Here is a 576,716-nt window from a genome sequence, read left to right as displayed (position 1 = left end):
TAATTATTACCACTGCTACCTTCTACAACTTGCTTTCTGTCTCCCCACCCCTCCCCCATGCCTGCCATGCAGAAAGCACTTAGTAAGTGTTTGTTCAGTGAAGAGTAAATGAGGCAGAAGTCCCTTGCAGGTCGGTATGTTAAAATTAATATAGTTAAGTGTTTCTAAAAGTATTCTTAACAATCCGTGATTCCCAATCCCTACACATTTATGGGGTCCTTTGTGTGATGGTGGGATCCATGACTCATTTCTAAAGTATAAAATGGTAGGGGTGACAATATAGATATTCTATATACAAGAATGAGATGGGTCTAGTCTTCCCTTTCTGCTGTTTCAGGGAAAGTGAATTGCCATGAGATGAGCCACCTATGGTGGGAAGTCCAGATGCTCAGGAAATAAGGATTCTCTCTATTAGGTAAGGGCAGCTTGCAGCCAGTAGCCAACAATAAACTAAAGCCCTCAGTTTTCTAATCATGATGGATGACTATGTTTTGACAAAGGCTGGACTGAGTGACCTCGACTGCTGTCTGTCATACCTTCAGCTAGGTCCTCAGCTAAGCAATGGTTGCTGTTGAGATTGTACCTTAATACAGCATTGTCATCAGCCTCTGCATGTGCAGTAGTGTGTTAGAGATAGGTTTACATTTATGGTCTGAGAAGTGACTGTTAGTGCTTGCCTATCACCTCCAACCCAGTTCCTTAGCATCCTTTACCTCTCTTCCTTTTAGTAGGCCTATGTCTGAAAGAAGATGTCCTGGATTCACATATTAAGGGGTGTTGCAGATTGCTGTTTGTATGTTCTGCTTCCTCAAGAGTGCCTGTATTTAGGTGCAGTCAGGTGAAAACTTAATTAGTCAGTTAAGGCTAGAGCTGAAAGTTTTAGAGAGGAAGCAGAGAGGCAGAGAGAGGAGACAGAAACGGAGACAGGAGAGGCAAGGTGGTACCTGAAGGAGAGGATAATGAGCCAAAACCACGTGGTCCTAGAAATCATAAGTAACTGGGGATTTCTTAAATAGACAATTGAATAATGTAGGCACATTTGTCCAATCTAGGTGTGCAGCTTGCATCTACATCAATCAAGTTTTGAGTTCTTTGGGTGGGCATTTTGGGGGTTGAGAATTTACTGTTATAAATCTGGCATACAAACAGCAATCCACAACAAAGGGGGACTGAGAAAAAAGGGATGTGTGTTAGTCTCGCCCATATGTGGAGAATGATCCTGAGTACCACTCAGTGGGATGTTCTGGCTAAACATCAGGGAGTCGACTCAGTGTACGACAGCTCGCCTCTTTCCCTTTCTGATGAACTGATCTCTCAAGAGAGACCGTCATTTATGATTCCTCCTCTTTCTCATTTCTTCTTGCCTCTTTAATCCTTTGCAAATATCATCATTTTGTCCATATACCTTTCCTTATTCATTCATATCAGTAGCAATATAACATACAGTTGGATTGGCCTTGTACATTCTACATTAGGTTTGCTTGGGTGGAAAGCAGTCATGTGTGTTTTAGTTAGCATCTACATCATGCTTACAGAAATTCAAGGCTCAGAACCATCATTCTAGAGGATGCTTACAGTGATGACTACATGAAATGTGAAATCATTCTTTGTGATGCCTCAATATATGTACTTTCACTGACACGTCTTCAGTCTACAATTCCAGTGGCAACAACATGGGATTCCTCCTCTTAACTTCACCTCTAGCTGTGTGATTTGCTCATACACTTAAAAAAGAGTTTTCCGATCCAGGACTTTATCTTTGGCTGGTAGACCTCAATCTCTTTTTGTAGGAAAGGCATGTGAACAAATAATCAGAACACAGGGTAAGCAAGGCATTGTACCTCCATCAAACCTCTAAAGCCCAGCTGAGGGAGAATTTGACAACCTTCCCTGAGGCAATTCAGCAAGGTTCACAGGAAAAGCCTGCTTACCCGAGGTCAGGAAGATGGGGGTCAGACATTCATCTGACTGAAAGCAAAGTAGGCAAGGCATGGATTTAGAGCAGCAGTTCTTAGCCTATGGGTTGCAACCTCTCTGGGTGATTAAATCACTGTTTCCCAGGGGTCACTTAAGACCTCACAAAACACAGATATTTACATTATAATTCATAACAATAGCAAAATTATAGTCATAAAGTAGCAATGATTTTCTGTTGGGGGAGTCACCACAACATGGGGAACTGTATTAAATAGTCACACTAGTAGGAAGGTTGGGAACCACTGGTATAGAGACACAACGGTCACTTGAAGGCTCTAGAAACAGCTCGCCCCCTCAGACTTCAAGGTCTGTCAGTGCAGGAATAGATAGGGTGTGGAGTCTGCATTTCTGAAATATGGTAAACACAAGAAAATGCTTTAATAAAGATTCAGCTACAGTTAAATTTTGCACAGGGAAAGTGTAAAATTTCAGTCTGGGCTTACCCTTTTCCACCACTGGATCTTTCAGTGAAACCTGTCAGGCTCTGAGATCAATATTTCCGTTTCTTCTCCTCAGCCTGTCTCCTAGATCCTCTTATCAGGATTCTTCAAACAGGGCCTGTATCTTTCTTAGCTCACACCTGTCACTGTTTGCAATGGAGGTAAGAGAAAACTGCAAAAATTGGGCAGAATATTCAGAGGTACAATTCTCAGCTCTACATGTTCACACTGGGGAATGTGTGTGTGTGTATACATGTGTGCACATGTGCATATGTGCATAAATGAGAAACAAGGAGGAAGGGTCCTGACAGGGAACCGTCGTTCTGGGTGACGTTTAGAGCAGGAAGTCCATTTAAGAATCATCTGTTTCTTTCTTGTCTATTTCGGGTAATGAAACAGTGACCCAGAGCTGTCAACATTTTTTCAGAGTCATAAGGCAGTAATCACATTTGTAGAAAATGTGCAGTAATTATTAATAGCTGTTTCCAAATTGAACTACCAATTAGAAACTTCCTAGAGAAGCCCAGGATGGTTGCTATCTTCTCCTCAGACTGAGAACAAGCAAAATGTTTCCAGAGAAAAGCCAAGGCTACCCAGGAGTGGGATAATAAGCAGGTTAAGAAAATGGTAATAATAGTTATTCATTATACCCAGGTTCAAATTTGGCCTCTGGGTCAATTAATTTTCCTTTCTGTGACAAAAATATTTGAGAAAACCAACTTAAGGAAGATAAAGTTTCTCTGCAGCTCCTGGTTTCCCAGGTTGCTGTGCATGGTCAGTGGCCCTATCACTGTGGGCCTGTAGTCTATGTTCAGTTGCCCCATCACTGTGGGCAAGCAGGGAGGCAAGCATCGTGATAGTGGGAGCACATGACAGTAGAGGCCACTGATCTCAAGATGACTGCAAAAACAGAAATTGGAGACAATGCGTACCTTTTAATACATGCCCTACTTATCTGCTTCTTTCAGTTAAGCTCCACCTCCTTATTTCTGCCCTCCCCAACGAGCCACCACACTAATCCAGCATTGGATTTTTCTATGGGTCAGGTTATTGCTCTCATGATCTAGTGACCTGCTAATGATTGAACCCACCAGCTGGGGACCAAAACTTCAACACCTGAGTCTTTGAGGGGATTTACTTTATATCCAAATGATAATATGAGTCTGTAATTGATAAAATGCAGATAAGAATCTAGGGTAATCTAAATTGTCTGAGTAAACTGTTTTTATAAAGATCTCTAGATATGTCCTATGTTCAGCCAAGTTTGAGAACCAAAATATAGGTGAAAGGGAAAAAGAGAGAGAGAGACTTAAGTCTGTGATGGATTACAAGTATTCTTACTCTATTAATTCATACTTGCAAAAGGCAAAACAGGGATTCATTGTTCATCAAACTAATCCTAGGATTAATGGCTTTTGGCATGGCTGGATCTAGGAGCTCTAAAGAATGTCATTTGCAATCTCTCTCCATCTCTCAGATCTCTGCTTTATTCTCAGATGGGTACTTCCCTATCCTGGCAAAAATAGATACTAATGGCTCAGAGCTTGCACTGTCTTCTTAGCAACGTTGGCAGAATGAGAATGATTACATTCAAATTTTTGAGACCTATGTCAAACCATAGCACAATCCTTGAGTCACTTGCTACACAGGAAACTTTGATAAGCCAGACTAAAAATCATATGTCCAGTCACAATCCTAATATATGTTCCATATTAGGAAAAGAAACTGAGTAATCCCCAGAGGAAAAGTCATGCCTTTTAGAGCTTTAAGTTGAGATGCAGGTCAAGAAAATCACAAAGCAATAGTGTTCTCCATGGATAGATCCAAACAAGGATCTATAAAAGTGGGGCTGAGACCTGAACTTGACTTTTCTGAGTGGAGGTACAGTGCTTGCATGCTGTCTTCTCTTACTCTCAGGTAAGATCCTGGCCCAGGCTACACTAGCTTCAGATATTCTATGAGCCACTAGAACTGCCACTCCTGGGCCAAACAAATAAATTCTGAAACTTTATCTCTGAAATTATAGCCCCAGGCAATTCTGCTTTTCCTTTGTATCACAGAGTTACTCTTTTACCATTGTGAGTTCTGTCTTAACAATGCAGTTTCAGCTAAATACTTTCTGGAGTCCCTTGCAGCTATGCATAGTCATGTGACTATAAGTTAGCCAGTAATCAGCTCATTGACACTTACCTCTCTATATTTCCTGCTTGCTGGGAGAAAGAAATAGATGGAACAAATGATTCAATTCATAAGCAGAAACTTTGTGTTGAGGGTGAGAGCCATCTTTTCAAACTCTGGGCCACCAATGTGTCCTGTGCCATTTTCAGGAAGAAATAAAGCTATCTTTCACTCATATTGCTCTAATTTGTGATTTGTATATCAACTTAGTTTTACAATCTAGCCAATACAACACTGGGGTAATTTTCCCAAGGGGCCTGTTATTAGACTTCTTTGGCCCAATGATCACCATTCTGGCCTTTCCTGAATTTTTACATTATTGATTCATTCCTCACCTAAGATTATGAAGCATATCTCAGGACCCTGACTCTGTAGTTTCACTTTCCAAATGTCTAGCATAAGTGCCAAGGTCCCATAATGATCATATAGTGCTGGGATAGGTAACAGAATGTTGATATCTTATCTCCAACTTATTCCTGGAATATATTTCTAAATGATTCCTTGTTACTTCAAAAGAGAGTACTTCTAAAATCTATGATAGTATCTTTATGGTACAAAGACATCAGGGATCAGCCAGGCACACATAAAATCTCTCTGTTCATCAGAAAGGAATGAAACCCCCACCCCAACACTAAAAGAACTGGCTGATTTATATAGAGATTTATCAATATTCTCTTCTGAGGTTTCTACATAGAGTGATGTAGAGCAGGGAGTTATTGGTAGAGATTAAGTGGTCGAAAGCCAGAAGGGAAGGGAGAGGGAGAGGCAAAGGAGAGGGAGATAAAGGGAGGAGGGGAGAAAGAGAATAAATGAGAGAGAAGATACCCTGAGAAGACAGTCCACAATTTCCACCAGGTGCTTAAAAGGAGGTTTTCTCTTTTGTTTTCAAGATCAATAATTATAAATAGAATTCCTTGGATGGGTGTGGTGGTGCACTCAGAGACAGCTCTCTGTGAGTTCAAGGCCAGTTTGATCTGAATTTCACTATGTAGACCATTTGGTATACATAGTGAAAATTTGTCAGATAAATAAATGATAGATAGATAGATAGATAGATAGATAGATAGATAGATAGATAGAATCTCAAGTTTCGAGCACTGTCATTTCTTCACTGGCTGTTGAATTAATAATTTATTCCCTTTCTGCTTCTGTTTTCTCATCTGAATACTGGAGAATAGAGTATGACCACTCCTCTGAGAACTAAGTAAGCTTACAGAAATAAAGGCAGTTCTACCTCAGAAAGCAGGTTGTATTGTTTACTGGCTTACTGCCTAAAATACAGACTTTCTAGTATGTTGTGGACCCTTGGAAAGAAGGAGTTTATTCTTCTCCAAGACAGAAGGACTGGAGCACTACCGTGTATGAGGTTCATTCTGCTTTGTTAGACCTGGACAGCTCCCAGAAGTCAGGAAGTAATGATGAGCATCCAGAAACATGAGCTAACTTTCAGCTCTATCTGCTTCAGATCGGTAGTTGTCGTCTGGGAGTCATTAAAACTCTCTCTCTCTCTCTCTCTCTCTCTCTCTCTCTCTCTCTCTCTCTCTCTCTTTATATATATATATATATAGTGGATGTTTTATAGATATTCATTGTTTTTAACATATAATTACATGGCATGCTGAACCTAGACACTGAGTTTTTCACATTTAAAGTCTCTGATCTTCAATGATCTCATCTGTTAAATGTTAATAACAATCCCCAGTTTATGGAATCATTCTTTTGTTCCAAGAATGCTTACTGTACACATCCCATATTTTAGGCACATCCTTGGCACTGGTGACTTTACAGTGGAGAATAACCCAGAAGGCCTGCCCCACAGTGATGGTGAGGAATAATAAACCCCTCTGTGTAAAACGCCTTGTCAGTGACAGAGCCTGCTATGGGTGTCATCTCTGCTGCTTCTAGAGTTGCTACAGTCATAGTGACTGTCACTCCCACTATTGCTACTGGGGCTCCCGTAGCCACTGTCCAGGGCATCTGCTACTCTCACCACTACTACAGTCACTGTTATGACTGTTATGATGTAGCTGGAAAGTTCACAAATTCGGATTTGAACCCAAGTCTGATTGTGTTTCAAAGTGTTTGTTAGTGAGACAGAAATGGAGGTAAAATAAAATCCCAAAGTAGACTGTCATTTACTATTCCCAGGGTAAATTCTTTAAGCCTCCAGGTTTTGTTTTTCCAGCATTGCAATTCTCCTCCATCGAATTGTATTCTAATCTAGATGCTGAGTTCAAACAATAATAAGTAAAGTATGCCTGCACTGGAAAGGGCAAATTTAAGGCCCTAGACCAAAAAAATCATCAAAGCATCAGCATTCAGTGTTAAGAAAGGCCTTGAAATCAGATTTCCATATGATGTTTGGGGACTAGAGATGGCAGACTGATAAAATCCAATCTGGGTCCTTTTAGCTTTCTGCATCGGAAGCTGCACATGCAATGATTGTTTCCGGAGGATGACAGTAATCAGAGGCCTCCTTCAGAGAGATGGAGGCAGAATTTGGGTGATCATCACCAGCTCTGCTTCTAGTCATTTTCTCATGAGAAAAACACAGTCAGAAAAGGTAGAAGACTGAGCACCTATCCAGGAAGATGTCTCCTCCTCAGACAGCAGACATATGGCAATCCTTCTGTTTTATGTGCTCAGCGAAGATTCACTCCAGGATTGCACTGTACCCAGCTCTGGACAGTATGCCATGATCTCAGTGCTGCCCTGAGGGACCCACAGGAAATAGTTTCAAACACCCTAGTTTCTGGTGTCATCTGAGGCCAGATTGTGAATGTCTTGGATGCCTAACTCCAGCATGGGGACCTATCCTGTAGGTAATCAGAGCTATCAAAGACAATTATTAACAGAAGAGAGGCCTAGACAGTGCTATGTTTGGCAAAGATCTTTCTTCCATGCAAAATGATGACGGGGTGAGCAAGTCCACAGACTGGGGAGCTCAGACCACAGCAAATCTGTTTAAATATTTTGAAAAACCTGCCAGGTTGGATTGTGAGAAAAAGAACAAATCCAGTTTTCATTTATTCTCAAGAACAGCTGGAAACTGAAAAAAATTATCAATGGGAAATTATCAATGGGAGGAGAGACCCTTGGTTCTGTGAAGGTTATATGCCCCAGTAAAGGGGACTGCCAGGGCCAGGAAGCAGGAGTGGGTAGGTTGGGGGGGGGGAGTGGCAGGGGGCTTTCAGAGGGGAAACTAGGAAAGGGGATGACATTTGAAATGTAAATAAATAAAATATCTAATAAAAAATTAAAATAAAATTTAAGAAAACCCACAAAAACAAAAACATACCTTTGCTCGGGTTATAGTTGTCAGGTGGTAGGGATGCAGCTAAAACAAACTACCAGAAGAGATGGCAACCAAAAAGCACAGACATTTTTTTTTTTCAGATAATTTGACTTTGAGACTAGCTTAATCCATAGGCTCAGACAGACAGTGTTTGCAGAAATCTCAACACTGGCCAATTTTCCTCTACATTAGACCTATTTTAGATGAACAAAATAGCTACTGGTATCTTCAGAGAGTTACTGTTTTCTTTGGAAGTACATAGCCAGAGGGATTCTGTCCCCTTGTGTTCACAAAAAGGCGTACCAGGTCTCAGTGTTCTAGAGAGATGGAGAAAACTGTTCCAAAAAGAAATGACTGGTAGATTTTATTTTGGCTTGTGCTGTTTCACTTTAACAAGAAAAGAAAACGGATCATAAACAAAATCAATAGCTGTACACTCTGCTGATGACCAGGCCCTGCTAGGATGGTTCTCAGTCAGGGGTTCTGAACCAAGGGTGGCTTTCCTTTCCATCCCTGAGGGAACTGGCCATTGTCTGAAGACAATTGTGGCTGTTACAGTTGGAAGACAGGTGAATGAGGATTGCGGTCTGTAAGCAGGTGAGGGCAGGTAAAAGATAAGGCCCAAGCCTGGGAATGGGCAGTGGAAAAAGAAGGAATGCTGAGAGTTTGGGAGGGGGAACAGAGAGAGACAGAGAGGGAGAAGGAGACGAGAAGACAAGATGGAATCTATAGGAGAGGAAGTCGAACTGGATCCACATGGGTTGAAATAGCCACAGAGAGCTATGGATATCATAGAAGAGCAGCAGGGTGATGTAGGACAATTTGTTCAGTCTAGGTGGGCAGCTTGTATCAATATCAATTGAGATTTGAGCTCTCTGTGTGGGCATTTGGGGGATTGAGAATTTACTGTTATAAATCTGACTGATAAATTGTAAGCCTCTGGAGTTTTCTTTATACGGGGCTTGGGGTTTAGAGGCAGTCTTGGCAAACTAGCCGCAGGGGACAGATGACTAGGAATGTGAGTGGCTCGGTGGCAAGCAAACCGTGGGAAATTGGCTGACCTCTGCTTGGGGATAGACATGGGGGCGGGGAGAACGCCATTGCCGCGAGTAGCCGCTGACAGCGTGGATGGACTTTTTATAATTACATGCTACAGGTGAACCAACACTTAGAGAGCATGGCATACCCTTTAAGGGCTCCACAGTACACAATGATCAGCGCAACAGCTGGGACCACTAAGATGCACTCAACTTTCTCCATCAGGGAAGGTGACTAAGCAAGGTCACCTCTCAGTGCATTTGGCTGTTAGATGTCAAGAGCTGGTGTAGGATTCGGTGGCTATGTCTGGCATGCGAACCTGAGTTTGGATCCCCAGAACAAACAAAATTGGATGGGCAAGATGGTCCTTACAGACTGAGTAAAACCAGGAAGATCCATGAAGATCATTGGCTGGACAGTCTAGCTAATTGATGTAATTCAGGTACAGAGAGAAAACTTGTCTAAAAAAATAAAGGTGGAGAACAAGCCAGGAAAAATACCAAATTTCTACTTCTGGTCTTCATGCACGCAGACAGGCATGCACACACACACAGTACATACATCTACACACATATGTGCACATACCTACACAAAATATTCACATACTAAACATACACAACACACACAAACAAACAAATACCTTCCAAAGGGAGAACAGATCACCTCAGAACCTCACACCTCTTCGCTCCTCTGCAAAAATTCTGCAGGTTCCGAGTTATATATAATCCCTCTGGAAAGCTCTGAAATTTCTTCATTATCTTGCTAATCAACAAAGTATCGCCATGCATATTTAAGCTGCATACTCCCTGTCTTAGTTGGGGTTTCTATTCCTGCACAAAACATCATGACCAAGAAGCAAGTTGGGGAGGAAAGGGTTTACTCAGCTTACACTTCCACATTGCTGTTCATCAACAAAGGAAGTCAGGACTGAAACTCACACAGGGCAGGAACTTGAATGCATGAGCTGATGCAGAGACCATGGAGGGGTGCTGCTTATTGGATTGCTTCCCCTGGCTTGCTCAGCTTGCTCTCTTATAGAACCCAGGACTACCGACCCAGGGATGGCACCACCCACAATGGGTCCTCCCATCCTTGATCACTAATTGAGAAAATGCCTTACAGCTGGATCTCATGGAGGCATTTCCTTTCTCTATGACAACTCCAGCTTGTGTCAAGTTGACACAAAAACCAGCCAGTACAACTGACCCCTTGTCAACTTGACATACAAATACATCACTATTAAGCCTCAATCCTTACTTTCTTATTCATTCCCCAATATCTAAATAACTTTAAAAGTCCCAGAGTCTTTACAAATTCTTACATATTAAAATTTCAATCACTTTAAAATATCTAATCCCTTTTGAAATTCAAAGTCTTTTGCAATTCAAAATCTCTTAACTGTGGGTTCCATTAAAGTACTTTCTTACCTCAAAAGGGAAAAATATCAGGGCACACTCACAATCAAAGAAAAATCAAACTTTAATTGTCAAATATCTGGGATCCACTCATGATTTTCTGGGCTCCTCCAAGGGCTTGGGTCACTTCTCTAGCTCTGCCCTTTGTAGCACACACCTTGTCTTCTATGCTCCAGCTGCCTCTACGCCACTGCTGTTGATGTTCTTAGTGGTCATCTCATGGCACTGACATCTGCAAAACACTGCTGTCTTCTGTTGCAACTGAACTGCACTTTCACAAATAGTCTCTTTTCATGATGCAAGCCTCAAGGTGTCTCTGCATGACCCCTTCAGTCCTGAGCCTTCAGCTGCCACTGAGGCTACACCTTCACCAAAGTGCCAAGCATCAACTGCTACCCCTTCATGGTTCAAAACCAGTACCACTTGGGTGACTCTTATATATTACCAGACCTGGCTCCCTAAATGAGGTACAACCATGGCTGCCTCTGGAACACAGCTTCTCTGTGCTCTCAGGAAACACTTCCCAGATGATTTCACCTTAGTGATGCTGGTCTCTTCTTAGTCATTGCTAATTTCTTAGTTCCAGCTAAGCAGCACCTATCATCCCAGTAATGCAAAGGTTTCACTTTAGTAGTTCTGGTATCTTGTTAATCACAGCTGATTCTTCAGCCCTGGCTAACCAAAACCACAGAATCTTCACAATCAAAACAAGGGCCCAGAAATTTCACAAGCCAGGCCTCCATCATTTGCACTGCCCTCAACATTATCTTCCAAGCTCCAACAGAACATTCCACAGAGCTCTTAACATCCCAATGGCTTTTTTAGCTCAAAGTTCTAAAGTCCTTTCACAGTCCTCCCAAAAACATGGTCAGGCTGTCACATAAATATTCTACTCCCAATACCAGATTTTTGTTTGTTTGTTTGTTTTTTGTTTTTTAAACCAGGGTTCTCTAGAATCACAGAACTTATGGAATGTCTCTCTATATTGAGGGAATTTACTGTGATGACTTTCTGTCTGTAGTCCAACTAACCCAACAATGGTTGGCTGTGAATGGGAAGTCCAAGAATTTGGTATTTGCTCAGTCCCACGAGGGTAGGTATTTCAGCTGGTCTTCTGTAAAAGTAGGTTCCAACAGATGTGCTAGCAAGTAAATGTAAACAGAAGAAGAGTGAATCTTCCTTCTTCCAATATCCTTATGTAGGCCTCCAACATAAGGTGTAGCCCAGATTAAGATGTGTTTCACCAAGCCTAGATCTGGGACTTGATTTTTCCCAGGATGTCCTTGAACTCTTAGATTTGATTGCCACATTTTCCTGGGATTAGTGGCATACTTTCCTGGACCTAAACTTTTCATGGCCACTATGCCTCAAGATCTCCATGCCAAGGTCCAGATCATAAACTCGTGTCTTCCAGCCTCAAGATCTAAACCATAGGTGAGTTCTCCAATTCTGGATTGCAGTTCATTCCAGATATAGTCAAGTTGACAATCAGGAGTAGCCATTACTTTCCCCTTACTGCCTCTACTCAAACAGTTCCATAAAGAAGTGTTCCTGGTGACCAGTCTATGGCATAACCACGGCCTAAGTTTCATCTACTCCTGACATCTGATTATTCTAGATAAAGTTCTTTAAAAGGCCAGGATGACTTAGAAACAAAGGTATAACAAGGAGAATCTTCAGGCCCAAGAATCCATCCACTCATTTTCCTTATCCATCCATTGATCTAAGAAAAAAATTACAAATCATTGAATACTTACCAGATACTAAAATAGGTATAAAATTAAAATAAATGTATACCGTAATTACAAAATAACATGTTGGTATACTGATAACATTATGTTAAAATATGCCCTAGAAGCACAGGATACACATGGTCTTCTGGGTCCCCCGAGGATTCAAGGAAGGAGCCAGTGGGAGCCATACTTAAGATAGGGAATGTGTACGAGTTCTCTTGGAGGATTAAGGAGAGAGAGCTGTATGATACATGGTTCGGAAGTGAGCTAGAGCCAGCATCTTACAGATCCTAAATCTGTACACCCTGTGATGAGCTGGGAGCAGAGGGTGCTTGAGTTCCTGGGTTTCTAGGGGAGCTGCCTGGGAATCTAACTTCGGACTTGATCAATCTGTCTTGACATTTCTCTCTCTCCAAAAGTGAATAATTTCCTACTCACTTCTGAGGTGACACATTTTTCTTTAAAACCATGATCTGTAAAATTACATGTCTCAAGAAGCGATTCTCTCAGAAGGCAAGAAGACATGTTCTGGGCCCACATTGGGAGATGTGTGGTTCTGTCCTTTGCCAGGAGAGCTGGGCCAAGCCTAGACACCACTATTGCCAGAGACATTTGGGAGGTAATTGAGAGTGTGAAAGACACTGGCTTCTGGTAATGGATGAGCTTACAGCCCTGGTGTCTTCAGTATAAAAATAACACAGATGTCTAGGAAGAAGGTTAGGCTAACTATAATGGGGGTCAGCATATAGCAGAATCCTACTATGTCATACAAGACAATTGATAAGCCAGCACTTCTTTTCCTCTCCAGTCTCAAATTCAGCTACTGTTCATGAACCTAGCTACACAGAAATTATTTTTTTTCTTTAAATCCACAATATATTTTTCTTATTACATTTTTGTTATATGTGTGGTTTGCATCTGAGTGTACAGGCATGTGCACAAATGCTGTGATCTTCATGTGGAACTATCAAGAATTGTTTTCCTCCTTTCACCATGTGAGTCTGAGGGATTGCAAACTCAGGTTCTCAGACTTGGTTATTAACTTGTTGAGGCAACTTGCCAATCTACCATATTGTCTTTATTCCATAACTATTCAGGGAATATTAGAATATTCTTCTATGGCTTTAGAAGGCCAAATGTACTGTATGCAAATGGGCTTTTTGGCACAACTTCTCCTAAAAAGGCATGTTTTGCAAAATCATCCATGGTACTTTACTTATTCGCAATTGTTTAAATTGTCCATTTAAGGCTGCTGCTATAGTTCAATAATAGAGCACTTACCTAGCACTGCTAAAGCCCTGGATTCTTTCCCAGGATTGAAAATAAACTATCTATCTCTACTGATAGACTAATTCCATAAAGCCCCCCTCCCTTCTCTGTGTGTGCATGTGTGTGTGTGTGTGTGTGTGTGTGTGTGTGTAAGTGTATGACAGACAGACATATAGACCGACAAATAGACACACACACTTCAGTATATGGCAAGGAAGATTAGTCTAATTATAATGGGGGCCTGAACATCACAGAGTCCTAATATATTTTACAAGATAGTTGATAAGCCAGCTCCTCTTCTCTTCTCCAGTCTCAAATTCTACTACTGCTCATCACCCCAGCCATGCAGAAATTATTTTGTTTCCTTAAGTCCACCATATTTTTCTTTTTAAATTTTACTGTGTGTGTATGTAAAATATATCTCCACCCTCACTATGTATCTAGCATTGATAAGTTAACTTGTTATGTTTTCAATATTATTATATACTTTCCCTGCAGGCTTGTAAAATAGATGCATGAATGGATCAATGAAAAAAATGAATGAAGATGTAGAAGAACTTTAATAACTAACATAAGCCATACATATTATCTTTCTTACAAGAAAAAAACTTGATCTTGAGGTAGAAAATCAATCTTGGACTCACTCAAGAGTCAAGCCTCCTTGTTTTTATCTACTCTAACCAATTTCCCTAAAATATTGCTTAATGGTTGCAAGAAAAGTATCCCCAGGGAATTATTGTGGAGTTTGATTTAGAGAGACAATGGGGAAGGAATATCTAAAAATGTAGAACTTGATTATTATTAAAAAATTGTAGTGTGAAAATCCTAATATAACTGTGTTATGTACCCATTCAGTCCATATGGAATATCACTGAAAACCAATCAGTAAGCTCTCTGATTCACTTGCTCTTTCTTTCTCTTGACTTTACCACTTCAGGTTTGTATCAAGAAGAAGCTCCAGGGCCTCCTCCACAAGGACAACTTCTAAATGCTATCACTTGTCTTAGCCACTCGCCTTAGCCAATTTGTGCAAAGTCTAAGACATACACAACTTTTAAAACATTTTCAACAAATCAACCCTGACTTCATTTTATATCAAGATATCTGACCATATGACAGAAAAACATGCTTATGTGAACCTCATTCCAAGAACAGAAGTATCTGGAGTTGTATTCTTCATGGTTCTTCAGAGATACAGAACCAAGGAGATGTGCAGTGTCAACTCACTTAGCCTTTCCACCAAGAGGTCTTCTGATAATAAAAACTTACCTAATCCATCTCCTGGTCTTTCTCCCCAGATGGAAGCTCCCAGAACTCTCAGACCCCCCAAGGACTGCACCATGGTTCTGACTTCTCAGTCACATGCCCTTGACCTCTTTCTCATCCCACATAAATGTTCAAGCACTTCAATATTCCTTTATAATAAAGACTTGCTCAGTCTGTTATGAAGGTTAGGATGCTTAATCTTCATTGTCAGTTGGACTCCTACAATCACCCAGGTGTGTGTCTGTGGGGCTTTTCAGAAGGTATCAAAGAAAGAGGAAAGAAACACCCTTTTCTTTGCCTCCAGATCTACTGACATATGAAAGCACACTACTGTGGCTACAAGAGTGAATTGAACTTCTGCTGTCATGCCTTTCCTTCCTTGATGGAACATATATTCTGATAATTAATTAAAATAATCTTCTCCTCCCTTAAGTGAGTCTTTGTCAGGTATTTGGTCACAGCAATGAAAGGACTAGTGCAAAAGAGCTGAGCTATACAGACCTATTAGAGCTGATTGTAAAATAATATGAGCAAAATAATAGTTATCATAGTTGAAACAACAAGAAAACCCCTGGCTAAGATAGAGGAGAGCTACATATGTTCAGTAGCCCCCTTCTTTAGGGATTCTTTGATGGTAGTCAGTAGATTTATAGAAGCACAGTGATACCCACAATCTTTCTGTGGGTCTGGAACAGACACAACTATAAACTATACAGTAGATCAGATCTGATAACTGATGCAGTAAAACTGTCTCCTCTGGGCAGGGGCCTAAATAACTGTATCCCATCACTATCACAAAGAAGAGATATTTGGCCTTGTAGTAATGGCAATGGAATAAACAGAATAAAACAGCAATAGCTAGGACTATGTTAACAGAAATGGAGCTATTAACACTCTTTAATAAAATGGTTAGATCACAGGAGATTCTTTTGAGATCCTAACCATCACATATGATCTTTGAAAGTGCTAGAACAGATGGTAAATAGGTTAACAGAAGGCAGGGTTTCATAGGGCGGCTTCCATTAAGTCATCACCCATGATGGTGTAGGACTTCTAGGTAGTGCAGTGTTTTGGGTCTTCTAAAACCTTGGAAGTAATCTAACAAACCAAATTTATTTATTCACCAGATCAGTATGGGATACAATTGTTTGTGACCTGTCATTGGTTCGCTTTTTTAAATGAACAGATGTCTGCTAATCTCTCCCCAGGAAAAGTATCACAAATTGGTATCAAACATAAAGATAAATAGAAGCAAAAGTAAGTTTATAAGGAGCATTGTGTGGCTCCTGCCAGGAGTAGTAAGATACACAGCTAACACTGATTTACTGAGGACAATACTTGATGGGGGAAATCCTGACAGAAACACATTTTCTATAGGTTGAGCCATCTGAAGACAGGGTGTTTATGAGAGAGGAGAGGGATTTTAAAAAGTGAGGTTTTTATCCCATGTGGTACAGAGTGCCACATTTCTGTGATGAAAATGGGGACACACTGAAAATGGTTGAAGGACTAGAGAATACATTGTAATTCCCAAAGACTTGTGTATATGGGATTAAATTTTTGGCAAACCACCGCAGTGGTTGTAATATATGCAACTGAAGTCATGTCCACTGCACAAAGGGGAATTGGCTGTATAAAGTGGGAATACAACTTTACAGTGAGAAAGGGACATGGAGGCTGCATTATCCATGTTATCTCCTGATAAGAGATAGTGTGAGATGCAGCTAGTGGCTTGTAATTTCTTATGCCTCAGGATCAGGAAGAAAGTCTACTAATTACATGTGTGTTAAAGATCCCCTCCCATCATGTGAGCACTTGAACCATATGAGAAGAGCCACCCTGGTGTGGAGAGAGGAAATGAAACAGCTGATAGAGTCTAATCCTCAGGATCAACCTCTAATGCAGAAAAAGATAAAGGGTGCTTCTGGGGCTTTAATTATTTCTTGATGCAGGAAACCACCAAGTATTCTCTTTCTGAACTCCTTGAACTAGAAAGGACTTTAAAGTGAGAAATGGAAGAACCTCTCAGTACGGCTCCTGAGACTAAGAAAAAAAAAAAAAATGGGAGTGGCTGGGATCAGTCTGAGTACCATAGAAGAAGAGAGACTGAATGATTTAAGTACTTGTCACTCCTTGAGACAAAAGCCACACAACCTGAGACAGCACAAGAGAAAGCAGTCCCTGATGGGCTGACTCATATGAACTATTAGACATGGGTCAGCACCAGCTGCAAACTCCATGAATTGGAAGGACTAGATGGAATGGGGGGTGGGAGGGAACTTAGATTGCTAAGAGGTTGGTAGACATTGCTCTGTATGATAGACAGTGTTTGATGTTCAACCTTCCAGAGCAAATAAAAATGGCTTAAGGCCCATTCTACAAGATGCAACCCATACTCAACACTGCTTGGGTGACCAAAAACCTGAGAATGTTCTACTAAAGTGCTACTGTTCTATTAAAAGAACACAGCATTACAATGACTCCTAATGAGATTGTGTCTTACCCAGAGATCAGTGTCTTGGGAGAAGCTTCCCATTGCAGCATATGGGGACAAATCCAGAGACCCACAGACTGTCATTACATAGAAAGTGGGTGGGTGGGTTGGGGAACAGGGCAGCGGGAGGGCATAGGGGGGCTTTGGGGATAGCATTTGAAATTTTTTTTTGTTTTTTTTTTATTATTATTATTAGGTATTTTCCTCGTTTACATTTTCAATGCTATCCCAAAGGTCCCCCATACCCATCCCCCCCAATCCCCTACCCACTCCCCCTTTTTGGCCCTGGCGTTCCCCTGTACTGGGGCATATAAAGTTTGCAAGTCCAATGGGCCTCTCTTTGCAGTGATGGCCGACTAGGCCATATTTTGATACATATGCAGCTAAAGACAAGAGCTCCCGGGTACTGGTTAGTTCATATTGTTGTTCCACCTATAGGGTTGCAGTTCCCTTTAGCTCCTTGGGTAATTTCTCTAGCTCCTCCATTGGGGGCCGTGTGACCCATCCAATAGCTGACTGTGATCATCCACTTCTGTGTTTGCTAGGCCCCGGCATAGTCTCACAAGAGAGAGCTATATCTGGGTCCTTTCAGCAAAATCTTGCTAGTGTATGCAATGGTGTCAGCATTTGGAAGCTGATTATGGGATGGATCCCTGCATATGGCAATCACTAGATGGTCCATCCTTTCGTCACAGCTCCAAATTTTGTCTCTGTAACTCCTTCCATGGGTGTTTTGTTCCCATTTCTAAGAAAGGGTAAAGTGTCCACACTTTGGTCTTCGTTCTTCTTAAATTCCATGCATTTGGCAAGTTGTATCTTATATCTTGGGTATCCTAAATTTCTGGGCTAATATCCACTTATCAGTGAGTACATATTGTGTGAGTTCCTTTGTGATTGGGTTACCTCACTCAGGATGATACCCTCCAGGTCCATCCATTTGCCTAGGAATTTCATAAATTCATTTTTTAATAGCTGAGTAGTATTCCATTGTGTAAATGTACCACATTTTCTGTATCCATTCCTCTGTTGAGGGGCATCTGGGTTCTTTCCAGCTTCTGGCTATTATAAACAAGGCTGCTATGAACATAGTGGAGCATGTGTTCTTCTTACCGGTTGGGACATCTTCTGGATATATGCCCAGGAGAGGTATTGTGGGATCCTCCGGTAGTACTATGTCCAATTTTCTGAGGAACTGCCAGACTGATTTCCAGAGTGGTTGTACAAGCTTGCAATCCCACCAACAATGGAGGAGTGTTCCCCTTTCTCCACATCCTCGCCAGCATCTTCTGTCACTTGAGTTTTTGATCTTAGCCATTCTGACTGGAGTGAAGTAGAATCTCTGTTGTTTTGATTTGCATTTCCCTGATGATTAAGGATGTTGAACATTTTTTCAGGTGCTTCTCTGCCATTTGGTATTCCTCAGGTGAGAAATCTTTGTTCAGCTCTGAGCCCCATTTTTAATAGGGTTATTTGATTTTCTGGAGTCCACCTTCTTGAGTTCTTTATATATATATTGGATATTAGTCCCCTATCCGATTTGGGATAGGTAAAGATCCTTTCTGAATCTGTTGGTGGCCTTTTTGTTTTATTGACGGTGTCTTTTGCTTTGCAGAAGCTTTGCAATTTTATGAGGTCCCATTTATCGATTCTTGATCTTACAGCACAAGCCATTGCTATTCTATTCAGGAATTTTTCCCCTGTACCCATATCTTCGAGGCTTTTCCCTACTTTCTCCTCTATAAGTTTCAGTGTCTCTGGTTTTATGTGGAGTTCCTTAATCCACTTAGATTTTACCTTAGTACAAGGAGATAGAAATGGATCAATTCGCATTCTTCTACATGATAACCGTCAGTTGTGCCAGCACCATTTGTTGAAAATGCTGTCTTTTTTCCACTGGATGGTTTTAGCTCCCTTGTCAAAGATTAAGTGACCATAGGTGTGTGGATTCATCTCTGGGTCTTCAATTCTGTTCCATTGGTCTACTTGTCTGTCACTATACCAGTACCATGCAGTTTTGATCACAATTGCTCTGTAGTACAGTTTTAGGTCCGGCATGTTGATTCCACCAGAGGTTCTTTTATCCTTGAGAAGAGTTAGCATTTGAAATGTAAATGAAGAAAATATCTAATAAAAATGCCTTAAAATAAAATAAAAGTAAAAAAAAATAGAAAGAAATAAAAATTTTAAAAGACCAGGAAAAAAAGTGACACCTTGAAATACTGAGCCTCAAATCATGTCTCTTTACCAAATCCATACTCTTAGGGCTCAGGGAATCCTGTAGAAGAGGAGAAAAGAGTATAAGAGCCAGAGGGGACGGAGGACACCAAAGAAATAAGGCCCTCTGAATCAACAATACCAGTATATACATGAACTCACAGAGACTGTGGCAGCGTGTGTAGGGCCTGCACAGGTCTGCACCAGATGGGGTCGTAGAGTTGAAAGGAAAAATGGACACATATCCCAATAGTTAATCTATAAGCTATCTCTAATTGAGACTCTTTTGAAAATGAGAATTATTTTTCCCAAGGGGTCTCACCAGAGAAACAAACTACTCTTAAGGGCAAGCCATATGGTCTGTACCAAATGGATCACAGAAAAGTGACTCCGTGAAATCTTTGGAGCTAGGCTCCTCATCTCATAGTCCTCTCCTCTCCTCTCCTCTCCTCTCCCCTCCCCTCCTCTCCTCTCCCCTCCCCTCCCCTCCCCTCCCCTCCCCTCCCCTCCCCTCCCCTCCCCTCCCCTCCTCTCCCCTTCTCTTCTCTCCTCTTCCATTCTCTTCTCTTCCATTCTCTTCTCTTCCATTCTCTTCTCTTTGCCCAACAGTTTATTGCACATGTAATATGGTTTCAAGTTTAGCATATTTATGTGATTCTTGAGTGTGCAAACAAGTGAGGTTCCCTGTGCATGTTTCTTGTGCCTTTTCTTGGGCACTTTTTCTTCTATTTGTTTTATCCTATTCCAAGGTGTTACTGTTTGGTTTATTAGAATTTATGATTATCCCATAGAAATCTATTTGTTTTCTAAAAAGAGACAGGAAGAGAGTGGGTTGGATCTGGATGAGAGGGTATGTGGGAAGAAGCTGAGAGGAGTAGAGGGAGGGGAAACTGTAATCAGGATATATTATGTGGGGGGAAAAACTATTTTCAATAAAAGGGGTACAAAAAAGGTAGTTAGTCTAGCAGAGTCTACAGATTAAGGGACGTCAGTGGCTTTGCTGAGCCCCATGATGAAGCCTGATCCTTAGGGACTAGAGGATGCTTTGGCAGATAGGAATGACTTCAAATGCCATGTAAATCAGGTTTGTAAAGTGGTAAAGCAATTGAGAGAGGGAGCACAGAAGCAGCTTAAGAGACTGTCAGGATCAATCAAAGGCAAAAGTGGCTAGATTCTGTTGAGCCTGAATTTGCGAGCAGGAAAAAAAAATGACGAAAAGTCAAACACTTTTGTAGTGAGCTTCTGGAAAGTTGTAAAGCTCTAGTTCACATTGACAGGAGGGATGGAGGAGGTGTGGGTGATTCCAATGGCGTGTGCAGATACAGAGGAAGGAGATCAACTCCTTAAGGAAGCAACCAAGGCTGCTCACATGTAAGGGTCATTCAGGTCAGCTGAAACTGGACATTGAGTTGTATATATGTTACCCCCTTAGTGATGTACAGAATGCATAAGGGTTTTAGTGGATGCTGAAGTTCAGTGTGCTTCATTTCATTGCAACTCCCTAAAGCACAATGGCAGCTATGGATATATCTAGGTACAGAATGGTATAATTGAAAAATATTAACTTTTCTCTTGGGGATGAATACTTATTCAACCTGAAGATTATTTGGTGGACATTTCTCTCCTGCAAGAAAGTATACTGGAGTAAAAATTGGTTCTATTTCCAGGGCTTTTGATCAGCAGCCAGATATGACTGATCAGCAAATAGCAGCCCAGCCTCTTGGATTCTGGAAAGAACTGCAGCAGCAAGGAGATGAGAGTATGACTCTACTTCCCACAGGCACCATGCTGGGCTGAGAAATGCTAGCTGGTCCTGGGAACTCACCAGAAATGGGGATATGTGCTATGGTATTGTTTGATTGAATGAATGCCATGTGCCTGTCAAATTTCTATTAAACGTTTGTGTTTATATCCATAGGTTGCCACTTTTGTCAGGCTTTGATTGTGGAGGGAAACTTCTCACAAGAGGTCTTAATGATTGGCAGAGATTCATAACTAATTAGACAGCCAAAAATAAGTGACTGTTGCCATAGACTAGAAGCTCTATTCTCACAAAATGATCATGTACATATCACTCCCTGAAAGGCTGAGGAAATATCACTACAGAAGAGGATGGTGGGAAGGATACAATGAACATAGATAACCTGGGCAATGTTGGAGGAAACTGACATTCTCTGGGTGTGGGCCTGACTTTAGCACAGATAACTTTTGCTCTGTAGTCATGTCAACAAAATAAGAAAAATAGTGCATCAATACTATAATGATGGCCATAGAGGTATCAGTGTTTCTTAGTAGAATAGGTAGGTCACAGGGTCCTCACCTGGCATTTCAGCCACTACTCCATCATGCCTTTATCCTGTATATGAACTTGGAAGGTGCTAGAACAAATATGACATAGAAAGTTATTGGAAGGCAGAGGCCCATGAGGCAGTTTCTATGAAGCCATCACTCACAATAGTTAGGATTTTCGGTGATGCAGATGTCTTTAAGTCACTCACACCCTGGTAAGCAAAATCTTATTCATGCTCCTGAAAGTGAGCCAAATCAATTCATTGGTTGAGCTTCAATGAAGTAATTTCTTTGATCTGTCATTGGTAAGCTATCTGAGGTAAACAGACAGTTGTTCACATGTCCTCAGGAAAAGTAACACAGCATTAGCTACATCCCACTTATAGCTACCAGAATAATCCATTTCATGCACAGTAGTAATAATATCTTATGATGCTAAAGAACTTGGATTGGGTGACTCATTAATGTGTATTGGGTCAAACACATTCTCCTCAGTCTAATATTTAATGGCTTGCCCTTACATCTTCAATATTACTGTCCAGTCTGGTTCATCCTATCTAATTAGGCTAAGTTCCTTTAGAACCAACTAATCTGTGTTCAATTTTGATGTCATAAACTCTGACATCCACATATTTTACATACATATCATATAAGAAATTAAAGTTCAATAAGGCTGAATCACTTGTCCAAGATCATTAAGCCAGAATCGAAACTCCAGATTTTTTTAAAAAAGAACATAGGATCTCTTTTGAGAAGTATAAAGCTTGAAAGTATGTGAAAGATGGCCTTGGTCTACACTCAGTTTCTCTTAACAAAGGATTGTGTAGAAATGGGAAGGAAAGTGTAGGAACTCGCATACCCTTGGGTGTCTTAGATGCTGTGGGATCTAGTTTAGGTGACCTACTTCAAAGGGAGTGGGGGTCAAAACCAATATCAAGATGACCCAGAACAAAGTCATTAATTGTACTTCTACAATTTAGAAAAAAATGTTTCCCAACTCTCTTTCCACATGGAAACACCGGTAGGGACATTGAGGGAAAATGAGTCAATACTAAGCAAGAACCCAAGAGTTCATCTGTGCTTTTGTCTCTGCCTAGGTTGAGCTGTGTCCCCAGGGTGAATAATGAATGGTACATGGTTATAATGTTCAAATGTTCCAAGTCAAGGTAGTTAACATTTTATGTGTCTTTTACAACTCTCTTTCCCTATTGTGGTATATTACAATGAACATTTGTCAGATGATATAGTTACAAAGTGTTTGGAGAATTTTGACAGAAATCATAGTTTTCCTCAAAATGTATCATGAAATATAAAAACTAATGTTGAAATATTTTAATAGCAATAGAACTATCATTTGATAGTACAGTTAGCAGCTTATAAGGCCTGGAGAGATGGTTTTGAATTGAAAAGCACTGGCTCTTCTTCCAGACGCCCAGGTTTGATTTCCAGTTACCACGTGGTAGCTCACAACTATTAGTAAATTCCAATATTAGTGGATCCAACAGACTCTTTTGACCTCTATGGGAACAAAGCATACAAGTGGTACACAGGTATACATGCAAGTAAAATGTGCATGAGCGCGCGCGCGCACACACACACACACACACACACACACACAAATTAGAAGCTCGTTATACAAATATTGCAAATATCTTGACCTATCATCCTTTTATCCTTCAAACTATTCATCCATCTATTTCTTGACGTAGGTATTATCTAAAGAGTGTGAAACTGAGATTTCCAGTGCCCCTGTCTCATTAGCTAGCACCAGTCATTCTGTTTAGTAAAGAGTATGCAAAACTGAAGTAAGTTCAGAAAATTCAGAAGAGGTAGGGACCCAGTAGCCAGAAAATCTACTCAGGAATTGCTCTCCAGTTCCTAGAGAATGATGAGCTCTGCATAGATAGAAAGATTCAAAGACCTGTGAAGTTCTTTATAGATAGGATGTATGCAGGTTGTAAAAGGGAACCAAACTTCCCTAACCGGGAGATAATTAAACAAATCAAAAAAAAAAAGTGAGACAAAATTCAAAATAAATACTATTATATCAGAAAATGTAATTTGTGTAAATATCTTTGAAAACTTTTTCTCATTTTTTTCATGAGTTTTTAGTGAGACAAAATTTACAAAACATACAATTAAGATTTTTTAGGTACACTTCTCCAAAATTGACCACATAATAGGTCACAAATCAGGCCTCAACAGATTCAAAAATATTGAAATTGTCCCATGTATTCTATCAGATCACCATGCACTAAGGCTGATCTTCAATAACAAAATAAATAACAGAAAGCCAACATTCACATGGAAACTGAACAACACTCTTCTCAATGATACCTTGGTCAAGGAAGGAATAAAGAAAGAAATTAAAGACTTTTTAGAGTTTAATGAAAATGAAGCCACAACGTACCCAAACCTTTGGGACACAATGAAAGCATTTCTAAGAGGGAAACTCATAGCTATGAGTGCCTTCAAGAAAAAACGGGAGAGAGCACATACTAGCAGCTTGACAACACATCTAAAAGCTCTAGAAAAAAGGAAGCAAATTCACCCAAGAGAAGTAGACGGCAGGAAATAATCAAACTCAGGGGTGAAATCAACCAAGTGGAAACAAGAAGAACTATTCAAAGAATTAACCAAACGAGGAGTTGGTTCTTTGAGAAAATCAACAAGATAGATAAACCCTTAGCTACACTCACTAAAGGGCACAGGGACAAAATCCTAATTAACAAAATCAGAAATGAAAAGGGAGACATAACAACAGATCCTGAAGAAATCCAAAACACCATCAGATCCTTCTACAAAAGGCTATACTCAACAAAACTGGAAAACCTGGACGAAATGGACAAATTTCTGGACAGATACCAGGTACCAAAGTTGAATCAGGATCAAGTTGACCTTCTAAACAGTCCCATATCCCCTAAAGAAATAGAAGCAGTTATTAATAGTCTCCCAGCCAAAAAAAGCCCAGGACCGGACGGGTTTAGTGCAGAGTTCTATCAGACCTTCAAAGAAGACCTAACTCCAGTTCTGCACAAACTTTTTCACAAGATAGAAGTAGAAGGTATTCTACCCAACTCATTTTATGAAGCCACTATTACTCTGATACCTAAACCACAGAAAGATCCAACAAAGATAGAGAACTTCAGACCAATTTCTCTTATGAACATCGATGCAAAAATCCTTAATAAAATTCTCGCTAACCGAATCCAAGAACACATTAAAGCAATCATCCATCCTGACCAAGTAGGTTTTATTCCAGGGATGCAGGGATGGTTTAATATACGAAAATCCATCAATGTAATCCATTATATAAACAAACTCAAAGACAAAAACCACATGATCATCTCGTTAGATGCAGAAAAAGCATTTGACAAGATCCAACACCCATTCATGATAAAAGTTTTGGAAAGATCAGGAATTCAAGGCCAATACCTAAACATGATAAAAGCAATCTACAGCAAACCAGTAGCCAACATCAAAGTAAATGGAGAGAAGCTGGAAGCAATCCCACTAAAATCAGGGACTAGACAAGGCTGCCCACTTTCTCCCTACCTTTTCAACATAGTACTTGAAGTATTAGCCAGAGCAATTCGACAACAAAAGGAGATCAAGGGGATACAAATTGGAAAAGAGGAAGTCAAAATATCACTTTTTGCAGATGATATGATAGTATATATAAGTGACCCTAAAAATTCCAACAGAGAACTCCTAAACCTGATAAACAGCTTCGGTGAAGTAGCTGGATATAAAATTAACTCAAACAAGTCAATGGCCTTTCTCTACACAAAGAATAAACAGGCTGAGAAAGAAATTAGGGAAACAACACCCTTCTCAATAGCCACAAATAATATAAAATATCTCGGCGTGACTCTAACGAAGGAAGTGAAAGATCTGTATGATAAAAACTTCAAGTCCCTGAAGAAAGAAATTAAAGAAGATCTCAGAAGATGGAAAGATCTCCCATGCTCATGGATTGGCAGGACCAACATTGTAAAAATGGCTATCTTGCCAAAAGCAATCTACAGATTCAATGCAATCCCCATTAAAATTCCAACTCAATTCTTCAACGAATTAGAAGGAGAAATTTGCAAATTCATCTGGAATAACAAAAAACCGAGGATAGCAAAAACTCTTCTCAAGGATAAAAGAACCTCTGGTGGAATCACCATGCCTGACCTAAAGCTTTACTACAGGGCAATTGTGATAAAAACTGCATGGTACTGGTATAGAGACAGACAAGTGGACCAATGGAATAGAATTGAAGACCCAGAAATGAACCCACACACCTATGGTCACTTGATCTTCGACAAGGGAGCCAAAACCATCCAGTGGAAGAAAGACAGCATTTTCAACAATTGGTGCTGGCACAACTGGTTGTTATCATGTAGAAGAATGCGAATCGATCCATACTTATCTCCTTGTACTAAGGTCAAATCTAAGTGGATCAAGGAACTTCACATAAAACCAGAGACACTGAAACTTATAGAGGAGAAAGTGGGGAAAAGCCTTGAAGATATGGGCACAGGGGAAAAATTCCTGAACAGAACAGCAATGGCTTGTGCTGTAAGATCGAGAATTGACAAATGGGACCTAATGAAACTCCAAAGTTTCTGCAAGGCAAAAGACACTGTCTATAAGACAAAAAGACCACCAACAGACTGGGAAAGGATCTTTACCTATCCTAAATCAGATAGGGGACTAATATCCAACATATATAAAGAACTCAAGAAGGTGGACCTCAGAAAATCAAATAACCCCCTTAAAAAATGGGGCTCAGAACTGAACAAAGAATTCTCACCTGAGGAATACCGAATGGCAGAGAAGCACCTGAAAAAATGTTCAACATCCTTAATCATCAGGGAAATGCAAATCAAAACAACCCTGAGATTCCACCTCACACCAGTGAGAATGGCTAAGATCAAAAATTCAGGTGACAGCAGATGCTGGCGAGGATATGGAGAAAGAGGAACACTCCTCCATTGTTGGTGGGATTGCAGGCTTGTACAACCACTCTGGAAATCAGTCTGGCGGTTCCTCAGAAAATTGGACATAGTACTACCGGAGGATCCAGCAATACCTCTCCTGGGCATATATCCAGAAGAAGCCCCAACTGGTAAGAAGGACACATGCTCCACTATGTTCATAGCAGCCTTATTTATAATAGCCAGAAACTGGAAAGAACCCAGATGCCCCTCAACAGAGGAATGGATACAGAAAATGTGGTACATCTACACAATGGAGTACTACTCAGCTATTAAAAAGAATGAATTTATGAAATTCCTAGCCAAATGGATGGACCTGGAGAGCATCATCCTGAGTGAGGTAACACAATCACAAAGGAACTCACACAATATGTACTCACTGATAAGTGGATACTAGCCCAAAACCTAGGATACCCACGATATAAGATACAATTTCCTAAACACATGAAACTCCAGAAAAATGAAGACTGAAGTGTGGACACTATGCCCCTCCTTAGAAGTGGGAACAAAACACCCATGGAAGGAGTTACATAAACAAAGTTTGGAGCTGAGATGAAAGGATGGACCATGTAGAGACTGCCATATCCAGGGATCCACCCCATAATCAGCATCCAAACGCTGACACCATTGCATATACTAGCAAGATTTTATCGAAAGGACCCAGATGTAGCTGTCTCTTGTGAGACTATGCCGGGGCCTAGCAAACACAGAAGTGGATGCTCACAGTCAGCTAATGGATGGATCACAGGGCTCCCAATGGAGGAGCTAGAGAAAGTACCCAAGGAGCTAAAGGGATCTTCAACCCTATAGGTGGAACAACATTATGAACTAACCAGTACCCCTGAGCTCTTGACTCTAGCTGCATATGTATCAAAAGATGGCCTAGTCGGCCATCACTGGAAAGAGAGGCCCATTGGACACGCAGACTTTGTGTGCCCCGGTACAGGGGAATGCCAGGGCCAAAGGGGGGGAGTGGGTGGGTAGGGGAGTGGGGGTGGGTGGGTAAGGGGGACTTTTGGTATAGCATTGGAAATGTAAATGAGCTAAATACCTAATAAAAAATGAAAAAAAAAAAAAAAGATTTTTTAGGTACATAATTCAATGGCATCCAGCCTGTCCACAGTTGTGTGCAACCATCTGCTCTTGTCAGCTTCAAAACAGTTTTATCATCCATAAAACCCTCCCTAATTATCAATATATTCCCCTCTCCATCCCTTGGTAACTTCTTCTCTTCTTTCCCTCTTGGTGCATTGACCTACGAATTTAATATTCAGAATATGCCACAAACTCTAAAAACTTAACAGCAAAAAGAAAAACTCAACATTGAGAATGGACAAAGGAACAGAGATTTTGGGGAGAGGATATACAACTGGCCAACAAGCACTTAAGAAGACATTCTGTGTCATTAGTCATTAAGGAAACGCACATTAAAACCTGTGATGGCATTCCCCTTCACACCTGCTGCTTGCTGCCATACCTCCCACCATGATAAACTCTTATCCCTCTGGAATTGTAAGCCATGTGCAGTTATTCATTGTAAAAGGTGCTTTTGATCATAATATTTTATCACATTTTTTGGGTGAAGACATACAACTGGCCAACAAGAACTTGCAAAAGCATTCTGTGTCATTAGTCATTAAAGAACTGCACATTAAAAGCTGTGATGACATTCCACTTCATAACCACACTGATGGCTTTAGTATAAAACAGAAAATAACAAGTGCTTGTGAGGGTACAGTGACACAGAAGCTTTTTTTTCCATTTTTTATGAGATATTTTCTTTATTTACATTTCAAATGTTATCCCCTTTCCTGGTTTTCCACCTGAAAACTCCCAATTCCCCCCCCCCACTCACCAACTCACCCATACCCATTCCTGCTTCCCTATCCTGGAATTCCCCTACACTGAGGCACCAAGGGCCTCTCCTCCCATTGACATCCAATAAGGCCATCCTCTGCTACATATGCAGCTGGAGCCATGGGTCCTTCCATGTGTACTCTTACACAGAAACTTTTGGGCAACTGAAAACATGAAATAGTGCAGGCACTTCAGTACATAGTACATGTGGTTTCTATGTAATCTCATGCATCCAATACCAAGTATACATCCAAGATGGAAAATATAAGTTAGTCTAGAAACTTGAACACAGACACTTAGAGTGATACTCTTCATAGTAGACAAAATGTAGAAGGAACCTGTAGTGGTTTAAGTGAGAAATATCTCTCATAGGGTATTTGAAGAGGTAGTCCCCACTTGGTGGCTTCATTTGGGGAAATGGTGAAGTCTTGCGGAGGAAGTACAACATTGGGGCTTATAAACTATGAGAGATTATAGACTCCCCCATTCTCAGTTTGCTCTCTCTTCTTTGTGTTTTTGATTGAAGATACGAATCTCAGCACTGTGCTGCTGCTGCCTTCCCTGCTGCTGGCTGCCATGCCTCCTACTATGATTGGCTTTTGTCCCTCTGGAACCATAAGACAAGACCAGTTATTCATTGTATAAGTTGCTTTTGCTCATAGTATTTTATCCCAGCAACAGAATGCATACACACCCTAAATGTCCATGTTTTCTTGGCTCCTTCTGTAATTGATATTCCAGTTCAAAGTAAGTTGTTCTAACACAAATTTTAATTTTACATTATTTTGAAATAAAGTACACATTTCCATAGCAACTCCAAGAACATATACAGAGTCAACTAATCTGAGCCTCGGGGGAGCTCACAGAAACCAAACTACCAACCAAAGAACAATTAGGGGCTGGATCTAGACCCTCTGTGTCCCCCACACACTTGTACCAGATGTGCAGCTTGGTCTTCATGTGGTCCCCTAACAATTGGAGTGGGGGCTGTCTCTGACTCTGCTGCCTACCATTGGATTACCTTCTCCTACTTGGATTGCCTGGTTGGGCCTTAGTGGAAGAAGAAGTGCTTAGTTTTTCTGGGACTAGATGTCTCAGAATAGGGTAGTACACAAGGAGGACTTCCCCTTCTCTGAGGAGAAGTGCATGGGCCAGTTAGGGAAAGGATTTGTATGGGCATGACTGGGAGAAGAAGAGGGAGAGAGGGAAGGTTTTGATTGAGATTTAATGTGAATTTAAAATTAAATTATGGAAAGAGATGAAATGAGTAAGGCTCAAAGCAGTGAAAAACGTTGCACCTGGCTTCTTCTTAAGCCCATTCTTTGCTGTGCCTTATTCAATATGTTCCATCTACATTAGGTTCCCAGATCAATACACGCTCAGGTCAATTCAGTATCCTTTGCACCTGTCAGGAATAGTTGTCTTGCTATTCCTAGGGGTTCTGCTCTTTAGCTCTTGACTTCAGTCTTAGTTCACTCATGAAATCAGGGAATTACACTTTGCCTTTCCCATCCCCTGGGATTTCCATTACACCTCATTCTTGTTCTTGCCATCACCTTCATTTTCCTACATAAAACTTAACACTCTTTTCAAATCACCTGGTCATCTTTTTTGTTTTGTTTCTATTGATTCGCTGTCTCTGCATTGAAATGTGTGTTCCATGGGGGAAATGGACTCTTGACACAGGTTATCTAATGTCAGCCCAGAATACAACTGATTTTCCTCTGTTGAACTAGAAAATTATCTTTCTACTCTTCTATGTCTATCCAGAGCTTGAGAGATATTTTATTGGCATAATGAAAGACTGAGGCAAAATAATTTTCTAAAGAAACAAGTTTTCTTTAACTCATAGTTTTGATTGTTCAAAGTCCAAACATAGTTGTACCTCATGGTGGGTGGTGATGGGAAAAGCAACTATGGTGGTTTGAATTTGCTTGGTCCAGGAAGTGTCAATATTAGGAGGTGTGTCTTTGCTGAAGGATGTGTGTCACTGTGGGGTGAGCTTTGAGGGCCTCCTTCTAGCCGTCTGAGGATACCAGTCTCCTGTTTGCCTTGCCTTGGTAACAAGATGTAGAACTCTCAGCTTCTCCCACATCATGGCTGCCTGGACACTGCCATGCTTCCTGCCTTGGTGATAACAGACTGAATCTCTGAACCTGTAAGACTCCCCAATTAAATGTTGTCCTTTATAAGAGTTGCCTTGATCATAGTGTCTGTTCACAGCATTAAAACCCTAAGATAGCAACTATGAAAAGGAGAGATGCCAGAGGCAAAGATATGATCCAATTAGCCTAAGGAATTTCTGCTTAGCCTCAGTTCCCAACACTGTCACACCAAAGACCAAGTTTTCCACACATGACCCTCAGATGGCACAACCGTATTTTAAGTATAGCAATTCTCAAAGAAAGTGGCACTTTATTAGAGCCTTTAAAATTTTGTAAAAACAATCTGGAAAACAAGAAACCTAATTAAAATGGGCTATAGATCTGAACAAGGAGTTCTTAAAAGAAGAAATACAAATGGCTATTAACATTTCTCAAAGTGTTCAAACATCATTAACTATCAGGGAGACACAAATTAAAATGACTTTGAGATTCCATCTCACCCCGGTAAGACTACAAGCTATCATCCAGAAATGAAATGGCAACAAAGGTTGGTGAGTGTGTGGGGGAAAATGAACACTTGTTCATTCTTGGCGGAAGGGATAAGACCTTATCCCTTGCTGGACAGTTATTTAGAAACCAAGCTAGGACTCAGATAGAAGCTTCCTCCCTGCTGGCTAGATTTCATAATGCTGGCAAGTAATGTGCAGGCTGCTGGTGGGGGTGGAGGGGTATCAGTATTACCTATTTTCAAACAGCATGAACTAAAATACCAACCTGACAAGCAAGGTGTGCCCACTACTGCAATAATGAGACAAAGGTGAAGGCGGTAAACAACTGTTCTGTGATCAAGGCCTATTCCATGGGAGATATTTCTAGCATGGTATGCTGTGCTTCAGGCCCAGTCAATAATCCATGGTTGGAGAGGGACTAGATCCTGGGAGGGGGCACTTACTACTTTTCTCTAACTTAACTGACATGTTATCAAGATGCATTTTAAGCATGTACTCTTATACCCATAGAAAAATGCTACCATCAGCCTTAATGGAGCAATGTGTGGAGCCACATGGTTGATGTCTCTATAGGTCAAGATGAGGAAAGGTGGGCTAGATACTGTGAGAATCGGAAAACTTTCTAAGGTAAGGTGTGTTTGATGCAGTTAGAACCAGGGGTATTTCTAATATAAGGGCAATATATCTGTATTTACATTTCAGTCATATCCTGTGCAGTATGAAATGGATGTGAGGCATCAGAGGGAAATATTTAAAGAAGTTAAAATTTCAGGGAGTGATAAAACCACAACATTAATAAAATATTCATACCATAAATTCCAATGTGATTCTGGATTTTTGTGGTCCAGGGAAGGAATTTAGAATAATTAGCAAGACTCAATAACGAGTTAGACAAATGAAGAAGCAGGTTGTAGAATAGAAGGAAATAAAGTCGTTCAGTGTCTAAGCTTCAGACTTCATGCACAGCATGGAGCAGTACATTCCAGTCTGGTCACCTCCATCTGGGAAAGGCAGAGCCAAGTTGTCTCAGGTCCATAGGAATCTGCTGGGTCTGTTATTTCAACTCAGAGGTGCCATCCACCTACTTGTTCAAAGAACATCCTCTTTCTTTGCCACCTACACCCCATTAGCCACAATTCCCTGCCAATTCTACCTCCCCTTGATCTTCCTGAATCACCCCGCACTTCTCAGTTTCTAACTGCTACAGGGAGCCACAATCCTCAAACCCCCAGACAGAACAACCTCTCCACATTCTCCCTTGGCACACTACAGATTCACGAGTTTGCCATGTTTCCAGCTTCTCTTTTCTTAACTCTCTACTAGGATTTGCACAATCCTTGGATTTAATTCTGTTTACCTCTCCAGATAACCTTCATAATAGCATTTCTATTTTGATATATCCACATAATCTCAACTATAGGAAGTTGTAAAACCAATATGTAGACATTTCCTTATTTAGCACTATTGATTCATTTTACCCATTTGAATCATATTTTTTGAATGACTGTTGAAGGAATGAATACACAGGTGTTTACCCCCTAAGACATATGTGTGTTTTCAGTGTGGATTACTAAGAACAACATTGCTCTCTTACATAGCCATTACTAGTACGGAATTTTCAAAGGCTATATTTAAACATTTCCAACCAGTCTATTAATTTCAGTCTATGAGTTTCTCTTTAAGCTACTTTGATTTCCGAGCTGTGTATGCGACATGAGCTCTTGCACAGAATTCAGGTGCCATGTCTTTATATAGTCTTCTCCAACCAAGAACTGTTGTATGCCTTTCTTTGTCCTTTTTTACTTTGACATATCTGAACATAGGTCAGTTATTTTGCAGAATGCCCCTTAATTTGTTTTCTCAATATTCTCTTATGGTCAGATTTTGGCAAATAACTCTGGGAGGAACTCCACAAACCTACTTTGAGGTTCTCAGTGCTTCATGTTATTAAGAGGTCCATGATGTTGCCTTTCCAAGGCTTTGGGATGCTCATCTTGATGAGCTGGTTAAAGTGGTATCACAAAGTTTCTCTCAAAAATTCCGGCTTTCCATTTTGTTCAGTATTGATGAGGAGATAAGAAAAGCATGTGTTTTGAAAACCCACCACTAGCCTTCATGAAGATGTTCTTACTCCAGGATTTCTTTCATAACTGGAGTCCCTCTATAATGGTGAGGTAGTCTGCATGTCTGTCAACTCAAAACAGAATGCATTCATTGATTTTTATCTCATTTGATGGACTAGAATGATTTTCTGTATGAATAAATAATATTTATTCTCATGATGAAATTCCTTTGTTTCAGGTAGAGGTTGAACCTTAGAACTGGTTCCGGCGTCTTTTCACAGCTTCCTTCACCAAGTTGAGTAAAAGTCCTTGTAAAAGATAAGATAGTTCAGTCTAGACAGCCATACATCTTTCTAAAAACAATTTCTTATCCAATATCACTGAGTATTCTTTCATTCTCTGAGAAGCAGGGATGCTGATTCATGATTCAGGACTTTGGAACTTGTTTGTCTGGCTACCTGTTTGGCTGTTGTTGTTGTTGTTGTTGTTTTCATTGGTTCTCTACCCTGTTATATCTTCTGGTGCATAGTAAGAGTACAGGAAATTCTGTTGACTAGAGTAATTACAGGAAGTAGATTTCTCTATGCCTTTAGGGAATAGGAACAGGGGCCCAGGAGTTGCAACTAAAAGGAAGCTGGAGGTCTCCCACCCATGCAGCAAACACTTGGGGTCTACTTGGCCTTTTGTCAGAGATGGTGTAGAGACAGTTTGCCCCAAGAGGAAGAGAGAATAGGCTGGAGAGCTTTTGAAGTTTCTTCTTATTCTGAGAACCTACAGTTCTACTATTCTACAATTGTATCAGGGGAGAGGCCTTGCTAGTGTATCTGGAGCCAGGCAGGTGTGTTTGAAACCTTCTCTTCCAGGGAGCCCTCTCATTCCCCAGCATCACAGGGCTCCAAACAGGGCTTTGCCCATCACAGAGTCTTTGGTGAGGAGGTGTTGATACATTCAGAAAGAACTCAGTTGCAGCAAGTTACTCTTTGCAACTCCAAAATCACAGGAGGTCCATGGCTTCCAACATTGATGGCCCGGTCATCCACAGGAATCAGTGTGGCACAAAGGAAAGATGGCTAAACGAGCTGTCCCTTCAGCCCAGACCATTCCTGCTGACCTCCTCCTCTTTTTCACAAAATCTTCCCCTCCTGACCTTCCCATACGTTCTAGGGAACCACATACTCATAATTTCAACAGGGATTTTCCCTTTGATCTTGCATCTGCTAGATAAACCGCAGAGCTGGGAAAAGGTGAGCATTTTAACCTCACTGCTCAATAGGTGTGGGGAATTGATAGAACTCCAACTCAGTCAACCAAGGCTTCCTTGTCTAGAAGGCAATGACATAAAGCATGTGTGCAGGGCTATGCTAAGGATGAGATGAGATCCTGGAGATAAAATAGTTGGCAGAGGGCAGGGTCTGTACACCTCAAGTGCCAAATGTGTAAACATTAGTTATAACATAAATGACAAGTAATGTTTGCATTATGCCCCGTATTGATTACAATTCGTAACTATCATTGTTATTCTACAAGGTTAGTTCGACTGCAGCTCCCTGTGCCCTGCAGCACCTAAGCTCCCAGCATACTGACACATCCTTAGCAAGTGCTCTGATGCATTGGTTAGAATGTAATCTAATGTGCAACAACCTATACCACAGAAATGTTTCCATTGTAGCAGTACGATGCTTTTAATTAAACTTTCAGGCTGAAGACTGACAAATTATTCTTTTCATGTAGCCTTTCCATTTACAAATTTGCATCTGAAAGGAGTTAATTGAAAAATACCTTTTTTTTCTATCTAGTTTCTAAAATATGAAAGTAGCTTAAAAGGCTGATTTTTATTATTTATTTTAATACGGCTCTTTTGATTTGAAAAGTACTTCTCAGCTTGTGTTTGCTCATGAGACTATGTCAGTGATGGGCTACTTTCCTGAAGAAGCGAAGGTTTATATCACTGGTCTAATGTCTAAGCAGTCTCTGACCTATTCTACACAGCGCCCCATATAGTTCTCTGGACTATTTTTGAGTGTGGGTTAGGTTCTGTTTGCTGGCACAGGTACCATATATGTTTTAGGTTTGATACACACTTCTCGGTACTATTCCAAGAAACGTGTGCTTCACCTCTGCTGCCCACACCCATCACTCCATTCATCTCTGCCTTCCTGAAAGAAAAACAAACAAACAAAACACGTTCCAAGCTCAAACTACTAGCAGCATCTTGTCTGACTAGCAAAAGAGCTTAGGTGGTCCATTTGGATGGGTTGCGGTGATTAGGTGAATAGCCAAAAATAATGGCTGACCTATACCAAGAGACAGGGAAAAGACAGGATTTTACTGTGGGTGGGACAGACATGCTGCTGACTCAGCACATATCGTAGCAGACAGCCAGTGCCCCACATAAAGCAGACACATAAAAAAAAACAATTTGAGTATTATTATTATTATTAAATACAAAGTAATTCTCAAGAAAGCTAACAAAAAAAATTAAAGTTGGAGGCAAAACTTGGGGAAATCTGTGTTGCTTTGTAGACTATCCCTATCCCATTTTTACAAATTGTGTTTTTTCTCATTAGTTTATTTGTATCCCCATTACAGTCCCCATCCCTCCTCTCCTCCCAGTACCACCTTCACAAGCCACTCCACCATCACCCCTCAGAGTAGGGGAACACCCTCCCACCCCCCTAGGTAGCATTCCACCCTGGCACATCAAGTCACCACAGGACTTAGCACATCCTATCCCACTGAGGCTAGACAGAGCAGCCCAGCTAAGGAAAAGTGATCCGAAGGCAGACAGCAGCATCAGGGACAACCCCCACTCCACTTGTTAGGGGACCCACAAGAAGACCAAGCTGTACATCTGCTACAAATAGGTAGAGGGCCTAGGTCTAGCCCATGAATTCTCTTTGATTAGTGATTAAGTCTCTGGGAGCCACAGTGGGCTCAGGTTATTTGACTCTATAGGTCTTGTGGTGCCCTTGACTGAGAAGACTCCCTCATTCTTTCTCCTCACTCTTCCACAATACTCCCTGAGTTGTGCCTAGTGTTTGACTGTGGGTCTCTACACATGTTTCCATCAGCGTCTGGATGAAGCCTCACAAAAGACAGTTATGCTCCTGTCTGCAACCATTGCACAATATCATTAATAGTGTCAGAGGTTGGCTCTTGCTAATGGAATAGGTCTCAGGTTGGGCAAGTCACTGGTTGACTATTCCCTCAATCTCTGCCCTATCTTTATCCCTGCACATCTTGTAGGCAGGACAAATTTGGGGTCAGTTTTATGGGTGGGATGATGTTCCCCTCCCTATACTGGAAGTGCTGCCTGACTATAGGAGGTGACCACTTCAGTCTCTATATTCCCAGCTGCTAGGAGTCTTAGCTAGAGTCATCCCTACAGCCTCCCAGTAGCCTTCTCATACCAGGTCTCTGGTTAGTCCCAGAGATGCCCCCTACACCAATCTCCAATGTCCCTTGACTGAAGAACTAATAAAGAAAATGTGGTGTATTTACATAACGGAATACTACTCAACTATAAAAAAAAAAAGACATGAAAATTGCAGGCAAGTGGATGAAACTAGAAAATATCATCCTGAATGAGATAACCCAGACACATAAAGATAAACATGGTATGTACTCACTTATAAGTGGATATTAGCCATGAAGTACAGGATAACCATGCTAAACACAGACCCAAAGAGGCTAAATAATAAGGAGGGCCAAAGCAGGGATGATTGAATCTCAGAAGGATAAATAAAACAGACATTGAAGGTAGAGGGAGGGAGGGAAGTGAAATGGAAAGGAGGTGGGGAGGGGAGCAGCAATGAGCATCAGGTATGTGTGTGGGAAGTACTGGGAGAGAGAACAGGCTATCCCAGGCTATCCCATCTTATCTACAATCTACATCTACCTGATAAGAAAACTAAGTCAATTGCATTTTCCCTGCTCTAAGCAGTCAGGCTTGGGTGACCCTGCCTCTCTCTGTATACAACATTATTAGACAGTAATTATAGCTTTGTATGTTTATCTCTTGCATTAAAGCATGAATGCCTCCTGGACATAATATATTGCTTGGTTTTCTCCATATTCCCAGTGAATCCAAGATGTAATATATAAGCAGAACAGATAATTGATCAAATTCCCGGTTCTTGAAATTACAGTGAGGAAGATAAACTGGGGATAGTAGGGTATGGGTGGAGGGGCATGGATGAGCTTTAAATGGGGAGGTAGAGGGAGGGTAGTACAGTCACTGAGAAAGGATACATAACAATAGTGATATTTGAAAAACCTGTGAGTGTGTGTATGTATATATATAATTTTATAAGCTTATTTTTAAAAATTATGATGCACACACACACACACACACACACACACACACACACACACCTGCATTCACCTGTGTGCATGCATGCATGCATGTTTTGAGTGGAGTTGCACCATATGTGGTGATAATGCTCCTTCCAAGAACCCTAGATTATCTAACACAAACCCCAGTATCAGGCACAGGAAAGCTCTCTTTGAGATGGTTGTTCAGGGGAATCCATAGAATTTCCATAAACATTACAGGCTGTTGCCATTGCCCTTGGTTGCTTCCCAGAACTTGAAGGCAAAAAGACCCTTTTGCTAAAAATGCCACACACACTGGCCACAGGACTTGGAGAACTTGAGCTGGAACTGACCTGGAAGTCTCCTTCCTGAGGACTAGCATTCAGTGTCCAAGGGTGCTCTGCAGGCTGCCAACAGAGGCAAACAATCAAGATTCCTACTGAGCTTTAAAGTCTATAAACTACAATATTAACCACCGTGGCAGGGTAGCTCTAATTGTGCAAATTTCATCTTAGTATTAACCAGAAGCTAACTAGTCAGACTTAAGACCCACTCCATAGGAGGAAATTCATGTTTGGTACTGTGAAGGTTATCAACTACCTGCTGCTGAGAAAGTCAGAGACATTGGAGGAAACCCCATTAGTGTACTTCCTAAGCCAATGTAATTACCTTCTGTACCGTAAATGCTAACACTTATACCCACAGATAAGAGTAGCCCTCACCCTTCATCAAGGAAGCTTCTTGCCACAGATGGAGACTACTGCAGAGACTCACAACTGGTTAAAAGGCAGAGAATAAGGGACTATGAAATGCCTGACCTCAACTGATATATTTGCAAGATCTGCAATGATACATCTACATCTATGGATAAGAAGAAATCATGGAACAGGGGATGAAAAAAATAGTAAGGACCAGAGGACAAGGGCACCTTCTGAAAGATAAGGTCTTCTCGGCACAACAGGGGAGCTGCATCTGTGAAATTCTAACAATATTGTTCCCTAAACAAGATCTACATAATGACACCACAATCGCCTTACCAACATATAGTGGAGAAATTTCACAAGACCTCACCCCACTGTGCAGTGCCATAGGCAGTGAGTGCTGAGAACGGTGAGATCAGTCTTCTCCAAGAATGAGCTCACTGGTGGGTTATCCAATGCCAAGAGGTCAGCTGCAGACACACACACAGCAGCAACATTAAGTGGATTTGGTATGTTACACACATTCACACCTGCATGCACACACACCCATACCCATTCCTGTGCGTGCACAAGCACACACATGCAACACACACATACATACACAGGCACATGTGCACACACACACACACACTGAAAGAGAGGTTATGAATTTGAAAGAAAATAAGAGGAGCATGTGAGCAGTTGGTGGTGGAAGGGTGTGGAAATGTAAATGCAATAGATTTCTATTAAGTTTTCCATTTTTTAAAAAAATAATTAAAATATATAAATAAGTAATCAATGATAGTAGATTAGCAACATACCAACACAAGTGCTCTGAAGAACAGATGCATGGTTCTAGAAAAGAACAGGAGAACAAGTGGAGAGAAAGCAAGCAAAAAGGCAAGAGGGAATGGCTGAGTTCAGCGGGTCTTCCTTATGGAAACGATGCTTCTGCATAACAAGTGTCAATCAATCCAGATGAAGAGAATGAAACTGAGGCCTAGGTATTCTTTAAAGCCCAGTGCTAGGCTTGTGATACATTGTAAGATCTTGGAACAGGCAGGAAAATTTTGTTTAGAAAAAAAGTAGGAGTTAATGCCTCCTAATAAAACTATTTCACATATCAAAAATGTTCAAAGATGAAAGGGGCTACTATAGAAAATTGCATGAACTATATCAGGAAATTTTTCAAAAAGAGGGGGAAGGATAAAGGTATGCACATGAGGACTAGGGCCCCCAATGGAGGAGCTAGAGAAAGTATCCAAGGAGCTAAAGAGATCTGCAACCCTGTAGGTGCAACATTATGAACTGACCAGTACCCTGGAGCTCTTGACTCTAGCTGCATATGTATCAAAAGATGGCCTAGTCGGCCATCACTGGAAAGAGAGGCCCATTGGACAGGCAAACTTTATATGCCCCAGTACAGGGGAACGCCAGGGCCAAAAAATGGGAATGGGTGGGTAGGGGAGTGGGGGGGGGACTTTTGGGATAGCACTGGAAATGTAATTGAGGAAAATACGTAATAATAATTAAAAAAACCTTCTTCCACTCCTATTTGTATACCCTTCATCTCCTTCACTTAACTATATCTGAAAGGTTTCAGAACAGCAAAGGACACCATCATTCAAGTCAAGACATAGCTATAGTGCTCCACCTAAGACTCCAGTCATACTGTTGAACAGGAATGGAGAGAATGGACATCTTTGCTTGTTCCTGATTTGAGTGGACATGCTTTGATGTTCTATCTGTTTGGCACAATATTGGTGTGTGCTTAGTGTACATTGTCTTTATTGTGTTAAAAAGTGCTCCTCCAGGACTTTTACAGTGAAAGGATGCTAAATTTTGTCAGAGAACTTTTCTGCATCTAATGAGATGTTCATGTGGTTTCTGTACTTGATTATTTATATGGTAGGTTTTATTTATTGATTTATATTATCCCTATATCTCTGGGACGAAGAGGACACAATAAAACAATAATTTGGATGGATGAAATTTTTGATGTGCTCTTGAATTTATTTTGTAATTATTTTATTGAGAGTTTATGCATTTACTTTCACTGGGCACTTGACCTAATTCTCTTCTTTGTTGTTGAGTGTTTATCTAGTTTTAGTATTGGAATAATACTGACCTTAAAAGTGGATTTAGAATGTTTGAAAAATATGAGGACTATTGATATTAGTTCTTTTTGAAGGTCTGACAGAATTTTGTACTAAACTAGTATGATACAAAATCTTATTAATTGGAAGAATTTTAATTACTGCTTCTATCAAATAGGCTATTATGTGGCTATTTAAATTGTTTATTTTATCTTGATTTAAATTTGGTAGATCATATACATACAAAAAATTACCTAACTCCTTAAGATTTTCCAGTTTTGTGGAATACAGATTTTTTTTTAAATGATGTCCTTATGGTCCTCTGCATTTTCTCAATGACTGTTGTAATGGTTCTGTTTTAATCTTTAATTTTATTAATTTGGGGCTTTTCTCTCTTGTTTTAGGTTAATTTGGCTCAAGGTGTGTTAGTCCTATTAATCTTTTGTAAGAAAATTTGATTGCTTCTTTCTGGGTTTGTTGTTTTTGTTTCAATATCATCAATTTTATCCATGATTTTGATTATTTCTTCTTATTTATAGTTTTGTGGGTGTTTTTGTTCATTCCAAGGTCTCCAAGTACATCATTAAGTTATTCATTACTGTTGTTGTAGGTACTTAGTGCTGTGAACATCCCTTCATGTGTCCCATAGATTTTGGTGTGTTGTTTTTCCATTGTCTTTTGATTCTAAGAACTTTTAAATGTCCTTCATGATTACTCCTTAACTGAACTATCATCCAATAGTGTTTTTTTACCTCTCAATTATATATATGTTTTATAGTTTTGATTGTTTTATTTTCATGCTTTTTTTCCATTGTAATCAGTTAGAATGCAGAATGTTATTTCAAATTTTCTTGATTTGTGAGATTTGCTTTGTGTCCTAATAATAGGTCCTCAATTTTGGAGAATGTTTCATGGGCTGCTAAGAAGAATGCATATTCCTCAGTATTTGGGCAGAATGTCCTGCAGATATTTATTCGGGCCATTTTATTTATGATGCCATTTAATGCCAATGTTTCTTCATTTAGATTTGTTCACATGACCTAGTATTGATGAGATTGGGGGCTGAAGTTACCCATTTCCATTGTATTAGACTTAATATATGGCTTTTGGTCTAATAATATTTCTTTTATAAAATGTGGTGTCCCTGTATTTGGTGTATATATAGTTTAGGATTAAAATATTGTAATGTTGGGGTTTTTTTATTTAATACATATGAAGTGACAGTATTTATCTCTCCTGACTAATTTCAGATTTAATCCCATTTTGTTGGATACTAGAATTCTTGTGCTGCTTGTTTCTTGGTAACCATTTGTTTAGATTATCTTTTTCCATTCCTTTATCCTAATGTGGCTCTGTTGTTGATGGAGAGATGTGTTTCTTGGATGCAGTAAAAAAAAAAAAAAAAAAAAAAAAAAAAGATCCGTTTTTAAAATCCGATCTGCTAGTCTGTGGTTTTTCAAAAGGGGAATTGAGTTCATTGATATTGAGTTAACATCAAAGATGTGCACTAATTTCTGTCACTTTAGAATGTTGTGTTATTTTCTTAGAACTCTTTCAATTTACTATTTCTGCATTGCTTGATTCCCTGTGTACTCTTGAGTATGTTTATCGCTTTCCTTGGATAGAAGTATTTATTTCAGCATAGACATAGAAATAAATAGAGTTCTCAAGAGAAGAAGTACAAATGAATGAAAAAATATTTTTAAAAATTGTTCAGTATCTACAACCATCAAGAAAATGCAAGTTAAAATTCCTTTGAGTTTCACCTTATTCTAGTGAGAATGACTACTTACAAAAAGACAACAAAGGTTAACATAGTTGCAAGAAAGGTGGAACACTTATTCAATGCTTGTGGGAATGAAAACTGATGCAATTACTATGTAATTAGTGTGACGTTCCCTCAAAAAAAAATCTAGAAAATGACTTACCTTATCATCTAGCTATATTATTCTTGAGTGTCTTTATAAAGGATTCTGTATACTACTACAGAGTTATTTGATATGTTCATTGCTGCTTGAAATAGTCATTCTGAGGAAGGTAACCCAGACATTAGAAAGTAAATATCATATATTTTCAGATGGAAACCTTTAGATATGTGTCTTTAAATAGGAATTACCACAGAAGTCAGGAAAACAGTAAGGAGCCATGGAGAAGGATTGGAGATGGAAGATAGATTAAGATACAGGAGATAGTGTACAAGTGACATGAAAGGAGGATGAGAAATAATGGAACAAAAAATTAAGTGGAGTAAGATTTGGGAAGGCAGGATGGAAGAGAGGTATAGGGAGACACTAAAAAATTGAAAAATGATAATAGAAACATTCTATTCTAGAAAGTTACTAAAATAGATACATACCTAGACACATATAGTTGTAGTGGTAAATAGTTAATCCACTCTAAACTACTGGTGGGTATGTGAGAGGCTCTGCACCTGACCAAGAGCCCTTGATTTGCAAATTAAAAGACACACACACACACACACACACACACACACACACACACACGCAACCTTTATATGTTAATATGCCTAATTTGCTCAATGCCTGGACACATATAAACATCTCTGTGGGAAGTACACACTCCCCCACTCCCATCCCCTGTATTCCTGACTTAATTTTCTATATTTAACATTGCTGCCCTGTTTCCTCCTGGGCATCCCTCCCATGGAACTGCTTTTCCTTTGTACCTATATTATGGCCCTCTTATCCTCCTGCTACTTAATGCCATGGTCCATCCTACGCCCCTCTCATGGCAGAATCCCTTCTTCCCTCCTCTGTGCTTCTTGCCCAGGAATTCTAAAAGTCGTGCCTTTGTTCCTCTGCCCAACCATTGGCTGCTGACTCTTTATTAATCAAAAACCAATTGTGGACAGGGACTCTCAGCATCTGGACATATAGATTCCCATGTGATTTCAGAAGCCAAATTCAGACAAAGCATTAGAACTAAGCCTCAACAGATATACATATGTGCATGCATGCACACATACATACATACATACATACATACACATACACACATGCATGCATGCACACACACACACATACACATACTCGTCAAATGACAATAAGGTTAGCATATTTAAGAGAGAGAGATGAGAAAGAGAGAGCTTAAATAGAGTTACTCTATATAAGGGGTCAATGCATGGTGTACACATCATAAGTTATCAAAAATATTCCAGTGCTAAAAGTGGGATATAGCTTCTAAAGATGTTGATTAATAGTTTCCCATTGATCACCAAACATTATAGCTATGGCCATGTGTCTTGGTTACTTTTCTATTGCTGTGAAAAGACTCCATGAGCAAAGGGGCATATAGAATAAAGAATTTATTTGGTGTTTGAAGTTACAAGGCATTAAAGTCTATGGCCATCTTGGTAGGAAGAATGACAGCAGACAGACAAGTATGGCATTAGAGAAGTAGCTGTGAGCTTATATCTTGATCCACAATCACAATGCAGAGAGCGCTAACTGGAATTGATATAAGATTTTGAAACCTCAAAGCCTTCCCTTTAAGTGATTCCCCTCTTCCAACAAGACCCCACCTCCTAATCCTTCCAAAAAAGTTTCACTAAATGTGGATATAACATTTAAACATATGAGCCTAGGAGACATTTTCATTTAAACCACTGCATCATTGATCATGATTACCTTTTAGAATTTAGTAGTAAGACCTTATTGCTTATAAAACCTTGAAGTTGAATTATAAAATGTGGTGAAAGCAAGCTGGTATTGCTCTGACATTCTCATTCCAATTGGCTAATACATAGAACTAAAATGTGTGACAACCACTAGCACGGGAGAAAGAGCAATCCTCACTCTAAACCATGTATGAACTCTGAAAAATACAATAACATCTGGCACGATGTACCTACTGATGAAATAGTGGCATGAAAGTTATGGAAATATATGACCACTTTCTCATTGTGTTTAAGTCATTCTACATGTATGCCATATACAATTAATATAACCAAGAACCTAGAGCTAAGTAAGTCATAGGTCTTAGGGGAGAAGATACTGCCATTAGTCTGCTAAATGGATATAGTATTAAACTGGCTAATTACTTGATGTTATGACCATAGATTGATGCATTTCTCAAAACTTTGTTAGAGACATTTTGGTTTTCAGTATGTGACTATTAAGACAGAGACCCACAACTGTTCAAGGTGCCAAGAATAAAATATTTGGTGATAATCAGCTCTATATGGCTCATCTATATCATATCTTCTCCTCCAAAGGCTCAGGAATCATTTCACAAGAGAAGATGGAAACTTTTATGAGCTAATGTTAGTAGATGACTACAAGGATGTTTTCCAGATACAATGGGACAGTTAAACATATGAACCAACAGCTGCTATGACTATATACATGAGACCTGCACAGAATCAAGGCCTACAGAGTCCCAGAATTGAAAGGGAGATTATCAGAATGTTTCATCTATAGCTGAGGAACTATTGGCCATTGATGGATATTGGAGGAGGGAGTCAGTTTTCTTCAGAACACCTGACACCACTGTACTTAGTGGAAACACTATGTAGATGTGTAGGCTTTATTATATGTAAACAACCATTGGAATTGGAAGCAAATAGTGGTGGTAGTAAGGGGAGAATTTGGATGTGAGAGGAAGGCATGTGGACTTGATCAAAACATGTGTAGAATTCTTAATCACTGAAAAAATGGAATATGAAAATAAATCATAATGAAATTAAAGAACACCAAAATATATCTAAAGGGTATATAGTTCATTACTAAGTAGGCCTTATCTCACAGGACTGGTTTTACAATTCAAATCTATTAATATAATATATCATATTAGTAGATTAGAAAAGAAAATCTGAATAAATGAGATGATATACTATGTGATTAGATGCTGTCTCAGAATTTCATTTCTCCTCAAGTACAACATAATTTTTTGAAAAATTAATAAATAACTTAAAAAAGTCATTTTGTAGAATCAGTTGATTCTAAAATTCAAGTGAAGGAACTAAAATACCCTAACTTTGCAAAAAAGTATTAGAAGACTATTTAATGTTATGATTATGAAGCTATGCTACTAAAGATAATGAAATATCAAAAAAATCAAGCAAAATAATAATCACTGGCAAAAGACAGAATTTCTAACATTAGGCCCATGCATATGTGCTCAATTATTTTTTGGCTAACATGCAAATACAAACCAATCAGGAAGAAGTGGTGAAGAGCCCACTGTGTACTTATGTGGCAGAAAGTGAGTATATGTCCTACTGATGACCACATACAAATAACTCTAGGCTGTCACAGTATAAAGAATAACAGGTACAGTTATTAAATCGCTTTTCTTCTTTTTGTTTGACAGCTTCATTCATTCATATAAGAATCTTTAGTCATTTGCATTTCCCATTGCCATCCCTCATTGCCTTGCCTCCCTGATGAGCATCCTTCTTTTCAAGATGTCTACGTCCTACTTTTGTCTCTTTGTTTTGTGTGTGCACCATTGAGTTTAGTTTTTATGGTTTGCCTGAAATTAAGTGGGAAGAGGGGCAATTTATATGTGGCTATACCACTAAAGAATGTAACACCTCTCCTCCTACAAGCTTTGATTGTCCATACTCATGGAGAGAGTGAGCTCATATGCCCATTCTTCATCCATGATGAAATGGCTATATCATACCCAGAAACCATCTTTCTGTTGCATGTTCTCTCTTTCTCAGTTCTTGCATTCTTTGGGCTCTTTTTTTTTTTTTTTTGAAATCATTTTTCTTAAGGTGTACCCATGGCCTTGGAAAAGGTATTAAATTTTTCAAAGCAGAAAGAGGAAAAAAATCCTCTTTGGGATCCTGAAACACAAATATGTCTTTAGTATAGCATGGGAAAACTCTCATCTCTTGCAGCAGAAGTTTGAAGAATGGCTTGTGTCAATCATTGATGGAAAAATGTATCCACTAGGAGTCTCTGAAAGCTGAAGATATATCAGAACTGCTGTGTAAATGGAGGTATATTCACAGGTCTCTATACAGAACATGGACCCAATAGAAACGTTCCATCCAGTTTTCTTTTATTCCATAAAAGCACTCAATAAATTACTTGTAAACAGAATACAGACATATATCCAAAAGATTACACACTACAGCAAAGTTTGCTTTACTTCTGAAATGCCTGGAAGGTTCAATATAAGCAAGTTTTAAAAAAATGTAATAAACCATAGAAATGTACTTAAAGACAAAAATGACATGATCATCTCTATAGATAAAAAAGACATATAAAATCCAATATGCCTTCATCATCAACTAAAAGTCCTAGAGAATGTAAGGATAGAGTCAACAAACCTCAATATAATAAAAGTTATAAAACCATACCATATGGTTTACAAACCATAGCCAACACTATCCTAAATGAGAAAAGCTTGAAGCAAGCTCAGTGAAGTCAGAAATATGACAAGAATGTCTTCAATTCCCTCTCCTTATCAATATTGTGGTGGAAACAGTGCCTGGAGCAATAAGGCAAGAGAAAGAAATTAAAGGGATATAACTAGGGAAAGAAGATACCAAACTACCCCTGTTTGCTGATGACATGATATTATACATTACAGATTGCAAAAATTCTACCAGAAATTTTCAAGAAATGATAAAAATCAACAATTTGGCAGATTACAGAATAAACTTGCACATACAAATAGCTTTTCTTATTGTATATCAACAACAAACAAATAGATTTGAAGAACATGGACACATTCTCATTCACATTAGTCATAAAACTAACCAAGGAAATGAAGGAATTCTATGATGAAAACTTTAACATCTGAAGAAGGATGGAAAAGCATTCCCTCCTCATGTATAGATAGAATTAATATTGGGAAAATGGCCATTATTCCAAAATATATTTACAGATTCAATGCAATCTGAATCAAAATCTCCATCTCATTCTTTACAAAAAAAAAAAAAAAAAAAAAAAAACCTATCCTAAAATTCATATGGAGCACAAAAGATGCCAGATTCCCAAGACAACTTTCAACAAATGATCAATGCTGACAGGATCACAATTCCACATCCTAAGATCTATTATAAAGTTATAGAAATAAAAACAACATGGTCCTGGCATAAAAACAGACAGGTAGACCAATGAATCAAGACAGAAGACCCTAACATGAGTATTCATAATTTCAGCTATTTAATATTTGACAAATTTGGAAAATATTATCCTGAGGAAAGAAAACACCTTTCAATGAATGCTGCCAGGAAACCTGGGTGTCCATATGCAGAAGAATAGAATTAGAACCGCATATATAACTCTGCACAAAAATTAACTCAAAATGGATCAAAGACTTAGATAGCAAGCCTGAAACACTTAAAGTGCTAGAAAAAAACATAGGCAGTACCTACGTGATGTAGATGTAGAAAAAGACCTTTGAATAGGACTTCATTTGCCCAAGAATTTAGTCTAACAAATGACAAGTGGATTTTATAAAACAAAAAAGCTTCTCACTGCTGAAGAAACAATCAGCTGGGTGAAGAGCAAGCCCAAAGGATGAGAAAAAATCTTTATCAGCTATATATCTGACAGAGGATTAATATCCAGAATATACAAAGAACAAAAAATGAACCAACAAAAAATCAGTCAAAACAACAAATGACCTATTTCAAAATAGGCCTGGGCCTTGAAGCTGTCTAAGAAATATCCCAAAAATATTCATCATCCATAGCAATTGCAGAAATGCAAATCAAAACAACTTCAGCATTTTATCTGGGTAAGATAAAATGTCAGAATGGCAAAGATCAATGGAAAAAAACCTACAACAAATTCTAGAGAGGATGTGTGAAAAGGGGAACCTTCATTCACTATTGGTGGGATGGCAAACTTGGACAATCAGCTCAGAGAAGTCTCAAAAAGCTAAAAATAAATCTACCACATGACCAAGTTTTGTCACTCCTTGACATATGTTCAAAGGACTGGATATCCTACTGGTACCTGCTCAGTCGTGCTCACTGCTGCTCTAGTCACAATAGTTAAAAATGGGAACAAACTAAGTGTCCTTTGACAAGTAGAAATGAATATGTGATGCCTATACACTATGGAATACTATTCAGCTGTACAGAAAAATGAAATAATGAACTTTGCAGTTAAATGAGGAGAATAAGATCATTGTTAGTGAGGTAACCCTGACTAGGGAAGACAAACATGGCATGTTTTCATTCACTGGAGGCTCTTGGGCTCTGCATCTTCAGATATGAATACATAGCCTGGAGTAACCTCAGAAACCAGGAAAGTAAAATGGTACCATTGCCAGGACAAAGGGGTGAGGTTAGGGAGCAAAGGAGAGGGCAACAGTGAGGTTTAAGTAATCTGAGCAGGGAGAAGGACAAAGGCTGGGGGTGAGAGGTAAATGCAGAAGAAGGTGGGAAGAGGTCAACAGGACACAGCAGGGTCTAAGAGATATGATCAGGAAAATGGAAGATGGGGCTCTTTAGGGAATGAAAGAGAGGGAAATAGAGAAAAAGGAAACAGGTAGATAAAATAACAGTATGGGTGGCTGGAAAAGCCACAAGTATTCATACCATAATAGATATTCAACTGGAGTGGAAATTTCTGGTTGTATCATGTGATGTATTGCTAAAGCAAACTCATGCAATGTTCTGAAGCAGATCTGTGAAAGGACATGTGATGTTTGGAGAGAGTATAAGTAGGACCCAGCAGACAGTGATGATGGGCTTGCATAGAAAGCCACACCATTCTTCATTGTTCTCCAGCATCTTTTTCTTCACTTTTTTGAGAGAGCCACAGCAGATAACATCTCCTGGCATTGTAGCTGGTCCCACTGACTTGTGTTGATTTGGCAGAGGCCTTGATGTTTCTGCTGGATGATGCCACTACTACTGATTCATGTTTAGTGACACATTTTGAACTGGCCTATTGGTATCCTGACAACAGAGATTGGATTTGCCCCTAAAGAACTACTTCTAAACCAGTCTATATCCTCATCCTATTACCCATCTTTTCTCCCCTACCTGTGGTTGGTGGGCTAGAAGAGGGGGTCAAAGCATTTGAGAACCTAATTAAAGTAGGTTTTGAAAAAATCTAAGCCCACATTTATTCAAAATAAAACAAACAAAAAACCTTATATATGATTCTGTGCATAAATATACATACATCATTTTAATGAACTTTTTTTTTTTCATCTGGGCTAACAATGGTCCCTCAAAACAAAACAAAACCAATACCAGACACGAGAGTCCCTGTTTTGAGTTGTTGGCTTGGGCTATTCAACAGACTACCCAAACATACAGCCAGTTCTTGTCACCTTTGGTTAACCCTCAAAGATGGAGGCTAAGTCTCTATTGCTGAAGACATTCACTTCATAAACTAGTTCCAGAGATCCACAACCTGGAACTGACCTTAATGCCTCTTTACTAAGGACTAGCTTGCACAAAACCAGAAGGTACCATGCAAGCTTCCAAAGAAGAGAAGCAACCCACCTAGTTATGATGTCTATGATCCACATCAATGGCATAATAACCATAAGAGTGCAGTAGACTTTATATGCCCCAGTACAGGGGAACACTAGGGCCAAGAAGTGGGAGTGGGTGGGTAGGGGAGCAGGGCAGGGGGGAGGGTATAGAGGACTTTTGGGATTAGCATTTGAAATGTCAGTGAAGAAAATATCTAATAAAAAATTTTTTAAAAAGAGTGCAGTAGATGCTAACTATGCCTATACAGTAACCAACAGCTTTATAATTGCTTTCTAATTGGACTTAAGATGCACTCAACAAAATGGAATTCATGCTTGGCACAGGAAAGCTAGCCAAGTACCAAGTGTTAGTGAGTTCATGGATCTTGGAAGAGATCCTACAACCGTCACTTTACTAAACCAGTGTAACCATGAACAACAACCTAATAAACATTTGCCCTTATGTCCACAAGGAAGTGTAGTGTTCACTCTTCATCAAGAAAACTTTTCTTTGCAACAGACAGAGAAAATATAGAGTTGTGGAGCCTACTCTCAGTGGTTAGGGGTGCAATACAGAAGAGGGGCTGGAAATTGTGTAAAAGACAGACCATCAGGGAGTTTACTGTGAGATCATGGCTCCTAATGATGCCAGAAGTTAGACCCATAGGCCTTCCCATGTGTGGATTGCACAGTAATGACACACATGGACATGAAAGTGGACAGGAAAAGGCCCGTGAGGCCTTAACCCTACACAAAGAACTCTATGCAACTGGACAAAGCAGGAGTACAAGGACCTTGCCCATAAAGGAACAGATCAATTGGCTGTCCAGTGCCAAATATTCAGCCCTGAAAACATACATACAAGGAACATTATATAGACTGAGCAAGTTATACATAGGCATAAGTGTGTGTGTGTGTGTGTGTGTGTGTGTGTGTGTGTGTGCTATAACATTGACAATAAGTGGAAAATGTCATATTTTTAAGGAGAGCATGGAGGGGTATATATGGGAAGGTTTGGAGAGGAAAGGGAAGAGAGAAATGTAATTATATTATAATCTCAAGAAGAACAGAAAAGGGAAAAGAGAATGGAATTGGAACTTCTGTGACTAAGTGTGGAGCTCAAACCTGATGATACCGAGTACTCATCTGTTCAGTTCCATTCAGCTCAGTAAATACTTCAGTGTGCCAGGGTATCAGGAATGCTCTGTCAGACTTTAGACTACAGTACATGTGGGCTGGGCTGTGAGCCCCTGCGATTTACAGTGCTAACAGGGAGATGCTGTGTGGTTTTTCTCTAGTCTGGGATCAGCGTTAGTACTTCAAGAACTGATGCTTTAAGGTTAGGACTAAGAACCCTTGTCAGATTTCTCCTTTGATGCTTGAAGACAGCTACAATGCACATATTTACACCAGAGGAATCGGCAAACTGCAAATGCAGATTCCTTTTGCTTCAGGGGAGCCTGCTACTGTCTGTAATAATCTGAATGAGACACCCTGGTAGCTATAGCTTTTGATATAGATACACTTGACTAAGGCACTTTAACAATGGAGCTTGGCTTCTAGACCTGTCCTTATAGGCTCATTGTAAATGAGAAAAATACCTAATAAAAATATTTAAAAAAAAAAAAGAAAAGAAAAGAAACTGATTGATAGCCGGGCGGTGGTGGCGCACGCCTTTAATCCCAGCACTCGGGTGGCAGAGGCAGGCAGATTTCTGAGTTCCAGGACAGCCTGGTCTACAGAGTGAGTTCCAAGACAGCCAGGGCTACAACAGAGAAACCCTGTCTCAAAAATGGATAAATAATTAAATAAATTAATTAATTAATTAATATAATATAATATAATATAAAATAATATAATATAATATAAGAAAAAAGAAACTGATTGATAAGAAGGGCCAATATTTTTCAGAGTACACACAAATGTTTTATGTTTCCATAAGGGGACTGTTACAATCATCAGTGGGAACAGGCTGAAGGTAAATATACAATGGGTACATTTTGAGGAATATATAAATAAAGGAATATGTAGAGTATTACCAGAACCCAGGAATGTTATAACGTGTAGATTGGAGGGCACAAGCTGGAGAAATCTTTCTTTTTTTTTTTCATTTTTGTTTTTGTTTTTGTTTTTCGAGACAGGGTTTCTCTGTATAGCTCTGGTTGTCCTGGAACTCACTCTGTAGACCAGGCTGGCCTTGAACTCAGAAATCCACCTGCCTCTGCCTCCTGAGTACTGGGATTAAAGGCATGTGCCACCACGCCTGGCTGAAATCTTCCTTTCTCTTACCTTTTGAATCCAACAGAGTTCTAAACACGGAAGAGGAATGTGGATTTAGATGGGAGAGTCCAGAGGCCTAGGCTACCATGGATGTGATATTATATTAGACAGTGTCTCATCTTTAAACATGTGTCAGGTGTAATTTGTCATCTTTAATCACATTGGGATCCCTGTTGCTGTCAGCTCAGACTGCATAGCTGGTTGCTCTGGTACTACAGCCTTCTCAAGACTTTAGAAATGAAGAGAAGAAACAAGATGGATTTGTATGGGACTTGTGGGTTGTACATGATTTCTACTTTCTTACCTCACTCCACAAGCAAAGCCTTAAGGTTGATATAGGACTCCTCATGGCTTATCTATGTATCAACAAATATATTTGTTGATTCCTGTGACCAGGAACTATCATCCAACACACAGAAAATGTGTGGTGAACAAGACAAATATGGCCTTTCTATTAACAGATTTTAATTATCTGAATTTACTCTTCATTCATTTCCTTATTTGATCATCATTGGGAAGTAGAAAAAGAATCTATGTTGAGGGTGCTCATGCAATCTGAGGGGTGACATCTACCTTTATGGCTGAAACGTTAGTCAGTGGGTCACATAAACATTACAAGCTTCAGGAGAACCTTATACAAGGCAGTGAGTCAAGAGACGTTCAGCGCTGTCAATGAACTTCAACAGGACAGCCCCAGTACAGATCAGGCAGCAAACTAAGAATGACATATGGCTGGGGAGACCAGCTCTGGTGTGATTACAGGAATCATGCTAAGGATTTGGGTTGTAATCCAAAAAGAATTATGGATTTTTTAAGCAGAGTGTGACATGGCCCAATTTGCATTTTTGAAAGCTTCTATAAAGAATGGGACTGTGAAAGGAGAGTTGCAATATTTTTCTGTTGGTTTGGAGGAAGGTGGGTAAAAGGGATCAAGTCAAAGATCAATCCTAACTAGGATACTGCACACAGAGACTCAGAGCACTCAGGTAATAGGGATATGTGGGAACTGGTCATGGCTATACTGGGAGATTGTGAAGTCTCTGCATGGTGACAAGCCATCAATTAGGAGATGGGAATGAATCTCAGAGGAAGACTCAAATAGAATGATGAATTCCAGAGTTATCAGCAAGTAAATGAAAAGAGGATGTGGAGAAAGAAGAACACTCCTCCGTTGCTGGTGGGATTGCAAGCTGGTACAAACATTCTGGAAATCAGTTTGTCAGTTCCTCACAAAATTGGACATAATACTACCGGAGGACCCAGGTATACCATTACTGGCCATAAGCCCAGATGTCCCAACTGGTAATAAGAACATGCCACATGTTCATAGCAGCCTTATTTATAATAGCCAGAAGCTATAAAGAACCCAGATGCCCCTCAACAGAGGAATGGATACAGAAAATGTGGTACATCTACACAATGGAGTATTACTCAGCTATTAAAAAGAATGAATTTATGAAATTCCTAGCCAAATGGATGGACCTGGAGGGCATCATCCTGAGTGAGGTAACACATTCACAAAGGAACTCACACAATATGTACTCACTGATAAGTGGATATTAGCCCAAAACCTAGGATACCCAAGATATAAGATACAATTTCCTAAACACATGAAACTCAAGAAAAATGAAGACTGAAGTGTAGACACTATGCTTCTCCTTAGAAGTGGGAACAAAACACCCATGGAAGGAGTTACAGAGACAAAGTTTGGAGCTGAGATGAAAGGATGGACCATGTAGAGACTGCCATATCCAGGGATCCACCTCATAATCAGCATCCAAACGCTGACACCATTGCATACACTAGCAAGATTTTATCGAAAGGACCCAGATGTAGCTGTCTCTTGTGAGACTATGCTGGGGCCTAGCAAACATAGAAGTGGATGCTCACAGTCAGCTAATGGATGGATCACAGGGCTCCCAATGGAGGAGCTAGAGAAAGTAGCCAAGGAACTAAAGGGATCTGCAACCCTATAGGTGGAACAACATTATGAACTAACCAGTACCCCGGAGCTCTTGACTTTAGCTGCATATGTATCAAAAGATGGCCTAGTCGGCCATCACTAGAAAGAGAGGCCCATTGGACACGCAAACTTTATATGCCCCAGTACAGGGGAACGCCAGGGCCAAAAAGGGGGAGTGGGTGGGTAGGGAGTGGGGGTGGGTGGGTATGGGGGACTTTTGGTATAGCATTGGAAATGTAAATAAGCTAAATACCTAATAAAAAAATGGAAAAAAAAGATGCAAAAAGGCTGTTTTCCCTCTTGTTAAGTTATACTCTAAACCCTAGGATAATTAATTCATTTGCATTTAACAGATAGTCAGACATGGTGTACTTAACTGAACTTCTTGCATCTACTTTTAGACTATAGAAACAAGTGATGTTTAGGCCACTGCAGCCCACTGTTAAAGGTTTAGAATATGGTTCCATACAGTGATCGATTTAATCTAAGCTGCAAGGGACAAGGGAGATGACTCAATGGGTAAGATTGGGTTCTGGGATCTAAGCTCTGGTCCTCTAATAGTGGAGTAAACACTCTTAATCACCGAACAATCTCTCTAAGCCTAGACGCATCCTCTTAGCCCTATAGGAGGATGTTTGCAATGAGGAAGTACTGAATTATTGTGCCATAAATCAAGTAAGTATCCAACTGGAAACACAAAGATCAGGAAATCTCCTTCATTTACTCATTTGTATTGTAGGCTGGGATTTTCCATGCAGTTTTCTGTCTCTCTAGGTGCTGAGAATGGAAAGTTTGGGATGCTTTCCTGGCCAATCATTATGCAAAAACTCTACCATGTCCTTTCATGTGTGAGCTAGATATGGACATGACTATTCTTCAAATAAGAAAGCCCAGGCAAAGAAGATTTAGCCAGTAAGTAGCCCAGCATGGACTTACCTCAAGGTTTGTCTAACTTCAGACTCTAAATGCCACCTCATACAGCCAGAGGCAGCAAGAGTAGTTCCTCCCACGTGAATATTCCCCTAGCCTTGCTAGGTGGTCCCTGTATTCTTTTGCTAAGCTTCAGGGGAGGTCCATTATGCAGATGCTGTTGCTTTGAAACATAAACAGTCAGTCTCTGTGGGACTGTTTATTATAGTGACTGTGCAGGCTGGAGAAAATCGAGACATAAAATCACTATTTCATGCAGAAAGGGACATTGCCAAAGGGGCAGAATTACTTACTATATTAATTCTGTCCTTCAGCCCCTAGCTCATCTTCGCATAATGATTCAGTGACAGAATACATTGTCGGCAACATCGGAGGACATTTCCACTATGATTTGGTTTTGGGAAGAAGTTGAATAATCTAAGGCTTTTCATTCCATCCCCCTTTTCCTTTGACTCCTTTCTTCTTCTTTCTTCCTGCTGGTCCTTCAGCAATTGCACCCACCCCTCTGCTGATCCTTATTTCTTTCAGCCTACTCTGTTCCTTTCCTCAACTATTGACTTTAATGCCACTCTTATGCCCCCTTATCTTCCTCCAAAACTTTTATCTCCCTTTTCTTATATTTTGTCTCCCCATTGGCCATTTCATTGTCTTCTACAATGGAGTATAGAGATGCCCTGTGGAAATGTCACACTATTTTAAAAATCAAAGCCATGGGGGGGGGAGGAGCCCTTCTTGGCTATCATTTAACATCATCATATAGAGCTATTTTATAGTCACTTTCTACAATCAACAAAAGGGCTCTGCATATATGACTGTCATTGAATGGTATAGTACCCCAGAGTAAGAGTGCAGAGGAGGAGGTGCTAAGTAGGCAGATAGCATTTCTTATTCCCATAATTCATGAATCATACTCAGTAGCCAAATCATAAAGGCAGGTATCATGGGCATTTCTACATCCACAAGAAATTAAACTGCTTCATGAAATAAGTACTTGAATATGTATGATAGTGAACATGAAGCAGAGATGAGCAAAAGTCAAAACCATAGTATCCCAGAGCGAGCTGTTATTTGCTGTCCCATTGCCTCACTGACCCACTTCAAAAGATTTATAGACTAATTGTGCCAGCTGCACAGAGAGTTGTCATGTGGAAGAGGAATGTTTTTCACGGTCTGGTATGACTGTGATTGTCTAATACTGTTCTACAATTTCTCTTAAATTAACAGCTTCTCTTATACTATGTGTTCAACACCTGGTGTGCTATCAACCACCTAGAGGGAGTTCAGCACTTAACAGCTTCCACATGATTGGAGCAAACATGTCTATCTTAAAGATTAGCAGGCAAGTCAGAGAGGGAGATAACTTTCCCAATATTAGAAAGCTATGGAATATAATTAGTACCTATAGCTATTGCAGAGGAAGTCACAAAGTGGTCAGGATCTATGCAAATGGTGACAGACATTTAACGAATATTTTACTTTTTGTCTTATTTTATTAGTTATATGAGAACTTCATATAATGCAGTTTGATCATATCCACCCACTCCTCCTACTCATTCCAGATATCCCCTTCTGGACCCACTCATCTTTGTGTCCTCTTTAAAAGAATCATAACTCAGCTATTAAAAACAGTGAATTCATGAAATTCTTAGGAATCCATGAATTCCAAATGGATGGAACTAGAAAATATCATCCTGATTGAGGTAGCCCAATCACAAAAGAACACACATTATATGTATGCACTTGTAAGTGGATATTATTAGCACAGAAGCTTGGAATACACAAGATATAATTCACAGACCACATGAAACTCAAGAAGAAGGAAGACTAAAGTGTGGATACTTAAGGTCCTTTTTAGAAGGGAGAACAAAATACCCATGGGAGGAGATACAGAGACAAAGTGTGGAGCAGAGACTGTGGGAAAGGCCACCCAGAAACTGCACTACCTGGGGATCCATCCCACATACAGTTACCAAACTCAGACACTATGGTGGATGCCAACAAGTGCTTGCTGACAGGAACCTGATGAAACTGTCTCCTGAGAAGCTTTACCAGTGCTGGACGAATACAGAGGTGGATGCTCTCAGCCAAACACTGGACTGAGCACAGGGTCCCCAATGGAGGAGCTAGAGAAAGGACCCAAGGAGCTGAAGGGGTTTGCAGCCCCATAAGAGGAACAACAATATGAATCAACCAGTACCCCCAGCGCACCCAGGAACTAAACCACCAACCAAAGAGTATACATGGAGGGACCCATGGCTCCAGCTGCATATGTAGCAGAGAATGACCTTGTCAGACATCAATGGGAGGAGAGGACCTTGGTCCTGTGAAGGCTCAATGCCTCAGTGTAGGGGAATGCCAGGACAGAGACACGGGAGTGGGTGGGTTGGTGAGCAGGGGAAGGGGAGATGAGATAGGAGGATTTTGGAGGGGAAACCAGGAAAGGGAGTAACATTTGAAATGTAAATAAAGAACATGTCTAAAAAAATCATAAGTATGGATGGTGCAGTCCATATACCCTCTAGCCTTTTAGTGGAGCATGAACAATGTCCCTGCTTCCAAAGAAAACTGACTGTCACTCTCCTAGCAGCGGTGGCTTTCCAATAGTTCCCTAGCCAGGGGTAAGACCTCTATCCTCTCCATGCTAGGGTTTTGTGTGACCTGAGTTCATGCAGGTCTTATGCATGCTTTCGACTTATATGTATTTGCAAGAGTAACTGCCCTGCACTGTCTTAAAAATACTGTTTCCTTGTAGTCATCTGCCACTTCTGCCTCTTATAATCTTTCCACCTCCTCTTGATCAATGATCCCCTACCCTTGGGACTAAAAGTTGGGTTATATATGCCCTATTTAAGGGTTGGCCTTTTGCAGTCTTTAATTCTCTTCATCTGGATTATTTGTGGATTTTGTTACTCATCCTCAATTACCAAAAGAAACTTCTCTGTTGAGGCTTGAGAGACATACTGATGGATACACAGTAAGTCATCAGGACTCATCTTAATCCTGTGCCTATTTAGCAGAATAACAGTAGTAGTTCTCTCCCGGACCTGACTTGTCTACTCATAGTTTCATGAACCCAATATCAATGCCAGGTTGAGTTTCAACTCCTGACATGGGATTGAAACTCAATCAGAAAATCATTAGTGATTCTCAAGATATTTGTGTCACTATTGCACTTACAGACATACTTTGCCAGGACCCCATATGTTGTAGTTTTCAAGGTTTCACACAACACATTGCTGAAGTGGAAACTTAAGGGTTCTTTTGACAGTCAGTTGTGCTGATGGCGTTTTGCTGGGGCAAACAGATGAAGGAACATTTCACTGAAGTGAACATAGGTGAAAGGCTAAGCCAGACTCATGAAGGAATGTTTAGCTGAAGCAGACACAGGTTAAAGGACGTTCTACTAAAGCAAGCACATGAAAGGACACGTGATGAAGGATTCTTTGCTAATGATACACACATATATTTGTCTACCTTACATTATGTAGTTCAGCTCCATTTATCAGGACTCCATAGACAGAAATACACCAAAAAACTTCAGGTGATGTGCTGGCAGCTTCTTGCTGCTTTCGAGGACTTGGGCTGATTGGCAGAATGATGTCAGCTGAGACAGACTCACATGCTGAGGTAAGACATGTAATGAAGTAAGACCCATGGAGAGCAAGTGATGTTTGGAGGGAGTAAAACTAGAACTCAATGGACAGTGACAGTGACGGAGGCTGAGCTTGACTTACTGGTAGAGCTAAATGCTTGTAGGTCTCCTATCTTTTCTGATCTTTGCTTTGCTGAGAGAGGCACAGCCAAGAACTGCTCCTGGAATTCCTCCTGGTCTCTTCTACTGACTTGTGCCTATTTGGCTAAGGCCTGGCTTTTCTGCTAGATTGTCCTCTGCTGTTACCCCAACACTACTGAAGCAGACTGCTGGTACGTTTGTGAAGTGTTTGTGAGTAGATCAAGTTACCATTGCTAATCTGTGAACCGAACTGCTAATTTCCTGACAATGCGGATGGGATTTGCTCCAAAGAACAATTTCTAAACAGGCCTGCTGCCCCACTATCCTTTCTTTTCTACTACCTCTTGTGGGTGGTAGGCCAGGAGGGAGGTTATAGCATTAGGAACCATCATTAAAAGTAGACTTTGAAAAAATTAAAGTTATACCTTACAACACTAGGAAAGCTAGCTAGTAAGGACAAAGCTTGCAGATTAGTACCATCTTGATTTCTCTGCATTCAATGACTCCCACATGTGAGGTCTTCGGCAATAGAGTCTGAACATCAATTTCTGGAGGGGAGCTAATAACAGGCAATAACCTATAGAGTTTGGGAATATATGGGACCTCATATGGCACCTTATTCACCCAGCAATTTTATTTGTTCATGTACAGTTCTAGTGGAGGCATTGTTACTTATTATAAATATATATGTATATGTATGTATTTTAAGAAAGTTCTGTATTAGTGGTTTTCCATATAACTTTTTGTAAAAGTAGACTTGGAAAATAGACACTATGTTATTGTTTTAGAGAGTACTATTTTTGGAATAATAACTCCTTTGGCTTGTAAGTGTAAACAGTTTCATATAAAAAGTCTAAAAATTTATATCTTAATAAAATGACTCCATCTTGTTTGGAACAAGCAGAAAATGCTCATAATCTGTGAGAAGAATATAAATAATATATTATGTAATATCCCATATGATAATATGCTAATGCAAATATATAATACAAATAATAAATTACAATATTATAATAGTATATGGAAAATGGCATAATAATAGAATATACTAATGAAAGTATCCCAATAGAGTATAGTATTCTGATAATGAGAAGTACATACTCATTAGGACAATGTGAGAACCAGTTCCTGGCTGTTTGATCAAAGAAAAAGGAAAGATATCTGAATTTAATGTAATAAAAGGAATATATTTATCTATTGGATTTACCTCCAGACATGTGACAGGACACACATCCTGTTTATCATCTCAGCCCTTGTATCCTCCTCATCTTATCATATCCAACTTCCAGGCCTACTAAGCATATGTGATTTATACATAGAATTCTTGGGAAAGATATGGGTAGATTCTAATGGATTGCTGATATCAAGCCTAGATTAATCAGTAAGTTCAGAGAAGTGAGACCTTGTTTCAAAAACCAAGTTGGATGGTACCCAAGGAATGACACCCACAGTTGTTCTTTGGCATTCATACATGACTGCTTTCAATATTGATTATTACTGAAAGAAAAATATGTATAGCATGGTATGTAGAAAGGTAAGCTAGCAAGTGAACAAAATATGCCTTTTTGAAGATGAAAGTATCCTTGTGCATAGTAACCTCCTGTGAAATATATAACATGTTTCACCTATCTCTTCGAGGAAGACATTCTCAATTTTCCACAATTGTGGACACTGCTACAGATGAGAAGACCTTAAGATCAAGGGCTTTCACTTCCCAACTCTTTAGTTTCCATTTAGAAAGTTACTAAGGAGGATGCTGTCAATACAACATCAACCCATCCTTATGCATCTCACAGATAATTAATCTATAACAGAAAGCCTGGTATTCGGGCAATGGTCACTCTACAAAGCAGAATAAGAGAATAGAGATGTTCTATTTTACATATGAAGGTGACATTGGTGTGAATAGCTCAATGAAGGTGGTCAACCCACATACTCAGAAAGGCAATTTTCAAGTCACAAGAAGAACAAAAGCTCTAGGAAACATCATCACCCCCTAAAACTCAAACTTGTTCTCACTGAGGTAGCATACTGTTTTCTCAGTCCCATGACACAAAGACAGGGCTCAAGGCTCAATTCTGTTTCTTTCCTGAGGCCATTGAGAGATGCTGACCAGAAAATTTCTGAGACCATATTTTCCTAGCTTCCTCTTGGCTGCATCTGACCTCTACCGGCTCCATGCTGTTTCAGGTGGTGCTAACCAGCATGGGAGCTCATCACTCACAATTGTAATCAAACATTGGCCCTGGCCTTCACAGTCCCCACCCACTGAGTTTTCTGGTTATACATTCAGTGTCAGTTGCTGTATGACACAGTTACATGAATCTCCCACAGAGCTGTGTGACAGATGTTGACCACTGTTTGTAAGTGGAATCCAGGTAATCCTCTTGCTGAACCTAGTCTTCCTCTCTGAACCCCAGTTTGCTTTGGTGTGAACCATTGTTAGCACAGCTACCATCCACTGAGAACGTGTCATGCACCAGGCTGAGAAGCACTGTGGATGGACATGATCTAGAACATTTTCCAGGAAAATCATGGTTTTGTTTCCCTCCTCCCCCATCATTATAGTTGTTAGAACCAGGACATTCCAAACCTATGAGCTAACAACGTGACCCACAACTTGCAGGCTGGTTGCTAAGCCAACAACCACCATATCCCAGAACCCACTTGGCTCACCTCCCACCCTTACTTGTGTATGTCACTTTCCATATAAATTAGGAGATCACCCCCTCCTCACTCTCTTTCTTCTCTCCCCCTTCCACTTGCCCTGCCACTCCCTTGTCTCTCCCTCACAATAAACCCCTTTCACGTGGAACCGCCTTGGGCTAGCACGCTGTTTGGTAATATCCGCAATATTAATATTATTATTATTACATCAATAGCGATGTCCATTGTTCTGCTCTTAACTGGACACTTCCCAGTGTTTACTGCTGTATCAGAAGTATTTCTAGCTCCTCAGAGTGCTGGCTTTTGGAGAAGAATGGGTCCATGCCCACCACTGCCTACTTAGACATGGCCTTGCTTCTTTGTCATGATGAATGCATGAGGGTAACCCTATAGATAATGTGGAGGACCTCCAGTTTTTGCACTGAATCCCTGTGTTGTTTTTTCTTCCATGCACACTTGTACACACACACACACACACACACACACACACACACACACATGTATATATATATTGGACTTGCCTTGCCTCTTGCCTGTTGGAGGTTTGGGTTCCTAAGATTCAATTTCTTTCCTTTCCAAATCAAGGCCATACAGCAAAATCACTTGAAATGTTATACCCATAACTTACCTCGGAACAGGAAGTTGACAATTAGAGACCAAAACTAATTTTAGTCAACATTACAAGGAGTTTTCCAGAAGTATCTCTGTGGTCAGACTCATCTTCTGCCTAAGCGAACTATGACTGCAGGACCATTCAGGTAGCTAGGCCTTCAGAGCCTGGCTCACTATCTAGCAAGTGCTTTGCCCAGTCTCCCAAGCACCCTCCTCTTCACCCCAGGCTCACTGGACCTCAGCGGAGCAAGTTCTAGGGTGCTGAGTGAACCAGGTCCTCGGAACTTTTGTATTAAGGTCCTCGGAACTTTTGTCATTAAGGGTGATTACTCAGCGCTTACTCCCCTTTCCTTCAGCTGATTTTATTTCTAAACCCATTAGTTCTTAATTTAAATAATCTGCACTTCTTAGAGACTGAAAAGTTTTCTAGGAATGTACCATACATTGAATTATGTTCTCCTATAAGTCATATATTGGAGATTTATTATCTATATACAGCCCATGTACTTTAAGACAGGCTTCTAAAGAGATGGCTAACATAGAATGGGACTATTAAAGACAATGTTTAACAATATCACTGTTATAAAGAAGAGGAAGGGACAGCAGGGACATTTGAAAAAGCTACCAGAGAGGATGGCCAACTGCAAAGCCAGGAAGGAGGTCTCAGAGGCCTTTAACTTGCACTTCCAGCTTCAAGACCTGTAAGATTTCTCTTGCTTCAGGTACTTCAGATGCTTCAGCCTGTGGCATTTTGTTATAGTATTCCCTAGCTGCCACATACGGTTCTCATAACCAAGAAATATACACAAAATAAATGTTCTTGTCTCTCAGTTCAGAAACTGCAAATCTACAGTCAGCAAGGTTAATTTTTCCTAAGGTCCCTCCTAGGCTAGTGTGTTACAGCTCTGAGGGGAAATGCCTCCCCAGTAGAATGTTACAGCTCTGAAGGGAAAGGTATCCTGTTAGTTTGTGGGTGGAGCCTGATGGTGGGAGGTACTTAGTGGCAGGGTCTGGCAACTCCTGTGCCTCAAGGGCTTGGGCCTGTTAAAGTATTCTGGAGGGTAGGGCCTGGCCTTTGAGGCCCTCAGGGAAGTGCCTAGCCTGGAGGGGCTTACAGCTCGTGCATAGCCACGTTCTTCCAGGATGTTTCCAGGGTCATTCCTCTCTGTGGCTTCTTCTACTCTCCTTTTCTTACCAGTGTGTTAATTATACAGATGAGGAGGGTCTGTAAGGCCCTGTATTAACTGACTCAACTCTCTTGGAGGTATTATCGTTTTTCCAACTTAATACATTTATTGATTATTTGAGAATTTCATATAATGTATCCTGATCACACTAGCTTCCCAGTCCTCCCAAGTCCACCCTCCAACCCTTGTAACCCCTCCCCATTCCGGCAAAAAAAAAAAAAAAAAAAAAAAAAAAAAAAAAAAAAAACCAAAACAAAAACAAAAACAAAAAAAAACAACTAAGTACAATTTGTATTGACCATGTATTCATTGGAGCATAGTTAAACTCCCTGTGGCTAATACTGCAAAGATCACTGAGTCCAACGACTTCAGACACAGTGAGACATTGAAGACTTCTCAAAGGAGAACAAAAACAGTCTACATAGGAAGCCATTAAGAAGGGTCCTTAAGACTGTGATAAAGATGCTGACATGTGGCTAATCACCCTTGTTGGTTTCTGTTGGAGGGGACAGACATTTGATACAGTCTCATTCTGTGGTATTGAAGGGTCAAGACAGCAACAAGGCCATTTGGCAATTTGGGATAACACAGTCCAGCTCATAATACTAACCTTTAGAAAGCTATGGTGTGAGATACAGACATTGGCATCTCTGGAGACTCTCTTGGTGGTGCCCACAATTAGCCTGGGAGGTGAACACTGTGCTATCCCATTTAAAGGTGAGCAAACTGAGTCCTAGTGACTTGGCATCCAACCTTCCATATATGTGGAGACGGGCTAAGTTTCTTTTCTGGCCATTTGCAGCTTTCAGTCTGAGCTATTTTTTGATAGAAATGGCCTAAATTGTGATCCTTAATGGGCCCTAGCTCTCAGACCTGTTGTGGCATGAGATAACCTGAACAGAGCACCCAGCAAAGTGCTCAGGCCCAGCAAATGCACTCAACAGAGGGACACTTTTCATCACAGTGATTATGTTTAAGCCTTGAAAACCTTAAGTGCATAAAAAAAAATAGAGACCATCAAATTGGTGATTTTATCATCTGGTTCTGGGGAGCTTAAGCCAATGCCAGGACACTGGACTGGGGATGTTTTCCCACACATTAACAGTCCTGGGAAGGAAGCATTGCTATTATCCTCTGAGGTGCAAGATGGCCTTGCATCTGTTAAAGCTGTGGGAGGTCCAGCTGAAATGCAAATGCCTGGGCTGTATGGGCTCAGCAGATGGGCCTCTCTAATGCTCTTCCCTCTACCCTCTTACCTCAGCCCCCAGAACTCCCAGGATGCCCATCATGCTGCTCTGTGTATTCACATCCCTGAAAATGACAAACCAACCCAAACCACTACACCACACACACACACACACACACACACACACACACACACACACACACACACCTTCACAATTATACCCTCCTTTGGATATTTTGGTAAGATTCTTAGTCTCATAAGATCAGTCCTGTAGCTCTACCCAACAGATCTACACCAGGTTCCATGAGGAGTTTGCAGTACTAAAGAAAGAGGGAAAGCATCTAATATAAGCTTACGATGGTCTGTTGTACAACTCACGACGTCTACTGTTCTTGAAGAAAGAGAGGTAGTCTGGTAGCCTCCCAACTTTGCAATGAGGAAACTAAGGCCTACAGAAGTTCTGCTACAGAAATGGATACAGAGGCTCCTCAGAAAAACTAAAGAAGCATATTGCCCAGCCATAGCATTGCTGGGAGTATACCCATCAGGTTCTAAATGGGCACTGCAGAGGGGCCTTCTCAGGTGTACTGCAGCAGTGTTTACAGGGGCTGGAGTGCCCATCAACAGAATAAGGAAAATGTGTTATATATGCACAATGGTGCTTTATGTAGCCATCAAGGAAGAAAATATCACACCAGTTGCAGGAAAATCTATAGACCTGGAGGTCATCCTGGCTGGGGAATAAGCCAGCAAGGAAAAGTCCCATGGTTTCTCTCATAGGCGAAGCCCAGATTTAAGAAGAAAAACATGAACATGGAATAGCCATAGGAGAAAGGAAGAAACAGGAGGCAGAGAAGGAGAAGGAGAGAAGGCAGCACCAGGGATGAATAACATAAAAATATATCATGTCTTGCTTGAAAATGTCAACTAAGGAACAGAACAAGCATAGACTGACATCTGAATGAGATGAGAATGACATCTGAATGCCTACTGAGAGCCAGTCCTCCCTGGCCTGGTAGGCCTAGCATGTGGTGACTAACCACTGTCTTGGCCCAGGGCATTGACTTTAAGCTTCTAGTTGTTTTGCCTAGTGAAGAATTGAGCGTGAGTGCAGGCTGGTAGCACAGCAGGTCAATTCATTTCCAGTGCTTCCTTCAGATTAGAAACTCATTTATTTAAAAACTCAAAGAGACTAATCATGGATCATTTATTGATTCAACAAAAATAAGACTGAGCATGAAGCTTTTCATACAACTGAGAATTTGTTGTTTTTCTTGCCTTTCTATGAGGAGGAGGTGGAAGCTTGGCAATAAATATAACAAATTATGTCCGTATGATATGTTAACGTTGGTAAAAAGTTAAAGTGGAGAACACAACGCCAGCCTTCAGCGGTGCTTGGAAAATTGCTGTGGTTTCAAATGCAAGAGCAGGCCTGGAAACAGAAAGGCCTGAGGCTTAGGTGTGTGCAAGGAACACTTCAGACAGAAGGCAGAGCACGGGGTCTGCTGGCATATCTGGATTGAGGCAGGAGCTCAGGATCTGGCCTATCAGAGAACAATAGTGACTCATGGCAGCCAGTGGGAAGGCTGGTCAGGGAACTGGCCTATGAATGCTGCCTCCTGATCATGAGAAACAAAGGGAGCCCAAGGACAGCTTCCTGCCCCGTTTGGGAGGTAACATCTGTTTACCAGCATTATCCCTTAAATAGATGATAGGTTCTAGGGTTGCTTAGTCTAATTTTCAAGAAAATCCAGGATTCTCCATTTCTATGTAAGTCTCTGATTACAAGACTAATGAACGGTGAATTTTCCGGTTTCTTTTTTTTCCAAGTAGTTTCCCTACTGTTTGCTACTATAGATTTCTGACAAAGGGACTCCGGTGGGGACTTTGTATTACCCCATGTTGTCATGTGACCTCAATGCCAGAGGCAATGCCACATAGCTATGGGCCATTGTCTACATCACTTGTGTTCAGACACAAGTTACATTTCACTGTTAGAATGACCTATGTGGTTGGTTTCCCTCCTGAAATTGCTAGCCAGCCAAGGCCAAGGATGGAATTTTCTTCTGCTTTAAACTGATTAGCGCAAGGCTACACATGTAATAGGTTAGGAATTGTTTATTGAATAAATTGACAGTGGTAACTGTGTACAGATTGTGTAAGTATTATGGATAGAAGTGAAAATGTAGCAAAAATAAAACCTGTGTGTTAGAAGCATTTGAAGGAGTTATTTTCTTCTGTGTTCCAAATTCCCCATAGTGTTGTTACATTGATTTTATAATTTTTAATGGAAGAAAATGTGATAAAAAAATCTATTAATCTTCCTGGCCTCTATTTTCATAGAAGTGTGCCCTGGGATCCAGCCCCTGCTGAGGGAAATTCACTGCAGAGTCAGCATGTCACCACTGCAACCATAGCCTCAGTGTTTATATGGGGGATTGTTGCAGCAAGTGGGAATTCACTAGTTCTCACATGACCGCTGAAATCCAACCTCTTCCCACCCAAAGCCAGGTATCCCTGGCCAGAGAATTCACATTAGAATGTCCAGGCTCCTTCTAAAAACAAACAAACAAACAAACAAAAAATAAATAAACAAAACCAGAGTTAACATTTAAGGAAAAGTTGGAACTTTGCACTGAGGCTTAGCACCTGGGAAGTGGAGTTTTAGTGAAGAAATAAGAGAGTGACTGTGGCTTTAAGAATTTCAGTGGTTTGAATGAGAATGGTACGAATAGGCTCATGGATTGAGCACTTGGCCCCAACTGATGCTGCTATTTCAAGAGGCTTAGAATGTGTACTTTTTTTTTTTTGGAGAAAGTATGACCTTGAGGACTGGCCATTTCCATCCCCAACCAAGCCTCCTTCTGTGTGGTGCTTGTGGTTGTGGTTCACTATGTGAACGTTACTGCTACTGGCCACCATGCCTGCCACTTTCCCACCTTGATGGACTCATCCCTTTACAACTGTAAGCCCAAATAAACTTTCTTCTACAATTGCCTTGGTCATATTTTATCACTAAAGAACACCCCCATACCTCCCTTTGAATACCACCAAAATTTAATAAATAAATAAATAAATAATAAAACAAAACTAAAAACAAAATGCCACCCAATCCTAATTCTAGACACCTGGTGTTGCAAAAAAGCCAACAGATTCTACAGTTTCAAAAACAGTTTATACAAGGAAAACAGTTAACTTTTCTATCGCTAATAAAGCCCCCTTCCCTACCCTTCCCTAACCTGAACCATTTAATCTACATTCTCCTGAACTCTGGTACTGTGTTGTGGGGTCCTGCAAATTGATCACAGTGTAGACAGACCTTGAGACGCCACCTCTCAGGTTAAGTAAAGCTACTCTAGATGTCAAGGCTGTCTAAATTCCCTCATCGTTTATTTCTTAATCCAGATTTAATCCTTACAATCATACAACAGAAAATCAACTAATATACAGATCCTGGAAGAGAACCCTTGTGCCAGATGTAAGAGTGAGCATCCAGTTTCTAAATCTAGAGAATGCACAGCTACATAACACAACAAACCCACATGACATTCAGACATTCGGGAGGTTGGATGTGTGGGAAACGTACTTGACTTCCTTCTCCTTACAGTCTTACCTATTGTCAAAATAGTAAGAGTTGGGTATTTGCCCATGTGGCACACAGTGAGTCTGTGTGGCCTCAGACACAAGAACAGAGGGCTGGTTTAGGAAACAAAGAAACTGACCATTCTGACTGCCCTGAGGCTTGAACAGAGAATTGGTCCAGCTTGTGATGATGAGCATTGTCCTTAAGGCCCATGTTAACACTACTCCTATTGTTTAATAAAGAGGATGAGGGAGAAAATGGTTTGCCAAATGGAAAGTCACCCATCAACTTTGTTGATGCCTAACTGCTTCTTTGCCCTTATGTCCACAGAGGAGCAGTAGACTGAAAGCAGGGCCCTAGTGGCCCCAAGCTCTTGCTGCCAGTGGTACTCTACTGACTGACTCAGAGTTGAAAGTTGGAAGAAGGAAGCAGGAGACTGGTTTATCATCTCCTCCTCCAGTTCTCTCTAAGCACAGAACAATCCATGAAAAGGAAGAATGGTATCATTCAGGGACAATGACCATGCCTGCTTGCAAGTGTTGCTTGGTAGATAACATGTTCTCATCCATCAAACTGTCTACCTCACTCCACTTTGCAAAGAGCAAAAGAGGTAGAACAAAACAAATTGGTAGACAACCTCCAGCTCCCATACCTACCTTTTCTTCAAAGCCCGGAAGTATGGACAAAAGCTTCCATTTACGTGAAATGAAAGAAAACAGAGAGAGGTCCATCTACTGTGAATCAGATACTAGACTTGATGCATGGTATGAGAGCTGTCACTGGCTGAGAAATGCCCAGTGCTGAGAAGTCCTGTCTTCTGATCTCTCCTTTAACAACAATGTCTATGAGATCGTGAACATGAGTAACTAAAACTTACTGAAGTCAAATAACAATTGTTGATTAGAGTCGGGTCAGTCTACAAGCATAGAGGCTTCACTCCAGAGTCCACCCTGAACTCCTGCCTCAGAACAGAGACACTCAACCTTAGCCCTTCCTGCCTCTGCTTGATGAATGGGGAACTAAGGTTTCTTCACATTGCCAGTGAAAGCTGAGTGTAGGGCACAGGTTACTACAAGCCTATCAAAGAACACAGGGAAAGTGTTTGACTAAGTGGTCATAAAAGTGGCTATTGCTTGTATATATATAATGGGTAGGTAGTATTTCCACCTAAGAATATTTCACAGTTATATCTTCCCAGGGAATCATAATTATAGCTTAATATTTAACCCCAACGTCTATCCCACTACTATCAAAGGAAGTAGGAAGAAGACACAGTCTGGTGAGTGGGTAGTGGAGAATAGCCAGGGATATGGTTAGAATCTTGGACTGCACGTGGAAATAGTGATGGCTTTCTTGAAGAATCTGAAACTTACTAGGGCTTGAGAGACAGCCCGGCAGTTAAGAGCACTGGATGTTCTTCCAGAGGACCTGGGTTTGATTCCTAGCACCAATATGGCCGCTAACAACCATCTGTATCCAGGCCTGGGGGATCCAACACCTTCTTCTGGCCACCAAGAGGACTGTGCACATGTGGTACACAGAGATACCTATGGGCAAAACACTCCCCTGATGCAATATAATACAAATTAAATTTTAAAGTTACAATATAATGGCTGTAATCTAGGTGGTATACATGACAGGGCTTTGACATATATTTATAATGTTCCATGTGATTCTAATGTGTAGCATTGGTAGGGATACTATGACTTGGAAAATGCAGCCTGCGCTGACAATTAGATATAAAACCTTTCCCTAAAATGTATTCATCTAAGCCACCTGGGGCATGACTGGGCAGTGACACTTGAGATGGAAATAATCTGCTATTATTTATACTGATTAATTCCAGCTCTTAGTGCTGATGTCTCGTCTTAAAGGAGCACTTGGGAGGAGGGTGGGAGGGGCAGACTTGATGAGGTCACATAGACGAGACAGGAACCAGCAATGGGCTCCCGTTGTTTGGTAAACACACCCAGTGCTTAATGGTGCCTAATGGTGCCTGTAATTGATGTCTAGAGTTATTTAAAAGTAAATTTACTAGAAAATAATTAGCAATTTTATAGTTCACTACTTTCTAATTTTGTGGATAACATTTTTCTCAGTGGTTATATCAGGCACCACCATAGGACCTGCTGTGAAGTCACGTGACCAAAGTGGAGGTGGCACATGGATAAGGATATAAATATGTTTTTAAGTGTTTGCTATCCAGACAGATCATCAAGTGTTACATACGCCCTTCTTCCTTCCACCACTGTCTCTCACTTTGTTCCCACTGTCCCATTTGAGTCTGCAATAAATCACCCTTAATCAACATCACGGGAAGTTTGTGGGAAGGCTGCTTGCAGATGGCTTATCTTTGACCTTGGGTGCTTTTAACCTCGGCAGTGGGAGTTGAGAGGAAAACTGTTTTCTCATTAGTCCTGATACATCTTACCTTAATGAGCTTGTAAAAATATTCATTACAACACATTAACTCACCTCTCTTTCCACTCAGCTAGCCCAAAGCTATGAGAAAAAATGAATCATAGAAATGCACTAAAGATTCTGTGAAAGCTTTATGAAAGAATCCACTGATGTGTCCATCTGGCCGCATCTTCACGCTCAGAGAAAGGATTTGCTATTATTTTCAGACAGAGGATCCCGCTCTTCTAAAAGTCTGAGAAACAGTGGCTCCCTCTGGGCAATGAGTATGCCATTTGAGGATCCGCAGCATCCATGCCCTTGGAAGCTTGCTACAAGTGTAGAACCTCAAGCTGGACATGGTACATATCTATGAGCCCAGTTCTTAGAAGCTGCAGCATTAGAGGCCAGGCTGAGTTATAAAGTAAAGGCTTGTATTCTGGCTCAGGAAAAGAAGGAAGGAAAGAAGGAAAAATGGAGACGAGGGGGAGGAAGAGGGAAGAAAGGATGCAGATTTCTGGTCCTGCCTCAACTACTGAAAGGGGTTCTTCAGAGAGCATACATTTGTGTTTTGAGGATTTTTCAGACTCATATACAGGCTAGAGTTTGATATCTAAAGTCTTGTGGTAATTTTGGAAACAATGATTAAGACATTCTACGTGGAAAAAAATGCTCTGAAAAAGAGTTGGAAGGTGTTTTTGAGGTCCTGGGTATTAATGGCTCTGTTCGTATTACTCATGATGTCACCAAAATACTGAGGTAGAGGTGCAAAGTGTTCAGTCTGGTGTTTCATCAGGAATCCTGGTCTGTGTTGCTATACATTGGAGCTTACAGGGCCTACGCATATTATAGGGTAAGCTGGTGTGAGATTTGGCATTCCAGGAGACAGAAGTGAAGTGGTGACCCATATCCCATCTGTAACCATTCTAGTTTATTCAGAAACAATAGGATGGTACAGAACCATATGAAATAGTTTTATAAACCAATGCTAGTGAAGGCTAAACACATACATGATGGAAACATTTAAAATGTCCTACAAAATCCAATCTTCCTTCATACTTATTCTGTTATTTTACTTTAATTTGTGACAGTATAGGAATTAATTTGTTTCCTAGTCTGGCATAGTTCAATAATTTTCTTAAGGTACAGGTTATGTGGTCGAATGAAATAATATTGGGATACGTCTTTCTCTAGCCAAAAAAACACTTTGCAAGATCAAAAATCCAGTAAATCCTTCAGCAGATGGCTGGGATAATGCTCACTGAGTGCCTCCTAAGATCACCCTTAGTCATACTATCTACCCATGGTGACCAGAGAACTGGATAGCTTTATGTCAACTTGACATAAACTAAAGACATCTGAGAGCTGGAGACCTCAACTGAGAAGATGCCTCCATAAGATTGTGCTGTAGGTAAGACTGTAGGCCATTTTCTTAATTAGTGATTGATGCGGGAGAGCCCAGTCCATTGTGGATGGAGCCACCTCTTGACTGTTGGTCCTGGGTTCTATAAGAAAGCAGGTTGAGCAAGTGATGAGAAGCAAGCTAGTGAGCAGCACCCCTCCACTGTCTCTGCAGGAGTTCCTGCATCCAGGTTCCTAGCCTGCTTGAGTTCCTGCCCTCACTGCTTTTGATGATAAACTATTGTTATACGAAACTGTGAGTGAAATAAGCCATTCACTTTACAGTTTGCTTTGGGTCATGGTGTTTTATGGCAGCAGTAGCAAACATCTCAGCTCAAATGTAGAGTAATGATGTCTTAATGGTATTGAAAAAGGAGATAGCAAGAATGGGCTGGGTCTCCCAAACACATTTAATCTTTTCAAGAAATATAGCAAACGCAGCCAATACTGCTTCAGCAGTATGGATACCAGAAGCCCTGGTTATACCTCGCCATCTTTCCCACAAAGTTTCTTGACTGTTCTTCATTATCTGAGCTACAAATAAGTCAAAGGAAACTGGGATGAGCCAGGAAACTTCACTGGGATGGTGACTTAACTATTTGTCTTTTGTTTCTTTATCTGCTGCCTAAATCAGTGCCAGGTGACATGGGAGAGAGGAAAAGAATCTATAACTTGCAGGCTGCGAAGTTAAGGAATCAGTCCCTGTAATTCATCCATGACAATCCAGCAATAGCTTAGTAATTCTCTTCCTTTCTTGGGTCTCCATGGTGACAGACAGTAGCTGGCTAACAAGACTGGGAAAATGTCCCACTACATACTTTAGAAGAATATAAAAAAATCTCTCTTTCCAAGTGAAGCCTTATGATGTCTCAAAGTGGGGAAAGTTTCAGATAGAGCCTGAGTTGGGGTCTAAAGTCTGTCATTACTAGCTATGAGACACCAGAGTGACACACATCAGTTCTGGGCTCAGTTTCCTCATCCCTAAAGTGGTGTGGTATTAGTGCCAACCCCATGGGGTACATGAGAAACACTGAGCAAATTATTCTATGTGAGGGACGTTGTGTTTCTCCATTCAGTTCATAAAGAAAGGTCTGCAAGAATGGTTTGTTCACTGTATATATAGCAAACACTGATATAGAAGCTTGGGATATCTGGAATAAGAGAGTGAGGAGAGTGAAAACAGGCAGCAGAAAATAGGAAGGTGACATGGGCTTTATCATAACAGTTGACACTAAGAAAACCCATGAATAATGAGGCTGAAGGCAACAAGGACAGAGCTCAAGAGTAGGTGAGTGGTGACACTTTTTGGTGGCTAGGGGAGCCTCCATAAATGGAAGCACTGAAGCAGAGGCCTGCTGCATGAGGCTCTGTGCCATGAGGGATGTCTGACATGCTACACTCCTGGTATCGGAAGCAGCACCCGACTCTTGTTAAGTGCCCAATAAACGTGACTTTACAAGCTGGTGATAGTTAATTGGACATAAAAGAGAAGTTCTCTTTTTTTCCTAGCAGTGCTGAGCATCAAACCCATGGTTTCTGTGCATGTTAGAAAACATTCTTACAATTGAGCACCACCCCTGCCTGGAGATGCCAGTTTTATCCATGATAATAACATGACAAAAGGAGCTTGATTGGGCTGTGGAGTCTTCAAATGGCTTCACGAGTTAAAGAAAGATGTCTTTTCTTGACTTTTTTACATCACTTCTTGACTTGGGGATGGAAGGCCAGACTCCACTCACCAAGGAAACAAGAGAATTCAAAAATTCATTCTCTTTTGGGTATGTCAGCAGCTCCACCATGTCTTTTAGTCGCAGCAGTAAACCTTCAGAAGAGTAAACAGTCAACTCCTGGACAAATGGGACCAAGGAGCAGAAAATGGGATAAAAGGCAGATTTGAAATGTCTTTGCCAAGTGTTCTCTTCTTTAACCAACATACTTACCCCACTTCCACACCCCTAATTCCTCTCTTTGTTTGCTGTTTGCTGTTGCAGCTTCAGGCCCTGGCATCCTAATCCTACCTCTTAGGACCTCCACCCTCAACCCTCAACCCACCCCCACCCCCACCCCCACCCCCACCTTGGCTCATGTAGGGAAGAGCAACTCAGAGAAGCAGAATTGAAAGGGCTCAAGGAGCCTTGTAAAGCAGTTACACTGAGGATGGGACTGAGTCAGCCAGGAATCCTGAGAGACATGTTTCTGTCAGGTGTCACAGCAGCAGGCAAGAAGGATTATTTATTTATTTATTTATTTATTTATTTATTTATTTATTCATTCATTCATTCATTCATTCATTCATAGGAAAGGAAGTGTTGCTGCGGGGAAGGCCCTACAAGTACAAAGTGAAGCAAACACCATGTGGGCCCTGGCACCAAATCATCCTGGCAGGGCCTGCTTGAGAAGTGGTTGAAAGGGTGAGGGGCAAGGGACAGGCTGTAAAACTCCTCCTGAGCTAAGCAGAGACGTTAAATCCTACAGGTGGCAGGAAATAATGAAGACATGCTGTGTTGGTTTTCTCTATGTCTTCTTTTGGAATAATTCTTTCCAATCTAGTGATTATTTCTCAAACCATAAGAGCAGGGTTGTCTCAGTCTGGTCCCCAAGTAATTGAGTGACTTAGCCAAACTATGAACACTCTAGATCTTCAGCCATTGTTGACTGATTCCCATCTGATACACTTTCAATGGAGCTCTTAGGGAAAGCATCTCTCCCGCTGTGGCATTTGGAGTGGTGTAAGCTTGCCTACAAACAGCCCTAATAATGACCTATGTAATGGTATTGAGAAGTAAAAAGAAAGAAAACTGCCAGAAGTTCTGAAGTAGAAAGGACTGGAAAAGAGTAGATTCCCTGTGAGAGTTAATGATGGGTATCCACTCAATTAGACTGGGAGACATCTAGCAAGTAAATAAAACACATTGGTGAGTATCTCCTTAAGGGTGTTTCCAGAGAGGGTCAACTAAGAAGAACAGTGACCCAGCACGTGGACAATATCAATATCATCCCATAGGCTGGGTCAAGATGGAAAGAGAGAAAGAACTGGGAGAGACCTGGAGTGGAGGCATTCCTTCTCTCTGTTGCTTGTCTGCCATGGGGTAAACACTCTCCTTCTCTACATGCTTTCTGCCATGATGCCATGCTTCACCATGGGCCTCGAGTCAATGGCCCTGAGGACCACTGACCCAAAATCTTGACACGAAACTGCTAACCTAACTTTCCATCCCTAAGTTGTTTATCTTGGGTAATTTTCACAGTAACAAGTCTGAATAACACTTCTACAGCTGTTATTAAATAATTAGATAAGAATTATACATAAAGACAGATATACTTTAGAAATCTGTTCCATGACCCAGTAAAGTCTCTTTAACCCTTGATCTTATTTAAGCTGTGTGGCCTTACTCCTGGTTAACACAGGAGTCATGAGTCATTTCTCTTGTCAGTTCATGTTCGTAGATGCAGACTGTCTTATAAATAGGATAGGGGTTAAACTAGGGAAAGAATTCTGCTATGAAGAGACCTCATTGAACCACACCAGGGAAATCTTAGTGTTGAGTGTAAGTGGCCCTATGCATTTATCTGCTGAATCTGACAGGCCCTAACGAGAATTATAAGACACAGCTTGAGCTTGACTCTGGTCCTATTTGATTTTAAATTACATATAGACTGTCAGATAAGTAGAGGCTCAAGGATGATTATAGAGTCCCATATAACTCTTCCAAAGATCTTTAGTGTGGTTATTTCTCCCTGTATTCCCTCTTTTATCCTGTTCTTCAGTCTACCTCCATATTTAATCCTCCTATTCTAGTTCCTACTCTCTCTTTTAACACTATACCCTATTTCCCCTTCCTGGGAAGATTCCATCCTTATCCCCCACCTGAGGGTCCTAACTAATCTCTGTAGGTATTTCGATTGAAACAAACATATCTCAAAGGTTTAAAGGATTATCTAAACACATCTAAAGCTTAAGAGCTAACATCTACGTATAAGAGAAATGATGAAGTATTTGCCTTTTGGGGTCTTTGTTACCTCCGTCAGGATGACTGTTTCTAGATCCATCTACTTATCTGCAACTTGCATATTTTCATTTTTCTTAGCAGCTAGATGATATTTTGTTGTGTAAATGGACCACATTTTGATTAGCCATTCATCAGTTAATAGACATCTAAGCATGCATTAGACTCACACAAGTTCAAACTAGATAAAACCTCAGCACTGAGAAGAGGAAACAGACACAAATACCCATTCCTAAACAAGAAGTTATTTTCAATAGATACTTGCTGGGAAAGGAAAAGTGAGTCTTCTTCAGTGGAGTCTCACTTCATAGATCAACAACCCTCGAGAGTCAGCCCCAACTCCAGGAACAGTTGGCTAACAAAAACTCTATTGTTTTCTTTGTGCACTTTTCATTTTGTTTTTCTTTTTTTAAAAGTTTTCCTATTTTGATTTTTGCTTTTTGTTGTAGTTCATGGGAGTTGTTGCTTGAGAGAGAGAGACTGTGTGTGAGTAGTGATGTGGGGAGGATCTGGGAGGATCTGGGGAGGGGAAAATGATCAAAGTACATTGTCTGAAAATGTTTTAATAATATATTTTAAAAGAATTAATATATGCTGTGGACTTGGTAAGAGAGAGTATCTGCTCATTAAGATGAAGAGCGCTTGAAACAGACTAGAATCAGTGAAAATATTTGTACCTTGATATAGAAATACTAAGATTGCTTCCTTCCAGTCTGTGCCAGTTTACTTTGGGCTGGAACTCTGCAGCCAGTCCCATAGAACCCAGAGGAGGTTCCTCTCCAAGGCACTCTAGCATGCCCAAGATCATAGGATCAGGAGTGAGTAGGACACAATATCTATTCAAACACCACCGAGAGTAACTGGGGCCAGCAGGATCCAGGGATGCAATAATCCTGCCCCACCAGTGGCTCTGGTTCCTTCTGGTCTGTACCAGTTTACCTTGGGTGCAAACTCCACAACCAGTCCCAGAGCACCCAGTTGAGGCTCAAATCCTAGGCTCTCTAACACACCCAGGACCACAGGATCACAGGATCACAGATCCCAGGTCCCCAGGAGCTTGGTCATATCAGGTTCTCAAGATCCCAGAGGCAGCTTGACTCCCAGGAACTCTGACACACACAGGATCTCAGAATCACAGGATCCCAGAATCACAGGATCATAGAGACAGCTGGACTCTGAGGAGTTCTGACACAACCAGAATTGCAGGAAGGGCAGGCTCCAGTCAGATACAGTAAGGGTAGCTAGCACTAGAGCTAATCAGTTGGCAGGGGGCAAGTGTAAGAACATAAACAACAGAAATCAAGGTTACTTGGCATCACCAGAACTCAATTCTCCCACCATAGCAAGTCCTTGATACACCATCACACCGGAAAAGCAAGATTCAGATCTAAAAATCTCTTCTCATGACAATGATAGACCACTTCAAGAAGGACATAAATAACTCCCTTAAAGAAATACAGGAGAACACAGGTAGACAGGCAGAAGCCCTTAAAGAAAAAACAGAAAATTCCCTTAAAGAATTACAGGAAAACACAATCAAACAGGTGGAGGAAATAAACAAAGCCATATAAGAACTAAAAATGGAAATAGACACAATAAAGAAATCAAAAAGGGAGATAACCCTGGAAATAGAAAACCTAGGAAAGAGATCAGGAGCCATAAATGCAAGCAACACCAACAGAATACAAGAGATGGAAGAGAGAATCTCAGGTGCCTAAGATTATGTAGAAAACATTGACACAACAGTCAAGGAAAAGGCAAAAGGCAAAAGGCTCCTAACCTAAAACATCCAGGAAATACAGGACACAATGAGAAGACCAAACACAAGGATAATAGGTATAAAAGACAGTAAAGATTACCAACTTAAAGGGCCAGTAAATATCCTCAACAAAATTATAGAAGAAAACTTCCCCAACCTAAAGAAAGAGATGCCATGAACCTACAAGAAGCCTACAGAAATCCAAATAGACTAGACCAGAAAAGAAATTCTTCCTGTCACAATCATCAAAACACCAAATGCATTAATCAAGAAAGAATATTAAGGTGCTAGAGAGATGGCTCAGTGGGCAAGAGCACTGATTGCTCTTCCAGAAGCCCTGAGTTCAATTCCCAGCAACCACATGGTGACTCATAACCATCTGTAATGGGATCAGATCCCCTCTTCTGGTGTGTCTGAAGACATTGACAGTGTACTCACATACATGAAATAAATAAATCTTTTCAAAAAAAAAAGAAAAAATATAAAAAGCAGTAAGGGAAAAAGATCAAGTAACATATAAAGGCAGACCTAACAGAATTACACCAGACTTCTCACCAGAGACTATGAAAGCTAGAAGATCCTGGGCAGATGTCCCACAGACTCAAAGAGAACATAAATGCCAATCCAGACTACTATACCCAACAAAACTCTCAATTACCATAGGTGGAGAAAGCAAGATATCCCATGACAAAACCAAATTTACACAGTATCTTTCCACAAATTCAATTCTACAAAGGATAATAGATGGAAAACATCAACACAAGGATGGAAACTACACCCTAAGAAAAGCAAGAAAGTAATCTTTAAGCAAACCCCAAAAAAGATAGTCACACAAAATAATTTCACCTCCAACAATAAAAATAACAGGAAATAACAATCACTTTTCCTTAATATCTCTTAACACCAATGGCCTCAATTCTTCAATAAAAAATACATAGACTAACAAACTGGATAATTAAGCAGGACCCAGCATTTTGCTGCATACAAGAAGTGCACCTCAGTGACAAAGACAGACACTACCTCAGAATAAAGGGTTGGAAAACAATTTCCCAAGAAAATGGTCCCAAGAAACAAGCTGGAGTAGCCATTCTAATATCGAATAAAATCGACTTTCAACCAAAAGCTATCAAAAATGATAAGGATGGACACTTCATACTGGTCAAAAGAAAAAGAAAATCTACCAAGATGAACTCTCAGTTCTGAATATCTATGCTCCAAATCCAAGCACACCCACATTCATAAAAGAACCTTTACAAAAGCTCAAAGCACACATCTCACCCCACACAATAATAGTGGGAGACTTTAACTCCCCACTCTCAGCAATGGACAGATCATGGAAACAGAAACTAAACAGAGGCACAGTGAAACTAACAGTAGTTATGGAACAAATGGATCTAACAGACATTTATAGAACATTTCATCCTAAAGCAAAAGAATATACCTTCTTCTCAGCACCTCATGGTACCTTTTCCAAAACTGACCATATAATTGGTCACAAAACAGGCCTCAACAGATACAAGAAGATTGAAATTGAAATTAGCCAGACTAACAAGAGGGCACAGAGACAGTATCCAAATTAATATAATCAGAAATGAAAAGGGAGATGTAACAACAGAAACCGTTGAAATCCAAAAAATCATCAGATCTTACTACAAAAGTTTATACTCAACTAAATTTGAAAACCTGGATGTAATGGACATTTTTCTAGACACATACCAGGTGCCAAAATTAAAACAGGACCAGATAAATCATCTAAACAGTCCCATAATCCCGAAAGAAAAAGAAGCAGTGATCAATAGTCTCCCAACCAAAACAAAAAAGCCCAGGACTAGATGGGTTTAGTGGAGAATTCTATCAGAGCTTTAAAGAAGACCTAATACCAATGCTCTTCAAACAATTCCACAAAATAGAAACAGGAGGAACACTACTAAATTTGTTCTATGAAGCCACAATTACAATTATACCTAAACCACACACTGACCAAACAAAACAAGAGAACTTCAGACTAGTCTCCCTTATGAACATTGATGCAAAAATACTCAATAAAATTCTTGCCAACCGAATCCAAGAGAGAGCTATGTCATGGTCCTGTCAGCAAAATCTTTCTGGCATATGCAATAGTCTCTGGGTTTGGTGGTTGTATATGGGATGGATCCCCAGGTAGGGCAGTCTCTGGATGGTCTTTCCTTCTGTCTCAGCTCTGAACTTTGTGTCTGTAATTTTTTCCATGGGTATTTTGTTCCCCATTCTAAGAAGGAGCAAAGTATCTACACTTTGGTCTTCCTTCTTCTTGAGTTTCATGAGTTTTGCAAATTGTATCTTGGATATTCTAAGTTTCTGGTTTAATATCCACTTATCAGTGAGTGCATATCATGTGTGTTCTTTTGCGATTGGGTTACCTCACTCAGGATGATATTCCCCAGATTCATCCATTTGCCTAAGAATTTCATGAATTCATTGTTTTTAATTGCTGAGTAGTACTCCTTTGTGTAAATGTACCACATTTTCTGTATCCATTCCTCTGTTGAGGGACATCTGGGTTCTTTCCAGCTTCTGGCTATTATAAATACGACTGCTGTGAACATAGTGGAGCAAGTTGGAACATCTTCTGGGTATATGCCAGGAGAGGAATTGCTGGATCTTCCAGTAGTACTATGTCTAATTTTCTGAGGAACTGCCAGACTGATTCCCAGAATGGTTGTACCAGCTTGCAATCCCACCAACAATGGAGGATGTCCCTCTTTCTCCACTTTTAACAAATGGGGCTGGTTCTACTATAAGTCAGCATGTAAAAAATGCAAATCTACCCATTCCTATCTCCTTCTACAAAGCTCAAGTCCAAGCAGATCAAGAACCTCCACATAAAACCAGATATATTGAAACGTATAGAGGAGAAAGTGGGGAAGGGCCTCAAACACATGGGCCTAGGGGAAAAATATCCTGAACAGGACACCAATGGCTTATACCCTAAGATCAAGAATCGACAAATGCGACCTCATAAAATTGCAAAGCTTCTGTAAGGAAAGGACGCTGTTAATAGGACAAAAAGGCAGCCAACAGATTGGGAAAAGATCTTTACCAATCCTATATCTGATAGAGGGTTAATATCCAATATATACAAAGAACTCAAGAAGTTAGACTCCATCTCAAATAACCCTATTAAAAATGGGGTACAGAGCTACACAAACAATTTTCAATTGAGGAATAGTGCATAGCTGAGAAGCACCTAAAGAAATGTTCAACATCCCTAGTCATCAGGGAAATGCAAATCAAATCTGCCCTGAGATTCCACCTCAAACCAGTCAGAATGGCTAAGATCAAAATCTCAAATGAAAACAGATGCTGGCAAGAACGTGGAGAAAGAAAAACAGTCCTCCATTGTTGGTGGGAATGCAAGCTGGTACAACCACTCCGGAAATCAATTTGGCGATTCCTCACAAAACTGGACATAGTACTAACTGAGGACCCAGCCATACCACTCCTGGCCATATACCCAGAAGATGCTCCAACACGTAACAAGGACACCTGCTCCACTATGTTTATAGCAGCCCTATGTATAATAGCCAGGAGCTGGAAAGAACTCAGATGTCCTTCAACAATAGAATGGATACAGAAAATGTGGTACATTTACACAATAGAGTACCACTCAGCTATTAAAAACAATGAATTCATGAAATTCTTAGGCAAGTGGATAGAACTAGAAAATATCATCCTGTGTGAGGTAACCCAATTGGAAAAGAACATACATGGTATGCATGCACTGAGAAGTGGATATTAGCACAAAGGTTCCAAAGACACTATTGTAGATGCCAAGTGCATGCTGAAAGGAGCCTGATATGGCTGTCTCCTGGGAGGCCCTGCCAAAGCCTTACAAATACAGAATCAGATGTTCGCAGCCAACCATTGGATTGAGCATGGGGTCCCCAGTAGAGGAGCTAGAGAAAGGACTGAAGGAATTAAAGGGGTTTGCAACCCCATAGGAAGAACAACAATTTCAACCAACCAGACCCCCCAGAACTCACAGGAACTAATCCATCAACAAGAGTACACATGGCTCTAGATGCATATGCAGCAGAGGATGGCCTTGTCATGCATCAATGAGAGCAGAGGTCCTCGGTCCTATGAAGGCTCAACAGATGCCCCCGTGTGGGCGAATTGAGGGCAGGGAGGTGGAAGAGGGTGGGTGGGTGGAGGAACACCCTCATAGAAGCAGGGGGAGGGCAGATGGAAAAGGGTGTTTCTGGGAGGGAGGAAACAGGGAAAGGGGATAACCTTTGAAGTGTAAATAAAGAAAATATCTAATTAAAAAGCCAGAAATACTGAGATTGAGGTGACTGATAGTCCTCCAAGTGGAAAAGTCAAAGATTGTGATATAATAACCCAGACTGCCAGAGAGTCTGGGCTAAAAATGTTACACTGGCAGTCACCAACATAGGATGATATTTAAAACCAAGACAATGTATGAGGCAACCTGGATTGGGTATACATAGAACTCAGCTCTGAAAATGAATGTAACCTCAGAAGAGATTGGAGATGAGTTACCTGCAATACAATGAAGTACAGAGAGGTATTGCAGGGATGAGTGAAGGGCATGAAAGTTATTAATTCCTATGTCCCAAACACAGTCAGGAAATATATACCATTTCCATTCTTGATATGTATTTTTAATTCAAGATAAGCCCTTGTGGGTTATTTACCTAAACAAGTGTTGTTTATAATCTGGTATTTAATAAGATTCATGTAACTAAGAACATTCAACATACTGGTCCATATCTCTATGAGAAAATCACCTCCAAATTTAAAAAGTATAGGATCCTCAAAATTGGAGAAGTCACTAGGGATGTTGGAACTTCCATGTTGGAACTTCCATGTTGGTACTAAGAGGACAGTAGATCCTAAGGTGCATCTCGAGGTATGTCTTTTTCTGGGGTAAATGGGCAAAATTGGGAGGGTAAAAATACATGAACTGAAATGTAGAAGACAGTGTCTGAGGACAACTCTGCACCTTCAATGTATGCTTTATTCACCCTCTCCTGAACCTACAATGGTGATTAATATCATGAGATTATGGTGACTTCTCAATATACTTAGGTCTAGTATCCCTGTATTTTATTAGCTTCTAGTTCCTGAGGTGCCAATCATTTGCGATGACTGAATATGCAGAAAACAAACAAACAAACAAACAAGCAAAAAACACACCAGGTGTCTCAAACAATGATTTTTCTTCCTCATTTAATGAAGAATTGGGAATGAATTGTGGTAGTGCATGTTACCACAAATTCAATACCAGATTGAGCTACAGGCAAAGATAGGCTGCCAACTGAGACCTCAACAAGTTCAACAGCAGCATGATCTATATGCCAGCTGAGCTACTGACTGATACCCTGTCTACAAAAGATGTGGCTGGGAAATGAATAACTTCAGTATTGGTAGTTGAAGAGTTGTAGGAAGAGTAGAGTAAGGACGACACAAAGATTCAGGCTCTTATCATCAGTCTGAGGCTGACATTCTAATGTGTACCCTATTTGTCTTCATAGTCACAGCCATAACTCTGTATTTGACATCTCACAACATCACGAAGAAGCAGAAGATTTTGATAACAACTCAAAATTTCCCATTGGTCACAGGCACTGTTTTGAATTTGATTTTAAAATATTATATCCTCAGAAGCTCAGAACTGGCCACTGCTGATACCCATTGACCACTGGTAGATCATGCCTCCTGACAGTGGGAGAATTAAGAAAGAACAATTGCTTACCTAAGTCTTGGCTTTTTCTTTGGAGTTAAGGAAGAAGTCCACTTTGCCCACACATATTACCACTCTTTAGCAATCAGTTCTATAGTTTAAAGAAGCAGAAACTTTTAGAGAGGTATCTATCATAGAAATTATAGCTGTCAACGGCAGTTTGGAAGAAGACCTGTGACTTTTCTTTGAGTCATGGGGGTGAATAAAATCACCCAGTACATCCTCACAATAAGTAAACTGAATGGTCATCTCCAACATTAAGTAAGAATGGGGCAGGGAATGAGGTGAAGAGGAGGAGGAATCTGTGTGGGAGAGACAGGAAGGGAACAAAGGTGGGAGGGTGTGTGTTGAAGAAGAAGCTCTTTGTGGAGCAGAGGTCAAAAGTGATCCAGTGCTGAGAGAACTCATGTAGATGAGGGCCAAAAAAGATGACTTCCAAGGAATGTAGGCTGTCATGAAAGCACTTGGTGTGAAAGCATGAAAATCAGATCTCAGTCCCTAGCATCTACACTCAAAGCTGGGCATGATAGCATGGATCAATTGCCCAGGTGTTGGCGAGTCAAAGACTGGAAGATTTCCAGATCTTATTGTCCTGTCAATCTAGCCAAATCAGTGAACTCCAAGTTCAGTGAGAGACCCTTTCAAATAAGATGGAAGCAAGTGAGGAAGATACTGGACTTAGATCTCTGGCTTCCATGTACAGGTATACACTCAGACATGAATGTGTACACGTTTGCACACATACACACATGTGTGAACGTGTCATATACACATATATAAATGGCCTCCATATTTTTGAGAGTGACATTAGTAAGCACTTCAAGTGCACAAAGGTTTCAGTGTGGTAAGCTGACTTTGCACCTGTGGCTCCATCACAGAGGAAGCAGAACACCAAGATGTCAGAGTGTCCTCTCCATTCAGTGAATGACAGAGCATAAGTCCAACGGAAGTTGTAGAGGGATGTTCTGAACTTTCTCTGTGAAGCCAGGCCCCTTGCCCAAAGGGACAAAGGGAGGAGGATGCAGATTAGACAAGAATGCTTGCAAGAAAAGGAAGTTTCTGAGACAAATACAAGGGGCCTGGGAAAAAGAGCTGCTTGGGGACCAATGAAAGCAATGAATAGCAGAACAGGGGGCCTGCCTGAGGTTAGAAACTAGAAATTTATAGAGACTTCACTCTGAATTCCTTCCCAGGAGCACAAGAGAAGCATAAATGCATGCTAGGATCCATCCAGGACTGGAAACCAGCCTGTGAGTCTATGATTTAGACTCAGTCCTCAGGCAGAGTCCTGTGGCATAAACAGTTTCCATTTTATTTCTTCCTTTTTTTCTTCCCTCTCAACAGGATGCTGAAGGGAATGAAAGCCCTTATTTCCCAAACCTTTTCTCCACACATTCTGAGAAGTAGATTCTCCCCCCTGACATCCTCTATAGACTCTTTCGTGGGGATAAAAACTACAAAAATATTTTCTCCCTTAAATGACAGAAAAGAGGCTATCTCCTGCTCAATCAGAAAATGTTGTCTTTGATGGGCAAAAATCACAGCAGAATCTGCAGCCATCATCTGGAAGCTTCCCTGATCTTTTCTCCCAGGACAGAACGAAGCAGAGTGGTGGCTAAATGTCACCTTTTCCTCAAGTTATCAGAAAAAAAAAAAAAAACCCAACCCAAACCAAACAAAGCAAAACAAAAAGTCCAGCACTTATTTTTGTAGCATTTATTGAAGATCTTGGATTCTTGTAAGGCTGTCCCTACAATCTTAAAAACAAACTGGAGTCGGAAACAGGCCCTGCAAATATTTCGGGGAAGCATCCTTTGTTTCTAAGGCACAGCTGCGGGGAGTAGTGAGTAAAGATGTGGCTGCAGTGGTCCTGCAGCGGGGCTGGGGAAGAGGACCCAGCTCTTCTTGCAATCACAGGGGTAGAATGGTGGCTACAGATTGGCCTGTCTTTGACGCCATATGTCCCCAGCACATGAAGCATCATGTGAAATGAAGTGCCAGGATCTAGGCCTCCCAAGAGCCATAATATGTCATTTTCCCAACCTGACTCCAGCCTCGTCCTGTAATTCTCCTGTGTCTTATTTCACTTTCTGTTGAACAGTTTGTGTTTCTTTCAGCTTGGGAGGTATGGAAAGAGAATGTGCTATCAGGAAAATCCCAGACACAATATATGCATCTCTTAGTTTTGAGACTAAAGGAAGGAGTCCACTGTCTTCTGTAGCCAGGACACCTTCAGGTCAAATTTGAGACTCTTTGTCTTTTGAGGAGTCATCAACCTGCTGCTTGCTGGGCTGTTATACTGTGGGGATTTCATTCTACTAAAGCTCCTGGAACAGCAAATGGATCTTCTTAAAGCCCATTACAATACTAGCACATGCATGTTTGTCAAATACATAGAGAACTGGAACAATGAGAGGTTTCATAGCCCTGTGAATTTATTACTGTGAAAAGGATGGTATCCCAAGTTGTCATTATCTCTACCCAGGAACCAATCAATTAAACATGAGAAGGGCACCATCCTATTCACAGTGGCAGTTCCTGTGTCTTTTGAGATGATCATGTGACTTTTTTGACTTTATGTAGCTTGTTACATTCATTGACTTGCGTATGTTGAACTACCTTGCATTTAAGGGATTAAAGGCAACTTTGTCATGGTGCTCTGACTCCAAGTGGGTGTAGAAATGACAAGGGGCAGTGGAAAGGTGTATGCACTGTCCAGCCAGTCCCACAGGGAGACTTCCAGCATGGTTAGCGCCTATGCAACATTACCTACTTTTGAATGGATCATTAAAAGTATGTGGATTTACCATTAGTGAAGCAAGCCTGGCAGATAGCTCACCATTGCCACTGAAAAAGTGTTTATAGAACCATCTACTTTAGAGATTCATCTGTTTGGCTGTTTTATTTCCTGTACCTCTGATAGGAAAGAAGTGGAAAGGAAATCATTGGTGAGGAAGTGGCTTTAGGACAGGTAACATGGCATACTTCCTATTTTTTGAATGTGTAAAATGAGGAGTTTTCCCAGCAAGTCTTTAGTCTGCCACTATATCAACACCAACTCTTCCTATAACTTACATTTACTGTTATGCCTGGAGCCACAACCTGTGTTCTGGTTCTGCTTCAGCATTGTGTAGCAATTTCCTCCAAAGTAGAACTATTCAAGTGCAAGAAAGCTCTTTAAGATACAGGATGGTGACCCTTTTGACAAACTTTTATCTCCAAAAATAATTACATTATGATTCATAACAATAAAAAGTTAGTTGTGAAGTAGCACCAAAAATTATTTTATAGTTGGGGGTCACCACAACATGAAGAACTATATTAAAGGCTCAGAACACTAGGAAGGTTGAGGGCCTTTGTTCTAAAGGGGGGGGAGGAACATTCCATCCAACAAGGAAAGGAAGCTCATTAAAACTCAGGAAGTAACTCAAAAACTTCAGGAAGTCCATGGAACTGAACAGCTATACTAATCTCTTCCATTCTCAAATTAATAAATAAGGACTAGTAAGACTCACTCTCAGAGAAGTTGTACTGCCAGAGTAGGGTAGCCTCAAGAGAGTGAAGCTGCCGGGAATAGAGACTCTCTGAACCGAGGAGCTATCTGGAAGTCACTCAGTGAGCTTTTAGCTTTTGTGATCTGGGACCCATGCTTGGGTGGGATTTTGCTGATTCAACTGTCTTCAAATAATTTCCACTCTTATGTATAACCCCTCCCCCATACTTCTGTAAGTATCCCCAATTGACTCATTGGTTCAGCAAGTTAGATTTTTGGTGATAACTGTACTTCAATTTGTTGTCAGTTGAGGCTTCACATCACTACAGGAACTTGAAGACATCCCTTAAGTTTCCAAGTCTACACCACCCTCACCTTTAAAGAGCAACTGTAAGCAGAAACAACAAATAAAGTGTGAGTTGTAAAGCTTGCTATGCACCCTCTAAGCTATAGGACTAACATAAATCATATTCCCATACAACTGAAGATGTGTGAGCATGATGGCAAATCTTTCTTGCCAACTTGATTGGATATGAAATTAACTAAGACACACGTTTTGGCAGTCACCCAGACAAGAAAGCCTGAAGAGAAAACCAGTGCTTTTGGCCTGCCTGCCTCATCTCCCTGCTTGTGAGCGCATCTACTTGGTTGTTGCCACTGCAGCTGCCGTTCTTCACTGCCATCAGAGCCCAGCTTCTCCAGCCTTCCAACATGGATGGAAGAGCAGCACCTCTCCAGGAATCCTCTGGGCATTTGATACCTTTGACTTCTGAGACATCCAGCCTCATGATCTGAGCCATATTTTCAGCCATTCTAAGATGCAGAAGACCAATTTTGGAAGATGCAGAAGACCAATTTTGGATTCGCAGCTTGAACTGTGAAAGCCAGTCTACTAACTACCCTTTGTAATGTATGTCCACTTTGTTGGTTTCTTCCCTAAGAGAACCTTTATTGCTGTTGTGCATGTTTTAGTCACTACTCTGTTGCTGTGACAGAACTCCTGAGAGAATCAACTAAGAGTAGACAGACTCACTGTGACTCTAAGCTTCAGTCCATGATCAGCTGGCTCCATTGCTTGTAGGCCTCTGTCAAGTAGAAGCAGCATGCTAGAGTTAGGGAAAGCTCCTTGGGTCATGGAAGGTAATAAAGAGAAGAAGAGGTGTGCTCATTCAGCTCTTACTTTCTGGTTTCCAACAGTTGCCAATGATGGCATTAAGTTGGGAATTTCTCAATGAAATAAATTTATCAATGAATTCAAAGCCCTCACTATTCCTTACCTTTTATGCTCCAATCTCTGAACACTGCACTTGGGGATAAGGCATTAACAGATCCCTCTAGGGAACCATTTCACATTCTAACCATAACAGTGAATGTGTGTGCTTTAAGTTTAACCACTTAGTGATTTCAGCACATTTCAGACAGCGAATTCCTATGGCTGAGATGTTTTCTTCTTGTATTTAGGTCAGTGAAGTAAAACTGCTATCAGGAAGGAGAGTCATCTTGTAAACTTGGCCGTGTACAATGTCAAGGAAACTGGAAGATAAAAGGTCTCCAGAAGGATTTATGTTACATATTAATGTCCTGGTAGACATTGAAGGAAGACTCAGGAGTTTTGGTTTTTTTGTTTTGTTTTGTTTTGTTTTCTTCTGGAGAATGTTTTCCCTTGATCATAAAGTTCCTGTGCACATTTCCCTTTTTATCACAAATCTTTGCCTAATAGCTTTCCTTAATTACTGGGTTATGTAGATATTTACATTTTGTGTTATCAGCATCTACTATTTTGTACTTTTGTATAACTCTGGTATACAACAATCTTATGATTAGGGGACAAGGTAAATGCTAAAGGTTGCTTCTCAATGCTGGGAGTTCCTGGAACTCTTCACTTTCCCCTTGTTAGCTCTCTCCCATTTTATGTTTCTACTGTCCTATTTTATACCCTGCCACCACCATCCTATCCTGGCAATGTAAATATTTTCACCTCTGTATTCCTCGTTGACTTCCCGCCTGGGCTTGGTGTTTTGTCAAGGTAACCCAGCTTTACTGTTCCCCATATTTCTTTAAAAAAAACTCTTTATTATGATTTTATTCTATTTTTATAAATGTTTTCACCTGTGTGTATGCCTGTGTATCATTTGCATGTAGTGCCTACAGAGGCCAGAAGAGTGCAAGAGATCCTCTGGAACTGGAGTTACAAGTGATTGTGACTCACCATGTGGGTGATGAGAACCAACCCCTGGTCCTCTGGAAGAGTTGTTGGAGAGAGTCATCCATTAAACTTTTGCTTCCCTCAACTCTATTTCCTTTTGTTGTCATGTGATCACTCTATAGATCATGTAATGGAGTGAATGAAACACGATGAATATAAAGTCCTCTTGTTTTCCTGTATTCAGGGATTCCTGCTCATCTCCAGTTATAGATTTACAGATTCTCCTGTATTTCCTCTTTGGATGACATAAGATGTACCTTATTACCTCATCACACCTCATGCTTTTTAAGATGTGATTTCATGTACCTCTTACCTGGAAACGACAGTTCCTCATTCTTATGAGAAAGCAGACATGTAGCCTCTTATGTTCCCACCCTGATGCATATCATTTGCTCTTAACTTCACACCCAGGTTCTTCACCAACTCTGTAGATCATGTATAATTTAGGAGCTAGAACATCAGACACTGAACTCAAAGCTTAGAAGCTTATCTTGCATTGATGTTGATGAGTCCTGGATCCTTGTGAAACCTAAAAAGCCTTTAATCTGGAGCAAGGAAAAAACTAGAAAGAGGAAGTTTCTAAGTGCAGAGTGAAATGTTTTACATTTGAATGTGTGAATTTCAGCCAACTTAGTTCTGTTTATAGGGAGCTTTTAAAAACATTTCCTGTCCTGAGCTTTATGCAAATCAACCATGTTTCACTTTCTCTCAGCATTTTCATGATTATTCAATGTGAGTAAAACAGTAGAATTAATTACCTAACAACACTATTTTAGAATGCCATAAAGGTATATTGTTCTGGAATGGATATTGAGAAACTATCCCTCTCTTCCTACTTATCCTCCATCTTAATGATTATCATCCTCATCTCCACCACCATCTTCACCTTTACTCTGCAGCTTCAGCATCATCAGCATCACTGTCATCATTGTCATCAGCATCCTTCCTGTCAATGGCACATTTTATTATTTTCAGCTGCCTCCCTATCTATTACAACATTTTTATCTCCATGGAAACCTTGAGTAGTAGTCAGGTGAGGATTAAATATACTTCCATGATAGATATAAAAATTAAAGGTAAGTCAGATTGGTAGTTCTTTTTGTATAATTCACAGATATATACAGGGATAAAAGCCAGTTACCTGTTCTGACAGTGGGGAAGTTTTTCTTAGGAAATAATAGAGTGGCATAATGGGAGAGGTCAAGGAAGTCATTTGCAGAGGTTGTTGAGGATACTCCTTAAGCTTGTATGGAATCCTTTAAACAGCCACATCTCCACCAACGTGATGTGATGTTCATTCACAAGCTACAGCTGTGTGAGTCTGCTAAGTAATTTTCTTATAATTGTGTGTGTGTGTGTGTGTGTGTGTGTGTGTGTGTGTGTCCTGAGCTGGTAAATTTAAGCTGCAGTATCAAGGCTTTTGTGTCTTTCAGGTGTGCAAAGATACTTACAAACTGAGATGAACATGGTAGCAATTATAGTACAGTATTTGGAAGGATGAGTTCTTTTCTCATTTAGAACCACATGCAGTAACCATGATCACTCATTCCAGGAAAGGGAGGGGAGCAGAGCATTAAACATAATTTATGCTTTGCTAATTGAAATCAAATACCAAGTTCAGTCTCCCTGGGAGTTGCCATGCTCATATTTAAATCAGGCAGAAGTATTATATCCTGACTCTATGTTGTCAAGTTAGTTTGTCTTTTCTAGATAGGTAACGATCCATTCATCAAGCCTCCACACTAAGAGACCAGGCTCTGTCACTCACTCTGAGTGGGAGAGTCAAAGGAACAGTAGCCACTGAAGAAATCAGACTATAAACATGCCAATTTTGCATTTATTTTCGAAATAAGGACTCTTCAAATACATTGCCAAATGGCAGGATTTTTTTATTTTGTTGTTGTTCTTGGTGGTGGTGATTGGTTTATTATTATTATTATTAATTATTATTATTATTTGTTTGCTTTGGTTTGCTCTGCTTTGTTTTGTTTTAAATCCTCTTGCTCTGGAGGCTTAGTCCTCTGCTCTTTCTTTATACCGAATGGCATATAAATGACTTAAGAGGGAGGGCTTGCCAGACTTTTATTTCACAAGGAAAATGCTATATTTACCACTCATTTTAAAATGAGTTTGTCATCTTTACATGGAATATTTATATAAGGGCACACACTTAGCAGCTATTATTTGGAAGCAGCATTTACAGTGTGTGCTTTATGGGCTTGTGGGGACAGGCAGACAGAAGACGACTGAAGAGCCTTATCAGCACATGCCCTTCCGGAATGAGACAGGAGTGCAGTCTGGGAATGGTGATTCTTAGCCTGTTGAAGAACATCTTCAGAGGTTGTCTAGAACCAGATACATTGTTCTTTGACAGAATTTTAATGTCTTCATAACCTAGCTGCCACTGAACTCCAAAACAGAACACATTTCTGCAAGAATGATATAACTCTTCTTTGCAGGGTTCAAAAACCCTGGTACGACTTTCCTTGAAAGTAAATCTCATAAAGCCATGAGTGGGTTAAGCTCAAGGAAGAGAGCAGAAGGAAACATTAAGACTTGACTCAAGTTCTAAATCCCAGTTTCCTTAAAAACACTTCTGAAACGGTCAGTACCACTAGAGATCTAGTCTAGAGCTCAAAAGCCATGTCTGTCAGTCTACCTACCTCCTTCCTTCCTTCCTTCCTTCCTTCCTTCCTTCCTTCCTTCCTTCCTTCCTTCCTCCTTCCCTCCCTCCCTCCTTTTCTTCCTTCCTTCCTTCCTCCCTCCTTTCCCTTCCTCCTTTCCCTCCCTCCTTTCCCTCCCTCCTTCCCTCTCTCTCTCCATCTCTCCCTCCCTCCCTTCCTCCCTCCCCCCTCTTTCCCTTCTTTCCCTTCCTCCCACCCTCCCTTCCTCCTCAGTTCTCTGTCCCCTTCTTCCTCAATTTTCCTTCTTCGTTTTCTCTCTCTCCTCCTCTCTTCTTCCTCCTATGTGTATGTATTGACTTACTTTTAGCCAGTGCCTCATTGGGTGACACAGACTGGCCTCAAAGCCAGGAGGGTGCCTCAGTCTCCCTGACTACTGTAGTTACAGGTGTCTTCCACTGTGCTAGGCTTGCACACATGTCTTGTACAAAATCCACAGGAGATTCAGCTAAGGCTGACACCTGCTCAGACATTGTTCTGTTCACAGAGCAGGACCCCCCTCCCCCAGACACACACATATGTAGCTCACTCTTCTACCCTGGTGTGTACCCCCTTCCTTTAAAAATGTGAGCACTTGTATTTTGATCTGTATCTTTGTTTACTTTGGAATATTCATTGCCTTCAGCTCAACTTTTCTTATCTGGAAAAAAAAATATTTGTGCAGCTGTTTCTGAATGTGGTTTATCAGTCCATGGCGCACAGGGTGATGAAAATCTATACCTTTTCCCCAGCTATAGTGTTTATGTTTCTGAAAGAAACATCCTACCTTGCACATAGAATCCCTCAAAGACTCAGGAAACTATCTATTCCCTGCCATCCAGGGTAGGGGTATGGGTGGGCAAGAAGTGACCAATACAAACAAACCATCAAAAACCATCAATCAGGTTGCATTAAGCTTTATAACAACACAGTTTCCATTTAGTGGGAGAAATGACAGTTTAATAACAGCTGAACAGATTCAACTCTCCCCACTCATACACATTTCCAATTTTACTACAATTCCTGGCTTTGGAGATCTGAGAAACAAGTGCTTTATGTCAAACGCTGTGTTTTAATTGAACCATACTAATGGGAAGGGACACTTTATTTGGCAGCCCTTGAAAAGGATGTCTGCAGACAGTCCTTGCCCTCCTCAATCCACTTCACACTGCAAAGCAGCAGCGTTCTTGCCAATGGCCCAATGAATGCCATCTCTGAGTAGAGAAAAATGAACCATGAGGTGACCCTGAGGGGGCAGCATCAAGACAAACAAAAAACATTGGGTACTCCCTTCCTCTTCACATTTGGAAGGGTGTCTGTGAACAACTAACAAGCAAGCTCTGTCTTTGCCTCCAGAGCAGAGCCTATCCCTTAGAGCATGCCCCAGGACCACGATCCTTAGGAACAAGGGTCTTTAGATAAGGGGCCACCCACCAAGAGGCTGGGGTTTGCCTGATACCCACAGTTACAAGCATTCATCTTTGCCAACCTCAGGGCTCAAAACACAGATGCTATCTCCCTGTTCTGGGAGCATTCATGTAGGCCAGATCCCAATATGAGGATGTGCTAAGCTTCTCTGTAATTTAGAACGCTCATGAAGAGAGAGACCCACCTTGGATGGCTCTCAGATAGAAGGCTCTAGGGGGTATAGGCTATTTTTTGTTTTGTTTTATTTTATTTTATTTTATTTTTGGTGAAGAACATACGTGCATGCCTTTGCCTTCATATTGTGGGGAGGGAGGAAATCAAAGGGTTGTGGGATGAGGCCTTTGATGGGAAGGCTAGACAGGCCTTGGAGGGAGGATATTGTTCCCTGGGAGTCTTGGTGCTCTCAGTCACAAATAGCATTCTGGAGAGATGCCAGAGCAGAAGTTTATGTACCAGGGATTAAATACAAGGCTAGAATCCATACTCCCAAGACTATAGTAAGAGCTCCGGCAAAATACACCTTCCTTCCTTCCTTCCTTCCTTCCTTCCTTCCTTCCTTCCTTCCTCCTTCCCTCCATCCCCCTCTCTCTTTCTTTCTTTCTTCTCTCCTTCCTTCCTTCCTTCCTTCCTTCCTTCCTTCCTTCCTTCCTCCCTCTCCCCCTCCCTCTCTCTCTCTCTTTCTCTCTTTCTTATACTCAACATAGCATCTGTCTGTGACATTGGAAGATGTTTATCCTCTTTAACTATTAACTAGTAGAAGATACTATTCATGGTAGATTTTAGTAACCATCTGGTCAACCAGACATTGTTGATTCCTCCCCAGGGATGCCATGAGATCTATACCTCTGCCTAAGCCCACGACATTGGATGTAACCTGATGGATCAGGTTGGCAATCTACTTGGTACTCCAGCATGGCTGACACTTCTGAACCTGGGGGATTTGGGACTCTGCTTAAGAGTATCCTTGCTATTCATTAGCCTTCCCTCCACACCATCAGCCTCACTTATCACCCTCTTCCTGTTCCCACTGGAAATCTTGACCAGTCATTTGGTAAAACATCATGTTGAAGGGTTTGTAGAATTTCCGAAGTCTATGGATGACATCTGGGTCAATTCGGGGATGAGTCCGACCTTTGCTCTTGCCCAAACATCTTGGGGCGCTGCTGTCTTCTGGCTTCTTCAGGCAGGGGAACCCCTTGGTTTTGTTGAAGTAAAAGTGCTTCTCAGTCACCACACGCTTGAGGCCTAGGAAATCCTGGACCTTGGCCATCTCCCCTGCAGGGTCCACTATGAGTCGCTCACCACTGACAAACAGGATCTGAGAAAGGGGAAAGTACTGCAGCCAGTTCTCCAGGTGCAAAGCATAGATCCCAATGCGAATGGCGCTCCAAGAGGCATCAATCAGCCCCAGGGTCCGGTTTTTGAAGGCCAGAACCTCAAAGGTGGGGATCTCTGGCTTTTTTGACAGTGTCTGGGTATAGTCAGAAATGGCCCTGGTCACTGGGTTTCGTACCACCACAATGAGTTTGATATCCTTGGCCATAGAGTGGATGCGCTTGGGAGCCTCATTCGTCACAAAATAACTGGGGGTCTTCTCCATGGTTATCTGCCCATCCAATGTCTTAGGCATCACATTTCTAGAAGAACAAAGAAAGAGGAAATACAGTGGTTATTACTATACCCAAGATATTTTAGTATCTTTGCACAAATTATATGCAACACATAGCCTAGGTAGAAGCCACTAAATAGAACAGATGAGCACTGGGCAGTTCTGTCTCGATGTCCCAAATGAAGGCTTGACTATGTAATTATCAGAAAAGGCAGCCTAAGATTTATGCATTACTCTTTGGGAAGCTTGTATTCCCGAGTTTAAACTGCCTTTCTACCTCTTACCAGTTGTATTTAACCTAGATATGCCCTTAATTTCCTTACATATTAGTTTTATAATCTCTGAAATAGAGGTAATGATAGCAAAGACTTCACACTGTAGTAGGAGGATTAAGGGAGCTAATGTTTGAAAGCATTTAGCATGGAATCTCTTGTGTGCATGAGCTCAGTAAATTAAGGGTTTTATTATTGTTGTAGTAGCTTTCAGGAAATGTTTGCGCTCAACAAGACCTCAAAGATTATCTAGTCCAGGGTTGGCAAATTCTCCTTGCCTCCTGTTTGTATGTGAGTCACAGCTAAGAAGGATTTATAACCTTTAAATGGCTGTGGGAAAAAGCCCAAATGATAGTAATAGCAGCATTGTATGATACTTGAAAATTATGCAGAATTTATATTTCAATGCTTGTAAATAAACCTTCATTGGGACCTAGCCACACTTGCTCATTTACATATTGTTTATGTGCTGCTTTTATACAATAAATAGTGAAATTAGTTGGTGCAACAGGTATGTGGCACACAGAACCTAAAATATGCCTCATTTTGCTTTTTAAGGCGGTTTTCTGACCCCTGATTTAGCATAAAAAACAGTGTTGAATAAATGTTTAAAAAAACGAAAGAAACCCAAGGATAAAGAATGAACAAAGACATCAGGTAAGCTTTCTGTCCTCAGAAAACTATATACAACATGCCTTGACATCTTTAGTCACCTTAAGTTCATTTGAGAACAAAGTGACATAGAATGCAACCATATGCTTGGTTTCAACATATACAATTTTCTTTTATTTTTTGCTTCCAAGTTTGCCAAGAAAACCTCTCATAGAGGGATCTTGAATACCCCAACCCCTCCCTCCCCATCCCCTATATGTTAAAGGCTTTGTCTCCAGACTCGGTAGGATGGTGCAGTCCTTAAGGGTGGAGCCTAGTGAGATGTGGTTAGGTCTTTGGAATGCTGCTTAGGGCATATTAAGAGGCTGCCAGGTTGGCTTAGTGGCTAAAAGCATTTGCTGCTCTTGAAGAGAACTGTGTTTGGTTCTCAGCATGTGTTTGTGTGATGGCTCACAACTATCTGAAACTCCAATTCCAGAAGATCCAAGAGCCTCTCATAAACTCTGTAGGCACCAGAGGTGCACAAATATACATGGAGGCAAAAGCACATACACATAAATAAAAATCTAAATAAAATTAATTAAAGGGCAAGCTAAGACCCCAGCATCTCCCCTATCTTTTTTTTCTCACTTTGATGGCCTGGCCATGCAGTGAATAGGCTTTCCCTAACATATACCACTCCCATAATGAGCTGGGTTGCCACAGACCCCCCCCCCCCCAAATAAGGCAAAGCAACTGTGGATTGGAATCTCTGAAACCAAAAGCCACAATAAACCTTTCTTCTTACAACGTTGACTATAGTAGGAGTCTGTTATAATAATGAAAAGTTGCAGAAGAACACAGATGCCACAGCATGGTTCTTGTCTACCAGTCTCTTTGACAAAAACACTTTCCACCACCACCTCTATATCCATGTTTTCCTTTGATGCCACTACCTCCAGCCCAAAGCAGAGGGCCAATCGGTGATTAAAAATAAGGCTCAGGATATTATTATGCAGTCAGTTCGCTATAGGCATATGGAGACCAGTGCTAATTGAGGATAAACATGTTCAATTTCAATACCTGATGGTACAATGGGCCATCTGCCACCAGGTGCTCCATAAATCCATTCACTTCTGTGTCTTAACCAAAGTGGTACATTCGGGATTACACAAGACCTCTTTGTTATGATGACATGCTTTTAAATGTCTCAGCTAATAAAACTTAATTCAGACGAAGATCCCTTAGCCTCTCCTACCGTAATTAAATTTATTTACTATCACTTGCATGGAGAAAGAACGACTTCTTTTATCTCTAATTCACATGCTCTGTCAATAATTAATTGCTGCTGGGTTTTGAGCTTCCACAGCAAGCTCCTTTATTAATCAAGAGGAATTTGTCTGGTAGAAAAATTTGTTAGAACTGGACCTTGTTAGAGTACACTGGTAGGGGAGGATGTAGTTTTTATGTGAAAGCCACAGGCATGGCCATCAGTAAGCATGTTTGTTTAAGATGACATAGTTTCCACAGTATTGCCAGTATCTGTGTGTGTGTGTGTGTGTGTGTGTGTGTGTGTTGTCTGTGTCCGTGTGTTTATGTATGTGCCAGTGATCTCATTTGGAAACGTGAGGGTAAGGAACAGCCTTTGAAAGTAGACCTGCCTAATTCAATAACCCGAAAGCTCTGATGATCTTTGTTGTCTCAGTGAAGCCCCTTACCTCATTCTCAAACTCAGTTTCTCACCTAAAAGATAGAGCTAATAAAATTCCATGCCCAAAGGACTGAGATGAAGACTAAATGTGATAACGCAGGTGGATCGCTCAAGAGAGTACCTCATGAATGCCAGAATCTTATTTTCACTTAAGCTGGCTTGTCTGTGATCATTTTCAGAGCAATTCTTATGGAAGGGCAGAGGAAAAACCTTTCATTCGACTGAATGGAAAAGCCAAATGGAGGGTCTGGTCTACAATAAGGCCAATTCTTGATCTAGAGGTTGATGGCCAACCAGGAACATATATTACAAAACATTAAATAAATGTTGACAAAATATAATGTCCTGAAAAATGTTAGTTTTGCATTGTCTCCCCCAGATTTTGGCCCCTGGGTTGCTCTTTTCCATGTCTGTCTTTTTGCATTTTTCCTCAGTATGGAAGCAGCTGTGTAACTCCTCCTCTCCATTCTTTGTATTCGTTCAATAGATCTCAGTGTCACCTTTGCATTAAGTCCCATTGAAATGATCTCCTCTGGCTAACTGGCAGTCTGTCAAGACCCGTGTGGATCTTGAATCTTTTATCCAAAGCATCTGAGATAAAGTGGTTCCCAACCTACATGCCAGTGGATACAGTAGGCTAAAGACATGCCTTGCTCAGTATTTAATGTAAAGGGAGTAAAAAGCGAGGAACATTGAGGAAAGCAGAGGCAGAGGAGGAGTCTTGGTGGCTCTGATCATCTTGCTGCAGGTGAATGGGATAAGCATGAGATTCAAGTGCATTCTCACAGCTGGGCATCCATGGTAAGCAACACTGGATCACTGATTTAAGATCCATCTGTTCCTTTGCCAGTGAAAAAAATCTCCAGTGTCTGCTCCTAATTCTACAAAATAATAGTTCTCCCTCTTCTAAAACTTAGCCTTTCACTCATTCACTCATCACTCATTCATTTGTTCAAAACATGAATAAGCATTTACTAGTAGTATGATGGTTGATAAGACAAGGATGGAGCATGCAGCCTAGCTGTGACTTCTGGCAGAAAATGTATTATAGTGCCATATAATTATCTGTTTTTAATCAACAGAGCAGGTATTGCTACTTTTCCAGTTTCCAGCAGGCACAGAACCCAAGGTCTCACTGTCAAGGAAACTGTTGAATGTTTTGTCCAACAGGTAAGTTATTCGGAAGTACATTAGTTGCCTGTCAAGCTATTCATCTCTTCTCTGAAGCTGAGACCAGTTCTGAATAAGTTTTATCATAATAAGTTTTGTTGCTCTTTCTCCTCCCTAGATCTCTCATCTGGGCCTCTGATCCAGCAACTATTTCTACACTGTCCTAGTCTCCTCTCCCTGTGATGCTGTAGGAAGCAGGGCTGGGTGGTTTGCTCAGTCACTAAAGTGTTTATCACAAACAATGGGACCTAAGTTTGACCCCCCTCCCCCCCCAGGACCCACATTTTTAAAAACCTGGATGTAGTGGTATATGCTTACAATTTTAGACTCTGGAGGCAAAGACAAGTGGAACTACAAGGCTTGCTAGTCAGCCACCTTAGCTGACTTGGAAAGCCCCAGGCTAATGAGAGACTCTACCTCAAAAAAAGAAGGGAAGTGGCACCTGAGGAAAAACAACCGAAGTTGACCTCTGTTCCCACATACACAGGTGCGCATTTGTATATATACAGTACACTTGCATTCATACACACACACACACACACACACACACACACACAGAGAGAGAGAGAGAGAGAGAGAGAGAGAGAGAGAGAACATACACGTGCACAGAGAGAGGTGGGGGAGGGGGAGAGAGACTGAGACTGAAGCTAGCTGAGGTATTTCTTCTATCAGATATGACAAATTTCCACCTGGGCTTAGAGTCTTATCCTTCCCACCTTCTTGAAGCTTTTCACCCCTCAATTTCTCTTCTCTTTTCTACTTTTTAATTAAGTTCTTCTCAGCTGGGTCTGACATTTCAATACGCCCATGTTCTCACATCGTGGTGTGTGTGAGGAACACGAGAAAGGCCAGGGATGCTGGAGGGAGTTAGAAAATGTAAGAGAGTTAGAAAATAAGGTCAGGAAAGATGGGTGGGGACCAAATCCTAGAGGGCTTAACAGATCTGAGGAAGGCATAAGGATTCTTTTGTATATGACAAGAATCCACTGAAGAGAGCCAAACGGGAGACTAGAGTGTGATTCACACTTAATTGTCTTTTCTGGTTGACTGGTGAGACCAGAAAAGACTGTATGTGTTTCAAAGGCAGCAATGCTCAGAAGCTATGTCAAGGCTATGGATAGAAGTGGCAGTAGTCCATATGAATAAGCATCCATCATCCTTATGGATGGGAAGATTGAGGTAAAAGAGAGGTGTTCAGGAACACTGGCAGCAGCATGGTGAATGGATGATCTGGTTATAAGGAGAACCCTGTAAAGCAAGCAGCTGTGAAATGGAAGACAATACTGACTTTGAATATGGTACATGGGATATCTGTTACGTACTCAGGTGGACCCAACAACTTGGGAATCTGAAATCCACAGTCTGAAACCATGGTAGTCTGAACCACAGAGAAAGACCTGGGTTGGAGTTGAGCATGCATCTTCTATGTGCGTATTCCATCTGTTGGCAAGTAAAAGCTCAATGTCTATATGTCTGTCTTCTGCTAGTCACCAGCAGATACTCAGACCAGTTCTTTGTCTATGCATTGAATTCTCAAGCAGGAAAAAATTTAAATGTTTGTTGTATCAAAAAGTTAATGTTCTCAAAGGTTTTTACTAACTCCTATTTTCTTTCATTGTATATTTTAGTTTGGATACAGAGCTTGGGATGGGAAAATTCAGGGAATTCAGGACCCTTTTCATGCTAGATAAATGCTCTACCACATCTCAGCACCTTACTAACTCCCATTGCCCCCATCCTCCCCCAGAGTCCTTGCAATCCTGAGGTTACGATAAAGACCTAAAGTAGACTGGGATGAGGTGAAGCTCAGCAGGAAAGGACTGGCTTAGCACATACCATGCACAAAACCCTTAATTTGTTCTCTTTCGTTGTAAAAAAACAAACAAATATACAACCAAAGAATCACAACAGAATTGATTCCCAGGTCCTGCATAGCTAGTCTCAGTTCTCTATGATACAGGGCAATTCTTTCCTCAACTCTGTTCTTAGAGCTTTAAATGGTAAATGCAGCTATGTAATGAATGCTCTATGGCTATTTGTAGTCATTGGATTATTATGGGAGTGATACACAAAAGAATATATGGTCCCCGGGGAGTTGGGAAAACTGGATGAAATTGGATCACATGCTCCTTAGATTAGATTTTCCATGTGTGAGGTCAGCAAGCCTGCATCATACCATCACTGACTGAAGGACCATGTACTTCACCGGGGACCATATGGTGAGAAAATACCACATCTGGGTTTGGATGAGCTCATTAACAATACCCAGGATGCTCAGAGCAGCCGTGACATCAGCATCACAACAGAGTCCTGAAGTGAGAATCACTCTACCCAAGCTGTCAGTGGCTCTCACAGCCTGTAGCTTGGTGCCCAGTAAAGGCACAAATGTTATAGTTGTATTGTCCTAGCACTTGTCAAAAGGATCAAAAGTCCCAGGTTAATTATAGCTACTCAGCAAATTTGAGGCCAGCTCTGAGGGCATGTAAGCCTATCTAAAAAACAATGCATTGTTAACTTCCAATACATTAAACTTATGATGAATTCATTGAGTGTGTCCCCACTGTAAGTCCATAAGCACCTGCAATGCCTCATTTCCATTATCTGAAAAGCAATCATTACATGAATAATTGCCTTTTCACAGGCATTTATTAAATGAGTTAATACCTAACGAGTGATTCACATGGATTCTCTATACATTTGATGTTGATTTTTAAAAAATCTCCTTTGAAGTTTGTACCCTTATAATCTAGGGGTCAGAAAACTGAAGCCTGGTAAGACTGATTCGTTTGTTCACAGTCAAAATAGGTAGAAGGCAAATTCAACTTTACATTTTGCCTAGTACCATAGCTTACCCTTTTGGTTACTTCTTGACAAGTGCCACATTGCAGGGGCTCAGCAAAGTGGCATGAGTGTCCCAAAGTCACTGTGTTAGTGTCAAAGTAGAACTTTAAAATCAGACATTTAAAAATCATTCCATGACTTGTGAAAGTGGCATCCTACTGTGAAGCACCAAACCCAGGCCAGAATCCCTAGAAACTCTTGTCAGATCAGGCTACATCATTCAATTTGTAATATCTCTCTCCAGGGCCTCCTCAACTGAAGCGAATGGACACCATCATGAACACGGAGGGAGAAAGCAGTCAACCATATGAGATATAAAGTGCCCATTCTCCCTGGCAGGGTCAGTGCAGAGCTTGCCTTTAGCGTCCCTGAATTGCAGGTGTGTGGGCACCTTACATTTTCCCAAATGCATTATCTAGTGGAATAAATGGTGCATAAATTAGCAATATTTTCTGAGCCTTCCTGATGAACTATAACCCACAAAAATAGTGGTTAAAACAAGGGCAAGAGGTGGGTTGGGCTCCTCTTCAGCTAGGGAAGAAACACAGTTAACAGCCAGTGAAGCAACTGTGTTACATTACCCTGGTTTAACCTTCCAGGCCCCTGTGACTCACTGAGCCATTTATAAAGATGGAGAACGTCATGTTTCAGAGAGAAAACGTAATCTTGCCCAATGATTCACAGGCCTTTCCCAAATATGTTGGGTCTTCACACCCAAGTTTATGAAAAAGAAAGTGTGATCCATTTGAAAACCGCATTCATATACAGACAATGGAGGAAATCTGCATGCTTGGGAACCACACTGCTCTAAGCTAGAAGCAAAAGAAAGTTCTGGGCTACAGGTCTGAGTTAACAGTCAACTTACTGAATGGATTTAGGACACAACTGTTTCTTCCTTAGATCTCCACTTCTTGTACATAAAAAGGGCTGTGTTTCAAGGCCACTTCTCATTAACTCAATGACGTATCTGTTGGTGATTATTATATACCAGGGGCTAAGCACATGCTGGGGGAAAAGCAGGTGTGGTCCCTGACATTCAAGACACTGAGTTCCTGGAGAGGAAAGTGGGATGGACCGTTTCTGTGGTGGTTCCAGTGAGAACACTCTGTAGCTGCATCTCCTCTACCTTGCTGTAGGCCTTCACAGGGAAGAGGAAGAGGACAGAAAGCTGTAGGCTGAGCAGAAAATGACGAAGATTATGATAAATGGAGTGCGAAGAAGAAGGAAGTGGAAGGTGAGACGCAATAATATACAAGGAAGGATCATAAAACAATAAGGAAAACACCCTGGGTCTAAATGTCGAAGAAAACAATAACCTCAGGTCTTAACCATGTTTCTGCTCTGAAGGTTGTGCCAAATTAGCAGAGATCTATCAGGACGAGGATGGTTCTGATTCTTATTGAGGTGGGTTGCTTTGGAGTTTGGTTTTGTCTCCAGAGAACTACCTGGATGCTGTAGTTTGATTAAGAATGGCCCCCATAGGCTTATATATTGGCATGCTTGGCTTCTAGTTTATTAGGCAAGATTAGAAAGTGTGGTGTAATTTATTTTTTTAAACCTATTTTTAATTATGGTTTTAAAACATTTTATTTTCCTTTTTATCCCACCATCCACCAGGGGTAGGGGAAGAGAAAGGATACAGGGGTGGGTGTGGACCTGTTTAGAAAGGTTCTTTCGAGCAACTTCCATCTGTGTTGTCTAAAAATGGACAGTTTAAGTTTATAGGTTAGCAGTGACAGCTCAATCTACTTGCAAATACTTTACAGATATATCAGCAGTCCAGTTTAGTAGAGTTGAGAGGGCAAACAGAAATCAATAGTGGTGTCTCTACCTAAAAGAAACAGCCAGGCCTCAGCCTTGGCGCATGTCAGCAGGAACACCAGAAGTTCTTGGCTCTGCCTCTCTCAACAAAGCGAAGATCAGCGAGGATGCGAGACCAACAAGCATTACACAGCTAGCTATATCAACAAGCCAAGCTCAACCTCTGTCACTGTTCTTTATACTCCCTCCAAACATCACATGCCCTCTATGGGTCTTGCCTCAACACAGATCTTGCCTCAGCATGTGAGTCTGTCTTAGTTGACAAACCTCTGCCAATCAGCCCAAGACCACAATAGTGACAAAAGAAAAGCAAGCAAGCAAACAAACAAACAAAAAAAACCTCACAACAAGTAATAACATACCACCAAAAGTTTTTTTTTGGTATGTATCTCTTTATAGAGTCCTCACAAATAGAGTGCAATAACACAGTGTAAGACAGACCAATACACATATGTTTTTAGTAAAAAATCCTTCACCATATGACCTTTCATGTACTTGCTTTAACAAAACATTCTTTCACCTATGATTGTTTCAGCCAAACGTTTCTTTACAAGTCTGCCTTAGCCTTTCACCTATGTCTACTTCAGCTAAACATTCTTTCACGTGTTTGCCCCAGCAAAACATCATCCAACTGACTTTCCAAAGAACTCATGTAAGTTTCCACTTTGGTGTGGCCTTATTGGAGAAGATGTATCCCTTGGCAATGGGCTTTGAGGTTTCAAAAGTCCACACTCATTCTCTCTCTCATTCTTAGGGGCCCAGTCTCATTCTCTCTCTACCTATATTTTGCCCATACAACGTAAGCTCTCAACTACTGCTACAGCAGTATGTCTGCCTGCCACAATGCTTCCCACCACGAAGATCATGGACTAAACCGCTGAAACTGTAAGCCAACCCCTAATTAGATGCTTTTCCTGTGTGTGTGTGTGTGTGTAAAATTTGGAAAAGAGGTGGAAATTCATTCCTAGTGCTGCCTTACCACCATCACTTGCACACATTCTCATCACCAGGAAGGGCAGCTTGTCTGAGCAGCTTGTGTGTCAGTGCCCGGGTCTACCCTGTATTTCAAAATCAGTACTGTGTACAATGTCAGGTAGCAGCCCTGGCCACTGTCTTTCAGGTCATAGGCCCTACAGACATGCTGACCACATGTGTTGTAGGTATTGCCAATTTTTTCTTAGAAGTTCCAGTCACTCTTTGGATCCACTGGTTTAAGCCTAGTCTGTGCCTTTCATTACAGATAAGATCTTGGACAAGCTGATTTGCTTATCTCTGCCTAGCTTTTCTCAGCTATAAACTGGAATAGTGATAATATGTACCTCATGCAGTTATCTTAACATGGAATAAATTCCTTCGGATTCAACTGTGTTCATTTACCTGAGACTAGGAAGCTTAAAAAGAATAGGAGTTTGTTTTGGCTCATAGTTCTGGAGGTAGAGCTCCAAGGGCGTGCGTCTGTGGTGGCCTTCTGGCTGCTGGAATTCAAAGACTGCACAACACATCTATCTGCTATGCCTTGACTCTGAAATGTCCTCTACAAGTTCATTTTTGAAGGTTTGTTCACAGCTGGTGTAACAATTTTGAGTGCCTGAGTAGCCTTTGGGAGGTGAGGCACAGTTGGTGGCCTTGGAAAGTTAGAGCTCAGCCCTAGTTTCTGGTCCAACTCTGAGCTTCCCAATCCAAGTGAAGTGGGGAGCTTCCAGTGCATGCTGCCACCACCATGAAACCTCAACCATCCCTTCTCTGCCATGGTGAGCTGAAAGTTTCAGAAACTGCGAGCCAAAAATAAATCTGTCCTCCCTTAAGTTATTTTTCTTTTTTAAAGATATCTTGAAGGTAGCGCACACACATATCACTAGAGGGAGCACATATGTACATATGGCCTCTAGTTGCTCTCTCCTTTATAAAGCTACCAGAACTCAAACACAGGACCTTTACCTTGATAACCTTTGCTAATCCCAACCAATACCCAAAGGCTGACTTCTGAACATCATGGACAGATTCAGTTCTGATCTTCTTAATATCTTAATTAAATTTCAAACCATGAACCCTGGAGGCACAGACTCAAACTGTGCTCCAACCAGAGCAGCTGCTCTAGTGGCGGACCTGTGTAAAGCCTGTGTAAGTATACATTACTGCTATGAGTGCTGTCAACCTACTAAGACAATGTGTAGCATTCTAGAAACTTCACCTTGGAATGTTAAGTATCTCAACTACTAAATGTCATGCCTAGATAGAGGATTATTAGCTGTGTGGTGCCAGTTCAGAGTCTTTAATAACTGTGGCTTAGGAGATGTGGATCCATTAATAGAGCCAGATCCTCTATGACAACATGTAAGCTAGATCCCATTTCTGTGACTCTGCACAATGACCAAGTAAGGGCTTCTGTTTAAACAAGAGCTATAGGTTTCAATGCAAATATAATTTGAATTAGAATATAATTACCTCTCTTGAAACCTAATAGCTAAGGAATAATTTATCCATTTTACACAAAGTAGTATTGTTCACTATCACCAGACACCAAGTATTTAGTACACAATAATCAATACAGTATTTATAGACTGGATATGCATATATGAGTTATGCTAGGGATATGGTTCAGAACTATGAAGAGTTGAGGAAACTGAAGATACTTGTGGGTGCTTGAACTTGAATAATAGTCACATATTTGCTGGTGAAGAGAGAAGACTGTGGGAAGCCAGAGGTGTTGGGCTTCTTGATATTGATATTGGACATACAGAGCTGGCTTCCTATTTGGATGTACCATGGTGTTGGATAGGTTTTTCATGTCAACTTAACACATGCTAGAGTCACTTAAAAAGTGGAAGCTCCAATTGAGTGAACAATAAATCATCTCATATGAACACACACATGTACACACAGACAACTTTTTAAAGATATAGGTTTACCCTCATCGGCAAACACTTCAATGTGGCATATACACCAGGGGAGTACCAGAAATACTTCTCTTCGCTATGCTTGAATCTTAAACATCTAGAAATCCTCACAACTCAGCAGGGCTTAGGCACCACCCAGGGCTCATGCTTCATGCTGCACAAATGATAAGTATTGCTTGTGTTTTCCTGTCCACTAATCTTTCTCAATATGACACTTGTCTTTAACATCAACAGACAGCCATGTGACAGGCAAAGACTTCTTGGTTCCATTCTATTTAGACAGCACATATGGACAGAAAGAGCTAGGGGTTCCACAGTCTTTTAAAAATGCATTTGTAAATGAGTCACCGCTAAATCTATATCTTTACAAAGCTGTCTGTGTGTGTGTGTGTGCGTGTGCCTGTTCATATGAGAGAGTTTATTGACTAACTTTGTACTCACTGTTTGGTGTTTGTGGGGTTGTAGACATTCCTTTCAATATTTCCTAAATTTACAGGTAGAAAAACATGGCTTTAAAATTGAAATGCCTCCAGCCTCTGTGTCTTCACAACAGTAACCTTTTCTCTAGCCCAGTGGTTCTCAATCTTCCCAATGCTCCGACCCTTTAGTACAGTTTCTCGTCTGACCCCCCCCCCCAATGATAAAATTATTTTGTTGCCACTGCATAATCGTATTTTTCCTATTGTTATGGATACTAATGTAAATATCTGATATGCAACTCCAGTAAAAGGGTCATTAGACCCCCAAAGGGGTCATGACCCACAGGTTGAGAACCACTGTGGTCTAGCCCTTTGTCCTTTGTGCATGGAAGGTCCTATCCAAATATCCTAAGAGAAGCTGTTCCATTATTTTGAATAAATTAGAGGGTAAAACACACATCACCTGCCCCTGACTGGGGATCCCATCTGGAATGTACTTGTCTAACATTTTGTTTATGTACATTCAAAGAGGGCCTCTCTGCAGAACCCTGCACACTGACTTCTATCTGCAATCTTATTTCCTATCCTCTGGCTCAGCATCTCAAAGGGCACATCCAACAATTAAGCACTGATTACAGAGGTGTCAGCTCGTCTGCTCAGGCCCTTTGTGCTCACAGTTAACAGACAGTGAGTGGCAGGATGGCCTCCAGGTCTCTCCATCTCACCTCTTGCTTTCCTCTCAGCTGTGTGTCAGGCTGTCACTGCCTCAGGAATGCTGCCACCCCTCCTTGCTTCTCACCAGCATCTGATTATGTTCCAAGCCCCATAAGCTCTTCCTAAGCGTACCCACCACTCTGATGAATGTCTAAGCCCTGCACCCTTAAGCTGTGTGGGTCCCCAACAAACCTCAACCTGGGAGGGAAGGAAAATGTGGCTTGTTTGTGATGGCAACTGCCAATATGCCAGGTTTTCATTCAAGTCTTGCCTTTTCTTGGTCTACATTTTGCTTTATTACTCCTGCCTAATAGTTTCTTTTGTTTGTCAACTTAATTAAATGAAAAGATACCTAGGGAATTAGTGAAGCAGGCTTCTAGCTGCTTCTATAAGAATGTTTCTAGAGATGATTAACTGAGACGGATGGCATGTTCTCAATGCAATTAGCATTGTCCCATTGGCAGAAGGTATTAAAAATGGCAGAATGTGCCAGAAACGAGAGAGAAGCTCTCTTTTTAGTTGTTGGCCAGGGCTTTCTAACAGGCTTCCCAAAACATACAACCTATTACTGTTGCCCTTGGTTACCCTCCAGACATGGAACGTAAGTATCTATTGGTAAAATTACCATATACTTCAGAAACATGGCCCAAAGGCCCCTGAACTCGACTGATCTGAACAGCCCTCCATACGGATGAGCTTTCATGGAATCAGAAGGGGCTATGCAAGATTACAAAGGTGGGAGAAAATCAATCAACAGCCCCACCTAGCTATCATACCCATGAACTGCATCAAAATAGCATTTACCCTATAGGTAGCAAAGTGATGCTAATATCGTGGTGGTAACAACTCTCTAATTGGACTTAAGACCCACTCAGTAAGAGGGATACCATGGACAGTTATGGAAACCTAGCTAATCACTCAATGCTACTGAAGTCATGATTATTGGGGAAGAATCTATAATCACTATTTTATTAAACTAGCATAATCCCTAACTACAACCTAAAAACATTTGTTTTTATACCCACATATAAGTGTAGTCTTCATCCCTCATCTAGGAATCTTCTTTCTAATATATGGAGACCACTACAGAAAACTACAACCAGTCAAAATGTAGAGTTGTGGAGTGTAGTCCAAGTGGATGCATCTGCAAAACATTCCCATAACCTAAAGCTCAGGGAATATTCCAGAAAAAAAAAAGGCAGAAAGATTGTGAGAGCTAGAGGATCAGGAAGATTGCTCTGAGATTGTAACTTCTAGCAAGTATTAGAAGCCACACCAGCAAATTCTCACCAACATGACTGCATAAACATGAGATGAATGAGGAAAAAAATAGACATGAGAAGTGGATGAGAAGAAAGCTCACAAGGCCTCAACCCAACACATAGAACCACAGGCAACTGAGTAAACTGGGAATGGGAGAGGTGGCTTTCCCGCTGGAAAGAGCATAACAACTGATTGTCCAGTGCCTGAAACACATAAAATCCACATTACATATACTCAACAGGTTATATTTAGGAACACATATGTATTTGCATATTTATGCATACAATAATAACTGATAAAATAGGGCATGAATTTAAGAAGGGCAGGGAGGGGTACATGAGAGTGGAGGGAGAAAATGGAAGAGAGCAAGGGAAGGGAGAAACGCTGTATTTAAATTACAATCTCAAAAATAAAAGAAAGAGGAAGCCTGCTAACCCAGGTGTTCTTAAGCCCTGCTTCATAAGCGCCATGACCTGAGCGCTGTGCTCCTCCATGCCCTCCCTACCATTCGACACCAAACCCTCCAAAACCATGTGTTGAAATAGATTGATTTCTCGTTCTTTTCACTCTTGTTTATTGAAGCAGGCTCTCACGTAATCCTCTGGTTGGTCTAAAAGTTCAGAATCTCCTGTCTTGGCTTCTCAAATGATGAGATTACAGATTTGAGCCAGTGTTCTTAACTAATCTTTCTACTTTTTTAAGTGTCGGGCATTTTGCCAGTGACAAAGGTCTGACTACTACCCTCACTACTTTGTGACCCCATATGCTCTTTAGGTTGTGTCTATATTTTGTCAGTTTTTTGATTTGTGGGTTGAAGCATGATCATTTGACAGATGTCTGCAATGTATTCCATCCAATCAGGGAGATTAGCTCTTCGCCTGGCAGGCCCTTTGCAGTAGTCCTTCCGAGGCAGCATCTTCTATACTGGGATGATAGCCCCCTTGCTATTTCCACTGCCTAGGAACTCTGGCTCTGCTGTATGAAAGACTAAAGGAAAAGCACTTAACCACCTCAAACCCCAGTTTTCTCATCAAATAAAACAAGGATGGACAGCAGGAGCAATCAGAAATGTTTTATACAATTATGATGCACTTCTCAGTACACCTCCAAGGAATTCACTGCTCACCGCAAATGCAGATCGCTGTTGTTTCTCCATAGGAATCCTATCTCTTCATTGTGTGTTCTCAGAGAATGACATGGTAAGAGTCATGCTACTAGTGAGGTCATTTGGTTTCTGCCTCTTTGCATCTTTAAAATGAATCTTGGCTTTTTGTAAATAAGTTATCTGCGTTTCTTCTGTGTGGCCCAGGGTATCTGGTCAGTGAGATGGTTAATGTTCATTGAATGCACTTGATGTTTTATCTATGAAAGTGTTGCTGGGGTCAGTCATGCCTGGCTATGGAAGCTTGTAAAATAAGTCAAGCAAGATGGAGGCACCTGTCTACATCAGTAACAGGTGTAAGTGCTGCTGTGAAGCATAGGCATGTTTTGCCAGGAACTGTGGACCAGTTCTGGGGTTTGGTTACAAGTGAGGCATAGAATGAATGAAACCTACAGGCCCCCTCTGGTTCCCAGCAGCCAGGGCAGTAGGGACAAGTCTCCGACAAAAATGCTTCTGCAAGAGTCTTCACTGCTGTCCTTGAACTGTTTCCTTCAGAAGTTGCATCCCCAAATCAAGAGCTCTAGCATCAATGATGTAAAATACAATCATAAATTAATTAGTGCATCATACTGTGTCTGTATTTAGACCTGCCTTTCACAGCTTGAGGTGCATGAAATACTAAACAGATTTTTCAGCCAATCAATCTGATCATGTAACAGATGGAGAGATGACAGCTAGGAGCGAGATCAGTACAACCTAGAAAGATATGCATGGACATGTGCACGAGGCTATGGAGAGTTTTATAATATCTATGATTCATACATACAAATGAATGTATTAATGCTCTCTTGCTCTTTCAATAATTTATATTATCTTGTATTCACATTATATTACCTACCCCTTTTGGACAAGGCCTCCTACCCCAAAATACCCACGAGACTTGCTCTCTTCTTCAAATCAGCCCCTTTTGCTAACACCATAGAAACTGTTCTCTGAAATGATTTCTCATGCATGTTCATTTTCTAGGGCATCATTGTTCTGCCCTGGAACTCTAAGAAGCAAAGTGGTAAGTGATTTGGCTCTTTTGTGTTCTGAGCTCCCAGAACTGTAAGTAGTGTCTGGACTAGTCAGGTCTCCACAAATATTTGTTGAATAACAGACTAAAGAATAAAAAGGACAGTTAGGAAGATGGGAGAGAGAAGGAAGGATAAGGAGCGTTTGTTCACACAAGTATACGCTCAAGTAGCAACATCTCCCACTACGTCACCCTCCCTCCTATTTCCATCCAAGTCCCATCTACCCCCGACTTAGCACCATCTCTTCAATTTTAGGTATACCCTAAATATGGCTTAATAAGTAACATCCAGGGAGTCTCTTGGCTGCCTTGGCTTTAGAAGCATACCATATTTTAACTTCTTCTCTCCTCCCATAATCCCCTGGGTGTCACTTCTCTACCCTATCACATCCTTTAGCCTTCCTGCTCTAATAGCCTGTTCCATCTGGTTCCATTTCTGGATGCTATCATCCACATTGAGAAGAACTTTCAAAAGCTGTCACTGGCTGGGAAGGAGTTAGTGTCACACAGAAGGTATAGTGATGGCCTCTGGGTCTGGGGAAATGGCCCAGTGATAGAGTACTTGCTTAGCATTGCAAGGCCCTGGGTTCCAGTCTCAGCACTGCCACCGATGCTAGTACCAATGCTTCATATTTCTCTCTAACTGCTCTACCTATAGACTGTTAGGTGTTTATATTTAATTCTTAGAGCTTTAATTTTTCTATCATGAATTTCATACTGAAAATAACAGATTTCTCAGAGGATCAAATCAGCTAATATGTAAGTGTCACAGGAAAACCCTCCCTGTGTGTAAGTTATCAACATAGCACTCTTGTACTTAAACTCTCTCCAATCTTCCTCACTATATTAAAATAAAATTTCAACCCCATCCTATGTTCCTCAAGATCCTTTATGATATGCTTGCTAACTTCAAGACATTTTTCCCTTAAAAAAAAAGGTTTGTTTTATTTTTGTGTGTGGTGGGGTGGAAAGGGAATGTGGCTGCAGTGTTCACAGAGGACACAGGTATTAAATACCCTGGAGGTGGGTTTACAGGTAGTTGTGGGACACCTGATATGTGTGCTGGGAGCCCAACTCTGCTCCTCTGAAAGAATAGCAAGTGCTCTTAGTTTCTGAGCATTTCCCTTCCCCCTTCCCCCTCCCTTTCCCCCCTTCCCCCTCCCTTTCCCCCCTTCCCCCTCCCTTCCCCCTCCCTTCCCCCTTCTTCCCCCTTCTTCCCCCTTCTTCCCCTTCTTCTCCCTTCTTCCCCCTTCTTCCCCCTCCTTCCCCCTTCTTCCCCCTTCTTCCCCTTCCCCCTTTCCTCTTTCCTTCCTTCCTTTTCTTTCCTTTCTTCTTTCCCATTTTCTTTGTTTTGTGGCAGTCCCAGTGTATAGTTCTGGCTCACCTAATACTTACTATATAGCCCAAGATACCCACAAATGCAAGATACCCCCTCCTGTCTCAGCCTCCAGAGAGGATTGGCTCTTTGCTTACCCTGGACTAGTCATCCTCAGGTCTGTATTTGATATATGACTGTCATCTCCTTTTCAATCATGTTTTTCCCATTAACTCTGAACTTCTGCTTTCCAATATGGAAGCCACAGACATGTGTAACTATTTAAACTTAAATTAGCTATAATCAAGAATTCTCAGTTATAGGAGCCACATTTCATTTGCTACTTGCTGTTTTTGAGATGTGAATGTAAGACATTTTCTTCATTACAGAAAGTTCTATTTCATGGCACCTGTCTGGACTCTTGTGCTTCTTTGTCATCTAAATGCCAGTTAAAAGTCATCTCTAAGAAGTACTCTAATCACTAACACAGCACCTGCCCCAAGTCACACTTTTTTTTCGTTGTTCTGTTTAGGGTTTTTTTGTTTTTTGTTTTTTTTCTCCACTCTGTGTTGTTGGTCAAGATTTGGAATTATCTAACTAGACACTGGCTCATATATGACTGCTGATGCCTTATTCACAGTCTGGAATTAATCTACACATAGCAGAATGTTGTCTTGTTCATTTTTTATCTCTGCTACCAGTATAAATCATGTTGCATTATATGTGCTTAATAAATTAATAACAAATAAAGATAACAAGTAATTCCTTGACAGACACATTCACATTTACACACACACACACACACACACACACACACACACACACACACACACACACCCTTCATTAACTGAAAGGAGCCAGAAACAAAGCAAAAGAAGCCCTAACCTGGTGGAATGACAGCCCTAACCTGGTGGAATGCATCTCCCATCTCTCTGCTGCCATGTGATTAGAAGGCAAAGAACATGGAAGTAGGTCTGCTGGAGATCCTAATGTCATGGGCTCCCACCATGGCAGCAGATGAAGCAGAGTTAGCTTGTGGAAAGATCTACACAGTGGGATTTGTATCTGATACAGAAGCATCCTCCTAGCCTTTGCTAAGGCAACTGATGGAAGAACTGATGCTGCAATTAGAACTGAAGGTCAGCTCTAGATTCCATGTTGAAGGTCAGGTTGCAAGTCAAAGGTAAAGTTAAAGAGTGGGAACATACATGGTAGGTCAGTGCATGACTTATCCTCCCTTCTAAACTTCTACCACTTCATCGGAGAGGATGCTTTAAAAGAAAAGAATAAAGCTGAATGTGTTGGTTCAGTGGGACTGATGTCTGCATTGCCAGCACTCCTGCATCTGAAATCTGGAAACAATTCCCTAGAATTGTCATTCAAGTGATCACAACACTGGCTGCCCATCTAAAAGTCCTTGGCCCTCACCACCAGTCACACTGACTAAACTGGTCTGTGATGGTACCTTACTGCTGATTTTTACTAAAAGTTTCTTTAGGAAATTCTAACATGTGGCCACACTCTAGACACCACCCTGGCCATGATCTGAAATACAAGAGACTATCATACAACTCCATGAATAGCTTGATCAATGAGTGGATACAGAGGCACAAGTAAATGACTGGGTGTTTAACCCATCCTGACAATAGTGATCATGTCACAGTCTCTGACTATGTCTCATCATAGTTGGATGTCACATACAACTAGGGTACTGAGACACTAGAAAGTCTCTGATACCAAGATGGAAGTAATAACGCTCTCTCTATGTCTCTCTCTCTCTCCTCTCTGTCTGTCTCTGTCTCTGTTTCTCTCTCTCTCTCTCTCTCTCTCTCTCTCTCTCTCTCTCTCTCTCTCTCTCTCTCGGTAGGTTGAGCCCATATGCATGTGAAAATGCATGCATGTGCACAGATGTGTGCAGACACAGGTGCATGTATGTACACATGGCTAAGGAGTCCACAGGTCAACTTTGGTTCTTTCTTCTGGACCCATCCACTTTGTGTTTTGAAGCAAGAGTGTTCTAACAGTCTGGTGTGTCTTAGGCTCTGCAGATTGGCTGGCAAGCCTCAGAGATGCATCTTGCCCCATTTCTTCAGCACTAGGAATATAAGTCCACACCATTACACTCTGCTTTTTTTCTATATGGGTTCTTGGGGTTTGAGTCAAATCTTCCTGCTGTATCACAAGTCCTGAACCAACCAAGCAATCTCTCTAGCTAAAGCAGTTGAAATTTCATGCAATGAGTCATGGGAGTTGCATCTCATTCACACTGACAAATTCTATTGCTTAGATGCAAGTCTAGCTAGTGTGAACTCAACACTTGACTTTAAGTTTGTTTCTTTATTATTTGGTTAAATACAGCTACTTAAAAGAGAAGGGATAATGTATTGTATAGTTATGTGGAAGCATTGCCTGCCAATAAAAACCTAAATGGTCTATTAGCAAATGACAAGAAGTAGAAGGTGGAAGTTCCAAAAGAGAGATTGGAACTCTGGGATAGGGTCAGGTGTGGGAAGATTCACCACCTGGAGTCTGAGGAAGTTAGACTTATAAAACTGAGGAGAGGCAGTCAACCCTGGGAAGTCATAGAATAGTTTAAACTACTTAAATAGGTTACCAGCTAATCGGAGAACAAGCCTAGCAAAAGGCCATAGGCATTGTTAATAAATAATAAAGCTTCACATTGCTATTCAGGAACTGGGGCGTGGGTGGAAAAGCCTGTGGTTACAAGGAAGTGCATATTTCTACCTCAAGGGGAATAAAGGTAATTTACATAGCAAATACACCTGAAAATATCCCTTGGTTGTCCCAACTCTTGGTACACATGTCCTTAAGAATCCTCTGCCTAAGTGTAGGTGTGAGCAGAGAGGTGCATATTCCACCTGTCCACAATAGTTGTACCATTGGTGTAGTGGCCCATAACCGTGTTTGGGAAGAATGTTTTCATGGCAAGTAAATAACCCTTCTACCTAGTCATCTTCTAGTGGGCTCTTCCCTGTGTTCCCGCCTATACACTCACACTGGTTCACTGTTGCTATGGTAGGGATGACAGGGAAGAAAGACATACTGTCCTCCAGCCCTCCCCCCCCACCCCCACCCAGCAATGTGCCATCTTTAGTCTTAGTTCACCAACTTTGTTGACAGCCCCTACTCACTCTCATCCCTTGTGGGTGAGCATGTTTCCTAGAAGACTTAGCCAAAAGTCTGAGTTAGAGCAGGTATGTTTCTCTGATTCCAGGAAGAAAATATCCACTACTTTGTCCATGAGGCTAGCTTAACCCAGGTGAACAGTTACTATGGGCTCTTTGTAGAGCTGCTTTCTCCCTCCCACATCAGGCACCATATGCATCAGAAAACTCTAGCATGACCTCTATCTGGTATAGAAAGACATTGTATAAGGGGTGAAAGATACATCTATAATGTATAATGACAAGTATTTAGAAAGCGATTGGGAATTTATTGGGAATTATGATTGTAGTATGCTCTCCTCTAGGGTACTTGGCCTTGTCATCTATGGGTAGTGGGATAGGCTTATAGATCCAGGCACAAATTCCCTCCTATTGAGCAGGCTTCACATTTAATTAAACAGTTGTTGGTTACCCTCAGGATATAATGCCATGTTGCTCCTTCAGGGGTAGATTATTGTTCTGGTTAATAGGTGTTATAACTGAGTAGGACTATTGATTACATTTCTCTCAGTCCAGCTTTGTGTATCTTTTCCCAGTAATTTGAAATATATTTACAATACAGTGCTTATATCAAAAGTTCAGTGAACATTATAGAAGAGAGTATGGAAAGAATTTAAGAACCAAAAGATCAGGGCATTTTCTGTATAGGACAGAGAAGCTGTACTCATGGACTCTCAGGACCTAAGGATGATAGAAACAAATGCCATGCCAGTGTGGATAGAGTGCACCTCACAAGGCAATTAATTACCATCAAGAATCAATCTGCTCCAGGAACAAGATCATTGATAGGTTATTCCAAGCAGTTAGCCTTAAACACACATACACATGAGCAACACTAAGTGAACTTTGAACTTGGCATGGTATGTGTGTGTGTTCATATAGAAATTATTTGAGGCTTGTAATGCACACGAGGATATCTTGATACAAATAGCATATTTTTTACATATCATTTTAAAATTTGTGTTTATATTCAATAAGGCTTCCTGAGGTCTTCCCAAACCCGTACCCAGTCCTTTATAAATGAAAGTTGTATTGCGACATTAATTATGCAAAGCACAGCGTATCTCGCCATTCTCGGGAGGAGGATCCTTTATTTTTAACCAACTTTCTCTTGTGACAAATCAAGCAGAAGTAGTGACCCTGCACATGCCTGCCTCTCTATGTGCTCTTCAGAATTTCTCCAAGGTAGCTGCAGGAGGGTTAAATTACCAGGCCATGGGGACTTCTGTCTCAAAGTTTTTATGGAGTTTCCAACCTTTTGACATTGGAACATGGAGTTGTCAAGTTCAAAGTTCACATCTGAGAAGAACTGTGCATCTAAGAGATACACACACACACACACACACACACACACATATATATATATATATATATATATATATATATATATATATATATACATACATACATACACATATGTACACATACACACATATTTAAAGCCAACCATGAACCAGTCTTGTAACATTTTGACCCCATAGTCAAAAATTTGGATGTTTGTGGCTCTTTGTTGGGCCACAGCCACAGCTACACTGAAGCACATGCAGCCTATGGACCAGAGGCTGGACAGTTCTACAAGTTTAACAGGTGTTATGATAAACTGCGTTCCCTGTCACATTCATGTCTCTTCGCTGACCCATAATGATGTAAGGACTTTGAACCTGCTTGCTTCTGCTAATGTTGGCTGACAGCCATCATTTGGGACTCACCCCTGTCCTGTCTCTCCATCAGCAGTGTGCTTTTCTGTACTGGCTCTGTGGTTCCCAGGCTGTCCCCAGCCTTGACCCTTCTCATAACAAGTGTATTTGCGTTTCCTTGACTTCTCCCTGAGACTGTAAATTCTGTAGAAAATAGGCCAAGATAGACTCACAAGAAAAGTTGGCATGGCTGGGACAGATTAACCCCCTGCTTTTTCCAGATGTTGCAATGTGCCTTTGCCAGGAATGCCTAAGCTCCCAAAAGTGATTGAAACAGGTGGAGCTTCATGTGAGCTTTGGACATTGAAAAATATTGATGTCAAAATAATTGCCTGTGGGAAATAATGCAATTTGGTACAACTGTTCAAGGAAAGGAACAGCAGAAACCTCAAAGGGAGGGTTTACTGGAAAGAATAAATATGAGCCTTTGGGGTCCAGGTCCCCATGAGGAAACATGGGTTCTGATACTTGTCCCCTACTCTCTGCATCCAGGACCCCAGGAAGTTCTTCTTATTCTTCTAGCCACAGTGGACTTTATCAAAGCTTGTTGAGTGATTGAGATACTCCAACGTGTTGCAGTTCCCCTCCATGCCTCCCACTGATTGTGGCAACTCTTTTGCACAGCTTGCTTGATTCAAAACCTCCAAAATAAATCTTCCCTGAACACACACACACACACAAAACCACACAACCACACACACATACATACACACACACTCACACACACACATCATATGAATAAGTAAATATGCTTACATTTGCATTTATAGCCATCCCCCTGTATCCACAAGGGATTCTTTATGGGACCTACATGGGCTTAAGGGCCTTATCTAACATGGTAAAGTACTTACAAATAACTGCCTATATTCTTCTGTGTACTTCAAATCATCTCTAGATTACCTGTAATACATGCAACTGCCATGTAAATTGTTATACTGCATTGTTTCATAGTGACAGGAAATAACAGCCTATATATGTTCATTAGAGATGCATTTTCCCAATAGAAACTGCATATGGGAGGGACTACTACTACTACTACTACTACTACTACTACTACTACTACTACACACACACTCACACACACACACAAAGTCCCAAAGTGAAATTTTGAGAATGCCATTCCACCCATTGCTTTCTTGCCAGATGTAATGTTGTAGGGGAGGTAGATGAGGCAGAGGGCATCCAGGAGAAGGAAAAGCAGTAGACATTCTGAAGAGCATCACACAGTAGGCACTCTGAGGAGCATCACACAGTAGGCACTCATAGGAGCATCACACAGTAGGCACTCTGAGGAACATCACATTGGCCATGCTTAAATGGACAAATCCAGTCATATCGCCCACCCACACACCCATCCACCAAACACAGAGAAGCCTGAGCAATGATACAGCTGGGCAACTGCCTAGGGGGGGAAACACCGCTCTTCTGAATAGTGTTCACCAACAGTATGTTGTCTTTTAAACAACATACTGTTTAGCTTTGCTGTTTGGAAAAATGGCATACTATTCTATTTAGTCTTTTGTAAACTTTCAAAAGTAAACAATCTGTAAATCCTATTTTTTTTCTGTTACATTTGGCTTTAGTTAATGCACTTCCCCTGCTGCAAAGTAATCCTTTGTGTGGATTTATTTATTTATTTATTTATACATTCTTTCTGGTAAGAGACTCTCAAATAGTTTCTATATTGTTTCTTGGTGAACAATGTGGCTTTGTAGAAACCTGTTGATGCATTCAGAAACCAGAGGTCTGTGACTTATGTAGGACACTATTCCAATTCTGAACAACAAGAAAATGTCAGTTAGGTTTTGAAAGTGTTAGTTGCAAACCATATTCCCTTCACCAGTGTCCAAAGGTCATGTTGATTGTCCTATGACTACACACACACACACGTGCGCACACACACACACTACATCATATCACCTCATAATACAAATGCCAAGTAAATCATTATACTATATGGTTTGGTCTTTTCTCCTAGCCTTTGATTTACTAGGAATTCTTTCTCTCTTTTGGGTGCTACTCCTTTCTCTGTCATTTAGATTTCAAGTGTCTTATCTCAGTTTGTAGTTTCACCTATCACTTTAGCTGTGCATCTTTGGAGGTCAAAAGTTTTAATGTTACATGAGTTTAATTTATTGATCCTTTTCTTTCAGCTATAAGTTTTACAAACTTAAGAGAACAGATACATATGAGCCCTAACCCTTGAACAAACTAAAGGAAATAATTACCTCCAGGAGAAGCTGGTTTTAAGTAGAGGAAATAGTTCAAAGATTCTGAAGTGGGAGGAGGCGAGTCTGGCTGGAATGTATAAGGGGTGGTGGTAGTAGGAGACCTTGTGAGGCAGGCATGGTCCAGGGCAGAAATGTTTTTCTCAGAGCAATGGAATATCCCCAGCAGTTTTTAATCCTCAAATAAAGTTAGGATCTGAATTGCAGTACCAAAGGGGCACATTGGAAAAGACTTTGCAGGGAAACCTATAGAGAATGGTTACAGCAAGAAAAGCAGTGCTGGGGAAAGAAAGCACCGTAGGCAGATTCTAGATGGATTGAGATGCTCTGTAGACATCCACAAGCTAGGTAAGCAGAAAATATATAAGCTGAAAGATGTGAGCTATAGAAATATTTGGTCATTGGCAACATATGCAGGTTGTATACACTGGGGTATGTGGGGATGACAAAGGGTTCAAAGACTGAGCGCTGGGGCACTTCCACGTTGATCTCTCCAATTTCATAATTATGCCTGGGAGAAGTAGCTACTTTCAAGTGAACAGGGCTTTTCTCGCCCATCTGTGTACTAATTCCTCATTTCACCTCAGGTCCCCGATACCCTATGAGGAGCCAGTACATGCCTGTCGGCTCCCACTCTCCTCTCCTTCCACCTCAGATAAATTACTAGTCATAGTAAATGTTTGCTCGGGCTCATAAATGTATAATGTCTGCCACACAAACCCCAACTGCCTGTAATCGAGACTCACGCACATGTGGAAAAGACTGTGCGTGGAAGATATAAATGAAGCTGTCGCCTGAGGTTGCTGCAGGAAGCGGGGCCACTGAAATGGAAATTGCATCCTGCATTTACTGCCTAAACAACCTGCCTCCCTTTGCTGCTGCCTCCCTGGAAGGTAGAGGGAATTAGCTGTAAATATTTTACAGTAGGTAATTTGGTGGAGTAAATCACAACGCATTTTTGCTAGAGTCTGAGCTGAATGAGTGTGCATATCTTCTCCTTCTAAGGGGTTACTTGTAATGACATCTTTTTAGTTTTACACCTACACACACACACACACACACACACACACACACACACACAGAGAGAGAGAGAGAGAGAGAGAGAGAGAGACAGAGACAGAGACAGAGAGATAGAGAGAGACAGAGAGAGTCAGAGAGAGACAGAGAGAGTGTGTGTTGGGGAAAGGAAAGGGAGGGAGAGTTACGTCTTTCTATCCTCTTATTCGGTGACTCTGCAAAGAGAAGGGGATAATGGGACAGGCTGGACAGCTCAGTGCATTGCCGGAGCATATTTATTCATCCATGCACTAAGCAATTTCTAATTGATCACTGTATGTCAGATAGCTACAAAGTCCTAGAACATAAAGACCAACATGACTAAGTAAGTTTCCGGCAGAGAGTTCACAGCTTATTTGGGAAGTCCCTGGAAATACCTAAAATTTACTCAGGTAATATTCCAAGAGGTTTGCCAGAAGAACTGCATTTAATCTTTATAATAATATTCCAGGAGAAAATTATTTTATCCCCACATTCCAGTAGGGAAAATGAGCACCAGACAGTTGAGTGACTTATCCAAGGTCTTACAAGGATTGCAAGTAGGACTTCTTGCTGTCTCCTCAAGTGCCTTTGTACAGGTGAGCAAGCAGGGGAAGGTGACTTCATTTTGATTAAGCACCTATTTCTTATGCCTTAGAGTACAGACTTGTTACTAGCCCATTCCTATGGGTAACAGCTACTTTAATTCTTAATTCTGCGGAGTGAGCTTCTGACTCCCATTTTCCAAGAAATGTTGAGCTCAGAAAGCAGCTCAAATTATATGTCACCAAATTACCAAATTATATGTCACCAGGCTGGGATTTAAGCCAGAAGTATCAGAGTACAAATACCAAGTGATTCTCATATGGCAAGGTGATGAGAGCTGATGCAGACAATAATCTGTTCAAGGCACTTTGAGACCAAAAGAGATAATAAGAAAGTCCTCAGAGAGCATGAGAGAACTGTGCGTGTGGTGGCGGGGAGGGGCGGCTAGTACAGACAGGAAAGAACATTTAAAACCAGCAAGAATGGGAATGGAGAAACAGCAGGACCACAGGTGACCAGCAAGCTATGTGCAACACAGCTGTATCTCTTCTTGATTTGCTCAAATTCTTGCACAAAAGATGTGACAATTCATCTTGCTCTCCGCAGAGGAGAGAGTAGGGAGGAAGTTAACCCAGGAAAGGTCAAGGGTCAATGGATTTAGGAATAGCTCCCAACAGATCTTTCTTCCTCCTCATCTGTGCTAAGGGACCAGCACACGAAAAGTATTTGGGTTGATTTTTCTCCTCCTTAGAGTCTTGTTATGAATTTTAGAGGAGGCCTCTGAACTCTTGTGGTCAGTCCTCCATCACTCTGTCAATATATTCATGGCTGCCTAAAGGTTGCTGGGCATGATGCTCCATCCATCCCCTATCCTGATCAGAGTGTTGGTTCAAACTACATGGATATGAATGTAGCTCCTGTGAGTTACTGACTCCTGTTCTCCATCATTCTTGAATGCTCAGTTCTTGAACTCATCAACTTTTGCACATGGAATTTAGGCTATAACTTGCAAACAGGTTCCCAATAAATGACAAAGGCTTTTCCTGGCCAACTGTTAGAAACAATTCAATTGAACGATAGATGAGATAGCTCATAAGGAATTGATCTTGAATATGTCTGGAAGGGGCAGGAAATGGGACACTTTGGGGGCAGGATGCAATAATGGATGAACAGTGTTGTTGGGGTTCTACTATGGGAAAGAGTCAGATTCAAGGGACACCTTTCTCACTTTATATTTTGTCCCTTCATTATCTATCCTTTATTTGTCTTCATCCCCATTCTCCTTCTCTTTCTGCTCCTCCCCAAAAGACCAACTCCTAGTAGAAAACATTCACCCGCTTACTCAGAATCCACTGAACACTATCACTAGATGATATATAGTGGGGCAATACCACATGACACATGAATGAGGATGCAGGGAAGCCGAGGAAAAGACAGACAATGTTCTAGAAGTGGATCTCTGCCCGATATGGTAAGGATCAGAGGAGACTGTGACTGGAACAAAGTGTGAGACTAGGGAACGTAGGAGAAAAGGAGGTCATGGGTGCCATACAGTCGATAACTTGCATGCATCCTACAAATGAACCTTGCCCTTTTATTGTGAACGAAAAAGAAGCACTGATGGATTGTGGCTCCATCACATTGCCAGGCTCACACTCCTGGGTTCATTTTATTGCCATGCAGAGTAGAGGATTTAAGTAACAAATTCTGATGAGGGGTGGTCAGTTAGGTGGCTGCTGCAGGAATCAGTCTGAGAGGTGATGCTGGAAATGGGCTGAAGCATGCAGCTCCAGCAGGAGAGACTGAATTCCAGGTATGTGAAAGGGAAGAACAAGAATGGCCCTGATTTCCCCCAGAGGACAAAAGAAAGACCAGAGCTGATGGGAGGAACTGAGACAGACATTAGTGGATAATTTGGGGAGGTCCATTCTAGGTGCTAACCAGGCCCACGGGAAGAAGTGTTGGCCATCTTGCCGAAAGCAATCTATAGATTCAATGCAAACCCCATCAAAATTCCAACTCGATTCTTCACAGAGTTAGGAAGGGCAATTTGTAAATTCCTCTGGAATAACAAAAAACCTGGGGTAGCAAAAACTCTTCTCAACAATAAAAGAATCTCTGGTGGAATCACCATCCCTGACCTAAAGCTTTACTACAGAGCAATTGTGATTAAAAACTGCATGATACTGGTATAGCGACAGACAGGTATCAATGGAATAGAATTGAAGACTCAGAAATAAACCCACATACCTATGGTCACTTGATCTTTGACAAGGGAGCTAAAACCATCCAGTGGAAAAAAGACAGCATTTTCAACAAATGGTGCTGGCTCAACTGGCTTTTAGCATGTAGAAGAATGCGAATTGATCCATTCTTATCTCCTTGTACAAATCTCAAGTCTAAGTGGATCAAGGAACTCCACATAAAACCAGAGACACTGAAACTTACAGAAGAGAAAGTGGGGAAAAGCCTCGAAGATATGGGCACAGGGGAAAAATTCCTGAACAGAACAGCAATGGCTTGTGCTGTAAGATCAAGAATCGACAAATGGGACCTTCTAAAATTGCAAAGCTTCTGAAGGCAAAGGACACTGTCAATAAGACAAAAAGGCCACCAAAAGATAGGGAAATATCTTTACCAATCCTAAATCCGATAGGGGACTAATAGTCAATATATAGAGAGAGAGTTTTACAAAGGAGAGGTACAGATCTATACTTAGACATGAATGGAAAATCATTGTCTAAAAACTGTTTATGAGAGTAAATGTAGGAGGGCAAGGTCCAGCGCATCACTCTGTGAGAACCTTTACTAACGGAGCTTATACTATTGTTAGAGGGTACAATGTGGGGTTTCTCTCTAGATGCTTACCTTCTGGCCCAAGGACAACCATTTCCCCCCAAAATCAGCAGATGACGAACTGTAAAGGACGCATGACAATGGGAAGTGATATTAACTTGCAACATCTCTTTCCTGGCTTACTGGCAGTGGAGCCTCAGCCAATCAGGAACCAGATGGTTCTCGATGAATTTGACTGTCTTTTGGCTTTCACACACACTTTGCCAGAAGTACCTGTCAGAAGGAGCCATGAAGACATCAGGGTCTGGTTCTCTGGCTAAAGGCAGCCACCAGAAATGCCTAGTACCACACTCAGTGAAGTCGGGAGACAGACTCTGCTCCTGGATCTCAGCTTCTAACCCAGTTAGAGGTTGTCAGGAAATGGACCTGATGGCTACCCATATCTGAGGCTTCTGACCCAGGTAGGGGATTTGCAAAAGCTAGGCTGAAATGACTGGACCAGTGAGTGCAGGTCAAGAGGACTCACTTCAGCCTCTTCAGCCTCTTCGGCCTCTTCGGCCTCTTTCTGCCTCTCTGCCTCTCTGCCTCTCTGCCTCTCTGCCTCTCTGCCTCTCTGCCTCTCTGCCTCTCTGCCTCTCTGCCTCTCTGCCTCTCTGCCTCTCTGCCTCTGCTTCTGCCCTACATTCCCATTCTTCTGCTATGGACAGAAATCATTCCCAAGCCAGTTCCCTGTTGCTCTGGAATTCTGAGTGGTAGTATTTCTCAGACTGCAGGCTTACTCCATAAGGGAAGGCTCTTGACTGGCATCCCAAAACCGTCCAGAGCTGTAAGATGTAACGGTTTTCAGCTTCTGGGGCACTTGGCTAGCATCTCCCTGCTACAGATAATTCCCTCAGTGTGCCTAAATCTTGCTTGGAGATTCTATTTTAAGTTGTTTTTATCTGTTTACAGTAAGTATCTTCTGTTTATTCCCTTTGCTGTTTGTATACTCCATTTTTGAAGACCAGACAAGAATCAGCTTGGAGATAGGAGACAGGAGGGAGTCTCTACCCACCATTTTTTTAAGAGCTTCCAAAATTGCACCCATAGGTCATATAGTAAGTGGATCCAGCATGGAACAGTCATTTTGGTCACCTACCCAAAAGAGAGTCTCATCCTCTTATCCCATAGTTATCTGTGTTAATCAAGTCGAGAAGACAGGGCCGTTATAGGCTTGCAGTGGGCATGATGGAATTTCAGATGGGTTAGTGGCAGAAGCAGCTAGATTCCCACACCTCTAGTAAGAACCTGGCTCCTGACAGACTTAGGTGTGGAGTTATTTCCTGGGAATTGAAACATCTAGGAGAAAGGCTCATAGATTCAGGACATAAAAATACAACTTAAGGGAAACTAATGAAACTTAGGGAGCTCAGAAAGTTCCAAGATTCACAAGGTGCCTCCCAAAGGCAATAAAAGCAGTAAACAACTGCTGGAGAGTGGGGCTTTCAGACTGGGAGAGCTGTCTGCATGCTGAGCAGGAGCTCAGGGGACAAGGCTTTGTGAGTTGTCACTACCAGGGCAGGCATCCCACTGAGGTGCCTTTGAGTCACCCACTAAGCTGTTACAACCTCACTGGTTCACTAAGCTAGACTAAGGTGGAGCCATTTCTTAGGCCATCATAGATCCCCTAGAAAATAGATGCTGGTTTGTGCCTCCTGGGGAGAAGCCACACAGGAGAGAATGCTGAGTTCTACTAAGACTTGGACCTAATTGATCAAAGAGGCACATCACTTAGTAACCTGATAAGGCCGTTGACACTCATTCTTTCTTTATAAAAACAAATGTAAATCCAATGTGGACCTCTCTCAAAGAAAATTATTTTATAGCACTCCAGAATCTAAATATCCTTAAAATCCTCCCAAATCTAACTTTTTCTTCCTAGCATATGAGTATTGTCAAATTTGCACATTTTATGAAAATTATAGTTTCTCCACAGTGATGTGGCTAGTTTGTCTTCTTTTAAACTCTAAGGGTGTTTTAGTGACAGTGGCAAATGCCTAGTGTTACTAACTATTTTGACTTTATGCAAAGAAAAAAATTATCCTCCCTCTCTTTTCAGTGATGTGAACCAAACCCAGGGCATCCTATGTGGTCAGCAGGTACTCCACCAATGAGCTGCTCACACAGCTTAACCAAATATGCTCTTATGATTTTACTCTATTCCAAACAATGTGAATAGAAGCTGTACTCAGAAAATGGTATATAGATGCCTGCTTTCTTTGACCCCTATGCTGTTTTTCAGAGATGAAAGACACAGGCTAGATGAGGGAATGCGAGACACCAGAGAAAGGTGAACTGTCAAATGGTAATTGCTAAAAGTCATTGCTGGGCAAGGTGGTGCTGGCTTCATTAAGATGTGGGGGAGGGAAGCAGAGATTTTGACTGTTCAACAAAAGCCTCATTTCTTTGGGTCAAATAAAGGTAAGTGTGTCTTACAACACAGCCAGTGTGATTCCTGTCTTGTGAAGCCTATTACAAATATATTCAACACACATTTTCTATCTATCGAGCTGTTTCGGCAATGTTGTGAACTCCCGAAGGAAACCTTTTCATTCATTAGGGAAAAATCATAGTTCCTAGAAGGGAAACTGGAGTTGGCATCCTCTGGGCTTGTATTTGAACCAGATTCTCCCTCCCATAAACAAATAAGTCAAAATAAGATTGGGAGAAGGAGCATAGCTGTTCCAGGGAACTCAGGTTCTCCTGCTGGACTTCAACTGAACTACGTTCCCCAGAATCTTAAGGTTAGATATATGGATGTGACTGAGTGCTAGCCACTCAAGACTGAACTCAAGTAAAGGATTGCACCCCAAGCTTGCCCTATAAAATGTGCCCAGTCATGATTATTTATGTCCTCTCCACTTCCCTAGGGTGGGTGTTTGAGCCCAGAGCAATCTTGGAAACTTAAAATGTCAGAGCCTTGACCATTTCCAACTCCCCATCTCCTTGTGATGCAAAACCTTCTTCCCCTCACCGAGAAACTGAAAATTGCCTGCTACTTACAGGAGTAAAAACTGAACTTCTTTTTTGGGGCAAATATTGGAGATTACATCAAGGGCATCGTGAATGCTAAGCAGGTGCTCTATCCCTGAACTATCGTTGCCCCAGCCAAAAGCAAAACAGAACAGATGCAAAACTTGGTACTCAGTCAGTAATAAGTAAATATTTGTTTTGGTTTTTTTTCTTTTTTCACCTTCTATTCAATAAAGAAAATGGACGAATGAGGTGAATCTGGAGAAGATAAGTCATTAAACAGTGTACAGGTAGCCCTGACACAAGGTGATTGACAGGTAAAGGAAGAATAATTTCCTACCTTCGAGGTATTAAATAATCTACAGGAAAACTATCCCAAATGCAGTACTTAGGTTTTCTTGTTTTGCTACTGAATGAGGGAACTGACGAGAAGAAAAGGTCAAACAGCTCCTGGGAGTCAGATGGGAAGAACGAGCAAGTGGAGAGTGGTCAGAAGTCCTGGTGGTTCCAACAGAAACCTCAGTCTTTTCTTTACATCCCTGATGACAATTACAAGCATCCAGGGACTAGAATCCAGTGTCCCCACCAGGGTATAAGCATCAGAAATCAGCATTCTGGGTGACCGTGGCACTGAATCTTCCTCAATAGAGAAGATCCTCTGCTGTGTGCTAGAGCCATGGGAATTTATAAAGGCTGGGCTTTTGCATGGTTTCTGACTTTTAAGTGCCCTGTGCAAGTTTTAGAGTGAATGTTTGATGAAATGGCTCTCCTAACCTGGATTAAACTCCTTCCCTGTCTGCAATCCCTGAGTGCTTGCAGGAGAGATTTGGCTCCCATCTTCTCTTCCATCCTTAATATAATACCAAAAGGTTGGAAATCAACCCATATTACTGTGGTGAGGCATATTGCTAAAGAACCTTTTTCTATAAGGAGTAGAACAGACTTCCAAGAGAAATAAAGAGGACATTAGAAAAGAGTGCAGAGGTGGAGGAGAGAAGATTGTAAGTACAGGTATTAAGTTATGAAAAAGTTAAAAAATCAGAAGAAAGTTATAAAATATAAAAGTAATACACACACACACACACACACACACACACACACACACACACACACTGGCTCACTTCTGTGTACTCATTGATATAATAACCATTAGTTGAGGAACAAGGAGACACTATGCAGGTAAGTGTATGGCAAAATCTACCCAGCTCTCCAGAAAACGAGCAGGACAATCTGCTATCATAATATAACAAATTCTGTACGCCCCCCTTGCCCATTCATTGAACTGTACTTATTCTCCACGTGCTCAACCACCACCTCTCAGGCCCACGACACTGTGGCAACAGACAACTTACACCCGCCCCCCCAAGCCAAACGCCAGCATGCTCCTTGGGTATGGCTGTACAAGCCAATGAACATCTGTAAATGTGCTACAAAAAGAAGACAAGGAAATCACAGCCTTGAGCAAAAGTATAAAGGAGGAAGGAAAGGAGGCTAGCATGGTCAGCAGCATCCCTGTCTAGGTGACTGACATTTAAACTGAGATCTACAGAAGAAAGAAAATACATAATAACAGAGGCAAAAGCATTTTGGGAAATCAAGTAATGAATGTTTGGTCTTTAATTCAAAGAAACTTAAAAATAGCCAACTGGGAATAGTATAAGCAAAGAGGAGGTACTTTTGACAATGTGGCAAAGGGCCCCAAGAGTTTAAATCTTATTAGAACAAGCCTTCAAGGGAAAATGTAAAGTGGCCAGTGTCTTTAGCTTTGCCCTCAGTTTCTGTGAGGGGATGCAAGTTGAGGATGGGATCTGGCAGCCATTTAAGTGGGAGATGATTGTAGCAGGGGACTTTGTAGAGGAGCTGCAGCGAAGTGGGCTGAAAACACAGACTGGAATCAACAGAATCTGCCCACAGCCTTTTTATGTGCATAGAGGGATATGGACAAGGATGATATGCAGGCTGTGAGCCTCAATCACTAGGCAGGGGCTGCCTTCACTTACAGAGTTGCCAACATCTGTGAGGCTCAGCTCCTCTTCTGTATCCTTTGAGCCCAGTGGAATTCGAGAGAGACTATCTCTAAGATGAGCCCATCTGCAAAATGGGGGGGTGATAATAACTTCCTGACTACTTTATCAGAGTATTAACACAGTCATGGGGGTCTTGTGAGGTAATTTATAACAAGGAGAACACTAATGAAGAAATCATAGGAAGAACAAAGCTCTATATGATGCCAGGTGGTAGTTCAAATAAATTTCTCCTAGGGCTGTAATAATGATTCCATTACAGTTGAGGGAGATTTATAAAGCATGAAAATAATGCATTGGGGTTACTTTTTCTGAGCCAAAGATTTCTCATTATTATATCTTTGTTCTATGGGTTCATAACAGGAAAAAGAGATGGTACACAGTGGTGACTCACAGAAACTGTTACCAAGAATCTTGACCTAAAAACCTAAGTCACATAAGAAAGTCATCTTCAGAAAGTCCAGGCAGTTGAGACAGCATGTGGTCTAAGGACAGATTTGAGGGGGAATGGGAATCCTAGAGGGAGGGCCCTATATAGTATTTGTACAAGAATGTTTTTCCTATACACCCCTGCACTGTGACTTTGACCTTGAAGTCAGCATGCAGTGTGTAACAACCATCTTCATACATAAGAGTGGAAATAATGATGACTTGCTGGCATTATTGTTGCATGAGCTGGATAATATAGAGCCTATGAGTACCTTCCTTATGATAGTCATCTACTGCCTCAGGATGGCCCTTCTTCCAACTGGAATAGGTTAACTCCTTCTTCTACAGTCTCTAAAACTGTTATATCCATTGACTTGTGTGTATATGTATTTGCTATATGCCTGACACATTACAATATTCAATCTTTGATGAAGAGATATGTGTTGGTTTTGCTTACTACTTCATTCCCAATAGCCAGAAGATAATTTTCTATTAGCAAATCCTTGTTGCATAGATGTATGTATATATGGATGGATACATGAATGAATGTACCAACATGAATTTATTTTTTATTTTGGATTTTTCTGTGTTAACTGCAGGAGAAGTGTTAATTCCAGTGTTGACCTAAACATTTGGTCTCACATCCTGCCTTCAAATTTCATTTCAGGCATATACCTGGTGTTTGACCTGAGAAGTTATGATGATGGGTATCTGGGAGTTTAAGCCACTGGCAAGCTTCCTAGATGCTGGTTGTAACAATCCCCAAACTGCAACTCTCATTTGGTGTCCTGTGCCCTTTGGTCTTGGATCTCATTAGTCTAAACCACAACTATAGGTTGCCTTAGATATCATTAAGTTTTGAGTTTGTTTGTTTTTTCATCTGCCATCAATCAGTCCCACAATCTTTCTATTTGCACATCTGTCTGTCTATACTCATGTCTGTCCTGACCATTAACTCATATGTCAATTCCTGCACTGAGCATTACTGAGCCTCCAGTGGAGTTCATGTCATGTTCAAAAAAGACAGAGATTTCTGAGACAATATTCCCCTCTACAGGATCTATATACAGTCAAGGTTTGGCATCTCTAACCTGACAGACTGATGGATGGTCATAACTGACCATAACTGAGAATAACGGTGACTGTGCACATGGCAAGGTGAACATCACTGCTAATTTAGAGGCAGTTCTCTTGGTGACATTCTTAAAATTCTCACCTGGGTAAATTCACATCACATTTATTCATAACATAATAAAGTGCCTCCTTCACTATAGGTTGTTATAGCTAATACTTTGCTTAGGAATTCAAGAGTCAAGGATGGGTCAAAGATATGCCCAAGAATAATACTTTTGGAGGTGAGCTTTAGGGGTTTCATATGTTCATGTCCTGAGTGCAGCCTCTTATGGTGTCATTGAGAACACTCAGGTTGCCCTACAAAAAGGTGTGAGGCGCATGTGGAGAGTCAGCGGGGATCTCAGATCAGCCTTGCCAGCTTTTAGACAACACCTTTAACATCTGCTGCTCTACTACTTTTAAGTATAAAGTATGGCCATCCAGTTGAATTTTGGTCTAATAGAAAGGCCTTGAGTAACACTGTCCTCATAGTTATGGGAGTATTCCACATGGTAAGTACACAGTGAATATATCTTATAAAATCTATCTTATGTTTCCATGATCCTAATTATATTAGTACCTTTGTTGAAAACCGCATATGGGTGAAGTTCTTAGCTCTTGATAAAGTAAGAACCTGGTAAATGCTAACTTTCTATCCACTCCAAATGTCCCCCTGTTGGGGGATTCCTGGCCCTTTGAAAGGAAAACATACATGCTCTATTGCTGGGTTCATGCTAGTGATTGTTTATCATATGCTGTCTTACCCTATATCCCTATCTGAAGCTCCATAGAACACTGCCTCCATTTATATTTTTCCCATGAGTCCCTGGAACCATCAATAGAGGGGAGACTAAAGCAACACAGTGAATCTAATATATTGTAAAGCCAATGTACAAGGATATGAAAGATGAAAGATAATAACCAGTGCTTCCTTGAAATGTAAGGGACAAGTGGCCAAGTTATCTATTGTTTTAAAAAGGATGTGTGTATCTGATCAGGTAAAATTTATATTCAGTTGCCAATTAATCATGTGTCAGATTATTGCTAGATATTTTTAATGAAGCTATTGATTAATTCATCTAACAGCACATCTGATAATGTGTATTAATGTAACAAGCCCTTAATATTAATAACGAAGTAGACAATCACAAGAAAGAAGATGCATTTTCTAATTCCAGAGCATCCCTTTCCAAGTTAAGGCTTATCTTGAAGGCAGTTTGACTAAAGTGTCCAGTCACCTACACATAAGCACTGCTATCTCTTCCTCTAGTCTACATTAGCAGTTCTCAAACCTGAGTGTACCTAAGAGAAGTTGGGGGTTGTATTAATAAAACCCCATAGACTGTAGTTCATGGGAAATTTAAGGAATTCTTGAGAATAATGTTGATTATGTGCTGAGTTAGCATCCAGGGGTGACTTCTTAACCTACCCTACTAAATTGAGGATCTGTTGTGTGAGCAAAGGGTCCACTGTGCTCTCATCTCTGTCTGTGGGCTCTTCACCAGTCTCTCAATGCTCTTTCAGGGACAGGGAGGCAAGAGTTTCCCAGCCTTTTCTGGCATTGTGCCATCTTTCCCCATAACTCAGTTTTAGCGAGTCTTTGTTGTTGCTTGGAGGCTCAGCATCCCCAAATTAAAATCTCTTACGATTATTTATGATCACATGCCCTTTGGATGGTGGCACAAATCTTCTCCATGGCCCCCCGGGGTCTCCACAGGGAGACCTGCTGTGCGACAGTGTAGGATTTGCAGGTCACCTTTATGAATCTGGTTACTTTTATGTGCTCAGCTCTTCGGGTCTTATCCGTTATTGAGAAGGATCTTATTCCTGTGAGAAATCTGGTATACCCTTGCCACATTTCTTTGCAGAGTAGAAGGAAATGATCCTCCAGGAAGCTGTGGATGCTTTATTTACAAGCATTTTGATGTCTTTTAGGCCCTACATCTTGGGGAGTGCTAGCCAACATGGGCTCAGCTCAATGAATGATTAATGACTTTGAAGTCCCAAACAAATGCACTCTGAGAGATTGCAGGCAACTTATTCACTTCTTAATCTCCAGGTGAATATTGCACTATGGGCCGGATATAAGGGTTCAATTCTAATCCTGTTATTCCAGTTGTGTGAACCCAGGAAAATTTCTCAACTAACCTAAGTCACTTTCTGGTTTTTGGTTTATTTGTTTTTTCTCAAAGTAATTAACAATGTAATTATGGAAGTCACAGAGACGGAAGAAACTGTTATTTCTTAAGGTTTTAAATGGATCTGCTACTCCAGATTGCTTCATAGCAGGCCTAGTAAATATATTATAAAATGAGAATTGGTGAAAATGATAAGGTAAGAATATTTTGTCTATCGTGAGTCTGATAGAGGAAGCCCCCCTCCCCCCTGCATTTTCCCACAATACCCCCGGAGACCTTCCAGAGAGAAGCCCTACTCCTCTATGGACAACAGAACAGAGAGGAATGGTTGCATAGTCTAGGGCTGAAGGGTGTTATCAGTCAGCCCTTTCCCCCTGTGATAGATACCTAAGATAAAAACATTCCAAGGGAGAAAGATTAATTTCAGTTCATGGTTTCGTGCTCAGCTGGTTCTGGGCTTCTGGGCCTGTGGTGAGATAGAGAATCAAGTCTGAATCAAGTCTGAGGGAGCTCAGCCACTCACAGCATGGAGGTCAGGAAGCGGAGTGACAGCAGAGGACAAGGCTACAGAAATTCCTCCTCCTGCCTTTGCTCCATCTTGGCCCTCTGTCTATGCTGCCACTCACATTCCTGCGAGATCCTCCCTACTCAACTGCTAGTCTGTGTTCCAGCCACCTCTGGAGAGACTCTCATAGACACACCCTCAAGTGTGCTTCACTAGTCTATAATTGTCTTAGGCAAGATTAGCTATCATGAAGTTAGAGCATTCCCAACTCACTGATAGATTAAAAAAAAAAAAGCTGTCCTCTGTCATAGCAGAAGACGTAGAATTTAAAGACAAAGGACTCAAACAACACACTTTTCAGAAGTAAATTAGCCCCAGAGGTAAAGTAAGACCAAGCATGAGAATACCAACTGCACTCAGCACACGCGGAGCTTCAATCCTCTTTCCTCCAAACACACTTGTCTTTTCAAGTGTTCTTTAGACTCCACATTGATACTTTGTCTGTGGTCACTTTTTCCAACAGGAATCGTAAACATTCTGACTGCCGCACCAAACCTTCCACCTCCACCAGGCCCTCAAAAAAAAAAAAAAATGCATGAAAAAAGCATGCTCTGTATACTCGCCATCAGTGCTGTCAGGGTATCAGGGATGTAAGCCATCTGTTCTCAGCTGGCAGAAAGGGAAAAGCTATACTCTGACACCCAGATTGAAGCCACCATTCACAGTCTGCAGATGCAGATGGCCCTGTTTTTATTCATAGGGCTCATAAATAAGTTGGTCCTTCATACATACTTTCTCTGGAAGGCACTGGGGAAGGGGCTCAGCTACAGGACTTCTGGGAAGCACCTTGGAGGTGGGAGTTCTGAATTACCACTGTGCATCAGGAGTCTGTAGGTGCCCAGCCTAGGCCACCTGCACCCCAGCTGTTGCAGGAACCATAGCACAAGCATCAAGTGCTCTGAGGAAAACTCACACCAACACAGTTTTTCTTCTAACTTTTGTCTCTTCTATATTAGAAGACAATGGCTACCTATATTCTGCAAAATTGGCTGTGTAGATTTTGATTTCTCTGGGTTAAAATACAGTCCGTATGGCCCATTGAATTGGAGTCAGTCTTGCTGGAGACTAAGGTGGGGAAGAGAAACTTTATCCAGTGCATCTGGAATTAGAAGAAAATAAGGAGACCTGTTTGGTTGCAAATTGAAGGAGATGGTCCTACTTGTTAAGATGCCAAGGACAAATAAAACAAGCCAGAGTTTGACTTATGGGCTGAACCTCCAGGTCATAGACATAGGGTTCTCACTGAGTAAATTCTCATGTGTACAATATCACACTTGTAAGCATCTCCTTTGTCAGTCACAAAGGTTAGCTAAAGGAGCAAGCACGTTTGGAGACTTGTATCTTAAATTTAAACGGTGTGAGTTCATAAGCCTGCCTTGTGTCACAACCAGCCAAACAATATCACCACCAATCAACAGAGCTAGATATTATAAACAACTAACACAGTCACCACAAGAACTGGTCATTTCCAACAACAATCACAACCCATGTAACACTACCACCCATCAATCACAACAAATGCAGTAAATAAGTGAGCCACCCTCTTCCTGAAGCATATGCCATTGCAGCCCACACCACAAACAAGCAGACATTGCCATGTAAGGTATCTGTAACCAGAACCGTCGGCCTCTTCACTGACCAGCCCCTATAACCAATTAGACACTACCACAAAAGCAACTAAAGATAGTCAACAACTAGCATAGCTACTAAAATCATCATAAACAACTACAAATACCAACAACTACTACCACAACCAGCCACCAAATCAAAACAGTACCATACCAACCAATAACTAATATATCCAATAGATATTTTTATCTAAACTTACTGTATTCCAGGAAATGTGCCAAGTTCCTCCTGTAGATTAAGCCACATTACCTGACTCCAACCTCTTAGGATAAGCATCAATACTAAGGAGTTGAATGACAATCTGAAGAGAATTAGGAGGCCATTACAGAGCTGTTAGCTATGTGTTCTGTGTAATCAAAACCATTGTGTTTCAAGTCATAATTTGAACTACTTTTGGAAGAACGAGTTGAATAGGGGCAGGGCCAGGAAGGAAAAGTTTGAAGTGGGAGTGTCATAAAATAAAGCTGTATACACACGATCCAGACAGGAGCTGTTAGCTCAGCGTGAAACGGCAGAGATGATGAGAAACGTACCATTCTGGAAGTATTAAACTGTTTAAGCCAGAAGACCTGTTCACTGTTTAGGTGATGGGAAACACAGAGCTCTGGAGGGGTAAGTCCTGAGGTCAATTGTGCTCAATGACATGCCAGGTGTCCTTTTCTCCATTAGTAAGTCTTGGTTCTTCTGAACCCCAAATCTCAGTGCCAGCTTGTCTCTTAATGGGAAGATAAAGGCTCCTGGTGAGCAGGTGGCTCATTATTTACTTACCAGCACAGCTTGGGGCTTGCTCTAACCAAGTCAAGAAGATTGAATTCCTATTCATTGTAAGTAAATGCATCTGAGCCACTCAGAGGTGCCCACTCTGCATGGCCAGCAACATGCCTGCTGCTCTCTTTAATGGACAAATTATATAAATGAGAGTCCCTTCAGGGGCTTTGCAAGTAATGCCACCAGATTCTTACACACTACATTTTCAGGTGTCACACAGCAAACAGGTGGAAACTAGAACCCCCAAAGTATTTAAAGAACAATTAATCAGCACATGCCACATGAGAAGGTTAGAAAAAAATAATGCTCTGGATAACCATGGTTGCTTGCAAGAAATGTATCACTTAACAGTGACAGCTAGCGAGCAGCGAATGGGGGCACAGGCCACAGCCTGTCATTGCCAATGTTACATCTGGGCTCATAAATGCAGGTGCTGGCCATCCAACAAAATTAGATATCATAAAACTGAAAGGTTTAAGCGTGCAGTTGTGAAAGACGTTGTCAGGGATTAATTGTGAAGAGGCAAAAATGAAAGAAGTAATCAATGTGTATTAAGGTGAAATGGCTCTCCGCACTTCATCCATCTACCAAGGATTTCATGCACACCTGCTAAGGGTCAACTCTTGTTCTAGATTCTTCCACAGGCTCTATCTCTACCCAGTGATGCTGACAATCTGGAAAGCAAGGCCGAATACAGCTGGATAAAATCATAAGTCTATGATGCATGCTCTTGTGATCTGCGGGACTATAAAAACAAAACAGGAACAAGCCTCAAGAAAAACACAGGGGTGTGTCCATCAATACAGAAATGGCAACATGATGATTGAGGAAAGGAGAGAGTAACAAGCTGGGCAAATGCATCCCAGGCCTGCCATGGCCAAGTTCTATTTGATGCTCATACAGCATCTTCTGTTAGCTCATGTCCAAGATGTCAGTTTTAAGGGTCAGAGACACGAGCTGTTCTGCCATACTTCTACAGCGTAGAACTGGGAGAGCTTAGGCTTAAACAGAGACTAGCTTGACTTTAAGTCAGAGAGCTTTACTTTAAACTTGTTTTAAAATGTATAAATGTTGGATGTAATTACATTTTCAAACAAAATGTACATATGCATACCCTTCCTTCATCTCTTTTCTAGATGTTCAGATTTTATCCACATCTACAATGATGTAGACAGACACATGTACACATTGATGTCTAGGAATCCACACATGAGGAAGAATATGGTGTGTTTTGTCTTTCTGAGTCACTTTGCTTAATATACTACAGCTATGTTTTCATTCGTCCCCAACTGTCACCCTGCTGCTAAGATTCAGTAGGTTTATGACAGTTAGTCAGGAGTTCAGTTCATGTAATATAACTAGCCATAGACAGACAGGTCTACCTTAAGGAACTGAATCTCAAGAATGGGCCATTAGGAGCCGGGCATGGTGGCGCATACCTTTAATCCCAGCACTCAGGAGGCAGAGGCAGTCAGATTTCTGAGTTCAAGGCCAGCCTGGTCTACAAAGTGAGTTCCAGGACAGCCAGAGCTATACAGAGAAACCCTGTCTCGAAAAACCAAAAATAAATAAATAAATAAATAAATAAAATAAAAGAATGGGCCATTAGCTCAGTTTGCTTTGCAAGACCTAGAGCCTGAGTTGGATCACTAGAACCTACATGAAAAATTCAGGCAAGGTGGTAGTACATGCTTCAAATTTCAGCACAGGGTGAGGAAAGTTGGGGTGAGTCAGGTAGATTCAAGGGGGTTTCTGGTTTGATAGCCTAGCCTACCTGAGAAGCTCCAAACCAACAAGGGAGGGAGGAAGAAAGACAGGTGGACAACTCCTGAGGAAGAACTCCCAGGGAAGGGTACCCTGGCTCCCATACATTTATGTGTATATCTGTGTGCATATGACCCCCACTCCCTATACCTTAGTGAAATCCATTTTCTCCTATGTAAAACATCCTTAATGTAGTGTGACAACAAAATTATAGCTATAAAACTAAACACCCAATATCTGCAAGATAGTAAAATGACTAAAAGCCCCACCATCCCCTAGTTATTCTCTTGTACTCAAGCCAAATATCAACCCCTTTCTGAGATTTTTCTGGGTCCCTCATCTATGAACAAATCTCTCTCCATTTCATTTCCCAAGTCACTACTAAAACCATTGATTTGTCTTTAAACAAACCCATACATTATGCTTTTCGGAGCACGAGACCTGGGGTTTTATATGGCTTCAGGGACCTCTTTGATACACTGTGGAATTTTAATACTATGTGTCTTTATGGTTAACACATGTTATATAATCTTAGGAGCCTTAAGGACTCCTCAGTACATAGTACAAACACATTTCTGAAGAACATACAAGAACTGAGGCATACGCTAAGCGCTCTATACAACCATTATCATAGATTCTGCTCTCCTCTAGAAAAGCAAGATAGATCCAAATATGAGTATTCCTGTAGGTATTTGAGGCATGTCTCCCATGGGTTTAATTGGAATGAACTAACTACCTTCCCAGCCTGTATGAGGCAGCCAAGGACCTGGGTGTCCTACAACACTTCCACTCTAATTAAGTAGCATGTCTTCCAGGTTGAAGACACTGGTTCAGAGACAAATCAACACAGACTCAGTTCCCAACAGTGCTCTTGTTGTCTGATGACCTTGGGCAAATCCCATGACTTCCTTCACCCTCAATTTTCTAGTGTGTGGCTTAGAGTTAATAACTACTTTTTTCATAGGAGTCATTGAGATAATATTTAAATTATCACAATGGGCTGTTCAAATAGCACTCAAGCCACAGCAGGATCTCATTGTCTTTCTTTGTCCCAGTGTGGTACAGGTAAACTTAGTGCTGCTTTGATGGTTTCTTGTCCTCTGTGCTAATGCTGGATACTTACACAGGCATAGTAGTCACTTAATAAGTATTTTTTGAATAACTTAGGGGGCCAGCTTCACTTTTACATATACTATGTTAATTAGTCCCTATACAGCCCACAGTGAGTACTGTGGTCAGTATCCCAGGTTAAGATGGTATTTCTGAGGTTATAATAAGGAGTAAATTGACTCTTCCAAAACCGAAGAATAACTTGGGGAGAGTCAGAATTTCTCTAGAGCCTTGTCTTAAGCCTCGTTTTATATAGTTAGGTCCTTTCCAGAGGCCCTAGAATGTCCATATAATTTACTTTTCTCATACCTGTGACCAAATACCTGGCAAAGATTACTTAAGAATTACTCATCTGTGTTCTCAGTTTCTGAGAGTGCCACCCGGAGGTTCTTGACCTTGCAGATTTTGAGCAGATTTTTGAGATCATGGTGCTGGGAGTATGATGGACAGCCAGGAAGTGTCCTGGGAAGGGGGATGATATACACACAAAGCCCTGCCCACAATGACCTGCTTTTTATAGCTAGGCTCCTCTTTCTAAATAGACTGAGTTTTAAAACAGCCCGACCAATTGGAAACACTCAAAACACAAGCCTTTAGGGGGCATCTCAGATTCAAACCATAGCAATGCCAGAGTGAAAAGCCTATCAGCATAAAATTATCAAATGTGCTTATCTTGGAATCCATGCATTGTTCACAACTGCAAGCCAATGGATGAAGGTGGGTTATATTCAGAGGCAGGGCCTGTAGGGAACACAAGAGAGTCATTAGCAGCCCCAGACTCAAGGGATTCATAAAGAACAAAGAAACCTATCACAAACTCTACTCCTCTGGTTGGCAGACTAAAAACCTCTGAGACAAGAGATGAGAATAGAAGCGTGTTCCCTGTTCCAAATGGGAAGCATTCAGTCCTTCGATTCCTATAATCTTGCAAAACAAATAAGAGATTAGCTGAGGTGTTGGCTTTGAGGGTTGACTCCAGAAAGAAAAGCAAGAGGAAGGAGGACTGAAGAGCCCCAGTCTCAGCAAAGAGGCCACTTTCGAAGTCCCTGGCTGCATTGATAATGAGACATCTCTATAGATAACTCATGGCTGGAGGCCCTGAAATCTCAGAGAGGCATTTGACAAATTAAGTCTGTTTGGCTTGGATAAGCAGAACCCAAGATAGGCATAATAACCACTTCCAGGCAACTGAATTTGGAAATGTTCAGCAGGGACAGTCACTATGAAAGCTCATCCATGGGACCTGCCCAGGAGTAAGAGAGTAAAGGAAGCCAGGGGAATTAGAGCATTAAGCAAAGTCCCAACTTTCCAGAAGCTGTGTCTGAGACAAGGTCTTTCTGTCCATCCACACAGCAGGCTTGATCATGTCTCAGCACATTTGCACTTAACTCGTCTCCATAATCTCCTTTACCCCAGATCCTTGAAGATTTCTTGGGTTTCTTTCATATACACATCCTGGAAAGAGGCCATAATGACTTCACTATATTGCTGATTTTTCTTATCTAAAGCACTTGTTACAGGTGAAATTATTACCTTTATTTAGCTCTTTGTGGATTGAAATTTAACTTACTCATACTGGAATTCAACAACGGTAGTTCATCTATATCACAGATCAGCCAAGTGCTGTACATGACATTTCATTAAAGCCAACAATACATATCTGTTCTTATATTATCTGTGGCCAGTTTTACTTTTTCCAGGCAGAGCACTTGTGGCAGAGACCTTAGGAGACCAAAGTCTAAGCTTTTTTATTTCCTGCCTTTTTAAAAAAGAATATGTTTAAGGACCCTTAGTTCATATTAGCACTGAACTTTCTTTGCTTAAGGTATGGTTTTGATGGATAGACACAATGAAGGCTGGCAGAGAGAAGAAGCAATGAAGAACAATCTAAGCTGAACATTCCTTCTCTCAAATGTCTGTGACCAGAAATAGTGATGCATTTTAAGCTATCTACACAGATGTGGCAAATTAGACATACCTAATCTGAAAGTTCAAAATTGGAGATGATCTCAAATTCTAAACTTGTAAAGATAGTTTTTATTTATCAGTTGAGAATTTCATCATATGAAAAAATATATAGTGTTTCTTATTAAAATCCATCCCCTTCCCTTCTGTCCCACTTCTTCTTCCTAACCAAGTATGGTCTTCTGACCCACTGAATATAGCCAGTGCTTAGAGAATGTGCATGGGCATCAGCCATGGACCAGCACACGGGCAGCCCATCACAGCTGCAACCCTGAAAAATAGTGACTTTCCTACAATGTAGGCATCAAGGACCAGGAACTCCTCAGCTGTGGGTGAGGCTTTGGAAGAAGAGGCAGAAAGACTATCAAATCCAAAACGTTTTGAGCATTATGTTGACGTTTATACAGTTTTGAGTTTTGAAAGATTTCAGATTTTTGGATTAGCCATGCTCAGAGTAAATGCAGACAATACTCGGGACGGTTGTAAAAGCTACAGATATATTCAAATTAATGCAGCCTATTCAGTTTGATACATTGAAAACCCCAAACATCCACATTGTCTAAAGCTGGGGGGAAAATGAAAGAAATGATAGGCTTCTTTTCTATTTTCAAGTTGCTAAGAGCCGTGGGAGAAAGACCAACAAATAAACTACTGTGGTTTCTGTGTGGCCAGAGGTCAGAGCATACAGGAAGAACACCATGGAGGCCACAGGGCTTCATCTTAGCCTTGAAGATCATTAGCAGTGGCTTCCACACACTGCACACTTTCTTTGTGCTGGTAGCTGCATAAACACTCATGATATGCAGTCATTGCAGCAAGTCCCTGTGTTGGATGCCTGTATGCCAGTATGCTATGGCAGGCATCAGTCCTCACACTCCAGTGTCCTCAAACAACAAAGACATTTTCTTTCTTTCTTACATATCATGTGCAATGCATTTGGCAAGAAGCAAAGAGATAGAGTTAGGTTGCTCCATGAAGATCAGGCTGCAGGCTATGGGATATTGGGTACCTGACCATCTGTCAAAGTTACCACTTAAACACAAAGCTGAAATTTTGTTACTCAATGGTAAAAGCAGACAGAGAATCAGCTCTTACCCACTGTGCCACATACCAGTTTGCACAAATGAGTCATATGACCCTGCTTAACTTTCTAGGGCTTGAAATATACTCGAGTAAGGCACAAAAAAACATAACTCACATTAGATTGGTTCACCATAGAATTATTAATGCATGAGGAAACTTGCTGCAGAAAAGTTAGATAAGGTACCCAAAATCAAACCATTAGCCAAAATGGAATATTGGTTAGAAATACTGTGTACCTGATTTTTTCACCTGTTTCTTTTATAGTTGTAAAAGGACCATTAAAAAAACATTTTGGGATTCTAAAAGGTAAATTATGACTTCTTAGGAAGAGAAGGGGAAAGTTAGGGAGTGTCTAAATGAATTTCGAAGAAACAAGGGCAAGACCATGAAGTGGTCAAAGATAGATGACAATCACATAGTCTCAATCACAGGCTAGAGAGTGTGACTCTAGGAAGGATGGCTACTTATGGAATAGAACATGTGATTCCAGGAAGAACAGCTACTCACAGCTTAGAACATGTGACTCCAGGAAGAATAGATACTCATGTCATGGTCTGCAGATCTTGAGGCAATATCAATGATAGACAAAATAAGATGCTCAGATCATCCCTTCACACAGGCTATGCTCTACAGATTCCTGTCATGCCAGATCTGTTGTTTCCATTTCCAATTTTACAGGGTCTGGCTTGGCCAACAGTCCCTAAATTACTTGGTGTTCTCTATGTGGCTTCCAGGCCTTGATTTCTTTATCCAAACAAACCTTCCTTGTCCTTGGGGGATTCAATTGAAATATCACCCCTGCTTTGAGCCTCAGCAGAGGATTGTCCTCAGTGGACCTCGTTGAACACTGTATTCTTCAGTGGTCACATTGTATAGTACTTGAGAAATCTCTACTAATATAGGGACCTAGATACTGTTGCCCATTCCTCAGCATCTCTCAGTGTCAAGCACATCTGAGATTTTCAAGAGACATCTACTGAATAATGATGTTGGAAGAAAGGCCTGGAGTCTAGCTACTCTAATGATGTGTATCACTTAGAGTATTTTCACATCAAAATTTGATTCAGTATGGAAGAGATAGAATCTGATTTTGTTCACCTCCAATAAGTATGCAGTGGGTCTACAGATACCTTTTTATTGGCAAGGATGGAAGAGATGTTGATAATCTACCCACATCTTCCTATGTCACTCTTCCCACAGAAGCCAGTATAGCACATGGAAACCATCAGCACCTATGACTCCTTGTTTGAAGTCTTTCCTTGGCTTCTGGAGGCCATTTAGCCCAAGCAGAGGCCAGAGCAGAAGAGCTAATATCCTAGGGTGAGCCACCAACCAATGACCAAGGAATGCTGGACAGGGTTTAGAGCATCCCTAGGAGACACTCCTCTGATCTTTCAGAGATTCCCCATGGCCCATGCTTCCACTGCCTACACTGAGATGTGTGTGTTTGATGGAGTGCATGCTATTCCACTCCTCTTCTTTCTGTCCATCCCTCCCTCACTGGACTTTCTTGGGATCCATACCTAAAGATAGAGTCAGATCGGTGTTTTAGCAGAACTAGACTTAAATCAGCTGCTTAAGACTTTGGCTATCTGATCTATCTGTCCTAGATTTTATCAGGTAACACATCCTTGCATTCATTCCACAAGTGCACATGTAGTAAAAGACAGATATCTCATGGGAAGTGGAGTCTGATTTTGTTCTATTCTGTATTCTAAATCCCTTGTAGCTAAGAAGACAAAATCCAGAACTTTAGAAAATGTTGGCTGGAAAAAGGAGAGGGTGCTTTTCTTCCATGACTTCTTAATTTGTTTGTTTGTTTGGTTGGTTTTGGTTTTTTTTTTTTTTTTTTTGAAGCCAGACCTTGATGTGTAACTCAGACTGGTCTTGAATTTATAATCCTCTCTGCCTCTGGCCTGCCTCTGACTGCTGGAATTACAACCATGCTCAGCTTGCCCTGGCTTCTTGATTCCAGTCTCCAAGCAGGGGTGGAGCCATGGAGAAGCGCTCAGAAGAGCAAAGGGATGAAGCTTTAAATTTCCTCCCTCCCAGTTTCCCCACATGGTATTTCATTGTCCTCATCTTTAAAGCCAGGTTAGCAACAGCACCCGGGTTTATGGTATTTGTTAGGACAGTTACATAAAAACACATTACATTATCTCAAAACATGGCTACCACGGAACATCACACAAAACATGGTTAACACAGAATGTCACACAAAACATGCCGAGCACTCAGCAGATCTCCCTCTGTGGCTACAATCGTTGGTTTCCTCTGATAAAGCAGCTCAGCACTACACCTTCATGGATCATCTGAAATAGAGTCTAGAACAGGCACACGGAAGAGCCGAGACATATCCTCATGAGGACGTTCTTTGGTGCTCCTCCTCCATATGAATTGCTTTGCATATGATAGTAGACATTCTGGAATCAGACAGAGCCAAGGACAAATCCTAGCTTAGCCTTAGTTTGCCCATCTGTACAGCTCTCCCCACTAAGTTTCTGTGACAAGTCATAATTACACGTTGCCTATCAAATGCCCGGCAGAGAGCAAGAGTCCAATAAGAGTTCACTGCTATCCTTGCTGTCATTTCTGTGTTTATCGACAGGCCCATGGAAACAGCAGGGCTTTCCATTCTGCCAGCCTTGGCTCCTGAGCAACTCCACGCATGTCAGCTTCACCACTTCCCCTTGACTGCCGGTTTCAAAAGAGCTCTTCATTTTCAGAGGCTACATTTGATAAGTTTGCGAATTTGCATGCTGCCAAAAGCCCCCTGTGGCTCATGTAAGTCCAGATTATTCTGTTTATTCCTTTAGTCACAGCTGTCGTTTATCGTGCAGAGGCAGCTCGTTTATTATGTCTCAGACTACCCAGGCTCCAGCTCAGGGCAGCCTTTGTCAGCTATATCTGCCTGCCTCTGCCACCGACTGACATGTTGACGACGGCACCTGCAGCCCTGGTTACCAGCAAAGGGGGCTGAGACATTCCTGGGAGGGGGTCCTTTCTTTTCGTCCTGACAACAAGGAGGGCTGCTCCTATCCCTATCATTTTTCTGAATTGGTATCAACAGCTGCTTTCATCTTCATACAAGAGAAACATAGTCGTTTCCCTGTTTTATTATTAACACACTCTGGCATAATTGCTTGGGCTCTCAACTGTGACCTGTTAGACAGCCACTCAGCTGTGGAATTTTCCAGGGGAATACAGCAGGATGGTTCAAGACAGCAATATGCATTTTTCCCTAACCGTATCTATTTGTCTGTGAAGCCCTGAAGTCAAATCTCTTGTTGAATTTGCTTAAACATCAATGAATAGTTGAATTTACATAGATTTAATGTCTTATAATCTTTCTGGTCTGGGGATCTATATTCAAGATATATCTGTGCATCAGCTCAGCTATATCCTGTTTAATGCTGAAAATAATTTTAATCTCTCTAAAGCATAATACTTTGCACATTACTAAACCATAGCAGCCAAGACTATCTAATAAGACTCAGTAAATTGGCTGCTGCTAACTAACAAATATACAATGCTGAGATCTGGGCCACATGCACAGGTCTGGGTTTGGTTTCGTTTGGTTTCATTTGGTTTGGTTTGGGGGCTTTTGCTTTATTAAAGCACTTATTCTTGCAATAGGCTTTATTTGGCTACTTGTTCTTCTTATAGGCTACACTCTACCATCCAATGACACATACATACATGTTCATCTCTGAGGGTTATCAGAGGGCTTGGAATAACCATTCATTTAAATACATACACACACACACACATATACACACACACACACTCACTCACTCACTCAATTAATGCATGCAGTAGGTATTTGTTGAGTCCTAGGGATATGCCAAGCAAGCAAAATCAACAAAGTCCATGCTGTGCTGGGGTTGGCGTGCTACCCATGGAGTAGGCACAAAAACACAGTTTTGTACCACATGTCAGGAGGCAATGAATCCAGAATAAAACACTGAAGACCATGAGGCTAAGGTGGTGAGGTAGGTTTGAGATGGTAGCAACAAGAGGCAGTCTGGGCAGAAACAAAAGTGGGCAGAAAACAAGCCAATCTCCAGTTACTTGTGGCTGTTGTCATAAAGGTCCTTAGGCTGTTGCACTTTCTGTGACCATGCTAATTTACAACATTCTGTACCTGGTCCTCACCAAAGATGGAATCTATTTCCTTCCTGCCTTAAGTACAAGCTTGTTGTTGGTCACAGCAATGTCAAACCAAAGAGCTGTGAAAAGTAAGGGGCAAAAGTTTACACCTAGGCCTAAGGTATCTTGCAGTTCCTGCTTTGATTCATCCTCTGAGAGGCCAGAGATGACCATAATGCAAAGACAATCTAGAATGTACAAGGCCAAGGCACTCCTGTAAACACCCAGCACAGTGGTTGACCAGATAGCAGAGTGTGGCCACTGGGATGTTCCTTGGGGAGAAGGGTGGGAGAGCCACTCCACAGAAGCATGGGACAGGTAAGTATTTTGGGGGGACAATAATGCAGCAGAAGCTAGCTGTTTACCTTGTTCCCTACTCTTTATTTCCTCCATGCTCAAATGCTGGGGTAATTCCTCCCAGCTCTGTTCTCTTCAGGTGGGTGTCCTCACAGTACTGACGACTGGCAATACTCATCAGTATAACTGTTTAGTTTATGCCCAATTCTGAGCCTATCTGAATGTACAATTTCAGGTACAGCTTCAAAGATGGTTAGTTTGCATCATGTCATTTCCTGTATATACAATTTATATAATACATATAAGATATTACTATTAATAATATTATTAATTTATATACATAGTTATACATTTTTAGTTAATAATAATAATGTTTTCAGTTAACAGTAATAAAACTTTAAATAATGAATTCTTTTTAGTAGTAACAAAAATCCATGGCAGCATGAATGAGTAATTGGGGTTATGTTCACAGCATCAGGAAGGCTTTTGGGGATATATCTTATAAGATAATTAAATTAAATTCTCGTATTCACATCCAGACAGCTAAGGATCATGACATATCATTTCTCAAGAATTTCAATTCAATTTGTGATGATATACTAGGTATTCATAAGTGTTTACAGGATCCCATGTCTTGAAATGATGTGAGATCTTGACCTACTTGCAAAGAAGGCTAAACATACATTACACTTTTCTAGCCACAAAACTAGGAAATAACTTAGCTTGGGGAGGGGTTCAATAAAATTTTAAGCAGAATTTTCATGGGTGGGGCTCGGGTAAAGAACTCTTCTAGAAACTGTGGGGGAACTAAGACTTCCTGTTTTTAGAGAGCAAAAATAACACAAAGTGTTAGTCTATGTCATAACCTGAAGGACACTTAGTTAGGAAACTTAAAAACAGATAAGGGATGACTAAACTATTCAAATTAAACAACCAGAATTGGAACCAATGAATGATAAGTAATGCAGAGCAATAATAATGTGCGTTTCTGTGATGTCATCACAGTGGCCAAGCAGAACACTGACACTTAAATACAGACCTTGTCTTGCTAAGTCCTGTAACCTCAGATGTAGCAAAGGGATCAAGAACAAATACAGTAAAATAGCTGCCTGAAGGTAACAGGAGCTAGGACTGGCAGAAAACAAATACAAATCCACATGTTTAACAGCTGTGTTGGTTAATCTCCGTGGTCAACTAAAGAAGACCTCCAATTACCTGGGAGTCAGGACTATGCACATGCAGAGTTCTCTTGATCAGACTAAATGAGGTGAGAAGCCCTGTCTACACTGAGTATAGGATTTGATATCTTAGGGATGGAGAGCTGGTGCAGCTATGAAGAGCTCTATTGCTCTTGCAGAGGACCCAGTTTTGGTTTCTACCAGCACGGTGGTTCACAACTACTTGTAACTCCAGCTCCAGGAGATCCAATGTCTCTAGCCTCATGGGAGCCTGTACTCATGTGCACATATCTACCTTCACAAACATTTGCATAGTAAAAAATATGCAATATAAGCACTAAGAAGGCACTTGCTATGCTGTTTCTTGACTACAGATGTGGTACGACCAGTTCCCTCACACTCCTCACGCTGTGGTGCGTGATAAGCTTGAATTGTGAGAAAAAATGAATACTTCTTTTCTTAATTTGCCTTTGTTGGGAATTTTATCACAGCAATAGAAGGGGAAGACAGCATCACAACTCCAAAGCAGGCTACTCTGTGGTAGAATATCAGTAGAAGGTCCTGAATTGCACAGTGCATGCAGTGCTTTCATGATTGTTGAGATGTTAGCACCACAACCTAGAGAGTCAAAGCACTGAAAGCCTGCAAATTGAAATTGTATGTATGGGGCTTAAGTGTTATTTTAACGCTACACAAAGTCCAGGCTTGGCACTGACATCAGTGTTGGAGCAATGTTCCATGAGTTGGGGCTGTGCCTTGCTTCTTGGTAACTGAGATGCTGACAAGAACTCTCTCTAGGATTGGGCGGACTTTTGGGATAGCATTGAAAATGTAAACGAGGAAAATACCTAATTAAAAAAAATAAAAAAAAAGAACTCTCTCTAATGGACATTACACAGAGTAATCTGAATCACAGAGGAAGTTCTTGATTCATGTCTGCTGGTTAAACAAGTGAATAAAACAATAATAAGAATCAGGGTATGATTGCACACACTAGCAAGATTTTGCTGAAAGGACCCAGATAGAGGTCTCTCTTGTGAGACTATGCCGGGGCCTAGCAAACACAGAAGTGGATGCTCACAGTCAGCTATTGGATGGATCACAGGGCCCCCAATGGAGGAGCTAGAGAAAGTACCCAAGGAGCTAAAGGGATCTGCAACCCTATAGGTGGAACAACATTATGAACTAACCAGTACCCCTGAGCTCTTGACTCTAGCGCATATGTATCAAAAGATGGCCTAGTTGGCCATCACTGGAAAGAGAGGCCCATTGGACTTGCAAACTTTATATGCCCCGGTACAGGGGAATGCCAGGGCCAAAAAGTGGGAGTGGGTGGGTAGGGGAGTCGGGGGGGGGGGAGGGTATGGGGGACTTTTGGGATAGCATTGGAAATGTAAATGAGGAAAATACCTAATAAAAATAAAAAAAAGAATCAGGGTATGGTTCACTATTTGTTAGACTCTGTTCTACACCTTTGCAAGTAATATACCATTTAAGCTTCTGAGATTAATCATAGTGATTTCCTCCACATTACAAACATGCATTCACCAGTTATTCTTCTGCCTCTTAGGCAAAAGACCAGAGTTACGATCTTTTGGGCACTGCCTTAAATTTTGGAGTTTGTTTATGCAATTTTGGGGAACTCAAGGGTTTCTATACAATAAATAATTGCTTAACCAGTGTGTTATATCCTCTGCCTGCCACAAGTGTATCTTCTCCAGCCTCAGAGCTCAAGAGATCACTAGCTTGATGCCTAGCATTAGTGCTGGTGGCCCATGCATAGCACCACAGTTAGGACAAACACATAAGCTTTCTAGAAAGCAGGCAGGTGATGAATTGGGCTCCTTGTAGATCGGCTAAATTGCCTTTTTCTTCTGAAATGCAACAGCTCTTTGTTATAGATTCCTGGCTCATTTGCCTAGGAATGGTCCCATATGATATAATCTGCATGGTCTATGGGAGTTAAGACTCAGTCTCAGAGAGGAAAGGCTCTACTCAAGGTCCCACACAGGGGGATAGCAGCTTTTCTAGCATGGAGGGTTATACTCTACTCACACCACCTAGATCTAGTTTTATTTGATGTTTTTCCCTTGGATCCCTCAAAACCTATAGATACCAAGATAGGGCTCTTTGGTTCAGAAGATAAAGCACTGTTTATAAGTCATATATTTCTACCTGCCCCTGATTGCTTTCTAATGAATGCTCCAAGTAAGTTTACATATGTGTAAATACACTCCCATGATGTTCAAATGTGGTTCAGAACAGGCACAAGGGTGAAGCAAACAAAAGCCCATAATCCAAGATCCAGTGATGTTTGGGCCTGAGCAGAATAGGTTTTCATCCCCACCCTTCTTGTTCCCTCCCTGGCACGTCCTACAGCTTTACACCTGAGCCATGATATTGGTTTTGGGCTATGACTAATGAATGTATTTTTAAATAATCTTCTAATTATCCTGTAGCAGATGTGTCTTTATCACATCCTGCTTTCATTAGGAAAAGCATCAGATGCAAATAGTTTGTAGACGTCTTGTTATGGTTTCAATGAGAAATGTCCCCTGCAGGTTTGCGTGTTTGAACACTTGGTCCCCTGCTGGTGACACTGTTCTGAGGGTCTGTGGGACATTAAGGAGGTGGGTTGTTAGGAGATATGCCTTATGGGTGGCAGTCCAGTCCTGGTTCAGAACTCATACTATTCCAGTACAACAAGGAGTAACAGACAGTCACTACACATTCCTGCCCCCAAGAAGCCGCCTTCTGCCATGCCTTCCATACCCTGATGGATTGTCTCTTTACAAACCATGAGGCAAAATAAATCTTCTCCCCTTAAGTTGCTTCATGTCAGGTATTTGGTGGCAGCAATAAGAACAGTAACAAATATATGCCTCCATTTCAGAACCGTTAAGTATTTCATGATTCTTTGAATATAAGAAAAGCTTCAAGTGTGTGACTGCCCTAGGCCTGTTGCAAACTATTATATCTCTAAGAATACAATAGTTTCTTTCCCCTCTGGAGTGTGCTTTGGACTTAAATGCCTGACTCCCTGTCTGTTCCCTTGTTTTGAGTCTCCTGTGGAATTCTCTAACCCTGTGGCCCTTCAGGCTCCTCCCTCTCTCCCTGCCCGCATCTCCTCCCATCTCCTCCCAGGGATAAGTCTATAGTGGGCTGGTGCATGAAGCTACCCTCCAAGTCATGAAGAATCTTATCTGCTGGCTTTTAGGAGCTCTGTGGTGTGTTGCCTATGGGGCTTCATGCATAATTGATGACGATTCGGCTACACATGTTTTCTATTAGCAATTCAGACTCTTTTAGGACTTTTAAAACATACTTTACTATTCACCAAAATTCTAGGAGGCATTTAAATAAGAAAAATCCATAAAAGCACAGAATGTCTGTGGTTTCTGGAAGGAGGCTTTAATGAAGAATTTCTCCCCAGAGGAATGGTAACTGAGGTGCTTTGAGCTCAGCACCACAAGTTTCTCCAGATGAGTATAAGACTAAATCTCAGGGCTCCTAAAAAACAATGTCAATGGAATAGACTTAAAAAAAAAAAAAGAAAAGTCCTAGGTTACCATAACAACCAAGGTTCCAACATCATGTTGACTAACTGCGAAGTGATATGATCAGGAAGACCAGGGTAGAGAACAAAAGTATCAGGTTGCTATAGAAACTGGATAAAGAAAAAAAAATGGAGTTATTTCAATAGGGATGTTTTCTGTGAAAAGTAAATGTAAAATATTCTTCCAAGGTAAACGCTCGCCCTGGAATTTTATACATTTGTCACCAGCTATCTCATCCTTCTGTTCATTTATCAATGCTCTGAGACAGAAGCTCTATCAGTTAGCTCTCGCTGCCTAACAAACATTCTGAAAACTCTGGGAACGTAAATAATTGCCATTTGCTATCCTCCCGAGTGTGGTGGTTGACTGGGTTCAGGTTTTGTTATCTGGGCTGTGTTCATCTGGTTTGAGTTGGAGTTACTGAGGCCTGGGGACTCTGCTGTTGAGGATGTCTTCAGATGAGATTATTAGTCTTTGGCTATTGTGGCCTTGGATTCCCAGTCAACTACCTTGGATTTACTCTCAAGAGGGGAGCTTAGATCCAGAAGGTCAAATCTCAGAAGACTTCTTGGACCCTAATGTCAGAACCAGCCATCTTATTCATACAACAATCTGTTGGTGAAAGCATGGCACAGCTAAGCCCTGCTTTGTAAGACATGGAAATAGATGCCAGTTCTTCATGGAAGAGGCTGCAATACTGAATTGCAAAGAGTGTGGATCCAAGCAAGAGTGGAGAACTGAAGTCATTTCTGTACATGATTTATCAGGAAGCTAACTTTTACCTGCAATATCTTCTTAATATCACACACAAAGTTGAATGTGCAAAAGTCAAACAAATCCATCCAAATATTAAAAGGCATTTGGTGTTGAGAACAAAACAATATCCTAAAATGCCAAATTATAGCTCATGCATTAGATATTTTAATGGTCTATTTTTTTCAGGGTTTTGCACTTATTCTATAATTTCCTTCCATTACCTCAAAAATGAGCAGTGTCAAGTGACCACTTGAGCCTTGAAGGGCATACAATTGAGGTTATAGATGATTCTGCCTGAAATGTTGTTCATCGGTTGACTGAGAGAGGCTTAATGAAGTGATTAGGAGCATGAGCTTTGAAATCATGTGGACAGGATTCAGATCTCCTCTCAAGTTCTGGGTAGTATGAAAATTACATAGAAGCCCTTACCTCTGTCCCTAGAAACTGACTATCCACAGTGAAAGCAGAATATTCATGTGATGTATGGACTTTAAGATCACTTTTAACAATCTCTCTGATGTCATAATGCACTACATACTGGTGTTATAGTTAGCCTTGACAACAGTGTACCTTACAGCTGAAGGCTCTTCCTGTGCAGTGAATAGGTTGCTTCATTCCCACATGAAGCCAAGCTAATCTTTGTAGAAAAAATTAGAATAGTGTCTGTCCCTAGGAAAGAGCTTTCTCAGTGTGAACCATGTGAAGGAGGAAATTAACCTTTGGCTTACATGCAGAGGTACAGAGAAGGACAAATACCCACCGTGTGCATTCTATTAGTATGCTTTGAGCATGAGGTCATGAAAGTATTCTGAATTCTCTTGGGTAATGTTTTAAGCAAGGAGAACTAACTCTGCTTTGTTACTGGCTAGTGACATCTATTTTTTGATGGTTTTTCAGGGTCACCTCAGTCATAGAGGACAGTGACTTCTGCCCATGGTCTTGTAGATGCAACTGGGTACCAGTGAAGCAACAGAAATTGACAGACCACACAACCAATCAGTGACAGAATGAAGTTGCACCAGAGCATCTTTGACTGCAGAGAGAGAGGGGACGAATTATTCTACACTATTAGTGACTGGAGCTGGGTGTTAAAGGACCAGACTTCTACTGAGTCTGATCCAGCACTTCTTTCCAGCAAGAGCTTAGGAACACGTTGGTTGGAAGTAGTTTTGGGTACGTTAGAAGTCCCATTTGCTCAGAAAGTATGAAGATTTTTCTCTAGATTCCATGCTTGTTTATGGAGACTCAGAAGTATTTTTAAGAGGGATTATGAAAGATGGGTCACTCTTCTTGGCCACACCTGTGGTTATGACAAGCTGCCTCACCCCTCTACTTACAACTCCATATGTTGGCATCGAATTTTCTACCTGGTCAAACTCCTAAGGCCCACATGTCTCTACCAGTCTGCATCATTGGTCCATGGCACAGACCCTGATGCCAAAGTTTACTATATAAAATCTCCATAGGCATTTGTTCTAGACATAGACCTGGTGTCTAAAAAAAACAGTCTAATGTCTCAGGCTACAAAGTGATGTCCTCCCTTTGGTTATAGACTTGAAAACAGGGTCTCTAAGAGAAGTGAGCAATCATTTGAGTTTTGCAGAGTGTTTATAAGGAGATCCTTATACAGGAATGCCTTTAATATGCACTTCTGTAGGGACATTCTGTTTCCTGGTAATTAGAACCTCCTGTGTCAAAACCCTCAGTTTCACTGGCAGTGAGTTTCCCTTTTCTGTTACCAGAGGGACACGTGCCCAGGGTAATACGCCCAGTTTGCAGAGACCCTGCAAACATGTACCCTCCAAACAACCCTGTCACTCTATCTAAAGGGACAGACATTTGTTTTGTCAAGTACAGGTACTGTCGATAATGATCTCCCCTTTCCTAGTTTCCCCTCGGAAAAGCCCCTATCTCGTCCCCCCATCCTCATGCTCACAACCCACCCACTGCCACTTCCTGGCCCAGGCAGTCCCCTATTCTGAAGCGTAGAACCTTCACAGAATGGTCTATTGTCTTGTTGGGCTCTTTTCTCACAGAACTAAGGAGCTCATGCAAGGTGCCCGCATCTGATCTCTAATTTTCTTCTATCTGGATTATATCAAGATTGCAAGGAGTGGGAGTCACTTTCTATTGATTTTGGTCTGCTGTGACTATATTTGTATGTAAAGCTTCAAAAATCAAAGTTCTTAGTAAGTGGGCATAATTCTGCCCCCTCCTTCCTTTCCATATCTCTTGCCTTGTTACATATTCTGCGCTAACTGTCCAACATAATTTCGCATGAGTTTTAATTAAGGCTAAATGTTATGTTGCCAGCTGACATTTATCCAGATAAATAAGAATGCACACCTGCACCCACCAGTGATCTAGCCTTTCACTGCTCTGGTGACACTCTCTGCAAAGAGTTCCCTAGTACCTGACTCCTGTCTGATCATCTGTGGCCCTGTCATGCCTCTCCTTAATCTGTTCCTAGGGACAGTATGCTCTTCTCTCTCACCTTTGACTCTGTGAGGATACCTGCAGTCCTCACCTGGATCTTTCACTTGACGCCATCTTGCCTTTGGGTCTTTGCTAATGTTTATCCCAATACCCCATCTGCCTCTATTCCTCCCTCCATGCCAAAATCCCTTCCTGAGTATTAAGACAATGTAAGGAATTTTCTTGCTATTGATTTAAAATAGTCTACATTTGGAAACTGAGTTTAGTTTAGAAGCCAAATGTACATCCTCTCCTCAAACAGTGGCTGACTTAGAAGGGATATACTAGGCACGGGTGGAGGATGAGCAGTGGCTGGATGCTGTGGAGGGGATTTGAGCTACCTGCCCACCACCAAATAGCATGTCTGGGCACTTTCCACTCACCTCTTTACATTAGTCACTCAGCTGCCCTGCCTATGATTTAAGTAAGAAACTTATGAATGTCATAAGATTAATTTTAAGCCATTATATCTTGAAAGTATATCACGATAGTGCTTTAACTTAGATTATCTGCCTGTGTAGAGGACACTAATTGGCTAATAGTCAACAAACAGGTTCTGATTTAACATAGTTGCCAGGTCTGTGGAATTCTCAAGATTTATCACTGACTTCTCAACAATGCTCTCTATCCCCAGGTCATTAGCCTGGATTGTTTGTGCAGAAGAAAAGCAGTGACAGGTGACTCCCAGATCCATGGCCAACTCCAGCTAACGTGGTGCAGTGAATATAAAACCTCTGCTGGTTTTATTTGTTTTATCTCACTAAAAGGCTATTCCTACTCTCATCTGAAATTGGGTGCTGTAGGTGGCCAAGATGAGAGGATGACAAATGTCCTTAGATGTAGCACTACAAGAGGCAGACAGACTACACAGAAACCCTGTGAAAGATTAAGATAGCCGGGCGTGGTGGTGCACGCCTTTAATCCCAGCACTTGGGAGGCAGAGGCAGGCAGATTTCTGAGTTCGAGGCCAGCCTGGTCTACAAAGTGAGTTCCAGGATAGCCAGGGCTACACAGAGAAACCCTGTCTCGAAAAACCAAAAAAAAAAAAAAAAAAAAAAAAAAAGATTAAGATAGCTACAGGAGGGGCCCATGATAGAAACAGGAGTATCCCAACAGTAGATGGCGCATGGTAAGACAGAAGATTTTAGTGCCAAGGTAATTTGTCATGAATGGAATCTGCTGTAGGCCACCTATTTAAGGCTCACTGCAACCATCCAGTCCCCAAGGACAAAATAAAATGGGTAGAATAAAGTAGCTCTTCATTTGACTGACAGCTACCAAGAAGCTATCAAACATATATGTAAGTGGGAAGATATCAATAATTAATACGATTTAATCATTATGACAAGAACTACAAAAAGTCTAATACCCATTTCAGAGATAAGAAGATAAAGATCCCAAGGATATTAAACAGCTAGCTAGTTCTGGGTTGTAGAACCGACTCGGATCCATTTTACATCATGGTCCCTTTCCCAAGCATTCCAAATTGGACTTAATAAGTTCAACTGGATCTGGATTTCAGAAAAGTTGGCTCTGAAACATACTTCACGGTTAGGAACATATGCTCCATTTTTAGCCTATCCATTCTATCATCAAGCCCAGAAGGCAAAGCACGTGTCCTATCTTCCCCCCAAAATCTTCACCCTTCTGGGCTGAAAATAATCTCTTACTGTTGAATATATGACCTGAGCCAGTCCAATCAGAGGATCTCAAGACTTTTATTGAGAATAACTAGGAGGGAGAAAGAAAGGAAGAAATGGAGGACGGGTTTCTGTACCCAATTAGACTAACAGGTAAGAAAATCTGAGAGCAAAACTGTTGGCTGCCTTTAGCCTTCCCCAGTCAGAACAGACCAGAGGATGAGGGTAACATGGAGATTTAAGCCCTGTGTTGAAATGAAAACTGAGAAATAGATCCTGATGACAATACTTGAGCCCCCAAGTCAAGCTCCTTGAAGCTAGGATAATTGGTTCTTTTCATATTCCTAAGCCTATAAACTCTTACCCACATATACACACTAAGCCAGGTTTTCTGTCATTTATAAGGACTACTTGAATTTTGGACAAGCAACAAAGTTAGATGTATGAAGACTTCTTCAGTATCTGGTCAGGATTCTTACAGCCTCTCTACATCTGGCCCTGATTATGCCCTGATCCTGGCAGGTCACCAAGTTTGTGAGTGCAGGTCAGAGAGAGCTAGGAGAAGAAATATGTGGAAGCAAATGAGACTCGGTGTAATTTCCAGTGACTCTGTGTTGCACACTGGGCAGTGTCACACCAGCAGCAAGCATGCATTGGGTAATGAAGGATCTCCTGGTATAGAAAGACCATGTGGTTTCAGTCATGCAACAGCTAATTCATTAGTGCTCTTTGTGGCAGCACACAGTCATCTGGCTGTAGTCATCTGTGGAAATAATTTAATCAGACTTGAAAGAAAGAAAGAAAATCTTTGACAAGTTTCCATTTCCAAAGCTGCTCAGAGACACTGCATCTCCATGGGACTGGAGATGGGTGTGTGTGTGTGTGCATTTTTCCATGACCAGAGAATCTGCTTTGGAAGCCAGGAACAGAAGAGAAAAAAACAGGCTCTTCAGAGGGTAGGGACACATAATGAGCTATGTTCCTCAAGGATCAAAGAGACAGTGTTTGTCCTACGGAACATCTTCATAAAAGACAGAGTACTCATTGTAGAGTGGAAAGCCCAGAAGTATGAACAGCAGTGAATTCCTCCAGTTAATGAGGTGTTAGAAAGAGTATAGACTCTGATGGCAATCCCCAGGCAATTGGTAACTAACTGATCAGATAATTAACTAAAGCCAAGCTGATCAATTGCAAAGTAGAGTTTGAGGCTACCCGTTCTCTTGAGCATTTTAAGACCAAAGAGAATTAAAAGTTGCTGTGTTCTTCCTCAGTATGGCATTTGATAGAAAACAGAACACATTACCAATGCTCAGTCCAGTGTAAGTCCTGAACAGGAGAGCCACACTGAAGCAAATCCCAACCTCTGGGATGACTAATTATCTAGAGGGCCTTTCAGATACTTCCACTCTTTCTCCAAGTCCTGAACTCAATGGAATGCCATATTGTTCTAACGCCAACCAGCAGGACTGAGCCAAGCTGGGGCCTTTGACATTCCTAATCACCAATGAAGTGTTTAGTTTGTTGTTCCTAAAAGCCTGAAAGACACTACACCTGACTAGGCTGAAATAGTTTAACTCTCTCCCATTTGCACTCTCTTCCCCAATTCCCTGGCTGAGATACACCTAAGTCACACTTCTTTTCTCTTTCCTGTGCACTGTGAGAACAGCCTATAACTTCTGATAAGTATCTGCCCTGGTCTTCTTGACATCACAAACTTCTTTCTTTGAAATCCCAACTTATCTTAACTCAGAACCATTGTGGGAATTCCTCAATTGCAGTTGGGATGACCCTAGCCAGTGGTTAAAACAGATGAACCAGTATCAATGCTAAAATTGATTAGTAAAGGAGACTATGGAAAAGCAAGCAGAGGGCAGTCTAGATACGCCAGTGATCTGCAGTCTGCAGGCCCTGAGTTATATAAGCGCAGAGATCAATAAGCTACCAGGAATCCATAAACCTCGGGAAACAATGTATACTACAGAACTGAAAGTGGGCACTGGTGTGGTGGGAAAGTTTTCTGTTTACATACCAATGATATTCTTCATAAGAAACTATCCCCAGACATCCCTAAAGTTCTAAAGCATCTAGGCCTGATTATCAATGAATTAAAGAAAGAAAAAGGCCAATGAATCCAGTGTTTCTAACCCAATTTTCTGTCCTCTGCGTATTTTTGCAACACTGGTATCTAAAGACCCCTTGCCTAGTCCCCACACCTTAGTCCACTGGTAAGTGTGAAAGGAGCCTGAACAGGGTGATGCACATCATTAGTTCCAATAATCAGGTGACAGGCAGACAGATCTCTGTGAGTTGAAAGACAGCCTACTCAATGTAGTGAGGTCCAGGCTGGCCAGGGCTACATATTGAGACACCATCTCACATATAAGGCTTGGTTTTCTAAAAGATTCACAAGATGATTTGTGAACAGAGATAGGCTTCAAAGCAAAGCACATCTCACACTCGGTGGTGAGTGTTCCAGAAAATGAGGGAAGGAGGGAGATTGGAAGGGAAAATCGAAGAGAGGGTCTGGAAGACACAAAGAAAGAGAAGGAAAGGAACAGTCTAAAGAGCCCAATGTTAGCCATCTTGGATCTCTGAGCCTGTCATTTTGGCCAGATCTCAGGTTGCCTTTACATACTGCAACTGTCTTAGCAAGCACTCCAGTTGTCTGGCTTCACCTTCTGCCTTGAATTTGAGCTTTAATATTCCTTTGAGTGCTTGATTCAGACACAGACTATTCTTCATACCACACTCTCAACCTCCATAATGAAGACCAACTCCCAGTGCTTCTCATCTACTTAGGTATTCAGGGGTAAAATATCCTACCCCTGTACATAAAGCTTAAATTAGGATAATGCTTGGGGGCCCAGCAAACAAGGCTCCACTACACCTCCTCCTTTGCATGACTGCCAGGACACTGAGTTCCAGCAAGTGCCTACCTACTAACCTCACTCATTCCTCTTACTTCTCTAGGACTCAGTTTCCCCATCTGTACCAAGAAGGAACTGAGTGGTGTTCTCTAAATTTGCTCCCAAACCTAGTGTCCCAGACTTACTTGATTTTGTGTTGACTAAAGCAGAGACAATGATACCAGGGCGATAGTTTTCAGGCTTCCTGGACAGAGTCACCTCTACTCTAGGGGAGGAATGGATAAAGCAGGAGAGTGGTGACTCTTCAGTGCTGCTGAGAGGCCCAGACATGACAGACAAGAAAGCATCCCATAATTACAAAGCAGAAGCAAGCACCATCCATTAAGACCTTTTAGCCACCACCACCACATCGCTGCCCACCCCCTGCTGTGCCTGTGAGCTGTGTCACCCCTGCTTTTCAGGGTCAAGGAACTCTCTCACGCTGGCTTCTTTAGCTCCTTCATGTCACTGCCCTGCCCCAAAGCCCACATTTAAGCTAACCAAAAAAAAAGCCTGCAGGAAGCAATGCAATCTAAAAATATTACTATCACTTGGGCCCTGATTTCTTTTTCTCCTTTTGACAAATGGAAACTCCCCAGGGGTTGTTCTGAGCCAATGCTCAGATAACACTGAAATCACCGGCCCTTGTACTGCCTCTAACTCAGCCCCTGTCCCTAGCAGATGAGGAAATTGGACTCTAGAAAGGATGTCTGAAAATCACACATCCACAATTACAGAGGGCAGAGGGCATCTATAATGAAGAGCTCATAATGGAGCCACTTTCTTAGGAGCAACCTGTGTCACCTCTCACTATGTGGTTAAATTATGATGATTCTATCAGGGCCTGGTTAATGTCCCCGTCTTTCAGAGGATGTCCTAAACGATCTTAAGACTATATTATAATTATCTCTTCTATCATCTGGGATAATCCGTTCTCTTCTACCTGGATTCTTCTTCTAGCATTCGCAATATTCCATTTGGTAAGACAGATCCTGGTCTGTACATTTCTCCTCTTTACACAGGGAGAAGCAAGTGCAGGCTCCTCAGTTTCTGAGACACAAGGTGAGTTACTTAACTGCTCAGAGCCTTAGTTTCTCCACGAAGGGGATCATACCATTGACACGGGTCATATGTGAACGTGAATATGTGACTCAACACTTTATGTCTAGTGATAGTTACAAATATATTGTATAATACTAACAATGATACTGATGTTGACCTTGTCCTCTCTGGTATATCTGTATAACAGAAAACGGTGAATATGTGTTAGCTAATTTCATCTGCCAACTCAATGAGACCTAGAATGACCTGGGAAAGAGGCCACTGAGCATCATGATGGTGGTTATCTTGATCAGCTAATTAAGGTGCAAGGACATGCCCACTATGGGAAACACCATTCCCTGAGCTTATATACTGGCCTATAAAAACAGGAGAAAGTGAGCTGAGCACTGGCACTCATTGCCCTCTGCTTCCTCAGGGTGGATGCAATGTGACTAACTATCTCAAGTTCCTGATGCTATCTATGGCTTCCTGCTATGGTGGTCTGTACTTGGAACTATGAGAAAATAGACCCTTTCTCCCTTAAGTTGTTTTTGTCAGAGTATTTTATCCCAGTTACAGTAAAGGTAACTAAGACAGCATTATTCTGTCACTATAGAAATCATGAAGAAGCAAAAATAAGAATTCTAAGGTAGTATAACATAATGAAGCAGGTACCTTCACATTCATTTTATCTCTATTCATAATATCCAGAATATGGAAGCAGCCTATAAAGAAAATGTGTTTATGGACACAATGGAGTTTTATTCAACGTTAAAGAATGAAATCATGTAATATGCTGGAAAATATATGGAACCAGAGATTATATGTTAGGGGGAAAAAGTGCCAAACTCCAAAGGAAAAATAAAATATGTTTTAATATGTTTTACTTCATATGTAGAACTGAAGTTTTTAAAAGTCTTCAAAATTAGAAAGGAGAATATGAAGGAAGATGATGGAATCTAGGAGAGATGGGGACATGGGGAGAGAAAAAGAGGGCAGCGGGGCATAAGTTCACAAGGTACAGTACAAATATGAAAATCTTTACACTCTAAAGAGACACTATTAAAAAGCAAATAAAGATAATAGCAAGTGGTGAAAATGATCTCTGTCCTGGCTGTTTACTGGGAAAAACACAATAGTACCCTTCTTGTCTCCTTCTTAGGGGGAAAGGACAGGGTAAGCCCTGGGAAAGCGTTATCCAGGAATTAATGTAAAAGCACAACACTAAACAGTTCGTTAATGATGCATCAGAAACAGAGTAGGTACTGGAGAAGAGACCCCACTCCTCACCTGCTTTACCCTCCCGAGTCTCTCAGGTTTGATGCCAGAGGGTGCCTGAGTTCCCCATGCTTGCTTCCGGAGCCATTGCTATTCCTGAGCATGTGACAGAAGCTTGGAAAGGTAGAGTGATTTTCAAATGTCACCTTCTTCATATCCATAGCAGAGAAAGGGGCCCAAGAAAAGGTTGCATTTCCTAACCTCAGAGCCAGAACTTTAGGCTGGGTCCACCCTATACCTTCCCCTTTGAAGGCTGAAGGTGGCTTTACTGCTTGAAGCCTCGATCCCAGTCTGAATGACACATATCAATAAGCAAATGATCAACCCATCTCATTCAAGAAAGGATAATTGGGATGTAGCAGAGCTGACCAACTCTGGTTTCAGCTCATAGGAAGGTAGGAGCCTGAGACCTAGGCTTGAGCCAGGTGGCCTGTCTGGTGAGTACTTCAGTTTTTTTTTCCATCAAACCTCATGGAACTCTAAAGCACTTAACATCATGTACTAGGTAAGATGAGCAGGGTCAAAGTGGCTAGCCAAAGAGACTTTCAGAAAGTCAGAATTCTCCATTGCAGACCAGAAATGGTCTAAAGAGAATGGGCCCTGAATGGAAGGAAAACAGCATAGAAAGCAAAGACTACAAAGAGACCAGGGTGCTGCTCAGACCTAGGATTCGGGGTGGGGGTGGGGGACTGTGACAAAATACCTGTCTTGTGTGAGATGGCCTGTAGACACAGGCTCTGGCTGATTGTCATCATGAGGGAGACAGCTTCTCTCTGGCATAGCTGCTGAAGTTTCAGAGTAAGCGAGGAATCCAGATATTATGTTTAAAACAAAAATATACACCATCTCCCAAGTTTTAGATGTTGAAAAAGGATAAGAGAGTGCAGGGGAGAGGGGATGGAACAAAGAAAAGTAGGAAGGGAGGGAGGGAGGGAGGGAGGGAGGGAGGGAGGGAGGGAGGGAGGGAGGGAGAGAGGGAGGAAGAGAGGGAGGAAGGAAGTGAGGGAGGAACAAAAGAACGAAGGAAGGGAAAAAGCATGATGGAATGAGCACAAAGGGAATATGTGTAACATCTGGGATGTGGAGGCTGAGGGAAGAAGAAAGCTGAGCACTAGGCCAACTTTTCTTCCCTGTATATTGAAAGCCCCTTGCCAACACACATATAATACCCTTCTTTGGACCATTAAGTTGCTCCTTTCCAAACCCACCTGCTTCCAGTTTCTGGTTCAGCTACACAGACCCTCCAAACTTCTCCCATGCCAGCACAGTCAAGCCTGCTGCTTTCTCTCTGGCAGCTCTCAATGTGCAGGCTTCACAGAGAGGCTCTGTGGGCTGACAAAGAGCTCAGATCATGTCTTGCTGCAGAGGTAGATTGTCAAAGGTCCTTCACTTTAAAACACACTGACCCTTAATCTACTCATTACCTCTGCTCAGCCCTGAGTTTAACATGTTCCAGTTGTTAGGACTTTTAGGTTTTTTTTTTTCTCTCACATCTCGCACAGTTTCAGGGCAGCTCAGGAAAAATTTGTCAGCTAAGGCTAAACACATCACAAAACTCCCTGCATTTGTGGTGGTAGGAGATAGTGAGCAGGAAGGACCAGGGGTCACTCAAAAATCCTTGCCTTTACAGTCCTCATAAGTATATACTGATGAACCTTCTGCTCAGTAGCTCTGTGTAGATGGAAGAGATAAAATGAAGACGGGAGAGAGAAAGCAAGAAATGGAGAAAGGGGAAGGGAGGAAAAGAGGGAGGAGGAGAGGGGAAGGGAGGGAGAGAAAACAGAGCTGGATGGTAGAGGAACATAAAGAGGAACAAATGAGAGGTAAAGAGGTCAGAAGACTAAGCAGGAGACTGAGCTGCACCGTATCTAGGAATGGACATTGCTTTCTGCCCAGAACCACCTGGGTCCCCCTGCCAATTGCCCTAGTCTTGGACATATCATTTAATACCTTTAAGCATCCTTTTATCCACATTGACATCATGGGGCATGATCTGTAACATTAAAGATTCACCCTTTGAGAGCAGAATTGGCTGCACTGGCCCTGTGAAGCTGTGTTCCTCCTAATCAGGAAAGCTGGGGGAGCCAGCTGTGCCACCCCTGTGCAGAGAGCCAATGGGGATATACATCTGGCTCCAGTACTTGTTACTGCTGGAGAACTACAGGGTAATTAAGGCACAGCAGGCAGGCATCATTAACTTGTTAACCTGAAGGTTTTCCCCCACCTTCACCACTAGAGGAGAGACTACAAATGTGTCAGATGAACCACATCTAGCATAGATGGTTTTCTTTCAATTATTCTGCCTGGAGCTCTGCACATTTGTTGGGCTTGGGCTTGTTATTAAAATTCAGGACCGAATCACATTAATCTACAATGTACCTTTCTACCTCAGTGCATCGGATGGTGGTGTCTTTAAAACTCACTGCACCCCAGTGGAAATCTTTGACCTTCTGAACATCCTCTTCATCCAAACTCTCCAGTGAAGAGACATATTTTTTTAAAACATTTTAAACAGTTTTTAAAACATTTCCAGCTAAACTATTCAAGCTATACAACTAGGTTTTCTTGCAGAAATGGTATCTTCTCCATGCTGCTGAGGGCCATAAAGGCCAGGTTCTCTGAGTGGCACCTTAGGAATACTGAATGGAAGGCTCAGAGTCACAGTGATGAACATACACCTAGCATAACCTGCAGGACACATCCATACACTTCATTTGTCACTAGGGCAATCAGTATTAGCAATGTTTCTGTGTATCCAGTATGTGAGGACTGGGCCAAGAGGACTGAGTTAATAAGTGTTGCTGTTGGGAGTCCCATGCAAATCTGGGACTCTTAAGTGCAACTCTGTTGGTCTTGGTCCATTTAGCATGGCCCTATAGCATGCTGTACAGTACCTGGATCCATGAAACATAATCTCTCCTCATTGACAACTGTTTGTTTCTCAAAATCTAGCAGAACTTATATCACTGTATACATCATACATAGTAATATGTATGTGTGTGAAATAGAATTCATATCATTATCTACTTCATATGTAGATATAGATGTGTTCATTTCTGCTCAGAGTGAGAGTAAAGGCAGAATTAAACTCACTAATCCATCTAACCAATGGATGATTTCAGGACAGGAGAACATAAGTACATGCATGTATGTGTGTGTGTCCACATGTACATACATGTACACATAAATAAAAGTATATAACACAGATGATAAGAAGTAGAAATAAGGGATACTGGGGAGGGAGGTTTAAGTGGGGACATAGATAGTGTGGCTAGCGGAGCAGGGCAGAAGCTGTGGGAGGAGAGATAACTAATGCTAAGGATGCTTGAAAGAACTCATGGAAACCTGATATTTTATACAATTCATATATATTTCATATAAAAGAGTTTAGTTGGAGTTAACACAGGGACAATTAACTTCACATTGACAAATTAAAAAAGCCCAGAGACAGGTTTCAGATTTCTCACCGTGAGCTGTTGATCATGAGGGTTCTCAAAGACCCTAAAAAAATATAGGGTATTATTATTGTTTGTTGTTGCCCACCAGAACTTCCTGGTAAGATCCTATTGCTGAAGACAACACACACTTTGGCTACCAGATATGAAGAAATCAAGTTGATATTAGGAGAGAAAAATCTTCTCTGTTGGCTATCTTTCACAGTAGCAGACGGTGAAATGCAGGGTGGTGGGTGAGAAAAGTCGTCCACAGCCTTAACCAGCTGTGAGTGCTGTGAGCCATAATAATAGATAGCCTATAGTAACATATTGATAGCTTATTGTAACAGATAGATAGCCTATAGTAACTGATAGATAACCTCCTTCCTATTAGGTTCAGGGACCATGAAAAAAGATGGGACAAAAAGTTAGTATGAGCGGAGGTTAGGGAGGACCAAGAAAAATTGTGTCTTCAGGACATGACAATACTACTCCATCAGTGAACTTAGAACAGCTCTGGTTGCCTGCTCAAAGTCAAGCCAGTCAACTTTGTAGCATGCATGGAAGAGGGGCTCACAAACCTTAGCTGAGGAGTTATTGGTAGTTGATGGCTTCTAGGGAAGGGAGACTCAGTTTTCTTCTAGAATGTGGTCTAGGTAGGCAATTGTGTCCCAGCAGATGGCTCCATTCCATGAGTGTATGAGTACTGTAAGCTGAGCTCAGTGAGTTACAAAACACACACACACACAAAGGTACAAATTGTGAAAAGGATGGAGGTAGGGAATAAAGCTAGAAAGAGCTATGGGGAGAAGTATGAGATGAATGTGATCAAAATATATCATATACATGTGTAAAATTCCCAAAAGTCAATAAAATAGTATATTTAAGAAATAATAAAAACTCAAGTTTGTTGAAATCTAGATTCCATTATTTTCTAAGACTCCTCTCTATCCTCTTTTGACCAACTAATATTCTTGCCAAAGAACTGAAATAAAATGCAGCAAACTGAATTTTTCAATATGGAACACAGTGCGGACCACATTCTCAGTGATAAGTGTTCCACACAGGGAAATAGTGGCCCAGTGGAAGAACTGAGTTGCACTTCCACCAAGTGATATCTAGAGCAACAAGCTATGAGCCTCTGTCTCTAACCTTTCTTATGTTGCTCTGAGGACAAGAAATGAATTTCAACCTGTTCTAAGTTAAAATGTGCCCACTCAAAATTCCTATTTTTTTCAGTCCAATTTCTTTTTTCTTACTTTTTAAAACATTTTTATTAGATATTTTCTTCATTTACATTTCAAATGCTACCCCGAAAGTCCCCTATACAACCCCCTGCCTTGCTCCCCAACCCACCCACTCCCACGTCCTGGCCCTGGCACTCCCCTGTACTGGGGCATATAATCTTTGTAAGATCAAGGGCCTCTCCTCCCAATGATTTCCGACTAGGCCATCTTCGGCTACATATGCATTTAGAGACACGAGCTCTGGGGGTACTGGTTACAACAATATGAACTAATCAAGATTTATAGCTTAAAATTCTGATTTCTTTCCTGCCCTAGTATCTCAGAATGTGACTGTATCTGGAGATGATGCACTTAAAGAGGTACTTAAATTTAAATGATGTCATTGAAGTGAATCCTACAGCCATCCTTATTTGTATGCTTATAAGATATTAGGAAAGAGATGGCCATAGAGGGAAGATGAGGTGTTGATTAAGAAAAAGAATGTTATCAAGGAGTGGGAGCCTATCCTGCCTAAACCTAGACCCAGAATATCTAATACCAAGATTGAGAGAAAATAAACGTGTGTTGAGTTACCCACACTGTGGCTTAATGTGACACCTTTAGGAAATAGTTATGTGGTGCTTTTCAAATTTCTCACAAGTCCACAACCCTCATTCTGCCCAGCAGATTTCCTCCCACACAGTTCAGTCAGAAGCAAAAGCCTTTTTTAAGTATCATACTTTATCTATGGGCCATGATCCAACCATCCACATGAATGAAATCCTGCCGATAAATGTCATCTCTGTACCTGCAGCTTGCCATTCACCATGGAACCACTATTTTAACCTCTTAGCTCTGCCCATGTGCTTTTGAGCACAGAGCCTGCATTAGTAAGTACTTTTTGCTATAAGTGAGATGTTTGAGGCAAGTTGACTAATAAAGAAAACAGGTGTACTCAGCTCACAGTTGTGGAGATTCAAGGGCAATGTTTCAGGATGAGGTTATCTCTGGCAAGCACCGCATTGTATCCTGATAAGAGCACAGATAACAGAAAGACAAAGATGTTGGTGGGATGAAGAACAACCAACACACGGCAGAGTCCAAGACTTGTTCACGTTATAGCTCAATCCATAAGACTAGATGACCCAAACTGAACTGAATAGATGTCATAGGCAGTGTATGTGACTGAGAGCAGGAGGCTTAGGAGATGAGCATATATCATGCTGTTTGCTGGCTGTATGACCTGGAGTGGTTCCAAAAGTCATCTGAGATTTTTGTCCTCTCACCTATAAAACAGGAATGATGACAGGACTTTGCAAGACCATCTTAAGGATCAAAGTGTAAAAAGGGGACTTCTAGGGCCATATAGCAGTTGTCAAAAACATGGGTGTTCTTGGATCTGATGTCTCACTGAAGAAGCAGTGGTAGAAAGGTTCCTCCCAGTCTGTGAGAAGTACCTGTGGCCACTCATCTCTTCCATTTCTCTACTCACTGAGTTAGTGATTTCTATTCTTATATAAGCCTGTAGCGTCCAGTTGTGGAATACAGCTGTCATGAGGATTCTCTAGGTTAAAAAGAACAGAAAGAGGAAAATCAAAGCAGCTGCAGAAAGAAAGAACGAACAGGTATCAGTTCAGAGAAGACTTCAGAGTGAGTTCAGTCAGTGAAATTTGTCTTAGAAACCCAGTATCTATGCCATGTAGGGCAAATGATAGGGACTCAATTTTCTAATCTTTCCAATAGGGACACTCAGACTATCTCACCCTCGTAGAGGGATTATGGTGACTATGCATATCATAGGCCTTAGACTCATGGCTTGTGCCCTAGTAAGCACATCATGCCTGACCGCTTGACTCTGATGTAGACACACATGCATAAACAAACATATGAACTACATACATGATCTCTTGGAGTCTTCAAAACTCCACACTAGTTAAAATCTTCTAATATACATACCATATGGATTAGTGGGTCTCTCCAATATAAGAAACAGATGTAACACCTTCCAGAAATACCACATAGGCAATGGTGATGCATATCAACAGCCTAATGCAGGTGGACAAGCTTGGCAAGGATATTTTTTATCTTCCTGTAAGTATAGCTCAGTCTTGAACATAAGGGAAGCCCTACAGCAATTGTGAAACCCACACAGGGCAACTCTATGGAGGATATCATCCAATAAGAAACAAGCACAGCCCTGAAGGAATATATTTCATGGCCTTGCTCAAGCTCCAAAACTGTGAAGTATTGAAGTAAGAAGTAAAGCTGAATTGATCAAATAGGTAACTAAGCTGCAAACAGAAATGTTTGAAATAAGCATGATTATATGACTATATAGTAAACAAAACCAAGGTGATTTACTTATGCATAAAAAGTGGTCAAGGGGAAGTAACATTCAACACACAAAATGTAATTTTTGAGAGAAAATATTAAAAGAAATAGTCAACTCTAGAATGGTCGCTGTCCTAAACAGGCACGAGAATACAGGAACACCAGCAAGATCTGTTGCTGATAGTGTAGCTGTGATAACACTATCCTCAGGTCTCATACTCTGGCATGAAGAATCCTGGAGATCACCCTGTGTTAATCAGCTTCCATCACCAGGTTAGGACACGTAAGGCAGGCAATCAGTGAGGGCAGATGTCTATATTGGCTCCCATTTCCACAGGTTTCAGACCACCTCTGAATGGCTCCATTGTTCTGAACCTGTGAAGGGGAGACCATAAAGGCAGGCAGCCTCCTGGCAACTGTGAGGCAAAGAGACAAAGGAACAAGGGAAGAGTTCCCCTCTAGGGCATCTTTCAATGACAACTTTCTCCAACCAGGCCTCAGCTTAGTCAAGTTTCCTCCAGCAGGGTCACAGAGGCACCAAGCCTTTCACAGAGCTCTGCAAAGGATCTAAGCCACAACACAGTTGTCAGACCTGGGCAGCCAGTGTACACCGGCCAGCCTGCTCATTTTCCTTCTCCTATGTTCTATAAATTCTAGAACTATGTTTAACTGAGTCAATTTTCTGAATGCTTGCAATCCCCCCTATCCCTGGGGACAAAGTATATGATACGGTATTTGTTCTTCTAGAGCAAAACCAAACAAGAACAACAAAGCAAAAACAAGCAAAAGAAAAACAAACAAAAAGCTAACACCATAAAAATCAGTTTTCTGGTCAAACAAGTTTGACAAGATTATTTTAGTATTTTAACTAGAACAGAAATGCGTGCAACTTCACTGCCGAAATGTAGCTGCGCTTTGAAGAAGCCATGTGTTGCATTTTCAAGAGCAGAGTAGGTGGAGGGCAGTGTCTCCTGACACTTTCAACAGGATGATGACCCCATTTCTCTTATGACAGCAACTGACATCTCACAGACATGCCTGAGAAATGCCAAGGCAGGCCCAAGCAAATGCCAGCATAGTGATATGTCAGGCTCCATAGATGGCTTCTAGACATATCACCGTCAGCCTTTAAGGCAGGTTCATATACAAATTACACACTTGTGTGGGATTTTGGTGCATTTTGCAAAAATGGAGGTTGAGTGGACTATCTCCAACCTCATGAAAATGCACGGAGACTCACTAATTTGCTGGGTTACTAACCTGCCCTGGCATTAAATACCTCAGTTTACCTTTCCTGCCACTGTGTCATTGGGGGCAGGATAAAGCAAGCCCTGGGTCCTGCTTTTCTGAGAATGTAGTCATCACCCTGAAGGAATGATTATTCCCTACTATATTTCAATATCACATCTACCTGCACCGTCTGCTACGTATCAGATGTAAGCGTCATCCCAACCTGGAAACCATAAGACCCAGCCCCCCCCCCCCCACCCAAGGCTAGATGCTCACAATGCTGGATTACTTGTGGATCCTCAAATTGTCCATCCCCAGTTGAACATTTCTTTTTAGTTCCTGGCCCATGTCTGGTGATGGCAGCCTACAGACAGTACATGAGCCATCTCCACTGTAAACCATTTGTGGATGCTGGACCTCATCTGGCTTTCTCTCCCCACCTGCATAATGGTTGCTTGGCTGCTCCTTGCAGTACCTTGATGTGAAGGATAAGGTGTTGCATGTACTACTGGGTGCCACATGAAGCACAGCCCCAGCATTCCAAGGGAGAAATAACAGATAGCCCAGGGCCACACTGCCTGAGCTGGAATCTCTGTGCCACTAGTTGCCAGCTGTGATTACGGAACTACACACTAAAGCACCTTGCACCTCCATTTCCTAATCTGTAAAGTAGGGCCAGTTGTGGACTATGGAGGATCCAAGCTGCAGCAGCAAAACTGTCTAGCAGGTTTTTTATGTTTGTTTGTTTGTTTTTTACAATAGTGCAGACAGTCGGTAAGAGATGGGACTGAGGCTATGGTGGGCAAGATGAACAGGAAGAGGCAGAACTGCAAAACTCTTTAAGAGGTCAGTGTGATCCTGTGACCAATTAACCATGGAGGTTACAAGAGGTAAAGGAACAAGATGAAAGGAAAATAGGGTGGGTGGCTTTCAAAAAAGAGTTCTGCTATGCAGTAAGATAAGGTATATGGAGACATGAGTGTGAACAGAATTAATATACACATGTATGAAACTGTCAAAGAAGAAAATAGTTTTAAAAACTCTACTGGCTGACTGGCTCAGCTACTGTGCAAGCATGGGGACCTGGATTTGGATGTGTACACTAATGTAAAGCAGGACATTGTGGCATATGTCTGTAAACCTAGTGCTCATAGGGCAAGACAGATGGAGACAGGAGGGTCCCTAGGGGCTCGCAGGCCACAGCCACGAACAAATACACCTGTCTCAAATGAGAAGTGAGGCAAAGCCCAACACCTGGCTGTACTCTGACTTCCAGACTTGTACCATGTATGCATGCGCCCAAATTTACACACAACACCACTTGCATGTGCACATGACTTGTGCACACATACAGACAGACACAGGTTTTTCTAAAAATATATAAACAAAACCAAACCAAAGTGTCCTACTGTGTTAAGTATGTGTCTCTTTGTTCTCACCACTGTGCTGTGGCTACAGTCCTCAATTCAATCCAGGGTTTAACCTCTGGGACCTCATCATTAAGCTCACAGCGTATTTCATTCCTACAATACGACAACGTCAGTCTCAAAGGAGCCAAGCAACTTCATTGAAATCACACAGCACTAGGACTAAGGCAAGAACTTCAAAGTTCTGGAAGAATTGTAGGCGCCAGAGGGGTTGAGGACACTATGAGAGCATGACCCACAGTATCAGCTAAGCAGGGCTAATAGAGGCTCCCAGAGATTGCAGCAGCAATCACAGAGCCTGCAAGGGTCTGTGCTAGGTCATCTGCAAATACGTTATGTTGTTGGCCTGGTGTTTTTATGTGACTCCTAAGAGGAGGAGTGAGATGCCTCTGACTCTTCTGCCTGCTCTTGGAACTCTTTTCCTCCTATTGGGTTGCCTCATCCAGCCCTGGTAGGAAGATCTGTACCTAGTCTTATCGAAACTTATTATGGTTATGCTGTGTTTGCCTGATATCCCAAGGAAGCCTGCTCTTTTCTAAAAGGAAACTGAGAAGGGGTGGATCTGAGAGAGAGCAAGGGTGAGGAAGGGAATTAGAGGGAGGGGAAACTGGCTGGGATGCATTGCCTGAGAGAATAAAGAAAAAAAAAAAAAACCTCCCACCACAGACTTGCAGTATTCCACACTGCCTCTCAAATACATTCTTCCCATGAGGCATCCCTGATTTCATCATCTATGCAAACTGCCTACAAATCAGAAACAGCCCTAATTCTTCCACATCAGTCCATCTTGAACATTGCTTCGTGTGATCTAGCCCTAGCTGGTGTGGGATGTTTCAGCCGACCACACCGTTTCTCACAGGAGCTCTGCTAATCGATGTGTGCACATTTTGTTTGCACAGTGTGGTTTCTGTGTCTAATTACAATGTTGGAAGTTCCTTCAGGCACTGACAGATATGTATACAGATATCAGGAACACGCAGAACACCACTTGAACATAAAAGCGCTGTGCTGCACAAAGAATAGCAACATTTTAACACTTTGGGATGATTTGCTTTGCTGATAGCTAACTAAAATTGGGAAAGGACATTAGAAAGCTGTAAATAATGTTCAATATTAATATTATAGGCTACCTGGGCAAGGGGGTATGGTGTGAAATGACACTGTCAAAACACAGGGGAAGGCTGAAGGTCTAAATCACTCTAAATATTGATTTGACTCAATTGTACAATTCAGGGTCTTCTTACTACTACGGAGGTAGGCTATTTCCCAAGGAAAAGCATGATAGTAGAATCTAAAACGGAGGGAGAAAAAGGTCATATGGATGATGTACATGGGTCTAGGTTCACTTTTATCTTTGGGGAAATTATTTCCACTGTCCCCTCCCCACTAACAACAGGAAGAAATCTATAAATAATGGTTCTCCCGATGTAGCCATCTCAGCTGGATAATTCTGAAATGCTTTTAGGATGGAAGCAGTAAGTAAATTCAACTGTTAAGATGCATTTGGATGTGATCCTGAGGCAGTCGCCTGGTAATCACCACAGCATCACAACTGAGACTATTAGATTCAGACAACAGAGAAATAATGGATGTTAAAGAGGTCTAGAAACAGCACTGATTGCATTCACCCACCACGGAGCTTTCAGGCTGGCGACAGGAGTGCAGAGGTTCCACTTTGTAGTTACTGAAGTGCACACACATGCACACACACACACACACACACACACACACACACACACACTTGATAAATGCCAGCCATGGTTTCATTAGGTGGTGGTCAAACAGTTGCTTTCTCATCAATGTTTTGAAACCTGTGGAGACTCTGGCCTTTTCCTACTTTCAAAGTTGAAAAGGAGAAATGGCTTCATTCTCCGACAACGATCAGAGGCATTGGTTTTGCTTGCTGCCTGTGCCTCAAAGGTTTCAGAACCATAAAAGGAGGATATTGGAACAGAAGGCAAGCCAGGACACACAACATGTCTTTCTGTGATCTTAGGGTTTTTGTGCAGGCGCCAGTACTGTTTCACTAGCCAAGTCTTCTTTACTTGCCAGGAACACCGTGCTTCTGTGCCTGAGTGATTCTCAAGTGTAGTCCATGAAGTCCCCAACATCAGAACCATCTGCTGAGAATGCAGGCTTCCAGAGCCAGACTACTGTGGCTCACTGTCTAGAGGTAAGGCAGGACTTTTCACCCACTGGATTTGGACAACTACTCCATCAGAGACTATGGTTTGACAGCAATAAATGTTAAATGCACACTTGTTCTGAGGCAGACTGTCAATCAATATGTAGCCCCAGCTGGCCTTGAACTTAAAAATCTCCTGCCTCAGAACTCCCAAGAACAGGGATTAGATATCTCCATACCTGTCAAATGCACCTTCTGAAGTATGTTACTATAGGTTTTTGCTCAGGGTCAGCAAACTAAAGCGCACAGATGACATTCAGGTGTCACTTGTTTCTGTAAATAGCTGTTTATGGGAACATGACCACTGCCACTCACTATGTCTGTGTTTCAAATGTCTGACTAGATGGATCAGAGACCATGTTTGAGTCTATTTTCTATTGGTGAGAAAAGCAGAGGCCACACTGGGGAAGGAGTGCCCACGGTTCTAGTTTAGGATTAAGGACTCCCTCTGCTGATGGCCTCCTTGCTTCCAGAGTCCCAAGATGGCTCTGGGCATCACACAATGAGAGATAAGAAGCATGCTAACCCTTCCAACCATCCCCCCTTTAAACACTGCAGTCAGATAAAATGTCCATCCTATTATTACTTTAATGCTTTAATTTTTGGAAGGAACAAACCCATTTCAATAAGAGAAGTTTACGTGGGCTGCAGAATCTAAAATGTTACTATCTCACCTTTGACAGAAAATGTGTGCTCACCTCTATGTATCCAGACCCCCTAGGATTCTTGATTTGCTTTGTCAATGCAATTTCCCCACACCCATTCCCAGAGGATCCGAATCAGTTGGCTTGTGGGAGTGCTGGGACACAGACACCTTTGGAAAGGCCACTCAAGTGACTGCAATGTGCATCCAGGATGTGCACCTCTGCTGTCCTTGCCTAGGACCAAGGTGAAAAACCTTTCCTCAAAAATCTCACCTCCTAACACTGAGTTTGTTGGGAAACCCTTATCACTTATATAGCAGTTGCTTATCTGTATGACAGATAGATCAATACAGAGCTCAGAGGGAGTATGAAGATTGGAATAATGCATGCACACTTCCCACAATAGGTCTTAGTATACAGAAAGCATTGACAACTGATGTAAGTACAATGGGCAATAGTGTGCTTGGCTCCAGTAGCACAATCGGGTAGACATCCATTAAGCACCAGCTGTGTGCTCTGGAAGGGGGCACAAGATAAATAAGCTGTGATTAGCTCCTCAGAGGAACTCACAGCCCCGTGAGACAAATAGCACATAAAAATATATTGACAGCAATAGGAGAGAAAAACGCTTCCCTAAAATATGGTCAGATGTGTTGAAGGGGAGGAGAATAGAACTCTGATAAACATACACAGGCCTGTTCAATGTCAGTAATAATCAGAGAAATGGAAGATAAAATTCCAATGATACATTTTCTCCCTGTAAGTAGGTAAGCATCAAAACAGCTCAGAATAATCCACTTCCATGGCCTTTTAGAGGATGAACTGTTACTCCAAAATCTATATGCTTTTCAAATCCTCTGCTTCTTGTTTATGTACTGAGCTAGGTGTTGAGAGGTGGTAAGAATACTAAATGAACAAGCCATGTGGCATGCTTGCGGTATCGAGCACCATTCCAATGCTCATGGCATGGTAAAGGCGGGACTGAGTCACCATGCACTTCAATTCAAATCAATGCTCAAGGTTTCTTGTTTTTGTTTTTAAATGAGCACTCTATGTGGGTATAAAATAAACAGTTTTCCATAGAAACTTACAGAGACGTTTTAAAAAGTCAGAAAATATAACAACACATATGTAATAAAGCACATGTGGATACTCACAGCCAAGCTTAACATTTATTTCCTCTGCCTCTCTCTCTCTCTCTCTCTCTCTCTCTGTGTGTGTGTGTGTGTGTGTGTGTGTGTGTGTGTATGCGAATGTATGCAGACTTATCATGAACATTTCCAAAGAAAACCATAACCAAGTCAATAATATAATATGGTGACCATCCTTACAGAAGATTTTTGCAAATTGTAATGGCAGAAATAAAGAGAGTACAGAATTATGGAGAGAAATGGAGAAAAAGGTATGCCAAAGAGCTAATGAAACATTGAGCTAGACCTTGAAAAAGGAGCTACTAGAGAAGATGATCAGCATAGACATCACGCATAGACAGTGCCTTAGGTAGAGGCTCACAGTCATAAAATATATGCATACTTCAATTTCCAAAAATATGTATGGAGGGCCTACCCTGGACACAGAACTGTTATTAATTTTGGCAGGTCAGAAATAGGTGCACATTCTGGAGTTATTGGCTTATGTGCTAGAGCCATACATCGATGCACTGTTGTTATATACCACTATGACAGAGATACAAAGAGAACAGCCCAGCAGATACTGACACCAGTGCTCAGCCTTCATGGTGACTCCATCCCAGATGATTTAAAAGAACAGTCTATGAATGAACTGAAGGAGTCTTTGTGATGATGAGGTTGCTGGGGAGTACAGTACAGAGAAGGGAAGAAAAAAAGTCAACGGAGATGGGTTTCCCCTGCCACACTGGGGTCATTAGGGTTATACGAGAAGGCTTCACTGGTGGAAAGCCAAAGAAATGTTGAGAACTAACCACAAGGACCATCAGGGGAAGGGCAGCCCATACATGAAACCTTGTATGAAGTACAAATGGAACTTCAAAAAAAGTGGAAAAGTAAGTAAGCATGCAAGCAAACAAGCAAACAAACAAGGCAAGTAGATGAAATAGCCCACTCCACTCCGGGAGACTGAATAGGGGCCAATAAGCTTATGTTTAAGCAAGATTCAAAACTAAGGCTGAATCTCAGGTCAAATTGCATTTCAACTGGAGAAGGAATTATAAACCATATGGTTTCTGAGCAGGGAGAAGCCAGTGGAGGTTTGGGATGGTAAAGCCTTGCCAAATCCTTTTAGATGAAGTCCTCTCCATACTTGGTTAGCGTTGCAAGTTGGTATATGATAGCAGCTGGGGCTATATTAGGGATTTGCCTCTCCAGTTAGCATGAATTCAATGGGTCTGTAATAAACTTATTAAAATACTCTGACTCTACTTAGGTGTAGCTTACCACTAATTCCCAACCAGCCTCCCAGGATCCCATAAAAGGAAGCCCTTATGATAGAATAATAGAGCGTATCAATTTCTCCTGTGTTAGGTTTTTCTTCAACACAGTCTACATGCTGTCTCTGGGAGCTAACTATTTCCAGATCCAAGGTTTTGTCTTTTACATAGGGACAAGAATATAGAAATGGATGGTCTTAAAATGTACCCATAAAGGCAGAATTATAGCAGGATATTGGGTTCAGCTACATATCGGGAAGGAGGTCCCTTTGGTGCAGTATAAGAAAGAGATGACATGCAAAGAGACCATCTGGGGACCATGTGATAAAAGAAACTGAAGGTTCCACTAAGGACATTGCCAGGAGGGAAACAAGAGAAGCAGGTAGATTCAAATGACTAAAAATGAAACTTGCCTGTTGCTATGGAATTTGACAAAGGAGACTGAGGGAAGAGGAGGTATAGAAATGATGTTAGTGCTTATGGTTTGGGCAACTGGGAAGATAATGGTGACGTCACCAGTAGAAGCAACTTCAATAGCCAATGAAGTTTACAGATTGGAACTTTAAAAAACGTTTTCAGTCTGGAAGGAAGTATGGGGAGAGGGTTGTCTGTATAACTGTAGATCACCAGAAAGTGTCTGGCCTGGCGATGTTGCTTGGCTAGACTCCTTGCAAGCAGCATGCAAAGCCAAACATGAGCATAATATCAGTGGGAGAAGAATATAAAGCCACAGAAAAAGTCAACAATTGCCACCTCACTGCCTCTTTGACAACTGTCTCCTATTTACAGTTGTGGGGAAGAGTTTCTTCCCTCTCAATATGTTCTCACCCATGTCTTGTCCCTAGTTAACCCCAGTTTCACCACTACTAGTTTTGGAAGAGTGTATTTTCAGTTTGTCAAATATTTTTCGTCAAAAAAATTTATCAATGTATTATACAGGTCATCAAAGAAATGTAAGGAAATGCTGTGACTAATTTCATTTGCTTTGTAATATCTTTCAATATGGAAACAGCAGACAACTGGAATCCAAAACCTTATACTCTATGCTGGTGAAACTCTTCAGTCGATACTACCTCATGGAAAAGCAACCCTACGGAGGGCATTTCTGTTCTAACCACTAGGCAAGAAATGGAAGACATGATTATGTGGACATATATATGGTGTAAGACAGAGACTAACATGGAATCCATGTATAATGGGTCCAAGGTGAGGTGAGTACAGATGTTGGGCAAGGAGAAGAGAAAGCTAGCATATCTGTTGTGCCATCAGATATAAGTATCATCTGTAATTTTGACCCTGTGTGTTCTTTGGCCAACATAGGATGGGTACACAACTGAGGCAGGTAACTGTGTTGCCAGGCTCTCTAAAAGATGGTGAGTGTGTGGAACAATGGTCATCTTTGCTTTGTGGATGTAGATGATGCCATTTGGGTGCACTTGTCCACATTTCCCTTAAATTCCATTTTGTTACTGTATTTTGCATATAGTCTTAACCCTGATGCCAGGATGTACACAGTCTAACTCTAGCCCATTCTTATCTAGGTTTCTCTTTCCACCAGGCATGTACAGAAGTCAGAACCAAGCAATGGAGACTTAAATACTTGATGTGTCTTTCTTGGGTATATGTAGGTATACAGTAGGAAGAGTCAAGGTCAGCATGCAATAAAGAGAGCCACACACCAAATTCTTAGCAGTAAAACTGACAACACCCAAGTTATGGAATCATCCTAGATGCCTGTCATTAGAAGGAAGGATTAAGAAAATGTGCTATGAGGGTTGGAGAGATGGCTCAGCACTTAAAAGCACTGGCTGCTCTTTTGGGGGTCCTGAGTTCAATTCCCAGCAATCACATAGTGGCTCACAGCCATCCGTAATGGGATCAATGTCCTCTTCTAGTGTGTCTGAAGAGAACAACACTGTACTCAAATACATTAAATAAATAAACCTTTTTTTAAAGAAAAAGAAAATGTGCTATGCATACACAGTGCAATATTTACAACTTCCTTAAGAAGAAAATCATATACGGAACTGGAGATCATGTGAAGCCAAATAAGACAGACCCAGAGCAACACATACTTTCTGTCATATATAAGTACTCTAGGTAGTTTTTAAGATGAAAGAAGAAGCAGGAAAGAGGGCAGATGAGAGAAAGCAATGAGGTAAATGTGACTGAAGTGCATAGTATATATACATGCATGAAAATGCCATAATGTAACCCATTAGTTTGTACAAATCATATATACTACTTTAAAGCTTCATTTTAATTATGTGTGTGTGTGTGTGTTTGTGTTTATGCCACATGTGTGCCAGTGTCTTCAGTGGCCCTAGGTTCACAGTTATAGATGGTTGTGAGCAACCGAATATGGGTGATGGGAACCATACTTGGTCCTTTCCCAAAACAGCAAATGCTCTTAACCACTGAGATATTTCTTCAGCCTAACATGTGATCATTTAAAGGGGTTTTTCAACATGGGAAAAGAAAGCAGGGGAAGTAAGCTTATCATTTATTATGATTTGTTTTCTTAAGATGCCCTAAACCTGAAATAGAAGCCAGAACTCGACTCTGAGGGATGGAGAGTAAGAGAATATTTGCTATGCACTGTGCTCTCATCAGCCCTTTACGTATTAAAAGAACATTTAGTATGTAATGTGTGAATTTATACATTTGTGTTTGTGTGTGTTTATAAATTTTTCTGTGTTGATGTATGTTTATATGACTTTGTGTATGTTTATATTTGCGTGTGTTTATGTTTAAAGCTCTTTGTGTGTGGTTGTGTATGTTTCTACATCTCTGTGGGCTTGTGTGCTTCCCTGCGTCAGGTCAGAAGATCCACTGATGCATTTTCTCAGCAATCATCCTTCCCTCTGGGTCTTTTAATTTAGATCAGTTTGATTCTCTCTGCTTGATTAAGCTCTAACATTGCTTCATCAAAATAAATATGTGAGTGTATGTGCAGGTGTGTAGATGCACATGCACACAGAATCCAGAAGGTGTCAGAGGTCCTCTATAACCCTCTGCCTATTCTTTGGTGGCAGGGTTGTGGTTTTTTTGACTTTATGTGTGTGTCTGTCTCTGTGTATGTGTTTCTTGTACAATTTTTCTTTTCCTTTTTTAAAATTATGCTGGTTTTATTTCCTCTTTGTTTTCTAAAGAGGAAGAAAAAGAAGGCATAGGGTTAGGTGGATAGGAATGTGGAGAGGAGAGGAGAGGAGAGGAGAGGAGAGGAGAGGAGAGGAGAGGAGAGGAGAGGAGAGGAGAGGAGAGGAGAGGAGAGGAGAGGAGAGGAGAGGAGAGGAGAGGAGAGAGAGGCGGAAACTATGAGCAGAATATATTGTATGAAAAAGCATATGTTTTCAATTAAAAGAAAGACATTTCTTTTCAGTGTTTCTAGTACTGTACAGCCAGAGCTGTTGAGTGACGTGTATGTAGACTCCTTCTTCCTCTGGGGGGATCCATAGCTGGTCTTCCCACTTCCGCTCCTGTTCATCTTTGTTGTATAAGAGCCTTTTCATAATTCCACTGCTATACCTGAGAAGGCATCTTGGTTAGAGCAGAGCCCTTGGCTAGATCCACAGCTAGCACAGTAATATCCTCAGCCACTCCTTGAACCAACCTTTGCTGTGTGGGTGCCTCTGTCCATACTGCACACTTGACTCCTTAATGCTGAATGCCCAAACTGGTTCTGCCCTTCAAGGGTGTTTCTGCATCCTCTGTGGGCTAGCATTCTGAGGGATGCAGGGATGAAAAAGGAAGAAAACACTTCTGCTCTTTCAGAACTCGTGTTCTTTAATGGTGGGTGTGTCCTTTTGAATGCCTTCCATTGTCCCTATTATTACAACAGAGAGTAAGGGTTATAGAACGCTCATAACTTGGGATCTCACACAGCTCTGAGGTAGAAATGTAAAATTCAAGCTCAGGATTTAGGACCAAAGCCCACGTTCTCCCGATGCATACCTCTCCCAGCTGATAGCACATCACACTAGCAGAATTCTTATGATGTAGTAAGTGAAACTCTAATGTTTCATGAAACTGATAGCTAGATCTGCATAGCCAGTGAGTTCCAAGGAGTGGCTGCTATAACCTGTTCTAACTGGCTCTAAAGAACCTTAGTTCAATCCACTTAAGAGGGTTAAAAGGCAAGTAAAGGACATGATTCTAGTTTACATATTAGGGTGCCTACTATGTGTCAGGAATGGCTTTAGCTGCCCTGTTTGTGTTTATTTATGTATTTATGTAGTACGTATGTATGTATGTATGTATGTATGTATGTATGTATGTATGTATGTAAGTATGTATTTACTATCATCAGTCTGAGGATACAGGCGCTGTTACTACTGTTTCAGTTTTATCAGTGAAAAGACTCAGGGATTACTAAACTTTCTCAAAGTATCAGGGCAGAGCTGGGACATGTTTGGCTGTTGTCCCAACCTTAGCCCCACTAATTGCATAAAGATGAGACTAAGCCCACCACACATTACAGTTGGGAGTCTGGACATCTAGTGTCACTGGGGTCATGCTGTTCTGCCACCTGCTCACATGTCTTGGTACAAAAAGATGGAAAAGTCATAGAATTTAGTTTTCATGGCTGGAGAGTGAACAGGTATCATCCTTGGCCAAGAGGACAATAGGTGCAGTGGTGTGGGTAAGAAAGAAAGCACACACCCGGGTCTTAGTTAGCATTTCTATTGCTGCACTAAAACATGACCAAAAAGCAAATTTTGAGGAAAGGGTTTATTCAGCTTACACATTGCTGTTCATCACCAAACAAAGTTAGGACAAAAAGTCAAACATGGCAGAAACCTGGAGGTAGAAGCTGATGAAGTGGCTGTGGAGGGGTGCTGCTTACTGGCTTGTACCCCATGGCTTGTTCAGCAAGCCTTCTTATAGAACCCAGGACCAACCATCTCATGGATGGCACCACCCACATTAGGCTGGGCTATCCTCCCTTACAGCTGGATCTTATGGAAACATTTCTCAATAAAGGTTCCCTCCTTTGAGATAACTCTAGTTTATGTGTCAAGTTGAAATATGATTAGCCAGCATACTGGCTTCCCATGAAACAAACTAGATGTCCTCTTAATTAGTTTGACACTAGATTGTTATCCTTCTGACCAGGAAGCAGTCTCTCTCTGGTCAATTCTTTTGAGTAGCACCCTGTTTTCTCTTCAGGGACAGCTTAGCAGCTCTGAGAGAGGATGTGACTATAGTCTGTTGACTGCAATGTAAAATGAAAATGTTGGGATTCTGTTTTATAGCTTGAAGAGGAACTAGGGAGATAGGCCAGTCAGTAGGGTGTCTGCTGTGACAGCTTGAAACCCCATAGTTTGGTTCCCAGAACACATACAAAATCCAGGTGCTGCAGTCACCCTTTGCAATACCAAGGCTGGGTGGGTGGAGGCAGGAGACTTCCTGAGGCTCACAGATTCAATAAGAGGCCCTGTCTCAGGAAATAAGGAGGAAGTTATTCTCATTGACCTCTGGTCACCACACATCTACATAGGTGCATTTGCACACATGGATTTGTGAACTCACAGAAGGGTCTTAAGATCTTGGTGTCCTAGACAGGTCATGTACTCATGAGACGAGTCCCACCCTCTTGCATTATGGCAATGTCATATCCCAAACCTTATTTTCTCTTCCTGCCCATTCTGGGAAATGAGTCGTCATGGCCAATTTCAAGTTTCAAAAACCATAGAGATAGGGTGAAGGATGCCTCACTCCTATTCTCAGAATCAGTGAGTAACCATCAGGATGAGAGTAATCATTAAATGACTGTTAGTTGTTAAGTGGAGTCATAGAACCCAAGCCTACCTACTCTGAGGCTAAAATCCAGGTTCTTGCTGGGCTGCTGAGCTTCCTCCTTACTCCTGCTCAGTGCCCTGTAGATCTTGGTGAGGTTTGTGCTTGGGTTATCAAATATGGCGCTGATCAATTAAGTTTTTGCCCATAAATGAAACCAATATGTTATGACTATCTCCAAAAAACTAAAGAAGATGTCACAAGGAGATGGTGAGCATCCCAGACTTCTTAATGAAGTCACCCACATCCCCAGATTGATGTAGGTGTTACGCGTTGTGCTGCACTCAAAGAACAGGTTGAGAAGTCTGTGACTTTGAGGATAGACTTGTTCTTTTAAGGGAAGAAGGCCCTGTTTGTGATTACCATTTTTAAAAATGCAACCCCTACCTCAGGCAGGATCTTTACTGTTTAGTCTTTACCAAAGAGCAAGAAAACCCTCCATTCTTCAAGGTGTTTATTTCCTGGGTGATTGGAGACAATACAACCACATCCTTGGTTTTGAAAAGTACTTCAAGTGGATTCTACATTACTGAATTTAGACTAGCTACCAAGTGTGGACTTCAGCAAGTATTAAAGATCTTGGAGGCTTCTACTTCTTTCTCTTTCAAATCAGGAAAAATGGTAGAGTTTGGATCTTTTATTACTTCTGGCCAAATACAGTCATAGGGATTTTTTATGAATGAGATTTTGTGAATGAGTAATGCTTAGCCATGGGGCTTTTGGTTTGTTTTGGTTTTGGTTTTTTGTAAAGAATAAAACACATTGTACTTCTAAGTTTTAATTCCAAGTGCCTTATAGTGGGACTGTTCTGGCAAGTTGTTGTTATGGTTGTTGTTGTTTCTTATCAATTTGACACAAGCTAGGATCATCTAAGAAGAGGGAACTTCAATTGAGACAATGTCTCCCTAGGATTTGGCCTGCATATAGAACTATAGAGCATTTTCTTCATTAATGCCAAATGTAGAGGGCCCAACTCACTGTGGCAGTCCTGGGGTATATAAGAAAGCAGGCTAAGTGAAATACAGAGAACAAACCAATAAGCCACATCCCTGCCTGGCCTTTGATTCAGGCTTGAGTTTTTGCCCTGACTTCACTAAGTGATGGACTGTAAAGAACGCCTAGAATGAAATAAATCCTTTATTCCCCAAGTTGCTTTGGTTATGGCCTTTATCACATCAGTAGAAAACAAATAAAGATGAGGACTGAGACACACACACACACACACACACACACACACACACACACACACACCATGCAATGGACATGCACATGCAGGAATATTATGAACAAAGAGGGGAAACACCAACTTATTATAAGGATCACAGATTGACAGATCTGCTACATATTACTTGGCATTAGTTAACCCAAAGATGCAGGCACATGGAAGATGTTCCATATTTATTATTTAAATGTCTCTTTGTGTCCATCAGCTGCCAATTTGACACAGCCTAGTCACCTGTGAGAAAAAAAGACTACTAGGAAGCAATCAGAATGAATCCATGGGTTTACAGAAGGAAAGGTATACAACTTAATTCCTAAGAACTGACAGGAACAGAGACTGGCATGGTGGCTCCCAAGAATGGTTCCCTGGCATTGCTGACCAAAAAGCACTAGAAAATGAGCCCATGTTTTGTATCTTGTATTTTTATGAGACTGATCGGACAACATTGGATCTGAATGGCTCTGGCTAATATCAATGCATCTAGTCCATGATCATCAGGTCAAAGGAGCCTTGGTGAAAAGCTGACATATCACCATAGCAGAAGAGAGAGACAGGCACAATCAGACTATTGGTGACACCTCTGAGCCCATGAATGTGCCACTCTTGGAGCTCCCCTGCCTTCTAAATGTTTGTCTAGAGCACAGAAATGGAGTGCTCTCAGGGTGTAAGCTGATGGGATTAGTGCTTTCTTTGATTTATGTCCCCTAGCATGGTGTGACTAAACCCTAGTACATTAGCTTTTGAAATCAAAGAACTGGTTCAAGTTATCATTCACTGTAAGGAGAAGCTAAGGATGTTACTAAGTCTTTTGTTCCTTGGAGAACAAAAGTCCAGGTTAGCATCTAAACTGTGACCACAATCAATAACTGGTTGTAAGAGAATACCCAATCCCAGTCTTTAACTCCTCACAAAAATAGTTGAACTTATCACCTATCATGCCCCACTGCTAGCTAGTCAAGGACTGATGGCAAATCATGGGGTTCCCACACTTGAAGCCTTCCAGTTAAGCTGGGAACATAGCTCATATACAAGCAGATAATGTAGCTGGAGTTTGGGGGGCTTACTGTGATTGCAGCTTACAGATGTGAATCATGCTGTACAGTATCTTTTCAGAGAACAGCATCATGCTCCAGGAAGCAGTTTTGATGACCACTATGGGATTCTCTATGAGAATGAAATGTTAAGAGCACTAGATTGGAGATACCTGCCCATCAACCCAGCTTACCAACAGGATAGACTGTGCCGTTAGATGGTGTCAGAGTACTTCCCACTGGAAAAACTTGACCTTTAGCCTTAAAAGTAGCACAACTACTTTTGCATGAAAGGGATTCTTAGGAATATAATTTTTCTTCTCTGTCAGTCTGTAAAAAGAGTAGCCTGTGCCTGTATAACCATCAGGAGATAGGAAGGATTAAGGTAAAAAGGAAAGGTGAAAGATCACCTGTGATTAGCTTCTGTACAGCTAGCGTAGACACAGAGGATCAGAGAATAAAGCTAGGGCATGCTGCTCAGTCAAGCCCCCAGCTGGCTTTGCAACTCTGAGCAGGTCATTTGATTGAGTGGCCTTTGATTCATTTACCAAGAATGGAGCCTCTGCACCTAAGTCCCAGCTTACAGTGAATTGTGCTTTGTCAGCCTGGGTGAAGATGAGGCTACACAAAGCTTCGCTAATGATCAGTTCAAAGTGCTTTGCCTAGCACAAAGTGCATATAATTCAAGACTTGTTTTACATAGAGAAACACAACTATTATAAAGCTATTATAAGTTAGCCTTCCTACCTGGAACTTTTCTTCATGGTTCTAAAAGGAAGATAGGCTATGCAAGTAGGACATGATATGACACCAACTAATGGCTAGTTATAACACATAGAGACTCACGGAGACCCTACAGCATCTCTGCATGTCATGAGTGGCAAGCCTTATAAACATAACCTATGGTACAAAGGCCTGACAGGAGAGAAACATTTTCAGATGAGAATAGCGAGACTCTGTCTTTAGGTCGCACAGTGTTCTAGTAGTAAAACCAGGATACAAATGTATCAAAAATCTGGCTGTAAACTTCAAGTTCATTTGATTCCATGATGATACATCTATCAGAAAGTCAGAGATAAGAACTAGATGGCATGGTTCCCTTATGCACATTGGTTTGCAAGGCAGGTAATAAAATCTCATTTGTCTTCCCATCCATTTTCACATCATTTCCCATGTCAGACACTTTATCCAATGCTTGAGTGCATGTTTGTGTGTGAACATGTACATTTATGTTTGTGTGTGTGTCTGTGTATGGAATGGTGTCACTGTAATTCTGGCCTATGGATATAATTATGTTTTATGAAGAAGTGGCAAATTGTATGTCAATATTACATAATTTATGAGAAAATCCACAGGGTATCAGTATTTTGCCTCTGAGTATATCTCTGTAACACAGCATGTCTGGTGTCCCCAGAGATTAAAAAAGGGGGGGAGCATGGTATACTCAGGAGCTGGAGATGCAGATGATTGTAAGCTGCCATGTGAGTGTTGAGAACTGGACCCTGGTCCTCTAGAAGGGCAGCATTCACACTTAAACCATCTCTCTACCCTAGGAAAGCCATATTTGAAATACATAGAGAAATACAGGGGAAGAGCCATCAGGTACAGAAAAAGGATAAAAGCATCAAATGGACTGCACATTGATGTGATTGATTGGATTTGATTGGATTGAAAGGATTTTATTGGAATAGAAAGTAGTAATCAGAAACAATGGGCCTTCTTACTGACTTAAAGCCAAGCAACCAATGCATGTCATAGAAGAGATCTGAGTTACTACCTACTTTTCTCTATACAACCTGCAGAACAGCCACCATCCTCTAGTCCCATGGCCAAGGGCTATCTTCATGCTACAGCAGGACAGTCAGTGTCCTCTGGCTTGGACATTCTAATTCCTTTACTACCTGGACCTTCACTGTTGCTGGCTCTTGACTTAGATGAGCGGGCTTATAAAGATGCTCATTCCAGTTTTGAGTGCTTCCCCTCTACTTACGGGGTGAGGAGTCAACAAGCAGAAACTGACAGTCATACAAAATACCAGTAAGACTCTGGCCATAAGTGTTTCAAAGTCATCTTCACAGCAGCATTATGGTAGAGGACTCACTCATGTAAATGGCATGTATATGTTAGACAGGGGAAGCATGTCAGTAGAGTGGACTGTGTGTAGAAAGACAAGGAATATTTATTTTGCTTAGATTTTATTTTGCTAAGTCTCCTAGGCAGGCCTTGAATGTATGATTCTTCTACCTCATCCTGAGGAGTAGCTATGGTTACAAGACACTTGCAGGCCTGTAAACCCAGGCCCAGCTGAGACCCATTTCTCACAGCTCACAGCTGTCATTGTCATTGATGTGACCTCTGAGCCATAGTTTGAGCATGAACCCTCTGGGGTTCCCAAACAGGATTGCCCAGAACAACAGCATCAGCATCCAGCACCTTGAACTTCAGAGTAAGGCAATTTCAACAGCCATGCTAGGAGCCCTCTTGATGATCCTCTCAAATTCTTAACTACAGAAATCTAGCTCTCACTGTCCAAGACTCTCACTGTCTGTCCTTCTTAAATATTGAATGTTTAGCTCGTTGGAATTGCAGTGAGCTGGTTTTAGTGCATTCACTGGGCACAGGGAATACAGTAAGACATGCCAATTACCCTTAGTATATCTACCATTCTGGGGACCCCACAAGAAGCAGCACTTCTTTAAACAGACACAGGGGCTTCAGCTTCTCCTTTGGCTGCATGGTTTGTTTGTTTGATTGTTTTTAAATAAGCTACTCAGGTCATGGTCAAGCAAAAAAGAACTGTACCTCAATTTAGCTCAAGCCATCTCATTGATTTTACTGGTACCCATCAAGGGTGACTGCCAATCTGCTTTCTAGATTGGACACTCCCTACCAAGAGTTCACCAGCTCTGGGCTTTAGACATTCACAGTTTTTGAAAGACAAGATCATATAAGCCAGAAGTATTTGGGGATAGTGAGGGGAGGAACTCAGAAACCCCTCAGCTGTTATCTGGAGCATCAGAAGTATTCTGACAGTTTCAAAATGGACATTAAATCACCCATGGGAAGGATGTAAGGTGGGTGTCATCAGTGGGGAAGTGGGTCGGCAGCTGGCAAGTAGCAATGGCAGCGAGCGTGGGATGGGAGTCAGAATGAGAATCATAAATCTTGATTACTCTCCATCGCAGTTGATTTGAACTGAATGCCTTGGACAGGGATGGACTTTGTATCTCACTGAAAATTGGGGGGAAAACTTGATTACACGTATAAACTGATATAAATAGCCCTTGATATGTGTTAATGTCCATAAACTATAGCCATGGAAGGACAAAGGCTACATTCTACAGATCTATGGGATTTTTTATATATATAAAGGGGTATTCTAGCTCTCCAGAAAGCAGAGAGACTCACTTCATCTCCATGTTTTCATTCCAGTTCCAGTAAATGTCGATCATTCTGTTGCCAGAATGCTAGCTGATCTTATAATGAAGGCAATTAGAGCAGCCAGCCCTCCTGATTCTGATTGCCCTCCTGTTAAAATTAGGCACCCTATAGAAAAATGGAAATGCAGAGTCGTTACCATAAAGCAATAATAAAGTAAACCATTCAATTACAAATGAAAAAAAAGTGCCTGGATTAATAAGAATATTGTATGCTTAAGAGCATTAAAATACAAGCATATTACCATTTTGCATACATAATGAATGAACTTAGAGGCCAGAGTGATTGGGACATAAAAATACTAAATGGTGGTACCATTTCTCATAAGCTAATGCTGTTGTGCTTGGGGGCTAGGAAGGGAGAGATGCCTGTACATCATAGAATCCTGGGTATCCATGTCACTGTGGATGTAGAGATGGATGATGGAAAGCAAGTGAGAGAGATAGAGAATGGGTTTTGGGCAGAATCTGCTTGCAGAATGGGAAAGCCACCTTTCTTTAGGAGGCTTTACGAGTCATGAGTTTGGAAGCAGGAACAGAAAGGAAATGGAGGCACAAGAGCATGAAGACTGCAGTGTGGCATAACACAGGAGCCAGGGGTCCAAACCAAGTGAAGGTGGGCAGGGGATGGGTGGCCCAGGGCAGGGTGACTCTTCTAAAATAACCACCAAATGCTCAGCTCTAGAAGATAGATACTGTTTCTCTGTTAGAAAAGTGGATGTCTTTGTACAGTCTCCCTATAATTGAAGCTCAGTGAGACTCAACCACAATTGGGGGGTCTGATATGCCTTCCAGCCATTACTGTGGTTCTTTGCATTGCATCAAATAATTCAGGATAGACTCAGGCCACTGTCTTTCTTTGAATTCATCACTCTCTGGTTGTACTATGCTAGAAAGTGGTATAGCCCTGTAGAATTCAGTTTTGCAGTGTCAGCAGAGGTTTTCTGGGCTGAGAGTACTTAAGGGCAGCTGCAATGTCTCAGACTCCATACCTTATCCCTAGAACTCAGCAACATGGAAGCAGTTGAGAAATTATCTGGGGAGTGGGTTTAGGCCTGAGCGGATGTGTACTTTTGACATGAGCATGGGCGTGTGCAGCTCTTGGAATGGGAATGGTCCCCATAGGCTCATATATTTGAATGTTTGGTTCCCAGTTGGTGGACTGTGTGGGAAGGTGTGGCCTTGTTGGAGGAGATGTGTTCTAGGGGTAGGCTTTGAGGTTACAAAAGTCAATGTCAGAGCCAGTCTCTCTGTCTTTCTCTGTTTCTTTCTGTCTATCCCTGCCTTTCTCTGTCACTGCCTCTTTGCCTGTCTGCCTGTCTGCCTGTCTGCCTGTCTGCCTGTCTGCTTGCCTCTGCATCTCTCTCTCTCTCTCTCTCTCTCTCTCTCTCTCTCTCTCTCTCTCTCTCTCTCTCTCTGTCTCTCTCTCTTGCTGTCTCTCTCTCTCTCCTTCTGTCCCTGTCTCTCTCCCTCCTTCCTTCCCTCCCTCCTTCCCTCTCGTGGATGAGATGTTGAGTTTGCAGCCCCAGTTTCAGCACCATGCCTGCCTGCCTACCTTCTTGCTGCCATGATAGTTATGGACTAACCATCGGAAAATGTAAACCCTCAATTAAATGCCTTATTTTATAAGTAACCTTGGTCATGGTGTCATCTCACAGCAATGGAACAGTAACTAAGGCAACAGGGTAAGGAATCCCAATGCCTCAGCCAATGGGAATGGCAAAGACCTCCTTACCTTAGTGAGGCTCAAAGGGGTGGTAAATTGGGGCCAGAGTGGGAATGTCGGCAGTGTGAGCAGAAATGTCTGTCATAGCTTTCTCTCCTCATCCTCATCCCGGATATTTATGGCCTGAAGACTCCTCCCTTATTTAGATTGTTTCTGCTGAGATTAGATAAACCTGGCTCATTGTTCCACTGTAGATAATAATATATAATAACCCTGCTTCCTTGTTTATGTATATGCAATAATCCTGCTGCTGTGTTCAATTGTATATAATAAGCATACTGAGCTTTTGGAGTGTTGCAGCTTTTCCATCCAAAAGCCCAGACCACCCGGATTTGTTTGTACATGTGCCTGTGTGTCTTTCCTTTCTTCATATCTCTTTGGCCAGTCAGGTCAATCACTGGAGCTGTGTGAGCACAGCAAAACTTCCTGTTGAGTGACTAAATGAATGGAACAATGAATGGGTTCAATGACTGATTGAATGGAACACTGAATGGGAGTGCTCTGAGCCCTCACAAACAATAACTTTGTTTCTTAGCATTCTGAATTCTATTTCCCCATTTCAGTCTTCTTCCTGCTGACCAATATGTTAACACTGCTCCTCAGTCCTGTCCTTGCTTAACATACACTGGTTTTGGTTTTGTTTTGTTTTGTTTTATTTGTTTGTTTGTTTGTTTGTGTTGGTTTTTTTTTTTTTTTTGCTTTTATCAATTAATTTCCACACAATCACTGTTTATTGTAGCCTCACCATTCAGGGTTAAATCTAGGTCTGGACACTGCTGAGACTAAAAAGGCATGAGTACTCTCTCAAGTAGCACCCATACTAGAGGGATTGAGTATCAGACATTGTAAAACATGGACTGTGTCAGGAAGGAATTTCTTCCATATTGAAGCAATACTTCTCCAGGGAGGCTTATTAAGAGTCAGGAAATTGCTGAGTGTGGTGTTGTAATGTCTTTAATTCCAGCACTTGGGAGGCAGAGTCAGGCAAATCTATGAGTTCAAGCCCAGCCTGGGCTACAGAGTGAGTTTCTGTATGCCCAGAGAAACCATGTCTTAGAAAAACAAAACAAAACAAAACAAAACAAAATAACAAAATTAAAAAATTAAAAAAAAAAACCCAACTCAGGAAATAAACAACTCAGAAGTCCTAAGAAGTCCTTGAAACATAAAAGAATTACAAGGCCGGGCGTGGTGGCACACGCCTTTAATCTCAGCACTTGGGAGGCAGAGGCAGGCAGATTTCTGAATTCGAGGCCAGCCTGGTCTACACAGTGAGTTCCAAGAAAGCCAGGGTTACACAGAGAAACCCTGTCTCCGAAAACAAAAAACAAAAACAAACAAACAAAGATTTACAAGATCCTGCCCTGAGGTTGTACAATGAGTAACAACTGCTAGAGAGAGGAGACTCTCTGACCTGTTGAGCTGCCTGTAAGTCATGCAGGGAGGAACACAGGTGTGGCTTTCATTGAGTGGCCACACATGCTGAGGTGGACTTTTAGTGACATGGTCACATACCTTTGAGCCATCTATGTTCCTAGCCCCTCATCCATACTCCTATGTCACTGTACTAAGCTCACTGGTGCAGTGAGCTCGACTTTTGTGCCACATTTGTGCCGAATAAGTATTTGTTCACATCTCCTGAGAAAAAGTTACAAAGCAGAGTGTGACACGATAACACTCCTGAAAATGTGTGCAGTGGAAATAGAGCTGCATAGGGCCCTTTGTGGCCCAGATCATAAGGCATACAACAGTGAGCTTTTTATATGGTTAGATTTTGGTTTTATTTTGATCTGATTTTAACTGTGCCTGGGCTTTTCTTTTTAACATATGAAATATGTAAATTATTATTAATTTTTTTTAATTTCACAAAGAGCTCCCAGTTAAGAGATTTTTGCATTTTAGAGACACTTTGGAATTTTGAAGGGATTTGAGATATTTTAGAGAGGCTTTGGAAATTTTAGAGTGGCTTCGAACTTTGAATAAGACCTTGGTTGTCTCAAAGAGATTGTACTTTTAAAGTATCTGAAATTTTTAAGACTGTGAAAGTTGGAATGTGTTTTATATTGGGATATTGATATTTATATAAGACTTTGGAGGTAAACAAGAAAGAAGATGTTACAGTTTAATAGCAATGTATTAGTGTGTTAGGTTGACAAATGGTCAATTGTCATGGTTAGTTTTTTTGTCAACTTAACAAGCTAGACTCATTTGCAAAGAGGGACTTGAGAAAATGCCTTCTTAGATTGCTCTCTGGGGCGCCACCCAGCAAACTCAGACAGCTAGACACCCACAGCCAAACAGTGGATAGAGCTTGAGGACTCTTATGGAAGAATAGGAGGAAAGATTGTGAGCCCTAAATGGAGTAGGAACTTCACAGGAAGACCAACAGAGTCAACTAACCTGAACCCTTGGGGCTCTCAGAGTCTGAACCATGAACCAAGGAATACATATGTAACAGATGTGCAGCTTGGTCTCCATTTGGATGTGAACAACTGGAACGGGGGATATCCCAAAAGCTGTTGCCTGTCTGTTGGTTATGCTCTTCTAGCTGGGCTGCCTAGTCTGGCCTCAGTGAGAGAGGAAGCATCTAGCTTCGCAGAGACTTGAAATTCCAGGGTGGAGGAATACCCAAAGGGGATCCCCACCTGCTCTGTGGAGAAGGGGAGGGGTAATGGAGGAAGGATTGTGGGAGGGGGTGAATGGGAGAAGGGCAGTGAGTGAGATGTAAAGTGAATGAGTAAAAAAAAAATAAAGTAATTAAAAAAATGAATCATGAATATCCAGAAGATGTCTACTATTTACTTTAAGTAAAAGTTAAATAAATAAAAGATTGGTTTCTGGAAAATTCTACCAGACATTTGCTTTATTGGTGCTTTATGTGGAAGGCCTAGCTCACTGTGGGTTGTGGCAACATGGGGCAGATATTCTTGAGTTATGTAAGAAAGCCAGATGTGTAAGCCATGAGAAGTAAGCCACTAAGCAGCACTCCTCCATCCATGACTTCTGCTTCAGTTCCTGCTTCCAGTTTCCTGCCTTGAGTTCCTGTCCTGACTTCCATCAGTGCTGGATGAGAATTATAAGGGGATAGAGATGTTTTCCTCATCAAGTAGCTTTTGGTCATGACATTTTATCATAGCAACAGAAAGCATAAGCTGACTTTGGAATCTAAGACATCAGTGTCTTGAACTTTGAATTTGATAGCTGGCATGAATTATATCTTTAAAATACTCTCATCTATCATTGCATCATAACTCCTCATGGGAAAGGGCTACACAGTATGATAGTCAGGTGAAGTTTACAACATGAACTCACCAGTAAACAGAGAGAGGAGCGGTGGGTAACTTCATAGTGATCCCAGTTCCTCCATGTACTTCTTTGTTTGTGTGGTGGTCAACTATGGTATCTACAGTTACAACATGTGAAGTGGTGATTATAGAACTTTGTCATTCGTTCATTCACTCATTCAGTTTTCATATAGTGCTGACATAAACTCAATGAAGCAATATAAAAGATAAGTGTAAAAGAATGTGGAGTTCACTTTCTACTAGGATGGACAGTGAACATTCATATCATTTCTGGAGAATAAGTGTCACACAAAAAATGAAGCAGCACACAGAGAGAGAATCTGACAGTGAGGGTGGATGCTTTCTCCCAGAGATGCTAAGAAAATTTCTTAGAGAGGGTCCTGAGGTGTGCACATGCCTTGTGTGCTGCAGGCACAGAAAACATGGTCATCAAACTGAAAGAAATTGGTGACCCTAGTATTTGCTACTTAAATGGAATTTAAATATCTATTATGTGACTCGTTATAAAGCACATTGAATGTTACTGGAAAAGCATTCCTGGAATAATAGTGGTAGAATTCTAAGCTATTTGCTATATGTTTTGCAATAACTACTCTATTTGATCCTCACAGCAACCTCTTGAGGTAGATAATGTCCTCACCATATTTACCTATGAAAATTAAGGCAAGCGCATCATGTAAATTGCCACAATTCAAGCTGCTTTTGAGAAGCAATACCCACTAGACACACCATGGCAACAGAGACCTCTGATGAAGAGAAAGGGTTACCGTGGTAAACGGGGAACATGGAAACAGGAGTTGGGACCAGTGACTATATATACCCTTCACATAACACATTCCAATGACCAGCTTCCTCTGACAAAGGGCTAGCTCTTAATAGCCCACCCACCTATGAATTCATCAGTGGACTGAGCTATTGGTGAGCTTAGGACCCTTAATTTCATCACTTCTCAATAGAGCCAGTAACTAGAAACCAAACTTTCTTTCTCTGTCTCTGTCTCTGTCTCTGTCTCTGTCTCTGTCTCTGTCTCTGTCTCTGTCTCTCTCTCCCTCTCTCTCTCTCTGCCTCTCTCTCTGTCTCTCTCTCTCTGCCCCCCTCTCTTTATTAGATATTTTCTTCATTCACATTTCAAATGCTATCCCCTTTCCTAGTTTCCTTCCTGAAAATCCCCTATACCCTCCCCCCGCCCTGCTCCCCAACCCATCCACTCCCACTTCCTGGTCCTGGCATTCCCCTGTACTGGGGCATATAGTTTTCACAAGACCAAGGGCCTCTCCTCCCATTGATGGCCAACTAGGCCATCCTCTGATACATATGCAACTAGAGACACGAGCTCTGAGTGGGGGCGGAGGGGGGGGGAATACTGGTTCATATTGTGGTTCCCCCTATAGGGTTGCAGACCCCTTTAGCTCCTTGGGTGCTTTCTCTAGCTCCTCCATTGGGGGCCCTGTGTCCCATCTAATAGATTACTGTGAGCATCAACTTCTGTATTTGCCAGGCACTGGTCTAGCCTCACAAGAGACAGCTATATCAGGGTCCAAACTTTTAACATATCAGGCTTTTCGAGGGACACTTCTTATCCAAACTGTCATTGATGTAGTTTTCTTTGTCTGGATTTTTAAAACATACTTTAACTAACTTATACTGTGAGTTTCTGGTTTAATAAATTCATTTATTCCATGAGCATTTATCAAGCACCTGTCACGCTCCTGGCCCTTGGGCAGGCACGGAGAATATAAAGAATGTAGGATGGCTTCTGTGCACATACTAGCGTACAGAGGTAGCGACAGGAGCAAAATTATAATGCACCGCATCAAGCCTTGGAATCCCACTGAACTGTCTCATGTGTCTTCAGCTTGTCTTCCCGACAGGAATATGTCAGCAGAGTCGTGGTGTATAAAAATTATAGCTAGTATACCTAGACATTTTCATAAACAATGGAAGAAATATTAGTGGCTTCTGTGAAACAAAAACCCATGGCAGCAGAATTATAAATTTCCATAAATCTTCCATCATCCCTAGAAAAGAGTCCACTAACTGGGTCTTCTCATCTTCTGAGGCTTGATTTGTGTCCCAAGAGCTTTCTTCTCATCAGACTATCTGGCTGATTGGGGAAGGAGTGTGCTTCCCCTTTCTAGTGTTGGAACAAATGATTTCCTCTTCCCCTGGTCTGGGAGCTCCTGCAGGCTGACAGGGACTGGCTGGCTCCCTCTTCCACCCGCCACTGAGGGGAGGTAAAACACAAACTCTGTCTTCTTGATCTAAGGCAAAATAGGATTCTCTGCCAACCACACCCCACTGGCTTCCCTGCTGAGACTCAGAGCTCTGTTGCCCCAGTTGATTAATTCTTGAAATTGATTTGGTATTTGTACGCATTGCCTTCACAATCATTAAAGAGGCATTAATTGATTATTCAGGTGTAGAATCCATTCTGTTCCCCAATTTTACAGCCTTCTCAATCTTTTCAACAAACTGCAAGGGCTGTTTGGCCTGGACCTTTCATTCATTAATCACAGCTTGAGAAGTATACAGGACAGGAAGTCTAGAACCTGTTCATTTAATATCTTTATTTCTGTATCAGAGATGTCAACCTTATACAGTCATATGCTATTCCTTAGAGAATGGCTAAAATAGATTTCTCTTCTTTCTCCCCACCCCCAAGTGTCTCCATTGCAAATTCCTTATCTCTATGTACACATACACAGATGCATATACACTTGCTGTAACACCGTCACTGGAAGTTCTCCAACCAAACCCAAGTCCAAAGCCATGTCTGTTTGTACTGGCACATGTATTAGAAACAGCTAAGATCAAATGATCTTAAGTAACTTGTAGTTTCTACAATGGTCAAATTACCCTAGTCTCTACTGTCTTGTTTTATTGGCCCCTTTGTCTGCCTGGCATCTGGAAGAATTTGTGTCTTCCATCCCTATCTCTGCTTACTATTTCCAACTTCCTGAGGACGCCCAAGTCCTAGCTTTATGCAATGTACAGGGTGCTATCAATGGCTCGCTTTCCTTTCCAGCTCAGCTATCACAGCCGAGAACATTCCTCAGCACCAGACTTTGTGCAAGGCTCTCTTATATCTTCAAAGATACTCACAGAGATGGGCTCTTGCTGAGGAAATGGCTCAGTGGCAGAACATTTGCCTAGCATGTTCTGGGTTTGATCTAGAGCCAGTCAAGTGAAAAGAGTCTATTGTCATCCGCATTTTATATATGAAAAAACTAAGGCTTAGATTGTTGTAATGTTTAATATTAGAGTACTTGGACCATCAGCCACAAAAATGTCCCCTTTTCTCCAACACACTAACTCATAAATTCTTCTCTATTCCCTCCTACTCACTTCTCATGTACTTTACTATGTGAAATTTTCTTTGAGGCAGAACAGGCAGTATCATTCTCTAACCATTATGTATTTCTTGTGGAAGCAGATTATTACATGCATATTTACATGTAAATTTATCAGAAGATAAGCTTTTCTCTAACTGGAAAGTTACAGACAACCGAGAACATATGCATAGGTTCTGAAGTTTTCTCAACATTATACTTATAAGTCACATCTTTGCCAATAACTTATATTTTACAGACTAAATTTGTCACACTGCACTGTCAGTCTGCAGAGATACAGAAAACTCCACTTGTCCTCATCTGTAGAGAGAAGATAGAATAAATGCTTTTCACATCTCCAGAACTACAGTGCCTAACCCAGACCTGTTTCAGAATCAATCAATCTCTCTCTCTCTCTCCACATATATATGTGTGTGTATGTGTGTATGCATATATATATATGTATTTATATGTATGTATATGTAAATGTATATATGTATATATGTATACATATATATATCATTTATCTCTATACTTTTTTTTAAGACATACATTTAAACTTATAACAATGACAAAGAATATAGGCATGGCACAACAATGGAATAAGGTGATCATACATCTAAACAAAATCATCTGAGGAATTTATGACTAAACAGAGAACTGGAAGAAGAAAAAGAGTAGATAGCTGTCTGGGGTTGGGGGAAGAACATGTCAGACACTGGGAAGAGTATGTGCAAAGTCTTAATGACAAGACCTATGGGTCCCAGCAACTGAATGAAGGTCTATGCAATTCCAGGAAGACTTGCTGTAACCTTCCCACTCCCTCTATTTCCAGCAAGATGAAAGCACCCACAACTTCCACATGGGCATCTCTGGGTGGGATGGTTCATATAGACTGCATAGGATTCTGAAAGTGAGTAGACTTTAGAAGGTACTTGGCAAATGTGAACTGAGCCTGAGACTATAAATGTTTAGACAAAATTCCTGACATACTTCCTTTTTCAACAATGACAGCATAGAGATGCTGTGCTCCAAAGGTTGATGTTCTTGAGAGGGAAGAGAGAAAACCAACACAGGGAAGCAAGTAGCTTGCTTTGATATTGCCTCATAAGCTCCAGTTTCCACTTATCATGCCTGAAAACAAAGTATAAGGTCGCCAGTACGACCTAGGAGATGGTCTAGTTTAGCAGTCTGGACACCTCGGGAGCAGGTACACAGACAGGAGGTTGAAACAACGATGGATGGTGAAATAAAGGCAGGGCAGTGATGCTTATTGACTTCCATGGGATCCCAGGCTTTTTGACCCTATGATTTCTCTGACAAATGACTGGTAACACCCCAATTTTACAGTATCTGCTGAGGCTAGCCCACACACTGAGTAAGGACACAGAGGCACAGTGTGTTACAAAGCTGATGGTAAAGCTAAGACCTGCATTAGCCCCATGAGATGCTGAATACTCTTCCCTTCCTGGTGCTGAGTAGCAAGCTGACTATTGTTCAAAACATAAAGCTGCATTTACAGAAGCCAATACTTTCAGGAGCCTGGTAGGGGTCTATGTGAGAAACAGGCTAGAAGAAGCACAGTAGAGATCTGGGGGTCTGTGCTTTTGTAAAGGGCAAGCTAGGAATCACTTCCTGTTAGTAAATGAGGCAGGTCCACAGGACTTGATTCACCCCACCCCTACACTTCAATATGATTCCCCAGTCTGGATAATCATATGAAATCTCCAAGCTGTTAAAACTCTATAATCTGTAATCACAAAGCAAGACAACCAGGGACCATTACCAACAACACGCAAGAAGTATTTAAACATTTTTAATACAGTGAATGCCATTCTTTTGTGATATCTCCCATCAAGAGATCTTTATTTATATCTGAAAATAGATTGCTACTAAATTCCAGACCTCTTGCAAAGTGTGTACTAGCCCAGGCTGCACTTAGCCAGCCCAGGCTGCACTTAGCCAGTTCCCCACTGTCACATTGCCAATCCACAGGTATCACAGTCTAAGGCACTGTCCATCAGCCCCGATCCCTGGCTTAAAGGTTTCTTCACCCGGATAAGTCCTCACTAGGGCTTTTTCTTGCCCCCCAGCCTCCCCACAGCAAGGATAACATGATATTTATTTTCTTCCATTTAATTTGGCTTGTTCCCAACCTGGGCTAATTCTTACCAACACTGAAGGTCTTGAGTTGCACTTGCAAATCCAGCTTAACGTTCAAGTGTAAGAGGAACAGGAGCAATTCACCTTCAGTCAATAATGCAAACAGAGCTGGGTCTAGATAAACCCCATTACCAAGCCTGAAGTGGCCCAGGGCACCTCTGCTACTGCTGATTAGCCTAAATGCTAAACACAAACCAATTAACACACTCTAAGGCTGCTTATCTCTTGTCACTTAGTGTGGAAATAAAGCCCAACGCTAAATACACATATTGATTTAGCCATTAAATCCAGCATCACTCAAAATAAAACTCGTTATATTATTGAGTAAAAACAAAGTCACCTTAGTTCTCAGGATGCGCTGTACTATTAAGAAATTTTCTTTACATTGTTCTATTGAGGTCCCAAACTGGACAGGGGATCTCCCCTCTACTGTGGGCATGAACCAGCTCTAAGGTGGAATAAGAAAGTGGATGTTTGCCTTCATCTTAACACCAGCTCAGGCTCAGCCACTCAACTGGCACACTGAATGTGAAGCTTTCCCATTCAAAACTCTACTGTAGAATAGAGAAGAAAACTTTATGCCTGGAAGAAAGGTCATTAAATGGGAAGATGAACAGGGACATTGAAAAATGGCAACAGATACAAAACCCACAGGAAATACAATAAAAAGGGGGTTAACTTTGAACCTTAACCATAGACATCCACTCAATGCTTCTGGAGGCAGGAGACAGTAATCCTTTCTTAGTTCATGTAAAAACAAGTAATAAAGAGGTTGGAAAAATTCAACCAGGAAGGTGCTTTAAATGCATGCCTTCATTTAATCAGCATCAAGGTTCTACATAGTACGATGCTCACAGCATCCTCTACCATCATGACAGTCGCTGTACTTTTCCAAAATGGTTGAGGTCTCTTTAGCTGTAATGCCAACCTACCAGGACATTATGTCATTGGTTTGCACATCCCCAGGAGTTAGCTGAACACGTGGTCATTGTGTATTAGATGCCATTGTATACTTGCTGCCATTACAGGGCTGCCACCCAAAATCTGGGGCTGTGAGCCATGGCACCAAATGGGTGCTTGTAGAATAAAATTTCAACTCCTGGTCATGTGTGGCACTTTCTGTAGACTTTCTGGGGAGGCTTTTTAAAAGCCCATATTTGTGATTGATAGAATCACACTATGAAGGACACATGATCTGAGCACTTGTAAATCTCTCTACCCAACGCTGTCCTTACCACAGTATCTCTGCAGGTTATATACTAACCAACTTATTTATCAGCTGCTCTTAAAGCCTGCTTCTGCTATGTCACAGATCAGTGATAGAACAAAAGTGTGCTTACTGCTAAGAGAGGTGTGCAGACCCCACTGTACCTCCTAGTTTCCAGACACAGTTATTGATAGATCTCTTCTATACCCAGGAATGGTTTCATGAGGATGGCAAGAACTACAGCTGAGGGTGAAAGGGAAGCTTCTGTAGGACAAGGTGGAGTGAGGGTGTCTGAGGAAAGCCTCTGGATTATAAGGCAGAGTGAGCACTTGTGTCTAGCTTCTCTCCTAACAAAAATGAAAGCAAATTCTTGTCAACTGTATCAAAGCATCCAGTGTAACAACAAATGGAGAAAGACAAGAATAGATACACAATCTGCCTTGGCAAGTTAGCCAACACCAAAACTCAGTTCCTATAATGCCAGATGCAACAAGGAACAGTTGCCCTTGTCAAGAAGACATGAAGTGACAGTCAGGCTACATGCATGAGGCTAGCTTCTGAGACAGTGATTGACTGCCTCTCTTACCATACACAGCCAGCAAATTCCTCTCTCTCCCTGTAACCCAGTCCTCAATAGCCACACTGAAAACATCTCCACAAAATCCAAAGACAAACTAACCCAGGCTATGGTTCTAGAAATAGTCATAGTTTCTCAAGCTCTTCCTGACATTAAGTGCTGGTTCAGGGATAGCTTATTAATGAGTCCTTTTTCTGAAGGCTCGATGTAGTTGAATGTTTTTACCTAAGGGACATGTACTGAAGGCTTGGTCCCTAGTATGTTGCTGTTGAAATAGGATAATGGTTGAAAGTTCGACCTGATGGAAAGAAGTTAGGCTACTGATCGACCTCCTTCAGAAAAGATTAATGTCTTTCCCGTGAGATTCTAGTAAGTTCTCATAAGAACTTGTCTGACCTCTGAATCCCCTGGCTTTCTTGATTGCCATATGAGCGTTCCCTCTCCTCCCCCATATGTCCTATGCTACAATGTTACATACTAGATGGGGATGTAGCCCTCACCAGAGCTGAAACAGTACAGATGCCTCACCCTCAAATCTCTAGAAGTACTATGAGCAAAAAGCAGGCAAACAAAAAGTACAAAACAACATGTTCTTTTCTGTATAAAAAAATACTTCCTTGAGTGTTTTATTATAGTAATAGAAATATAGTCACTTTTGGAATTCTGCTAAAAAATATTGGAGAAAAGACGCAGCCATTCTTTAAGGATAGTTGAACTGGTTGTATCCACGTTTGGCACTTCTGGCATACATCTTTCCTTTGGAGAACAGAGATTGCCTGAGAATCGAGTGAGCAACAAAGACAATCCAGAATATGGTAGAGAGAGTTCAGTACCTGCACTGAGCTAGGCCTGAAAGCCCAACAGAATTAGTTTACAGCTCTGAATATTTATTTGTGCTGGACCATTAACTCTCATTGTAGCCTAAATAACTAGATCTATAATTATACGTGTACTAACAAAAAAAAATGTTTTGGAGAAAATAAATAGCTATTAAAACCAGGATTAAAACTTGTAAAATGGTCTAGCTAAAGAGCTTGAAATTTGTGTGGGTGTGTGTATTTTTGTGTGTATGTGTCTCTCTCTGTGTGTATGTGTATCTGTCTCTGTCTCGCTCTGTGTCTCTATCTCTCTGTCTGTCTCTTTCTGTCTCTGTCTCTGTCTCTGTGTAATGCCAGGTGTCTTCCTGTGTGTGTGTGTGTGTGTGTGTGTGTGTGTGTGTGTGTGTGTGTATGTAATGCTCGGTATCTTCCTTAATCTCTCTGAACCTCATGCTTTGAGACAGGGCCTCTTGTGGAACCTGGAGTTTACTGGCTGGATAGATTAGTTGTCTAGTGAGCACTGACCATCTGTCTCTTTACTACTAGAATTAGAATCATAGAGACATGTTGCTTCACCCAGCCCTTTGTGGGTGTTGGGAATCTGATTGTAGGTCCTCATGTTTGTATGACTAACACTTTATCAAATGAGCTCTCTACTCAGCCTTTAAATGTTAAAACGGGCAGCCCTTGGCTACTAGTCCTGTGAGCCAGCATGTCTGTCTATCTAATTCAGCTAATGTCAGGTTGCTATCCATCCTATGCTATGGGGAGTTAGCAATCTTCTGTCTTGCATACCCAGCAATCTTTACTGAGAGGAACTTGCCAAGTACATAAACATGATCTGTGTAAAAGGAAGATACCACAACCCAACAAACCCTTCTATAAATCACTTTTAGGTTAGGAATTCTAAGCACACATCCAGTAAGCTAAAGCCCTTTCTCTTAAAATTTCAGGAGAAGATAAACACAGCCTACACTGGATGACCTAAGTCCTAAGCTTTTACTAAAGTGTCTGTGTCACACTTCTAGACCACCTTTAATTTTTAGCTAGGCACACCCTCTTGTGTTTTCTTTGAGTTTGTCACCTCAGTTAAACTTCTAATCAGGGATCAAGGAATTTGAGTCTATCCTCTTCCAATGTCTCAGGCTTGTTTATTCAATATTAAAGAACTCTGTCCAGCTGATTCCTATAGGACTGTGGGAATGGGTGCATGGTTCAACTGTGCTAGCATACTGTCCCAAGCTTTATAAAGTTACTTATAAAGTGTCCCCAGGAAGTTAAGTCAGTCTCTTTCTCTGTGTCTCTCTTTTTCTCTCTGTCTCTGTCTCTTTGTGTGTCTGTCTTTCTCTCTCATCTCTCTCTTTCTCTGCCTCTGTCCCTCTCTCATTTCTGTGTGTCTCTCTGTCTTTGTGTCTCTCTGTATCTCTATGTCTGTCACTCTTTAATTCTCCCTTTTCCTTTCCTCCTCCTGACCCCCAGTACCTAGGACAGGACGAGAGCCTTGCACACACTATTCAAGGATTCTAACACTGAGCAGCATCACCACTTTTTATTCAGTTTTATATTGAGATAAAGTCCTGATAAGCTTCCTAGGCTGTACAGGAACCTGTGTTGTAGCCAATTGCTGGTCTGGAACTAAGACTCTTCCTTCCTCAACGCCAGGGTAGCTGGGATCACAGTTGAGCACACCACACCTGTTCCCTTTCTTCTCGTAGTCCCACATTTCCTGAGTGCCCCAGGATACCTGATGAGCATTTCCGGTTGCTTCTGTACAAAGGAAACCTAAATGTTCTAAGAATGCTGGCTCCTCTGAAGGGCTCACCCACAATCGGATTTCCTGGAAAACACTTGTGATTAGAAATTATACAGAAGCGGCACCGCCTTGACTACTCATCCTCCTCTGAGATGCTCCTGAGCTACTAGGTCCCTGCCTCTGCTACAAACCTCATCTCCATCAATAGCACTATCACTCACTCAAGATGCTAAAGCAGCCAGCGCCGCCTGTTCCCCTTGTTAGCACCAAGCCCTGTGTTCAATTATTAACCAAGTCTTGACAACGATCTCTTAAAAATCTCTCTCAAGCACACACTTGCTTCTCTTCTCCTCATTATTTCTTGGATGAACTGTGGCAACGGGCCCTTGAACATCTTTCCCGCCTCCAGGTCATTCCCTTCTCAATCTGCCTTCCCCATGGTAACCAGCAGGACCTTCCTTCAGAAGAGATGGGAACTTCACAACACCGGAGCGATGTGCAGTGGTTGTAAGCACTGAGGAAACTCTTTCTCAAATCCCCTTTAAAATGCCCCCAGACAGCCAGTAAGAGAATTATATGATGCCTCTTCTACAGTATAAAATTGATTTCACTTGGAATCAGGTTGCGTTTACATTAATTGCAGTGCTGTTTGAAAGAAACCTAAAACATATCACATATAGAAGTGTTGAAAAGCCTCAATTACTTTGTAATTGCCTAAAAAAGAGAGAGAGGGAAATCAAAATATGTTTTTAACTCTTTGTTCAGATGTAATTTTAAACTGAAAAAAATTGCAATAATAAAAATACTGAAAATATATGCATTCTATTCATCTATTGATAACAGCTTATTAAACCAAATTGCTTTACTTACTCCTATGTATGTATTCAAACCTACACACATATATGCATACATGCATACACATATGTGCTGGTACTACACACACACACAGAGAGGCAAGCATACATAGACACATACACACATCAATATTTCAGAACCATTTCCACTAATGGAAAGAGCTCAAAATACCCTGTTTCTCTCTTAGGATCTCATCGCTGTGAAGGCCAGGCCCTTCACCCCTAAAACACTTGCATGAATGTTTCTAAGAATAATTGATTTTTACGCATGCACACTGCACTTATTGTCTTTGCTAAATTTAACACTGATTCAATACTTTTGTCTAATCTACCATCTGAATTCTAATAGTGTCAATTGACCTAATAATATTTTTCATTGCTCATACTTTCCCTCATGTGCAAGGTGTAATTGAGGATCAGTGATTGCATTTACCCACTCTGCCTAAGTTTCCTGGAATCTGAAACATTTCCAAAACCCTCCTATAACCTGTTTTTATCTTTTATGACATTGACATTTTTAAAAAGTACAGTGCAGTATTTTACTTCCTTTTAAATAGAAGTTTTCTAGCGCTTTGTCTGGGGTTTCCTTAGGATTAGATTAATGTAAACTATCCTATGCCCACCCCCTTCTGACTCCACCCCCATGCCCATATCCTGCCTGCGAAGCCTATGTTCAGCACGCCACCTGAATCATCTCCATTTTGATGCTTCCTATAGTCAGTGAATCCCTTTGAACTCTGCCTGCTTCTGTTCCTATGGGAGTGACATCCTTTCCTCGATTTCTCACCAGCATTTCTCAATCCTCAAGACTTTTGGGATGCAGACTCCATGGATATCATTCTGGACCCAGGATGATTAACTGAAGTTCTTTCTTAGTTATAGGCTTGCAGTCAAGGAGAGACACATATACTAAAAGAAGCTACGCTGAGCTTTGTCTGAGCTCTGTGAATTTTGCCAAGCATATATTTATATTCATGAGCGAATCATACCTTTTTATAGTGTTGAGGGGGAAATATCAGATGATTTGATGGACCTAGCAAATCCTGGGGTGCTTAAACTAAGAAAGGGCATATGCATATTGCCACAGAGTGTAATTCTCACTGTTTATACACTGGGTTGTGTTGCTAAATTCCTAGCATGGCAATGTCTACCAACAAGCCAGATACATGCATGTGTGTATGGCATGTGAGCATACCTGCTTGTTCTTCATGAACTGGGGCATAGTGTATTCTAACTTGTTTGAATAGTCTTGCAGGCAGCTTGAAATTAAAATTTAAACGGAAACTGTAACGTGATTTTTTTTTTAGAATCCCTAAGATATAGTTAATGTAGTTTCCCAGAGGAAAAATTTGAGTTCCACATTTTATAGACTTTATTCTTTTATGTAGTCATTTATGGGGAAGGTTTTTTTTTAATTTCTTACCCCCTTTTATTAACCATAGATTTTTTTCTTATACAATATAATCTGAATACAGTTTCTCTTCCCTCTACTCCTCCAGTTCCTCCCCACCTCCTCTCACATCTGGAACTATCCCCCTTTCTGTCTTTTATTAGAAAATAACAGCCTTCTAGAAGATAACAGCAAAATATAACAAATTAAAATATAGGATAATGCAAATCCCATCATATCAAAGTTGAACAAAGCCAAGCCAACAGGAAAAACAAAAACCTAACCAAACCAAACCAAACAAAATACAACCTAAGAGCAGGTACTAGAATCAGAAGCTACTCATTCACACGTTCAGGAGTCCCATTCATATACTAACCTGAAAGCTACAGTATATATGCAAGGGACCTGGTGCAGACCTGTGCTGGCCCAGTGCATGCTGTTTCAGGCTCTGGGAGTTCATGAGCTTTGCACAGTTGTTTTAAAGGGCCTTGTTCTCCTGCTGTCCTCCATTCCTTCTGTTTTCCTTGAGCTCTGAGGGTAGGGAATTGATGGAGATATCTCCTTTAAAATCTATGACATGGACATGTACTCTGCAGGCTACCAAAAGAGAAAAGTAAACACCAACCCAACCACAGAACTTTTGATCCATAATTGATCCTACTTGCAAAATATGCCAAGGCAATGGTGGCACAAATATTGTGGGAGTAACCAACCAATTAATGGAACCCACTCCTGATACTGCTTAAGTGACCAAGAATCAGAATCTAAATAACCCAGAAAACTAGGGTTAAACCAGATACTGCTAGCCTAAAAAAAAGTAACGATAAAATGACTCCTAACGATATTCTGCTATACTCATGTATCAGTTTCTTATTCATCCATCATTAGAGAGACTTCCTCCTATAGCGAATGGGAACAGAGAGACCCATAACAAGACAGTAAGGAGAGAGAGAGAGAGAGAGAGAGAGAGAGAGAGAGAGAGAGAGAGAGAGAGAGAGAGAGAGAGCGCTTAGAAAATACAGCTCTAAAATTTATGGATTTTAAATAAAACAAAGCTCAAGGTATGTGTGGCTTACAGTGCTACTCAGCCGGAACTTACTAGGTTATAGTATAGGAAAGCAAATTTGAAACAATACAATCTCAAACAAGGGTTATTTACACACACACACACACACACACACACACACACACACACACACACAAATTGTGTTTTCACCTAACAAGGAAAGAATAGTATTTAATTTTATATTAAAATAAGAATATGAAGCCAGGCAGTGGTGGCACATGCCTTTAATCCCAGCACTCCGGAGGCAGAGGCAGGAGGATTTCTGAGTTCAAGGCCAGCCTGGTCTACATAGTGAGCTCCAGGATAGCCAGGACTACACAGAGAAACCTTGTCTTGAAAAAACAACATAAAAAACGTAAAAAATAAAAATAATAAAATAAGAATCTGAATGTGAGAGAGAGGTTTGTGGAGAGGAGTGGGGTGGACAGGGCTGTGAAGAAGATGGGATAAGAGTGGTCGGTATGTATTGGGTGCCTGTGTAAAACTGTGTAAAACCACACTTAATTAAGAAATAATGAAAGAGAATGAAAAGGCACTCTCCAGTGTCAGAGTTATCTAAGAACTCAAACAGCTCTGTTAGGCAGTCAAGAAATGCCTGATTCTCAAATGCAGACTCTGATCGCTAATCGTTACATGCTTTATTCTGAAACGCTGCCTGATTTGTTCTCTAGGACTGTACAAGGGAAACCCATGCAGAAGGCTATTCCCACATACACTGCTCACTCCCATGTAAGTAGTTGGAAAATGTGGGTGAAATGGATCATTCGGAAGAAATAGAAGCAAAAATGACAACACCAGTCTTAAAATCTAAACATTTATTAGGAAAAAAATGGGAAATTTTCAAAACCTTGCAAATAAAATATACTTCCAGCAAGTTTCAGAATCTAACTCTACAAACGCAAAACAGGATCACACCCGCTCATTAAACATATTGATGATGCACACATTCATGATACACACTTATAACACATGTGCTTTTGCTCCATTACCTACCTATTACAGAATATTTGGGGGTTGTTTGTTTGTCCATTCATTTCTTGGGACAGGGTCTCTATATGTAACCTTGGCTGTCCTGGAACTCTCTTTATACTCCAGGTTAACCTTGAACCCACAGAGGTCTGCCTGCCCCTGCCTCTCAAGTGCTGGGACTAAAGGTGTATGCCACTATGCCTGGCACTACACTACACATCTGGTTTTGGACTCCTGGACAAGGGACTGAGGTGCTCATTTTACATATCACAGCAGACTTGACATCCTGGTTCTCTCAGCATCCCTCAGTCATCCCGCAGTCTTTATCTGGCCAACCCTGCCCCATCTCTGAACTTTCCAGGCTGGGGATTGGGCTGCCCTTTCCCTAGAAGCTCTTGCCTATATGATCCAGACATTTTACATTTTACTTCTCTTCTCTTCTCTTCTCTTCTCTTCTCTTCTCTTCTCTTCTCTTCTCTCTTCTCTCTTCTCTCTTCTCTCTTCTCTCTTCTCTCTTCTCTCTTCTCTCTTCTCTCTTCTCTCTTCTCTCTTCTCTCTTCTCTCTCTCTCTCTCTCTCTCTCTCTCTCTCTCTGTAGCTCAAGCTCTCTCTTTTTCTCTCTCTTCCCCCTCTCCTCTCTCTCCCTTCCCATAGCAACTTCCCTGGCCTTCCTCCTTGAGGCCAGGTAACTCGCCTGCTGGAGTGCAGCTTCCCAGTAAACCTGAATTTGATCTAATCTAATCTTGCTTGAATTGGCTCATTTCACAGGCTGAGGCATAATTTATCACTAAAGAGCATATTAATAGTGTAGTGCAATTTTATAGAATTTGAGAACTTTTCTCAAAATTCTGAATGTGGGTTCAGCAAATAGGAAAGCAAAGTCTCATTCATGGAATCCCTGTAAACATCTAGAGAAAAATACTCATTAGAATAATCACCATTTGGCCTCAATCTTGGAGGGTGAACGGGTGGTCAGGTGCAAGAGTTCATAGTTTGGAGATGAACTGATTCTAAAATACAGGAATATGACACCTCCTCTCTAGCTGGGAAGGGACTCTTGCCTCTGCTAATGGTTGCTCTGCAATGCAGGATTACGAAGAAATTGACATTTAGTAAACACGTGAAGCTGACCTTGGCTATACTAGCAGACTATTTATAATGAAGAACACAAATGCCCTCTACAATGTGGTGGCCAATGCATATGTATATACATATATACATAAACATGCTTAGCTTAATAGAAATACTCACTTTCAAAAGGAGAGAAAAGATCTCTGGAGGAGGGCGTGGTTAATGAGCCACTAAGGGAGTCTGCTGTCCGGTCTGCCCTCATTCTCAGGGAGCAGTAAGTCATTCCTTTTGAGGGAGCATCTGAGTCCTCTTAGCCTAGTGACTCAGAATCAGTCAGAGCCACGAGCAGTGGCCAAGACCCAGGGAGTCTGTCACTGTCTGTTGTCCTCCTGTGACCAAGTATCTTTACCGTGCTTAAGTCAGACGTGGAGGTGGGGCTACTCAGGAAAGTATGTACTTTTCACTGTAGTTGTCAAGGGCAGAAGCACTGAGTCAGGAGAGTAGAGACTACTACGGCCACAAAGCCAGTGAGAAAAAGGCCATAGGGATAGAGACAGGCAGGTGCCCTGTGTTATCAAATGACAAATGCAATCTAAGGCAGTGGATCACAACCTTTCTGATGCTGCAACTCTTTAATACAGTGCCTCACGCTGTGGTGATCTCAACCATAATCTTTTTGTTGCTATTTCATAACTGTAAGTTTTCTACTGTTATGGATTGTAATGTAACTAATCTGATCTGCAGGATATTTGATATGCGACCCCTATGAACAGATTGCTCAACCTCCAAATGGGTCTTGACCCACAGGTTGAAAAGTGCTGCTCTGGAGGCCCCTGAGTTCAGACTGAGCCTTTCTATTGTGGCAATCTGCACAATGCTCACTTGAGTTCAGTTTCTGTGAATTTTCCATCTAACAGTTTCTAGCTCATCAGTCTTGAAAACATGCTATGTGAGAAATTATTTTAAAGAATTCTTAATTTTGAAATTAAGGTGATGCATGGATATAATGAATACTTCCTGTGTCATATCGTTTTATTGAACACAAAGGAAAAGCAAAGTGGCCTGTGTTACTCCTATCACTATGCATTTTCTAGAAGCTTTGAATTATGAGGCAGGGGCTGGGGAGATGGCTCACTGGGTAAAGGGCTTGCTGGCATGTATGAAGATCTGAGCTCAGATTCCCAGTGCTTATGTTAAAAGGTTAGGACTGGTTAGTTCGTAATGTTGGTCCACCTATAGGGTTGCAGATCCCTTTAGCTCCTTGGGTACTTTCTCTAGCTCCTCCGCATCCACTTCTGTGTTTGCTGGGCCCCGGCATAGTCTCACAAGAGACAGCTACATCTGGGTCCTTTCGATAAAATCTTGCTAGTGTATGCAATGGTGTCAGCGTTTGGATGCTAATTATGGGGTGGATCCCTGGATATGGCAGTCTCTACATGGTCCATCCTTTCATCTCAGCTCCAAACTTTGTCTCTGTAACTCCTTCCAAGGGAGTGGGGGTGAATGGCTATGGGGGACTTTTGGTATAGCACTGGAAATGTAAATGAGCTAAATACCTAATAAAAAATGGAAAAGAAAAAAAAAAGGTTAGGACTGAGAGCCTGTGACCTTAATGGCAATGACAATGGAGAGAATCAAGGACCCTTGGGGCTATCTGGCCACCCAGACTAACCAACCAGCAAATTCTACGCTCAGTAAGAGATCTTGTCTCAAAAGTAAGGTATTTGTAGCAACTGAAGAAGACACCAAACATCATCCTCTGGACTCCAAATGCACATCTCGACTGGTACACACATGTACACACACAAATGTAAGTATGAGAAGATACCCACCCAAGCTAATGAATAAAAAGGTAAGAAATTTTCTCTTTAAAATTATTCATCCTGCAGTTTTATTTTATGTGCATAGGTGTTTTGTCTGCATGTCTGTGTGCTATGTGTGTGTAGGGTGTTCTGAGACCAGAAGAGGTTATCAAATTCCCCAGGACTAGAGTTATAGATGATTGTGAGCTGCTCTGTGGGTCCTGAAAATGAAATCTTTGTTCTGTAGAAGAGCAGACAGTGCTTTTAACCAAATGGTCAGCCCTGAAAACACACATACAAATAAAAATTATACAAACTGAACAGACTGTATTTGTCATATACTTATATGTATACATATATATATTACATATATATATTGTTTATAACAAATACAACTAATAAAAAAGGCCATGAATTTGAAAAGGGATTGAAATGGATAAAAAGGAAATGATGTAATTATTTTATAATCTCAAAATATTCTTAAATGTTTTATTATTACATATTTTCCTCAATTACATTTAGAATGCTATCCCAAAAGTCTCCCATACCCTCCCCCCCCCCACTTCCTTACTCACCCATTCCCATTTTTTGGCCCTAGCATTCCCCTGTACTGGGGCATATAAAGTTTGCATGTCCAATGGGTCTCTCTTTCCAGTGATGGCCGACTAGGCCATCTTTTGATACATATGCAGCTAGAGTCAAGAGCTCCGGGGTACTGGTTAGTTCATAATGTTGTTGCACCTACAGGGTTGCAGATCTCTTTAGCTCCTTGGATACTTTCTCTAGCTCCTCCATTGGGGGCCCTGTGATCCATCCAATAGCTGACTGTGAGCATCTACTTACCAAAGAAAAAATTGAAAAAATTTGAAATTAATACAGAAGTAGAAATAAACTCTTTGGTGACATGACTGCAAACTAGAAAGCTGAGAATCCCTAGTTCCAAACCACTGTATTTTTACTGAATGGCTGGATATAAGGCAAACAAAAATCAAGTCTCTAAATCACTCAGCTTACAGGATAGATCTGAAAAGGAACTAGTATATGCATAAGCATGTAAAAGCTAAAAACATTTTATAAATATGTTTCAATCCATAGGATGCTGGCCTATTGTAAAAAGAAACTGAATCTCATTTTATCAGTAAGCGGGAAGGTCTCTGTATGTAGGTACAAGAGGACAGATACATTAAAATTTTATTATCTCGAAGCTATAATAACTCAAGGGCATTTCAATTTACAATGTCACCTCTTCATTAATTCCAATTACATTTTAATTCTAATGTGGATGAATTAATCTTCCCTCCATCACATGACCAAAACTATGAGGAATGAAGGATAAGGAGAATAGCCTTTTGTAGTTATTAAATCATACTATGAGCTTACCATAAGCAAAACAGTGTGGTATTGGTAATAATGCATAACAAGATTAAGTAAGTTTAAAATCAACACAAATTGTATAACTCATGACTTGGACATGGAATAAAACCAGCAATGACTAAATCAGAGTATTAATAATGGTGCTACCATAGCTGCCTAATGTCTGCTATAAAGATAAAAATGGAATCCAGCATCTCATACTATATATCCATGATAAGCTTGATTAAAAACCTAAACAATGGTCTTTAGAGATGGCAAAATGGTTAAGAGCACTTGCTGCTCTTCCAGAGAACCTGGGTTCGACTTCCAGGAATGTTATGGTGTCTCATAACTGCCCATAACTTCATTTCCAGGGAATCCAACATTTTCTTATGATCTCCATGGGCACCAAGCACACCCAGGGTACAAAGACAAACAAACATACAGGGAAAAACATCCAAACCTATAAAATAAAATAAAAATTAAAACCTAAGTATAAAATAAAATAAATCCAGGCAAAATGTGCACACACATAAAATAATAAATCTAAAAATATTTAAAAACCTAAATGTTAAAGAAAACAAGATAGTTAAATATCAAGCTCCAAGTTAAAACGATATGCATTTCTTTAGCTACTTAGAACACACAAAATAATCGGGCTATACGTAATCCTCCCTGAGCTCTCTAGTATGTGCCCTCTTGCCTCAACTATCAGAAAGGAGAGAGATGCAAAACAGCCACACAAATGGAAAGAATGCCCTAGACTCTAGAGTGATGCTGCGTGGGTGTTGTCACCTCTAACTCCTGCAGAGACCAGAACACTCACAGTCAGGTGCTGGTTTGATCCTGTCTGTCTTTACCTCTCTTTGCTATTTCTCCAGTAAGGAATAAAGGTCCTGCTTCATTATTATATTGATTATCTCCTTTTCCATCTTATGTATAAACACTACCAGTTCGTTGTTTTTGTTTGTTTGTTTGTTTTTGTTTTTTAACAAATCAACAGAAACAAACATGCTTCTCAGTAAAGTGACATGGAGTTGCTGTTCCCATATCCAGGTCTGCCAACGTCTAAGGAAAATGGAGGACAAACCACCAGAGAAAGGTGAATGAGAACTCTCATGTATGCACTTACTGTGTGCAAGTTTCTTAAAGGCATGAACGTAGATGCCTTGGTGGGGAAGACATTGCACAAACACAAGGACTAGAATTCCAATCTCAGTTGTCCAGGCCAACGCTAGGTGAGCATGCTGGCCCACTGGCAATACCAGTACTTAGGAGGCTGAGTCAGGGGATCCTTGGAGCCAGTTCTAGTTTCAAGTGAGAAACCCTCCCTCAATTATAAGGTAGAAGGTGAGCAAGGAAGACATCTGGGATTAGCTTCTGGGCTCCTCATGCATTGGCACATGTGCACATATGCACCCAGTGGCATATGTGTCTATTTTTATCCCTCCTTCAGAAGTGGAAGACTAAGGCTCACCAAGGGTAGACAGCTTGTTCACGGTCTGTGGTCAGGGCATTTCAGTGAAGGTTCCTCACGCTCTTAATCCTGATCAGTCTTTTTTTTTAATTTCTTAGATATTTTCTTCATTTACATTTCAAATGCTATCCCAAAAGTCCCCTATACCCTCCCCCTGCCTTGCTCCCCTACCCACCCATTCCCACTTCTTGGCCCTGGTATTCCCCTGTACTGGGGCATATAAAGTTTGCAATACCAAGGGGCCTCTCTTCCCAATAATGGTCGACTAGGCCATCTTCTGCTACATATGCAGCTAGAGACATGAGTTCTGGGGGTTCATATTGTTGTTCTACCTATAGGGTTGCAGACCTCTTCAGCTCCTTGGGTAATTTCTCTAGCTCCTCCATTTGGAGCCCTGTGTTCCATCCAATAGGTGACTGTGAGCATCCACTTCTGTATTTGCCAGGCACTGCATAGCCTCACAAGAGACAGCTATTTCAGGGTCCTTTCAGCAAAATCTTGCTGGCATATGCAATAGTGTCTGGGTTTGGTGGCTGATTATGGGATGGATCCCCACGTGGGGCAGTCTCTGGATGGTCCATCCTTTCATCTCAGCACCAAACTTTGTCTCTATAACTCCTTCCATGGGTATTTTGTTCCCTATTCTAAGGAGGAATAAAGTATCCACACTTAGGTCTTCCTTCTTCTTGATTTTCTTGTGTTTTACAAATTGTATCTTGGGTATTCTAAGTTTCTGGGCTAATATCCACTTATCAGTGAGTGCATATCAAGTGACTTCTTTTGTCATTGGGTTACCTCACTCAGGATGATATCCTCCAGATACATCCATTTGCCTAAGAATTTCATAATTTCATTGTTTTTAATAGCTGAGTAGTACTCCATTGTGTAAATGTACCACATTTTCTGTATCTATTCCTCTGTTGAGGGGCATCTGGGTTCTTTTCAGCTTCTGGCTATTATGAATAAGGCTGCTATGAACATAGTGGAGCATGTGTCCTTATTACCAGTTGGAACATCTTCTGGGAATATGCCCAGGAGAGGTTTTGCCGGATCTCCTGGTAGTACTATGTCTAATTTTTTGAGGATCCGCCAGACTGATTTCCTGATCATTCTAATTCAAGTCAGGGAATCAACCCCACACACATTCAGTCCTTGCACATCCAGGGACTGCACTACACCATTCGCTCTGTTTTACACTCTGCTCATGATGACAGGCATGGGATCTTGCTCAAGCTTATCACAGACAACTCCACACTTTTACTGAAACTCCAGGGGTGGGGAGTGGAGACATAATTTCATTTGGAAAATGAATAGTCAGCTATAGCTCTAGGAGTTCTATGGAAAGAGCCAACCTGAGAGGAGCTCAGTAGCTTAAAAATAATCAAAAACTAGGGCAAAAGACAGCTATGAGTGTGTGAGACAAGTCTCTGGACTCAGCCATAGTGGCCTTTGGATTTTGCAGATACACAGAGTAAAATTTACCGTATGCATTTAAATCACTACAATTTGACTTGTCTCATGCATAGACATATCTTGATTGACTAAAACACAGAGCTAAAATTCAGTATAGGAAAGATGTGGAACTTTTTGTTTTACTGACTCCCATGCTCATGATCTTCCCAGGAAGCCATGGTTTCTAAAAAGAAGAAGGAGGAGGAGGAGGAGGAGGAGGAGGAGGAGGAGGAGGAGGAGGAGGAGAAGGAGAAGGAGAAGGAGAAGGAGAAGGAGAAGGAGAAGGACGAAAGAAAGAAAGAAAGAAAGAAAGAAAGAAAGAAAGAAAGAATAATAGCTTTATTTATCAGCTAAAAGAATTGACCCATGACTCCTAGCTTTCCCAGTATGGTATGAACTTCATGACTGCCTTGATGAAAAAGCTTAAATAAACATTCTAGAAAAATTAATGGAAATGAAACTATGTTTGCATGCATGTAAGTAGGTATATATTAGAAGAAGTGGCAAGCATTTCATAGGGACTTGGATTTCTTTAGTAATACATGCTACTCCATGAAAAGAAGACACTGAAGTGGAAATAACAATGGGCTGTGAGCCAAAAAGGCAGAAAGACAAATTTAGTTCCTCCATTTAGCTGTGTGACATCTGGATAGAAGATTCAGTTTTTTGAGCCTTAATTTCTGCTCCCTCCTCTCAGTTCGTGTGTGTGTGTGTGTGTGTGTGTGTGTGTGTGTGTGTGTGCATAGAACTTGTCAGGGTGGCTAGTCTAGCTCTTCGGCTTGCTCCAGGGATGCCTTGTGCCTGACATGCAGTGGTGGGCCACCACACCCACACAGTATTCATGTGGGTGTAGAGTATGGGAACGCCAGTCCTCATGCTTACATGGTAGACACTTTACACACAGAGGCATCTAAGCATCCCTAGAGTACTTTCATTCATTCTTAAATGTTCAGCTAGCTGCAGTTTGCTAATATCACATATCCCCAGGGTACTTAGGTGCAAGTTAGATTTCCTTTGTTATTACTAACAACTTATAATGGAGAGTCTTTTGACTCAGCATTGGAAACAAATAATGTATTTAAACAAGTGAATATGTGTTAAAAAGAAATATATCAAATTAAGTCAACTACACTTACCAAGAGCATAAACAGTTAAGAGGCTATACTAAAAATGGCAAGTCATAAATAAAATTTGTTATGTGCTCCTCATAATAATGTAGGAAGTGATATGTAGGGAACACAAGAATGACAAAGGGGGAAATAAAGAAAATCTGTTGTAACAGGATTAAAAATGAAATCCAAATGAGGAGAAGTGCAAAAGAAAACCATCTGATATACAAAGAATGATACTGTGATAAGACAGAGGGGCTCTATCCGAAGATCATGTCCTAAGAGGAACATAAGTAGTGGGACCTGAATATTAGTGTGTAGGAGACCACACCTGTATTGTGTAACAGTCCAGCAACAACACCTACCAGAAGCCCCAAACCATGAATAACACTGGCCCCTGCAATGTGTTAAGTCCTATACACTCACACCTTGAATAAAGCTTAATAAAAGTGGCACAGGTAGGGACTAATAACGAAATGAAGCAATAAGGAAGTCATACTCCGAAAATGGCCGTCTTTGTGCTTTTGGATATTGCTAAACTAAGGGTTACCTGGACATCGTCACGACAACGTAAGCTCTGTACCAGCTGATGTGAGAAGCAGGGGACTGGATTCTGTGTGGATAAGCTGACAGGGGTGATGGATGGACGTGCAGAATTGGCTGTGGTAAGACTCAGCAGGAGAGAACAGCATGGAGCACGATTCCTGTTTAGGGGAACCTAGAACTCTAAACTTGTTTAAATCCTTTCAATCCAGTGCTTTGGGATCTTGCCAACCATGGGTAATAGAAAGCAGGAAGCAGAAGCAGGGATAAGGGAAGATGATTAAACAGAAACAGCAGCCGTTGTGATCATTTTTGAAGACTTTAGGGAGTCATTAGGTTCAGCAGAGGCTTAAAAGTTAGACTTGTGATACAATTAGTGACCCTAGAACAAGAGATGGAAGACAAGCCTGCGCTTTTCCTTCTCCCCACAGAGATGTCATGTCAGCACAAATAAAGAGAAAGGTGGTCTATAAGCAGGTGACGTCACAACCGCAGCTGCCAGCACCTTCATCTTAAACACCCAAGCCTCTGACAGCAAGATATAAAAGTTACTTAAAACATGCAGTTGACAGCAATTTCTTGAGCTAAGTAGGATGACAGGAATTCACAGCACCAATCCACAAATTGTACCTGACACTGATAGGGAGCTAAGCCATGAATGATGCTGGACATTTTACAGTCTGTATCTCATTGGATCTGAGCAATAACACGGCAAGCTCTAAAGGAGCATTTCCATTTGGATTGACAAGGAAATCAGTGATGAACCCCAGGTTAAAGCCAGCCTAGGTGAACCTTTTCCCCTCCCCCATATTGCCTCTGAAACAAGCAGGCATAAGCTGTCCCTCACCTGCCCATCACCTCTAAAGGCTGGCCACTGTTCTGACTGGCATCAAGATTTACATAGTTTAGTGACTGGTACCTTTGGTGAGAGACTCAGGTGAAGCTGAGAATTAGTATTAGTTCAAGTATAGCCCCATCTCTCCCGTACTCTTATAAGGCTTCAGCCTCAAAGGTGGCAGGATTCTCAGCTCAGAGCTGAATTGGAGCACAAAACTTACACAGTCAGTCACCTTATCACATTCTCTTGGCGACAGCGATTGTTTCCAGCGTGGTTATTATGGCTGGTTTTAAAGTCAACCTGCCACAAATTAGAATGACCTGAGGAGGGAGCCACACCAGAGAAATGAATTGTTCAGAGTGTCTTGATTGATGTTGGAAGACCCACCCCACTGTGAGCTGCACTTCCAAGTTGCAGCAAAAGGGTGTGGCGCAGGGAGGACAGAGGACCATTTCACCTTTTGTTCCTTGGGCCTAGCATTATGTTACTGGGTTAATCTGTGTTGTTGCTGATTCCTGCACTGAGAGCAGAAAGAGCATTCCAAGCAGTCATTCTGGAACCAGGACCAGTAGCTCTCCAGGAACCTTCTGAGGCACCAGACATTGTGGACTGTGTAGGTGACACTTCTTACTGACTGTGGGGTGTCTTGTCTCATGGACCAAGAAACTACTGGGTTCTTATCTTCTCTGCTGTGACTTAGATGTTGTTACTATTATAAAGATCAACTCTCTCTCTCTCTCTCTCTCTCTCTCTCTCTGTCACACACACATACACATATATACACACACACCCCTCCCCCTCTCATCCCACTGGTTCTACTCCTCTGGAGAATCCTTACTAAAACTGTGGGTCAGGCAGCCCAATCAGAGTCAAGAGTTAGCATCACAGCTTGTAAGAATTTGAATTTGATCATAGGGCTCACCTTGACTGACCCTATTCATTCCTCCCACTGCAGCTGAGCTGGAAATAGACAGTACCCCAATACTGGCGGCCCTCTTCACACTATAGAAAGGAGGTCTGATAATGGGCCACGTGCATTGCAAGGCACAACTACTTAAAAGGAGAATAAACTACCACACCCAGATAGCATCCCTTTGCCCTCTGTACAGCTAAGTAAAATAGTTTGGGTACCTAAAGGTACCCAGGCTACAGTGCCTGCAATGGGCACTCCTTACACCTTCAAATGCACCAACTGTTTACCGCTGAAGCCACACATGCGTGTTGAGGAAGTCAAATTTGAGCCTTAAACTTGGCCTAGAGACAGATTTCTGCTTGAGTATAGAATGTCCCACAGGTTCACATGTTTGAACACTTGGTCTCCAGCAGGTGATGCTATTTTGGGGGTGGGTGCCATGGGCCTAGCTTGAGGAAATGAGTCAATGGAGTTAGCCTTGAGCATTATACTCCAGTTCTACTAAACTCTCTCTGCTTCCTGTCTGCTTGAATGTAACAAAGCCATTCTTCAGGTGCTCTAGCCCCAAATGCCATGCCCCCTCTGCTATAACAATGATATTGTCTAAGGCAGAGATTCTCAACCTTTCTAATGCTGTGGCCCTTTAATATAGTTCCTCATGTTGTGGTGTCCCCATCCACAAAATTATATTGTTGCTATTTCATAACTGTAATTTTGCTGCTATTATGAATAGTAATGTAGATACTGTTATGCAAAATACCTGATATTCACAGGAAAGGTTCATTCAACACCCCAAAGGTTGCGAACCACTGCTTTAACATTAATATCAGAGAATAAGCCTCTCCCACTCAGTAAGTTGTTTTTGTAGAGCATTCTGTCACTAGGACACCCCACCAAGAGCTGAGTCATATGTGGGAACTGCCTACATGGCTGTCAGCTACACAATGGTCCTAGGTAAGACCTCCTAACCTCACCCTGGATGTTTCCTTTGAAGATTGGATACTTCCTGTGTTAAAGACCATAGAATCCTTCTGAGTCGATTCCCAATAGAAATCCAGATAGAATTGGATACAAACATTACACCATCAATATCTCATACTGTGAGCACCATCCTTGGAGACCCAGAGGCTTTCTAATCCTTCTGTGCCTGAGGTCCACTATTTCCTTTGCCTCAAGCACACTGGTACCTTCTCATTTTATTGGATCGCCATTGAACACCATGATGGCCTGAGTTTAGACACAGCTACCTGCAGGCAGAGAGCTGACATCCCCTCCTAATGTCTCAGTTGAATTTACCCTTTCCAGATGAACAAATCACTTCTATTTCACTGTTGTTTCAACATGTATGATTAGAGATTTCACAATCAAAATATCACCATAAATGTCTAGTTCTAACAAAACAGGTCTCCACAGGCCAAGACTGTGTCTCAGGGTTCATCAGAATATCCAGGGACTCAGCTCGGAGCATGTGGCAGTAATTTAACATTCTGTGTGTGTGTGTGTGTGTGTGTGTGTGTGTGTGTGTGTGTGTGTGTGTGTGTGCTGGTGATCATGAAGGCATGTAGAGGCTAGATATCAATGCTGAGTGTCTTCTTTTGATGTATGACAGTACAAACAGATTATATGTGGGTAGTGTTTTATGTTTGCATAGCAAGCACTGTGATGCTGAGCTATCACCTCAGCCCTTGTCTTTGCATTTTCTATATGGCAGACAACATTGTAGCCAACCTTGTTGGATAGCCTGATCAATGTGGACAGAAGCCAGTACATGGCTTGCACCCGAGGGGTGCTTCAAACCTGCAAATTCTCTTCTATCCTTTTCTCTTTCTAAAAAGCATGCTACTTATAGAGCTGTTCTTTGCTAATCACAGGCTTGATCACTATCATTGCCATTAATAAAGCTAATAATGCTCTCGCTGTTTCCTTGGGAGACCATGACAACTCAGGGGTTAAAGAAAATCTATCTAGGCTTGACAGTAATTCCTAGGTCATGGTCATCACAGGAAGATCCTTCCCTCTCAGTGTCTATCAACATGGAAATAAAATGACTAAAGGTGTTAAATATCATATATAATAAATGGGGCCAATATAAAACTTAATGCCCCTAATATTTCCTTTGAGTTGCTACCTTTTGCATTAATTGAAGCAAGAAATGTTCCACTTAGTTAAAATATCTACTTAGTATCCTGCTCATAAACACTTCTGCAGCCGGAGCTTGCTGGTTCAGTGGGCTTAAATTAGTTGGTATCAATGTTATTGATGATAAGAGGACTGGGGTTGCATATTGAGTCAGTAATGAAGCAGGCATGCTCTAGGTCTGCATAGTATCTCATAATCAGGGGTGAGGCTCTGCTGGGCATAAGGGCCACATGACCATGGATTTGTAATAAAAGCTACAGGAACAACAGCAAGCCTGCTACTATTTGAACATTGTCTGTCCCCACAAAATCTCTTGTTTCCACTTAATTCCTTGATGTGCAGGGTGAAGCCTGTGGGATGTGTCTGCATGACAGGATCCCAGCCATGATACAAGGGCTGATGTCTTCCTCACTTGAATATGACTACTCCAGGACAGAATGGGTTATCATAAAGTGTGTCTGCCTCTCACATCTCTCTGTTCTATACACATCTGAGCTGATGTAGCATGTGGCCACACAGGACATAGCTACTTGATTTTGGGCTTCCTGCCTATTAAAACCACAAGCTTCTTGTAAATTACCCATTTGTGGGCTTTATCTCTGCTACAGTTTGCACATTGATGTTTGGGAGATGTTTGCCTCTGGAAGGTGAACTGATTGAGGTGAGGGTAGTGTCCTTGAGTAGATGGCAGGATGCTGGTGGTATTCATTCTGTCTCTGTTTCCTGGTCCACAATGGGACACATTCTTGCTGTGATATACTGTCGTCCTACAGACCTAAATTGAAGTCCTTTCAAATCTTTTTCATTACAATTTACTTATCTCAGACATATTGTAATGATGGAAAGTTGTTTCATTCTCTCTTATATTCAAGGTATACAAGGGAAAATAAAGGACGGAAGACAAAGCCCATGGTGACAATTAAGAGTCAAACACCCTATGGAGATGCTAAGGGTTGTCATCATGAAAGTGATTGAGAACTGGTGTTCTTCTGTGTCTGGCATAGTTACCACCAGGCATTAGGAGAAGGTAAGTGGATCATGCCAGGTCTTTAAGGAGTGAAAGTTTTCCCTCTCCCTGGCTCCTCACCAAAGGGCCTTTTTCTCTTCATGTGTTTGTCTTTCTTCCTTTTTCTCTCTCTCTCTCTCTCTCTCTCTCTCTCTCTCTCTCTCTCTCTCTCTTTTCATGGCTTTCACTATTTTATCCAGGTTGTTTCAAAAGTCCTGGGCTCAAGCAATCTTCCTGCCTGAACTGCCTAAATAGCTGGTACCACAGCTATATGCTACCGTGCCTCAGTGTAGAGCATCTGTAAGATGATGAAATTGTGGCTTCCCTGTCATAAAATATTTGGCAAAACCCCACACATTGAACCCTAATGTAAACTATGGCTTCCCATGATGAAAACAACTAAGGTCACTGAAAGATCAGTTCTGGCCATTCCTGGGCAGACCATGCCAGTCAGCTACCACAAGTTGTCTTGACTTGAGAAACTTAGGTGATGTCTTATAAATGCTTGTACTGGAGAGAGAATAAAGATAGTTCAGGGTGGTTATTCAGCAGCTGCTGATATACTTACACTCACATTAGGAACTTATAGCAAAATGAACTAAAGCAATCAATCACTGCCTTGCAACCATTCAGGTGTTCCCCTCTGCTCTGCACGAATGTTCATCATGCGAGTTCACTGCTTCCACCTGAGTGAAGCCAGGACTCTCTCAAATTCATTTCGTAAATTGCTGTTAGTTGAAATAAATTATTTTAAAGTGATATTTGTGCATTTATCTGTCTAGACCATACAAAAAACTATTTTGCCTCCGTTTACACTTGAACTACACAAGAAAAATAAAATAAAATAAAATAAAAGTCGTCTAGAGATTTATTAAGGTTGTCATATAAGGTCATGTAGTCTCAATCCCCAAAGAGCTATGTCATTATCCATAGAGTAGCAATAAACAGAGAGAACATCTAAACAGAGTCCAGAGTACATCAGATGCAGGTTAGCAGGTCAACAGTAGACTTAAAGGTACTCTCTGCTGCCTCTGGCTGCAGGTGGAAGAAAACAGCACCTCTTTCAGAAGCCTTGGCAGGGGGATGGGAAAACTGGAGGTAGGCACAATGCCAGCAGAGAGAGGCAGAAACTGGAGTTGTTTACATTCCTAATTACAGGATCCTGGGCTCCAGCACAGCCAGGTGTCATTCCAACAGACAAGGTTAATAGGATGTGAGTGGGCCCAGCTGCCACCACTCTGCCCACAGAAAACAGCCATGCAGGGGAAGTCAGATGAATTAGCCAGAAGCCTAGCCATGCTGGTCAACTTCAGCTGTGTGGAGACATAGGATGGAATTCAATCTTGCAGAGTCTGAGTTTCTTTTACAATCTCCCAAACCAACAGAACTCATCTGTACAGAGGCGAGAGAGAGAGAGAGAGAGAGAGAGAGAGAGAGAGAGAGAGAGAGAGAGAGAGAGAGAGAGAGAGAGAGAGGTATGTTGAGGGGGCTACAGACAGGGACACTGCCACACACATTTGACTCCTGTCTCTAATCTTTGTCACCTCTCACCCTGATGGTGAAGATCAGGACAGAGGAGCTCTGAGGGGGTTGGAAGCCCACTCTGGGCACTTATTGGTTCTATGGACTTTGGCCATCTGCTAGGATATTTTGAAATTGAATTTCTTTATCAGTAATATGGGAATAGTCTTTTTAAGGGTTGCTGTGAGGATAGGTACTTACAGACCAAGAGAAAACTAGCTCAATAAATATTAGTGGAAATTATTAGCGGTAATGCTTTAATGGGTTACCTGGGTAAGGTTTGCGCCCAGGCATCCATCAATTTGCAGTCCCTGCCCTGCCAGCCAGCAGACGCTTTAAACAGACCCATTAACAACCTGTTTCTGATCAATGATTTATGGCTTATGCTTCCCTGTTAATGAAATGTAATTGCTAAGCCTAAGAGGCAGAGCCGTAGCAAAACAAACTCCATCTGAAAATCACATCCTGGATCAGGAAGGACTGCTGCAGATCCAACATGGGATGTCTGGTGACCAGATCGAGTGTAGCCAGACTCGGCTTCAAGATGCCCGTAGAGTTTGAGGGTAGAAGAGGTGTTCCAGTTGGCATATTCTCCTCCATAAAAATTAACGCCACTGCAGAATTCCAAGTGGTCTTATCTTAATGTGCTTTTGAATGAGGATGAAATTTTATCCAAAGCATCAATGTCCAGGCTAAAATAACAGTTTTATGGACCCTGCAAAGTAGAAACAGCGAAGCCCAGGCCACTGGGGTCTGTGGCCGAGTTGACCTGAAGTCCCTTGATGGACATGTGGCTTAGATAGCAGGGACCTCAGATGACAGTGTGGGTACTTGTGCTGTCTCTGAAAGCTGCAGTTTATGACACTGGAGCCTCAGAATCAAGTTGACTAAAATCTACCCCTCAACCAAATTTCAGGCTTACGTTAGGATAACAATAAAGCACTTTGCACAGGTGTTGCAAATATTGAGCTCATCCATGCATCTATCCATGATGCCAGCTCCCTCTAAGGTCTGAGACTAAAACAGTAATTAAAATAGCAACAGCCTATTTGGGAAAGTTCCATTATAGCAGGGAGACAGGCAGTTGGAAGTGGAAAGTGTACTAGAGGAAAGTTCAGTGAAGATCATTACAATTAAGAAAAATGTACCCAGAGAAGATGGGGGTTAAAGTAGAGAGGGGGTAGGTGACTTTAATGAGGTGGCCAGGAAAGGCCATACTAACCAGGTGATGGGGATTCAAGAACACAGAAAATTTCAGCAAATGGTCCTATTGTTGTCAACCATGTAACTGCCACCCAGAGAAGGATGTGAGACCCTTCAACATTGCAAACAGCCATATTGATAACTCAGGCTTAATTCATGAATGTGTGGAAGTATCTGACTGGGCTCTTGTCCCTGGGTCCTACAATCCGGAGGAGGGGGGAGCCTGAGATGGATACAATGAGTGGAAAGGCTTCATTTAATCCCAGGAGAGCCTGAGTGTTGGGACTCCTGTGTTTAAAGATAGGTCCTGTCTTCTGAGATCCCGGCACAGGAAGAGTCTCTGATGTATGCCTAATAATTCAAAGGGGGTGAGGTAAGTGGAGGGTCAGAAAGGACCCCCATTTCTAACAGCATGCAAAGGCTTGAGAGCATTTGAGGATAGGAAGAGGTCTCCTGCCTTGCATCTTTACCCCGTGAATCACTGGGGATTCCTAAGGAGTCAATGCTCCAACATTGTGCTTTTCCCATCTTGGAAGCAGAGCGCCAAAGCTCAAATCTGTACCTTCGTACTAACTGTGTGATTTTGAGAAATGTCACCTGCCTTAAAATGTGGGTGATAAAAGTGGGATGAGATGGGACTACAATTGAAGTCTTTCTGATTCAAAAATTCCATGCTGGCATGGATTTGCTGTCTTAAAAATATAGCTCCGCTAGGAGCAAGCATATGGGTGAGAGCACAGGCACCTTCACTCATTTGACCCTGCCTTAGCTCTCTGATTACATGTCCCCTAACAGAAAGCTTACTGGCAACAGGAAAGTCATAGAGTGTGGACCCAGAGAGAGCATTATTACTGACTGCTTAGGTCTCTGAATACCAAGGACTCAAACTGACCTCCTGATACCCAGATAATCAATTAAGCATAATGGTTAAACCTTGTTCAGTGTTAGTGTGCCCAGGGCACAGGACTGTGTTTTCCCATCATTGGGGGCTTCAGTCCTTTCAAGTTAGTATGGTCTACTTCTTACAGAACAGGAAACTGAGCTGCAGAGAGTCAAGCTCTTTTTGCCCAGCATCCCAGAGCTCACTGAATGAAAGAGTTCTCAACCCAGAGCTTGGACAATGAGCCTCTACCATAAATCTCAGAGCAAGTCAGAGCACACAGTAGGTGCTTAATGAGGAGAGACTATCATATCCTCCTGTGGGGTCAGACACTGTTCCTCTTCCCCTCCAGGTCTTCACTGTTTGCTTACTTGCTCTAACATACTTTCCCTATATGAGATGATTTGTGCAAGCAAACACCAGTTTTCTTTCACAACCAGGCACTGGTCCATGCGGCTTTTCTTAACCAGAATGCCAGTCTGGGCTTCCTGAATGAGCTATCACCCACTGTGCCTACTAGTGTAGTACTACCCACTGTGCCTACTAGTGTAGTACAGGATATTTGCTATCAATTTGTTGGGAAGCACATGCTTCCAAGCTGATAAAGTAATGATTCTAGAGATGACTCTGCCTATCTTTTCTATTTATGAAGAGGGTCTGGATAAAACTCAAGAGTAAAATAGGAGCAGATGCTGTTTGAACACTGATCTAGCCTAACCACTGAATGAACTCTTGGCTGCTATTAGTTTCTGGGAGGGCAAAGCATTAGTATAGTTAGTGCTGAGCCCACCAAGCTCCAAGCCCATGGTCACTCTGATGAGCCTGGTTAAACTCTTTGGGTCACAAAACAAAGGCAGTAGCTGTGAACGTGGGAGGGTAGTTGTAGGGGGGAGAGGGATGGAAGGGATGCTAGTGAGTGGGAGAGGAGGGTAGTGTTGAAAGTGGTCAGCATACATTGTTCACAAGCATGAAACGATCAAAGAACAAATGTCATTAATAAGATTGTGGTTTTAATGATGTATTATATCTGTTTTCCCAGAAGCCCTGGTGGGTTCCCATTATTTGCAGACAAAAAGCTTTCAGTGCATACCCACTCTTCCCGTTTTGGTGATGCAGACTGATCTTCTAGTCATCTTCTATTGTGGATGTCTATGAACCCAGAGATCTTATACATCCTCTAAGGACAGCATCAAGGTCCTTTTCTAAACTACTCAAAACCCATTGCAGTGTCAAAGACACTTGGTGCCTGATCAAATTAGGTAGGATAACCTATTGGGCAACTTGAGCATTGAAGTTCAAAGCATCTTTATATGGAATTGACATGTAGAATCATGTTCTAAAATCAGCCTAACAGTTACAAACCAGTTTCCTTATAATGTTTTTTCAGTGATAGTCTCAGATTCCCCATATAAACTAGCAAAATGATCAAGTCTATGATTTAGAATGGGGCTATAGGACTCATTTCTAGAGTATGCCAAACACTGTTCCCTTGACATTGATCCGAAGCTCTGTCTGTGTTCATGCTGGCAAATGAACCCACTTATGACATTAACTCACTCAAACTGACATGTCAGCTGTCCTTGGAAACATATGTGGCCAGATGCCTGCTGGACCACTCAGCACCACATACCAGAGGAAATGATTTCATCATCCCAGCCTAAAGTGTTCTTATGAGTATTCAATGGTATGATGTTCTAGGGAAAACCATATGCAGATGGCAAATTGGTATATGGATGCATTTGTAAAAAAACCTAGGTAATAAAGGATATAAGCCAGTGGTTCTCAACCTGTGAATCACAATTCTTTTGTGGGTGGAGCAACTCTTTCACAGGCATATATCAGATATCCTGCATTTCAGATATCTATATTATTATTTATAACAGTAACAAAATTACAGTTATGAAATAGCAACAAAAATAATTTTATGGTTGGGTTCACCACAATACAGGGAACAGTATTAAAGGGTCACACATTACGAAGGCTGAGAAGCAATTTTACTATAAGCATTCTGAAAGTCAGCCACCCTTCTGTTTGGAATCCTTCTCAAAGTTAAACTTTTGAATGTATGTTTCTTTCACCAGCCCCATACACTGTGATAATTTCTTTTTAAGTAACAAAGTACCTTCTAAGTGCTGTACACTGCACTGAAATTTTAATGCTTATCTCTTATGATCATAAGTCATTCAAAGGACACATGCTAAGGGCTGACTGTATGATTCCTACTGGGGAGATGAGATTAAAGAAATCTCCCCTAGAAGCTCAGACTAATGATGGAGAAAGGGAAGATGTGTAAACAGGCTTTTTTTTTTGAAGCGCTAAAAGAGGCCTGCATCACAGACATCATCAGCATCTGTCCATATCCCTAGGATGGCCCAGGATGAACCAGTGAAGGGCAGCATTTGTACATCAGCACAACAGCCTCTCATCCTTAGTAGGGGGCTGCCTGAGATTCTACCATGGTCTTCAGGGGTCCCCGTTATCTAATTAACATCCCACCATGAAAATTCACCCAGGACTGGAAACTCTCTCTCCCTTTTCTCATTCCTTTCTATCCTCTGTTAATGTCAACCAGAATCACCTTCACAATACTGTAAGGTCAGCTGATACAGTACAAACCACTGTGCCCACTTTATAGATAAAGGAACTGGAGTTAAAGGTCATGCAGAGTTTTCATTGGTGCCCTTGATGATGGATTCTAGGGTTGGATACTATATTTGTTGTGTTGTTACTGCATGTCCACATACTCATCAAACCACAAGGCATCTCTCTAGATGGGGAGCATCATTCCCAGGATGCTTCACCCTAGGTCTAGCATTGGTTAATATTTCTCAGTTCTCTCTCACAAATGATATACTCTGTAGCACTGAGCTGTGAATAATCCACTGCCCTCATCCCCATTAATATGTGCTGACAGTCTACGGCATGCCAAGGCTGCACCATGTGATGAATACTCATTTTGCACAACAGTGGGGTTTGTCACTTCCCATATGAGAATGGAGGGAGAGTCTTAACACTGTACACCCAGCACAGGGAAGCAACTCAAAAAAGTTGCGTTGTCCTCAAGAAGAAAGGCAAGGTTACCAGGGGATACCTCCCCCAAGCCTCTCCACATCCAACCTCTCTTTGCTGTGACATTCCAAACAGCCTGGGTACTATAAAAAGTCTGTAATGGATCTCGGGAGCTATAGGGTCTATAGGAAATGAGGGTTTATCTGAGATGCCACTACTATAAGGTCTTCATCTATCCTTAGGGAGCATCTCAGAGTTACAGCTGGTTTGGAACCACCTTCTCCATGTATCCCCTTGTCCATGCTCTATAAATAAGCTCATTAAACTCACTGCTTCTTCTTGGGTGGAATCCCTACTTTGGTCTAGTACTGGTGCTCTGTCTGGGATAAGTAGATTAGTCCCCAGGAATAATTAATGTGATATCCTAAATGCTCATCCCCTAGAATGCAAAATATTTGTAATCGCAATAGGCAGTTGTGCGTCTGGGTTTCTAGAGTTTCTCTCCTGTTGCAGTAAAAATAAAGCCTCATTCTCATCTTGTTTACCTCTTAAAATGAAGGGCTGTTGTCTTGGGATGAGGCATCAAAGCAAGTTAGGTTCAATGGTGAAGGAGGACTGTAGAGTAAATAGAGTCTGCTACAGTTTTAAGTAGTTCAAAATAAGCCCCAGAGTGCAAAATATAGGATGGATGCCTACGTAGGGTGATGGAAATTTGAAACACACTGATTGAACATTATATATGTCACATGAATTGAATTATTACTGTAAACTCAAAATATGTACAGATAAGTTTTAAGGGTTTAAATAAATACATAAGATGTGATGCTGTACTAGAAACATCTGTCTTACCTAAGGAAACATCTTGTGAGTACAAATCCTTTGGTTCTACCTGACTATAATTGCAGAAGCTATGCAAGAGGGCCCGGCATGTCCTACAAACATTCCTGGAGCTTGGTGATGTTTGCCCACCACTCACAACATAGTTTAGGACTGATGTCCAGACTACAGGACCTTCCCACCTTCCCACCAAAATAGCTCTCACCAGAAAGAAAGCCAAAGCAGATATTCCAGGAAAAGGTTAAGGTTGAGATTTGCTTTTGTAGCTTACTTTCAAGCATGGAATAATTCCAAGAGTATGTGTAAAATTGATGTTTAAAAATGGGGATGGGAAGGAGATGAAAGCAAAGAAGTGGCCTTGTTAAAAGTTGACTTCAGGGAAACAAGTAGACACAAAGAACAGCCAGAGAATGAGATGGGAACAGGCAAGAATTGCTTTGCACTATGATAGCTTAAAAAGGAAAATCATTTCAGAGAGGACCTGATTGCAACACAAGCCTCCACTGTTACCATGTTGGACATGTGTGGCACACACTACAATTTTGGAACATTTTTTTCCAAAGGATATCTCTGCAATTTCTTGAATCTCTGCAAGTCTTGAAATTTCTATGCAAGAAGAACTACATGTGACCATGTAGATTCCCAAACCAGCAGAGTGGTACAGGTCCTAGCCTAGGAATCTTCCAGAACCACTGCACCCCCCAAGCATCTTTGAAACTCTTTCTCCATAGTGACTCAATTCATCCATATGGAGCCAGTCTAAATTCCACACGATGGTATTTTTATATGTTTGATGACATGTAGTTTCCACAGTAACTCTTCAAAATAAGCATAAGATTTTATAAACAAGGAAATGGATGCAAGAAACATTCAAGTAACTTGGCCAGTTTTGTAAGAGTGGGAATTGGTAGATGGAGACCATAAACACAGTAGCTTCCCTTAAGATCTTACATTCAGTTATCACATTCCACTGCTATACCATGATGTTCTCATGTAGCTCTCCTTGACCTTGGGATTCATAAATTCTCTGTCAAATGACCCAGTGAGAGTCGGGGTTTAGTAGAATTCACTCAGTCCAGCGTGATACCTTACAAAGATGCTGAGCTGTTGTTCCTGTTGTCTGTGAAACATGCTGTGTATTCCTCCTGGGATCCAGAGCCACTAGAAGACTAAAATTCAAAGAAGCCATCCATCCTCTACAGCCCCATGTCATCCTTTAATAAACCTCCAGACCTCATCTTTGTGAGTCTGCTCCTCAGGGTTTTCAGAAACTGACTCAGGCAGTTGAATCATGTGTGTTTCACAGCATGTATCTTTCACCTTCATTCATTCATCCTGTAGATTTTGACAGACACACAGGTACATGTGTACTGGGTTCTATAGGGAAATCAGAGTTGAGTAAGATAGAGTCTCTGGCTTCCAGGGACTCTAACATCTATCAAGAATAATACACATAAGTGACTCTGGCTAGGAAAATAGTATAAGGTTGTTTAGAGGGCTCTTAAAAAAAAGGAGGCCATTATGACCTAAGGGAGATGGGTATGCTGTTGATACACCAACACACACACACACACACACACACACACACAGACACACAATTGAATAGGATTTCAGGCACCATATGCCATATGAAAATATGCTCAATAAGCTCAAGCTCACACAGGGCAAGCCTATCCTGAGGCTTATGTACACTCCATCCTTTTCCATTCACAAGAGTCTTAGAATGCAGGGCCTCATATTATTATTTTGTAGCTGAGGGTAAGCCTCAGTTTATGCAGAACAAGAAACACAGTGTTGTCTCATTATGAAACTGGATGTGCTTAAATGATAGCGGAAGACTCTGTATAAATGAAGTACAAGGGATAAGAAAGAAAGGTGGGAAGAGTCTGGAGAAGACGGTCTGGCTCAGACTGGGAAGGACTTAAGCAGCTGTCTCATCCTTGACCTACAGTTCAATCTTCTCTGGACTTACAGCTTATGAAATTCTCTATTTTCCACCCCCCCCATGACATTATACACTCCAATTCAAGCTTGAATGAAGGGGTTGGATCTGTTTTCTTCACTCCTGTATCTCCACGGACCCAGAGCCAAGCTACCCATCATGTTTGTACATCGTAAGTATTTGATGAATAATTAAGGTTCTGTTTTATACTAGAATACTGACAAGTTTCAAACAGGCTAGAAGGTCTCAGGTAAAGCACCAATTAGGTTCATCTTGGTAAGGGGGACATGGCAGGGGAAGCTTCTGTCTCCAGGAAGTAAAGCTGTCCACCTGCTTGGAACACAGGACAGTCTGAGGCAGGAAAGTCAAGATGCTATGTCGTGGCTTACAAGGTGGTGTTTCAACTCAAGGCCTTTGAACAAACATGATCTGGCTTCTCTCCTGGGACTTTTGGAAGACACAAGGATGACTATTTGTCAGAGTGAATTTCAATATCAAGAAATTCAGATCTAAGAGAATGAGTGAATTGCAAGAAAGATGATACATCAATTTGTCACCAGCTACCTTTGGTACATCCTAGAAAATCCCAGAATCCTCAAGTATATTCCATCAGCTATAATAGCCTAAAATGTATCCCATAATTCCCAGCACCCTCATTTGTATCCCAGCAGCCACAGTGCTCCATCAGCCCCAAGTGCGTCTTAGAATCCCTCAAAGCCTCAGCCTTATCCCAAGAGCCTTTAGCTGTATCCTACTAGCTCCAGCAGCTTCCAGTATATTTACAGAAAATCTGGATACTCTCTATTCTGCTGCAGAGTTGTCAAAGGTGGACATGTAGGCACAAGCGAGCATTACGGGATACATGACTAGTAAGTGAAACATGTGTATGCATATTTACACCATCACACTTGTACACAGGCTTAGGTCTGCCTTCATGGAAAAGACTGCAGCTGTTTCCAAGGTGTCATGACACCGGAGGCTATTGCTGGGCACTTTAGTGGACTTTAGTCATGCTGAGCATGTTCTATATACAGTCTTGTGAAAAGCTATCACTTTTTACCCCATTTTGTCAATAACGGATCGAATCTCCAAGATGTGTTAGTTCATTTAATGTGTTCATTAAGTCCTTACAATGCACTAGGCTGGGCAGACCATGAAGAAAATGTGCCTCCTGTCTAGTTCTATTAAACTTACAGTCTAACGCAGGACCCAAACATCCACCATAACTCCATTGTGATATTAACTGTATGGTGAAAAGGGGCAGCACGGTATGTGTGATAATAATCAAGTCTGAGTCAGAGATGGAGCTCAGATGTATGATTAAGGGTAGACTAAAAGAAGTGTGTCTTTGATTGTAGTGCTTTGATACTCTTTGCCTTGTTGAAACTGAAGAGACTCTCCTTGGTTTAATAAAATCCTAGACATCACAAACAACTTTCGATGGAATACACCTCTAATGTGCAAACCAACTTGTCTTTCTGCTACCAACTTGACAGCCAACTTGATATTATTGAGTCATCTGAGGAAACCTCAACTCAGCAGGTTCAGCCTGTGGTTATGTGCACCAGGAAATATAAAGTGGAAAGGCACGCCCCACTATGGACAGTATGTCCCATGGGCAGGTAGTTCTGGGCTGTGTAGGATAACTAGAAAAAGCTAGGGAGCAAATCAGTAAGCAGATTTCTTGATGGTACCTGCATAAGCTTCGGCCTGATTTGCTGGATCATGCTCTATTACTTGGAAGTATCAGTTGAAATCATCTTTTTGCTTCTCCAACCTGCTTTGGGTCTGATTGTTTTGTGGCAGCAGCAGAAATCAAACTAGAACAGAAACTGGAACCAAGAATGGGATGTAGCTGTGATAGACTTTTACATGTTGCTTTGGGGGAGGATTATTGAAATGTTTGGAATGTTGAGCAGGAAATGCTTCTGAGTACAGAAAGCATAATGGGGTGTTTTGTGAGAATGTGCCTCCAGAGTGCTGGGATTAAAGGCCTATGTCATCATACCCAGCTCCAATCCTCTTTTCACACACACACACACACACACACACACACACACACACACCTTCTGCCAATGCTGTTCATTGAGAGAACCCTGATTAATACACCCAGGAGGAGGAATGAACATACAATGCGTTTGGGGAGCTATTGGTCAAGGCCATGGGTAGAACAATGTAGATGAAGCTTAAAAGAACATAGGGCTTTAAAGTTTCAACTTAGCTGCATGGAGAACAGGGATTATGCCTAGCAACAGGAAGAGTGTAAATCTGAGGCTATGCTCATATGCATAAAAAGCTACCATTACATTTTGCTGTGGGGAGCAGATGAAGTCATAAGTGAACGTGTATTATTGACATGAGCACAGCCATGCCAAGGATTCCAGTGCCTCAGATGCATGTAAGTGGCAACGCCTTCCTCAGATCTATGTGCAGCTGATACACACAATCGACCTTTCGCTAAGAGCAGTATATGCAGAAAATATCAAGCACAGCTTCTCCTCCTGGATGACTACAACCCGAGACTTCTCCCCTACTCAGACTCCCTACTAAAATTATCTAACCTGAATCAGCTGTAGACAGTCAACCCCCCTTCTCACTTTCCAGGCTGCTGGTGGGTCTCCACAGAGTACACATCCCAACATATCCTAGCTTCTGCTTCTCTGTGTCTCTGCCTGTCCTTTCTTCCTTCCCTTGTCACCCCAGACTGGTTTCTAATAAGAACCCAATCATCCAGGCAAGGAACTGTCCCAGACAGGTCCAGGAAAGGAGGGGAGAAAGCACCAAGGTCAGTTTGGATCTTACAGAATGTTCAAGAAGAAATATCCAGAGGGAAAGTTAGAAGGAGGCTCTGGGCATTTCACCCAGGCATGAGGACAAACACACCCTCCACAGCCCCATGCTAAGATGTGTCTCTATACCCTACCTTCCCCTGCTGAGACTTCCCCCACTTCCTGCCTGTGCCCAGCTGTGGGATCCCTGCCTCTTTTCTTCATTTTCTGTCTCTGATACTAACAAGACAAAAAAAATACAGATGTTGAATGGCTTTTACAATATGATATAAAGGAGAAAGTAACGGACCCATTTTCACATGTTGAGCTGTGATCTGAGTCCCTCAAAGGAAACCTTTTGAACTTGCAAAAGGCAGGTGACCTGAACACTGTCTTCGGGATGCTTCTCTCTGAAATTCTATCACTACATCATGCCCTACTGTCAAGATCAGTCTGTTAGGTTATAATATGAGGCGAATTCTGCATGCCATCTGATTTCGTAACAATTTTATTGTCACACAGCCTTATGCACTTGGTATGCCTGTGAGTTTTTTCCCCTCTACACAAGAGAACCAAATAGTTACAACAGTGACTATATGGTCTGGCATGGTGAAAATGTTTTCTTTGGAGTGTTTTACAGAAAAAAGCAAAAGGTCACTGACTTGTGCTTTAGAAGATGCCTCCACTCTTTCTTCTAATAATTGGGATCTCTGAGATTGGTAAAACTACATGTCACTGGCCTCTGTCATTGCATGGAATATGGCACCCTGCTGCCCTGACTGGAATTCAAAGCCAGCCCTGTCAGGAATATTCCTGGGCTAATAACGACCAGGCTTGAGATCCTACTGTGCTGGAGCTACACTCATTTGCGTACACCAAGCTCATCTTCTGGCACAATAAACATTTGAGTCACCATTTTGCAGATGAAATTGAGGCTCAAAATTTAGGCAATAGAAGCGAGGCTGAGTCAGCCTCTGTCCAAAGCCTTTCTGTCCCATGACAATTTACTGACCTCTAAGAAGAAACTTCTGCTGGGGAGGCACCAGGCTGAGAATAGCAATCCATCTTTGACACCACTGGTGACAGCAGGACACCCACAAGAGGCACTTGGAGCCCCACTTCTTTTCCACAAAAGATCTTAAATCTGGCTGTCAACAGCTGTCATTACTATGCCTTTAATTAAAGAATAAACAATGTTCTTCCACCTTCTTTTTATAGAACAACTGTCATGGGACTGGGAATTTGAATTCCAAAGAAGCAGCTGCTTTCTGTGGTGTTGATAGCGTCCAGCGTGGGGGGTGGGGCTTTGAAAACCATTCAAGGGCAGCCTCAGAGCACTTGGATGTGACACTATGGGAGAAAGCATTTGAAAAGGAGACTTGGGGTTCCATAACTTAGTGATGCCCATGTAAGGACTTCTTAGGTTTTACAGCCCAGTGAGTACAATTCATTATTTAGACGCAAACATAGGCTGCAGTGAGAATTTAAAGAGGTCAGGGTGGATATAAGAACTTGAAATGGTTTCAGTGCACATGGAGTAAAGGATGCTGGTAGGAAGCAGGAAAGAATAAGGAGTGAGACATCATAGCCAAGCCTGTACTGAGCAAGAGAAGACAAAGCAAACCCCAGCAACACCCAAGCATGTCAAGAGTGCCCACATAGATCCTCTGATCTGAGTTACGCTTTAGGAAGTATCTAAGGTGAGAAGGCTGATCATTTTAGTAGCTACAGCTCTGGTAACATTGCCTAAAAGGAGTACTACAACAACAGTGCTGTTCCGAGCTTAGCAGTTAGTTTGTTACGGATGAGTACAGTTGCCCTGCCCTGAGGGGATTCATTGCTGGACCCCACATCTGCATCTGCACATTCCCTTACGTAAGCAACATCATACCAACATATAACATGTATATCCCTCACATACAGTAAATCATTTCTAGACTACACATGCCCCGAATGTTTAACAAATAGTCATTCTGTGGTTTCCTAGGCATAATGGCAAGTTTTAAGAGTCTGTACATGCAAGGTTAGAAATGTAGGGTTTTGGTTGAACCTGAGAGTGTAGAGCTCACAGATACAGAGAAACAACTGTATGTTTTCATCCAATAGGCCCAGGATCCAAGAGAAGTTCTGGAAATGGCCACCTATGTGTTTATCGGAGTAGGGACTTCAGGATAGCTTTACATTATTAAGTAGTAGGGGGAAATACAAAAGAAAGTTAGTTTGTTAGGTTTAGAACCTATATCAAGTTCCCATCGCAGCAGAACACAGCCTGTTCATTCAGGAGCTGCCTCCAGCTGCCTTGACACTGATGGGGCAAAGGAGAACCCTACGAGCCTCAAAACCATCCTATTCCCACCATGTGTCTGTAAAAAGCACCAAACGTCTTCTGGCGATTCAGTCTGAAGGCAGGAAAAGAGTTAACTGTTCCTCTTGGATGATTTAGGTAGGGCACATATCACCAACAGTAAACATGAGACTAATAAGGGTTTGACCAACAGAGAATCTATAATAAAATCAATGCCATCTTTTAAAAAGTAGATGTAGTGTTTCTGATCTGATTAATACAAGACATATGCATACAGTTCAGCAATGCTGAAGGTTTAGTTTTACATACTAACTTAGACACATTTTGCAGAGCTATGAACTGAATCAAGCTATAACTGGAAGCATTAGTCAACTTCTTTCCTCCCTGGTCATGTTATCACTGCATTTAAGACCCCACCTGTGATAAACCATCTGAGAATGAGAAAGGACCAGCCATTAGGTACTTGTGACAAAAATAAACAAAATGGGAAGGAAAAGCCCAGCCGCTGGTAAAAAGTCAAATAGATTGTGGCATATCACACAATTTAGGCTATAACCTCTTGCAAAATTCATGTTTTTGAAGAACATTTAATGTGTCTATTTTATTCTGTGTGAGACAAGGCGCCTTTGAGGAGGCTTGACAGAAGGGACATATTCAGACTTGACATTTTCAAAGGATCTCTCTTTCTGCAGGTGAAGAAAAAAATTGCAAGAGAAACCAGATTACCAAAGAAGTATTCCCAGAATTTATAGACAAGATAAAGTATGGATGACTGGGATATGGTAGAAAGAATAGGCTATCTGGTTACATTTCCAAAGTAAAAATGACTGGATTTGGTGAGTGTGGTGTACTTAGACAATGAAAGAGCAGTCAAGGATTGAAGAGGACAGTTGGAATGACAGATGAGCTAATTACGGAATGAGAAAATGAGCACTGGTGGGAATTTGGGAAGAGACAAAGAAAGCAAGATTCTAATTTGGATACATCAAGCACACACCTTCTGAAAGTCATGGGATTCTGCAAATGGATGATGTCACCAATTTCCTATCTGAGCAATTAGAGGACAAGAGTTTAATATTGTCTTAAGACAACATATTTTCCTGTTTAGAGTCTTTGAACATTACAAAACATCACATTCACCAACAATAAATTTGGAAAACAAGAAAATATGCAGATAAAATTAATATTTCTTAAAAAAAATTGCCACTTGTCCCAGATAACTGTTGAAATGTGGACGTTTGGATGACACATGCTGTCTTTATCAAACATGAGACTTGACCACACTGAAGCATTCCCAGAGGGCACAATTCCTTCATCAGCGTGAACCATCAGAGCTTTGCATCTTCCTTTTCTGACTTTTTAACTAAAACACATCTTCCAAGCTCAAATTTGGAATAAAGGGTTCAGGAATGCATCATTGAATTTCTGAGCCTCATTTTTCAGCATGATTTGAGTGTTAGAGCGGAGCCCCTCCTAGATTGCATGGGGAGGAAGGCAAAAGTGGCAAAAATGCCACTGTCTACAGCAGCCGCACAGGAGAAGCACCACAGCTTTCCAGCTAATGATCCCAGGAACTGTGGCCAGTGTGCAAAGAGTCTTGCAAAAAGTCTACAGTGGATAAACGTTAACAACTCATGGTATGGTGACTGACTAAAAACTATTTAAGTAACTATCAATGAAAGAGATGATATCAAAGCAAGTTCTCAAAAAGACAGAATGGTAGCATGGAGAAATAAGAAATGTATCATTTTAAAAGTGCACTTATATAGCAGAAATATATTGAAGGCATATCTCCATGTGTAACTGTGCAAGGATCTGGGCAATGCATACCTGGTCCCTGTACTTGGGACCTTGACATCTTGTATGTATAGTTCTCAGGCAGGCACATCCATGTGTTCTTTTCTATAACTGCTTAATTACATAGAGGAAAGGACCACGTGTTACACTCTTGGCCCCTGAGCATTCAGACAATGTGCTGGTCATATGGGCTGTGACACTTCAAATTACTAGTAAGTCATATTTCTGACTATAAGCCTCCTCACCAGGAAAATAGGGATCATAAAGTTCGTAGAGCTGTTAAGGTATTTAGAATGTAATAGAGGAGTTGGGGAATGGCTCTGTGGGTAACGTGATTTCTTTGAGGGCATGATTGCCTGACTTCAGATACTCAGCATCCATATAAAAAGCTAGGCATGATGATATATACCTGTAACCTCCCTTCTGGGAGACAAAAAGATCCTAAGGTCTAGCAGTCTAGCTAAATCTGTGAGCTGCAGGTTCAGTGAGAAATCATGTTTCAATAAACAAGGTGAAAAATTATAGAGGAAAGCACCCAGTGTTTACCTCTGCTTGTCGAACATGCATACTGGGCAGGAATGTCCACATAAGCATGTGCACATACACACACATGCCACACACTCAAAATGATAATAAGCACATGTGTGGGCATGTCACTATCACATTATTTAAAGCCATAAGACCACCCCATTTTTAGAGAGGAAAGTTGGGGTGCTATGGGTTAAATGTCACATTCAAGTTCACAGAGCCACATCCTAGGATCAGGCTCTAAAACATTACCCAAGTTCATACCGTTATTTCCCGATAGCCAAGCATCTCTGAGAAAAGAGAAGAAGAGAGCTCACCCTGTGTACAGTTCCTGGAGAAGAATCTTGAAGGAAGGATAACCAGAGCTCTGTCACTGGGTTTTCTTTTTGGATTGTGTCAATGAAGAAAGATACATTCTTTTTTGAACTTGAAAATGTAGGTTTAAGTTGGCATTCTGTTCTTGTGGCTGTCTTCTTTTAGGTTTGTTGAGGGATTATCTTCTTGTTTTTTCTAGGGCGTGGTTCCCGTCCTTGTATTGGTTTTTTTCTGTTATTATCCTTTGAAGGGCTGGATTCGTGGAGAGATAATGGGTGAATTTAGTTTTGTCGTGGAATACTTTGGTTTCTCCATCTATGGTAATTGAGAGTTTGGCTAGGTATAGTAGCCTGGGCTGGCATTTGTGTTCTCTTAGTGTCTGTATAACATCTGTCCAGGCTCTTCTGGCTTTCATAGTCTCTGGTGAAAAATCTGGTGTAATTCTGATAGGCTTGCCTTTATATGTTACTTGACCTTTTTCCCTTACTGCTTTTAGTATTCTATCTTTATTTAGTGCATTTGGTGTTCTGATTATTATGTGTCGGGAGGAATTTCTTTTCTGGTCCAGTCTATTTGGAGTTCTGTAGGCTTCTTGTATGTTCATGGGCATCTCTTTCTTTAGATTTGGGAAGTTTTCTTCAATAATTTTGTTGAAGATGTTTGCTGGTCCTTTGAGTTGAAAATCTTCATTCTCATCCACTCCTATTATCCGTAGGTTTGGTCTTCTCATTGTGTCCTGGATTTCCTGGATATTTTGAGTTAGGATCTTTTTGCATTTTCCATTTTCTTTGATTGTTGTGCCGATGTTCTCTATGGAGTCTTCTGCACCTGAGATTCTCTCTTCCATCTCTTGTATTCTGTTGCTGATGCTGGCATCTATGGTTCCAGATTTCTTTCCTAGGGTTTCTATCTCCAGCGTCGCCTCACTTTGGGTTTTCTTTATTGTGTCTACTTCCCTTTTTAGGTCTAGTATGGTTTTGTTCATTTCCATCACCTGTTTGGATGTGTTTTCCTGTTTTTCTATAAGGACTTCTACCTGTTTGGTTGTGTTTTCCTGTTTTTCTTTAAGGACTGCATCCCATAATGAGCTTCCAAATGCTGACACCATTGCATACACTAGCAAGATTATGCTGAAAGGACCCTGATATAGCTGTCTCTTGTCAGAGTATGCCTGGGCCTAGCAAACATAGAAGTGGATGCTCACAGTCGGCTATTGGATGGATCACATGGCCCCCAATGAAGGAGCTAGAGAAAGTACCAAATAAGCTAAAGGGATCTGCAACCCTATAGGTGGAACAACATTATGAACTAACCAGTACCCCGGAGCTCTTGACTCTAGCTGCATATGCATCAAAAGATGGCCTAGTCGGCCATCACTCGAAAGAGAGGCCCATTGGACACGCAAACTTTATATGCCCCAGTACAGGGGAACGCCAGGGCCATAAAAGGGGAGTGGGTGGGTAGGGGAGAGGGGGTGGGTGGCTATGGGGGACTTTTGGTATAGCATTGCAAATGTAAATGAGCGAAATACCTAATAAAAAATGGAAAAAAAAAAACTCAAGCACAACCAAATATGAGGGTGGAAACTAGCCAATGTAAGGAAGTGACACTTTGGGAAGTCAAAAAAAAAAAAAAAAAAAAAGAAAATGTAGGTTTAGAGTCTCCCAAGTTGCCCCCTCTCCTCTGGAACATACATCTATACCTGATAATCCTTGTCTTCTATAATTCCCATTCTATCAGGGGTAAATTCCAAACTCCTGCCAGAATTGGTATACCTTCAAGTGTCCTGAGTTCCCTCTAACCTGCACAATGGTTAATGTCCCTTTGTATCCAGGGCCTTCCGTCCTTGGATCGCTGCCTTCTGAAAATACAACAGTTACCTTCTACTCTTGGTTTACACCTTTTACACAGAACATTCCCCACCTCACTAGGAATCTCCCAAAGGACGCACTTATAGTTCCTCTGCTCCTACCTGTCCCTTGAATAGCACCAGTAGCAATAAGAAAGGCATACTTGATCTGGTAGAAAATATAAACTTGAATAGTATTAATAACAGTGATAGCTAATAGTAATCAATTGTAAAGTGTGACCATGACACTTGTATACTTTACATGCATAAGTCCTTTAATTTTTACTGTGAAGGCTAACTTTCAATGGTTTTCAAGGTCAACAATGTCCTTTTGCTTGTAATGTTGAGGATTGAACCCAGGACTTAAGCAATACTAGGCAGGTACTCAAACACTAAGCTATATTACCAGCCCTCTTTTTTCCCCTTTATATTTTATTCTGAGAGACAGTCTCACTAGGTTGTCCAGGATGGCCTTGAACTTCCAATCTGCCTGCCTTTGAAAAGTGAGTAGCTGGGATTACAGGCCTGTGTTACCACGCCCAGCTCCTCTTTAGACCTTTGTGGTACCACTTGTTTAAGTATGAGATGGACACACAGTCTCACTGTTAATGAAGAGAAGTTGAGACTGCAAAATACTGAGTCTTTGGTCTTGCTGATAATCATTTCTTGTCCTTTGGCTGATATCAATCAATAAGGATGATGTGTGAGCAACCCTATACAGAGTGCCACAATAAAGGGGATGAAGAGAAGTCTCTATTCACCAAATCTGGAGTAATTGAGACTCAGTCCTACAGTCCTCAAGATTAAAACCTGACAGCATCCTCATGAGTGATCTTGAGAGGCCCTACAGTGGGCATCAAGACAGTTTCATGGGTCAACATCATGGTTTTGGGAGTCTGAGTCAAAGGGAATCTCTGTCTGTCTCGCAGGCCCACAGAAATGGTGAGGTGACAAATTTTGTTCTTTAAAGCCATCAAGTTTTGAGGTAATTTTGTACACAGTGATAGGTAACAAATGCAATCACTTTTACTATGAGACTTTGTAGAATAAGAAACAAGGCCCAAATGGTTTATGACCTTAGAAATTATGTAGCTAGTCCTTACTAGCTACATGAATCTTCACTCTTGACTACTAGTGCTATGATGAAAACAGGGTTGTGGTACATAGATGGATGGATGGTTGGTTGGTTGGATGCATGCATGCATGCATGCATGCATGGATGCATGCATAGACCGATGAATGAATGGGTAGGCAGGTGGATGGATGGATAGATGGATGTGTACATAAGTGGGTCTCCATATAGATGTATGTGCATGTGTATATGTGGATGGGTGATTGGGTAGATGGATGGATGTACAAGTCCATAAACAGCCAAATGTTCTCTCTTTACTCACTGGAGAGTTCTTTGTTCAGCCCTTGGGGAATCAAGAAACATGGTGAGTTCACCCTCACCAAATTTTACCTTCATTCCCAGACAACATTTCACTAAAAATCATCCTGTGAAAAAATGTCTATGCCTTGCTGAAGGCAATATTTGGGCAGGAGGAAGCTAAAGAGAGAGTAGGAAACAGATTGCATAAATTGAGAAATGATGCCATTATGCACTAGCTGTAAGCTGCATGTGACTTCCATTAGATACATCATCTTGTCAAGTTATGTTATAGGTAACTATTTTCTTTCTCTCTGGAAAGAGTGCAAAGTGTTCAAGTAAACAGTTTGGCATTATTTATTTTGGATCCCTAGGTCCTCAAGGAGGACCCTTGTAGAAAAGGTGCTTGTAAAAAGAGTATCCTAAGAAGGGTGACCCTGTGGAAGAAATGGATCGGTGAATGAACAGCAACACAGGTGAAGGACTGAGTTTCTGAGCTTATGATAATTATTGAGAGGGTGAACCCTCTACAACTTCAAAATGACAAGAGGAAAGGGAAATTAATCTATTTAATGGGCACCTATGAAGTCTACACTTAATCCCCACAAGAGTGTGTTTGTTCTGTTTCCATTTCACAAGGTAGAAACTGAGTGAGGCAGGTAAAGAAGTCTGCCAATTCAAATGTTTAGATTCACATCCTTGCCTATATTATTGCTAACAGCTACTTAATGAATGACTAGGGGAAGTGACACATGCAAATGTTGAAGACAAGAGCAGTATATCCCAGTGGCCTACCAATAGAGAAAAGAGCACTGCTCAGTTATTTCCCCATCTGTAAATTTAGCTCACAATTACTGACTGGGCCTGACACTGCACTAGGCATCAAATTAGTATGTTTATTTGGGGTTGGGAACAAGCTGTGTTGCCTGACACAGGTGCCTGAAGTCAGAGCATTGGACCACAACAGACCTCACACTGAATAATGGGCTCATTTTCCCAGGCTCCTGTGTGATGGGAAATGGAGACCATCTGCTCCTTATCAGTGCACAAGCTCAGGTTCAAGTTCATGCTCTGCCAAGCCCTTCATTTCCTCTTAGCAAAGACAGAGAGGGACACAAAATGCAGCATCTGTAGCATACCAGCCACATGGGTGCCTCATTCAACACTGGCGTGAGCCAGTAAAAAAATCACTAAAGAAATGGAAACACAAAAAGAGGCTGAGAGACATGCCCCTGGCCATACCTAGTAAGCCAAGGAGCAGAAAGTGAAATAAATTAGCCGTAAAGCTGGGGATAGGAACCACAGTGCTGGAGTGGACACTTGCTGCTTTTCAAAACACTTTCACACACACACACACACACACACACACACAAGCACGCGCTCTCTCTCTCTCTCTCTCTCTCTCTCTCACTCACACTCACATTCATTGCATACCATGTTCTCACTCTTGTGAGTTCTGTACAGGTAGATGGGTGGATGGCCAGAGTTTCTACCTGCCAAGCAGGATAGCATTGTTCTTGAATTAATTAAGAATGATTTCCCTATATTTGAGTGTCACAGAAAATTCCCCATCTTAAGGAGTAAAATGTCTATTGTAGACAGAAACTGCTCTAGGCTATACTCTAACGACTTCGGGGCTGCAGTATGGGGGCAGGAAGAGGCACTGAGGGATACTGAAGCAGATGTCACAACTCAAACATTGCTGTGACAGGTGTACAGTGCATATAATGAACAGCAGTCAAAATAATTATCAGCAGCAGCAAGTATGAGAACCTCCATTGACGGTGACTATCAGACACTGCTGTAGACATCCTTCCTGTATTAACCTATTAATTCCCTCATACAAAGTCTGCTTTATGGATTGCAAAAGTTGCAAAGATGTAAAGAGGACAGTGATATGGCTCTGCAAATAAGGGTCCTTGAAGCCAAGGCTGACAGCTTGTCATGTGTACATGTATATGTATGTACACACAAATAAATGATTGAAAAAAAAAAGAAATCAAGAAAAAGTAATGCATAGGTACCAAGAAATTAACCCATTGTCACACACCTAGTAAAGGACAGAGGCAGGACCCAAGTATGTATGTGTGTATATATATATATATATGTGTGTGTGTGTGTGTGTGTGTGTGTGTGTGTGCTATGTACTAGTATGGGTACGAAAGAAATTGAGTAGAGGAATTTAAATAAAATGAGTACTGTTACCTGTCATTTCAACACCAATGGCAGAGAAACAAGAGTAAATTGGAAAGGGAACATTGTGTATCCAAGTAGGCAGTCCCTATTCCTGCTCCTTTAAAGTGTGGTCACTTCACTAGTCTCAGAGAGCACATTTGAAGGCCACAACTGCTAACATGTCTGCAATTTTTCATGGATAAGAGCAGGCCCCAGGCTATGTGCTCTCCATTAGTAGGCAGCCTTCCTATTGTTTGATAGTTCTAATTGCAAGGATTTTTTTTCGGAGACAGAGTTAAACCCTCTCCTACCCATAATCTATCTCTCTGCCTGCCTACCCCTGAAAGGCCTCCCACTCCTCCTCTAATCACAGAGAGATTAATCCCTCTTCCCCATGACAGCCCTTCACATATTTTGATCACTGGGATGATTTCTGAGCTGACATAAATCTTTTCCCATCTAATGAGAGTGATAAAGAGTATAACATTGCTCATAGGCAGATTATAACTGCTAAGGCCTCTGCAATCAGGCAAACTGGCCTCCTCTCCCAATCCCAGGACAGACCCAGAGGCTCTGAGATCCTGACTCCACCCTCCTCCATAGGGATTTGAGATCTATCTCTGGTCTAGGTACCTCCACCTCATCTTCTCTTGTCGCCTGAGCCCAGGAGGGGAGTTTTTTCAAGTCTATCCATCAAAACTGAGGCAAATTATTCACGTCTTTGATTTCCATAGGAAATGGTCTACAAAAAATATATATAGGGAACCTAAAAGATCAAATTTTTTTGTGGCCAATTTCATTATGTTCTATAATTTCCCATTTTGCTGAAGAATATTGTGTGATTTAAAAATGAAAGGCAAAAAACTTCTGAGCTTGGAATGAGAACTATTAAATTCATTTCTTGCTCTAAGGTAGGGATTCTCACACCTGAATCCACACTACAGTCATTTCCCTAACTCTATGGCTGCATTCAACCAAAGAGCTTCTGAGACTGTAGACTGGGATGCAACCAATGAAGTTCTGTTTCTAACTCATTCTCTCTTCTGATGTTGATGATACAAGTAAGGATCCAACGTCCTGAGAGCCACTGTTCTGGGGCATTCAAAATGTTCAAAAATATGATGGGAGACATTTTCTGCTCTAGTGTTTGCCCAGTCTTTGTCTCTGAACTGGAGTCATGGTGATTTTTTTCTATAAGAATTTCCTCTGCACCTCCACTCTCCCATCTTCACTGCTAGCACCACAATCATACGCTAAGATGGAGGTAGCATATATTGTAAGACTCTAGTTTTCTGCCACAAAGCAACCTACCTTCCTGGAACTGCAACAAGGACTCATGCCCACCCTCTCTGTCATTGCAGTGCGGTGTGCAGATGTGAACCTTCTTACTCATTCTCTAGCTGGAAACCAACCTCTATGAGCTGGCAACTTGTAAAAGCCCAAGATCTCCACAAAGGGCTACTCAGCAAGCACCTCAGGTAACCTCAAGTCATGGTGTATGTTAGAGAATACAAGACAAAGTCTTCTATGGATGAGACTAGGCCTGATGTTGGATAGGCGATACTACACCATTTGGCCCTGCTATAAACTAGAAAATGGATATATTCCTGCGCATGCCCATCCTGACTCCCAGCAGTTCTGAGTAGGAAAGAACTGGACCATCACTATACAGTGAGGTCCAGGAACAGTGCAAACTCAAAATGCTTAGCCTGTAATAACAGTATAGCTAGTTGGTTACAATAATAGCTTAGCTAACTGATCTCAGGCATACTTTGAACTTCCAGACTATAGTTTCCTTATCTTTGATGTATGTGTAATAACCATGTTTTATCAATAGATTACTCTGAAAATTAACTGCAATACTGCATATAGTATATTTAGAATAATAGCAAGGCACAAAGAAGGCACTCAAATATTTTCAAATACAACGTTAAATTAATGTTGTAGAAATACATTAATTTAACCTGAGTTCTGTATCTTCATCTGTCTGTTCTGTCCTCTATGAACTTATGTATGTCATTAGAACAGACAATACCTAATATATATCCAGTATGTAGCTCTATCATGCAACACATATTAAGTTCTTATTAAATGTTTGTTGAGTCAATTAAATAAAATGAATACATGGCTGAGAAACTATTGAGGTAATTTATTACTTAAGTATATACTCGCTTAAATATATGCACATTACTTAAGTATATATAGAGCAAATCATGTAATCACGATATATCATTACCAAGATAATTAACATAAAATCATGCTTAGAAGCAAACAAGTAAATTAAAATTATAGAAAACAGAGTTCTGTATATACCATGATTGAGCTAATGGAGAATTGTCTACCTTTGAGTTATAACTGGAAATTAATACAATGGACATATAGTACTGATTCTTTGCCCTTTACTGGGTGGCAGAATTTTTAGGAAGCAGCAGAGCATGCTCTGGGGCCATCTTATATGGAATCAAAATTCAGCCCTACAATTTCCAAGTTGTGGGTTTCTGAGAAGGTGATCAGTAAGCTTCCGTTTCCTCTGTAAAACATAAAATAAAAACAAAAACAAACAAACAAAACCCAAAGCCTCAAGACCAACATTATGAGGATATCATGAGTAAGCTGAAACAAAGCTTTGACCTATAGTAGGTATATGGAATGGTGAAACTATCTTTGTAAGAGAATTTGCAGGGAGAAAAGGAAAAAGGAAATGATATATTGTAATCTCAAAAAATGAAAATGGGAGGAGAATTTGAAACTTAATTTTTAAACTATTCCTTAAGTTGTTATAGTGTATAACTCCACTTTCAAAGGTACTCATTAAATCCTGCCTACTCCAAGAACCAAGTCAGTTCTCCTATCCATGCCCTTCTGCAAAGGACTAGTTGATCTCTCACAGGTCATCCTGATTCTACTGAAACACCTGCAGGACTGCAAAGGACATGTACCATGTACGCAGAGCTGATGTGGAGTGATGTTTGTCTCCAGCTTTACAGCACTAAATTCTTTGATGGTTTTGAGGAAAGAATGCTCATGAAACCCCTGTGGAAGGATGTATAACTTTGTCAAAATTATTGAGGATGTTTTGCCTGGAAAGAAATGGAAATGTCATAGTCCAGAAAGAGAATTAAAGTATCTCTAGAGCTGGGAGATATTGTTCAGTAGTACAAAGTTTGGGTAGAATTAGTTAAATCCCTGGGTTTAATAGAAAGAAAGAAAGAAAGAAAGAAAGAAAGAAAGAGAGAGAGAGAGAGAGAAAGAAAGAAGGAAGGAAGGAAGGAAGGAAGGAAGGAAGGAAGGAAGGAAAGAAGAAAGAAAGAAAGAAAGAAAGAAAGAAAGAAAGAAAGAAAGAAAGAAAGAAAGAAAGAAAGAAAGAAAGAGAAAGAGGAGGGAGGGAGGGAGGGAGGGAGGGAGGGAGGGAGGGAGGGAGGGAGGGAGGGAGGGAGGAGGGAGGAAGAAACATATGGCCAGGAACTCAGAAGAAAAAGTTTGCAGTCTAGCTGCTGTTCCAGAAACAGGTTGAGTTTCTCTTTCTGTCATAATTTGATGGGACTAGTCCAAATACTCGAGGCCCACACTTTGACAAATCTATTTATAAGTCAAAGTTTTGGAGAGTCAACCCCAGACACAGACACAGACAGACACACAGACACAGACACAGACACAGACACAGACACAGACACAGACACAGACACAGACACAGACACAGACACAGACACAGACACAGACGACACAGACACAGACACAGACACAGACACAGACACAGACACAGACACAGACACAGACACAGACACAGACACAGACACAGACACAGACACAGACACAGACACAGACACAGACATAGTAAAAGGATATCAGAAAGTTAAAAGCTGGAGGGGTTGGGGAGAGCCAGCACAGCCTCAGATATAAGGCCATCAGAAGTGTGGAGATCCAGCCTGGGGCAAGGGAAGGACCATCATGGCTCATCCTTGAACAAGCAGGTATTGGTTTATGAGCAAACTATGAAAATTCAAGACTCGAGCTGCTACAGTCCTCTACTTATAATGTTGGGGACACAAATGAAGTGAATTCAAGAAAGTGAGTTTTTTGTTTGTTAAGAATCTACTATCATTTTCTAGACAGGTTTTGATATCTTGCTCCTCTGCTGCTCTTGCTGGCTTCAAATTCAACCTTGATATTTTATTCATTTGCATTCTTGGTGGCAACCACAAAAGGAGTGGCTGGGCTTATATTAACAGAATCTATAGAGGTCTCACAGGGTACAGGGTACTCTTGGATGTTGTTTATGTGTTGACTCATTAAATTACAACAACACTGAGAGTACGGAAGAGAGTCTGTGTCCACCAATAACATATTCCCCTATCTTCAGATTGCTTGTCTGTGTGTCAGACTGCATGGAACAGAGTAGCGTGTTTCTTCAGGTTGAGGTATTGTGCTTCTGTCTTAGATACTCCATGTTTTCAAAACTAGACAGAAAAGCTGAGGGGGTCAAAGCAGCAGAGCCAAATGATGAGGTCAAATATGAGCATTCTGGGAAACATGGAAAAATGTTTGTCAATTTGTATGAACAAGAATCTTTTACTGGTGGGAGACACTGATTCTTCTAGTTTTCTTATTATGGCAGTGGCTATGCCTGAGTTCCCACCCACCCACCCACCCACCAAAAAATAAATAAAAATAAAAAAATAAACCAGGACACAGGAATTACTGCCCTGCCCTGCCTACGCTGCAGATGAGAAAAATAAATACAAGAATAAACAATGACTCTTGTTACACAACCAGGCATTTCACAGACAGATATGGACCCAACCCATGTGTACTGGCTAGTTTTGTGTCAACTTGACACAGCTGGAGATATCACAGAGAAAGGAGCTTCAGTTGAGGAAATGCCTCCAAGAGATCCAACTGTAAGGCATTTTCTCAATTAGTGATCAAGGGGGAAAGGCCCCTTGTGGGTGGTGCCATCTCTGGGCTGGTAACCTTGGATTCTATAAGAGAGCAGGCTGAGCAAGCCAGTGGAGGCAAGCCAGTAAAGAACATCCCTCCATGGCCTCTGCATCGGCTCCTGCACCCTGACCTGTTTGAGTTCCAGTCTTGACTTCCTTTGGTGATGAACAGCAGCATGGAAGTGTAAGCCGAATAAACCCTTTCCTCCCCAACTTGTTTCTTGGTCATGATGTTTGTGCAGGAATAGAAACCCTGACTAAGACACCATGTATTTCAATCTCCAGTGTCTGTGGATCTGTTGGTCTCCCTCCTCTCTTCCTTCCTCCCTCCCCCTTGCCTTACTTTTGTGCCTGCCTTCACATTTTCTTTGAGAGGTTTCATCATGTATCATTTTCAGCAGTTAAAATGAACGCTGATGTGGGAAACCTTCTTTCTCCTGGACTTGGCTTCTGGGGTGTACAAGAGAGCTACTTAAAATAGTGTTTCTATTTAAGCTATTGAGGGTAATTTAAGAACTTTTGGTCTGCATTTCTTTTTTACAATCTCATACTACAATAAGAATTCCTGACCAATAATCAAGAAAACTGTGGGTTTTGTTTTCTAAGGATCAACAGTGTCCCCATAAGTTGCACATGTGTTCTTCAGTTTCAAAGCAAGTAAGCATGAACAACTGAAAGATAGTCACTGGCAAACAAAAGTTAACGGCACAACTTCTCAAGTTCAAAGAAGCTATTTTTGTGTGTATGTACCTCTTTTACCTTCTCTGTGACCAAAGACAAGTCACATAATCAATGTATGCATTGCTTTACTCATTTTAATAAAATGTATGTATGTCTTTAGTCCATGTATGTATATGTATGTATGTATGTATGTATGTGTATGTATGAATTTATGTATCACCAAGCTACTATGACATTTCAGTGAGGCATCGCAGGACCCCTAGGCTTAAATTAAGAAGAGGTGGAGTGAAGAAAACAACATACAGAGCACACTGATGCATCCCCTAGGTTGAAACAAACTTTGCAAGTTACTTTTATAATAATTATTTTTTGTAGACAGGAAACACATCACGTCCATCATTCTAAGTGTTTTGTGTGGGCAAAGGATGAATGTTAGAATGAGAGGACTATGAGCCAGCATGCATAAAGACCACTAATGGTCACTTTCAGTATTCCATGCCATTAAACTCTTCCCTGACTTCCAAACAGATCAAGTAAGTCTTGCAAACAAACTGAGCTCATTTGTTTACTGGTGGTAACTAGGTCAGATCAAAGAATTAAGCTTGCTGTCTACTTTCTTCCAACCACACACAGATGGAAGATGCAATAAACCCTCTAAGAGACTAGTGAGGATCGTTCCCATCTACACTGCTGTGAGTGAAAACGTGCATTTTGATCTATAAGAGGTAGGAGTGAGGGTGAGAGGAGACATGACAGATGCTCTCATTTAACCCTGTGAATTCTCAGAGGTGAGGTTGGGGACAAGCCCAATTAGCAACTGTCACCCAGCTTTCCTTAAACAGATGTTCTGCTCCAATTTCCTTCAAGAGAGAATAAAGACACGTTTAAGACAAGCAAGGCAAACTGACAAGACCTCACTCTGACAATGAACATTCATTATCTTATTTTTAAGTTCCCAACATCTAGCCTGTTTTTTTTAAATGTTGTGAAAATAGTCTCTCTGTTTCCAGCTGGAGGCTCAGGCTCTGACATATAAAAACCCTGAACAGAGATCACTGTGCACAGTCATAGCCAATGTGGATGCGCAACTTGAACCTCAGATTTCAAACACCAAACAATTCAAAACTCAGTCCTTTGGCATGAGAGAGATAAGTAAACTCATTTTGTTTGAAGCAACTTAGTAGTCCAGAAACAGCAGTGATAAAACTGGCAGAAACACATTGCAAACTGGGATGAATCCCATGTTTGGTTCACCTTCACAGTAGCTACTATGGCTAGAGGTTCACTTCCTAGGTGTTCTGTGATTGTTCTATTTGCACCGTGATTGCCACAGTATTCCTGGCCCCATTGGCTCATCCACAAGCAATCTGATACCTCTCCTTTCAAAAGAACAGGGTATTCATCCAGTCTTAGACTCTGGGATGGCTCAAGGACTTCTTTAACCAATACAGTGTGGTAAAAAGGACAAACCCAGATATCTAAAACCATTGGAAGGACTGTTTCCACTTTGTGCACCATGCTATGTCAGCTACTGTGTATGATTTCTGACTATGCTGACACCATCATGCTGTGATAAGCTGATGGACACACCAGCCATAAGACAAAGCACAGAGAAAAGAATTACTCATAAGATCAATGATGACTCTGAATGCTGATTATTGCTGAATCAACTCTGTTGACAACGGCTCACTCCCTGTAGAGTATCCAGCATCCCAGGGAGGTGCTGTTGCTTAGTAAATGTGCAAAGATTACTTGGGGGAAAAAACTGTGCTCTGACTGAGCAAACCTATGCTCTGCTTGGTCTGCAGCATGGACAGCTGTGGTGACACTGCCAGTATCCACAGAATATGTCTCCACACCAGACCACAGCTATGTCTAACTCCAGCTTAAGAAACCCCAGCAGACTCCAGAGGAATACTGAAGCTGGCCAAATGGCAAGCCTCCTTTCTTCATAGGGCTTCTTTGTGATTTAAGAGAGCAGAGGTTTGCTGATTCTTCACAGGCTACATTGCTTCAGACAGAATTTAATTAAACAGAGCCTTGCAGCTCTACTGCCCCCAGCCACACACAGTTATTTACCCTTCCTGACCCTTAGCAGAAGAGATACGGGGGAAACAGTTCATACTGGAGGAATGTAGATGTAGTCTCTAAAAGGAACCAGCTAGCCTTTGTAAGGCTTGCAGAACTAGGCCAGGTCTGGAGTACCTTGGAGTCCTCAGTCTTCATGCTCCTCCTGCCTTCACAGTTTTCCTGCCTTCTTCTGAACTCTGCTCTCCCCGTAATACATACGCTGCTGTGTTCTTGGTACTTAGAGGATTCAGGTCCAATGCAATCCTGCCATGCTCTTGCTCTTTGAAGACGTGCATACACAAGCAATGCATATCTTCTCCTGGCTTCCAGATTGCCCACAAAATTGCCTTGCTCCTTAGCTTCCCCCTCTCCTAAGAGGTGAGTGGAATGGTTCCTTTCCTTTCTGTGTGTGTTTTGCTTTCATTTTGGTCATATTCTCATGGATATTCTTGCCCAGGCTCTTCCAGGGATATTTGATCTGCTTTTTGCCAGTAAGACTTCTAGATTCTAGATGTCTAGATTCTAAGAATAAATGAGGAGTATTGTGAAAACGTGCCACTCCTTTGTGCCATGAATAGTTATAGGAGTATGCATTATTTAGATCAAAGGCCAAAGCAACACACTAGGATGCCAGAGGGAGGCAAGGTGGAAACAGAAAAAAGCCCCAGTACATGAAAACATTGCTGAGCCACTACACCAATTCTAATATCATCTACTTCTAGATTTTGCTATTTTTTTAACTAAGATGTATCATTGCCCCTTCTACCCTCTCCCATATCCCCTCCCACTCCCTTGCAAATCCATGCCTTTTATCTGTGAAGAAATCAAAAGACTTGGTTCCAAGCCTTCCACGATGAGAAGTTTTTACCCAGAAACATTTCTCCTACTTCTAGAGTGTTATACTTCCATGTGGGAAATAAACTAGCTAACCAATGGGAATCAGGTACGACATTTGTGTCAATCAAAGTTTATCATCAGGGCTTCATATCCATGTGATGTTGCCATTTCTCCCTAAGTAAGATTTTGTAGACACAGCAAAGGAGAATAAATACCGGGTGGCTTCCAACATCGTCTGCCACGGCCTTGAAATAGGAGCAGGATTTTTCCAAGAAGAATAGTGAAGCGATGTACCAAGGGCGTGGGGTACCAAAGAGAATGATGGGAAAAGCAGAACGTTAAACTGGTGGCTGAAGGGAGCTACTCAGCCCTTCCTCAATAAGCTCATTCTAAAGGGACACTTAAAATTCAGCCCTTTTATCCCCAACCGCAGCAAACTATACCTTACTGTGTGTTATTATTCATATGGTATTAGCTTCCACTATCCAGTGCCTAAAACATATTAACCACTCCAATAGCTGCCTATTGAACAAATGCATGAATGATATTCTCTCATTAGCAGTACCCCAGGACCCCAGATGCCATTGGACATCCTGTGGTCAGACTCAGCACCGAGGAGATAGAGTGATGCCCACCCAGGAGGCGCATTTAATTTGCATACTCATTTATTTACAGAGCCATTGTGAAGTTTCCTAGTGGGAAATTCATTGTAAGTGTTGATAGTAAAGGCAATTGCTTAAAACTGAATTCGTACGGATTTCCTGGAGACCAACTATCAGTGATAAAAACTTGCACTAAGCAGGGGAAAAAGACAATTGTCAATTCTGTGCTGCAAACTCATTCTGGAAGCTGTAAAGCTACAGATGACATTTATCACGCCCTTAGGACACTGTGCAGTGCCTGTGTTGTGGAGGCTCTTAGCCCACTGCTGTAACCTGGCCCTCTGCAGCATCCAGCCTTCTTTCACATTAGCTTCTATTTAAACAGTCCCCAGGGGAATGCCACTGTGGTGGGGACAAGGGTACATTAAGGATATCTTCCTATGGTGTTGAATGGCAGGAAAGGAGTATAGCAGGGTTTGAAAAAAAAGCCTCTTTTCCTGAGTCACACTGGGGGAGAGTCTACAAAGGAAGCCGACTCCACGGAGTAGCATTGCTTTGACAGGAACTGTAGGTAAAATGCTGTCACTGTCCCTAGTGACAAGGCTCTGTGTCAGTGCCTCAGTTTAAGTCGCTGCTGCATACCACCTAGGTTTCTCTTTGCCAAAGTTCTGGTCCTCCAATATTATATTGGCTTCTTTCAGTCATTTACCAACGAGCAATTCAGTTTTACACAGTAATAGATGGGTTAAGAGTTATAAGCAGTCAGGTATGGTGTTACTTGTCTAATACCAGCACCAGTGAAGCAAACAGACAACCATGGGCCTCATGGCAAGATCCTGTCTTAAAGAAAAAAGGGGAGGCTTATCAGTGGGTAAACATGCTTGCTTTACAAGCCCAAGGGCCTTAGTGTGATCCCTAGAACCCACGTAAAACGCCAGAGGTTGTGCTATGCATCTGTGATGTCAGCATTACTATGAGCAAATGTGAGAGAGACTGGAGCATCTCCAGGAAGCTCACAGGCTAGGTAGCCTGCAACACACAGACAGCAGCAGGAGTAACATGGAAAGCAAGAACCGACTCCTGAAAGTCGTCCTCTGACCCACAGAACTGCGCTGTGGCACATGATTGGCCCATACCTTTTTTTTTTTTTAAAGATAATAGAAAAGACATAGGCAGAGAAACTACAGTGAGACCAAGACTGACATCTTTGAAATCTCGGCCTTGTCTTGTGTGTCCTGTGTCTTTCACTTAGTCACTCACTCCATCAGTATTCTACTAAGAGCCTTCCATGCACCAGACACCTTATTGGATACTAGAGCAGTGGTTCTCAACATCCCTAATGCTGTGACAGTTTGATACAGTTTCTCATGTTGTGGTGACCCCCAGCCATCAAGTTATTTTGTCACTACTAAATAACTGCAAAGTTGCTACTGCTATGAATCTTAATGTTTATGTGGGATGTGTGACCCCCAGTGGGGGTCATGACCCACTTATTGAGGATCTTGGTACTAGGAAGTAAATAAGCTACAAATAGGCCCTTCTTTCACATAGTGTACTTTTGTGTGGTGGAAAGTTGATAGTAACCAAGTCAGTGGTTCAAAGGATGCGTGGGCAAGATGTGCTTTATCACCAAGGTCATTGATATTATTGATGCAGCATGAGGGATAAGATTTGAGAAATGAGCAATAGAAAAGGTGACAAGAGAGAAAACAAAACAATCTTTTTCCGTTTAACACAAAGGCTCGGAAAGTAAACTGTGAAAGCTGGGAGCAGTGGCCCAGACAGCAGCGAGAACACCATTTTTCTTTTTGCTTTTGCCTTGCATACACTTTCCATCTGCAACAGTCCTTGCCTGTGCCCACATGTCATCTTAGCACTTGTCATCTGCTAACACACTGACTGAGTGTACCTGGTACTCTTCCCTTCTCTCTGTGTCTTGGCACTAGCAAGGAGTTCAGTCTACACACTACAGACTGGAAACACCAGACAGGCAGTCTCTTCAGGAGCTACCCTCAGCAGATGCCAGATGGGAATCTACATAGAAATACCCCAGCTCCTCCTTGCAAGTGGGGCAATTCTGCAGTACAGGCCTGCAGCTTCCCAGAGTGCCCTGCAGCATGGGTCTGCCCACAACCTGTTCATTCACCACCCTGGACTGACTTTACTTGCCAACTCTTCTGAAGTCTTTTCCTGGGATCACCCCCAAAATAACTCTCTTCTAAATCTCTGAGTCAAAGCCTGTCTCTCTGGAGGAATTTGGCCTCCTTGGGTGGCGATGGAGGGTGGGACGTGTAGTTCCTGCTTTGAGTGATGATCCTCTGTATGAGCTCAGACATCTACTTCTCAGCAGATGGGGAAAACGCCTATACTAAGGCAGCCTGATCCTGTCTAGGGGATAGGAGAAGCCATGTTATCATGAGTGGGAAGATTGGGAGTTCCTGTATACTACAAATAGCATGTTACAATGATCCACCCCCAGCAGTCTCCTCCCAGCCTTTCCCACTATCACTTGCCTCCCAACCTGTTCTCTGACTCCATGGAAGCAGAACTTACCCCCTCCAATCCTTGGGGGAAAAAAAGCCCAGGTTTGGCTACAGTAAATGCCACGAAGATGCAATTTTTATATTGACATCACTTGAGCTGACTTACACTTTACCTTAATTTTAGATAAATAAGAAGAGCCACACTGTACTACAGTCTCAAATGACTCGCTTGATTGAAACAGAGGTGTAGTGAGGTTTAAATTACACGACTATGGAAATCACTTGGCAAAGTGCCTGGCACAGAAAAGGCACATGGGTGTTGCTATTACTACTATAACTGATATTAGTCTTGGGTGAGACCATAGGTGTTATACTAGCTGTCACAGTCCCTGTTTCTTCTATTCTACAGTGAATAGAAAAAGCTATATCTTAGAGCACCTAGAAAGTATGTGGTCAACCTAATATTTAGGGAGCCGTGGATTTCTTTCCCACTTGTAAAAGGGAGCAAGAATATAGCAGTGCATCACTGTCTTCCTCATAGAGAGAGAACAGCAGAAAGCTAGAAAATTCCACTGTCGTTTTTGCTCAGGTAATAGGGCTGAAGTACTGACATCCACAACCAAAATACTAAAACGGAAAGGAAGATTTGAAGACTAAGGACCACACAAGTCTTACTAAGGAGAGCTGACCTTTCCTTAAACTTCCATATGGACGTACCGGATTTTATGACATTCCTTCAAATTGTGAGGGTCTTTTCACTACATTACTGTTCTTCATGGCATAGTTATGAAAACATCAATGTTTCTCTCTTCTATTAGAAAGAAGACCAAAACTCACAGGTGTTAAGTGATTACACAGTAGAAACACTTGCAGAAGAAACTCACAGACAAGGTTGTCTAGTTTCTTCACTGTGTATCTGCATTGGATGGGTAGAGATTCTAATCCATTGTCCCCTGTAAACATAGCAGTGGATCCTCGATGGTTTGCTAGAGATTAAATTGCTTCTTATCTGATGCAGAATACTCACTACTCTTTCAGGAGCCACCCAGAACCAAATAATGCTAGGTGGCATATACCCTGGCTCCAGCTTCAGGCCAATATTTATAGAAGGAGGGGTTAATTAGAAGAGCGCTGGAGGTGGCCCTGGATATAAACCCTGCTTTCTACACTAACAGCTGAGAGTCTACCTGCTGCTCAGGATCAGGATTAGGAACAGGGTAGCTGATACACAGACTGTGTTTCCAACCACGATGGGAAGAGAGATCAAAGCTCCTGTCCCAGAGTGCACAGTCCACGCTGGGATGGGGTCAAGGGGCATCTTCTGCATTGTCTTAGTTAATCTCCATGGTGGCTCCAGGGGATAGGCTACTGCATTTACTCTGAAGATGAAGGAGCAATGCTGAGTAATTTAGTGCAACATCCTGCAAAGGAGTGTAGACTGCCATGTCTTGGGCTCAGAAATGCAACTCCAGCATCAAGCCTGTAACTTCCCCATGGAGTCAGGTATGTGAGATAGCCCAGCACTCACAGGGCCCCTCTAAGTGGACAGTAATCAATGTGCATACCTCCGTTATCACCAGCACACGTCCTTCTAGCCTTCATGCACTCACTCTATCACTGAATCCAAAGTGACCATTCGATAAGAAATTAGAACTCTGGTGAGTGAGCTGCTATCACAAGTTCTGCCTAGAAAGTGAAAGGCCCAAGGGTTCAACCTCCAGTATCAGTATACATATGGATATTGTGTAATGTGTGCACATACATACACATACACACACAGCTCAGAAGTTTGTAAGACACAAGTCATTTATGAAGTTGCAAAGAGTCATTCTCTGGTGTGACTATCAGAGAAACATGCTCTGGGATGAATAGGGCTTCTTGGGAATGTTCAAAAAGACCCCCGAGAACAAATCCCTCCTTTTGATCAAACCCATTCCCTATGAGTTCACTCACATTTCATTGACCCTGAAATTAAGCCCATTTAGTCTGTTGTTAGCAAGTATATCATTGGGTAAATGGAGTGGAAATGCTGCCCCTCCCCCCTCATCTGATCAAATTCTTTAACCACTACCTTTGATATCTTATCACCCAGTCCTGCACTGAGTGGAAATTCTGGTGAGTCTGGATAAACTTTAGTGGGTCAGTATGAATTCTGCTGAGTTACCTTGGTTAGAATTTCCCCTATATCTTCTTGGTAATTGCCCTGCCTATAACCTCTACACTTTTTCCTTGACCATAATTCTGTTTGATTTTGTATTCATAACAGAGCTCAGTTCTATACGTCCCTTATGCCAACAGTTTTGGAGTCACATCTGCCTTTGTCATTTTATCTCCAATTGCCTCTGGTTTTCCTGATACATGGGTCCCACAGAAAGAGGTCACATGGCTAAAGGATGCTTTTTATTTATTTGAACACCCTACCAGTAAGTAACACCTGACCTAAAAGCAGTGTGCCACAACAATTCTGAAACACAGAGTCATAACAATCCAGAACACTGTAACCTTTGGGCTAGTTGTGAGTTCAGCATACTACAATCAGACTCCCCCAAATATTATCTGGAAAAATGTTGAGCCTTGTTTTGCTTAGTTATCTCATTTATGAAACTGGACAACAGCAGCATGAAGACACAAGCACATGAAGATCAACTCAAACAATTGAGTGTAACCTCCTGGCATGGGGCTAGAATAGTGCAAGTGCTCACTGAACTAGCAATGGTGACTCTAGACTCACCAGCATCAGACATGAAAGAAGAGCCCAGGGGACAGTGGCATGCAGCATTTGAGTTACAGAACATTTGTGGAGTGCCTGGGGATTTGTACATTTCCTAAACTCAAGAATCAATACAAGTAATTAGAACAAGGGTACACACATAGATCAATGTTCTGAGGGTGCAGCAGCAGGAGAAATTATTTCCAGCTTGGGGAATAGCAGGTGTTCAAAGAAGGCGGTAATACTTAAGATCATGCCATGACTAAAATGTATGCATTGAGAGGGCTTTTCAAGAGGCAAGAACAGCAAGTCAGGGAGGAGCCACCACCATCACACAGGGTCTCACAGTGGCTGCCAGCCATCATCCTTTATCCACAAACCTAAAATCCAAGACATTAAGTAAACCAAAAAAGAGCATGTCTTGGCTATATTTGTATTTCTCTGATAAATACTATGAGTTATAACTTATGCAACTGGAGGAATAAGCAGTTTATTGAAGCTCACAGTTGTCATCAAGTCCATCATGAAGAGAAGTCAGGGCAGGAACTCTAGGCAGGAATCTGGAGGCCTGAAATGAAGCAGAGGCCACGGAGGAACACTGCTTCCTGCCTTGCTCCCCCTGACTTTCTCCAACTGTGTCCTTATATAACACAGGACCACTTTCCCTGTGGTGGAACCACACCACCACAGTACCCAGAGGTCTTCCACATCAATTATCAATCAATCAGGGAAATTCCCCACAGATTTGGCTAAGGGCCAGTCTAGAGAAAGCATTTTCTCAACTTACACCCTTCTTCCCAGATGGCTTGTGTCGAGTTGATAAAAGAAAAATCTAAATGGAGACACACTATATAAAGTTGCTATAACTCTTATGTGATAATACCTGAGCTGGTCTAATTTAATGCTTTAATGATTTTGTTTCCCAATTTTGTGTGAATGATCAGTGTGGTGGTGTGAATAGGAATAGTCCCATAGACTCACGTTTGAATGCTTGGCCCATAAAGAATGGTACCATTAAGAGGTGTGGCTTTGTAAAAGTAGGTGTGACCTTATTGGAGGAAGTATGTCATTGTAGGAGTGGGCTTTGAGGAATCCTATGCTCAAGCTCTGCCCAGTGTGACACAAAGTCTCCTTCTGCTGCCTGTGGATTCAGATGTAGAACTCTCAGCTCCTTCTCCAGTACCATATGTATCTGCACGCTGCCATGTTTCCCACCATGAGAATAATGGAAACGCCTCTGAAACTGCTGGCAAGTTTTGTTCCTAAACCTAGTTGACATTGCTTTGCCACCTATAAAGAATTATTTTAGTAACAGAAAACATGGCTGGTTGTATAGCTATTTCCTCCAAACTAAGACATTCCTTCCTGGATGAAAGAGACAAGCCTGTAAAACTCACAAAGTTCCTGAGACTTATAAGGCCCATGAGGCCCCTGCCCAGTGTTGTACAAGCACTAAACAATCATTGGGGTTGGGGAAGAGACTCTACAATAGCACTGTCCCTACATCAGACAAGAGGCTCTGGGGATCCAGCCCCTATGAGTCATAACTCATGCTAAGTTGGGCTGTTCAGTGCGGTGACTGCCTCTGTGTCACCCATGTTCTTACAAATAATCCCAATAAATCCATTGGTTCACACAAATGAACTTGGGTGGAGCCTTTCTTCAGACTGTTGTCAGTGCCTTTCTGGGGTGAATCAATGTTTGTTTGTGTCTTTCCCTATTGTGTCCCAATTAGACTGGCTGCATTATTTACCCACACTTGCTCCATATCCTTCCCTTTCTATGCCTTCCTCATTTAAAGGCATAAACTGTCCACTGCTCTGATATTGGGGAAGTTCTGGCCACTTAAATATTAATAAAACTAAGAGTGATAGAGACTCTGTTTTGGATCTCAAAGTGAGAGGCCAGCAAATTAGACTGGATCAGGGCTGCTTTGGACAACTCTGACTCAGGAAGGGATGATAAATGTGTGTTCTAGCTGTCTGTCTCTCAGCTTTATCACAGCGGTGGCTGAAAACAAACCGAGTCATTCTAACTGCTACATATAAGGTGGATAAGAAGTACTTTCTGAGATAAAGACTCAAAGCTGACATTGACTGCATAAGGAAGTATCCTGGAAACAATGTACAAGTTCTTTCATTTCATCCTGATAACAATGGCAAAACCCTAAGTGTCACCAGGAAACCATAGTGCCTGTATTTCCTACTTTGCAATCAAAGTCATGTTCCCAAAAGACAACTTGAGTCACTAACTCAGTTCCCCAACACCTGATAAATATCTTATTGTTTAAGTAACATTTTCCACTACTCTTACATTGAACCCCCAAATCCTTAATACTACCCGAGGTCTTCTGCCTGGCTGGAACTAAGAAGTCTACCTATATTGAACATCCTTACTGTGTACTCCCAGGAACATCACCTTTTGTGTGCTCTTTGTCTGCTCTAGAATCATCCCTTTCACATTTGCCTACTTACCTCTGTGTTAAGTCCATTGCCCAGATAATCTGTGCTCTTAGAATCATGGACATCTCCTGTTTACACTTATCACAGTTGTGATTTTTGTGATTTCAGATCCGTGAATAAGATTTGATTAGTTTACATCTCTGCTGCAGATTTTCCAAAAACAGTCCCATGTTTTTCCTCCCCTCATCACTATGCCCAACATCAATACAATCCATTGCTGGTACTCAGGGAAGTTTGTTGAATGAGCGAAGTCTGTGGGGGTGATTGCAGGAAATTGGGACAATAGATTATTTTGCTTGCCTAAAGCACAGGAGAACATAACTGATTCTTCTTCCTTACATCAGGACTTTCAACACCCACTTGACTCCTCTGAGATTTTGCCAAGACAGATCTCCTACAAAACAACAGTGTGGTGGGAATGCATTATCAATCTGTTACTGCCAGTCGGGAAATATGACCTTAACACAGTGCAATATGGTCAATCTAGACGACAGGTGCTCTTCTTCTATCCCTCGACATCTCCACTGTAATTTTACAATCTGAAAGAGTCCTGTAATTGGGAGAGGATGAAACATCTGGATGTTGCAAACTCTCTCGACAGGTTGTCTATACCATCGCCTTCAAAATCGATGCACAAGAAATGAGAGTTTCTTGAGCAGCAGAAATCCTGGCTGGCAGCAGACACAGTGCTTAATCCCCTTCATCCTGCAAAGCAAGGGCTGTCAGGATTTCCTTAGGGAGTCACTGGGAATTGGGATCTGGCAATAAAGGAGACTCTGGGAAGGTAGAATGACAACTTCATCCTGAATGTGTTTGTGCTAGGGGAAAAGGTTCATCATTTGCACCTTATTTGTGAAATGAGTAAATAGAATTCCATACGTAATCATCACTTGAGGGCCAAGGTGGTGAGAAGACAGAAACTGGGCTCCACACTGAGGGTCTTTAGACAGATGGCTCGCTGAGCACTGGCATGCACAGAGGCACGGGACACAGGATGGAGGAGAAGTGCTCTTGACAATCCTGTAATGCCTGTTTCATCCACAAATCAGCTGCAACCTAACCCAAGAGAGAATGTATTTTGAAGACAAAAAAAAATATAAATAAATAAAAATAAAACCAAGTTGATGATATAACAAGAGAAGAAAGGGGTTCCATTGCTGTGGGAAATACTTTGGCTTTATCTAGATTTTAGATGCACACACACAAGATGCAGCAGCCAGTCTTAGTGTCACTGCAAAAGAGACACTCCCAGTTGCAAAAGGAGGCTAGTGATGAGGTCACACTGTACCCGATGGCTCTGGACAGAAAGCTGGAGGCCAGATCCAGTTTGGGGATTCCATTTGGCAAACTCTGAAGGCAGAGGACTCTGCACCTCCTCAGGGCCATACATTTGAAAGCAGTCAAGCAGCACAGAAGGCCGAGTATACTCCCAGCTATGATCCGAGGGCATCTTCAGAAGACAGTACACACTGCACTGGGGTCAGTGAGAACTAGCACTGCCTATATTACCTATTGTCTCTTTCTGCCTACAAGGAATAACAGACTGATTTGACTTATGAACTTTAAAGAAATTGTTGTAAAAACCAAGTCGTTCGAATTCCAAAGGAACCCAGAGACTCAGCTGTGTGAAATTGGACTTCAAGTGAAACAGCCCTCCCTCTCTGAAGGAAATCTAGGCCAACAAGCAGCAAGAGTTGCCTGCATTTCCATGTTCTCAACAGTCAGTGATGCAATCAAGAGTTAAATAGATAAGGTGTATCAAATGAACACATGGGGTTCTATTCATCCATAAAGAAGAACGAAATCCTGTCATTTGAAGAAAATGGATAGAAATGGAAACATTATGCTAAGTGAAGTAATCAAGACTCAGAAGAAAACATTTTGCACGTTATTCTCATGTGAAACCTACATTTAAAGACAGAAAGGCATGGAGCTGAAAGGAGCTATTTGGGAAGAAGAGAGGGGCCAGTGGAAACAGTGATGGGTTAGCAGGGAAGTGAACAGGACTAAAGCAAAAAATGTACATGCATAAATGACATAACGAAACCACTATTTTACAAAACTAATGTATACTAATAAAAACATCTCCTTTTGTTTACAGGCTTGAAAATAATGAAAATGAATGAGTCAACTAATTATATGGCACATGGATAAAAAACTCAAGATGGTAGGATAAAATATGCTGTTTTCACCACTTTGAATTTGTGGAGAGACTGAAGCAAAGGGAAATGTATACAAATACTATATTTTTAATTTGGGAACGTTCACATATTTGTTCATAAGAACAAAAAATAAGGAAGAGAGGGAGGGAGGGAGGCAAGGAAGGGAAATTGGAAGGATAGGGGATGGAGGGAGATGGAGAGGGAAGAGGAGTGGGGGGGTGGGGGTCAAAGCATCCTTGAGCACCTCTCCTAATGCCTGCCTGAGATTCTGAGGGATTGCATGACAGGATGGTGTACACAGGGCCATTCTTAGCTTTTCACTACCTCCCCATGTGGAAAAGAAAGCTGTTTCACTGTGTATCATCAAGGTGTGGTGGGCACAGTGGGAAGAAAAGCAATAAGGAGTAGAGAAACTGGCCACATTCTTAAACAAAGGTTCCTGGGAGTCACTGCTGACATGGGCTTATTTGGAGTGTATAAATCATCTGTGAGGACTTCTAGTTAAATACTTAAATGTACATAGTGCACTGAAGCTCTGCCATGGGAAAATGCCAGGCAGATAAGAACAAACAAACTTCACGGAAATGGCCACAGGTCTCACCTAGTCCAATAATTCTTTAGTCTCACCAAGTCTTTGTGAAGAATAAATAAAAATGGGCATGAAGTCCTTAGATAACTGTAAAAGGGAATGCAATGTGATTAGGACTATGAAGGGACTGATGCTGGCTTTAAAATAAAATAGATAACTGAGATAAAATTGACCTTAATGAAGTTTGGTTTTCTATTCATCCATTCACTGTAACTGAGATGTATCTGTTTATCACCTATCTATCTATCTATCTATCTATCTATCTATCTATCTATCTATCTATCTATCTATCTACCTACCTACCTACATACATACATACATACATACCTACATAAGGTGGGGTCTTACTGTGCAACCTCAGCTGGCTTAGAATTCACTATGTAAACCAGGCTGGCCTCAAATTCATTGAGGTCAGTTTGCCTATGCCTCTCAAGTGCTGAGAGACAAAACAGACATTTTATGAGCATGACATCACTTTTGTAAAGACATCCTCCTGCCCATGCTTTGCTTCATTGTGTCGTGGTTTGCTGAATTAAAAGTATTATAACCATATATAAGTTAAGGAATAGAACTAAAGTACTCACATTTTCAGTAGTCTCAATGTGTCAAAGGATATCTGCTATATGAGTAACCAGAGAAATAAGAGACCAAAAGCACTTAGGTCACTTTGCTCCCACCCACTTGACTGTTGTCTAGTTTTGTGGTTTTTGTGCTAGAAAGAGGGCTCAGTTGAGAAAATGCTTGCCCTGAAAACATGAGGATCTAACTTCAGATCTTCTGCACCTACATAAAAGCCAGGCTACATGATGTTCCCAATAAGCTGGGCACGGGGAGGCAGAGATAAAAGAAGATCCAGAGTTAGCTGGCCAGCACATCTGGAAAATTGGTAAACTCTAAGCTCGGGAAAAAATGCTGGCTCAAAACATGAGGTGGACAGTGATAGAGGAAGACACCTACTCTTGCCCTCTGGCCTCCACATGTATGTGTACCTGTGTGCGTGTCCATACCCTCCACACATACATTTACAGATGTTTCTAAATGTGAGCATCATGTAGTACAGCACTTGTATAGCCTGCACTAATAGCACAAGATTCTCATCCTGTTGCCCCACGGCATCAGACCTGGCAGTATATCTTGGGTTCAGTGTATTGAGCTGTATCAAATCCATTCTTGCTAAAATAGTTTGAACATGGTTTACGGGCTTTTCCAGGCAACACATTGGTAGAGAAGTTTCCATTGCCTCTGATGTTTAAGTATGTCTGGGAGCTTAAAATACAGTTAATAGCTGGCAGTCAGCAGGGGTTTCCTTTATGGATTTTATTATTAGTGTTATTGGTATGGTTACAGTTATCATTGTGCTTTAATGAAGAGGACTGTATTCCGAACTGCTCAATTTATCTACTTACTATTTAAGATAAGGAAATGAGATGTCTAAGCACTGCAGACTTCATTTTAAAAAGTAACACTGTGCAGGAGTCACACATTACAGTACATTTTAATATAAATTAAAAGTCTCAAAATAATGAATTCTATGAGAGGATAACCTGTTCCAAAGAGTGAGCCATGCAGTGCTGGAGGTACCTTCAGTGGTGCTTAGTATGCATGAAGAATTGGGCTCTACTCCCAGGAATATATCATAATTATAATATAATATAGTAAGATATATAAATATATACAAGATAGAGACAGACTTGGTGATAATAATGGCCCCTTTTCAGTGTTCATTTTAAAAGGAAAGGGAATGTCAGAGAGCTCCGCTGAACTTGAAGTGACCCTTCTCCCTCACACCATTAAAGTGGAGGCAAATATCCTCAAGCCTGCGATGGAGACCCTGTGATACTTGTGGTCCATAAAACAGCCACAGCCAGCTTCCTCCAATAACTCTATTAGCCACAGTAGTCGCAATCCACTTCTCATACTGTCTATCTTGCCATAGATACTCTATCATCTCATGCTTCTCATCCCCATGACTGCAAGTTTAGGGGCCAGAAAATGTACTAAAGAGCCCATCTATTGGCACATCCCACACTACTGACATCTTGCAGCAGGCAAGGCCATAACCAAGACATGCAGGCAGAGTCTATTCGTCATCCAAGTTCTTTCAACCCTTATTTTCAGTCGGCTTGTGCTAGCCTACAAATTAAGTTGTTTCTAATGTGCTGATTCATTCATGAATACTCATGGAGTATCTATCATAAGTCATGAATGCCTGAAGACAGAGTATAAGATGCTGCCCTCACAGAAGTCTGTTTTAGTTTTGGAAAGTAATAAAAAAATTAACAACACACGAATATAGATTTGCTAGGATGGGCACAAAACAGAGACTTGGATAGAGAGTAACTGTGGGCAGCTGGGAGAAACTTCTTTGGTCTAGATGAAGCAAGAAGGCCTCTTTGCACAGTTAACTTCTGAGTTGAGACACACATCAGAAATATGATGTTTGAGAAAAGTGTCCCAGACAGAAGAATTGCAAGATCAAATGTCCCAGAGAAGAAATCAATTACATATGTTCAAGGCATCAAAAATGCAATCAGTGGTTGAAGCTAGAAAATCAGGAGTAAAAAGAAAAGAAAAGAAATATGAAATGGAGATGAATCAGGAAAGCACTTCACTTTGGAAGTGAAGGAATTAGTCTGAGATCATAATTCTGAGGCACACAGTGCCCCACAAACAGACACAACTCATTTGTTAGTATATTTTTCCCATGAGAATTATTTAAGTCAGATTACTCAAGTTCTGTTTTCTTCAAGGTTAGTGTTCAATCCAAGAGGCATTTCAGAATGAGGCACTTTCGGCAATCTATTTGGTCAACCAACTTCAGTCTACAGTCTCTCAATAGAACTGGAGATTCCTGACAAAGAAGTTATTTGTGGCTCTGGCAAATACTCTTCTCCATGAGATTAGTGTTCTCCACACCTATGGTAAAGGCTTGCAGAGTTGACAGAGTACAAAGGGTTCTCCCAGACCACAGCGCAGCTAGAGTTGACCCTTGCTTAAACTAGATATGTCAGAGTCGTCTTTCACTGTGCTTTCTCATTTAAAATTGACTCTTGGGCAATTTGGAAGCATGGAAGCTTATACTAAGCCTATGTCTTCTTCCTACTAAGCAGAATTCAACACAGTCCAGTCTCTGCCCTCCTTTAGCCTTGTGCCTGAGCTTGAATAATTTCAGAAGTCCTGATCATTCTCTTGTTAGGGCTCAATCATACCTCACAGTACTACTAAGTTCAATCATCAGACTAATTCACTGGACTCGGATCCAAAGAACTCTTGACAGTTTCAGAAAATCAAATTTGGAGATTTCTCACAAGTGAGGACATTTAAAAATTATGTTTCAGATTCTGATGGCAATTTCTAAAGAGCAGTTCCAAGAATAAATGAAAAAAATGGCATGTAATTGAAATAAAGTTATAACTTCTCAAGTATCCTGGGAGAAGGACCATATTCATGGTAGAGCGACAAAATAAGCCTATCTGTCAATAAGCATTCTCATTAACCACCTGCCTCCCCAAACATTTGTGGCCATAACTTTAGTGACAATTTGGGGTCTGGATTCATGTCTGGTAAATTAGGCAGTGAGCTATGAAGTTCTTGAGAATTTGCATTCTGGAAGCAAACCCCTTTGTAGTATGATTTCTTGAGCATTCATCATCTGGCCATGCTAATTTTTTTGAGAATTTAATACATGTTTTCTATATTTATGTTATGTCTATACCTCCTGCTTCTAGTACTCCCATGTTTCTCCTACTCCTTAAATCCATGATCTCTTATTATCTACGTATTATTGTTACATACATACATATATGTATACATAAATACAGCCTGCAGAGTTCATTCCATGCTGTTCTTGTGTTGCATGGTTTAGAGCTCATTATTTGGCATTGGCTAACCTATCAAGGAGTTTACTACCAGGGGACTGATCCTTCTCTCGACAGCCAGTGATTGCCCTTACCTGTTCATATGTAGGTAAAGTCTATGAGACTCCCCATTCAGGTTGGCATGCCAACCAATACTGACACTGTGCTGGTTTCATTTAGACAATCACATTGTAGACTTGTCATTGGTGTAGTTTCTCTGTCCTAAACGCAAAACATTATCTCAAAGCAGATGCTTGTTCCTCTGGCTCTTACAGTCTTTCCCACCCTCTCTTCTCTTATATTACCGGAACCTTAGATGTAGGGATTGCAATGTGAATGAATGTGTCAATTTGGCCTGGGCACCCCAAAGTGTCTGCATTTTGACCAGTTGTGTGTTTCTCTAATGGTCTCCTTCTTCTGCACATGGAGCTTCTTTTGATGAGGGGTGAAAGCTATGTTTCTGTATGGGTAGAAAGATAAGTGTTTAGATTGTTGCTAGAAGTGAAGCTGGTATAAGCAAGTGGTAGTAGGATGTGCTCTAGTCCCAGTCACATATAGTTGGCTAGGTTTATATTATTAGGCACTAATTCCCTCCTATTGAACAGGTCTTAAGCCCAATACCTTCAAGGTATACCTTGAAGCTGCTGGATACCTTCAAGGTATAAATGCCACTGTTGTGCCATTGAGGATATCTTGCCACTCTAGTCATTGCTGTGGCTCATAGGATTTACAGCTGAGTAGGACCTACTGGTTGTTTTCCTCCCTTGGCAGCCTGCATAGCACCTTGGGAAAGTTCCAGATCAGTGTAGCTACAGCCCAATTCCTCTAAGATTCTGGCCAAAGTATTTGGTGTCTTCAGCAATACAGACTGGCCTTCGAGTGCCAGGAGGCTACCACAGGCTTTGGGAGGTTCCTTTTCCCTTCTCCATTTATCAGAGAAAGAGTCCCCCTGCCTCACACTAGAATTTCTGTTAGATAGTCTATGTCTTTTGGGGAGAGCACCAAGTGGTATAATATGTGTGCATGTAGTATGCATTTTAAGTAAATGTAAATTAATATAGTTCTCTACAGCTTTAAAATATCCACAGTGGTTTTGTTCCCCTCTTATTTCCCTGTCCCTCTGCATTATCTTCACTCAGCATTACCTGGGTAATTATATCCCCCTTTCTATCTATTACACCCAGGTAATTATACACCCCTGTCTATCTATTACAGTGGGCACCCTATTGCATAAGCATTTATTTCAAATAATACTTAGGGTAGGATTCTTTCCTCCCAGTGCAGTCTAAGAAATGCTAAAAGGCGAGTACACCTAGTTTCTCTCCATTGAAGACAAACTCGTGGTCAGGCCACCCACAGTGTGGCTGCCTAGTTTCCCAATGTGGCTGCTTTGACCAATACTATTTTAAAAAGCTGTAGTAAGGAGTGGATAAAATCTTTCATATGTAAGGCACCCACCGCCAAGTCCAGCAATGTTAGCTCAATCCAAGGCACCTCTAAGTGGAAGGAAGAAATAGCTCCTGCAAGGTTCCCCCTCCCCAAACCCTGCTAAATACATGCCATAGAGTATGAACACACACACACACACACACACACACACACACACACACACACACACACAAACACACACACACACACACTCACACAGAGACAGAGAGATAGAGTGGGGAGGAAACCTGGCCATACTGGTCTACTTCATTTAAAGACATCTATTTCCTTTCATCGGGAGGAGTATTAGTTCCCATTCAGCACTGTTCCACCTGGTTCGATGTGCTTGCAGACATCCACTAACCAATCAATTCACAATAGCAAAGGCGTCTGTTTTGGAGTTAGAAGGGCCAGCTTTAGGCATCCAGCACTCCTTGGTCTGAACTTTGATCACTTACTAGATGCAAAACATCACACCCCTGACAAGGAGCACACAGTCATCCAGGGGACGCCGATGCCATCCAGGCAGGAAAGCACAGTAAAGGCACACAGTTACTAGCCATTGTCATTTACTGCAGAAGTGAGACTTTCTGCAAAAGAAAGCAGGAAACGCCAAGTAAGCACACTCAAGAGACACAACCTGTCCAGGAGATCCAGGGAAGCCTCCCTGACATGTTAGCTGGGCCACAAGGACAAGGTAAGTGTGCATGCTTCATGGGTAGTGGAAAAGGACAGTTTGATGCCAAGGAAGTGCCCAGACTTTGGGACAAGAAGGTGAGCACATCTGGGAAGGGAGAGCTGTCCATGTTCTTTTTGTAACTATCGTAGTTAACATCTTGGAGAATTTTGTTAGCGTTTTCTGCCTAAGTACTGACCCCAATTGCCTATCTCAACAATCTTTCCAACAGACTCAGCACTGCTGAGAAAGTAATCTGTGTTTAAGCCACTGCCTGGGTTTTTACACACAAACCCATGAACCCTGGCAGGAAAACCACTTCACAACATAAAGACGATGAAATACGTAACTCATAAGCCATCTATCTTTCAGCCAGTAAGAACAAAATAAAATTGTACTCTTCTTCCATACCCAAATTCCATACTCAAGGCTCCCCAACTGTCTGCCAACCATCTCCCAGGACTTTTATGCCCCTCCTATGTATCCAGCATCATGTCCTTAGTTGCAATTTGCTCTAAGTGTCTTGGCTGACTAGACCTATGTCCATTGTGACTAAGGTTGATACTGTACATGGCTCTGGAGATAGGGTATTGCTGTTTAGGTCAGTCCTGTTGACCATTAACACTGACAAGTGGGTCCGAACCCACAACCACCCTGAACAGGAAAATTGTAGTGTTGCTGCCAGCTGCTGTAAACTGCCTGGGGAAGCCCCAGCCAGAGACTGCCCCATGCCTATTCACTTCCCTCCTGGCTCTTGTGGCCAGATGGACTAACTCTAGACCCCCAGCTGGAAGTCCTCCCTCAGCAATCTTGAGCTAACTGCTAACTCTGTTTGTTTCTTCTTCTGTCCAGTGGAGCCCCCTTCTATGTAGAGGGCATATTCCAGGGCTTTCACAAATGACTGAACCACACAAACCATCAAAAACTATATTATACTTACTGCTTTTTCCTATGTATTTATACCTTCCATCCGTGAAGTATAATTTATAAATTAGGCACAGTGAAAGATTAATAACGTCTAAGAATAAAACAGAACAATTATGACAATGTGCAGTTAAAAAAAGCTATGTCGAGGTTTAAGAATTGTTTATTTCTGGAATTCTCCACTTAATATTTTCAAACAGTGGTTGATTGTAGATTACTGAAACTCTACAAAGGAAAACCACAGCTAAGTAGGGAGGTGGGAGATGACTCTAATTGTAAATCAATTATTTTTCACTGATTGTGGAGCTAAATACCTGAGTAAAACTATTTAAAAGTAGGAAAAAAAAGGCTTTTGGTTTCAGATGTTTCAGCCCACAGCACCGGGCCCCTTGCTCTCAGGTCCTTGGAAAGACAAAACATCATGATTCACAGGCCTATGGAACAAAATTGTTTTCTTTATAGAATACAGAGGGCAGAGAAAACAATAGAAAAGATGCAAGAACAAGTTGGCCCTTCAGAAACAGGACCCTAGTGTTCTCTCCCACCATCAAGCCTTACCTCCCAATAGCCCTTCAGTTATGGATATAACTCATGAATGAATTCATTTTCTGAAATCAGAGTCCCCCTGATCTAACCATCTTCCAAAGGTGTCCCAATTAGTGTCACTATCTAGATGTAGACTCATCGATGTCTGAGCCTTTGGGAGGGAAGTTTTATATTCAGACCATACATTCTACTAAGTTATTTTTGAAACTGCATCTCTACAATCTTTGAATTGAGAACCCTTCTGGTGTTCTATCCCAGCACTGTCTGTTGCCTCCCAGAGTAAATGATGATGCAAAATCTGGTCCCATCCTGCTCATTCTGTTACATGCCTTTTCATCTTCCACAATAATCACAATCCAGCTATTACAGATTAATCAATAAAGCAGATTCACATAGCAACTTCACTCCATTACAGGAAAGACAGAGGAGAAATGGAGGAAGGAAAATTTGTATGGACTCAACTACCTGTCCACTGAAGCCTGGGCCATGAGAGCTGTCAGCCAAGAGAAAGCTGGGAAGTCTGTATAGAGGATTTGCACTGCTCTACTGCAGTCTACACACAGCCCATATAAGCACAGCTACTCAGAAACTCTACTCTTGACATTTCTCTGATAGGTCAGTAGGTCAACTCCATTGGCATGAGTTTAGAGGTGGCAGAGTCCAGGCAGCCACATATGAAGCTCCAACAACAAGCCAGAGGAAGAAAACAATTCCAGCCAGGAACACTACCAAGCAACAAACAAAATGTCACCAAGGACTTTCTCTTCAGCAACAGTTGATCCTCAGGATTCTTTTACAGTGGCCGATATCAACGCTTCAGCCTGCCTTCTTTGTCCCTTAGACCTGATTCCGTTTCCTGGAACCAGACCAGGCTAAGCCACTATAGTCCACTTCTTTCTCATGCTGGCACATCTATGAGTTTGTTTTGTAACAAGGTCTGGCTATGCAGCCCAAGACGGCCCTGAAAGCTCCTTCTGCTCCTCCTTTCAATGTGAAGGTTCTACCTCTGTGTTTTGAAGGCCCTGCTTTCTGTCTAACCCCAAACAACCAACCTCAGTTCCACTAGCTATTTCTGCCAGGAAACAGCTTGTAGATCTTCATATAAACCTGGCTGCATACTCTCAATCCAGGAATGCTTTGCAACATCTACAGGGCATAGGGCTAATGAGCCAAATAGGAAACAGACATCAAGAAGTAAGTTAGAAACACATCTACCTGAGCCACAAGAATCACCAAAGTACCTCAAGGTCAAGAGGCATTCAGGAAGTCACTTGAGCACTCTAGAAAAGTTGTAAACACTAACAAACCCTGGGAAAACCAGGCTGACGCTCCTGGTTCTGGAATGGACGGAAGAAACAAGCGGCTAAATCTCCTAAGAGCATTGTGACAACTGATGCAAAGTACACACAGAAAGATCGACCTTCACCATGCCATCTGAATTTTGCTTTCTGCTAGGAAAAACTGGAAATACAGTTGTTATTATCTTTTTTTTTCCCTGTCTGTGATAAATCTCACTTCAAAATGTAACTGAAGATGGAAAGTCAACACGAGGCACCTCTGTTTGGGGTGATGTTTCATCTGGGAACCAATTATCACCAGGAAGAGTGTTGGAGAATTAGGGAAACTAACCTTTTCTAATCCGCTGTCTAATAGAAAGTTCTCTGCAGCCAATCAATAATGGCTGTGGTGAAGAGGCCCGGTAGAAGCCTCTCTCTTCGCCTCCACATCAGTAATTAAACCCAGTTTAATGAGATTGCCCGAGAGCTGGGTGTCTGAGAGCAGAAGCAGACAGCAGCAGTGAGAGAGAGCGGCTTGCAGCAGGAAGCTGAGAGGGAAGCAAAACAGAAGCTGAAGCTGTTCGAAGCAAGTCCTGCCAAGTCTCTCCAGAAAATATGAGATGTGGAACCGGGAGGCAGATGCCTACTCACAAACACGGGTAGCTATGGTTACCTGTCATAGTGACCGTCTTTGATCTGTTCCTTCCTCCCAGTTGGTGAAGATTCCTAAATCTCGCCATCCTTTCCCAGAATGTTGTTCGAAGCCTAGGTGTGGACACTAGACTCTACTCAGCCTAAGGGCAGTTTAACCATTTCCCCTGAGACAAGACTCATCACCTTCTGAAAATCGGACAGTGATAGCCCACATCTCTAGAAAATTGTCCATGCTCAGCAGACCTTACCTTTAAGGCAAAGCACAGTGCTGGACCCCTAGCTAATAGACTGCTCTATCAAGTAAGCACTGTTGTGGGGCACTACCAGTGTTCCCCAGACCCTCAGTCATTCCCTCCAGGTAAGAATGGCTCAAATTAGGATGCTGTCAGATTGCCATGAGTTACAGAGTGGGAAGGACTCAACTCTACTTGTCAAGAAGCCAGTGCCAAATGGACAGCTACTATTGTCTACAAAAGAGTGGGAGTCAACAATGAATGACAAGTCAGGAAAGGACTTGCAGGGCCTGGGCAATGCAGATATCTGGCAGTGAAGAGTAGAGATAAGGGAGATGAACCATCAATACAAAGTTTACACTCTTTCCTTAGAAAACCTCCACAGTGGAGAAAGGAAACCTTGGGGGTCTCAAGTCGCTCCAAAAGGAAATACTCCCTCAAAAATGTAAACTTTAAAACCAAAGGCAACCTCTGCCATGTTAAGCTGGAAGAGCTGAAAATCCTGGGAAACACCTCAGCAGCTGGGGTGTTGTCACCCCCAAGAAGGAGCCATATGGCTTGCTTCATGGTACCCATAAATTACCTTTGGGCACTTCAGCTTAACAAAAGGACATAAAACAATTCTGCATTTCCATAACAGACTCCCCTTCCCAGAACTGTTTCCCACCAAACAGAATCTATCTGCATAAGCCTGTGCCAAATGCATCCTGGCCAGCCACTCTGTGATTTAAGATCAGCTATTTCTTGTCTCCATCCTCCATAATGAAGCCAGTCACATTTTATTGCCAAATGGCCCTGGTAATGCCTCCGTAACTGCCCATCCAAGGTGCTTCTGCTTTCGGGAATAAAGAGCAAATCTGAATTTCACCAAGATAAACTCGTGGCTGGGTCAATACATCGAATGCTTATCGTTTGCGCCCCACACTTTATCTATTTTTAGGCCTTGTTCCTGAAAGGCTATAAAAATGTATCACCTGCATGTGGAGAAGCCAGGGCCTGGGGGATGGGTTTCTGTGAACTGTTTTCTGGAGGGCAGAGATGCAAACGCGGCAAGGCCCCCATGGCTGGAGGAAGAGAAGGCAACAGTGATGAGTGATCAGGGTGTGGAAGGCAGAGGATTAAAGTCCCTGCCTCCAGCGCCAGCCCTGCATGTGACAGGCATTTGTCTGAGGCTGGTCCTCAGCCCTGCGAGCATCTCCCATGAAAGAACTGAAGCCTTGCAGGGTCAACCCACTTGAAAGCTTTGCTAGAGTGGGCGCCAGTCCTCTTGAGACGCTCACACTCTCCTGGCTTCCTGCTGTGGCCTGTCACTTGGATTAATACCTGAAGTAAGTATGATGTTCAAATAGAAAGACCACCAACCCTTTAGAGACAGACCAACAAGCCTTTGGAGTCTAAGTAAACCTCAACTCTCCCAATCTCTCTCTCTTTCTCTTTGTCTCTGTTTCTGTCTCTGTGCCTCTGTGTCTCTCTGTCTGTCTCTGTCTCTCTGTTTGTTTTAGGATACTCTCTTACTGGCAGTATCCCAGTCTCTTGCTATAGATCAATCTCTGTAGTTTTTTTGGGGAGAAGGTGTATTTGGCTTGATTTTTATTTTATTTTATTTTTGAGACAAGATGTCACTCTGTAATCTTCAAACTCACACCAATATTCAGGTCTCAGACTTCCAGGTGATACAAGCCTTTTGGTATACACAGTGGAAGCTCATGGTCTCACAGCATTCCTCCTTGGTGACTTGTCCCCATGCACTTATGCAGAACAGCATGGTACCAGAGTCATTCAGATCTTGGAAGACAGAGAGCTGAGAACAATGTCAAGTGGGCAATGATACTTTGTATCCCTCACGAATGGACCACCCTACTTCTTCTACCTATGTTTCATGTCCTGAAGTTCCACAACCTCTAAAGACAGTGTTCCAAGTTGGAACAAGCAATTAAAACATGAGCCTGTGAGGCATTTCCTATTGGATCCATCAACACCAACATTTGAGACTGTGGCTGCCCCATTGGCCTGCGTTCCGGTGTGACCTGGAGTAGAGCACCAGCCCATCCCAGATGTGAACAGAACAGAAGTGACAGGAGTGGCCTTGGTGTCTCATGTCACTGGAGACATGAACCTTCAGAGAATCTAATCACTTCACAGTCAGGTTCATCCTAAGGTACCCCCAGTGCCTTGCCTTTGGACTTAAGGTAGAGCTAAGTATTCAAGAAGGGGCACCGTCTGAGTGATGGCTTAGCGAATGAGATGGTAAGGGCAGGAAACAGAACACAGCCATGGCTCCTGCGTGATTTTGAAGATGACCTTTAACCTCCACGAGCCTCAGCTTCATCTGTGAGGCAAGGCGGTCTTCACCGTCCTCCTCCGTCTAGTTTTTATCACTGGTTTCCTGCCCTTGATTTGCACCCTCAGCCCAAGCTCTCTCAGGATTACTGCTGTCTTAATGCTCTTCCCCACTCCTTTGCAAGGTGCCCTGCTCAGGCAGAATGTTGAGCATTCGCCATCCCTCCCCCACTACATCATCTTTGACTTGACCTTCTCAGATGCCTTCAGGGCTATAGATAAAATGGCTTGGATTGGATCAGTGCTCAGAAACTCAGCTGACTGTGTAGCCACGAGGACTCAGAAGTCTGAAAGGGGAAAATGTCAGGCCCAGGGACACTGGATCATGACACACTCACAAAGCAGGGAAGGGACAACTACTAATCCCAAGATCTTTGGAAGATGTTTAAGAAGCAAGAGAAATCACTGCAAAGGAATATAAAGGTTGTTTTGGGTTTTTGTTTTGTTTTGTTTGTTTATTTGTTTGTTGACATAGGGCAACACCATGGAAGCACACCAAAGAATCCTATGAATTCCCAGTGATGTATGATGAAGGGTTGTTCTATCAGGAGATCTCTCACTTGTGGCTACATCATAATCGATGCTGTTTTTGTTGCTTCCTTCCCTGTTTGTTCTTTTTTTTTTTTAACTGCTTGACTGCTATAACCAATCTCTTTATCAGCTATGGGTTCTTTGATATTTATCTTAAAAAAACAGCAAAAATGAGTGTTGTTATGCTGTTTGCATCATTGGTGCAGAGCTGTTTAACTAAACGGGTACACAGCATCTATGCAAAGACAATAGCAGGTAGGCTTGCAGGGTACTCTTGCATGAGATTAGTGAATTGTGGCCACTGGGTGGCACAGCACTGGCTGTGAAAGAAGGCTGTCACATTACTTCTCAGGAGACAGACTGCTGAAGACTCAGAATAAGCTCTGAGCAGCTGAATGAATACCAGTGGGCACAGACTTATCCACACCATGTCCATGCACCAGTAGATTCCTGTGGCCCAGTCTGTAGTTGCATTCTGCTACCTCAAGTGGGGAGCAGAGAGTAACAATGTACACAGCCACAGGCTCTCCAAGACAGAGTGTTAGGAAGGCGGCTCCAGCAATTCAACCTGATGGGGCTTCATGTGTGAAACTCAGGGGCTGTAAACTCATATGCTCCAATTGTTCTATGTGTTTCTAACTGATGAAGTTGAACAAAGGCCTTGTCTTTTCTACTCACGGCTACATCAGCACTTACATGGGGATGATCAATACCTACTAACTGAATTGGTAGGTGGAATATGAAGGCAACAGAGGATTTACAATGAATCTCCAAGTTATTCTGAAATATCCAAAAAAATCTTAGGAGAAAAAGAAAAGAGTGAGCTGGGACTCAGAAATCACTGCTCACCAAGAGAGCTCTTTACTTCATTGCGCCGTACTCTTTATGTCTCCCTATGGCATTATACATGGTGAGTTCATGCATCTCCATCAAGGGCCATCACATAGGTACTTCAGCTTCTTGATCATAATCTATGTTGTTGTGATAATTCTCTAGGACTGGGAATAGGGTAGGTAAAGTTTATTCTCATCCCAGAAGAGTCAGAAATGTCACTTGAACTGTGTCCTCTTGAGGTATCTGGTGTCCTTTTTTTTTTTTTTATGGCCAAGTGTCTGGGAGTTAGGAAAAGCAACGGTCACAAGAACATGTGGTTATCTTGTTCTTCCTTTACTTTGAATATCCTCAAAATATTGAGTATGAACCTTTAAACAATAAAAATAAGCTAGACTAGTTTTTCTCTGAAGCTCTCAAAAGATCGTAACCCACAAACTGATTCATAAATGCTGTTAGTTATTATAACATCTCATCCCAGTGGGCCATTGCCTGCAAGCAATCAACATGGAAGAAATCAGACCAATGATTTCACTGATCAAGGAAATCAAATAACTTCATATAAAATTAGTCAAAGACCTTAGAGTATTTGGCAACTCTTCTCCGTGCCCCTAAAGCTAACAGGGTGTTCACTGATGAGAAAGAAAAATCGTACCTGAAGCGTGTAGACCTGTCATGACCAGGGGAAAGACTTAGCTCCCCAAACAGACTTAAGCATATGGACACCACTGAAGTTTTGTGGTTAAAACAATGGATTTGTAAGCTGCAGAGACTGGGTTTGAGGTCTGGGCATGCCATTCTGTCCCTGAGCGCTGCTATGCTCTCAGCCTCAGCCTAGTGGTCACCTGCACTTGCCTCTAACAATGGTCAGCTTCTTGTCAAAGTGTGTGAACATTAAATAGCAATTGTGGGATTCTGCTATAAACACTAAAAGGAGAAGAGAAGCTGCAAGAGCTAATTTGCTACGGCTGCCCACTGTAAAAAGTAAACAAACAACAAGAAAACCAGCAGCAACAGAAACTGGCTCTACATAAACCATGGAGGAAAGGTAAATGTTTTTCTCACTGATCTAGAGATTTGGCTCAGCATGGAAAGAGGAGGAAGTGGTACAATAGCTTACCTCCTGCAGCCAGGAAACAGAGCAAAGTCACAACAAAGAAGAGACCATGAGCAGAAGGAACAGCCTACTAAGACACATCCCAAGTGACTTTTCTTCCAACCAGGTCCCACTGTTCACAGTTCCATCCCTGCTCAATAGTCTGTTTAGATTCCAAATCATTCAACAGCTAAAACCCTTCATGTGCTCAGAAACTTCATACTGTAGTCATCCCTGGAAATGTCCTCAAAGACACATGTAACGTAGGTCTATCTCAGTCCACCCAAACAGAACACCAATCTTAACCATCACAGTGATCAGGTCCCCCATACCCACCCCCCATCCCCTACCCACCCACTCCCCCTTTTTGGCCCTGGCGTTCCCCTGTACCGGGGCATATAAAGTTTACAAGTCCAATGGGCCTCTCTTTGCAGTGATGGCCGACTAGGCCATCTTCTGATACATATGCTGCTAGAGACAAGAGCTCCGGGGTACTGGTTAGTTCATATTGTTGTTCCACCTATAGGGTTGCAGTTCCCTTTTAGCTAAGCTGTTCTAAACAGGAACAACGTGAACATAAAACCACAGGTCACATGGTGAACATAATGGATGCCTGTGCCAGTCCTGTATAGACTGCTCTAGACTACTTACTGTACAGAGATGTTCACCTAATAGCTCAGTGTAAAAGAGAAGTCGATGGAAACGCTACTTAGAAAATACACAAACAGCAATGACCAGATCACTTAACAAACATGTGCAAAACACACTGAATCTTAGAGGACAGAACTACTCTGCCAAGGGGAGTGTCAAGTTCACAGAGAGGCAAATCTCCATCGAGAGCTGGATTACTGGTTGCCTGGGGCTGAGAGTGGGAATGCAGATTGATTAGAAAATAGCACAGAAGAGCTTGCCAGGGAGAAGAAAATGCTCTAAATCAGCTGGGGATAGTAGCTGTACAACTTGCAATTTTCTAAAAATGCTTGCAATACATGCAATTATTTCATGTAAACCTTACCTCACAAAAATTAGCAGATGGGCATCATTTGATGCCTTCAGGATGGGCATTATCCATTATAGGAAGGCAGAATTTTATTTCCTGAGAAAGGGTCTGGCACAGGATTAAAGGTTGAGAAAAGATTGAACTCACCTGATCAGAGGTCAGTGTCATGGCATGTAAAGGGGAAGATAGAAGCTATGGTGGGTGAGAAGATGGGGTGAGGCAGGGGTAGCCTGTGGATTGGTATATCTCTGCCTTGCCCATCTCCAGCAGTGCCCAGCCACAGTTGCTTGGCATTCTATTGCTCACTTCCATGGCGGCTTTGGCTTTGCAAAAGACACATCTGAGCTGACTGTTTGAAACCGCAAATCCCCTTATAGGACATGAGAGCGGAGCGAAGTGTTTGATTTCTCTGATGCTTCCCTTGTCGACGCTTCCCCGTCACTGGTACTTAGGGGATTTGCAGCTTCTTTGCTGAACAGACACAAGAGGTTTTGCTGCTTAATCCCCAGATCTTTAAAGTTTGGGCTGCATTCAGCTTGTGTTTCATGAGCATCACAAGGTAATCTGTGACCCTGAGTTCCAGCTTTGAAACAGAGTGAGCTGGGAGAAACCAAGGTGCTCAGAAAGTCAGAGCTGAGAGCTGTGCCTCTCAGAGTTCCTAGCAGGGTCACAGTTCCCACCCGACTGTCCTACCGTCTCCTTCAGAAGACGGGGTTACATTACGTAACACTATTGTCCTGGAACCTGGTCCTTGGACCCCTCACCCCACCTGGGCCAATCAGATTGGCTCTCTAAAGTTTGAATGTGAAGACTATTATTAACTGGTTGGTCGTGGACCCTTAACCCACACATGAGAGAAGATATTTCTTCTAAAATACTGATATCTGTTCTAAAGAGTGATAAAACTGACTGCCAATTTCTATTGTCAACTGCTGCCTGGCAAATGAGCACATTGGTTTTTTTTGTTGTTGTTGTTTTGTTTTGTTTTGTTTTTTCAAACTAGATTCACTTAATTCTAATTCTTGGATATATTCAAGGCCTCACATGCTTTCAAGATATTCCTCTCTGCTCTTTAAATTATGTCCAAGAGTGGCTTTCCCAATATCCCTTGCTTTTGCAACGAGCCAGAATGTTCATCATCCAAGATGGCAGATAATAACCGTGCAATCAGTCCAGAAAAACCATACAGAACACACATAGGAACACACAAGAGTAAGTCTATTTCAACTTCAACTTAAGAGGCTTTACTTTTAAAGATTCACTTTTTATTAATGTACATGTACCTGCATGAGTTTATGTACATCGTGTGTATGCAGCAGCCAGAGAGGCTGGAAGAGGAAACCAGATTCCCTGGAATGGTAGTCACAGGCAGTTGTAAGCAGGCATGTGGGTACTAGGAACTGAACCTGGGTTCTTTGCAAGAGTAGTAGGCACTCTTAACGACTCAACCATCTCTCCAGCCCCAGGGACCCTCAGTTTGTAATAGATGGAAAGTATGTAGCATAGAAGCCTGAAATATAAAGACAGATCAGTAGATGCACATAGGAATCAGATACACAAGGCTTTCTATGAAGTAAAGATGTTGCAACAATATGTTTTGCTTTAATGGTTGCTATATTAGAATGGGTAAAATAGGCAAAATGCATAGAATAGAACATTATGCAAAGTAAGTATTGTGTACAGATAGTAAGTAATACTAATATTATTCCAAGGGCAATTGAAAGTACCTGAAAAATGTTAGCCAAAGTGTAATATTAGTCCCCTTAGATGTGGTCTGGAGTAGAGCCTTGCTGAGTATCAGAGACAGATAGGAAGCTGTTGCTACCTTGAAAGTTAGAGAGGAGAGTATCTTTAACTGTACTGGCATCAGTAAATATGAAGAAAAGCTGATAAATCTGAAAGAATTCAAGAGATTAAGCAGGATATGGTCACGGGTTTTCTGTAGGGAGCAAAGGAACAGACAGATCAAAGTTAGCTCTCAGATTTTATAATTTTGGTCATGTCCTTTTACCCTTTATTTTTGTTCTCCTTCCAAGTTCTCCTATATATCTCTCATATATTCTTTGCACTCCTTCAAATTCATGGCCTCTTTCTTTACTAGTCCTTTTGAACACATATTTGTATATACATATATTCCAAAACATAAGCTGTTGATTCCATATAATGTTATTTGTATGTATTTCTCAGGGCCGGTCATTTAGCACTGGACAACCAGATGGTGTGTTCCTTCCTGGGGAAGGCCACCTCTCCTGCTTGCAACTTTCCTCAATTTACTGTACTTCATTGTGTAGGGTTGAGATCCCATAAGTTCTCCATCCTGTCTGGTACACTCATTGGTGCCATCCACGTTCTGCTTACATATGGGCAAATATGTTGATAAGATTTGATAGGTATAACTTCTGACCTTATTAGGAGGCACATTCTCACAGCAAATTCTCTGATCTTCTGGTTCTTAAAATCTCTCTGCCCCACGTATTGCAGTGTTCCCTGAGCCTTAAATGTGGGAGTATCTTCTAGATGTACCCACTGTGAATAGACTCCATGTGTAGCATTGTGATTAGTTGTGATGTCTATAGTGATTTCCATGTGTTGCAAAAAGAAATCTCATTTGATGAGGGGTGAAGACTACACTCATCTGTGGGTATAAGGACATGATACACTTGTTATTCATGTGGTTCACTGGCATCATAGCTGGGTAGGGCTGAAAGCTGCCTCTCTCCTTTGGAATCTCACATGGTGCCTTTTGATACCATACAAGGTAGTCCTCAGGGAGTGGGTGTTCAGGTCAATTCTAGGTCAGTGGTCTCTGGGCCCTGTTTCTGAAGTGCATGCTGCAGTAAGGACTTACCTTCCATCTCCTGAAGTAGTAACCAATAGCCTATATGTTTTGAGAGTCTCTTGGAGAGCCCTGGCCTACAAAAAGAAGGCTGGTGCTGGGGTTTTGTGGCCGCTTCCCTCTCAACAAATCATGAATGCCAGAAGAAAATTAGAAGGTGTGGGAAAGATTACAACTTTAGGTTTTAGATACAGTGAAACCAAGGTAGACTTAAAATATCCAAGTGGAGATGCCAAGTGGGTTCTTGGATATTAATGTCTGGAGCTCAAAGGGGACCATCAATAAGGAACTTTGCAAGCCATCTTGTGCAGAGTTGAGTTGAAGCTACTGGTAGACCTCAGCTACTTCAAAGGGAGTGTCCGGGTCACATTCCCAGAAAAAGCCAATGGAATCCACTTAGCCATGATGGATGTGACAGTTTACCTAGAGTGTCCTCCATGCTTCAAGTCTAGATCAATAAATATCTATTTATTGAACAAGCAAATCAATCAATCAATTCATGAATGGGATTTGAAGCTAGAACCGCATAGCTGGTCCTCCTGTAGCAACAGCAGAGGGAATCAGGGAATCATGGCCTGCAATGAACTTTTGTTTCTGAATTTGAGGCTCTGAGATTATTTTAATTGTCTTTTTTTTTAAGTCATGTAAAACCAGGAGTTTCAGGTAACAATACACTGAAGCATCTCCAAAAAACAAACAAAAACTTAATACAGTTTTAGAACTATGCTCACTATAGATCTGTCAACATTCTTTCCCCTATAAGAAAATCTTGGGTAGCAGGCTACAAAATCCCCTTGAGCATTCTCTGTTTAGTCATCCCTTGAAGCAACGTGACAGGTCAAGCCCTGACCTTCCCAGTGCAGACATAAAGAAACAGGAAAGAGTCAGGCAAGCCTTGCTCAAAGCATTTAGTGACCTTGGTTAACATGTAGATAGAATTATGCATATTCTCCAATTAACATCAGCTTCTCTGCCCAAGTCAAATAGTCCACCAGAAACCTTGCTATCTCTTTGGGAAAAAGCGCCAATGAAGAAAAACCTGGGATTTGAAAAGGCTTCCCAGAACATCTTCTTTGAAATTCTCTCGGCATATGTGTTTGTGCAGCAGTGGTTAAAAATGAAGGAAGAGAGAGAGATCAAAACAAGGTTGCTGAATTTTATGTGGTGAAGCCAGAAAAACCCAGTTTTAAATGATACTCTCTTTATCAAGCAATTATAATTTTATCACAGAAATTTATATTAGGTTTCAGATGCCTGACACTCTTACAGGCCCTCCAAAGGAAAACTATCCAATGGCTCTACCCATCTGCCACAGATGAGTAGATCAGGGTCAGGCACAGGCATTTTACACGTAGTGAGGTGATGGGTCATCATAGTCAGTGAGGCCTGAATTCAAAACCTGGCTTTATGACTTATTTGCTGATCAGCAAGTAAAGATTATTAAAATCCCCTGAACCACACTTTCCTCACCTGTAAGTTATACAGAGAGTGATTTCTACACATTGGTGACCGGAGTGTTTGGGGAGTAACGGCACAGTGTGCAAAGCCCTAGCCCTAGTCCCCACCACTGCTCCCAGTACCAGAACAGTAGATGAACAGAAGCATCTTGTTAAAGCACAGCTTTCTAAGAAGCATGATCTGACGCTGGAGTAAGTAGACATGCATCCCATGAATCTGCACTTCCAATCAGCATCCACTGATGCTGGTATACTGTACCCAGGAAGCACTATAGCAATGACACTAGTTAGCGCTACTATCTCCTCAAGGAGAGAAATATCCAACATCCTAGGCTACAGTAATTTTTCAACCAATATCTGTTGAATGAACAATTCTTTCTCAAGGACTTTACTTGTTTTGATGGCCTGTGCCTTGGACTTGTTTTTGATTCTATATTAAAATGCCATTTTAATGCTTAGCTCATAAACCAAAGAAATGCATTTATTGTTCTCGAGGCTGAGATGTCCAAGATCAAGGTCTCAGCAGATTCTGCATCTCATAACATCTTATTTCCTAACTCAAGATGGAACCGTCTGGCTGTGATGTCACAGGGTGGAAAGAACAACATAGCTCTCCAAGACGGTTTCAATAAAGACATTAATCACAAGCAACTGCACATGGTTCTGATTCCAAATATCACCACAATATTATTTGAATTCAAAATATGAATTTTATAGGGATGCTATCATTTGAACAACAAGGGCCAATTGTCAAAGAAGTGGGAGTCAGAAGAGTTCGGTGGAGAAGGCAAGAACAACAGAAGCCATGGGATTCTCCTAGCCTATGAGTCAAAAGCTAGGAGAGAGATAATCAACAGGATCCAGCCAGGAAAATGGAAGCCAAGGCTGAAATTCAGAGCTGCCATTTATCCAAAGAATTGGAATAGGCACCACAAAGCTCTCTTGCCAGTGAGGTGACAAGAAAAACAGATCGTACAAGCTTCTACTGTTGAAAACCTTTCCAGTCCCAGTAAAGGGAAACACTACTGCTTCCTGCCTTCCTGTGCGGTCCATGTTGCTTCCCATGGATGAGTCTTCACAGTCAGGGAAGACCTAACACCAGCTCAACTTGGTCCTGACTTAAATATCTGGCTTTGTGACTTATTTCTTGATCAGCCAGGAAAGAGTATTAAACTCCTCTCAATCACAGCTTCATCATCTGTAATATATCCAGGATCGCCTCTTTCCAAGAATAATAGGTGTAAATTGCAAGATGCAGTAACTGGCTCAGTATATATGTGCAGATTCTGAGTCTCTTGACTGAAGTGACAATGTTGGAAATTTGAAAATGCAGTTAGCATTTTTCTTCTTCCTTCCTAAATTATACAGTTGTTTTTGAGCATCTGCAGTTGTTCCAGGAATAAGTATTTGGACAAAGTAACATACAAGAGTGATAGAGACCTTTACTACCAGAAAGCTGACATTAAAGCAATGGTGCAATAATCATAAAGAGTATGATAAAGGGTAGAATATTAATAGAATTGGGAATGGTTGGTCATAAATGTTCATAAGCCATGTTTATTCACTTTACTTTTTTGTACATAGCTTTCCTGGATGGAATGTGTTAAGAGGATTAAAGGAAACAATTTTAGAGATGGCAGCCTAGAAAAACACTGCTATATACAGAAGGAAAACAAAACTGAGGGAATTGAAGGTTACAAGGGGGCCTCTGGGATTAGGAGGATTGAGCAATAGGTAAAAACCTGGGATATATAAAGAATGAATAAAGCAAGTTTGGGATGAGATGAAGCAAACGCAGGCCAGACGTCCAAGGCGGACTTTGGATCTGGAGGGATGATTCATAAGAGTGTGGAGTATTGGGTGCTGGAGAGAAGGTACAGTAGTACATGCTGCTCTTTCAGAGGACCTGAGTTCAGTTCCCAGCATTCACAGTGGGTGGCTTACAACCTTCTATAACTCCAGTTCCAGGGGATCTAATGTCCTCATCTGGAGGGGTCAATATAGCTACTCAGTGGAAGTAAGTCCGCTGTTATTGTAGGCAAAGGAGAGGCAGGGGACACGACTCAGATTATGACAGCAGTTAAAATAAGATTTTATAGAAATGGAGAGGCAGAAAGATGACCATATCAACATTGGCATTAAAAACAAAGGCCTTTTATGTAAACTTAAAGATATAGAATAGAGAAAGGCACATGTCCCAGATGCCTCAGACCTATCCCTATGCTTTGTGGTTGTGAATCCTGAGTCTTCACTGGAAACTCAGAGATGTGGAACTATTCTTCTCCCGCATGTCTTGTTGACTCAATTTTCTGAGTGCATGTGTAATGTGTACACAGACATATGCATGTAGGTGTAGATGCCATAGGTCCATATTTTTTTACCACTACCTATCTTATTTTTTTTATTTAAGTGTGTTTCTGTGTGAGTCTGTGCAGTGCCCACCGAGACTAGAACAGAGCATCGAATTCCTTAGTGCTTGAATCGTAAGCAGCTGTAAGCTGCCCGAGGTGGATGATCTTCTAGAAGAGCAGCAAAGACTCTTAAACATGAACCATCTCTCTAGCACCTGCCCTACCACCACCACATTCTTGAAACATCTCTCACTGAATCCATAGCGCAAAACATAAGTCTGTGGGTGATACCTAGCACCACGCAGCCTCTGTTCTTACAAGGGGATGGTTTGAAAAAGGAGACCCATGGGTGATGCCATTACCTGCCCAGCTGGCTTGAGTTCATGCACATATAATGCCTACCTGACACCTGTAGATTTGGAATAACAACTTCTATTCCAGGCTCCTCTTGCACCTTTCTCTTCCTAAGGTATTCTGTGGTTTTCTTCCTCTCTGACTGACAACTGTGTCATTCTTTACCAAGTTGCCCTTCCTCTTTAGATTTCCATCACATGTTACTTCCCATTACCTATATTGTCAGCTCCCATTGACACTGTTCATGTCCTATACTTCTCCACACTGCCTCCAAGTTCTGTGTGTGCATGTGCTGACGAGTGTAAGGCCATTTGTCTCCATATAGCCTCTTAGCTCTATATGCCCATTATCTGTGGGGTTCACCGTTACATGCCTGGTACCCAACATAAATCAAATATTCATCAAACATTAGTGAAACTGAAGTTATTGACCAAGTGAATGGCATCTGTTTTATTATATTCAGAGAGTCATCAGGAACATAGAGATAAGAGGACACCATCTTTTTATTGTGGACATATTATTAGTGGATCAAGTAAAATTAAAAGGCAGCATTTTATTAGACATTTCATATCTATATCACCCGTAGAGATTTTCCATGCAACAAATGTGTGTCATGTTGAATTGCTATGTTATAGGTTTGCAGAAAGACAACACAAAAGTCCATGTAAGCAACCAGGCCCCTCAGCAATGCTCTCACCCACCCTATCACAAAAACAGGCTCCAATCGGATCCTAATAAGATTCTGAGATCTTAAAGTACATGTAGTTCGGATGGATCAATAAATATATGGCCAAGGGCAAAAGATTTTTCACCCTGAACAAGTTTCTACTTCTTACCTGTTTGTTTTATTTTTTGAAAGGCATCTGAAGTTTGTCAATAAAGGTGAAATTTATTGCTTGAAGGTTTGACCAGAGAAAGGAAACAGCTGCAGATTACAGAACTCTGTCTGCTTCCCCCCAAAGCCTAATAATTTCACGTATCGACTTCATGTTACAGCAAAGATCAAAGTGAAGGTGTGCAATGATGGGGAGATACACAGAAGGTCTGTTGGTCAATGTGGTCAATGAAAGGAAGCTCAAGTTTATCCAAAAAAGGCCCAGGGCAGCACCTTTGCTCAGCCTCCCCATGAATTCTATATCTGGTCTGTTAAGGAAGAGTGATGACAGTCTGAATTCTCACTGAGACCCAAGTACACATCAGAACTGGGGCAAGGCCATTTTAAAGCAATAGATGCAATGTCACTTCGCAGAGATGTTGGGAATGAGTCTAACAGAAGTTAAACATCCTCACCCAGGTCACAGGACTAAAAATGGTGGAAGGGAAACAGCCAGCCATTTTACGAACATATTTAAAGACTAGAGCACAGCACTACAAAAAAAGGAAGCAGAGAGTTGTGAGGCACTAGGCAAAGCTCTGATCGTTTGTTTTAGAAGCTTCAAGGCCTTAGTGTAAGCTTATCATAGTAAGTGGGCATTGCTTCAGAGGCACATACGTGCTTTTCTTAGGTCTTAGGGTTTTCATTGCACTGAAGAGATACCATGATCAAGTCAACTCTTATAAAGGATAGCATTTAATTGGAGGCTGACTTGCAGGTTAAGAGGTTTAGTCCATTATCCTCATGGCAGGAAGCATGGCAGCATTCAGGCAGTCAGGGTACTAGAGGAGCCCAAGATTTCTGTCTTGATCCAAAGGCAGCCAAGAGACCTGATTCTGCCGGCAGCTGTGAGAAGGGTCTCTTCTGCACTGGCCAGAGCTTGAGCACTGTGATCCCTCAGAGCCCACCTACACAGTGATTCACATCTTCCAACAAGACCACACCTATTCCAACGAGGCTGCTCCTCCTAATACTGCCACTTCCCATGGGCCAAGCATATTCAAATCACAGGAGTGCTGATTTGAACTTTCTGCAATCATAGCCTATACGGTGCCAGAGATATGCTAAGTATCTCTGGGGTGCTTGTCAGTGGGTCATATGCTACAGTGTTGTCTGGCATATCACAGATGATAGTTTTCTTTTCCCCTCCTTTCTGACTAAGGAAGTAAATAAATATAATAAAGTTGTGCCTGAAACACTGTTAATCCTGATCAACTTCCTTTCCCAAGGAATTGCTACAATTGCTGAGGCCTTCTAATGCCATGTGTCACCTAATCGTCCCTACAACTGCTTTCTTCCTACACAGCTCATGCATCTGTGGCTTAGAGAAACTAAATAGCTTTCTCTAACTTAAAATGGCCTCGGGCCTCAAATAAATGTTGTTGTCTTCCTTTGCTGTTGTTTTAGAAACAGAATCTTGCTATGTATCCTAGGCTGGTCTTGAACTCATGATCCACCTGTCTCAGCTGAGACAAGTCTCTTTTAAGCTGCAGCACACGCTACTCTACCACAATGTATCCTGTACATTCCGACAGTACTCTGAACTAATAAGAATTTCAAAAGTATAAGTTGTATTGTTTGCATCTTCACAGGGGTATAGCCTACCTAGCATTCTTTGCTTCTGCAAAAGCAACAGCAAAGTTTAAGGCTAGTACATCTCTGAAACATCGCCTTAGATCACGTAAAAAACTCAGCCTCTCTGGTCTGATATGATGATGAACAACTCAAACACATCCCATCCACAGATATGGAAAACTTGAGATTTTCATCACATACCTGTATTTTCCTCTGCAAGTGCTTCTGCATTGGGAGGAAAGAGGCCTAGAAATGAAGGAAAAGGCAAATACTTTTCCCAATTTTTAAAACAGAATTCCTAAGCAGCTGTGTCTATGTTTCAACTCCAGACAGACCCTGTTCCTCTGCTGCTTCAGAGAAGCAGCAAACAGATCGATGGGGCTCCTAGCTGAACCTACTCCAGGAGTCTCGCGGACTACTGAATATTTGAAGGGCCTGGGCATCCATGAGGTGAATACAAAGAGTGAAGAATTTCAAGCTGAAGAATAGTGGTTCTCAGCCATAGGCTATTTCTTACCCCAGAGGATGTTCACCATGTCTGGAGTCATTCTGGGTTGCAGTGGCTAGGGCTCAGGGAATTCCAGCAGTATCCAATAAGATGCCACGGAGCACAGAACAGCCACCGATAGCCACCACAGACTCACCGGGCTGGCATGTCAATAGCCCTGACTGAGAAACCCTGCTTTTGAGGGAGGATATCTGGTTTTATTTTCGAACCTGTATCCTTTTAAAAGAAAATTGCTGTCAGCCAGTCAATAACATGTTCTTCCTCAAAGGAAATCCTTTAGATTGTTTTCTTAACAAGCCTGCATGGCTCCCTATGTGGTCCAACCCTGGCTTCCCATCACACCAGACCTCTGGATCCAGTGAGAAGCCTGCAGCCCTACAACACATGCCCCTCAGACGCACTTCTGGACACATAGATACATAGCACACATAGGCTATATATACCACATAGTGCACATATGTCAACATATGTACATATTGTGTGAATATATGTGTTTATATTAAAACTATTTTCACAGCACACATGTACACATCAAACACATATACACTACACACATACACAGCATACATAAACATATAACAACACACAATACACACCCCAAACCTATATAGTCACTCACCACATATGTACTCTCCTCACACATGTATATCCTACATCTTCAAACAAAAACACCACATAATCACATGCATATACATCACACTCCATAAACACTTGCACACAGCCCTACCTATACAAATATGTCAACTCTGTTTATATACATTCCACACCTACACATATCCATTCATACCTCAGATGCACATATATACACCATACACATATCACATACAAGCCACGCCTTTGTATTCTATTTTCTTTTATCCTGATAACTCTACTTTCCTTTATACCTTGTGTGGTGTTTTGAATAGGAATCACCCTGGTAGGCTCATATATTTAGAGGCTTGGTCATTAGAGTGTGGTGCTATTTGCAGGGATCAGGAGGTGTAACCTTGTTGAAGTAGATAGGTCTTCATTGGAGAAAATATATCATCGTGGGTGGCCTTTGAGGTTTCAAAAGCTCAAGCCAGGTCCAGTGTCTCTATTCCTGCTGTCTGAAGATCCAAATATAGAACTCTCAGTTGCTCTCCAGCACCATGTCTGCCTGTGTATCACCATGCTTCCTGCCATGATGACAATGGAGTAAACCTCTGAACTATAAGCCAGCCTCAATTAAATGCTTTCCTTTATAAGACTTGTCCTGGTCATGGTGTCTTTTCACAGTAACGGAACACTGAATGAATAAGACACCTTGTAAAACTCTATTTCTCCAGGTTTATCCATGTCACTTCTATAAACCTTTAAAAATACCACCCAATCACCCAATAAAAGTATTAAATTCTTTTATATGAAGGCACATGGATGAGACTTACATGTCAAGTGAAAGAAATCAGGCACACAAACACAGTAACACATGTTTTCACTCATACATGGAAGAGAACAGTTAATCTTTGGGCTGAGGAGATGGCTTAGTTTATAAAGTGTATGCTATGCAAGCAAGAAGACCACCTGAGTTTGGGTCCCAACGGATATGTAAAGAACCAGGCACAGTAGTGCCAATCTGTAATCCCATCACCTGGAGACAGAAACAGGCAACTCCTTGGAGCTTACTGGCCTGCTAGTTTTGATGGATGGGATGAGCTCCAATTTTAGTGAGAGATTCTTTTAAGACAGGGATAGAGGAAGACAACCAGTGTCAACCTCTGACATCTATATCCACATGCATACATACAAAGATACACACCCACATACCCAGGAACACGTTCACACATACCCCCATACACACGCAAACCCATAGGCAATTGTATAAAAATAATGGAAATTAATCAAAGGAATCTGAGAGGAGACTTAGTATCTACTAGACTCTGAGGAGGGTGTGAGGGAAGAGTGATGGGAAGAGAATGGTTAGAGGGTACTGGGATTCAGGTGGACTGGAAGAACTACTCTAAGAATTTGATGGCACAGCTGACAAGCACATTAGAGAAAAGTGACAGTATTTCAGAGTATCCAGTGGAAGTATTTTGAACATATCTAATATGAAGAAACGAAAATTTCTGGGTAATAGGCCAGTTCTCCTTATGTACTATATGCATGTTACTGCAATGTCACAGTCTATTCTATGAATTATTGTATCAATTAAAATTAAAAACATAAAAATAAAATATTTACTACTCAAAACATGGCTTATGGGATGTGGGAATCTACCCAGGTTGCTCCAACAAAAAGCCTTTGGCTGGGTGGCTTACAAATAACTTACTTCTCACAGGTCAAATTCAAGTGACTAGGGGACTTAGTGTTGGGTGAGAGCTCTCGGCTTCAGCAGTGGCTCCTTCTCACTGGTGGAGGAGACAAGCTCCCTGGGGACCTTTCCATCAGGGTAACGATGCCATCCATGAGACTCCACCCTTGAGACCTAAGTAACCCCAAATCTCCATCTTCTTAATGCTTATGTCTTCAGAGGTTCAATTTTGACATGGATTTGGGGGGAGACACAAATATTCAGTCCCTTCCATGGTCCATTGGTACCAGTAGCAATATCGCCTTAGAATTTGTTAGAACAGTGGAATCTTAGGTCACTATCCTGAACCTGCCCAAACAGAATCTGACTTCTAGAAGATTCCAAGTGTTTTATTTGCACACTGAAATCTTTCCAGCAGCTGTATTCCTCCCGACACCTAGAACATCCTAAATAGACCTCCCATCTCAGAATATTCACTGTCAAGCAACTGTCTCTTAGCGTGTCTCTATCCACCTTGTGATGCTGACCTGGGAAAGGACAATATTTTGGCTCCTCTTTATAACCTGAAAATAGAACTATCTCTTAGTAGAAGCCAACCTATTCTGGCTAAAGAAATATGTCATCTATCCATGCTCTCCAGTCCCTGCCAGATACAATTGTTGCATTTCTCTAGATAGTTAGGCTCAGCACTAGTTCAGAGGTAGCCAAAGGCGTTGTATGATTACATCTTCACCACCAGCCAACACTGCTCAACCAGATGTGTAGGCACAGCACTATAGAAAAGCAGACCTGGCCCCTCTCTCTGTGCTGGAGCTGATATTCTAAAGAGGGAAGTGGTAAATGAGCAGGGGAGCTTGAGAGGCTCTGGCAGAAGGTGTGATTTATGGAATGGGGACAGTGTACCAGCTAAGCCTCCTTTTAAACTTGGCATTAAAAGAAATAAGAAATGATCTCAAAGAAACATGGCAAAGGGGATGAGGGATGAACCCACTAAATACCCAAGGGGGAAGGCAGGGGAGAACCTCACTGATGATTCATGAGAGATCAAGGGAACAGTGGGATAAGACACAAGAATATTGGCATAGATCGGATCAGGTAAAGTTCTACCGTGAACCATGGACATCCCCTAAGTATGGCTATCTCTATTCATGCCAGCCTGCTCCTGAGCCAAATAGCAAGAATAAGATGAGCTTTTCCTTTGTTCACCTGGTATGTTCTCTACTGAACGACCTTGAGGCATTCACAATCTGCAGCCAACACAGAGCCTCTGCTCTATCCAGTTTCTTTGGGGGGCTATTCTGAGGCTCTATCTTTATTGTTCATGCCCTGGCTACTCTGGGTCAGAGCTCACATTATCTTTTCATCTCTCACTTGATCAAAATTTGGAGATGTTGGAGAAAGTAAGGGTAAGTAAAACCCACCTCTCGCTGCATTCTGCCAGAGCCTGGAAAGTGTGAGGTGAAGAAAGGGAGGCGAAAAATCCTAGTGTTCTCCAGCAGGTTAGATGACCCTGTGCCAGCCATGAAGCTCGAACCCTGAGATCTTTACTCCATCTCTCTACTCCTTTAAAATCAACTACAAATAACTCTATTTGCCCCATCCTCTCTATGCTGCTCCTGATGAACAGGAAAAAGCAGACATTTTCTCAGGGACTGCTTTCCTGATTCTTTATAGTCTGATCAGGCAGAGTATTACCAGCGAATTGACAACTGTCTTTAACTGGTAACATTTATCTTGGGGACTCTGCCTCAGAGAGATTCATTCTATGATTTCTGAATCTTTCAAGGAATACCTTCACATTTCTCAATATGAAGCTGCAGCCATGGTGTTGTTTGCTGGCCCTTACAACTTCATTACTAAAGAGGCCAGTAGTGCCAGGCATTCAGCTCCCTGTAATTATTTTTGCTGTATTCTCCATTCAGACTGGGCACTGTTGGTCATTTGCAATGGAATTAAATAAAGCTACATTTATGGCATAGGATGTGTCTTTCTTCTGCCCTGGGCTTTTGGACCTCTGATAGAATCTTCTTGGTAAAACTCTTAGAACACTGTTCAACAGCATGGTAGGATACATCCTGCAGGCCAATCCTGGAAATGGGAGTTCACTAGCAAAACTACCCACTCCCACCCATGCCCTCCTCATGGAATCTGTTTTTATATAAAAACAGCTGAACTCAGGAGCTGCAACAGACACCTCAAACCTGCAAGCCCTGGAGAATTTATTATCTGACCTTTAGCAGAGCATGCTGGCACCTACACAACACCCTATGCTTCTAAACTATAAGCCACATCCAAAATACTTCACAGGGTTTGAATGCCTTTACCCACATGAAATCCCTTTTCATGGATAGGACTGCGAAGATTCAAGAGTTCTTCAGTGATGGCCTGGCATCTTGGTGCTGCATGGTAACAAAGTTAAAAGACTACTGTTACATCAGCTGTGACTGACTTGTGCTTCCATAGCAGTGGTTATCTGTAATCTTGATATCTGAACTGCACTGATCTTCCCAAGCTACTTGACCCTGCCAAAGGAGGCAAGGCACCTTGTCTAATTCTGAACCTTTATTCTAAGAAGTCTGGGATGCAGGATAGCCAGTAGTGTTGGAAAATTAGATGATATATGGAGGGGGCATAAATACATTGAGTCTCAATTAGGAGTTTCCCAGTGATTATTAAGTTGATAAGCAACTTATGCCAATCTATTCATAGTGGTCTAGGGCCCCTGGGAATCTACTTCTATAGGACTCCTCTAGTTCTTGCCTCAAAACTCGATCCAATCTCCAGGAGCAGGTGGCTGGACTATGACATCTTTCTGGATCTTATGGGCTCTGGCAATCCCTGCTAGGATCCTGGAAGGTTTGATGTAACCACTTTTATTTTTTCATTCTGCTTGCTCTTTCTACTGAGCATTATACTGTATCATGCCAGGCCGGATGAGGATCCTGGCCCCCTTTCCTTCCTGAGCTTAAACTTGAAGACTTCTCCCTAAGCTGGCTCATTCTTGATGTCCCAAAAAGCCTCATGATAGCACACCCTGCAATGTAACACTTAGCAACTCCTAGTCAGCAATGCAAAGAGCACCTGCTCTCAAGCTAGAAAGAGATGCCTTGTCCTTGAATATCTGCTGCGTGTCTCTCACAGCCCAAGATTCTAAGTAAGCCCTGGACAAGAAACAGATGTTCAGTGAAACTCCCACAGATAAGTTTCCAGCCTCTCATCTACCTGCTCCATCACCATATCTTTTAGTAATATAAGAAAATAAACATCATTAAATGACCCAAGCAACTGTTCAGCACCATGGACAGAAGAAGCTTAAGAACACATCATTCTATAAACTTGGCTGGCTAGTTGGAATCTGAGCTTCCTAAGGGACTCAGCTCTGGCATATGTCATTAGGTCCAAGCTTTGATGCTGCCAGAATGGGCTTGCGCTGACTGCCAACCTCCAAAAATCAGATATTCTGCCTCAGATGCCAGCAGGCAGCTCATCTCCCTCCCCGCACCTATGATTCATCCTCCCCTCCCCTTTTCTATCACAGACACACATCTGTTCCGACTTAGGATAACTAAAGGAAAATTAAATGAATCTGTTTCGTGTGTCTCAGGGGTTATTTATAGGAGTTTAATACAGGCTGATTCAAAAATAAAGAAATAAAGAGAGAAATAAAAATAAGTTATCTTCCCAGAAAGCCAGGAGAAGTTCAAGGGAGAGGAAAATAAGTCATGTTCTCAGGCTGATGAAGCTGTAAGAGTCTTTGGTTTATCACAGTCTTTCTTCCAGGTCCTGTGGAAATCAATGAGGCCTGTTGGATTTTGAGAGATCGATATTAAAAATGCGCACTTTGCAATGCAGAACATGTACCCAGTGTGTGTGTTTCAAGGGGCTGTGTGCCAACGGAGCAATCTTAATCAAGCACTTTGAGGAGTGTAAATATTGACTGTTGGGATAAGGATATCTCTGGGTCCTCCTCCAGGATGCTCTGCTGATATCCAACTTTTTGTCTCACGCTACGTGGCTACAGCAGGTGGCCGAGGCTCTGGGTCACTACAGATTCTTCAGGGATACTTATAGTCTCCCTGTGATGAAACCTGTCAGAACACAGGTCAGGGAGATAGCCATAAGTTCCAAAAGAAATCTGTATAAGGCCAAAGACAATATGGATTTTCATTTGGAAAAAAACACGTAATAGGCTTGAAACCTGCCAACTCACTCTCTGCATCCCCATGTCTGCATCATCCTTCCCCAGCCCCCTTTCTGAGTGCTCCTAAAACCAGGCCCCAGCTATCAATCTTCCCAGACAACTACTGTGGCCCTAATTATACCCACCTCTCCTATTTTAAGTATAACCCTTCATTAAGACAGGCCTCCCACACTTTCTCTATGACTTGGGGTCTGGTAGTTCATTAGTAATTTATTTAATTGTGGTGCAATTTCCATACACATTGCCTAGATTCCAGCCACAATGGCCCTCAATGGGTCTTGGTTTTTCATATCTCCAAGGATTTTATCTGTAAATAATAGTAGTCTCCGATTTATCCACAGCTGATGCCCCACACTGTGGATAGTTCTAACACTTGAGTGACTAACAGAAGGGTCATATAGGCACAATGGACACTATGGGCAACTGAATGATTCACATCTAAGCAGGATGACCCAAGAGTGGACACAGAGTCTGTGGTGCACTTAGAGGAATGTGGAATTTGAAATGATAACTTGTTTATTTCTGAAAATTTCCACACCATTGTTGACCACAAATAGTTAACACATTGAGAGGGAAACCATAGTTGGGGTTATTGCCATAGGTATCAGTATGCAGATCTAATAACTTCCTTCTATTCACTCTTCTTGATTTTTGTAGAAAGAAATGAATACTTCTTGGAGCAATTATGAAGAAAGAAAAAAAACACTCCAATTCCAGTACTTATTTCATGATATCTTTCTTATTTGCCTGTCTTTAATCAGTGGAAGTCCCTTGAGAGCAAGAAACTTCTCATGACCATTGCTTCCTCTGAGCACCCTGGCATTATGGGCAGACATGAAGTAAGGAACCTGTAAACAGAGAATGAGTAAAAAGTCTCTCTCAAAGACTAGACTATAAATTAACTCTAATGATTCTAGTTGAGTTTATATTCTGGCCACATAGTAAGGCATCCAACATAGAGAGTAATGAAAAAAAAATGTGCCAAAACAAACAAACAAAAAACATCCACCATAGTTTGTTGGATTAAACTGACTTGGAAAGTATTTCACAGGAAAACTTATAAGGGGTCTCAAGATGATATCTCTATCTGTGCACACAGACAAGCTGAGATCTGAAAAGTAAGACTGCCTCCCACAGAAGAAAAGCAAATTTTACTGAGGATCAAGGACAAAAGATGCCCAAATCTCAACACCCCAAGTCACCAATTATGCTCCTCAGGCTCAACAATTCTATTTATGAACATAAATCCTCACCTTATCTCAAGCAAACATACTGCAATGTCAACTCGATTTTAAAAGACCTTTATAGTCACCACAACTTTGATATATACATTTTATTGTGGCACCATTTGCAGTGTGAAAGTTAAGATTGAGTCAGCACTTCCAGTAAGAAATCCGCATTCTAGGGATTTATCACTCGGCCATAAACACTCAGCTATGGCTTTGGCAATAAAGTCGTGAAACCCGCTCTGATGACTGAAGATATAGCCAGGAACATTCTAGAGCTGTCACCCCAAAAGGCTCAAGGAGAAATCAAAAGTCTGCCCCCCTCTTACAATGCTAACTCTACATTAATTTCAAGGTGTGTGTGGGGGGGAACATTTACAAGTACTATAACCCTCCTCACTTCTGAAGAATCTAACTCCAGTATGTGTTGGATTTAAGGGACTCTGTCGTTCATATCCAAGTGCTTCCTTACTCCTACCACCTGATCTGTGCTCTTCCCACGATTCACTGACCCTATGATCATCCAGGGTCTTGCTTATGCATACTCACAGGAAGCATCAAAGTATGAGGGGGAGTGTGAGAATATCTTTTTTTTAATTTCCCCAGGATGCCCCTCCCAAGCCATAATTACAGAGTCCCCAAAAGCCTACTCCTCTGTATCTACACCTTCCTTCATGCAGACCCTGTTCCTTTCATATCTGGCCTATTTAATAACTTCCATGCTCTCACTCTGGCTATCACCGTTCATGTTATCCCCAGGCCCACCTGTCTGCATTTCATCCTCCTGTGGCAGCTGAAACATTTTGATAATCCAGACTTTACCTGTCCCAATTAGACTATATTCTTCTGCCATCCCCAGCTACTTGGCTATCTCCCCACAGACAGGTTGAGTCATTCCCCTGGTCTCGCCACTTTCTATATCCACCACTAAATCTGTCAGAAAGTTTTCTAATTATTGACCTATGTCTCTGTCAAACTCAACTGACTGTGAGTTATTAAGAGGTAGGAAGCATATTTTACTCAGCTCAGGGTCTGCTACTCAAGAGGAGTTCAATCCATATTTGATGAGAGGAGGAATTCATATTTTAAGGAATTTATAATAGGAGCTAACATTTATTTATCAACTCCACACCAGAGGCTGTACAAGATGCTTTCCATTTATTAACCCATCGAATTCTCAGAACAACCCTAAGAGTTAAAACGATGAGCCTTTTCTTCTACAGGAATGAAATGGAGTTCATAAAAGACACACGTGTTGCAGACTTTCAGTGTAGAAAGTGATATGCCTGATTAAAACTCAATTCTATTAAAATCCAAGATTGTTTCTCTTAATTGACAAACTGTGGGGGAGACTGATTAAAAATATTAATTGAAATGTGAATAAATGAATAGGTAGAGGAATGAATGCATGACTTCTATTGTCCTTGGGGACCTGGGCAACCTGTCCCCACAAGTCAATGAAAGTACCCTATTCAGATGACCAAGTTCTAATCTATAAAAACAAAAGGGGTGATTTATGCTACTGCCTTACTGGCTCTGACCTCTGGCAGCTCAAAATAAGATTTGATTTTAAAAAGCAAATGTGTCTCCTTGACATGAGATGAAGGACGTGAAGATGTGTGACCAGCAAGCTGGACTCAAAGCAGCTGAGGAAAAGGGTGCTTCTGACTTATGAGGGTGGAGAGGACAGAAATGGCAAGTGCCACTCCCTCATTTATGTGCCCATCCATCCTCTCCTTGCTCATCTATCCACCCATGTATTCATATTTTATTCATTGATTCATTCCAGTTTTCTCTCATTCACCAAATATTCATTAAGCCTTGGTACATTCTAGGAATTATTAAAGTGCTGGAAATATGTCAAGTTTGGAAGAGAGTGGTCAAAGGAATTTTCCTAAAACATAATAAATCACCTTTAAAAGCTTCCTCGGAGTTTATGTAAAAATTACCCTAGCAAAAAAGTGTGTGGATCGGTATTGTCTATCACATAGTGCATGTGGGAGGAGGGGATGGAGGTAGTGCTAGACATGAGTAACAGCAGCACGTGCACACTCTGTAGGAGAGAGCCTAGCATATTTGAGGCATTGGAGCAATTCGGGGTGACTGAACAGATATTAGAGAGCAAAGAAGAAAGGAGAGACAAACTTGTGAGAAAATACATTATTCCATCTGCCCTCTACTCCCAGTCATTAGTGGATCTCACTTGTACCACACGGAGCAGACTTGATATAAGCATGCCCATATGTATATCCACATTCTTATACGAAATAACAAAATCATGAATTGATTGTGAGGCGGTATATGTACCATATATTCTCATATACAATTTGTGAATATATTAGTATCTACACATATATTCACACATGAATGCATTTCATATTCCTACAAAGTAAATTAAATCCTGACCCAGAGAGTCAATCCACTGAGCAGACAAGAGTGTCAAGGAAACAGGAGTGCTGAGTTCTTCTTGAGGTTCATTGGCACAGTCCTGGACATTAGGGTTACATCCAACTACACTGACTTATACAGCCAGTATAGCTATTGTGGTTTTGCAGATTGTCTCAACTGCTCCATGTGCTTCTATAGAATACTTCATTTACTTCCTGAATATTATTGATGACACCCAAGACTCTGTTTGCTTAGAGCTACCCCATTGACAACTCCTTATGCCCTTCTGGTTTCCATGTATTCACCTAGGACTTACATTCAGACTACTTCTGTTCTCTATAGAGAACTCTCCCTTAATCCTCATTATTCATTGTCCAAATGGGAGAATTGAAAAGGAAACTCTCTTTAGGGTTCTTGTAAGGACATGCTACAAATTCTCATGATGGTACTTCATATTCGAGATCCTTGCCCCATCAAAGGCATCAACTTTTGATCAAAAAAAAAAAATCAAGAAGAAAGTCTGGGGAGATGACTTAGTGTTCTCCCTGCCTGTTATCTTCCCTCAACATAATGAAATGAGCAGTATCCTGAGCCTTTAGTTACAAAAAGATTAAGAGATAGGTGAATGAGAAAGAAGAGCAAGTCAGTGAAACACAGATTAATAAAGCTAACATTACAGATGACATAGACTTGTAGTGACAGATCTAGTGGAAGTGGCCATAGGCATATTACAAGTTAAAACAATGTTAATCAACGTGTGTTTCCTACTTTTCTATAGTCCCTACAAGCTAAACTCATTGTTTTCTACTTCCCAACATGTGATTAAAGGCCCAGCCTTACCAGATAGCTTGGGACAGAATTTTGTGATGGCAAAAACTGAAAGGAGAAAAGGACCATGAGAGAAGCAAGGTCTAAATAATATTAGCATGCAGTTTATGGGTAGAGGTGCTGAAGTAGCCCTTCTACAGAGGAACAGGGAATCCAAAGGAAAGCCATGGGAACATTTTAAGAATGGCTGTTGAGCACTTTGTATTATTCAGTATAGGTGAGCAACTGGACTCCCAGCATCCATCCTATTGTGTGAGATACTACACAGATTCTAACATCTGTACTTCATTCCTACCTGTCTCTGAGAACCTTCAGGGAGTCAGAGTTAGTAGAAAAATATTAAAATGGAAACAGAGAAAGGAGATTATCTTCCAGTAACCTTCCTTGTGAATGTACCAAAGTTGCTTGTTAAAGAGGATTCGATGCCTATGAGTTTAGGAAAAACTTAGTCCCACCCTTAACTCCACATAAACAGGTAGGCACTCAACCTATTGATCGCAAGTATGCATTGATTAAGGCCATGTCCTTATTTCTCAGAACAGCATCACATATCAAGGGACATATCTATGAAGCTTCTCAGGCAGGTGGTACTTTAACGACACAGCAAGAGGAGCATAGCAGCCAGAGTCACCATAGGACTTCATTATAAAACAGTTGTAAGTAACATCTATGGGGATTGACTTCAGGACCCTCTTGAGAATACCCAAGTCTGCAGAGGCTCCATCCCTCACACAAAATAGGATCCTATTTATACATAACACATGCACATCCTCCTACATACTATATAAATTGTCTCTGGTGACCTAAGGTCTCCATTGCAGTGTAGGAAATGTGCAAGGCTTTTTATACTGTATTGTTTAGGGACTAATGGCAAGAAAGATTCTAGACATGTTTAATACATGTGCACTTCAGTTGTTTTCAAATATTCTGTATGTGGCTGACTCTGTAGATATGGTACCCACAAATATTTAAGGCTAACTAAGTATATCTATCATTTCTAAGTCATCACTCCTCTAAAAGATGTGAACAGTAATAGTTTCACCCCTGTGTTGCATCAGCTTACATAGGTAACATGAATGGCCTGAGCTTCAAATACACTCTGTCTCCTTTTATGCTTCCTTGAAGGTGCAGAAGTATAAACTTTAAGTAAATTTAGTGAGTTTAAGTGAATTGGACTAATGTAAACATAATAAATAAATAAACATATATTTAAATGGTGTCAAAACGAAGTGAAGTACAGAAAAAATAATGTAGTCTTTTTTCTAGTATAAATCTCAATAAAGTTACAAAGTAAAATTTGCATAAAAACTAATTTCAGCAAATCTTGCTGCTGGTGAGTTATTCATTCATTTATTAACTCATTTCACTGTGATCAATAACAAGGATCAGACAACAGTGATTAAGGACCCAAGCTCTAGAGTCAGACAGACGTGGGACTTGAATAAATATAAGTCATTCATTGATATTAAAATAATAAGGATGAAAATAGATATGATACCTTCTAGGTCCTGTGTGAAACTGGCTCACAAAGACAAACTTATAACTCCACCTGAGATCTGCTCCAAATCCAGGAAAGAATAAGTCATTAAAGATGATGCAGAAGACTAGAGAAGACTGACACTGTGTGAAGGAGTTGAAAGAAACAAAGATTTGACAAGGTCATGGTCAACTATCCTTCCTCTTTCCCAGTAGTACTCTTCCAAGAGGCTTTTTTATAAAATACAACAGGCAGAGGAAAAGAACAGGCAGAGGAAAACAACATTGTAAAAGATCTTGTTATATGGCTCAGTGGGTAAGAGTGGTTGGTTCTTGGGCAAACATCAGAACCAGGGTTTGAATATTCAGCACAAACGCAAAAACCAGATATTGTCATTTGGCCCTGTAACTCTAGTGCTGTAATAGTCAGAGACAGGAGGACCTATTGTGGGAATTGATGGCTGCATGCCTTTAGGGTTCCAGGTTCAGTGAGGTACATTTTCTCAAGAGTAGAATGTGATAGACACCTCACTTCCTCCTCTGGCCTACCCACCTGTGCACAGGTGTACCTATCCACAAAGACACATAAATGTGGACCACACACACATTCCCACATATATACATTTTTAAAAGAGAATCATGGTGCATGAAAAAGTATTAATTACCCTATGAATTCTGATTTAAGTCTTGATGTTGCTGTGTCTTTAACTAAATCTTTTGACCTTAACTCCTATCCCCTTCAGCACTAAGAATGTAGCACTGTAATGTCAGGCAGAGAGCCTTGACAATACTCCCCAGCTACAGTTCAATGACACTACTTGATTTGCTTCTGCTTTCTTTGTATTGATGCCTATGGTTACCTTAGAGAACATGAAGGACACTGCATTTGAATGAGAGTTGTAACTTATTTTAGTGTATACAAAAATTTCTGAAAGAAAGCGAATTTTCAGAGAACATTTGAGCCATACTGCCTTAATGATAGACAGACAGTAGAATGCATAAAGATCATCATATCCATTAACTGACATTACAGAACCTAGGGGTCACATGCAAATGAATGAGGCATGAACAACTTTGCTTCTGTAGCTAGGGAACCACTTGTATCTTTGCAGAAACAGGAATAATATCAACTCTGCCTTATGAATAGTTGCATTAGCTTTGAAGAACAAGTGAGTTCCTACATTCCCAGAGAGTAGAGTTGGTAAAATAATATGGAATATATGAGGGTCACATATCAGAGATCCTGCATATCAGATATTTACATTAAGCTTCATAACAGGAGCAAAATTATAGTTGTGAATTAGTGACAAAATAATTTTATAGTTGAGAGTCACTATAACAAGGAACTGTATTAAAGAGTCACAGTATTAGGAAGGTTAAAACCACTGTGCTATATTCTTAGATCAGTGCCTTATCCAAATCCATCAGAGAGGCTTCCCCCAGCAGCAGATAGGAACAGATGCAGAGACTCAAAGCCAGACATTATGTGTGAGAGAGTCTAAATTGGAGGTCTTCATCAAATCCCTCCCCTCAGAGTTCAGAAAATCCCGTGGGAGAGGAAATCTAAAAAATTATAAAAGTCAGAGGGGATGGAGGACACCAGGACAACAAGGCCCTCTGATTCAGCTAAGCAAGGCACATATGAGCTCAGAGTCTGAAGCAGCAAGAGCATGGCCGACATGGGTGCAGACGAGGTCCTCTGAGGACATATTATAGATACTAGCCTAGTACTTTTATGTGACTCCTGAATATGAGTGCAAGTAGATATATGACTCTTCTGCCTGCTCTTGGAGGCTCTTTTACTCCTTTGAGGCTGTCATTACAACCTCAATATGATAGCTTTCACTTCATCTTGCTATATTTTGTTTTGTCATGTTTTGTTATTATCTTTTAGAGGCCTTTTCTTTGATAATGAGAGTCAGACAGAAAGTGGATCTGGAGGGGAAGGGAGAGTGGGGAGAAACTATGTAAAGTAAAGGGAAAGAAACTACTATTAGGATACAGTGTATGAGAAAAGACTCTATTTTCAATTTTTTAAAAGTTATTTTTTAAACAAAGAAAGAGATTCATCAAAATTTAGGAATAAGAGGACATAAACTTGAGAAGAAAGAGCAAACCTGTGATGAATTGAAATGAAGAAGAGGAAGAAATGCTGAAAATGTAGTACTCATATATGAAGTCTCAAAGGGTATTGTTTTAAAAAGAAATAAAAATGACAGAGTTAAATTATTACCAAATGCCATTTAAGTTTTTTAAATAAAAGATCTCCAGGATCTTTTTAAAAATAGAGTTTGAGGAATACAAGGTACAATGCTCAGCCTACTGCCTTCCGCTCCCTCAAACAAGCCATTACCCTCACCCATATATTGACTATCTCTTCCACTTCCATCCTCCACCTCCTTGGCTACTACTGCAAAGTAGATGAATCCACTGAGACTCATCTGCTGTACCTGATTCCCCATGTAGTGATATCAGAGGATGGGCATTGCCTTTCAGAGGTGAATCGGTGATGGTAGCTGAACTCTCCTTCCACAGAAGAAGAGATATCTAGGAGAATTGGCTTCTTTCTAAGCTTGCCATCATGTGATGACACAGAAAAGAGGCAGACATCTGGAAACTAGAAGTAGACCCTCACCCAACCCCAAAGCTGCCAGCATCCTGACCTTGGTCTTTCCAGCCACTAGAAAAATGAGAGATAAGTGCCTGTGTTTTCCATGGTGTGATTCACAGTGGCAGAAAGTGATAGATCATCCCCCACACCATCTCTGCTCTGTCTTTCACTCACTCCTGCCCTGCTGCTCGCTCACCTGCCACCTGTTCTCTGATAGCTCTATTCTCCATACTACCTCATCAGATTCATCAAAGGGCTGATGCTGTCAGTGTTGAAGGCTGAAACCTGTCATTCTTCACAGCCAGCACTTGCCATTTCCAGGCAAACATTTTCTGGTCTTTGTCTACTACCTAAGATTAATTCCTACATGCCCTGCCTCCCAGCAAACACTGGTTCATAACACCCAATCCCTTTGGGCTCTCTACATATGGCTCTCATTTCCCAGAATCAGCACCCAGGACCTGCGCACACACATACATGCTGCCTTATCCATCCACCACTCCTCCCCAACCCCAAAGCTCCCCAATCTACTCTATTAGAATTCTCATTAGTTCACTTGACATTACTGACTTCTCAAACCATCTCCCACACTAGACTTAATCATTAACACTTAACTATTGATATCTACATCTCTACTGTCCAAGATTTTGTACATAGTAGGTACTAAGTAAATATTGGCCCAATGAAAAGGACTATACAGCATGATTAACTCTATATGGGAAGGGATCTCATCTTCTGCTTTGCAAGTGGCTTCTCACTTGGACCTCCAATATCCATGAGTTATTATCTAGTGATTTCTTTGCCGAATTTGGGAGCAGGCACAACTTTATTTGCATACTATGATGCTTTATTTCAGCCAAATAAGGCTTAAGCTTTGAAAAAAAATGCCTATTCAGCTAGGATTTACCAATAAAGCATCTGAAAGTCTAATGAATTCCCTAGTGCTCCAAGGAAAGAGACTAGAATCATAGTAGGACTCTAGGGAGAGACAGGAATTTACCCAGCTTATATAGGGAAGCCAACTAACTACTTAAGGTGAGATGCTCCTGTCCTCTTCGAAGGCTCTGCCTGGATCATCCACGGGCTCCCCTGGTGGGTTTCACATGGCAGACCAAGATCACATAGTTAGAATCCACCTGGATCAAACCTGGAAGAAATCCCTCTGTGTTGGTGTAGTCTCCTAGTGGCTGGGCTGAGGAGCAGTGAGAAAGCTCTCTAAGGACAAGCCCAGGTTGAAACATCACATTGCAGGCCTGCTACTGGTACTCAGGGAAGATTTTTATTTCTGTCTGCTCCACACCCACCCCCCACTTGTTACATGTTCCTATATTTCCATCAGTAGATGGAGTGGGCTGACCACATTCCCAGAATCTCCTTCTGTCACTCAAAATACTACATCAGAGACTGGTCTGGAACCTTCACTGCCACAAGGCTCACCAATGAGATTCCTTCCCTGGGACAAGACCCAGAAAAGCAATCCCACTGGGAAGAATGGCAACTTTAATACCAAACTCTCTACCTCTGCAACAAATTCTCCACAAAGTCAGATGATCTTTGAAGCAGGAAGAGAAAAGCATATTGGTTTCATGCTTTAAAATCTAATAATTTCCTTTTATACATAAATTTAAATAAAAGCCTCATATCACGGCCACAATCCCAGAACCACACTCCAGGGTGCCTCTCTTTACTCTCAAATGGCTTTCCTTTCTGGTCACCAGGGCCCAGCTGTACCAAACTCCTTTCATTTATTCAAACACAACAGCTTCACCACCGAGTCTCTGTACATGCTGCTCCCTCTGCCTAGAACACCATGTCTCTCTCCAGCACATGCCACCCCCCCACACACATCATCATCATCTTCGTCGTCGTTGTCATCGTCATCGTTTTCGTCATCGTCCATACTAAACTGCCAGTCCAGAAACCTCCTGTAATTCTCCCTTTTCACTGAGTTCCCAGGCTTAACCAAATCTTTAGTGTGACACTATTAGAGCTTATTCATGTGTTTTTGTTCGTTTGTTTTTTTCCCATTTTTCATATCTATTCAATCTTTCCCATCTAGGAGGAATCGCATGCCCACTGCTTTTCCTTAGTGCCTAAATCCAGGCTCAAGCCTACCAAGCTCCCAATAAGTACTTGATGGGTGAATTAACAAATGAGTTGGCTTAGCCTGAGAACAGAGGCAAGTAAGAGGCCACTGGCTCTCCAGGACAGAGGAGAGGAGAAATTCGTAATGGCTGAGGCTATCTCCTCTTGGACCATTTAAACTGAGGAAATAAATTTCCTTTCTTACTTCTGCTAATTTGATTTTCCATCACCTGCAACCAAAGAGCCCTGATTTACCACAGGAGGTTTGTGGATATATATTGGAATCCAGCTATGCAATGCCTGGCTCTGATTCAATTCCTGTTGTCTAATCATGTACAAAGAAACTTCTCTCACAAGCCTCTTCCCTCCATCACTCACTGTTGACTTGACATGGTTTTGTCCCCAGCCTTTTACCTGACAAATAAGAAGCTCAATGAGACACAGAGAGACTTACACAGAGAGATGTGAAAGGTAGACTGGAGGGTCAGGATTGTTAGCTGTGAGAGGATGCAGCCTCAATTCTGCCTGTGCCATCTCATTTCTGCAGCCTTGTTCTTTGCTGGCCGCTAAGGTGGAAGCCCCATCCCAGAAATCAGTTCTGAGCTCGAGTCGCAGCAACGAATCTGGCCTCGGATTCTACATCTTAGCATTAGATCGCAATGTCTACTGAATTAGCTAGAATGATCTGAGTCTGGTCACTAGATCCCTGGATTATCTCATTACCAGAATTGACTTGAGAACCTTCCTAGTGATGATGATAACAGGAGACCTTTGCCTTGGCTTGTTTCATGGGGGGCAAGCCCCGATTTCACATGTTGGCAGTTCAGTTGAAGTTCACAGCGATCAGAACCAAGGCGTAACACTGGAGACCCCTTCGGAGAAGAGAAAGTTGAGGTAGGCAATGACCTGCCCAATAGAATGCAACAAGTAAGAAGTCGTGTCAGAATGTGAAACAAAGGGTCTGATTCTGGAACCTGTGTCATTAACAGTTCCATACTCACACTCTGCTGTGAGTGCCTGAGGAGACAGGACTACCTAGAAATGCCTGAAATGCCTCCTTTTCTACAAGCATTCCCTCTAGCACGAGCTTTTCATCCCTCCTACCGGAAGTGACTGCATGTGCCCTCCCCTTGAACGGTACTATATGGCAATCAAAGGCACATTTTTCTGGTTAGGTCTCATGGGATGCTCACTCCGAATGACTCACACCATGCTGTGGGAAGCCCACAGTGGAGCATGTGAGAAAGCTCCATGAAGGGGCCTCAAGGGTTTTGCCAGATCAGTTGATATCAGTAAGCATTGTATCAGCACTCCACAAAAGAGTACCTCTTGGTGGCTTCTACTTCCAGTCAGTGGGCCACCCTCAGTCACCAGGTCTTCCCAGCTGACACCTCACACAAAAGGGAGCATAAACCAGCTCTTCTAATTTCTGATCCACCAAACTGAGTCCTGAAATGCCTTGTTATACAGAAGAAGTGGAAAGAAGGTCAGTTCCTGTCCACAACGTGCATAACTCTAACTATGCAGGGTTTGTCCAGTGACAGGCCTGCCTGTCATAGTCGGCCAGCCTATTGCATCTTTGTATCATTTTTGTGGACTTCTCTAGGGCCAGAAGTGAACCTTAGCAGCCCTTATTTTTACTTGGATCCTCTTGACATCAAATGCCACCAACTGGACTGGACCTGTTTTCCTTTCTGAAATTGGTTCTGATCACCCCCACTCATCAGAGTTTCTCTATGGACCTCAATTTTGTAGAGAGAGATTTAGCAAAATAAATAAAAAAAGTACCAACTGGCATCTCTCAAATGTGTTGTACTATATATTCCACCCTCACACGTTATCCCATTGTATAGAGACAGACGCTGACACTCAGAGAGAATAAACCAATTTTGCTTATGAAATTTTGTTAAGTTACCACAGTGTCCCCACACATGTCAGCCTTGGAAAGCTGAAGACTAGACAGATCATTGTTTTCAAAGCTGAAAAAAATACAATTGGTTTCTTTTAAAGCTGGAAATGTTACAATAAGACTGCTGCTCTGGTCTGATTTTCCTCTCCCTTGAAAATACTGCTCTTGTAATCAAACACATCTAAGGAACACAGATGGCCTCTGCTCAGAAATACCTATGGTATCGATAGCTAAAAAGATATGCATTAAATAAATTAATTAAATAAAAAGATATGAATCTATTACTATAATGTCTTCTGATTATTGCCTTAAAGGTCTCAGAAGGCATTATTTGAAGTAGATATAAGTATAAACACAGGCACTGCTACTAAGTAGATTTGGTGTTTGACTTAGGGTAGGCAGAAAACATCCATGGAGCCACATGCCCTCATCAGTAGTGAGAATATGAACAGAATATGTGAGGTGACACAGCATCAAGAACATAGAACTGTCTAATTGTTGTTATTACCAATTCTCGAAATGTCTATCAAACTGCAGTATACACTTTCTGTATACTATACTTTAAAAGAATATTCTCTTTAAGTTCCACTAAAAGGCAGAAGTACCAGCCATCAAACTCCCAAAGAACTGTTTCCTTACTTGATTTCAGCCACTTATTTCTCCAAAGTTGCTAAGAAACATCAAGATACTGACTCTCAACAATTGTAAGATGTTAATCTCTTAATTACATTCTTCTCTGGACAGTGGTAGCAGCTGAAGGACCCTGCTAGAACTGAACAACCAGATGGCACAGCGCCAACATTCTTTGTCTCCATTAAGAAAACAACTAAGGGAAGGAAGGAGACAGGGAAATGGAACAAAATACTCAGAGTTCTATGTGTGAGAAGAGAAAGAGAGAGAGAGAGAGAGAGAGAGAGAGAGAGAGAGAGGGAGAGGGAGAGGGAGAGGGAGAGAGAGGGAGAGGGAAAGGGGGAAAGGGAGGGGGAGGGGGAGGAAGAAGAGCGAGGAAGAAGAGGGAGGGAGAGGGGGAGGGGGAGGAAGAGGGGAGAGGGAGGGGGAGGGGGAGGGGGAGGGGAGGGGGAGGGGAGGAAGTATCCATAGGAGCAAGGGAGAAAAGATTCCATTGTAATCCAGCCAAAGCATCTCCAGAAGGGCAGCTGCCTGCCACAGAGCACTGTCCACTGACGGAATGGATTCAGCCTCCAGTTCCTCTTGCTGTGGTGCAGAATGGAGTGGGGTCGGACCAGGATGGAAAGCAACTCCGTGTTAAATACGGAGCCAATGAAGCCTGTGGCTACAGGTTCCAGCACTCAATGGCAACCCAGGTTCTTGACAGGCACCTAGAGACCCTCATCTGTCAGCTGGTGTCAGCCTGAGGAAGGAGAGGGTAGGGAAGGGACATCATCAAGACTTGGATTCTGGGTCACATCCTTGTTTCATAAGAAGCCCCTGATGTAGGTTTGAGTTCCCAGTCCCGAGAGTATGATGTTGGGTATCCATTGCTCCATTTGTCTTTTAGTCTGTTTCAAACATAGACATCAACTGTTGCTTGGCCTCTTCACTGTTGCTTTACTCATCCACACCACCCACCTTATCTTCTCCTCTACCTTTCAGTCTATGGTTTAGCTGAAACTTAGCCCACCTGCATCTTTAAATGCAGGTACTTGTGACTTCAGCCTGTCCAGTTAGCAAAGAAAGACTCCAGACTAAGTAAGAGCATCAAGGATGTGTCAGAAAGGGAAATCAGAGAGGATTTAATTCAATCTTGGATGGAGTGTAGTTAGTTTGGTGAGATGTTTGTTTGTTTGTTTGTTTGTTTAATTCATTTGTTTTATTGCCATTTTCTCCTCTCCTCTCCTCTCCTCTCCTCTCCTCTCCTCTCCTCTCCTCTCCTCTCCTCTCCTCTCCTCTCCTTTCCTTCTATTCTCAGAATCAAACCTAGGGTCTCACTCATTCAAGGCACATGTTCTATCCCAGAGCTACATTCCCAATACTGTACCTGTTTGTTAAAGTAAGCCATGTCGTTAGTAAGACAGACAGAAAGACAGGCTGCAAACCCAAGGCTCCTGGCACTATCTTCTAAAAGTAGAAAGAAAATGGAATCCAGGGGGAAGAGTGACAAAAGATCAGAGGGGCATTCAGAAGTTAAGAGCAATGGCCGATCCTCCAGAGGTCCCAGGTTCAGTTCCCAACACCCAAAATTGGCTCACAACTATCATAATTCCAGTGCCCAAGGATTTAATGCCCTCTTCTGGCCTCCACAGTTACTACACAAATTTGATTCACTGACATATGCAAGGAAAAACACTCTAACACATGAAAATAAATCTGGAAAACTTGATTTTTAAAACATCAAGTGGGATCATTTAAAATAGGATTTACATCTTCTCAGTTCCAGGCTCAAGTTTTACCTGATGACTCTCTTGGAGACGTTAAGCTCCTAGGTTTAGTAATTTCCCTTTTATTGGTCTTGTGTGAAGTGGACTTATCTCTTCAATTGTTTCCTTACTATAATTCTGATGCAGCTTTACAACACACAGTGCTAGCTATCCCTGGCAGGCAAGTAAAGCCACAGTCGATCAAGGCAATTAGTAAACTCTCCAGCCAAACCCATTATTTGAGTGCACAAACACATGTAGGCATACTATTATATATTTCACATGACAAAAGGAAAACAGACCCATTAAAAACAAAATGTACAGATGCGAGGCCAGATGTATCAGGTGCTGGGACTGGGTGCTCCTGGCATACCTACTGCAGCAAGTACTAAGGATCGATGTCTCTCAGTAACCTACTGCAGAAGGTACTTGAATAGGTGCTCCTCATATACCTAAGGCAGCAGGGGCTGGGCACAGGTGCTTCTCACACACTCACATACCTAAGGCAGTAGGTGCTCCATCTAAATGCTCCACCCAGAATCACTAGACTCTCCATTTCCATGCTCACCATTCTGACTGACAACAATCTGAGCCCCTGTGTTTACAGGGAGACTTCCCAAGCTGGATAGTCTTCCTTCCTAGCCCTGTGACTGGTCAGCACTCCCTGGCTACTAAAATATTCCCATGAAACTCCTATACCCAAGGCTTAGGAAACATTGGCTAAGAGGGAGCAGATAAAAATGTAAACGCTTTCAGAAAAATCTTGCTGAAAGGACCCTGATATAGCTGTCTCTTGTGAGGCAATGCCAGTGGATGCTCACAGTCAGCTATAAGATGGAACACAGGGCCCCCAATGGAGGAGCTAGAGAAAGTACCCAAGGAGCTGAGGGTGTCTGCAACCCTATAGGTGGAACAACAATATGAACTAACCAGTACCCACAGAGCTCGTGTCTCTAGCTGCATATGTAGCAGAAGATGGCCTAGTCAGCCATCATTGGGAAGAGAGGCCCCTTGGTCTTGCAAACTTTATATGTCTCAGTACAGGGGAACACCGGGGCCAAGAAGTGGGAGTGGGTGGATAGGGGCGTTGGGGGGAGGGTATGGGGGACTTTTGGGATAGCATTTGAAAGGTAAATGAAGAAAACACCTAATAAAAATATATAAAATAATAAATGCTAAAGGTCAAGGACTATTGTGAGGTCGTGCTTACTAGCTATAATAGGAAGCTATGCTACTTATAAAATCTCAACAATATGGCTGCCTAAGAAAGACCTGAACAACTCTAACAACAGTTCACATCCCAACATGGATGGAGGGAATCTTGTGGAGCTCCATCCCTAGATGAAGAACTATAGGCAACTAACACCGCTGAGAATTAGTCTTTTCCAGAAATGCGTTCTCTGATTGGTTATCCAATGCCAGGCAATTAGTCCTAGAAACGTAAATACAGGGAACTAGAAAGGACTCGGTGGATTATATTTGTATGTTGATTCATTTATATGCATATGTAGCAATGGCTCAAAAAGAGGAGGCTGTGAATTTGGGAGGAGGCAGACATGAAATAGAGAGAGGAGAGGGAATTGCATAATTATATTAAATTAAATGATAATAAAATGAATAAAATATCCCTATGGACAGGTTTTTGCCATTAGTTAAGAGAAATGTTAGATAACCTACTGGCCAGGCATTTAAAAAGAAATATTCTCCCTCAGCTGTCTTCCCTTTCCAGTGTCACCTCCATTCTCCCCAGTGGTGTCCTTGAACCTTCTAAGTGAACTACATATGCTCACTCCTGACCCATTTCTGGTGTTGTATAAGGAACACGAAGCATCATCAGCTCCACCTCGGGACAGCTCTGCTATGGCACAGTGAAGTGTTTCCACTTTGTAGACTTTCTTCACTAGGTAACCCAACCTTCCAAAAAAAACTCCCTTCATGATCCTTAGAAAGCCATCTCCTCTCAGCCTGCGTATCCCACAAAGTGAAACAAAATCCTAGAAACTCTCACAACCCTTCTACAAACCCCAAAATCTTATCAATGTAGTCAGGGAGCAAAAATAGTTTTTTTTTTTTCCCAGAAGGGTAAGGCATTACCACCCAAATACGATTTATCTATAAATAGCAAAGCAGAACACGGGCATGCGCAGGCTCCCACCTACTTCCTCTCTCACCTCTTGTCTCACCCTCTCTGCCTGCCTTATGGCATTTGATGCAAAGCTAGCCTAACTGAATGAACCACTTGGAGTCCCCTAAAATATGCTATGCTGCCTTCCTCCTTCTGCCTTTTTAGATGCTGTCTCCATCTTCATGAGATGTCTGTACTTCTCTGAGGTTTTCACAAAATAAGTTTCCTTCTCACTCCATCCAGATTCTGGTATTCCAGAGCTTTCTCGTGAGAGGAAGAGAAGAGGGAGGGAGACAGAGACAGAGACAGAGAGAGACAGAGACAGAGACAGAGACAGAGACAGAGACAGAGACAGAGACAGAGACAGGCAGAGAGCGAGCTTGGGAGAGGTTACTTCAGAAGATAAAGCCTCCTCTCAAAACAGATAATCAAGGCCGCCTTGGGGATAACCTGGCCAGCTGTTACAGATGGAATTGCAAGCCTGGATAATGACATCATTCCCAAGGGTCAGGAAAACGTAATCATCCCTTCAAGTGGTTTGCAAGGTGACTTTAGAGGTTCAGAGCACAGGAAAATACAAGATGAGGAAGGCACTCCTGGCTCCAATCTTTTCCTTACACTTTCCTTATTTGCCTGCATGGGGAATGGGAAAAGGAGAAGGGAACAGGAGGGAAATGAATGGGAAGGGGGACGTGGAAAGGAAGAAAGAAAAGGAGGCGCTGGAGTAAGAGGGGCAGGCTGGGAAGAGAAAGGAGGTCTAGGGGAGCAGAAGGGAGGATGAGACAGGGGAGTAGGCTTGAATGTGATCATGGTGCATTATAAACAAATATGATACTGTCACCCATTATTTTTTATTATAAATACATGAGAAAGTCAGACTTCTGCTACCCTTCTCTCTTGCCCAAAGTTTGCTAATTTCTCATGTTAAAGAAAAGCAAACGTTTTTTTTCTTACTTCTTGTACCCGACTGAAAAATCCCCTATTTACAGAAAATAACACCATTTGTTCCTCTGACCTTTATTTGGATGACACAAAATTTTCACTTGAGCACAAGAGTCAAAAATATCAGTACATATTTATACAGATATACATATGTGTCAGTGAGAGAGGGTGAGCACATAGTATGCAACCTACGAACTGACAGTACTTGGAAATAACAAGAATTGTGAAGGTGATACAGCTGAAATTTGAGTTGGGGACCTGGAATAACTGGCTAGAGTAACTGTACTTATGCAAAAAAAAGAAGTCTTTATAAAACATATCACTACATATAATGAACATATGTCAACCTTATAAAGAAAATGTCAAACAAAGAGAAACAATGTTTTAAGGAAGAAAAAAAAATTAGTCCTTCCTTTCTTGATGTCCCATGACCATCTGAAGCATGAAGGGAGGCAGTCCTCAAGGCCTCCATGTCCTCTGCCTTGGAGAGGACAATATGCCAGGCTCCCTGGGGCTGCAGAAACCAAGGATCAACTGAGCCTTCCCTTCTGGCTAAATATCCTCCTTCCTGGATAACTACAGAGCTGAACCCCCACCATTTCAGCTGCACTTAGCTCTTCTGAAGTGTGAGGTGGAGGAAGTTTCCATCCTGTAGAGTCTCAACTGTGATGTAGGACGAAGGCTTTTCTGCCTGTGATAACCAAATGAAGCTCTACATTAAAGGTGCTTTCTGATCCTCATTTAAGGAAGCAGGACCAATGGAAATGAGCCCAACCTCCCCAGGACGCTTTCCACATCAAGGTTGGAAAGCAGTAAGGGTTAGGCATGCCATGTCTGTTCTGACATGTGCTTAGAGATAGGCAAGACGGCCATTTGTCCTCTGACTTTTCTGACTGTGCCTTCTCGTGAAACCAAAGTCTGTCACATATAGTCAAGGGAATCAGGTGTTGGTTCCAAACACCAGGGTAGAAGCAAGGCATCAGCTCCTGCAAATGACACAACTTCAAAAGCCAATGGCTTTACGGGTTCCAGAAAAGGAAACATAAGGATGTGAATAAATAAAAAGACAACTTTAGGAAAAGTTGAAAAGGAAAGTAAGATTTGCCAACATTTATCTGTGGGATTTTGTGTGAAAACATATTTAGTATTAGCTACGGTGGTCCCTGATGGCCCCAAAATATTTTGATCTGAGAGACAGATCCTAAAAGAAGCAGCCCCTTCAGGTGCCAGGAAGAACATTGCTGGTCAAGGGAGTAGTATTTGTGACAACCATGGGACTGGGCTCCTTCATTTTACCTTCTGTGTGTCTGCCTTCCATGTCGTTTCCACAGGCCCACCCTTTCAACAGTGGCTGAAGGATGTGACTTTGAACTGAGTTTAATTTCTAATTCCAGCACAAGCTAACTAAGTGACTAATCTGGTTGACTCTCAGTATTTTTACCTATAAGACGATAACAAGAACACTATGTGTTCCATTGGGCTGCTGGGAAAATAAAGACAGTAAATACTGAAAATGCTCAGTTTCTTTCTGGGGAAACACAGACTAAGAGTTAATAGACTGTTATTGATTTGTCTTCAGACACATTCTAGGAGATACATTCATGTGCACTAAAAATCATCTAATCCCTGGCCCTAGTCACAAACAAAGAATGAGAATTCCGAGTGGCCTCTTACTGGAATAAGTCTGGTATTGATTACTGTGAAAGCAAGGCAGGATTGGTTCCAGGCATTTCTTGTGTCCACTCGATAGCTTGAGTATTCTATATCTTTGGTCCTCAATGTAGGGTTTGGAGCTTCTCTCTCTCTCTCTCTCTCTCTCTCTTCTTTTTTTTCCAATAGGGATCCAAAGAGAAAAAAGAATCAGGATTTGGCTTTTGAGGTTCAAAACAGGCCTTTGATACTCCACACAAGAACTTCAAACTTGAGTAAAAAGGCATTTTGAGTTATGAGAGCCTGTATCTTTTGAGTTTTAAAAGACCAAAATTCTGAGCTAAATAATAGGCATAGAAGAATACTCTCACTGATCTGCAAGAAGAAGAAATCCTCCAGGTCAGGAAGAAGAAGCAGAGAAATGTGGTGCTTGGACCCTGTCAGGATCTCTGACAAAGCCAAGTTCAGTAAACTGTAAGTGTTAGGAATCAAACTACAGAGATAAAGATACAAAGAACCTCCTCTGACTCCTCAAGTGGGGACCAAGAAAGTGAACAGAATCTATGAGCTCATTATATACTTACTGTTCAAGGAGGTTTACTGTCATGGCAACCCTCTATCAACAAAGTAAAGCACCAGAGAAAATGCCACTGAAACTTACTGACATAAGAACAATACTACCCCCTGCTGCCCCCATCCTCTAACTCACCCCCTTTCCTAGACCAGAAATGAAATACAGGGTGGTGCTAGACCAGGGCACCATGCTTTGAGATCCCCTAGCTTATGCCATCTTCTTTCTGGATGCCACACTGCAGAAACCTTTCACAAAAACAGCTATGTGCAGCCTTGAGAAGGAAGGCATTGAGATGGCGTCTAAAGGTGGACACTGTTCATTTAGTCTTGGACGCACTCTGAGCTCCCTGCAAGACAGAAACCATGACATGTACTATTAGCTTCCCTGAGTTTATAGTGGCTCGATTCCTATTTAGATCAACAAACAAAAACTTTGATGGTTTGAATCTGTGATGTCCCCACAGGCATGGAGCACTTGCTCCCCATCTGGGTGCTATTGAAGGCTGGGGAACCGCTAGGAGGTAGAGTTCAGATGCTGGAAGTAGGTTTCTGTGGATGGAGCTTGAAGGCTCTATTTGTGGCAGGTTTCAGCCCAATGCGACTGCTTCCTTGTGCTCCCACCCCTCTGAACTCAACCTAACTCCCACCATGATCACTGAGCCCTCTGAGACCATGATCCAAACAAGCCTTCCCTACATTTCCTTTCTTTTATTAGGTCATTTGATCCCAGAGACATAAAGGTCACTAATACAAATACAATGTGTAGCACCATCTGTTTCTCCAAGAGAAAGCACTGGTCTTTAGCACGTGGAGACCCCAAGAGGAAAGCTATAAGAAGCCCCTCCTTAGCTAGAGTTTCCCATGAAGACTGTCCCTTAAAAGAAACTCTTAGAACCCAGAGACGATGATCAAAGGCTTTTTAAATAAAAATAAGATACATGCATAGTAAGCCATATTTTCAATCTAAGCAAACCCCATGGGTCCTTTCTCCTCTGACTCCTCACCTATTCACTCTATACAGTTCAACATCCACCCAGGAGACCATCTTCCTATAGCCTGTAATACCCACAAGTTTCTCTGATAGAAACGGGATGTAAGCTTTCTTTCTTTCCCACGAGGCCAGCCACTGTCCTGAATTTCTAACCTGCTTCTCTATGGCTGCTGAAAGAGCATTCACTCTTGCTCAAGGAAATAGCTTGTTCTAGCCACTCACCTCTCTGATGGGGCAGCATGTGTGTAATCAACCCTGTGAATAGGCCTTATCTCCTTCATTTCATGGGATTTTAGGCAGAAGTAGAGGAGAGCACCCATCAAAAATGTCCACCACATCTTCCCATAAAGCCATTAGATGCTCCCCATGTCTATGAAGCCCATTACTTCAACCCTTACTTCCGCCATCCTCTGTATTTAGAAGATACAGATGCAGGGCAACATTCTGTGTGGCGATGTCTTTATTCAGTTCACATGCCTATTTCTATTTTCACTCTATTATTTCATTTCCTAATTTAGCCACCCCAGCACTCGGTGAGTTATTTAGCAATTACCAGGGACACACAGGTCCAACACATGGCAGTGAGGAGAGGGGTTGACAAATGCCCATTAGCACCAGGCCCAGTAATGGCCCCATAATGCTTCCATCCACTTAGCCAGATGAAGGCAGCTGTATATTCTAGGGAATTTTAAAAGGTGTCACAACCCAAATTAATTCTCAGCACACTGGGAAGAAAGTATTTACTCCCACTTGGGATTCTGTGAACAAATGTGGTGAGATGGTTGCGTGTCAAAATAAAAATACCCTAAGTCAAATTCACCTGACACATTACCAACCCGCTTGGAAGCACATTTGCATTTGACACTCTTAGTTCATTCAACAAATATTTACTGAGCATTTAACCATATCCCAGGCACAGTCCTGCGCTCTGAGAAAAGCAGACATGATGCACCACAGTTCCCAGCTCAGTAAGGCTTAGAGTTCAGGAAATAAAGTAACCATAACCAACTATACTTCAAGATGTCATTAACCACATAAAACTGCTTACAAACATGCAGAAATGTTGCTTGTTAGCCAGAGAGGAGACTGGTATCATGCTGAGCCTCAAACAAGCTAGAGCAGGGCTTGGGTGCACATAATTACCACCACTTGCTCTTTGAAACCTTCCAGAGCGTCAGAGTTTTCTAGTATGCACCTTTCCAACAAACTTCTGTGAATGGGCTAGGTACACACAGGGCTCAGCAGTGAGAACTTTCTGAGCAACCTGAAGATATGAGTGTTATTCCCAAGCACACAGAAAGCCAGATCAGGTGGTATGTCTCTAATCCCAGCACTTCTACAGCAAGATGCGAGGAGAAAGAAAGAAAATTGGCCAGAAGATGGTGGGCCAATGAGCCTGGAGCATGCTCAACAGTAACTGGAGAGCCTCTGCCTCAAAATAAAGTAGGAGGTTAGAATTGGCCACTTTAAGTTGTCCTCTGACCTTCACACATGGGGACTCACCACACACACACATGCACACACACATGCACACACACACATACACACACACCACTACATACACGACAGACACATACTCTCACAGGCTCACACACATGCTCACATGCTACACATACACACACACACAAATACATACACACACACACACATGTGCATACATATGTACATGTGCACACACACAAAAACAAATGTTTAGCAGTTCTGTTATGGGACTGAAACAGTGCGTGTATCTAACCCAAAATGAGATGTTAATAAAATTAAGTGTAGCAATTATAATCATCAACCTGAGGCCTATAGTGTGACTTAGCTCTTAACCAAAGACACATCAGTCAAACTCAAAAGAAGCTCTAGAAATTTTCAGAATTGAATGAACCACAAAGGTCTGAAAGGTCTTAACTTTTGCCAAGAGTTGACCCTAGGGAATTTAGCTGAAAGGCCCTGAATCAGTGACAGTCTTATTTCTTTCTGATCTCCAGAGTTTTCCTAAAAACACCAGCTAGAACACCTAGCTGAGAGATGTGTCATGCTTGCTCTTCCTGAAACACGTAGCTGATATGGCTTTTCTTGCAGGGCCTGACATCAGCAGCCTAAGACACTGTTCATCACGTTAGCAAGGAGACAGGACACTCTCAGCCCAAGACTCATTGAGAATTTTCATCAAGGGCTTGGATAAAGGCTGACAAAAATCTGTGTGCTGTAGAAATCTGCACCTTTACCTTGTAACCAACATGCTATGTAATAGAACTAGGATCCCAGAAGAATTCTACCAGCTGGTGTGGAAGGCTGAATTACACAACATGAAATTTAACAGAGAGGAACACAAGGTCCTGCCCTTTGGGGCCCAACAGCCATCTGGACAAGTCCTTGATGGGGAATCAGGTGTGAATGTGCCTAACTCAATCACACTGCCTGCAAGCTCAATGGCAGTAAAAGGTAGAGAGACCATTTCTGTTGCATTATTTGAAACAGAGTTCTAGAGAAAGGGAAATAACCCACCTTTACTCCTCCTGCCCTTTCCTCTTTCTGATTCTCCCTCCCTCCCTTCTTCATTTTATAGTTTCATATTTTTGAGATAGGGTCTCACTATAGATCACAGGCAGCTGGCTCCAAAGTCACAAACCTCCTGCCTCAACTTCCTAGTGATGGCATTATAGGTATGTGCCTCCATAGCTGCCTAAGAGGTGACATTTCTGTTCTTCATTTTTTGTTATGGGCTTGGTTATGGTTCAGATAGATATTGGTGTTCTTGAGTAATGTCACCTGGAGAAGTAATTAGTATTTAGAAACCATACCTTTGGTAATTGAAAAATTAAGAATGATTAACATAGGTGAAGATTTGCTGAGGGGAGGGGTTAATATGTGCTCTTTCTAGAGAGAGAGAGAGAGAGAGAGAGAGAGAGAGAGAATGAATTAGCTTAATTCCCAAATCCAACATTAAATTCCAATTTAAATTCCATTTCCTCATAATATATGTCTGTATATGCTAATGACATTAGCCTACAAAACCTGACATAATTTTCCATTCCCAATTTTTAATAAACTATAAAAATCATAGCTTACATGGATCAGAGAATGAGTTAAACACTTACTACACATAGACTCACTCAGTCCTTACCACAGGCCCATTGTTGTATCTACTTTAAGATGAAGAAATTGAAATTGACATATATTGAAAAATATATGGCTGGGCATGATAGCACATGCCTCTACTCCTCACACTCGGCAGAGGCAGAGGCAGAGGCAGAGGCAGAGGCAGAGGAGGCAGAGGAGGCAGAGGCAGAGGCAGAGGCAGAGGCAGAGGCAGAGGCAGAGGCAGAGGCAGAGGCAGAGGCAGAAGCAGGTGGATCTCAGAGTTTGAGGGCAGCTTGGTCTATAGAGTGAGTTCCATGTCAGCCAGGGCTACACAGAGAAACCCTGTTTCAAACAAAACAAACAAACAACAAAAAAGAAAGATAATATGGCACTGAGAGAGAGTCAGTTGGTAAGTGGTTGATCTGGGACATACATGTAGAGATGTATCTTCATGCAATATTTAACACATTGCCCACAACTTACATGCAGTAGAGAAGGCAAACGCATTTCATGTGACCACACTTAAGATTAAAACAATTAGACAGAATGTCTGTTTGCTTACATTCCTTCTACCAGATGACAAAGTCCTGGAGGACATGGACACTGTTCCATTCGTCATCACATTGTAGTTTCTGGCATACAGACACACCTCATAAACTCCCAAGGATGAATTAATGAGTAAGGAGAGCTTGTGCAGAGGATCGGACTCTATAGTAAGACTCATTGCCATGTTTTCTGCCTGAGTTCCTATAGAGCGTGCCATAAGCTGGGTACTTTATTTTCCTTTACAGCAGAAGTAAGAAATCAGGTGTCAATTGAGGCACGCTCTTCAAATCAATGGTGAAGAGACTTCTTCCCTTGCTCTCCTAGGTGTAGGTAGTTGTTGGCATGCTTGGTTTATAGTCATAGCCATAGCCATGAAGTCTCTGCCTCTACTGGTACATGGCCTCCCTAAATCTAATTGTCTCTTTGTCTCTAATAATCCCTTCTCATGAGTACAGCATTAGAGTCATTGGACTTAGGAGTCATCCTCACTCATGATATTGACATCATCTTAACTTGGTTGTTACTGAAGAGATCCTATTTCCAAACAAGTCACATTGATGAATCCTGGGAAGAATGAATTCAAAGAGGAAAACTCATTCACTAGTCCAGGGCAACCAATGAAGAAGATAAACCAATATTAGTTGGAGGTCATCGTCCACCAGGGAATACTGGATGAGTGGGTGGGGCATTCAATGGTTAGCATACTGGCAATAAAACTAAATAAAGATCTTTCATTCAATCAATACTAATGCTAACTGAATACACAGCACAAGTCATCAGTCTGAAATTCCCCAACATGAGCAAGGTGGAGCTGTGGAGAGTTTCTGACCTGTGCCAGGGGGACAAAACTACAGAAAAACAAGTAAATATGGCAGGAGAAAGTCGACTCTGAAGAACTATGGAAACCCACAGGATAAATGAATTAGCTCAGCAAGCACAAGCAAGAGGCAAGCATAATGATCAGTGAAGAATGACATTTTCAAGACAAAACTATTGAAAACTGTTGTCTCCAGCCCAGAATCTCCAGGCCTCTTCTACTACTGTTGACTGGAGTGACTTCACACACACTGATGGGGAATTCAGGCCATTCTTGGGCATGAATTAGAGCCAATGAGAAAGAAGGAATGGTGGCTGAGGCTGTCAGGAGGGAAGTACAGGTTCTTCTTGCTTATAAGAGTGTGAGGCTGCACAGCTGCTAGAACCATCTTGAAACCATAAGTGGGAAGCCATGAAGCTGCCAAGCAAAACAGCAGATCCTGGGAATGAAGCCATTCATAAGAACTGTGCCAAGGGTTGCATCCCTTGACATAATCTATGTCCTGAACAGACACCCAGATCCAAACCACCCATGCCTGTTATGTGAGTTAATAATTAAATTTTATTTTGTGTTTTATTTTTCTTAAGCCAGTATGTATTGGAGTTCCTGGAAACTGTAGCCATATGACACTTAACTGAAACATCAACCACGATGCAGAAATGAGTAGTGACATGTCAGAAGTCACAGAGCCCAAGATCAGAGTGACTTCTTGGAATGACTGAGAATGTAGTGTGGGTAATGGGTGAAGGATATATGAAGAGGCTGGTGGAGGTCTCCCTGGAAGGGACTTAGGTCAAATCAAATCTGAGCCTCATGGTAAAGATTATATCCCTTGCAATTCCAAACTCCTTGCTTTTCTCAATCTGTGTCCAGAAATTTTCATAAGATATAGACCATTAGCCCAAGAGCAGCAGATCTGCCTGAGTTATGGCCTCTGATCCTAATGTGCCTGGCTGTTGGGTACTTTATCTGGATCCATCAATCTGCTCAACAGAAGGAAGTCGGGAATAAGAATTATCACCCTAGACTTTGGGAGTCATGATCTTTGGTCATATAGATCACATGCCTGTCAATAACCTTCATACCATATGACCTATGGCCATGTCTCTCCATCATCTAGTACTTGACATTTAGACATGGACATGGCTGCCAGAAAACTCTGCTTCTGGGCCCCAGATCATTTATAAGAATAGAAAACTGAACGGAAGCCTAAAGTCACAGTTCAATGTGCATGTGGTCACCGAGTCTCACACTGAAGTTAGCAACTGTCATATACACAAGGACGATTGCCCTTTGCCTGGCAGAAACTCATTTTGCCCACTCTATATCAACCCTGAGATACATCTGTCCGTGCTGGGGAGGAGATGACATCTGAAAACAAAACGGGACTAGGCAATTGAGCACAAATAGCTAGCATTTTCATCAGTGCCACATAAAACAGGCAGTGCCCTTTGTATTTTGAACAGGACCAAGATAAAGAGTAACAAGTCTGTATAAATGGGCTCACAGTGACATATCCAAGTAGCAGGGACACGGGAAATGTTTCAGATAAAGCCAAAGCTCCAGAAAAGTTTGACAGTCTTGGTCATCTGTTTGTCTGGGTGTTAATTATCTGCCTAATTCTCTAGAACATAGACCCAATGAGAGCAACAACCTTGTCACTTTGAATCAGCACTATATCCTTTCATTTAATGACAATAAATCAATAGCACTACAATATGGCTATAAGTCACACAATATTCCCTCATGTTCACGTGGTTGGTTTGTGTGTGTGTGTGTGTGTGTGTGTGTGTGTGTGTGTGTGTGTGTGTGTGTGTGTGTTTAACCTTTTCTATAACCTCATGATATAGATACTATCACTAACCCCGAGTACAAATGAATGAACTGAGACGCTGAGGTGCAGGCATAATAACTTACATGTGTCCACATAAATAGTATGTGGAGCAAGGATTTGAACCCAACACTAAGTGGTTCCATAATTCAAACCTTTGTTATCACTGCATGTAGTTGACCTTCCAACAACCCACAGCATTCATTTGACAATAATTTATGGAATAGCTACTACACAGCAGCACTGTTTCCTGGTTTTGGTGATTTATCTGTGAGGAACAGAAGAAGTATATCAAAAAATGTGAGAGGGTAAATGCATAAAGAGATGGAGATGTATGGGTAAGTGGATGAACATATGTGAAAATGGGTAAACCGAGGAACAGAAAGATAGATAATCTTATGGACAGACTAATTGGGGGATTAGTAAATAACAAAGAAAGTCTGAAATATGTGGAAAGATCCCCCTGGGTCAGTAGATGGGGCTGTGGGTCTCTCTTCCTGAGGCTTGTTCTTGCATTTCAAAGATAATTTGTCGGCAGAATGCACACAGACACCATGATTAGAATCCTGGCTCTATAGATAAAGCACACAGCTTGAAGGTAGAGCCTCTGCCTAGAAGCCTGGCTCCATCCTTCCACCATCTGTGTTATCTGGAACAGATCACTTAACCCCCCAAGACCTTTTTCCTCCATTGTAAAATGAGAATAACCCCAACTCCTCACACAGTTGTAGACTGAATATTATTTCCTATTGTTTAGAGCCCAGATCAAATGTCACCTCCTTTATGTATCTTTTGACTCAACTCAATTCAACAACTATTTATGAATTGTGCCCTTTTTCAGATTCTATGCTGGGGGCAAGGACAGAACAGTAAATTAGACAGATAGAATCTTTGTGTTAGAAAATATATTAGTTAAGCCAGAAGAAAAACAAAGGGGAAAGCCAACCAGAAGTGTTGAGAGACAGGAGGTGTGGGAAGCCATGTGTATATGATGAGAATAGCATCGGCTTTCGTCCTTGATGGCTTCACACTGCTTCCCTTAGGTGGATGCTGTGTGTGCTTGTTTCCACTACCAAGCATGGCTATTAGAGAGGGGTCTACACAAACTGAACATAAGAAATAATTTTTAAAGTAGATTTAAAAGGACAGGCATGAGGAAGAATGAAGAGGAAATCAATCAGCAAAACTGTTAGGACCCTCCACTTATTTGTGGAAATGATTAGTTGGGATTTCTTCACAAAAGTCAAATTCAGGAGCACACCCAAGTTGCTGTGAAGTAATATCCACATATTTAATAACTGGATGGAATAAGATCATCCTGTCAGAATGGTACAAATTCAGCAATCTCAAATGAAACAATATAATGATATTAAACAGGATTTAACCAAAAGTGATTCTAATGGCCAAACACCTTGTATATCTAGACCCAGAGAGACAACAGTAGAACATTGAAAAATGCTCACAAATGTTTCCCAATCTTACAGCTGCGTCCTTTTGCCACATCACTCTGAAGTTATCCCCATCAACCCATGGGATGAGCTCATCCATCCTTTGGACTTGACCTTGCCCACATTACATGCTCAGAATGACACATTAGAGGAAGCAAAACCAGTAGAAGAGAGAAGGGTTTACACTATGGGGCCTGCTTTCTTGACATTTGGAAACTTTGCCCACTTTTACTTGAACTTTCAGGCTAGCTAAGCCTGCTAGAGAATGAAAGACACATGGCTGAGTCATGCCAACTGCTCCCACTGACACTAAACCAACTGCCAGACACAAATGTGGCCATTCTACAAAAGGCAGCCCCTGCCAGGCTGCCATCTGACTTGAGAGATCAACTGGGTGTACCATCAACCCGAAGAGCCATCTGATCAACCACTGAACTCTGATAAACAATAACGTCCTTAGGATTTAAAGCTGAAAAACTCCCTAAAAAAAAAGCAAAACATGGACCTGGGCTGAGGAGGTAGCTAAGTCAATTAAATCTAGCTATACATGTATGAGAACTTGAGTTTAGAGTCCAACACCCATGTAAACAGCCAGACACAGAAGCACACACCTAAGCATTTGCTGGTAAGCCAATATAACTGAACAAGTGAACTCTAGGTTCATTAGGAGACCTTGTCTGAAAATGTAACGTAGAAAGTGAACACACTGTTGTGGGTGATGCCCTTCTGTCCCCTGTTCTTCAAACAGGAAGGTAATTTCTGCATATTTTCTTCTCATCTGTAGAATCACATAAGCAGAGCACTCTCTGGAATTTAAGAAATATTCTGCATATGTATAACAGGCACTGAATAACTGAATATACAATCACGTTGAAACAGTTGGTCAACATACAGTAGTTGAACACCAGTGTGGCCGCGGTCTTCTCATCAGAATAAAAGATTAGGTAGACATACATCCTGTCGTTACCTGACTGAGTGGCTATATCAAGAACTGTAATTTAGCAAAATCCAGCTGGCCTACTTCAGATCACCATCTTCCATTACTGCTATGCTTTGAACACTTGAGACAAAAGGCAGGGCCTTAGGTTTATATCCCCCCCCCTACCCTGGGGTGAACATTCTAACATACTATGCTACATAGATACTTCCACTGGAGGCCTGAAGCAGGAAGTAGCATTATATCAAGTGTTTGGTCTTATCCTGGATCTTTAACAAAATTCTATGTACATACTACTTGACAGCACCCAGGAAAGAGAAACCTGTGAGTTCAAAAGACAATGGCTGGGAAGACAGATTCTGGGCTCCACTGAGTTTGGATCCAGGACTTACTGTTTATGTTAATTAGCTTCTCTGTACTTCAGTTTCTAATCCTAACTGAAATGAGTAAATATTACGACTCTGCCATGTTATTATAAGGACTTAATTCGAAGAGGCACATGCAAAGGAACACCTGGCTTGCCGTACAAACACTGGGAATTCCATTATTTTTCAGTCTCTTCTTTCTGACTCCACTTAGAGTACTCTGTTCTAGTCATACTGAGCTCTTTTCATTGGTAAAACTAATATCAGCACATTCATATTATAATATCAACAGAGAAATCTGATAATGGAAGAACATAAACAGACAAGAAACGAACATCTATAATCCCAGTGCCCAGGAGGCACAGGCAGGAATATCACAGGTTCAACATCAGCCTGGGCTACAGAATGAGACCAGAATGTCTCCAAACTTTTTAAAAAGCAAGTAAGTAAACAACACAAATAAAAGGTCTAACACAGAGACAAGAATTTAATAAATAGCAAGGGACAGATTATCCTGGGTCTTACTTTCCTCATTTATCTAATAACACAGATAATAAAGTTTCTATAGAGTTAGATCGTGCATTGATACAAGACTTGCAATGGATATAGACTCAATAAACATCACCTCTTCCACTGTTATTGAATAAGGATTTCACACACATTTGATGCATGTCCAGGATCCCACAACTGACCTGGTTAGTTAGCACATTCTGAGCTTCTCTGTAACTACTTACAAAATAGAAATAGTCACCCCCACTGAAAATGATGTGTCAGTCAATCACAGAGATGTCATGATGCCAGAAAGTATGAGTCAGATTTCTGAACATGCAACATGCTTTGTCACTAAGTATATCCATAGCTTATGGAAAAATATTAACTTCACTGACAGCAAATTTTCATATCACTTAAAAAAACATTTACAGATCTAAAATATGGGCTCAGGATTTAACACAAAAAGATAAAATAATAAAATGAAGTAGTTATATTTGGTATAAAATGCTTTCACTAATTTCTAAAATACAAATTTGTTCTTCAAATATTTTTTATATTGTATATGTAGAAAATTAATTCTGATATTTTTCAAGTCAAAATGTCCTTTCTTCTGAGTGCTATAGGTCTGAAAATCATGGCAAGGATATTCATTCAAATGTACATCTAAATACTTGTAAAAGTTGTTTGTTCTTTATATTTAAGATGCATTTGCTTTTCTGTGTTTCTAAAATAAACCTTTCTTGGACTTTAAAAAAAAGAAAAGAAAAAAGAAAAAAAGAAGTAGTCACCCCTTTACCCATGCCCTGAAAGTCACCCCTTTACCCATGCCCTGAAAGTCACCCCTTTACCCATGCCCTGAAAGTCAAGGAGATAGCAAATAACTGCTCAAAGCTACCAAATTTACAAATAAAAAGCAAGTGTGAATCAGGGGATAACTGATGCCTTCAGCATCTGCTGCTCCCCAGCTACAGGCTGTGATAACCATATCCCTGCACAGAGAAGGAGGCCATAGCCAGCCCTTTCCTAGTTCCTAAGACAGGGATGTTATTTCACAGCACAGACTTCCTTTTGCTCAAGGGGAGGCTGTGAACCCACACAACCAGCACTGTTTCTCCATGGACAGCCAATCAGCAGCCTGGTCCCTGGGGCTGTGACTTGACAGCCAGCCCCTCCTGCGCCCCCAAGAGCAGATGGCTGCCTTCAAGGCCATCTTTCTCCAAGCTCCTTCTTGATACCCCAGGAACTTTCAGTAATTACTGCTATCATTCTTACATTAAATAAGACTGAAAAAAAAAATCAAAACTCCAAAGGTGCAGGAAAAAGAACTAAGCATATGCGTAGGCACACACAAACATAGATACAAGCACATAGACACATCCAGGCAAGCACTTAGATGCCAAAGGGGTTTTAGAGGCTAAGACATGAAAAGAGACTCTGGGGTACCACACCACCATGAACCTGCTTGCACACAACTCCTTTAATCTGGCTCTCTCCCTTACAGGCTGACCTTGTGGTTTTTCAAGTTTGCTCGTGCCTGCTTTGCCTGCAAGGAACATGGCAGGGAGTCTACAGTCTACACTGACAAGAACCATTTCTGTTTCCCTTGTTTCAGAACCAGTTTTTAAAGTTGCCGATCTGAATCACAACATTTGCTCCTTAAAGAAATGACTCACTGTGAGTTTAGCCTCAGAGGAGTAAATGTTTGGCTTTTCTTTTGTTTGTTTGAAGCCTGACCCTCTCCAAGCTGCATTCTGTCTAAGTGGTTTCTGTTTACAAAACATTTTCTTCCCCAACTTAAGCCATGCTTGCATTCTTCCTCATCTTCCTCCCCTCATTCTCCTCTTCTCCCTCCCTCCTTCCTTCCTTCCTTCCTTCCTTCCTTCCTTCCTTCCTTCCTTCCTTCCTTTCTGAACAAGACCAAAATTCTAGGAGGCTATAACTAGGAATCAAGGTATTCCCAAGCAAAAATCTACTGCAGGAGGCAAGGGGGAGGGATATCTGTTGTCATCATCCTGGATTCCGTCTAAAGGAAGAGGAAGAAGCAAAGAAAAGCTGCCTGCTGCTCAGACCAGATTCAGTTAGCATCTTATGGTGACTTTTCAATGTTTCCAAAGAAATCAGCTTTTCTGCACAGAATTCACTTCATTCTGCAAAGTTACAGAGGGTTGCAAAGAAAGAGGCTTGGCCCTGGATTTCAGCATCTTGGCAGCACCCTTATCCTCAAGCTGGGAGATGGGACAGAGAAGAAGCAGGAGAAACAAGACAAGCAAGGTGGCTCTTCTCTTGCTCTCTTCCCCTCTTCCCCCTGTGTCCCTTCTCTCCCCATTCCCTTCCCCCCATATCTCTCCACCATTCTATGGCCGGCCTCCTCTTCCTCTTCCTCTTCCTCTTCCTCTTCCTCTTCCTCTTCCTCTTCCTCTTCCTCTTCCTCTTCTCTTCTCTTCTCTTCTCTTCTCTTCTCTTCTCTTCTCTTCTCTTCCCTTCCCTTCCCTCCCCTTTTCTCCCCTCCCCTCCCCTCTCTTCTCTCTTCTCTCTCTCTCTCTCTCTCTCTCTCTCTCTCTCTCTCTCTCTCTCTCTCTCTCTCTTTCTCTCTCTCCCCTCCTCCTCCTCCTTCCCTCCCTGTCTGTCTGTCTGTCTTTCTCTGTCTCTACCCCTTCAACTCCCTCCCCATGCCCTAAATAAATGCTATTTCTATACAAAAAAAAAAAAAAAAAAAAAAAAAAAGACAAGGAAGGTGGCTATAGATTCTGCCTCAAAAAACACCTGGAGATGATAAAAATTTATAGATGTGTGTATTCACCTACCTGCCAGGTTATCTATCATCTTTCTATCTATTCATTCTGCGTATCTGTCTGTCCATCCACCTACCTATCTACCTGCCTATCAGTCTGTCTTTCGGTCTGTCTATCTATCTATCTATCTATCTATCTATCTATCTATCTATCTATCTATCTATCCATCCATCCATCCATCCATCCATCCATCCATCCATCCATCTATCTATCTATCTATCTATCTATCTATCTATCTATCTATCCACCTTTCTATATAGACACTTACCTTTGTATTTTAGTACAAAAGCTGAAGTACAGCAAATACTTCCTAAGCTCACATTGCAAATCAATCTATGGTTAAACAACTTCCTTGTAACTGGGTGCATGGAGACTGACTCAGAGCTCTGAACTTCACTCCCAAAGCACTTAATCTAGATCTCAGTGAGTCAGTAATTCTTAATCTTGATTGCAAGGTTTGTCAACATTCATTCGACCAACATTTATTAAGCATTTATTAAGTGGCGGCACTATGGCTGGTGCAAGACAAGGTGAACACCTGAGAATAGTGATTATGTAGAAATGCCTTGGGATCTTTATAGTCACAGAGCCACCTTGAGTGTTTGAAAGCATGCATGTGTGTATGTGTGATCGACACCAAGGACATGCAAATTTACAATGTACCATTGCAGAACATGTTTGACTACATTAAAGAAAACTGGTCTTGGTAGCACGGGATCCTGAAGTCATAGTCAGCTGAGCCAGAGACAGCAGATATTCCCCTTGAGACTCAAGAGCAGTACCTGGCCTCATTTTTCCCCTTCCAGCTAGAAAACACAAAAGAACTGGCTTCATTTGCATCTCCCAGCAGGATATTAATTCCATCATTACCTTCCTTGTCCCATCCTCTCCTCAAAGCTGTCTTTAGATGTTTCTTTTTAAGTCTTTAGAGAATTCCATGAGGACAATGCCACTATACCAGAAGGCAAGTCCAGGATTCAGACCAGTCACAAGGTTCAGAGATCAACAGTTCTTCTATACCTCAGTTAGTGGGATGATTTTTAAAAAGATTTTACTTTGAAGTTTGTTGTTTTAATTATATAAAGGAAAAAAGACAACCTGGGTTGGAGACATTTTCTATGGCTTGATAAGATCCACCCTCATTTCTCCTTTATGTGACTTAAAGGGTGAGCCTTCCAACTGGCGTACTTATCCTAAAAGTCATGAACATAAGGCACAGGCAAGCCAATGTGAGGTGGGTGGTGCTATCTATGAAAATCCCTCTGCAAGAATGTGGAAGAATCAGCCACCCTTAGAAATAAATGCTATATTCAACACAGAATAGTAAGACCTTAAAGGATAAAGCACTTTATGAAGATCTGCATATAAGTTCAAAATGAACTTACATCCATAAGTGACACATATGTCTTGATTATCAGTCATTTTTATGGTCCCACTTGTGTCTCCCCCTCAAATTTATACATTGAAACCATAATCCCATATCTCAGAGTGTCAATACATTTGTGGTTAGGGATCTTTAGGGTGTAAATGGTCTTTTTATATTTTCTGGATATTAATCACTATGGTATGTACAGCTTGTAAATACTTTCTCTTCCATAGGTTAGTAAATATTGTCTATCCATATAAACTGCATGTTCATCAATATTTACCTAAGTACATGCACAATTTAAACCCATACAAAAGTCAGCACTATAATGTTTATAACAGCTTTTATTTTGAATTGACAAAATGTAGAAGAAACCAGGATGCCCACCTGTTAAAAGATAAACACAGCTTGGGGATGGAATATTACTACACCTAGGTAATAGACTACTACTCAGTTGAGAAAGCCAGATGAAAGTTTAAAGTCACTCCACAAGTGCAAAAATAGGATCACAAATCAGTTTTCTTGAGGGTGCACCCAGTCCAGGTAAAAGAAGTGAGATACAAGGCCATAGAAAACATGATGGAATGAAATGCATATTCCACATAAAAGAAGCCAACTGAAAAGGCACCACACTAAGCCATTCCAACAGCACAACAGTGTGGAAAAACAGGAGATTTAGACAATAAAAATCCTGCCATTGTCAAAGGTGACGGAATAGGGAGGGTGGAAATTTGAACATTTTAAGGCTCTGGATGCTACTGTAGTACAAGAGCTATTCCGTTATGTATGTGCTCAAACTCAAAATGTTCTATAACAGGAGGGAACCCCAATACAAACTATGGATATCTGGATGACTGCAATGTGCTATTGTAGGTTCATCAGTGAACAATGTACCATCTTGGTGGGTGATGCTGATGTTGGGGGATGTTTTCATCAAAACATGGGATTGGAAGTGTGGTGCTTTAAATAGGTTTGGTGCACATAGACTCGTGTTTGAATGTTTGGCCTATAGGAAGTGCACGATCAAAAGGTCTGGCCTTTTTAGGTGTGGCCTTGTTGGAGAAAGTGTCACTGTGGGAGTGGGCTTTGAGGTTTCCTATGCTCAATCTCTGCCCAGTGTGAATTCCAGTCTCTTCCTGGCTGCCTTAAGGACAAGATGTAGAACTCTAAGCTCCTCCACCACCATGTCTGCCTGCACACTGCCATGCTTCCAGCCATGATTGTAATGGACTAAACCTCTGAAACCATAAGCTAGGTCTTATGTTTGCCTTTATAAGAGTTGCCTTGGTCATAGTAACTCTTCACAGCAATGAAAAACCTAACTATGAGAGGGAGAATATGGGATATCTCTGAACCTCTCCCTAAATTTTTCTGTGAATCTAAACTGCATTAAAAATTAGAAAAACAAGCAAACAATATAAGGAAAAACCTACATTCCCAGTCTGTCTCACTGGGACTGTGTAATATAACTGATACGTTGCTTAGATGACCCTTGTGACCTGTTGATTTGAGCAGAGCTGATCGCATCCATTTTTGGTAGTGTACACCAGCACAGAAAAGCCATGGCCTGGTGACCAGAGCTGCACTGAAGACAAGAAGAGTTCCTGGTGAGCTACTTGTGTGTCCCCTGCTTAGAATCTACTTATTCCATTGTTTTCGTCAATTCTCTTATGCTGCCACACGATCCAATGGATCCATTTTTTTTTAATTTAAATCATTTTATTCTAATTAAGTCAAAAGTAAAAACATCACACAGCTAGTTAAGAAAGTCCTTAATGACACACTTGCCCACCCCAAACTCTTTGGACCTCAGCGAAGCCCTGTGCAGACAGGACGTCAATTCTGAAGCTGTAGAGCGGTGCTTAGGGCTTTATAAATCCACCATCAATTACGTTATTCATTTGCTGCCACAAGAAATAAAACCATCATAATGGAGTAGAAACTAGAAAAATAGCTTTATGCCTTCTTTAGTAGCACATACATTCATTTCCCTGCATTTTGCTCTTCACTTTCAGATATTATCCTCCCTTGATTTCCTTCCTAAATATAAACTACACCTACACTAACAGCCTTATATTATACATGTGTGTATATGTGTATGCCTGAATACATTACAGTACATATATATATATATATATGCCTATATTATGTCTATATGCCTGTATTATATATGTATATGATACAATTATATATACATTGTGTTACACATTATATACACCATAGGCTAGGAGTTCTCATGTGAGGGAGGACATGCAGGCTTTGTCTTCATTTAGGTCACTTCACTTAATATTGTACTTCCAAGTCCATTCATTCCCTGCACATTTCGTGATTTCTTTTTTTTCTTTACAGCTGGATAATACTTCGTTCTGTATGTGTACCACATTTTTATTATCCATTCATTTGTGGATAGGCATCTAGGCTGGTCCATTTCCTTGCATAAACAGAGAAGCAGCAAGCAGGAGTGAGGAAATAGCATTACAGTTAGGGTAAGGGGCTCCTAGGGTGTGTGCTCAGGAACAGAGTAGCTGAATCAAATGACAGTTTTGTTTTCTAATTCTCTGAGGACACTCCACGCTAATTCCCATGACTGGGGATAGTAAACTTTAAAAAAAAAATAGCTATTAACAATCTGTGCTTCTGCCTTTGAGCACAGTTTACTTCATTAGCCCATTTGTTGACTGACAGTCTCATTTCCTTGGTGTTTTGTAAGATATGGGTACCAGCAAGTCTGAGATGCAGCTGATAAAAATTCTCTGCAGTTCATGTGGGCTGTCTCTTTGCTCTGTTGATTATGTTTCTTTTCCTGTGCACAAACCTTTCCTTTTCACGCAGTCCCACGTATCGATTCCCAGGACTGGTCCCTGTGCTAGAGATGCTCTGTTAAGAGAGTTCTTGCCTACCCCAAGGTCTTGAAAGGTATTCCCTGTGCTTTCTTCTAATAGTTTATGTGTTTCAGGTTTTTAATTGCAGTATTTGATTTGTTGTTGTTGCTGCTGCTGTTGTTTGAATTAAACGATATGCATCTAGCTTCAGTCTGCAGCTAGATACCCACTTTGCCAGCACCATTGGTTAAATAGCTATCTTTTTTTTTTAACTATGTGACTTTTCTACACTCGTCAAAAATTATATGAGCATAGCTTTGTCTGTTTATTTGCAGGCCCTCTCTTCTGCTTCATTGGCCTAACTGGCTATGACAGTGACAGGCTGTCTTTATCACTATAGCTATGTAGTGTAAGTTGAGAACAAGGGTTGTGATACCTCCAGCTGTGTTCTTGCTTCTTAGCATCGTTTAGCTACCTCTGGTCTTTTATGATCCCAAATGAATTTTTAGTCTGTGTTTCTAGACATGTAAAATATATTATTGAAATTTCATTGAGTTTCACATTAAATGTGTAGAATAGTTTGGGTAGTATCATTAATTTCTTGATAATAGTTCCGCCAACCAAGGAACGTAGGAAATCTTTTGTCCTATAATATGTCTGTTTACCCTCAATTTCCTTTTTTCAATGTCTTAGAGTTTTCATTATAGAAGTCTTTCATTTCTTTGGAGAGGTCTATTCCTAGGTACTTTTTGTTTGTTTGAGCTATTGTTAATGTGATATTTTTCATAATTTCTTTCTCCATTTATGTATAATAAAACTCCAGCCACTGGGATATGCCCAGGATTTATATTTTGACTTTTCTGTTGGTGGTAGGTGACTTGCTGAGAGAGGGTCTGAGGTCTCAAAATAACGATCCTCCTGACTTAGCCTCACGCTCCTGTGCTGCAGCTGCGAGCTCAGACCTGAAGTGAGGGCCTGGTCTTGTCATCTGTTTGTGGCTTTCATTGTTGTGGTGTCCATATAAACTTTGTCAGTGTGAAGTAAGACTTTAACTTAAAAAAATTCACCAAAGGGGGCTTAAGAGATTGCTCATTGGTTAAGAGCATTGGCTTCTCTTCCAGAGGACCGAGGTTAGATGCTCAGTACCCATGCGATAACACAGAACCATCTGTTACTCCAGTCCCAAAGGTGTCTGATGCCCTCTTCTGGCTTTCATGGGCACTTCATGGTATGGTGTTCAGAAATAAGTATAGGCAAATACACATAAAACTAAATTAAATTTAAAATGTTTTAAATGCACAAAAATAAGACTGAAATAATGACTAGTCCTGTATGCATACTCTTGTCAGGAACAATAAAAAACCCAGGCACCATTCCAGCCCCTCTTCGGGCTTCTTCAAATGACTAGATGAAAAAAAAATCCTATAGTTAGAGACTTTTGGCTTTCTCTGGCTCTGTTTTCTTCCCTGTAAAATAGGCATCATTATATAGCTCCCTTGTAATGCAGAATCAAAGGTCATATAAAGACCATGCTCTCATTTCATTCTCTCACTGTCCCCTTCCAAGATTTTCTTATAAGTTTATTTCATGTGCATGTTCAATCTGGTAAAACATATCATTTCTTAAAATAGCTAGTTCATTAGTAATGAATACATATAAGGTTGGATCGATGTGTGAATGTGTGATTTTTAGAACAAGAGACTGATGTTTTTTTTTCTCCTCTAAAATTCAAAGAAATGACAAAAGAATATTTAGAACCAATTTCCCAGGGCTGGGCCAGGGAAGTAAGCAGACAGTACATGCCCAAGCCTGTTTACCCACATGTAAGGCCTCGAACCCACAGATAAAGTCAGCAGTGCATATCTGTAGCCTCAGCACTCCTATGCTGAGATGGGAGAATTGCTTGGAAACTCATGTGCCAGCTAGCTTGGAATACAGAGCAGAAATACCTCAACTCAAGGTAGAAAAAGAGAACCACTCCCAGAAGTTATCCTCTAATCCCGATAGGCATGAGAAATGGTATACCAGTGCCTACACACACACACACACACACACACACACACACACACACACACACACACACTCACACTCACACACACACACATCGCATCGCCACCACCTCCACCACCATCTACAGCACCATGTGCACATATTCACAAAAATTAATTAATTATTACTTTCAAAATAGACAAGACAAAATGCCACAGGTTTCTTGGGCATTCTTGAGTTAAAGAATTTGGAGTTATACTCGAAGAATCCCAACATTCTCGGAGAAGACACATGTATGATGTTCAAAGCTTTACAAATATAAGGGAGAATTTTAAAAATGGAAACTTATATAAAATTTATACCACAAAGTTGGAAAATCCATGCAAAATAAATGAGTTCTTAAGAAAATATAATTTACTGAAGCTGACTCAAGAAGAGGTAGAAAATTTGAGTGGAAGGAATCAGAAATGCTGTCAATATGTATGTACACTGAAGACGAGGTACCAGTGAAAGCATTTGGAAATAGCTACCAAAATTAAAAACACATATACCTTTCAACTCAGAAATCCCACTCCTGGGAGTCTATCAAATAGAAATAAAAGTGTTGGTGCCAAAGGATATGAGTTGAGGTTATTAATGCAGAATGACTTGAGGAAGGAAAAATGAAGAAAATGCCCAGCCATAACAGCTGTAGTGTCACGAAGATGCCAGTTGTCAGCAGCTGATCTGCCACAGCTTCCAGAATGAGTGGGTAGTGAAACAGGCAAGAGGAGCCGGGGAGCAAACCTCATGGTCTGCAAACAACAATCAAAATAAATCCTTCTCTATGTATCTGTGTCTATATGGTATCATAAACACAGAGAGGCTACAAAAAGTTACATCCAATGCTGTATACAGCATACAACATACATACAACACTATACAATATGGTTCAGATTATATAATAAGGACTGGGTATGAGTTGAGAGGGAATGTAGGGAAGGCATTTAGCTAAAAGAGTGAAAGCAAACTGGTTCTAACCTAGAAACTTCATCCTTACAGCTCAGTTTTTATGCATAGAAGGCTCTATGTATGCTACCATGAGCAAAAAGTACCCATCAACTTTATCTGGATGTGGACCTTGCTAACTATAATAACAAACATCCTGAAAACATATGCCCATCAATACAAGAGTGGTACAGATGTTATAGGAGTAACTAATCATTTTCTGTTTGAATTTAAAGTTCACTCCATAATGCCTGAAATTATTAACATGGCCAAAATCTGAAGGCTACATAGGTCACAAGCTGTAGGGGGAAAGCATTATTATTCTGCTAAGTAGACAGTATTAAATCACTCCTGATGATGTATCATGTACCATAGATAAGTGCATCTCTCAAATATTATCTGAGAATATGTTTTGTGATATATCATAATAAATTATATGCCTATATAAAATTTTCAATCAGTAAAAAAGAAACAAAAGATTACATGTAAGTTAGTGGTGATAAAATTCTTTCATGTTATGATCCCCTTGATGCAGAATCATATATGTGTATACCTGAGTATGCAAGCCATGTGTGTATTTGTTTCATGATTATAGCTATAGCTTATGAAAACATGAATAAATGAAAAGGACCCAAGCTTACCCTTTGCAAAGACAGGCGTGGCTGTCCTCTGCATACAACAGAAAGCCCTGAAACTAAAATGGTAGAAAGTTTTCCAGCTCAGTCCATCTATTTTGGTAGAATAGCCAAACAAATATCATAGGTCACAGAAAAGCTATAGCCTGGCTCCACAAATGGACAGGAAACAACTATATCCAAAGGTTCTGAGAGGCCATATCACTGAACCATGACCACTCAGGGCTGGTGTAAATGATACCAGTAGAAAACTTCGAGGTCCTTACTCCCATTCTTACAACAAGGAAGTGTCTAGCAAACTGAGGGTTTTCTTGGATCCATGGTAGAACTAAAGTCACAAGGCAACACCATCGCTTTGAAATCTGGAGATGCATGTGTCACAGTGGGTTAGAGTCAAGAGCTGCCTGGAGAAGCACCCTCAAGACCCCATTGTGTGGAATACTTAGCTGATAATCCTGATGAACCTCTGGGGCTGACCAGAGTAGTGTGAGGTTGGGATGCCCAGGGGTCCCTGTCATAGAGGGTTTGATATTAATTAGATATTCAGAATTCTACTCCATTCTGATACCAACTACTCAGCACAGCCCACACAGGTTCAAGAATTTGAGTAATTTTACTAAAATGGTTCTCAGCACCATGAGATCAGTCTGCAATAACTGTTTTTCTTACAAAGGTGCTAACTGTTTTTCTTACAAAGCTGAACAGCAACTAAGAGGGAGAACTGGCCATGGGGCAAGATAGAGGGTAGACAGAGGATAGGAAGTCCCATGCCTTCTCTGCACACTACACATATCTGGTACATCATGGTCACCAGGCCAAAACTCCATGGTTCTTCAGAGGTTTCCTTTAGATGTTTCTCCATGTAAGCAGAATTGACTAATTCGCTGCAGTGGCGACTTGACCTCCTGTCTAGCCTTTCTCCTCTCCTGAGGTAGTGGCTGGAGCCCAAAGTCATGGCTGCAAACTAAGCTTGGTCTTGCTAATGACCTGTCTTCAGGGGTCATCTCAGGAGCACACAAAAGATTGTAAATTCCAAGAGCATTTAAAACTCTATGCCAGGAGATAAGAACAAAGACTTGATATATTTTTATTTCCTTAGTTTCTTTTTAAAATATTTTCAGCGCCATGCAGGAAACCTGGGGCTGTATGCATGCTGGATGCCACTGAACTCCAACCCCATGCCTGAATACATATTTTCTGTTATACTGCAGGGTCCCCTGCCCTTTCATAAATTTCATCTCTAGCAATCCCTTCACGGTGTCTCTGTAAAGAACAGAATAAGACCTCTTGAAGATCTAAGTATTGGGGAGAAGAGCTGCCTACTGCAGACTAAGCCCAGAAAAGACCAGTGAACCCTCAGTAGGAAGAACCATTCTCTAGAGGAAAGACTTCACTTTGTCTCAGCTGGGGGAAGGCAGCCTAAACTCCAGCTCCTGCTTCCCCCCTGCTACCTTCCAGCCTAGAGGAAGAGAAGCAGTTCCGAGCACCACAGTAGCTGCAATCCTCCTTAGCCTTGGATGCCACAACCTCACTCCAGTCATGATAACCAAAAGAACTACCCCACATGGGGCAGGGGGTATTCACAGAAGTCTGAAATGCACAGAGGAATAAAAAATGAGAATATACAAAGTTTCTGGCACCAAAATTAAAGGGAATCACAACCCTACCAAGAGTCAGCTTAACATAAGCACCTCACAGTGAAGGGCTATTTATATCATGCAATAACTTCTGGTGTGTTGTTCAACAACAAGACATGCTATAAGGCAATGGATGTGAGGACTCACTATTTTTAGAGACATTAGTGGCATTTGCTAAGTGACAGATTAAGAAACAATTATTCATTTTCTCAAATATATTATAGAAGAGCATTTTACAAATGTTAGACTTCATATATCTCCTACAACTCAAGAAAGAATAGTTACTAAAAGCCGAAAATAAATACAAACAAAATAAAAATTCTACTACATAATCCAGAAATGTCATTACCGAATATATGCTCACAATAGTTTAAAATGGGCTCTTGAAGACATCTTTGGTTGTCTACATTAAAAGTAACGTTATCTACAATAACTAAAACAGAAAAGCAACATTGTCCATATCTGAATTTGTGGATAAGAAAAATGCACCCAACTATTACTGGAATTTACAAAATAAAAAGTAGTTGTGAGAAGGCTCAGTGGCTAAAGCCTGAACTGTGCGAGTATGAAGAGTTGACTTATGATCCTTAATATAAAGCTCCAGAATCTCTGAGAAAAAAATAAGGTGGATGACAGAGGAAGAGACCCAACATCAACTGCTGGCATCTTTTTTATGCAAGCATGGGCATGTACATCAACCCTCAAACACACACACACACACACACACACACACGCACGCACGCACGCACGCACGCACGCATGCACGCACACGCACACACACAGACACAGACACAGACACGCACACACGCACACACATGCACACGCATTCACATGCAGAAATGAGAGAGAATGAGAGCACAACCCCAAGGCTCAGAAGAACATCTCTAACCTATAGCTACAGCTACTGAAATGAACTCCCATCTAATAACTGAAAAACTCATCATTAAAAAAAGAAGGAAAGTCAAACAATTTACTAGATAAACAGAAACTGAAGGACTCTAGCCATCATTAGACGTGTCTGCAAAGGAATGCAGATGGCAGACCTTGGATGAAAAGAAAGAATGCTGAGAACATTCAGCCTTCTGAACATACAATATTCCCATGGAGGAAAAACCTTGGCCAGATTAAGATGCTACTGTAATAGAAGTTGGCAACCACATTCAAGTTTAGTATAAATATTAAAAGACAGAAATATTTAAATTAACTATAGGCATAGCCTGTTAATGAATATATAGTAAAAAAAAAAGTATAGCACATTAATCTAAAATATTAAAAGGAAAGAAGGCTAAGTTTAGAATTTCTATGTGCAATTGCACTGAACCTGTTAGTGATTCAAAGTAGACTGTAAGGTGTTGCATGTGAGCCTCATGTGTAGATAAAATAGTAGCAGTAACAACACTAAAGATAGAGAAGACACAATGAATTCAGCCACAAGTGACCTTATCAAAGAAGACAACAGAAGAAAGTAACTACAAAACTAAGACTTGTTAGTGTGCTAAGAATAGCTAGGTGCTCAATGGACATGTACATCAACCCTCAACATGTACTCAATCCTACACCAGACTCCAATATCCACCACCACCCTCCAACCAAGTTTAGGAAATACTGTGGAAGAGGCAGAAAGAATGCAAACCTGGAAGATGGAGAGGAGAGCTGGGAAATGCTATTTTCTGGGCATGACTAGTGCAATCACAACTCACACCAGCTGTAGTTTACCTGCACAAAACCTACGGGAGATCAAGGCAAACAAAGTCAAGTCGTGATGGATGAGCACCATTCCTTTACGGAGATGTGAACACTGGTAAGGTTTCCATGTTCCAGTGCTCCAGTGGATGGGAAATACTAACTGGATTTAGTCAGTTGCCAAACGCAAATGAGGAAAGAACCATGAACTTGAAAGTAGGATGTATTAGGAAGGATATGGTGGGAATTGGAGGCAAAATTTGGAATGGATAGAGTCATATTTCATTTGCATATGTATCAAATTCTCAAAAATAAGGAAAACTCAAAGACAAGAAACAAAAAGGAATGTTAAATCGCTAATTACCAATAATCTTTTTAATGTAAATGGGTTAAATTCTTTAGTCAAATGATACAGAAAGGTCAAATTAATTTAAATCAAAAATTCCATATAATTCATTAAGCCTAAATCTTGGAGACACAGAAATTTCTTGATCTCACAGAAAATTTTCACAGTAATATAAGAGGAGACTGGATCAATAAATACAAACCCTCCTGACCTAAGAGAAGCTCAGGACCCAACGAAACATCTAAAGATCAAGTGATGTCAAAACTCCACAGGCACATCCCAAAACTGCAGATGTTCCCAAGCCAATGCTTCAGAATTCAACAAGTTTCTGAGACCAAAACCAAAAACCATCATGTCAAGAAAACTAGAGGCTAAAATTATAGAGCACAACCTAAAAATGCTAACAAAACATTTGCAAACTAATTTATTTTTTTTAAAAACCCTACAACATGACCAAGAATAACTTAATCGTAACATGCACAGGTGGTTCAACAAATGCAAATCCAAAAACGTGATATAGCACATCAGCAGAATGGAGAATAGATGTCATGTGAGCATCTCAAAAGACTCAGAGAAACCACTCAACAAAATGCAACATTCTCGGGGCTGGGTTAAAAAGCAAGTGTTAGAACACTTACCTAGTATGCATGGGGCTCTGGGCTCCTTCCCAAACCCTGATAAATACTCAACAATATCACTCAACATACTAAAGCCACTATGGCAAACTCACAGTTAACACAAACAAACTCACATAAGAGATACATAAAACACTTCCCGTTAAGATTAGGGATAAAACCAGGATTCTTATTATTGACATTTCTGTTCAGTATAATACTCAATATCATCTCCAGAGAAACTAAGCAAGAAAATGAAAAACAGCAAACTGCATCCAAAATGGAAAAAGAAGAAATTGAATTTACTCTGTTTGCAGAGAATATTATCTTATATATAGAAAACACTTAGGATTCCACCAAATTTCTGTTAAGATCAATAAGCAACTTCAGTGCAGCCATGGTATATAAAATACACACAAAAGTCAGTTTTGTTTCTATATTTAGGAGACATGAAATTAGGAAGACAACTTCTTTTGCAAACACAAACTCTTTAAAATTCACTGGAAATGAATTTAACCAAGGAGTTTACATATCTACATCCTGATGAAGAAGCTGGAGAAACAAGCGTGTTGTTGAAGTAAAAAGAAATAAATAGACTGGGAAGATGAAACACAACCATCTAGAATCAGAGCCACAACTGTAAGGAAGCCAGAAACGAAAACCAAAGAAGCCTGGCTCAACAGATGTAACAAAGACTAGGGTTGGCATAACCAGACACAAATTTGTAAAACTCTACACCATCATTTTTCCTGTTGCACACAAAATTAGACTTCAGATAAATTGGCATTAAAAATTCAAAGCAATTAGAGAATAATACATGATAATAGTTTTATAATGTTGGGGTAATATGAAGCATGAAACAATATGAAATCTCAATCAGGCAAAATATTTTGAGAGAGACACTGGCTTATTTGACAGTGTATGATTTAAAATATCTGTCTGACAAAATACTGTAAAGACAGTCCCACGATCAATTTAAACATAGGTAGCCTTGTAAGTAAACTTATTTTACACTTCAAAAGCTTTGAAAAGAGGATAAAGAATAATGTGTTTAAAAAATAGAAAACATGCATAAGAAATCCCGGAAATGTAAATAACAGATACACACAGATTTGCTTGAGTTTACTAATAATGGGGGAAGGTAGTATCTTACCCCTGTTCACAGCCTGGCTAGTTATTCTACACAGTTCCCAGAGTTGGCTGGGTACACATCTTTTCTGCTGATTTGATTCAGCATTCTTTACTTATTAATGTCTTTCCACTATATTTCTTCTTTGTTTTATAGGGCCAGGCTTTTGTAACTAACCCTGTTGGTATAAATTTTGAGGAATTTTTCGATATTCAAAAAGTAAAATGTCCATGTTAGTGTTTATATTAGGTTCCCAGGGCTGCTATTTAAAAGTGCTACAAACTGAGTGACTTCAAATGACAACAATTTATTTATCTCACACTTCTGGAGGCTAGAAGTATAAATCAAGATGTCAGCAGGACCTAGTGCCCTGTGGTGTGCTGGACTGGAATCTCTCTCTCTGCTTCTTCCTGGCACTGGTGGCCCAAGAGTTCTTGGCTTGTGGCCCCGTCATCTCAATCACTGCTTCCATCTGCAGCCTCTGCCCCCCATCCCTCCTGTGTTCTTTGTCTTCACATAGTATTCTTCTCTGTGACTCTGTCTTTATGAAGATGTCAGACACGAAGGCTTCCTGCTCTTCTCTCATATGAGCCTGAGTGATTACAGCTACAGGGACCTTCTTTTCAGCTAAAGTCACATTCTGGAATACTAGAAGAAAGAACTTCAGTAAACCCTTCCCAGAAGACAGCTCATATAAGAGACTTGGGTGAATCGTAGAGAACTGTTGAGTACAGGAACCAACCTCAAAAGGTTGTAAACAATAAAAACCCACTTACATGACATTCTCAGAAGAATGAACAAAGAGAAGAACTGAAAATAGTATTTGTCAAGGGCTATTGGGCAGGTGTACCATCAGAACAGAGCACAAAGGGTAGGTAATTTGGGGAGGAGTCAGCCTCACAGAATTGCTCAGTTCATATGGCACATAGGAATTCACAGGAATCTTTGTATGTAATTTAAATTCATATAGCTATGTATAGGTTTGACACCTACTCCAAAAGATCTGATATCTGAACTCCCCTAACACTCAGAAGAAATCATGTTTTGGAGACAAGTTCTCACTGTGATTACAGGCTGTCCTGAAACTTCTGCTTCAGCAAAAGAAATAACAAAATTTCTTCCATACTGCTCAACAAAGCCACTAAATCGATTGACCTGTGGTTTCTAGTAGGGGCTAACAAATAAAAAGCCCAGAATCAGGAGTGGGATACCTCATGGAGTTGTTGGCCGGTGAGGTCTCATTGGCACCACAAATTACAGGATACTCTCAATGATCCTGGTTACCATACTGAACGTGATGCTAAGCCACTGTGGTTGAAGACACCACGTACTTAAGTCATAACATGGGGAAATCAAGCTGGTACTCATTTGGAAGCTTCATCCCTACTGGTTATCTTTCTTAGTGTTCGAAGGAGCTAGGCAAGCTTCCAGAGGAGGAAAGTACTCTTTAGTCTTACCCAGCTATAAATAATATGGGCTACAATAATGACCATCCTGGAAAGACATGCACACTAGTGCCATAGAGGAATGATGTCATGAGAATAACCAACCTCTTTCTGATTGGGTTTAGATCCTGCTTCAAAAGTTGAAAGGCATACATGGAACCATCACTGTGGCCACAGACCTATGGCTAGACAGGTCATAGGCTCTAGGGGAGAAGGTAGTTCTATATTACTCTGCTAAACAGACAATATTCTAAACCAACTCATAATGACTTTTCCTTGTACCTATAGATTAGCACATCTCATCCCTCATAAAAAAAAGCTTCTTTTTGTATTACATGGCTATCAACTATGTAGTAAAAATTAAGGAAACGAGAATTTGGAATGAGAAAAAATTAAGCCCTAACCCTTTTAAGTGACAATGCAACATGCAAGTGGAAATTCTGATGATGTGTGGGCCTACTATTTCTCTCATTTAAAGGTGTCTCAGTTCACACATATGAATTAAAGGTGGTTCAGTCTACACACACACACACACACACACACACACATGAGCCTTATTTTCATTCATAAAAGTATAAACAATATTGTGTGAAATTAAATTTAGGATACATGTACAATCATACATGAAACAAAAATAAATATTGAGCTTAAACTTGGATCCTATCACCAAAATATTTCATTATGAGCTTGAAAGATTCCAGAAACAAAAAGAAAAATCTAATTTCTACAATACTTCCAGTCCCAACCATTTCAATCTACACTTTTTAAAAACTAAGTTTCACCTAACAGTAATAGAAATAAAAATAAATACATCACAGGCCAGTGTTTTCAGGTGTTCAAACTGATGTTTGCAAGCCAATCAAACAGTTTGACTAAACTTCTACCCCATTCTTATTTCTGCCCTCCCCCCCCCCCAAAAAAATCAGTGCCAAGCAGAGCTAGGGGATTCTGGCATGCTCTCACCCTGCCAGAGCTTGCCTTCATTTACTGACTTCTCTTCTGCTGAGAACTGAAACTCAGCACTGTTTACTCATGCCAAACCACACAACTGACTACTATTCCGACAGCTCTACAAAGTCACCGAGTTGCTTGAAAAAACAGAGGAATGGTGGGAATGAGCAATTCTGGTATAATTAATTCAGCTCAGATATGAGTCCTATTGGTGTAGACACATCAGTAATGGCCTGGGCCTTTGTTTCCTGTAAGAATTATTGCAGCTAGCATCACCCCATGATCATATTATTCTGCTCTTTGCGTATAAAAACACTCAGCACATGAAGGAGATGAACATTTCTCGTTGATTCAGCCCCTGAATGAAATTGCTGTCCAAGGCAATGCATAATTTTGATGCAATTCTCTTCTTGATTCTCAAGTTGTGGAATCTGAACAATTTCAGTCATTTGCTTAACAAAATTCCCCTAAGCTCTAAGAAATGTTAGCATATTGGTATATAACCTATACGCATAATGAAGATGATAATAAACACCTACCCTACCTGGGTATATTTACCTTTTTCAACTTTTATTGTTTTTATTGTGAAGTTCACATCATGGACCCAATCTCATTCATCTTCCCCTCCTCTCATACCAACCCTCTACCCATTCAACTTCCTCCCCAACAGAGAACAAGAAATCTTGTTGTGGAAGCTGTAGTGTGTTACAGTATATCCCACAATATACTCTTTTGTCCACACTTCTTTGTTCACAAATGTTTATTCTAATGACTCGCTGGTCTGATACAATTCCTGTGGCTTCTGTTATTCTATCAGTACCGGAATATCACTGGGACTCCTTTTGGTTACCCTATTTATTGTTGCCCTGTGTCATGGAGATCCTCTAGTATTGGATTTGTCGAACCAGACCCTTCGTACACTCGAGCAGTTCATCGATGGGGTGGATGTTGTGATGGGCCAATTCAAAGCTCTGGATCTGGGTCTGAGAAGTGTCTTAGATGGTCAGACCACAAGCTCTCCTACTCTCATGCCTTCAGGACTAGTTCATTCAAAAACCCTGTAACTAGGGCCAGCTCTACCTTGCTGCCCAGGTTAGGTACAGGGTCTGTTCTCCCAAGTATTGCAGCTGGTGAGGCATGTGGAAAATCCTATCACTCTTATAACCCTGGAGCTAGCTCTCCAGGCTGCGATATGTGGTGAGGGACAAGTGTGAGGAGCGGGTGTGGCGGCAGTCCCAAAGGCACCAGGGACTGCAGCTAAGTCGTATGACCTGCACCTGACTTTCTCATATAAGCCACAAACATCTTTAGAGCTGCGCAGGTGTACCAGGATACTGGTGAATCCATTTTGATGGAGATATGCCCTGCTGCCCTGATTAGCTGAAGCTGCGTGCCTGGTGAGGTGGCGTGGCCTGCTGTGTGTGGATGGGAACTGAGAGTATAAAAGAGTGAGAGGCCCAGGGTTCGGGAGATATAAACAAGAAGAAACAGGACTGAATAAACGTGTGCAGAAGGATCCTGTTGCAGAGTCGTTCTTCCTGGCCAGTTGGGCGCGCGCAAGAGACAAGGGGAGAAGGGTGTCTCTCCCTCTTCTGTGCCACAGCCCAGCAGACAGGAGGCAGGGCGAGCTGTCTCACACTTATGTCCTTGGGGCTGTCTCACCAGCAGCCCCCACACCCAGGGCCAATTCTACTTTGCTGCCCAGGAAAGGTGCTGATCCTGTTCTCCCAAGTGTTGTAGCTGGTGAAGGGCAAGGACAGCTCTCCTGCTTTAATGACCCCAGGGCCATGTCTCCCACTTGCTGTAAGTGGTGAGGTGTGAGGGGAGGAGAGTATATTTCTGACATACACGCCACTGCAGGGAGATAGGTGGTAGGTCCAGCTCTCCCATACTCAAATCCTCAGGCCAGCTAATCCACAACTCCCATAATGGGGGGGGGGGGTGCACTTACCCCATTACTGCAACTTGGAGGCAGAAGGGCAGGGTCAGCTCTCCTGCTTCCATGCCTCTAGGGCCAACTATCCCATGATGCCCAGGTAGCGAGTAAAGATAGTTCTGCACAACCCTCAGACATCAACATCTGCCTGGCCTTCCATGGACTCAGATGTGACCCCTGGTGGCAGCACAGACCAGGACTTCACCATGGTCCTAGTTGGCATCACCAGCTACTCACAGTTGACTTTTCCTTATTACCCTTGAGTCTCCAGTTCTACCTCTCTTCTTTGTGTACACATCCTTCTGTTTCTCTTTCTCTTCCATTTCTCTATCACTCACTCCTTTTAGTGGTGCCTGCGGTATCTGGCTCTGGGGTTGTCTTAGGAGTGGTCTCAGAGGTGCTATACCCCGCTTGTGCATTGTGTCATCTGGTAGGGGTCACCTCGAGCATGGTCTGAACCCCCAGGCCTGTGTGGTGCTGGACTAGTGGTCATCTTGGGCTAGCTTTCTGTCCAGGAACCCTGCTACCAGTTTGGTGGTTGTCCTGGGCTCACTCCTCACACAGCTCACCCAAGTGAGTGGGCCTTCGAGAGGGTCAACTGTCTCTGACTCACTCCCACCCAGGGCCTGTGGTCCAAAGCAGTTCTAGTTTCCAGCTTGCTTCCTGTTCTGAGATCCCTGTCTGGACTGCTGGTGCCAGACTGGTGGTGGTGTCAGGCTAGCTCCCTGTCTAGGTCCCCCGGAGCTGGACTGGTAGTGGTCTCATGTTAACTTTTTTTCAGGAAATGTTAGGCTACTCATTCAAATGTTCATAGGTCAGAACACTGAGTGTGGACATGGGTTTTTGCCTCTCTGCCACCTACTGATGTACTCATGACGCAGCAGCCACATTTGAAATGTCTCTAGGAGCATGTATTTCTTACTCTCAATATAAGCATTAATTATATTCTTATATATTATTCTTAAGTGGTTGGCTAGGACCTCTCTCCAATTTCCAATTATGTTGGTCAAGAAACCCAAGAGACTCTCACAAAATGTACATACCTCAGAAAGTCTTGAGTGCCTTGAGTGGATCAAAGCTGGTAATTCAGACTGCAAGGGCTAAGAATGACCTCTGGCCTCTGGACCCACTCTTTGGGCCTGATTCTCTGTTGCACCATTCCCTGGCTCTAGAATTCTGGAGACGTGATTGACCTCTCTGAGTCTCCACTATCTCTTCCGCACAATGGAGATAGGGACAGTAGTAGTTTCATGTGGTCTTGGAGACTTGATGTATCTGCTCAACAAATGAAGATCTATAAGTGCCTCTGCCATCATCTTGGAAGTGACAGGCCATTTGGGGTTTAAATGCAATCTGACATAATCTGTTTTATTAGAAAAAAGCACACGGTTTCCCGTTTTGCTGTGCAAGGTGGGGATGAGGGAGTGCTAGAAACACTGAATGGATTTTCTGTTCTTCCTGAGTTGTATGTGTCTGGGTGGTAAAAGGCAGAGGAGCATGTAGCACAAAGTTGATTCATAGATGACCCGATTTATTACATTAGTAACTGGAATGTGGAGGCTCTGTGGGTCAAACACAGTGTGTACATGGGTCCCTGCAGGTAGAAGAAACGACCAAGTTGTGAATCACATGAAGCCTTCCATGTATAAAGGGATCAGAAAGAAGTCATCCTTGGAGAGAGTTGGGAGAGTAAGTGAGGGCAAGAGCTTCAGGAATTTCAAAGGAAAGAGAGTCCAATAAAAGGCAAATGGGAAAGAGGATGTAAATGAAGGCCACAGTGGTGGCAGAGTAGAGCAGGGCAGAGGGCAGCGGGCAGAGGTGGGGTGGCATTTATCATGCAGACTGGCTGTTTGGCTAGTTCTAAACATCTAGCCTTATCTTGCTGAACTAAATAGAACTGATTCAAATCCCAGTTCTACCAGCCTCCCAGTTTTACATGATGGGCCCTTTAATATCCTCAGCGCTCGATCTTCTCTTCTGTAACATTAGATAATACAGACCCCACATATGGTATTATTGTTAAGTGTATAGAATAGAAGAGGATTCAATACCCAGTCCTTAACAACCCGCTACTGTAACTAACTCATGGTCAAGCCTACTAACGTGTTGTTAGAGAATGTCCATTGTATTTATCACTAAGAAATTACAAGTCACTGTCAATAGCACAGCAGAATGGCCACTTTTGGAAGTGTGTCCACACATGATCACTTCCTGGCTATTTATATGACACAGCATGTTTCAGGAATCCGAGTTGCAAATATGCCTCCTTGTTCCTGGAACTGCTCTTCCTTACCCCACTTGCCTCTACTTAGCTGTTAGATCTGGCAATGTTTTCTTCCAAAGAAAAAGGTGTGTAAATTACCTCTGGTTTCTAGGGTGGACAAGGGTGGGAGTGGAAGATTACAAGACAGCCTTGAGAGCAATCAGAATAGAGAATAGTAATGGGAATCATTTAGAAAAGAAGAGACCTTTTGATGCTGGCAACAGGGGACAGAGTGCATATGCAGCAGAGACAGGAGAAGGTGGCACCTTGGAGCATGGGGAAACTGGAAGGTCTTTATTCGGCCTGATATGCAGCACCTCAGAAAAATGAATGCTCACAGAGATGAACAATGGGAAATAGCGGTGACTCCATGCAACATGCTCTCCCCCATGCAATCAAGGATGGAAAGCAAACAGCAAATGCAAAGCCAAACAACCCAGGCACGGTACCCACCCTGCCAGTCATCTCATAGAAAGCAAGCATGTAGTCTATACTCCCAATGGAGCACACAGCCCATACAGGAATACGATGCAGTATTTAATGGCTTAGTTCTTAGCCATCTCTCATTTCCCATAGAAAATTTTTCCTTGTGTATATTTTCCTTAAGCTTCACTCTTGAAAACCCAGTCCCTAAACTTTTGAAGTACGATAGAAAGGAAAAAAAGAAAAAAGACCGGATTCCCCAAGACTTCAGAATGAGAAAACAGAGAACCTCCCTTTTCACATAACTGATGCTTTTGCAAATCTGTTCATGTTCATTTGTCCTGACCTTACTCCCTTTGCCCTTCTTAATGCAGAATTGTTTCTAGGCACAATAAGGGTCTGGGGAGGTGACAAAAAGGAACACTGTCTTCTTGCCATCCCTAGGATTTTGTATAAAAATTTCTTCTCTTTTTCCACTTGGCAAGTACCCCAGATACTAAAGTGCTGGTGCTCAACCTTCCTAATGCTGCGTGATGTTCCTTGCATTGTGGTGATGTCCAAACATAAGATTATTTTTATTGTACTTCACAACTATAATTTTGCTTTTTTTTATTAGTCATATTATAAATAACTATGTTTTCCGATGGTCTTAGGTGACCCCTGTGAAATTGTTGCTCAACTCCAATAGGGGTCATGACCCAGAGATTGAGAACTTCTGTACTAGAAGGGTGACCCCAGAGAGCCCAAATCTCTACAGAAGCAAGAATGCATTAGTGGGGATATAGATCAGAGTGTGTGCAAGTTTAAGGACCAGAGTTTAGGCTCCAGGAACACACACAAATCCGAATTCTCTAGCGTACCTTTGTCGTCCTTGCAGCCCTTCTGCAAGATGGGAAGCAGGGACAGAAGGATCTCCCAGAAGCTCACGAGCCAGTTAGCCTGACATGAGCCAGTTAGCCTGACATGAACCCCATGACCTGAGCTTATGCCACGGCAGGCAAACACTCAAACATGTACAAATACACACGCACATGCACACGTGCCCAGGCACACATGCACAGGCACATTGAAAATTCAGAATGATAATATTAGGATATTATTGGGAAAGATACTGGGAGAGTATGAAATAAGGAAACGTGTCTTTTCATTTCCATGAGTTTATGTGAGGAAGAGTGTGAAGCGATGGTGCTCAGTTGACTTGGAGCCTAGTTATTTCTAGAAAGGTTTCACAAAGGGGAAATAGTCAAACTCCATCTAAAAGGCAAAGTAGAATTTGTCAAGAATTCAAGACCTATGCCTTTTTTTCTGCGTATAGGATTTTAAATTTTGATTCCAAAAATAAATGATTTTTATAAGAAGACATCTCTATATTCATTATAATAAAACACAATAGTGTTATAGAATATAATTAAAATAAGACAGCAAAATGTCATTCAAGTAAAAGAACAAAATAACAAATGGGATTAGTAACACAAGTGAAAAGACTTTAGACTTAAGAGAGTTGCCATAAGAAAGAGATGTTAAACTAACAAAAGACATGTAGGTTCTTGTAGAAGCTCCCAGAATCATGGAAAGTGACTGATGAAATAACAGACTATACACATGCACATGCATGTGTGTACATCTCACTCAAATCACTCAGAATTCTATGGAGTAGGTGGCAAACATTCTGCTCAGAGAGTTATGAATCAAAACTCTTATAGAAAGAACAATTTTAGCAATGAAAATTTAGCTTGACCAGATTGCTTGTTGTAAATACTCCAGCCTACACAAATATATATGTGTGTGTCCATACCTGCATGGCTATTATATTGGTCCAATTTTGTTGTCAATAAAAGAATGCTACATTTTAAGTGAATTTTGAAGGAGAAAACTTTTATTTTGGCTCAGGTTTTGGAGGAACAAGGTCAAGGGTCCACCTGTATATAGACGGCCTTACCTGCAGAGTCCCAGGTGACACAGGGAATCATGTGTCTAGAAAGAGATGAAGGGACGGAGAGAAGGGGAAAGAGAGAGGAGAGAGGGGAGTCCCTCTCTTTCCTTCTAAGACTGCCAACACTTCATCCTAGCAGCTCCCCACTTACCTAATTCTAAGTGCCACCCCAAGGCCCCACTTTCCAACTCTGCAATCACAAAAAGCTTCTAGCTTCTCAGTGTCTTAGAGTGGATATCAATGTTCAAGACACGAACCCTTGGGGTGCACCTACACCATATCCAAGCAACAATGTAAATCAAAGCTTTAACATGCTTATTGGGTCAGAAGGAAAACCAAAATAAATTCCTAAGAGAACAGAATTGTTAAAAGTACATAAAGAAAACAATGTGGTAAATTTAGACACTACTAACACCACAAAACTACCCATTTGGAGATTTTAAATGGTTTTCTAAATCATCCTTGGGTTATGTGGACATTTAAACCTGAAGTTACGGCTTATTTGGAAATGGAAAGCGAGAGCAGTGCACATCTAAATGACGCAGGGTAGCAGTACTGTGAAGTAATGCTGTAATTTTAAATGTGGAGTAGAAATCAAAGAGGATTGTAATGAATGGCCCGAGCTAAAATGTTCAACTCAGGCAGCCTAGTTAAAGAATGCTTCTTTAAAAGCCTAACAAAAGGAAAAAGGAAAAAGTAAATACAAATAAAATCAGAAGTAAGTAAAAGAGAAAACACAAGAAAAATGGATCTTGCAAGCAATAAAATGAAACATTAGCTTTGTCTAAAGAACAATAAAATACAACAGACTTCTGAGCCAGAAGATCAAGGGATAAAGAGCCAGATCACGATGCTACAAACGATAAAGAAATCAGCTCTACAAATGCACCTCGCTCTACACATCACGTAAATTTTCAGAGATAAATCGGAAAACTTAAATAAGTACGAGAAATTTTATATTCTAAGGTAAACCCAAAGTGGGAGGCGTTAAGCCGCATGTAGCTCTCCTGAGTGGACACCCACCACCCCGGGGAGGGGGTGCGCAGTGCCATTCGTAATGATGGAGGTCTGTTGGCTTTCCTGTCCCAAGTGAGCAATGTACTGTAACTATTTCAGAACACTGGGAAGCAGTTCAAGACTCCTCAAATCATGCCAAAGACTAACATAAAACTGACACAAAGCTAAACTGTGTCTCACCACAGATAAACATTCTCCAAAGAATACATGAATTTAGTACATAAATACAAATGCCAACAGTGACAGATAATAAACCAATGATTTTATTTTAGCAGTGTTTTATTTTATTTTAGTTTAGTTTAGTTGTTTAGTTTAGTTTAGTTTAGTTTAGTTAGTTTAGTTTAGTTAGCACCCTCAAATCAAAGAGGATGTTCTAGGGAGGGTCCTAACAGTCTATTGCTATTTCTAAGAAAAATGCTACCTTCACTAGACAAAAGGGAAGTTTTAAACAAAACTCCACAGGTTTATTAGATGCTGGTAAGCTTTAAAAGCAAGGGTGTTTTGGTTTTTTTTTTTTTTTTCACGCTGATAAAAAATATTGAGCTCAGATCTATAAATATCTAAACATCACATTAACAATTATACAGTAAGATAATTACTGTTAAAACTAGAATAAAGTTTAATCATTAATGTTCAAGTTATTTTAGCTATTCTCAGCATGGTAGAGTTACTCTGCAATGTGCATTAGTGTCTTGCTGGCACGTATGTCTATCCAACACATGTGTGCAGTACTCGAGGAATCAGGCAGAGGGTGTTGGATTCCCTGGGACTGCAGTTACAGATGGTGGTGAAACACTATGTCAATGGGGATTGAACCTGAGCCCTCTGCATGAACATCCAGTGCTTGTGACTGTGGAGCCATCTCCCCATCCTCAACACTGTATGGTTTTAAAAACTGAAAGTTATTAAAATTATAGCGAAAACCACAAATTTTCATTACTGGCCCAGGTGATAATATTCTACTTGGAAAACAACCTGTTAAAATCAAATTACTTTTAACAAATAAGTAAGAGACTAAATTGATTATATAAGTTAAAAAAAAAAAAAAAAAAAAAAAAACCAGAATGTTTTCAGGACACTACTGAGAATTTATAATGAGAGGAAATCCCAACAATGATAAATAAACAAATGCAATGTCTGGCCATATGCATAACAAACCAGGTCACAAACCAATTGAAAGAAGAACCATGTTCCTTGACTTGTGACTAAGTATGCTAATCTACAGCCTCAGGGCTACCCAATAAGACTCTCAATTTAGGGCTTCAAAGAAATTTGAGTATATGTGGGCTTTCTGTTGTTTTTGTTGCTATTGAAGACCAGCCTTAGTCCATGGTGATCTGATAGGATGCATGGAATTATTTCAATCTTCTTGTATCTGTTGAGGCCTATTTTGTGACTGATTATATGTTCAATTTTGGAGAAGGCACCATGAGGTGCTGAGAAGAAGGTATATTCTTTTGTTTTAGGATGAAAAATTCTATAGATATCAGTTAAATCCATTTATTTCATAACTTATGTTAGTCTCATCGTGCCTCTGTTTAGTTTCTGTTTCCATGATCTATCCATAGATGAGAGTGGGGTGTTGTAGTCACCCACTACTATTGTGTGAGATGCAGTGTGTGCTTTGAGCTTTAGTAAAGGTTCTTTTGTGAACGTGGGTGCCCTTGAATTTGGAGCATAGGTATTCAGAATTGAGAGTTCATCTTGGTAGATTTTCCCTTTGATGAGAATGAAATATTCTTCCTTATCTCTTTTGATAACTTTAGTTGAAATTCCATTTTAATCAATATTAGAATGGCTACTTCAGCTTGTTTCTTGGGACCATTTGCTTGGAAAAACATTTTCAGCCTTTTACAGCATGCATTTCCTGTATGCAGCAAAATGCTGGTTCCTGTTTATGTATCAAGTCTGTTAGTCACTGTCTTTGTATTGGGGAGTTGAGTCCATTGATGTTAAGAGATATTAAGGACCAGTGATTGTTGCCTTCTGTTATTTTTGTTATTAGAGGTGGAATTATGTTTGTGTGGCTATCTTCTGTTGGGTTTGTTGAAAGAGGATTGCTTTCTTGCTTTTTCTAGGGTATATTTTCCCTCCTTATGTTTTGAAAATTATTCTCAACAATAAAAGAATTTCTGAGGGAATCACTATCCCTGACCTCAAGCTGTACTACAAAACAAATGTGATAAAAACTGCATGGTATTGGTATAGAGACAGGTAGGTAGATCAATGGAATAGAAATGAAGACCCAGATAAAAACCCACACACTTATGGTCACTTGATCTTTGACATATGAGCTAAAACCATCCAGTGGTAAAAAGAGGATCAAGCCCAAATAGATCAAGAACCTCCAAATAAAACCAGATACACTAAAACTAATAGAAAAAAAAGTGGGGAAGAGCCTCAAGCACATGGGCACAGGGGAAATTCCCTGAACAGAACACCAATGGCTTATGTGCTAAGATCAACAGTCAACAAATGGGACCTCATAAAATTGAAAAGCTTCTGTAAGGCAAAGGACACTGTCAATAGGACAAAATGGCAACCAACAGATTGAGAAAAGATCCTTACCAATCCTACATCCGAAAGAGGGCTAATATCCAATATATACAAAGAACTCAAGAAGTTAGAATCCAGAGAACCAATTAACTCTATTAAAACATGGGGTCCAGAGCTAAAGAAAGAATTCTCAACTAAGGAATATTGAATGGCTGAGAAGCACTTAAAGAACTGTTCAACATCCTTAGTCATCAGGGAAATGCATACCAAAACCCTGAGATTCCACCTCACACAAGTCAGAATGGCTAAGATCAGGTGACAGGGATGTGGAGAAAGAAGAACACTCCTCCATTGTTGGTGGGATTCCAAGCTAGTACAACCACTCTGGAAATCAGTCTGGCAGTTCCTGAGAAAATTGGACATAGTACTACCTGAGAACCCAGCTATACTGCTTCTGGGCATATACCCAATAGATGTTCCAGCATATAACAAGGATACATGCTCCACTATGTTCATAGCAGCCTTATTTACAGTAGCCAGAAGCTGGAAAGAACCCAGATATCCCTCAACAGAGGAATGGATACAGAAAATGTGGTACATTTACACAGTGGAGTACTACTTAAGTGTTAAAAACAATGACTTCATGAAATTCTTAGGCAAGTGGATAGAATTAGAAAATATCATCTTGAGTGAAGTAACCCAGTCACAAAAGAACACACATGGAATGTATTCACTGATAAGAGGATATTAGTCAAAAGACTCGGAATATCCATGATACAACTCATAGACCACATGAAGGTCAAGAAGAAGGAAAACTAAAGTGTGGATGCTTTAGTCCTCCTTAGAATGGGGAACAAAATACTCACAGGAGGTAGAGGGTAGGAGGCACTTGGGAGGAAGTGGGCAGGGGAAGGGGAAAAGGGTGGCAGGATCAGGTATGGGATAAGATGGGGATGATATACAGAGGATCAGGAAATTGAACAGAGGTGTGTAGCAATGGGGGATGGGGAACTGGGAGTAGCTACCCAGAAAGTCCCAGATGCCAGGAAAGCAAGAGACTCCCAGGACACAACAGGAATGACATTAGTTGAAATGCCTAACAAAGGGAAAAGAGAACTTGTAGAAACCATATCCAAAGATTAGGCAAGGACCCCAGTTGGGGGATGGGGCCACTCACTCAACTCCAAATTTTTAATTGAGAATTTCTCCCATCTAAAGGAAATACAGGGACAAAGTGTGGGCCGAGGCTGAAGGAAAGGCCATCTTGAGAGTGCCCCACCTGGGGATCCATCCCATATACAGTTACCAAACGCAGACACTATTGTGAATGCCAAGACGTGCTTGCTAACAGGAGCCTGATATTAGCTGTCTCCTGAGAGGCTCTGCAAGAGCCTGACAAATACAGATGTGAATGCTCACAGTCATCCATTGAACTGAGCACAGGGTTCTCAATGGAGGAGTTAGGGAAAGGACTAAAGGAGATGAAAGGGTTTGCAGCCCCATAAGAAGAACAAAAATATCAACAAACCAGGCCCCTCCAGAGCTCCCAGGGACCAAAACACCAACCAAAGTGTATATATAGAGGGAGAGTATATTTGGAGGGACCCATGGCTCCAGCTGCATATGTAGCAGAGGATGGCCCTATCTGGCATCAGTGGGAGGAGAGGTCCTTGGTCCTGTGAAGGTTCGATGCCCCAATATAGGGGAAGCCAGGGTGGTAAAGTAGAAGTGGGTAGGTGGAGAGCACCCTCATAGAAGCAGGGGGAGGGAGATTGGATGGGGGGGTTGTGGTGGGGATACTGACAAAGGGGATAACATTTGAAATGTAAATAAATAAAATAGCCAATTTAAAAGAAAAAGAAATTCAAATACCCTGCTGAAAATAACATGTAAAATATTCTGTGTGCCTGGCCACTAACACAATCTGGAGTTGAGGTAGCAAAGGGTAAGCAGGGTGTTTGCCTTCTTCTTTTAGCATCAGCATATGCTGGAAGCTGCCGTCATTGAAAGAACGAGGCTTGGTGAACAGCTCAGTTCTTATGAGTCTGGCAAAGAGATAATGATGCTGGGGAAACTCAGGAAGAGGAGGGAAATAAAAATCATTTCCCACAGTAAATCATGAGTAGAATTTAATATACATTGACTTTAAAGATGTTTCAAATCAAAACTAAGCACACCTTGGAGGTGACTGAAGCTATCTTAGCAGTTAAGAGCACACCCTGCTCTTGCAGAGGATCCAAGTCTAGGAATCAGCACCCATGGCAGGTGGCTTGCCAAGGTATCCAACACCTCAGCCTCCAGAGGGGATAAAGCCCTGTAGTTTTATCATTTTAAAGTGTAGTGGGCTCTGTGTGTGTGTGTGTGTGTGTGTGTGTGTGTGTGTGTGTGTTTGTGTGTGTGTGTGTGTGTGTGTGTGTGTGTGTGTACTTCTATTATCTTTTAAAATACAAACATCTGTGAGTGAAAGATGATATAACCCTAAGAAACTAACAGCAAACAGAAAGGATACAACTGAGGTTGCAAATCCAACCATTTATTAATGATGAAGCAGGAGTAACCGAGCCTCTCTAACTCCTGATCAACCTCATTTGAGTTTCTGCTCCCACTACACACATTAAAAAGTTCCCTACGGGCTTGTGAAAAGCTTTAGGTTTCTACTAAACAACACAAAATGAAGCAATAAAACCAACACACCCAGGACACGTGACACCAGCCCAGCCTTATTCTTGAGCCCTGCTCAAGAGAAAGTAGCGGAAAGACTTAGAAAGCCCAGGGCTGACTAGTAGCCCGAGCCCATGAACAAATGCCAGCAGCTTCCTGACTCTAGACTTGTTGCTGTGTAAACAAATAAATAAATCCTTATTTGCTAAGTCACTATTAAGCTTGTTGCTATGCCTTACAGGGGCCATATCTAATCTCTAGCAATAATGCTTTTAAAAGCAAAATATAATCCCAGCATGTGAGGCTGAAACAAGGTTAGGAATTCATGACCAGCTTGGACTATAGAGACTCAAACAAGCAAACAAACAAACAAATGAACAAATAAACATCAAAGCCTGCAGGGACTGGAGGCTCGGTGGATAAACACAACGGTGGTGCCAGTATGAGGACATGAGTCTAAACCCCTGCCACTCACGTGATAAAAGCCAGGCATAACTGCTTTTGCCTAGAGCCCCAGTACTGTGATGGGGCAGAGGAAAATGGGGTGGCTGAGGCTGGTTGGCTGCTAGCCTAGCTCCAGGCTAAGTGAGGAATCCTGCCTTAAAGGAATAAGGAAGAGAGAGATAAAACATGACACTTGACTTCATTCTTCTAGTTCTGCATGAGCACATGAGCCCACAGACACACATGTGCTTATACTACATACACACATGGCAGGGGAGGAGCAAATGGGCCTAGACAAAGAGTGAAGGGGTGTTTCGTAAGCCAAACTGGCAGAAGTGCCAAGAGAACAAACGCCCAGCGCCATCAGAAAATGGAGTCACTGCGATTATCACACGCTATGCCTTAGCGCCTGTATTTTGAAAATCTAATTTTTCAGCAGCAATCAATCACAACTATCAGTTGGCCTTCCTTTTGACTCAGGGTCGTAAACATACCTCAAGAAATTAGCTGAGGAAGGCAAGACTTAACTCCAGGGTTTTAGTTCAAGGCAGGCTCCACTGCTCTGGGGCTCAGATGAGAGTCATAACAGAAGGGTGTGGCAGAGCAGGGCTACCCACCTAATAGCAGATAAAAAAAGACAAAAGAAAGGAGAGGGGAGGACAAAAGGACTGGGGACAAGATAAAAGCTTCAAAGACACCCCTGTGCTACTTCCTCCAACAGGCAACAAATGCCTGAGAGCCCAGGTAGCTTTGAGCGCATTAATGCACTAATGGTTGTTGAGGTGAAGCCTTCGCTTGTTGGTAAGTGTTTATACACTTTATTTATTCAATTCTAGGGGTATATGCCTGGATATGCACATGCCACCACACATCAGCAGGCAGAGGACAGCCCTTAGGGCTCTGCTCCCCCCCACCCCTTCAACCATGTTAGTCCTAGGGATCAAACTCAGGTCCACAAGTTTAGTGGCAAGCACCTTTACCCTCTGAGCCATCCCGATGGACCCCCAAACACTTGCTAACAGAACTGCCAGCTTGGGTCTAAGCCTTCAACCCATAAACCTTTTGCACAACATTTCTTACCCAAAGCTGTCTTCATTTTTTTAAATGTGTATGTACCCAAAGCCACATACCCAAAGCCACTCTCTGATCTCTACTCTGTGTGTGTGTGTGTGTGATTGATTATCAAATTATTAAACGGGAATAAAAATCTTATAAGAGGATCAGAAAGTTGGCTGTAAGATTGTGTCTCTTAGTAACATCAGAAGCTACACTCATAATATCTCATCAACATGGCTGTCTAAACATTGGCTGCACAAGGCCATCAACAATATATATGCTAATATGGATGGAGGTAAAGCCAATATGGCCTCAACCCTACACAAAGAACTACAGGCAACTAAGGAATGTTGAAAATTGGAAAAAAATAGTCTCCAGGGAAGTACACACCAACTGGCTATCCAATACCAGTGCTCAGCCCTGAGAACATGTTTACCATAAAAGTGATGTTATACAGACTAAGCAGGTTATGTTTAGGAATATATATCTACATAAACACATAAATATACGTGCATATAACAGTAATTTTTTAAATGTGCTAATAATTTGAAACAGAGAAAAGAAAGGTGTGTAGGGAGTTTGGAGGGAGGAAAGGAGAAGGAGAATTATTTAATTATAATTTCAAAAATAAAAGAAACCATTTTCAAAAGATGTGTTACTTTTGAAATGTAAGGTCTTAAGCATACTGGTTCTCAGTAAATAATTTCTGAGTGAACAGAAATGAATTTCCAGATGAATGAATGATCCCAATTTTGCTTAACAAGTAGCAAGCCCATAAACATAATGTGAAGAAGCATAGAAAACAGTATCAGAAGATGGAGACCCAAGCGTTAAAAATGTAGATAGATACCCCAGGAGAATGGTAATGAACTAGCATGGGTAGGTGATGGGCCTTTCTGATTTAACATTTCTATGTCATTTAAATTTTTTGATAAACATGCATTCACTGAGGGATTTTAAAACTAAATATATGGAAATCTGCCTTACGTGTTTGACAGTTGGGAGCTGTTAATCTAACTCATCTGTAGTAACGGAACATTCACACTGAAGCAAACTACTGTCGACTGCTTCAAGAATGCCTGATATAGACTCCAGAAGCCTGGGCCAGCTTGAGAAGGCCTATTCAAAACCCATTAAAGTGAGGATCAAGCCATGTCAAGGCGATCACCTTGCACTGAATAGTCACTTTCTTGGGATGGCAATGCAGTTCAAGATTCGCATGATAATCAGATACTTGTGCATGCCACTGCTGCAGGCTGCCATATGAGTAACCGAATCCATTAACAGCCATGACGGCAAGGATGAACCTGATTGGGGTTATTAAATATAGATAATCATAAGACAGATCCCCACACGCTATCTGAAAGAAGCTGAGCTGGTGGAATTAACCAGTCTCAGAACACAGCCTCTAACAGTGTTCCCTACCAGGAACCACACCTCACAGTATTCACACCCAACTGGCCCCAGATGCAGCTCTGACCAACAGGATGGTGTGGACGTTTAAGGGTTGGCTCATATACAGTACAACTTCCTTCAAGCTTTCTCCTATGAAAATGACATATGGCAAAGACCACCTAGCTATGAGAATATGGAGAAAGTTCCTGGGGGGTCTCCAATGAACAGCTCCCAGCAGAAGGTCTATTCCCAACAGCACGAGTTAGTCTCCAGCCTCCAGAGGTTGCCATGGGTACTGCCTAAGAAACCGCAAAGGAGACTTGTCGTGCTGAGTCAAAATGTAGAACTGTGGGAAATCATGAAGGGTCATTTCAGCCCTCTAAGGATAGATCATAGACAGCAGTGGATAACTGGAATGATGTCCTGTTTTCCAGGAAGAAAGTGGTCTCAGGGAGAGATTAGTGAAACTTATGCTGCAGAGGTAGTAGGCAGGAGCAGCCTTCTTCTCAAGACCTGGTAAGTGGTTTAGAATATTAGTCACAGTGTTCTCTCTTTATATGTTAATTTCATAAAGTACACTACCTCAGAGAAGATTAGGTATTATTACCCTATTTTAGAGGTGAAGAAATTGAAGTTTCAGAGAATAACATCTAGAATAATATCTAGCTCAAAAATCACATGACTTAGGAACCACTGGAGCCAAAACACTTTCAAGTTGCTGATTCACCTGGGAAAGAGTAGCAGGAAGACTGTATCAACATGGTCAAATAGTCCTAAAAGGATGCTCATCTCCACGCATTGTAATAAACATAGATAAATAAAAATGCTCATTTCTAGAATCCCAGTCTTGAAACCATAGTCGATTGGCTTTCTTATGATGCACAAACCCAAAGAAAGCATCAGGATTAATCAGTTAATCTACTGAATACCTAAGATATCTACCTCAAGTCCTGGATTCTAGGAAGAAAAGTGAACACACAGTTTGCTTACTTCAGAAATATCACAGTCTTTCAGTAGAAAGAAAAAAAAAAGCACAGTATAGTGTGATCCTTCAGATAGTCTAAATCTATACAAGATATTATAAGATAAGAGATATGAAGAGCAGTGTTGATGGCCCTGGAACTTCCCCTGCTAAGTCTGGGCTGTGATGATGTGGAATGGACCTAATAAAGCTTGGCACGGGGGTAAGAGCTTTAAGTTGTATGAGTCTGGGTTGAAGTTTGGTCTTTTGCTATATTGTAAAATATTGGCCCCTAAGACCTGATTGCTCCCAAGGACTAGAGAATCTGCACATAGACCCAAGTGACACTATGTGACCTTGCCACCCCCCCCCCCCCCAGTTATCCCTGATTCGGGAATAAAGATGCCTACAGCCTATAGCTGAGCAGAATTGAGATAGGCAGGGTTTGAGGTTCCCTGGCTTGAGTACTGAGGAGAATCATGAGGAGAAAGAGAAGGCAAGAAGGAAGATGCCATGGGTTAGAGGAAAATCGTAAAGCATAGCCATGAGAACTGGCCAATTGAAGTTAAGAGCGGCCCAGATGGAACATGGTGAATTATAATTTGGGGTTATAGATTCTAATAGCTTAGAGGGTAGATATCTGCCCAGCTCTAGTGTTGATTAAGGCTTATTATAAGTTAAAAAAAAAAAAAGAAGCAGATTGAAGAAAGCCTCTGCTGTTTGAACGTATCAGTAATTGCCCAATATATTAACATAAGCTCAGATCTTTGCGTGTAAAATGCTTATATTCCTCAATACTGCAAGTACTTCGCTAAATCTACCAGAAATGGTCCACAGTGCCTTGTGTAATTTACAAATCTAAGCCAAGGCTTCCAGACTCCCTGAGGTGACCTTTTCTTCAACAAAAGGCAACCTCATCTGAGCCACTTCCCTGCACGGTGGAAAGAGCAGGCTCTGCAGCTGGACTTGCCATATGACGGAGAGTCCAAAATGTCAAGGAGCCATTGACTCTGGAGTCTGTGCCAATGCAGAGCAAATATGGGTTCTTGCCGCGGTGGAGCTGGGCTCAGCCCCAAAGTGCCAGATGGTTCTGAGTGCTCAAGAATAAAGCCATCTGCAGAGCAACGCCTTCTACGGCTGTTACAATTTGTACTGATTACTAGCCTTCATCAGAATGTCTTTAGGATGCTTACCCACCAGTAATCCTGTCCCCTTCGTCACAGCTCTGAATTGAGGACCACATTTTTGCTTATAAGAACAGGACAAGCATATTGAATAAATATTCCCCACGCCACCCACTGATGCATGTCTTAATCTATATTATTCCACCTACATAGGAAACTCATAGACTAGATGATGATTTAGACCCTGCTTGGAACACAAGAGGCTATATGACATTGACCCTAGTTTGGAATTTGGCTGAAGGATTAAACATTATGAGAATTAAATACAAAGTTTATTTGGCTAATTATGATTGCTGCTCCCCACCCCACCCCCCACTCAAATCCTACTTGACCACAAATGGCTCATGAACTGAATCCGGCACAAATTCAACCATGTACAAATATTTGGGTGCAGCTCGCAACCACAAAGGTTTCGTGTTATTTATTTAAGCCAAGCTGGGGAGATGAGTGACAGTTTACACTGGGTGCTACTCTTTATTGCATCAATGGTAGCCCTAGTAGGTTGATACATTATTTCTTTACAGCACTCAAAGCATTAATGTACTAATAAAATGAGTTAATGACCCATTTCAAAATGCCCTTTATGGAAAAAAACTTTTTTTCTATTCCAAAAAAAAACTGATATTACATTATTTTTACCATTATCATATGATAGAACCTGATAACATGAGAACCCTAGGCTGCTAGGAAGTTACATAGTGACCAACAATCTATTTGTTATTGCTTTAAAAACAAACAAAACAAAAACAAAACAAAACAAAAATCCTACAAACTGTCAAGATTCTAGCCTGATTCCACAGGTCCACACTGTGTGGATTACAACTGGCCTCTTTTTGAAATAGTCAGAGAGAATCTTGAGCCCACTGAAATTTCTACAGCAATAACCAAAGCTTTCTGCCAGATATGTGTAACAACTGGTTTCTCAAAAACCCTTTTCAGGACATTTGTGTCAGAGGAATTTAAAGGAAGGGAGGCAGGCACCTGACCTCTACAGTCTCTGTTACGTACCAGTGTGCTATCAGGCATGAGCAGATGGTCAAAGATGCCCTGCCATGTTGTAAGAGAAAAGAACTGAAAATAATGTGTAGGTTTGCATTGATCAGTGTGCATAGTGTTACTCAGCGGATCAATCTGAACCCACCGTGGGGTCACAGCACAGAGATGCTGTATGGTGGAACTGTTAATCAGACAGTCTCATCTCTGCCTGTACTTTCTGCTTTAAAACCATTAGTGTTGGTCTTTATGTAGGGGATTGAATCCGCCTTAAAAGAGTCCAGTGCAATTCCATCAAAGTAGATGCTTTCTGGCTTTTGTGGCCATACCCTTGCCTAGAAAATTAGATGTTCCCCCAGAAGGAGCATGTCAAAGGCAGGACAGCCTATCCAGACCCTCGTGTGGTTGACTAGACTCCCATTTAACACTTTATCACACAGTAAACACTGCAGGGCTGTATATGCTGGTCAGCAAGGCCCCTGAATTTGTATAAACACTGGAACGCAGCGCCATGCTTCAGAAACTGCTTCTTTGTAACAGAGGTAGAAGGACAGAGCTCACCGACTTACTGAAACTGCTGGCTGCCAGAGGGTGCAGGGTCGCTTGCCTTTGCCTGTTAATCTGTCCTCATGCCTAGCTGAGGAAGCACAGCAGATTCTCCTAAACGGATACAACTATTCAAAAATTCTTTTTTTAAAAAAATGGGGAGAGAATAGAGTAACAATCTCATTATTTGCCTCTGAGTGGCAATGTATGATTTCTCTGCCAGACAGAGGGTCACCTGTAGAAAGGGAAGAGGTTTTCTTTTGTGAGGTTTTATGTGATGCCCTGATCCTATCAGATATTTCTTCCCAAACAGCTATATTAATAATGAAGTGATCTGTTCCCTGCATTCTATAGTACATTAGGTCTGTTCTGAGAGGTTAATCTTTAAAGACTATTTAAAAGGATCAATACCAATGCAGATATAGACAGAAGCTGGATTTACATGTCTGATAGTTGGACTTCAGAGCCTTTTAATGCAGGCTATTCCTGCACTCTAGCTAGGCTTGAGAGCACAGTGCTTGCTGTTACCTGACACTTCAGAATGAGTGGGTTCCTCAACCTGCTAGATCCCCCAACCAAAGACTTAATTTCACAGTGCCAAGGCCAAGTCTTTCCTGTTTTATTTATGTAGAATAGTGACACCTAGTGGTTGGGACAGCAAATCCACGAAACAGAATTCTTTAGTGGCAACACCCACTCTTCCCTGGGATTAAAACAAAAAGAATCCCCTAAGGGGTTTGACCCTCTTCTTGGGCAAGCAATAAGGCACCCAATGATACATGCTGAAGAATAACCTCGCTGAGTTAGACTTCTCCAGATACCCTGGAAAAAAATGGAAAGCTAGAATCATGCCCAAGAAAGGGAGGATCCATGGGAACTATGGAAGGATGAACAGGTATTGGTGTTCTAAAAAAAGAAGTAGGAACCAGTGGGGCCACCACAGCTTCTAAGTAGTCAACTGAGGACATGTGAGGCTTGTCCAAAGACTGTGGATAAAACTGCATGCTGAGGATATTGTATCAATAATGAAGATGGAAAATGGGCTGCGAAGATGAATCACAATCAAACATTCCCTCCGCTCTGTCTTTAGGCTGTGGATCCTGAGAGCTGAAAACTATTATCCTTCCCTTCTGTTAGAGTCAGCTACATCTGTCTGACAAATGCCAGGTGCATAGTAAATGCTGAGTAAGAAGGGGAAAGGGAGGGAGGGAGGTAAGGAAGGAGGAAAGGAAAGAAGGGGCAAGGGAAAGATGGAAGGAGGGATGGAGAGAGAGAGGGGGAAGGAGGGAGGGCGGGAGAGGGAGAGAGAATATAAATCAGGGCAGATAAGTACGACTTCTGGGAAGACTAGGCTACATCAGATAAGAAATGCATTCCACTGAGCTAAGGCAGCTTTTAGCAAACTGGATGTAGGTAAACAGTGATGGTAACATAGTTGATAACCACCATTCAAAGTTATTCCTCCATTAGCACCATCATTTAGTGTGGAGACAAAACACAGAGAGGAGCTGCAGAATTGATGGTAACTCAGATTACCTGGCTCCAGAGTCCTGTTCCTTCCCACCCTGATATACATTGTAATAAAGGAGGTCAAGTTCAAGAGGACTCCATTGGATCAGAGAGGCAAATCAGGACCCTCCTACAGGGGTTCTGCTACACAGGGAGCCTGTAGTTAAAAGTCACATAGCATCTCAGATAGGTCCAGGAAGGCATGAAGCCCTTCCCCATCCTACTGACAATGGACTTTTATAAATTTAACATATATTATATGAGAAAGATCTCCCTCTGCTCATTTCTCTCTATTTTATGTCTACTAATATGACAAGTTTATTTTTACTAATTATCTTAATAATAAATATTTGTGGGATACAGAGTAAAGAATCAGATACATATAATTTGATAAATTAGGAACACTAACAATTTTGTGCATATACATTTAACTATCACGTTTACCCTGCAAATATTCATGATACTTATGGGATAACATAAACTGTACTTTTTAAGACAGGTTATTACTTTGTCATCCAGGCAACTTCACGTTGTTGATGGAGCCCAGGCTGATGAGAAATGTAGGACCCTCCTCCCACAGCTTTACAAATTCTGGGATTAAAAAAAAAGTGTGCCAGCATGCCTGGCTGAAAAATATGTTTTAAGGAGAAGAGGAAATTATAAATACTTCTAGGTCTTTTAAAGAACAAGATCCTATCATATCCTAAGAGGTCTTCAGCACTGTCTGATGTGTGGAACCAATTATTTCTTTTCTCATATTCTCTCAGCAACAACCATTTAAATCCAAGATCAAACACATGCCAGGGCAGGCCCTAAGCCTGGATGCAGGAGAGTCAGGATTTTTGTTTAGGTTTTGCCTTGTTGGTTTTTATTTGTATTTTTCTTGTTTGTTTATTTGTTTATTTGTTTGTTTGGGGTGGGTTTGGTTTTCTTTTAAGAGAGACAGACAGACAGACACACAGAGGGAGAGAGAGAGAGAGAGAGAGAGAGAGAGAGAGAGAGAGAGAGAGAGAGAGAGAGAGAATGTGAAGTCGGGTGTTAAGGAGGTGTGAAGGACCTGTGAGGAGCTGTAGAAGAGAAAAAATATGACCAAAATGTATTCTATGAAAAATTCTTAATTTTAAAAAAAATAGTAAAGAAATAATTTCCATCTAAGTCCGTAACACCAGCTTGGAATGCCTTCCTGGTGTCTTGATCTAAATAAGAGAGCAACAAATGCCAGGCACAGGCTCACATGTGGGGTTTGCACTGGTGTGTCATCTGAACATGACGGGAGAGGAAAGGGATCCAGTGAGCTTTTGTGACCCAACAATACTGTGAAAATAAAATATTTTTGCCTTCCCTAAATGAAGTCAGCTAAGAAGAAAACCAGATATCAAGTGCCATTCAAAAACTCCCCCAAACTACAGAGTGAAGAAACCTCCCATGATGGCCTGAATGGAAAACACTTGAGAAGAGTTAGGGAAAGAAGAGTCCTAAGCCAGAAAGTGAGCACTAGCCATTAGCTTCTATAAGGAATCCCTCATTCTTTCACTTCCTCAATTGATGATGATGATGAACAGCTGTTGTCCTAGGTAGGCCAACCATTGCTATACTAAAACACCCTGACCAAAACCTACTTGATCCATGGCATACTCCAAACCTGTTGTTAGTCAGGACAGGAACTCGACCAGGGAGGAAGCTGGAGGCAGGAATTGATGCAGAACTCATGAAGGAGTTCTGCTTACTGGCTTTCCCTTCATGGTTTGCTCAGTCTGCTTTCTTATAGCATCCAAGACCATCTCTTCCAGGAGGACACCTCCCACAGTGAGCTGAGCCCTGACACATCAATCAAGAAAATGTCCCATAGATCTGCCCACAGTCCAATGTGGTGGGGGCATTTTCTCAACTATGATTCCCTCTTTCCAAATGTCTCTAGTTTGTGTCAAGTTGAAAAAAAAAAAAAACAAACCAATCAGCACAGCTGTCTAACACATTAGAGACACCTAGAGTCTCCACGTCTCCTTAGTTATAAATGGTAGGGGCTTCTTTAATCTGAATTCCCCCTACATTGGTTATACCTGGCTATATTCCGGGTCTAGTGTAATTTAGCATTTACCGTCCATGGCACCTCTGGGCCTGGATCACCTCCTGAGTGATGCTCTTTTTCATTTCTATGCTGACAAACACACTGTTTCAACTGTCGTTTAAACAGCCAGTTCAAAGTCTACTGTTATTTTAACTCCATATTGTCAAACAGGTGGATTTATAAATGTGTTACCTGAAGGAAACGTTCCCCCAAATAGCAGAAGCATAGACTTTATTTATTTATAATTATTTGTTAGATTTGTACAAATGTTCCTGTTGCTAGAAAGCCTCTGGCTAAATACAAATTAAAACACTTTTGAATGTAGTGAAGACAGCAGTGGCGTCGTTTTAATTACCCATTGGGGGACGCCAGGCAGCAGCGATGTATTCATTTCCTTCTTTGCTTGTATAATGTGGCTGTCTGCTTAGGGATATGAACCTCCTGTCTGCTTGCTGATGACACAGACTGCCTGGCCACATAATCCATCTTTATGTGATTCCAGCACACAAGTGCACTGAGCACATGAGCAGAGGGCCAAAAAACAACAAAAGCTAAAGGGAACTTCCTTTGGTAATACTTTTGGAGACCTGGGACCCACTGTCCCTTCAGAGGGACACCTACTATTTTTGTATGAGAGAGCATGCTATTCTCTTTCCCTTTGAAGACTTCATGGGGAAGCGATTCTGGGTCTACATCCTGGACCACAACGCACCAGCTCTCTTTCTTCTTTTGACTGCTGTCTTCCCTACACATTAGAACCATGGATATAAACAAGGTCTTTAATGTCTCTCTTCCTCAGCTCCCCTCAGCTGTCACATGGGACCACTGTAGGATCACTGACGTGGGTACAAGATTCTTCTCACTGATGGGGACTCCGAGTATGGTGCTCAAAAATATGGTAGACAATTTGATTTTATCCATCAGTTACCGAGGAGTAGTAATACCACACTCTCTCACAGAGTTATTTTCAGGATAAAATGTGAGAGATGAGGCTTCAAATATATAGAGAATCCACAAATACCAAAGTGGGTTAGAACACCCCAGCTGTCCTCTAGCTTGTACAGAGAATTGGACTGATTCATACTGTAAGGTAATGTTTGCCCAGCTGTCCCTCTGGCAGGTGACGCTTAGCAAGCATGGGGAGTTTTGATGTTCAAACAAAGATAGGGGGAAAATGTTGCTCTGGAGGGGGGAAAAAAGCTTTGTTAAAAAATTAATGGATGATTATGAATTTTACATATGAAAGGATAATATAGTGGATCCAATATACCTGCCACTCAGCTGCTGAGGAGAGCAGGGCATATAAAATGCAGCAGGGAGGGAGGATCTCAGAGGAGTTGGAAGAGGGGGGAAAACATGATCAAAATACATCGCATGAAAAATGTAAATAAAATCTATTTAAAATAATAATAAACAAACCCCTGCTGATGGTAACAAAGCCTTTGGTGGCTCACCTCCTGACACAGTCCCTCCTCTCTCCTAGTTTCTCTACCTACACATTCAACTCTATACACTATACCACAAGTCACACATAGTATGTGTTTGTGACAGTTAGTCTTAATTGCCAACTTAACAGACTCTAGAAGCACCTGGAAGATGGGCCCTGGGCATGTTTGTAGGGAATTACCATGATTATGTTAATTGATGTGGGGAGATCCATCTTCTGGATGAAGATGAGTGAGGGATCCTGGACTGTATAAAAATCTTACCCGGGCACTTGAATGCATCCTCTCTGCTTCCTGTCTCTGGGCACAGTGTGCCATGCTGCTTTAAGCCCCTTCACCCTTGGCTTCCCCTCCATGATGAACTGTAACCTAATCTGTGCACTAGAATAAACCATTTCTCCTTTAAATTACTTCCTTTGATGATCTTTACTGATATGATTTTAACGTGTCAATAAAAGTAACTAAGGCGCTATCATTTATTTATATGCTTACAATGATAGAATAGATGGAAGTTGCTTGGACTTTGAGACAACTTTATTTTCCTTTTATTCAGAGTTTCATTCATGGACCTGATGTGTTTTGACTCCTTTTATGATGTTTCTGAAATGTAACCAGGGCAGGATAAGGTCTTGTTTGGTGCTGAACAGTATGACATTGGATTAACACATCACCACAATTCACCAGTACTGGACAGAAGATTGCTTCATTTAACAACCTTTCATTATCTTTTTAGGCCTCAATGTCAAGAGTTTCTCTAGGTTAGTAGTTTTTGGTGAGTCTATTGGGGTCCCCTGAAATAAAGAAAACCTTCTAAAGTAACAAACACCACAGCTTTCTAATTCAGAGAGTTTGAAACAAAAAGTCAAAAAAATCTACACTTTTAGCAAAATCCCAGTTGCTACATTGGGGACTGATTTGCTCACTCAGATGCTCGCCCTGAAATCTGACTTGTGTGGATAGATGATGAGGTGACCAGGCAGACCTTCTGTCTCTGTGATACAATCCTTCGCATAAACAGGCCAAAAGAGGAAAGAAACATTTTGTCCCAGATACTCAGAAGTCGCAGTGGAGGACAGTAGATACGTCTATTCTGGATTTGAGGTGGCATCAAGGGTAACACCAAGATGGTGACAGCATAGGACAAAGGCTACTCGCCCCAAGGTAGACAGGAAATATATTAAGAAGAAGGCACCTGGGACCAGGTATAATCTTTGAAGGCCTCCTAGTGGCCTACTTCCTCCAACTAGCCCCACCTTCTGACATTTCTTGTGTCTGCCAAACAAAATTCCATCAACTGGGAACCAAAACTTCAACCCAGGAGGCTGTGGAGGCTGCATCATAACCAAAACATGCCATGGGGTTTAACAAAAGAACAGGGTTGTTGAAGGCTTATGGGCTCATTGTAGGGACTAGGTTCATGCTCTCCATTGTCAGCATGTGCTTGTCCTTTCTGCACTGGAGTTTGCCACACAACTGGGTTGTTGTGAAGCTGTGCATGTGCCTCAGGTTCTGTCTGTTGCATTCATGTTCACTTTGCTTTCTGTCTTCCACCAGAAGTCAGGCACTTCCTAGAACCACACTTTTGGCTCTAGAAGGAAAAATAAATCGTTTCTCAGGCCAGAAGGTGATGGCACATAGTTAAATCCCAGCACTCAGGAGGCAGAGGCAAGTAGATCTCAGGGCCAGCCTGGTCTGTAGATCAAGATCTAGGACTCATAGGACTACATGGAGAAACCCTGTCTAAAAAAAATCTAAAATAGATAAACAGATAGACAGACAGACTGATTTTTTTTCTCTATAAATTATCCAGTCTTGGACATTTTCTTTATAGCACAGAAAAGAGACGAGAAAGCAGTTGGTGCTGATGTGGCTGGACCAGGAACTACTCTGTTGTTTCAGGCTCCATGCTAGAGAGGAAGTATATTTTACAAAGGATAAACACACAGAGCTTTATGAAACACCACCCACTGAATCATTTTGCCAGGGAGCTAAACTAGAAATTTTAGGTGCTCCATTCTCTAAACTCTCACCCACTCTGTAGAAGCATTTTTTTTCAAAGTTGCTTCTTAGTCTTCCCCACTAGGAAATAAGCTTTGCCATGCTTATCAGACCCAGCACACAGCATCCTGGGAAGGCTGTAAAGAGTGGGTGGATGGTTGGCTGGTGTCTGAACTCCTCTGCAGCACCCTGACCCTGGGCATGGAAAAGGCTTGGGTCTGTGAGGAAAGAACTAAAAGTCCTTCTACAAACAGGATGTGCTTGGTGACTCTATTTATTAATTCCTCACATTATAAGCTATTTTGTTCCCCAGCCATCCTCTCCTCACTCTCCCCATGGGATTTGCATGACAGAATCGCAAGCCCACCAGAATGTTCTTCCACTCTGAGACACACACTCAGTCTTGCTCCATTTGCTCAGTGTCTGTGCCATAGACATCACTTTTTCCGGCTCACGTGCTAATGGTTACAACAGTGGTGGCAATAGCTTTGAATGGCTTGAGCATTCTTCTAAAGTCTCTACACAGAGCCACTCCTTTACCTGTCACTGTGTTCCAAGTCATGGCTGTGACTCTCATCATTTAACAGATAAAGGTACAGAACTTACACCGTGTGTAATAAAATCCAGATCAGACCAACACCCAGGGCCAACCTTCCTCTCTTTCTGGAGCCAGTCAATAGCTGTTGTTTTCTTTCTTCACACGCAGCAGGATTCCTACTTCAGGGGAAATTCAACCTCAGCATTGTTTCTATTGATTCTGCTGAAATTATTCCCGAGGATCCCACATTATGAAGGCAGAAACATACAGAGAATTATTTGAACAACACATTTTATTTCCTAGAGGAAACTAGTTTGGTTCAGTGGCTCAAATCTTCAACAGGAAGGCTGTTAAGGAGGGCTGAAAATAAACATGAAATTTAATTTGGAAACATATTTCCTGGCTCCCCTCTGTCAATCAGATATCTATTTGGTGCATGCCTGCATCTAATGACTGTGAACTTTAACTAAGCAGAGGCCTTCCACAGCCAGTCAGGATCACTGCACTGCAGGCCATTCACATGCAGGAGTTGTTGCCTCCCTGCATCTTATTCTTTGTTTGGGGAGCTATGGAGAGAGAGAGTCTTTGCTGCAGATTGTGCTATGAGACAAGATGAATGATCATCAAAATACAGTCTGGAAAATTTAAAAATATGGATAAAGAAAAGATATTAATATCCTTTCTAAGGTAATCAGTACTTTTTGTTTGGCAAAAAAAAAATTGCCCACTGTTTATGGTTTATGCAAATAATATATGTTAATTCCAAGGCTGCACAGTCTATAGCCTTGCATACAAGTATTTGTGGAAAATACATACCAATACATTTTAAACCTCTTCCTCATATAAACACAAGAGATTTCATAAATATACAGCACCTTGTTCTTAAAAACATTTATTATAATTTTATGCAATGCAAATCACATTAGAATAAATTATTTCTCGCTAAAATGGCCAAGTCAGCAAAATTACAGGGAGCTATAAAGTCTCAGCTATTGTGTGCCCTTCAGTTACATCAAAGTGAGGTGACACACTTCTGGATGACACCTGGGGATGCTGGTAGCCAGTGGGGCCCCAGGCTGGACACTCAGACCAGGGATCCTCTGTGCCAATGGCCTTCTGATCTCACTTTTGCAGCAAACTTTTCCAGTCAATCGATAAGGAAGAGCTCTAGCCACGATATTTTTTAAAGTGTGACAATCAGCCTGATGACTAAGGGACATCATTTTTAAGCTCTAATATGGAAAACTGTATATAACTAAAGAGTCATAAATACTCTAACCATAACCTCCCTCATGTGTTATCATGTCTCAAGAGTGTCACTGAACACCCACTGTGTGCCAGGTCTGATTCTTCATAAAGATGGAGCAATGGACATGATAGACAAAGCCCATGTCCTTGTGGGATTTACTCTCAAGGGGAATAGACAATAAGCACACAAATAGCGACAAGATTGAAACTCAGAGAGTGTCAAGTGATGTGCCTGCCACAGGTGAACTGCAGGACAGTCGTCTTTGATAGGCAGTTAGAGAGTGATTTGCTTGAAGTAAAACCTAAAGGAGAGACACAGCTCAGTGTATACAGGTAAGAGGCAAGGCGGACAAAACACAGCAAAGCCAAAGGCTTTGAATGAATGAATGGTCATGGTGGTGTTTGGGTGGCAGAAACACAGAGAGAGGAAGGAGGACAGCTGTAAGCCAGGTTGGCTGGTGTCCTGGAAGCCACAGGGATAGAATTTAGCTTTTATTACAAATGGATGGGGAGTCACTGTTTAAACAAGACATATTGGGAGGTGTCACTGTATGAACAATGCTTTAGAAAGTAAAATGGGAACCCATCTAGAAAGTCATCACTACTCTGGCTAAGAGATGAAGGCAGGCTTCACTGGCTACTAGGCAGCAGATCTACAAACAGAAAGCTCCATTCCAGCATTGAAAACTAAGAGACGGACCTTGTTGACAGATTGAAGGTTGAAAGGAAAAGAAAGAAGAAAACAGGGAGACATGACACGTTCCTGTAGTCCTAGTATGTGGCTCTAGTCCTAGTATGTGGCTGTAGTCCTAATATGTGGCTGTAGTCCTAGAACTCATGAAGCTTAGGCAGGAGAATCTCAATTGAGGAACAGTGAGGGCTACATAAAGACTTCAAAACTAATCAGGGTGGAATGAGTAGAACGGAGGAGTCTGACTTAACAGTTTCATTTCATTGTTTTATGCCAGCAGGTAAAGGAGTCAGGTTCCATTTCCTAAGGAAATAGACATCCCCCAGCAGCCATTTCTAACACTAACATTTCTATATGGAAAGGCCTTACATCTCACTGACATTTTAAGGATGAACTCAGAGAAGTGGTTAGAAGGTCAGAGGTGCACATCTGGGGCATTTAAAAGAAAAACCATGTAGGTCAGTGTGTTGATCCGCTAGAGTCTATATGTGGTGTATCACTGTTACTTCGAAAAGTTCCCCTGAAGAATCACCCAACAATCTGTCTTTCTAGAACATTCAATTCCTTTGAACATAGCAATCACTTGTGACTGCTTTAATGAACAATGTCAATGTGTAAACCATTTTACAAACCATGTTCAAATTCACCTTAGGTCTGTTTCTGAAACATGCAATTTTCAGCCCTTAATTCATAAAATTTATATTAGGGCAGAGGGAGAGGAAAATCTGTGGTTTGAACTTCTCACTAAAATTATGCTGAAATGTAATTCCTATTGGACATACAGAAAAACCTCACCAAGCTATGAGAATTGGAAGCACAGCCACGAGGGGTGACCAGGATTAGATGGAGCTACCCTGTGATTGTATCGGCTTTTATACAATCTTTTTTATATAAGATTTTATATTAGAGCAAGCTTTCAGACTCTGTCTAACCATGTAATGCTCTACACTGCCTTGGGACTCCTCAAAGCATCCTTGCCAGCAAGAAACTTCTCACCAGACGGGCTCCTCCGATCCAGACCTCTAGAACGATGAGCTGAATACAGTTTTACTCTTACAAGAATACATAGTCTGTGGTATTCAGTCATAACAACAGAAAACGATGGGAAGGTGATTCTTCCACCCCCAGAGCAGAGACGCTGCACGCACACAACACGGGCAAGCGGAGACACATGATACCACCGTTGGAGATACTTCAAGCAAGGAATCTTCATAGAGGTGACAACTTGTGCAGAAGCCGAGAAGACGGGAGAGGGTGAAGTGAGAAAGAAAAGCAGTGCAGTTGTGAGCCGTGCCCTGAGTGAAGATTCGCAACGGCTTTGGTTGTGTTTTCAGCTAACAGTTTTTCTCAGTGTTCTAAGCAGTAAGGGAATAACTTTATTTCCTCAACTGAGCCCCCCTTCCCTGAGGGAAGCTCAACTAAGAGTATCGTGAATACTCCTGCCTCTGTCCACTCTATAAATGTCCCAAGGAAAACATTGATTTTCCTGGCTGCCAAATTTAGGGGAAATGTCCTCTTCAAAGCAAGCTGTCTACAGAATAGAGATCTTCTCTGGTCCTTTAGTCAGGCTCTCATGAGGACAAGCTTATCCCAACTAAGTGTCCGCTGCGCCTAAGCAGGTGATTCAATCAGATATGCTATGTTCGTACAGTGAACCTTAGTCCCCTTGGTCAGCTGTAAAGATGGCATGTGAGCCTCCATCAATCTTCCACTCCTTGATCTTCATTCAGAATTCTGGCAAAAATCAAAAGAGTGGTATTCATGGCCCACCTGCTCAATGTTGGGAATTCAAAGGGGTGCATTCAAATTCATTTCACATCACTCTAATACTTTTTACCGAAACAAATCACCTACAAAACAGGAAACTGATGACCAGTATAGCATTAACTACTAGTTCCAGGTCACAAAGCTAGCTAGTAACAAAAAACATGAATCCAGGCTTCTAAGTCTGAAACTCGGCCAGAATAATGGTGGTACTAAGTGACAGCATCACACTTTCAACAACTTTCCTTGTTTCAGTAACTTTCACACAGGTGTATAGTTATTAGGAAATGAGGAAATTTGGGATGTAGCAGGCCAGATTCCCCTTAAGATAAATGTCTAGATTAAAAACAGTTTAAAGGCAGCATAGTTGATGCTTTTTATGCTAAGGACTAGGTTTTGATATTTTAAGTCCACCCCATACCTGCAGTAAAAAAGTGACTTACACCATAGTAAAACAACAGCAGCAACAACAACAACATGCTAGCGTTCTTTTTTTGTAAGGATCACATTTTAATGTCAATTTTTCTAGAATTTAATAGCAAAAGAAAAATCTTCCAAGGGCTATAGGGAGCTGTGCTTTGTTCCAACCTGTCAATAAGGACTGCAGCTGCCCCTGGCCCATATGCAGAAAGTGGGATGCAAATTATAGTCACTCTGTTCATTGTTTGGACCCAGGGCTTGAAGGGTCCAAGACTCATGCCTCATACCAAAGATGGGCTGATCTTGTCCTTTCTGAAGCAAGAAGTAAGCTCCATCTTAGAACTTTGGATGTGGCCCCACAGGTAACTTGCATGTCATCCCACAGGGAGATGGGGGAAAAGCCTGAGTTTGTGGCTACCTTGGATCCCACTGACTGTCCGACTCTGGGTTCTGGTGTCTTATTCCTGCTAGGTTGCCATTTTCTGGTTCCAGCCTCTTAGCAATTCTGGCTCTATCTCTTATTAACTCCCAGTTTATATGTGTTTGTTTGTTTGTTTGTTTGTTTGTCATGCTTTCCTTAGCTGAGCCTGTGTGATCTCTTCCTTCCACTTAATGACATGCCAACAAACGGGGCTTTTTGCTGGATGGAGGCAACCCAGCGGATCATCACTGTCGGGAAGATGGCATGTCCTGGGAGGTTTGAAAAGGGCAAGCTTGTCTTTGCTTTATAAAGAGATAACTCCTCTCGTGGGAATTATACAGCATGAAAGGTATTCCAATCACCTGAGAAGCCCCAGATACAATCATCCACTCTGCAGCCCCAGCCCTTTGGTCCCCATCTCACCTGTGTTCACTTTCTGGACAAGGCTTCCTGTCACTACCTCCTGGGCATTTTCCTTCCTTTTACTTCCTACTCTTGCAGGCTCATGTCCCTCTCTGGGTGCATTCAATCCATGCTCCTTATTTTAGCAAAGCTTTTGATATCCTTGCCACCTCACCCCTTGATACTCCTGCCAGGTGAAATGTCCTAACCTAGGCTGACCATACCATCCATTTTCTTTGTGTCATAGGCTGAACTATGTCTCCCTGAAATTCAGAGTTGAGGTTCACAAATACTTTAGAATGTGCTTGCACTGGGAGTCAGAAAGCTAAGAGGTAATGATGGATCCTAATATGGTATGGCTGCTATCCTCATTAAAAAGATGACACAGGGATACACACACGCACGCAGAGAGAGAGAGAGAGAGAGAGAGAGAGAGAGAGAGAGAGAGAGAGAGAGAGAGAGAGAGAGAGAGAGAGAGAAAGAAAGAGAGAGGAAAGAGGGTTTTCTATAAGCCAAGGATGGAAGCCCTTGGGAGAAATGAATCGGTCAACACATGGCTCTTGGCTTTCTAGCCTCCAGAATGGTAAAGCTGTGCATTCCCACAGCTGAAGCCACTCAATATGCAGTTCTTTGTTACATTGCTGCAGTACATATTCCCTGTAGCTACACAGTAGGATAGGTGGGGTAGGTGGCATCACTATGAATTCAGACTGCCAGCCCTCACTAGACCCTTGGTGCTGCCCAGGATGTGTACTGCTACTGTCCTGACAACCTATATATCCACTCTCCCCAATGACTATTTTTAACCTTCTATTGTCCCTTCATATCTCCAGATGCAACTGCATTCTGCTCCCCATTTCCTCTCAATGACATAATCACTCCATGTGAAGGCTACTGGGTGTCCCTTCAGCCTCCTACCTGTCACTCGTGTGCTCATTCCCACCTCCCCCAAATCTACCATCTTAAAACCTCTCCTCTAACTGAAGCCATTCCACCTCCATCAGGTTATTCCCAGAAGTGTTTAAAAAGTACTCAAGTCCCCTCTGGGTTATCTCAATATATCACTATAAAATAGGTAATATCTAAGATGCCCATAATGAGTGCCATTTACAAGTGCCAGACACATGCCTGGAATACCACAGACATGCATGATCTCACTTGAATTTCAATCACAAGGGCTTTTTGACATGCATATAAAGATAAGAGGATGTCATAGATTGCACAGGTAAAGAATAGGAAATAAGTATCATTCTTTTCCCAGTAGGTAGTAAAGGACTTTAAAATCTTTATTTTGATCCCTACACTCTGGCTCTCTGGTACAGGCTGTGTTGATGAGACCCCAAGAGAATAAAATAAATTCCTTGTCACATGAAAAGGCTGGAATAAGTTCTACAGCTCAGAATGGGTAATTCTGAGCTCTTCCAATGTTTTACATACAGGAATTGTCACTATAAATACAGGGCTTTTTCAGGTCTTCTTTACACACAGGACAAGAACATGCAGAAAAGGCAAATGCGACTGCTGTCTCAGGAGAGCGCACAGGGAGGTGGCTGCCCCTGGAGCATGACTGTGAACAAGCACACCTGTGATTGCAAACATTACAAAGGCGCCCCCAGTTCCTCAGGCCAGAGGCCATCATGAGAGAATCAGCTTCTGAAACCCCAGCCTTCATCACGAGAGTCAAGAGGCAGACACGTCAGGTCACAGCAGAATGCCCACCTCCTCCAGTTACTCACGCAGACAAGGGAGGTGGCATGCACAAGTCTGCCCATCAGCACATTGGCAGAGCCAGCTGAGCCCAGTTCCAGGTGTTCCGGGTGCCCTGGAGAAGAGCCAACACTGAATCTGAAGTGTCCCACACAGACTCACACTTTGAGCATCTCTTCTCTGGTAGATGGTACTATTTTGGCAATTTGCGGGTCAGGTAGGAGGTAGGGCCTGGCTGCAGAAAGTTGGTTGGTGGCAGGTTGGATCTGGGTGTGTGTCTTGTTCACTTGCGGTCATGCTCTCCCAGCATGTGACTAACCTCTGCACATGCTCCCACTTCAATGAAAGGATCTCTGCAGTTTCTTCCCTGCTGTGATGGGCACTGAGCCCTGGAACTGTGAGCCAAAATGGACCTTTCCCTCCTTAAGTGGATTCTGTCAGGTATTTTATCAATCACAAAACCACAAAAACACGAGCATAAATAATATGGGCAACATGTCAAGAGCTCATGATCACCACGATTCCATGTGCTTTGCTACTTCACCCCATTCTTGTCTCTTTTCCAAGTGAACTACATGTCATCTTACCCAAGTTTTCTGACGTTCTATACACTAATATGAATTTAATGGTTTTTGCACTTTTTAAAATAAGTAAGACAGCAGTAACCTTTGGAGAAATTCCTCTAAATCCATTAACCCAATAAATAAAATATATAATTGTTTAGAGGGAAATTGAAACAAAGTGGGGTAGTTTGACAAGCTATTGTATTTCCTGCCATTCATATTCCTTCTCCTTTCAGACAGACAAGCAGACATATCCTAGCAATGGGGTGACATACACACAAAGTCTTCCTTTGTCTATAAGAAACTGGAACTATTTTATTTTGAAAATCAAAGTCATGAGGGAAACCAAGAAGCAGAAAATACAGTTGTAAGGGTCCTCCTGAATAAAAAGAATCTTGTAGAATTAGGAGTCTATTCCTTAGGATGACACAAACTAAGTTGCATAATCCATCCTCGATACAACAAGGACTGGACTACAGTCATCCACTTACCCAGTCCCAAATGTCCAAGCTGATTTCTGAACCCATAAGTAACACCAATATAGCATAAGCCAATCTTTCAAAATATGAAATACCCTCAGACCTGGAATTGTGTGAGTATCAGCATAACGTTTCATCTGGATATAGATGTATCAGAAATGTAGAGAAGGCGTAAAACCAAAAAACATGAATAACATCTATAAAGATGGTCTCTCTTAGACTTCAGAAGCACTGAGCTAGGAACTCATCAGTCTTAATGACACAAAGGGACTCAGCTATAACTGTCTCACTCAAAGCAACTGTAAAGTGTACAGGCAAGGTGATCAGATCATGTAAAAATATACTTCATACCTTTTAAATGATGACCATTGAGGAATATAGCAAACAAATGGACACAAAGGTAGAAGCATTACTATGTAAAGAGTTCTTACAAGTCAATGAAGAAAATGTATTTAGAAGAAATTCAACAAAGCACATGAAGATAGCTATCAACTCCCCTAAAAATGCAAACTTCAGGACCATATTCAGCATCACTAAGGAAAAAAAAACTAAAATTCCAGAAGTACAAAATATAATACATTTGTTTTTCTGGGCAAGCAAGATGGCTCAGTAATTAAAGGTGCTTGCTGATAACCCTGACAGCATGGTCTCCTAGGCCCACATGGGAGGAGAGAACCAACCCCCCCAAATTGCTCTCTAACCACCACCCACATGTCATAGCATATGTGTCCCCTATGAAATAATTATAAAATAAAACTATAATTTTGAAAAACTATTTTCAACTATTGTGTTTTAAAAAGATACAAAAAATATAACTTCCAGTTTTAAAAATTAATTTTCTTCAACATTTGCTGATAGCTGCATTGTAATGAAAACTATCTGGGGGATATATATATCATGAAAGAAGTTAACATTTATTAGTTTCACTCAGTTGAATTGTTCCCAATCTTAATATCCAACTGTATGCCAAACAAGTCAATAAAAAGCTAATCAGATAAATAAAACTGTGTCAGACAAACAAGGTCAAAAAGGCCCCTCAATGTGTCCAGTTCCTCAGCTACTGGGCATCCTACAAGTCTCACCTTCTCAGATCCCCTAGGCAGGTTTCTCCAGAGCCAATGACTTAAAGGTAACACAGATCGTCTGTGAGGAATCAGCAGAGATTTGCCCAGTTTTTTACTCAGTCTGTGACACAAAAATATCACAAGCTGGTGTAACAGGGGAACAGTATATTTCTAAGAATCTAAACATGGGGCAAATATCTTAACCCTCTACTCCTGGGTATTTTCTTAGGCCTCTAGGCCATGATCAGACACACTAGTGAATGCTGAATCTATTAGCTGGATCTGTTTCTCCTACAAACAGCCACCCATGGTGTGTCTAAAAGACATCTCTCTCATTATTAAAGAGTCTTTGTCTTATGAATGACAAATCACTTCCTCCAGAGCATCCCCAGAGCATGTGTCTAGTGGAGTTGAAATTTCATCTAGGGCCACAGTCAGTGAGTGATTGCTGGATTCTGTGGATTGATGGCCCTAGAGCCACCAGCACAAAACTGATGGGCCATTCATTTTTGCAGGCAGAAATAGGCTCAACACTCCTCCTGAATTAAGAGGAAGAAAGACCATACTTTCCAGGGGGAAAAAAAGTAGCCTCCGAAGGCCCTGTTCTTAATATAAAGCTGTCTCTCTGCAAACCAGATATATGTCAATATAAACTGCACAAGCCTGCAGTGGAACTGGGCCATCTATCGCTTGGGACAACTGTTGTGAAAACTTGGTTCAAAATGTAATAGATCGGTACTTACATAATAATAGCACATGCATGTACATACAAGTCATAGTCTTTTCACAGTATGCCTGGTATGTCTGCTGTGGTTCTAGGCTTCTGGGTGTTCTCTGAGGATACCACCTATAGACCTGTTGTACTGGTGTTTTTCTAGCTCCAACATTCCTAAAATGACACCCAGCAGCTCTTGGGATGATCTCTAGTACTGGAAAGGAAAAAGCACCTATGTGTTTTCTAATGTTTGCAGTTCTTCATTAAAGATCTTCATGGTTGTTCTGTTTACTCCTGACTCATGATATGGAGCTCTCCTTTCTAATGAGAATCCAACATTAGTTGTTTTTGAACAATAAGAACACAAAGGATATACTAATAGAAATAGGTTTGGTTCACTTTAATGATACTTAGACACTTAAGAGCATTGTAGTTTACTCGGGATGCTAAAAATTCACAAGCAGAGAAGACTGTCAGTCACAGAAACTTACTTGATGCAGATTAGAGCTGAGCAGCCCAAGATCAAGGGGCCGAGATTCTGTGTCTGGTGAGGGACAATTTCTGGGCTTACAGATGGTGTCCTTTCGCTGTATCCTCACATCATAGGCAAACGGTGGTCTTGTCTTTCCCTTAAAGGACACTAAACTCCTGAGGAGCCTTCTATAATCCAATCACCCCCTGACACCATCACAGTGGTTTAAAGTTTGAATTTAGGAAAACTGAACATCCCCCACTACACTGCCCACACCACATACATCATTAGCTTTACATCTTTCAAAGTCTTTTAACAACTGTTATACCATGTGTACCATAAGACACCCTCCCCAAGTCCCCGTTTACTTGTAAAGGAAGCTGGGCTACAATAGGTGCACTGACAACCCCAAGGTGACCACAGGTGTGAAGATGAGAGTTATTTCACTTCTAAGTTCTAGGTCCATGATGTATCTCTTGATTCCTGCCTTCATAGACCATGTAACCTGATGAGGAAAGAGCATAAGGAGATAGTGCCACAAATATGAAATTATAGACCACAGTAAGAAAGGCTCTGTCTGCATCTCCACACTAGAAACACAGCTAAGAAAAGCATGGTTCACCACACCTGAGAAATGTCTAACATCCAGAAAAAAATGAAGCTGTATAAATACAACTAATTGCCTAAAATACTTATTTGATGTATGTCAATAGATGAAAAGAAAAAGGTTGGGGGAAGCAGATTATAAAAAAATACTGTTTCCATCGAAAGAAAGACCAATGCAAGTGCACAGATCTCCAGCGTCTAGCTGCTGTGTATCACCAAGCTTCTTGCTGCTGTGTATCACTAAGCTTCTAGCTTCTGTGTATCATTAAGATTCTAGCTGCTGGTTATCACCAAGCTTCTGGCTTCTGTGCACCATCACCTCTTTTCTAGGACAGCCTTTTTCTGCTACTTCATCCCTAGAACAGGAGTAGGTCAAATCTGGCCTACTGTGTATTGTTGCAATTTGTTGTGGTACTATGAATTGAACCAAGGACCTCACACATGCTGGGCTTGGACTATATCACAGAGCTACCTTCTCAACCTGAAAATAAAATTTTATGGAAGCATAGATATGCCCATTAATTTACATGTGTTCAATGGCCCCTTTTTCTCAACGCTGCAATAGAGTGAGAGGCAACAGTAGAGACTACATTGTCCTCAAAGGCTAAAATGTTTACCATATGACCTCTTATTAGAAATATAGTCATGTTCTGTACTAGTCTGCCCCAGGAATTTGGAGACTCACATTTTGAAATCACAATTTAATAAACAAAGCACTTAGCGTATGCCACTTTGCACAAGCAGTTTTCAAACTGCTTTTTTATCCCAACATGCATTTTTCATTTTATTCTCTCCAGAGCTCTGTAAGTCATGTGATTATCCATATTTGTACTTGACAAAACTGAGGCATAAATTTAAAAGACTTGCCCAAGGTAAAGTTTCTAGAAAACTAAGAAACTAAGACTCCAACAGGACTGATTCCAATAAACTTTGTGATTCAATTTTGCCTCTTCGAACATTTTAGAGTCATAAGACAACTCCCAAGTTAGCTTGAAATCTTGTAATTCTACCAAGGACACAGATGAGTGATATTAACTAGATCAGACATCAGCTGAAAAGGATACGATACAGCCAGGACAAACCAAGTGTCTGGGGGAATCCTGGGGCTTCAGATGGTCAAAGATATCAACCATGTCTGGAGTAAGTAGATTAAATAGAAGTTTCTGGATGGGGTAAAAGGAGAGTTATTGTCTGACCTTTGGTACCTGGGAACTTTAAAAGATAGGCAAGTTCAGAATGAAGGCATGTAGCTTGCTAAACAGAGGCAAACATGCACTCACAGCTGTTCATAATACTGAAGTAGCATGCCCTATAGTGTGGGTGATAAGACTTAAGAAGTTAGTATGGAGAGAGTAGACAGCCTTGTCTAGTCCCTGATTTTAGTGGGATTGCTTCCAGCTTCTCACCATTTACTTTGATGTTGGCTACTGGTTTGCTGTAGATTGCTTTTATCATGGTTAGGTATGGGCCTTGAATTCCTGATCTTTCCAAGACTTTTATCATAAATGGGTGTTGGATTTTGTCAAATGCTTATTCAGCATCTAACGAGATGATCATGTGGTTTTTGTTTTTGAGTTTGTTTATATACTGGATTACGTTGATGGATTTCCATATATTGAACCATCCTTGCATCCCTGGGATGAAACCTACTTGGTCAGGATGGATGATTGTTTTGATGTGTTCTTGGATTCGGTTAGCGAGAGCTTTATTGAGGATGTTGGCATCGATATTCATAAGGGAAATTGGTCTGAAGTTGTACTTGAAGTCCTAGCCAGAGCAATTAGACAACAAAAGGAGATCAAGGGGATACAAATTGGAAAAGAAGAAGTCAAAATATCACTTTTTGCAGATGATATGATAGTATATATAAGTGACCCTAAAAATTCCACCAGAGAACTCCTAAGCCTGATAAACTGCTTCAATGAAGTATCTGGATATAAAATTAACTCAAGCAAGTCAATGGCCTTTCTGTACACAAAGGATAAACAGGCTGAGAAAGAAATTAGGGAAACAACACCCTTCACAAACAATATAAAATACCTTGGCATGACTCTAACTAAGGAAGTGAAAGATCTGTATGACAAGAACTTCAAGTCTCTGAAGAAAGAAATTAAAGAAGATCTCAGGAGATGGAAAGATCTCCCATGCTCATGGATTGGCAGGATCAACATTGTAAAAATGGCTATCTTGCCAAAAGCAATCTACAGATTCAATGCAATCCCCATCAAAATTCCAACTCAATTCTTCAAGGAATTAGAAAGGGCAATCTGCAAATTCATCTGGAACAACAAAAAACCTAGAATAGCAAAAACTCTTCTCAAGGATAAAAGAACCTCTGGTGGAATCACCATGCCTGACCTAAAGCTGTACTACAGAGCAATTGTGATAAAGACTGCATGGTACTGGTATAGTGACAGACAAGTAGACCAATGGAACAGAATTGAAGACCCTGAGATGAGCCCACACACCTATGGTCACTTGATCTTTGACAAGGGAGCTAAAACCATCCAGTGGAAAAAAGACAGCATTTTCAACAAATGGTGCTGGCACAACTGGCAGTTATCATGTAGAAGAATGAGAATTGATCCATTCCTAGCTCCTTGTACTAAGGTCAAATCTAAGTCGATTAAGGAACTCCACATAAAACCAGAGACACTGAAACTTATAGAGGAGAAAGTAGGAAAAAGCCTCGAAGATATGGGCACAGGGGGAAAATTCCTGAATAGAACAGCAATGGCTTATGCTGTAAGATCAAAAATCGATAAATGGGACCTCATAAAGTTGAAAAGCTTCTGCAAGGCAAAAGACACCGTCAATAAGACAAAAAGGCCACCAACAGATTGGGAAAGGATCTTTACCTATCCTAAATCAGATAGGGGACTAATATCCAATATATATAAAGAACTCAAGAAGGTGGATTCCAGAAAATCAAATAACCCCATTAAAAAATGGGGCTCAGAACTGAACAAAGAATTCTCGCCTGAGGAATACCAAATGGCAGAAAAGCACCTGAAAAAATGTTCAACATCCTTAATCATCAGGGAAATGCAACTCAAAACAATCCTGAGATTCCACCTCACACCAGTCAGAATGGCTAAGATCAAAAATTCAGGTGACAGCAGATGCTGGCGAGGATGTGGAGAAAGAGGAACACTCCTCCATTGTTGGTGGGATTGTAAGCTTGTACAACCACTCTGGAAATCAGTTTGGCAGTTCCTCAGAAAATTGGACATAATACTACCGGAGGATCCAGCAATACCTCTCCTGGGCATATATCCAGAAGATGTTCCAACCAGTAAGAAGGACACATGCTCCACTATGTTCATAGCAGCCTTATTTATAATAGCCAGAAGCTGGAAAGAACCCAGATGCCCCTCAACAGAGGAATGGATACAGAAAATGTGGTACATTTACACAATGGAGTACTGCTCAGCTATTAAAAGGAATGAATTTATGAAATTCCTAGGCAAATGGATGGACCTGGAGGGCATCATCCTGAGTGAGGTAACACAATCACAAAGGAACTCACACAGTATGTACTCACTGATAAGTGGATATTAGCCCAAAAACTTAGGATACCCAAGATATAAGATATAATTTGTTAAACACATGAAACTCAAGAACGAAGACCAAAGTGTGGACACTGTGCCCCTCCTTAGAATTGGGAACAAAACACCCATGGAAAGAGTTACAGAGATAAAGTTTGGAGCTGTGATGAAAGGATGGACCATCTAAAGATTGCCATATCCAGGGATCCATCCCATAATCAGCGTCCAAACGCTGACACCATTGCATACACTAGCAAGATTTTGCTGAAAGGACCCAGATATAGCTGTCTCGTGTGAGACAATGCCGGGGCCTAGCAAACACAGAAGTGTATGCTCACAGTCAGCTATTGGATGGGTCACACGGCCCCCAATGGAGGAGCTAGAGTAAGTACCCAAGGAGCTAAAGGGATCTGCAACCCTATAGGTGGAACAACATTATGAACTAACCAGTACCCCAGAGCTCTTGACTCTAGCTGCATATGCATCAAAAGATGGCCTAGTCAGCCATCACTGGAAAAAGAGGTCCATTGGACTTGCAAACTTTATATGCCCCAGTACAGGGGAACACCGGGGCCAAAAAGTGGGAGTGGGTGAGTAGGGGAGTGGGGGGTAGTGTATTGGGAACTTTTTGGATAGCAATGGAAATGTAAATGAGGAAAATACCTACTAAAAATTAATTCTAAAAAAAAAAAAGAAGTTAATATGTCACAGGCTCTAGGTTAGCTTTTTGTTCTGGTCATGGCCAAGTATTGCCGATTTGTGTGTCTATATGCACATATGTATAAAATTTTATAATTCCTTTCATCTTATTTCTCCTTATATTATAATTAGGGCATTATATTCAATTTTAAATTATGCATATGTGTTGGCTGTGTCATGTCTGTGTTGCTCATTTCAAGAGATGCTAAACTCTGGTTATGAAAATGGACACTGGCCTAAATGGCTCAGAAGATCAGATTGGCAGATTCAAAGAATAAGGGGGAAAGCATGAGGCTAGAGCTTGAGAAAAGTCAAAGAGAAGACCTGCAGGGCCAGGATGAGACAGAGAAGCCTACCAAGATGTCAAAGTCTTCACACACATGGGCTTTTTGACCAAGAAAATGATAAAGATGAAGTTTTAATTAATACCATATATCCATGGTACAAAGTCAATGTTCATGTGATCCAATGTTCATTTGTATTTATTTATTTTTTATGTGAGCTTTGTTTTATTTTTTTCATTTCATTTTTTAATTAGATATTTTCTTCATTTACATTTCAAATGCTATCCTGAAAGTCCCCTATAGCCTCCCCCGCCCTGCTCCCAATCCACCCATTGTACTTAAATGGTACTTTCATTTCTGATTATAAAGGTCTCCAATGTGAGAACCTATACTGTCTTGGTATCACCCTTCAAGGACAGAACTCAACATTTCAAATAGTGGGAGGCATGCAGACATGTTTAAAAGCAGAAAATATAATGTCTTGACAAGAAAGATGATGTGAAACTTCTCCTCCCACTTCATCAGCAGGTCAGGTTCCTTGGTTTCTCTTCCACACAGTTCATCCCTGCTTTTAACCACCTGTGGATAGGGAATCAAACTGCACAGACATCATGGAACTCCCATTCTCAGGTTTAATCAAGGAGATCCTCTCGATGTATAAATGTTCCTGTGTCATTTCACTCAAGGAAAAAAGTGAACTCTTCCTCAGGGTAAACTATGCAAAGCTCAGACCTTGAACCCACTCTAACAAGAGGCTATCCCTCTGTATTTTGTGTGATTTAATGAATTCATGGCTCTATGACCTGGGTAAGGTCTAACTACAACAGTGTTTACTAGAAATCCTTGCATTGATAGCAGTCTTTCTTTATGCTACTACCATGTGACAACAGTAGATACTAGAAAGATAGGACCACACCATGGTCAGGGTGTACCTCATGGACACATGCTTAAACACTTCCTAGGTATGTGAACAGGTGACCAGGATCCAAGTTTATCTCTATGAAATGGCTAAGCATCATAAGTAATTTTCTGTCTTTACCTTTCTCATTTAATTTTCTACTCTATTCTGTAATGAATTTTACTGCTCTACAGTTTCCATATAATAAAAAACAAAGCCATTACACAGTTAGCATGATAGGGTTTGACAACCATGTACTTATGAGTTACTTCTACAAAAAAACCAAAAAACAAAAACAAAAACAAACAAACAAACAAAAAACCCAAGTTAGAAAGCAAAGCCATTGCCTCCAAAATCCCTTTGTGCTCCTCCCAGACCACTGACTGCCAATCAACCATAGACAAACAAGATCAAGATCATATCAAACATTATCTTTTTTTGTCTGATAATGCCCTTTTAAATTTATTTTTTGAGAATTTAAAAAAGACTAATGTTTTTGCCTTTCATGCATGATGTCATGCGTAGCACTGCCCTTTCTGGTGTAGCTGTCAATGATCCCTTGAATGAACATGTATCACAATCTCTTGAGCATTTATCCTTACATGTGAATTGCTTTCAGGTTTGGGTTTTTATAAAGCTGTCATGCACATTTTTAAAGAAGTCATCTTGTAGATATGAGTTCAAATTTCTCTTAAGTAAAGTATCTGGCAGTGGACTTCTGGTTTACTGGGTAAACAGAGGTAAATTTTTATAAGAAATTAACAAGCAGTTCTTTACCACAGCATGGCATTGAACACATCCCACAAGCAAGGCAGTATTCCAACTGTGGCCCCCACATCCTAACATTTGCTTTCATAGTTTTTTGCTTTTTGCCATTGTGAAGGATATAGAATATTTCTTGGTAGTTTTAATTTAGATTTCCTTGGTAAATAATTATATTGGCTTGTTTTCATCAACTTCCTAGCTCTATATGGTTTTTTCTGTCTCTCTCTCTCTGTTTCTCTCTTTCTCTCGCTAACAAAATGCCTGTTCAAGACTTCTGCCCACTTTAATGTGCCTGTGTGTTTGGGTTTTAGGAATGTGAACATCTGCTAAATATTATGGAGAGGAGGTCTTTGTCAGACATATTTACAGAGGATATTGTTTTTCCAGTCTATGGGTTGAGTCATATACAAAACTATACCTCTCCTGAATGTATTGTTACATGAACCAAGAAAATAATCATTATTGGTAACTTAACATTACACCTGAAACCTCTAAAACAAAAAGAAAATATAATTCTCAAAAAGAATAGAGAGCAAGAAAGAATCAAGCTCAAGCATGAAATCAATAAAATGCAAACAAACCAACACAAAACAATACAAAGAATCAATGAAAGGAAGAATTATTTCTTTGAGAAAAATCAATACAATTGACAAATCCTTAAACAAATTAACTAAAATATAGAGGAGAAGTTTCAAATAAACATAATTAGAGATGAAAAGAGGGACGGTAACAAAATACACTGAGTAGATCTAGAGAATAATAAGAACATATTTAAAAATGATACCATATTAAAAATCCAAATGTAATAGCTAATTTTCTTGATATGAATACCACCTATCAAAATTACATCATGATCACATTAACAGTTGAAGCAGACTTGCAACTCTAGTGAAAAAGAAACACTAATTAAAAGTCTCCAAACCAAAAATGGCTCAGGGCCACAAGGAATTAGTGTAGAATTCTACCAGAGTTTCAAAGAAGAATTAATGCCAATACTCCTCAAATCATTCCACAAAATAAAAATAGAAGGGACACTGCCTGGTTCTTTATACAAGGTCACAGGTACCCTAATACGTGTCCAAAGAAAGAGAACTGTAGCCCAAATTCGATTATGGACATAGATACAAAAATTCTCAATAAAATACTTACAAGCAGAATCCAAGAACACATCCAAAAAAAAAAAAACCCACCATGGTCAGGTAGTCCCCATTCCAAGGAGATACAAATATTTCAACACATGTAAATTAATAAATATAATCTACCATTAAAATATACTGAAAGACAAAATCCATGTGATCATCTCTTATGTACAGAAAAGGTTTTTGACACAACACTTCATGATAAAAATTCTGGAGAGATTAGAGACACAAGTGAAACACTTCAACATAATAAAGGTGATTTACCAATTCACTGTAGCCAAAATGAAAGTGAGAGTTCACAGTGGGCAAGCAGCCTTACTCACAGTACACAATAAATCACAGATTTAAATGCACATAGGCTAAGAACTTATATTTCACAGCCTGGGGTCTCTTAAGAACCTGTGCCACCGAAAGTGAACGCTAAAGGTTTTTTGACATGTTGTTGATGGACATTTGGAATGATATTAGAACTTTGGTTTTTGTTTAATGTTAGCATTGTGACTAGAACAGCCATACTCTGCCAAGTGTCAATTTTATCTCCCAGTGATATTAGACAATGTCTAAGTACACTTTTGGTTGTCACGACTCTCGGAACAACTGGAATCAATCAAGGACACTGCCAAACATCCTTCTAAGCACAGGGAAGTTCCACAGAAGAGACATTCAGTCCAAAGTATCAATAGTACTGTTGAGGAGAAACCTCAATTTTATAGGCAAAGAGAAATAAGATGATGAATTACTGGCCAGCCAGGGTGACACAATGAGACTCTGCCTCAAAACAAGTCAAGGAGAAAGGGAGGGATGGAAGGAGTCAGTGAAGGGCGGGAAGGGAGGAGATGGGAGGGAGGAAGGATATATTCATTCCCTCATGATGAAAGCAGCTTCTTTCATGATTCAAGCCACACTTGAAATGACTTTACAACTTTCATGGTAAATGACACAATATTTATTATTATTGTTTAAGCCAGACTCCACCACTCTCCACCAACTATTCCTTAATTAATATGACTGCCATCCTTTTTCATTTTTGAGCTAAGAAGCTGAAAATTAAAGAGACTAAATGATCTGTTTGGTCATGGAGCTTATATTTAAGATAAACTCTGCCTCTTGTAGAAAATCCATGCACTTTGTAGAAAGCTTTTCTCCTTATAAAAATGTTGAAGTCAATGCTAAAGAAAATAAATGAAGAATGAAGAAAACTTAATTAAAAACTATATGATGCATAATTTATACAACCAGGGGGAGAGCACAGCGTGAGGAAGTGAGATCTGGTCTATCTTTCATTGATGTTCTTGCTTGATTTTAACTTCTTTGGGCACTCAGGAATGTCTCCTGAAAGCCTACATTATATATGAGACACTGTGTTAGAAATACAAAATTAATGGGCAAAGAATGGCCATAAGTTTGCACACCAAATAAGACAACTGAAAAGAATGTGGCAAATCTGACACTACTAGAAGAAAGACTATGTGGGTACAGCACTGCAGTTCAGCCTAAGGCTCTATATTCAGCAAATGACTTGCCTACTAGACAAAATCAGCAGGCAAATAACAGGTATGGATAACATGATACAGGGCATAGTTGGTATATATATGTGTGTGTGTGTGTGTGTGTGTGTGTGTGTGTGTGAGAGAGAGAGAGAGAGAGAGAGAGAGTGTATGTATACATATATACATACACACACACATATATATACACATATAAACATATATATATATATACACATATAAACATATATATATATATATATATATATATATATATATATATATATATATATATATGAAGCATAGTTCGCAACATAGAATATACACACCATTAAACAATCATTGACTCAATTGTATCCAGGAATGTAGCATAAACTTCAGCAAATTTAAAGGGCTTTGGAGATATCACGAGGATGTGCCAGAAAGGGGATGGGAGGAGGCCCCAGGGTGTCTATGGAGGCAACTCTACCTGAGGCTTTTAGCAGTGGGGGATATGAATCCTGAAGTGGCCACTTCCTATATCAGGCAGGACTCTCAGGGGAGGGATAAGAAAGGCAACCCACCCACAAAACCTTCAACGTCAAAATGTATTCTGCCTACAAGATATGCAGGGACAAAGAGCAGGGATGGAGAGAATGGCCAACCAATGACTGGCCCAAATTGAGACCCATCCCATGGGAAAGAACAAATCCCTGATAGTATTAACGACACTCTGTTATGCTTGTAAACAAGAGTCTACCATAATTGTATTCTGAGAAGCTCCACCTAGCAGACAATGGAAAGACATTCAGAGACCCATAGCCAAACATTAGATGGACTTCTGGGAGTCTTGTGGAAGAGTCATGGGAAGGATTAAATGACCGAAAGAGGATAGGGACTCCACAGGAAAATCAACAGAGTAAACTAACCTGGACCTTTGGGGGATCCCAGAGATTGAACCACGAACCAAAGAGAGAGCATGGGCTAGACCCCTACATGCACACATATTTATCAGATTGTGGCTTAGTCTTTATGTGAGTCCCTCAACAACTGGAGCAGGGTTTGTCTTAGATCTGTTGCATGCCTCTGGATCCCATCCCCCTTGCAGTAACTTGATGTGCTGGGGTGGGGGGTTGATATGGGAGGGGAACCCCTTCTCTTCTGAAAAGGGGGACAGGAATGGAGGAGGAGCTGTATGAGGGGATTCTAGGAGGAGGAGGGCTGATATTGAGATGTAAAGTGAATGAATAAATATTTTTTTAAAAAAAGGGAATCATATTAACTATTTCCTTTGACCTCAGTGGATTTAAAGTAAATCTCAGTAACAGGAAGAATTTAAACAGTGGAATTAAACATCAAATTTCTAAATGATTCATGGGTCCAAGAAAAAAAATCTTTAAGAAAATTAAAATATCCCCCAGACACTTAAATAATAATGAAAGTAAAGCATTTCAAACTACATAAAATGCAGTTAATATAGAGCTGATGGGGAATTTGTACAGTACTGTGTTTTTACTTTAAAAGTGAGGACTATCTAAGTTATACCCTATATCTTCTGATCTAAGAGGTTCTGATCTAAGAGCCCAGCCCACTTTACCCTCCTGCAGTAAATGGGGGTCCCAGTTTCCTCTCCTTGGGTCCACCTATCTATGTTCCCCAAAAACTTCTTCTACCATCCCCCAAGAGGGAATAGGCATCTCACTTGTACTAAGACTAGTTCTCTGAACTAGGTAAATTCCTCCATTGATAGGAAAAGGAAATTTGAAGGAAGAAAGGAGGAAAGACAGAAAACAAGAGCCTAATCAACAAAGGACTTCAGAGGCAAAGTCCCAGTCAGAAACAAAGCAGTATGAAAATCCAAGACATCTCTTTAACAAAGCATTACTCCCATAACGATGTCACATAAAGAAAATGAACTACAAACCTTCCAGACAAATAATTCAGAAGAATGACTGAAAACCTAGTCAGCTATCTTGGGCTGGTGAAGTCGTGGATCTTAGTGGTGAAGCTACAACCACCACTTTACTAAGTCAGCATAACACCTAACTACATTTAAGTATTTATTCCTATAGCCACAGGTAATTGTAACCCTCACTGATCATCAAGGAAACTTTTCTCTGCTGTAGCTAGAGACCACTTTAGAAAAACCACAATCAATGAAAATGCAGAGTTGTGGAGCACAGTCATAACTGTGCATCTACATATAACTCCCACACCTAAGGCTAAGGGGTCATTGTGGAAGAAGAAGAAGGATTGTAAGAGTGCCAGGACAGCCACGGTTATAAAGAGAAACCCTGTCTCGAAAAACAAAAAAAAAACCAAACAAACAAAAAAGAGCCATAGGAACAGGGAGATTGATATCAAATTGTTTCTCCCAGGAATATTCGATGGTACACCCACAAAGTCTCACCAGCATATCTGCCTACACATGACCTGAGCAAGCACAATACCAACAGACAGGCTAATGTGGATGTGGGGAATCCCAGGAGGCTCAGCCCTAAACAAAGAACTATAGCAACTAAGGAATGCTGAGAGCAATAGAAATAGTCTTTCCCAGAGAAGAAACCAATTTGTTATCTAATACCAAATAGTCAAACATAAACACATATATGCAAGTAGCATTATACACATTGAGCATGTTATATTTATGTGTTTAGGAATTTACACATACATGTACACTTGCATGCACACACATGCACACATGCATGCATATTCATGCACACACACACACACACACCACATAAAAAACAATGAAAGAAGAGGCCATGATTTTTAAAGGAAGTAAGTACAGGAGGGTTTGAAGGAAGGCGATATTACCCAGAGATCAAGAAAGACCAGAGTAAAGCAGTGTCTCTGGATATAACAGGGCAGCTACTCAGGATCTCACGATACCCACGAAGCACAATGTCCCTCTCATCAACATTCTAGCAGAGAACAGGAAAGAGTTCGTGAGCTCCCAGTGCTAACTGAAGAAAAGCTATGGGCATTTGCTTCTTTTTTTTTTTTAATTAGGTATTTTCCTCGTTTACATTTTCAATGCTGTCCCAAAGGTCCCCCATACCCACCCCCCAATCCCCTACCCACCCACTGCCCCATTTTGGCCCTGGCGTTCCCCTGTACTGGGGCATATAAAGTTTGCAAGTCCAATGTGCCTCTCTTTGCAGTGATGACCGACTAGGCCATCTTTTGATACATATGCAGCTAAAGACAAGAGCTCCCGGGTACTGGTTAGTTCATATTGTTGTTCCACCTATAGGGTTGCAGTTCCCTTTAGCTCCTTGGGTAATTTCTCTAGCTCCTCCATTAGGGGCCGTGTGACCCATCCAATAGCTGGTATTTGCTTCTTAAGGAGGGAGAGTTAGTTTTCTTTGAGGATGTGGTCCTTAGAAAGTGACCACTCTCCAATAAATAGGGCTATACCAATAAATAAATGGAAAATATGAATTTGACTTGATGGATTGTCAAAAATGAAGGGGACAAACATTTGAGGGCATAGGGAGGTAGAGCGGATCTGAGAGAAAAGAGGAGATTGTGGGATGATCTAAATCACTACATGAAATTTTAAAAAGAAAAAAAAAACAAAGTGGCAGATTTGTTGAAGAGAGGCCACATTAAAATTATGCAGAAGTAAAAATCCAATAAGCAAATAAAATCCTCAATGGCAAAACTCATCAGCAGAATGGATCATGGAGACAACAGGGTATCAGGGTTGAAAGACAGGATAGAAGAATTGGATTACTCTGTAAAGGTAAATGATAATAACAATAAATAAATACATATGTAAACAAACAAACAGACTTGTGAGATTGTAAAAAGACTTACCCTTTAGATTATGAAGTTAGAGGAGAACACCACAGCAAAGGCATAGAAAATATTTTCAATAAAATTATAGAAGAAAATTTCCCAAACATAACAAAAGAGATGTTTATCCAAAAACTGAGAGGCCTACACCAACATCATATAAGACCAGAAGAGTACTCCTCATGGCATCTTATAATTAAAACATTTAAAAACACAGAATGAAGAAAGGGTATTGGCAGCTGTAGGGAAGGTCAAGTCACTTATAAAGGAAGGTTCATCAGAAAAATAGCAGATTACTCAACAGGAACTTGTAAAGATGGAAGTTGTATTCTGAAAAGATGTATTCTAATCTTTGAAAAATCACAGATGAACAAACTATCATACTCACAAAAAAACAATTTATTAAAATAGAAAGAGAAATAAAACTTTTTCATAATAAAAACAGAGTAAAAGAGCCAGGCATGTTGGCAAATGAAAGGAAGAGGCAGGCAGATCTCTGTTAAATCAAGACCATTCAACATTATGAGACCCTATTCTCCATCCCTCCCACCCCTTCACTCAAAAACTGTAGACTAAAGGAATTTATGACTTCCAAGCCATCTCCACAGATTATACTGGAAGGAATACTTTGTTGTAAAGGGAAACAAACAAAGCAAAGAGATCACAGGGGAAAAATAAAGAATAGCAGAAAAATCAATCAAAGTGTCACAAAACATCATAAAATCAACAACAGGACAGGAATTAATATATATCTCTCAATAAAACTCTATTAATGATCTCAAATCCCCAGTAAAGATACATAGTCTACCAGATTACACTAAAAACACAGGACACACCTTTTTGCTACCTCTATAATTTATACCTTATCTTCAATAATACACACCAAGGCAAACAGAAGTAAGAACAACCTGGTATAGCCTTTCCAAAGTTTGAAATAAAATGGTCTTCAAACCAAACCTAGTAAATAAAATGAATCTCACTTCATAGTTGTTAAAGGAAAAATTCACCGAGGATATGAGGATATCACAAATCTAAACATTTACACATCAAAGACATATGTATCCAATTTCATAAAAGAAATATTAGCTCTAAAACCACAGACTAACTCCAAACATTAACAGTGGGAGACTTCAGTACTCCATTCTCACCAATAGTCAGATCATCCTAACAAACATTAAACAGAGAAACACTAAAGTTGAATGACATTATAGATCAGGCAAACTTAACAGACATCAACAGAACATTCCACCCAAACACAGAGTGCACATTTCTCCTCCACTGCCCCTAGAACTTTCTCTAAAATTCACCATATATTAGAACACAAAGTAAATCTCAATAAATTGAGGAAATTTTAAATAATATCCCGAATTCTCTCTGAATGCAAAGTAATTAAGCCAGATACCACCAAGAATAAAACTACAGAAAGTTCATAAACTCATGGAAACTAAAAACACTTTTGAATGATAATTAGACCAAAAAATAAAGAAATAAGAAAGTTATTTAAAAATTCCTAGAACTGAGTGAAAATAAAAACACAACACATCAAAATTTACAGGACACAATAAAAGCAATCCTATAAAGGAAATTTTTAGAGCTAAGTGCTTACATCAAAAATGATTGAGAGATTCCAAATTAATACCTAAGTGATTTCTATGAAGGTCTCAGTAAACAAGAACAAGTCATACACAAAATCAGACCAGAAGACAGCATCAAAATCAGAGACAAAACAGAAATGAAAAAATAATAAAAGAAAAGAAAGCAGAAAGAACAAGTGAAAGGAGTTGGTTCTTTGAAAAGATTGATAAACTTTTAGCTAAATGAACCAAAAGTAAAAGTGAAAAGGTCAAAATTAATAAAACTAGAGATGGGACAGAAGACATTGTAAAAGGTATCAATGAAATCCAAAGGGTTGAAAGAAATCCTTCTAAAACATTTAATATACTGAGCTGGAAAAAGTGTAAGAAATCGATTGGTTTCTTAATATATATAACCCACTGTCCTACTAAGGATTGCCATAACTGCAACAAAACACCATGACCAAAAAGCAAGTTGGGAAGGATAGGCTTACACATTCCACGTTTTAGTACATCGCTGAAAAAACTCAGGGCAGGAACTCAAACAGGACAAGAACCTGGAGACAGACGCCAATACAGAGGCCATGGAGGAGTACTGCTTACTGGCTTGCTCCCACTTGTTTGCTCAGCCTGCTTTCTTATAGAACCTGGAACCACCAGCCCAGGGATGGCACTACCTACAATGGGCTGAACTCTCCTCTATCAATCACTAAGAAAATTCCCTACATTTAGATCTTATAGAGAGATTTTCTCATTTGAGGTTCCCTCCTTTCAGACAACTCTGTCTTATGTCAAGTTGACATAAAACTAGGGAGTATACTTACCAAAGTAAAAAGAAGATATTAATACCATAAACAATCTCTTCATAAGCAATAAGATGAATAAAGCAACTAAAAACAAAATAAAACAACTAACTCTCAAACAAAACAAACAAACAAAAAAGGTAGGCCCAGGGAGATCTACTGAAGATTTATACCAGATTATTTTAAAAGGAATTAAAGCAATGTTTGTCAGACTATCACAAACTAGAAGCTGAAAAATTAGTTACAAATTCTTTTTATGAAGCTAACATTACACTGATACTACAGTCAAAAAAAGGCAAAAGCATAAGAAAAATTATAGGCCACTCTATTTGATAAACATACATACAAAAATTCTGAGTAAAATACTTGAAAACTGAATTCAAGAATGCATTAAAAAAGATTGACCATTATCAAGTCAACTCTATCCCAGAGATGCAGGGTGGTTCAAGACATGTAAGTCAATTAATGGAGTATAACACATAAACCGACTCAGGTTCAGAAACCACATGATCATTTCATTAGATGATGAAAAGGATTTTGACAAGATACAACATTTTTTCATAAAAGCCCTGCAGAACATAAGGATACAGGGGACACATTTCAACCTAATAAAGACAAAATACAGCAAGCCTAGAGCCAACATTATGCTCAAAAATCTCAAAAGCATTTCTACTAAAATAAGGAATAAAACAAATATGTCAACTCACTCCATTCCTATTCAATATAACATGTGAAGACATAGCTAGAAAAATAAGACAAGTGAAGGAGATGAAGGAAAGGAAGAAAAGAGCAGGATATCCATGTTTGCATATGGCATGATTCTATACACAAAAGGTCCTAAGGACTCCACAAGAGAACTCTTATAGACAAATTTATCAAAGTTGTAAGATACATACTTTACATATAGTAACATATAACAAACAAAAGCCTTATCTACCAAATAAGCAAAAATACAAAGAAAGAAATCAATTAAATAAATTCATTCACAATAGAAAATGCCCTGGAATAAATAAATAAATAAATCTAACCAAAAAAGAAGGAGGAGGAGGAGAAGAAAAAGAAGGAGGAGGAGGAGGAGGAGGAGGAGGAGGAGGAGGAGGAGGAGGAGGAGGAGGAGGAGGAGGAGGAGGAGAAGGGAGGTGGAGGAGGAGGAGGAGGGGGAGGGGGAGGGGGAAAGGGAGAGGGAGAGGGAGAGGGAGAGGGAGAGGAAGAGGGAGAGGGAGAGGGAGAGGGAGAGGGAGAGGGAGAGGGAGAGGGAGAGGGAGAGGGAGAGGGAGAGGGAGAGGGAGAGGGAGAGGGAGAGGGAGAGGGAGAGGGAGAGGGAGAAGGAGAAGGAGAAGAAGAAGAAGAAGAAGAAGAAGAAGAAGAAGAAGAAGAAGAAGAAGAAGAAGAAGAAGAAGAAGAAGAAGAAGAAGAATTTGTTCATTGAAAATTTTAAGGAGATAACTTGACGAGATATTAACAGTTATAGGAAGAAGCCAATGGTTAAGTTTAGCTTCTAAACACAGGAAAGGGCTTTCTGGGTAGCACCTGAGTAACACGGCATTAAAACCACCAACTGACAAATGGGACCTCAAGATGCTAAAAAACCTTCCTCAGAGAAAGGGTTACTACCATTCATGGGAAGAGGAAGTCTACAGAACAGGGGCAAAAGGTTTTACCAGCTATACATCTGAAAGAGGATTAGTTTCTAGAATATATAAAAAACTCAAAAAACTAAACAAGTCAATTGAAAATTCAGTCATGAAACTACAGTGTTCTCAACAGAAAAATCCTTTTTAAATGTTTAGCATCTTTATCTATCAGGGAACTACAAATTTAAATTATCGATATTTCATCTTATCCCAGTCAGGATGGCAAGGACAAAATTGTGATGACAAATGTTGTCAGGAACATAGGAGAATAAGAGCACACATTCCCTGCTGGTGAAGGGCACACAGGTGTAGCCACAGTGGAAGTCAGTGTGGAAGTCCCTAAAAAACCGGGAAACACATCTACCACAACATCCACTACAGCGTTCTCGGGCATATATCTAAAGGACTCTATCTCGAACTACAGAGATCCCTGCTCATTCGTGTTTATTGCTGTTTTGTTCCAGAAATGGAAAGAGCCTAGAAATGTTAGTCTAAATACTAAGTCATGAGACTGGAATAAAAGGCTGCTGTGGGATCTATGCTTATGGACCCAGCGGTGTAGAAGAAAGAGGCATTCCCTCAATGAGAAGCAGAAAAAAAAATCTGAATGTTCTAAACCAACCATGAACTTGAGCTCCAAGTTTCAACATTCCCCCAAAGAAAAATCTCTAGACTCAGACAGTTTCACTGGAGATTTCTAGCACGCACTTCAATCAGAATTAGCATCAATAAGATAACATGTCTTTTTAAAAATGAAACAGAGAGAAATTTCTTAAATCATTTTATGAAATCATTACTGTCATACAAAAGCTAGGTGATATCATACAAGAGAGAAAACAGTGACATATCTCACATGAATACAGATGTTAAAGTTCTTAACTCAGGTGAGTAAATCCAACATCATGCAAAAAAGAATTTTACATCATGACCAAGTACACAAGAACTGTTTGGTTTTCCTCAAATTCCTGAATATTTTTTATTATTTTTAATTTTTTCCTATTATTAAATATAGATTCTTTTCCCATATGTTATAATCTAAATACAGGTTCACCTTCTTCTACTCCCCCCTGTTCCTCCATACCTATGATCCCATCTAGATCCACCCCCTTTTTACCTTACATTAGAAAAAAGCAGACTTCTAAGAGATAACAACAAAACATAACAAAATAAAATATAATAAGATAAAACAAAAACTATCAAATCAAAGTCTAACAAGACAAGCTCACAGGGAAAAGAAAAGAAAAAAAAAGCCCTAAGATCAGGTATAAGAATCAGAGACCCACTCATTCTCACATTCAGGAATCGCATAAATGTACTAAGAGCAAAAGTTTATATGCAGGGTATGTATGTGCAGACCCGTGTAGATCCTATGATTGCTGCTTCAGTCTCTGTGAGTTCATATGTTTTATATGATTTATAGGATCTTGTTCTCTTGGTTTCCCAACTCTTTCTGTCTCCTCTCCCAAGCGGTTCCCTGAGCTTTCAAGATTTGATGGAGACATCTTGTTTAGAGATATATGTTCCAAGGTCTCTATCTCTGCATAATGTTTGACTGTGTGTCTCTGTATGTGTTCACATCAGCTGCAGGAAAAAGTCTCTCTGGCTATGGATAAATAAGCCACCGATCTATGAATATAGCAAAATAACATTAGGAGTCATTTTATTGTTTTATGTCTTGTTTTGTTTTGTTCTGTTTTGCTCTGTTTTAGACAAGTAAAATTTGGTTATACTCTAGGTCTTTGGACTACATCGTCTCTGATTCCTGGTCACCTTAGCACTATCAGATATGTGTTCCATCTCAAGGAGTGGGCCTTACAACAAATAAGACGTTGTTGGTTGGTTATTCCCACAAGCTTCATGTCACCATTGCCATAGTATATTTTGTAGGCAGGAGAGATTGTAGATCAAAGGTTTTTATGGTTGAATTGTTTACATTTCTCTTTTGGTAGCCTGCAGACTACTTTCCCACGTCCAAGACACTATATCATGGGAGTAAAGGTTCAATGTAGAAACCAACTCTACCTCTCCATGTTCAATGAGTTGTGTAGGTGTTGTCTTCTGCAATGATGCCCTGCTTGTCGGTTAGTAGCAAACAACCTATTTCACAATGACAATCTTTAAAAAAAAATTAATGCAATATACCATAGCAACAGACTAACAATGATCAATGTAGCTAAACAATGCAACAAAGCACTGTATCATTAATGACAGTAACTTTTGGTAAGTTAGGAATAGTACATACTCAAATTGGCCTGATAATGATGACCTACCAAAAAATTATATCCATTTTCTTACATCCTGGTGGGAGAGCATGAGCCTTCTCACTGAAAATGAACAAGTCAAGGCTGCCCACCCTCACTGCTTTAGTTCAATACAGTGCTCATGATTTTGCCACTGAAATAAAGAAAGAGAAAAGGCACTAAATGTTATATGCATGAAGCAGGAAGAAACAAAACTATCCCTATTTGCAAATGATATGCTTGGCAAACTTTCAGCTCACTGGAAAGTCTATAACTAGTAAGTGTGTCCAGTAACATTACAGAATTCAAGATAGGCCAGCATGAAAGAATTCAATGTGATGTCTATGCACAAAAAAATGAACATGTAGAATGAAATAATACCATTTATAATTACTTTAAGGAAAATGCTTTTAAACATAAAATACAAACAAAATCTGTATGTCAAGCATTACAAAATGTTAATAAAGATGAAATAATAGCCAAGTAAGTGGAAAGACATACTTAACTTACTAGTCTCAATACAGGGAAGATTTCACGCCCCACAAAAAATATACGCATGCAATGTTCTTATCAAAATCTACTGAAGGAATTCATAGAGGCACATAAGAGGGTGCTAAAATATATGATCACCACAGGCCTGACAGTATTTATAATAAACTTGGAAAAATAAACTAAAAAGAATCATTTATATTACGCTTTTTATATAACTACAATAATAGTGTAGTGTTGCCAGAAGATAAACATAGGAATCAATAAAACAGAGCTCTACCTAGTAGTAGGCCCACATAAATATGTCGAAGAGATTTGGGACAAAAATGTGAAAGCAATTAAAAGAGAAACTGTAGGGTTTTGAACAAAAGAGGTTGGGGTAATGGAACAATTTTCATAGGGAATCAAATAAACATAGATTTAAACATTCAACATTTAAGAAAACTAATGTTGAAGTGGGATAGGAACTCACACACAGAGAAAAAATTATAATGCTTTTAGTATTAAAAAAAGAATTTGGAATCTTAGCAGGTAAATAATTTTTAGACTTGACATCAAAATAGTGGACCATAAAAAATTTCATAAACTTTACTCAGAATTAAGCTTTTTAGACTAGGGATAGCTCGGTAGTAGAATACTTTCCTAGATTGCACAAGGCTCCAAGTTTGACTCCCAGTGCTACAAAAATAAATAAATAAATAAATAAATAAATAAATAAATAAATACATTAGAATGTCTTGTTCTAAAAAGCATTCTACCAAAGGATAAAGCACAGCTAGGAAGAAAACCTTTGTGAACTACAACTCACAAATTCAATGAGAAACAAATATCTAGAGTAGGGAACTCTTCAAATTTGACATAAAGCCAGTGATCTAAATGGAAAATATGGCCAACATATAAACACACTGAAGAAGACATACAAAGCAAATAAGCACAGAAAGACTGTTCATTGTGGTTGGCCATTAGCAAGATGCAAGCTAAAGCCACCATGAGATAGCACAGCACACCTAAAAGTTAAAGCCTGTAACAAACCCAGTGCTGGAGAGTCTGCAAAGAGCCTGTATCACTTATCCATCACTGCTGGGGGTGTAAAGTGGTGCCACAATCCAGACAAACATTTTGACAGCTTCCTAAAAAAATGAAATACGAAGCTGCCATTCTGTCCAGCTATTGTACTTTTAGGCATTTATCCAAGAGCAATAGAAGCTTATGTTCATCAAAAGAATAAAATAAAATAAAGAAGGAAAGAAAAACATATTCATGAATATCCATCACAGATTTGTGTCTAAGAAGGCTGAAAACACCTAAGAAGTCTTCCAACAGATGGACACTTAAACAAATTGGGCTACATCCATAGTATGCAATATACCATAGTGATAAGATACATAAAAACACTTGGCTAAATCACCACATGAGTGTAATAAGTTAAAATGCCTATGTCCTAGAGGAAAATGCAATCATTTAATATACAACAAAGTTGATAGATATGGAGGAGATTAGGCCAAGTTAACTCAAATTATACTATAGCACCACAGTGACAAAACCAGCATGGCAGGGGCACAAAGCAGACATGGAGACCAATGAAATATAACAACTGCCCCCTCGCCCCCCAAAATAAAACCTAAAAGCTTGAGCTGACCCAGAGAACAATGTTAAAACACCCTGGAACAATCAAAGCTCCTCCCGCAAGTCATGTTTGAAAAATTGTGTCATTCACCTAAGAGATTGAAACCATATCTAAATATCTCACTCTACTTAAAAACTAATTCAGCCAACAGACAACAGGATCTGCTAAAGGAAAATACCAGTGAAACATCAAGAGACAACAGCCAGGGCTTTCTGAAAAGGACTCTAACAACACAGGAAATAATCCCACAAACTGAAAAATGGGATTTTATGGGCTTAGAAAATTTCAAGACAGAAAGTGAAACAATCAAGAGAGTAAAGAAAGAGACTCCAGAAGGGGAGTAAAACTAGAGGCTTAAGATTGAGGATCCATAAAGAACTTAACAATTAAATATCAATAGTGAGACAGTAAATGGCATAGACAGTTCACAAAGAAATATACCCAATAAACATTTGAAAAATGTGTTCAACAGTCTCTGTCACCATAGAAATGCACATGAAGACTACATCGATAATCATTTCACTCTGGACAAAATGGCTACCAGCAGGAAAGCAAACAGCAGAAAATGTTGGTGTGGATGAAGGGAAGGAGAACCGTGTATACTGTGTAGATGGGAATGTAATCCTGTCGAGCCACTATAGACATCAGTTGAGAGGATCATCAACCATACTGCAAACAGAACCCCCATAAGACCAGGTAGACCCTAGATAGTTATGTGAAGGATTCTAAGGCAATGCCAGCAGTTATTTATGTATGTCCATGTTTATAGCTTAACTATTATGAGAGCAATAAATAGAACCAGTTTACATGACCACTAAATACATGAAAAGAATGAGTTAGCTATTTTAAAGCTTAAATTTAATTCAGATAAAAGAATAAAATAACTTATGACCATGAAGAAACTTTAGGGTTGTGTTAATAAAACAAGCCAAAACCAGAAAGACAAATACTGCATATTTTCTCTAATATGTGGAATCTGCCACCAAATGGACATATCCATATAGATGTAGAACATAAAGGTGGAAGGGGAACTATAAGAAGGAATGAAGGAGCCTAAAGAGAGGACAGATGAGTGGGGGCAGGGAGGAAGAGGAGGGGAGAAGAATGATGGAATGTGGAATGTAAGAACACTGGGGTACAATCTGTAGGGAGGAAAGGAACTAGAAGTGTGGGCAGGACAGGGAGGAAGACAGCAGGGCATGGTGAAAAGAACAAAGTGAAATGACATACATGGATGAGACCATTACAATAGAACTCATTACTTAGCATTCTAACTGAAAAGTTCGGTTTTGAAAAGAAATTGTGTGGAAAGTAGTGTAGTGTGATGTGCTCCCTTTTATGTAGATTATCTAGACTAGAGACAAATGGAGAGTGGGGAGTACTTTAATGACTGCCTCAGCAGGGAATGGGTAGTTACGAAGAGAAAGCCAAGGTCTGGGATACCCTCTAAAATAATGAAGACTTTCTAAAATTGTGATAGTGAAACTGAGTGTTCTAAAGATCATAAAATTCTACTCTATAAACAAGTGAGAGTTAAGTGAATTCCAGCTCAATAAAGTTAATACCAAAAATAATATGTTTAGCAAAAAGTGGCTATGACTGACTTCAGTTCTTAAAGAGGAATCAGAGAAACTACAAGAGGATCTAATATTTGAATTGACTAGTATTACAAAGGGAATGTACTATTTGCTTCTGTTTATAAAAGTAAAATGTTCACATTATCCAGAATAAGAACTGTTACAAATCATAAAGTAAAAAAATACAATCAACACATTGTACTTTAAAAGGTCTGGTTATTGGACATCAGAGCAAGAATAAGAGGAGGAATGTGGGGAGAAAACCTAACTCTAAAGGCTTTACAAAATGGCCAGATCGAAACTTACTGTAGAAGCATTTACAGTTTGTGTGTGTGTGTGTGTGTGTGTACAGACACAGAGAGACAGAGAGAGACAGACACAGAGAGGTAGGCAGAGAGACAGCGTCTGTGTTAAATGAAATGACCATACAATGGGGAATAGTACCCTCATTAGACATTACGTGCTAATAAATAAAAGGCCAAATGACAGGAATGGGTTACTTCATTTTCAGTTGTTGACCAATGGCGTCCCCATATGCCTTCCAAACATTACAGGTTATTGCCAATACTTCTGGTTGCCCTCTAGAATTTTATAGTAAGTCTTTATTGCTGAAGACGAGACATCAATCACATTTTGAGCCATAGAACATAGGAAAATCAAGCTGGTACTCACCTGGCAGCTTCAACCCTACCTGCTACCTTTCAGAGGACAAAAGCAACTATCAGCCTCACCAAGCTGATAGCAAACCCTAAGCTGTAACAAAGCAATTTCTTCTCTATAGAAGCTAATAGGAGAAAAGTTGTTAGACATTTTGATAAAAAAGAAAAAAAAAGAGGTTGAGCATAATAATCATTAGCAAATCTGGAGGAAGAGCTGATGGAAGTGTCCTGGCCCCTCCACACACTCTTGAGGTCACAGAAACCTTCAACCTGCTGATGTCAGACAATACCATCTCCTTTCCAGCATGAGAAAAAAACTGCAATAACAGTAATAGCAACTAGACAGCTAAGTCACAGTGGCAAGCACTAGTCAAAAGATGAAAATCATCACCCATGTCCTCATACAACTACCAGAGACAACTATGGCTTTCCATATTCAAGCTTAAATTTAAATATTTTGTTTTAATCTTTAGTTATACATATGTGTGTTTGTGTGTGAGAGCGTATGCTATGTGTGTGAGGACACACAGGGGCCAGAGGAGGGTGTTAGATTCCTTGGAGCTGTAATTACAGGCAGTTATAAGATTGGATATAGGAGTCAGGAACATGTGGAACACAGCAGGAGCCATCTCTCCAGTCCAAGGTTAAAGGGAAACAAGCATGATGTCATGGTAAGATGAGGCCGGCTAAAACAGCCTGCACATCTAAGAGTCACACACCACTACAGACAAGAATTATATTTTCAAGGAAATTTGCTCAGGAAATTTTAGACACCATCTGCTTTTTTCTCTCTCAAGGAAGTCGTAAGAAACACAGAATGGAAAATAAGAGGAAATCACAAGGCAGTTTGCTTTGCTGAGGGAGAAAAGAGAAAACTGATAAAGCCGAGGAATGAATTCAAAGAGATGGAGAATGGTTCTCGGAATTAAAACATTAGAGGTGCCGAGCAAAGAAACTGACAACAGCTGATCCTTATCACCTTGCGTAGCGTAGCCAACATAAGGAGCCCTTGCCGATTGCAAGAAACAACAGCAAACGATAAGACTAATTACAAACAGTGTTTATATTGCTTTCTATAGATGACATATGGTCATGCAAATTACAAACCAGAAATTCTCGAAAGAACACAAACCCTAGGGAATAAAACTACCTTCACAGTAACGTGTCCACAACTAAGTCCAGCAACACACCCAGCTCCCATCCCATGTCTATAAGGGACCTAGCCTCTTAGGTTTGTTTGTTTGTTTGTTTGTGTTCTTGTTTTTGACACGGTTGTGCTGTGGAGTCCAGGCTGATCTTGAACCAGCAATCCCTGGCTTCAGTCTCCTGAGCTCCAAGACAACAGAAATGTGCCACCTCTCTCAGTGACACACCCATAATTTCATACAAATGCTGCAGATGCAGAAACTGAGGCCTCCACAGAAACTTAGTGTTCTTGAGATTGTGGGGCACAGGTGGAATGCATACCCGGAGGCGTGAATTAAAATGCCCTAAAATAACTTTGAAGAGAAAGGCACACAATCCCGATGAAAAATATTCACAAGACTCTGATGAGAAAAATAAAGGAAGCAGATCAATGCTCTCCGAGCCGTGTCTCTGGATGAGACAACTCAATACTGAATTGATTTTAAGTCCTTAAGCATTAATCTAAAAACTTAATATTATTAAATAAAATTCAAAAGTGATTTTATATAGAACTTGACAACATGACTCTAAAATTCATCTGCAAATAGAAGCTGACCAGAATACCTAAAAAGATACTGAAGGGGGCTAGCAGGGGGATTCAGAGGGATGAGGGATGGAAAATTACATATGGAGTATTGCATACGGAATATAGAACAAAATACTGTTGTGTTTCTTGCTAGGCTGAGACCCAAGCAGAGGTGAAGTGATGGCATATTAAGAAAAAAAAGAAAAGAAAGAAAAAAAGAAAGGAAGGAAAGGAGGGAGGGAGGGAGGGAGGGAGGGAGGGAGGGAGGGAGGGAGGGAGGGAGGGAGGAAAAAAGAAAAAACAAAGAAAGAGGAAGACATACCTAGATTTGTATGTAGTGGCCCTAAAGCTGATGTTTAAGGTATAAGGGAAAACAACATTTCCAATAAAAGAATTTAAACCATGTCAGGGGATCTTATCTCAAGGTAATCTGTAAATGAACAAAAATTTCAAAAAGGTTTAAGTCAATGGGAGAAAATCTATGCAAATATTGCCACCCTTCCTGCTTTCTTTTCTCCATGACAAGCCTTAGCATCAAGTCTTACAGTTCCTTAACTGTTTTGTTTACTACCTGTCTCTCAACACTGAAAACAAGCTTCGCAAGGACACGCTTTTTAAGTATTTATCGACAGTGTCTGCAAACATTTCTAATATGTACTAGCTGAGGGGGGAAAAAGCCATCTGTTGAAAAGCTGAGAGAGAGAGGAGAGCCAGGACTGATGCACAAGATCACAGCTCCTCAGCTGCAGAGGTGAGAGGGTCACAGGTTCAAGGTGTGTCTGAGTCTCAGAGCTAATTCAGGCCTTCAGGCCAAATGGACTTAGTGAGACCCTATCGCAAAAGAAAAATAAGGTGGGGAGGGGGGACAGAGGAGGAGTTGAAAGGAAGAGTACTTGCTCAACGTGTGGGAAGCCCTAGGCTCAATCCCCAATACCACAAGAAAATGAGAGCAGATCTAATAAGTTTGTCTAAAGCATAAAAATCAAAAAGGAAAACAACAGGAAAGGATACATTCATAAAACATAAGATGAGTTAAATTTCTCTCTGCATCAAAAAAAATATCACAAAATTGTAAGATAGATTGAAAAAAATTGCAACCACTATTGTCAGTATACTTGTGATTAAAGAATGAGTCTTTAGAAAGACAATTTCCCCCAAAACAATGTTCATAGCTTTAAAAAAAATTTTTTAAATATGTAACATCACAGATAACAAAGAATTATAATAAAGTAAGAGAAATATAGTGTAGTTCCTCGGGGCCTGGGAAAGCTCAGTCACACTTTGTCATTTGCCAGGGTACCAGAGGACAGGAACTCTGACACTCAGTGAGTACACATGATTTTACTATACTCTTTCCTGAGAACAATGAAATAATTCAAATTTTATGTCTGCCTGACCATTTACAGGCAGTCCCACTTAAGAACTGTCTTCTAAGAAGACCTTTGCACATACACAGACAGCAACGGGAGTGTTTGATTGACTGACATCATAAGTTTTTAACAGCAAGCAAGTTAAAAATCTGTCATAGCAAATAAATTAGGATCCATCCACTGTGAGTAGAATATCCATGCTACTGTGTAACAGTGTAGGTTAGAACTACATGAGATAATCCTAAGCAAAAGGTCGATCTTTACTGATAGCATGGACAGTTTCCCTGTGTGCCTAACAGGAGGTTTTCCAACAAGTCATTCAAGCAAGCAGAAGGGATTTCTCCTGGGAGTGTGTTAGAATGCAGATGCTCAGGCCACATGGCAACAATGTATCTTTGTACATCTGGGATGCTACAGTTATTGGGTAATTCGCAAACAATAGAACTTATTTGTGGCGTTCTGGAGGTGGGAAGGTGAAGCAAGACTAAGGCACTGGTGACAGCTAAAGGCTGCCGCTCCTTGGGATGGAATTGCTGTGTCTGTGCATGGGGGAAGGGGAGGGGGTGACATGAGTACAGTTGTACCTCTTCTCAGAATACTAATTCCTCACCATTTCATCGCTTCCAGAAGGGCTCATCTCTTAATGTGATCATGATGAGATCTAGTCCCAAAATATAAAACAGAGGAGAGACACGGGAGACCTTGTCACCAACTGAGATCCCATGGCACACTAAGGGTTGTGAATCATATCTACAGCTCCATTAACAGACAGCAGAGCGTTAACAACACTGGGCTTGGGATGTAGTTACGGGGGAAAGAGTTCTTCTTTGTGTATCTGTATATTCTGACTGTAATGCTATCTATCATCTCATTGGAAAGTAAGAAATTCACAAGAAAAAAAAAAGTTCCACCAGAGAGAAAGTGGGGAATGGAAAGGTGAGAGAGACCAGGGTGTGTAAGTAGATACTATGAAACAAAGGAGAGATTCCAGTGGGAGAGGCCATCTCCCTGCATACACAAAAGCTGCAAAGGAGTGAGACTTAACATTTCACAGGTCTACAGGGAGTTTATGTCACAATGTGACAAACTTTCCGACCTGTTGAATAAACAGGATCAAGACAAAGAATAAAATGGAACAGAAGTAATGACACAGAAGACTCTTGGAGATTTTCAACACTGAAAGTTTACAGCAAAATTGGAATTCTAGGGATCTTCTTAGATTAATATTCATGCAAAAAACTTTCAGTCTTTTTCAAATTGAAACAGAATTACTACACTTCCCCCCTCTTTTCTCCCATCAGCCCCCTCCCAGTTACTACCCTTGAACCCTTCTTATGTAACACCACCACCACCACCACCCCCCCAGTCAGGTTCACAGCCTCCTTTTCTTTGATTATTTTTGAAACATACAGATATGTGATGGTTTAAATAAGAATGCCCCTCATTGGCTTGTGCATTCAAATGCTTGGCCACCAGGGAGTGGCACTACCTGTGAGGGACTACTTAGCCTTGTTGGAGGAAGTATGTCACTGCAGGTGGGCTTTTGAGTCTCAAAATTCCAAGCCAGTCCCAGCTTGTCTCTTTTCCTGCTGCCTGCTGATCAGGATGCGGAACTTTCAGCTCTGCCATCTCCCTGCCATAATGATAATTAGATAAATTTCTAAAACTGTAAGCCAGCCCACATTAAATGTTTCTTTAATGAGTAGCCATGATGTCTTTCTTTTTCTTTCTTTCTTTCTTTCTCTCTCTCTCTCTCTCTCTCTCTCTCTCTCTCTCTCTCTCTCTCTCTCTCTTTCTCTCTTTTTCTTTCTTCCTCTCTCTCTCCCCCTCTCTTTTTCTTGCTTTCTTTTTGAAAGTTATTTACATTTCAAGTGTTATCCCCTTACCCAGTTTCCCCCACTCCTGGAAACCCCCTATCAAACCCCCTTAACCTGCTTATATGAGGATGTTCCCCTACACTGAGGCATCTGTGGAGCCTTCATAGAACCAAGGACCTCTCCTCCCATTGATGCTTGACAAGGCCATCCTCTTCTACATATGCAGCTGGAGCCATATGCAGCTGGAGCCATGTTTGGTGACTTAGTCCCTGGGAGCTCTTGGGGGTCTGGTTGCTTAATATGGTTGTTCTTCCTCTGGGGTTACAAACCCCTTCATCTCCTCAGTCCTTTCTCTAACTCCTCCATTGGGAACCCTGCACTCAGTGCAATGATTAACTATGAACATCCGACTCTGTACTTGTAAGGCTCTGGCAGGGCCTCTCAGGAGAAAGCTGTATCAGGCTCCTTTCAGCAAGCATTTCTTAGCATCTACAATAGTGTTGGAGTTGGTGACTGTATCTGGAATGAATCCCCAGGTGGGACAGTCTCTTTCCTTCAGTCTCTGCTCTGCATTTTTGTCTCCACATTTGCTCCCATGTGTATTTTATTCTGCTTTCTAAGAAGGACCAAAGCACCCACAGTTTGGTCTTCCTTATTCTTGAGCTTCATGTGGTCTGTGAAGTTTATCTTGGGTATTCAGAGCTTCTGGGCTTATATCCACTTAGCAGTGAGTGCATACCATGTGTGTTCTTTTGTGACTGGGTTACCTCACTCAGGATGATATTTTCTAGTTTCATCCATTTATCTAAGAATTTCATAAATTCATCGTTTTTAATAGCTCAGTAGTATACTCCATTGTGTAAATATACCACATTTTTTGGTATCCATTCCTCTGTTGAAGGACATACATACAGGTTCTTTTCAGCTGCCATAATGTCTTTTTAAAGCAATGAAACACTAAGACTTGTGTGTGTGTGTGTGTGTGTGTGTGTGTGTGTGTGTGTGTGTGTATTATAAACATACAACCCACTGAGTCCATTTTTGCTGTTTTGTGTGTATATGGTTTTAGGGATGACCCCTCTACAGTGAACAACCAATAAAGGGGCTCTTAGCTGGGAGAGGCTAATTCTCCTTTTCCCATCAGACATTAGTTGTCAAAAGTTATCCAGGGGTGGGACCCACAAAATTTTCCTCTTTCAAAGTTGATCTGTCTACTGATACTGCCATCATTCCAGTCTTGTTTATTTAGCCTCTGTAACCATTTGTGCTTTTTATGTTCCCTGGTTTCCTGAATAAAAGACATGGAGACTTAGAATTAATGCTTAGGCCTTAAGCTAGGGTTGTTCCTCCAACAGCTATTTATATTATTCTATGCCTGCCATGTGGCTGGTTTCTTCTCTTCAGTTTTATATGTCCAACTTCCTCTGACTCCTGTTGGTGAATCTTCCCATGCCTGACTTGTTCCCCAACTTCCTCTCTCTCTGCTGTGCCACATTCTAACCCTGCCTCAGTTTCTTGGCCATCTGATTTTCCTTGATAAGTAATGCTTTTATACAGTCCACAAGAGATTATCTCTACAAGACATTTGTAGGAGAGACAGTTTCACATAAGAATAAGGAAGGCTCTGTTCTTAGTAGGTATTCTGGCTCTTAAAATCTGAACACGATGCAAAGATAAACAGATCATTGTGAGTACATCTCCAATGGATACCGCTATACCACAGCTCCCGCATATATAAGTCAGGAAACACAGCAAAAGAGAGGGTGAAAAAAATTGTATGGGCAAAATTTTTATAAAATCAGGTTTAAAATATCCTACTATGGGTAAATATATATATATATATATATATATATATATATATATATATATATATATAATTATACAACAGTATTGCAATATAATTATCTCATTAAAAACAATGATATAGATTATGTATGTTTACTAGTAGAGAAGTATGTCTAACACAACACTGAGCAAACACACAGCATCTAGGAAGATGCAGTAAAGCACTTGTTACATAAGTATGCATAGTAGCATCTGAATCCTTAGACTCCATGTAAAAGCTACAAGCAGCGATGATTGAAGATAATCCCTGCTCTCTCACAGTGAAATGGGAGGCAGAGGCCGGAGAAATAGACACTCAAAGGCAACTGACTAGGTATACTCAGCAGAGAAGGACAGAAAAGGGACCCTGCCTGCAAACAAAGTAGAGGTGAGGCCCAGACACAAGAGGTTGTCCTTTGTCCTCCACACATGTGTCCTTGCATGCACATGCACACGCTCAAACATACGCAATCACAGACACCTACATACACATTTTAGGCACATTCAATAAGCGAAATAAAACATACAGTGATGATATTAAGCACTTAATAAATGTCACAAGAATTCTAGGAACTACATAAATCACATATTCTGAATGACCCTGTGAGGAAAGTTACCATTTCACAGATGAGAAAACATGTTGGAAAATCTTTGGAAAGATTCCAAAGCCCAGTTAGTGAGCCATGGACTATGCTGTGACCCCAGGCCACCTGTCTCCAGAACACACAGGCACTGGTATGCAGCACGTACAATATGACATCATTAAAATGGCCCACAGACTCTGGACATCTGGTCGCTAAGGCATTAATAGTGCTTATCTCTGGGTCGTGGGATTAACGGTAATTTAAATTTTTTATCTTTGGAATTTCTTTTGTCTTGAAAGATTACATATTACTTAAGCTATGAGTGTGATAAGACACAGTCACAGCTGAAGGCTTATTTTATGCCTTTTTAAAAAAAAAGTAGGAGACAAGTAGAAGGACAGAAGTCCTACAGAAAACCAAATGGTCCTTCAATGTCCTTTAGACATAGGACTCTGAGAGTGGGCAGTAAGGAAATCATCCACAGAACCCTTCATTTCACTTCAGGACTGCAGACACCCCAAACACACACAAATCATATGAAGCTCAGAGAAATCTCAGCTCACAGTTCCAGTGTGCTTTATTAGAAGGAAAAGGCGGCTCCAATATGTTCTGAAGAATGGAAATCTTCAAACAGATGGGCTCTTCCTGCTTTCTGAGCACCTGGACTCCTCAAGGAAGTCTGTATTTGCTGACTAGAATGGTCACGTAAGAATGGATCACAGGGCTCCCAATGGAGGAGCTAGAGAAAGTACCCAAGGAGCTAAAGGGATCTGCAACCCTATAGGTGGAACAACATTATGAACTAACCAGTACCCTGGAGCTCTTGACTCTAGCTGCATATGTATCAAAAGATGGCCTAGTCGGCCATCACTGGAAAGAGAGGCCCATTGGACATGCAAACTTTATATGCCCCAGTACAGGGGAACGCCAGGGCCAAAAAGGGGGAGTGGGTGAGTAGGGGATTGGGGGTGGGTGGGTATGGGGGACTTTTGGTATAGCATTGGAAATGTAAATGAGCTAAATACCTAATAAAAATGGAAAAGAAAAAAATATATATATTACAAAAAAAAAAAAAAAGAAAGGTCTGTGACGCGCTATCTCCAATCACAGCGTGATGGCTTGGTAAGTGCTCTAAGATGACAACATGGCTCAGGTAGGCAGGTGATGCAGAGTAGGGATGTGTAGGCAGAACAGCCCTAGTGCTTTAAAGAGAAACATTTCCAATTGCCACAGATGAAGATGAAGAATCTCTCCAGGTAATGTAGCAAATCCTCTTCTCTCTGCAGGAATCTATTGTTATGGTGAATTTTATGCTTAAATCATTACCACTGTCTCCTTGTGAAAGGATTGTCTTAGGCATGCGCAGAAACGGTCCAGGGCATAAAGTACTTCCTGTGCAGGTGTGAAGATCAGAGTTCAGATCCTGGGCAGGCATCCTGTTCCCCTATAATCCTGGTGCTCTGGAAACCAAGACAGAGGATCCCTAGGACAAGCTGGCTAGCTAGATTCACTTAATGGTAAGCTCCAGGTTTAAGGGAGACCCTGCATCAGATTATAAAGTAAGAGAAATAGAAGATGATACCTGACATCTATCTCTGAATGCCAGATGCACAAGCACAGGAGTGCATATATGCTACATATGTGCACCCAACAAAAGCAAACATACATAAACAGGATAAACAAAACAGGACTTGTTTCCCCCACTCCACTAAAAGCAGCACTATGGGACTCTCTTTAGCTAAGGAAGTAGAAAAGAAAGTGTCACATAAGCACACTTAATTATGACCCGAGAGTCTCTGTGTGTGCATTGCATGGGTGCACAATCCTTATCCCCCTACAATAAAATAATTAAAACTTCCAGGAAGGCCCAGCAAAATGCAGAACAATTGTAGCTGACCAAAAGTGGATATGTAATGTGAGTTTATTTTTATAAACCCCTTTATGACTGCAAGCCTGAGAGTTTGGAATCATTTGTTACGCAGCATACCTTATCATAAACTGACTGATACATCACTGAATTCCAGTAAGGAAGACCCACCTAATACCTACAAGCATTTACCCCTGAAGCTCTGTGCATCTCAAAGATAGTGAGGTTGGACTGAATACATCTTCCTCTTTGAAAAAAAAAATAAAAGGTATATTTTAATCCTGTTTGGATTTAATTATTCAAGCTGCCAGCCTTTCTCAGCACTACAACAGCAGGCTAATTTTCTCAACTGCTCCTTCACTTTATGCTTACATACATTTATATCAAAAGATCTCCTTTTTTTTCTGCATCTCATAGAACCTCTGCCAGGTCAGGCGAAACACTGCTTCAGCCACAGGAAGTGATATGAGCCTTCAGACAGAAGCCAAAAGACTGAAATTTTCTTTTCTAGTCGCTATTGCAACCAAGCCTTGAATTAAAAACCACTTCAGATTAGCATTGTTTCCTAAACATCCAGATTCCAGCAGTCATTTATAATTCTATCCATTGGTGACTAAACAGTTGTCACTGGCAATAAAACTCAAGTATATGGCTTCTAAATAGTTCACAGGAAGTTCTTTGTAATCTCTGCAGACTTATGACAGAGGAAACCTTGAAAGATACTGGGAAAAAATACAAGGAATGGAGCTGGGGAAGGTGACTAGACACCAGTGTGACAGTAACAAAAAGTATAAGATCATCACTGCTGCCACCACTGCCACCACCAATATCATATATCACCCTTGCAATACATAACAAGACAGTAGTTGGACTCTGCAAGGAAGCTTGTGTTTTCTCAATAGAAGGGCACCACAGGCAAGGTCTGTGTCATACTACCAACAATTGCACTGCATCTTAATTATAGTCTATTTTACTGTGATAAACACTATGAGCATGAGCAACTTGGGCAAAAAGGGCTTATTTGGCATTCATGTTTCGATCACAGTTATCATTAAAAGTAGCCAAATTCAAGAACTCAGAGCAAGAACCTGGATGCAGGAACTACAGCAAAGATTACAGAGGAATATGCTTACTGCTTTGTTTCCCATGACTTGCTCAACCTGCTTTCTCATAGCACCTAGGACCACTAGCCCAGGGGTGGCACCACCCACAGTGTGCTGAGCCCTTTCATCTCAATCACTAACTAAGAAAATGTACAATAGACTTGCATACAGGCCAATATTATGATGGCATTTTCTCAACCGAGAGGCCTTCTTCCCAAATGATTCTACCTTGAGTCGAGTTGATGCAAAACTAGCCAGGATGCAATGAAATGCCTAGGTAGGTGAAATTTAACTATGAAGGTAAAATAAGCAATTGGTATTTTGTGGGGCCTTGCTACAAGGTATATTGTGTTCTAAGATCTCACACAAAATGACTCTGGCTACTCCTAAGTAAACTGAGAGTTTATTCTCCATATCATAGATGAGAAACTGTTGTCTGTAGTCATTTGTTTTAGGCAATGCCATAACTGGCTTACAGCACTATTAATAAACAGATATTGAAGAACACAATTACATTAGAAGGCATGCTACCTGCATTCCTAAACCAGTATATATTTTCTTCTAGAATGAAGTAGCCTATGGAGAACCATCACTCCCACCAAAAGCAATAAGAGCCAATAATAAGCTAAGTCGGGAAGCAAAGATCTAGAATATCAACTATCTGAAGGGCTGAAGCAAGAGCACCTCCTTTCAGTATCTGCCTGGGCAGATCAAATTCAAAGCTATCCTGGGCCAGTTAGTTAAGACTATCTCAAAATAAAAAGCAGGGGCTGAGAGCTGGGTCAGCAGTTATGAGCACACACTGCTGTAGTAGAAAGCACAAGTTCACTTCCCAGAACCCATGTTCGAAGGCTCCAACTCTAGTTTTAAGGGACCTAGCAAACCTGGCCTCTGGGCACCTACACTTACATGTACATATTCAAGCACAGGCACACACACAAAATAGGATAAAATAAAAAAAAAATCCTACAGAAACAGAAGTGTAGAGGTTAGTGATAGTATTTGTCCATCATGTGAATCTACAGTACCACATACACTAAAACGTCACCCATATGCTAAGGGCCATTTAATTCAAAGCAACCACTATTTCTGTAGAAGCCAAGACTTCAAAAGAAAACCCCAGAAAGAATATTAATGTAAGTTATTGAGGTGAATCTGAATTGGTGCATATTGATATTTTCCATCAGATGTTTGTCAATTAATAGCAAAACGGACAGTAGACAAATATTTATTATAAAAGATCAAACTAGGAAGGTATAGACAAGTTAATGGGATTAGAGTTGCAATAACCTGGGTTCAAGCCTGCCAAATTAGCAAGAAATGAAGGAATAAATATTAGAGGGGAAGGAAGAAACAGATAAGCAAAAGCAATATTCAGTATGTTTGCCTCTGGAGACATCTGCCCAGGAAATAGATCTGGGAAAAAGGCTTATGAACTGAACAAAAAGGAATTTTCAAACCAAGCATAGGGTTGATGAGATGGCTCAGCAAGAGCAGTTTATCAGCACCCAAGTCTGACAACCTGAGTTCATGTCTCAGAATCTATACAATGGAAGGAGAGAATAAAATCCTGTAGGCTATCCTCTGAGCCCCATAAGTATGCTGTCACACACACACTAACATATAAATATAATGTAAAACCCAGGAATTCATAGTGCCAAAGAGACAAAAGTCACAAGCATAAAGCTATGGAAGAGAGGTGCTCTGTGAGGTGTCATGGGCTCTAAGGCAGGGAACTGAGATGGGGACTGTAAGAGGAATGACAGGCCTGACAAGGTGGTGGCTGCTTCCACGTGAATATCAGTACACAGTGAGTGGGGACATGCATCTGCGAAGACAACTTCCACAGGAGGGCCAAACTGAAGTTTACCTGAGAACCTAGAGATTGGTGAGCAGACAATGACAGCCAATCGGAAATTGTCACTTGGAGGACACGCTTGCTTGGGACCAATGGGGCATGGGTGGAGGGTATACAGAGCACTCCTGGAGAATTAATAAACAAGCTGCCACATTCTCACCTGCTCCCAGAGTCCGAGCCATTGATTCTGGGCCACCTCATCCCCAAACCTGAAGGGCAAGTACAATCAGATGGTCCAGGGTGTGAAGCAACTGGAGATAACTAGGATTGGAGTGAAACCAAAGGTAAACTGAGGTACATGAGGAATGCCATCCACCTTAAGTCAGCTCTCCCAAGATGGGCTATGTTTCTTGCTCTCTGCCATGGAAAGGGTGAAGCCACATGGGACAATAACACTTCCACAGCCTTGACAGTTTCAAAGATATAAAGCTGAAACTGAAATCTGCAAGTTATTTTCATATGCACTTCCCGAATTGCTAAGAACACTGAACATTTTAAAGATATTTCTCACTACAGGCAACTCAGGAATGCTGAGAGTGGGAGAAATAGTTTTCCAAGGGATAAACCCCTAATTAGTTATCCAGTATCAAGGAGTCAGCCCTGAAATTGTGTGTGTGTGTGTGTGTGTGTGTGTGTGTGTGTGTGTGTGTGTGTATGATGTATAAATGAGCATGAACAGATCAAATAGGTTGTGTTTACATATTATTCATGTACATGTATGTGTAAAATGACAAAGAAAAATAGCTATGAATTTGAGAGGGAAGAAATATAGGAGTATGGACATGGGAAGGTTTGGAGTGGGGAAAGGGAAGGGGCAAATGATATAATTACATTTTAATTTCAAAACAAAAGAGAACATGATACTACATTAAAATAAAATCTTAGATGGTGTCTTATTTAGCGTTTCCACTGCTGTAAAGAGACACCATGACTAAGGTAACTCTTATAAAAGAACAATATTTAATTGGGAATGGCTTACTGGTTCAGAGGTTCAGTCCATTATCATAATGGTGGGAAGCATGGCAGTGTCCAGGCAGGCATGGTGCTGAAGGAGCTAAGAGTTCTACATCTTCATCTGAAGGCAGAGAGGAGAAGACTGGCTCCCAGGCAGCTAGAAGAAGGGTCTCAAAGCCCATGCTCACAATGACACACTTCCTCCAAAAAGGTCACACCTACTCCAACAAGGCCATACCTCCTAATAGTGCCACTCCCTGGACCAAGCATATTCAAACCCCACAGATACTGATCCTGTAAGAATCACATGTCTTTCAAAGGCTAATAGAAGGACTGGAAAAGACACAGCTGGATAACACTAAGAAAAGAAGATACAAGCAGGCCAATAGAAGGAAAGAAGCCTTTAAGATAAGAAATACATTTGAAGAGAATGAACATTTCAAAGTGATAAAATGTCCAGTCCTCTCAAAATACAAGCACTTTAATATGTCTGCTGCTAGAAATGTGACATGAGATATATAAACCTCCAAAATGACATAACCAAAAAGAAACAAGCAATGTATAAACCTACCAAGAAAACTGAACTGGCCTAGAAATGCATGACAAATAAGAAAAACAGACATTATCAGAAAGAAGCTTTGAATAGTAGCATGATGAGCAGTGTTTACCTAATGGAAGCACATACTTCAGTTAGCAATGCTATAAGACACAAAGTTTTCAGGTTGATCTGATCACTGTGAAAGCTTGCCATACTCTACCATCCAAGACGAAAGCTGTTCAGAGTGCATGGAAGTTAAGCAACAAGTTGCCAAAAGAGAAAAGAGGAAGCCCTATGATATCCAACATTCTAAAAACAAAGTAATGGAATTATTGAGGACCAAGGGTTGAAAGATTTCTAAATAATGAAATGAAAACAAGAAAACCTATTCTCTGAAAAAATGAAAATGTGGTTGTTAGAATGTAGAGAAGTTGTTACTGACAAGGGATATGTACAGGTTTAAGTGGAACTAACAAGGGAGTAGCACCTAAAAATATTATCGAACAAAAATCAGGAAAGGAGCCAGATAGAGTAGAAAAGGGGATAATAAAGGCGAGAGCATCCTAAACAGGAAAACAGATAAAGTATAGAAGAAGCAACTGTTGACTCCAAAAACACATACAACATTGATAAACACCAGAGAGATCGACAACAGAATGAGGTGCAATGTAAAAATATCAAGAACAAAAACATCTCCAAATGTTACAAACCCTACAGCCATTTAAAAGATAACTGTGTCCTGAATACTCTTGACAACAAGAGAAGATTGTATTAGTGAGACTAATAATTAACTAGGAAACATAATCTTGACACTGTTACTGTCCTGAAGGAGTCTTCCTGGAAAAAAAAAAAACAACAACATAAAGACAGATAAAAGTAAAGAAGACTAAGATTTTGGTGGTAGTGTGATGGCGGTTCAAGTGGAGAAGATGATGATCATGACCAATGATGGCAGTGACGATGGCGATGATGATGACAATGGTGATGTTGATGATGATCAGGGTGATGATGACAGTGTTGATAATGGCAATTATGACAGTGATGACATTGGTAATGATGGTCATGATGGTGATGGTCACGATGATGATTATAGACATGATGATGGTGATGATGGTCATGATGGTGATGGTCATGATGATAATGATGGTCATGATGATTATGATAATGACGATGAGGCCAAAAAAGGTGGTGATGATGACAGCAATGATGGTAAGGTTTATGATGGTGGTGGCACCAGTGCTGCCACAACACAAATGCATTGATGATACATATATCAGTACTTATTGTGGAGACAATACACAGATCTATACAGAGAGATAACAAATGGATTAATCATTAGAGACATCTAAATGGAGATGATAGTTTGTGAGTACTTGAATAAAATCATGTTTAGTCTTGAGCTTTTTAACTCTTTCTTTGGTCCAAACCAATGAATTTGGTGTTGAGTACTTGCATCCAAGAACTGTGATTTAAATCCCCAGAGCTTGTTCTGGCATTAGTAAGAATACTAAGAACAGCTTGATTATAACACATTTGAAGATACAGAAGACAGAACTCAAAAATTGGTCAAACTGACACTACAGCCAATAAACCTCCTAAGTGAAAGCAAATGGGTTAAAGTGGGTTCAAAGCCCTAAACACAGATCCTCTAGACCCACAAAACTTCATTATAGTTAAAAGCCCTAAACACAGAGCCTCTAGACTAGCAGAACGTCATTAGTCACTTTATCCAAACACTTCCACTATAATTAAAATCTGTCCTATAAAAAGCTCCTAGGAGCAGGATATAAATGTTTTCCATTGTGAGATACATGCATGCCTACACACACACACACACACACACACACACACACACACTTCAATGACAAACTCAATAACACTAAGAATGAAAACTGTTAGACAAATAAAGTTCGATATAAGATTTTTAAATAAAAGTTTTAAATTTTACTTAAAAAATATTTTCATTAAAAAATTATCCATTAATAGAATATGTATATATTTTAGAAAAGGTATCTCATGATATTAACAAAAAGAGCAAAAGCCACTGGGAATTGGTATTTTTCACAGCAGGACTTCAGGGTAACAAAACTCAGAATCAACCTAAACACCAATAGCACACATTAACTTCAGCATATTGATGTGATGGAACACTACACAATAATGAAGAAGATGGGCTGGAACAGGATCTCTCTCTCTCTCTCTCTCTCTCTCTCACACACACACACACACACACACACACACACACACAACACACACACACACACACACACACACACACACACACACACTGTAGTTCTAATGAAGCCAGATGTAAAACTTTGTAATTCTCTACACGTAAAGTTTCAATTGACAGCAAGAGTCTGTGGATTAGAAGTCAGCATGGTTGTACTGGTGAAGAGGTAGTTACTGTGAGGAGCACACACAGTCTCTGGGCAATGTGCTGTGCTGCAGATGGTTGCATCACATGGTGGCATCACTTTCTGGTGTCTACATACCTAGTGTACATGTACATGGCTGCTTATGCCTTCATTTTTTCCTTTAAAAATAACTTCAGGAAAAGCCATCTCTGTTCATCATTATCTCAAAATGAGGCAGAAGAAAACTCTCTGAACATGGTTTTTTTTTTTTTTTTTTCAGTGCAATGAGGACTTGAGGCTAGATGAGACCCTTTTGTATTTATCATTTTCACCTGCTCCTAATGGGAAACACATCCATTCTTGACTCTCATCCTCCCCACCCCCCAGGGCTTATGCATGACCTGATAATGTTGCATTTCCCGAAACCATTGGTTAACCTGAAAACAAGCATGTATCCTACAGTGGGCCTATGAACTGAGAGCTTTGAAATAGTTTTAGATGCTAGGGATAGATGCAAGGGCATTGTGCATGTAAGGCAAGTATTCTATCATTGACCTACAAGAATAGCTGTGTCCTGAATACTCTTGACAACAAGAGAAGATTGTATTAGTGAGACTAAAATTAACTAGGAAACATAATCTTGACACTGTTACTGTCCTGAAAAAGTCTTCCTGGAAAAAAATAAAACAACATAAAGACAGATAAAAGTAAAGAAGACTAAGATTTTGGTGGTGGGGTGGTGGTGGTACAGGTGAAGAAGATGATGATCATGACCAATGATGCCAGTGACGATGGCGATGATGATGACAATGGTGATGTTGATGATGATCAGGGTGATGATGATGGTGACAGTGATGATGACAGTGATGGTGATGGCAATTATGACAGTGATGACATTGGTGATGATGGTCATGATGGTGATGGTCACGATGGTGATTATAGACATGATGATGGTGATAGTTGTCATGATGGTGATGGTCATGATGATAATGATGGTCACGATGATTATGATAATGACGATGAGGCCTAAAGATGTGGTGATGAATGCAGCAATGATGGTAAGGTTTATGATGGTGGTGGCACCAGTGCTGCCACAACACAAATGCATTGATGATACATATATCAGTACTTATTGTGGAGACAATACACAGATCTGTACAGAGATAACAAATGGATTAATCATTAGAGACCTCTAAATGGAGATGATAGTTTGTGAGTACTTGAATAAAATCATGTTTAGTCTTGAGCTTTTTAACTCTTTCTTTGGCCCAAACCAATGAATTTGGTGTTGAGTACTTGCATCCAAGAGCTGTGATTTAAATCCCCAAGGCTTGTTCCGGCATTAGCCATCCTGATGACCTAAGAAAAATGAGAAATTTACTCAAGAGTCCAGCACTCTGCCAGGTCCATTTATTTGTACTTCTTAACTTTAATGTAAAGTCAGGTAAATGTCCTAATATGATCAATAATATTCTATCTTAATAAGAAAATTTTTCTTCCAAAATGTCACAAAACACTGATATTCCTGGAAAATGTACACGATTATTCTGAAGCCCCTCAAAGGCACCTGCACACTGTCATTGCTCCTACAGGGTAGAAGATCACAGTCTTCAAAGAAGGGAACTCACCCAGACATGGGTTGCATATCTATAATCACAGCACTTGGGAGGTTGAGGTAAGATCACAAATTTGAGGCACACCAAGGTTGTCCAGTGAGACACTGCCTTAAAAAAATTAAAAACAGGAAAACACACCTATAGGAGGAATTACAAAAAGATTCCCCAACAGAGTACAGTCAGAGATGAGAAAATGGACCAGTTATGAGAAAGGTCATAGATAATGATGGAGACAAGCCAGTCTCGTGGGAGAGCTGCCACTGAGCTCCCACCAACTGAGAGATAGAGAGAGAGAGAGGGAGAGAGAGAGAGAGAGAGAGAGAGAGAGAGAGAGAGAGAGAGAGTGATTTCAAAAACTAGAAACAACTTGAGTCTTGCATAACCACATTCCCACCTCTGATTTTCAACATACCTTCTTTTTTCCATCAAATACAGACTACTTACACTATCACTAACATCTATTCTCTAAATACCCCATATTTTTCTTCTTTAAAATGTCATTTCTTCCAAATAGAGATAAGACGTGGATGCTTCTGCATATATTTATTTAGCGAGGCATACTTCCTGAAAATCAGATGTCTTTACCTGTTCGCTCTCTAGGAGGAAAATTACCCTTTTCCGAAAGAGGCTCACTTTCCTGTGTGACACTTTTAATGGCCTCGAATTCCAATCTCAACCAGCAATATCTGAATTATTTTTAATTTAGCAACTAAGGCATAGAGAGTGACTTGGCAGCTCCTTCTTGAGGCATGTCAGGAGCAAGGGTTCTCCTATAGAAAGCTGGTGTTCATAAAAGTCTTTTTCCCCATTCATTGCTGCTGAGAGCAACCCCCATGCAGAGGTACAGTGACGTGGCTGTCACTCTCCAGACAGACACCATACTCTGTAATAACAAGGTGTGCAGGGTTCTCTGAAATAACTCAATATAATCAAAAATCCGATCTCAACTATTAAAGAAAGAGAAATTTTAATTTAAAAACTGGCATCAGTGACCTTTCAAATCATGTGTTGGGGCTCTTGTAAAACATGCATTCAAGGGCTACTGTTTGTCTGATTTACTTGTAATAAAAGGTTCTTTGTGGAGAGTGAAATTGCATTGTTCAGGGGGTTCATTGTTAAGATGATAGTTTCATTACTACATGGTAAAAAAGCAAAGTATTGTCTTCTCTGTCACACAGAGGAACTTGGGGATTTTAGTTAGAACCCATTTTAGAATGAAACAGTGGTGCTAATATTATTGTTCATGGTGATTTAATCAATAACGTACTTTTCAACAAAGCAGGGGCAAGGTGTTATTATTCATACACACATACACAATACACACACACACACACACACACACACACACACTTAACCCCTTTAATCCCTAAGGCAGGTTCTTTTCTCCAAAGAAGATCTAGAAGTCCAGAAAGGTACTTGCTTCTTTCCCGAGGTTCCAGAACATGAACTCCAGTGTGAGTCCATGGACCATGTCTCTAACCACTCAAACCACTTACTGCTTACTAAGTCAGGGGAGGTTCCAAGAATTAATGGTATAAATGTTCACCTTGATTCTCATTTCTTGCTCTCTTTCCCTAAATCATACCATTCTTTAGTCTTTCCCAGATAGTGAATATCATAATGTCACCATTCTCTACCCAGCTGCTCCTATTCAGCTTCTCTCGAAGACCTCTCCAGGTCATGGCATGCCTCTCTACCCTCCCCAGCAGCAGTACCATTTCTTCTAAGGTCACAGACACCTTCACTCCTGCTCCAGTGCACACCCAGTTTATTTTTGTCTAGGTCTTGCTACCTTCCGTGCCTCTCTGGGATTTATAATGTGAAGTTCTTGAACATTGTAGGCTCCCATAACAATCTTTGCCCCTATGCTCTGAATTCTCTTTTATTCTTCACCATTTGCTGGACTCTTGCATACCCTCAAATGTAAAGACCAATCATCTCTCCTAGGACCATTTGCCTCTCCTTTGAAATCCCATACAGCGTTTGTGGATACATAGATAACAGGTCTTATACTTAGACTATGATTTCACAATGAGCTGTGAGGCTTTAGACAAGCATTTGAATTCTTGTCTTCTACATTACAATACTGATGGTGTCAGTATCCTTCCCCAGAGGGTTGCTATGAAGAGAAAAAAGGCAGAGAGAAGAAATGCCTCTCTCATGATCCCCTGCCTTGGAAAAATTCACCAGAACATGCTGAGGCCTTGATGTAATAATGTGGATCAATTTCCAGGAAACATAGTTGAACAAAAATATCCAAAATACTAATGATATTTAATATATACAATGAACCATTTAATATCTACAGGAGGTAGTGATGATATTTAATATCTACAGTGATGAGGTAGATGTGTAAGCTACTGCAGAAACTTGGATGTATAGACCTTTCTGGTTTCTACCAAGCAATGAACTACACCTGAGTTGACATAAACACTCACTCTCTGTATGCTGAATGAATGAAAGACTCAGCTGTGTCTTAAAGAACAAAGAGAGAGATGAAATGGCATCTCTATACATTTTGCTATGTTTTACAAGTCTGATCACCCAAGCAGTTCAAAGTCTGTTCTCTAAAATAAGTTCCAGAAAAGACAAGATTGACAGGTACACACTGTGAATTAAAGACACAATGGCCACTGAGTGGAGCCCTGAACATAATATAGATGGCCAATTTTATGTTTTATATATCATACTCTAATAACAGAGTTCATAAATATCTTCATTCCAAGTGTGAACGCAAATTAACCTCCAAGTCTGAATTAACAACAATTCTCCATTAATTGTATTTTTTTTTACTATCGCTTTAATAGGATAGATTTCTCCCAGAAGTAGCTGGAGCTTAAAAATGACTCAAGTGACTAGAATACAGGAAACTATCATTATGCTACAAACAGGAGGATGGGTACCAGTCAAGGCAGAGAAGTGATTTCAGTGAGACTGGCTTCACTGGAGCTGCTGTTAAGGCAAAGGGCAGAGAGTGAGCCCCCTACGCCTCCAATTGCAAAAACTAGAAATATGGACAAGGCTCAGCAGGTTTAAAACATGAACCATCCTGGAGATATTAGAAAGCTTGGAGGAGGAGCCACAATCCATAAATAAAAGCAGCCATGAATTAAAGGGATAAGCACATTGGTGAAAAGATACATTAGTTCAAGACAGAAAGGAACCACTACACAGACTGCAACATTTTCAGACATATCTGCAGTCCCCAAATATAAAGAACAGGATTCTTTTGGAAGGAGATGACAACACAAGGCAGATGGGAGAAACAGCTTCCAGCCCCTTTCTTCTTCATTTCAAAGAAAGCAACAACATGAGGGGAGGACTGGGTTTCTTTGTGTTAAATAGAGGAAGAAAATGCTGACTGCCTCAAAAGCATCTAACAGGAGACCCAGTACCATAGAAAATCACCAAGTTTTTAACAAGAGAACTCTCATCTAGGACAACTACTCTCAAACTATTAAGTCATAAGACTGCCTGTCTGATTTCATACGCCCATGTCTGCAAAAACACGAGTCAATCTTATCTTAACCTATTTTAATCTCTGAACTTGATAGAAGTACATTCATCTTAAATGAGAGCAGATAATTATCAAAACACCCTAGTATTTAAGTGGCCTATGTTGGGTTATCCAATATTTTCATTAAGGAATAATAGACTATGAAAGCAGCTGCAAGTTAGCAGCGGATCTCACACTGTCTTAGTCAGATTCACTCCCAAATAATCCTAGCATCACACTTGAGATGGCGGTGGCAGATGGCAGGGTCTGAGTGTGATCTGATCAGGTGGAATCTACTCTTCTTATGGCATGAATTCCAAACTATGCAGTTAAATCTGACAGTGGAGACAAATCTAAGCATGATATCAATCAAATTGGAATCAACCTTCTTTAAAGTTCCTATAAGCACACTTGTAAGCCCAACACTCCAGAAGTTGAGGCAGGAGGATAGTGGGCTCCTGGCCAGCCTAGCCTACACAATGAGACTTTGTCTCAAGAAGCAAAATAATAAAGAAAGAAACCCTGCTTAAAAATCCACAGTTCTAGGCAGTGCTGGCTCCCTCCTGTGACAGTTCCCATCAGTAAAACAGGTCCACACCTTCTTTTCTTGCTAGGCTCCTCTCAATCCTGGAGCAGCAGAAATCCTAGCCAGTAACTTAAAGGAAACAGAGTTAAGGTAACGCCCTCCAACATCTGACAGCAAGACACCCTGTGTGAAGCAAGCCCTGGAGAGTACACCCAAGGTTTAGGCAGTTGCCTGAGTCCATGTTTTCATTCCCAGTGTACAAGCAAGGTTTTGAAACCTTCTATGACTAGGTAGCAGGAAGCTGCAGGAGCCTTTCAGAACTTTTGTTCAACATTAACAACTAAACCAGCCCAACTGAGGAGGACCTAAAGATGGAAGAGGATAAAAGAAAAAAAAAAACAAAAAACAACTTCAAGATCCCGTCCCACAGGCTGACAAGATAGCTCAGAGGCTTGCTGCCAAGCCCAATACCTGAGTTCAATTGCTAGGACCCGCATGGTAGAAGCCAGAACCAGTTCCCACAAGTTGTCCTCTGACCTCCAGACACAATTTGGTATGCACACGGATTATGAATGTATACATATATAAACCTGAACATATAGCTTTTTAAAAAGTAATTCTTTTATTTATTTTATGTATATGAGTGCACTGTCACTATATTCAGACACACCAGAAGAGGGCATCGGATCCCACTACAGATGGTTGTGAGCCACCATGTGGTTGCTGGGAATTGAACTCAGGACTTCTGGAAGAGCAGTCAGTGCTCTTAACAGCTGAGCCATCTTACCAGCCCCACATACAGCATTTAAAAATATTCATTTGTACACATCTGTTCCTTAACATAGTAACTTCTTTTGCTAATGTCTATAATGATAGTTAAATCAGTTCCAATAACTATGTATATTTACTGACCTTTTCAAAATACTTTCAATGTCACGTCCTGTGTAAAATTTGCAACAATCTTGTAATATGGACCCCATCATTGGTCCCATTTTATAGATGCATGAAATGCACCTTGCCCAAGTTAAGGGAGTTAGCCACTGAGTTGGTATTTAAACCACTGTTGCAGTTCTTTGCTCTCCTCTTTTAGGGGAATGGCTTAATACTATAATAAAAATAATTATCATTTATGTAGGGATTACCTTGTAATTTACATAGATTTGTTCAAATGACTCAACACAGGTTTTACTAATCCCCAGAACTCAGTAGAGCCAAAGGCTTTAGCCCAGAATGCTGAACTGGCTTGGAAGAGCTTGGTCCTCACTGGTGTGATGTCAGGGGCCACCAGGGTTATGATAACAGGCTGGCCCTACAGGAGGGGCAGAACTTGGCTGCCCTAAGCTCACAGGGAGGCATGGACAGACACAGGGGTTCAGGGAGTGCCCCAGCAGCATCAGCAGCAGCAGCTCAGGATTCACTCACAGTGGCACCCTGGGAAGTGAATCAAGTGGAGAATCAACTATAAATCCGTGAAACAACAGTTCACCCTCATGTGTCTGCTTGCCTCCTAGGACACGCTCATCACTCACTTGGAGTTGGAGCTATAACCAACCCTGGGACCTCGGAATGAAATCGGTGCTAAAGGACACCTCCTCTGGCGATGCTGGAGCCATAAATCCAAAGCGCACTGATGTGCCAAGCCGACAGTGGCACACGGGTGCTGTCCATCTTCCAAGGGCCCATCAGAAATGCTTCTCTCTGGTAAACAAGTGTGGGTGTGCTTGTTGCCTCTATCGTCCTGCCTCTCTGCCTGACTTCATGGCAAGAATCAAAAACAAGCGAGGTGGGTGGGAAAGGAATCTCTAAAGATCCAATCAGGACTGGATGTGCCTTCTCAAAGGAGATGTTTTTCAGAACATCCAAGAGGAGGGCTGCAATCCAGAAAATAGTTTCTCTTACAAGGAACACTTGCAAGGTTATATAGTGAGCTAAGCCTAATCCGTGTCTGCCAGTCATAGGCTGGTAGCCAGTGCTGGTTGGCCAGCCAGCTGGTTGATGACACAAATGAATGAGGTGAGTGGTGAAGAGGAGGCGAGATTGTGAACTTTGACATCAGAAGCACAGGGCTGAAATGTGGCTTAACGCCAAGCTTCCGTGAGGCTTCAGCTACATCACTTAACTTCTCTGAACTGCTCATTCTTTGGCCAAGGACGACAGCAGCATTGGTGAGCCACTGTGTTCACTCTTCTGGTTGGCTTTCCCCAGTCTTTGTTGGTTGTAGTTCCTGTAAGACCCTGGTTCGAGTTTGAAGAGTTCTCCATCCCAAGAAACACAATCCTTTGGAAATGAAAACTAAAAGAGCTAATTCTCTTCTCAGCCACTGGAATTGCTTGAGAAGCACAGCCAACCCTGGGCAGACAGGAGTGTGACCCAGAATAACGGTGGCAGCGTTCTTTATTGGGTTTCATTACATCCAGACGAACGGAAATGATGACTGACTGTTTCCTAATGGACCAGTGGACAATGTGCCTTAGGGAAAATGTTCAGCATCCAATGCCCATGGCTGTGGGATAGAGTCCTTTTTTTGCCATGCTGTGTAGCTGGGTTACTAAGGATGAAACACACGCCCTGTGGGTTCACTGGGGTCACTGAACTAACAAAACACTTACCAAATTCAGAAGGCACCTCCCTAGCTATTTAAGCAGGTGGATAGTTGCTGCAGGAGTCTTGCTCAGAAAAGCTGTCTGCAAGGTGCACAGGAGAAGCCAATGATGCAGCCTCCAGGAGTCATCAACACCCTGCCGTGAGCTCTGGGGTTCTGTAGCTGCAGAAGTCCCTCAGGCTTCTGTGAGTAACTCCTGTAACAGCCCCAGCAAGGTCATTGCTTATTCAAGTTGGACTTGAATGGTTTTACTGCTTTGGTTTGTTGTTGCTCTCTCTATATGAGACTAGAAAAAGACTGACTCGTGAGGAAAAGCCCCAACAGAGCCACTTACCAACTGGGTAACTTGATTCCTTGAGACTCAGTGCTCTAATCTGCACAATGGAGACAATATATGCCGAATTAGGTTATATGGGGATGAACGGAAAAGATATGATTAAAGTCCCCACCCTGATAATGTCAACTCAAAATCAAATCCTTCCCCTGTATCTCATTCATCCTCTCACTGGTCTCTTGGTTATTTACCTTGCATGGCTGATACAGAGGTGTAACCATCAGAGACTATGATGAGAGCTGCCTGCCCTAGATTCCTAATATGGGGGATGTGCAAATTTTCATGAGGTAGATTTGCAATATGCATTCATATTATACTTGGGACCGTGAACTAGTCCATGAAAATTCCCAAAGGAATAAATTGCAAATGATTTGTAAGTTAAGTGAAGTAAGTTCAAGAAAAAAAAAAATCAGAAAGTTCAAGAAAAAAAAAACACCAGGAAGGGGGTTAAGGCATGTGGAAGGAAAAGGGATAAGAGAAAGGCTAAGAAAAAGTAAGAGGGAGGTGAATGTTCGCATATATGGAAATGTCAGGATGTCTTACTTTGTACAATTAACATATGCTAATAAAGTATTAAAAAGAAAGGCTTCAAATCACCATTTGCTCTAACATGATAATTGCTGTTATAAAACTTCACACAGAAGTGATGAGAACACAGGGAGAAGAAAATGACAACACCCTAGAAAGAGGCACAAAGGGAGAGGTACAAAGAACAAGGTACAAAGGAAGGAAGCTCTGCTGTGGACAGTACAGAGACAAGAGGGTGCTGCTAGGAGTGGATGTGAGGGATCCTCAGGGGTCTAGAGCCTGGTCCAGCCCATCACAGTCCTTCCACACATGGCTACACGCCTTCTAGTCCAGCCCACTACAGCCCTCCCCACAGTGGACGTCTGTACAGCCTTCTGTCCCAGTCCACCCAACCCCACTCCCAGGGAAGGCAGAATAGATGGCCCTTTTTTCTACATTTGGCTAATACAACCTGCTCTTGGCACAGTGGCCAGAATAGTGCTGCTCACACATAATGTAGTCATGTTCCCCATCACACTGCCTTCCCACCTCTCTCAGTTTGTAAGCTAGGATCCTTGTGATTGTATGTCTCTTCCACAATTAGGCATCCACCTACCTCAGGACCTTTGCACCTACTGATTCATCTTCATAAGCTGTTCCTGTTATTTATAAGGCTCATTCTATCGTAGTATCTAAATTAATTAGTAGCCCATGGCTAAGCATCTATTATACATGCACAAACATGCACATGAGTTGTTATGTTCTCTGCAGTAGCAATCCCCCTGGCCTACACCTGCACTTGACACACAGAGACACCAAAATACTTGCCGAATAAATGAGTGTCAACTGAATCCCAGTTTATGAATGTATAAATTGGCAGATTCCAAGTAGAACTAATTAGGCAAAGACCAAATCGACACAGTGAGGTCATAAAATATTCACTCCAGTATTGTATTGAATGCAAGGTGAGTTTATTTACCAAGTGTAGACAGCAGCATGTATAGATAGATTCCTAGAGGATCTCCACTCAAGTTTCCATGGTAGCATCATCCAAAGCATCATTCCTGATGCTTTGCGGAGCAGAAGCTCCCACTGGAAGGGTACAGATAGCACTAATAAGGAAATAAGTTGATTAAGAAGAAGAGTAGTGTCCTGTAATGATAATATGCATATTTGATATCCGTGGGTATATTTTTTTTTCCTACTTCAATAGAATGTTTGAGTCTGGTACATCCAGACAGAGGATGATTTTGTCAGAAATGACACATCTCAGTCATTGACAAGTAGAGCAGCTTGGGTAGTCAGTGGAGAAGAGAAGGAAGTATCTTCCAGACAAAGTAAGAGTTTATGCAAGAGGGGTTGGCCATGAGCAAGTGTCACTTGAAAGAGACCAACCAAGAACTAGTGGGGAGTGAGTCTGCATAGAAGGTGTGTGTGCTGGGAGTAGAGAGTTTTCAGGCACCTGGAGATATAAGGAACATGATAAAAGCCTTCTAAGTCTTGCTAAGGGGTCAGAGGGTGGCATGGCAGGTGAGCTAGGGAGGTCTGCAGGTAGGAAGTGAGATGGAAACACTGGTGCAGCTTTCTCTCCCAAACCATAAGTTAAGCCCAGATACTATTTTATTTTAAACAGAATGAGTCCCTTCAGCTAGACCATTCTTTAGTCACGAGCAGCCTTTCTGATAGAAGGGCACAAGGTGATCAACAGCTGCCCATCTTGTAGAGGCTTTGCCAGCAGCAATGACTGTCCAGATTCATCCTCTAGTGTCCTCCCTATTGAAGCCCTGCAAGCTGGGCTGTACACATCCTCAGCACATCAAACAGACAGCAGATCCGAGGTCTTCATAGAGTAACAGAATGAGATGTGTGCATGCCCCTGAGGCTCTTGATGGATCAATCTGCCAGTTCACAAACGATACATAAATGCAGTGGGTGCGACCGCCACTGAGTCACCAAGGCCCTGCATAAATAACACTCCACTTATTCCGTGCTAAAAAAGAAATTCCTGCCATGAGGAAGAGAAATAACAAAACCACCAGACATTAAGCTACAAGCTGGGCTCTACACAGCAAAGATCTTGTCCCTGGAAATTCAGTGCTGCCTTACAGAGGAACAGTGAGTGAAGGAGACCTTGTGATATGCAAAGAGACTCTGTTATCAGCCAACTGGCCCATCAAAAAGATGAATACAGAGCCTAGGTAGCTGACAGCTCAGGGGAGAGCAGGTATGTGGTGCATTCAGGGTCTCATGTGACAGCACAAATGTTTGCACTGCTGGCTGGCTGCCAGGCACCACCCCAGGCACTTCCTTCAACCTACATCACATCATCTTCACAGAGATACAGAAGCCTACTCTACCCCTTTGCAGATGAAGACACAGAGGGCATGGAAAGATGAGGTAACATGTCAAAGTTCACACAAGCGCATTTACAGAATCAGTCTGGATGCCCATCAACGAGTAGGTCTATAAAATTTGGCCTATAGGCTGGAGAGCTGGCTCAGTAATGAAGAGCACTTGCTACTTTTCCTGAGGATCAACAGTCCTGAATATTTTCATCCACTGTCTCTCTCTAAGGCAGCACTGAATTTCCAGGGACCAGAAGATCTTTGCTGTGTAAGGTCCAGGTTGTAGCTTAATGTCTGGCTGTTTTGTTTGCTTTTCTTCCTCATTGCAGGGATTTCTTTTTAGGATGGGCTAAATGGGGTGATTCGTTAGCCCTTTCTATCTCCAGATCCTAAAGATCGTTACGCCCTCTTTTGGCCTCTGTGGTGTGTATGCTGCGTACGTGTGCAGGAACACACACAGACACAATAAATAAATAAATAAATAAATAAATAAATAAATAAATAAATAAATATTTTACGAAAAGTTTGTCTGTATGTTTGTTCACCCATAAAGAAAAATAAAATTACGTCACCGGCAGGAGAACAAGTAGAAAAGGAACTGGAGAACACTGTGCTAAGTGGAAGAGGCGGAATCCTCAATCATGCTTTCTCTCATATGCAGGGAAAAATATACATACATACATACATACATACATACATACATACATACATTCATTCATACATGCATACATACATGAAATTAGGAGGAAGACTATTAAGGATGAAGGAAACTCGAGGTAATCAGAGGAAAAAGTAAGAGCAGGGAAAACGTTAAGCATGCTTCTACTCATATTCGGGAGCCAGCTGCAAATCTATACAGATAAAGGCCATGGGAAGGGATGGAAGGGCAATGCAGTGGGAGAAAGAGAAGCCACAAGAGACCAGGAGAGGGAACCAGGGTGAGCTATGGGCAGAGTGCAGACAGACGTTATGAAGGTGTTCTCAGGAAGCCCATCTCTTCAGACACTAAATCTTTACAGGGCAATGAGTCACAGGTCACACTGCCCACCAGCATCGGAGCCAGAAGTGAAACCCAGAGTTCCTGGGTGACATTAGCAGCAAGGGGTTTGGGTTTGCGTTGATTGCTCCTACCTACCATGCATTTGGGATAGTTCTTGAATCCTTTCTTTTTCTTTTTGTTTTGGACGCAAGTGAATATGATATATGTGTGTATTTGCAGTATTCATGTATGTGGCATGTATGGCAGCTGTGTGTGTAGTGGGGGGAACATGCACATGTGAATGTGAAGGTCAGAAGTTGACATCAAGTCAACCTTAATCTCTCTTTCTCTCTCCCCCTGTATTTACTGAGGGTCTCTCTGAAGCCAGGGCGGGCTGATTTAGCTATTCTAACTAATCAATTGGCCTCTGCTATCTCTGCCTCCCAAGTGCTGGCATTACAGGTGGACCACTACACCCACCTGGCTTTTTATATGCATTTTAAGATCAGAACCCCAGTCCTCACATTTGCCCACTTAGTATGTTAGCCACTGAGCCATTTCCCCATCCTGGCTTTCTTCAATGTAGACTAGGGGAAGTTATGCTTGCCTCGGAGAGTTTAGCCAGGTGGGCAGCCAAGCAACGTTTAGCTATATCTCAAGCTGCAAAGTTGTCCTGGGGCTCTTGCTGTGGCTGTGAGGTTATATGTCACCCCTACTGACCACTGGGGAGTTTGTGTGAAGGGCTTCATTGAGACCATGTGCCCTGCCCCATTCTCACTGCACGCACAGACCTCCCTCGGGTTTACCTGCACACTGCGGATATTTCTCGGGGTAAAACTTTCAGAACCTGGTGTGCTTTGAAGGGTGATGTTCCTAGCCCGGAAGCACTCACGAGAAAAGCCCACCAACAGCCATTAGGAACAACAGGAAGACAGTACCACCATGAGCTGGGCTACTGTGCTGTGGTGGCCAAGGCACTGAGATTCCTAACCAAGATCAGACTGGCAGAGGAATTTAAAAGGACGGTCAGTCGACTTTGAAAATGTCTTTGTCCTGACAACCCCTAACATTTAAGATAATTTCAATCTGCCAACTTGAAAATGTCCCCTCTAAATGTCTAAATAATAACCATTGTTCAGAAACTACCATTGTTAAGCCCTCATTAAGTGCTGGCTATCAGCTTGTGTGTTAGGGCTAAAAATGACCCATAACACACAGCCCCTCTCCGGGAGGCTTTCTTAACCTTTCAGCGAAATAAATTCCCAGTTATGGTAAACTCCATGTTGTTGGTTTTTTTTTTTCTTTTTCTTCAAATTTTATGTAGTTTACACAGCTATTCATTCATTGTTTTGAGGCAGGCTCTTATCCTATGGGCCCAGGTTGGCTTTGAACTCACATTTAGCCCCCTTGCACTTCTGGTTTTGGTGGCTTGTGCTGTCTAACTGCTCCTACAGCTTGTTAGGAAGCCCAGGCTGCTGAGCTGGGCCGGATGGCGAATACAGTTCATGGGGAAAATCTCCACCAGGGAAGACCCCACTCCCTAGTGACTGGATAAAATGCTACCAAAAATTCAATGATTTTTAATGAAAAAAACAAAAACAAACAAACTACCTGAAGCATAACTATTGAACCAAAGGCCTGGTGAAGTCAGCCCAGGTTAAAGAGAGACTTCACAGAACTTTCTGCTTCAGTGCCATCCAGGAACAAGACACAGGAAGTGTGGGCATATGAGGGACCAGACAGTATCTCTGTGACATTTAGTTGCCTACACCACACATAGCAGTTGTGGAGTGCACACATGGAGGTATGATGTAGTACAGAACTGTGGAACATGGTGAGAGCCAACTTCTTTTTCCTAGAAGAAAAAAACAAACGGGGTACCTAGTCCTGCTCCTGGAGCATTGGTGAAAAGGCCTGAAGCACCTTAGAGTTTTGAACCCACCTGTACTGTGGAGCAAGAGGTATTTCCATCTCTGGCCTGCCCAGAGTTCACTGTCACTGCCTCTCCTGCTCTTATTACATCATAGCCACCCCTGATTCCCAAGCTCCAGCTCGACTTGTAACATTACAGGTGTGAAAATGAAATGTCAAAGTTTTCTCACTCTCTCTCAAAAAGAACGTAAGACAGTTAGAGACGATACATTCCTAGCGCTCTAAATGTCTTTCACTTTTCAAAGTCTCCTAGAATCCTGAAGACACGAGACCTCGCTGAGCCCCACTGACTTTTACAGTGCTGCTTTATTTTTTTCCATGTTTTGTGAAAGATTGAGAATTTCGAAGGAAAGTTTGCAGGAAGGCAAATTCATGTTTTCTGAATCTTTTATTATGTGCCTGGCTCAGACTAAAAGTTTCCAAATGATACATCCATGAAAATCATTTGAGGAACCCAGAATCCCAACCCTCTCCAGCACTCTAAAGGCCCAGGCGAGTAGGAGAACATGGGTTCAAAGCAAAGTCAAAGCCAGCTTGCTTTACGTAGTAACCATCACTGGGAAGAGAGGCCCCTTGGTCTTGCAAACTTTATATGCCCCAGTACAAGGGAATGCCAGGGCCAAGAAGCTGGGGTGGGTGGGTAGGGGAGCAGAATGGAGGAAGGATATAAGGAACTTTCATGATAGCATTTGAAATGTATATAAACAAAATATCTAATAAAAATAAATAAATAAACAAAAATAGAGCACATCTAAATTTAGACATTAATGTTTTGAAATAAGTAATCTGTACTGGGTGTGGTGACTACCACATACCTGGAATCTAGCATTCAGGAGGCTGAGGCAAGAAAATAGCTGTGGGTTTGAGTGCTAGTGTGGACTACAATGTAAATACTGTGTAACAGGATCCTGCCTCAAAAAGAAGAATAAAGAAAGGGCGATTGCTATTAAAAAAAAGAAGAAGAAGAAAAAGAAAAAAGATCGTGTGCCATTAAAGCAATATTTGGTAATGTAGCCTCAGGGTGGACCACTTATCTAGTATGCACAAAGGCCTAAATTCAATCCCAGTGTTGCTGAGGTAAGTATGATGACCTAAGTATAAGAGATGAAAAATGGGAGGTCCAAGATCATGTAGTCAAATGCAAGGACATAACCAAACACAGCTGATTCTATACATAAGTCCCTTCCTCTAACTCCTGCACAAGGATGATATCCAGATGGTTGAGCAATGATGGCTTCAAGGTCACACTGTGCCTGGCACTGAATGAATAATCCTTTTCTTCAAGAACTAGTTAAATATCATGGTTTAGGCAACTAAATTCACCTTGACTGACAAACATAGTTCTTAGTGTCTCCTTTCTGTACCAAAATGACCAGACTGTTCTAGACTAAGACTCAGTACAAGGTACAAGGGCAGAGTAAATTAGTTGGAATGGAGGCTATACTGCCTACAAAATACAGAAGAAGAAGAAGAAGAAGAAGAAGAAGAAGAAGAAGAAGAAGAAGGAGGAGGAGGAGGAGGAGGAGGAGGAGGAGGAGGAGGAGGAGGAGGAGGAGGAACAAGAAGAACAAGATAAAAAAGTACAAGAAAAACAAGAACTAAGATCACAAACAAGAAGATCAAGATGGAGGAGGAGGAGGAGGAGGAGGAGAGTACATTGTTCAGTACCTTTAGAGAATACTTGCCAGCTCTTGGGCTAGTTTGACACTCTTTCCTCCACTAGTGAATCTTTGAAGCCAGTAAACAAGGTGAGGGGGGAGAGAGCCAGAAAGATGATAAACATGAAGATGTAGCTCACTCAATGCCCCCTCCCATCTTGGCACAAGAGATGCAGAGTGATACTTTATGGAGGTGTTTAGTGAACACTGCAACGTACCAGTCACAAGAGTAGGTTCCAAGGAGACAGATAAATGGAAGCTGTCTGTTCTTATAAGAAAAGCTTCCCATAGCTTCCACTTTAAGTACAGCACTACTACACAGAGTAAAAAGATCCTTGGGAAAGAGGTTCTAAAGACAAGCTCCATAGGTCAGTAAGTCATGTCTAACCTTGCCTGTTGGATCAACTCTTCCCACACAGGAAGAGGAGACCTTCCCAAGGCCTGGTCTAGTTCTTGAAGTGTGACTCGCTTAAGGGGTAGAGGATGTTGTAGCTTGGACCTGGAAGATTCCATAAAGGTCTATGTGTCATAAAATCTTGGTCCCAGCACTGGGAGTTGATGTAGTCCTAAGGATGTTGTGTGTCCATAGCAGAAACAAATCAGATCACTGGAACCATAGGGGCTTACTTATCAGAACTCCATTCTGTTTATCTCTGCTTCCCAGCCACCATAAGCTGAGTGTATCGATCCCCCACCTTATATTGCTGCCTCACCACAAACCTAAATGCAACTAAGTCAACAGACCACGGCAAAAGCCTTTGAATCCATGAACCAAAGTATAGTCTTCCTGCTTTTAAATTTTTTGTTTCTGTGTTATGTCACACTGATGGAAATCTGAGTGACTGGGGACACAGGCAGCACTGAGCAGAGAAGATGGTATGTACATGGCCATATGGAAATCAGCCAGCACTTTAAGCCATCAGCATGAGCATCCCATGACTGAAGCAGAGCAGGTGTCAGATGGGGAGACAGTAGGATGAAGCACTGTGGATACAGGAGGTAGGTTCTAGGGACAAGCTCCATGGGTCACTAATTCATATCTAACCTTGCCTGTCAGATCCTAAGAAATGTCTGTAGCCACTTCCTGTAATCATCATGAAACTATTTTAAACACTCACATTAAACATTTGCATAATCTCCAACATATCCTAAGGAGAGAATAAATTCCGTTATTATTATTATCATGTGTGGTCTGAACAGAGCATCAATAAATAAAATTAGCTGCAGAAACAGAAATACTCAGCCTCCACTGAAGCTTTAAGTAAAAAATAGTAGGATATGTAGAGCTGACTGGTGTGCAGAATGCAATTGATACACCACAGAGCTCAAAGCCAAGTACCGACCTTTCTCACTGCATGGCTCGGAAGAGGTTACCAAACCTCTCTGCTCCTTAGCCTTCCCACATACAAACAGGACAGAGCAGCAGAGCCAGCCTCCTAAGGCTAAGGCATTTGTGGAGATATACTGTGATCTGCATGGAGGAGTCAGTCCCCATTAGCTGTGATGCCTCTTACCCTCCAGGCCATTGCTCCTTGCGTGGACCAGGAATGTGTTTCCTTCTCCTTTTCTAAGAAGCCTCAATGGGAGGACAGGGAGCATCATTCATATCTTGGCAAACACACTTCAGATTCTGCACATCCTTAAGAAAGGCAGAAGGACAGGTGGGTGGCAGCTATCAATCCCAGCAATGCAATGCTCTGTTCAGATCTGGACGCTGTCCCCTCGTCTTTGCTGGAAATTGTACCAGGTTAACCACTCAACAACACTTTTTTGCCTTGCAATGTGTACTCAGGAGTAAAGAGAAAACAAAACAAAACAACAACAACAATAACAAAAACCTCTGTGAAGATCCAAACTCTGCTGACAGAACAACCAGCAGGCAGAGACAGGACAGGACCCTGGCAGGAGGGCAGGAAGGAGGCTGGGTCCCAGCTGTGCTCCTCCTGATGGCAGTGATAAGCATCAGTTAGTCACCAGCATCTGCACAAGAGGGACAAGCACAAAGTTCCAGGCTTTCATTCTCTACGAGTGGAATCCATTAAAATGTTGTTTGTTTCCTGCAAGAAAATAATCCAGCCTGCAATTCAAGCCCCAGACGATAAACATGTCTTTATTCAAAAATCAATCTTAAGTCAAGGTCTCCTTTCACATCCTTAGAAGGATACAGCCGAGCAGCAAACTACAAGCTCTGCCTCCGCTGACCACAGGTCTCTCTGGGAGGTGGAGCTACTGCAGGTTCAGAGCATCGCAAGCAGACTGTGTTTGCAGAGGGACACCGAGATTACCAGTCACTCAGTTAGTGAAGGGAGTAAAATCTTGTCCTCTCTGTGACAAAGAGCTGCATCCCCACCAGGGTGACTACTTCACTGATGCCTCCTGAGGACAAGGTATCAACTGAGAGAGGAGACAGGTCACAGGTCAGACCTCTCAACACTGTACTGACATACACACACTGAGAGATGCAAGCACACACACCCATTCACATACTCTTACACATCCCTATACACATAAACACACATCCATACATATACACATACATCCATATATTTATGCCATCTATACATATACATGCTGACCCATCTATACATATACATGCTGACCCATCTATACATATACATGCTAACCCATATATACATATACATGGATACACACACGCGCACGCGCGCACACACACACACATCCTCACAGATGCATAAGCAGTAACTCACACCACCCAAAAACATGACCACCACCTAAGACCACACCTACATATGTATGGGTATAACTTCTGCACTCAGACACTCATCCACACAGGCAGACTCTCCAGTACGGGAAGCTGGATGTCATCCTGGCAGTCTGCTTTGCTTGGGGCAACCATCCCTTTGGTGCTGAAAGTCTCACTCTCATCCCCTTCGAGTTTACACTGATGCCTCTGAGAACAAACCCATTTCAGTTCTCATGTGGCTATGGATTTAGCTCACAAAGGCAAATGCCTACCAGACCTAGAGAAAAGCACATCTTAGGTGGAAAGGACTGGAAGTCACAGCAGCAATGGGGACTGTGGCAAATGGGAGAACCCACCTGTCTAGTAGACAAAAGATGCTCATCACCCAGCACCTCTGGACTGTGACTCTGAGATATGGACCTCATGTGTTAAGGCTGACGGAATCCCATCTTTTACTAGAAAATTTCCAATTTTTGCAACATCAGTTACTGATCCAAATTGCTTTAAAACCTTGTCCAAGCAAACCAAGCTAGACTGGTAATATAAACCCGTCTATTTGCTCCAGTGGGAATAGTGGTCCTGAATGGTCATGGACAACTTTTATGTAGAAAGAAATAGGTATCATTCTTGCCTGTACTGCTCCACGCACAACTGCTATGCCTAAGTCCATGCTACACCAATGGCCTGGCTTCTGGCCCTTGGCCAGCTCATATTGATGAGCTACATTCCTGAGACCCAGGGATTTGTCACAATACTCTTCCTCAAAACATAAAATGAAAGAGGGAAGGAAGGAGGGGGTAAAGGAAGAAAGATGGAGAAAGGCATCTAACACAGCTACCCCTGAAGAGCCAGCTTGGTCTGCTTTGCAACCAAGAACTTCCCTTCTCAGGTGAATGATAGAGCTGTAACAATTTAAAAGTGAATGAATAGAGGTGCAGAGGGGTGTACTCTCACATATGTCTCTGTCCATGTATACACACAAACATAGTGTGGATGGACACATGTAGCATGATTTCAACTCTTTTACCTTAGACACTGGTAGGTAGGAATGCTAGAAAAGAAGGACCCACATGTGGGATATTATCACAAGAGTGCCTGAAAACCTAGGTACTTAGTTCTGTTCCTTGCTGCAACCAAAATAAGAGACAATTGCTGGACAGGTCCCTTCATCACCCTGGGCTTCTACTTCCTCTCTATAAAATAGGAAGGTTGGACCTTAAGCTTTAAGTGTCCAATTTGCCCACTATGAGTCCCACCATAAAATGGGGTGATTCCACTTGCCTATGTAAGTCCTAAGGACAGTAAGTGAATGGATTAGCTGGGCACTATGAGATGTCAGTGGAAGTCTAAGTGAGAACTCTCCTGGCAGCTGTGTGTCCCTGGGAGTGTGGCTTAACCTCCATGAATTCCCTGTTAGGAAATGTGCTTATATATGTAAAGGCCTTGGGTAGTAGGCATATGGAGTGAGTCACTGCCCTTGCCCCCAGACCAGCTATCCCAGGGATCTAGAGATAAAACAGACTTGGTGACCTGAAATGGCCTGCAGCCCTGCTTGCCTTGGTCCACACTCTGGTTTCCAAATGATGAATCTGGTTTATACTTCTCTATAGAAACAGGTGCAGTGACAGTATCGGGTCCCCTGCTCTCTGTCTCTCTGCTCACTGTCTCTGGCTGTGTGTGTCTTGGCCACTCTTCTGAAGGCCTGTTTACCTGATATTTATCAGGCTCCCTTGCTCACTGCAGCACCAGAATTCCCCAGTCAAGCTCAGCTCTTGCAGCCTCTGGACTAACCCAGAATGAAAGGAGAAACCTCAAGATTTCAGGACTCCTGTAAACTACAAAATGAGGAGAGACTCCTTTCATAGAGGCCTGTGGCTGCTCTGGATTGCCTTATCCACAAAGATAAATATTTGCCTAGCAATACAAGAAGTTAACTACCCTGAACCACGCAGAGGACATGTGCTATGGGAATTTAAAACCAGAAGGGAATGTGAAAGTAACTTAGTGAGCAAGTATTTTTTTTTCTCGTAATTTTTCATGGAAGTTCTTAAGGTTGGTTTATAATCCTTATTCTGAAAACTGTCTTTCCTCCTTGCTCAGAACATCACAGTTTGTGGAAGGTCAAAGGAGGCAGTTGGAAGGAGAAGACCCTTCCTCAGCCCAGGAACATGCATCAAGTCCAACAAATGCAGTACTCAGTGTCTGGCTTTTACAGTTTGAATCTGCAATGTCTCCTACACACTGATATCTTAAGTGCTTGGACCTCAGCTGGTAGCACCATTTAGAGAGTTGTCTTAGTTATGCTTACCATGATGAAACACTTGAGGAGGAAAGGAGTCCACTGAACTCAAACTGGGCAGGAACACAGAGCCAGGAGGTGATAGAGAGACCATTGAAGAGTGCTGCTTACTGGCTTGCTCATCCTGTCTTCTTACAGAGACCAGGACCACCAGCCCAAAGTGGTACCACCTACAATGAACTTCCACATCAATCACTACTTTAAAAAACGCCTTACATACTTACCTACAACCTTATACTGGAGGTATACTTAAAATGGAGGCATTTTGTCAATTGAAGCTGTCTCCTTATATGACTAGCTCGTATCAAGCTGACATAGAACTAACCAACACAGAAGGCTTGTGGAACTCTAAGAGACAGGAGCCACTTGAAGGGAGCAGGTCCCTCGAAGTGGGTCCCTGGGTGCTATGTTATCCTTGCCCACTTCTTGTCTTATATCTGTGGTCCAGAAGGATGGTGTTACCTTTGCCACACATTCCTGCTGCTATGACCTGAGAGGCTCTGCCTTGCCTTCCATCCAGCCAAAATAGACTGAATCTCCGGAACTGTGAGCCAAAATAAATCTTTCCTTCAATAAGCTGTTTTATTAGGTATTTTTCTCACAGTGATGTCAGACTGTCCTTTTCTCTCAAATGGGAATATGTGGCTTTCTTCTCAAAAAGGCAGTAAGGACAAAGTGGACAGTCTGTGCCAAAGTTCAGAAAACTGTTCTCTACAGCAAAGCCACACCTTCAGCTTTTGTACCCGGACCACAGTGAAGATGGAGCTTTGGCTGATCTCATCATTACATCACCAGTTCTTTTATCACTGTGTCTGACACACAGTACGAATTTCATCAACGTTTCCTTTAAACCATGACTGAAAGTGGCCCGTATACCGCTATCCCAGATAAACTAGAAGTGTCAATGTTCACTTACAATCCTGATAAGACAAGATGGTCTTAAACACCTATAATTCCAAACAGATCAAGTGTAGCTGTGTACACCTATAACCTAGATAAGACAGGAGGGGCAGTGTGTACCTATAATGTCATAAAAGCTAGAAGTGGCAATGTGCATCTGTAATTCCAGATAAGCTAGGGGAAGCAGTGTGCAGCTGTAATTCCAGCACTTAGGATACAAATGCAGAAAAACACCCATTTCTAGGCTAGCTTGGGCTATACAGCAAAAGCCTGTCTCAGAAAAAAAAAAAGAAAAACAGACGGCATGTATATCAGTGACCGAAAGGACCAGTCATTAAAGGAACAAGGCATGGGGTGCTCACCATTAATACCACGTCTATGCTTTCTCTGATGGACATCTAGACAGGTGACACAGAGTGCCAAGCTCTTTCAACTGCAATAGCTAAACCTCTACCTAAGTTATATCCCATTCATCACTGAGCAGACACACTCCTGAATTCATCTTGTATGGAATAGTCACTCATATTTCACTGTACAAGGACTAGAGTCATCTCAAGCCTCTTGGATGGCAGGAATCTGAATAGATACCTTCATCTCACCTTTCACCTCATCCTTGGTATCTCTGAAGGTGAAATCACAATCAAATTAATCCACAGCACAGAAGGCAAAGTCTCTTTCTGATTGATCCATCCCCTCCTCCTGGGGCCATACAGCTACTAGGTTAGCTGCCTGTTTATAATCCTTGACCTTGAACCCAGGTCCATAGAGGTTCCTATCTCCATAATAGAGTAGACCAGATGAGCCTTGGAGGGTATTGGGGCACTATTCTGGGATTCTTGACTTTCACTCAGTTCACTGTGCTCTTCTGAGCACTCTTACCATTGTGGTGAACTAATGACAGCCAGTAACCAGAATGCTACATCAGTTTGAGCCAAGTTCCCTCTTGGGATAAGGAACACTGACATTATGTTCAGGGCCAGTCAGCCATGATCTAACTATATACAACCCTCTGATAATGCTTTCTACTTGGCAATGCTTTGTTTGAAGTGACCACTATGTGGGCTAGAATGCTGTACTTCACTCAAAGGAGAAACATCCATAGAGGCTTGCTATGGGAGCTCTAATGGAGGCAGAGATTGTACTTGTTCCAGAATTACTTAGTTAGACTTGAACCACCTAAAGACAATTCACTGAGATGTACACAGAAGCAAGTTATTTTTAGAGAGTCTAAGTCATGAAGGCTGTCACAGCTATGGCTGATTATATGGTCCAGTCAACCCTGGCCACCTCTCTGGCTGAAGCAATGACAGCCTTCTTGTCCTTAGCTATGATTTTGAATCTGAACCCATGTGCTCTCATCAGAACCTCAATACCAGTCTGAGTTGCCCCCCACTCCTTGTCTCAGGAGCATTTGGTGAACGGGTGTCTTCATTCCTGGCTGGACTCCAATGCAGGCAAGCTGTAGCTTGCTCCTCCAGACTGAGTCTTGACAATCAGAATCACTGAAAATTGGCTTCTCAGTGGTGTCTGCATGTTTGTAACTCCCTGGCCCAGTGAGCAGGAGCATCTTTCAGAATAAATGCAATGGAACAGAATTTCATACCAGGATTCATTTCCTTTACACACACACACACACACACACACACACACACACACACACACACACACACACACACATAAAGGATCTGCTTCCAAGGAGGATCAAAACACAACTTTTAATAAGGTTATGGCTTCAAGAAGCCCAGCCCAGCAGCTGTGGGCTTTTTCTTTGCTATTTCACAAAATGCTTAACACAGACTTCACTCCAGCATGCTCCTGTGGTCAAGAGTCCTCCAGAACACGGCTGGGCTGCCAGCCCCAGTGTTCTATTTCCTCCTCTCCCCTCCATCTCACCCCTTTAAGCCATTTCTCTTCCTTTGTGTCTGAGCTTTTGTTCTGGGGGAAGGAGACACATTGACCGGGATCAGAGAAGAGCCTTCACATGTTATTTCTATTCCAATAATACCTAGGTAACTTCACACACGCAGTCCTGAGTGAATTTTTTTTCTGATTGTCTCCTTTCAGCTGAAGAATAGTTTCACCGAAGTCTACATCCATGGTCATAGGTCACAAGAGGTTGGCACAGGGCAGAGTGCAAGAAAAAGAAAATCTTCTAAATCTAGAATCCACCACTAACAGTTCCAGCATTCTCTCTTGGCTCTCCTATCCATCAAGCAAGCTGGCACTGATTTGGGATCTGAGTCCTGTTATTAATGTATCATCTCTAGTTTATGGGCAATTAGAATTAGGTGTCCTGTAGGATTAAGCCAGCAAGACGTGCCAAGTTGGAAAGATGACTATGATGTTTTCAAGCTCCGGCTGGCACAGTGAAGAATGATGTTAGCACTGTCTACTGGGGAAGGGCAAACACAAGAACATAGGCACACACATGGACATGATGTGTGATTTGAATCTCAGCTTGGATACTTCCTGGCCATGTGCAATTTTTAACCCTCCTCGTCTCAACAGCAGGGATAGATTATCCATATTAAATTTAAAAAAAAACTCTGTAAATGAAACTATCTGCTCCACAGTCTCTGTAAGTATGTTCTTTCTTGCCCTCTTCCCCTCTTGCTGTTCTGAAAATGATTCCAGTCCAAGAGATAAGGGCCAGAGCTCCAAGTCTGATGGTGAGTGCCTTCATGAGAAGCCCCAACATACTTTAAACAGAACCCAGCATCTTTTCCACGCATACCTGTTCAGCCCTCGGCATCCACTGTCAAGGACCAGTTGTCAGAGCCAGAAATCAGCTTCAGTGCCTGGGATTCATCACATCGTCCTTTCAAATCTGCTTCCACTTAACTTTATCTCCTTCTCTCTGTCCCTGCTTCTGTCTCCCTAATTCACCCCCACCTTACATTCTCCAGTTGTGTAATAACTCTTCTGACATCCTTTCCTGTCCATTCAAACTGTCCCTCAACTCCACATCTGGAGAAATGTTCCTAAAACTTCAAATAGAAACAAGACTCTGTCTGCTTACCCAGTCTGCCCTCAGCACCACAGGTGCTCTTTCTGGCTGTGACTGCATTCCAGGCTCCCTCACCAGCCTAGCCCCTCCCCCTTCATTTTAAGGCACAGCTCATTTCTATTTGTCTCCTGAATGCATCCTTATTAATGATTCTACACCAAGCCCCTGTGCCTGCAATCCTCCACCTCCTTACCTAGCCATATTTCTGGTGTGTGTGTGTGTGTGTGTGTGTGTGTGTGTGTGTGTGTGTGTGTTGCACCCATGCATGCATGTGTGCATGTGCTCTTCTAGGTCCTCTTCATTCTCAAATTTTTAACTTAACTAGTTATCTACCCTGTCCCTGCTTCTAATTCAACACCTACCTATATCTGGTGCTCAGTCTATATTTAGTAAATCTGTAAATAATTTAGAAGTGGAAGGTTTACCTAAATATGGCAAAGGCATGCCTACTCTCCCTGAGTAGTTCCACTGTAATTCAGCAAACCTCATTTAGAAAAAAAAAAAAAAAAGACACAGAACAAAACAAAAACAAAGAAGGGAAAATCAAAACAGACAATTTACAAACAGAAAATCAATAGGACAAAAATAGATAGATAGATAGATAGATAGATAGATAGATAGATAGATAGACGCACACACACACACATACACACACACACACACACACACAGAGGAGTCATTTTGTATCAGCCAACTATTCTGGGCATTAGCCTTCACTAAAGTACAGGTCAATATTCCCAGTGACACTCCACTGGAGAAAACTTATGTTCCCTTTCCCAAACCAGTCTAGAACGGAAGCAAACACCTTCTTGGCAAGGGGTAGGGAGTGTCCACATCTCCTCTCAGTGTTAGGACTTTGTTTTAAACCAGTGTACATCTCTTTTCAGGCTGCCACAGTTTCTGTGAATTCATATATGCACCAGTCCTGTATTGTCTGCAAGTTGATATTTCCCCTTGGAGTCTCCAGCCACCTCTGACTCTTAGAATCTTTCTGCCTCATAGATCCCTGAGTCTTTAAGGGTGGTGAGCAAGCAAACCTCATTCTTATCTAGCTACAGGCCCTGGGAAGAGGTAGGAGAGAGCCATGAGGCATGTCTAGTGGCCTGAGCCATACAACAGAAACACTCATCAGAAAGCAAAATGGCACTTGAAATCAAAGCTCTGGAAATTTGAGAGCACAGCCCAACTTTGGCAAGCATAGAACCCCCTCTTCTGCACTATAAAGAAAAATTCACACATAGCTATGGTGCTGAGCCCAGAGGTCTTATTATCTTGATAGAGGATATGGAGATTAGGCAATAGGCTAACCATCCTAAAGTTTTGATAAATGAGACAGGGCAGGCCCAAATCTCTCAAGGCCCCCAACATAGACATCCACCATGTGGAAAGAAAGACTGTGAGCCAATGGCATAGACAACAAGAAGGGACGGTCTACCATCATTACAATGAGTTACATCTACAAGGCAGTAACAACCTAAACACAGAAATTGAAAACAGATAAAATCTCTTAGGCAGAGACATGATTAACATTTGTAACCAATGATATAATCAACACTAGCATTGACCTAGAACGATATAATGATTAAAACAAAATTGTTCAAATGGATAAGAAGAAAGTGCCTACTTTGCTCATAGGGTCTAATTTCTTTCTCACCTTCAGAATCAAGCAGATTGAAGAAATGGACACAGAGGGGATCCAAGTTAAAAAGAAAAAAAAAAAGTATATCCACTTACCCAGACAGGGAAGGCAAGGGAGAGAGTGTCTCGCCAGAAAAATACGTCTCTATAAGACAACGTGTGCCCAGCTTAGGAGTTTAATAGAAGTCCGACCTTTGTTGTACTGTTTTACCTTCCTAGACAGCACCATGGTGGCTGGGAATCAGACAAAGACAGTTGTTGACTCCCTAGGGTTGAGCTCTCTAGTGAAACCACTTGAAGGTCCCTGCCCTCCATAACCCCTATCACAGCATCAGAAGAAAAGCTGCAGAGCCCAGAACTGTCTCCACCCATGATACCTCCCAGCAAGAAAAGAAAGAGGCACCACGATTTCAGAGACCAGAACGAGGAGACAGTACCCAGATACATTTATCATTTTGTAGAGGTATACACAGAGTATAATGATAGATTATAACTGGGTGTGATGGCATACCTGTGACCCCTGCACTTAGAAGGCTGAATCAACAGAAAGATCATGAGTTCAAGACCAGCCTGGACCAAATTAAAAAAAAAAAAAACAAAAAACCAAAAAAACACTACCTCAACAAACCCCAAATAAATACATAAATAAATTCTAAAGTGTAAACATAGAATAAGTAAAGAGGCAGTAAAGTAATTAAATATTTGAGGAAATGTTATAGTATCAGTGTGCTTTTACTCCAGGCAGAAACTAATGCTTGCATGCTCTGATGGTATGAGCTATATTCCCAACTCTAGCCTTTCCAAAGCCCACCAGGCAATGTCGAGACAATATACAGCAGTCTTCTGCAACTAACCGAACACCTACCATGTGCCAGGACCTGGAAGCACTTCCAGAAACAGCAATAATGGAGTTCTTATTTTAAAATAAGAAGTGGCATTTTCTAAATACCTACTATCCATTCACACCACTCTGTTCTAAGTGTATTCTCTACAACAGTTCGTTTCGCTCTCAGTCCCATAGGGTGCGTGCTATTATCCGTACCAATTTTACAGATGATAAAGAGAAGGTGGGATGCATTTGGGTGACTTTTCTTCAGCCACAGGGTGGATAGGAATAGGAGCTAAAGCGGGCTTAAGGCTATGGGATATAGAATATTGAGACAAAGGGAAGTGATCTCTCATGCTAACCTTTGCACGTATCCAGGCTAACCATGCATTTTGTAGTCCATCGGTGCGTCCTCAGCAGACTTGCTGAAGAAAAGATGAGCTCCGGGTAAGATCCCACTTGATTTGTAGCAGCCCTGAGAAATTTTGCTAGCGGCAGGGAGATGTGGTAGGACATACCTAGCATCCTAGATCTCAGGAGCTTGATGCATGATTGAAAGTCAAGCTCAACTGGGGATACATAGGAATTCTGAGGCCAGCCTGGGCTTCACAATGAGACCCTGTCTCAAAATGTTTGGTTAGGAAGATGGCTCAGATTAAGTGCCTGCCATGCATGCATGAGGACCTGAGTTTAAGACACAGTACCCACACACACACACAAAAGCTAGGCATCATGGTGTACATCTGTAGGCAGAGCTAGGAGTGCCCCCAGGGTTTGCTAACCAACCAGTCTAACTGAATGAGATCCTGTCTCACATAATAGGATGAGAAACAAGTTAGGCAGACACCCGGTATCTTCCTCTGGCCTCCATGTGTACAAATGCATACACATTCATAGCTACACACATGCACGCACACATGCACACATATGCATACACACATATATACATAAGGACATGAATAAACAGGAGAAAATAATCAAGAGGTTAAAGCTATCTTTCAGTGGTGGAGCACTTACCCAACATTCCCAGGGCCTTGATTTCAAATCAAAGGACCAGAAAAGGAAAGGAAAACTCCAGTGTACATGACACATCTCAAGAACTGGGAGTGAGCTCTTCCAGGAGAGGAAAGGACCCTAGGGGAAGGGTCCTCACTCCCGAAATGTAAGCTGAAGCACATTATTCCACTAGTGGGGACATGTTGTGCCTGAACATCCTTGAGGAAGACCAGCTGAAGGATGCTGCAAGGACAGAACAGGTTCAGTGGAGAGAAAGGGAAGAAGGCAAATGAGACCCACACTCAAACAGAAGGTCACAGTATCAACTGCTAAATGTTAATAGAAGACCCGAGAAAATGCTGTGGTACAGGGAAGCCTGCACCTTCAGAAACATCAAGCTTCACAGAAAGAATGGATGGGACTGGATTGGCAAGAAGCTGTTCACAACATTTTTGTGACTTTATAAATCTCTTTGCAATAGCTCGCCTCTCGCGGGAGGATTAAAGGGCTCCATATCCCATTGCTGCCATTGGTACACGCGGCTCAATTTGAAGAATTGTCCCAATTTTTCACACAGGATCTCTTCTTTCCCTCTGTTGTGGTTTTGATTGTTATGTAAAACTTGCTTTTATCTTAATCCTGATGTCAGTATTTCAACTGCTAGAAAACCATCAACTTTTTCACATGGAAAAAAATCACCCCCAAGAGTGAGTTTCCTTTGCTCTCAGAGGCTGCACACTGTTCAGAGCTAAACTTAGTCCATGGAAAAGTCTGCTCACCCCCACAGCGCCCCTCCCCCATCATCCCTGCCTTCCTCACATCTTTCTTCTCTTTTCAGAACCTGCATCGTGCTCCTGAGGACCCAGACATCCACGGCCAGCCAGCACATACCTCCATTCTGTATTGAGGGCTCACAAGAGTTAAATAACTAGCCCAAGGTCACATATTCTGTATCTGTAAGAGTTTTGAAATACATACACAATTTATTTTATTTTTATGTGTATGAATGTTTCACCTGCATGTGTGTATGTATGTTTACCTTGTACATACATGCCTGGTTCTCATGGGGATCAGAAGAAGACAATGGATCCCCTGAAATTGGAGTCACGATGGTGGTGGGCCACTATATGGGTGCTCAGAATTGAAGCTGGGCCCTCTGTAGGAGCAATAAAAGTGTTCTGGACCACAGAGCCATCTCTCCAGCCACCGAAGCAGGTTTTTGAAAGTGGTAGGGAAGGCTGGAGAGATCATGCAGTTGTTGAAAGCATTTACCATGCCAAGTGTGCAGAGTAGAGTTTGGAGTCCCATTGCCCACATAGATGTTTGATGGGCATGGAGATGCTTCTGTAACCCCAGCAGTTGGCAGGCAGAGAAAGGCAGGTTTGTTAGCTAGATGAGCTGTATCACTGAGCTCTGGATTGAACTGAAAGAGCTCGTCTCAGTCAATAAGGTAGAGAGAGATGGAGGACGAGTCCTGTGTCAAAGCTCAGACTTTCACATATACAAGCACATATGTGCGTGCACATATGCACACTAGCTCTATGCACCTACACAAATGCAAGCACACAAAGCACACCTGTGTACAAACCACGCTTCCACACAGAAACATTAGGGGCAACGTTAAGCAAATCTGGAAAACTCTTACTTTCTAATTTCAAATACACCCCAAAGCTACACTAATTAAAATAACGTGGTGGTATTTAGTACACTGAATGTAGAATGAATGAGGTGAAGATCTAGAGACCACTGTAAAATTGGAGAATAATATTCCTAGAACTGTATCAGTGAACAACCTGCTCAAATCTACGTGGTGGAAACCCTAGGGTGTACAGGAAACTGATTTTATTAACCCATAAACACAGATTGGAGATTATTAAAATGATCAGAAAAATGTGGATAGGTATATGTTTGGGTTATTCATGATGTTTTACTGAAATAAGATGTACATAGTACGTGACTATAGAAGGCAGCTAGTCACAAATACTGCCCTGATTCCTTCAATGAAATACCAGGTTTCCGAGGCACCCTGTCAGGTATGTGAATGATGCATGGTTTCAGGGCAGTTTTGCTTCTCTGCCGTGTTATACTGTTGAGGGTTTTCTAAACCGCGTTTTCAATGCACTGTAATTCTTTATCTTTCCTCATCTTTCTTCACCAGCACCAATAGCATATGTTCACACGGGGATCATTTTTATCAACAAGGCAGTTTCACTACAAGGATATAGTACTGGTTTCAAGCGGCTGCAGACGCCTCTCCCTCCTCAGGAAGCTTTGCAGCCAGCACTGAATGTGAAAACTTGGATCTGCTTCAGGGTGAAGTGAGAGCAAGAGAAGGGACACACAGAGTCGTCGCATAATCCATCATGCTCGTGCCCTGTTTAAATCTCCTACCCTGCCCTTGCTCTTGACACTTCCTGCCACCGTATCATCTTAATTCAGACTCAGGTTGTTCCCTGCTGCATCACGGTAACGGCCCTATTGCTAGTTCTGATTTCTAGATTGTGTGCTACTCAATCCCCACTGCAAAACCCCTGTCATGGTCACAGCCCTCCTTACTGTTTTTCTAAACCATTGAGCTAGTCAAACCTATATCACAGCCTTACTTAAACTCCTTCATCCGGATGCCTGAGGGGTCACACACTAGATGTCTTCTGAAGTCAAACAGGTTATACTGGTCAGACATGCAAGATTCCAGTATACTACAGAGCTACCAGCGCTCGATGTGTCCTTCCCACGGGGACATACTTTGTTTGCATAGTAAAGAAGAAGGAACATTCTTCACTTCCACAAAGAAATATGTTTCCATTCCGACACTTCCTAAATCAGACAAACCTCCCAGGCTGGTTTTTGTTTTGCTCTCTGTGTTTTTTGTTGGAGACATTAAATAAAGGAAATGTGTTACTGCTCTCCTTAAGACAAACAACAGTTAAGTATGCTGACAGAAGAGAACGGTAAGGGATCTGTGGCTAGGGAAGGCAAGAGCTTGACACAATGGACAGACAGAAGAGGGCAGTCTGACTGGGTGGCAGCCTGTTGCATCCTGATGGCAATGTGGGTGTGGCTGTTCTCTAAAGAGAAGGTAGACGTTGGATTGTTGTTTTCTATCTAAGAGATCTCTTAATTAAAAATGGGGAGATGGATTCATTTGTCAAACCTCAGGGAAGGCTGAAATAGTGAGTTTATCTACAAGCCAGGTGCAGCCCTTTATGACCCCTGACCATCACTACCAACCTGTCCTGCTTTACTCCATTTAGTCTCATTCCTCCTCCATGAAAACAAGAGTCTCCCCAACTCTGGGTAGGCTTCGGAAGGTCTCTCATTCTTTCCCCACCTGGAAAGATTCCTCCAATGCATGTCTCAAATGTCACCTCCTTGGTGAAGACTTCCTGGCTTCCCGGTAGTTTATCACTGAGCTTATCTGGCTCTTTAGCCCCCTGAACATTGTATCACAAGTCCATGCTGACTCTGTCTTCATTAATTTATCATTCTTGGTAAGGTATCTTAAAGATGAGATTCCAAACCATACTGATTTCTGTGATATTTATACTAACAATCTAGCCTCTTGTAGGGTAGTACACCATTAAGGATGAATGGACAGATGGACAGACGGATGGATGGATGGATGGATGGATGGATGGATGGATGGATTAGTGGCAGATGGCCACACTGTGTTTGGACAGATGGGTGGATATATTAATAGGTGACTAGGTAGATGGATGGATGGTGGACAAATAAATAGGTGTGTGGGTGAATTTGTAGATGGATACATGAATGGTTAGATAGATGGATTGAAGTATTGTGTGATTATACAGTCCTTCACCAGTACCTTAAATAGAGCCAACAAGGATTAGTACAGGAATTCTGCCTTCAAGTTCACAACACATACTAAATTCATGTGTTCAATTTTTGGATTGGTTTTCCACTCAACTCTTTCCATGATTCCATGATTCCTTTTTATGAATTTTGGCTTGAACTCAGATGAAACTTTCTCAATAAAAGCCTTTCACAGCCTTTTTTACACTGCCCCAATTGTAAACACCACAACCCAGTTAACTATCGTCACATGATTATGCTTATCCATGATTCTCATGGGTCACAACATCTTTATACGCTCCTGTTTCCCCATGGTTATGTCTCCTTCCCTGCTGCCCTCAGCAGAAACTTTTGTGAAGACATTGCTGTAGGTCAGTGCTGAGGTTGTACAGGGCACACTGTAGATGCTTAATACACGTAGAAAACCTGAGCAAATTGGTTGATTACTACTAGGCAGGATAAATAAGCTAAATGCCCTCTTGAATGTTGCAGTAAGTGGGGAGTTGTAAAGCCACTGAATCTATCCACCCTTCATATTAGACTTGGACTAGAAAGCAAAGACCAATGACTCCTTCTCAAAGCACTTTACTTATTGGGGCTTTGCAAATTGTTGGCCAGAAGGAAAGCATCTAGGAATATACCCTTGTCATAAGCAATATATCCCCAAGCTCAGCTATCTGACCACCTTAAGAGGGGACATTCGAGGGTCTTCCAACACTGTGACAGAGCGAGAAGGATACTATCCAAACCCTGAGCCACAAGCATCAAGAATCACTGTGCCAGCACATATTTGTTAGAGACAGGCGCCCCTCTAACTGTGCCACTTTGCAAGGAGACCTCGTCTGAGCTGTTGTAATTTTTTTTCACAATTTCCTTGGAGGTCAAGTTACCACATAACTGAATCTTCTCTGTGGGCCCAACATATGTCAACACAGTATTTTGCTAAGAAAACTCATAAAGAGGATTGCCAGCTGCAATACGACACTCACTCTATAATACCGTCAGTCTAATTGTTTCCAGAAGCAAACAATTAAACAGTTTATGAGAAAAACTCTATCTGTGATTGTGGGGCCCCAGCACAGCTGCTTCCTTGGTAAGGCAGTTGCAGACTAGCTGGTGCCGATATTAAAGTACGGTGTGTATTTAGCAATATGGCACCTAAATGCATCATAGCAGACCTTTTGGGGAAATAAACAACATTCAAGTATATTTTTGGAAGACGAATATTCAATACTTTATTTAATCTGTGGTTTGCAGTTAGTGGTTAATCTAAGACAATGAGGAGAGAGCCAGGCTTCACATGCCTATTGAGGAAATGCAGAATTGACTTCTAGTGTGATGAAGGGATTTTAAAGAGGGCAATTCAAGAGTTCCCAATGCCCTTGGTTGCCTTGTGCTTCCTCTCTCTAAAGTTGCCTATAATCCATTCAGAGAAACCTTTCTTCACTTCAGCTTCCCTCACTATATCCAAAGTAATTAATTACTAAACTTTCCCTTCATTCTTACACCACTCTTGGGCTTCATTTTTCATAAATAAAATAGCCTGTCTTGTCTAAGTGCACCTACCCAAACACCTGCATGCGCACACACATATTACACATACACACATTTTATACATTTACATTATGTATAAAAACACCTACATATATACATTATATACCCATATTACAGATACACACATACATATACATTATACACATTATACAAGCACATACATTATACACACATATAAACATACATTCTACAGGCACACATCAAGCTTTGCCATTTTGTTATGTGTTATTAATCATTTTCCATTGGCACATTCACCTGGCCACTTGCAATTGTTAAATTTATGGAAAGCTAGTTGAACAACACTGGAGGAAAGCCCAACACCTTGATTTGATAATTAGTTGGCATAATTACTGACTGTGGCCCCCAGAGTATTCCCTGAAACTCCTTTATCTATGACATGTTTATTCATAGAAAAAATGCAGCAGGGAAATCCTATCCTATTCCAATGTCTACCTGTATTTCCAAACCTGATCTGGATCATTCTCTGGCTCAGAAGCTTGCACACAGACCCAGATTTAGCCATAGGATGAAAACAGAAAAGAAAATGGAAGCGGTAAGGTAAATTAAAAACCCTCCCATTACAGAAACACAGTGGGGAAAGCCACCTTTTTATACCAGACTAATGCAAAGCACTGAGAGACTTCCTTTCTTGCCTGGTGGTCTGGGATCATCACAGACCACAGCCTCCTCGGTTTCTCTCACTCTACCTTCCAGCAAACAGCCTAATCCTCGTTTCCCACAAACAACGCCATTGTGCACAAGCCAAACAGTGGCATAAAACAGAAAAGCAATTAGATTTAAATCTAGTCCTGCTTACTCCCCACCAGCCTCTTTTTTCTCCAGCAAGATGCTCCTTGGTGCAGTAACAAATATGATTCCCGTTTAGCACAGTGTGAGGCAGGAATGAAATGCAGATCCGTTAGTGCTATTCAGCCACCTGATGACATTTCCAACTCCTGAAAGGGGACTCTAAACACAGATTACCAACAAAAACCCTGAGTGCTTGGTAATTATTTATATGTCATTCCTACATAATCAATGTCACTCCAGCACTCCCAGAGCTTAATTCCTTGCCTTGTGTAATGTTCTCTGACATTCTGCTAGTCAAATGACAAGGATCTTGCTTGAGCTTGGTCTCTGCTGTCTACTGTATTTCCCAGTGATAGCCACCGCCAAAGAGCATTACCATAACTGGAGGGGCTGGGAGGAAATTAAATGAAGTCATAGCCACATACACTCACACGGAAATATAAAAAGACACACACACACACACACACACACACACACGACAGGGGGAGCCATCCAGGAAAAAAATGCCCTTTTTAAAATGAAGAGCAGGAGCATGGACTGGAAGCAGTCAGCCATTAAATCTGGCTTGACCAAGACCTACACGACTGCTTTCTCCTTGGTGTCATGGGTCTCAGCATGACAGGCACAGGAGCTGGAGCCTTTCAGCATCTTTCATCAATTCTTTATGTCTCCATGAGTACAACGAGTGGCAGCTTCTTGGCTTCTCCAAGGCAATACTCCCACCACACCACGGGGACTCCCTGCAAATTAACAATCTTTTCCTCTTGCCTGCCTGGCCCTCAAGTTTTCAAACATAACAACAATCTAAATGAAATAATGAGAGAGATTCATTCTAATGCTGTGGAGGGAACTGCTTTATTGCTAAGGCACCAAAGAGAACTTAATTGAATAGACTGGAAAAAGAAGTGGAAGGCAAAAAGAGGGAAGGAGGGTAGACAGAAGAGGCTGATGCTGCACAGCACACACACACACACACACACACACACACACACACACACACACACACAAATGCACATACATATGCACCCATGCACACATACACACACACAGACACCCACACACAGGAATGCACATAAATGCACCCACACAAACACACACACATGCACACAAGAATGCACACAAGCATGCACACACAGACACACACAGATAGGCACACACACACACAAAGAAAGAAAGGGAAGTCTGGATATTCATAGGAAACAAAGTGCATTAGTGTGAATATAAACAGCTTCCAACACTGTCAACAGCCAGGATTTAAAGCACTGAGAAAGCATTTCAAGTGGTCCATAGCATTTGCTGGCCTCCAATAGCTGCATCATACTGGATGGGGAAGAACAGTCAACAGACAGTATCAACAGATAGCAGACACAGATAGTACCAAGAACCCACAGTACTGAGACGGCTACAAAGCACAGCCACAAATTCCATGGATTTTCTTTAATGGAAAAATGGGTCCAGTGATCTGGTGACTACTTTGACCTCTAGAACACAAAATGATAGTGTGTGACATCAAGGAAAGGTCATAGAGGATCCAATCACCTCTATGAATGTCATGAGAACATCATCACTTTGGAGGTCTAAGCTACACAGTGAAATGCTCAACTTGAGGTTACTACATTAGCCTGGGTTCTCTAGAAGAGAATTGACAAAATGAATATATATCCAACAGTGGATGTCTCCCAGTGAAGTCTGAGAATCCAGTAGTTGTTCAGTCCATGAGGCTGGATGTTTCAGCTGGTCTACAGTATACCTAGGATTTCTGAAGTAGGCTCTAATGACAGTGAAGCAAGACTGAGGGCAAGGAGGCAAACAGTGAAAGCTTCCTTCTTCCATGTCTTTTATACAGGCGTCCACAAGAAGGTATGGTTCAGATTTAGGGTGGGTCTTCTGAGCTCAAATGGTCTGGATTTAAGGTGGATTTTCCCACCTCAAGTGATCTGGATATAAGGTGTGTCTTCCTGTTTCAAATAATCCAATGAACTAAAAATCCCCCACTGCTGTGCCCAGGACTTGAGATATTAGATAATTCCAGATGTAGTCAAGTTGACTACCAAGAATAACCATTACAGTTACCAAGATTTTGGAAACCCCAAGCTATATGTGGGAGCATTATACAAGGAGATAAATCATAGGTAGGGGCTATTATCAATGAAGCTTTGGTTAATCAGTCTAAGACCATTGCATAAGAAACAAAAACTCTCCCAGTAGGGCATGCCACTCACATCTGCAATTTCCGCTCTCTAGAGGCTCAGCCAGGAGGATCATGAATTTGAGACCAAAATGATCAGCAGAGTGAGTTATACAAGCTGGGTTACATAGTCAGACCCCGTGGACTCATAAATAGAAACAAAACAAACAAAACCTAAGAAAATATAGCTATGACAACAACAATAACAAAAAAAATTCCAGAAGATTCCATCATAGGCCATTCAGATAACCCTGTAATGGTTTGGATAGGTATGGCCCCCACAAACAGATATGATTGAATGCTTGGTCCATAGGAAGTGACACTATTAGAAGGTGTGGCTTTGGAATAGGTGTGGCCTTATTTGATGATGTATGTAACTGTGGGAGTGGGTTTTGAGGTTTCCTGTGTTCAAGCTGTGCCTAGCATGGCTCAAAGTCTCCTACTGCTGTCTATGGATCAAGATGTAACACTCTCAGAAATTCCAGAACTATGTTTGCCTGCATACCTCCATGTTCCCTTCCAGGACAATAATGGACTAAACCTCTGAAACTGTAAGCCAACCCCAATTAAATGTTTTCATTTATAAGAGTTGCCATGGTCAAGGTATCTGTTAACAGCAATAAAACCCAAACTAAGACAGCCCAAGACACTACATAGCAAAACCAAACCAACCTTGCCGTTCATTATGTTACTCCCCAACAGAAACTAGTTGCATGATAAAATGGTGGTTGGTTTTGCCTATACAGTGATACCTAGCTAGAGCACATGTGTGATTCTGATTTTTCAGTGAAGTAACAATTTCTACATTATTAACATTAGTTTTAACATGAGATGAAATTAATTCAAATGAAATGAAATGAAATTAATGACTACCTGTGTGCTTTTTAAGAGAAAACAAAAAAAATAATAAAAGTGTTAAGGAACCAACAAGCATTTGCTTGCATTCCTAAAAATATCATATACATTATTTCATTTAGCTCACTTTAACAAATGGGAAACCAAAGCACAAGAGAATATTATCTTGTCTGGATTCACAGAGAAGAAGCAAGGTGTGAATTTCAAACCAATTGTGTTAGTCCCTCGTGTATCTCTGATGACTGTGGCCAGTTACCTGACACACTGACTCAAAGATGTAAGGGTTATTGTCAAGCATGGTTACAGGTGATGAAGTCTCCAGTTGCTTGGCTTCAGTGCTTGCCAAGCAGAAAATCACGATGGTTGGAGTGTGTGGTAGAGGAAGCAAAGAAGAATACAGGAAGTGCCCAGGGACAATAAATCCACCCCCCACAGACCCACTCACAGTGGCACACTTCCTCCCGCTAGGCCTCACCACCTAAAGTTTCCACCACCTCCAAAATCAATGCGGCCAGTTTGGGACCTAGATTTTAACATATGAGCCTGTGGAGCATATCAGATTCAAACTGTAAGAGCAGGATCCTTCGGCCCCAGCTTTGTAATCACTCTTAAAAATCTATCCAGCGATGGACACGCATATCCAGCAGTCTGGCACGTAGTTGAAAAATGTTTATTGCTATTGTCGTTGCTACTGTAAGAATTTGATAATTAACAGGCACAGACTTGGGAAATATGAAATTGAGTTTTCCTGCCTCTCCTGCTTCAGCACCCACAGGTGAATTCTGCAATCATGTGTCCACCCTTCATAATCCTCCAGCTCTCTGAAAACAGGGAGAATATTCATATTGTGTATTTCACATGCCAAAAAGGATTTCAATTTCACGCTGTACTGAGTCTTAGAAATGCTCCCTTTAATCCTGTTTTTATTCTAAACCAGTACAAAAACTTTAATATTTCCTAATGGAGTGTACATTTATACATTCCTACCAATCTACTGGCAATTTATGAGAAGTCAGGCAATAGCCAGTAAGATAAGCTTAAAGCTTTGGTTCCTTTGGTTCAATCAGTTAACCTAGGACAGCAATCACCTTTCCAGAATGAATAATGGCATGGAATAATATTTGGATAGAGATAAACTCTTTTTGCATAGAAAATTGCATTATCATGTACAGTATCTCAGCTGGATATGTACGTTTACCAATATGGATATTGCTTCATGCATTTTTATCATGGGGCTTTTTGATTCTGAGATTTCCAGAGGATTCTGCATTGAGGGAGGAATGCTTAATGTTTGTGTGGCACGTGATGCTCTCAGAGCTATTGGGGGTTGGGGGAGTGGGAAGACAGGAGCTGGTCTTTGCAGGCTTTGAAAGGCTGCCACTACACCTTCCCAGGGGTCCTTCATTCCACTTAGCAAAGGGGGAACAGCTCACACTGCACAGTGAGACAGAGTTCTGTAAAGAAATGGCACTGAAAATAACCACCATGTCAATTTCAGCTAATGGGGCACGGTATGGGCTCATTTCAAAGGGGGAGGGGAGCAGCATGCAGCCATTAAGAAAGAAATGTCCCTGCCATATGTGATCATGCCACCCAAGTACAGCCAGGAACCAGCAGTATGGGAAAGAGTGGAGCACAGCTCTCACATGCTTCAAAATACACACACGCACACACACACACACTCCCTCCATGTTTCAGACAACCATTAGGGAAGTCCAATTTTAAGTGCTATATATGTATATGTATATATATATATATATATATATATATATATATATATATATATACACATATAAATATATAGATACAAACACACACACACATAGCTAGTATCGTCCAAGACCATCGCCATAGAGTGGAGCTTCCGAGACTCCTATTGGTTTGAAGGAGAGACCGGATCCCTGAATTCTGCTGCTTCTCTTTCACAGGTGCAATTGTCTGAACATTCAAATGCACACACCTGCTCACCAACTGACATGTTAAGCTGACAGCACCCTTTCAGACTCGGGAATAGCGCGCTAGCAAAATCCTTGACTCTTTCTATTCCCAGAGTGGCTGAGACGTTCAGACAAGATTCCAGCTATGAAATTTCAGACAGGGCTAGTTCTTTCACTGAGGGACAGCCATGCACGTGCTCTGCAGGGGTGTTAGGAGTGTCCACAAGAGCTTTCTAACACTTTCTGGAAGTCGAGAGCAGTGGCTAAATATACAAACACTGGTATCAGGGAGATCTAGTCTTGATCCAGATCTGTCACTCATTTCTCTGTACTAATGTCAGCTCCCTCCTCTATAGGAGGAAAAAAGACAACCTCCACCTAATAAGAGTTGTGGGGATTGGTGAGGAAGAGATACCCAGGCTCTGCACACCGCCAGTGAGTGTGACTGTAGGTGCTTCATCTGATGTATTAATACTTTGAGTTCTCAGGCTGGGAGCCCTCAGCTGCTACTTGCTATACAGAAAGACAAGCCATGAGGCTTGACCTGAAGACAATAGCAAAGCTCAGCCCCATGCTGAGTGCTGTCCACATCTGACGGTGCTGAACACAACTTGTCTTCCTGCCTTCAGCAACAGCACACAGAAATATGTAACTGTCATGTTCATAGTCTCCAATAGCCATAAGTCTGAGTAGAGAAGAGTCATCACTGGTACTCAAGAATAATGATGGGGGTACTTTGTCATGTCTACCATCAAATTCCAATCACTTCTTTCTCTTTGTGATGGTTAATGTCGTCTTCCGACTCTCAATTTGACCCCCTCCTTGCTGCTGCACCACTTACACTATGGTCACCTTCAGATCTCCCTTTCTTTCAAAAACCTTCATCTACACACACACACATACCTCTGTGCACACCAAATTCTGCTCTTGTGATACTTAAATCCAAGTCTGTGTTTGCCTTAGAGTCCTCTCTGTGATGTTTTCTGACTACTCACAACCTTTTATGCCACACCAAAACACTGTAACACCATAGAGTGAATTCACTCTAAAACAAGTGCCAAGCATTGCTGCCTAACTAGGTATTGGCCATGGTCACCCAGGAGTCAATGAGAGTTATACATAAGATCCAACTTAAACATCTCATATTCCAGAGGAGCAGGCTTAGAGTAACCTGAGAATCAACTGGTAAGTCTGCAGAGCTATGGGACATGAACAGCAAGCACTTGATGGACAGAAGGTCGGACTTTCCAAGGATCTATACTAAGAACTACAAGATGACATCATCAAGAGAAAAGGGAGAATTGCTAAGCACAGAGGATACTGTATTTGGACACTTGCCAAATACACATCTGAAAAAGCTTCCCTGTGATGCAATAGAGATTAAATGAGGATCGTAATGCACATGAATTGATGCTTATAACATGAAAGAGATTATTTTTACCTAAAATATGAACATTGGTAAACCTCACATCTTAATGACACATAAGAAATTTCATATTGTGTGTGCTGGATAGTTTTTGTCAATTGGACAAAAACTAGAGTTACCTGAGAAGAGGAAACCTCAATTGTTGAATTGCCTACATCAGATTAGTATGTCAGAAAGTCAGTGGTGCATTTTCTTAATTAAAATGATTGATGTGAGAGGGCCCAGCCCTCTGTAGGTAGTACCACCCCTGGGCAGGTGGTTCTGGGTGGCATAAGCAAGCTGGATGAAGAAGCCACAAGGGAGCAAACCCATGACAAGTTTCCCTCCATGGCCTCTCTTTCAGTTCCTGCCGCTGGGTTCCTGCCTTTAGTTTTTGTCTTGGCTTCCCTTCATGAAGGACTATAACCAGGAAGCCAAATAAACCTTTCCTTCCAAAGTTGTTTTTGCTCAGTGTTTTATTACAGGGACAGGGAAACAAACAAGGTAAATGTAAAATGCCATAATTCATAGAGAAAAGACTGCCAAGAGCCAGAATAAAAGTCTGTGGGTCATACAGTGACACATTGATAGTTGCAATGGTCATGTTTTTATATTCATTCATCTAACTCCACAAAATTAACACTCAGAGTTTGTAGATCTTATAGAATCTAAATAATGCTTTAATAAAACTGAATTAAAGAGTAGTAAGAAATTATTTAGTGTACATAAAATACAGAACATGGCTCAAAATAATTCATCTTTTTAAGTACATTCATAAAATCCTCCCTAAAATATTTTTATTCTTTGAAAATGTCTCAAATGTATACAATGTATTTTGATCTATTTTACCTACCTCCAACTATCCCCAAGACTCTCCAAGACATCTCCCTCCATAGTTCATATCCTCTCACTTGTTACTATTATAATTATTGGTATTATTCCACTTAGTATCCTTAGTGTTGAACATGACTTAGTGCCTGTGTGACTATACAATGGGGCACAGGAAACCTACCATCATTTAAGGAAAAACGACACGCCACCACCATCAGCCACAAACTGCCAACAGCTTAGCAGCTAGGGCTGATGCATCAGGATTACATCCCCTATCCATGCTGTAGCTTTGACTGGCTTCATCTTGTGCCAGCCTTGTGCAGGCAATCACTGTGCTGCCAGCTGATGTGAACAGCAGCCGGGCCATGTCTAGAAACCAGCATTTCACAGCACTCCTCCCTATCATATTGCTCTTACATTCTTTTCATCCATTCTTCCAAGATGTTCTCTGAACTTAGATAGAGAAAGGTCAATCTAAATGACCCACCTAGGGCTGAGCACACAACATCACTTATTCTCTGTACTCTGGCTAGTTATGTGTTAACCACTATTCAAGCAAAAAGGCGCTTCTGTAGCCAAGACTGAAAGCAGAACAAACGTATGAGGATAAACATAAATTCAAGAAGGTAGTTTAACAAAATATCCGTTTAATGAAACAACACCCCTAGAACCTGTGATCGCCTCAGTCATGGGCTTCTGACAAAATTTACATGAAATCCCCCCTGGGTTGGCGGATACAAATCCGATCAGAATCCCATGACCACCATGCAACTATTGTACCAGTGGACACTGCTTGGCTGGCAGGTCTGTATCCATGCACCCCTGGCAAGTCTAATAGGGAATGGATGAAATCATCTATCTAAGAAATGGCCGCTATTGACCAAAGGCATGTACTTGACTTAATCGTTGACCCTTGCAAAATGCCACTAACAAAGTATGGCTATGATGCCCATTTCCTCACCTTTCCATTTACTCTCCTTCATCTTTAGTATTTAGAGCCTTCCTTTTTACTGGGTACATAATTTTCCAGACAATACTTTTTCCCCAAATCCCTTGCAGCTAGTCATTCTGCTCAGTCCTATTCAATGGCAAAAGTCTCTCAGAACTTCCAGGAAAAATGTATTTAATGAAAAGATGGAGTGCATCCTTCGTTGTCTTTCTCCTCCACTTCAGGCAAATCCCTAAACAAATGTGAGAGACAAGGAATGAATTCCGAAGAATGTATTGATAAATTACATAACAATAATGATTAAAGATTTAGAGGACTTAAATTTGACAGAGTGGAGAGACCCTGGAGGAGGTGGGGTGAGAATGGGGTTGGAGGATAATGCAAATACTGTACTTATGTATGAGCGCCACAAAAATTAAATAAAAATAAAATGTTAAAATGAAATTTTTTTTTTAAAAAAGGACTATCTTAGTCAGGGTTTCTATTCCTGAACAAACATCATGACCGAGAAGCAAGTTGGGGAGGAAATGGTTTATTCAGCTTACACTTCCACATTGCTGTTCATCACCAAAGGAAGTCGGGACTGGAACTCAAGCAGGTCAAGAAGCAGGAGCTGATGCAGAGGCCATGGAGGGATGTGTCTTATTGGCTTGCTTCCCCTGGCTTGCTCAGCCTGCTTTTTTATAGAACCCAAGACTACCAGCCCAGAGATGGCACCACCCACAATGTGCCCCCCACCTTCATCACTAATTGAGAAAAATGCCTTACAGCTGAATCTCATGGAGGCATTTCCTCAATTGAAGCTCCTTTCTCTATGATAACTTCAGCTTGTATCAAGTTGACACAAAACCATGCAGTACAAGGACCTGTCCTAAATCAGGACATCTTAAAAACAATATATTTCAATTTGTCTCCTTTATCCCAGACACAACATTAGTTAGGCTTGAGACACAGCTAAGTTTTAAAACTATCTTGATGACAGGGATATTAATTAAGGTAAAGCATAAAGGACAGAGGAGGAGAGATTGCTAGCTGCCATCTTAGCTGACAACAGGAACACCAACCTGCTGGTTTTCAGATGAGAATATGAAAAAAACAAGGATAAAGCTAACAAAAGTGCCAAAGCAAGATCAAGTGCTTGAAAAGGTATGGAACAAAGGATTTAGGCTACTGAGACCTCACAGGTCAAAGCTAAGCAGGGATGAGTCAGATGAAAACCATCACACTCTAGAACCATGAAGGACTGAGAAAGGTTGTAGGATAGACCAATATAGTCAACAAGGCTGCCACTAAACATACCCACTAGCCCGTATGCTGACCGATTATGTCATTTACGCAGTGACTTGCTCTCAAAATGAATTCCTCCTGTTTCAAAGTGTCTATATGACACACTGTTCTGAGACATTGTGTGTAGATCTCATTCACTTCTCAGAGCTCTCCCCTATAGGCACTATGTCCATATTTTTAGGGAGCAAACTAAGAACAAAGAGCTCACCTAAGGTTGCACCAAAAGGCAAGAGTCAAAGACACATCATTGCCCATGGTGTCTGTACACTGATCACCTGGACACATAATGTTGCCTTAGCCTCGGTGAGACACCCAAGTTCTCCAAGAGTGCCCTGACCTGAGACAGATCACTGCCATTATCCACTTGCAGTGCTGACCTGGCCACTGGCACTCCATGGTGCCTCTAATGAGGTGCTTTTCAGAAACACAGCAGGACTCTGGTTTGGCAAGCAGCCTACAGTGGGGTTTTGGATGATAATGTAACACAACAGGAAGGGAGTACAAAGTGTACGTCAGAAACTAATGCACACCTGAGTCAGAGAGACCAAAGTCAGAGGTGAAGAACTTGGAAGTCATGCCTTGGATGTGTGACAACTAAAGTCAGCAAAGCAACCACAGGCAGGCACGGAGCCACAGAGCAGATCAAGGATTAGCTCGCAAACCATGGAATGCAAAGCAGGAGGGCACAGAGAGAGCTCAGCTCCAGAAACAACAGTGTAGGAGACTCTCAAAGGCTCAGTGACCAAGAAATATAGGCCAAATTTTCACAAATCAGTTAAAAAGTAAATCCAAGTTTAATTTCCTAGAAAAAAAATTTCAAAGAAATATGAGAAACCCCTGTTGCTCCAGCTTGCTCATAATTTCCTCACCATTAAACAACACCCTATTCTCCCCTGGGGACTATGAACTGTGCCATCTTCTCTTGATAGAATTAACAACATTTACCACAAGACTTACTGCAGTGCCTTGATTCTGAAGCTGCTCAGGTTTCAAACCTGACCAAAAGCTACAAGGGTTCCCCTGATCACTATCAGGGATTCAGGAGGATTTATGATCCATGTGGATCCAACAGAAGTCAACACTGAAACTTTGAAAGAAATTGTTAGGACACCCTGTTCTCAACACCCAAGCTAGCCATAGGAGTGTACAAAGCTGCTCGGGGTACACCATCACTACTCTGTGCATAAAATGTCTATAGGTGAAGCCAGAATGAAGAAAAGCAGAGCCAAGAGCTGAGGGGTGGAGCTGGTGGAGGGGGAGCAGTTGCTCACTCAGATGCACCTGGCTGACCATCCACAGCTTCCCCCAGGGACTCTTCAGTAATATGACAAAATAAACTATCTTCTGCGGTTGGTTTCTGGGATGGCCAATGTGTTGTCACGTGCTTCTGAGCCCTCTAGTGCAGCGTGCCTTTCTGAGCTGGTCATGCCATTCTGTGTGCCACAGATTCCTCAAGAGCAAAGAGGTGTGCACAGCACAGCACAGGGCCACATCAAGCAGTGAGGCAGACACCAGCCTCACTGACTTCATTTGCATCGATTAAGTGTGACCATGCAGACACCTTAGATGTGTTCTAGACTGTAGCAGCCTCCATTTTGTTCCTTGAATGCTACAATGACCGCTTTTTATTTTTAAAACTTGCTGTATCTAAAGTTTAAGCAAGTTCAATGGCAAAAAAAAAAAAAACCTTCAAAGTTCTTTCTTCAGCTAAGCACAGTCCTACCGATCTGGATCCATCCCCCTATCCAGCTTTTATTTTACTCTGAATACATGCTTTAAGGAAATTCAGGACTAGTACTCAAAATCAAATCTTGGCAAGGTAAATGCACTCCTTTATACAAAAACAAAACAAAACCAAAAAAAGACTGAGGAATACATTATTTAAAGCAATAAAAAAATTTTATGATCCATCTCTGATTTTTCAAATGCAAAATGGGACAGAAAGGATGTCTGCATATAATGGATTTTGCAATGTTTGCTAAAGGCCTACCCAAGAAGAAGAGTCAAGAAGGAAGGTCCCTCTACCTCCAACACTTCTTACAAAAGCACGCATACACATACACACACACACACACACACACACACACACACACACACACACACAGAGAGAGAGAGAGAGAGAGAGAGAGAGAGAGTTTTGTACAGTATAGTTCTAGAATGTAATCATGATATATTCTAGAGTACAATGATAATGAAAGTCCAGAAAAAAGTGCCTTGCTAGACACTAATTGTATTATCTACATCCTTGTTTTCCCATGAGCCTTAGCAGGCAGATTCAAGGAGAAATAATGGTGAGGCAGAAGACACGCCCACCTGGCATTTATCAGGGTGAGTTTTGAGGACAGGGAGAATGTCAACTGCAGCCTTGCCTTGGGCACATCCCAGGCTCCTCACGGGCATTAGGAAGATTTACACTGACTCCCTTATAGGATGTTGAGGTTGGTGAGGGGGAAAAGAAAGGAAATGGCACTGTTAAGTGTGCCCAGGTTTGAATAAGCCCCTGCAAGAGCAGAAGGACCTCTCTCCCTGAAGACAGGCCTGTTACCTAGTATTCTCACTCTCTCTGTGCTGCTCTGACCAAGTTAACTCACCATCTTGAAAAGGAGGCCACTTGGACCCTTAGACTTTGGACTGTGTCTTCTAACAAAGTCTGTTCAGAGATGGGGAAAAAAAACTGTATCTACAAACAGGCAGAAATGAGCCCTTGGCTCTGAAGGGACTGTGAGCACTGACTGGACTGTCTCCCTGGCTCTCCAGTCTACCTGTCTGAAGGAAGCATTCAAGAACCGTTGTGTCTTTAATCACTTTAAACTCAACGAAATGCTGGTATCAGAAGCGACTTTTTCTTTATGTAATCAAAAGGTCTGTGAACCCAAACTTGAACTCTCTAAGAAACCTTAAGTGGAATGGACATCTTTCAATAACCTACATCATAATGTTCCTGTCGGGTTACCATCCCAAACAGACAGGCAACGGTAATGTGCAGGAAGCCTTGCTCTGCCAGGCACTTTCAGGAAACAATCAGCTTAAGACATAAACCATCCAATTCACTTTGACTCAGATGAACACTGTCAATGCTCCTTAGAAACAGAAGCTGCAATCACAGAGTCATGGTAACAGCTGACTAACTACTAGCCAGTCTCTGGAATTTTGCTTCAATTCTTTAAAAATAGTACCATTCCCCCCAAATAAAAGCAAAACTTTAATACATACATACATACATACATACATACATACATACATACATACATATATATATATGTGTGTGTGTGTGTGTGTGTATACATACATATATATATGTGTGTGTGTGTGTATACATACATACACACACACACACACACACACACACACACACACACACACACATATATATATATATATATGATGGAGAGTGGTGGGTAGACGTTGACAGCAGTCCAGCAAGAGGCAGAGGATAATTAGTGGACAATGGGATCATCATGCATGCACGGGACCAATAAGTAGTCAGCACACAACTCTGCCACAGAAGCTGAAGATATAGCAGAAAATAAGACAGCCAATGTCCTTGTTCTCTAAAAGGATATGAACCAGTGTGAGAGCCCAACTAAAAACAAGGATGCAAATGAACATGAGACAAGATGATACAGTGTCAACTCCTACAAACGGAAGAAAAAACAAATGGTGAGTCACAAGTAACCTGGTCAAGAGGCAATGAGGCTGTGGCCTATGGACAAAGTTTGCTTGGATATCTACACAGGAATCAAGCAAGAAGAAAGACTAACACAGGGGAGACAAGGCAGGCCAAGCTGCTGGGAAGAGCCACTGATAGGTGAGTTCTGTCCTCAGCCTCCTGGTCATTTTCCACCACTTGACCCTACTCATCTAAAAGCACTAGTTGGGCACTGCCTGGTCACTTAGCAGCCAAAATACCCACACTCACCTCCCTGAAGAAAGCACCAACTGTTGTTTATGAGCCACTAATGAAGAGGAGAGCAAGGACAAGGGCTTTGAGCTAGGGGCGATTTTGGGCTGCTCAGAAAAGAAAGAGCAGGTATCTGGCTTATGTTATCATCAGTGATGTGGTAAGATTTTCGTTTGTTGGCATCGATGCACAGCTGTAGAGTTCTTAGTCTCTGTACTGCCATCATGGTTTGACTTCATGCACACCAGGGCATAAAACCTACTCACTCATACATCCTCCTCCTCCTCCTCCTCCTCCTCCTCCTCCTCCTCCTCCTCCTCCTCACAGTCTACAGAATGGGTCATGTGATTACCACTGGCCAGGCAGTATAGCACGAGAAGGAACCTCTAAACCAAGAGCTTCTTAGGAAAAAAAATCCTGAAGTCAGTAATGGAGTATTCCAGAAATAACACCAGATGAGCAAAGTTGATGCACCTCAGAGCAATAATACTATGGAGCCCAATATAGGGACACACAGGAAACTGGAGTGCACCAGAAGGGACAGACTCTGGAAATGTTGGGCATTCTTGGGCCAATTTCTTTTTCTTTTTTTCTTTCTGATAGATGAATATGCAGGTCTAATGGAAGAATAAGGGTGTTCTTTCAATGAATAAAATTCTAAATGCAAGAGTGGTGTCATGGTTTAATTAGCAGCATTTTATTCTTAGTAATCACATGCATAGAAGTGCATCTTACAGACTCGAGGAAATCTGAGAACATTTACGAAGCATCCAGTGGCTGCCAGGAATTTTATATGTGTTATATGGCACGTAATCTTCACAGCAACACTATGCTCCCTACCTTGGAGATATTAATAAGTACCTTCATGGAACATGGCTCGTTTTCAAATGAACCACATACTTTTTAAAGAGCAGGTCATTCTTCAGGGACACCATGACAGGCAGAGGTCAAGGTCTCAGACATATTCTGACCACATTGTATCACTGTCCTAATAACCCAGGCATGGTGACACATTTCTGTACCAGTATTTGGCAGGTTGGAGTAGGAGAACTACCAATTCAAAGCCATCATGGAATATATAATAAGACCCTATGTCCAAAACAAAACAAAAATGTAGCTTCCCTGCTATGGTAATTAATCAATTGTCAACTTGATAAGATCTAGAATTATCTAAGAAATGCGACTCTGGGTCATGCTGATATAGGGCTTGTCTTGATTAGGCTTGCTGAAGTGAGACTACATGCCTGTCATTCCCTGGGCCATGAGTCCTGGCTGTATGTATGTATGTATGTATGTATGTATGTATGTATGTATGTATTTTTAAAGAAAATTGAGCATTTATCTCTCTCTCTACTGCCTGGCTACAGATGCCATGTAACCAGCTATCTCAAGATCCTGCTGTGGTGATGTACTGTCACCAGGAACTGTAAGCCACAATAAACTCTTTCTCCTCTGAAGTTGCTCTTTTTATACAAAAGAAAGTAACTAAGACACTTGCTCAGACTGTGGGGGAAAACCATTTGTTGAAGCAATCAAGACCCTTAAAGACATAGGAACTGTACATCAGTCAGACAATAATATCCCCTGGACCACAGTTTGGGAACCAGACTCTGAAGGGTATAGGTGGAGAATAGGAAGTACCATACTTTTCCTGTTCATTGAGGAACTGACAGGAAACTCTAGCATCTTGTAGGGATTTCAAGCAAAGCTGCATCCAGGGCTTAAAACCAGGAGGTATCTGTACCTTGCTCAGACCTCTTACTTGAGTGATGATGAACTAGAATTGATCTAGAATTGTCTTAAAGTGGCAGACCTATGTATAAGAAAGTGAATACTATTTTCCCATTTGGCCCAGTCCTGGTTCTAAGGTGGAGTCTCATTGGTCCAGTTTAGGTTCCGTGTCTATTATATCCAGCTCTCAACTAACTGCAGAAATTGTTGTGAGTGCACTGAGTCTCCTATCATTGATGAAACAAGGAAAGGGATTCAGCCTGTTCCAAACTACAGGGGTTAGAAAAGTTATTACAACCTCCCTAGCTACCCTGTAAAACACAATGAACCCCGATGGGGCCTGATGCTGATCTCATCGCCCTCTACCCAGATGCTAAAGAGAGGAAAGTAATGACCAAGTCCAATTCACCAAGAATGGGGTTTTTAAAGGTGAGATTATTCAGGTAAACCGTAAGTAATGACACATAACCACCAAAAGGCAAAGGACCAATAAATTATGACACCTCTCATAACATATCGAGGAAGTGGCAGGAGAAGGTTGGCAATGAAAACACAGGCTTCTCAAAGTTCATGTGCAGCTGCCTACTTCCAGAGTGATAATTGCCCCCTTCAAACCCTGTGATGTTTTTCCTCTCCATGGCTGAAGATGCTGTGCTTTAAGAGTACTGCTAATCTCCACTTCTTGAGGATTCTTTCGGGTGTGAAGAGAGGCACAGGGTCATGCTTTCTCTGGCCATCCATGGTGGTACCCAGAATGCCTGCTGGAGGTCATTGGTGTCACTGTGAATCACCAGAAGAGGAAGGGCTCCATGTTCTACAGTGCTTGTTAGCATCAAAATAATCATGTACTTCCTATTGTTCAGTAGCAGAGCCACAGGGGTCAGCCTGAGAGCTGTGCATCCACAGAGTTCTCCAAATGAGCCAGTCATGATGGAAATAGCAACCTATCTCTGCCGAGTCATATCAGCAGACTTCAGTGTAGACTGCCTCCTAAGAAGTCCACACACTCGGTGGTCTTTTTTGTTTTTTTCTCATGTTCATCTGGAAATCAAGATTTGGGGTGAGGCAAAGGGGTGAAAGGAAAAAGAAAACACATTCTAGAATATTTTCTTTTAGGGATGGGGTGTAGCTCAGTGGAAGGGAAACTGCCTAGAATGAAGATTGAGTGTTCAATTTCAATTCTCCCTCCCTCCCTCCTTCCCTCCCTCCCTCTGTTTCCTCCTCCTTCCCTCCCTCCCTCTGTCTCCCCTCTCTCTCCCTCTCTCCGAAATCATGTTTTCAAAGTGGAAAGCTGGGGTCCTGCTTGCCTCAGTTACTCTGGCCTAAACAGCTGCCTACCTATGCTAGCCATATGCTGTGAGTTTGAGATGTTTCTCCCCTAATCCGAGATGAACAAGAGCCACAGAAACCCACAATCTCAAGAAACTGCTGTGCAAATATTATGGGAAAGTTTCTCTTGCCCAAGCATATTCTGACAGTGCTCTTTGATCACTGTAGGACAGTCAGAAGTCACAAGCCCTCCATCAGTCCCAAGGAGTGAATCAGACTGTCCAGAACAAGAGGGAAACATTTCTAGTTTTCTAATAGCTTGCTCCTGCCTGAGCTCCCATGTGTGTTGTATGGAACTGGGCTAAAAAGATTGCTTAGCCGGTCTGGGATGCCCAAGACCTGCACATTCTGAAGAAAGGGCTGCTCTGTGGCTAGCTAGGAGCATTACCTGGGAGCCCTTGGAATATCTTGCTTGGGGTGAGTGCTTTTGTCCCTGAGAACTTAGGCCAAAGTAATAATATACCAAAAGGTGGCCTATAGTGAAGGGCTGTTTTTTGTTAGCCTGCAGTACAGGGGGATACCATATGGCTTGTTCTGAGAGAAAAAGCCAGAGGGGAAAGTAAGTAAGGTCTGTCACTTGGCAGAGCATGCCTGTGGGAACATTCTCTCACAAAACTCCTCGACTCTGAGCCCTGGGTCAGCTCCTCTGAATGGCATGTGTGATCCCTGGAGCTGGGCAGTGTCCCTAGATTCTTCAAAGGGCATCCCTGTCAGGTGTGTGGTCCCAAGACAGAGCCTTCTGGATTCTTCCCTGTGGGTCTCTTTCCTTTGCTGGTTTCAATGCATCAGACATCACTGTACTAAATGGTACCTGTGAGTGTGAGAGACTTTTCTGAGTTCTGTGAGAGTTGGCAAGTCATAGATTCCCCAAAGCAGTCATGAAGACCCTTTATCCCAAGCATGGAAAGAAGGAGAAGATGACACAAGAAGAAAATGCCCCCTTGAAAGTGTTCCAGTACAAAATTCCATAGTTTGGGGATTAAAGTATCAACACTAAATAAAATGTCATGTGTACATGTGTACGAGAACCTGAAAGGAAGGGAAGACAGACAAGATGCAGAGGCTGCTGGGAAAAAGAGAGGGCTCCACCATGCTGTCATGGAGACTGCTTTGTCTAACCACTCCCCCAGTGCTACAACTAATCTTCACTACTGTGAAGTAGAGACTATTCCCTCTTGATTGAAACATCCTGTTTCAGAAGTTAAGTTCTGAGCAATAAAACTTTTCTGAAGAGCTCGGGTGGAGACTAAACAGATGAGAGCATTATGGAACCTCTGTCTCTTTTGTTGTTCCCTTTTGATTGCTGTCTATTCATGTGCCATGGAGACAATCATACAATCTACATTTAATGCTCCGTACCTGGACCCTACGCCAGGGACTCCGTGCCATGCTTCACTCATAGCCTTCCCCTTCTCAATTCATTGAAAACCACTTCAAGCAAAAATCATTTGAAAGAAATTACCTCTGTGTATTACACCATGAACAGTGAAATATGTCCCACATGAGACCTGAGGGTCCCAAAGCAATAATTTTTTTTTCTGAAGAGCAAGATGTAATAACTCAGGGAAAAGAAGTCCCCATGACAACAAGAAGAGGAAGAAATAAGTGGAAAAACAGAGGATTCAAGTCCTTTACAATACAAAGCATCACTAATTTGTACTTGGGAATCTGTTACAGAGTTTGAAATCCAAGAAAGGAATGTGTTGCTTCTTGCTTTCCTACCTGCCTGGGTGACATTATTCAAGCTCTTACACCTCAGGACGGGTGGGAACCAGGTACACCTATAGTGGAATCTGCTTTTGCCCAGAGACTTCCCCCATCTACTAAGCCAGAGTAATGAGACTATGTTATGGTATTTACAGCAAAGCTGGTATTTCTGAGGATTCAATGTACAAATTTTGAACTGTGGCGGGGAGGGTAGGCAGATGGCTTAGTTTACAAGTTTGCTGCACAATATGAAGACCTCAGCTCAGAGTTTCTTGAAGTAGGGCATGATGGTGCATGTCTATAATCCCAACAATGGGGAGGCAGGCAATCCTTGGAGCTAGCTGGCTTGTCAGACTAGCCCACTTGAGGACCCTAAGGTCCCAATAAGATGACTCTGTCTCGAGAAACAAGGTAGATGACTACTCCTGAAAAGCAGTACCTGAGGCTGATTTCTGCCCTCCACACATGGTGTAGTGTACACACACACACACACACACACACACACACACACACACATATGCTTGTATGTGCATGTATGCACTCACAGAAAATGGTAAATACAAATGCAATAAAAATACTGTTAAACTACAATGTAAAATGTGCACATCTCTTTTGCTGGACAGCTGAGGCTGCAAACTGAATGTTTAGTGACAGACAAGTCCACACCTGTTCTTACAGAGACCATTCCCCAGCTCAAATGCAGGGACATCCAGTAAAAAACAGATGCAAGTGGATAAAGTGCCTGTGTGTGGGAAATGTTCTGAAAATTGTGCTGTACATAATTACAGAAACCCATGCACCTAAGAGGATCCACAAATCATGGACACTGAGAATAGAAAATAGAGATCTACGAAGTACCATGAAGGTTTTAAATATGCATTTTTTTCTTGGTAACATCTGTGGGAACTGTAAATGCCCAACCTCTCCTGAAAAGCATGCAGCCTGGGATAACAGTATCTTATGCAGAGCATGCAGCCTGGGATATCAACTTCTCCTGCAGGGCATGCAACCTGGAATATCAACCTCTCCTGCAGGACATGTAGCCTGGGATATCAACCTCTCCTGCAGGACATTAGCCTGGGATATCAACCTCTCCTGCAGGGCATGTAGCATGGGATATCAAACTCTCCTGCGGGATATGTAGCCTGGGATATCAACCTCTCCTGCAGGGCATGTAGCCTGGGATATCAACCTCTCCTGCAGGGCATGTAGCATGGGATATTAACATAACGTTTTTAGACACAATAGCTATTCTCAAGGCAGATCAAGCAGATCACTGTGGAGTAACACCAAAATTCTCCCTGTGACTAAGATTCTAAACTAACTAGAAGAACACAGTTTCTCCATGTAAGTGCCAGGGGGACAGGACATCCCAAACTCCCCAACCCCCACACACAGACAGACACCAAGAATGCACACAAATTCATACAGGCTTCCTGCAGAGAGATACAGCAACATAAATCAAAAGCCTTTAAATCATTCTGATTGTAAATGTTTTGATCCAGTAATGTGTGTCCAGAAAGTACAAGTTTGAGTGTGTGGGATGGGGAGGTGGGGGTGGGGGTGGGTGGATGGCTGTCCAAGCATGAGCACACACATGTGTGTGCATGGTGGCACTGACTGGTGATCCCTACACTTGGAACCTCAAGAAAAAAGATCCCATGTTCCAGGCCAGCCTGAGGTCTGCAATGTGAAAACAACAGCAAAACAGATAAAAAAAAAAAAAAAAAAAAGGAAGGGAGAAGGGGGTGGAGAAGGGATGCACATATGTGCATGTGTACATACATAAACATATGTATTCTGTGTGCCTTTAAAGCTCAGAAAACACTGAGAGCAATTCAAATGTTCATCTGCATGAAGCCAGTTAAATGCGGCACACTAGACCCATATCGTATAATAAACACGACACTGCCAATAAAATTCATGTGCTAATGGAGTAGTGTTCAAACTGCAGGTCACAAATCATTAGTGAGTCATAAAGGCAATTTAGAGAGTCATGGCCAGCTTTTTAAAAAGAATAGAGAGTAAAATGTTTAAGAATGCACTCACTGTACATAGTAAGAGTAAGTGGTTTCACGAAACTGTTTTGTAAATGCATGTGTATTTATTCTAGGTAATTATATAAAGTACATTTTGTACCATTGGGGCATAGTAAAATAAATAAATAAAAGCGAGTGTAGTAATGGGAAATTCAGATACATGAGAATATGCAAATGGCTTCTTTAATTAGAAATAATCAGTGGTGGCTCAAGGGTGTAGCCCGTGCAATGCCACTTGCTTAGCACATGTGAAGCCCTGGGTTCAATGCCCAGCACAGAAAAGTAAAGTGTCAGAAAAAACAGGGGTAGGGACAGAGCTCAGCATGGGCAGTATAAGCACCTACCCAACACATGCAAGGTCCGAGGTTCAATCCCCAACACCAGAGCAAAAGCAAAGGAATTATGAACTTTAAGATATAACCCCAGATTTAAGCTAACATCCATGACCAAACACATATATGTGCTCAGAAATAGAAGGCCCTGGGGCAGCAGGTTGTAGGAGAACGTAATCTCTCGCTCTCTGTGTTTTAGCTATTTTATAAATCTCCTCTCCTGTGTAATTATTGTTAACAGCCAAACGGGGACTATTTTTCAAGCATGGCTGTGGTAAGTAAATCAGTCTTACACAGTCCCTTAAACTGAATGGCTGGTGACAGAACAGATAAGTGCAGTGCCTGGGGAGCCACCCACTCCACGGATGCCCTGATAGCAAAAGCATCCTGAGGACACTTGCAAACCAAGGCACTTAGGAGAGCAGCATCGGCCTAGCAGGTGATGCATAAGGAAAATGAAATAGCTCAGAATTAAAAGTATGGTTTGTGACTTCACATAGTAACACACACCGGTGATTTTTTTCTATCCGAAAAAAAAGAGGGAGATGACAGAGCAAGGAAGAAACAGAGAAAAGGGAGATCATGCAGTACCAAAGATCAGGGGAACCCAAGGGAAGCCTGCCTTTGAGAGACAGTAGCAAAGTCCTGCTGAGGCTGCCATGCATGATGGGAACTGCGGCCACCATGCCTTTAGCACTTATGCAAATCTTAAATGGTATTCATTCACAAAGAGCCAAAGAGGTGATCCTTGGCCTGGCCTCTTCTGAAAGTTGACAAGGATTTTCATGTTCCTGAAGTACTTCAGTGTCAGGTGGTAGCTTCACAGTCAGAAGAATGCATTGATTTCTCTTTGAAAAGAACTTGGTAGAGCCCCCTTTCATATGGAAAAACAAGCAATAGTGACTTTACTTAAAATGTCCTGTCCTGCCCTCTGTCCCCACACCCACCAGTACCCCAGAAGCGTGGCTACAAAGAACTGCAACTTTGTTGTATTCACAGTTCCTTGGATTCCAGATTCTTCTCCACTGTCGATATGACCACAGCATCACAATGCTTGTGCATTTTGAGAGTTAAGAAAAGATCTTACTCTAATGGACAAACCCACCCTTCCAGGGGCTGCTGAGCAAGTTCGAGGATGTGTGGGCTTTCACTGGGGTTCCTTATCATGAATGTGACATACATACGCATTGCCCACACCGTTCACAGACAATCACCAAAACAGTCACTCAATATTAGAAAGTACAGCTCCCTAGCTGGAACCAATGAGGTCTTACGAAAAGATATCTCCATGCTTAAAGAGCACAATGGGCAGAAACATCCTCCAATCTACCCCCCTGCCTACAGGGAGCTGGCTTCTCCTTTTTAAAAAAAAATCACACATCTCCTGCTTTACCTTGTCAGAATTTATGTTCCAGAGCTTTCCACGTCTCTCTCATTTGAACTTTGCAACCTCTTCATGAAGGATATACTGTTGATGCCTTCGTATTAGACATACTTAAACTGAGTCATACACAACTACCCAAGGCCACATAGCCAGCAGGCTGCATAATAAATATTCAGAGTCAAGCAGTTGGCGTAAAGGTCTGTGTCACATGACTGGCCCATGTTCTTAAGGATCCATGTTCAGCAGATGGAATCTCAATCTCTCTCCTCAGAACCATCTGAGATGGTAGGGTAAAATGCTGTGACCTTCCTCTCATCGTTCTCTGCCCATATGCCCGTGCCTTGTATTGTCTAAGAGATAAAGGCAGTTTCCCACAGGGCCAGCTTCATTTCTCACTGATTGAAAGGCAAAGTAAAATAAAAGAGAAGGAACAGGGGAGTCTCCAGGCAGGTTGTGCATTGGACATACACAAATAAAATGGCTTTAATAAAGGAATGGTGCAGAGGACATAGATCAAGACACCTGGTGCCTCTGGGAAGCCAGCTAATCCTCTTCATGGAGTCTCCGGGTGGGGAATGGCAGAGCCGTAAGTCCTGGGCTTTGTCTGAGGGCTGGGAATGAGAAGGATTTGCATTTTGGTTTGGTTTGGTTTATGGGTTTGTTTTTCCTGAGACAGGGTTTCTCTGTTTAGCCTTGGCTATCCTGGTACAAGAGCAGGCTGGCCTTGAAAAATTGAGATCCTCCTATCTCTACCTCCAGAGTCCTGGGATGAAAGGAAAGAGCCACCACCACCACTACCAGGTTAACAGTTTGCATTTTAAGGTGACCAAAGTAGCCAGTGAATCTTCTCCACTAAAGCCTGATTTTACCAACCCACTTCCAGCTGAAATCTCCTAGGGCACTTATCTAGTAAACTGGAACATCAAATAAGCTAAATTCTCCTGCCAATCAACACTGTCAAGAAAAAGTCACTCTTAGAACTGAAGAATACTAAGCCGAGCAAAGAAGTCTGGCTGCAGATGCATTGTAAACTCATTTCCTTCTGCATTGCTAAGATCTAACCTAGAAGCCTGAGGATGCTGCTCAGGCTCGCTATCTACCTGCCCCTGGGCTAGCCCTTTCCTCACATCTGCCATGCCTTCCTGCTTCCTTTGTGAGTATGATGGTTAAGAGTGACTGTCAAAGTGGATGCTCACAGTCAGCTATTGGATGGATCACAGGGCCCCCAATGGAGGAGCTAGAGAAAGTACCCAAGGAGCTAAAGGGATCTGCAACCCTATAGGTGGAACAACATTATGAACTAACCAGTACCCCGGAGCTCTTGACTCTAGCTGCATATGTATCAAAAGATGGCCTAGTCGGCCATCACTGGAAAGAGAGGCCCATTGGTCGTGCAAACTTTATATGCCTCAGTATAGGGGAACGCTAGGGCCAAAAAGTGGGAGTGGGTGAGTAGGGGAGTGGGGGGAGAGGGTATGGGGGACTTTAGGGATAGCATTGGAAATGTAAATGAGGAAAATACCTAATAAAAAATATATGAAAAAAAGAGTGACTGTCGATCTGACAGGATCTAGAATCCAACCAATCGCCTTGGAGACAAACCTCAGGGCATATCTGTGAGACTTTCTAGATTGAGTTAACTAGGGTGGGAGACCCACCGCTAGTGTGAGCAGCCGGAGACCTGGAGTAAATAAGGAGAAAGTGAGCTGAGCACCAGCAGCCATCTCTATGCCTCCTGACTGCAGATGAAATGTAACCAGCTGCCTCACGTTCCTGAGCCCACAGCCAGAGCAGGCCTGCCGCTTTGCCTTCCCTGTCGTGATGGACTGCACCCACAAAATAGGAGGCAGAATAAAACTTTCCGTTCTGAAGTAGCTTTGGGGAGGTGTGCCATTCTACTGGAAGTGGGCTGGCAAAATTAGGCTTTGGTTGGGAATCAACATGACCATATCCTAAAATTCACTGGCTACCTTGGTCACCTTAAAATACAAATCGTTAACCTGATGGTGGCTCATTCCTTTAATCTCAGAACTCTGGAGGCAGAGGTAGGAGGATCTCATAAAACAAATGTACTCAATGCTTCTCAGAAATAGAATGTTTAAGTCACGTATCTGGGTAAATACTCTACTTACTCTAGACAGTGGCACAGAAGTGCAAATATAATGTCACTTGTCATGTGACATGGCATGGAAGCAAAAGAAATGACTGGAGATCAACCTCTCAAGGGTACATCAACGTCAAAGATAGGTAACTTAAGGATGTTAGCTCACTTCAATGTGATTGCTGATAGAGATGGAGTAGAGTGAAGGGTGTGTCACTGTTACACAGATTTTCTAATTGTTTTATTTATTTACATTCCAAATGTTGCTCCTTTTCATGGCCCCCCATCCATGAGTCCTTCAGCCCATCTCCCTTCCCCTTTGCCTCTGAGAGAGTGCCCCCCATCCTTTACCCACCCACCCCTACGTTGCCCCCCCCACCATGTCCTCCTTCCCTGGAGCATCAAGCCTCTACAGGATTAGTCACATCTTCTCCCAGTGAAGCCAGATAAGGCAGTTCTCTGCTACATATGTGCCCAGGCCACGCACCAGCCTATGTATGCTCTTTGGTTGATGGTTTCATCTCTGGAATCTCCCAGGGGTATGGGTTAGTTGATTCTGTTGGTCTTCCCATGGGGTTGCCCTCCCCTTCTGCTCCTTTCATCTTTCCCCTAACTCTTCCACAGGGGTCCCAGACCTCAGTCCAATGATTGGCTATAAGTATCTGAATCTGTCCCAGTCCGCTGCTAGTAGAGCCTCCCAGGGGACATCCATGCTAGACTCCCATTAGGGTTTGGTGCTGGCAAATGGGATGGATTCCAAGTTAGGCCAAAGATTTATTTTTTTATAAAGCAAAAATGACCAAGGTTATTAGCCCTATTAAAAGTAGTGATTCAACGTAAGGCTCAACAAGGAATATGCAAAGAGTACACTTCAAGCATCACCAAGGTAAGACCCGGGTTACTGTGCCTCCTACAAATTGGATTGTCAATGTTTCCCAAAGACCCCAGGGCTGAAGCCCAGGGACCCAGCCTATGGTACTACTGGGGAAGTGGGGTCTAAGGAAAGGAAGTCCGGTCACTTTTAAGCATGTCCCTGAAGGAAACACTAGGGCTCTAGCCTCTTCCTGTTCTGTCTCTGAGCTATCTTGAGGTGAAGTGTCTTCTCTATCAGTACTCCTGTCACCTAGCCCCAGCCCCAGACCAATGGACTCAACTGACGGTGGTTTGAAAACCCTAAATTGAGAACCAAAACAAGTCTTTCCCCTTCCCAAGTTGATTTATCCTAAGCATTTGTTACAGCAACCTCATGCCTAATATTTCCCCAAAGCCTCTTTTCAGGAATGAAGTTCGCTGTGAGTACTTTAAAGAAAGGGGTGGTTTTATTTTACATGGAGAATACACATGTAGCACTCTTCTGTACATGCTATTCCTTTTGTGCCTGATGCCCTTCCTAACATACCACCTATTCTTTATCTAGATGAAATGCCTGTCCCTAAGGTCCCTCACTTCTCAGAAGGTTACTCCCTTTAAGACACCATGGCCACACTCCCCACCCCCAGACCCTTGCTAATGAAACTGGCCATTTGTTTGAACACGCAAGAATGACTCTGGCTGCTCTGATGGTCTGTTCTCCTTTGTAGCCTCTGAGTGAGTGGTCCAAGAGCAGACAGACACATACACCCAACTGTCCTTACTCACTCTAGGAAGTAGTCACTTGGGCTAGTCACATGAGCCTCCTTGAAACATCTCAGACACTCTGATGGGTGCTTCATGTCCTACACAGAAGTCTTGGCCTCCAGCCTGCTCTTTCCCAGTATGCAGGCTCTCCCTTCTCCTGGCTGCCCAGTCATAAACCCAGGGCTCACCCACAACTTCTCATTTTCTCTTGCACCTCACAATCTGGACTTACATGATTTTTACTGTCTGTGCCCAAAAATCCAGTCCAGCACCTCTCATTTGGAGTACTGCAGAAACCTCCCAATTAGTGTCTCTGCTTTCTCTGGTCCTTTTACAACTGGCACTCCACAAATCATATCTGTCCCCTGATCAAAGTCCCCAGTGGTTCCTCCTCCACTCAGAGGTCTCATATGATCTGGCTCCCAGGTAGCTTGATAACCTCATGCCTTAAGCCTTCCCTATTTTCACTTGAGTAAGTAGTCACTTGGGCTAGTCACGTGGGCCTCCTTGCAATGTCTCAGACTTGCCACTCATAGCCAAGAGTGAAGCTTATTCCTACTAGCTAGAATTTCCACCCAGAGGATGAACACACGCTCAGCAGTTAAGAGCTCTGGCTGCTCCTCCAGCGGTCCTTGGCTCAATTCCCAACATCCATGTGGCGGCTTACCATGAGCTGTAACTCCAGTTCCAGGGAATCTGAAGCCTTCTTCTGGCCATTGGGCACACATGTGGCACGCAGACCTACATGCAGGCAAAACACCCATGCACATTTTTTAAAATGATGAAAAAATTTAAAATCTTAAACATAAAGGTAAATGTTCCACCTAAATCACTCATTCGATGCGGTATTCCAATCCAACAAGCCTTCTCTACCTTCCACGTCTATCTGACTGGCTTCTCAAACTCTTTCGGCATCGCTTTTAGAACAACTCGCTCCTTCAATGTAGGCTCTGTCATCCCCGATGAAGCATAACTCCAATGGTATTGTATGCAACACAGAAACCTAGGACCATTACTGATTCAGACTCTAGTAATTTTGTATGTGATATTTTCATTTATGAATTCATGTATGCATCTGCATGTGTACACATGCATGCACAGGTACATGTGTGCACATGCGTGCACCGGTACATGTCACCACCTCAGTCCTTTTACTTGACTGCTGGGAATCCAAACTCAGATCCCATGTGTATGAAGCCAGCACTTCAGCAAATTAACCACCTCTCCAACTCCCATTAGCTTTTGGACAGTGTCACTCTATGTTGCCTAAGCTAACCTTGAACTCCTAAGCTCAAGCCCCCTTCTTGCCTCAGCATTGTGAGTAATTCGAACTACAAGTGGACACCACTACTCTTGGATTTCATATTATCTAGGGAGAAAGTTTCTCTTCTACTTACTGCATTTACTTTATACCTGCAATGTTGCCTAGAACAGTGATTTTTGATCAACAATTTTTTTTCTTTTTAATATGTGGGTAATACTAAAATAATGGATACAACCAAGCCAGCTGTGGCCAGTAAGGTGTCAAAGAAGTAAACTGTTATATTCTGGAAGGACATTTTCTCTGCAAAACACTAAAAAAGTACCTTAGGAAACAGGCAGCCCTATTGCTACTCTGCCACTACCCTCTTTGCACATTCCCCTATGTACGTGATGCAGAGACCTTCGCCTGCCATCTCCCCACCAGGCTGAAATAAGAGAGAGTCTAAACCCAACAGGTGACATGACAGAACGGAAGGATATAAGCAACCTGTCTGTCACACACCAGTGAGCTGCTACATCTACTCCAGGACCACCTACCTCGATTTCTGGCTAAGTGAATTCTAAATGTCCTGAGTCACTGTTCATTACATCGTCTCCTCCTTACAGCCAGAAGTATCCGAAATGACACATTCTGCATTGATTAACCTAAATCGTGCTTGTCATTTGCTTGTCTGTCATCTTACCTAGACTGAAGTCTCACAAGGGAACAATGTGCTCTTACCGATGCCCTCCCACTGCCCAGAAGGCAGCACCAAAAGCATAATAAGATACCTGAACTGTCAGCCAAAGGTGTGGTCCATTTCCCCCAAGTTCCTGAGCCCTAAACTAAATGTGGCTCTATCTCTGCAGCTCTCCCTGGCCCTTGGAGAGGTTGCTGCTGTTGGATCTGGCATCTCTCAGCTCACAGAATGCTAAGACACATCTTAAAAAGTCAACCCTTCCTTAAGCTGAATCTAAATCAAAGGAACTTTTTTTAGACTTTGTTTTTTAACATCTTTTAGCAACATTCGGCACAATTCATCACTCCCTCCCTTTTAAAACTTAGTTCCATAAAACTGCCTTTTCCTATCTCCCTCCTGAATCTTTGCCTCCTGTACCTTGCTTCTTTACAAGTCAGACTTTCTGCATTCTCCAATTACTTTCAAAGCCCAATCCTAAACCCATTTCTCTTTTTTTGCAAAATAACCTCGGCATGGCTTTGACTGTGCCTTTGTGCTGATAACTCTCTATGTTCCAGCTCCTATCCTGACTTCTACAAGTTCAGATATATAACTCCAGTAGCCTATTGCCTATCTATCCGTGCATGGCCCAGAATCATCTGAAACTGAACACTTTGGACTTAAACTTTCATTTTGCCTGACTAATCCAGGGCCCAAGGAAGATGCCTGAAACCTATCCCAAACTAATTTAAAGCTCCAAACAATATACAGTAGCCCAAGTAGCTAGGAACAGAGTTGAGACTTAGAGTTGATACCTGAATTCTGGAACACAAGAACAAAGATGGGTTTCCACTCCACCTCTCATCTTTTCTTATCTTCAACTAAGTCTTGGCTTTCCCAGAACCAGCCAGCTTTCTCATGTCCAGGAATGGCCACAGCACTTTACCCTCATAGTTCTCAGCTCCAAAGGCAAATCCCCTTGCTCATTCCAGGCCTGGAGAGCTGGGGGAAGGAATTTGTAAACTCCTCACTCTGTACCATTTTTTGTTTGTTTGTTTTTTTGTTTGTTTGTTTTTTTTGTTTGTTTTTTGAGGCAGGGTTTCTCTGTATAACCCTGGCTGTCCTGGAACTCACTTTGTAGACCAGGCTGGCCTCGAACTCAGAAATCTGCCAACCTCTGCCTCCCAAGTGCTGGGATTAAAGGTGTGCACCACCAATCTTGTTACCGCACAGTGATCAACAGGTCAGAGGGAGCTCAGCAGGTGAACCTTAAACCACAGACATATGACTGGGTTCTTGCTGACAGAAGATCGCTGGGCAAGTTAACTGAGTAGAGGCTTCTACTCACCCCATGTGTCTCCCTCTCTTTATGCTCCCTATATTGTGAATAAACCAGCATGTCTCCATGCAGGCACACAAGCCAGAAACCCAGAACTCCTTACTGACTTTCCCCTTTTTTGTTCCCCAAGGCCACACCATGCCCTTTCCCATGTGTCATTCAGAGTAACTGCCCTCTTCCTAGTCTAAGCCACCCCAACCTTTTTGGAACTACTGTGGGAATTTCTAATGTGCACTGACTCTTTTCCCTCCAGTACATTACACATATAGCAACAGACCAGATGCTCCAAAGTATACCTGCCACCACAGTCATGGCTCCTGGAATGCACTCCCCAAGTCAGTGGCCTGGCTTACAAATCCCCAAATGGCTCCTTTTCCAACTTCATGCAGTACATTCTTCCCTCTTCTGCCCAGATCCAGCATAATGTGCTCTTAGTTTTCCCAACATATAATCCATATCTCAACTGTGATGTCTTTCCACATGTGTGGCTTGTATACACACACACACACACACACACACACACACACACACACACATCCTTAAGATCTCATTTGTCATGCCACTTATTCAGCAGACTCTTCCCAAGTCTTCCTTTCTGGAAACACCCTCATAGACACACCCCAAGGATGCTGCTACCATGATATTTAAGTCCTGTCCCTGTCATAGTCTCTTATGGCTCTGGGTCCACGACTTCTGAGTACTCACTGTGCTTGTCATTTCAGCTTCGTTTCACAACGTTGATTATTTCTTCCCATACTAGAAGACTCCAAGAGCAAGCACCCATTGCTTGTGCTTACTGTTGCTCTCTCTCCAGCACCAAGCACAGTGCCTGGCACAATTGGGAACAATCACAAAGATGGAGAAGTAGATGTCAGAGTCATTCTAGGACACATGAAGATCAAAACCTGGTCTCAAATAGGTTAAATAGAAGGTTGTTTTGGGTGCACAGTCTTCAGGGTATTTTGTTTATAATCTTGGGCAAACTAGCTGCAATTAATTCTTTTGTCTGAAACTTATCCCCTCAGAAATGCATACATCTAATGTAAATGTACTTTGATCACATTCTCTTTCTTATTCTCTCGTGTCCCCTTTCCCTTCCCATGGAGCTCCTTCTCCTCACTACCTCCCTCCTCCTTACCATTTGATGTCTGTTGTTGTCTGTGTCCCACTGCATTTAATTAGGGATGACTTACTCGGGCAAGGACAACTTAGCAGTGGCTACACCACTGAGTCACATAACTCTACTCTCCCAGCAATAATCAATTGCTAAAACTCCTGGGAGAGAGGTGGGCTTAGATTTATCATTCTACCGGTACCCACGGCTTCTATGAGTTCATGGTATAATACCCACATCATGTCTAGAAAACAACTTTATATAGCACTCCTTCTCATCCTTCAGCCTCGCATTCTTTCCACTATCCTCTTTTCTGTAATGTCCCTGAGTCTCGGACAACAAGACCCAACAGTCACTGATTCTCATTCATTTGATGAGCTGTGAGCCTCTGTGTTAGCTCTCAGCCACTGCAAACAGAAGCCCCTCTGATCAATGCTGCAAGTAGCAATAATCTATGGGTATGAACATTTGTATTGTGATAGCAGCTTGACATTATATCCACACAGCAAAACAACAGTAATAGAGGCCTCCAAATCATGGAGCCTCCAAATCATCTTGCTATGGCTAGCAACTACAAGTTGCCACTACAACTTAGATAATAAGAGCCTGTTGTTGAGGACGCCACAAGCTTGGTTTACCAGACAGAAAGTTAGTAGAAATAGAGCTTAAAGCTTCCTCGCCATGAGTAACTTTCATGTCCCTAGAAGGTACGGTGCAGACTCCTGGGGTAGAAAATCAACAGTCTTACAGAGTTATGAACGAACCTGCCAGGAGAGCTATGCCTGCTGGGGAAACAGTGGCATGCCTGCTATAGGGGTAACCAACCAAATTCTGACTGATATTTGGGCCAGTACCACAGGGAAAATTCATGTCTAATTCTGTAAACTTGGTAAAAACCCCACGGTTGGAGGGAAGAAATCACAGACCCTCAGAGGAACCTACCATTGTTAATTTGCTATCTGGACACAGTCCCCTTGTTCTATACCTGTTGGTTCATCTATACAAAATAGATAACGACAAATGATTTCTAGACAGCTTCATACAATGAGCTGCTAAAGCCTCAGCACAGTGTCTGGAACATAAAAGGCAGAGTTATCTTCTCCAATTATACTTAGCAAAGAGCAACTGAAAACCCAAAATAATATGGCTTAAAGAAAACAGAAATGTCTTCGTCTCTTATCCAAAGGGCTCCCACTGGGCTCTTTCTATCCTGCTGGCCCACAGTTTTCAATATGTGGCTTTCTCTGTACGATGCCTCCAAGACAGTTCAAGGTCTAACCATCACATTTTCATTTCCACCAACAGCAAAGGGAAACACATCCTTTTCAGGCCAAGAAATTACACACACCATCTATTGTTAAATCCCATTTGTCCAAACTCAACCTCATTAACCACATCAAGCAGATGGGAGACTAGGAAATGCAGTTTTTATTCTATAGTCTTATGTGTTCAACCAACATTGAAAAGACAAATAGCAGCTTCGATCACAGCAAGGCACAAAAGGAGCATCCTTCCATGGAAACAAGCACTCTTGTCAGGGAGTAGCTCCATAACAGAATATACAGGCAATGGAGACCACCCGCAGGAACTCATCTAAGTGAACCTCCAGGTACATAAATGAGACTGTTGGATTTGAAAGCTATCATAACCATCGTACCAAATGAACCCCCATCATCTACAGAACTCAGCTTCCATAGCACAACAACTCCTGAAATGCTGCTCAGCTCCAGTTTTCTCATGTCATCCCTGTCTTCAGGGCTTATGCTAGGAAAACAGCCTTCAGAGGTCTGGCCTATGGTTGTTCACACACACACACACACACACACACACACACATATATGACTTGGGATCTCTGCTCTCAGATCAGTGCTAATCTGGACTTCTCAGAAAACTGCAGGGCAGTGTTGTACTGCAGAGACCCTCTACATGGTAGACAGGGACATGGTTCATAAGCTTTGCCATCTGCCACAAAACACCACCCCAGAAAACTAATCTTATTCTAGAGCTAAAGTCATCCTGTTTCTTTGCTTAAACACACATGGGGGAAGTTGTATAAGAAAAGGAGTCCTTGGCCTCCCCACAAATCCTCAACTTTATAGAGAAACAGATTCTTCGGCAGTTCAAAGCAGAAAGGAAGTATTTACTTTGTCTTCCTTTCATGCAGAAGAGAAAGGAGCACAGAGTGTTATTTTGATAATAGAAACTAACCTCTAAATAAGAGCTTCCAAGAGCAATGCACACACTCAAACCACATATTTTCTTTCATCTCATGGTAATCGTACAAGGAGTCAGCGTCCTTATTATTAAAAGCTTTTACCAAGGGCCAGCAGGTGCCTGGGGCACAAAAGGAGCCCATTTTTCCTAAATCTATATCATTTCTTGGTGATAACATGAAGGTCTCTTTCAGGAACTCAAAAGCAAGCATGTACTCTGGCAACTTTTAACATGGATCAGAAAAATTTAAATGCATACTTCTTCCATTTTCTCCCTGACAAGTGGGCTTCAGGGGACACAGAAATCTCTGCAGCTTTCTTTGTAAGTACCTTCAAGAGTTGGAGACCATAGAGATACCCATTGAGAAAGGTGTGGTCAAATTAACCATAACAACCCTTTGGTTTAGAGTTATTATCCAACAGTGAACTAGCTCTCCCCATGCAGAATCAAAGAAACAGTCCATGGTCTAATGACAGGCATACAGTACACACAATATAGGCGAGCAAAGCCAAGGACCAATGAAAGTTAAACAGACCAACAGGAAACCTGAAGGCATGGCTGTTGATGGCTTTGACTCGAGAATTTCCCATCACTGCAACTGTGGGCAAGCCCCTCAACACTGTGAAACTCTAATTCCCAAGTTCCTGTAAAATGGGGTAATAATATGATGAGAGAGATAGCTTGGGCATCTGGGCATCTGCCAGTGGCTGGCATCAGCAGCAGTGTTCAAGGCCTGTAGCTTCTCTCCAGTGTTATCTGGTTCTGCCACTGCCATCTCCCTAGAATAACCACTCAACAGTAAGGAAGCACGGTCGTCGCAGTCAGCTGTGACTCTATGCCAGGAAATGAGGCTCGCAGTGCTAGACGCGGGATGTCAGCCACAGAGGAGATGTCTTTATCATTGTGCTAATTAGCTAATTACATGAATTATGTAAAGCAATAGATTCTCATTTTCATACATGTAGATGACCTACCATGGTCATATTCTTTCCCTACTACTCTTTCTTACCCGTTTCCCCACATCCCTAATAATACTCTCTCTACTTTCATATCCTCTTTTTCATATTTTTACATTTGAGAAGGAATGTGCAATCATTGTCTTTGCAAGTCAATGACCTTTTATTCCGTACATTTCCCTGCAAAATGATAACAGTACCATTCTTCTTCATGGCTAATATGCCACTGCTTATATATACCACATTTTCTTTATCCACTCACCTGCTGATGGACAGCTAAGCTTCTTCTGTAATTGTGAATAGTGCTGCAGTCAACATGGATGTGCAGCTGTCTAGTTCTGACTTTTATCTGAGCACACATGCATGTGCTCACGCGTGGACACACACACACAACGGGGGAGGGGAGAGGGAAGAGTAATATAAATGTCATAAATCATATGACAGCTCTACTTCTGGATTTTGAAAAGACCTTTATACCAGTTCGATCCAGTGATTGTCATCCCTACCAAGAGTATAAAGGGCCTTTGCCAGCCACCCCAACACATGCTTTGTTTTGTATTTATGGTGACAGTTGTTCTGCTTCTTAGAGATAGCCTTCTAACTACGGTCAAATGACATCTCAGTGCAGTATTCTATCTTCACCTGCCTCATGGCTAAAGATGTTGATTGATTTCCATGCATTTATTGGTCATTTGTTCTATTCTTTGGAAGGCACTCTGTTCATTTTCCCATTTGTTGATCTATTTGTCCTCTGAGGGGAGGGATTAATCTTTTGCATTCTTTAATATATATATATCCAAAGAACTCTGTCTACATATGAGCATGGAGGGGTTGTGCCGCCTTGTCCTGGTAGGTCAGGAGGAGTAGGGATAGCAGAGACTCCAAGGAGACCAAGGCTGGAACCTCCAGTTCCTCATCTAGCTTGATTCTGCCTCTGTGTCACTTGAAATCCAAACACTAGAGCCCACCCCAAACCTCAGAATATGGCTGCACGTGGAGACAGTCTTTAAAGGCGCAATTGGGTTAATATGAAAGCAAATGGGGGCTCTTACCTGATCTGACTAGTGTGCTTCTAAGAAGAGGGAATTAGGTACAGGGATCCCCACTCAAACACTAAAATGAGGCTTAATCCCATATAGGAGCAACACCTAATATGCCTGTTAGAAAGAGGATTAGTAAGAAAGGAGGGGAAAGAACTCTCAGCTCCCCAACAGCCGCAGCTCCCCTTGCGGCCTGTCCAAGAGGAGGAGATACAGGCATGCAAGCAATGCCCAGGTACCTGACACTGAGACATTTTACTATCAGTTAACCAATAAACACTCTGGTGTGCTGAGAGGGATACACACAGGAAGAGGAGAGCAGGACACAGGCACACGCAGAAAAACAACCACACAAAGGCACAGGGAGTTTGGGGGTGGTGTAGAAAGTAACCCCATGGACACCTTGATCCTGGATGTTCAGTTTCCAGAATTGTAAGAAATAAATGTCTCTGTTCAAGTCACCCTGCCCCTGTGGTATTTGTTTAGGACAACCCCCAGCAAGCTAAAATGCTCTGTGGGTGAGACTTTTCTTATATTGAAGTATTTTTCATTTCTTAGATGCAAATCTACCCCAAATCCACCTGTCTTTCCCCTGTGGCCACCAGGGGAGTGAGTCCATCCTCACTGGAGAGGCCCCATGCCCTTCTGATTATCCAAGTTTTGCTGTTGTCTTTGGTGCTATCTTATGCCACTCCATTTGTTTTATTCTTTGCTACAACTTATCTCTATAAGCTACATGGGTATGGGCTCAAATTTTGTAAGGATTCCCAAATATAAAACTACATTGTCTATATTTCCCCCTTTTACTGGGTAGTGATTAAAACCCCTTTTGTTTATATACATAGAAAGTGTTGAAATTATGTCATAGGAGCACATTTTAGACAGAGGAAGACACTCACACTGTACTCTAAGTTGAAGATGGGAAGTTATTTTTAAAATTCACCAATTTGAAAGAGATCATGCATACATACTTCGCAAGTACTAAATCTGTGGAAGAATATCCACTACCATATTAGCAATGGCCATTGTATTCAGTTTGACCAGTTGTCTGCACTATGCACATAATACATTCGACCTAAACAGCAAACATTTAGAGCTTACTTCATTCTGCGTATCTCCCAAAACTGGGAAGAGACAAAAACAGGACACAGTCCCTACAAAGGTACAGAATCCATGGGGAGATTTCTGGACTGACTGAATTCAGGGCTCAGTAGAGTTACTTGTATCTGTATTTCCTGGCACTGGGATTAGAACCCATGCCCCTCACAGAAATTTTCCATACCTAGTGTTCTAACTCTCAGGCTACACCCTACCCACTGAGTAAGTTGTTCAACTTTTAATTCTGATTTAGTTTTCCACAGAGCTTCACAACAAGGGCGAGATTTCTCATTAAAGTCAGCCCCACATCATTCATGCAAACACACTTTTCAGGGTCTGAGGAGATGGCTCAGTGGGTAAAGTGCCTGCTGCTCAGGCACGAGGCTCTCAGGTCAGATGCTAAGCATCCATGGGAAGATCTGGGCATGGCAGCATGCCTGCAAACCCAATGCTGACAGGGTGGAGACAGGCAAAACCCATGAGGTCACTGGCCAGCCTGTCTAGACAGAATGGTGAATCCATTAAGAATATCTCTCAAAAACTCAGGAAAGCAACAGAGGTGACACCAACAGTAACCTCGAGCCTCCATAACATGCCCTCACACACACACACACACACACACACACAGAGAGACACACACACACACTCACATACTCATTCATATACACACTTCCCCTAATCACAGATAACTTTTCCAAAGACAACCGTCAAAGGACTCTCAAAGGACAGACATTTCTGTGGACTAAGAATAGGACAGAAATGCTACTGTACCAAAGAGTAAACTCCTGGATGATGCTGTCACCAGGCCCTCCCTCCAGAGCCACCACGAGGCCTGCAGAGGCAGCAGGGTCAAGGCACGCCCACACAAGGTGACCCCAAGAGTTGTTTTTCACCTTGCACACTGCCTTGAAAGTGCTTGAGCAACAGGGAGGCTTTTAAAGAACATTCATCCCTGGAGAATTATCATCCCTCAGCTGCCCCACACGGGAAAGGGGGCACTGAGTCTACAAGTCTCTGAAATTAGCGGCATACAGCCAGGTTCAGAAAATCAACCTCTCCCTCTCCCTCTCCCTCTCCCTCTCCCTCTCCCTCTCCCTCTCCCTCTCCCTCTCCCTCTCCCTCTCCCTCTCCCTCTCCCTCTCCCTCTCCCTCTCCCTCTCCCTCTCCCTCTCCTTCTCCCTCCCCTCCCCTCCCCCTCCCCCGTCTCTCTCTCTCTCTCTCTCTCTCTCTGTGTGTGTGTGTGTGTGTGTATGCCTCTCAGTCACTCTCTCTATTTCTTCCTGTGTCTCTCTCTGAAGTCCTTCCAAATGCCGAGACTTTTAAACCAACCATAGTAGGAAGACAGTCTCCATTCTTCCACAATAAAGAATCTGTGCTCTGACTTCTCCAGGAGCCCAGACATGAGCACACTGGAATCTACTCACAAAGACAGAGCTATGTTGGATTTGGCTGTGGAAAGGGACTCTGAGGAAATGCCCCACCTGTCAAGCACAGCCTGCGAACAGAACTTCCTCAGCTTTGTTTCTTCCCAGGCAGTAGCCTCTTGCTGTGAGGAAGGTTTGCAAATACTGACAAGCTCATGTTCCCACCCAGGCTACACCAGTAGTAACCAGGGGATATTTGGTAATAAGTCCTTCCTCTCTATGCTCACTTTCCCTTTAAAATGCAAACTCTGTCATCATTAGAGGATGCCTGGAAGATTGACCAATGTTAAAAGAGACTCAGAGAAATGTTTGTCATGTAAGCATGAAGAACTGAGCTGGGATCCCCAGAACCCACATTAATCCAGACATGGTGGCTCATATCTGTAATCCCAGTCCATCTGTGGGACAAAGGGACATGAAGATAGAAGACTCCTTGGAAGCTCCCTGGTCGCCTAGCCTAGAGTATGAGATAACAAAAAAAGAAACCTTGACTGAAGCTAAAGGCAATGACCAACATCAGGCAGTCCTGACCTCAACATGCAACAAAGGCATACACACACACACACTCAACTCACACTTCTTAAACACATGTACACATCTTACACACTTAAGCATGCACACATACCCTCACACATCTTAAGCATGCACACACACATACACACATTCCCACACATACCTTAAACACACACACACACAACACATCCCTGTGGGTTTTGTTTTGTTTCAGTCTCCTGAAAAATTATGGAAGCTAACTATTGTTGCTAAGAATGTGCCAAAGTGCAGCTGCTATAAAGGAAAAAATAAATCACTCAAGTGAAGTTCTTATCTGTCTTTAAATTTCACCTTTCTTTGAAATAAGAGAACCTTTTACAGTTCTTCAGAATCTGAAAACAAGTCACAGGAAATTGGTAGATGAACATTTTCTGACAGCAAGGGCCAAGAGAAGTAGTTTTGTTGCCACTCCTAATTCCTCCATCTTGAAGGAAATGAGGGAAAGCCTCTCTCATGTCCTCATCATGGTGAAGGGGCTCAAGCTAAGGAAAGGGTGGGAGTCAGACAGCAAGGGAGCAGATAAGACCTGGAGCTGCCAAGAAGTCCAAAGACAGGCTGAAGCATGTTCCAGTAGGAGGCTGCTTGCCCAGGACGGACAAAACCACTAGTTCTATCTCCAGTACCATGAAAGGAGAGGGAAGGAAAAATGGGAAGAAGGGTGGGAAGCAGGAAAAGGATAGGAAGAAGGATGGGGAGGGAGAGGAAGGATGGGGAGGGAGAGGAAGATGGGGAGGGAGAGGAAGATGGGGAGGGAGAGGAAGATGGGGAGGGAGAGGAAGGATGGGAAGGGAGAGGAAGGATGGGGAGGGAGAGGAAGGATGGGGAGGGAGAGGAAAGATGGGGAGGGAGAGGAAGGATGGGGAGGGAGAGGAAGGATGGGGAGGGAGAGGAAGAATGGGGAGGGAGAGGAAGAATGGGGAGGGAGAGGAAGGATGGGGAGGGAGAGGAAGGATGGGGAGGGAGAGGAAGGTTGGGGAGGGAGAGGAAGGATGGGGAGGGAGAGGAAGGATGGGGAGGAGGTGCAGGGAGAAGAAAGGAGGAACAAGAGAGGGACATGAGAGTAAGGAAAGAGAGGAAGTTAATGAGAGAGGTGGGGGAAACAAGAGGAGGGGGAGAAAGGAGAGACAGAGAGACACAGACAGAGAGAAATACAGAGAGTCCTAATGTCTCTTCAGAAAGATCCTTAGAGATCTTAGAGACTGTAAGACTATCACACTCTGGCACACTAAAGATGGTAGCATTGCTGTTGGATAAAGACAGCCACACACTCACAAGATGCATCTGTTTAAACAGAACACCAAGACACTGGATTTGACAAGTTTGATTCCCTTTGCCTCAAAACTGGGGCTTATCGTCATTAAAAAGTCTCACAAAATCATAGAAAACTAAATCCCACTTAATTCTTTATTGTGAGCCTTACCTTAAGTGAAGAAGATAAAACAGCGGAGCCAAGGCTGTTCTAAAATTCTGGGCTATCTGGTTGTTATATTAAGGCTGATCAAACGCCAAGACATTTGTTTCTTCCTCTCTACTGGAGGAGATCCTGGGCAGGAAGATTTAATGTAGTGAATGATTTACTTGGTATTTGAAGAATTCTCTTGCAAGATATACAGCCCCTTTAATTTTTCCCAGGCAGTGCTAGGAGTTGCTAAAGAAGTGACAAAAATGGAAGATATTCTAAATAAACAACCAGTGACTTCTAGAGGTGGGTTCTTTCAACTTTCCCCCAGGGCTTAACACCTTAAACGCAAAGACTGGACCAGTCTCTCCTTTCTCAGTTTCCCACCCTCTTTCTCCCAACCTGCCCTTCTTCCTAGCAGAGCAACAGAAGAGGAGTTTTTGAGAGTCTGTTGGAATTCACTTCTGGATAAAAGCAGAACAGAGAATCCGGCCCCAGCCTCCGTCTGCACACAGCCAGCAGAACCCACGGTGCTTCTGATTTACTCGGTTGTGTTGCAGTGCAAGACTGCATTTCCACAGAAGTCTAGAAGCAGACATCTGTTGTGTTGGCATCCATATACATTCCCCCACCCCCCCGAGAACTATATCCTGGTTTTGCTCTAGGAAAAATCCCTGCATCCCAGCACTGTGTGCCCGGAAAACTCCTGACCTCCACTCTCTGCTCCTCAGAGGCAGCGAGCTTTGGGGAGAGACTGGAGTCTCTACTGCCTACAATTTAGGAAAAGGGATCAGGTGATTGCTCTCTTCATAGCCACAATGCAGAAAGTTTTATGAATATAGCCAACAGCCTCGGCAGCAGAATCTAAAAATTAAAATCTGGTGGCATCATTAAGCCAAGATTGAGCCACACCTTGAAAACTAAAGATCCCTGGGAAGACCTGGGAGGGGTGGGGGGGTGGTAAGGGGCTGAATGTACTCAAAATATATTGAATAGATGCACATATGAAATTCTCAAGAATAAAAGTATTATATTAATTGTTTAAAGATCCCCATCCCCCCACCTGGGACATCTCAGATATAGGAGCTATTTATTAAATTCCTTTGGGTTTATGCTTAGTTCAGATTTTACCTGGAATGATGAATGCTATAAAGCAAATGAATCCTGCCCCCTCAAGTCCAAGGTCTAAAGTGAATTCACAGTCACTAAAATGGTTTTCTCTAAAGGCACACTACCAGACAGTGACTGGAGGTTTTCCAATGGGCTGTGACTTAGGGAAATCTCTACGTGGTGACGGAGATATGGAGAAAGAGGAAAGTCCACTCCCAAAGAAAGCAAGAGCCTTCAATGGGACAATCCAGGAGTGAATGACAGTCAGCCTGCAGAGAGCAAGCTCACTGTTGTCTTAATAAGGAACTCAGTGACTCCGGTGAGGTCATGGGGCTCACTGGCTAAAATGATTGTGTACTTTTCAGAGACTCTTAAGTGGAGGGCACCCATTCAATGTCTGGTATAGCACTATAACATTTTCTAATGTTAATCACCTTAACTGATATTTAGGCTAGCACAGGGTGCTCATTGCTGTCCACTGAGAATCAGGAGAACACTAATACCAAAGGGTGTGTGACCTGACCGTATTCTTTCTTTATCTGAGCACAAATAGAACAATCTGGTTCAGAAGGAAGACAGGAGGGACACTCAACTGTGAGTTTATTCTAAACGGGATTCTACACATCTGTCCCAATACCTGCTGATTGTTTCCTTAACGTGAACCTTTTAAAATGCCTCTCAATTTATGACTTAGGGGCAACAGATGTAGGGATAAAACCGGGCAGGAGGATGAAGGCAGTACATCTTACAACCACCACCTGGTGGCAGTGTATTTAATTAGCAGGGATAGCTTGAGAGGGACATAAATAAATGGCTTTTAGCTTTGCCCCAGCAATGATAAAGTCATTTTGTGAATCTATATTAGAACCAAAAAAAATCCCAGGACAAGGGGATTAAAACTGGGAAAATGAACACAACAAAAACTTGGAGTGTGAAGGGATTAACTACAGACTACAGTGATGCAGTTAACAGCAATGTGACACTTCACACGGGTGAAGCTCCTAGCACTAGCAATGCTAGCTAAGTCCATGTCTATGTGACCAGGCCACATGGAGGATGAGATGGTTAATCGAAGGCACCAGTGAAGGAAAGATGGCAGACACACCATTGACTGATGAAAGGAATTTCAGGTAGAGGGAGCAACAAGGGTAAAGGTCCTGGGTAGGTCACATTTAGATTCTCAGGCTAGCGCAGTATAAACAGGAGCAAAGAGAGGAGGTGAATGAACGTGGCTGCAGAGAAAAGGATCCATCAGTCTTGTAGGGCTTTGCAGGTCCCAGCCAGGCCTGGAACTTCTACATGGACTTAACTGGAAATTAAAGGGAAGGAAGGGGTGGTATGCTTTATACTCTAAAACAGTCATTTACCATGGTTGATGAATAAAATCAGATGGCAGAAAGGCAAGTAGACAAGGGATAAGGGTCACACCAAGGCAAAAGGTGTCAGATAGACAGACAGACAGATAATGTACATACATACATACATACATATATAACATATGTAGATACACAGGTATATAGATACATGGCTGATAGATATATGAGAACATATACATACATGTATATATATATATATATATATATGTATGTATATATATATGTCTTACATAAATACACACAATATATTTGCCTATGTACAATTAAATACACATGTATGCTTACCAAACACATGCATTTCATTATACCATGTTTACAAATATTTAAGAAACTTAGTTTTCTTCTTCTGAAAATCATTTTGTGAAAATTTATACAACCACTTAGTTTTCATTTACTAACAAAATGTGGTTGGCACAGAGGAGGCACAAATCTGAAAGGGAAAGCCAATGCTCAGTAGGTGGGTAGACACACCTCTTAGGACACATATCTGCAAGATCTGTATTGATGGTGGAAGTTCAGAGGGCACAGGATCCTTGATATAAAAATATATTGATTAGGTAAATGCTACATGTTCTCTTAATTGTCCTGTGATTTCTACTAGATACTGATACACACAGACATACAGACACATGACACAGACACACACACACAAACACACACAAATATACACACATACACACATGCATGCATGAGCATGCATGCTTAATTTATTTCTCCTTCCAACTTGGCAGAAGGGAATTAAAAGAGACATGGCAGGCTGTGGTGTAGCACACTGATGTCACGCACAAGTTCTTTGACTTGACCCCGAGTACAGAGAGATAGCAATAGAGATGTTGAGGACAAGGGAGCAAGAGATGGGGAGAAGGAGAGGGAAAGAGGGAGAAAGACTACAACCATAAGCTTGTGCAAGCTCCCGTAGAGACATCTGGCTGCCCCTATACTCATTTGCCCCTCCTTAGGCACAGAGCCCTTCAAATGCCTTCCCTGGCTCTTTTTGCAGCTAGGAGAAGCCTTGCAACTGAATTCTTGACACTAGAATGAGGCCTGAGGTTATGGGTGTGATCTTTGTGCAAAAATAAATTGATCCCCTTCCTTTCTGAGGGTGAAGTGTGGAGGGAGTGAAGTCCCAGGAAATAAAGGAAAACCTCGATTAGATGCAATTTGGGACTTCATGGTGACATGTGACAATGTCTGGAGCCAATTTTTTATCTGCCTTGACTGAAGGGGAAGTACTACTGGCATACAGTGAGTAATGCCAGAAATGTTGGTAAGTACACAAGAGTCTTTGGGCCCATCTCAAACGTCACCAGTACCAGGGCTGCAAGACTTCATTCTAAGGCAGTTATTTCTTAACCTCCCAAATGCTGCACCCTTTTAATACAGCTTCCCATGCTGTGGTGACCCCCAATGATAACATTATTCTCATTGCTACTTAACTGTACTTTTGCTACTGCTGTGAATGTTCTGTATTTTCTGACGGACTTTGGGGGTCACCATCCACAGGTTGAGAACCACTGTTGTAGAACGCTAGTTCCCAGTTCAAATCCTGCTACCAGTCAGCAGCAACACATCTCCCTGAGATGCAAACTTCTGCATCAGGAAGGTAGGGCTGGGCTACAGATTCTGCCAAGCTGAACAAGCTGCCTTGGGGATGGTGGAGCAACAAGAAGAAAGGGATGTGGACCCAAGTGATCTTGAGGTGCACATACACCTGGGGCCTCCGCCTACACTGGCTGGTGTGTGAATGGGTTGGTATTCAAATTTGTGCTCCTGTCGTCCCCTTGAGCTTCATTTCAGACTTGGGTTTCTGGGTGGCTGATGCTTGTGCACCTATGCTTTCTGAAGAACAATGTTCACTACCTAACAAGAGACAGAAACCCCTAGCTTCTATCAGCCACTCTTACTTTTACATTCTGGAAATACTGTGTGTTCATACACTGTCCCACTCCATCTGTTTGCGAAGAGAACCAGAAGGCCCTGAAGATGACTTTTTTTTTTTTCTAGAAAAGAAGAAAAACCAGAGGGAGAGAGAAAGAAAGAATCAAAGTGTTTTGGCGACTGCTAGGCACACCTGAACAAAGTGTACTCATCTCCTATGGTTACTATAATAAATATTCGAAAGGTTAGAGGCTTAACACCATGTAAATATATCTTACTGTTCCTGTGGCCAAAGTCTATGACGGATTTCAACAGAAGTGTCACTGTGCTGCCTTCCTTCTGAAGATGCTAAAATTCTACTTCCTTGTGTTTTCTCTGATTCTGGATGCTGCAAAAACTCCTTGGCTCATAGCCCTTCCCTCTGTCTTCAAAGCCATGCATAGTTGACCGGATTCCTCACACGTTCTGTGTCTCTGGTTCTCTCACCACCTCCCCTTCCATTTATGAGGTTTCTTGTAATTAATTGGGTTCATCCAAAAGATATGGGCCAATCTGTCATTCCGTTAGCTAGTTAGCACATGATCTTATTTCCATGTGAAACCTAATTGTCCTTTGCCATGAAATCTGATGTATCTTGTGAGTTAGGATAAAGATATTTCAAGTAACTATTACTCTGCCTACCACAAAGGACCAAAAAGCAGGATGGATGAGCAACTAGAAGGTGATATATGTATATACCAGCTTGGGAATTATAGCCAAGGTGTGCACAGGGAGAGAAGAAGGGGGAAGATGATGGGCCAATTGAGAACCAAATAAGAGAATCTGCTGGTCACTTCTAGAGTTGATTAACTGCAGGGTAGTCTGACAAAGCAGGTATGCCCCATTACTCTTTATGTTGTTTCAGGATTTAAAAGAAAAGCTCCAGTGTTCATAAGTCAGGGGAGAGTTCTGCAGATTAAGGCTGCCCAAGAGTTCTCTGGAACCTTCTGCAGTCTGCACTCAGGACATTTGATATCCATGCTGTATAATAGTTTCTGTAAATTAAACTTCTTAATCTAACTTTATGATAAGAGGAATCGTCCTGTATTTCAGGCATTCCCTGGAGTGCAACATCCCAGAAAACCAATTACCTGGAGGAATTCAGGAAACGTGCGTGGATTAACAACAACGAACACGTGTAGACAGATGAGGTAGCTTCCTGCTTAGAACCCTTGTTCCCCTCCTGCAACATTCCTGTGGATTTAGAAGAGGTTGCTAGTCCCATTTTAAAGACGTGAAATACAAGATTCAAAAGTTACTAATCTGCATACAAGGGAAGACATATGTAGAACTCTGGTTCAAAACTGTAACTTCTAATTTCAGGTCCACCTCTTAAAAAGTTCTTTTTTTCCTTTTTTAGGTACTTCTCTTTATGTGTGTATGTGGGTGTATGTGGGTGTATGTGGGTGTATGTGGGTGTATGTGGGTGTATGTATGTGGGTGTATGTGAGTGTGTGTGGGTGTATGTGGGTGTATGTATGTGGGTGTATGTGGGTGTATGTGGGTGTATGTGGGTGTGTGTGAAGATCCATATATGTAAGCATGTGCAAGTATAAGTCAAGGTATACTCGTGGTGTTTGGTCTAGCCTCTCACCTTGTTTGAGAGTGTGTTTACTTTGTGTTCCTGCAGATGCCAGACAAGCTGGGCTGTGAGCTTTTGGGGATCCCCCTGCCTCTGCCTCCATTTCTTCAAGGGAACCCTGGGTTTGTAGACAGTCACTTTATATGTCTGGCTTTCCCTCGGCTTCTGGAGATTCAGAGTCGGGTTTTTACACTTGCATGGCAAGCGTCTTTAAGCATCAAGACATCTCCCCAGCCCCGGGTTCAGATTCTTCATCAAAATACCAAGTGACTCCTGGGATAGGAGAGTGCCGGGATTAAACTCAAATATTTCCTCGGCTCCAGCAACTCTCAAGATTCTCCCCTCCAACACAAGCTTTAATATGGAACCAAAAGAAAGAAGATTCGCCTGCACAACGAACATCACAGACCAAACACAAGACCCTTTTGCAACTGATTATTAAATGGGAACTAACGTGGAAATAGTGAGCCCTGAACTCAGGACTGCTCAGGCTCCGTCTGGGTGCAAGGATTATGTGTGTGTCCAGCACACCTAGTGGCAATGATAGTTTGGCGATGGGATAGAGATGCTAAACCCCAACGACTCTTGGGATAAAATGGTCTATGAGAAAGAACCAAGGCTGTTCTCCTAGAACATCACTATAGCCACAGAGGCCAGGAAACAAGAGTCATTTAACAGACAAACACCTGGCTCCTGACAGCCTGTTCTATGTCCTCAGGAGCCCTGGTTACCCTCCCAGTGTCACCCTCTATCTGTAAAAGAGGAATAGGAGTACACCCACCTGTGAGGCTCCATGAGTGGGAGCCTAACACACATCCTAAGTTATCTCCCTTGCACCCAAAGTTGTCTCGTGGAATTAGAATGTGAAAGCATTTACAACAATTTATAACCCAGGTTCCCAAGAAACAGGCATGCTCTTTGTTCTCTGAAGTCTGGAGTGACACAGAAGACTCTCCTTTGTCTAGTGGGTTTGTTGATTCTGTGTTGTCAGTTAGCAAAGCGTCACCTTGTGAGTGGTTATTGTATTCGGGGGAACTGGTAAAGAATGAGATGGATAGGGTCCTTGTTTCTGTGCAGTTGACCATCCAATGAGTGGGTAAGTGGGGGTAACTCTGAGGAATGACACAGCTTATGAGGAGAGTAGAGCAGTTGAGCAGGGCAGAGCAGAGCAGGAAGGCCTTTGTGTAGATGGAAATGGTCTGTTAGAGGGGTCTAAACTTCAGCCAATACCTGAAGACCTGATAAGGAGACACCAGCAACCCAGAGATTGGGGACAGAGTCTTCCAGGAAGAGCAAATGAGAGTGGAAACATCCTACAGAGGGAGTTAGTGTGACCAGGTCCCAGAAAAGAAACTCTCTCTCCAGTATCCACAACATATACCACAAGAATGGGCACATCTGTTAAATTTAACAATAAATTGCACTGTCAAGGATTGACCCACCCTTCCCTTCTTAGAGTGAATCCTATTCAGTCAAGGTTTGTGTTCCTTTATCATAAAATCATTTTCATGTTCATGTCTCTAATTGGTGGCCATGTTTAAGCCCAGCAAATGGCACACAGTGGATATTACATGTTGAATAAATGAGTGAATGAGACATGCAACTAAACCTGACCTCAAACAAACCCTTTAAGCCTCTTACCAAATAACATGCTAGATGACATATCATGTGCCACCCCAGAGGATTTTCCTGTTTCATGGGCATCGGATCTAACATCAACCCCCTAGACCTTCTTCCTCTTCAAGCAAATTATGTCCTGTCATTTTGGCAAGACTACCTCTGCTTTCACACCCCTGCTACCATCTCAGGTCAAAGAAGTGTCTATATATCCTCCTGGCCTAATGAGAGCACACCCAAGCCCTGCTTTAGGAGGGGTCACATTTCACAGTCTGGACAATGGCATCTCTAGGCACTCTCTACAGACACTCTTAAAAGCCATCCTTGAAACACGGGGGTGGGGGTTACTTACCACCTGGAATGAGGAATAAAATGGGATGAGATGCCCGCCTGAGAAAGAAGCAAGACAAATACAGCAGAGGAAGGAACGCAGAAACCTACTGACACCCTTGGGGCTCTAGGTTGTTTTCCTAAAGCCCAACAGACATCCTAGCCATGGATGCCAATGAATCATCTTAGTTTTAAGTTAGGTTCAACTTTCTCACTCGAAACCACCAATATATATGCAGTGTGTGTGTGTGTGTGGTGTGTGTGTGTGTGTGTGTGTGTGTGTGTGTATTCACTCTCATGTATATGCAGTAATACACATGTTACTTCATTCCCCTCTAAACTGTAGATTCTTCCTTTTTTCTTCAAAAGGGTCTCACTACATAGTCCTGACTGGCCTAGAACTTATTATATAGACCAGGCTGGCTTCACACTCACTATTTAAACCAGGCTGGCTTCACACTCACTGTGTAGACCAGGCTGACCCCACACTCACTGTGTAGACCAGGCTGGCCCCACACTCACTGTGTAGACCAGGCTGGCCTCACATTCACAGAGATCTGCCCACCTCTGCCTCCTGAATGCTGGGACTAAAGGTATATGTCACCACACATAGCTAGTATACTCTTAAAATAAAAATAATTGGAAGAGTCAGGCAATCCTAACTAGTAAGTACTTTCGGGAAAAAAATCAACCTTCTGCTTTTAATTAATGACAAGATCAGCGTAAAGTCTCCAGTGGTGAATTATGATTTCAGACCAAAATTCCCAAGACAGTTGCAGAGTAGCTTGTTAAACCACAGAAACCAATGGGATCCAGAGCTGACTTTGTTGGGGGTGGTAGTTCAACCCCTTCCAGAGCTAGCATCCATTAGGAAAAACCAAACCTTTCAAGCTCTGGAGCGTCCGAGCCAGCATCTCAACTCACCCAGTGTCTCAAGGCTTCTACAGCCTTTAAAAGTAAAACGGGCTTGGAAAGGCTTACAAAGATAAAATATAAGCCACAGTCAGATGGCTGGAGCACCTGAGTGATTTCACCAGAGCTCAGGCAGGAGAGTGACAGGGTGCCTTGGGTACTGTGGGGAAGATGAAGACACACCTACCTGCCTGGCAGCTTACTGCTTCTGGGATATCCAGAGCAAATGGTCTGCTCTCCTGCCAAAGGCTCAAGAGAGCGACAACCCAGAGAACTGGGCCATTTTTCCTCCAGTTCCTCTGGGTGGGTGAGCATGACCAGATCACCTCAGGAAATTAGACTCATCTCCCACTCAGAGCCAACAGGCCGACTTCTGGAACCCTCTGATTGTCCTCTGGATAACTACTTAAGAGCTGCTGGGGACTCGCAAGCTCTCTTTCAGATAGAATCTTGAAATAAAAGGCGGCATCCAATGAATGACAAATGAGCCTGGCTTTCTCCTTCGGGTCCTCCATGCTGCAGGGCAGAATAAAAGGAAGGCATTGAAGGAAAATGAAGAAGCCAGGTAAGGTACCTTATGTCGCCAACTCTACACAAGGCCTTTGAGATGTCCCTGTGGTTCATTGTCATATAGTGCTTTGGAAACAACAGTGAGCCCATTCTATAGATGGAGAAGCTGAAGCTGCAAGATATCTCTCAACTTACCCAAGGTCACACAGTGAGCGTGCTGTGGATCCTGGCTCAGAGATGAAAGGGGCCTGCCTCACACCATATCCCTTCAGACTCCTACATCCATCCCTGTAAAGAGCCTGCTACATAAATGCATTCGAGGATCAAAGTGTCTCAGTCAGAAAATGGGCTTTATTAATATAAGCACGCTGGTAGCTGACATAACAAAGCAAAACCTTGAAGCCACTTTTCCTACCTCGTAGGTCTCCACCCTCCCTACGGGAATAGATCTTATAAACCCAAGTCATCTCTGTGGTCAGATCAGGTGTGGTCACTTCAGATCATTAAGTTAAGAATTCTCCTGCTGGGAATATATGGTTAGCCAGTTGTCTACCCTGCATAAGTCCTGAATTCCATCCCCAGCTTTGAAAAACAAAAGAAAAGACAGCAAGCAAGTTTCTTTTTCTGCCTTAGTGTTTGCATCAGAGCCTGTTGGTGCTTACTGCCACATTCCAAGGAGGTATTTCCCCATAGCTGTTGCAAGAAGCTAGAAAAGGGAGAAACACTCACCCAAGTAGCACCTGCAAGCCACAGTTCTGGCCACTGCACAGTGCACCAGTTACTTTCCTAAATGAGTTTAACCCAGAGATCGCAAACTGGTCGTAAGTTGGCTGCATCCAGTCCACAGATGGGTCCCATTTGCTCCACAGTATTGGCCTACATAGCATGTTTTAAGGAACTGAGATCTGTGGCCAGCACTAAAAACCAGAAGATTTTACATCAAAACCTGGCTTTCCATTTCTTCTTACAGAATAAAGATCTGATAACCCTTGGCTCCCGAGTGCATGGAACTGTAGCCAGAACAGGGCTGATGCTGCCCCTAGCTCAGGGGAAGTGAGCTCAAGAGCATCTTCTGCCAGCTCTCTACTTTCATTTATCTGACCCACAAGGGCCCCAGCATCACCTGAGTTTGTTTAAAATATGAAAGAGATGGAGGTTGCAAAGACCTCCTTATTGGGCTTTTCCCAAAGCAATCCAAAAGAGACCAGCAAGGTGACATCATCACATCCATGATTAGAGGTGAAGGATCAGAAAAGCAAACAGATTTTGGAAATGAGGAAGAGCAATACTCAGCCTCATTTGGACTTCTGCTCTAGGAGACTCACTTTGTGAATAACTGTCTCCACTTTTATTATTTTATTTATTCCACTGACAAGTCTATCGGGAAGAAATGTCTGTTGGACAAACTGAGCCTGAATGATGTCATCACCTGTGCACTAGAGGTCACTCAGCCAGGAGGTTGCACCATCCTGTGAACTCAGTTTCCTCTAGACTGATGAATAAGTGCTGCAGAGTCACACAATTCGATTCCTCCTCGAGACCTTCGCACTTACTCTTCCCTCTGCTGGGAACATCTCCGACTGGTTCTGTGTCTCACCATTTCACTCTGTTTACATATTTCCCATCATGGAATCATCTCAAAATAACACACTTACATGTATAAACAGCTATGAGAGTGCACACACAGGGCACACACACACACACACACACACACACACACACACACGTACACCAACATGTGCATGCTTACTTTCGCACATCAATGCCTCAAAGTAACTTCTAAGACTCAGTAGCAACAATGGCATCCAGGGCATCTTAGAAAATCAGAAGCACCTTGTCCCACCCTCACCACCTCAAACCATCCACACACACTCACACATACACACACAAGACCTGCAGCATCACAATCCAAATGAACAAAGATCTCTGGGCATATTTAACATTTAAAAGCTCGACATCGCACAAGGGCCACCCAATAGACCTACAAATCCCTCACAGCTATCCGATTACATTCTCTAATAGCCACTTTTAAATGGTAAAAAGGACTGAAATTGGGGGTTGAGGCTGTAGCTCCATAGTGGAACACACACAAGAGACCATGGCTTTACTCTCCTAAAAGTGCCAGCAACAACAATAAAGCATGAAATTAATTTAATAACGTACATTATTAACCTCAGTATTAATGCTAGGGTCTCTATGTGCCATGAGTAGAAACTTCCTGTTGAGCAACTTTTCACTCTGTATATTTTATGTTTCTGAAGTCCAATCTGGCCACTTCAGCTGTACCAGTTATTTGCATGTGGTTGGTTGAGCTTTCCTTACTTCCTTCATCAAAGCAAAACGTTCACTACACACTGTTTGGTCTGCTTATTTGTTGTCTGTCCACCTTCTTACTACACTGACGTTTTCAGGAGGATGGGGCTCCATCCGCCTCAGGCTTCATTTTATCCTCCATTCCTGAAACAGTACCAAGGGCGCACTCAGCAGCCACTAAGCATTTCTCAAAGTTAAGGATTGAAAAGGCAGCTGCCTTTAGCATTAGTTAGTGGCAGTGTGGTGTAGGCAAAGAAACAAAAAGAAACAAAGCAACTGGACAGATGCAGGTTTGAATCTCAGCTCAGACAGCCACCAAACCAAGGACCCTGAGCCAGTCACTTACCTCCAGGAATAAAGAAATCGTGGTCATAAAACAGAACCGCTGCTGTTTAGTTCACAGCATAAACTCAATGCTGCAGTGAATAACACATCTATAGAGTGGCAGCCGGCACTATGGCTGGCATTCCATAAATACCGGCATCTCATGTCCTCAGTCCTCTCTCCAGACACGAGCTGAGAGTGCTGCTGTCAACCACTGGGAACAAGAGCTGAGCATCCTGCAGCACGCAGTGAGTTCTTGGGGTCACTCCACCCTCTCAGTAGAACATAAGAGCATAGACCATCACCTTGGAGCTAAGTGGCTTCTAAAGCAAGATGTCATGGTCACTATACATGCAAGTCACAGAAGAGGCAAGTGTTTCTGTCCCTTTGTCATTATGATGAGTTCTGTTAGTGGCAGCCAGGGGTCTGCCCCCCAGGTCCCATCCCTTAGAAGGGTTCAGGTCTCTGCCAGGATCACTGAATCACTCTTATGGAACTTGCTTATGGTTTTGCCCTTTTGGAGAAAGGTACAGAAAGACAGAAGAAGAGGGCTTGATCCACCAGGCTTATTAACCATTGACCGTCTGGGTCAGTCCACCGCTGAGGCTAAGCATCTCTACAGCCTGAATACACACATCCTAATCCATTAGTCCAGTGCTGCCCTGAAAATCGCATGTACATCTTCTAATCTTCGAAGTGTTTTTACATTCCATTAGATCGACAGCATAGGTACAAAGGAAAACCCGGATTTAGGGACAACTGGAGTGATGCCACAGAAATGAACCTGCTAAAGCTGATTTGTTAGCTAGGAGGGAAGCCCAAGCCAGTCACATTGACAGCAGCTCCAGTTTTGTCCCAGCTCTTCTTGCTCAAAGCACAAAATCCAGGACCACTTGCAGAACCAGTGGACAACTGGGAGTATTTCAAACGATAAATAAGTGAAGGGTAAATGGTTAAATACATAATGAAAATTTAAAACCTTTAATTAACCTGTGCTTCTTCAATGAAGCCACCAGATTGTAGACAGCAGACATGGCACGGGCAAGTTAAGATGCCATCATTTAGGGTCTAGAGTTGCTCTGGGAACCAAGACAAAGAGTTTCTACAACTGGTTTGAATCAAAGCCACTACTCAGATTTCTACATCAGGATCTATCTATCATCCCTTCTTCCTACATGGGAGAGAGGCTCAGGGCAGGCATGAAAAGACAAGACTAATGAAGTCTCACAAATGTCTTCAAAGCACAGCTGTGAGGCTGGGAAGCTCACCAGTGATTCCCCAGGAGCTTCCAGGAGTCTTTCCATCAGCCATGTTTCAGTGGCTAATGGAGCCTGTGTTGTTAGATGGTCACACACTTCCATGAGGCTTGCTCTTAAAGAGAGTCTCTGCCTTACTTCCAATCAGCATCACTCAGTCTTGCATCTCTATATGGCAAGAGAATAAGGGCCAGGGGTTGAGGACCAAGAGATACCAAATGGTTCTCATACCTGGGCCCAAGCTGACCTTGCCCTAGGCATACCATTTGTGTTTAGCAGCTCTACTAAGGGCTAACAAATACCAAGCCACACATGCCACAAATGTTGGCTGGGATCAGGAGGCTGGAATTATCTCTACACCGCACACCTTCGGTAGCCATGACCGTGAGGTAGCTTATGTATCTCATCTTGGCATCACTGTAAAAGAACCTAAGAAATCTATCATCTCTTTCCTTTCATTTAGAAAACTCTCCTGGCCCCAAGATAGGGACTTCCTCGTTCAAGCATTCCCGTGAACTTTATTGGTCATCCAAATAAATCACTTCTTTCTGTAGCCCCACTGCAGCAAAGCCACCCAAAACACATGCTGCAAGATTTGATCTTTATTCCTCTCTTAAAGGGCATCTGACACTTCCCACAAGATGCGCAGCTTTAAAATTAGAACCAGGAGGGGGGATGCCTGCTTCCCCTCCGATGGCTAAAGCTACCCCACAGAAAAAATCAGGACATTCCTGTAGCTCACCAGCAAACAGCTGAACCCTTCCCAGACATCTTCCCCTGTCTTTATTTTGCTGTTGTTGCATTAATCATCCTAACACCTTTTTAATTATAATCACAAACTGGAAGCCATGGCTTGTGATGTTATAAATAAGGATTTTTTTCCAGTTAAATTAGGCACTTGCTGTTTTATGTTTTGATAGGAAGGGACTGTTTGAAGCCTCCTAAAATATCCCAATTAGTTCTTGCTGTTGAAACAGACAAGACATTAACAGACACACTCCCTGTCTCAGTGTGATGTGCTGGAATGTTTATGGCTCGGTGTACTTCTCTGCAGCTTTTAAGGCACAAGACAATTTTTTTCAAAAGTGGGAGAAAACAGTCACAACACACATGCTTATTACGTATTCCCAAAATAATGGCCCAAACTTTTCCCAGGCTGTAATCTAAACCCAGGAAGCATGTCTCTTCCACAGGAAAGCAACCCTGTCACAGGACATTTTACCTATTGGCTCTGTGGAACTGATAGCATCGCTTCAGCGGACAAGGGCTCTGTTTCTGTTTGACAGTTGCAATTAATTATTGAAATGTGATCGAGATGGGGCCACCCGTCCAGATCTGTTATCCAGAAAGATATGAAGAGGGAGGAAAGAGGAGGGACAAGAGAGAAAGGGGCTTGCATTCTGAGCATGTGCACGCACCAATGTTGTTTTAATGTCGGGGCTGGCAAGAAAGACAGATAATCGCTATCTGACCTGCACTTAACTTTCTCCTGCTCCTTTCCTCCCTCGCAGTTCCAACACCTGATGGTGTCCTGTCAGAAAGAGGTATATAACTCCCAGCAGAAGTAACTCCAGTCTGTCTCCAAGGATGCTCAAATTAGAAGGATCTCTGCACAGGGCACAGACATACTTATAGCACCAACTGGTATCTAGACACCTAGGCTCCTGATACTAAATCAACCCAGTGTTCATTCAGCCAAGAGGAACATAAAGTTACAGAGGTAGGAAATAGCCAAAGCGCCTACACCGTCTTTTTTTTTTTTTTTTAACTGTTCATTTTGCTCTGACCTTAAAACACTGAAGTTGGATTCCAGCCACACAAACGCTTTTGAGGGCGCTTTAGATTGATTCCTGGGGATCTCAAAGCTCGTCGTCAATTTAGCTCTCCTGTCTCATTCCTCCGCTTGTTCTCAACTAGAAGCCCAGCGCCCTGTATTGGCCTGGATTGGGAAACACCCCACAGACAGGCGGGAGAGCTGGGGATTCCCAGATTTGAAGCCTGGTAGTTCTCCAAGGCACCTGCTCCTCCCCTTTCCCAGAAATAAAGTGATCTTTTAGCTGGAGTCCTGTTCTCTCATCTGTACCGGGACTCTGCGCAAACAGGCCAGGGCTCCCACTGCCCTCCCCTGGATGCTCTGGCTATGGGCTCTCGGGACCCCTTATGCGTCTGGCACTCCGCAGCAGCCTCCTACCTGTACCATTCCAGCCCCTTCTCGTAGTTCCTGTCGAAGAAGTGCGGCTCTACGCCCACTGCCCTTACGTCCGGGTGGACTCGGATAGCCTCCAGCAGCGCGCGTGTCCCTCCTTTCTTGACCCCGATGATCAGTGCCTGGGGCAGCTTCTTCTCCCCATAATCAGGGGTGCTGGCGGGGCCCCGTTCCGCACTCCCGTTGGCCGCCCTCCGGCCTTCCAGCTCCTCGGCTGCGCCTGGCTCCTGCGCCCCGCGCCCCAACAGCGCGTCCTGCTCTGTGACCGCGTCTCCGGGGGCAGGCGGGCTCCTGGGCCAGGCGTCCCGAGCACCGCCGCCGCTCGCCAGTCCCCAGCCGTCGGCCGCAGGAGTCGTGAAGCGCTCGGGGGGCTCGGGCGGTGGCCCGCGGCTCGCGTTGTCCGGCGGCGGCGAGGAGGCGCCGGGGCGCACGCGGGGAGGCGGCAGCGAGGGAGACAGCAGGCTCGGCGGGGGCTCCGCGGCGGATCCCGGGGGCTCCTGCAGCGCCAGCGGGAACTGCAGCGAACCCGAGCCGCCCAGCAGGCTGTAGCACAGGTAGGTGACGGACAGGGACAGGGTGCACATGAAGAGCAGCTTGCGCGCCGGCGGCCCCTTAGTGGAGGCGCCGGGCAGCAGCGGCGGCGCGGCGAGCGGCGGCGGCGGCGGCGGAGGCGGAGGCGGTGCGGGCCACCGGGCCATCGCGGCTCCCGGCTCGCGGCGGCGGCGGCCCCCGGCGCTGCCCGGACATGGTTTCAGCCGCCGCCCCCGCCGCCGCCGCCGCCGCCGCCCAGCCGCCCCGGCTGCATGGAGCGACGCCGCTGCGCCCCCGGCCCTGGCTGCCGTCCCGCTGCGCCGGGGACAAGCCCGGACGCATGGCCCCCTCCCCTCGCGAGCCCCCGCCGCCCCCCTCAACCTCAGGCCAGGAGCCCGAGGGGGGCGCCTAGTCGCGGCGGCACCTGCTCCGTGCGCAGCGCCCCGCTCTCCCCGCGCTGCCGCGGCTACCGCTCCCGCAGCCCCGAGTTCCTTCCCTGCTGCTAACTTTCTGCCGGGAGAGAGGACCGGCGCCGAGGGGCGGAGGCGAGGGGGCCGGGCGCGCGCCCGCCGCCGCCCGGGGAAGGAGGGGTGCGCCTCGCGCGTGCCTGCGGAGGGGGTGCGCGAGAGCGGAGGCGTGCGCCAAGGCTGGGGCGCCCGGGAGAGCGGAGATCCCGGCCCCCGCCAGCCGCCGCCAAGCGCGCGCGGAGGACCTCGCCCCGCCCTAGCGCTGCGCTCCCACGGGAGTCGGAGGTGTCCGCGCTCGCCAGCGTTCGCTCCAGACTCTTGGAGGGAATTGTAACCCAGAGCTGGCCTGGACCGTCCTGCGCTGGAGAAGCTGAGATCCTAGCAGTGACAAGTTCCCCCAGGTCTCCTCCGATGGGACTCTGAGAAAACTCAGCCCATTTCTGACTGTCTCTTCCCTAGCTTTCTCCTGCCTTGCTTTCTGATGCAGTTCTTTCCCCACCCCAACTTCCACCTCCCCAGCCTTATCTTTGAGGCTCCTGATGGGTGGAGCTTTGACACAGACCCCAAGGTTTCCCAGACTAGAAGCTTTTGCCCCTGCCTTTTCACCCAGAGACTGTACTTTCTGCTGGGAGATGGCGCTGTCCCCTACCGGGTCCCTTTAACCACAGGTGCACCCACCTGTGCCCTGTGGGAGGCACTGCGGGCTAAGGGAGCTTGGGGTTCCCTGAGCTGACACAGACTGGGGTCCTCATCCCTCCAAACACCAAATAAGCAGAGGGATGTCTGCGTGTCACTTCACTGAATATTTTAGGTGCCTGTGCTTAGCAGAGAGATTTCCATCCCTCCTCTCACTCGGTGGTATTAAAGGCTTTGCGAGATTCTAAAGTGGACTGGTTTGTTGTAGCCTTTAGCGCAGGAGAAGGGGAAGATGGAACCTAGAACTGGGGGAGCGTCCATCTAGGGAGGCTCTCAGGAGCCCTTCTTCGTGAGTACTGGCACTGGCTCTAATGTGCTCTACCCTGCTAGGCACAGTTAGCTGGTTACCCAGACTATCAGCTTTCTCCCTCTTCTGCTGCAGAGGCTGGCTTCTCCTGTTCTATTTGATCTCATAATGGGAACAATAGTTGAAAGAAAATGTATATAATGTCTAAATATTAACAAGATACCTAGTGCCAAAGAGAGGAAAAATGTTAATCAAATATGACGAAGACCGGGGACTTTTCCCTGGGTGAACAAAAGCTCGCTGCTGCTCTCAGCTGGACATGAGTCTTCCACACCGCAGCTTCGGTTCAGATAAAGATTATTCCTTTATAATACATTTTTTATGGTACACAGGAGACTCTGAAATACGGAGTCTGGTGTCCTGTAAATCACCCCCTGTAACTAGCGATGCTTTTCTTCAACCACCACACAACTCCATTACTGTAATGTTAATGGGAAGGACCAGCTGAAGCTGACAGAAATGCCACTTCATCCAGCCCTCCTTCAACTCCAAGTGCAGCTGTCAGATAGGAAGTTCGGTGTCTGCTAATGTTGCCACTGCCTCGGGTTGGACTTCTTTTGCTAGCTAGGGCACTAGGATGCTGAAGCCAGAGCCTTGCTGCTCTTGACCCCCAGTTCTCAGACTCTCTCGGTTCTCGGCAGTCAAAACAGACCTGCCCTGTATGCAGTTCTCACTAAAGATGTGTTCTCAGACTTGGGAAACAAATTTTTTTCATAAAATGGTGTTAAAATGTAGCCCAGAAAGGGCAAGCTGATAGTAGATATCTGGCAGGCAGCAGGAAGAAGGGAAAATGTTTAAATCGACTCCAAATGGTTGAAAACTGCAGACTTTCCCTGGAGGATCAGTCTACTTACTGATTCTGAATACCCAACTCTCTTAGTTGGAGTTTCCACTGCTGTGAAGACACACCATAACCAAGGCAACTCTTACAAAGGACAACATTTAATTGGGGCTGGCTTATAGGTTCAGAGGGTCAGTCTATTATCATAAATGTGGGAGCACGGCAGCGTCCAGGCATACATAGGGCTAGAGGAGCAGAAAGTTCTACATTTTGATCCAAAGGCAGACAGAAGACTGGCTCCCACGTGGCTAGGGGGAAGGTCTTAAGGCCTACCCCCACTGAGACACACTCCCTCCAACAAGGCCACACCTACTCCAACAAGGAGACACCTCCTAATAGTACCACTCCCTGAGCCAAGCACATACAAACCACAACTAAGCCTGAAAACTCAGATCTAGAACTCAGGCCTTCCAGAAGAGCCTACAGGCTCTGTGTTTTCCCCTGTCCATCTGGGTTGTGCCTGCACATTTATGACTCTTATCTGAGAAATCTTGTCAGGAAGATTTCTCAGGATCCCTTTTCTTTCTGATACCTAAAAGAATGACATCAAAACAAACAAACAAACAATGAATGACATCTTATTGGTCAAACACCATGTCCAAGAAGTGATGGGGAAGAGGCATGCATTCTCTCTCTCTCTCTCTCTCTCTCTCTCTCTCTCTCTCTCTCTCTCTCTCTCTCTCTGTGTGTGTGTGTGTGTGTGTGTGTGTGTGTGTGTGTGTGTGTTCTGTTTCTTAGAGAGAAACTCTGTGCAATCTATACTGAGGTAGTTGCATGCTTCTCTATATAAAAGGGGTCCCTGAGAACATGTCCTTAAGAAACTTAGAATAAAAAGATGCTATGTAGAGAGAATGCCAACTCCAAGCTGCAATGCCCACTGGGTCTGGAGAGGAGAAGTAGGATTGTGTTTTGTTTCCACTGCCAACATCCGTGCTCACTCAGGCCTATCTGAGTTTTCACAGCTTTCTCCCAACGCATCTCCAGGCCTCCCAACACCTCATTTCTATTCATCCTAGGCAGCAATAGCAAGTGGATCAATGCCCCTGAGGAATGCTTCTCGCCTCTGTTAATGCCCTTTTTGGATCTTTCCCTAACTAATAAACTTCAACCTCTTTCCTTTGGAAGTCTCACCTTTCATGCACCCCACAGCCCTGCCTGATAAGTGTGGTCTCAATTTCTATGATGATACTGTATTATGCTTTTGCATCTTCAGGTGACAGAATCAAGACACACCTTACTAGTAACCTTAGTTACTAGTTAATAGCTTCCGAGCAGATTTTTTTTTTGCATACTTTCTATGTAGTTAAATAAAGAATGATAAGAGTCACCTGAATTTTTTTTTAAGGATTGAATTGAATTAGCTAACATATGCAAAAGATACCTGGCTGTGTGCCTGATGTGTGGTGGCCAGCAATAATTAGTTGGATCTAAATTTTGGCTCAGAACCTGCCTGCTTCTTTTCCTATTAAAATGTTGTCCCTGAAAAATGTATGCATGCCCTTGCTTCTATCCCAGTCCACAGAGTTCACTGAAGTGTAACTTCCTAAACTGCTGAGAACATGACAGCTGTGACTCAAAGCCTGGTGAGTAGACACTATCTCTGAGTCACTTGAACTGTGGTTTTCTGGACATTTTAAAAAGAAAAATACCAGAAGGATTTGGGGGAGGGGTAGTTGTTTAATTGAAGAGATTTTTTTTTTAAGTAAGCAGCAATAGTCAGGAGAATGTCTAATAGTCATTATTCTCCAGACACTGTCCACCCTCCTTGTGGGAACATGGAAGGGATGTGATTTTCTGGATTCCTTCCAGAACATGTGGCCATGGAATGTTCTAGCTACTGAAACACAGCCTGATCAGAAGGAAGGACATCCCTTCTAGGTAGAAGCTCAGAGACACAGTCCTATAGGCAACTGTGGAAGAAGCAGATGGAGCTCCTTCAGAAGAATACAGACCCAGTGACATGCATACAACCAAGGCATAATCCTGCATGAGTCTTAACATGAAAGACGTAGGGCTTGCTTGTTATAGCAGCACAACCCAGACTGTCTGACTGATTACAGTCCACATACTCATTTTGATTTGACTTTCATTGGCTCTAGCTCAGGAGGACTCTAGCTTGTCATACCTAGAGAAACCTGCTCATATGTGCTTATTGCCACACAGCCAAGACACAGAGCCAGCCTATATGTCCCGCAGCAGATGAAGAGATAAAGAAATCTGATGAATGAAACCACGACATTTTTCAGAAATATTGATGGAGCAGCAGGTCATCATGGTGAGTAAAATAAGCCAGAAAGATGGTATCACACCTTTCTCATCACAACCTATAGTGTGTTTGTGCAACTGCATGTGTGTGTCTCTGCACATGACATGGAAGGGGTAGGGTGTGCCAAGGACCAGTCTCAGATTGGAGAGGGCTTTGAAGAGAAGGGGTGCCTGGGAGTTGCAAAAACAATTGACTGGAAGTCAAACCGTGGGTCCCAGAGCTGGAAGTCAAACCATGGATCCCAGCTGGCGGTCTATATGCTACAGCTTTCCAGACTGGCATTTACTCTACTCAGTTCTGCTTTCTCTGGAGATCTCCAGACACAGAAACTAACTCTCTCTCTCTCTCTCTCTCTCTCTCTCTCTTCTCTCTCTCTCCCTCTCTCTCCCTCCCTCTCTCCCTCTCTCTCCCTCCCTCCCCCCTCCCTCTTCTCTCTCTCCCTCTCTCTCCCTCCCTCTCTCCCTCTCTCTCTCCCTCCCCCCTCTCCCTCTCTCTGTCTCTCTCTCTGCTCTACTCGAGAAAACTCTCCAAAGTGTTTTTTGCAATTCTAAAAAATTCTCTGGATAGCTCATCTCTTGCATACCATAAGCCAAGTCTCTTATTTTACATATCAACCCAGTCATTTACTCCAGGTTCTGTTTTGGTTATTCTATGACACAGCATCCCATGACCCAGCCCCTTGATTCTTTCTGACAAGCGGGCTCATACTGCAGCTGCTTTTGTTCTTTTTGATTCATGAAGCCATTCACACAATTCATATTGCTTCTTTATATTCTGCAGAGTTGAGAAATTATATATTTTTGACCTCATGTTTTTAGAGTTCTTTCCCACAGCCTTAAGGGCTGTCCTGAAGGTCCCAATATTTAGCATTTTGTGTGACATTAGACACACCTTCATCTCCCAGACAGTGCTATCTCTGATTATCTCAGAGTCATTGACACTGACAGGAAGGGTATTTCTTGAAGGAGGAACATAAAAATATGTACAGCATTACACAAACAAGCCTTATGCCCACAGCAGTCTTGGACCCTGTTGGCCCTGTTCCATGGGTGGGAACCATGTCCTTCCACACCTACCAAGGCCATGCTGAACCGGGCAGGGGTGTTGTCAGAAAGAGCAAAGGAATTACCAGGAAGGGCAGTTGGAGCACAAAAGAGAGTAAAACAAACTAAATATGGACAAAGGACAGATATACGTATATGAAATTTAATAGTGGATCTCATTGTTTTACACACTAAATACACACTAATAAATACAATAATAGAAATAAATAAAATAAGATAAGAATAGAACCAACAAACAAATATCAAATAAATATATGTAATAGAATAAAAGGAATAAAATTTTTAAAATTGACAAAATCCTAAGGAGCTTCATTCTTCAAATATTAGAATTCTGTTGTACAAATTTGGTTTTAAGTTTCCAAGCAATATAGAAGAACACTTTCCTCAAACACAGCACATAATGAAGATGCACATCTGGAAAATTCTGAAGGGAAACTGGATAGACTTTCCAGCCAAACTAAAATGATGAAGGCAGGACATAAGACACTGTTAGGCAAGAAGCAGAAGATCAATAACATTATATTGATGACCAGGGACAGTAGGACCCAACTCTGGAAAAGAACTGAGAAATCAGGAGCTGCTTTGAGCTAAAAGTCTCATGTGGCAAAATCTGGGGAAGAGAATTAACCAATGCTTATCAGAAAGATAATTGGCTCAATAGCACATCTCGAAACAGAATAAACATGGAGATCAAGTCATGGGCTTGAGAATGCTAGGGCCAAAGTGTGTTGGTTAGGGTTTCCATCATTGTGAGATACACACCCCTGACAAGAGCAACTTGGGGAGGAGGGGTTTATTTCATCTTACAGCTTGTAGTCCATCCATCAAGGGAAGTCAGTCGAAGCAGGAACTCAAACAGGGCTGGAACCTGGAGACAGGAGTTGATGTAGAGGCCATGGAGAAATGTCACATACTGGCTTGTCCTCATGGCTTGCCCAGCCTGCTTTCTAACAGCACTCAGGACCACCAGCCCAGGGGTGGGGCCATCAATAGACTGGGCTCTACCCCATCAATCATTAATCAAGAAAATGTGCCACGGGCTTGTCCACAAACCAATCTGATGGGGATATTTTCTCAATTGAGGGTGCCTCTTCCAAAATGACTCCAGCTCATGTCAAGTCCACATAAAAACTAGCCAGCACAGGAAGTCAGGAAGTCATATCTGTATCCCCTAAGGATATAAATATTCCTGTACTTTTTTCTACATGCAAATGAGAACACTCCTGTGTGTTTATTTACGATTTACTTATGACTATGAAGTGCACCATAGTCCTCTCCTTCCCTTGTCCTGGGGGTGGGGTGGGGGTGGGGTGGGGTGGGGAGACTGGGTCTTTAAAAGAGAGTTATTGTTAAATGAGGACAAATAGGCAGGCTGCTAACACCATAAGACTGTGGTTCTCTAGTGGTTCTATAAGAAGAAAAAGATAACTCCCTTTCTATTTCTCCCTCCTTCCCTCCTCCTTCTTTCCCCCTTCCTCTATTCTCCTTCCGTTCCCTTCCCTCTCCCAACACACGTTTTTCATGTGAAAGAACTACAGGAAAGTGGCTGTCTACAGGCTAGCAGAGTCTTCACTCACTGCTGCTCTGGTTTCAGACTTCTAATCTGCCCAGCTGTCTGCCAAGCATCACACAGTGGGTTTTGCGAGGCATGCTAGACTAACTGAGACATTTATCTTTCATGCCTTGTATGCTTTATGCCTTTAATTTGTTTATTCTCTATTTACTTCTTTGGAGATAGTCCCACTCTCCTCCTTCAGGCTAATCCTCTTACCCCAGCCTCCCTCCCGAGGGCTGGGATTACAGGTGTGTGCACGTGTGTGCACCACAGTGCTCAGCTGCTAGTTTGCATTTTTATAAGTTTACTACTCCCTTGTTGCCATTTCTTACGGATTCGTAAAAGCCTATTATTTATTAGGGCCATCAGGGTTCTGTTCCTCTGTCACATTTCTTCCTGTTATTGAGTTAGCAGCTTTCCAGGTCACTGCTTTCAGTGTTTCTGCTGCCCCCACCTCCTTCGCTGTCGCATGGCCAGCCCCTCAGTCCTGAGTCCCCCCCGCCAAGGATGTCAATATTTACCTAGAATGTTGCTGGTACCTTTTACATTTTATTTTCCTATACACAGCTCTGTAAAATGTCTACACAGATTAATTTTGGTTTTCAGTTTTGCACAATAGTCTAACTCCCCCCCCCTTTGTTTTTCTAGCACTAATTATTTCCCAACCGCTTGACAATCCATCGTACAATGAAACTACAACATTGTAATTTCCCCATCCAGAGTACAGAAAGCATCCCAACTCATGCAAATCTTTTCTTGTATCAGACTCACGCAATACATGCAATTATATTGCTATAAGTAATGTGCAAACCCCTCTCTGAATCCTTTTTTTTTTTTTTTTTTTTTTTTGAGGCTCATTCAGCTTTGTACAGTTTTATCAAATATTCCTACCACTCTTGAACTTTGGTCATTCCCTCATCCTTTCAATTGTCATTTTTAAGCTGGTACATTCTGGACCCTAGATGAGGCTGGAGGCTAAATTAATGAAACAGATAAAAAGGGTTTTGGTTCTTAACTGTTTTTTTTTTCTCTTTTTCTTTTCTTTTTTCTTTTTTTGTTTTGTTTTGTTGTTGATGTTGTTGTTGTTGTTGTTGTTGTTGTTGTTGTTGTGTGTGGGTGTTTTGTTTTGAAGGCAGAAGCAACTAGGAAAGCAAGTTTCATAAAGTGAGTCAGACTGAAAAGGAGTGCATGGGGGCAGGAACCTAACCTAGTGAGATCCCATTGTGGGAGCTCCTAGGCGGGAACCTAACCTAGTGAGATCCCATTGTGGGTGCTCCTAACCTGGTGGGAACGCTGAGAGAGAAGGTCTCACGGATGGGAAGTCAGTAAAGCAGCTCATTCTTGTATGAAAGAAAAATTTAATTGAGCTGGGTCAAGGGATATTCCTAGTAAGTACAATATCTCACCTACTTCGTTATAAGCTCACTAAGCAACTTAAGTTGAAAGTAGTCTTGTAAAAAGAAAAAGAGCGTTTTCTTAAATTATATACAAACACTGGAATGAAACATGAAGAAACGTAAAAACAAGACATTCTAAGTCTGGATCCCCATCCCAGTGTCTCCTGTCACAGCTTCTGTTGAGCGTTATCGTGGCCTTACCAGCTAGTACAGCAAGCTAGGGGAAATAATAAAGGGTGTGAATGTTAGAAAACAGAAAATCAATTAACACTACTGTCTTAGTGAGCGTTTCTATTTCTGTGATAAAACACCATGACCAAAAGCAACTTGGGGAGGAAAGGTTCCTTTTGGCTTATAACCTGTAGTCCATCATGAAAGAAAGCCAAAGCAGGAACCTAGAGGCAGGAGCTGACATGGCCCACAGTGGATGCTGCTTACTGGTTTGCTCCTTGTGGCTTGCTCAGCCTACATTCTTACATAGGACCACCTGCCCAGGGATAAGGCTGCCTACAGTGTGATGATCCCCACAGGACAATCTGGTGGGGGCATTTTCTTAACTAAGGTTCTGTCTTTTTAAACAACTCTAGCTTGTTTGTTAAGTTGACATAAAAACTTGCCAGCACAACTGACCCCTATCAATTTGACACACAAACACGGCACTAGTCATCTATAGCCTTTCCTGACTTCTTTATCCTCAAGAGCTCATACTACTATCTATATTATAATTTAAAACATTTCAACTTTTTTAAAGTCCACACAGTTTTTAAGAATTCAAACATTTTGAAAGTTTGGTTTCTTTAAAATATCCAAGGTATTTAAAAGTTAAAAACTTCTCTAAGATGTTCAAAGTCACCAGGTTGTGATGGTCCACATCTTTAATCCCAGCACTCAAGAGACAAAGGCAGGCAGATCTCTGTGAGTTCAAGGCCAACCTGGTCTACAGAGCAAGTTTCAGGACAATCAGGACTATATAGAGAAACCCTGTATCAAAAGCCAAAAACTAACAAACACATAAAAAATTTCCGAAGTCTCTCTAAAACTGCAAGGTCTCTTAACTATGGGTTACTATGAAATTTAAAATGTTAAAGACGTTCTTGTTTCAAGAGAATAACCAGGGTGCAACTACAACCAAATAAGGGCAAAACCAAAAAGCAACAGGGTAAAAAAGTTCATTGCCTGATGTAAGGGACTCATTTACAATCCTCACATCTGGGACTCATTCAAAATCCTCTGGGTTTCAAGGGCACTGGAAGGGTCACTTTTCTAACCCTGACACCACAGACACACACACGCAGACACACACACACACAGACACACACACATACACACAAACACACAGACACACACATACACACAAACACACACACACAGACACACACACACACACACATGACACACACACACACACACACACACACACACACTTCACCTCCTAGGCTCAGGCTGCTGCTACTTCATGACTGCAGCTATCCTTGGTGATCATCCCCTGGTCCTGACATCTTCAAAACACTAGGGTCTCCACTGCAGCTGGGTTTCACCTTGACCCATTACCTCTCCTGGACTCTCTTCAGGAATTCTAACCCTGATACAGTGCCCCACCTCAACCTTTCTCCGTAGCTTTTTCAATTCTGAAGTTTCGAATGCAGCTGAGGCGACACACCTTTACCTATGGCCTCTCTTAGTGGCAAGTTTCAGTTGTTGTCCAGACAGACCCCTTCAAGCCTTCAAGGCCAACACCCCCTGAGAACTCTTACACATTACCAAGTTTGGCTGTCAGTATGAGGTACAGGCTTGGCTACCTCTAGACTACAGCCTCTGCATGTTGACCCTAAGGTAACACTTTCCAGAAGACTTAGCCCCCGTGAAATGGTCTGTTCTTCATCACAGCTGATTAGTCCCCGATGTCCAGTATCAGTTTTTCCAGCAAAGGAAAGGTTTCCCATGGATTATTTTTAATTCTAAATATCACACAAATGGCCCAGATAGTCTTTACTTCCCTCAGAAACTTCACAAGCCAGGCAGGCCTCTGTTGTTTGCTTTGCTCTCAATATTATCTTTCAAGGTCCCAACGGCTCACTGAGCTTTGAACACTCAAACTTCCATAGTCCTTCCCCAAACCACACAATCAGGTCTATCACAGCAATACCCCACAACGGGATGTCAATCCCTGTCTCAGCTGGGATTTCTGTTGCTGGGGTTAAAACACTATGACTTAAAGAAACTCAAAAAGGAAAGGGTTTTTTTTTTTCCACTGTGTAGTTTATAAGCCTTTTTCACATCTTCATCTCAGACTTTTAGCCTCCAACAGTGCGAATAAATAAATAAATAAATAAATAAATATTTGTAGTTTAAGCCATCCAGTGTCTAGTGTTTTATTATGGTGACCTTTACAAATCTCACAACATTTAAAGAAAGTATGGCAAAATGTACTAATACACAACAATTTTTCCATATTTGAAGAATCGAGATGTTGTTTCCCAAAGTACGGAGCAGATCCTCAAGAAAGCATGACTATATGCAAAGGACAGTTATCTTTGATAACCTTCTAGGCTAGTTGGTCTCCTAGAGGTCAACTCATCAGAACCTACCACCCATGAGCCTGCCCCCTTAAGGACTTTATCATCACTGCAGCCAGACTGCACAGAGGAAGAACATCCCAGAGAAGACAACGCAGGCATTCACTGATCCCCACCCAAAAGTCTGCGTCTGAAACAGCCTGGTGCCCCACCTGCCCACTGGCACCAGAACCGCCTAGCACAGCTATGCACCAAGGACCAGGAGAAGCACCTGGGTTTGCATAAACAGCATCTCCTCTGAGCTGTGACTATGAACTTCAAACAGAGAAATACTACCTCATCCCTACCAGGCAAGGCTTTCCTGAAAAGAAGCAAAGTTGGAGGCAGGGTGGGAAACTGAAAGGCCGATGAAGAAGGTGCATGGCAGCTATGGAGAGTGGCAGGCCTGATGTCTACGCTGCTCAGGTGAAGATGCAGAAGTGCTCGCTCGTGATGCAGTTCTGGTCCAAATCCGAAGGTCTGAGAACAGAGTGAGCTTATGCTGTAGGTCCTGCCTAAAATCAAGGGAAAGATCTCACTGCCCAGGGTGAGGGTCAGCCTCTCCACTCCCTGTAGATTAGAGGGGTCTGCTTATTCACTTTCTGCTTACTCAGCCTACTGACTCACCTGTCAGTCTCACAGACTCTCCAGTCTTTCTCCAGGTGTTTGGAGACCACATAGCCAAGTCGAGTAGATACGGAAATTACCCACCACGCCTCTCATAGGGAGTAAACTCCAGCTTTAATCTCACATCGGTGCAGCCTTCCCCTCAGACAGTCTTTAAGTGCACACTTTCAAATGCTAGATTTATTGTTGTTTAATTAATATTTTAATATTAAGTGTTTCCTTCCCCCAATAAAGCCGTCTTTAATATTTGTAGTTTTTTACCTAAATTCATTTGTACAAGTACTTATTGTTTTCTTTTTCTTTTTCTTTCTTTTTTTCTTTTTTCTCTGACAGGCTTTCCCTGGGAACTTGGTCCGTTTGTCTCAGCCACAGGCTTGAAGCCCTCCCAGTCACTGATTCCTCACACAGTCCATTCAACTCCTTCAGTTGCTCATGGAGGCCCTCTGTGCCCTCTACACTTGAGCTATTTTAATTTGACATAATTTATATATTCCGGCACTACAATTAAATAGTATGTCTTTAAATAAGCCAAGAGTCTATTGTCTTTTGGGCCCAAGGAATTTTCCAACCATGATTTGATCAAAGCAAGCAAACAAATAAAGCAGAAACACTTTCATAAGGAAATAAACATGTTCAGAAATGTAATTCTGTCTGCCAGTAAATACCACAATTAGAAGATATCTTCCTTTTTTATTATTTTTTGTTGTTTTTGTAATTACAAAATAAAATATGAATACATATTCTTAAGTTAAACAAAAAATAAATCCAAGATTACAGATGTAATTGGAGGCTTCTCTATTAACAAATATTGAGTTTACAATTTCTCAGAGATATAATGAAAGCTACTCTTCAAATTAAAATTACATCAGGTCTGCTGCTGACACATAAAGTGGCCACGTTTGCTTGGGGCTTTGTGCCTTTGCTCCTGTTTCTCAGATTTTAAGGCAAAAGCCCTGCTCTTAACTCCAAAAGGCCAGGTCCATCTGGCCACTGTCCCAAATAATGGGAGAAACAGAGAGGGGAGGGAACCTATTCAGTTTGGTCACATGGGGAAGAGAGACAGTGGAAGGGTCCATGTCTGTCTTTGGGATACAGACATGAATATTAGGTTTAAACAGTGGGCAGGAGGTATGCACAAGTAAGCAGTCCTGGTCAGGATGCTGTCTCTCCTCCCTATGTCCAGCATCATTTCCTCAGCTCTGGTCCTACAAGCCTGCCTGTTAGGATGTTGGTCTGTTAAGTTCCTATGTGCTGAAGGTACATCTTTACCCTCAGCGCTGACAGTCACCTCTGATTCTGGAATCTGTCCTGGTAGGTTTTGTTTCTCCTACAACTGGGGGTGCCTCAAAAAATGTTAAGGACAAGAATCTATCGATCTCTGTGCCTGGAGCTGAAGTCCAGACATGAAATTAAAGCACAGGCACCCGACGTCACCCCACTTTTACCTCCCTCATGGGCCTGTGTGAGGAGGCAATGCTTTGTGTAGATGCAACATCCAATGCCTGTTTCTTTCCGTCTGGGGTAGATCCACAACACTTATGAAGATGGTTTAGACACATCGTATAGGATGTAAATAAAAACCTGTAGGAATACTAGAAACATCATTTAAACAGGACGCCTGACACAGGAGGGAAAAGCATCCACAGGGAGATTTACAGAGATGAAAGGGGAGAATGCAGAGGCAGGCACTGCTCCCCCAGAACTCCTGGCAGGTGCAAGAGGTTTGAAGAATGGATCATGCGTGAGAAGATGGTAGCGGTGCTGTGGAATAAGCCATAATCATCACAAAACTGGGAGACATGGTTTGACTAAGGGAGAAGGAGGGAAACACAGAGCAAGCGGCAACAGATTTAATATGAAAGTCGGATCCCTATCACTGGGGACAACTGACAGTGCTAAGATGGACAGATGGATGATGGATGGATAGACAGAGCTGTACACTGCCTGGACTCCAGGTCTCCGGGATCTATCCCACCAGGGGTCCAGACACTTCTGAAACTCCACACACCCTCAATGCAGACAGAAAACCAGCAAAGGGTGGCCACAAACTGCTATGGAATGACATCTAACACTAGGACAGGTCTTTCAGCTGTAGAGCACCACCACCACCAAACAGGTCTAAAGAAGACAGAATCCATCCTTTGGAGAAAGTAAATCTGCTTGAAACTATAGGCCCAAGGAGAAGAATATGCCAGCTTCTCAGACCTCAGAGAAAGGGATCCACAATTTAATTCTGTTGAGCAGAAATGCAGGGGTGGCCATGAGTTTAAATCGATCCCAACTACTTGGAACCTAAAAACATAAGGTCTTCCAAGCATCTTATCAGAATCTAATATGTTCCGGCGGGTAAACATCTCTTCCCCAGAAGCTCTTACTTGCAGTTTGGTCCCCTCCCTCTTTTTTTCTACCATAAATACAGTTGGATTGTGCAATCCACAGCCAAAGCGAGCAGTGTCTTGTCTTGCAGAAATCCTTTATCATCTGTTTTGTGTACGCGCCGAGCAGTGATCAGGTGATCCCAGAAGTTCACAGCTAAGAAGAAACAAGCATAAAAAAAAGGCATAGTACAGCATGAATTCTTTTGCGTTGGTGTTGATCTGGCTGTCTCAATCTCAGGCCTCCTTGCATCTTCCTCACCCCTGGTGGACTCGATGGGGTGGATTCTAGCTGCTTAGTCTATCTTAAGGCCCTTAGGGGAATAGGTACCCATCTCTTTGGCTGTGCCTCCACCTACCTCCTTGAGTGGCTGAACAATCTCTCTGAACCCAGGAAAGAAATGTTCACAGTGTACTCAGATGAGACAGCTGCACATTCCATAATCAAGCTTAGCCCCTTCACCTGTTTGGTTTTCCTCTCTGCTTATGAGCTGCTGCTTATCAACTCTGGTACCCAAGAGGGTCTCATCTGACTCAGCGAACTGGGTACTCTATATCACTTAAAAAACAAAACAAAACAAAACAAAACAACAAAAACATTCTCTTGAACTTTTTTTTATGGCTTCCAAGTTTTTGAGCCCTGGAAAGTCTCTTTAGTACAGATCTTTTTCTCATATCCTGCTTTAACAAACAGAAAGACAGCATCCCCCCCCCCCAGCTCATCCTCTCTTACACAATGCACTTTGCCACTGTGCAGTCACCTCAGCCTAAAACACATGTTTTATTTCTTTCCTACACACAGCAGTGGACACCACCACAACCTCTATGGCAGCCTGTGGACACTCTCATTCCTAATATGTTGCTCTTACAAACTGAAAATTTTATTTTAAATCATAAGTTTATCAGAACACCTCTGTACCCACATACCAGAATGCATTCACCAAACTGGCATGCCACTCTGTGAAGAAGACAGCATCACCAGGATTTCCCATACACCACTCACCCAGACTTCCCACTGGATAAATGCTGCCTGTGCTCTGGACCCTACCTGCCCTTGTGGGGTTAGAGGTGAGTTGGTACAGAGTTAATGACATAGACTCTGGGAGTATAGTGAGAAATGCTACAGCAAGCTCATCTGAGCACTGCTGCAAGCTCCTTTAACACCCTCCACGCGTGCCCCGTTGGTTCCAAGAAAGCATCTCTTCTAAACAGCAGTTCCCAATTGACTGGCATTGTCTGCACCAGCAATTCTTGGTTTCTCAGGCAGTCTTCAATTAGGTCCTCCTGTGGGAGCTGCTTTTGCAGCTGTGTGGCCAGGCATTTACATAGAGATAGCCAACACTGTTCCTCCTACAGATAAGGAGTCAGCATCTTTTCCATGCCTCAAGACCCACTGCAGGGGCCATGCAACCACTGACATAGGAACAAGGCAAGTCTCTTATATCACATCACCATTTCAGGATTTTACCCTCCTGGTGCCTAACCCTCAGTTCCCTTCCTTGATACATATAGGCAGGACGATGCAATCATTCCTCCCCAATTCATCTTGAATTCTGCCAGGTCCCTGTTTGGGTGCCAACAGTTTTGTGACAGATGTTTACTGGGGAGACACAGACACATCTATTCCCCCCATCCAACAAAAAAGAAGCTCACAAGAGACCAAAGTAACAATTGCATCAGTGACCCACTTGGCGGACCAGTGGTTATTTATTTATTTATTTATTTATTTTGTGATTACTGACAGCATGGGTGAGAAGTTGCTTACAGGGTCAGCACACCATTGTAACTGTGACTTCAAAGCCTTCACTCACGCACAGACCTTCCTGGTCCCCAGTGCTGGCGACAGTCTCCATGTTCCCTGGGGTCTTCATGTCTATTTGCGTACAGGGAAAGACTCTGTCTTTTTATCAGCCTAACTCCAAATGAAGTAGGATATAATAAGGCCCCCTTAGTGCATAGCATTCTCAGTTCTCCATGATATAAGGCCCAGGTTCCTTAGAACAGGACAACAAGCAAGTCTTCTGTGACTAAGCTGTTGTGCCAACCCCCTACTCATTTCTTGCCACTTATTCCAAAGGCATTCCAGATTATTAATCTTTCTTCAAAGATGCTGAGTAATTGTGACCTTTCGATTTTTCCTACTTCCGGTCCATCTGCTTGAAAAGCTGCCCCAGCAGGCTGGGGAGCAGAACTGCAGAAGAAGCCTTACCTCTCTGGAGTAACCAAGATGTCCCAAGCAACACTGATGCCACAGCGTTGTGGCCCACAGAGCAGTGCACAAAGAATCATTATAAGCTAATCCTGATGTGTCTTACCCGTGTGTGCCTGCGTTTTCCTCTACTGCTCCATAGCATGGACTTCACATGCCCTATGCATATCATGCATCTAATCTTCATATCTGCACAAGCAATTATTGCAGACTTTCCATAGGGGTTTTTGTCTTTTAATGATAAAAATGGATGGACACAAAATTACTGATTTGGAGATGTTTATTCAAATAATTACTGTGAATATATATTCTTAGATTTCTTTCTTTTATCACTATAGCTACTACCTTTACATTTTCCTCTAAAATTTTTTCACATATGTTTTTTGGTTTACGGGGGTTGTTGTTGTTGTTGTTGCTGCTGCTGCTGTTGCTACTGCTGCTGCTGTTTTGGACATGGTTTTGCTATATAAATCAAGAGCAGCCTGAAAGTCATGACCACCATACCTAATATTAACCTTTTGTTACTCTAACTGTGCCAAACTACTGCATTTTCACTAAACTTTTAATAAAGTCCATGATGTATGCACTTAATTTATCACTTTGGTTTTCTATTTCTTTAAGAAACTTTTAATTAAAGTAATACTTACATATAGCAAAAATGTTTACCCACTTTAAATTCTGTGAGCATATTCCCCTTTTAAACTCATCAACTTTAAAGAAGGCAGGAGAAGCAAGCAGTGTGGTGACACAGGTCTTTTACCCAAGCATATCAGAAGTTGAGGCAGGAGAGTAGCCAAGCTTAAGGCCAGCCTGGGTTACAAAGGGAGACTCTTTCCAACAAACCAAACAAGCAAAGCAAGGTGGTCTGAGCCAGATGCTTTTAGCTGTTGTGTCCTCTGGAATCACCAGTATGATCCTCACAGCAAGTCCCCACTGCTAATGAAGCTGGGTAGGTAACCACAGTACTAGATTTTAGTATAAACAAAAGACCCACTGAAGAAGACAGGAAGGAGCTGCCCACATTTCACCTCCCAGCCAAGCAACTCGGGTGGAAAAGGAGAAGGAATTAAAGCCACACCTTAGACTTGAAACTCGGGCCCCACGGGGTAAAACCAAATACAAGACCCAGACCTCGATTCCTAGATCCAACACCAATGGAAACATGATACTGGAATTAATGCTAACCAAAGCTGACTGACTACCCCTCCTCTCACCTCCAACCACTGGCGGCAGAGGGAATCAGCACTCCACCTACAGGACATTAGAGCAAGGTGCTGATGTTCAGTAAGTGCCTCTTGTTGTAAGACCCAGAACCGGGCGATAAACAAAGACTCATACACCCGGGGAGTAGTTTGTGGATGGAGCCTCTAGACTGACCTACATACCAACAGGTGGACTTGAGATTCTGTCTGGGTCACCACCAGTGTTAGAGGTGGCCTCAAAAACATCAGACCCAAGGCTGTGCAGGTCCTTGTGGCTGTGAGAATCAGGTATGATCCCAGCCTTGGGCTTCACCGCTGTCCAGGCTAATGGTTACAGGTGAAGTCTCTAAGCTTACCCTGAGATGCAATGGACACTATACTCTTATAGCACACGTATTTGGTTTGGTCAGCTACAGGTCCGTATCAGCCCTAATGGCCAGCAGCTCACGTTCACCAATACTTCAACCTCAGGTGTGGTAGCACAGGGCAAGAGCCTTTCTGCTGGGGCTAGGAAAGGGCAGTAAACCTGGAACTTTGGCTTGGAACGCAAACTGGGTTGGTAAAAGCAATACCAGTCAGACCCCATGGGGCTTCCTTCCCAGACCTGCTGAAGATGAGCCCTCGGGACCAGCCTCGGTGTTGCAGCCCCTGTCAGCTGCATCCGTTTGCACTGGGACACGCAACAGACAGGCACTGTGGGTCCTACATACATTATCATCGTTGGTTCGTTCTCAGTCGACTGTGGGCTCAGGGTGCGTCCCAGCTGTGCAGCACTGGTAGCATAGCATGCAGAGGAAGCCGATCTCACAGTTAGTGACTGCCCAGTGCAGGCTGGTGTGGAGACAGTGTCTAGCCCTACCCTACTCCAGGGAGAGGCTTTTGGGCACAGATTACCCTCACTAGGGACTCTTTCTGCAAAGGTCAATAGACCAACTGTGGATTTAGGACAACCCTCAGCTAGGATTGCCTTCTTCTGCTGAAATTATGACAGCACACCAACAGCCAACTTACACCATACCCGTCTCTAGGGCGCCATCTAGTGTCTAAATAAGAGAAGTGACTATAAGGCTCAGACAAAATTGATTGGCCTGCTTAGAATTTCTGTAAAGGAAGCCATAAAGATAGGAGTTAACACCCAATCTCCAGACAACATCGCACACCAACAAGCATCAGGAGCTCCTCTATGGAGGGATGACCTCCCATAACAGTGAGAATGCACTTACTATGCAGACATTTGGATGGAGAATTGCATCACCATCTACAGACACCCATTGTCCCCTTCTGATCATTCTCCAAGTTTCCCTGGCTCTGCAGCTTTCACACTGACTAACTTATGACTTTTATGTTCTTTTCTATAAATCTAACTCTCCTGATATTACTTGTGTGTTGATACTAAAAATTCAACAAATGATTCTTAAAAGTAGCAACCTTGAAGGTTGTAACTGTACCAACATTGTCATCAAGTAATTTGAAGAGATCCACTGAGGAGACTCTACTGCCGGAAAGTTTCCTCAATCCCATGGTTTAAGTGTTTCCCCTCAAGCACTGTTTAATTTTACATGCCTCTTCTGCACTGCCCCAAATCTCCCGTTCCGTGCATTCCGGGTTCGTGTTCCTGGGGAGTCTCCCCGTCTTGACATCCTCATGTGCTGTATTTTAGCAATGTCTGTAAACAGCAAACCACACATTTTAGAATATGACTTTAAATTATTCTTTCCAAGACTAGACTGAGTCCTGCATCCAAGGTTCAAAATTACATACACTGGGAGATTTGAAGGCGCAATGTCACCATCTCCCGGTGTCTACGGCTACTGATGAGAATTCAGACCGACTCTCTTGTCATTGCCAGTGAACTTTCTTTCCACACAGGAAGCTTTTAATGCTTCTTCTTTCTCCTTGAAATTTTGAGTTTCCTCTGGGTGTGGGGTTTTTTAATGCATGTGATTTTTCTTTGAGGCTCATTTCAAACCAGACATTTATACCTTTGTCTCAGGGAAATTATTTTCTAATAGGCTATTGAAATGTCCATCTTGTGTTGACTTCATTCTCTGCATCTAGAACCACAGTAAAATAATGAGAGACATCCCTGCCACTTTGTATTTCCCTCACACTCTCTTCGGTTGTGCGTGATTCCTTCCTCCCAACATTGCTGGCACAGTCATTAACTGCATTCCTTCCCTTATGCGTCCTGTCTGCTGGATTTTATTTCCAGTGACAGAAAGTACTTTTAATTACTAGGTTCACGGTCCTACCCTCTTCTTGCTCTGTTTTCACAGCCATGGCCTGATCTTCCATGTGCACTATCCTAAATCTCACTGAAATCATTCATGATTGTCCTAATTATTTGATTTCCTGGATGCTCTTTATTTGATAAAAGTATAATTGTCTGGTTTGTTATTCTTGAGGATCCTGTTGTGTGATTTCTTTTCCTCGCATCCCTGAGCTGTCTGCTCGTTCATGAATACAGGTCAGATTGCTTGCACATTCTTGTGAAAGGGCCCAGGCTTGCGGGTTATAGAAGCAGGTTACATGGTGCATGCTGTCTCTGCTGCTTCAGGCTACCAGACTAGACATGAGAGTGACATTGGCAAGACTATGCATCTACCAACCAGCCTGGTAGCTGGATGAGGTCTTTCAAGTAAGAGCTGTCTAGCTGGTCAGAATCACATACCAAATGAAGGGCTGCGGTTTGAGGTCACTAATTATTGCAGCGCTTTGCTCTGGAGAGGTTAATTGATGCAAGCTCTAGGATATAATAATGTTCTAGTTGTAGATGCTGTGGCACATGAGATTGAAGGCCCTGCTCTCATATGATAATCATGGTAAGACAGGTGCATTGGCTAAAACTGTGAAGGAAGGTAATTGAGATTGTATGTGAAAGCCATGGGTAAGACGGCACCCAATTTAGAAGCTGCAGTCAGAGGAAATGTCTGTGAGTGGGTGGAATCGAAGCTGAGGCTTTAATGACAATGGAGAGGTGATCATGTAATGGTTCAGAGACAGAGTCTGTCAGAATGAAGAGTAAGTGTAAAGTCACTGAAGAAGGAACATCACCGGAAAGGACACAAAGACCAATGGGGAGGGACCATGAGAACAAATAGAAATACACCCAACATAACACAGTATGCAGAAGGACTCAGACTACAATTAACATATTATCTCCATATTGGTAGCATCCCTGTCCTTTGCGAAACAGGAGATCATCATTATCATTAGTATTTTTTATTCACTTTATATCCTGATCACAGCTCCCTCCCTCCTCTCCTCTCTTCCCAGTGCCATCCTTATAAATACCTCCCCCATGGCCTTAGAGAAAGGGACTCCCCCCTTGGGTACCACCCCTGGGACATGTAGTTCCAGAAGGTCTAGGCACATCCTCTCCCACCGAGGCCTTTCCAGGCAGTCCAAATAAGGGGAAGAAGGGTATCCAATGGCAGAAACAGAGACAGACAGTTCCCACCCCACTTGTTAGGGGAACCACATGAACACAAGCTGCATATTTGCTACAGATGTGTAGGGGTCTGAGTCTAAGTCCAGCTTCTGCGGGAGTTTTTGAAGGAATCTACTGGGAAAAGCCCTTCTCCTGCTGGCATTTAGGGGCTACAACTTGCTGTAATCAGTTTTCTTAATCAACCAGATCCCATCTGTTTCTGTATTCTGGGGCTTCAAAAATGCTCTTCTAAGTTACCTGCTGTGCTGGCTAATTTATGTCAACTTGACACAAGCTAAATTCATTGGGGAAGAAGGATCCTCAATTGAGAAAATGCTTCTATAAAATCTACTGTAAGGTACTTTTTAAATTAGTGATTGATGGGGGTAGTGCCATCCATAGCCTGGTGGGCCCTGATTCCATAAGAAAGCAGGCTGAACAAGCTATGGGGAGGAAGGTGATAAGCAGCATCCCTCCATCTGCCTCTGTATCAGCTTCTGCCTCCAGGTTCCTGCCCTGTTTGAGTTCCTGTCCCTTTGATGATGTGATATGGAAGGGATGTCATATGATGTCAAATAAACTCTTGTATAGCCAAAATGAACCCTTGCCTCCCAAGTTGCTTTTGCCATACTGCTTCATCACAGCAATAGTGCCCCCCCACCCAGGAAGACACCTGCCTTTCAGGCTTCTTAGCCCCACTGTCCTCACCATGCTGTTTTAAAGGCGCAGGCTGCCTTTCCACCCTCAGAAGCAGAGTCGAGTGCACCTGGCCCCTGTTCACTGCCTTGAATTGAAATTCTCTGCTTTTGTTTCCATTTTTTTTTTTTTAGTTCTAACTCCGTCTTACTGCCTCACCTGTCATCACTATCCTTACTTTTCTCTTTGAGTCTTCTCGTTTACAACTCATATGTATAGTGGCTATCGAGAGGTGAGGCCTCAACAGAACATTTATTTACTACCCAATAAATACTTATTGAGTGCCTTCTGCAGTTGAGGCCCCTTTCCCTCCCTACCTACTTACTCTTTTTGTTACTTCTGTTGTTGTTGTTGTTGTTGCAGTTGAGGTGAGCATATCTAATTTTAAAAAAAGTCACAAAGGATGTACAAGGGTTAATCTCTGTACTTTAAATTTCAGGAGATACTTAGTAAATTGTTATGGTGTGTGTGTGTGTGTGTGTGTGTGAGAGAGAGAGAGAGAGAGAGAGAGAGAGAGAGAGAGAGAGAGAGAGAGAGAGGGACTAAGTCTTACTCTATAACTCTGTGATCCTGGCCAGCTTAGAATGTATACTGTAAACCAGGTAGGTCTTGAACTTGTGATGACCTTCCTGTCTCAGCCTCAAAGATGCAGGCATCACAGGCACTCACTGTCATAGCTGGCTATTTGTTTCTTTTGCTACCAGAATTCATGCAACACGTTGCGTTGCTGAGTCCTTGAATGTTGAATTGCTTATACAGCTTGGTGGCTAATCTTGACTGTCCCAGAGGATTGGACTGAGGACTTCCTAGGAGACTAACAAAGCGTATCTCTGGCGTGACTGTTAGGGGGTTTAAAGAAAAGATAAAGTGGGCCAGTGCTTCCTGAACACCACAGTCCCAGAGGTTGGAAGTAAAAGAAGGAGAGGAGGAGAGACCGTCACTCAGGCACTTTCTCTCTGCCTCCAGGCAACCACCATGCAAGCTGCTCTCTCTACTCTCCTCATAGGAGGGACTGAACACTGGAAACTGAGAGCCAGGATTAAAGCCTTGGTTTATTCTTTCCCCTCCCAGTCCCATTACCATTCTGCCTCTAAGATAAGTACCATTACCAAAGCAACTTGAGGAAAGTGTCCTCAGGTCCCAGTGACAGGCCTCTGTGGAGGGAAATCTGGGGAAGAAACTTAAGCACAAGAACTGAAGCAGAGGCCATGGAGGAAAGCTACTTACTGCTTTATTTAGCCAACTTCCTGATACAATGGAGGGCCATGTGCCTAGAGGTAGCACCACACACAATAGGCTGGGCTATCCCACATAAAACATTTATCAAGAAAGGAGCCACAGACATGCCTGCAGTCCAATCTGTTAGCTGCAGTTTCTCAGTAGAGTTTCCTCTTCCCACATGATCCTAGCTTGTGTCAAAATGACAAAAGACTAACCAGCGCACCCAGCATAGCCTACCTCGGGGAAAACCTGACTGCTCTGGTTACATCATTGAATCTAGAGAGGCATAAACCATCGGGATAGAGCACACAAGATCTCGTACCTGTGAGGACAGACCATGCTGCACTATTGACACTAAGAGACAGCTGCGTTTCAGAAGGACACGGCTGGGTAGGCTGTATTTAGCAATGCTTCCAGCCATGTGATAGCCACCCATCCCTCTAAACTAGAAAAACACTCTTCCATACAAAGACTAGAATTGATGAAGGGAGATGTCAGCATTCCTCACAGGCCAATATGCATTCATGATATTTTCTTTCCTAAACCCATTGGACCGTACTCAATCGTATAAAACTCTTCACTATTGCTTCATGGTAACATTATCTCACCTCTCCCCTGGGGCCAGGCCAGAAAGTCCTGAATAAAGAAAAGGAGAGTAGCATTCTTTATTCTACCCATGAGCCATTGCCTACACTGCTCCCCTTTCCTGCTTTGCCACACTCCCTGATCTTTCCAGGAGTCTCTCACATCCTCCCTCTTATTTATCATTGGCCACATCTTATGCATTGTTTATTCAGAGTGAAAGCCCTGTGTCTCTAATCATCTCTTCCCGTCCTAGTATGGTGAATGTTGGTGTACCCTGCCAGGTTCTCTACTGTTTGTGCACATGTCTCCTTTGTTCTGTCACTGGTTGCCATGGTGGAGCTGTGGTCTAGAGGGTGACTCCCTACCACAGTGGAAAGTAGGCGACCAAGTACTGATTTCACTGCAAAAGTCCAGCTGTACCTTGGTTGCTTTTCTTCTCCTGTCTCTCTTTCATCCCATCTCTCTCCATAGACCCCTCCTTCATCAAAGCATTCTCCACAAAAACTGCCGTCTCCTCCTTCGACATGTCAACCTTCATGCCATGTGACTGTATGGCAAGACTGTCCACACTTGTTTAAAACTGAAAACAGATCTCCTTTCCAATCCAGAGCCTCTAATTGGGAGGAAGATCCACATGGCCAGGCTGGGATGCAAGTGTTGCCTATGAAACTGTCCATGCCAGAGCCCAAGCTGAAGAGAGGCACAAAGGAGATGTCTGGAGATGTCTGCTCTGGGAAGTCCTCCACTCTGGAGATGTCTGTGCTGGGCAGCCCTCCATTCTGAAGATATCTGTGCTGAGCAGTCCTCCATTCTGGAGGGTGTGCTGGAGCAGCGGCAGCAAAACTCTGTGTCTAACATGATAAAAAAGGCTTTAATAAAATCATTTAATCTAAAATCCAATACAAACACTACTCTGTGTTAATCTTCAGTAGCCAGCAAATCAATTGCAGATCTGTTCTTTTCCTTTAGAAAAAGTAGCTTGGCTAATGTTGGGACTTTGTGTAGATAAGGGGTAGTTCCTCCAAAGTGCAAAGTTCAAAGCCATGATATTTTTTTTCAGTACCTCTTATTAATGTAACCTCTTGAGAGGGAGGAGTGGATCCAACAGTAATAAAGAAATAAAATAGAATGAAATGATTTGTGGCTAGCCCACAGAGATGTTAACTAATGATCTGTGACACACAGGGTGGTTCGGAAATTCTCATGAAAGTATGTTGTAATGCCTTGTCACTCACACCTCCAAGCCTCACCCCTCAGACTGTCACTCACACCTCCAAGCCTCACCCCTCAGACTGTCACTCACACCTCCAAGCCTCACCCCTCAGACTGTCACTCACACCTCCAACCCTTACCCTCAGACTGTCACTCACACCTCCCAACCTTACCCTCAGACCATTGCAAAGAGATTCTGAGATGAAGCCATTTTGAAACTGGAGGTGCGAGCTCCCCTCACACATGTGAAGCAGAATTGCCACAGTTGTTAGATGGGGAATGAGAAGAGAGTCAGCATCCACTTTCCAAGGGTCCAGTAATTCTCGTGGAGATAGTTAACATTTTTCCAGCTGTTAGTGTTGTTAATGGGAGTGCAGAGGTAGAAAAAAGCAGTGCCAGGCCCAGATTGATGGTATTTGCTGTGGTTAAGACAAGGACTGAATGTGTCTTCATAAGGTTTGCAAATTGAACACTCCAGTTCTCAATGGGATGATGTTCAGAGGTGGTTGGGGCTGTAAGAGATGGAGCCTCATGGGAGGGCGCTGGGAATGCTGATCTTGGAAGAAATTAGTGTAGTCCTCCTGGGACATTGGCAAGTTTTATGAGATGGTGTGGTGGTTTCACTAGAAGTGGCTCCCACAGATCCATGTGTTTTAACACTTGGCCACAGGGAGACGTGGATTTGTTGGAAGAAGTATGTAACTGTGGAGGTAGGCTTTGAGGTCAGATATGCTCAAGCTCCTCAGAGTGTGACACACAGTCTCCTTCTGCTGTCTGTGCATCAAGTTCTAGAACTCTCAGCTCTCTAGTACCATGCCTGCCTGCACACTGCCATGCTTCTTGCCATGATAATGGACTGAACCTCTGAAACGATAAGACATCCCTCATTAAATGCTTTCCTTTAAAAGACTTGCTGTGGTCATGGTGTCTCTTCACAGCAACAAAACCCAAACAGATGACTTTCCTAGAAGACTAGAGCCTCTCCAATATTTGGCTTCGTGTCTTGCTGTGAGATGTCCCCTCTTGTTTGTGTTTCAATCATACTGCCTTTTTCCATGAAGTCTCCACCAGAGCCCAAACAGTACTGGCACCATCACCCTGAAACTCCGAAAATGTTAGATAAATAAAACTTCTTTTCCTCATAAAGCATTTCATTGTAGTAACAAAAAATAGTTTGATACCTCATTAATACTAAATTTCTTGCACTACTACGTGGATCTTATTATCCATCCATGTCAGCAACTATGATGGCTTATTTAAAATTGATTTTCTGACTCAGGCCAGGGAAGCAGATCAGTGCCTTGCTCAGCCATCATCAGAAAAGCTTCCTCCTGCAGCAGATTGGAACAAATACAGAGACCTACAGCCAGACTTTAACACAGAGGGAGAACTTTGAAACACTCAGCCATACACAAGATATAGTCATCAAATCCCTTATCTCATGTGTCAGGAAACCCTGTGGAAGAGGAGGTGGAAAGGGTATGAGAGCCAGAAGGGATGGAGAACACCAGGAAAACAGCCCCCCTAAATCAATATGATCAATACACATATGAACTCACGGAGACTGAGGCAGCATGCACAGGGCCTGGGTCTGCGCCCAATGGAGTTCTAAAGTTGAAAGGAGTGGGCATGGAATCCCATCCATCCAGAAGCTATCTTCAACTGATAACTACTTGAAAAGGAAAATTACATTTTATCATTATCCCATAAAGGCCCAGTTGTTTTCTAATAAGAGGCAGAAAGGAGGTAGGTCCTGTTGCAGGATATTTGATCACACTGTGAACTCCAAGATTGTATTGTCTACTGAAAAGGGAGTCTTACTGGAGAAACAGACTACTCTTAGTGGTAGGCTCCATGCCCATCACTGAATGGCCAACAGAAAATGAACTCAATGGCATCTTTGGAGGTTCTGAAGACACAAAACCATAAGGTTTTGTCATGGCATTTTTAAAAAAATGGTTTTTTTTTAAATTTCTTCTTATTTATAGATATTTTTCTCTATTTTTGTTCTACAGGGTTTTTGTGGATGTAATATGGCTTCTAGTTTATTGTTTTTAAGGGAATATGCAAATGAGTGGCTCTCTGCATCCATATTGGGTTCTTCTCCTCTGTTTGTTTGTTTGTTTTTGAACAATTCTAATATAACAGAATATTTTAAAATATTACTTCATTTAATTAATTTTATCATTATCCCATAAAGGCCTGTCTGTTTTCTAATGAGAGGCAGAAAGGAGGTAGGTCCTGTTGCAGGATATTTGATCACACTGTGAACTCCAAGATTGTATTGTCTACTGAAAAGGGTGTTTTTAGTTGTGGTGTGGCTTAGCCCTTAGCACACGTTTTTAATCCTTCTGGCTAGAATACAGACATGCCCTTAGTACATACCTTTAACTCCAAACATTGAAGGTAAAGTTAGTTTATAGAAGGAAGTACCCATGTTTGAAGTGATGTCTAATTGAGTGGCAGAAAAGTGACAAATCAGAGTAATATATTTAACAGAATAGGACATTGCCAATTCTCACGAGAGAGATAGGGAAAGGAAAAAGAGGCTACTTAAGATAGCAGTGTGAATTACAAATCTGCACTCCACTCCCCAGACCACAACTCTGCCTGCCTCCCAGAAGGCCTGCTACTACCAGGGACTCCCAGGCCAGCCAACACTAGAGACAACCAGAATCCTAAAGGCAAGCAGAAGAACACAACAAAAGCAAGTGTAACATAACACCATCAGAACTGAACTCTCCTATTATAGCAAGTTTCTGGGATATTCAAACAAATCTGAAAAGCAAGACCTTAAATCTCATCTTATGAAGATGATGGAGTGGAGTGGAAACTTTTAGGGTTCTTTGGAAGGTCAGTTGTGTTGGATGGTGTTTTGCTGGGGTAAACACGTGAAGGAACGTTCCATTAAAGAGGACACAGCTGAAAGACTAAGGGAGACTTGTGAAAGAATGTTGTGCTGAAGCAGACACAGGTGAAAGGATGTTCTGCTAAAACAAGCACTTGAAAGGACACGTGATAAAGGATTCTTTGCTAACAACACACATGTATTGGTCCACCTTACATTGCATAGTTGGGCTGCGTTTGTCAGGACTCCTTAGAGAGAAACTTACCACAGAACTTCTGGTGGTATGCTGCAGTTTCTCGCTGCTTCTGTAGACTCAGGCTCTTTGGCAGAGCGATGTCAGCTGAGATAGATGCACATGCTGAGGTAAGACCCGTGAAAGACATGTGGGGTTTGAGGGTATAACTAGGACTCGACCAACAATGATGGAGGCTGAACAAGCTTTGCTGATCTTCACGTCCCTGAGTGAGGCATAGCCAAGAACTTCTGGCATCCCTCCTGGTCCCTCTGGCGGTCTTGTGCCGAGGCTGAGGCCAGGCTGTCTCTGCTAGGTAGTGTCAGAGCTGCTGATCCCAACTCTCCTGAACTGGACTGCTGGTGTATCCTTGAAGTGTTTGCTAGAGGATCGAGTTGCCTCTGCTAACCTGTGAACTGAATTTCCAATTTCCAGACAACACAGACAGGAGCTGTTCCAAAGAATCTTTCTAAATAGGTCCACTACCTCTGTATCCTTTCTTTTCCACTATGTCTGGTGGGTGGTGGGCTTAAAACATTTAAGAGCCATCATCAAAAGTAGGTTTTGAGTAGTACTCCGTTGTATAAATGTACCATATTTTCTGTATCAATTCCTCTGTTGAGAGATTTCTGGGTTCTTTCCAGCTTCTGACTATTATAAATTTGGCTGCTATGAACATAGTGGAGCATGTATCCTTATCACACATTGGAGCATCTTCTGGGGATATGCCCGAGAGTGGTATAGCTGGGTCCAATTTTCTGAGGAACCACCAGAATGATTTACAGAGTGGTTGTACCAGTTTGCAATCCCACCAACAATGGAGGAGTGTTCCTCTTTCTCCACATCCTTGCCAGCATTTGATGTCACCTGAGTCTTTTATCTTCACCATTCTGACTGGTGTGAAGTGGAATCTCAGGGTCGTTTTGATTTGCATTTCCCTGATGAATAAGGATGTTGAACATTTCTTTAGGTGCTTCTCGGCCATTTGAGTTTCCTCAGTTAAGAATTCTCTGTTTAACTCTGTTTCCCATTTTTTTTTAAAATAGGGTTATTTGGTTCTCTGTAGTCTAACTTCTTGAATTCTTTGTATATATTGGATATTAGCTGTCTATCAGATGTAGGGTTGGTCAAGATCTTTTCCCAATCTGTTGGTTGCCAGTTTGTCCTATTGACAGTGTCCTTTGCCTTATAGAAGCTTTGCAATTTTATGAGGTCCCACTGGTTGATTCTTGATCTTAGACGTATGCCATTGGTGTTCTGTTCAGGAATGTTTTCCCCTGTGCCCATGTGTTCCAGGCTTTTCCCCACTTACTCTTCTATTAGATTCAGTGTATCTGGTTTAATGTAGAGGTCCTTGATCCACTTGGGCTTGAGCTTTGTACAAGGAGATAAGAATGGATTGCTTTGCATTCTTCTACATGCTGACCGCCAGTTGAACCAGCATCATTTGTTGAAAATGCTGTCTTTTTTCCACTGTATGGTTTTAGCTTCTTTGTCAAAAATCAAGTGACCATAGGTGTGTGAGTTTATTTCTGGGTCTTCAATTCTGTTCCATTGATCTACCTGCCTGTCACTGTACTGATAGATACATGCAGTTTTTATCACAATTGTTAGGTAGTACAGCTTGAGGTCAGGGATGGTGATTTCCCCAAATGTTCTTTTATTGTTGAGAATGTTTTTGCTGGTTTTTTGTTGTTGTTGTTGTTGTTGTTGTTTTATTCCAAATGAATTTGAGAATTGTCCCACAAAAGGAGGGAGAACCTGCCGAGACCATATCCAGAGGTTAGGCATGGTCCTCCAGTTGAGAGATGGGGTCACCCACCCATCTCCAAAATTTTAGCCCAGAATTGCTCCTGTCTAAAGAAAATACAGGGACAAAAAGTGAAGCAGAGACCAAAGGAAAGGCCATCCAGAGACTCCTCCACCTGGGGATTAATCCCCCATGCAGACACCAAACTCAAACACTACTGCTCATGCCAAGATGTGCTTGCTGACAGGAGCTTGATAAGCTGTCTCCTGAGAGGCTCTGCCAAATCCTGACCAATACAGATGCGGATGTACACAACCAAACATTAGACTGAGCATGGAGACCCCAATGGGGAAGTTAGGGCAAGGACTGTAGGAGCTGAAGGGTTTTGCAATTTCATAGGAAGAGCAACAATATCCACCAACCTGACCCTCCCCCCAAAGCTCACAGGTACTAAACCAAAGAGTACACAGAGGGTACCCATGGCTCCAGATGAATATGTAGCAGAGGAATGCTTTATCTAGCATCACTGGGAGGGGAGCCCCTTGGTCCAGTGGAGGTTTTATGACCCAGGATAGAGAAACACTAGGTGGCTGAAGCCCGAGTGGGTGGGTGGGTAGGGGAGCACCTTCATAAAGGCAGGCTGAGGGCGGAGGGGATAGGGAATTTGTGGAGGGGAAACTGGGAAGGGGGATAACATTTGAAATGTAAATGAATAAAATAACAATAAAAGTGAAAAAATAGGTATTCAAAAAATTAAAGTTACAATATAGGCCTTTAAAGAAGAAATAAATAAATCCCTTAAATAAATACACAAAAATATAATCAAGCAGATAGAGGCCTTTAAAGAGGAAAAAAAAATAAATATAAAGAAATATGGGAAAATACAATCAAAGAGGTGAAGGAAATGAATAAAACTGCTCAAGATCTGAAAACAAAAATAGAAGCAATGAAGAAAACACAAAAGGAGGCAACCCTGGGGAGAAATTCTAGAAAAGAACAGGAACTACAGACACAAATATCACCAATAGAATGCAAGAAATGGAAGAGAGAATCTCAGAGATAGAAGACACAATAAAAGAAATTAACATTTGTCAAAGAAAATGCCAAATCTAAGAGGTTTCTAACAGAAACTTCCAGGAAATTTGGTACATTATGAAAAGACCAAGCCTACAAATAATAGGAACAGAAAAAGGAGATTGCCAGCTCAAAGGTCCCCCAAAAATATGTTCAACAAAATCATAGAAGAAAACTTTACTAAACTAAAGAAATAGGTGGCTATAAATGTAAAAGAAGCTTGCAGAACACCACATAGAGTGGACCAGCAAAGAAAATCCTCCGGTCACATAATAATCAAAACACAAATGTACAGAGCAAAGAAAAACTACCAAAGCTGCAAGGGAAAAGGGCCAAGTAACATATAGTCAGACCTATCAGAATTACCCCTGACTTCTCAACAGAGACACAAAACACCAGAAGGGCCTCTCAGATGTCTTGAAGACTTGAAGAGATGTCAATCCAGACTACTATACCCTAGCAAAAATTTTAATCAACATACACGGAGAAACCAAATAGTCCATGAAAAAAAAACTAATTTAAACAATATCTATCCACTAATCCAGCCCTATAGAGGATATTAGAAGGAAAACTTCAACATAAAAAGGATAACTACATACCCCAAAATACAAGAAATTATTTATCTCAGAGCAAAACCAAAAGAAGGGAAACACACACACACTAACCCACCAACATCAAAATAGCAGGAACTAACAATTGTTGGTCATACCAAAGGAAAAATTTACCAAGATGATGTCTCAATTCTGAACATCTATGCCCCAAGTGCAAAGGCAACTACATTCATAAAAAGAAACATTATTAAGGTTTAAATGACACATCAAACATCATGCATTAATAGTGGGGAACTTCAACACCCAACTCTCATCAAAACAGAAACTAAACAGAGAAATAATTAAATTAACAAATGTTATGAACCAAATGGACCTAACAGATACCTACAGAACCTTTCACACAAACACAAAAGAACATAGCACCTCATAGAACCTTCTCCAAAACTGACCATATACTCAGTCACAAAGTAAGCCTCAACAGGTAGAAGGTTGAAACAACCCCTCTCATCTTATCATATCACCATGAATTAAAGCTGGACTTAAACAACAACAGAAACAACAGAAAGCCTACAATCTCATGGAAACTGAATAACTCTATACACCCAATGACTACTGAGTCAAAAATAAATTTTAAAAAGAGAGAGAGGGAGAGATCAAAGACTTTCTATAATTCGATGAAAATCAAGGCACAATATACTCAAACTTTTGGTACACAATGAAAGCAGTGCTAAGAGGAAAGTTTATAGCACTAAGTGCCTTCATATAGAAATTAGAGAGATATCATACCAGCAACTTAACAGCACACCTGAAAACTCTAGAACAAAAGATGCAAACATGCCCAAGAGGAGTAGATGACAGAAAATAATCAGACTCAGGACTGAAATCAATCAATTATAAATAAAGAGAATAATACAAAGAATAAGCAAAATCAAGAACTGGTTCTTTGAGAAATCAACAAGATAGAAAAACTCTTAGTCAAACTAACAAAAAGGCTAAGAGGCAGTTTCCAAATCATCAAAGCCATAAATGAAAAGGAAAACATAACAACAGAAACTGAGGAAATTTTTAAAATCTTTAGGTCTTACTTCAAAAGCTTGTACTCCACAAAACTGGAAAATCTAATCCAAATGGTTGATTTTCTAGATCAATTTCAAACCAAGATCAGGTAAACAATCTAAACAATCCTATAATCTCTAAGCAAATAAAAGCATTCATTACAATCTCCCAACTAATAAAAGCCCAAGGCCTGATGGTACTTTCAAAGATGAGCTAATACCAATACTCCTCAAACTATTCCACAAAACAGAAACAGAAAGAACCCTGACAAACGCATTCCACCAGACCACAGTTACCCTGACACCTAAACCACACAAAGACTCAAAAAGAATTTCAGATCAACTTCTTTTATGAATATCAATGCAAAAGTACTCAATAAAATACTCAAAAACCAAATCCAGAAACACATCAAAAGCATCATTCACCATGATCAAGTTGGCTTCATCCTAGGGATTCAGGGTTGTTCAATATACCAAAAAAATCCATCAATGTAATCCACCATGTAAACAAACTGAAAGAAAAAAAAGCCCACATGAGCATCTCATTAGATGCTGAAATGTCTTTGAGTAAATTCAACACCTCTTCATGTTAAAAGCCTTGGAAAGATGAGTGATACAAGGTGCATACCTAAAACATAGTAAAAGCAATATATAGCAAGCCATTAGCCAACATCAAATTAAATAGAGAGAAGAAATTTAAAACAATTCTACCTAAACCAGGGACAAGACAAGGCTGTCCACTTTCCTCATATCCTTTTAATACAGTACTTAAATGTCTAGCTAGAGCAATAAGACAATAAAGGGAGATCAAGGGGATACAAATTGGAAAGGAAGAAGTCAAAGTATTGCAATTTGTGGATGATATGGTAGTGTACATAGGCAACCTTCAAAATTCTACCAGAGAACCCCCATAGCTGATAAACCCCTCAGCAAAGTGGCTGGATACAAAGTTAACTCAAAAAAAATCAGTAGCCCTCCTTTATACAAATAGTAAGCAGATTGGGAAAAAAATAGAGAAACAACACCCTCCTTTATACAAATGATAAGCAGATTAAGAAAAAATAGAGAAACAACACCCTTCACAATAGTCACAAATAATACAAAATACATTGGTATGATATTATGGATAAGTAAGATTAACATGGTGAAAACAGCCATCTTGACAAAAGCAATCTACAGATTCAATGAAATTCCCATTTAAATTCCAACACAATTTTTTACAGACCTTGAAAGAGCAATTTTCAACTTCATATGGAAAAATAAAAACCCAGAATAGCTAAAATCAATCCTGAACAATAAAAGCAGTTCTGGAGGTATCACTATTTTTTTTTTTTTATTTCGAGCTGTACTACTGAGCAATAGTAGTAAAAATTGCATGATATTGGTATAGAAGCAGATAGGCAGGTTGATCAATGGAATCAAATTGAAGACCCACAAATAAACCTCATACACCTATGGACACTTGATTTTTGACAAAGAAGTCAAAATGATACAATGGGGGAAAACATCTTCAACAAATGGTGCTGGTCTAACTAGATATCAGCAGGTAGAAGAATAGATCTATATTTATCACCCTGCACAAAACACAAGTCCAAGTGGATCAAAGACCTCAACATAAAACTTGATATACTAAATCTAATACAAAAGAAAGTGGGAAATAGCCTTGAATGCATTGTACAGGGGACAATTCCCTGAACAGAACACCAATGGCTCAGGATCTAAGATAAACAATTGATAAATGGGACCTCATCCAACTGAAAAGCTTCGGTAGGGCAAAGTACACTGTCAACAGGACAAAAAGGCAGCCCACAGATTGGGAAAAGATCTTCACCAACTTTATATCTGACAAAGGATTAATATCCAAAATATATAAAGAGCTCAAGAAATTAGATACCAACAACCCAAATAACCCAATTAAAAATGGGGTACAGAGCTAAACACAGAATTCTCAATTCACATAAAGAAATGGTCAACATCCTTAGTCACCAGGGAAATGTAAACCAAAACAACTCTGAGATTCCATCTTAGACCCATCAGAATGGAGAAGATTAAAATCTTAAAGGAGAGCACATGCTAGTAAGGATGTGGAGAAAGGGGAACACTCCTCCATTGCTAGTGGGTATGCAAACTTGTACAACCACTCTGGAAATCAATGTGGGGTTTCTCAGAAAATTAGAAAATAGTTACCACTCCTGGGCATATACTCAAAAGATACTCTACCATACCATAAGGACACATGCTCCACTATGTTTATAGTACCTTTATTCGTAATAGCCAGAAACTGGAAATAATCCAGATATCCCTCAACTGAAGAATGGATACAGAAAATGTGGTTCAATTACACAATGGAATTCTACTCAGCTATTAAAAACAAGGATATCATTAATTTTTCAGGCAAATGGATGGAACTAGAAACATCGTCCTAAATGAGGTAACCAGACCTAAAAGGTATATACCCAGTTATAAATCAATATTAGCCATAAAATACAAGATACCCATGATATACTCTACAAACCCAAAGAAGCTAAGCCAGAAGGAAGGCCCAAGCAAGGATGCTTGAACCTCATTTAGAAGGGAGAATAAAATAGTCATAGGAGGCAGATGGATGGAGGGAACTGAGTGGGAAAAGGGATGTGGAGAGAAATGTGGGTGTTCAGGATCAGGTGTTGGGAGAGGCAGGTGAAAAGGCCAGAGGGCCAGGAGAATTAATGGAAATCTGTCATGTGCTGGATGTGATAGGGGAGGCTTCCAGCAGTCTATAGTTGTGATCTTAGCTGAGGCTCACAGTAGTGGGGATGTAGAACCTGAAGAGGCCACCACCTGTAGCTGGATGGAACCCCAGTGAAGGGATAAAGACACCAACCCACCCACAAAACTTTTTACCCAAATTTTGTCCTATCTACAAGAAATGCAGACATGGAGTATGAAGCAAAGACTGAGGGAATGGCCAACCAATAACTGGCCCATCTTGAGACCCATCTCATGGACAAGCACCAATCCCTGACATTATTAATGATACTCTGTTATGCTTGCAGATAGGAGCCTGGCATGGCTGTCCTTTAAGGGGTTCCACCCAGCAGCTGACTGAAAAATAAATGCAGAAACCTACAGTCAAACTTTGGATGCAGCTTGGGACTCTTATTGAAGAGTTGGGGGAAGGATTAGAGGCCCTGAATTGGTGAAGAACTCCATAAGAAGACCGACAGAGTCAACTAGCCTGGACCCTTGGGGGATCTCAGAAACAGAACCATCAACAAAGAAGCATACAGGAGCTAGAACCAGGCCCTACACATATGTAGCAGATGAGAAGCTGGATCTTCATGTGGGCACCAAAAAACTGGAGTGGGGCTGTCCCTAAACTGTTGCCTGGCTGTGGAATCAATTCCCCTAGCTGGGCTGTCTTGTTTTGCCTTACTGGGAAAGAATGCACCTAGCCCTAAAGAGATTTGATATGCCAGGGGTAGGAGAAACCCAGGGTGGGTCTCTACCCTCTCAGAGGAGAAGGGGAGGGTAGATGGGGGAAGAGACTGTGTGATGGTGGAACCAGGAAGGAAGTTTAATGATTAGGATGTAAATTTAATTAATTAATTAATTAATTAATTAATTGGAAAAGGGAGAGAGCAGTGTAGAAAGAAGGAGGAGGAAGAGGAGGGGGAGAAAGATGAAGAAGAAGAAGAAAGAAGAAGAAGAAGAAGAAGAAGAAGAAGAAGAAGAAGAAGAAGAAGAAGAAGAAGAAGAAGAAGAAGAAGAAGAAGAAGAAGAGGGGGAGGGGGAGGGGAGGGGGAGGGGGAGGGGAGGAGGAGGGGGAGGAAGGGGAGGGGGAGGAAGGGGAGGGGGAGGGGAGGGGGAGGAGGAGGAAGGGGAGGGGGAGGGGGAGGAAGAGAAGGAGGCAGCTACATTGAGAGTTTTACGGAGAGAGTTTGCAGAGAGAAAACAAGCTAGGCACAGGTAAAGAGAGGATAAGCCAGAGAATGTTATGGAGCTAGAAGATTATAACAGGTTGCTAAAGTTAATATGAGGCCAAGCTTAGCAATTCAGTCAGAGACTGAGAGAAAAGCCAGATTGAATCAGTCATCTTAAAGAGGAGTTTGAGCCAGAACAGCTGAGTTGATCCAGCTGGCTATAGTTCAGAAAGAGCTAGAAAGGGTGAGCTTATTCAGCAGCAAGTCTCAGAGGCTGAAAACATCCTAGGCCTAGATAGCTTTCAGGTTAGAAGCTTCCAGGACTAAGCCTAGGTTAGCAGAAGACGGCAGTAAACGTCTGAGACAGTTACCACAGGCAAATAAAAGTTACATTTACAAGATCCAATGGAAGGAAAGGCTGGGAGAAGTAGAGTATGAGGAAACTGTAATCAAGGTATATTATGTGAGAAAAAGTTCTATTTTATTTCTTAAAAAAAAGATATTTTCTTTATTTACATTTCTAATGTTATCCCCTTTCTTAGTTTCCTCTCTAAAATCCCCCTATCCCTTCCCCCATTAACTTGCTCACCAACCCACCCACTCGTGCTTCTGGTCCTGGCAGTCCCCTATACTGGGGCATATAACCTTCACAGGACCAAGGGCCTCTCCTCCCATTGTTGACTGACTAGGCCATCCTCAGCTACATATGTAGCTAGAGTCATGAGTCTCACCATGTGTTTTCTTTGGTTGGTGGTTTAGTGCCAGGGAGCTCTGAAGATACTGGTTAGTTCATATTGTTGTTCCTCCTATGGGGCTGCAAACCCCTTAACCTCCCTGGGTCCTTTCTCTAGCTCTTTCACTGTGGGCCCTGTGCTCTGTCCAATGGCTGTGAGCATTCACTTCTGTATTTGTCTCTCAGGAGAAAGCTATATCAGGCTCCTGTCAGCAAGCTCTTGTTGGCATCCAAAATAGTGTCTGGTTTTGGTGGTTGTCTATGGGATGGATCCCCAGGTGGGGCAGTCTCTAGATGGTCATTCCTTCAGTTTCTGCTTCACACTTTGTAACTCCTTCCTGGGTATTTTGTTCTACCATCTGAAAAGGATCGAAGTATTCATGCTGTAGTCTTCCTTCTTCTTGAGTTTCATGTGTTTTGTGAATTGTATCTTGGGTATTCCGAGCTTCTGGGCTAATATACACTTATCAGTGAGTGCATACCATGTGTGTTCTTTTGTGATTGTGTTACTTCACCCAGAATGATATCTTCCAGATCCATCCATTTGTCTAATAATTTCATACATTCATTGTTTACTTCTCTCCTTGTACAAAGTTCAAGTCTACAAAGTTCAAGTCTAAGTGGATCAAGGACCTTCACATCAGGGAAATGCAAATCAAAACAACCCTGAGATTCCACTTCACACCAGTCAGAATGGCTAAGACCAAAACTCTGATGACAGCAGATTCTGGTGAGAATGTGGAGGAAGAGGAACACTCACTCCTCCATTGTTGGTGGGATTGCAAGCTGGCACAACCACTCTGGAAATCAGTTTGGCAGTTTCAGAAAATTGGACATAGTACTACTGGAGGATCCAGCAAAACCACTCCTGGGCATATACCTAGAAGATGCTCCAACATGTAATAAGAACACATGCTCCACTATGTTCATAGAAGCCGTATTTTTAATAGCCAGAAGCTGAAAAGAACCCAGATGTCCCTCAACAGAGGAATGAATACAGAAAATGTGGTACATTTACACAATGGAGTACTATGCAAAAAGCTCTATTTTCAACAAAAGGAAAAAGAATCTTTTTTTTTTTTTTTTCTGGCTGAGACAATGGCTAAGTCAGTGAAGTGCTTCTATGAAAGTCTGAGGACATGGCTTTTGTTTCCCAGCGCCTATGTAAAAAGATGAGCACAACCACACATGCCTCTAAGTCCAGTGCTCACTGGAAGATCCCTGGAACTTCCTGGCCTGGCTGTCCTGTTGAATTGGTGAGCTCCAGCTTTAGGGAGGGACTCTGTCTCAAAATATAAGGTGGCATGTAACTAAGACACCTGAGGTCAAACTCTGGCCTCCACACAAGAGCTTGTGTGCCCATACATACATACAAACTGTACACACATACGTACACACACACACACACACACACACACACACACACACATCTGTTTTCTGTCACCGTCATTGTTACTGAAGCTTGACCCTACACTTCTGTTTTTGCTGTTCTTTCTCCTGCAGTTATCCTCAAGACCATGTGTTTTGGATGTGACTTTTCACTTCATCATTACTGGGTGTGACTATAACGTCTATGTTGCTCAAGGTCCTGGCCATATCTTAGATCATTTTGGTTTTATTTGATACAGGGTTTCTCTGTGTAGCCCTGGCTGCCCTGGAACTCACTCTGTAGACCAGGCTGGCCTTGAACTCAGACCATATCTTAGATCTTTACAGCACACTGAGTGTATCATACTCCCACACCATTACACAAAGGACCCTCTGGGAAAATCCTCTCAATTGGCTTTGCTCCCAATATCCCCTTTTACTTCAGTGTGTGCTCATTTTTCTCTATCATGAGAAGCATGTGAAAGGAAGTATTCCAACTCCCTTCTCTTATATAAAGATATGTAGTCTGCATTCCCCCCCCCCCCAAGGATTTAAATCTGATAGAAGCAAAGGGAAATATGTCTGCAGATGTCTCCTGCAACCCCAGGTATTTAGAAATATAACTTGTTTGTCTTTTACACTTCTCTAAGAACTCCTTCGAAATTATATTTTGGTGCATCAAGCTCATAAAGTGTGAGTTTTCCCAAATCCTCTCTTATGTACATCAAATTAAAGAATATTTTCCTCCCTCCTTTTCTTCTTCTCTCTCTGCCAGAAGAATGCCCTCACCATTGGCATGACCCCACAATCTTGACAATGTATATCGTGTGCCACCATTTCTTTTTCTAGGTGTCTCCTTAGCTGTGCTTGTTTTCCATGGCGTTAAAACAGATGAAAGAAGAATGGAAACATCTTTCCTTGCCACTTGGGAGAGAAGCTCATCCATGGGCTAAGACATCACTGCAGCTGCCGATGGGTGCCCTGCCTGTGCAGAGCTGGAGCCAGAAGGCAGGATTGGTGCAAGTTTTAATACTAGAGAAGTTCTTGGCATTGGGTCTTATAGATAGCAAGGCTCTTGATTTTGACTAGTTTATCTTCAGTGCCCCATTATTTCATTTTATTTCCATCAAATGAGGTAAAATCATGGTTCTAGTTAGGGAGAGGTTATGGGCCTGGTATTGGGCTTGCCCAGATCTAGTGAAATGCTGAAATCCCTCTAGACACAGTAACTTCTTCTTTTCTCCACAGTCATACCTTTCCCCACAGAACCTGTCACTGGTTATCCAGGGGCTCCTGTCTCACGCATCTCTGGACTGTAGAAAACCCTTTGCTGATTCTCATGCAATATCCTTGATTCCCTTCCTCCATCACACACTCTTTCCCTTCCCAATTCACAACTGCACCATCTGTTACCTGAACAACGCCACAGGCATTTATTTTATAAAGAACAGAAGTTTATTTGGCACATAATTCTGGAGGCTGGTAAGTCCAAGAACATGGTAGCACATCTGTTCAGCATGTGTGACAGCTTTGTGCCAAGACAATATAGGATATATAGGATACCAAGACAACATGCTTCTTCCAAAGCCATTTCTGTAATTGTGAGTGCTCCATTCCCATGACCTTGTCTGTTATTAACACCCAAAGACCCAGGATTTGGGAAATTATGTTCTACTATGTGTTTTTTTGGTTTTGGTTTTTGTTTTTGTTTTTTTTTTTTTTTTTTTTTTTAGCTTCCAGACCATAAGTGCCCTCAACAACTGTCTCATCTGTGTTAACTTTATACTTATATTTGTTTCCCCCTCTTTTTTCTTTTCATTTCAAAAGAAAATATTTCCATTGAAATTACATAACGAGGTTGACCCAGTTGTTTTTCTTTGTTCACCCCTTGTCCATTTTCCTATTTACCTATAACACTTTTTAAACAAGAGACCTTTCATTCTCTGCCATAGGAATGAGGCTTTAGAGACCCAGGCTAATTGCCTGTGTCCTTTTCTTCCAAAATAGAAACCAACTGAGAAACAGACACAAGGGTCAGGCACTGTTGCGACCTCATAGGAAGGAGGGACATGCGAGCTATCATCGAGGTCAACTCAAGAGACAGCTGTGGGACTAAGAGCTAAGTTAACTCCTCAGGGGATGGAGGCAGGAAACATGCATGAGGTACAGCATACAAAGCCATGAAGAATTTGTCCTTTGGCAGTCAAGAGGGCAAGATAATCATCTGGTATATGTTATATGTGAGGAAGAAGGGCAAAAGCAATAGGGAACACTATGCATTCAGAAAACCACAGAGTTGAAGCAGATCAGACTCTTGAAGAAAAGTACAGATTCAATAGAGTATGAAGAAGGTAGGAAATGAAGCTGGCAGCTCAAAAAAAAAAAGGAAACATGAATAAAGCCATACAATGAGAGCAATAATAAAATTGATGATGCAGCAATTGTTGGCATAGAAATCATAAGACATAGGCCTGAGGAGATGGCTCAGTAGGTTTCTTGGGGTCATAGTATTTTATGACAGCGATAGAAAAGTAACTAATGCAGGTCCTCAGAACAAAGGTAAGGAGTGGCCTGAATCCATTGGCATCTGCAATTCTGGTACTGGGAATATGGAGACAAGAGGATCTCTGATGTTCACTGGACAGCCAGCCTAGCTGAATCAGTGAGTTTTAAGTTAAATGAGAGTCCCTGTGCCCAGAAATTGTGGAGAATGATTGAAGAAAATGCCCAGGATTGACCTCTGACCTCCATGTCCATGCATACACCTATACATATGTATATGCACACACACACATACACCCCATATAAGTTCCAGGCCAGCCAGGGCTATACAGAGTGTCTGTTTCTCAAAACGATAATACCAAAAAAATTGTGTGAGGATTAATAAATAATTCCAAGAGTTGTTTTTTCAAAGGAAAGAATAGTGTCTATGCCTTTTGGCTAAGATCAAGTGTAGCGGCTGTTCTTATCTGCTTAATATCTGATGTGTTTTTTATTCAGAGAAATAGCAACAAGGAAAAATGAAATGGAAGAGAGATAGAATGGTAAGAACTAATGAAGGGAAGAGAGACTAAGCTCTTACAAGGGAAAACAAAAAATACATAAAAAGGAAAAATTTTAAGGATACATTTTGCAGAATGCTCAATACTTTCCATGTTTGGAATATGTGTTGGAGATAAATAGCTGTTTAAAGCATAGCCTCCACCCACAAGGAATAGACGTTCTAATGAAGCATTTCTATTTTGTGTATATAATTGCATGGTAAGACACAACTCAAATTGAGAGTGGTATAACAGCAAAGAGTCGAACGTGGGGTAATAGCAAGGTTGGAAAATAAGCTGTGGCTGAATACAGAATTGTCAAGGATTTTTATTATATGACATCCAGCTCAAAACCTGGGACAGAAATTTTCCAGATAGGGTGTTTGGAAAAGTAGCTGGGTAGAAAAGTCAACTTATGTAAGGACCTCAAGCCAGGAAGGAGATTGCTCAGGCTCATGTAAATACGTTAACAGGGCTGGAGCAAACAAAGGAAGCAGAGATCTAAGGACATCAGGCAGGGTGACCAATAGTCCTCAGATGGCCAGAACATGGAAGATGGGTCCTAGAATTCTGGGTTTGAATTTTAAAGTTCAAGCACTCTTGAGTAAACTTGTTGGTTTGGTCACTGTGTTGCTGAGACTTTTCAGGACAGTGACCAGTATCTGAGAAAATAAGTTCAAGAAGGAGAGCATGATTACAGATCATGACTTCAGAGGCTTCAGCCTTTGTTCCCTTGGCTCCATGGATTCTGGGACAGTGGTGAGATAGAACATGGCTGTGGGGAGCAAACCTGTAGTGTTTCTCACTTTATGGAGACTAGGAAGCAAAGAGGGTGATGTCTTAATCAGGGTTCCTACTCCTGCACAAAACATCACAAAGCAAGTTGGGGAGGAAAGGGTTTATTCAGCTTATACTTCCACATTGCTGTTCATCACTAAAGGAAGTCAAGACTGGAACTCAAGCTGATCAGGAAGCAGGAGCTGATGCAGAGGTCATGGAGGGATGTTCATTACTGACTTGCTTCTTCTGGCTTGCTCAGCTTGCTTTCTTATAGAACCCAGGACTACCAGCCCACGGATGGCACCACACACAATGGGCCCTCCCACCCTTGATCACTAATTGAGAAAATGCCTTAGAGCTGGATCTCATGGAGACATTTTCTCAAGTGAGGCTCTTTTTTTTCTGTGATAACTCCAGCCTGTGTCAAGTTGACACACAACATCATCCAGTACAGGAGACAAGCAGAAAGGGTTCAGGACAACTTCAGAGGGTGACCTAATTCCTCCAAGGAAACCCAATTGTCCATAGTTTTGCCATCTTCCAAGTCTATTTAGAATTTTTAACTCACTTATGGAATGACCCACTGGTGACAACAGAGCCCTCTCATCCATTCACTTCTTCAAAGGTCCACCTGTGAACATTGCTTGTATTTGGGGACAAAGTCTTCAATATATGAGATTTTTTTTTTGGAGGGAACACATCATGTCAAATTTTAGAAATAATCCTACTGACAGACCTGAGAGAAACATGGTAGAACCCTCCATAGGGAAAGGATGGTAAAGATGGAGGAAATGGATGCACCAAAGAAATATTTAATATGCAAATGGTGCTGAATTTGTTCTTTTGGCATGAACTGTCAAATAAAGCTTCAGAGCTGAGAACTGTTAGTCACATGGGAATGTGCCTTGTTGCTCTATCCCCTTCATTCTTGGAACACAAATGGAAACTGGGTGTAGTGCTAACTCAAACACAGTCAAGAAAATATTTGGATGTCAGATTCAAACCTTTAAAAGGGATATTTGTCTGATGAATAAAGAATTAGGACTCTACATAATGAAGAAAAACAAGAAAAAAGAAAAACAGGGAGCCTGTGTTATTGGTGGCATCCCTCCTGAATTCAAAAGACATGTCAAGAAATGTGTTGTTCTTGCCCCCCAACTCTCAGACTACAATATTTAACTCTGAGGAAAATGTAACTGAATTATGAAGTCCTTTCAAAACCAGACATCTGACACATCTGTTATAGAAGCCTTATAAAAAGCACACTAGCTGCCTGTAAATTTTATAATTATGTTAATTCAAACTCAAAGACACTCCCATGAATTTTTAAGGAATATTTCCAACTCATATCACAGAGCTGGTTCTGCCTTCCATTGAGATGTGGGGAATATTCTTTGTACGCACTAAATTCTCTTCTTTAACTGCCCATGTCATGAGAGCTGCGGACTAGAATGAAGATGAGCACTGGAAAGAGAAGATAAAAGCTTATTAAACAACGGATCCTTAATCCAGGGAGACCTCAGCCAGACATCTAGACAGTTGAGAGCTTACTCTCTCACACCCCTAACCTGAGTGGGTAGCTTCAGCATGGACCACTGGAATCAACTAACCCAAAGCTCATTTTCCAAGATCCATCCATCCATCCATCCATCCATCCATCCATCCATCCATCCATCCAACCATCCATTCAACAAATCCATATTAAGCAATACTGTGAGCAAGTATTGCTTAGAAATTTGGGGTAAGTCAGTTAACAAAACAGACACAGGTCCCTCTAGTTGATTTTATATCATCAATGGGGATGGTAAGTAGTACTCAAATGAACAGTAAACACAATATACAAATGAACAGCACCATGCATTCACAGGTGAAAGCAGTTACACTACAAAAGAATAGGAAGGGCAAGCAAAGCAGTCTGTGCTCTGAGGAAAGATGTGGTCTGCAGTGTAAGCAAGATCTCGAGAAAGCTTTAAGGAGAGGAGGAGCTAGAGAAATTACCCAAGGAGCTAAAGGGAACTGCAACCCTATAGGTGGAACAACAATATAAACTAACCAGTACCCCGGAGCTCTTGTCTCTAGCTGCATATGTATCAAAAGATGGCCTAGTCGGCCATCACTGCAAATAGAGGCCCATTGGACTTGCAAACTTTATATGCCCCAGTACAGGGGAACGCCAGGGCCAAAAAGGGGGAGTGGGTGGGTAGGGGATGGGGGGTGGGTATGGGGGACTTTTGGGATAGCACTGAAAATGTAAACGAGGAAAATACCTAATAAAAAAATAAATAAATAAAAAAGGAGAGGTGCAAGAACATGAACATGGGATCTCTAGGAAGGAAGGCTGAATGGATGCATTTGATATTCCCCTCCAAATAGTCCAGGTTAATCTAAAACAGGATCTTTAGCAAGGAACACTACTAAGTTCAAAAACTGGGTGCTTTGCTTGTCGCCCACGAATAAACTCTCTGTGATAACCTATCCGCTCTTTAATATTCTGCATAAAATTTGCATACTCTACTCACCCCCTCATGACTGCAGAAGCCACCCTAGAGCTCTTCTGAAAGCACTTCACTTAAGACATTGTGGAATTGTAGGCTGCTACCTGTATCTTATGTAATGGTTACTGTTGCCATTTAGAGATTGCCATGTGACAGCTGTTCATCACTAGACAAGGGAGGTCTGGGAATCTCAGTATTTTTATGTATGAAGTAGATGAAGGTAACAATGATTGAATAGGCTTCTCATTATTATCTTCAGAGAAGCCATATGTAGAACACTTAACCTTGTTCTTGGCATAGAGTAAGCATTTAATTCAAGTTATCCTTGGGTAGTGACCTTGTCACTGCCATCTGTTTGTCCGTAATTCTAGTTTATCAATACTATACATAGACCCTAGCACATATCCGTAGGGCTCTAGGTAATGGAAGGCTGTTTGTCCAAGAACATTAAGGGGAAGGTACCAAAAGCCTGATTGGAAACTTCCCTGACTAGCTGGGAAGTAACCACCCATCCATTCACCAGGACGAGAAGTTAAAGCCCTTTCCCTATCCCCACAACCCATCCCCCACCACAAACACATACACACATACACACATGTATGTGCACACCAATATCTGAAATTACACTGAACAAGTCTGCCACTTATACAAATTATTTTCTGACCCCCCCCCATCTCAAAATATTTTCTTACTTTAAATTAAGACATTGTAGTGGCAACTATTGCCAACCTGATGGTATTGGGAAGCAGCAAGATCAGTGTTAAGCACACTTCTTGATGTGTCTGGAGACATTTTCAGAGATGATTAGAGGATGAGGGCTTTGACCTGCTGAATGGATTAATCCACTGACAGATTCAAAATATGCACAGACAGGGTCAGTGAGATGGCTCCAGGAGGTAAAGGCACTCACTGTCAGGGCTGAAAACCTGAGTTAATTTCTAGAACCCACATGATAGGAGACAACCGACTTCCACACCTTGTCCTCTGACCTCCACATGCATATTATGGAACATGTGCAAGGGAACGCATGTGTGCGTGCGCACACACACACACACACACACACACACACACACACACACACACACACACACACAAAGAGGGAGAGAGACAGAGAGACAGAGCAGTTAAAATTTAGCATGGGCTTATCAGAAGGTGGCAGAAATTGGGAAGTGGGGTGTAGTTGCATAAAGCAGGCCACTAGAGGCCTGTCCTCAGAGGGCTAAAATTTAACCTGGCCTCATCTGTTTGCTCACTGTTTCCTGTCCTACAGTAGTTAAATAATCTCTTGTACCACATTCTCCAGCCACAATGATATATTCCACCTAACACTTGGGGGCTAAGTGACTCTGGGGACCACCCACTTAAACCAGAGCCTAAACATCCCTCCCCCTTAGTTGTTTCTGCTGGGTGTCCAGTGCAAAATGTTCAATCACAGTGGTGCAAAAGTGACGAGCAGACACAGCAGTAAAATTAACTCTGTTGTGTGTGGTTGTAGGAGAAGAGTGGGGTGTGTGTCTTTGGAGTCTATGCCTCGAATGTCTTCATGAAGAGCATCAAACTGCGCTCTCCAATGCTTTGCTATGTGGATAAAAAGGCAGGCGTCAGTTTGAAAAGAGGATCCTCAAATCTCCTTGGTCACAATGTTGTGGGGTTTAAGAGTCCTAAGACCCATGATGCTGAGTTTGCTAGTGTGCCTCTGTACCTGGTAGTTAATGCCCCAAATCTGTAGCTGCCCAGGCTTCTTGGCATCGCATCAAGTCCTTTGTGTTTAGAAGCTGTGAGCCTCTCCAAGCTGCCTAAAGCTGAGGAACTGGAGGGGAAGCCACACTTTAGGTCAAGAGAGACTGGTGATGTTAGCATTCTCCACCCCCCTTCTTTTTCATTAATTTACTTATTTATTCACTTTACATCCCCCATCACAGCTACCCTCCTCTCCTCCATGTCCCACCTTCCAACCCTCTATCCCCATTAGGACCTCCTGCCCTTCTCCTCAGAGAAGGGGAAGTCCTCCATGAATAACAACCCATCCTGGCACATCAGCTGACAGCAGAAGTAAGTGAATCCTCTCCCAGTGAGGACTGACAAGGCAGTCCAGCTAGGGAATCCAAAGGCAAGCAACAGAGTCCAAGTCAGAGACAGCCCCTGCTCCAGTTGTTAGGGGACCCACATGAAGACCAAGCTGCGCATCTGCTAGAAATGTGTAGGGGCCCTAGGACCAGCTCCTACATGTTCTTTGGTTGGTGATTCGGTCCCTGTGAACCCCCACAGGTTAGTTGACTCTGTAGGTCTTCTTGTGGTGTCCTTGGCTTCTTAGGCTTCGTCAATCCTATCCCCCACTCTTCCAAAGACTTCCTGAGCTCTGCCTACTGTTTGGCTGTGGGTCTCTACATCTGTTTCCATAAGCTGCTGGATGAAGTCTCTCAGGAGACAGTTATGCTAGGCTCCTGACTACAAGCATAGCAGACTATCATTAATGGGGTCAGTGGTTGGTTCTCTCTCACAGGTGAGTCTCGAGTTGGGCCAGTCATTGGTTGGCCATTCCCTCAGTCTCTATTCCATCTTTATCCCTGAGCATCTTGTAAGCAGGACAAATTTTGAGTCAAAGGTTTTGTAGATAGTTTGGTGTCCTCTTGCCCCCAGTAGAAGTTTCATCTAGCTACAGGAGGTAGCCACTTCAGTCTTCATATCCTCAGCTGCTAGGAGTCTCAGCTAAGGTCACCCCTAAAGACTCCCAGGAGCCCTCCCTGTCCAAGACTCCAGCTTGTCTCGGAAATGCTTTCCTTCCACCCACCGACTGATTTCTATTCTCTCTCCCAACCCTCTCCTGCCCAGCCCCTTGGGGATTATTAGCATTCTTTCAATGAGGTACCTTGGGTACAAGTGTACAAGCATTAAGAGGCTAGCTCATTGTATTTTACTCAACGTTAGTAAACTGTAGTCTGTGGAGTGATTCCAGATCATTGACTCTTTTGTAAATACATTGTATAAATAAACTTTAAGGATTGACTCCTCTGTCTCCAAAAGGTCCTGGCTTATTAAGTAAAAGTCCACAGGTACTGAAAGATCTGCTCTGCTGTCCACTGTCCTGGTTTAGAAGTTCATGACCTAGAAAAATCATTTGCAAACAGCCTTCAGGTTGATTCTGGTGTTTTGTTTTGTTTTGTTTTGTACCAATGAAGTTTTGCTGAGATGCGGCTTTGCTCCTCTACATATTTGTGGGTGCATTCTAGCTACAATGATGGAGCTGACAAGTTATGGTCAGAAAGCCTAAAAGAAATAATAATAATAAAATTTCAACTGGCCCTGTACAGAAATATTGCTGGTCACTACTCTGAGCGAATAGGCTCTGCAAAGCATCTATATTCAAGAAAGTTGGGGTTGCAGGTGGAGCCGGAAATGACTCTGAGAATACCTGTTGCTCTCACAGAAGCCCTGCATTCAGACCTCAGTACCCACAATGGCCACAACTGCCTGCAGCTCTGGCTCCAGGAGATCTCACAATGTCTGCTCTCTGAGTACCTGAGTGTGTGTAGTACGCATAAACACATACAAGTTCACAGACATGCACATAAATAAAAATTGAAATATTTATTAAAAGGAAGTTGGGGGAATTAAGCCTACCCCCCAAAATATGGCAGTAGCTGCAGTCACACTGAAGATGACTCTGGGACAGGTGTTTGTCTCAGGAGCAGCAGACAAGTTATAATAGACACTGGCTGGTTTGTTTTTATTTTAACTGCACTGGGAGGTTGAGTCTAGAGTAGTAAGCACTATAGAGAAAGATATAGTCCAGCCATCTTTCTGTTTTTGTTTTTGTTTTTACTGTTTTGTTTTGTTTTACTTTGAGACAAGGTTTCACTAAATGCCTAAGTATGTCTTACACTTGCAATCCCCTGTCTCAGCTTTTAGAGTACCAGACAGACATTCTACCACACCAAAATAGTTATGCTGACATGAAATGGAGTGTTCTTACCAATTTTGTTGAAACAAAAGGCCTCCCAGGTTTCTTTCAAACTTGTAATCCCCTGCTTCTGCATTTCTGTTGCCAGGATAACAACCACGGTGACCCTGAATATCCTGGGCATTGTGATTTTCTTAACATTTATTTAGTTTTTAACTTTTAACTTTTTTTTTTGTTTTAGAGTTGTGAAACAACTGGAAGAATACAGGATGTGGGACAGGATAATCTGTAAATGTTTGCCTTAATATTTGAATAAAATAATGTAAGTGGCTTTTGAACTCCAGGGTTTGGTGAGGGAGTCAACATGACCTGCAATTGAAAAGGCCCAGCATTTCTGCCCTCCCCTCAGACCTCTCAGCACACTCTCCCTCTGCTTCACAGGTATCCTATAGTCAGGACCAGCAAGCTTTCAGGAAGCACTCACAAAACAACTCAGAAAGCCTAGACAGACTAGATTGGATGTATGGGGCAAAGCTGGCCAATCCCTTCCTTTTACTCTCAGTGATCGTATCATTTAAAGCAGTAAATATTGTATTCCTGTTTAAGAAGATGATCCTGGCCTTGCAGGGATATCTTTCTTTCTTTCTTCCTTCCTTCCTTCCTTCCTTCCTTCCTTCCTTTCTTTCTTTCTTTCTTTCTTTCTTTCTTTCTTTCTTTCTTTCTTTCTCTCTCTCTCTCTCTCTCTCTCTCTCTCTCTCTCTCTCTCTCTCTTTCTTTCTTTCTTTCTTTTTTCCCTGTGTATGTATGTATGGTATGCATGATTTATATATACGTATGTTTGCATGTATGCAAGCACGTGTGTGTGTGTGTGTGTGTGTGTGTGTGTGTGTGTGTGTGTGTGTGGTTGATGTGGAGTCTATGGGTTGAGACTGGATGGCTTCATCTGTTCTCCACCTTTTGTATTGAGACAGTGCAGGTCAATTAACCGCAGACATTACTGATTGAGCTACTTGGGCATTTTGCTCCTGAGCCCCTCTGCTTCCACCTCCTGTTGCATGGAGAGAGACAACATAGCATTTTTGTGGGGGCTGGGAATTCAGCACTCATTGGATGCTTCCATACCAAGTATTTTGCCATTGAACTATTCCCTCGTCTCTGGCCTTCTATAGAGTTAAAGCCTTTTCACTTAGGCAAAGCCTTTAGTTCTTCAGAATACATTCCACCATGTCTTCCCACAATCCTCCATGACATTGATGCTCTAAACACAGTAAGTTAGGCGTTGTTCTGTTAGTCTGTTATTTTTGTTATGTGCCCATGCTAGCCCTGTTATCTTCCTAGAATGCCCTAAGCCCCTCCCCCTTTCACCTGGCATAGTCCTGTGTTCTCAGGAGGACTCTCTGAACAGTAAGCTGCCTTGCCCAAGCCAGGCTAGCTGCATACTTCTCCACTCTCAGGGCTAGGTATCTCTATTACAAATCGCACTTAATATGCGGAATTCTAATCCTTTATCTAGGTGTTTGATTTGACTGCCCTGACTACCTGAGCTTTTTGAGAGCAGGAATTATGGCAATTCATGTCTATCTCCCTAACACCCAGTACAATATCCTGACACCAACTAGATGTTCAACAAAGATTTGCATAGTGAATGCTCAAGCAATTATTAGTAATAGAAATAAGAGTTCCCGTGCATTGAATGCTGTGTTTACAGCAGCTACCAATTTGACAGCTTTGTCTATATGATCTGAGTTCATGTATCAGTTCCAAGCATTTCTCATCCCACTCAGGTTTTTGCAATTAGAGTACAACTCCCCAATTTCACCATCGAGATACCGTATGATCTATAGCAAAGATTAAGCATCAGAGAGGTTGGTGGAAAGAATATCTGGGACCCTTAAATTACATTGAATCTGCCTTGCAATGAAGTCCATCCCATCTACTTGGGATTTAGTGTCCTTGTGCTCCATGTGCAGGAAAAGCTGACCAAATTCTTATTAAAGAAAAGATAAAAATAAAATGGTGGCATTTCAGTGGATTCTGCTTCATCGTCATCACTGAGCGCAATTAGGGGTATGCCCTGCTTTAGTGGAGTTGCTACAACATAAATGAACCCTAGCTGAGTACAAAGGGGCCCCAGAGACCTGACTGTGCATTCTCTTCCAGGCTGGGAAGGAAGAGAGTCCCTTTGTTTGGCCGTGGATGCTTTCCAAATTTAGAGAGTCCTAATGACTCTTAAACTGCACTCTGTCCCGAGGATAATTAGTGATGCTGTTACTCAGCTATTCAACACCAATCAATCAGCGCAGATACACAGAGATTGCAACACATCCAGAATGTGAACCCAGACCAGGGAGGAAAAGGTACCACAGTTAAGGTCCTATGACAGACGCCGCTCATTCTGGGAGGTGCACTTAGAAGGCACTTGTTAGAGTCTGAGCTGCTACAAGCCTCTGTTGTCTTGTTTTTCAGCAGTTGGAACTACATAGTAAGAAGGTCTTCATACTGAAGCACCACAAAGAAGCAAAGTAGGCAAGATGTGGAACGTCACTGTAAGCGTGGGCGTGGGAGTGTGCACACCTTTCCCAGCAAGATATTCCACAGCCACTTCTCAGAATGGCTCCCTGGAGCGGTTTTGCTCATGATTGCAAGACTGTTGCCACTCTTGAGCTCACTGTGGAGCAAGCCCAAAGACAGTTTTGCCTTTGCACTGGCTAGACAGAAAGGCAGGACTCCAAACTCCGTGGGGGAGTAAAATGACAGTTCTTTGGATGTGCTGCTGAGCGAGAGCTAGAGCACCATGTGGATAAGGAGCTGATGTCAGAGCATGGAAGCAGAGTGCTACATACTGGAGACTGAGGAACCGCATAGCACAGCACAGGCCACACCTCCATAAGCAGGGTCTCTGGATGCCCTGGAGGGCTGCCCGTATAAGGCTCACAGAGTTAAACAACAGCAACAGTAAAACCAAACCAAAACCAAAAAAAAAAAAAAAAAAACCTTTAATTCTGTAAACTTTTAGACAAAGTCTCCAAGATTTTGGTGCTCCTGAGAATTTGAAGCCTTTAGAATCATTTCTTCTATATATCTATTCCCTGGTGATACTAGATAGATGATAGATAGATAGATAGATAGATAGATAGATAGATAGATAGATAGATAGATAGATAGATAGATAGATTTATAGAGATTTATGCATTGTGTGTTATCTAGAGAGAGAAATAGAGACACAGACAAACAGACCCAAAGATACACAGACAGTAGCTGAAGAAGGGGCATGCATGTTAACACATTAAGGAAGACCAGTAGCTCACACTGCAGAACTGACGCTTTCTGACAGACTTCCCTTGAGTATGCATGGTGCATCTGAGTAGGTAGATGTGCTAGGTCCAACCAAAGGCATCAGCTTAAATATTACAACAATGAGGAGGTAGAGCCAGCCTTCACTGAGGAGGAAGGTGAAACTCAAACCATGCAAATAGCACATCCAAGATCAGGCAGAAGAAAGAGGTAGATCAGGTGTGGGGCTGTCAGAACCACATTGAAGGCGTTTCTGTGCCCCTCAGTTGGCTTTTGCGAAGAAAGTTCTTTCACCTTCCTTCCCGCCTGCCTGCCTCAATTCTCCCTCAAGCAGAGGTGAAGGAGGTTATAGAGAGAATGGAAGGAGAGAAGATAAAGAAGGTGGGAGCAAGACAACGGTTTTTCATAAAATGTTTTGTGAACATGAAAGTCAATTTGGGGACAATTAGAAGGAAAAGATGGGATCTCACAGGAAACTGTTTTGATATTTTATATATTTTTTAATTAGGTATTTTCCTCATTTACATTTCCAATGCTATCCCAAAAGTCACCCATACCCTCCCCCCCCCACTCCTCTACCCACCCACTCCCACTTTTTGGCCCTGGCGTTTCCCTGTACTGGGGCATATACAGTTTGTGTGTCCAATGGGCCTCTCTTTCCAGTGATGGCCAGCTAGGCCATCTTTTGATACATATGCAGCTAGAGTCAAGAGCTCCGGGGTACTGGTTAGTTCATAATGATGTACCACCTATAGGGTTGCAGATCCCTTTAGCTCCTTGGGTACTTTCTCTAGCTCCTCCATTGGGGGCCCTGTGATCCATCCAAAGCTGACTGTGAGCATTCACTTATGTGTTTGCTAGGCCCCAGCATAGCCTCACAAGGGACAGCTATATCAGGGTCCTTTCAGCAAATCTTGCTAATGTATGCAATGGTGTCAGCGTTTGGATACTGATTATGGGATGGACCCTGAGATTCCACCTCACACCAGTCAAAATGGCTAAGATCAAAAATTCAGGTGACAGCAAATGCTGGTGAGGATGTGGAGAAAGAGGAACACTCCTCCATTGTTGGTGGGATTGCAAGCTTGTACAACCACTCTGGAAATCAGTCTGGCAGTTCCTCAGAAAATTGGACATAGTACTACCAGAGGATCCCACAATACCTCTCCTGGGCATATATCCAGAAGACATTCCAACTAGTAAGAAAGACACATGCTCCACTATGTTCATAGCAGCCTTATTTATAATAGCCAGAAGCTGGAAAGAACCCAGATGCCCCTCAACAGAGGAATGGATACAGAAAATGTGGTACATTTACACAATGGAGTACTACTCAGCTATTAAAAAGAATGAATTTATGAAATTCCTAGGCAAATGGATGGACCTGGAGGGCATCATCCTGAGTGAGGTAACCCAATCACAAAAGAACTCAAATGATATGTACTCACTGATAAGTGGATATTAGCCCAGAAACTTAGAATACCCAAAATATAAGTTACAATTTTCAAAACACATGAAACTCAAGAAGAATGAAGACCAAAGTGTAGACACTTTGCCCCTTCTTAGAATTGGGAACAAAACACCCATGGAAGGAGTTACAGAGACAAAGTTTGGAGCTGAGACAAAAGGATGGACCATCTAGAGACTGCCATATCTAGGGATCCATCCCATAATCAGTCTCCAAACGCTGTTTTGATTTTTAAGAGTTAAGAGATGGGTTGGATAGGAGGCTCTGTGGTTATAAGCACTGGCTGCTCTTCCAAAGGGCCTGAGTACAATTCTCTCTCTCTCTCTCTCTCTCTCTCTCTCTCTCTCTCTCTCTCTCTCTCTCTCTCTCCTCTCTCTTCTCTTTCTCCTCTCTCCTCTCTTCTCTCTCTCTTCTCTTTCTCCTCTCTCCTCTCTTCTCTCTCTCTTCTCTTTCTCCTCTCTCCTCTCCTCTCTCTCTCTCTCTCTCTCCCTCTCTCTCTCTCTCTCGTTCTGTGTGTGTTCATGTATGTGTGTGTGTGTGTGTGTGTGTGTGTGTGTGTGTGTGTATCTGTGTGAAAACCTTTTAGAAAAACCAAATATGTCTGCAACATGAGCAGGAGTTAGACTTGTGGCTCTCATCTTGCACATCACAACCCCTTTGGGGTTATCAAAGGACACTTCCACAAGGGTCACCTAAGACCATCAGAAACACAGATATTTACATTATGATTCACAACAGTAGCAAAATTACAGTTACAAAGAAGCAACAAAAAGAACTGTGTGGTTGGGGTCTCCACAACATGAAGAACAGCATTAGGAAGCTTGAGAACCACTGACCTAGAGAGCCCACAGACAGAGCCCAGCAAGGCAATTGCATTGGAGGACTGCCAGTGTCCACAATTCACCTTCTGTGTGAGGCTTGGAAGCAGGACTTCTTCTTTTCCAATGAATAAGCCACTGAAGTTACTCAAGGGATGGTGGACATAAGCACCAGAGAAATCACAAGTCACTACAACTACATGCTCAAACCCTATTTCTGAACACATCAAACACTTTGGCTGCAGGGCACACAAAAATCAATCTTGAACTGACCAGAAACTGGCTTATGCCTATAGTGCCAGAAGGAGGGGGAAAATACATCAATGGTCTTACCCAGCACTGAAGCCTGTGAACTACAAGAGTAACCTGCTAGACAGGAAGCTCTTAGTGGCACAATACTGGTATGCCTCTTATGATGTAATCAACTACTTTTTTATTGAATCTGAGGCCTGTTCCACATGGCTATCTCTGATACTGTAAACCTTGTCAAAAGCTCACGGCTTGGAAGTGATTAGGCTCTATCGAAGGAGCCTCTTATTATTTTGGTTTTGTTTTGGTTCAGTTTGCTAAGTGGTCACATTGTTAAACTACCTTCTCAATATATATATGTTTAACATATGTTTATATTCATATATCCGGTCTGCAAACATTGGTCAGGGAAGCTTCTTTTGCAACAGTTTTGATTAATGCAGAGACCCATAACTGAGCCAAGTGTTGAGAATAGGTAGCTACGGCTGCTCAGCTCTAAAGCACCCATCTATATCAATTCGACTCCCTTCTCCCAAGGCTCAGGGAGGAAGATAAAAGAGGAAGGAGAAAGAACATAAGAGCTGAGGGACATGCATGGCTTCTGCACACACAAGTTCGAGACCAAGGTGGTTATCTTCATATGATCAAGCTAACCAGAAGTCCAGCATGGATGGGGGAGGGTCTCACAAGGTCTCCCTTTTACCTAAGGAGTTTTGGGCAGTTAATGGCAGCTTGGGCAGGGATGATTTTCAGGGGGTGTGTGGCCACTGATGGCTTGCTCATGCTCTGGTGGACAGTCTCACATGTAGGCACAAATGAGCACCACTAATTGGATGGAATAGGCTAAAAATAAGGAGACGACATGCCATTGAAAGGAAATATGTGATGGGGACCAGAGATAGGGGTAGGAGAGGGGAAACAGGAAGCAGGCATGACCGTAATACATTATATACATGTATGAAACCCTCAAAGAATAAGCTACACACATATCCATAGCTATGTGTATTTATAAAAGAAATCATAAGACATCCTGATCCATGTAATGTCCAAACAAGTAAGTGGAAAATAAAAGTGATGTATTGATTCTATGGCCCAAGTTGTTAAATTGGGTCAATAAATAAATATAAATCTTGCAAGTTATATTTCTATATTTAGACAAGCATAACTGATAAATTGTTGCTGAAGGGGAAGCAGTTGTAATTGTTTTTCTTTGTTTCATTTATTTGTAAGATGATCAAGTTCACAAATGAACTGTCTCTTCCCCCCTCTAATTTATGTGCAGAGATTTCTCATCATGAACAATTATTATTTGATAAGGTCCATTGTACCAGAAATGACTGGTGAGAAACCACATTGGTTGAAATTTCCCATTCTTAAGGAAAATAATATGTAAAACCAAAAGTCACTTAAACAAAAACAATTCACTGCACCTACATGAACAGTGCCATAACATTTTGCTGAGACACATCAAAGATTTACGTAAATAAAAAAATTCTCCAAAAATCTTTCGAATTTTTTTATATATTACCTCTGATTGTATCTAATCTTAGTCCTAAGATTCCATTGTACGTTAGCTATAAGTTTCTAATTCCTTAGAAGAATCCCAGACCAGAAGCAAGAGATGGGGGAGCTGTAAGCTGAGACAAAGGAGTATGAGTTACCAGTGCATTCAAATGTGCATCATGAAGCTATGAGTATTTTTAATAATTTTTCCTACAACATATTTGATCATATTCTTTTCCCTCCACAACTCCGCCCAGGTGCTCCCCTACCCACTTCCCTACTCACCCAATCTCACCTTCATTCTAAAACCAAAAAAAAACATGTCTTCCATTCTGTGTTACCTTGCTGTCCTAGGCATTGGGCTTACCTGGAAAATGGTTGAATTTTCCTTTCCCAACAGGTAACAATTGCAGATAAACAAAGGGGTAGTTATTTAGCAGCGCAAAATCATAGCACAGAAATACACAGTTCCATGGAAACGATTACAATGTTCAAAACATAACGAAGAAAACCACCCAAAAGTTTAGAATATTACAAAAAAAATGGACTGTTACATCTAGAAAAGATAATTTGGAGACTATTGCATAGCCATTGAGGAAAATAGTATTTGGCTTATATAGTTGAATCCATCAAGGCAAAAGAAATACACTTTTAAAATAAGTTACAAAGATTATGTTACCCAAATGTGAAAAAATTCAAAAATTTTATAAAATATTAATGCCTTTAATTTGTAAGGACAACTTAAAGATTAATATAAAAAGATGAATGCCTTCTAAAAGTATCAACATGACTAAAAATATTTACCTATAAAGATGGTCAAACATAGGAGTTACAGAGACAAAGTTTGGAGCCGAGACGAAAGGATGGACCATCTAGAGACTGCCATACCTGGGGATCCATCCCATAATCAGCATCCAAACGCTGACACCATTGCATACACTAGCAAGATTTTGCTGAAAGGACCCAGATATAGCTGTCTCTTGTGAGGCTGTGCCGGGGCCTAGCAAACACAGAAGTGGATGCTCACAATCAGCTATTGGATGAATCACAGGGCCCCCAATGGAGGAGCTAGAGAAAATACCCAAGGAGCTGAAAGGGTCTGCAACCCTATAGGTGGAACAACAATATGAACTAACCAGTGCTCCCCCAGAGCTCGTGTCTCTAGCTGCATATGTATCAGAAGATGACCTAGTCGGCCATCATTGGAAAGGGAGGCCCCTTGGTCTTGCAAACTTTATATGACTCAGTACAGGGGAACACCAGGGCCAAGAAGTGGGAGTGGGGGGGGGTAGGTGAGTGGGCAGGGGAGGGTATGGGGGACTTTTGGGATAGCATTGGAAATGTAAATGAAGAAAATACCTAATAAAAAAAGATGGTCAAACATGAAGGGATATTCGATTGTGTCAGTGATGAAAGAAAAAAAAGATAACAACTTATGTGTTGATTACATACATTTTCTTGTTTAATCCCAACCTCAAAAGATGCAGTGAACCCTTGAGTCCTTAGAGTGCTCTGAGCCTCTGCTCACTGACATGACCTGATAAGAACCTCTATTTTCTCCTACCAATTACCACATGGAGTCTGGTGGGTAGAGCATAGTAGCCAGACACTGTCCCTACCTTCCACTCTGTGGAACTGTGTTAGTTGTTCTGCATAAAACGACGAGATTACTTCAACCACACACACACAGGCACATAGGCACACAGGCACACACACACACACACTCACACACACACACACACACACACACACACACACACACACAAAGAAAAAAAAAACATGACCATCACTGACCACCATTTTCAAAGTAATGGCTACCTGACTGATGACTGATGTCTTTGTTGGTTTGGCCTTAAACATTAGGGCAATGCAACCAACAGCTCATTGACCTCTCTCCACTGGCTTCTCCTGTCGAGATTAAGATTCTTCCCCTCTGCTAGTCTTTTGTCACCAAGACAAAATACACAAAACCAACAATTTAAAGGGAAGACAGTTTTATTTCATTCATAGTTTCTGAGATTTCAGCTCACATCAACTGGCTCCGTTGTTTTTGTGCTATGAGAAGGCAGGGAGTCTGTGGCAGAATAACAGTGGTTCCTGCATCAGTGAGGGAAGCAGGGAAGGGCAGAGGAAGGGGCAGAGGACAAGACACACCCTTCCATGACTTGTCCTCTTCCTATCCTAGGTTCCAGCTTCTAGAGTTTCACCCACCTCCCAAAGTGCATTCAACTCAACTCATGGATGAAATGTCCTTGGATGAAACAGCATTTCCACGGCACAGCCAGCTCTCTGCAGATCACTAGAGGAATGGACACAGACTTCCTAGTAGCATTTTTTTAAATAAAAACTGTAACACCCCCTCTGGGCTCTGTGGCTAAGACAGCACCTGAAACTCTATGTAACTCCTCATAAAGTGTCTGGTGCACTTACAGGAACCCTGAGGTGGTCTCACCTCAGGTTTCCAGGTCACCAGTCATGAGCATCACTAGCAGACATCAATCTTGGTGTCTGGAGGCATTTGTCCTGCCTGCTCCAACATGTCAGTTGAAGGCTCCAAAGCTCTTTGGGTGCAGAAAATTGGACTCCTCATTTTCAGCCACTGGAAACTGAAGTCTGTCTTGTTTCCTTGAACTAGATATTTTCTCCATCCTGGGTAGACCCTTGGTTATTTGTGGGACACCCAAAGCAGGCCTTAAAAGTAGAACTCTTAAAGTTACAAGTGAAATAAACTAAACTCAAGTCAGTTGAGACACAAAGAGAATCGGACATGCAAATTTTTAAAGGTCCAAAGTCCTATTAGGATTTGGCCTCAGTGGGGACCTTGGATCATGTCACCAGGCCTGTGCCATACACTGTCCAGTTCTACCTTCCAGGGCGTCAGCTCCGTGCTGAGTTCTACCTCTCGGTAGCAATATTGATGAGAGCATTTCCGAAGCCAGCTGTTCGAAGCAGCATGTGCAGCAGGAGAGAGTGAGCTCTCATCCATAAAGTTATACAGCATCTTCAGCTACTCAGCCAATTCCTAACCAATCTCCCTTGCCAGGAGAACATCACAGAGTGTCTGCTGTCCAAGGCTGGGTGTCTGTCCTTCCTACAATCCAGTGAAGAAAATTAACCTCCATTCAAATCACTGAACAGTCCAAAAGCTGTCGCATGCACAGACATGAATGCCATTCTCCTTCTCTTTGTATTTTATGTCCTGCACCCCATGATTTTCCTTGGGCTTTGATACCCTTTGTCTACTGAGTCCCATTACTGTATAAAATACTTCTAATCTGCATCTTCCTAAATAAGACCGTACTCCTTATTTTTCTGAAGACTTCAGAGTCTGTATCATGAATATTCATTGTAATCTATATCAGCAATCTTTCACTTAATATACGTGCATTAAACATATTCTATGTGCAGGACACAGGCAACTAGCAGACAACAAGACCAATAGGGAGGATTAATTTAACTGTTACATAGAAAACATAGCTTGTATTGATGTGTATTACCTTTGGCAGACAGCCTTACTCACCCCCAAGCACATCCCTGGCTTATTGTTCTGTCTCCATTGGCCCACTATTAAAGTTCTCTTATGAAGCATGCAGGAGTCTATGTAGGAATTTATCATTTCTCAGCAGTATGTTAAAGCATCCAGGATATCTACTGGTACTTTAAACTCATTTGCCTCTTGGGTCTCAATCTATCCTTCTCGCGGATGTTATGCTACAAACTAAAACCAAGAAAACAGCACGCTGGCTGGAATTGAATAAGAGTCAATCCATCAACCACATGGTTTCAGAGTGGACAGTATTTATCTCCCAAACATTTACAGGGATTCTGTGGTGACCAGAGAATTGTGTGCAGGAAGATGGATAAAACGTAAGCCTGGCACTCCAGGAACTTGCCCTCAATGGGAAGAAAAGCATGGCTGCAAATGGATGCACAGTGAAGATTAATGTGCTAAGCATACAATAAGCAGCCCAAGCAAGAAGTTATAGAAATGGAGGTGCTTTGGGGCTGGATGTGGGAGGGGTCGGGTGCTGCAAAGTGTTGCTTTTGTGAAGCTGGCCCTGTGATTTCAAGGTTGCAAAATAACCATCATGCTTTATAACGTATCCTAACAACCTCACTTCTCATTGCTAGTTCCCTATAAAGTCTGAACTTCCGTCCCAAAACACTGACTGGCAATGTTCATCAAAGACTCCAGATGTCCTTATGTCTGTATCAGTTACCTGCTACTGCAGTGAAACAAATTACCTCCAAAGTTAGCACACTCTTTTCTTCACCAGCCACAGTGTGTGATCAGAACACGGAAGAACGCAGTTGTGAAGTTCTGACAGGGTTGAAGGAAAAATATTGGCTCAGGGTGATATAATCCAAAGGCTTTACCAGGTCCAAGAAACTTACTGCATGAGTGTTGGCATGAGGCTGCAGCTCCTTCTAATCGGTTGGACAGAAACAAGTTACCCTCATCTTACTTGCCTCTCAATATGGTGGCCTGAGTGCTCACACAACCTGGGAGCTACTGGATTTTCCCAGTGAGGAATCCACAAGAAAGGGGATGAATAAACCATATTGGGATAGTGAGACAGTGTGTAGCTATGTAGCCCAGGCTGTTCTTAAACTAATGAACTTCCTTCATTCACTTCCTAAATTCTGCTATTGCAGTGAGGCGCCACCACCTGGAAGCCATGGTATAGTGGTTTGAATGAGAATAGCTCCCATAGGCTCATATATTTGAATGTTCCAGTTGGTAGAACTGTTTAGAAAGGAGTAGGAGGTATGGCCTTGTTGGAGGAGGTGTGTCACCAGGGGGGAGCCTCAAAGTTTCAAAAGCCTACACCAAGCTGAGTCTCTTTCTTTGTCTCCTGACTCAGATCAGCACGTAAGCTCTCAGCTACTTCTCCAGTGCCGAGTCTGCCTGCCTGCCTACTGCCAGGCCCCACTGCCATAGTGGCCATGAACTAACCCTCTGAGACTGTAAGCAAACCCATGCTCAATTAAATGTTTCATTCTATAAATTGTGTTGATCATAGTGTCTCTTCAGAGCAAAAGACAGTAACTAAAACAGGAATTGGTACCAGTACTAATTCTAGGGAGAACAGAATTTTGAGGGTGAATTTGTGAAGTAGCTGGAGCAGACTTGGCAATTTGCCAACACCTACAGTTGCCATGCTGACCAGGTGGCAGTAGCTGGGAGGGCTGTTATGGAGTTCTCCAGAGGGCACCTTGAATCTGCATCTAATATATAGTACAGTTTCTTTAGCCTGGATGCATGAGTCCAAAATTCTAGTAGAAGGAAGAGAAATAGTTCCACTCACTATCACCCCTAATGACCCTCTAGGAATGCTTTTGTTTCCTGTTCCCATGACCTTAAATTCTATTGGCCTACAAATTTTGGTAGCACTCCTGCCTACAGATACATCAAATATTCCATTGAACTGGAAGCTCAGATGTTTCCCTGGCCATTTTGGGCTTCTGATGTCCTTAAGCCAATAGGCTAAGAAAGAAATAACCAAATAACCATGTTGGACTGGGTGATTAAACCATAGAGAAATTTGGATTGCTTCTCTACAATGGAGATAAGAAAGTTAATGTCTTGAGTACAGGAGAGCCTTTAGGCCAGTAGTTCTCAACCTTGTGGGTCATGACTCCTTTGGAGGGATCACAGGTACCCTGAATATCAGATATTTACATTATGATTCATAACAGTAGCAAAATTGTAGTTATGAATTTTCAACAAAATAATTTTATGGTTGGGAGTCACCCTAATACAAGAAACTGTATTAGACGGTCACAACATTGAGAAGGGTGACAATCAGTGCTTTAGGACATCGGTTGGTGCTGTCATGGCCTGTGACTAAAGCCAATGGGAAACTACAACATAATCCAGGCAAGATGAAGAAGGGCACAGAGCCATCAGGAATGAAGGTATGGGTCACTCTCCTAGGAAAAAAGCCAAGACCTGCTGAGGTGCTTGCTAAAAGTAGAGGAAATACAGAATGAGTAGTAGAAGAGGGCAGTTATAAATACCATCTAAGGCCATGTGAACAGTTGCAGAATGAGGATTATATTTGAGATAAGTGCTTCTGTGATATTTTCTTAAAACATGTTTGTGCAGATATTTGTGTTTTCTTTCTTCTATTTATTTATCATGTAATATAACATCAATTGAGTGAGTATCTTTGATTACTCATATTTAAGCTAACAGAAACTAAAAGAATGTCCCTCAAGAGACATTTCCAGTTCTTCTAAACTATACAATGCATCTGCAATAGTTATATCATGTTAGGCATGAGTATAACCTGGTTATTGTTTTCATTTGGAAGTTAAGCACAGCATCAGGAGATATGGCTATGTGTCAAGTTGAAAACGGGTGGACATGTGATAGATATTCTTTTTGTCAATTTGGTTGTCAATCTGGAATTAACTAAAAAAAACTCAAGCAGCTGGACTACACTCCTAGGAATTTTTTTTTTTAATTCAGATCACTTAAGATCAGAAGACCCTCCCTAAATCTTGACCACACATTCTTATATAGGCACATAATATACATTATGTGTTCAACTGATTTTGAATATTTTTTCTGTAAGAAAATATTCAAAGGAAAGGAAAGGAATAAAGATTTTTTCCCTGCTTACCATTATTCTCACTGGCAATCTAAATATCCTGCTGTGGAGGCATTCCTTCATGGGTATTGGAGTCTATTTCCTCAGAAATCTGATGTATATTGAAGACCAGCCATAGCAGTCAGCCTTGTAGACTTAACTACTACTAGATTCTTGGACTTCTCATCAGAGACAGCTATGTTGGACTAGCTGGGCTGCAGCCTGTATGTCACACTGATAAACCCCCTTTGTACACATAGATCTATTCTTTCAGTTCGGTTCATCTACAGGACCCTTCTTCAAACACAGGGTACATAATGTGCAGGTTAATTTTTATAACTTGGACTTCAAAGCCACACACTGCTGCTTCAACTTTAATCTGAAAGTGAGTTGCTAAGTCCAGCCTATGCTCTGCCAGTAGCAAGAAAGGATATCTAAGAATTGGAGCATGTTTTCAAACCACCATGATACCTTTTTACCATCGATCCTACAGCTTTGGGGGTAATAAGGCAAAGAGGTTAAGAACACGTGTTCTTAAGTCAGATGTCAAAATTACAATTCTAGATCTAATGCACATTACACTGTAACTTTGAACCACTGACTTGGTGTCTTCGAGTCCCCTTATCTGTAAAACAATGGCCACGTCATTATTTTATTTGGTTAGTGGGAGTATTAAGCAGATTAATATATTAAGTGTCCTATCAGTAATACATGCAATATCCATATTTCACTTAGGACAGCAATTAGCAGCATTATGTAGTCAACTGATTTCAAATATTATTTCTTACCTGCTGTCACATACAATTTGCAAATTTCACTTCTTTCAATGCTGGATTTTGCTAAATTTTCAAAATCCTTGGGCAAACTTTCCTTTTCGCAGGTTCTGTAGTGTTTTGACTGTTTTTTTTATAGCTGGCGCTTTCCAAAACAAAACATCACAGCTTATGTGCACCTCTGTGTTCCCCCAGTAGATGGTGTGGCCCATGAGGGATAGATTGTGTCCCCTTAGAGATAGGTTTGGTAGAGTGGGAAGAGAGACAGACTCCAAGATTCCAAGTGTCCTAAGGGAACCCCACTTTTTTTCTTTCTCTAGCCACAAAATAGAAGCATGAGGGGAAAGCCAACTGATTCTTTATGGAAAATGGCTTCCTGACCAGAGAAACATGGAGTTAACACGAAGTGATCCCCCATAGGGACTTAGAGGAAGTTCTTGGAGGGAAAAGCTCCTTGGGGACAGGATCCTTTCCACTGAAGCTTTGACACCAGAGGCCTGGGCACTCATTCTAAGTTCAAACAGTTTCTCAAGGGAACTGTTAGCACTTTCCGCACACTGACGTACATTTCGAGAAGCACGTGAATATGGAACTCACTTTTATGCAGAGGGTTGACCTGAAATTTCCTGAGCACTTAAGGGCAGTTATTTTACTTGGCAAGAATAGCTTGGGACATGGCTTCCTTTGTTTTCCTGTGCTGTGTATGTGGAGGGGGAGCTAAACTCATTTGCTCTATTATGGTGATAAAGGATATTCCAAATGGCTGCATGTCAACCTCAGTGAACCAACAACTTTCATTCCCCACAGAGGTAGCAGATATTATTAACATTGTTATGAAAAGTAATTCCTGGGGTGGGTTGAGGGGGGGTCAGGCAGTTCAGTGGGTAAAGGTGCTTGCTACCACCTGGTGCAATATAGATTGAGTCCCAGAATTTGCATGGTAAGAGAGGACTAGATCCTAAAAGTTGTCCTCTGACCTCCACATGCACAGCATGACATGTACAATTCTGCATGTACATGTGCACACACACACAAGCAAATGTACACATGTGTGCAGGCAGGCACACACACAAAGAATAAAAAAAGAAATAAATAGATAAATAAAATTTAAATAATAAGTAATACTGAGGCCAGGGTGTAACTCACTGAGAAAGTGTTTGCATAGAATTTGTTAGGCCTTGAGTTCAATGCTCACAAAAAATGCAAGATACTTAAAGAAGTTTTTATGCATTGCTCTTACAACTTTTCCATATGTGCATCATCTTTGTTCACTCTTGGCTTAACATTTTGGACCAGCAGGTCTATCCATTCTTTTTATGCCCTGGCCTGTAACTTAGCAATATTGGAGAGTAGAGTCTACATTATAGAAGATGCATAAAAATAAATTACATTGGGGAGAGTGACACGTGTCTTAAATTACAAAACTGAGGTAGGTGGATCTCTAATGAGTTCAAGACCAGCCAGGGCTACATAGTGAGACCCTGTCTTTAAAAAAAAAAAAAGAAAAGATGAGGGTGCTCCAGTAGAGTTATGAGAGAGAGGGTTGGCTCTAGCCCTCCTTAGCCCAGGCTAACCAACTCAGCTACTACCCAGGCCCAGATCTAGGCCTTTGAGTTGGTCTACCCCAACATCTACTCCATCTATGAGCTGCTGGAGCATATGAAGGGGCCAGTCCTGCAGATCCAGAGCCACAGAATCTCCATGACTCTGGGAAACAGCAGGACAGCTGAGAGGAGTCCAGTATTAATGGTGTGACAGAAGACAGAAGCCTTGCACCAGGCCAATGACTCATTGCAATGAATATTCGCATGCAAAGATGTTTAAGCAGAAGGGTGTACTGTGTGATACACTGTAGCTTTCCATGCCACTAGAATGAATGATGGAGAGGTGGAAAAGATGAGGAAGAGGAGCAGGGAGGATGCAGCTGTGATGGGTGTGAGAGAAGACTGCAGTTAATGAAGGAATAAGTCAGTCCCCAGTGGTATCAGGGGATGACGTACAGCACTCTGGAGCTCAACAAGCTGTCCAGCTTCATGATCACCCCTCACAGGGACAGGATGTTTGAGATGAGAAGTGACCCATTTACTGGACTGGACCTCTTCGAAAGACTTTCATGGCTCTTACTTCTCCCAGAGGCCATTCTGTCTGTGTCCCAAGCTTTGGCAAAAGGCTATGTTGATGTCCAATGGCCATATTGACACTGGAGACCCAGCAGATGTTCTTGGCATGTGCTGATGCTGGAGACCATGTGTATATTTGTGCCCTGTGCTATTGCCAGAAACCATGTAGAAGTCCAAGATCCATGCCTCTGCTGACCGTAAAGGGCAAGGAGGATACTCTTGCAGTGGTATTCGTGGCTGCAAATGCATTTTCGAGAAAGAGAAGGATAGAAAGCTTCTGTGATAACCCCTACCCCCATCCCTCCCCCAAACATAACAGCTTAAAAAGGAAGCCATCGGTCTCTGACTCTGCTGCCTGCCTTTGGGATCATTTCCTCCTATTGAGCTTCTTCATCTAGCCTTAATAGGAGAGGATGTACTGAGTCTTACAGCAACTTGATATGCCAAGGCTGCTTGATATCTCTTTTGTGAAAAGAAATGGAAGAGTGAATAGATGGGAAAGTGGAGGCAGGGAGGTACTGGGAGGAGAGGATGGAGGGGAAACTGTGGTGGGGATGTTAAACAAACAAACAAACAAACAAATAAATAAATAAATAAATGGAAGTCATCAAAGAGAACTCCTAAAAATTGTGATAAGGATGCTGAAGTGACCATGTAGACACTAGCATATCCGGGGATCCATCCCATAATCAGCTTCCAAATGCTGACACCATTGCATACACTAGCAAGATTATGCTGAAAGGACCCTGATATAGCTGTCTCTTGTCAGAGTATGCCTGGGCCTAGCAAACATAGAAGTGGATGCTCACAGTCGGCTATTGGATGGATCACATGGCCCCCAATGAAGGAGCTAGAGAAAGTACCAAAGAAGCTAAAGGGATCTGCAACCCTATAGGTGAAACAACATTATGAACTAACCAGTACCCCGGAGCTCTTGACTCTAGCTGCATATGCATCAAAAGATGGCCTAGTCGGCCATCACTGGAAAGAGAGGTCCATTGGACACGCAAACTTTATATGCCCCAGTACAGGGGAACGCCAGGGCCATAAAAGGGGAGTGGGTGGGTAGGGGAGAGGGGGTGGGTGGCTATGGGGGACTTTTGGTATAGCATTGCAAATGTAAATGAGCGAAATACCTAATAAAAAATGAAAAAAAAAAAAAAAAAAAAGGATGCTGAAGTGCACCTCTCCACAGTTGACGGCTTCTGGTGGGGGTGTAGGTGGAGAAGGACTCAGCTTTCTTTAGGGAGTTGTCTATTGGAAATTTGCCCATGCTCCAGTGAGTATTTGGGCAACACAAAATGGACTTGTTTTTTTTGTTTTTTGTTTTCCTTTCCGGGGAGGGCCACAAGGGAGAGGGAAGAGACATGTGAGGACTGGGAAGTAAGGAAAATGAGGATACATGTTGTCAGATTCCCAAACAATCAATAAAAATATTATGTTGGAAAAAAGAAATAGAGAAAGAAAGTTATAAATATAGTTCCCAAACTTCTGAAGCCTTTCATAATTGACTTGTATCTCTGAGAAGGATTTTCTGAGGTCCCTCTGTTCTTAAGGTGAGTGTTCCAATGATCTGCACTTACTTGCCTACTCCGTAAAGGCTAAAACTTTAACTTTCTCATCTCATGAAGATGGAGTATGTGGAGGGATGGGGTTCTTTCTATATTTGGTTTCAAGGGCAGACACATGTCATGTGCTTGACCTGACTCTTCAAAGCTTCAGCCATCAGAGCGCTGAGGCAAGTGTCAAGAGTTTGCCATTACCCACACTTGAAATCCACCACTTTCTTCACTTCCAAGGCGTATGCACTTATAAATTATTCCTACTCACTTAAGCCAGCTTGAATTGGATTTTTCCCTGTCATCACAAGGAGTCATGACCTAATTGCAGAGATGGCAGCCTCCGCTGCCCCCTTGTTCTGCATATGAGGCATTCATCTGCACTTTCACAGTGTCCTTTCTCCTGGTGGATAGCAATCTAATACTTTCCAGATTCTCTTAAAACCGTATACCCCTTTTAGTGAAGGTGAAGTAGAATGCCATCATATAAAGGGTAAATAATGGTACCAAGTTGTGGTTAACTTGGAGTGGAGGATGGGAAGGCAGAGTAGTGGAGGGAATATGGTGAGAAATAACTAACACTAAAGAGCTTTCCAAGTCAGGTAGGGACCTTCTCTGTAGAAACTTTCTAAAATACACATGCAACTCCACAAGAAGAGTTAAAATAGAGTTAAATTATAACAAAGTAGCAATGCCCTACTAGGCACAATGGGCTAGCAATAAGAAGCCCAGAGCTAGTCATGTGTTGTTTCTTTTACAGTTTTTGGACAGCTAGGTCCTACAGACTCCCAAACGTTGCAGGCTATTGACAATGCTCTTGGTTACCATCTAGAACTTGAACAGAAAACACTGCTTTTGAAGACTCCATATACTTGAGTCATAGAACATGCAGAAATCAAGCTATGGCTCACCTGGAAGCTTCACCCTACTGGCTAGCTTTCACAGTGTTTTAAGGTGCCATGTATACTACTGGAGGAGAACAGTAAGCATCAATATTACTCCAGCTATAAACCCTGTGTGAACTGACTTTCAATAACTTATCATTATACCCATAGATTAGTACATATATCAACCCTCATCAAAAAAATTGCTAATTGCAGTAGATAGTGAATAACTCAAGGATGCACAAGTGGCTGAACTGTGGAGAGTAAGAAACTATAGAGTGCTTGCTATAGAAGGGAAGTGAACATTGGAGAAGTTGAAAGAAGGGGATGAAAATTACCAAAAAAGTAATAAATTCTCAAGAACTAATAAACATACATGTTTATAAAAAGAAACTTTGTACATTTATAAATAAATTTTATAGCTATCTTTCTTTGGTTTTTTATTATCTTTAATTGTTTTTTATAGTCCAGTCATTATACCCCTCCTATTTTGCCCTCTGACAGTTCCTCATCCCATTCCTCTTCCCCTGTCTTCAAGAGGATGTCTCCACACCTCCACACACCCCACACCCCACACCCCACACCCTGCCAGGCCTCCCCATCCCCTGGGGCCTCAAGCCTCCAAAGGTTTGTGCCTCTTCTCTCATTGAGGCTAGACCAGGCAGTCCTCTACTGTATTTATGTCAGGGGCCCTTGGGCCAGCTAGTGTAGCTGCCTGGTTGATGGTTCAGTGTCTGGGAGATCTTGGGGGTCCAGGTTTGTTGAGAATTCTGGTCTTCCTATGGGGTCACCCTCCTCCTCAGCTTCTTCCAGCCTTTCCCTAATTCAACCACAGGGGTCTTGACTTCAGGTTGGGTGTAAGTACCTGTATCTGTCTCTGACAGGTGCTTGTTGGATCCATCAGAGGGCAGCAATGCTGGGCTCCTGTCTGTAAATATATCATAGAATCAGGCCTTGTAGTCCCCCCTTGAGATGGATCCCAAGTTGGGCCAGTCACTGGACTGCCTTTCACCAGTCTCTTCTCCACATT

The 576,716-nt window shown here is 41.8% G+C and overlaps 1 protein-coding gene, 1 long non-coding RNA gene, 1 other non-coding gene and 1 pseudogene across 8 annotated transcripts, besides 1 other annotated feature; 2 read left to right on the top strand and 2 right to left on the bottom strand.

Annotated features, from left to right (window-relative positions):
* Positions 1–92,345: 92,345 nt before the first annotated feature.
* Hs3st4 (heparan sulfate (glucosamine) 3-O-sulfotransferase 4) lies at positions 92,346–508,969 on the bottom strand. Of its 5 annotated transcripts, none has more exons than XM_030242862.1 (3): positions 132,788–132,957; positions 128,172–128,262; positions 92,346–94,509 (listed from the first exon to the last, which is right to left on the bottom strand). In XM_030242862.1, exons 2-3 carry the CDS (start codon positions 128,183–128,185, stop codon positions 93,873–93,875), a joined length of 651 nt encoding a protein of 216 aa, XP_030098722.1. In that variant the 5' UTR covers positions 128,186–128,262; positions 132,788–132,957; the 3' UTR covers positions 92,346–93,872. The 5 variants fall into 5 exon arrangements, 4 of the variants coding, with proteins under 4 accessions (XP_030098722.1, NP_001239001.1, XP_006508167.1 ...); XR_003946536.1 differs by lacking the exons at positions 92,346–94,509; positions 128,172–128,262; positions 132,788–132,957 and adding exons at positions 491,685–492,147; positions 497,498–497,600; positions 507,442–508,969; NM_001252072.2 differs by lacking the exons at positions 128,172–128,262; positions 132,788–132,957 and adding an exon at positions 507,442–508,507.
* Gm25759 lies at positions 344,926–345,054 on the bottom strand. Its single transcript, XR_003947182.1, has one exon. It is a non-coding gene; the product is annotated as a small nucleolar RNA SNORA17 (small nucleolar RNA).
* Positions 450,472–452,981: an enhancer, noted in NCBI's record as "VISTA enhancer mm687". NCBI's record gives its function as "enhancer in: limb[5/10]" and the evidence as "EXISTENCE:transgenic organism evidence [ECO:0001131][PMID:17130149]".
* Positions 507,881–524,941, top strand: Gm26974. Of its 2 annotated transcripts, none has more exons than XR_003946874.1 (4): positions 507,881–508,010; positions 511,814–511,881; positions 512,462–512,573; positions 520,096–524,941. It is a non-coding gene; the product is annotated as a predicted gene, 26974 (long non-coding RNA). The 2 variants fall into 2 exon arrangements; XR_003946875.1 differs by having other exon boundaries at positions 507,922–508,010; positions 512,398–512,573.
* A 24,184-nt stretch (positions 524,942–549,125) lies between these two features.
* Positions 549,126–549,261, top strand: Gm23788 (annotated as a pseudogene).
* Positions 549,262–576,716: the final 27,455 nt, after the last annotated feature.

This window comes from Mus musculus, chromosome 7 (genome assembly GCF_000001635.26).
Source record: "Mus musculus strain C57BL/6J chromosome 7, GRCm38.p6 C57BL/6J".
Lineage (NCBI taxonomy): Eukaryota > Metazoa > Chordata > Mammalia > Rodentia > Muridae > Mus > Mus musculus.
This window is presented reverse-complemented; position numbering and strand designations above follow the sequence as displayed.

What these genes read in the sequence shown, in the direction of transcription:
- Hs3st4 (NM_001252072.2), bottom strand. Translation starts at nt 508,154, where the DNA reads ATGGCCCGGTGGCCCGCACCGCCTCCGCCTCCGCCGCCGCCGCCGCCG. An exon ending in AAGGGGCTGGAATGGTACAG is followed by an intron (nt 94,510 to 507,441) that starts GTAGGAGGCTGC and finishes TTGTTCTTCTAG; the next exon opens with AAATGTGATGCCTAAGACAT.